The following is a 465,595-nucleotide window of genomic DNA, read 5'->3' as shown; positions in this document are numbered from 1 at the left end:
GCTGGGGCCCTGGGAAAGGGAAGGGAAGTGGTATGTGAATAAAACCTCTCCTTTCCCAGGTCCTGCACGCTCCACTGCCCACCCAGCTGCCCCCTCACCCCCTGCCTCTGGGACAGCTGGGCAATGCCTGGGTCCTGCTGGGAGCAGGGGGGAGACAGAGCTGTCCCCGGCACTCCCCAGGCCCCCCTGCAGCCCACACCAGCTGGGGATGGGTCAGAGGGTGCTGTGGGCTCTGCCAGCTTTGCTATGGCTATGGGAGGTGGGGAGGGATCTGGTGGCCAGGAGCTGCTTTGGAGGCTGCTGCCTCTTGGGGTGTTGCAGGGAGGAAGGTGAGTAAAGCCGGATGGGTTTTCCCTGTTTTCCTTGAGGACTGTGCCTTGAGCCGGCAAAGCCAGGCTGGATTTTGGTGTTACCCAACACCCTGCTGTTCTTGGCTTTAGGCTGGGAAAGGAGGTCCCGCTCTCCTGGAGCTTCTCCCTTCCACAGCCTGCAATCCAGCAAGCAAAGGGTTTCCAGCCAGGAGAGACAGCAGCCGCCTCCCTTGTCTTCCAGCTTTTTCTCCTGCAGCCAGCTTGGAATGGGCTGGGATCCACAGGGATCCCCCCAGACACTCCACAGCCAAGCTGGACATCATCTCCATGGGAGCAGGGAGTGAGAGGTAGGGTGGGAGTAGGGAACCAGCACAGGGGATGCTCTGGGGTAGAGTACCAGCACAGGAATACTCTGGAGCAGGTTATCAGCACAGGGAATGCTCTGGAGCAGGGTACCAGCACAGGAATACTCTGGAGCAGGGTACCAGCACAGGGGATGCCGGTGGTGCAAGAGCATCCTGCCTTGGGACCACAGCCAGGCTGCAGCGGCTGCGTGGGAGCCGGGATAAGCCGAGGTTCCTGCCCAGCTCTTATCCTCTTGCCGACGTCAGCTGTTTCCCGGTGCCCAGAGCAGCTGCAGCTCCTCACCGGTCGATCCCATTGATTAGCTCCTCTCGTCTTCCCCCCGGAGAGGGGATGGTGTGGGGGGTAGCAGGGAGGAGAGAATAAATATTTCAGCAGGCCCAGGCAAAAGCTGGGGTTTTTTTGGAGCTGGGATTTATGGACTATTAGGAATAAGGAATGAGTCTGTGCTGGGGAGAGGAGACCCATTAATCCAGGCTGAAGGAGCACAAATGAGCAAGGGGAAATGGAGGAGGCTTTAATTACTTTGCCAGGTTCTTGAATAATAAGCCAACCTCTGGCTTAGTGCTGGTGTGGGGCTCAGGAGTTCTGGTCCCCAGAAATTGGGGCAGACATTGCTGTGCCTGGCTGTGCTGGGAGGGATGGGCATCCTCCTCTGGGACCAGCGTCAGACCAGCACAAGACAGTGTTTCTGCATGGGATGTGATATGGAGGATGCCCTGCTTGGAGAGGGTGCAGACTGCAGGGGTGGCTGGAGGGGCCCAGGGGTGGGTGCACAGTCACCCACTGTGCCCTGTTAAGGCAATCCCATCTGTGCCTGTAACTGGAGGAGCTGGGCACCATCCTGCGCAGGGTGAGTCAGTGCCCGAGGCAGCCCTGGCCCGGCGAGCATCCCTGGCTCTGCTGTGTCCAGCACCACCTGGGTGACCTTGGGCTCTGCTCTGTTTCCCTGCTCACTGTGCCCCCCTGGATCCCCCTGCTGCCTCTGCATCCCCCCGTGTGCCTCAGTTTCTCTGGAGGGGCACTGGGAGGGTGGCCCTGGCTCACCCCTTGGCACCCTTGGGCAGCTGCAGGGACCCAGCTGCCCTGGCTGGGGGGCATTCCTTACCATATGGGGGCACCGAGGGGCAGATTTACCCCCTCTGGACACGCTGCTCCATCCCCTGCGGCCAGAGGTCCTGGGAATGTGGGCACCCACGTGGAAGGGATGCAGGGCAGGGACATCCTTGGACCACCTCCTCCAAAGGGGTGGATGAGGACCTGGACTCCCCGCAGCATCCCTGCGGCACTGCAAGTCTCTCTCCCTTGGGATCACGGCCCACGGTGCCAAGGTCACCCAGCGGGACCGTGGTGGGGTGGAGGAGCTGCTCACCACACCCCACGCCCGGCAGCGTCCTCCTTCCCTGCTCCTGCCGGGCCTGCCGCCGCGGCTCCCGCTGACGTCACCCGCCGGAGCCAGGAGCTATTTTGGGAACTGCAAAGTCACTGGCGCAATTAGTCGGCTGGCAAAGGCAGCGGGGCGGCGGGGGGACCGCGGGGACGGCTGCTCCCCACGCCGTGCCGTGCCGAGCCGTGCCTGGGGGATGCGTGCCCACGGGCACCGGGCACCGGCAGGTTCCTTGTGCCTGCCGAATCCAGGGCTCCCTCCACCAGGACAAACGGCCACGGCTGCAAATCCTCCCATCCATCATCTCCTCCTCTCTCGCTGCCTTTATATATATATATATATATATATTTAATTTTACTTCTCTCCCCTGGCAGGAGCCACCCCACGTGGGCTGCTGAAATGCTGGCGAAAGCCAACTCGCTGCCGCCTCGCTGCCACCGCTCCCGTTTGGAGGGAGAGGCAGGAGAGCAATTTGCTGGCAGCGGCAATTTGCTTCCCGTGGCAATGCCGCGGGTGAGGGGCTGCCCTGCGCGGGTCCGGCCATGCTGCTGTGCCAGCTGGGCCCCTGGTTTAATCCAATCTGCATCCCCTGGATGGATGCAGGATGCAGGATGGGTGCTCCGGCTACACAGCCCCAAATTCCTTGCTGTCCATCATCCCGGGGATGGGGATGTGGATGGGCTGCTGTCACACCTGTCCCCGGGGCACAGCACAAACAGATAGTGGGGTCCTGCCCTGCCTGGGAATGCGGGGATGGTTGGCAGGGACAATTTGGGGTGCTCAGCCACCCTCCTCAGGGCTGCTTGCTTTCTCTGCCCACCCTCCTCACCTCCTGCTAACCTCCAGGGCGTGGCCAGGGGGTATGTGCACAGAAATACCGGGAGAAGCTGATCCTGGCAGGGTCTAAACACCCCAAAGTGGGGCTCAAAAAATTCTTTAAAAAATCCCCAGACTTGTCTGTGTGACTCGACATCTCTTTCACTCCCATTCTCCCAGGAAAGAAACACCCCAAATCCTTTCTCCCCGTGCCTGGAGAGGTGTCATAGCAGGAGTTGGTGCTCAGCTCCTGAGATCCTGAGCTGGGCTTTGGTCAGGGAGACCCACAGGGCCAGATCCAGCCACATCCATGGCCATGGTGGAGGTGATGGGTGCTGGCAGGCTGACACCCACCCCCCTCCACATCCCTCATAGCCCCAGCTTGCCCCTGGAGGGGGGGTCCCTGCCTGTGCTGGGGCTTGAGGAGCTGCCGGTGGTCCTGGGGTGGGGATAAACAGGGATGAGCAGGACCATGGGTTGGATGTGGGGGTGACAGGGGCTGTGGGAGGGCAGAGGCAAGGTGGGAAGTGCGTGTGTGTGTCCCCCCCCCAGGCTGGAGGAGGAGGCCGTGGTGGTGGGGCTGGGAGCTGTGAGGCTGTGCTGAGTCACGCTGCAGAGCTGCGAGCAGGACTGCAGCAAGCGGCTCGGTGTGACAGCCCTGTCCCTCCCGCCTCGGGCTCCTCGCCCTCTCCTGCGGGGACAGGATGCTGGTGTGGGGGTGATGCCCAGGCTGGGGGGGTCCCCCTGCCCACCCCCCTGCCCCCGGTCATGGCTGTGTCAGTGTTCCCCACCCTCCTTACACCTCCTCAACACCCTGCCCTTCAGTAGAGATGGGGCAGCTCTGGGGTGGGGATCCTGGTGTGCCTGGAAAGGGATGGGGCTGCCCTTGGAGGATGAGTGTCCCTGACCCTGGTGCAGGAGGGGTGTCCCCGGGTAGCTGTGACATGGGGGACAGCAAGGCCAGGGGGTCACTGACTGCCAGCACAAACACAAAAAGCCACCTGGCAACCACTGGAACACAGGATGGCTGTCCCTTGGCACCAGGGAGGTGAGGGGTGGGTTGTCAGAGACACCCCCCACACACCTCCCACACAATGCCACCAACCCAGGACACAGGGCTGAGCATCCAGCCCTGCCCTTTGTGCCCTGTCACCACACAGGAGAAAGGTTGAGGCAGGTCCCTGCTGCAGAGGGAAACTGAGGCACGGGCAGTGCCTGGAGGATCAGCCCTGGGTGTTGCCACCTCTCAGGCTCAGAGGTTGGGGCAGCCCTGTCCCCGCAGGATGCTGTGGTGACCACCCTGCCCGATGCTGCCCACTGGCCCTGCAGAGCTCAGAGCTGCTTCTGGAGAGACTGAGAGAGCCAGGGCTTTTTTTAGGTGCTCCATAAGTGCCGTCTGGGCGGTATTTATATCGGCTCCTTAAATAAGAGCTGCCATCTGAGCCCGACGCGCCTGCTTAATTATTAATGCCCCGCAGGGAAGCAGCATGCCCGCCTGGTCCCAGCCCACCTTCCCGCTGGGATCCTGCATCCCAGGTCCCCCCAGCTCCCCACCAGCACCCAGGGCGAGCTGTGAAAACCCAGCCACCCCAGGGCATCCTGGCTTCCCATGGGAACGTGTCCCATGTGGGAGCATCTTCCCGGGGGCTGCGAGGAAGGCTGTGGGGAGATTTTCCAAGTGGAGGATGGTGTGGCACGGGCATTGCAGCAGTTCTCAGTGGGTATTAGGGATAAGGGCAGGGTGGGATGGGAGCTTTCCCATCTCATCTCGGGCTTGAGGTTGTTCCAGGGAAAACCATCCCTGGAAGCCCTGAGGGATAGGGGCAGCCCCGCTGCATGGCAGGGCTTATGCTAAACAGCATGGGAGGGCAGCTGCTGCAGCAGAATTAATTTGGGCTCAGAAAGTGCTTTGAAAGGCTGAGATGAAAGGCCAGGACTGGGTACAAAGCACGGCGGCTCTGCAGACGGGGGGAAGGAGCTCCTTGCAAAGCACCCTCAGTGTGCCATCAGCCCCAGCAGCCATGGCCCCTCCGTCGCCTCCTGCCCCAGGTGAGGCAGTGTTCCGGCTCTGGGGTGTTTGGGGGAGGGCTGGTGAACCCCTGAGCTCTCCCAGGCATTGCTTGTGGGGTCCTTCTTCAGGGTTGGTGACCCCCCTGCTCTGGTGTGTGGCAGGGTGCAGGATGCTGGGCTGGGACTGAGCTGAGAGCCTGGGGAGGGCTCCTGGTGGGTGCAAGGGCAGAGAGGGTACCTTTGGCCTGCTCCTTGCTGCGTCACACAGCCAAGCTCAGGGCAACAAGGTGGAAAAGGGGCCAGGGGGCCACAGTGTTGGGTGCTGGGGTGCTGGGGACATGCAGTCTGGCCCAGCAAGGATTCAGGGAGGACATGAGGGCACTGCTGTTCTGCAACCTCAGGGAAGGAGACACTGAAGACAGAGGTTTCCTCTGCTTGTTTTTCACCAGTGTAACTGCAAGAGTCTCAGAACTGGTTCCCTGGGCAGCCAGCACCTTCCTCAGCGTAACTCAAGCAGCAGGAGTTGGGCAGCAGGACTTGGGGTGAGCACCCAGGCAGGGAGCCCTGGAGCTGTGCAGGAGCCTGGGAAGCATCCCAGGGACAGGATGAGACCCATCCCAGCCCCACACAGTGACCCAGAGGAATGCCACCGTGTGTCCTCTGTTCTGCCCAGCTTTGCCACCCACTGGCTGAAGACACAAAGGACTCCAAGCACTGGGGTCACTGTTGGTGTAAGGTGAAGCAGGTGTGGCAGTGCCCCTGTGGTGACACCCCTTGGCGTGGGGACAGGCTGGGACACCTGCACCACACATCCCCCCCGTGGCATCCCCCTCCCTCCAAGCAAGCAGATATGGAGGGAAAGGGCATCACACAGCCATTACATTCCCACAGCAAGCAAGGGGTGAGGATTTCTGGCTCCATTTTCGGAGCAGTCAGCAGCTAAAACCCAAGCAAACCTCCAAGTCACAGAGAATTTCCTGCCTTCCCTCGGGGTGTCACAAGGCATTGACGAGACGCGACGGGTAAAGCAAGAAAATGCAAAGAGAAAGACTCGTCTTCCAGGCCACAGGAATTAACAAAGTGGCACATTTGAATGCGCCGAAGTATTTTTAATCCCGTAGGCAGAATCGAGGTTATTAGGTTTTTCTGGGACATCTGCAGAACAGTCCCATATCCTTTGGGTTGTCGTGATTTCCCAATCCAACAGCCGCCCCAAGGGGTGTCTGGAGCCACCAGAAAGTGGTGGGAGAAGGGGATTTAGTGATGTCCAACCAGGTGACACCTCCAGATGCCCACCAGAAGCTTCTAACTCAGCCCATTCACCATCCAACCTTCGCCCCCCCACCCTCCACCTCCCAGGCTGTAAAACAGTGGAATTAGTTGTGAGGGGTGTTGATTTATGCATGGGAGCCCCAAAAGCGGGCTGGATCCACTGCAGATAAATATTACAGCCAGACTGCTATTCTGAAGAATTTACAGCATTATGAATATCCTGTTCTGACCTGTGATGGGGAAGAAAATCATCTGCGTTAGGAAATGTATTTATGGCTCTGGTGCTTTGACAGGAATAAATCACTATTTGCTCGTTTTGGGGCAAAAACAGGGTCACTGTAAATCGGCAGAGCTGAGCTGGCTGAGAACCTGCTGGGTTTATGGAAAATACTGGATGGGAGTCATAAGGTTTGTATGGAAAGGCAACAGTTTTTATTAGGACTGTTGATATATTTGGAGAAGCCAGAGGATCTTCCAGGTGCGCAAGTATTTCTTCAGGTCCAGGCTTGTGTCCAATATTGTCCATGAGAACCCAGGAATTGTACCTAAGGGATAATATTATTTATTTTCCAAGATAGAAGGTTGCATATATCCAACCCAAATGTAGCAGGAACACTCCAAAGGGTATTGAGCAGGGAGTCTGCTCTGATCCGTAGATACTCCTGCTTGGCTTGGGTTTTCCCCATGGAATTCCTAGGTACCTCTAGATTATTGGTAAGAAATGGCAGCAATAGCAGAAAAAAAAACCAATTTGGGGACCAAACTCCTTTAATATTCTCTTGCATTCCGCACTTTTTCACTCAAATTCTCTCCCAAAGCTGGCGTCAGGGAGAAAACAACACAACCCCTCCGCGGAGCTCTCCAGAGATGACGGCGAGGCCCCTCAGGAGAATGAATGAGCCTTTATCAGAGGAGAGGAATAAACTGCCCTTGTCCGTGGGAGCTCTCCTTGGGATGGCTGGGGCAGTAAACAAAAGCCAGGCACAAAGGCTGTTCTTCACTCCAGAGCCACGTGCGCTGCAGGGTGTGAGGCCGGGGATGCGAGCAAGGAAGACAGTGTTTGATTTTGCAGAGGAAACGCAGAGGATCTGGGCGTGTTTCTGGTTTTATTTGTCAGAGGGGGGGGAGATTTCTTCTGCCCTCTGAAGCCGTAAACAAAGAAGGATTTTGTGTTAAACAAATCCAGGCAACGCAATTCTCTGGTTTTTTTGTAAAGCAGTGCTAAACCCGCAATAAAGATGGAGATCTCACCCTAAAAGGGCGTTGCTCGCCATCATTAAGCACCACCAGCAGCATTTCCAAGCCAGTTTGTCCCCTCCCATGTGGGTGAGGCTGTGGCCACAGATTTTGGACGGCCACAGCACTGCCCTAAGGACACCGGCACGTCCTGGTGCCACCACGGGTTCCTGTGAGGTTTCAGAAGGAAACTTCAGGGCATTGGCATCGGCAAGTGGGATGGCTGAGGGCTCTGAGATCATCCTCATACCTTCCCAGAGAATCTGCATGGGGACAGTGGCATCAGGAAGAGCCAGGGACATGTGGCATGTGAAGAAGGATTGTGTTTTCCCATGTGCCAGCACTGCCTGGCCCTCTCCAGGCAGGATAAAGTGCTTCCATTGGGATCAACACAGTGCCATTCATTAGACATTAGACCCCTTTCCTTTCTCCCAGTGCCACAGCATCCTCTCAGTGTTGCTTTATCCACAAGCTTTTTAGAAAAGCAGGATCCATTAAACCCTGTTCCTTTCTCCTAGTGCTGCAGCCTCCTCTCAACATCACTTTATCCGTAGGATTTTTAGGAAAGCGGGATGTCTTATGGCTCCAAATGGTGCTCCTCAGGCAGCAGGAGCCCTGCATGGCTGGAGCAGACATGTGCTTTTATCCCATGGGTTATTGATGAGCAAGTGCACTGCGTGCCCAAGCTGGCTGCCATCAATTATCCAGCATTGTTCTCCAGTGGGAATGCTCTCCTCCATGTGTCAGGGCCTCAGTCCGTGGCAGGGGAAGGGGGGTTGGGGAAAGCAGGGGTTTGCCCCAAGATGTGTCACCAGAGCCTGGCCCAGCACTGTCATGGTGTCACAGACCCCAGGTATAGCACCACGGGCAGGGTCTCCACGAGGGGATGGTCCATGCCTGGGCTGTGAGTGGGACTGGGATGGGGGAGGGTCTGGGTTGTGATTGGATGAGGGTTGTGAGTGGGACCGGGATGTGAGTGGACCTGGGTGGGTCATGAGTGGGTCCAAGCTGTGAGTAACTCTGGGCTGTGGGTGGATCTGGGTCGTGAATGAGACCAGGATGTGAGTGGGACCAGGATGTGAGTGGATCTGGGCTGTGAGTGCAGCAGGGTTTTGAGTGGGATCTGTCTGTGAGTGGGACCAGGCTGTGAGGGGGTTTGGGCTGTGACAGAGTCCAGGCTGTGAGTGTGACCAGGGTGTGAACAGATGAGGGCTGTCCACGAGTGGGACCAGGCTGTGAGTGGCCCTGGGTTACGAGTGGGCACAGGCTGTGCGTGGTGTGGCCTGTGTGTCCAGCCTGTGAGTCCATCCTGTGAGCGGGTCAGGGCAGTGACGGGACCAGGTTATGAGTGGGCACGGTGGGCACGGGCTGTGTGTGGTGTGCGTGGGCTACGAGCGGGTCCAGCCTGTGAGCCCACGCTGCGAGCGGGTCAGGGCCGTGCTGACAGCAGGCTGTGAGCGCGCCCCGTGCCCCGCGCTGCCCCGCACCACGACCGGCTCCCCCCGTCCCGTGGCGGCCCCCGTGGGGTCCCCCATCGCCCTTTCCCCGCTCCCCCCGGCCCCGGCCGCGCCCTCCGCGGCCCACCCGGGCCGGGCCCCGGTGAATCAGCACGGGCGGGGCCCGGCGGGGCTCGGGAGGCGGGGCCCTGCCGCGGGGCACCACGGGAGATGTAGTCCCGGCGGGGCGAGCAGCTCCGTGTAACCCCGGCGCCGCTCCCTCCCCCCGCGGACTCCATGTCCCGCCGTGCCCCGCGCGCGCGGGGCTGGGCGGGGCGGCGGGCAGGGGCGGGGCGGGGCGGGGCGCGCGCAGGGGGTTGTGGTGGCCCGCGGCGCGCGCACAGCACCGGGCGCAGCCGCCGCCGCCGGAGCCGCCTCAGCCGCAGCAGCGCCCAGACCGCCCTGCCCGCCTGTCCTTCTCCTCCTCCTTCCTTCCTTCCTCCCTTCCTCCTCCTCCTCCCGGAGCCCGCAGCCTCCTCGCCCCCTTCTTCCCCCCTTCCCGGACCCCGCGAAGATGGTGGACCGCGAGCAGCTGGTGCAGAAGGCCCGGCTGGCCGAGCAAGCCGAGCGATACGACGACATGGCGGCCGCCATGAAGAACGTGAGTCCCGTCCCGCGGCCGTCGGGCTTCCCCCGCTCACGCTCACACACACACACACACAGCTCCTCCTCCTCCTCCTCCTGCCGTCCCGCACCCTCCCCGCGTGCCCCCGCGGTGGGTGGGTGGGTGGAGTGGGGTGGGGGCCGCGGGGTGTGCGGGCCCCGGCCCTCGCCCTCCCGACATCCCCCGCCTGCATCCCGTTCCCGTTGTCCTTTCCCGCGCAGGGATGCTCTGCTGTTCTCCCGACCCCCGTCCCCTGCCCTAGAGCCCCCTTCCACGCATCCTCTCCCTTGCAGTAGAGCCCCCCATCCAGCGCCCCCGCATCCTGCTCCGTTGTTCTGGGGCTCCTCCCTTAGCCCCCCACACCCTGCTGCCATGCCCTAAACATCCCCCATCATCTTCTCCCTTATTCCGGGGCCCCCATCCAGCCCCAGACATTCCCTTCTCTCTGCCCTAAAGCCCCCTTCATCCTCTCCCCTTTTCTGGGTCCCCCACCCAGCCCCACATACCTCCCCTTTCTGCCCTAGAGTCCCCCCTTTATCCTCTCCCCTATTGTGGGGCTCCCTCTCAGCCCCACACATCCCCTTCTCTCTGCCCTAGAGCCTTGCCTTCATCCTCTCCCCTATTCTGGGGCCTCCACCCAGCCCCACACATCTCCCCTCTCTGCCCTCGGTGCTCCTTTCCATTCTCCCCCTGCCTTAAACCCCCATGCATTGCCTCTCCTGCCCCTCTCCCCTGCCCAGCTGCCCCCTGCCCAGCCCCACACCTAGAGCACCCCCACATCATCTCCCCTGCCTTAGAACCCCCACACATTGCCTCCCCTGCCCTGCAATCCCCCAGCATCACCTCCCAGCCCCATCCCCTCTCTCCCCCCACACCAGGACCCCCCTGCCTGCCCCACACATCCTCTCCCCGTGCCGCCCTCCCTGCCCTGCCCTGCCCTGGCGTGGGGGGCAGAGGAGCCAGCCCGGGGGTGTGGTGCTCCCTGGGGGGGTCACACCGGCTCGGATCCCAGTGGGGGGAGGCAGTGGGGGACCCAGCAGGGGGGTGTGGGGGGTTGTGTTCACACCTCTCCCCGCTGCCGAAATACCTCTCCGTGCATCCCTTCCCATGCGTGGTCGCCGGGGCTGGTGTGTGCCCCTGACCCCAAAGATCAGGAGCCCTTTCAGTGCCAAAGCCCTTATTTTTACTGCTCTTGGTTGGAGATTTATGAATTGAGTCATGTTGTATTCATTTCACGCTCTTAAAATAAAGACACTGCATATAGCAGGCTGATCTGATTTGTGACACTGAACGCTCCCCTTCAATACTGACATTTTGACAATATAAGAAGGGAAAAAAAAACATATCTCAGATCTGATCTTGCAAACAAAGCAATCGTGGGAGGCAGGATCAAGTCATTCCAGAAGATTCTGCATTTGTCATATTGCAGAGAGGCTAGACTGGGTGGAGGGAGGGAGGGGGTGCTTTAAAGGGGAAAACTGTTCTTTATGTTTGTCTTCTTAGTCAGGTCTGAACCTTTGCTGGGAGCTGGGGTGTCCTCCCCGGCTGATGAAAAGTGAATGCTGATCTGGGAATGTCGCAGTCTGCCGTGGGTGCAGCTCTGTTTGCCCATATTGCACCATTTTGTCAATAACCTTGCATTTATCAAACAGACAAAACTGTCACAGCCCGAGCCCAGGGAGGGAGGAGATGTCTTATCAAGGAATGAAATACGGATAATCGGGACGAGATATTATCACATTAAACCAGCCGGGCTGTCCCTCTGCTGCACTGTGGCTTTTATACCATTTTCTGATAGCGGCATCTATTCATTTTAAAGCCAAGCCTGCTGTGTGAGCAGATCCTACAGCTCATTTCCTACGGATAATACAGCCGCCGTGACAAAGCCAGCAGGGATCTGCCTGGGACACACAGCCGTGTTGCGGTGTGAATTTCCCTAACCTGCTTCCCGGCGCTGGCTGTTCAAACCCAAGGCGTTGCTAGCGATCATATATACGATTTTTCCTGCTAGTCCTTACAGGCCCTGGTCAAACAGTAACCCGGGCTAACGCCTCTTATCAGCTGCCATGTAGTTTGGCCGTAAGGAAGCGATTCCCAGCGGGAGCACTGACGCCTCCCGTCACCGGCAAACAAAAGGCAGAGCTTTGTTCTTCACTCCTGCCCCGCGCTGCCCGAGCCCCGACACGGCCGGTCCGGCGGCGGTGGGCACGTCCCAACCGGTTATCCCTGTGGCTCCCAGCCCCCAGCCCCGGCTGTGCGGGAGGCTGATGACCTCGCACTCATTTCCGTAGCAACGCCTAGTGATGTCATATGCCATGGTCCAAGCTGCAATGCACCCAGGCGGTAGCAGAGAGCATGCGGGCTGCGTCTAGCGAAGGTGATGCAGAGCCATCCTGCCCTCCAAACCGAGCCCTCCCGCCTGCTCACCTGGCACCCTGCTGAGAAATGACGGATGGCTCTCCTTTAAAACCTGCCGTGGGAATGGTGGGCATAGAAACGGGCTCATTTTCCTGCAGCTTGATCTCATGGGTGGTGGTGTGGGGCAACTGAGCGGGTTGTTGAGCCTCAGCCCTGCCTGCTTTGGAGCCTGTGCTGAACGCCTGTTTTAACGGTTTGACATGGAAATGGTGTGCTGGGGCTCTTGCTGTCTGCTGATTCATCCAGTGATGTCCTGGATGACGATATTTTCTCTCAAATAATATTTATATATAATAAGTTCTAGCTCCTTCTTTCCTGCAAGTGCCAGCTGCCAGTGCTCCTAATTGCTACCTGCAGTCATATTGCTGCTGTGGGAGCAGGATGCTTCTTCAGCCCCCAAAAGGGGCAGGTTTGCTGTGGGGTCTCAGTAAAACACAGCAGATGGTCACGTTGCCTACCAGAGGTGATGCCACAGCTGGGAAGGGTGTAGGGCCAGGCCCACTGATCCAGGGTATGGCTGCATGACCTTGGTCATGTCCCTTGTCACCTCGGTGCTGTCTGGGGGTATTGTCATCGCTATAAGGTGTTGGGGGGCAGGAAGGCTCCCTGCTGGTCCCCAGGGTGGCAGTTGTGCCTGCTGGTCAGGCCTTGGCCTTGCTCGCCGGGGTTTCGCTGCCCGCAGCGCCAGTGGGTGAAGCAAGATGCGTTTCTGTCTGGTTCAGCTTCAGGAAGAGCTTTACTGCCTGACCCCGTGCCAGGGCTGGGGATCGATATCCATTAGCTGGGGAGACTGGTGCTGCTGGAGGCTTTCCGGAGGTGGAGCCCTGCCAAGCCCCTGGCTGGTGCTGCCCAGGGAGCAGAGCAGAGCACGTGCCTGCCCGTAGACCTTCAGGGTGGGGGGGATGTGCAAGTGAATGAACGTGATTGCAGTAACTTTTGCAGGAAACAAGTTACCTTTAAAAAGGGTGAGGGAAGCATTATTGCATTGCACCTATGTATGATCTAGGTGTTGTACCTAGATATGGCAGAGTCCTGGGGTCCCCTGTGAGGGGAACACCTCGCTTGACTTTGGGGACCCAACCTCTGCAGAGGGTGATGCTGTGCCCTATGTGAGGACCATCATCTGTGGTGGATGTGCAGGGGGGAGATCTGGAGGTGCCAGAAAGCAGTTGGCTGCTCCAAGCTTTAGACACCACAACCTGATGCAGTAAATGGCAGTTGTGGGTGGAGGATGGGGAATTGCAGGCCTTCCCTGGCATGGGGTATGTGGGCTTCTGCCATGTTGGTCACCAGCCAGGCAGGTTATCACCCCCCACACCCAGTGACCAGGTTAGCACAGATAGTGGGGCTTCACACAGACAGCAGGCTTGCCCTTGGAAAACGGGGTAGTAACACAAACCCATCCTATCTGGAGAGTCCTGGGGCAGCAAAGCAGGGATGATTAGCTGCTTCTGCTTCGCAGCATAGACAGACAAAAGGGTGAGGTGGAACGGCTTCTCCAGGAGGAGTGCTGGGCAGACCATCTGTGATGGTGGGAGGGGAGCAAGGAGCATGAGCTGCTGTAGTAGCACTTCCCAGGGGGGCTGGAGAAGGCTTTGGAGAAGCCATTTCCAGTGCCGAGGTGGATGTTGCAGTCATTTGATGTTGGCATCAAGTGACTGCACCGATGTTCTTGCTGCCGCCCCTCGTGCAGGCTGCTCAGCCTCCTGGTGCCTCCTGGGTCAGTGGTGGATTGCAGTGGTGGTAGGGATTTGAGACAGCACAACTGATGAGCAGGGCTTCCTTCCTGGAGGTCTGCAGGGTCAGGACAGGAGGGTGGCTGTCAGGAGCTCCCATCCTTCCAAGCCTGTAATGGTTCATGGTACATTGGAGAGGTAGCAACATGCCCTGTACGTGACTGCAGTGGGCAGTGCACGCATCAGCTGTATTAACTGGCCACTCTTCAGCAGCTCAAGCTCTTAGAAATTCCTCTTTGAGCTCCTCTTTGAACTTATCTTTGAGATAAGTTCTTATCTATGACTTTTAGGAAGAGTCACTGACTTATGAGACCATGCTCAGCCTTTCTCTCTGTTGGCCGAGTGTAACAACCAGGTGTGGATTTGATTAGAAATATCTCTTCTTGAACTAAACAAAGATGAAAAATATAGCTGTGGAATCATGTCTGGGTACATGGAAACAGTAAAACTCTTGGGCAAGGGCTCTCCAAGAGCCCTTGGATGATTTGGGCTTGGCCTGTAGATCTGTTGGATGATGTCTAGCCATGAAAATGCAAAACAAGGTTGGTGGGAGTTGTCTCGAATTTTTTAAATTTTGGTTTTTAACCTTCTTTATTGCGCTGCTTTTTGTGGGTAAAGATGGCTGGCTCACAGGAGACTCCATTTTTTTGGTACACCAAATAAACTTCATAATGTCCATGGATAAGCCCTATCTGCCCAACCTGCATTCACCAGCTGATCCCAAAATTGCTTCCTGGAATAGACACTGTGGACAGTGATGATGTGAACTTGGGCTTGCTGGAAGCTTCAGGAACAGCAATTTAGGGGCAACCACAGAACTTCACCTCCAAAAGTGTTTTCTAGATTGAAAACTCAGTGCCTCTGGAGAATGTACACTGTTCTTGGCTTGCCTCCTCTGAACTGGATGATGTCTTTGGCATCCTCTTAGCCATTCTCATGGATGTGCTGGATGGTGCTTGCAGGAGCAGTGAGGGCTATCCAAAAAACTGTGATATATCTGCTGGGACTTGGATTGTGATCAAGGGAGATGAGGAACATGATTCTTCTTCACCTTTTGTGGCTGGTAGGATTAAGAATTTCCTTAATTTGAGGATCCCCAGCATATTTTTTTTTCTGTGCCATCTCTTCTTCACTGTGTATTACTGAACCACTTCATTCTAAGCTGTTCTCTTGTGCCTGGGCCAAGAGCATTAGGGCTGGTCAGGAGCGTTCTCAGCTTGGTTTTCCAGGTAGGAATAAGAAGTCTCAGCCTTGCAGAGCTTAAGATCAGGGAAGTGGAGTAAGGGCAACATGATGGTCCCCAGTAGCCTATGGGGAGGCCTAGGCTGGGCCAGGGCTCTGTTCCCAGGCTGGTGTGTGACCCCAAGGTGTCAATCCTAAGGAAAAGGATTTTTCAGAGCCTGATATTTCTGCTAACTCTGCAGAGCTTTTAATTAGGAATTGAGCTATGACTCTTGAGGATACATGGAGAAACAATGCTCAGGGTGCAGCTGATGGAGCAGGGACTGGGGAGGAGAGTGGTAGCTATGATTTGACATCTGGGAAAACCTCCATGGATAGTGACACATCTGGCAGGGTCTAAGGCACCAATTCTATGACTGAACTCTTCAGCTTCTATTTGGAACAGCTTCATGCCAAATAAACCACGTGCAAGCAAATGCACAGAAATTGCATGTACATATTTAGGAAAAGTAAAGAATCCAAGCTTTTGTGTGTCCAACTGCCAGTGCTTGAGTAACCAGCTCCTTCTTGGGAGGTGGCTTTGTCTGAGCTCAGACATGTCCTTGGCTGTGGAGCACTGCTGGACTTGTTGGTGCTGCTCCTCTCCCTTGGCGGAGGTGAGTCGGGAGCTCGATTCCGGTCTGGTAGGGAAGAGCAAAGAGGACTGTCAGACTGGTTCAGACTAGAGCTGGCTGCTTGGTGTGTCCCAGCCAGACACCAGGCTGCTCAGAGGCAGGTTTGGAGGAAGAGGCGTTGGAAAATGCCTCCAGTGTGACCCGAGGGAGCCTTTCCTCAGGTGAGTCGATGCCTGGGGCATTTAGGACTCTGCCTTGTGCTGTCCTGCCCAGCTCTACCTCCTGAGTGGTGACTGACAGCAAAACATGAACAAATATTGGAATAACTGCAGTACAAAGGACAGTGGAAGAGGGTTTGCCTGGCTTCCCAAGCACTTCTTCCAAAGCTAATGCTGTTACAAGCATTTCCATGCTGTGGAGCCAGCTTAGACCTTCCTTCCTTCTTTCACTGGCCAGGCCTTTGTCACTTCTTTCTGGAAGGCTGAAAGCCTTCAACAATTTCTGTTCTTTGCTGGAAAGGTAACTAATCTAACTAGTCCTTGGCTGAAGTCTCACTCCTTCCTGTTAGATTCACATGACTGCAGAGAACTGGCAACTGCCATTCAGTTCATGGCAGCTGCTTTGTCTGGAAAGCCAAAACTGAGTGAAAACAGTAGTATTAACTCCATTCTGTTAGGGATGGTCACCACTGGAAGGCAATAGCTTGGAAACCAGCTAAAACAAAGGGAAGTAGCTGTGGATTTGTCACTGTGCTGGTGAAGGTGCAGTGGCTTTGTCTTTCAGCCTCTGAAACCTTTGCTTGAGAAGCTGTTCAGATAAATGGCTGTGGTACTGAGATAAAATGCTCTGCCTGCGCTCCTGATGGGGCAGCTTTTGGTTATTGCAGGTGGGGACACTCTTCTCTCCCCATGGAGACAAAATGGCTTTGTGGGAATGCAGCCCACAGCTTGCAGAGTGCTGTCTGAGGGCACCGAGCATTCACTCACGGGCGGGGGTGGAGGACCCTGTGAGGAAGCACAGTGGTGAAAATGTGGGCTGTGCACCCGCACTGCTGAGGTCCCTCCTGGTCTCTGCTGCTGCCACCTCCTACCTCCCCACATCCCTCTGAGCAGCTATGGGGGTCTTGGTCTGGAGCAGGGAGGAAAGGGGAAGGATATGGACCCACAACCAGCTGACTGTGGGGTTTGTGTGACTGGGTGGTGTGTCAGCTGCACACAGACAGTGCTGCCACAGCCAGCTTTCTTGTGTTCCCTCCCCTGGCTGCTTGATGTAACGAGCAAAGTCCTTCCTCCCATCCTAAAATGCAGGAAAATGGGGACAAAATGACTTTCATTCTGCTCTTTGGGCTTGACTCCTTGCTCCAGAGTCCAGATGTCAAGATGCTGGATTCCCACCCGTGGCTCTGGGGGAGGAGCTCGGCAGCGGGATGGCTTTGTCCTGCTTCTCCGAGTGCACAATAGCAGCCAGCCCGAGCTGCTGCATCTCTCCAGCCTCTACAGTGGGCTAAAGCCCTGGGAGCTGCTGGGGCTTGATCTTCACCCTGGTTGCAGTGCTGGTTTACTGGGTGGGGTCTGGAAACGCTTGGAAACGGTAAATTCTGGAAAATGGAGCTGAAATGATGAGGCAGCAATCCTCAGGCTGCAGGGAACACTGACAAGATTGTCTCTCAAAAGCAAAGCCTTCATGTAGCTGGCAAAACAAAAGCCTTTGTCTGCCTATTTAAGGGCAAACTTCCCCCAGTGTCAGGTTTTCTGTGCTAACCCAGATGCGGTCACATCTTGGGCATGACCCAGCACATGCTCAATTAGGTATTAAACAAACCTGATTTTTAGCCCCAAGCTATTGATCTAGTGACCAAGGGTAGTGCATTAGTTAATAGCGGTAAGAGAGTAACTAGAGAACATGTCACTGATGATGGCGTGAGATTCCCTTAAAGTGATCCCCAGATTAGGGATTAGAGTACTTAATGTTTTTCTTCTATAAAGGAGATGTTGGAATTGAGTCCGTCTATGGGTGTTTGAGGCAGCTGCACTTGGACGAGTCTGCAGGGACTCCAAGTACAAACCATTCCTTAATTGTTTGCAAATTCTCTGTGATCTCGATGGATGGGTTGGCTTGCTTGGGATATATCTTTGCTTACGTACCAGGCAAAGCTACTTGGCATGTCAGTGTGCTCCTGATTCCTCTCTAAGAGGTTGAGCCTGGTTTCAGCAAGGCTCTAGGAAAACACCAGTGAGAAGACTCGGCTTCAGCGCTAATGAGGCTGCTGATGGACATGTTGTTTGGACAGTTGTGGTGCTCAGGAGCATAAAGTTTATTAATAGTAGGTGGAGAAGCTGTTGCTGTGCCGTGTGCTAACAGACATGCTCGACAATTGCTGTAGGAGATCTCTGCTTGTAAAAGACTAATGCTTAGTATTCAGCAGCGAATGAGAACTTGGGGAAGATTAACAGCCTTTGATTTACACCCAGCTGGGGCAGGCATTGGAGCTTTGCCTGTTTATGCTGTTGGGCTTTGTTACGTGGGATGAATATTTCATTACCTTGAAGTTGGGAGCTTGGCTTCTTGCATTTGGTGGTGTCAAGACGTCGGTGCCCGAGGGGTTCTGTCACCTGTGATGAACTGAGATCAAATCTGTGGTGTGGTAGTCCCTTGGGCTTCAAAAGAGAGCTGGAAGAAGATGGCTGGAGCCAGGCAAGGGTAGTTAAACCCACAGTTGGATCTAGGATAGTAAAGTGACCCTCCTTGTAATTTAAAATTGGCCGCAGTGCTCCAAAAAGTTGCCAGAGCAAAAACTTGACTATCTTCTGTTCTGCAAGTTCATTTAAGAAATTAAATAAAATCCTCTTTGCCAGAGGTGTGTAAGATCAAGCCTGAAATCCCTGAAGCAGTGGGAGGGTAAGGTACATCTGGAGGGATAGTCACCTTACTCATGGAGGCAGAAATCAAACCTGTCATGAAGCTGCCATGCTGCTGGAGTCCACCTGGGCATTCTGGGAAGTCTCTTGCTTAATCTAGTAAAACACAATTAAAATACCAAGGAACTGCTGGATCTGCAGACCAAGAGACTTAGAGCTAAAATCTTGTGAAGGTTTTTTTGTAATATTTCCAGAACCCTGCCTTGATGTGCAAACAAGCAGACATTTACAGAGTGTTTGGGGGCAGTGACAGAATGGTTTAAAAATGTACGTGGTCACTGTAGGGAGTTTTGCATGGCTGCAGCTTCTCCCATTTCACCCTTTGGAGCAGCAGCTTGCAGCTGCCCTGGCAGAAGTGGCTCTGCCATGCCAGCAGCCAGGAATTGCCCAGTTCATCCTGCTCCAGCAGACCTTGGGAGCAGACTCTCCCAGCAGCCAGAACTCGCTCTCAACCTTCCCCAGCATGTCCTGTCCATGACCCCTTATCTCTCCTTTCTCTACTTGGCTCAACTGAGTAGAGGTCATGGGCACAGCATAATGCTGTCATTTTTTGAGCCCCTGATTAAGGACCAGCCCTGGCACTTGACTCTGCAGGGAGGATTTGATGATCTGGTGGCAGGATTCTTCCTGCCTGGCGGTGGGGCTGGAGGTGAGCAGGAAAGCACTAAGATCTGAGCCAGATTATTACTCTTAGAAGCTGTGAGGTAAATCTTTAAGCAGCTAATGCTCCCAGCAGCACTAAACACGCTCCCCACATGAAACTTGGTGCATTTATCTGGAGTGTCCCTGCTTATGTGTTGGAGTCCCTGGAGTCTGTCTAGCTTGGGTTGTTTTGTCATAAATAGGAGGGGATGAAAAAAAGTCTTCCTCTGCATTGACCAAGTCTTAAGACTCTGGAAATGACCAGTGACCATCCTATGGATGGCTGCCTCAGCTCAAAAGCCTGTGAGTAGATGGACTCTTCTGAGGAATAATGTTCCAATGGAAATTAAAAAAAAGCACTGGTCTCCCATGTGCTTTGCAGAAAGCTTGGAGAAAAGGCCTATCAGCAGGGAACAGAGCAGCTAATCCAAGGCAGGAGAGCTCCCCAGGTTGCTGGATGATGGAGAAGGGTGATGGTGATCTTGGGCTGCTGCTGAGGCGCTCGCAGAAACGCAGCAGTGGGCAGATGATGCTTGCCAGCCTGCCATATCCCGGGGAAGGAATAGCTTGGCATCCCTTCTGTTGCTTTGTAGTTAGCAGGCAAAGGTGCTGGTGTCCCATCTGCCAGAGACCGTGTGATGAGCCCTTGAGTGACAGTCCTCTGAAATGCAGGGGCTGATGTGGCTGGACTTGCTGCTCTCTCCATCTGCTGGCTGGAAGGCACTAGGCCAACAGAGGTCAATTATTTTTCCTGAGAGTTTTTAATATATACAAGGCAGGTAGTGGCAGCAAGATGGTGAAACAAGTTGTCCTACAGCCAGTTTTCGTCTTGTTTAATAGCCTGTCACTAAGGCTAACGAGAATCAGGGTCTTAATAAGGAAGACAAGAAAACTTGGGCATAATTCCTTCCTGGCTCAAAAAGCACACACTGGCTAGAGGAGCAGCTCCTGTGCAATGCTAACTCAGAAATGGTTTGGAGCTCCACACCTTACATGACCCTGGGAGGCCAGGAGATAAGACATCCTTCCAGTGGGTTATTGGGATGTGTCTGGGCTGCTCTTTGTCAACAACAGCCACGGCAGATTGCAGGGTCTAGGAAGGTGCCTGGGAGGCAGGCGGATGCTCCCTCGTGGCTGCCTTATCTCAGAAGCTGCAGATGAAGTCGGTGAGGCAAATCAGTGGCACCCAGGTATTCTGCAGCAGGAGAAACCAGAGCCGTTAGACCGAGTGCTGGGACTGCAGCGCTGCAGATAAGGGGCTGGTACATGAAATGCTGCTGCCAAACAGAATGGAGCAGCTCACTGCTCTGCTACTTCTCACTGGTCTTCTCACCTTGACTCCCTTTGACCTTTTCCATGCAGAAATGACACAAGTAGTTGAAACTTGCTGTTTTGGTCTAGCTGAAATCTGTCGCGGCCCCACTGAAACTGGAGTAGGAGGACTGCAGGCCCCAAGGACTGATCAAACCTGAGTGCATTGTGATGACATTCACCTTGGCTTAAGTAGTTGTTAAGCTGTAGAGGCCAATGAAATAAATGAGCTCTTGGTTTTTGTGTCTCCCAGTTTGAAGACTTTGTCTTGGGTGGTTCAAAGTCGCCTTAAGTAATAAAGGCTGCAGAGTGGGATGAAAGCTGCTGTTAACTGTAGGAATATGCAGAAATCCTAATCAGTGTCTGGGATGCCTGAGTAGCCTCTGAGATCTAGTTGGGCTACAAGCAGCAAACAGTGTCTGCAGACACTGGTCCTTGATACGCTGGGAGCAATTTGAAACGTGGCAGAACCATCCCATGTGCCGTCAGCCGCTGTCCTGTGATGGGAGCTGGCCCAGCCAGCTTGAAAAAGGGGAACTAACAGGTGATTATTCATAGTGAAACAGGCAAAGGAGAAGGCAGTGGGGAACTTGTGTCTGCCCACAGCCTGTGTGTGCTTGTCTGGGATGTGAGGAAGGGTTCAACCTACAGCCCAAAAATCCCCCATGTCATGCTGAGATAAAACACGAGCAGAGGGGACAGCGGAAGGGGCCAGTAAGGAGAGCAGCAGTTACGGTGTGACTTCCACTTTGGGAGTACGACATGAGGGCAAAAGTTGGGCAGCAGGGGAAAAGAACCTAAACTAGAATCTGGCAAGATTTTAGATTTAGGTCTAGTTTAACACACGCCTACTTTGCCAAAGTAGGACAGTGCTTAAGAAAAGCATCTTTGCGAGTGCTGTGATGGTGTTGTAGGACAGCTCGCGCTGGAGCGCACGGGGAGAGGCTGTTCTTGACAAGGTTGTGCAACATCGAGTCGTGACTGTCATCAAGACACAGGGTAATGGTGTCATTTTGATGTGCTTGAGGGCAGCCATTTCTTCAGAAGTTAGAGCGAGCTGGGGACAGAAAAACCAGGTGGTGTCTCTGGCATGTCCTTCCAGAATGACAGCACTCGGGCTGCTGGAGCTGGGCTTGTCAGAGGTTGGAAAAGATCTCCACGATCACCAAGTCCAACCTTTAAGCAATCCCCCACCTTCTCAATTAGACCAGAGCACTGAGTGCCACACCAGGGATGGTGATTCCACCACCTCCCTGGACAGCCCTTCCAATGCCTGACAACCCTTTCAGTGAGGAAATTGTTCCCAATGTCCAACCTGAACCTGAACCTTGCCTGGCACAGCCTGAGGCTACGTCCTCTTGTCCTTGCAGATGGGTGTTGGGGTCCCAGTAGGAGACAGCAGCTAGAGATGGGGTGTAGGTGGTGTGGCTGCAGTTATCATGGGTATTTATCTGCTGTTTGAGCCTGGAGGGGTTGCCTACTGGTTGGTCTGATTGCCGGTAGCTTCAGATAAAGTAAGAATTTGGGTGGTGGGACTAGAACAGAACTTTGTTTCAAAAGTATATTTGTGTTTTAAGAAATGAAACAGAAAGGGGACCTTCAGACCCCTCCTCAGAGTGACTAATGAGCTGCATGTGAAGGAAAACAAGAGGTTGTTGGGGTTTGGGTGGAGAGATAACAGACTTAATGACATGGTGCAGGAGCTGTAGATAGAAGAGAGGAAACACGAGTGCTGAGGAGGAGATGGATGTTGTGTATCCTGGTGGGAGAGGAGCTCTGGTGATCTTTAAAAGAGGTTTTCATGATAGTCTGTCCCTCTCCAGGAAGGCTTGGCTCCTTTGTAGGTATGTGATGTCTTCAGGGACTGGGGATCAGAAAAGCAAGTGTTGATGATTATAACATGGGTTGAACTGTCAGATGTTGATGGTATTCCCCAGGGAAGCATCTCTGGGTCCGCTCAGCTTGCTGTGCTGTTTGCTCTAAGATAAGACATCAAAGACTAGGCAGGAGCCATAAATGGGTGGGCACTTAATTATTGAACTAAGTGAAAAGCGTGTAAGGATAAACAGGTAGAACTCAGTCCTGTGATGGATCTCCATGGCAGCCGCTGAAGGGTCCTCAAAAATGATCATTTCATGTTGTACTTGTACTCACACCTACTGATGCAAGGTGAGGAGTGGAGGATGGGAGTCCTGGAATAAGCCCTGTAAGCAAACTAACCTGCTGCTGTCTGGGAGCAAGCCTTCCCCGTGGGTCTCACAAATGCCTGTTAATTAAGATGCTTCTGGAAAGAAGGTGTAGCAGGACCAACCCTTGGGCTTTTGGAGCTCACGTACCTTGACATTAGGGGCAGGTAAAGCTGTGCTTGCTCCCTGGCTTCTCTGCACGGGGCTGAGCCTTCCCTGGCTGCAATGTGATCCTCGGGCATGCCTGGAGCCTGCCAGGTTTTGGGCAGAGTGCTGAGTCAGAGCTCCAGCTGTAGTGGAGAAGTCGGGAAAGCCTTCTCCGAGATGGTGCCGCCTCTGCAGTGCTTTGTTGCAAATCAGAGGGCTTGGATTTGTACAAACCCCTGGACTCCCAAGCAGCAGAAATGTTAAACTTCCAGTAGTTTTTGTCCAACGGGATCCGTCAGAGTTTCCCTGTGGCTTTGGGGCACCTGAGTCTTGGTGGTGCAGACGCTGTGCCATCAAAGGCTGGGGGAAGTGGTGAGACTGGAACTGGCAGTGTCCACAAGCTCAGTGGTGGAACGTGCCTCCCAGCCAAAGCAGGCAGTGTGGAGTGCTCCATGCCAAGCTCCCTGCACTCCCTGGCCAGGTGTCCTTGTGCAGTGTGTGAAAGGTCAGGCTCCTGGCACTTGTGTTTTCCCTTTTTTTTTTTTCTTTTTTTTTGTTCCAGAATAGCAAAAAGACTTTCCCCTATCAAGTTTCCAGCACGTGGATTAGCTGTTTGTGCTTGGCTCTTTATGCCACGTCCAGGGCTTGACTCCATTTCAACCACATGCATTTCCTGCCCTCTCCCCCCAGTCTCCAGGGGCACAAGGGTGAGTGAGGCTGGGCAGTTACTGAGATTTGTGAAGCAAGTTCTGCTGTTCAGGGAAGGAAAACTCCAAACTGACTGAGCTTCCCAGAGAACAGGTAGACCTCCAGCCAGAGGTCCATGGCTTTGTGTTCCTGCCAAGCCCTCCTGTGCCAAATGGAGATTTTCCTTTGGCTATTTGAAGTCTCTGACTCCATGTAACAGTGCTGGGAATGGCATCAGGGGATCTGATCAGGGTACTGCCCTTCTTAGGGGAGGTGAGGCCTCTCCAGGGTCTGAGTTAAGAAGGGGGAGGGCTCTGCCCTCCAGAAGGGCTTGTAACATGACTGCCGCAGTGTGATGCAGGCCTGGTGCAGGATGTTGCCTTATTGATGTTACATCAGAGGTGTTCGGTGCACTGCAGTAAATTCAGTACATCGAGCCTGTTGTTTAGCCTGTGGCTTGACTGAACTCACTTTGTGTTGGTATCCTGCTGTGTAAGAAAAAAATCAGCTCTGAAGAGGTGACAGCAGCTCTGGTCAGTCAGAGGGCAGGGATGTCCTCAAAGGCAGCTGAACCTGAGATACATCTTTTCCACCTTCCACTGACTCTGATAAGGCAGCGAATAAGGCAGTTAAGTGTGCCCTGCTGTCCAATATCTTGTGTCCTGGGCATCTTGCATTTTCTTCCTGCTGGGAATGCAAGTGCCAGATGGTTTGCTGTTCTTCCTCCCTCAGCTCAGTCGCAGACTGAAATGTGTGGGACTGCAGCCTCTTCCCTTCCCTCTCCTGGTGCTGAGGGATGCAGTCCCTGTCCCCACCCGTGTTACAGGTGGGGACATATCTCTGCAGTGCTCCTCCCTGGGAGCCTGGGTACCACTAGAAAGCAGTGACATGGTTAACGAGGCTCCCTTTCTGCTTTTACAAGTTCCCTGTGAGCTCCCTGGGGGAATCTGCTGTCTCCACAGGTGTACCTTCCATCTGTCAGCCAGTTTGTTGAAAGGATTTTGACAGGCAACTTTCCTCCGTAATCCTTAACAGCTTCGAATTTAAAATGTTTATGGCAAAGCTAATCCCACGAAACTCCCTGTAGTTTTAATAAATCTGTCCTCCAGCAAGACTCTTCTGGTGAGAGGAGGTAAATCTGCTTCTTCCTACAGTGATACGTATCTGCAGACGTGGCTGTGGGGCAGCTTTAAATCACCTGCTTGGTCCTCACTTAAAAACTGGTATCTCTGCTCAGGGAGCACCTTGCTTAAAAGCAAGACCTCGTGTGGTTATCCACCTCCACAACTCCAGTCAGGACAAAAAAAACTGTTGGAATCAGTGAGTCTCTTGTAGAGCTAGACACTCCATTTACAGGAAGGCAAGAGAATAACTCAGGCCAGGATTGCTGGATGTTCCCAGTCCCAAATCCCTCACTCAAAGCAGGACAGGTTAGGTGGGGAGAAGACCCTGAGTACCCTGATCAAGCTTTGATTATCTCCAGAGATAAACAATCCATAGTCTCTGGGGCAGGGGGACACCTTTTTTATGCTCCAGTGTCTTCCAAAGATGGCTTTAACCTCACAGGATCTTTAATGTGTGTTTGTGCAGGTGTCACTCAGGAATGAAGAGAGTCATTCTGTAAAAATGCAGATCTCTGGAGACCTCTGCCCTTGCAGCACCAGGCGGGCTGGGGGGCAGCGTTGGAGTGACTTGCCATGGGTGTTTCAGTTGTGGTCAGGTCTAGGTGTGGGAAGCCAGGGATCCCAGGGCTGTGTGGTTAAACAGCTGTGTTAGCCTGGCTGGGGGAGGGGAGGTGAGGGTTATTCTGGCACCGGGAGCTGCCGGATGGCCCGGGCATCGCTGCCCTGCTTACCTTGGGTGGGAACGCTGGGAGCTGCCTTGGCACCCTGCCCCGTGCTCCTTGTCCTGTGCTGCTGGAGACTGCTGATAGGCACAGGAGATCCTGCCCTCGTTAACATGACACCCCTTCCCCTCATCCCTCCACCACCTTCTACCCTTGAGCAGAGGCAGTTGTGCTGGTTTGCCCTGTAAGACCCTCTTCTGTACAGAAAGGGGTGTTTGCTCTTCCCCTGCCGGGCTGTGGAGCAACACAGGTCCAAACAACAGCAGGGGTGGGAGTGGAGGCTCTCCTTGCTGCCTCTGCCTTGAGGAAGGAAGCAGAGGGGGTCCAGATCAGACACTCTGCTTGCTGTGGGGGAAATTGAAGCTTGGCTGTAGCCTGGTTTTGGGAGGAGACATCAGCCAGAGCACGGCTGAAGAGCTGCAGGGGGAGTGGATGTTGCTGGAACGAGCAGGTCAATAGTGTGAGCAAGTGTGAGTCATTCCAGGCCACTCAAGTGAGATCCTGGGCTGGGCCATCCTCCACCTTCCAGCAGGAGCTGTTGGCCTGCTGATCCTCACCATAAACATGGTTATCTGGGTCCAGAGCAAACCTTGTCCTTACAGATCCTTGTGAGAGTGACTCAGTATTTACAGAAGCCTTTCACATCCAAACCATTACCTAATCCCTGAGTGCCGTGAGGTGGCTCACAGGTTCCTGCTGGGCTGGCCGGCTTCCCGAGTGGCCGTGCCCAGGGTGTGGATGTGGTGGGGCAGTGTGCTCCCAGGGGGTGGGGACAACAGCCATGCCCAGGCTCAAAGTGCCACTTGGCAGCTGTAACCATCCTGGTGGAGCTGGCGTGGTGTCCTGTCTGCTCCAGGGGTTCAGAGACCCTACACAGGGCTCAGGGTCAAGGAGGATGTGAGCCCTTCCTGTCCATGAGGCACTTGGCCAGAGGTGCTGCCCAGGTGGCTCCACTCCAGTGTTGCAGGAGCTGGAATGGGATTATTGTGATACCGAGTGTGATGCTTCCAAGGTAACTGAGATCATTCTGAGCTGTCATCTCAGTAATCCCTCTGTTGTCACAGCACGTGAGGCAGGTGACGCTGTGCACTAACACTGTAACCTCAGTGAGGAAAATCCCACGTGGGAAGGACGTGCCCTCACCATGTGAGCTCTTAAGTCCTTATCTGTGCAGATGCCTGAGGCAGCTGTAACTGTTCCATCTATACATTCTTTGGGTGTCTTGGGAACATGCCTGTGCTCATGGGAAGTGAAAAAGGTGAACGCCCCATAGCTCTGGTGGTGTTAGTCCATGTGGCTAGCTCATAACCCTGGACCATCTTCTCCTTCTTGCTTTGACTGTCCCTCTCACTGCATCACAGAGCCTGACTCTCCTTGTGCTGATGAAAGACATCTCTTTTGTAGAAGATTTTTCTAATTCTGCAAAATGCCGATGGACAATACCTCGAAATGAACCCACTCCCCTTTCTCGTTGGGGACTGAACCACGGCGTGATTTCCCATCTGGCTCCTGCTGGGATGGGAGCAGATGCTGGATGACAGAGCGGGACTTTGCAAGCCAACTGCCTCCTCCTGCCTCTCACTGGAGACTCACGGGAACACCCAAGCATGTGATGGGAGCGTCAAGTGACTGGGGCTTAACCCGAGTGTCTCTCTTGTCTCTCCCTCTCTCCATGCAGGTGACGGAGCTGAACGAGCCCCTGTCCAACGAAGAGAGGAACCTGCTGTCCGTGGCCTACAAGAACGTGGTGGGGGCACGGCGCTCCTCCTGGCGAGTAATCAGCAGCATCGAGCAGAAGACCTCAGCCGATGGGAACGAGAAGAAGATCGAGATGGTCCGTGCCTACCGCGAGAAGATCGAGAAGGAGTTGGAAGCAGTGTGCCAGGATGTGCTGAGCCTGCTGGACAACTACCTGATCAAGAACTGCAGCGAGACACAGTACGAGAGCAAAGTCTTCTACCTGAAGATGAAAGGGGACTATTACCGCTACCTGGCCGAGGTGGCCACCGGGGAGAAGAGGGCGACTGTGGTGGAGTCCTCGGAGAAGGCCTATAGCGAAGCCCATGAGATCAGCAAGGAGCACATGCAGCCCACCCACCCCATCCGGCTCGGGCTGGCGCTTAACTACTCGGTTTTCTACTACGAGATCCAGAACGCGCCGGAGCAGGCCTGTCACCTGGCCAAGACGGCCTTCGACGACGCCATTGCCGAGCTGGACACCCTCAACGAGGACTCCTACAAGGACTCAACGCTCATCATGCAGCTCCTCCGCGACAACCTAACGCTCTGGACGAGCGATCAGCAAGACGACGACGGCGGAGAAGGCAACAACTAGACCCCCCGATGGACTGGCAGCCGCACGCTGATGCTAACTACTGCAGTCTTTATTTTTTTCCCACGAGGGGGGGGGGGGCAGGGGTGGGGGAGGGAAAGGGAGGGGACACCTTCCCAGGGAGGCCCCCCACAACCTGTCTTTGATTGCCTCGTTGACATTTTTGCCAAAACACCACTAGTGGAAGTCAGGCTGGCTGTGCTGGTATGGAATAGCAGCCTCACTGGCATATGGACTGTTCTGTAGATTATTAATACAAGTGGAGCTGTCTTTAATTTAACTTTATTGCTAGAAATAAAAGGGTTTTAAGACGAATTTGCGTGGATGGAATGGCCCTCGTTTTTAAGGAAAGCAACGCAAAAACACTTAAAAAAAAAAAAAAAAAAAAAAGAAAAAAAAAACAAAAAAAAAAAAAAAAAGGGAGTTCTGTGGTTCCAGTAAGGCTTCGTGCGTTTGTTTCCGCAGTCCAGGTGCCGTGTGTGTCCGCACCACGTCACGGGGCGTCTCTCTGCAGCGCTCTGCCCGCCAGGGCGCAGCTTCAAATCCCCAAATTGAGAAGGAATTAGAAATAAAACCAACAAAGCTAAACAGTTTGGGGCTCACAGAGCCCCGGGATTTAGGCCATCCAATCTTTCCTTTTTTATTTTTTTTTCTTGTTAAGATATATATTAGGATAGCTTACAGTATTGACACTAAATTGCAGTTTACAGTATTTCTACATTACAGCCATATGACATCAAGCCTTTGATTGTCTGTTTTTCTTTCTTTTGCTAGTTCTTTTGGCTTGCCTTCCTGAGCAGTCCTGGCCTGTGGACTGGCTTTAGCTATTCTGTGTCGCCCAAGGCAAGAAGATCGCCCGCCCGAGGAACATCAAAGCTGCTCTAGTTTTTTGGTCAACAGCTTAACAGGTGCTTGGCTAGCGGCTGTTTCAACTATTTTAAGTCCACAGCAAAAGGTTTAAGAACTTAATTAGACAAGGGGGAAGTGTTTAAACTTAAAAAAAAAAAAAGCCACTTAAATAAAAAAAAAAGAAATAATAATAAAAAAAAAATTAAAAAAAAAAGAGCATTCAGGTCTGTATGTCATGTACTGTGTTTGGTATTTCAAAAGACCATCCTGGTTTAAGGTGCCACAGCTGCTTCCTCAGGGATTGCACTGCCATTTCACTCTGCCTGACTTTCTCCCACTGTACCATGAGGTTTGTCAGCAGATCTCCAGCACCCAGGCTCCCTTGTTTGTCACCAGGGAAGCCAGGTGCATTTTCCTTTCTCCTGGGGAAGCTTGTGGTGTAATGAGTGAACTTCAGGAGCTTAAAAACTAATTTGGTAGAGAAATTCCTCAAGAGGAAGAGCTACAATCATAGACATTTCTATCCACCATCAGGAGCCCAGGAACTTAGTTCTCTTCTTAGCAAAATCTTTTCCAAGTCTGTCTGATCTGGCTGGGGGTGGGGGACGGGGCATCTGAGTTGCTTAGCAGGTAATATTTACCCCATTTTGAGTAAGTTTAGCTTTAATTTTGGTTTTCCCACGGTTGTTGGAGGTTCACTGCTGTTCTCTGGCTCTCAGAGCGCTGCGCCCTGCAGCGCTTCACCCAGCGCTGCGCAGTGAGAGGAAACCGCACTCGTGCTTTTATTCTTTATTAAACATCGCTCTGCTTCTGGAAACAGGCTTTCATTGTCCCTTTGAGAGTCAGCCCGACACGGCGTCGTGGTGTGGCACACACGGCACAGCCGCTCCTGCTGCCGGGGTGCGCGGGGGGGACGCGGCTCCGGCTCCCTCCCCGCTGTCCCAAAGCCGCTCCCCAGGGAGCGAGCGGGGCCAGGCCATGCTCAGCCCCCGGACACTGCCCCGGTGGTGCTGGAATAGCTTTTTCCAGCCGGGATTCATCCACCCAAAGTCAGGCCCCCCAGGCGCTTTGCAGGAATTTGGGGTGCAGCATCCCGCGGCGAGGGGCCCGCGGTGCCGGTGCGTGCTGGGACCGGGAGATGCTTTAGGCTTCTTATCTCCTTCTCATCCACCCCTGTGTCCCGTGAGCAGTGTTGTCCCAGCTGTACAATTTGGAAGTGATTTACTGGAATTACAAAACCTATCTTCTTTTTTTTTTTTTTTTTTTAATTACTACTCTTTTTGGCTTTTGCTCTGGCTGCTTTAGGAAACTTATGCAGGAGAGATGGCACAAGAGGGCTAAAAACGGAGTGGGGGTCAGGGACTTGATTTTTAAGCAGCTTGAATGGTTTCTTTCATTTTTTAAGAGATGCACTTGCCTATGATACTGTCTCTCCAGTGAAATGATTACTGCTCCATTACTCTATTGATACAATATTGTGCATGCTAGTGTCGTATTTCTATACAGTAGCTTGAAATTTATTAACTTATACTGTAGATGTTATGTATTCCTATGACAAAATAGTCTTCAAAAATTTTCTAAAGTTTTTTAATTTATTTTTCTTTCCTTTTTTTTTTCGGGGGTAAAGTTTGCTCTACCAAATAGTGATCGTAACAAACTGATCTGTTATGGATGTTGCTATAGTGACATGCAATTATATATGATTTTGTTTTTAAAAAGGAAAAAAAAAAGCAAAAGAAAACACCAGTGTTAGCTTAATCTTAATGTCTGGTGTTCGTCATGGTGAAATTATAACTATTACAGTGTAGGAGAACAATGACTGTGTTCTTTGAATGAGCCTTTGTTTGTGCTTTTTGTCATGTTATGCAGTGAACTATTTTTAAGGTCTAATCAGTGATTATTTTTCCAACTCCGTGTTTCTGTAAGGAATTATTTCACACACGGACCATTCTTAGCAGTTTTTCCTCAGTGATGGAATATCATGAATGTGAGTCATTATGTAGCCGTCGTACATTGAGCAAATAAACTTACAGATCTGACGTCAGCGCTGCTTAATTGTTATCGCCTGTGTCGAGTTTCTGGGGGGCTCCGTGGGGTTGGGGGGGCTCGGGAACAGCCGGGTGTCTGATCCCGGGGGCCGCCGCAGAGGATCCCGCGGATTAAGGGTTCACCGGGCTCCTTCCCGGGGCACAGGCGAGGGAAGGTGGGAGCGGCGGGGAGGGTTGCTGGATGCTCCCGTGGGCTCAGGGCTGGGTGTGTGGGAGCCTCCCCACCTCCCTCCCTCCCTCCCTTCCCTGATGGTTTTCCGCCCGGAGCCACACGCGCGGTGACTCACGCTGTAAAAATACTCCCCTCCCCGGGAAACTGTAAACGGAAAATGCGCCCTGACTCACGCGCCCTGCAAGGGATCCGGGGCTGCGGGGTGGACACCCCCAGGAAGGGGCTGGGAACAACCCCTGGGTGATGGCAGTGAGGGGCTGGGGGCTCGCCGAGCACCCCCACACAGAGGGGGACACCCTGAGCCCCAGCCCGGCGCCGTGGTGCTCCCACAGCCCCTTCACCACGGCTTTTCGGGAAGTGAGAGCCACTGTGGCATGGCCACGGGAGAGAGGGGAGGGGGCTGGGGATGCTCCTGGAGGGGCTTCTTCCCCTGGAGACACGCTCGGGCTGGAAAAGCCTTGCATCCCCCGACACAAACACGCACGTAGGGGACCCCCCAAGCACACGGGTGACCCCTGGCAGCAGGAACTGACCCCGGGATTGTGCCTGAGAGCTGCCAAGCTGGTCACCCCCGAGGCTACTGGGGCAGAGGGGATGGATGGAAGGGGTTCGGGGGGCCCGTGGAGCCCCCCGAGCTCAGAGAGGGGCCTCGCGGCCACGGGATTCCTCCCAGGTCACCGTCTGCCTCTGGGATGACTCAGGGGGGATTAGTGGGATTTGTCGGAGTGGGAACATTGAAGCCCTGGGCCTGACCTCTGCCATGTAGGGCCAGTCCTGCCCAGAGGCACGGGGGGCACAGGGGGCACGGGGCCAGCTGGGGCTGAGCCCGAGACCACGACCCCCCCTCTGCCCCAATCCAGCCCCCCAGTACGGCTGCAGCCCCTGAGCTGGGCCCCCAGCTGGGCCCTCACCACAATGGGAAGAAGGAAAAGGGAGCACTGGCTGGCAGGGCTGGGGCTCAAGGGGCTGCATTGCTGGAGTTGTGGGGTCCCCAAGCAGAGATTCTGCCCACGAAGCCCCTGTTTGCCCTCTGGCTCCTCTGTGACCCAGAGGGGGGCGGGGGTCTGCTTGTTTTTCAGGGATGTCACCCAGGTGGGTGACACTGGGGTGTGGAGACCCAAAATATTCTGATATTGGCTGAGAGCCAGAGTGGTGGAGACCAGGGAGGGTGAGACCCGGGGTGCTGAGATTTGGCATTTGGGATGTAGGAGACCCAGGCTATGGAAAACTGGGATGCTGAGCCTCTGGGATGTTGGAGACCAGAAATTTTTGAGACTTGTGATGTAAAGACCTGGGATACTGGAGGCTGGGATGTGAAGAGCTGAGATGGAGGAGACCCGGATGTGGGATATCCAGGACAGGGAGACTCAGGATGTTGACCCCACCCACCCACCCTCCCCACTGGCCTCAGGCAGCCCCATCCCAGTGTTCTGGTCCCAGTGCCTGCAATGCAGCTCCCACCCGGCACGGCCGTGGTGCCAGGGGACACACGAGGACGGGTTTCTTTACCAGTCGGTTCCTTCACATTTATTCATTTAATGTCGGTTCCTTCACATTTATTCAAGGCACTCGGTGAGAGGGCGAGTACAAAATCAACAGTAAAAGGGGCGGGTGCGAGGGGGCAGCTGGGGGTGGGGGCGGTGGCGGATTCTCCTCCTCTTCCTCCTCCTCCTGGGTGCCGCCTACTTCTTGGCTGGTTCCTTGGCTTGGCTCTCGACGGTGACGGGGATGGTGATTTCGGCAGATTGGATGGCGGGTTTGGGCAGGGGGGCCTCCACCGTGAGCATTCCGTCGGGGGACAGCGAGGATCGCACGGCCGTGGCTTCAACACCGGGGGGGAGGCTGTGGGAGGAGAGGGGGGGTCAGGGCTGCAGCACCCACTGCCCCACCTACTCCCCCAGGGATGTGACAGCCCCAAACTGCTGCCTCTCCCACTCCCAGTCTGGCCAGTGGGCACTGAGGGGGACGGGTGGGTGGGCAAAGGTCCCCAAAGATATCGAGGTGCTGTCAGGATCCCAACTCTCCTCCTCCCTGGTACTTACGTGTATTTTCGGGTGAAGCACCTGGAGATGAAGCCGTGTTCATCCTGCTTCTCCTCGTGTTTGCCTGCAAGGAAACAAAACCCCGGGATGGTTGGAAAGGAAACAAACACTCAGCTGGGGGGAACAGCCTTCCCACCCCATCCCGACATTGCCGACACCAGGGAGGGGCTGATTCTGCCATAATATCAGCCTGAAGCAGCTGTGGGGGACCAGGGGCAGTGAGGCCCCTCTGGGAGCATCCCCCAAATTCAAGTGGAGCAAAGTGCAGTGCCAGGAGCTGGTGGTGGCCGAAGGGACTCAACAGCAGCCACCTGGCCCCACAGCCAGTGAGGCTGGAGACGGAGCACCCCCCTGTTCCTGGGGCTGCACCCCAAATCCCTCTGGCTGGGGAACTGCCCCCAGTCTGTGCAGACCGTCCTGGCCCAGCAGGAAGCACATCCTGGCCTTGTGCCACAGCTCTGGACTTTGTCATGGCGTCCCTGGCTGAGCTGCCCAGGGTTCTGCAGGGAGTGTGGGGCTGGTCACCCACCCTGGTCTGCAGGGCTCATCACCCCCCAGGTCCCTCTGTGGGTCACAGCCAGGGGGTCTCTCCCCATGTCCTGGCTGGGACAACAGTGAGGGGTCAGTATATGGGGCTGGGGGGTGCTCTGTACCCTGTGCTATGTGAATGCACCCCAAGGCTGAGCTGTAGTGCTGGGCCTTCCTCTGTGCCTTGATTTTCCCTTTTTCTTTCCCTTTCCCTTTCCCTTTTTCCTCTCCTCTCCTCCCACCTGTCCCCTCCATCTCCTCTTTTTGCTTTTCCTTCCCTCTCTTCCCACCCCTTATCCTGCCCTACGTTGCCTTCCCCCCCCTTTTCCCCCCAGCAAGCTCTGGAGCAGCCGCCTCACCCCAGCGCCCTCGAGAGCCCCCGCAGACCCCCCCATCCCAGCACCCACCGGTGATCTCCACGATGTTATCCTTGGTCTTGACCACCAGCTCCTCGGGTGCAAAGTGGTTGACGTCCAAGGTGACCTTCCAGCTGTCGGCGGTCTGGCGGATCTCGGAGATGCCGCTGCTGAGCTGGCGGCTCAGCGCCGTCCCGAAGGGCGAGCCCGGGGCCGGCATCAGCGCGCTCTCCCGGGGCAGCAGGCGGAAATATCCCGGCCAGGCGCTGCCGCTCGGCCACTTGTACCAATCCTCGGGGATGTGGGGCATCCCGAAGGACTGGTCGAAGAGGCGGCTGCCATGGTACCAGTCGCGGAAGGGGTCCCAGCTGGGGCTGCGCAGGAAGGTGAAGGGGACGCGGCGCTCGGCCATGGTGTGTGGTGCTGCCCAGGGGCCGGCCGGCGGTGCCTTATGAAGAGGGCCGGGGGTTATTTTTAGCCGGGAGGCTCAGCTGGCTATTAATGGAAATCGCAGCAGCTCCAGCGAAGGGACGAGAAACTTTGCCGGGGTTGGGGCGGCCACACGCAGCCGCAGTGCGGGAGGGGGCTGGCAGCCTGCAGGGTCCCCCTGCCAAGGAAGTGTCCGTCCGCCTTTCATCGCGAAAGGCTTGGCTGGTTGGGAGTGATGGATGGCCCTTGGAGCGGCTCCCGGGCTCTTCCCGCCTGCCTGCCCGTAAAACAATCCCCGGGACACGCTGGCCCTGTAGGGAGGGAGCTGGGGCTGGGCCAGTGCCTCGGGAATGGCGGGATGAGTCAGTGGAGGAGGCCGTGCATGGCCCTGCGCTGCGTCACCTGCCAGCCAGAACGTTCTGGAGCCCCCCAGGCCCTGGTCACTCACCAGCCAGAAGATTCTGGAGCCCCCAGCCCCTGGTCACTCACCAGCCAGAAGGTTCTGGAGCCCCCCAGGCCCTGGTCACTCACCAGCCAGAAGATTCTGGAGCCCCCAGCCCCTGGTCACTCACCAGCCAGAAGGTTCTAGAGCCCCCCAGGCCCTCAGTGGCCCCAGGGCTCAGCACTGTGGTGGGGAACCCCCAGCACCAAGTTGGGGTGAGGCTGCTCCAGCCCCTGTGGGTGGGGGTCCCTGAGGGCCACAGGGCTGAGGAGGCTCTTGGGGGCCAATGGAATCAGTAGGAGGTGGGGGGGGGACTTATAGGATCTGATGGGGCCTGTGGGGAGCAGAGGAGCTGATAGTGATGATGTGGTTAGGGGGGTTGGAGATGGCCAGGAGGATTGGAGGGGACTGGGGGTGCTGGAGGGAGTTGGGGGGGGGGCTGGAGGCGACAGAACACTCTGTTTGGGAGAGGGGGGCTCCCTCCCTAAGTCATTTGCCCTCATGTCCAAACGAGCATCTCCAGGACACAGGACTCCATGCCCCCATGCCAGGGAAGGGCTGTTTTCCAGCCCAGCAAGCCTGGCAGCTCTGGGACCCCATCCCCTCTGGGACCCCATCCCCTCTGGGACCCCATCCCCTCTGGCACCCCATCCCCTCTGCCCTGTCCTGCTGTGTCCCCGGCTTTGATTTGGAGAAGTGAGGAGGTAGGGGGAGGCAGCTGAGCCCTGACACTCAGAGCAGGGATGTGTGACCCCAGGGAGTAAGGAATGTGGGGGGGATGCTGCAGAGGGAAATTGGGAGTGTCCTTTGTCTGGGGCAGTGCCCAGCCCATCCCTCTGGAATGGCAGCGAGTGGGAAGGGGCTTCAGGAAGCTGAGCCTTGTGGGATCTGGGATGGGCTGGGGGGGAGCCGGGAAAGGAAGGGGGCACTGGGGAGGCGGGAGATGCAGGGAAATGGAGGGGATGCAGGGAGGGATGCAGAGGAAGAGGCAGGGAGGGATGCTGGGAAGTGGGAGGGATGGGAGGAATGCAGGCAGGAATGCAGGGAGGAATGCTGGGAAATGCGAGAGATGGGAGGGATGCAGGGATGTAGGCAGGAATGCAGGGTGGGATGCAGATGGGAGGTTGCAGGCGAAGGGAGGGATGCAGGGAAGGCTGCAGGGAGCCAGGGGACTGCATGGAGACGGGAAAGATGCAGAGGGAGAGGTTCTTAGAGGGTTCCCCCCTCCCCACAGCGGGATGCTCAGGGGGATCAGACACACAACTGGTGCCCAGCGCTGTTCCACACGGAGCCAGAGGGAAAAGTGAGCCAAGGGCGGCTGGAGACAGCGGGCACAGGGGAGAGGAGGAGGAGGCTCTGCAGGGAGCTGGACGGACCAATCCTGCGTGGAGAGAGCAGGAGAACCCCGCTGTTCTCCCCCCATGAAGAAACCTCTCAGTGCCCAGCAGAGTCATTTACAATATATACTGTATATTTATTATAATTGCACCAGCTCACGGCATCTACAGCTGTACTCACAACCCAGAGAGAGAGCGCACGCGCGACAGGAAAATACTGAAGTATTTCTACAGAGTATTTGTTCCAGTTGGCTCCCTCCGCGGCAGGAGACAGAGACTGTAAAAGAGGAAGACTGGAATTTTTCCCTGATGTGCTGGCTCGTCCGCGGCGCCGCTGCAGGCGGGTCTCGGGATTTCGGGAGCCGCGGCCCCGGGGGCTGCAGGGCTGGGGCTGCGGCCACTGGTAAAATAACCCCCCTGCCGGTGGCTTGGGTTGGGATGGTCTCAGGGGACACCCCCCGTATCCCAGTCTGAGCTTCCCCGTGGGGCGGTGGTGGGGACAGAGCCATGGGGGGCCCGGGGGCTGCTGCGGCAGCAGGTGGAGATGGGCGGGGTGGTTTTGGACAGCGGAGCTCAGGGGTTTCGTAGGGATGCTGAGGGAACTCGTGTCCTCCAATCTCCCCAGGCCCAGGGGGAGCAGGACCCTTTGTCTCCTCCTCCTACCAGTCACGGATATCCAGAGCTGCCGCCCTGCCCCGGGGCTGGCACGTGTGCACAAGTCCCCTCCTCACCTGTTCACCCCATTTCTAACAGCTCTGCTTGTCTGGGCACCACAGAGGGTGGCTGGTGGCTTTGCCAGCTGGTGGGTGGGATACCCAAGGGCTGGCACCCCTCACGGCCTGGGATTTTTCTCCAAGGGCTGGTGAATCCTCAGCCCGTGGCTGGGCCTGGTTCCTCAACATTCCAGGTTTGGGAGATGAGCCCACAGTGTCCCTCCTCCCGCAGCTCTGCCCTCCCGAGACCTCCGGTTCATCAGGCCACGGCTAACGAGGCTGTCGCATCACAGCTGAGCCGGAGCCCAAAGGATGCCCCGGCCCCGCCTGGCGCAAACCAGCGCCGAGCGGGACGGCCAAAGCCTGGCTTTTCAGCCGGGGGCAGCGGGTTAATCCGGGCAGCTGCTCTCCCACCCAGGGAGGCTCATCCCCATTGTCCTGCTCCAGCCGTCCGGAAAACGCAGGGCCACGAGGATTAAACACCAACACACCGCCCCGGGGGGCCAGGGCTGTCCTCAGCGCCCGGGGGGGCTATTTTTTTTTGGGAAATCAGCACAGTCCTGCAAAAGCAGGGCCGCGGGCCAGGCCCGGGACCCTCCTGCCTCTCTCTTTCCATAATTCAGTTTAAAAAGCAGCTGCTTAGCCCCAGAACAGGGGGGACTTGGGGGCAGCCAGCCCAGAGGTGGGGGCCATGCCAAAGCCAGAGGATGGCTGGATGCACCCCCAGGGGTGGGAAACCCCCTGCCCAATCCTAGGCCTCAGAACTCCCTCCTCCTGGGGGTGACAGCTTGTTGTCCCCCCAAACTGGGTGGGATGGATGGGTGCCAGGGCCGGCTCCTGAGCTGGGATGGGCAGCATTAACACACAGGGAGCTGGATCTTCCCTCTTGGGAAGAGACTTGTGGGTGCTGCTGGCTTTGTTCATCCATGGCTCGGCATGTTCTCAGGTCTGGGGGAACCCCAGAGTGTCCCATGGTGCCTCCCAGCCCCCAGGACACTGTGGGGACACCTCCAGTGGGGAAAAGCGGGGGCTCGCCTCTGGCTGGCATCACACCTTCCAGCTGAGCCTGCCACGCCCCCTCTCCCCTCGATATTCTTGTGCTAAAAAACAGTCAAACCAACCCAAAGAAGCACAGGGAGGGGTCCCGGGAGGCCCCCAGCCACCCCTACCCACTCGCCCCAAAGTCTCTGCTGAGCGTTTGTTCCCTCGCTCTGTGCTCGCCCACCCAACCCGACCCCGCCCCGGCACTCGCAGAAATAAGAAGACATCCTCCCCTTCCCCATCCCGACCCCCAAAACACCCCGGCGCGGGGAGGGAACCGCCCCTTCCATGGGCGATGCAAGGACCCATTCCGCTGTCCGTCCGTGCTTTCCCCCGCCGCCAGGTCCATCCTTAGCATCCCCCGGCTCTTTTCCACCTCTCCGGTGGTCCCGTCCCTTCTGGGGGCGCAGGAGGCATGGAGGGGGCAGAGCTGGGGTGTCGGGGGGCTGCGGCCGGGTGCCGGGGGGGCTCAGAAGCCGGCGCTCTCCGAGCTGCTGCGGCTGTTGTAGCTGGGGCTGCGGCTGGGGCTGCGGGAGCGGCTGGGGGGGCTGCGAGTCCGGCTGCGGCTGCGGCTGGAGCTGTAGCTGTCGTAGCTGCGGCTGCGGCTCCGGCTGTACGAGTAGGTGCTCAGCGAGCTGGAGGACGAGGGGCTGGGCCGGTAGTAGGGAATGGGACGCTTGCGAGCACTACAAATGGAAAAAGGGATCCGAGTGAGGCCCCCGGCGGCAGCTCGGGGAAGGGGTCCAGCACTGGACCTCTGGCACGGCCAAGCATCCGCCCAGGGAAGCCGAGCATCCCCGCGACCAGGCTCAGACCGGCTGCGGGGTGTCAGGATGCGGCCACCCGACATCACCTCCCCCACCATCCATCCCCTTCCTCCTCCCCAGCCCCCCACCCCCACCCCCCGGGGTGTTAGTCCTGGATTAGGCAGCGTCGAGGGCAGAAAGTGAGCAGGTTAATGTGGCCTTTGTGTTTCCCAGACACCAAAGATTGAAAGCTGCTGAAAAAGAGACGTTCGGGATTAGCGGGAGGCGAGCTGCGGCCCCGCCGGCGCCGGAGCGAGAGGAGGGACACGGGAAGCACGGGGGCAGTGGGAATGGGGGCACGGGGGGCAGCGACATCAGGAGTCAGCCCCTTGCCCCCTCTCCCGGCCTGGTGTTAGTGGGACCAGAGAGCCACAGGCACGGCCTGAAGGCAGCCGGGTACCGAGGGCATCCTAAGGTGTGAGGAGGCACAGAGGGGGCCGGGAGGAAGAGGAGGAGGAAGAGGAAAAGGAGGAGGAAGGGGGGAGGTTACCCTGGGAGCCAGGCTGGCGGCGATGCTCTCCGAGAGGGACCTTGGGATGAAATGGAAAAGGAGAGGTTGGCATCACTGAGGTAGGACCATGGAGGTGGTGGTGGGGATGATGATGGGAACTGGGGACAGGGCAGGAGGGCAAGGAAAAGCCCTGGGAGTTCTGGCTGGACTATGGGGACGTTCCCCCAGCTGCCCCTTCCCCACAGCATCCTCTAGGCCTTGTAGGAATGGCTCTGCTCCTCCTGAATCCCAAGCAGATTTGGGTCTGCCATCCCCATCCATGGCAGGGACGGTGGCAGGGATAGGGGGGAGAGTCCTCACAGGGATTGCAGGCTGTGTCCTCCAACTGAGCCCTGCCATCTCCCTGGGGACATCTCAGCAAAACCAGGATGGAGCAGGAGGGACGGAAAACCAAACAGTGGTACCTGGGCTGGGGAAAACCTTCCTCTGGGCTGGGAGCAGATTTCCCAGCCCCTTTTCTTTCCAGGGCATACATTGGGAAGAGCTGCAGGGAGCCCTAACCCATGGGCTCTGCAGTATTGCTCCTGTCCTTCCTCCTGTCCTCCCTCCTGACAACTCCAGTCCAGCCCAGGCAAAACAAAATCCCTCCCACAGTGAGGCAGAGCTGATTTCTGAAAATCCAGCCCCCTGATCTCCCAGCTGATAGCAGGAGAGACAAATAGGTCAGGAAGGAGGTAATCTCGGCTCGGCACGGCCCCACTGCCAGCGCTGCATGTTAACGAGGTGCTACATATGCACACGGTGTTTTGTCTGGCACGAAATATTGCCTGTCTTACAGCTCAGGATCCTGAGGCAACAGGATCCCAAGGAGGAGAAACCAGCTTTTGGAGGGCAGGGGAGAGATGTGATTGCGGATGTGCGTCTTTCTGGAATATGCACAGCCGGATTAAAATTAATTCCTGTTTTCGTGCCTTGAAATAGGAAGAGATCAGAAGGTCGTAGTATTGGAGGCAGTCTGGTTATCCAGCTGTCTGGGCCAGCTGATTCACCCGGTCACCCTCAGGGTTATCTCTCCATCTGCAGAGCTGCTCATCCTTTGTCCATCCGTCCACCCATCCATCCATCTGCACGTCTATCCACCCACCCACCCATTCACCCACCATTCATCCATCCACCCATCCATTTGTGCATCCATCTATCCATATGTATATCTGTCCGTCCATTCATCCATCCATCCGTCTGTCCGTCCGTCCTCCCGTCCATCCATCCATCCACCTGTCCATCCATTCATCCATCTATCTATCCATCCATCCTTTCATTCCCTCATCCGTCCATTTGTCCATCCACCCATCTGTTGCCTGTCCGTTCCCCCACACACGCACACTTCAGGGCCAGCTCACGGCAGAGCTCAGCCCTGGGACGTGCCAATGGACGTGGCAGAGCCTTTGGCACGTGCCAGGACTCACCTCGTGATCCTCCTGGGCTCCATGAAGCTGGGGGAGTCACGTCTCCTCTTCCTAATTGGGGAGTAGCTCCTGGAGCGGCGCCGGGCGCGGGCAGGATCAGGATCACCGTGACGTGTTCGGGGCTCGTTGTCCTTCTCTCTACACCCCGAGGAGGAGGAGGAGGAGTGTCAGGGAGAGGGCTGGGGTCCTGGGGGGATCCAGGGACACCCTGTGACAGCAGCTCCCTGCGGCAGCTGGCACTGTCACCTGGAGCTGGTCCTTCCAGTGCCACCACCAATGACCTGAGACCCCTCCCCAAACCCCAGGAGAGCCGGGACCACCCTGAGCCGCAGATGCTCCCTGAGCCCCCTGATGGCACGCGTGGTGTCCCCTGAGCCCACTGATGGCACGCATGGTGTCCCCTGAGCCCACTGATGGTACCCGTGGCGTCCCCTGGGCTGAAGTCCCCGCTGGGCCTGACCTGCTGGCGGGTTTTTTCGGCGAGGGTGATCGGGAGCGGCTGCGTCCTGCTCTCTTCTCCCGGGAGCGGGAGCGGGACTTGGAGAGGGAGCCGCTGGAGCTCCAGGAGCTGCTGCGCTGGCCGGGGCTGGGTGACGGGCTCTTCCTGCGCTCCGACGTGTGCCGGGAGTGCTTGGCCGACGACTCCGAGCTGCTGTTGGGCCGGCCCCGGTGGTGCCTCTCCTTTATCCTGTGAAGGCAGATCCCAGGATTGCCTCATGCCTCATCCTGGCTGGCAGGATGTCCCCAAGGGAGCCAGAGATCCCAGGTTCCCAAAGAGAACAGTGGGCACGATGCCAGTTTTTGGCTGGGCTACATCTCTGGTTATAAAGCATGGGGCACTCATGCACTTGGGATCCTGCATCCTGTGGGATGCTGTAATTCCACACAGCCATCCACACACTGCCCTTTGAGCTGGGATAAACCCTTGCAGGGATGATTCTTCTCTCTAGCACTGACCCACTGTGGCTCTTCCCTATCTCTGTTCCTGTTCCCATCTGCAACCTAACCCCTGTCCCCAACCCGAACCCAAACACAAATTTCTTTCTTTCTTTCCAGATCCCCTTCCTCCTCCTCCCCCATCTCCATCATTATCCCACGTCTGTGCCAATTCCTGTCCCCATCTCTGTCCCCATTCCCCTTCTCGTCCCCATCCACGTCCCCATCTCCATCCCCATTCCCTGAGCATCCCAACCCAGCCCTGGTCCCCAGCTTGCCCCCCAGAGCTTTCCTTGGATGGACTCAAGGTGCCCACACGGGGCTGCACCCCAAATACCACAGCACAGCTCCCGTATCCCACCAGTGATAACGCGACCCCATCCCGAGGTTCTTCCCTTACTTCTTCCCGTGTGCGCCGTGGTTCCTGTCGGGGCCGGCCGGCGGGTGGTAGGGGTGTGATCCCGCCGAGCCCTCCGAGTCGCTGCTGTAGCCGGGGGGGCTGAGCGGCGCCGGCGGGGGCTCCCGGGGGGCCGGGGGCCGCCCCTTGCTCTGGCCGCGGTGTCGGGAGGGCGGCGAGGCACTGCGGGAGCGATGCCGGTGGCCGTGCTTGCCCCGCTCCGGCGTGGGTGACCGGGGGCTGCGGGCACCGTGTCGGCCCCCCCGGGCGCGGGGGGACAGCGGCTCCGTCCTGCCATGAGCCCGCGGAGAGGGGACGCCGAGGCTGGCCTCTGGCAGAGGGGGAGAGAGAGAGAGAGAGAGAGAAGGAGGGAAAGGAAGAAGGGGGGGAAGAAGAGAAGAAAGAAGGAGAAAGGGGATTTTAACGGGGGGCGCCGGGTCGGGGGCGCAGATCACAACGTCAATGCACATCGCATAAGGCAGGCTACACAGACGCTACTCTGCACCTTCCTCTCGCCCTCAACAACGTGGGTCATGCAAACCTCCGCATGCAAAACGCCAAAAAATTATAACTCAACTCAAATCGTAATAAAAAACCCAAAGGAAAGGGTGGGATGGGAGGAAAATAAATAAATCCAAGAAAAACCCCCAAGTCGTCGGGGAGGGAGAGCTTGAAGGGAAAGAAACAACCCCCTCCCGCCCCCCGAAAGAAAAAAGAAACACCTGGAGAGGGGATAAAGCAAACCCTGGTGCCCGCCCACCCCGACCAAGAAAGGGGGAAGGAAAATGGGGGTAAAACCCAAACGAAGGGAGGAAAATGGGGGAGGGAAAAGAAAAGATGAGAGGAGGGAAGAGGGGAGGTGGGGGAGAGTAAATCAGACTGAGCCGAGGGGAAGGGGTCGAACCAAAGAGGGCTGGAGGTGATGGGGTCTGCTCACACAGAGGCATGCACATATATAGAGATATATGTTCTGATACGTGTAGTTTTTATCGATAGTACGGCTTTCGGCTTAAAACAAATCCAGAAACGAGGAAAAAACGGCACAGAGCGACAATGGAGGGCAAGGCAGGGGAGGGGGGCCGGGGACGAGAAGGCAAAAAAAGAAACCAACAGAAAAAGAAAGAAGAAAAACCATCCAAATCAAATTAAAAATAAATAAATAAATGAATAAAATTTTTTAAAAAAATTAAAAAAAAAAAAACAAAGCAAAACTTCACAAATGTCCTCGTTACTGAGATAAACGAATGTCTCTGAGCTCTTCCTGGGACACGCATTGAGCTGTTAGCTGTGACTCTGCAGGGAACTGCTAAGTCCTCATCAGCACTCAACACAGACTTTGCTTTCTGCTTCCTTTTTTTTTTTTTCCATTATATGCTTTTTTTTTTTTTTAAGTCCCTCTTGGTTAACATCCACTTACCAAAAAAGTGGCATTTCCTCCTTTAGTAGGTAAGGTATGAAGAGAAGGGAAAAGCGGGGCAATATAAGTGCATCATTAGATTCACAAAAATGCAAGAGAGAAAGAAAGAGCGAGAGAAGGAGGAGAGACAGAGACAGAGCCAGAGAGAGGAGAAATAAAACAAACCAACTCACTTCTCCTACAGGGAGGGGTAACCCTGGGCCACCACCATGGCCAAGCGCCGAGCCAGGCTCTCACCAAGAGCTGAAGGGGTTTTACCTGGCCTTGTGGCTCCCAAATATCTGAGCTCCTCTGAGCCACAAACACTGCCTGGGTGTTTTCCCCATCTTTGCAAACATCACTAGACCAAAAAGATAGGTGGAAACAGCTCCTGCACCACCAGCCCTGACCAAGCCGACAAACCCCTGGCTTTAGGGTCTCCTTTCCCCAGCCACAGCCCAACACCAGGTCCCTGAGTCTCCCTGGAAGGGTGAATCCTGCACAGGGAGTCCAGCCAAGGGGACTGAAGAGGATTCAGGGGGATTGGGATGGTGCCACCACACCTAGGGCCTCTGACCCCAATTCCCTGCCATACCCATGCCCCAAATACCTCTGATGAATCCTTGAGGATGAGGTTCTCTCTACCTGCCCCACTGTGTCCTAGACACCACTTTTCTCCCCCAAAACCAAGCAGGAAGCGGGAAGGGGTGGGATTCTGGGAACCACCACAAAGACACTGCAAAAGGGTCGCAAGACCATTTGCATCCCTGAGCATCCCAGACTGCTCCACACCCCACCTTTTTGTCCCCTTGGATAAGCTAATGCCTCCAGCCACAGAGCAGCAAGCTGGAGCCAAAATGTGAAGATTTGGGCTTTTTATTAAAAATCTGTTGCTGTTGCAATGGCTGCAGTGAGGGGGGAAAGAACAGGGGGTTCAGCTGAGCCCATTCCCAGCCCCGTGTCCCAGCAGAGGAAAATAAAAGCAGAGAAGATGAAGTAGAAGAAGAGGAAGATGAAGAGAGAAAGAAAGGGCTTTCCTCTTTCCCAGGGCAGCATTTTGGTGCCAGCTGGCCATGCTGTGGGATGTGGGGCTCCCACCCAAACCCTGCAGCCTCCTGCCCAGGCGTGCAGGAAGGCAATGAAGGTAAAAGCATCCCAAATAAACCCAAATCGGCAAAGACCCAGCCCAAAAGGGAAAACACACACTGGGCACTTGAGGGGATGGGACATCCAGGGCTGCGATGCCATCCCCTGCTCCTGGGGAACGCGATGCCCTGGACCTGCCTCTCCATAGACAAAGATTTCAACCTTTCCCCATTGTAGCCTCCCAGTATTTTCCCTGAGCTGGGGTTTTTTTCCCCATCAAGACCCAAAGAGGGGGTAAACCCACACATCTCCCCAAATTTCTCACGTCTTGCCCCATCCATTCAACCCAACCCCTCCTGTGCCCACTCCCACCCTGGCCACTGCCCCTATTTCTCACTAATTACGTTTGCCTTCATTACTGGGCTACTAAGGAGGGACTCAAAGGGAGCAGCCCCTGCATGGAAACAAACACAAATTCAGAGGGCTGAAAGACACAGAAATGCATTCTACCGACAGCACGAGGAGACGGGGAAGAGAAAAGGAGGGAAGAAAGAAAAAAATATTACGTGGACAGGGCAAAAAAATATATAAATAAAGAACATAAGAGAAGAGCATGGCTTTGCAGCTAACTGGGGAAAACCATACAAATCAAAAAAAAAAAAAATCATATATAGCCACCAAAAAGAGACAAAATGAAAGAGAGACAGAGAAGGAGAGCAAGAAAGAAAGAGAAAGAAAGTCAGAAAGAAAGAGAAAATAACATTAAATCAAGCTACGGTGCTTTTCAACAGGCTCATCTGCAGAAGTGAACGTGCAGAGGTGGACGAAATACCTACCTTCGGAATTGGCAGTGACAGGAATGCAATAATAAAAAAAGAAAACAATAATCTCCACATTTGGAGGGCAGAATGGGAAAAAGACAAGGACTCTTTAGTACGGTGATCCAGACCCCTCGGCTAATCCCGTTTGCTCTGCTTAGAGTTTTTTTTAATTATTTTTTTTAAATCGGTCTCTTTAGTTTGGTTTTTTTTTTTGTAAACTTTTTTGTTTGTTTTTCAATGGAAAGGCTGTGGCTGGCCCCCGAGTGGGGTGGCCACGGGGGGAGTTGCTGGCTGGTGTCTGTAACCCGGCTGCAGTTCAGTCTTAAAAAAGTCACTCTACAACATGGCAAAGTCCCGGATAACATGCAGGGAAGGCAATGGATGGAGGTGGGACACGGCGAGGGATGTTGGGTGGTGTTGGCCCAAAGAAAACCGGAGAGAAAGAGGGGCTGGAGGGTGTGTGTGGGCAAGGAGGAGGAGGAGGAGAGACCTGGGAGGAAGGCTGGGAAGGCAGCAGGGATGGATGGAGACAGGACTGGGTATTTAAAAGGGAAGGGAACACCACGCAGTGCCCCAGGCCATCCCTTGCTCCTGGTGGCTCTGAGGGTGCTGGGAGGGGACAGAGCTCACCTGGGGCTGAGCCCAGAGCTTTTGGGGGTCTGCAGGAGATGGGGAGGGGTCCAGGTACCAAGGATGCTCAGCACTCATCCTGCCGGGATGCAGGATATGGATACCTGGGTGTGGGATGATTTCGGGGTGCTCAGATAACCCAGCACCCAGCAGCCTCATCCTGCAGCCAGGGAGGAAAAACATCCCCAGGCAGCAGGATCCAGCTGAGGACATGGGACAGTAGCCAATTTGAGGAGGAAAAGGGCAATTTGCTTCATGAGATGGAAACAAGCCCATTCCCTTTGCAGTGGAGGGCTGCTGGGTTCTCTTCCCTTTTAAATTCCTTGTTCAAAATACAGAAAATGGAAATACAATGTTCAGCGGTCGTAAATATTTAGAAAACACATCTGGTTTTTGGTTTTGGGTTTGTTGTTTGTTTGTTTTTTCTTCTCCACATTAACACACACAAAAGCAAAAAATTCTAGAACAACACAACGACGACGGGGAGGGGAAAAAATGAAAATAAGAGAAATATATATCGTTTGCATTTCTGTACATCACAAGGGAAAAGAAAAGAAATCATGAGAAAGGAAACTAAAACAAGGGGGCGGGAAAAAAAAAAAGCACGTTTCATTGCCCTTCCCTCCCCCTCGTCCCTGCTTCTGCTGAGCAAGAAATGGAAGTGTATATTACCGTTTGGGTTTTTTTCAAATGGGAGGCTAAAGAAAAACACAGATGGGATTAAAAAGAAAAAAAAATAAAAAATAGAAACCAGAGAGAGAAAGGAGAGAGAGAGAGAGAGAGAGAGAAAGAGAGAAAGTTGTTGGAGAAAAGTCCCGCTGGTGCCGGGGAGCCAAGGGAGCTCGTCGGCCTGGGCGATGCTGGGGGTGGGCAGGGGGAGAGCGGGGCGAGCCGGGTGCCTGGGGGGCTCCCGAACCCCCCCACACCCCAGCCAAAACCACAGGAAAGAAGAAAGCAGAGAGGTGCTCCAAGAGATGGGCTGGGTGCTGGGTGCTGCTGGGGGGTGCCGGGCTGGGGAGAGTGAAGGGGATGTGGATATGGGGTGGGGGGCTCCTGGCCCCGTTTTCCTGGGTGCCCCTGGCCCTGCAGGTGTTGGGGTGTCAGTACTGGGTGCTGCCAGCCTGCGGTGTCCCCACAGCACCTCGCCCATGGGAATGAAGTCCCCTGAGGCAAGTGGGGACCTGTGTGCCCCCCAGTAGTGGGGTCATGCAGCACGCTGCTTTCACTCAGCTCTGCCTCCAGTCCCTGTTAGCCAAAGCAGGCTCCTTGCCATCCCGGCACTGGTTAAACTGGGACTGGCCCTCTGTCCCACAGGATTAGTGTTTTGTCCACTCAGCACAGGAGCAGCCCCCCAGGTTTCACTGTGACCCCCAAGACAACGAGGCAGAGCCAGGGACACTTAGCCCCAGTGTCACCTGCCATGGGGACCCTAAAATCTGAGCATCCAGCACCAAATCCCCTCCGAACCCTACCCTGGCCAGACTGGGTGTTGGAGTCCTGAGCACTGGTGTCGGCCCCTTGGCACTATAGAGAGTTTGGGCTGGTGGGGAAATGAGTTTTCCAGCTTTACCCATTTCTTGCCTGTCTGGGCTCAATCTCAAGTAGGTGCTGAGCCCAGTGGTGACCTTGGCAGTGTCGCTGGCCTGCCAAGCCATCGTCTCGGGGGTGACATCTGCAGGGCAATGTGCGGCTTTGGGGGAGGGATGATTTGCTGGCTGCCCTGATCCTTGCCCCGAGATGACGGGCTGGCTCCCCCAGGGAGACCGTGCACCCAGTGCAGGGTTGGTGAGTGCATCTCCCCCGTGTGCCCCGGCTGGGCAGGGCGGGGAGCCGACCGAGTGGGGAAGGAGCGGAGAGGAGAGCAGGGGGGCAGTCCTGTGGAGGGAGGAGGGGAGGGAAGCGAAGAGTGATCCAAGAAAAGCCTACGTACATCCGAGGGCTCCGGGAGCGGGGCACCGTGGCTGTGGCGGCCGTTCTGGGCGCTGCCCTTGTGCCCGTTCTGGTGCGGCGAGGCCGAGCGCTGGGGCGAGGGCGAGGACGGGCTGCGGCTGGAGCGGGCGCTGCTGCCCTTGGGACCATCCTGCCGGCGCTTGGGGCTCAGCCTGCGGGGCACCGCACCGTGAGCCGCCGGCACCCCCAGACCCGAGCCCGGCACCGCCCGGCCTGGCAGAGCAGCCCAGGCTGCGGGGCAGGCTTTGCCAAAGCCAGAAGTGAGGTGAGAATTGATGTTTTGTGCTTTCTCTAGTCAAAAACCGAAACCCCACCTGGGACGTTCCCAAACCCTCCGGAGGTGCTGCAGCACGATCCTGTTCCCCTCCATCCCCCCAAAGGGTCCATATCCCTGGGACACCTCTGCCACCCACCTCCTGCCCTCCACCACACAGACATCCCTGTCCTCCAGCCCACATCGCGGAGGCTGGGGGTCTGTTTGTCGTGGGTTGTCCCGAGCTGTCCCTACCTGCCGGGGGATTTGGAGCCGCTGTCGTCGGAGGAGAGGGAGGCGCTGTGGGAGCTGCAGGAGCTGCGCCGGTGCGAGCGCCAGGCCGGGGACTCGCTGCGGGACCTGCGGAGAGGGCGGCCGGGGGCCGCGGGGGGAGGCTGAGTCCCCCCTGGGGCACGCAGAGGGGGGCACAGCACCCCGCTCCCCCGACCGGCCCGGCCCCTCACCTCTTGCGCTCTTTGTTTTTCTCTTTCCGTTTGTTCTTGGGGCTTCGGGACCTGCGGGAAGAGCCGGAAGCTGCAGGCGTGGGAGCAGGGGAAGCACTTTGGGGGGGGGCGTGGGGGTGGCTTCTCCAGCCGCCCCCAGAGGCACCCAGGCTGCAGGAGGAACGAGGGGACCGACCTGCCTGCTCTGGAGCTGGGATCCATTGAGATTCAAAGCACGGAGGGGATCCCAGATGGCTTAGGACCATGGGGTCAGGTGCCCATTGGTGAGGCCAGGCAGGAGGGGGTGGCAGTGGGAAGTGGGGCACTGGCTCTGCTCAGCATCCTCTGGGCTTGGGCCTGTGGTCACCCCTACACTTGCCTTGTTCTACGTTAGTCCCCTCTGAGACCCTCTGCACTCCCAGACACCCTTTGTCTGTTTTTCACCTCTTTCACCCTAGAATAGCAGTGCTGCCAGAAGGCATCTGCAGAGCAGGGCAACAGCCAGGGTTTGTCCTGGCCATGGCTGCCTGGAATCCCCTTCTTCCCTAGGGGGCATTGGGGTCATGTGGGACCCCACAGTCACCCAGAGTGGCCCTGTGCCATGCCCAAGGGTGGAGGACACCCAGCAGTGTCCAGCCATGGGAGGAGGAGGTCCATCCCCATGAGCAGAGGGGAGGGGGACAGCAGGAAGGCAGGGAATGGGGGGTCTCTGACAGGGGAAGCTGACAGCCAGTGCTGGTGGCACTGGGGTGGCTCTCAGCAGCCTTCACTCTTACCTGTGTCTTCTCTTCTTCCGTGACCCTGACTCAGATCTGAGGGATGAAGAGGAGGCAGAGATGAAGGAGACACACTGAGCTAGTCAACTGGGCAGCCCCAGGAGATGGGGACAAGGACAGGGGTGTGGCCCCAAGATGGGCTGCTAGATTGGGCAGGTGACAGTGGCTGTGAGGTGGTGATGGCTCCATAAAGAGTCATCAGCCTCCATCCCTATCCATGCCTCAATCCCACCCCAGCCCAAGGGCCTGGGCAGTCACCAAACAGCCCCATGGTCCCCAGTCATGCCTGGTGTCTCCAGCCTGCCATGGTGTCCATCCTACCTGTCACGTCTGTGTTTCTTTCCAGTCTTCTTTTTCTTTTCCTTGCGGATGGGTGAAGAGCTGTCGCAGCTGGGGGGGAAGTGGGTGCCCTTGAGGGGGCAGCAAGGGACTCCCCAGCCCCATCCCCATTGCCCAGTGGCATCCCATCCCCAATACCCCCCCCTCCACTTCCCATGGAACACCCCATGGGATGCGTGAACATCTCATGGAAGTTATTCCCTGGGGGATTTGGGGTGGGTGACAGAAAGGGCCTTCTGGCAGAAGGGCTCTGGCTACCTTTGATGCCAGAATGCCCAAATCCTGCTGTGTCTCATTGCCACCTCATGGGCTCCACAGCCTCCAGCAGGAGACAAGGTGGCCAATTCCCACTGGGATTTCAGAGGGGGACAGTGGGTTGTGGAGGCCAGACCATGCCCCTGGGGTTTGCAATCCCAGCAGGGACCCCACAGCCCACACAGCCCAGTGAACACTCACCTGCGCTCCGAGCCAGGTTTCCTCTTTTTGCTGCCATGGGAAAGGCAAAGAAAAAAGGGACATTAGGGACAGCATCTGCCCAGGCAGCCAGTGCTAACCAGGGAGGGGACCAGCGGGCAGATGGAGCCAGACCCTTCACAGAGCCAAATCCTGCTGTGCCCCGCAGCAGCCAGCTCCTTCCCCACAAGGACCGGTGCATGCAGGAGGTGTGTGCACACGTGTGCGTGTTGCAATATCAGCACATGCAGATGCACTGAACCTCTCCAGGGTGCATGTTTGGAGGGGCACTGACCACCAAAGTGGAGGGACTTGCCCCATCAGAGCCTGGGGAAAGGTCGAACTGGGAGCAGAGCTGCCCTCCTGGGAGAGGGGACAGCGCAGGGACAGCCGGGGACTCACCGGCTCCGGCGGTGACCCGATTTCTTCTTCTTTTTCTTCTTGGGGGGAGGAGAGGTAGAGCTGCTCGAGCGCCTCTTCAGCCTGTGGGAGACGGCAGACAGGGTCGGGGGAAGAAGGGACACCTCTGTATCCTTGCTCGGGGACACCGTGCACGCCCGATTCCCGAAATTCCCGCGGACCTGTACTCGCGGTGGCCGCTGTCCTCGCGGTAGCACTCGGCCGAACAGTCGCACTGCAGCAGGCAGCCCTCGCCGTAGTCGGGATACTCCACCGCGTACTCCTCCCCATCCGCCCCGTGGTGGTTTTCTATCACGCTGCCAAAGAAGGAAGCGCGGAATTAATTTGGGGATACCCATTCCCTGCCTTCCACCGGCTGGGGAGAACTCCCAATTCAGCCACAGCGGCCGGGGGACATCCCCTCCACCACAGCGTTCCCAGGGGACTTGGTCACATCCCTTGAGGTCCACACACAACAAAGCGGTGGGGGTCTTCTCAGGGTCTTTCTGGGGCTCCAGTCCCTGCAGAGATGCCCACGGGGCTGGCACAGGGACACCACAAGGCTCGGGCCACCATCTCCCTGCAGGATCCAGCCTCGGCAGTATTCGGAGCCCCTTTTGTCATTGCCCAAGAGCTGGGGCTGAGCTGGAGGCTGGATCGGCCCAGGTGGGTGGTGGGGCTGGATAAGGGTAAGAGGAGTTGTCAGGAAGCTTGGGAATTCAGGTGGGAGCTGCCCAGGATAATCTAGGCTGTGAGGCTGGTGCCCCAGAGTGCCACCTGCTCAGCATAGGAGCTTCAGGCAGCTGATGGTTGATGTCCCCACCGGGCCAGGTGAGGGGGTGGGGGGGACATCATGCCTTGAGCCATCAGGGTCTCCTCTCCTGAGTGAGTGACTTCGTCAGCATTAATTTTTCGCACTGCCATGGAAACCAGCGTGAGGTTGCCATTGACTACCAGGGCTGTAGGCAGGGCTTGGCAGAGGCCTGGCAGCTGGACTAGGGTCCTAGGAGCCCCTGCCCAATCTCTCCCTGTTGTCTTCACCTCCCTGGTCCAGCTGTGCCATCAGCCCCAGGAGCAGCATCAAACCCCACAGGGAGCCTCTCCTTTGCTCTTGGGGCACATGTAGGACATGGCACCATGGGGGATGTGGCCATCCAGATGCTCTGAAGGGAATCATAATGGATGGGGCCATGCCTGGAGGGTGCCCAGCACCACACCAGCCCAGGTGTTTGCTTCTCAAGGGAGATTTGCCCTTGGAAACCTGATGTGTGCTGCTCCACCCTTCCCGTCCCAGAGGTGTGCAGCCAGGATGCTCCTGGACACTGGTGGAGAAGTGCAGCCCCCCCAGCATCAGTCCCTTGGTAGCCTGGACAGTGCCTGAGTGCAGGGATGCTCCCAGGTCCAGACCAGATCTGAGAGCAGCACGTGTTGGCATCCTTGGCCACAGGCAGGCCATGGGCTGTTTAACCCAATTAAAAATGTCTTGGAGCGAAACTACACACGAGGCACCCTCCTCCTCATCACGGGCGATCGCTCAAGCAGGCCTCTGCACCACAGCCATGGCTTTCTGGGTCCTCTCCAAGTGACTCCTGCTTTGGCCATGCCCTAAGGGCAGGAACAGTCTTTCAACCACCCACCCAACCGTGGGAAGGGGGAGAAGGAAGGAAAAGAGAGAAGCGAGTGGGGATAATTCCCTGTGTGTCCCTGCTCCGCGAGCAGGCAGTGCTCCACACCAGAGCCTGCTGCCAGCATCTCACCCATTAGCTGTGCTCAGCGGCTCAAGACCAGCTTGTGCTGCTCCAATTATCCCTCCCTGCCCAGCACATGCTTGCCTTTGTCTGTAATCCCACCAGCCTGTCCATCAGGCAGTTCTCCTTGGGGACTGGGCTGTATCACCGGGCTGTGCACATGGAGACGGGAGCTGGGGGAGTGCAGAGAGCAAAGCCAGGGGCTCAGGTGGTCATGGCTTTGCTCAGTGCCTCAGTCTCCCCTGGGGAGTTACACAGATGATACTGAGCTCTCACATCAGCTTTGAAACGAGACCAGCTGGTTCAGACTCACAGCCCTGGCAGCCAAGGACCGAGCTGTAAAAGCCCAGAGAGGTGCTGGAGCAGGACCAGCCCACGAGATGTTCTGCTGAGTGCTCTCCCAGCCACCACAAGGGCTGAGGCTCCTTATTTAAAGCTTATTTAACATCCTTGTCCAGGCTCTTGATCTAGTACAGACCTTTGGCACCCAGGACATCCTCCTGCTGCTTGAAGAGCCACCTCCTTTGAACCCAGCTCCTACTATCCTCCTCCGAGCGCCTCCAGCTTTGCTCTCCTCTGAGCAATCCTTTGCTGTGAGACTGCTCCTTCCAGCTCAGCACTATTATTTATAGCCCTGGGGCTAATCTTTAATGATTACCCTTCGTTTTGCAAAACCAAGCCTGTAAAGGTGACAGCCAGGGCTGCCTGGGTAACCTTACTGCACCCTTGGCTTCCCAGGTACTCGTTAACGTGCCAGCCCTAACGAGCCTGCCAGGAAGATGCCCTGGAGATGACTCCTGCCCCTACCAGCAAAGGCCACTTGTTAACACCTCGGGCTTGATGCTCTGTAACCTGGGCAGGTTGGTTTTCCCCATACATTGTTTTTTTCCTGCCTGGAGAAGGACCCTGAATGCTTCACACTGCCTCAAGGCCACACAGCCCATCCCGGGCAGGGCACAGCAGAGCCATGTCCCTGTGTCTGTCCCTCTGTCCGTCCCTGCCTGCTGTGCCAGTGGAGTGGTGTGAGGAAGGCTCTCCCTGCCACCACAGCTTCCCTGCCTCCCTCCCCGCCCTGATTTTCTGACCCTAATGAAGCATTAATATTCAGTGAACCTGCACCGTCTATTCCTGTCCCAAGTGACCTGGTTTCCAGGCTGATGGATGGTGCACGCCAGGCCAGCCACGCTGCCTGGGCCATTAAGCATCGTGCAGATAAATCATCACTGAGCCAGGGCAGACCCTGGTGAGGCTGAAGACAGTCCTGTGTGGGGCAGGAGGAGCAACTGGCACATTCCCAGCAGCAGCTGGGCTGCTTTGGACCCTAAACCTGAGCTCCAAACCTCCGCTCAGGGCCTGGCAGCATGAGGAGTGATTAGAAGGCAGAGGAACAAGGCAGGAGCAACTTGGAGAAGCTTCTTCCATGGGGTTTCTTGGGGATACACCAGCCTGATGGAGACACAGGCCCTGGGTCTGTCCAGAGGAGAAGCAGGCTCAGCCCTGCCTGTCCAGCCTGGGCCTGTTGCAACAGAAATTATTATCACTATTATTACCTATTACTGATAACACTAATATTTCTAGGTTACACAACATCAGCTAACCTGACAAGCCATTGCCACCCAGTAGAGGCCTCTCTGGGATGAGAGACAGGCAGGACACACAGAGGGGCCAACTGGGAGCTGCCTCACTTACATTTGGCGCCCATGCTGGTCCTCCCTGGTGAGCACACCTTCCTTCTCCATCAGCATTTGCCGAAAGGTCCCCACTTTCTGCCGGATCTCCTCTTCGGAGTACCTGGATGGGCAAAGACATGGTCAGGGCTGCCATGGCTGGAGCGTGGGCTCCCCACGGAGCTGCTGGTGACCTCCATACCTTTGTCACTTGGGAGTGACACTTGGCCCAGAGGGCTGGTCAGAAGGAAATGTGGCATGGTGCCAGTCATCAGGGCTTGGAGGAGAGCAGGACCTCTGTGTGACCCCATGCCACCACCCTCTGTGCCCTCCTCTCTCCTGCCTGCCCCTCCCAGAAGCGCTTGGCAGAGGAAGGGACGTCAGAAAGGGGTAAAACAAAAGAATGACCATGAGGTTGCCATTCCCCATCAGCGTCCCAGGCTTTGGGGCACATCCTGCCAAACCCTCTCGGCAGTGTCAGGGGTTCAATCCCAGGATCTCCATCCCACCATGAGTTTCCCTCTCTCATCCCTGTGCTGCGCCAGGGCCCGGCAGCCGAGCCAGCTCTGCACTAACGCCGAACGCTGACTCAGGCCGCTGCAGGCTTATTAACGAGAGGCACTAATCACTTTGTCCCTGGCATGTGGGAACAGCCGCGGCAAAGCACGGCACTCCAGTCGTCCCCATGGTGTCCCTGGGAAGGGATAGGTGACAGCCCTGGGCGGGTGGTCCTGTGCAGCATCCCGTGGCCGCACAAGGGCACCTGAGCATCCTCCTTGACTATAAACACCCCAACCTCCTCAACTAAAAACATCCCAATGGAGGGACGTGGTGGAGAGACCCATGATGCTCCTGGCATCATCCCTGAGGACAGGGCAAAGAGAGAGGGACCCTCAGGCTCTGTGTGTGTCCCTGTTCTCACCCCTCTACAGGGGCTGTTGTGACCCACCCTTGCCATCACATCCCATCAGTATTGCTGCTACAAGCCCAGAACACCAGGTGTCACAGCCTGGCCAAGCTCTCTGGTCCCCAAGGCTGGCACCTCAAAGTGCCCATGCTGGGGACAGTAATGTCCCCCACAGTGCTGGGGGTGCCCTTGGGTGCCCTGGGTGCAGAGAGGCATGTGGCATCACTCACCCCCTCTTCAGTGCCCATGAAGGGGAACAGAGAAAAGAGGGGAATTAATATTAACGAGCTCATTTGCGCTGAAAGGCTCTCATTAATTGCCCAGCCGGACTCCACGCAGGAGGAGGGCTGCTAACAGGGCATGGAGGCAGCCTGGCTGCTTCCCCTCACCTTTACCTGGGCATGGGGGGCCTGAAAAACAGAATAGCACCCCCAGATACTGCTCTGCCCCATAGCCTCGATGGCAGTGCACCCAGCTGGGCAGGGTGTGGTCACCCCGCAAGGACAGAGCTGCCAGTCCTGGCCATCCCACGGACATCCCACGGACATCAGCCGGCCCATGGCAGCAGGAACATGTCTGCCTGGGATGGGTATTTGCTGCAGCATATTAAGAATGCGGCTGATGCTCTCAGAGAGGGGACATGAGGCCAAACAGGAGGTGACAGATGGGCCACCATGGCTGGGCCTTTAGCAAATCTGCGGGGGGAGGCCAGGGCGAGGCACCCCCCAGCACCTCCAGCTCCTTCCCTCCTGCATTCCTCTGGTGCTGCTTATAACCCCACTGGAGGGGTTTTGCTTTTGCATTTAACATATAGAGTGGGTTTGGGAAAGAAAGAAAAAATGCTGACACTTCTTTTCCGGACAAGGAATCCAGCCTGCAGGCAGGGAATAACGGTGCAGGCAGCCTGGAGCGAGCTGCAGCACAGGCAGGAGGAGCCATCCAGCTTTAAGGAAACAAGGGAGTGCTTAAAACCCTGCAAAACCCCCTCTGCTGACACTCACATCCATCTCAGGGGCCCTGCCCCTGTCAACAGCTTCCCCTAAGCCACGCTCAGGATGCAGCCCCCAGGCCAGACAGAAACATTGAGGAGTGCAGAGCGCTTCCCATGGAACCCTCCCGGAGAACCCCTGTGCGGAGGGGAAGAGCAGGGAGAGGATTAACCAGGTTGACCAAGATTATTACTGTAATTACGTTATCATTCCGGCGTATCGCCACCATCATCGTTATTAATAGCCTTAATAACAGCAAAGCAATTACAGCAATAACAACAATACCAGTTGCAGCGTTGCTCTTACCCACTGCAGTAATGATACTACCAGTAGTAAGAGCCCTAGTAGGGCACGGGAACCCAACAGGAGGCTCTGGGCTCCCCAAAGTGCCAGGTCAGCCTTATTTATTTCCATAATGACAAATTAGGCACAATCATTATTCCAGTCAGTGTGAGACAATTTAATTCTAGGTCACGCTTGCACTCTTAATGAAAGCCTTGGCGAAGCCTTCCCTCAATCCATTTTCCTTCTCCCCAGCTGGTACCGGTCCCCGTCTACCCACGTGTGCCAAAGAATTTACTCCATCCATCGGGTTTTAGCGAGTTGTCAGGGGGATCAGGATGTTTGGCTGGTGCTGGAGCTGTGGGGCAGCCAGCAGCACAGCCATGGTTCCATCTGGTAGGGATGGGGGTGTCCTCACTGGCCCCCCAACCTCTCCCACCCACCCAGGCAGGGATGTTCTACAGCCCCTTTGCTCCTCCTTCCTGCCCCAGCTTTCCCTGCCTGACAAGCTGGGAGCCCAGATTTCCAAGCAGAGGGGCCAACCTCCAACGTGTGTGGTTGCACTCGTAGGACTGAGTTTCTTGGAGGCATTTTCCTCCACACACCAACCCACCAGCTCACTCCAAAGCTGTTTGATTCACCCAAAAGTGGATTTACTTCCAAATGGGGACATTTGCCACATCGAGGTGTTTTGTTTTTTTTTAAGGGGAAGCACAAGGTGCAGGTGGGTTAAAAGGACCCCATTCCCAATTCCCTCGCCACTCACCCCTGCTCCTCCATCATCTCCTGCAGCTCCATGCACTTCAGCTCCACCCGCCGCTTGCGCTCGTGGTCCAGGATTTCCCGGTGAGCCTTCTTCACCATGCTGGGCTCCACCAGACGCACCTCCTCCTCACCCTTGTGCCACGTTCCGGAGGCGCCGGGCTGGGAGAAGCCGTTGGAAGCTTCCTGGGGCGAAGGCACATCAGCCCCATTGTTGTAGAGAGCCATGGTTGCCTGGGAGGGAGAGAAAGAGTCGGGGGTCAGTCCTTGCCTTGGTTCCCATCCTACGAGGGCAAGGGGACCCTGCCAGGACATGAAGGCAAAATTTGTCTCAAAAGCAGGTTGGTGGGGACAGTGACTGGGAGATCTTCCTGTGCCTTGCCTCAGTTTCCTCATCCACAAAGCAAGGCTGGGGTTACTCCCATCACCATGCCAAGAGGGCTGGCTTATGGGAGAGGAAGATGCTCTGCCAGACTTGTATGGAAAAAACCTGGCAAACTGTGGGGCCCAGGACTATACAGCAGCAGCAGGACAGGTGGGCAGGGGTCATTCCGAGCCCCATGGATCCCACTGTCAGCCACTGTGGGTTTGGAGCAGGGATAGGCATCCATCCTCACAGCTCTCCGGGGACACCCCAGGCACTGTCCCCACTCAGCAAAGGAAAGGACCCAAAGGCCTCAGATATCCCCTTGCATTCTCCAGCTGCACTGGCTGGTTCGGATGCAGACATGGGACATCCTGATGTCTGGCCCAGTCAGCGAATGCCTGCTGATGCCCTCGGGCCATGGCCTGGCACCCTCTGCCCATGACCTGGCACCCTCCACTGTGGCCAGGTGCCAGCTGCAAGGGGAGAGGATCCCCACCAGCCTCTGCCCGCCTGCCTTCTCCCTGCTCCTTCACTTTCACGTGTCTCTGCCTCCTCCTTCCCCCACCACAGTCAATGTGTCCTCACTTGGCTCCAAAAATAACCCCCTGGAAGAGGACAACCGTTCCCAATCAGCACTGCCGTGCCAAGGCTCTGGCTGATGCTCCCCAAGCCTGGGGGAGGAGATGCTCCCAAAACTCCTGGATCAACCAGACACAACCCTGTCTCAGTGCCCTCGGGCCATCGGCACGTGGCTGAGCACCCATTCCTCACTCTCCTTGTCCTGCCGTGCCCTGGCTCCCCGGCCCAGTGCTCCAGCCCTCTTCCCAGCATGGGATGATCCCACTGAAGATTTGCTGCCTGAATTACCAGCATGGCCCGGCTGCAGAGGCACCACCTGGGCCCACAAACCTCCTGCAAAAGCCCTACACAAAGAGAAACGATCAGGAGCGAAGGCAGAGCATCCTGCCTCGCTCTCCAAGCTGGACTTGGGCTTGGAGAAGCAGCTTTTGCCAGTAGCTGCTTCTCTGGGGTGTTTCTCTCCCAGGGATCTTGCTGGAGAGGCTTTTCCAAGGATGGGTGTTGCCTGCACATTGTCTCCTCCGTGGCAAGCAGCCAACCCTGACACACTGCCCAAGAAGGATGGGAAGGAGGGATCCCTCAGCCCAGCACAGGCATGCAGGGAGGACAGATGGACCATGGACAGATTCACACCGTTTTGAGCCCAGGGAGGGCTCACTGCTCCTGCTGTGCCATTCCAGCAGGACACCAGGTTGTTCAGAGCTTTCCATGGCCATGCCAGGTGGGACAGAGCCAGGGTGGGAACACAGATTGCTTGTGAGGGGCTTTGAGGATGTTTCTCTGTTGTTTGAGGAGAGAAAAAGCCTCAGAGTCCTCCCCTGGGTGGTGGAGGTCCCAGCCTGGCTGGAAGGTAACTCCCACCCTGTGGCATTTCCAAGGGACATCCCTGGCTTTCCCTTTGCCACTGGCTGCCCCACACAGTCATTTATCTCCTGACAAGCCTGCCCAGGGAGGACAGCAGCTGAGTGCTTAATTACAAGGCTTTTTTTCCTTTTATTTTTTCTCCATCGCTACCATACAGAGGGAGCCAGCAGCCTTTATTTCTGCAGAGGCACCGGGGAGATCCTGCTGGTGCAGCAGGAGCCAGCCAGGGCTCTGCAATCCCTGGATGCTTGTCCCTGTTAGAGCAACTGGAAGGTCCCTCGGTCTCCCTTTGCCTGCAGCACCCACATATCGAGCCCCACAACAAAGAGCTGCCCTGCTCAGCCCTCCTTGCCCATGGGGGACCCCTGATCCAAAACCATTCCATAACCCAGGGTGGCCCTGGGACAGAGAAGGGAGAGATGCTGCAGGAAAAAAAAAACAAAACAAAAAACACAACAGCTTGGGGGTTTCTCTTCCTCTTTCTTTCATCAGGAAATGGAGCCAAAAACCAGGAAGGAAATTAAGGAATGGGGTAGGGTCCCCACTGAGAAACCTTCCCCCCACAGAGGGGCTCAGGGAAGGAGAGGCTGCTTTCCGCAGCAGCCTCTGCTTGCTTTTTCCCGGTGGGAATTAATTTTATCCTGAGCCCAGCAGTGGATAAATTCATTGCTGAGAAACCTTGAGAGAGTGTCAGATAGAGAGCTGGAGAGGTAGATGAAGATAAACCAGCAGCTGGATGGGTACCTGTGGGAGAGGGCTGCATGGTGGGGGAAGCATGCGGATCTGCCGGGAAACGCTCCATGGAAAGGATGTGGCTGGAGAATTCCCCCCTGCAACTGTGGCCAGGAAGGAGGAGCCGGACTGGGGATGGACACGGTGTTGCAACCTGGTGTCTCCTCAGCTGTGAGCAATATCCACTTCGAGAGCTCACACCAACCCCCTGCCTCAGCCACAGCACGGGCAGGAAAACAAAGGAATGGGAAAACCACCCACAACCCCCCCAGATCTCAACAAGGGCCACCTTGGGTGGTAAACAGAGCCAGTCGTACACCTCTGGTGACAATGGGGACAAGACACCAGGACAGAGGGAACCTATGTCCCCCAAGGTGGGTCTGTGCCCTCCCTATCCCCAAAGGAGGACCTCAGAGATGCCTTGCACCTGCAAGGGACAGCTCAGGGACACAGAGCCACCACCACCACCACAGCCTGAATCCATCAGCCACCACACAGGGACCACCCGGTTCTGCCAGCCCCAAACCCACCGGCACGGCCCTGCCCAAACGGCAGCGGTTTCCTGTCTGGCTCGGCACTACCCCGATAATAAAGATGATGGTTAAATATTTAATTATCTGCAGTAATTACCCACAAAACATCAATCACTGGCAGCTGCTGCCAGGCCGCCTCGCCCAGAGGGACAGGAGGTGTCTTGGGGCCAGTGCTGTGTCTCCATGGACTCCTAAGGGCTGCAGAATGCAGCTGGGGACAGTCTCTGGCATCCATCCCCACTTCCCAAATGCCCTTACTGCCACCCAGGAGGGCCCAAACCCCCTGGTACCATGGGCTGGAGCTGCTAGGGAAACTCCTGAGAAAATCCCTCTCTTCCCATATTAACAAGCCGTTCACCACATGTTTTGGGATCCTGATCCTCCTCCCACGTGCCACCTTGGGCCTTGGGGAGGTCAAAACAGCTTTTCAGCTCACAGGTACTTCCTGCTGCCTGGATCAGAGCTTTTGGAAATGTTCAGAGGTGCCCCATCCCCCATACTCATCCTCCATCCCTATCTTCACTCTTATCCCCAATCTCCATGTTCATACTCATCCTCCATGCTCCTCCTCATCTCCTTCCTCCTCACCATCCCCAGCCACCATCTCCATCGCCCAGCCCCAATTTCCATCTCCATCTTCATCCTCCATCCTCATCCCTATTTACCATCCTCTTCACCCTCCACCACCATGCCAGGTCTCTCCCTCCCTTCCCAGCCATGCTGAATCATATCCAAAGCGTGTGAGGACACGGGCACCTGCAGTGCCATCTTAGTGATTGCCAGGACAGACAAAGGACAGACAGACCATGCTGTGCCCCTGTCACAAAACCAGGACAGGCCCTGCCAGCCAAGGGTGCAAGGAAGGCCCAGTCTCTCCATCCTGCCATGATTTGGGGCTGCTGGTTTCCATCCAAGTGTGCTGGGACCCCCAGGCACCTGGTGAGGTGGCACTGGGTTGTGTTTGTCCCCATGTCCCAGCCCTGGGGTTGCCCCACGTGGGGCTTTGTCCAGCTCAGGAGTTCAGGAGCTCCATCCCGAAGGAAAATAAGAAAACAAGGAAAACGAGCAAAAAAAAGTGTGTTATCTCACTGAACTGCTTTGGCCCTTTTATTTCCCAGGCCAGAACAAGCCCCTTCCCAGCCGGCTGTGCTCAAATCCCCCCCGTGGGCCCTGCTCAGCCCCCCGGCCATGCCCACAGCCCCCCGGCGCTGAGGCAGCAGCCGCCGCAGGGCCCTGCCGCTGTAATGCGGATGGAGCCGCTCTCCCGGGGGGAGCAGGGCTGGCAGCGGGGGGCTGGCAGTGCCTGGATGCTCTCCCGGGTGCCTGGATGCTCTCCCGGCGTCTCTCCCTCGGCGGGGAAAGGCGGCAGCGGTCCCCGGGCATCCTTCCCCCCTCGCCGTGCCTCGGCGCTAATTAAAGCCGCCTCCGGCCGGTGCTCCATTAATTCTCGCCACATCCAGCTGCACCAGGCAGGGCGGCCGCGAGCACCCGCGTGCCGGGATGCGGGCACGGGATGCGGGCGGCGAGCCCAGGACGGCGGCTCCCTGGACCACTCGTGCACTGAGTGTGCCAGAGCTCAGTCTCAACACGCCAGGGCCAGCCCAAATGAGGTGAGGACCCTCCAGCCGCTCCAGAGAGGGTGAGAGGGGCGATCCCCGTAGTTCCTCCTGCCCGCCAGGATCTCATCAGGACACACCACCACTGATCAAATCACAACCCTGTCCCCGAATCAGTTAGAGCTCCATCCCAGGCTGCTCCCTGCCCGTGCCGTGGGGACAGCTGGGAGAAGGTCTCTTTTTTCAGGACACAAAACATGCCAGAACACCACCGCCAGGCAGTCGGCCTCCTCTAAACACCCGGCTGGAATTACAAGGAGGAAAAGTCCAGAGCTGCTGCCATTAATTGGGCTGACCTTCTCCGGAGCTGCGTTCCAGTGCCAAAAACCATGAGTCAGGCCTTCAAGAATGAGGAAAAAAGGCAAATCTGGCTTTAAAAGCGCGGCCGACCTGGGGCTCGTTAGCGCTGCCCTCCAGCCCCAAGCCACAGGGATCCTGTGCCCATGGAAAGGGGCAGCAGGAAGGGGTTGGTGACAGTTGATCCCAGCAGCTCCATCCCTATTTCCTCGAGCAGAGGAGATCCTTTCCTATGGCTGCCCAGCCAAAAATTGGACAGCTCACAGACTTTAAAGTAATTAATAAAGAATATATGGATGCTGGCTGGGGGGTCAGGAGCTGCGGCTGCCTGTGCATACCTACGTCTGTGCAGATATATATATATATATATTTTAAAATAGATGAGGAGGCTGGTGGAGAAGCTAAACAGTTGCTAAGCAACCGGGCTCCTTCCTGGCTTGGGGATGTAGGGATGGGGGAGCCAGGGGTGGGGACAGGCCCCACACCGGACAAGCACCACAGAGGGGTGTGAGCACAGAGATCCATCAGCTCCGCTGGAGGTGCTCCAGAGTAAAGGGCACGACAGGGGGTGAGGAGCTGGGATTTACTCCTGACCCCAACAATACCAAACTGCCCCCCCAACCTGAACCCCTTGGACTCCCAAGGGAGGCCAAGCAAGCTTTGCTCTCAGCTCTGGCTGGAGAAGAGCTGATGGGAAAGGAGACCAACCCCAGGACCCCTGCAGTGACCCCATTCCTGAGCCAGGGATGAGGGAAAGGAGGAGCACATCCACGTGACGGCAGCAATCCCCTCATGCTGAGTGGAGAGGCAGCAGGTCCAGGTGATGGGTAACTCTATGAGATCCCCCCCAGCCCCTTGACTCTCTGGCCACACTCTCCTCAACCCCTTGGGGATGCCCTGCCAGACCTTTCCCAACCCAGAGGTGGATAAACAAGGAATGAAGATGGAGAAGAACAGCCACCCCTCAGGTTTTGCATCCTTAGGGCTACTTCTTTGCTGGGTGGAGGAGTCAGGAGGAGGCACAGGCAGCTCCAAGGCCCAACACCACTCTGGGGAGGGGGGGGAGTAATAAAACTACTACGGATAAAAGAAATTATTGAGCACATGGAGGAGCAGGGGGATGACTGTCACAATGAGGTCACCTTCCCCAACGGGGACACAACCCTGGCAAACGACCCTGGGGCCGAGTGCTGCAGGTGCAGGGGGGTCATGGCCAGTGCAGGGGGAGCATCCAGCTGGGAATCCCCACCACCCCACCCCCACCATGGCTGGCTGGGTGGTTGTGTAACGGGAGGAGCTATTCCGGGGTTTGAGCACATTATATAAGCCACGGGCCACCTGGCCGGGGAAAACGGGAGCTGGGAGATGGGGAAGAAGAGGAGGAGGAGGAGGAGGAGGAGGAGGAGGAAGGGCTTTGGGGACTGGGGACCCCCCACATCCGGCAGACCCCCAGCAGCCAGGACTAAACCTGCACCCCACAGGCACCCCTGCCAAGAGGTGTGGGGTGGGCACCCTCTGCTCCCCCTTCCAGCAGCCTCCCAGGACCTGCTGCCACACATCCACCCACGACTGGGTCTGCCCCCCAGGGCACAAGACCCTTTGTCCACAGGGAAAACGTCGTTTTCTTGGCACCAGGGACAAAACCAACCAAGAGCCCTGTGCTCTTCTGCCTTCCTGGTAAAGCCCTCTGCTCACCATCCCCAGTAGCAACCAAGGACCAAAGGCTCCCTTAAAATTTGCCCAACTTCTGGTACTGAAATCCCCCCACCTGTCCCTCCTTGTGCTGCCAAGATGAGTCCTGGGGCAGGGGAAGGCAGGTGGAATGCAGAGGGGATCCAGAGGGGATTTAGGGGGGAGGCAGGTGAGACACAGGGGGTGGCATTCTGTGAGGACACACTGGCAGAGGGGGACAGAGAGATGACAATGTGTTTGGGCACAAGCACTGTTGAGCTCCTGTCCCCAAAATCCTCCCCAGTGGGGGTGTCCCTGTGCTCCTGCCAGTGGCAAACTCACGTGCCAGGGCAGGAAGACCAGCCAGGACACAATCACCTGCACCCTCAGGGAAGGTCGCTGACATTTGTCATCAACCTGAGACACCCCCAAATGCTGCCAGCTCCCAGGTGAGCCCCCTTCAGCAGCAGGAGTGCAGGGAAGTGACACAACCAGTCTGAAATTTCTCTCCGGATGGGATGGATGAACTTGTGCCTCCTGAAAGCCACCTGAGCCGTGCCCCGACCTCTCTCCACCAGCCCCATGCAGGGCCATCCCTGGGGACAAACCTCCCCGTCCCGGGAAGGAGAAGCACAAAACGCTCCCAAAAGACCAGTGGCTGGGCTGCTGCCGGGATTCCCCCTGCCAAGCCTTGCCCCTCTCCTTCCCCCACACAACACCCGCAGGGTTTGAAATCTCATCAGCCAAACCCTCCCCAGCACAGCCTGGGGGTCCACGCTGCAGAGAGAGGGGCTTTGGGGCCGTTTTCTCGGCCTCATCCCCCACCTGCACCGCACGAGGCACCAGCACCTGCTGGGGGCTCATCACTGTCCTGTCCTTCCCAGACAAAACCCCACTGCTGGGGGTCACCCCCTGTCCCCACCCCAGCGTGTCTCCCCACATGGAGGAGAGGGCTGTGTGTGCCCCCCAGCCACCCCGCAGCACCGGGGAGCACCCGGCACATCCACGCCCCTGGAGGGACCCCCCATGCCCCATAAAAGCATCTCATCTCCAGGCTCCTGACACCAGCTTGGACCCACCTAAAGCATCGAACCCCGCGGGGGGACGCCACTGTTACCCTCCTCCCCGTGGGGTCCCCACTGCCCCAGCACCCACGGGGCGCTGCACCCCTCACCCATCCCGCCCACCCGTGCCCCTTTGGGGCACCCCAATTCCCACCCCCTCAGGAGCAGCCCACCCCCAGTCCCCATCCCTGGGGGTCCTCACTCCCCTGCCCGCGGCGAGCATCACCCGACTGGGGGTAAATCCTTTCCCCCACACCCGCCCCTCTCAGCGTTCCCCGTGCCCAGCGGGGTCCCACCGCCCCTCACGCCCCTTCCCTCCCTGCCAGCCCCCCCGCCCTGTGCCGGCCCTGCAGCCCCGGGCCCGGCCGCGCCTCACCTCGCCCTGCCGCCCCGCTGGGCCCGGCCCCAGGAGGGTCCCTGGCGGCGCCGGGGGTGCCGGGGGTTGCCGGGGGTGCCGGTGGGCGCGGGGTGGGGCGCGGCGGTCGCGGCCCCTCCGGCGCGGCCCCTGCTGAAGTGCTGGACAGCTCCGGCAGCGGAGCCGCCCGACACAGAGCGCCGCCGCCTGCGCGCACCGCGCGGGGCACAGCGCCGCCGCACGGCCGGAGGGCGCCACTGCGGCGGGGGCAGCGCCGAGAGGGGACACCCGACCCTGCTGGGGACACCCGGCCCTAAAGGGGACACCCGGCCCTGCTGGGGACACCTGGTCTTAAAGGGGACACCCGGCCCTGCTGGGGACACCCGGCCCTGCTGGGGACACCCGGCCTTAAAGGGGACACCCGGCTTTAAAGGGGGACACCCGGCCATGCTGGGGACAGCCGGCCTTAAAGGGGGCACCCGGCCCTAAAGGGGGACACCCGGCCCCACAGGGGGACACCCGGCCCTGCTGGGGACACCCGGCCCTGCTGGGGACACCCGGCCCTAAAGGGGGACACCCGGTCTTAAAGGGGACACCCGGCCCTAAAGGGGACACCCGGCCCTGCTGGGGACACCCGGCCTTAAAGGGGACACCCGACCCTAAAGGGGGACACCCGGCCCTAAAGGGGACACCCGGCCCTAAAGGGGACACCCTGCCTTAAAGGGGGACACCTGGCCCTGCTGGGGACACCCGGCATTGCAGGAGACACCTGGTCCTATATCCCACTTTGTAACCCAGCTCACCCTACCCCATATCCCACCTTGTATTCCACCCCATATCCTACCCTGAATCACACCTCAGCCCGTATCCCGCTCTGAATTTCCTCCCACCCCTTAGCTCCTCACCGTGGTGCCCCACTTGCCCCCAGTGCTTCCCACAGCCTCCCAGTTCCCAGCTGATTCACCAGCAATGCCTGGGACTACCTGGAACACACCCATCCCTGCTGGTGTTGGGGGATTTTGGGCTGCCTGGAGTGTGCGGGGTGATGCAGGAGGTGCCAGGTCCCCATTGGGGACATTCCCTGGCACTGTGACACAGGAAAGGAGCTGGTGCTATTAATTAATTAATTAATTCTCATTTCCTTCAGCAATGCTGAGCATTTCCCTTCCTTGCTGGCCAGGAAGGGATGAAGCTCCCAAACTACCCCAAACCCCCAAATCTGCCCAGTGTGGCCAGGGCAAGGGTTTAGCCCCCCTAAACACCCTGAAACCACCCCAACTGCTCTGCCAGGGACACTGAACACACCTGACTGGGACACCTGGTCCCCCCAGTGCCCCCATCCCATAGCTCAGTTTCCCCTGCACTGCCTGGGCAGTGCTTCCTCTGGGACCACCTGGATCCCTCCTGGATTTGGCTGCTGGTTCCCAAAGGCACCCTGCTGCCACTCCACGGGGGGTTTGGCCTCAGAGCGGGGATTTGAGGGGGGGAGCTGCTGAGGAGACAGGGATGGGGAGCCAGAGCTGGGGTGTAAGGGGAGATTCTGGGCTCAGCCGAGGCTCAAGAGACCTGTCCAGGTGGGGATGTCCCTGCTCTGCTCTCTGAGGGAGGACTGGCCTGGGGACCAGACTGCTGCCAGCAGCATGGCTCACCAGCACCAGCCCAAAATCACTCCATCCCTCACCTTTCTCCCCATGGGGATCCCCTTGGGTAAAGGTGGCAGCAGGCCATGGGGACAGGTCCAACTAGGGGGGACACAGTGCCCAGCTGTGAATGGGGTGAAGGGCGTGAGCATCCTCTTTCCACGAGGATTTAACAGCCTTATGGGGTTGTTTCCTACTGTCTGCTGTGCAAAACCTGTGTCCCACATCTGTTATCCATGCAGGGACTACATAAACAAGTGGCCATGTGTTGGATCCGTGTCTCTATAAACTTCAGCGGAGCAGTGGGGCTGGGTTTGGGAGATGAGGTGCAGCCTTTGAAGCGTCCCCAGGGATGCTGCTGCCTCCCTGTGCTCCTGCCTTTGTGCCTGCCATGCTCCCCAGGGTCACAGCAGATGCCACCTCCTAGGAGAAACCTCCTGCATGGTCATGGCTATTCCTGGTTTAATGTTGGAGGGGGAAAACAGCCCGTGACAGGAAAATCCAGCATCCCCAGGGTGAGCCTGTGCCCTTTGCAGCACCATTATCTTCCCAACACCCGCAGAGTCCGCAGCGCTGAATAATGCATCAGGTCTTGGGAAACAAAGAAGATGAGGAATGCAAAAGCAGCACAGGGAGACCCTGGCATGGGGAGGGGCAGAAGGCCCATGGGGCTCCCTGGGCTTGGCCAGGAGCCAGGGCTTTGTAGCAGGACCACATCAGGTTTTGGGCAGCAGCCTGGGAGAGCAGCAGTGGGAGATCGGAGTTTAACCCAGCCCAGGGTGTAGGATCCCAGCCAGAGAGCTGGCACTGGCAGCAAACACAGCCAGAACCACACCTGGAACAGGATGGAGAAAGGCAACAGCCATCTGGGTGGGAAAAAATGGAGGAAAGCAAGAAGGAAAAGCTGCCAGGCAGGCAGGGAGCTGAGGGGTGAAGCTGGGAGAGCGTCATGAAGGGTCGATCTGGTGGAGAACAAAAGGGGAGAGATGGAAGGAGTGGGAGAAGGGTCGGTAATTGCAAGCAAACAGACAGAGCCAGCCACGGCTGGGGGGAAGAGGGGGAAAATCATCACTTGAAAGAAACCGAGGATTTGGGAAGGAGAAAAAAATAAAGGTGATAAATAATTAAAGGAGATCAAACGAGGCAGGCAGCGGAACAGGCCTAATTGCAAGGATTCGCGCTGAGGTTCGACATCTCCACCAGCCGCCTCCTGACGCAGAAGAAAGGGCGGCCAGGAACGGCGGTGCCGGGCGGGAATGTGCTGCTGGCACGGTGCAGGCAGGAGCCCCTGATCAAAGCCTGGCGCTGGCTTTGGTGGTGCTCAGCAACACTGACAGGGCAGTGGGAGGAAGGAAACGCCAGAAAATGGTGGGGGGGCAAAGCAAAGACATGAAGGGGAAGGGGAGAGCCCAGGGTGCGATGGGGACGGGGCACAGGAGCAGCCCCAGCACACCCGGGGTGACCTTGGGCCGTTCGATCGGGGCCGGCGGCTGGAGGCTCCCATCGATTCGGGATTGACCTCATGGCCACGTGGCCCTGCTCAGTGCTGGGGTGGGTTTGCTGGGTCTCCTGCTCTCCCCAAGGGCTTCCTAACCCTCCTGTCTCTCGGCAGGCGGGTTTTCTTCCTCATGAATTTGTCCAGTCACTCTTTGAAGCCCTGGGAAACACTCTGTACCTGTGCTGTGGCGAGGAGACCTTCCATGTCCCAGCACGTGCCTCCCTTGGATCATCAAGGATCTGCCACTTCCTGCTTCCTTGGAACCTCCAGACTCAGAGGAGAAGCAAGTATGGGAGGAAAGAATGAGCCTGGAAGTACCTCCAGGCAGCTGTTCACTGCCAGACCCAGCCTTTGCTTTTACAAACCCAAAGGGCAGCCCTCCCTGAGCATCACCCAGGGTGGGAGAAGCAGAGACCTGCTGCTGTCCCAGAGACCTCACCCCAGCTGCATCCTTCCCCATGACCAGTGCCCGCAGCCTCCTCCATGACCCCATCCAATCTGTCCCAGAGTCCCCACGGAGCCCCTGCAGGCAGCAGGTGTCAGGGACAGGCAGAGCAGTGGCAGAGCTCAGCTCGAGCGTTGTAACCTCTCCTAACAGGCAATCAAATCCCTGCCCCGGCAGGACTCCCTGCATATTAATTGCACTGCGTTATCCAGCCATCTGTTCCCGCAGCCAGGAAAAGAGCAGTCCCTTTGGTCTCCTTTATTAACAGGTTTCCCTGAAAATGCAAACAAACCCTCCCGCCTCAGCGCCGCACTCTGGCTCTGCTTTGAGGCACCCGGGAGGGAAGAGGGAGCTCTCGGGCATTTCAGTAAATCGAGAGCAGGGCATGCAAAGGTGGTGATTTCACACTGCCTGTGGCCAGGCAGGAGAGCCAAGGGACCGGGAGAGGCCTCTGCAGAGGCAAACCAGCATCCTCCTGCCCTCACCACGGCTCTGTGAGGGAAGGAGGAAGCTGAGCTGGCTGCAGGGGAGATCTGTCTGCACCCCTAGCCGTGCCCAACCAACCTCGGGGTGTATTTCCCCCCTCCTTTCCCATTCATTCACCATTTCCCTGGACAGAGGATGAACTGCCAGCCCCAGTAATGCAAGGCTGAGTACTGGGTACCCCAGTGCTAGTGGGGCAGACAACAGGCTGCTCAGAAGGAGAGAAGCAATAACTTTCTCTCCTGGCACCTGCTGTGGGCCCTGGGTGCTTTCAGTTTTGGAGGTGAGCTTACGAGAGAGTGCCAGATATCCGACATCTTTCTGAAGTACCTCCAGCCTCTCCCGTTTTGCTCCTTTGCCGGAGCTGGGAAGGCAGCCAGCTTTGGCAAGGAAGAGGCTACACTAAACTGTCTTCCTGTTGTTGTTTCCTCTGCTTCTCCCTCTCCTAAATATCACCGAAATGCCATCGATTGTCCCCAGGGCTCAGCTGTGCCTGCTGCAGCTGTACCAAAGGCAAACTGCTGTCCCCATCTCCCACCACCCAGAGCACCCCTGGGGTGAGATGGGGCTCAGGGGTGGCAGGTCTGTACCCCCACACCAAAGCACCTGCCCTTAAATGGAGCCAGGAAGGGAAAACACAGTTCCCAGGAATAAGGAACACAATGTGCCAGCCTGTTCATCCCACCTGAAGACTCCCGGGACACTGCGGTTAACCAGGAGGAGACTCGAGCCATACTGTTCAATTTGCTTTTCTCCTTGTTCTATCCTTTCCTGCACTTAATATGCTGCTCCAGCAGCACAGGAGCAGCAGGTGGGATCGAGTGACCTGACATATGACCATCTGGAGAACCTTTATTTATTACTCTTAACACACAACTCCTCTGTATCTTGACATCTGCGCTCCAGCACAGAGCTGGGCTGGCCGAGGAGGCGGCAGCTCCGTGCAGAGAAATGTTGCTGCAATGGAAGAGGGGCTTTGAGACCATCAGGACAAAAAGTCTGCACAGTAAACAGGGTGAAACCCAAGAGCCCTGCACGGGGCAGATTTCCACCTCCTCCAGCCCTGGTCACTCCCCTCCACAGGAGGTAAACACCAGAGGCTGCCGGCACAGGAGCGAGCGCCGTGACTCAGCAGGGCAGCCCCTGCTGCAGCAACTTACAGGAGAGGGGATGAAGGTCGTGTGTCTTGGAGACACAGCACCAGGAAACAACTTCCAAGACAGGCTGTTTCCTTATCTGGGCACACCCAACCAAACCCTGCTCCTCCTGAGGAGGGGTATGCCCCAGATCCTTTCCCCTTCCAGGGAATCTCCTCTGAGAGAAGTGGGGGGTTGTCCCACGCTTCCCTCTGCAAACCATCTGCAGTCTTTACGGTGATTAAGTTACCCACCACACAGCTGCTCAGGCACAAGTACAGCACGTGTGACCAAGTGGAGAACACCTATACAAGACCCTTTCTTCAGCCAGTGTCCCTCTGGCCCCTGACTTCACTGCAGAAAGACAGAAGTGTGTCTCCTTTCCCTTCCCAAGACAGAGCAGATTTCCAGGCACAGGGGGATAGCTGCAACTCCAAGCACGAGGCATGGGAAATGGGGGGAAAAAAGAAACAAACCCAAAAACCAAACAGTGCGGGGACATTGTCAACATTCAGGGGATTTGAAGGAGACTCTGGAGAATTGACAAGTCAGCAAGTGCTGAGGAATAATCCTCTTCCACCTCAGCTCCACTCACCCATGTTGTCCCTGAGTCCCTACCAGTGCAAGCGAAGCTTTCTGCTTGTCCATGCAATTCCTCCAGACTTTGCTGGATTTGGACTGCTGACACAAGAAAAGATAGAATAACCTAAGCCACACAATGAACCTCAAGTTCTAAAAGTCTCCAACACTCAGAAATCTGCTCTATCTGCTGCATTAAAAATAGCAGGACTGGAACAACTGTGTGTTCCTGTCCTCCTGGCTGCAAGGCAAGGCTTTCCCTGCAGTTGGTGCCTTGGCAGCTTTGGATGGTAGTTCCCCTGGACCAGCTGGACACACTGACCATGGCACACACCTCTGGCAGGTGGATACACACCATTTTTAATAAGCTGCACTGCCTGTTTTGGGTACAAAATCGCTGACAGGCCTGCAAGACCCCTACACCCCGTGACCTGTGTTAGAGCAGTCTGCCACATGTTTTCCATTTATTGTTTGGAACAGTCTGTGCCACACTTACCAGGTCTGGCCAGTCACTCCTCCTCAGTGTCCTCCAGTTCTGACATCCTCCCATGCCCCCCTCTAACACGATCTTTAATTCTTTAATCTTTAATTCTATTAATACCACCTAATAATTACTTTGTTCCAAGCCTGCTGAGTAATGACTGCCAACGCTTCAATTCCATTACTATTCCTGTAAAGAAACCAAGCTTCAGCACACCAAATTTCTGCAGAGACGAGTGACAAGCACTGTGCTTGCTGTCCTCCCTTCCCACATGTTCCACAGGGCAGGGAAAGAACCAGGCACTTGATTATCAGTGCATCTTCAACAGTCACAACTGTGTGACCTGGTTCAGAATGATAAACTACTTAAAATAAAAAAAAAACCAAAACCCACTTCAGAGAGCTCAAAAGAAAGAATGTAAGAAGTGGGAGGAAGAAGAAGAAAGGCAGTGACCAAAGAGCATCTACTACCTTTAGGTATCTTCCTTCTGAGAAGCTTCTGTCCCCAGGTTCTCTGGCTCAAACCAACACTCCCCTCAGTTCCCCCAGAGGTGCTGGGCTTTGGCTTTTCCTTCTCTTTATCTAAATAAAGTCTGTTCAACTTAGAATTCAACCTACACAGCAATGATGAGAGCAATTCAAAGCAACAGCGTAAGCAGCGCAGAGCACGGAGGAAGAGTGAATTAATTGCTTCCTTCATTAAAGCTTACCTTCAAAGAAGTCAGCAACAGAACTCGTCATCACCATCTTCTTGCAGACATTTATTTTTATATTCACAAGAGGATGAATGTAAGAGAAATTTATGGAGATGCTAAATCAAGGCTTTTGTTCCTAACTAGAAAGAAGTCACTCTCAGCAGTTTAATTACTGTCTTAGCGCAGGACTGACATTTCAAACACCGTGCTCTTTCACTAACTCCTTTAAAAATCAAATTACGTAAGAGATTAAGGTAACACAAGGTAACAGAGGTAATGCCACCTCCTGGAAAATCACCTCTTGGATCACTGGTGCAGCCCCTTCACCCCATCTTGATCTTATCTGATCACTCCTGGTTCCCAACAGCTGGGCTGAACAAACCCAGGCAGCAGCAGAGTTGGGAGCAATTAGTTCACCCACCTTACAAGGCTATTTCATCCCCATTGAAACCATTAACCTCTCAGAGATCTACAAGCCCTAACTTCAAAAGACAAAGCACATCAGGACAAGTCCACATGGTACACTGAAAAAATGAGGCCGTTTTATTGATGATTAGACTCTGCACTGGCAACAAGCATCAAGCTAATACAGACAGACTTCAACCAAAGCATGAGCTTTGAATCAGAAGTCATAAAGTGACATGATGCCTTAATAAATTAAGGAAGTTTATTCCTCCCCATCATCAACTCTTCACTTGAAGTTCTTTGCAAATTCCTCTCCTTTCTTAATAGAAGCCTTCAGCTCAGACATGGCCGCAGCAACCATCTTCTCTTCAAAGGGGGAGAGCTTGCCAAGGCCTAGGTTCTTCTCAATTCCTTTTTTCTGAGGGAAAGAGGATTTAAGGATTAACCATTCATTGAACTAAAGAGTAGCTTAACAGCTTTGACTAAGTATTACCCAGCTGAGACAGAGACCCGGCCTGGAACCTCTGTCATCTCTAGTTTGCCAACCCTGTCCTTTCCTGGTAAGGCTCAAAACCTCTTACTATCTGTGGCAACTTCTACAGCTCTCACAAACTTCTCTTTCACTGCTGACAAGTGTGAAACCTGAAGGAAACCTGAAGGAAGTCCAGCTGCTCCTTCAAGAGGAAACTGATATCAACTGCTCCTTCCCACCTCCAGACACACCATCTGGCAAGAGAATCACTCCCCCCCGGTCTATGGCCTTTGCTTGCCACTGGCCTGCAACCTCAAATTGCTTTAGCGAGTGGCACTCCTGGGTTTTCAAGATGCCTGCATCCAAACCCTACTCTCTTGATACCCCTCTGCTTCCATTCCCTCGTCAGCCTGCCCCTAACACGGCACACACCACCTTTTGTATCCCAGCAGCCACGACAGGGCTGCAGCATCCTTGCCCTCCATCACTCCCATGGGATAAGGGTGAAAAAAGGAAGACTTCTTTCACAGTCCAGAAGAGGTCCTAAAGCAAGCTATTAACTCTAATCCATGCTGTAGCTCCCCATGTGCCTCGATTTCTGAAGGATTTGCTTATGGCAGGTCAGGCTGAGGAGACAGGTTTGCTGACTCCGGTTAATCATATGAAGGCCCAGAGTAAACAGGCCTGACTTGAGGCAAGGATGACCTCTTAAGCCAAGTCTGAATCTCTGGTTACTCAGTGATCTGCAGTCTAAGAGTAGATAAAAGCAGCAGCATCCTTGCCAAGCTGAGCTATGTGCCTAAATACCATACCCAAATACTCAAGGATCTTAAAGGTACACTCAGCTGTTAACTCCAGCAACACCAGGCATTCAACTAAACTAAAACCACTGAGTAAAACCCACAAGACTCCATCAGTAGCTGCTGTTCATAAGCCTCATGATTTAAAGTACATACTCCCAGCTGCAGAGGTGTAGAGAAATAGGGGCTCTCTGTCACGTCCGACTTAACAAAGGCACATTCCACAACCCCTTGCTTTCCACTCATTGCATCCAGCAGAGAGAACACAAATCGAGCACCAGCATAGGCCATGGACAAGGTGGCAGATCCTGTAAGAGTTAAACCACTTTTAGAACAGATCATGTTGAAATTTGATACCTTCTTTGGCATCAAAGGTTTCCATACGGGTATGTTTACAGAGCTCCAGCGTCATTGACTTCAAGCTCACAGTCAGTTGGATAAAGCAGCAGCTCTTGGCCAGCTACATGCTATCCAGCTGACCAGATTTATAGAAGAAACAGCTTAATTTGACAGAGAAGTCTTTTTGAAGCCATATATGGTGTGGGATCAGTTAATGTTTAGCCTTAGTATACATACTGAGTTACTTGTGGTAGCACAGCTCAGGCAGTCACAGCTAGATTCCTAATCAGCAGTTCATAAACTGTAAGATTAAACTGCAGGGGACTGCATCTATTCAGCTAGATAACAAGAATTACTTGAAAGCTCTACTCAAGAACCCACCTGCTCCTGCTTTAGCTTGGACAACTTCAGTGCCAGCTTCCTGAATTCTCGCTGTAAGCTTCTCCAGTTGATCCTGAGGAAACTCCACCTTTGGTGTGCACTAGATGGGAAAGAAAAAGAACTTACTATCCAATACCAGAACCCCTCCAGATTCAGCATAAGGTCACTCACATGATGTCTTCTGTACCACTGCAGTTGTTAGCAAACAGTTCTAAACTGGGCTAATGGGTTTAGCCCAGCTCACAGCTTGTGTGACACTGAGCAGGAGTCACCAGGACTGCTGGTCACTGCATGGTCTGGAACAGGAGCCCAGCCATGCCCAGATTCCTCAAGGACAAACTGCAGCTTTGCAGCCAAACCAGGGTTTGCCATGGTTCCTCACTACTGTGTAGTCCTTTGCACTAAACAAGACACCCTCCAAGAGTTAGGAATTTCAGAAAGTCATCTTGTAAATATTCGGGTCACTGTGGCATTATGGAAGTCCAGAGCTTTGTGAAGGATCCAGTCTCCCAGCAGTATTTACTAAACCTTCAGATACAGCTCTGCCAGTAGCCTAAGCACAGCTGTGTCTCTCCCAATGGACTGCTTAACCAAAGCACCCTCTCAGCATGCAGCTGATCCAAAGCTCTTATTCCTTTAAGAAAATCCTCCTGTGAAGGATACTTTATTCCCCACTTAGAGTGTAGCTTTTCCCCTTTTTCTTGCAGATTGTCTTTGGCCATATACCAGCCATCTCCCCAAAAGGCTGCAGCCTGCTGAAGAACTGCATTTCAGTCTGGCTTAGAATGCATGAAGGGAGCTTCTCCTGACGACCTGTCATTGCCACACCTCAGCTCTTATATCCCAAAGTCCTTTAGAGGAAAGCTGGAACTATTTACACTGTCCAGAGTTTAGATTTAGCTTGCTGCCTTCCGTCTCATCCTGCATCTCATCCCAGAAGGAAAGCAGCTATGAGAGCAGGGAAAACTGTCTCTGCTCTATCTTAGCAATTAACTGCCATCACAAAAGCACTTTAAATCAACCCTAACACCCTGAGGAGTGTGCTGCCACCCAGAGCAGTCACCATGACCTACCTGAGAGATCAGAGGGATGATAGTCTTCCCAGCATGGCCACCAATAACTGGAACAGTTACTCGAGCTGGATCTAAGCCCTAAGGGAAACATGAAACTTTCCAGCTTCTGAAGCACATGGGCAAAAAAACCAAGCAAAACCACCACACTTCACTGGGTACTTGGACACATTGATCAGTCCAAGGTTGGACACCATGATCCTGGAGGTCTTTTCCAACCTGAATGATTCTGGGATCTATAACCCAGTGCTACACAGGGCAGGAGTTTCAGAGGCAGCTCCAGGTTGCTCTGATCACTTTATACAGTTACAGGACATTATTACTGCAAGTTTGGATAAACAGCAGCACAACATAAACACCACCAGGGCTGTTTAGAGCAGTAACCCGTTACAGCTCCTGATACTTTGCAGAATATCCTGTAACACACAGCACAGAGTTTGACTTGCAAACACATACAACGACTCAACCCTCTCCTCCGGTTGCACCAGGGGTTGGAAATGCCAGTGGAATTAAGGAGAACACGTAGCTCACTCACAGGGCTATGAAAAGGAAAGGTCAAAGTCTCCTGAACCACGTTTTGCAAGAAACCTTATCTCCAGGCTCCTCTAGAGAATGGAGGCAGGGAATCATTGCCTTCGCCTCTGGCTCCACAGAAATCCGAGCTCCTTTGGCTCTCTGCAGTGATTTTGGAAGCATTTCTGGATAGATCTGATCCCAAAGCAGGCAGTGTCCCTCCCCCAGCAGCTGTTAACCATGACCTGCCTTCAGTTCAGCCACAAAAGTGTTCGCTCTGACGATGTCCAGCGTTGTGACACCAAAGATTTTGTTGGGATTATACACACCGTGCTTCTTGAAGACTTCTGAAGTTATTGGGATGGTTGAATTTACCTATCAGTTAAGAAGAGGAAAGCACTGATTAAAAGCAGTATGATAACAAAGCCAACGCATGAACTTAAACAGGCCAACAAACAACCCAAATTACACTTCCAGCTTGGAATCAGCTGCAGCCAATTACTTTAATGCCTAAATTGAAGAGCAATTTACAGTCAGGCTGGAATAAAAGTCATTAATTTTACATAACCATTAAGACAATAAATTTGTTCATTCCCATTACAAAGGCTCCTCCCTTAGAGAGCTAAGACTTTTATCTCAGCTAATACACCAGCTTGTATTATAACCAGTCACACAGACTTTGAGATATTAAGCACTTTTAGATCCAAGTTTCCTCTGACTTAAATACAGCCAAGAAAAATGGGTTAGTAGAACCAGGCTTTTAGGGCTTTTCTGCTAATACACTGCAGATCTTAAAGATACTGTTCAAAAAGAATTTGGATTACTCTAGTATTCTTAGTCTGGATTTTGGGTTGGGTTTTCTTTCCCCTCTACATTCCAAAGCCTTCAGAAAACACTTACCGGGTTAGAAATAATACAGATCATGGCTTCTGGACAGTGCTTTGCACAGGCAGATGTCAAAGAGGCAACAATGCTGGCATTGGTGTTGAACAGGTCATCACGAGTCATACCTGAAACACAGCCAGTGCAGTGCCCCGTTACCCACAGTCTACCCCAGTCAAAAACCTGGACAGAGACACATCAGCTCCTGGTTTCATAGATCAAGAGTAAATTCTGCAGCTGCAGTAATGAACTGGCTCCAAAGATGACTCCTCTTGCTAACAAACGGATGAGCCCTTTTCAGGAGCAAACAGCCCAGCCGCCCATTGCCAGAACGTATTTCACCTACAGTGCCTGGAGTACAGGGTGACCACACACACCCACACCACTGGTACTCAGAGCAGCCTAACTGCTCCCAAGATGAATTCTCTTCCTTCTCTCAAATCACCTCCACAACTCCTGTTTAAATGCCAGCTGCTCCGTGCAAAATACTGCTGGTTGTGTAAGTGCCACCTCCCATTTCTGTTGCAGCAACTCCTTGAACCATGAAAAATGAAGATTTAGGAAGAGCTAGGCATTAAAGTCTAGAATTTTGTTACATTCCAAATAGGATACTGAAAAACAGAGTAGAAAAGGAGCAGGTCAGAGACATACTATGAAGGCTTGACAGCATTTATTCAGAGATGCCCTGAGAAGTTACTGCACAGTTGATGCAATACAAACAGATTATTTCTGTTCTCCTGAGAAATGAAACAATGAACCAGTTTTTATTCCTCGAGCATTGCCCCAGGGCAAGAAACACTAAAGGGAGATGTAGGATCACTTCCATGAAAGGTCTTTGCACCTCAACCCCACGTGGGAACTCCAGAAATCAATGCTGCCCATTTCACAAGGGACAGTCTAAGAGAGGGGCTGAATGAGCTGCCTGATACCACAAGCAGCTCTGGGTCATGGGCATTAACAGACCACTTACACCCCAAGCCACCACCACCATAAAGCACCAGACACAGCTCCATTTGAGCAGCAGCACTGCAGAGATCCACTTCAGAGCAGCCCTGGGGCTTTCCAACAAAGAGAACATACCTGGTTTTCTAGGAACTCCTGCCGGAATAACAACAACGTCACAGCCCTTCAGACATTCTGGCAACTGCTCAGGTCCCATGAAGCCTGAAATGGAAGACACTCAGGCATTATGCTTTCCAGTGTTATTAAGTATCTGATACTTTGAAGTACAAAATTACACCCAGAGGCATCCAATTCCTTTTTTTAATTTAGCCTTCAATTCAAACTTCCGCTGAGAAGCAAAGAAACACAATTATGGATGGGTCCCATTTGATGCTTTATCCTTGTTTCAAAACTTACAGAACCAGAATGGTGAGAATCTCACAGTTCCTCCTGCTATGTGTATTTACTCTCCAAAATCCTTGGCATGAGAATCAGTGGCCCCAGAGAATTTCAGACAGGCACATTCAAGTAAAATGTCACCTTCTGGAGATCCTCAGATAAAATAAAGATCAGCAGAGTAAGTTTTGCTTTCATCAGAACCTGACAGTGTCCCTTCAGAAAAGAAGGGACATGTGGAATTCATGTGGAAACCCAGGGAGTGTTCAGTCTAGTTGTAGTCAAACTTCTAAATTCAACACTCAGGCTTTGTTCAGAAATAACTTCACTGAGTGTTTCCTGCCAGATATCACAAATTCCCCTTCAGCAGTGCAACCACAGGCCATTTTCATCTCCATACACGTCAATCTAATCAGTTAAACCCTAATTAATCATGCACTGCTCAAGGAAAAAGCTACTTAAACTGACACCAGGCTGTGTGAAGATCCTCCTTCCCAAGAACCCGGCGACGCAGCACCAGAGCCACCCGAGAGGATCCCTGGGGAACACGGAGCATTCCCAGCAGTACCTTTGACACTGGCTTTGGTCTCGATGTGGCTGAGGTCGGCGGCCACGCCTGGAGTGTGGGCAATGTCGTAGAGGCTGAGCTTGCTCACCAGCGGGCTGTTCTTCAGGAGCAGGGACAGGGGCTGCCCGATGCCTCCCGAGGCCCCCAGCACTGCTACCTTGGCGTTGCTCTGCGGGAAAGAGGCGATAAACACGGGGCTGGAGATGTCCTGGCAGCCACCCCAGCGGTGACCTTGGGGATTTCACCACGCTTTCTTTGCTTTTAGCTCCATTTCTCAATGTTTCACCGAGCGCTGTGCAAACGCGACAGGCTGAGCCCACAGAGAGCGATGCTCGTGAGAGCCCCCCAGGGATCCTCCGGGTTTACTGGCAGGACAGGTTGGAGGAAACTTATTGGCAACCTGAAGCTCAAAAGGGAAGCAAGGCTAGGGCAAAGGAACCCTAAGGATCACCTTTCTCCACACAGAAATCTCTGCCTGAGATTTATACCTGCCACCCTGAGGGCCCAGGTCTAACTTAGGATAAAATCTGTTTTATAGTTTCTCTAAACTGTTAATATTGACAGTATTTAAAAAAATGCCTTCCCATTTGGCAAATCAATACATTTAACAGACTACAACAAATGTAATAACCACTGTATGCACATGAAGAAAATGCTTAGGCCAGAAATAAACTCAACATAGTACCTGCAGCTGCCTCAAGATCAAGGCCTGAGAATATTAAGTGACTGTAACTTCCAGCTTTGATCATGTGGCTGAGAATCAAGTAAAATCAACCCTTCTTGGCTGTCCCATGAACCGATTTTACCCTCACACGTGTACCAGCAGGATGTTATTTCTCTCTCTGTGCTCCTGTTTGCAGGGTATTGCCAGATGATATAAAAGCTACTTTCAAGGACCTGAACAACCTTACAGTGCAACACACTGCCAAAGGGATGGAGAACCAGAGTCTCCTGCAGAGATGCAACATGGCAGTGCAATTACTGCTGAAAAAGCCATTCTCTATCAGAGCCTTACCAGATAAAGCCATAATAGCTCCAAGTCCCGACATGAACAGCTTAATTACTGTGCTATGACAAGGAATAACCCACCCAAGAGCTAGATCAGCCCAACCTCGGCTCGGTTTTCTTGCTATTGTAACAGATGTAATTTTGCACAGAACTCTTGAAGGGAAAGCAAAGTCTGGCATGAGTCACTTCTGTGCCCCATTTATGACTGAGCTGATACCATGAGGTCAAAACCTCGCAGCTAAAAGATACAGTTCCTATGAAGAAAACTTGCACAAGCCTCTCCTGTGCAGCACATCTTTACAGCTCCAATAACCACTCTGTCGTGTCCCACTGGCACGATTAATGTCAGACAGAGGTCGGTCCCTACCCATGCAACCACAGCAGCAGCTCTCCTCTGGTTTGGGGTCAGCACAGCGGATTTCGAGTACACGAAGGATTACTGCTAAACCGCAGCCACCAGCTTTGGTTCTTAAAACATCTGGGACGCAGGGGCACGTTTGCACCAGAGGAAGGAAGCAGGAAACCTGCCTATCACCCACCGCACACCACCAGAGAGAGACCTTCGTCAGGTCTGGGCTCCTCCCAGGGATCCACAGGCCCGAAACCGAGGAGGGTCTGGGCTCCTCCCCGGCCCCACAGGCTCTCACCGGGGAGGAACCGGGTCCAGTGCAGGGCTGGCAGCTCCTCAGTGGGACGGACTGGGGCTCCACCCGAGCCCCGCAGCCTCTCACCGAGGAGAGCCTGAGCTCCTGGGCGGCCCCCATCCCCTCTGCGAGCAGGGCCCGGGGCTCCACGCGAGCCCCGCAGCCCCTCTGGGAGGAGGCCCCGGGCCCGGCCCCGCTCTCCACCCACGTTACCTGTGCGGAGGTGGCGATGCCGCGGCGCAGGGCGGCGCTGGCGGCGGCGCTGAGGCGGGACAGCATGGCGGGGACGGCAGGAATTGCGGGAATGGGAATGGTGGGAGCGGCGGGAGCGGCGCTCGGTGACTCCAACGACCTCCACGGCCGGCGAGGCCCCGCCTCTCGCGAGATCTGACCCCCCCCTCCCCGCCGTGCAGCGGCAAGTCTCGCGAGATCTGGGCGGCGGTAACCTTGGAGACGGGCGGGCGTCGCTTCCCGCGCCGCGGGCTCGGGGTGTCGCGATAGTCGGCGACAGCCCGCCTGGCATGGCGGGGGTGGCGCTCTGCGAGCCCCGGCACCTCTACAACATCATCAACCAGTGCCGGCGGTTCCCGCGGCTGGCGGAGCCCAACTACCTGTGCCTGCTGGGTGAGGCCGCGGCATAGGCCCATCCCTGCCAGCTGCTGTCCCTGCCTACCCCTGCCCATCCCTGTCTTCTGATTCCTGCCCCTGCCTGTCCCTGTACTTGTCCCTACTCCTGCCCCTGCCTGCCGCTACTGTCCCTGCCTCCTGCTTATCCCTGCCTGCCCCTCCTGCCTGTCCCTGCCTGCCCCTGCCTGCTGCTGCTCCAGGCTTTTCCTGCCCCTGCCCGCAGCCAGGCGCTGTGCTCAGCCTGGTCCTGCTCCGGCTTTCCTCATGCCCAGCTCTCCCTGCTCTGATCCACCCCATGGATACACACTCTCCCCCGCTGCCTCCAGCAATTTTAGAGGTGGACAAGATCTTTCAGCCGTTTCAAAAGATTGCTCATAAGCGTTTGCACCTTGCATAGTGCCAATACCCCCAAAAAAGGTGTCTGATATTGCAATATTATTAAATGTTTTGGTGAAGGAGTCAGCCAGTTTGGGAGTGGGGTTGATGTCTCTCTGGAGCAAGCACAGGCAGAGCACTGGTGCTGGAAACGATGCAGGGGCACACTTGGGTCAGGACTAAGGCTGCTGGCATCACTTGGTGTTACACACACACTCCTGTCCATCCTGGAGGTCGTTATATCCACATCAGAAAGCCTCAGTTCCTACAAAAACAAATCACTGAATTATCAAGGTTGGAAAGAGACCTTCAAGATCATCCAGTCCAACCACCAACCCAGCACCACCATAACCACTCCTAAACCATATTCCCAAGTACCACAGCCCCAAATCTCTTACTCTGGCTGATGCCAGTGCCTGAATTCCCGCTGACCGACTCACAAACAGAATTCCACCTTTACCGGCCAATTGCTGTGTCTCGGTTGTTTTTTTCAGATGCCCGTACTCAGCGTGAATTCGACGAGAGCCACATTGTTACAGCCCGCAGGATTGAACGGGTGAGGGCATTGCTTGTGTGAACCACCCCCGGACTTGGCAATTAGCAGGAAGCCAAAACTGGCTTAAAACCCCCGGGAAACGTCTCGTCCTCTCCCGTGCTCGTGTTCCAGCCGTGCTCCGTGGCTGCCGCTGGGGGGACGTATTCTGTCACAAAGCAAAGGCGGCCCCAGCAGCCCGAAGGATTGGCACACAGGGGCTGGATATCAGGAAAAATATTGCACAAGGACTCTCATCTTGTAGCCTTGTCTCGCAAGGACAGTGCTGGCATCTGCCCCGCGGTGGGTGATGAAGCAATCAGAGCGGTTTGCATCATTTCTGGCTCCTAACCGGGGCTCTCGGCGTCACCCACACCCACACGGACAAACCAACACGTAGCTAGAGAGCTGCAGCTTGCAAGATGCCGCTAGTGTTGATGCCACAAGAGCAGAGTGGAGCTGTGCTCCTGACAGAATTCCTCTGTGATTTTGTAGGGTCCTACAGGGGAGTATCTGATCCCGAATGCAGAGGAGTTGGGCTATGTCAGACACTGTGTGGTGTATGACTTCAACACTAATTCTTTGAGCGACTGTGACTGTGATGAGGAGCAGAAAGAAACAGGTATGTGGGACCCATATCAGTCAAGACCTCACTGCCAGAGAGATACTCGTCCCATTCCTCATTTAACTTTATGCAGCTCATTGGAAGAGATGCAAATGTTCCCAGTTTTATTTGAGAAATGATCATCCCTTCTACGCCTCTGGTTTTTCACAGTGTTGTGGATGTTCTTAGTCTTCAAAAATCCAGGTTTTGTTTCAAAGCGTCCTGGCAGGCGTGGTTTCCATCTGTGGATGATCCCCTGAAGCTCCCTGTTGCATGTGAGGAATGGGTTCTTTCTGCCCCCTGCCTTTCCCTGAGACTGGGCTTGTCCAACGATTGCCTTTTAGGGAGCAGCGCTGCTTCAGAGACTGGAAACCGTGGCTCAGGTCCCCTGCATTCCCCGAGTGAGTACTCCCTTCTCTGAGGGTTAGAAAAGGCTCTCACATCATGACACTTAAAAAGACCTACCTTTAATGGGGGGGATGATTTGATGGAGTTCACCGAGAAGTGTGAAGAGCTGGAAACCTTTCCATGTCACTGTTCAGCCCTCCTTGAACCATGGAATCGTTCAGCTTTCACACATCCTTCGGCAGGGAGTTCTGCTGTGGTCAGAACTTCTGTATGTTTATTTGGCTCTTAGGAGCTTTGCAAAGTCTGCAGTAGTTTTAGCAAAGATTTACATCACTTTACAAAGAAAAAAAACGTGGGTGTGTAAGGGGAATGAAAAAAACAAGGATGTTCCTAAATGCTCGGTGATGAGGCATTAAAGGGAAGGTGTGAAGAATCAGAAGTGGGTTTCTATTGTGCTGATCTATTTCTAAAGCAGACATAGCTAGAGGGAAGCAGGATGGATCCCCTTGGGAAGAGGAGCAGCCATCTCACATAATTTACTTCATTGAGAATGTTTAAAACACTTGAGAGGGATTTAAGACACTTCTCTCTTCCTCCCTTTGCCTAAAGCAAACTAAAGAAAAGGGCCTCTGTAAAACTATGATTAGTAGATTTAAATTGATAATACTTCCCTCTTGTGGGAACTTATTACAAGCATTTCCCAAAGGAAAAAGGGGAGAGAAAATAAAAACACAAACACCTTTCTCTAGACCTACAGAAGAATCAAGGAGAGGAATAAAGATCAGGACAAGAGGTGAAAGCAGCACACAGGTACAGAATAAGTCGAGTTTTTAGCAAGGTTTTCTACAGAGCATTAAATGAAATGAAATGGGAATTGCTGTGGGTGTTGGGGAGGCAGATGATGGAGACACTGAACCTGCCCTGGCAAACAGCTTTTTGGTCTCCTTAGATACTGAGGAAGGAGCTGCATTCCTACACGCCAGGAACTTTCAGGAGTTCACCCGCCACCACGTGCTTGTCCTGAAGGGAGGGTACAGGCATTTTTCAGCTTGTTTTCCTTTTCTGGGGACTCAGAAGACACTGTGGATGCCTCAGGTGACATGAGACTAATCTGAAAGTAGAATTAGCATTCATATTCAGCTGATGATGGCTGATGAATTCAAGTTAAATGGTGTTGCAAATGTAGTATCACAGTAATTTCAGGCAGAGGAGTTAAATGTCATTTGAATTGCTGTGCTTGCCCTGAGTCTCACCACTGATCCTTTAGCAGCCACACTTTTCCCTCTTCCATTGCTTGAAAGAAAGCCCATGGAAACAACCTGGGAATGTTTTCCTGATAACCCTGAAACTGGCCTGGGGAGAGTACAGATAACTGAACAAACACTAGCAAATGATGAAAAGAAGCAGGGTCCTCTCTCACACGTGGTTATCTGGGATAGTACACAGCAAATGTTTTCAGGCAGAAGTGCAATTCCTACCAAGCACTGTGTTCCATGTGTTTTCATCGGGAAGGATCACAAAGCAACTGCTGGTCCATTGTTTCAATAGGCCCAGAAAGAAAACAGCCATCCACTCAAACACTGGTATCCTAATATTTGGCTTCACCTGCAAACATCGATCTGTTTAGCTCACGAGAAACAATCACCCTTTCTTTCACATCTAGGACAGGACCTGAGGCAGGGCAGGCTAAGAAGGTGCTGGTCAGCAGAAAGCATCTCATTGCACTTGTTCCCTCCTGATTCACATGAAACAAGCCCGTGACACTGTGCTGACCTGGGGGATGCTGCAGCACAGGAGGCAAAATCGATTCGCTTTGTGCTGCTTTGTGAAGGGCAACACATTGCTGAGCTTCACATGGACACAGAGCACCTCCCTGCCTCTCTGTTCAAGCTGTTCACTGTTGGTTTGGGCTGCTGCTCTGTGCAGAGTATCCATTAAGGATGTCGAGGCTTTCTTGTGTGTTTTCATTCTCAGCCTCCACGCTGCAGGCGCCGGAAGCAGCTGCAGACTTGTGCTGTGCCACTACAGGGCACCTGCAGCTCTGCAGGTGGCAGATGATTTCATTTAGCCCTGCAAACAGCAACCAGGGAGAACATCAAATGGATCTGTTACGCTGCAGTCCCTGCAGACGATGGGAAGGATGTATTCCACCTCCTGTTTAGTCAGGGTTGGTTTCAAGTAACGCCGCAACGACAGCGACGCCGTTAATTATTCTCAGTAAATCTAGTAAAGACTTCAATATACAGAAAGTCCAGGTGATTGAATGAATCATTACACTAAATTGTGTCATGGGCTGTTGACTAAGTGCTTGTTCAATTCTTCACATGACTTCTGTTTAAGAACTTAGCAAGCTAACGGGAGCAAAGACCCTCTCTAACCTGAGCCTATGGTTTCTTTCCGGCAGGAACTGGACAACTTCCAGCCGTACCCTGTAGAAATACTGCCCTTAAAGTTATATATGGGCAATTTCAAGCAGGCCTGTGACCAAAAAATTCAGAAAGATCTGAGGATCAAAGCACTAGTCAACGTCTCTGAACAGCCTGTAACACTGTAAGTTAAACACTTCAAGGTTTACCCTCACCAGTGTCTGTGATGTGAAAAAATGAGGTGGCACAGAGTCTGTTCACAGAGGAGTCGGTCTCTGAACTCCAAGGAAACCTCTGTTGTTCACTGCAGATTCCAGTGCCATTTCATGCTCATTTTTCCAATCTCTACCTCAGAGCAACAATACAGTCCTGCAGCCCTTGACCATGCCATGGGTGGGTTGGGTGAGAGGATGGGGAAGCCCTTGGCATTTCGAGTCTATCACACATACTACCATTTTCCAGGAAAAAGCTGTATCTCTGAATAGCTTTCAGAACAAAATCTTGCAAACACATCAGTGTAAAAGCTAAATCACCCATGTGTCACACTGCTGGTCTTCCTTCCTTCCTCCTCTGTCCATGACCATTCAGCTCAGTCTGCAGGTTGTGCTGGAAATGCCATTTCACACAGTGAAAAATCCAGTGGCATTTCTCAAGGAGGTGACCCAAACAAAGTAAGCAACAAATCCAATTACCCACCCCAGGACGAGTGTCCCAGCAGACACTTCTCATGCCTTTGGCTCCAGAGAAAGGTCTATGCACTGTGGGTAATATTCCCATGCCCTCTGCATGATGTGCTTTTACATTTTGGAAATTCCTCACCAGTGTTTTGCTCTATGAGTTCTCCCAGTTGGGTTCCCTGAGCTTGTGGAAGGAGGAGATGCTGTCACAGAGAACCACACCAAGTGACATGGGGGGGCTCTGTCCACAAAGCAGCCACCACTCACATGCTGTGAAGGCACTCTGGCTTTCAGTTCATCTGTTTGCATTTATCTCTCAGATAAAGGAAGCTGTAGGTTAAGACAGTGATGCTGATACCACGTGAAGTGGAAAATCAGTAATTAAACTGGCTCTGTGTTAAAAACATCTTGGTGTCTCACCATAACAAATCCCTTATCATAATGTTGATAATGATGATGATGAAAAACTTACACGTGTAACAGCAAACAAAATTATCACCTTGCCTCCAACAAACACATCTTGTTCAAAGCTGCTTCTCTGGTCCATGTGGTCTGTGTGCTCTCTTTCCAGGTTTGCAGAAGATGGTGAATCTCTCCATATATCTGTTCCAGATTCACTCGAAGCAGATCTTTTTTCTTTCTTTCCCATCATTTCTCATTTCATAGGTGAGTTGATCCTGATCTGGAATTCCTGAGACCTTGCTCACTCGAGGGTATTAGATGGGAGTGACGGCAATTCACTGCAACAGGAAGCTCAGGCAGCAGGGTCGTAATCATTCACGATCAGTACACTCCCAAGCAAGCCCACACCCTGATGGATGCTGGACCTGCCTCACTATCCAGCCTGATGGACAGAGAGGAGATTTCACAGGGCATCTGACTCTGATGTTCCTGCTCACCCTCACTCTGGTAACAGGCAGCTTTCCACCTGACCTGGAAAGGCTTTGCTGCAAAGTGTGCACCAGAGCTCCGTAGGATTCCCTCTTATTCCTTTGCAATAACCCTTTGACTCTTACCAGCCCAAATCTTCAACCACCACAGCTTTATTTGAACCAGAGTGTGACCCACATTAGGGAACTTCCCACAAGGTGCTGCTAATCTTTGTGATTTGCAGTGCAGACCCACGGTAGGGCCTGAGAAGACTTTCAGGTTGGACGGCATCAACCTGCCTTTGGCTGATTACATCAGATTGGGCATGAAAAAACACACTCTCCAGCTCAGTGCCTGCAGCTGCACAGCAGACACAGCTCCTGCAGCTCCATCCTGTGATGCTGTCAAACCCTGCCGTTATCTTTTATCACACTTATCAGATAACACCTGCCACAGGCCAGGGCCCTGCTGAGCCGAGTGTTGTTCAGAAGCAAAAGACCACCCTGTCCCCACAGACCTTATAATCCAAGTACAATATCAGAAATGACAGCGGGACACAAAGAAACAAGGAAACAACATTTGAGGATATAACTTTGTAGTCCTGAACTGGATTTCGTGATTTGCACGCACCCAAATGTTGAAATTCACTTCCCTGCAAAGCTTTCGTTGTGCCCCACGTTTTTATCCAGTAGTGTTTCAGAAGACAGTTTCTTTCTCCCATCAATTTGTGGAAGTTTCCAAGGCAGACAACAAGAGTTTATTATCTTTAGCTCTTGTGGAAGTGTTGCACTGTTTACCTGATAGTGGAATTGTTTACTTGGCCCTCAGAGCAGATAATTCAAACTGTATCAGTTATGGGTGAACACCAGACTGAAGCTCTCCACACACTCTGAGAGGAGTGTGGATATTCTCATGCCAGGTGTATGTTGGAGTGAGGCAACTTCTACTCAGGTCTTAGAACAGAAATAGTAACTCATTATAGAAATAAGTTAGAAAATGATGTTATAGTGCTTGGAAAAAAAAAGCAAATGAATTCTGTTGTTCAGGTGCTAATATTCTAAAAACATCATGCTGTCTAGAGAGAGAGAGAAAGGATTAAAAGCTTATTAATTAAATATGCAACCTTCTAGGCACAGGCAGCAGAGTTAATGTGGTTAGGAGCCACTGACAGCATCCTTTAGTAGCAAATGGGTTTGCTGATCTTTGCAATTTTCACCACAAAGTATCTGTCATAAAAAACATCATAAAACCAGTGCCCCAGCTGGCATGTACATGCTTCCTGCTGGTGATCTCCATGGAGAGAGGGAAGGGATTTGAAGTCTCAGTCCCCCCTCAGTTTGGGAGCTGATTGCTCCAGCCTGAATGGAGAGCAGTCAGGCTTTTGTTCATCAGAAATTTCAATACCTTTAAGCCCTTCTGGGAGGGGTTGGAGCAGGTGATGTGAGTGATGCTGACCACAGCTGATGGATCATGGTAGACCACATTTCTTCAGTTCCCTGATGCAAAGGTGACACTGATGTGCAATGAAGCACTGACTGGTTATTGTCACTGGTTCTGGTCTTCAAAGCCACATTTTAACCGAGTGGATTTCTCAGAAAGGCAAATGCTTACAGAAATAGGAGCTGGCAGTGCCCATCTGCTGCTGTCAGGGTTCCTGAGGGCTCCCATCGCTCAGCCTGTCAGCTGTCACCGAATTAGTGCTTGGCTCTACCTTTGGAAGCTTGATTTCCCAGATCATTAATTCGTGATTGGCGTTTCTTTCCTCAGATGATCAGATGGATGGTGGAGCAGTGCTGGTGTTCTCCAGCCTGGGGATAAGCCGGAGCAGCACAGCCATCATGGCCTATCTCATGCATTCCTGCCGGCTTTCCCTGAAGGTACGTCACTGTCACAGCTCCCACGGGGACTGGCTGGGTCTGCACTCGATTTCTCTTTCTGAAGCCTCATCACTGTAGTAGTAACACATTCACTGTCTGTGATTTCATGCAGAATATCCACCTGATAATGTAACTGATGATATGATCTGAGAGTGCATATTCTTTATGCCATTAAGGAGTTGGCTTAAGTGTGATTTTGGGTCTGTGAGTTCTTACCCTGGCACCTGTGATATCCTTCCATTTCCCTTCTTAACTGCAGGGCTATAAAACTAAAGCTGTGGTTAGAGAATGTGGTATTTCTCTCCTGGATCTGAGAAAGAGAGTGGAAACTACTGCAGTTAATCCCATCCCTTAATTCCATGGCGTTACAGGGAAGTTCAGAACCCAGTGTTTGCAGGGCTCTGATTTACCACTGACTTCAGCATCGCCACTGACCTCTTCTGAAACCTCATTTTATTTCTCCAGAAGCAATCCCCTCCCACAGATACTGCTGTAGAGAAATCTGGAACGGGATAATACTCGCCCAGGAGGGATGTACAGGTTAGATGGCCAGTACATGCTGCTCCATAGCTCTGAATAATGTAAGAAATGGATGAAGGATGGCTGGGAATGAGCCTGGTGGCCTCTCCCCTGGTGCCCTTCCTCCCTCTCCATACAACACATGGGCATTGTGCTGCCCTAAGCACCATCTCAGGGTACCTGCTAACACAGAGCAGCTGAGTTCCCATGGGAACTGAACAGCATCTCCTTATCCCTGTTTAGAAAGTCTCCTCTGGGAGCTTGAATGGATTGGTCCAAACTTCACTTAAGCTGGGCCTGTATCTAATAATTTTATTGATTTTGTGCAAACGTTTGCAACGTAAGAGGAAATCTCTATCCGTGGCTGTGTGCCAGTGGGTAATTAGAGGCTGAGGGTGCCAGCAGGGCTGCAGACTCGGCTCAGTCCCTGCACTAACAGGGGTGTAATTGCTCCTGCACGCTGATAACCAGCCACTTGCACTCTGAATTTCAGACCGGGCTTGCAGGGCAGTGCAAAAGTCAAAGGCTGATCCTTGCCATTCCTCTCAGTTGGCATCAACAGGTTGGTCTCAGCATTTTACTAAGTGCCAAAAAAAAAAAACCACAACAAAGGTTGACAGGGCAGTGCTTGCCCACTGTTGGCTGGGCAAAGCTTTCCTGGGGGGATTACCCTGGCAGGCAAGTTTGTTTCTTGCAGACAAAAGCAGTGCAATAGATTCCCGTTTGATTCTCCAGCCAATCCAGGCAAAGATCTTTTGAAAGCTTCCAAAAGCAAGGCAGATTTGGGATGTGTGGCCCCTTATTCTGTTAGTAATCAATATGTGAGTAGATCTGTGGAGTCCAGGGGAACTGGAGACACCCACACTGTGGTCCCAGAGGAGTAAATATTGGAAGATAAGCCTCGGAGCCTGCAGAATCACCGAGATTAGAAAAACAAACCAATGGAGCACTATCTGCTGACCTTTGGTCTCATTACACTTAAGCAACACTCCAAGTGCAGGGGGCAAGCTCTTTTACAAGCAGGAATATGAGCACTGTTGGGAAAACACAGGGGATGCAGCTGAAGTAATGCACAGCAATGCTGGTGGATCTGCCCTGTGTGTGTCAGAGTCCCTAGGTGATTACTTGCAACTAATAAATAGTTAGGATGGCTGTAATTAGTGCAGTGGGATAACTGCAGGGTCATAGCTGCTTCTGCCACATCAGGTCACACCAATCCAAAACCACGATAACCTTTGTTGCTTACCTGTGAATAGCTGATACTTCACTGCTTCGTTCATCATCCGTGGAAGGAACAGCATTTTAGGGTGGAAAATGCAGGCCTGGATTTCTCCATCGGTGTGAAATAAAATAATGCAGGATACCTGCCAGGTAATGAAAGCAGCCTGAGCTCTCCAGGAGAGCAGAGTATGAAGGGGACAGGCTTCTCTGAAGTCCACATCTGGATCCAGCCTGTCCTGCTTTGGCAGCCAAAGTCTTACCTGCAGGTTCTTGCTGCCCAGCACAGGGAGCAAATACAAAGCTGTGTTGTCTACAAGTGTAGTTGTTTCATGACTTTCAGTTCAATTCCTAACACTTCTTTCCTTCTCTTCTGCTTACAGGGAGCTTGGGATTACCTCCTGAAGTGCAAACCGAGCATGAGGCCCCACCGGGGCTTTGTGGAGCAGCTCTCGGCCTGGGAGAACCAAGTGTATGGGTCCAACCCCACAGACATCTCTGAGCCAAACTACTGACAGGGAACACTCTGCAGGGAAAGGCACTCCCTTCCACACCACCAAGAAAACTACTTGAGTGCTGTTTGAAAAAGGACCTCAGTGGAAAAGCTTTCCTCTTTAGCTCCATGGTACCTTGGGTCAACTTCTGGAGCCTCCTGGAGAACTCACCGGTGCTGAAGAAGGTCTGGCAGTTTGGGGAATGCAAGTGCTGCAGGATGAGACCCACTACAGGCTGTTTGTCTCTGTTTTGGTAAGCAGAGGAGATTATAACCATAGCAGGGTTATCTCTGAAAAGGTTCCTTATCCATAGCATGGAATGACAGATTTAGAGTCTGACTGTGGCCACTTCCAGCCTGGAGAGTGTCAACAAAATTTCCCTGATTCAGAAGTCCCTGCAGCCTGCGAGTGCCTTCTTAGCTACCCACAGTCTCCCTGGTTGAATTGTTGAGAAGACCACCCTTCCCACTTGCCACCTTCTAATCCAACAACCAAACCTCTTGGCACAGCTGGTAGTTTTGAAGCCTCAATCCTGTCTGCTCACTGACATCCCAAAATAAAAACAATCCGTAAAACACTTTCCTAGTGCTCTTGTGTTTGCCATTTACAACGCTCGGGTCCCTTTAACTGCTTTCATTAAAGCACCCTAAACACTAAGGTAAAAAAACAGCGAGGGTTTCGACTTCTAATTGCTCAGAAAGCGAACTGCTTTAAATACACGGCGCCTCCATACCAGAGTACTACTCCTACCTGGCAGAAACATTCCCACTAAAGGGAGAGTCCGTGGAATGGGAATTACAGGCCGGGTTGGCTCCGCCCCCCCGGGCTGGCTCCGCCCCCTCAGTGGGCGTGTCCGGAAGGGGGCGGGGCAGCGGCGCGGTGGCCGCGGGCCGGGCCGGGCTCCGCCATCGCCGCCATGGCCGCGGGCGCCTCGGCCGCTGAGTGCCTGCGGGAGTGGGAGGAGCTGCAGGACGGCTTCCAGCGCATCCAGGTACCGCCGCATCCCCGCCCGGGGGGCTCGGGGGCCGCCCCGCCACCCGGCGGTGGCCGGCACAGCGCCCCGGGGGATCCCCCGCGGGCGCCCCCCGCAGCATCGCCAACGGGTCCCGCGGGCAGCCGGCGGCTCCCTCCCGGAGCGCGGGCGCTTCCCCCTTTTCCTCGTGTCCCAGCCCTGCGCCCCCGGGTGGAGCGGTTGGGAGCGGGGCGGAGGTGCCAGGCTGTGCCGGGCACGGCGCTTGCCGAGGAGCGGGGTCCGCCCGTCTGAGCCCCCGGCCCGGCGCGGGGCTGGCGTGGAGAGCCCAGAGCCGCCGGTGTGCCAGGGCTGGGAGCTGGCGTGGAGAGCCCAGAGCCGCCGGTGTGCCAGGGCTGGGAGCTGGCGTGGAGAGCCCAGAGCCGCCGGTGTGCCAGGGCTGGGAGCTGGCGTGGAGAGCCCAGAGCCGCCGGTGTGCCAGGGCTGGGAGCTGGCGTGGAGAGCCCAGACCCACCGGTGTGCCAGGGCTGGGAGCTGGCGTGGCACGGCCGGACGGGGTGCGCCGGTGCCGTTTCACGCTCCTCATCGCTCCTTATCGCCCCTGTCAGCCCCGCTCGGGTCGGACGGGAGCCAAACTGCCCCGCTGGCCGGGATCAACGGGAATCCGGGCACACGGCGGCCAGGCTCCTTGTCCCGACCCTCCGTACCGCGTCCCCCTCCCTCCCGTGCCCTGCCGCCCACCCGGGGCCCCGTGCCAGGCAGGTGACAGGTATCAGAGGTGCTTCCACCTGCTTTGTGTAATCCCCAGGGCGCGGGCTGCCGGGGGAAGGAGTGGGCAGGGTTCAGCTCAGACAGGGTCACCCAAGGGAAAGGTTGGCTAACCCCATCCCCTGCTGCTGCTCAGGTCGCTCAGCTGCAGCTGCACCAGTTCCCTTTCCCCGTCCTTCCCACCCCCGGGAGCGGGGTGAAGCGGATGTTGTTGCAGGCACGTCACTGCTGTGCCCAGATCTGGGGCAAGGGAGGCTTTGAGAAACCTCCTCTTGCTCCATAGGGGTTGCATGGATGTCCCGGGTCACCCACTTCGAACACTGAGTGCAGCCACACGGCGCTGGCCCTTCCTATTGGAAACCTCCTGCCAGGGTGGCTCCTGATCCAGGCTGTCCCCGAGCGTGGTGCTGGGATGCTGACACAGCTAAAGGACTTGTCACAAAAGCCACTTGCTCACAGTTAACTTCAGAGCAAGAGAAGGTGACTCCAGATGGGAGCAGGAAAGCTTGATGGCCAAGCAGGGAATGCCCTGGGAGAGATCTGGGACACAAATCACTGCTGGGGAGCTGGGACTGTCTGGGATCCAGATCTGCTACTGCTTGTCACCAGAGGGAGAAGGTTTCCCTCCTCTGCTCTCAATTTCACCTTTCTCCTTTGGGAACAACTTTTAAATCTGCTGATCAAGTGCTTGATAAGAGCTAAAACTTGGGTGCCAAGGTCTAGTCCAAGGGTTGTTGCGAGCAGCGTGTAATTCCCTGGTGGAAGTGGCGTTCAGGCTGCTGTGGCCGAGGTGAGGCTGTTTTCCAGCTGACCTGGACAGGCAGCAGCATTGATCCAGCACGCTCTCTCCTTGCTAAATATAGTGGAGAGTGGCATCCAGCCGTTCCCAGGTATGGTTGGGTTACTGGGCACTTGGCTGCAGCCCTGCTGTGAGTCCGTCCTCTTTGTCCAGCTCATTGACAGGCTCCTTCCAGCTTCCCAGGGGTGCCCAGAGCCACAAGTCAGGGCAGCAGCAGGTGCTGCACAAACCTGGAGGCAGAGAGAGTCACTTATCCCATCCCAGCACTCAAAGCCACCTCTCCAGGTTAAACCACAGCCCTCAGTTACAGCCCTGGCTCAAACAGCATTTCTTTCCAAGTCTTTCCTATCCTCTGTGCACAGTCAGTGGTCTCCCATCCACAAGAGCATCACCACATTGGTGGCTGGACTTTCACAGCCCACAGCTGGAGGGGGCTGGACACGAGGGATGTGCAAGGGCAGGACCAGGCTGTGTCCTGTGGATGTGCCTGCAACTGTAGATGCCTTCCTTGGGATTGGGGATGGGCATCCCCATGGAAGCAGGACTGGCTGCAGGCTGTCCCCAAACACACCTGGTCCTCTGCAGCCAGCCCTGCTCTCACCCAGCTGCTGTGCAGGTGAAATTAAGAACATTTCTTTACAGAAACATCAGCAGTGCCCCCATGGAGGGCCCAAAGACAGGGATGTCTCAGCAGGCAGGTCTAATGCTTGCTGGTCTCTCCTTCCCAGGATAACCACAGGCTGTACAAGCAGAAACTCGAGGAGCTGACCAAGCTCCAGGATGGGATCTCCAGCTCCATTGCACGGCAGAAGAAGCGGCTGAAGGAGCTCTCACTCTCCCTCAAAAAGTAAGTTGGTGTCCTGTGACAGCACGGGAGGGGAGAGAGGCAAGGATGGTGCTACTGAACTCACCTCATGTCTGAAATACAAACCTCTCTGCAGCCTCACTCATGGCAAAGTGCTGTGAGAGGCAGATCTTCCCCAACCTCCCTTCCCTGTGCCCCAGTTTGGGCCCCGTTTGGAGTTCAGAGCTTGCAAGGGCTTTGCAGGTACCACGACCTGCCCTGCTCCTGCACCAAGCTCTCCCTGTCCTTCCTCGAGGGTGAGGCCTCACCTCACTCCCATTCCCGCTTCCTTCTCTTGGGCAACGTCCCAGCCTGACAGAGTTATGGACGTGCCTCCCATCCACCTTTGCTGTCCTTGGGGTGTCCTTGCCTGTGGAGTGCCAGCACGTGCTGATCACGTTGCAGAGGCTCTCGTGCTGCCAGTGCCTGTGTTTGCTCCCCAGATGCAAAGCCCACGCCAGCCCCGAGCAGGAATCTTCCATCCAAGAGGCCGAGAACCTGATTAAAGAGAGGCAGAACGTTTTCTTTGAGATGGAGGCCTATCTGCCAAAGAAGAATGGGTAAGAGGCACCTCAGCTCTGGGTGAAACACCAGGTCCACCCTCCGCATCCCCGTGGCTGTAAGGCTGCTGTCACCCTGCTCCTGGGGGTGTCACAGCTCTGCTGCTCCACTTGGGCTCCCCAGAGGACACATGGGCAGGAGCCAGGCTGAGCCTCTGCAGCACTGCCCTCTTCCTCCTCACTCCTCTGCCTGCTCAGGGCCTTCATCCACCCCTGGACAGTGGTTGTGTGGGGTGGGAACACCCCAGTGCCCACAGGAGGTGGGGTGTGTGCTCAGCCACCTGTCCCCCTACCCTGGGGAGGAGATGCCAGAGCGTTTGTGCCTGGCAGCTCCAAGGGGAAATCAGCTGGGAGCTCATCCCTGGCCCCAGCGGTGGCACGAGAGGGGACAGCTCCACGGGCAGGTCCCCACCCTAACACCTCTGCTCTCTCCCCAGGTTATATCTGAGTCTGGTGCTCGGGAATGTGAACGTCACACTGCTCAGCAAACAGGCCAAGTACGGCTCCCTCCTCGCTACCACCTCTGCTTTGCCTGGCTCGGGGTCCCCTTGGCACCAGGGACAACAGCTCCTCTTGGGCAGACACCGGGCTGGCTTGGCCCACCTGCTGCAGATTCCCTTCCTGGGCTGTTTTCTGCAGCCTTTCACAGAATCAGCCAAATCCTTGACTCCCCCTCAAGCTCCTGCCACTGGGCTGGGATGGACCATTAGCTCTGACAAGCTAAAAAGGATCCTCCACCAAAGCCATGCCTGGGTTTCCGCTGTGTTAGGCACTTCCAGGAAAGACAGGCAGTGGATAGCCCCCCTCCTCTTCCTTTGGGGAAACACCAGTGGTTGGTTTTGGCCCAGGAGAGCCTTCCCCATGGCAGAGATGCCCAGCCAGGAGCCTGTGTCCTTCTCCTTCTGCTCCCCAATCCTCCTCTTGGAGACCTGTGCAGACTCCAGTCTGCCCAGCTTCCCCATAGCCTGGGTCACCAGACAGGTTGGGGTGGTTTGGAGTGCTTGAAGATGTCCCACCTGTGTGGAAGCAGCCTGGTGTGTTCCTCTCATTCTTCTCTCAGAAATACCCCCAAGGCAAGGTTTTTCCCAGGTGTGTTCCAGAGGTTCCCAATGAAACATCACTTTTGTCCAGCTGGGTAGGATGGGAGGACAGAGACTTCCAGCAGCCACTTTGCTCCAAGTCCTTGTGCCTCCCTGCAGGTTTGCTTATAAAGATGAATATGAGAAGTTCAAGCTCTACCTCACCATCATCCTACTCATTGTCTCCTCCTCCTGTCGGTTCCTCTTCAACTCCCGGTGAGTCTGGCTTGGATCCTGGGCAGAGATCTCCTCCCAGGGTCCCTGTGTCCTCCTCTCCCATCCTGCAAGGTCCAGAGCTGAACAGGAGATCCTGATGAAGGATCTGGACACTGCCCTGGAGGTGGGGTGGCCTCTGTGGCTGCTGCAGTCCTGCTGTGGCTGTGGTGGGTGGGGGGGAAGCAGGTCCCTGCCCACGGGGGCTGGGTGTCGCACAGCAGTGCCAGTGCTCCCAGCACACCCCTTTACACCCTCCTTTGTGTCACACCAGGGTGACAGATGCCGTCTTTAACTTCCTCCTGGTGTGGTACTACTGCACCCTCACCATCCGGGAGAGCATCCTGATCAACAACGGATCCAAGTGAGTCCCCAGGCTCGGGGAGTGGGGGCAGCGAGTTGGTCCTTCCCTGCAAAGCTGGGAAGTTGGGGCCCATCAAGCAGCTCTGAGCTTCCCAAGGGAGCAGCTCCCTCCTACTCAGGGTGTGTAGCAAGCCCTGTTACGAGCTGTAGGAGCGGGGCAGGAGGAACTCCCCGTGCGGAGGCGGCGCGGGAAGGTGGAGCGGGCGCTTTGGGAGGCGGAGGCACCGGGTCCTGCTCCGAGCACGGATGTTTCACAACCAGCCCCGCTCCTCACCTTGCTCTGGGAGCTGTCAGGTGGCTGGGGATGGGCTGCTCCGCTCTGCTGGTGCACCTTGGGTCTGGATTCATGCTCAGGACCTCACGGCCCTTCTCTGTGTCTGCCTTCCAGAATCAAAGGCTGGTGGGTTTTGCATCACTACATCTCCACCTTCCTCTCAGGTGTCATGCTGACATGGTAAGTGTGTGTTCCCCTGTCCCACAGGGGGCTGTGGGTGGCTCTGGCACAGGGGCCTTTGCTTCCCTGAGCTGAAGCCATAGGGGCTGTGGGGCAGGCAGGGCTGGCCGTCCCCTCCCAGCCCCATGTCCCCCAGCCACCACCGTTTCTCCACAGGCCGGACGGGCTCATGTACCAGATGTTCAGGAACCAGTTTCTCTCCTTCTCCATGTACCAGAGTAAGTGCTGTGCTGGGACAGGGGCTGTGGTTGGCCTGGGGTGCTGAGCATGCCCCTGGGGCTCTGCAGCACGGGCAGACCTGGCTGCTGCTGCTCACAGCTCTCGGCTCACCTGCGTTTTCCCTCAGGCTCTGTCCTGCTCTCGCCTCCCTGGCGCTGGGGCGGTCTTTGTGGGCAGTCATCATGGAGCTGGGGCCACCAGTTAATCCCTGGGCCCCTGCTGACAGCAACCATGCTCTCCTTGCAGGCTTTGTGCAGTTCCTGCAGTATTACTACCAGAGTGGGTGCTTGTACCGCCTGCGAGCGCTGGGCGAGAGGCACAACATGGATCTGACCGTGGGTAAGTCGGGATCTCCCCTTACTGGTTGTCCCAGTCCAGCTGGACCCACCATTGCTGCAGGGCCTGGGGCTGCCCAGGCCTCCCTTGCAGCTCCAGGCCAGCCTCAGCTAACTGGGAGCTGTGGGTTCTGTTAAAGGTAACGGTGGCAGTTTGGTCTGAGGGCAGTTTGGCTGTGGTTTATCAGTGGCAGAAGCAGTAAAAGCTACAAGTAAAGCCAAAGCTCTGAGAGCAGCATCTCCCATAGGGCAGCAGCACCTCACAGGCTGGGTACCCCACCTCCTCCTGCTCTCCTGGGACCACCAGCCCACAGCTGGCTCCCTTGGGATGTGAGGTGGCAGTGGATGGGGCTCTTGGCATCCCACCTTTCCCCAGGAAGCTCTTCCAGACATGAAATATCCCTCCAGCACCCCATGTACTGTGGGCTGTCACCTCCCAGGGCCTTGTGACACCAAGAGCTGGGCTGAGGGGCTCCAGCACGGGCGAGGGCAGCTCCACTAGAGCAGCTTCCTCTGCTGTATTAGGAGTCCCTGCCGCCATCCCCCCTGCCAGTACAGGTGCCCACGGTGAGGTTGGCGTGGCAGGCCCTTCTCAGCCAGCCATGGAGTGGGCACTGAGCCTCCCTGCCTGTGTCCAGAGGCTCTGGGCTCCATCTGCTTCCTGCCAGCCTGTTCCGGGTCCTCACACAAACCTTCATCCTTTGCAGAGGGTTTCCAGTCCTGGATGTGGAGAGGCCTCACGTTCCTGCTTCCCTTCCTCTTCTTTGGGCAGGTGAGTCTGCACTGATCCCTGCAAGAGGCCACAGCCTCAGGTGAGAGCAGGTCGTGCTGCAGTCCCAGCTGTGGGGTCAGCAGCCTGGACATCCCAGAGTCCCCACAGGCTGCTGCAGCTGTGTGATACGAGATTCAAGGGGCAGGGAAGTGGTTCCAACAAACTCTGAGCCTTTTCCTCCAAAGCACCCACCGCCTCCACAACTGGAGCAACGAGATGGGGAGGACCTGGGGCAGTTTTGCCAAGTGCAGAACAGAGCAGAGGGGCTGTGGTGGGAAGCCTTCTGAATCCTTTCCAAAGCCCTTCCAAGCTGCTACTGCAGAGGATCAAGCCCTTCCTTGGTCAGAGGCTGATGGGCAAAGGCTGTTCTGAGGCTTCCTCACGGCCTTTGGGCTCCAGGTGGCACAGAATGGGAGGGGATGTCCCAGTTGGGGTCCTCTGGGGATGAGCCCTCTGACCCCGAGCCTGGATGGGGTTTCACTGCCCTCACATGAGGTCAGGGTGGGGTTTGTGCCCAGAGGAAGCAGCTGGATGAGTGTCAGCATGGGATGGAGCCTCTGAGAGCAGAGCACGCCCTCAGTCTCCTCTCTCCTGCAGTTCTGGCAGCTCTACAACGCCATCACCCTCTTCCGCATGCTCCAGCACCCGGAATGCAAGGAGTGGCAGGTAAGGGAGCTCCCAGGGGGGCTGCCCTGGGAAGGGGGATGCCCCAGTCAGGTCCCTCCTGATGACTTGTGCCTCTGTGCCTCCCACAGGTCCTCATGTGCGGCCTCCCCTTCTTCATCCTTTTCCTGGGGAACTTCTTCACCACCCTCGGTGTCGTCCACCAGAAGTTTCAGAACAAGAACAAAGACACGAAGGAGAATTGAAGGGGGACAGTGTGGGTGCCAGGACTGTTTCTCCCCGCTGCCTCCATCCCCCATGCACATCTCTCCTCGATTCCGTCCGGACTCTGGTGTCTCATCCCATTCCTTGGAAGCCTGGGAGTGGGACACAGCTTGGGCCCCGCTCCTGGATGGTCCGTGTGTTCACCATGGTGCTGGATCCGTGCCCAAGCCACTCACCTGGAGTCAGGAGCACCCTGTGACAGCCACTCCCACTTACTGGGCTGTTCTCTGGGATGCTGGTGCTCCCTATCCCACTGGGACAAGGCTGACAGCTGCCTCACACAGCTCCTGGCGTGGTCGAGGCTCCCCTTTCCCCCCCAGCCCTGCAGCCCTTGTGTGTTGAAGGCAGAGGCCCTGGGCAGCCTCATCACTGCAAGGGCAGCTGGGGGCTGTGCACAAGCCCTGGATTCCAGGGTGTGCCTACTCCAATTCCTCTCTCACCTTCAATCCACAGGGAAGAGGGGGTCTGGGGCTCGGGAGGGGTGGGAGCACTGGGAGCCTGGGCCAGGCTTCACACTGGAGCTGCACAAACAGCACCCTGGGCTGGCATCTCTGGGGGTTGCAGATGTAAAAATAAAGGGAAGGCGCTGCCCTGGCTCACCGGGGTGGTCTGGGAACAGTTTTCGTGCTCTGTGGCTTTGGCTCTTCGGGAAGGGGGTCCTGACACAACCTCCCTGACAGGAGGCTGGAGGTGGGGGTCTGTCTCTTCTGGGTAACATGAAATAGGACAAGAGGAAACAGCCTCAAGTTGTGCCAGGGGAGGTTTAGATTGGATATTAGGGAAAAAATGTCTTCACCCCAAGGGTTGTCCAGCCTGGCACAGGCTGTGCAGTGGAATCACCATCCCTGGAGGATTTTAAAGCCATGTCGATGTGACACTTGGGGACGTGGGTTAGCAGTGGGTTTGGCAGTGCTGGGTTAAGGGTTGTTCTCAACAATCTTAGAGGGCTTTTCCAACCTAAATGATTCTGTGATTCTATGAAAACCCATCTCCCTGTGGTCCCCCCACCAGCCCAGGCTACAGGAGGGCCAGGTGGGCAGTGCTGTGATTTCCCTCCCACGGCACCCCTGGCCTGCCCAGCCCTGTGCACAGGCTGTGGCCATCCAAGGAGCCCAGCAGGACCTCAGTGTCCCTGCAGCTCAGGGAAAAGACACCCTGTACCACCACCAGGAGCTCCAGAAGAACCAAAGAGCAGGTTTGGCACAGCAGCACCGCAGTCCAGAGCTGCCACCCTCCCCACAACCGGGTCCCAACACTCAGGGCAGGGGTTGCCCCCAGCTCAGCCTAAACCCAGAGCTGCTTCCCAGTCCTCAGCTTTCCTCTCAGTTACCATCCAATGCTCCTTCCTCCCTCTGCCCTCTGGCTGAGCAGGAGAGGGCAGGAAGCAAACTACAGACACAGCATTTTTATTCCAAGGGCAAATGTATTTAAATAATTTACAATCATTGGACAGCCTGAAAGGCTGTTTTTTCTTTTTTTTTTCCCCCCCCACGCTTAAATCACAAAGATGTTAAAATAAAAACAGCATTTAAAAAATGATCCTACACAGTGTGAGGGAGGGGCTGGGCTCAGGGGAGCTGCCGGACCCCGGGGAGCAAGCAGGGCCCTACGGACTGAGACCCCTCCTCCCAAAACCAGGTCTATTCCCCAGGGGAGAGGAGCCACCCCCTTCCCACTGTGTGCTGGAGCAAAAGTGGGCATCAGGAAAGGAGCAGGGGGGTGCTGAGGTCTGAGGGGCACAAGACAGCTCTGTGCCCAGAGCCAGCTGCCAGCCCCACATCCTAGAGCTGGACAAGCAGGGCTCGAGGGAGGTGAGGACAGATGGCTGCCCAGCCAGGGCCCTCACACCCAGCAGGAGTGCAGGGCTGGCCCCTCCACCCCTCTGCCCTGCCAGCAGGCCAGGGTGGGCTCCAGCCCCGGGGATAAGGCAACACCTCGTGTTCAGAGAAGGACCCCAGAGCTTCCTGCCGGCGTCCATCCCTTGTGCCCCACATCAGCTGTGTCCCTGACCTCGAGGCAAACGCTGGTGCCAGGAGGTGCGCCTGGGGGTGCCGGGGCCACCACGGCTCCTGGACAGCGGCTGAGCTACCCCCCTGCCCCTCTCAACCCCTTCCACCCCCCAGGGTATACAGTCTGTCCTGAGGGGCTGCTGTGGCCCAGGAGGGGTTGGGAGTGACACCGGGGTAGCTGTGGGATCTGGCGACACCGTCACCCACAGCAGCCGTGGGCGAGCAGGCACTTTGCACCTCCCGTGGGCCCACGCCTGGGGACCCGTTCTCTCCCCAGCCCCACCAGCCCCACTTTTAGCTCCAGACATCCAGAGAGTACCGGCCCTTCGTCATCAGTTTCTTTACATAGTCCACGGCCTGGGGCTGGCTCATGTTCCCGAACTCGGACACGATCTCGTAGAAGGTGTTCTGCACGTCCCGGGCCATGTTTCGGGCATCGCTGCGAACAAAGGGATGGTGAGTGAGACAGTATGACACCAGAGTCACAGAGCCCTGCCACCTCCATGCATGAACACAGAGGGTTCACCCCAGGTCCACCTGCCTGGCCCTTTGCTCTCCCCTGGAATCGGGACAGCGTAACCTTCCCAGGGCTTGTAATGCACCACCGGGGAAATCGAGTCACACTAATTTTCCTGAGCATAGGAACGTTTTCCTAAAGTCCCTTCCCTGCCACCAGACCTACCCACACACGTAGATATGAGCCATCTCCTCATTAATCAGCTTCCAGACGTTTTCCTTGTTCTTCTTCAGTAGGTGCTGGACATAAACCTGGCAGGAAACAAGGTGGGAAGGAGGTGAGAGGAGCAGAGCCCCCCAAGACCACAGGCTGGGGCGATGAGGGGAAGCCAAGGCCATGCTCACAGCTCTGGAGGCAGTGGAGGTGTGCTGGGTGCTCCTGCCTGCCACAGGCCATCCAGGCTGGGAGCCTCCAGCCCCAAGGCCACAGCTGGGTGGAAGGGGGACTAGAGCAGTACCTTCTCAGCCTGGTCCCTGGAGAAGGCCACGTTGAGCTGGGTGAGGACTCCCTCCTTCTGGAAGCGGGCCAGCTCCTCCCGGTATAAGTAGTCCTCTCGCTCGTGCCGGCAGCCGTAGTAAAGCACCGTCTCACCCACCTCTTTGCCTGCAGGGTCACACAGCCCCCATCAGCTGGCCCCTGGCAGCCCACAACCCTGTCCCCCTTCCCCACCCTCCCCTTGTCCTGCCAATCTCAGCAGTCCCAAGCCTGTCCTCTCTGCTCCCCTGGTCCTGCCAAGCAGGGGGAGGCAGAGCTGCACAACTGCTTCTGGTTATATGGGGAAGCTTGAGGCTGATTCCCAGAAGTGGCCACAGGCTTCAGAAACGAGCGTGACTTGACTGTGGTTATTTGGAGAAGCGGTGGCAGAGGTCAGAGAACTGCCTCAGGCCTATCCACCCCTCAGACATCCTCCATGGCCAAAAGAAGGACAAAGCATCCTCATGTTTGGCAACACGTGGCTACTATTCACCCTGCCCCACCTCCCCTGCTTTTTGCTGGACCCACCAGCAACGTGAGCAGCACAAGCTGCACCTCAGAGGCACCAGCTGTCCCTGCAGAACCCTGTCCTCCTGGAGCTCCAGCGGGCCCTCACCTTGCTGCTTCAGCCAGGCCCGCTCCTGGATGAAGCCGATGAAGGGGGCGACGCCAGTGCCCGGCCCGATCATGATCACGGGGGTGCTGGGCTTGAAGGGCAGCCGGAACTGCGACTTCCGCACGTACATGGGCACCAGGGAGTTGCTCCCGTTCTGGTCAGGCACCTTGTTCTTGAGCCAGGTGGTGGCCACCCCTTTGTTCAGGCGGCCCGTCTTGGTCTTGTACTCCACTGTCACGGCACAGATGTGGATGGAATTGGGATGAACCTGCAGGGAAGGGATGTTGGCACCACGCAGAGAGGGAGCCCCAGCAACCCCACAGCTCAGTCCCCACAGCTCCCCTTCAGTGCTCAGGATTGAGGAGAAGTTTGACCCAATGTTAACACTGGGACAGCTATTCCTCCCTGTGCGCCCCTCACGGGGCTTCTGTCTTGTGCCTGACTCATCACAGGACCACGGAGGTTCCCTGGGTATTTCCAGCCACCTCAGGGCTTCAGACACAAAGTAATGAGTGAATTTTGACCAGCCCCTAAAATTCCACCTTCTTCCAAGTCCTAACAGCCAGGCTGATGGGTGAAGAGGAGCAGGGCCCCAGGGAGCGTGGGTGGTACTGGGACACAGCTGGCTGCAGTGTGAGACCCTCTGCACACCCTGTGGGAGCTGGGATAACTCCATGCATGGAGATAACTAAAGCTGCCTCTCTGACAGAAATTATCACCAGGACAAGCTCCCATGTCCAGTCCCCAGCCAAGGACAGTGGTGCTGTGGAGCTGCAGCTGAAGCAGTCCCTCCACAGCCTCAATTCCCTGCTGGAAGCACACTCACCTTGGAGGAGGAGGCGATGGAGTAGTAGCGGGCCTGCAGGCGGGGCAGGAGCTCGCACAGGTGGTCGATGGGGGGGCGCAGCGAGGGCATGTCCTGCAGGATGGCCAGGATGTTCCTGCGGGCCTCCACCACCCAGCTGAGGTACAGGGCCTGCGGGCAAGGAGGGCACACGCGTGATCACCTCCCTCCGTGGCTGGCAAACACCCCCTGGGCCTCTCTGCACAGGCCTTTTGGGGATCCCCCAGCACCCAGCTGAGCCCAGCAGCGTTGCTGGGAAGGCCAGCGCTCCCACCTTGCCCTCGGCAGTGGACGAGGCCATTTTCCGGAGGCGCTCCTGCTCCCCGCTGTCCGTGGCGTACTGGGCCAGCTCGTACAGCACGTTGGTGCGGGGAGGGTTGGTGATGTCCAGGTAGTACGTCAAGGCTGTTCGGTAGGACGTGGGGCAGGGGAAGGGGTGCTTCTTGTTGGATTCCTCTGGAGATGAGGGAGAGAGAGAAAAATTGAAAATCGGCAACTACGTGCTGCTACGTCAAAGAGATTTCGTGCCGGCAGCTACGCACGGTGCGTGAGGGCTGGAGACAGAGCAAGGCTCCGGGGAGGAGAGAGCAGCCCTAGGGATGATCAGCCTGCGGGCCAAAGCCCCAGTTCCACGCTGAAGCACCTCCCTCTCCAGGCAGCTCCCTCTCCCAGTAGCCCATTCTGTGTTTCACAGATGCTGCCTGACAGTTTAGCAGCAAAAAATTTTACCCCGTGCTCCCCAATGGGGCTCTCTGCCCTGAGATGTCCAGCAAAACCCCAGACTGAGCAGGGGCTACAGGCTCCAGCAGTGCATTAGAGCCACTTCCTCTCTTAAAACCAGGAGCTCTGTCAGGCTTCTGGGCCAGCACATCTGATGCTTCAGGTCTGGCTGTGCTGCTCCAGGAGTGCAATGGGCAGCAGCTGCCATCTCCTTCCTGCCAGAGGCTGCCTCTGCTGGGAACGCTGCCCAGGAAGAGCTCTTTGTATCAGCACAAGTGCTCCCTCCTGGCAGTTCAGTCTCCAAGCCTGTGCCTCCTCCCAGGACTGAATAAGAACCTCTCACACACTGAGGGCCCTGTGGAGCTCCAGGGCTGCTGCGGCTGAGGGATGCTCTGGTGGGCTGATGCTCTGTAATTAGGAGTGTGCTGTTACATAATTTGTTGTTGAATGGGCACACTAAACATTTCACAACTGACCCACTTCAGTTGCTCTCAGCAAACAGGCTCTGTGCTACTGCTAGAACAGCGCAGCATTCGGAGCGGCCGTGGCACATCCGTCTGCCTGGAAGTGCCTCACGGGACCTGGAGGGTGATCTGGATCCTGCTCTGGTGGGAAGGACAGAGGCCACAGCTGAAGGAGAACTGCTGACCCTCAGGGGTCATCCACACTCACCATCCAAGTTGTTTAGGGACATGACAGTGTCCAGATCCGTGCCCAGGATCTCACCAATCTGGTTCACCAGAGAGGAGTCGTTGGCTGGGTACACGGCCACGTGGTCCCCGGACTCGTACCTGGCATGAGACACAGCAGAACAGATGCAACACCTGCACCACTTCTTGTCCACCCCCAGAAGACAAGTGGGTGGGTGCAAGAGGCAGCTGGACAGCATTGAGATCAGAGCTGCTGCAACACCGAGGATCCCCAGAGCCCACAGTAACAGTGGGAAGGACATTGTGGGATATGTTTTTAAGAACCAGGGTTTTTACAAGGCACCTCCAAGTCAGAGGCTTCAGCAAGGCAAGAGTTCCAGCAAGGACAGGCCAACTCCCAGCCAGGCACAGAGCAAAGCTGCTCAAAACCTCTGCAGTGCTTTGTTACATTAAGCCACCTGGATTTGTGACTTTCTTACAATTTAAGGAATTCAAGCCAGTGAGGGGTTTTTAAGAGCAGGGCTTTATTCTCCTATGCTTGAACACATAAGCCAGGCAAGCCAAGCCATGAGCCATCCCCACCTCTGCTCTCTCTTACAGCTCATCTGCCCTTTTTTAATGACTCCTAGAGAATTCTTTCAGCTGGGACTGCTCAACTAGGAAAGGTCTGTGGGGCGGGAAGGACCCAAAGCAGACAGTGCCAAAGCCAGGAGAAAGTCTTGACGTGGGGTACCTGGTACAGAAGCCCAGAGGGGCAGTGTTAAGTAACTACTGAAGTACTGGAGCTGGTGCCACATCCTTGTTCTTTGCTCCTGCTGCAGACTGCTCCTGACAAAATAAAGGAGCAGTCTCCTGCAGAAAACTACCTGATTTTGGAATTGGAGATATCCAGCTCCAGGTGCATCAGGTGCCGCTCTCCACCCTCGTTCAGCTTGCGGTTCTCTGTAACCTTGGCCAGGAAGGGGTTCTTGGCATCAAACGGTCTGGAAGGAAAGACAAGGACCATCTGGGTTATGCTCCTGCAGGCTCATGGTGCTGTTGGTATCCAGCCATGTTCCCTTTGCCCCTTGAGCAGGCTCCCATGATTTGGTTCATGTTTCAAAGCACACTACACCACAGCACAAACCAAATTATGATCCTGCTGCTACCCACACTGGCACAGAAAGCACATCCTTTTCCTTCTAAGCACAGCCCAGCAGTCGACAGCTTCTGTCCCATTAAGAACAAGTGACACACAAGTGGATTGGAGGGACTCTCACATCCCAAAGATATATTTCAGGCTGGAATTAGTTTATACAGCTCATCTCCCACAGCAACACTGCCACCAGCATCATGTATTGGCCACCCCAGGTGAGGAAAGGCTCAAGGCAGATGCTGTGGATGTACCAGCCAAGCAGCACACAGGACCACAGCATCTCCTCACCACTAATGATTCATTAACTGGGGAATCTCAGAGCCCCGGTGGAGATCTGAGCCCATTCCTCTTGGGCAGAGACCTGCTGCACTGCAGAAATGACACTGCCCACGCAGCAGGTGTTGTTAGAGACATCAAGGACCCATCAGCCAACCCCTGCCCCACGTACACCCTGCCCAGGGGGTTGGCACTTACGGCTTCTGGTTCTCGTAGCTCTTGAGTCGGCCCATCTCACCCGTGTAGACTTTGTTCATGTTCACATCCGTGTGCACCACCAGCTCATACTGGCGGATGCTGGGGGAGAGAAGAGAAAAAAAGTCAAACTGGAAACCACTAAGTACAGCTGGAACCAGCACACACTTTGCTTGATCTGCTGCACCTCAAAACCAAATGCAATTTCCACCCCTTTGCCCCTCTCGAGATGTGAGGGATCAGGAAAACTGCGCAGAAAACCCAAACCAAGAGGAAACCTCAGCCTCGTTGGGAGCATCACAACCAGCACAGCCATCCCCAAAGATACCAAACCCACCACGTCCCCAGTCAAAACAGAAATCCAGAGCTGGGCTCAAACTTGCACCAGGCTCAGGCCAAACAGCTCCACTTTCTGCTCTACTTCGCAGTCTGGAAGGGGAGGCAGTGCAGAGGACAGGGAACAGCAGCCTGGGGCTGATGGCACAGCCACCAGTCAGAGGTGGCCAATCTCTCTGGCACCCAAAAGGACCTGCTCCCAAACCCACCTGGACTCTTCTCCTGTAGCCTCCACCCCCAAGTGCTCGCACACCGCTGGCCAGAACTGCTCTCTCCAGGTGATAAAGTCTTCTTCCAGGCTAGCCAGGGCAAAAGAAAGAGTCAGTAACCCAGCCCCAGCTGGGAGCAAAGGGGCATTCCCAGAAGAGATTCCTACGGACTTTCTCCCTCCATCATGGGAAAAGGCATTTGCCTTGGACCCAGATAGTTTTGGTGTCTCCACATGCGCAGAGATCACCAGAAAAGCACAGTCAGAGCATTAAGTGGGAACTGTGGCTATACCAATCACCCCTCCCTTCACCAGGTCTGCCAAGGAAGGCTTTGTTATTATTCAGGCTTGGCCTTTAACCACCTCAGCTCCCCCTTGCCCACTCCTGGCATGAGGTCACCTTCCCAAAAGGCAGATTCCAACAGCGCAATGTTCATTTCTCTTGGCTCAGAACCTCTCACACACATCACAAACATCACATCAGACCTTGCAGACCTCAGAGGTAAAGCCACAGGTTTATGCAATGTCCCAGGGTGCTCAGGTGAGCACAGAGAGGTAAAAATAAAATAAAAATCATTGTCTGAGTTGGAAAACTGCTGCCTCCCACCATAAAACACTTCACAAGGAGATGGAGTCTGCCTTCTCCACAGGGATGGGGGAGTATATCTACACAGGTTGGGTTAGCAATAGAGCCAACTCCCTGCCAAGGTCTCCAAGATGCTTTAGCCAGCCCTGACCAGCCCCTCCACCCGAGCTACTCACTTGACATCGTCATCTCCCAGCCCAAGCTCAAAGATGCGCTGGGCTCCGAGTTCCTCCAGTCTCTTGTCCACATACTTTCCCATGGCGTTGAAGTGCTCATAAGTCTTGTTCCCCAGCCCAAAGACCTGCAAGGGAACGCTCATGAGCATGGAGAAGGCTCTTCCCATCCAGTTGACATCCTCTGGCCAGTATCAACCAGCAAATAAAGTGAAAAAGGACAGCAAGACCTCTCCCAGCTCCCCATCAGCTCTTCATGGACCTTGGGTAAGAATCTACCACTGGTAAGGAAGCACCAGCACCTCCCCTGAGCCTGGCCTCAGGCATGGCAAGAGGATGCACTTACAGGAACTCCTGCACCCTCCTCAAGGGACCAGTAAGAGCCTGGACTGCCTGGAGACCGATTGCTGGCCTTTGCCTCCCACAAACCACGCAGCAAATGTTTGCTCACTGCTTCATACAGAGCAGCTCCACATCTCCAGCAGTGGATTTTATCCTCATTTGCAATTATTATGCTGCCTAAGGAATTTGGCCAGGGTTTGGGTGAGGTGGCTATATCTCAGCCAGTTTTTCAGCTCAGCACAGGAAGAGAGCTACACACTCCAAGTGATTTAAACTGTGGGAGAAGATCTGGCCCCGGGCTGCTCAATTAGCTCCTGAACAGCAGCAACCTGTAGCTCATTTGCAGATGTTGTATTCAGTGCCTGCAGGCCTGTTTGGGGCTGTTTGTACCAGCAAACCCTGGTGATTTAGGGAGTGGAGAGAGAACTCTAACATCTGCATTTAGAGCCCTCAGATGTACATTTGCAGGAGCCCACAAAGCCTGGGAAGGAAGACAGTAGGGACCTCAACCAAAACAGGTGTGCAGGACACAGACACGTGCAGGCACAATGGAGGGCTCTTGGCTTTCCCTCCCCACATTCCAAGACAAACTGGAGTCGAGCCACTCACTGCAAAGCGCAGACCCGACAGGTCGGTGTCGGCCTCCTGCAGCCAGTCATAGAAATCCTGGGCATTGTCTGTGGGATCCCCCTCTCCGTAGGTGGCCATGCAGAACACAGCCAAGGACTTGTCAATCTCCGAGAGGCGACTCAGGTCCGACTGCAACCGAAGGAGAGAATGAACCCTAAGGACCCCACAAGGTGGTTACGGGGCAAGCCTGTTCCTACAGTGTAGGTGTGCAGAGTAACACCACTTGATTACAAAAGGGGTTGGGAAAGGCCAAACCCACCCAAAATTGGCAGGGTAAATAAAACCAACCACCCCCACTGGACTGCAAGTCAGTATTTCTACTCCACCAGAAAAGCAATGGGATTTTCCATGCAAAGCTTTAAGGGAGAATGCAGAATGGCAGGGACCAAGCCCACCTCTGCATCGCTCAGGCTGATCTTTCCTCCCTTAAACGACACTGCTAAAAGGCCAGCTGTCCCTTGGCCAGGGTGCTTGGGGTATTTTAGGGGGCACTAATAGGATGTTACCTATCCTGAGGCTGTTCATGGCTAAATTACCAGGTCATACTCCTCTGGATCCGCTGCCATGCCCCGGAGGCCATAGCGATGAGCGTCTTTGGAGAGACGATTGGCAAACTCCTCTGCTGTGCCCGTCTGGGAACCGTAGAAAACCACTATGTTTCGGCCCTGGAGAGAAAAAGAAATCCCTGTTAAAGGGTGATTACTCATTTGGCAAATGCGTGGATGAATCACAGACAAAGGAAACGCCTGGGATCAGGAGTCCTGGACTGCAACCTAAGGGCAACCAAGAGTCTGTGCTCGTACAGGACTCCACGCCAGGGCTGACAGAAAACTCAAGGCTAGGCCATTAATGAGAACATGACTATTGTCACACTCAGAGGGGAGACTCAGGTCAGACTAAAACCCAAACCAAAGAAAAACCCTCAGGATTTACTCTCAACCTCAGGGCTGCAGTGTGACTCCCGAAAACAGGGAACTCCCTGGATGAGAACACAGACTTGCCAAAGCTTTGGGGAAGTGCCTGAGCACTAGAGCTCCTGCTCTGCTACAAGCCAGTTACTTTGAAGTAAGACAGAAAATATATCCAGCCCTTGCTTCTTCCTCTGCTTCCTCTTGTGTCCAGACCAGCGGAGTAAAAGCTGTCGGTTCTGTGTACAATTCCCATTCCACAGCAAGCCAGTTTGGAACCAACCACACAGATAAACAACTGCCAGCCAATGACTTTAAAGTCTCTGCCATTTCCTCATTGACTTTGATCTCATATTACACTTTTTTCTTTCCACCACATTTTCACTTTAATTTCTTTCTCTAAGAACAACTCTCAGGCATAGACCCAAAGAGCTATTCCTGGCTGCCCACACAGCCTTCCCCTGGATGCACTCTGCAGCAGGCATGTGTGTGTGTATCCAAACCAGCCCCTCCTGCTGACAGTCTCCAGAGGAAACTGGGAAGGACATGAGCTCTCCCACCTTCCCAGCACCCCTTGTAGCCAGGACAAGCAGCTTACCGTCTTCTTCATCTTCTCGATGAAGCTGCTGTCTCTCGTTGGAGCTACTCTGAAAGACAGGAGGAACCTCCTTTCAGATGAAACACATTCATTCTTTGAGGTCAGAAATAAGCAAGAGGGAAAGAAGTGGCCTCCAGACCTCAGGAAGGCCACCCAAAGGGGTGTGAGAGTCCCCACTGACCATCCCTGTCCCAGGGGTACCCATCACTCAACCACAGGGCTTCTGCAACAGCCATGGAGCAGGGACTCAGAGCAGACAGGAAAAGCTGAGCTCCTGCCTTACCTCCATTGGTGAATCCTCCCACAGGGAAAGCCCAGGCACTCAGCCCTGCCTGTCAGGAAGCCTTTATCAACTGCTCTGAGAGACTTCACAGCTGGGCAGGTTACAAGGATCTCACGAGACTAAGTCTCCAGACAAATCTCAGGGGACAAGCCACGGTGTGGGAGAAGGGAATGGAGAGCTCCCTGCTTCCCACACCACTGCGGGCAGGCAGGATCAGTCCTGAACTATGTTCCCCAGGGCACATTCCCCAAGCCTGAAGTCAAACAGGGCTAAAAACCAGCTGTTTCAACCTCAAAGCAGCATGCCAGACCCAAGTCCCAGAGCTGGAGAGCTCTGTGGAGCAGACACATGCAGCTGATCAGACCCACAGAGCCCCCAGCAAAGCACCCACTGCCAGCCGAGGTCCTGCAGAGCTGGTTCCCATTCCCAGCATGGATCTCTGGCACAGAGTGTTTGCATTATTGCATGGAGGTGGCTTTCCCTAGCTTGGAAGGGGGACAAACCACAGCAGAGCCAGAAACATGGAGGTTGGGATTCGCACTGCTATGGCTGCCCTGTCAGGGAGGGAGCCAGGAGAGCTTCGCTATCCTAAGCACACCCTTGGGTTTCCAGTGCCACAGGGTGACAACAACCCAGCCCTGGGGACCCCCAGGAGCCTCCCAAGAAGAGATGGGTCTAGCTGCAGTCAGATTAGGTGCTGGGGGCTTTTCACAGCAGGCAAGGAGGACAGGAGCTCCCTTGCTGTCCTCCCCGCTGGAGCTCTGGTAGCGGGGAATAAGAACGTGGGACCCGTTCCCATTTCACAGTGGAAGAATGCAAGGCTGGGTCTCCTGTGGGAAGAGAGAAGCCTCCAGGCAAAAAACAAATGGTTTTGGCTCCAGCCCATGTGAGAATGTGAAGAGCTCACAAACAGTTTCCTAAACTCTGCAGCCCAGGGGGAGGGATCTCGCAGATGTGCCGCAGCATTTGCGGAGAGCACACACACAGAGCAGCAGGGTGGGGGACCTTCAGTAAAACATGCCTTCAAGCACCCTCCTTGACCCAAAGGTATCAAGGAGCTCCATAACTGGGCCTGACAGTTCTGAGAACTAACAATCTCATACAGCATACACACAAAAGACAAGCAAAGCCTACCTCGAAAAGCTACCCAAGGCAGCTGTGCTCCCAGGAGAGAGCTGCTTCACACCCCTGCTCTGCTCTCCCAGCATTTAACAGTCTCCCAGAGTTGTCATTTGTCCCCTCTTGGGAACTGGGATATGACAAGTATCTTAAGGGAGCAGTCCCAGCCCTGCCCACGCTGTCGCCAGGACGGGGGCTCCAGAGAATTCACAAGACTCAGCTCTCACTTAGCTTTTGGCTTCCTGGTGAACCTCTTTGGTTTTCTGCCCTCTGCAAACGAGATCCAATTAAAACAACTGTTGGGTCAACTGCTAAACAAAATGCTTTTTAAGCAGGAGAAAAAAAAAAGTTTCAGATCCTTTCAGCAAGCTCCCTTTGGAAGAGAAAAGGGTGCAGCACATGGAGCTCGTCTGTTTTCAAAGGAGGCAACCCCACACTGAAGTGTGTGGTAGAGAACAGACTGTGGCTCAGACACAGAAGAAATAATGAGCCTGGCTTTGGAAAAAAGGCTACACAACTCTCTGAAATTGCTTCATCGGGGTGGCTTGAAAATCCGAGCTGCAAAAACACACAGGCACCAAAGGCAGAAACAACACACATTTCCACTGCTCAGCCAGGGAAACTTTGGAGAGAAAGTGTATTCTCAGCAATGATTGCTCTTACACCTGAGATAGCTCAAGGTAGTGACTATGAGAATCAGAAGTGGTGGGTGCAGGGAAGGGGATTAACCCCATTGCTGGAGTGAGCTGCAGCTTGTACAGATCTCCCATCCTCGGTGAGAACCCGCAGCACAAACAGCTCCCGGGGCTCTCTGTCACTCTGACTTCAGGAGAAAGAAAGGAGAGGGAAAGAAGTTCCCAACAGCTCAGCAACAAGATCAAAGTCTGTCCCAGCTGAACACCTCTCCTTCAGAAAGCTCCCATGCCCACAGCTTTCCTGACAAACACACAGATACAACCAGAAGTGAGGACACAGCAAAGAAACCAAGCACCGACAGCAGGGTCTCCTCTGGAGCAGCCTGCCTCCGAGCAGAGCCTCTCCCCTTTCTCCTCCTCCTGTCCCAGAGGGAAGAGGCATCCCACTCTCCCAGCTTTGTGGTGGGAGGAGCGACCCTCCAAGGTGGAACAACCCTGCAGCCCATGGGGCAGACCCACTCACCTGGCCACGGCCGGCTCTTCCCGCGGGGCCGAGTACACGCAGCCCATGCCGGGCAGGGAGGAGGCAGACAAAGAGTCCCAGGGCAGCTGTGTCTGCAAGGGGAGGTGTGGGGGGACGGATCTAACTTAGCTCTGGAGCCACACAGGCCTTCCCATTCTGCTCCTCCTGGGCGCTAAAGCCAAGCGTCAGCCTTTTGTTGAGGAGAAGAGAGCCGGCACAAAAGGTCCCGGCACGGGTCATAGCAGGAGTGGTCCTGTCCGCTCAGATCCTCGTGGTGGGGCTTTGCAAGTTACCGAGTGGATCCGCGCAGTCCTGAGGAACTGCAACATCTGGCAGCAGTGGCAGAAAGGAATTAGGAGTGGAGAATGAAACCTCCCAGGATCCTCCACAGCACACGTCCCTCTCCCATCGGCGTGGAGCAGGGGGACGGGACACAAAACCCTCCCCCAGCCCCGTTACCTTGGAAACCGTTTATATCACAGCTGCTTTTATATATATTCTTTTTTTTTCAGGGGGAAAAAAAAAAAAAGCTTGATGCTGTAGCTGAATGAAACGATTCCAGACACTGCGTGAGCAACGCTTCGGGTAACTATGGCAGTGCCATGACGGAGGCAGCTCAAAGGAGTTTGTTCTCTTCAGGATCCTATTAAATTAAATTAGAGATGGTCTCTCTCTCACACACACACACACAGAGGCAGCAGAGAGCTAATCAGGCTAAGGAGTTGGAGCAATTCCTGCCACAGGAAGCCCTACAAGCACCAGGGAATGGATTTCTGCATAGCTGCAGGATAGAGATAAGCCCTTTTCTGCCCCAAACAATGTCAAAGAGGGGGAAGAAGGGAGAGGGTGAGACCCAGCATACCAATGGCTTGTCCTGCCTGTGTCTCCCCGGGATGACTGTCTGCACAACTCTGGCGCGGGCACATGAGAAGGGAAAGAAATCTCTGATTGAGAAACATGCAGAGGAGGAGCAGCCAGAGAATAAAAATAAATCTGTGCATTCCCCAGCAATGCCCCCACGAGGAAGCGTGGTGGCCACGGCTGCGTGGCAATCCTGAGCTGCTCTCCCTAATGACATCTGCAGAGCAGGCTGCAGGGAAGGCTGCCCCAGTGGTTTTAATTAAGTCTGAAAATAGTCAAAACATGAGCAGTCAGTGGAATCCCAGCCTGTCCCACACATGCACGTGTTACACGTCACAGGTACAGGATGCTTCCCGATGTTGCTGGATTGTGTCCCTTCTGTGGAGACTTTGGGCAGGAAAACAGCTCCACTCGGCTGTAAGGGTGAGGAATCAGCAGCCTGATCCCTCACTGAGCTGTGGCTGAACCCAGGGATGCATCGTCATGGCAAGATCATGAGTGTTCCCAGGCCACACAGGCTGCTGGAGCCATGCAGGGAGAACCCAGCCCAAAAGAGGGTGTTTCCACAATCAAGAACAGAGCAGTAACAACAGTGGCATTTCCTTTGCAGACCTTGCTGAGCTGACATGGTTTTATCAAGGTGCTCAGCAGCAGCTCCCAAAAAACATCAGGAGGGCACTGAGGTGCTGGATGCTGTGTTCAGGTTGGAGGCTCTGCTTGCACTGTTAAACACTGCAAACAAACCATTAAGCCAGCAGCCACTGTGATGTGTCTGAATCGCTGTTCAGCACCTTCATCCTCTGGTATTCTGAGGCTGATGCTGGGGGACCAAAGTGAGACAACAAAAGCCGTCACTCAATGCCACCAGAAAAAGCAGTTCAGGACAGTTTGGTGAGTCGAGGCAGAGCTGCAGAGAAGAAGCTGAAGAAAAGCAACCCTCTTAAGGTCAAGGCTCTCCACTTCAGAAAGAGACAGCCCTGATGAGGCCTCTCTGCCTTCCTGGGTCTGGGACAGCTTCCCTGCCTGCCCACAGGCCCCACCTGCCATCTCCAGCCAGCCACAGGCAGTGGCTGACAGTGTGACCCTGTGTCTTGTCGATCTGCCTGATCACCACAAAGGAAACTCCACCCCAGACTCAAGGATTACAAGAGGGAAGGAAACTCAAGGCTGAGCAAGCTTGTTTTTCCCACTCATTTTCCTCCCAGTTCCAAGCATCCCATAAAATTACACTGCAAAAGCTGCAGGAAGTCTCTGTCTCTGTCCCAAAGGGTGGATGTGCCACCAGCCACAGCCTTGGCTTATGGGGCCACACTGCCCTCTGACCAGCTTGCTGCAGGAGACCACAGCAGGGTTGAAGCAGGGTCAGGCTTAATGTACAGGGAGAAACCACTTCACAGCCTCCTGTCACTCTGCACTTGCCTGGCTGCCACTTTTCCAAAATGCAGTAGTGTCAGATGACTCCCAGAACAGCCTCACCTCTCCCCTAGTTATCCACAATGGGCTGTGCTGCTGTTCCACATCTCCCACGAGGAGCAGTTGCACAGTTGCTCCCTGCCAGCCCTGGCTCACAGGGACAGAGCAGGCAGCACAGACCCCACAGAGCAAACCCAGGCAAAGTGCCTGGGAGCAACTCAGAGCCAAGACCCCCATCCATTCTCGGATGGACGTGCTGAGGCCCTGCAGCGGCACAAGGTGGTAACACGTACCACGGTCACTCAGAAAGCTTCTCTGCAAGGTCACAACAACCTTCTGGAAGAGCTGCATGTGATGGGTGGGGAGTGGAATCAGTCACACAGGCCCAGCCTGTGCCATGCCAGCATCTAATTCCAGATGGGTAGTGCCCTTTCCCCAGCCAGCTTAGCTCTCATGGCAACGGTGTTCTTACACTCTCCAGAGATGGCCACGTGCACTGACACACAGAGAGGGTCACAGCCCTCTCTGTTGCAGGCATGAAAGGGAAAGTATCCCACTAATCCAACAAAACGCATTCCCAAGGTAAGGCTGAGTAGGCACAGACAGCTGTGCTGCTGCCAACCTCATGTGCACCCATGTGCACAAGGTTCCACAGCCAGGGTCACTGCTGCCCTTTAAAACCCTCCCAGTCAGAAAATGTACTTTCCCTCCTCCTGTGACACCAGAAACAGAAAGATTGAGGTAAAAAGCCCAGCGGAAAACTGATTTTAAGTTTGGCATGTGAGGTAAGGAACTAAATGCACCAGGTCTCCACCAGCATGGCTTGCTCCTGGCCCTGAGCCCCTTGCAGAAGACAGGGTGGAACAAGGATCTCCCTCTCCAAATCCAGTCTCCTGATGCTGCAGTAACCTGGCATCAAAGCCAAGCAAGTTTCACAGGAGCTGCCAAGCAGCTCATCCCAGGAACTATCTCCCAACAGTATTTCTTTTCTCCATAGCCAAGGGTAGATAAGATTTCCAATAGGAAACCTGCTTAAGAGCAAGTCCACATTTCCCCAGATTTATCTAAACGTGACTTTTATCAGAAAAAAACCGAGAATAGCCAAAGCAATCCTTAAGAGTTCTGAAGTACAGCCAGAGGCTTTCCTGCCTTGCCTTTTCCTGTCTTGCTTGGGAAAGGCCAATTCCCGATTTGGGCCACACGGTGGGGTAAGGCAGAACTGCAGCCTGGCTCCTTCACCGGGATTTCTGCGCTGGGAGGAGAACACGCAGCTCAGAGGAAACACGACGGAAAACAAATATCTTTCAGGACCAGGTTCCCTCACCAGGGGCCTCCTACAATCCAGCTGAGCCTTCCAGGACTCATCACAAGCATGACAGAAAGCTCCACGCCTGAGAGTTGTTACTTACACTGTCGGCATTTTGGGCAGGTCGGGGACTTCCTCCTTTTTCTTGCGGAAGAAGAACCAGTAAGTAAAGAGCCCGGTGATGAGGGAGATGAGGAACACGTCTGTCATGGTGAAGAAAGAGTCCTGCTGTGCGGTGCTGTCGGGAGGGGAGAGGTTTGGGTCCATCCTGGCTTCCCCCATGACGGTCAGAGGCACTGTAAGCAAGGAAACACAGATGAGCACCAGCAGCCACACAGGGCCATGGATCCTTCAGAACGTGCTTTTTGCCACACATTTAGTCCTGAGAGCACAAGGCTGCTCGTATCACAGCACTGCAGGATTCTTTTGTGTCCCAAAGTGTCACATCAAGCTTTCCCCTTCCTCTTGCATCTGTGCTGATCCATCCAAAGTTATTTCTGCTCTCCCTCTACCACCAACATCACAGCAGCCCCACATGCCAGCCAGACTGCTACTAAAGCCACAGCAAAACACAACAGGGACTCATGGCCACCCTTTATTGAAGCCCTTACTCACCACAGAGTCCCTGGAGTGCTACTGGGGGAAGAACCCACTCTTCCAGCCACCCCACATATCTAGGACTTCCTCCCTCCTTCCCATAAGGTGACAGGATGCCCTGGACCCACTGCTGTGCTTATAAACCAAAGAGCAGGACTGTGGCATGAAACTTCTGTGAGCGTCCCCACCAACATTACAACACAAATGATGAGTACTTCTGATTTAGTATCCAGCTCCATTGCAGGTTGGATTTACTATCCACCTCTTTCTGGGGCTCTGGTTTCCCAGTCCCCTCCACTGCCTCCCCTGGTTTAACTTCCATCTCCTTGAATTATTCCTTTCCACTCACCAAGGCAGAGTTTAAGCAACCTGTGACCTGCCCAAGGCCATACCCAGAGTTCGTGGCAGCACAAGGATGAGAACCCAGCCCTCAAATCCCCAACCTACTGCTCTATGGCCCCCACCCTTCCCCTGGGGATCCACCCATCACTCCCTCCCTCTCTCCCACTGCTGTGCCAACGTTCTGAACTCCTCTGACCCCAGTCCTGATCACAGTATTATCTTACCAGAGGCAAGGACACACTCTGTCCAAGCAAAGAGATAATTAACTCAAAACTTGATTTGTAAGGGCAAAGTGACTCTCCTCTTGTACTTGGGCACCCTGCCAACCCAGGGGACCATGGACATTTGAACTTCCACATAGAAAAGTGACTCAGAGCCGTGGTGGTGCCACAGGAGAGAAAAGGACGTGTGCCATGGCTGAGCTGTGAAGGAAGAACCAAGCTGTGACTGCCAGAGGAAAAGCTCCCAGACAGCTTTTCTGGGGGGAGGCTGAAAACAGCAGAAAACTCCAAGCCTGTGCTTGGGCTGAGAAATAAAAGTGACCAAAGTTTAAGGTTATGCTAATGCATTCAGGAGCTGGGATGAAAAGGGAAGGTGATGCTTAGGGAGATCTAACAAGGGAGAGTGGTACAGCAAAGAACAACACCTTGCTGTTACCCTTAGTCCAGAGAACACGAAGCCCTGTGTCACAAGACACCAGCTGCAAAAGGTGCTCTATGGAGCACAGGCAGAAGTCCACACCAACCTGGCAGTGATCAGAGACAGGCACTCTGGCAACCCAAGTACAGCTCAACCCCCCAAGAAGTTTAATTTGATGGAGAACTTGGAAAGTAACTACATTACAAAGGGCACTAAAACACCACTGGCAAAGCTTCCCATTAAATTCCCAGAGACGACACTAAGGCAAGGGGTTGGAAGAAAAATGTGAATGATGTGACTACAGACAAGGAAATTACGCATTCCTCTCCATCAGGCAGGTCACCCTGTCCTCCCTCCTTGCAGACAGGCTTTCCATCACTGGATCTCGGAGCCAAGCAAGAGCTGGGTGTTATTTCTGTACAACTCTAGACAAAACTGTTAGCTAAAGCCCCCACAACGGGAATTTAGTTGCCAAAAAGGCACAGCTTGCAGTAGGATCCCTCTCCTCCTTCTTATCTGGTTCCAGTAAATCACGAAGGAGCTGGTCTGGCAACTGACACCAGGGGAATGTGCTGGTAGGGGAAAAATATTGCTGGTTTATTGCCTTCCCTCCTGATGAAACCCCAGACGTTTTATTTATAAGCTCTTCTCTTCCTCACTGCCACTCCACCTCACCTGTAGGAGGATCTCAGCCAAAACCTGCCAGGCAACCCATCCCCTCCTTTGTAATCTCACTCATCACTTGAATTGTTCATTATGTCTCAGGGCAAAGAAGGGTTGCTGGTTTCCAGGGAGCCTCAGCTGCTGCCCATGCACAGCACAGACCCAGCTCTTCTTCAGAGATGGAGGAAGCAGTGCCAGACACAGGCAGGAGGCTGCCTGGATAAACATCTCCAACCCTGCAAGGTGGGTTGGGTTTTTTTCAGTGCCAGTTTCCATTGCCCAAATTCCACGAGGGCAGCCAGTTCCTCTCACACAGGGATGGCCATGTCAGCAAGATTATCCTCAGCAACAGCCCGTGCTTCACCCACTTTCCTTGAAAATCCCTTCCCCAAGGTACATGAGGCAATGACAAATCCTTGCTCAGAGGAAGCCATGAATAAAAATAAGGCTTGCAGGAGACCGTGCTAAGCTGGTTTTGGGCAGAAGCTGCACCTCCTTCCCTTCTGAGCACCAATCCCAGCACTCAGAACAGCTGAGCCCCAGGAAAGCCGCCTTGCACAGAGCACAGCAGCCTCCCTTGTCACAAACTGCACGTGGAGGGGAGTTCCAAGCCAGACACATCTGTGGTGAGCAGCAGCCAGCCCAGGCTGGAAAGCACACAGGCTGCACAGCAATTCCCTCCTGGCTCTGGATAGCTCAGACATGGATATTCACCTGCTGCCTTCACACGGGGCAAGGAGTCCGTGCCCTCCTCAGCAAGGTGAGGGCTATGTCTCCAGCCAAAATTCATCACTGTGCCCACATCAGCAGAGCTTCAGGCCTCCCAGGGCAGAGGAGACAAGCAGGAGCCAGAGGGGTTTGGCTTTCTCAAGCCTCTGGACGTGGCCTGCTGTCCCAGGCAGTGATGCCTTGCAAAGAGGCATCCTCAGGGAGGCAGCTCCCAGGAATGCAGCGTGGATGGATGCGGGGGTGGAAGCTGTGCTATCTCCTGGCCTTCACCACACTGCAGCTCTCCAGGGCTTCAAAGGGGATCCCTACAGCTGCAGCCAGACCACACACTCACCCCCCAGAGCCAGGGAAGAGAGCCATTTCTGGAGGCTTCTGCCTCTGGTGCACAGAGCTCTTCACTCTTCAGTCTCAATCTCCATAGCACAAAGATTATATGCTGACCTCTAACCCTGGAAGGAAACATGGTCATGGTCTTGTGATGGAAGCAAAGACACAAAAACTCCTTTAATTTTGATGATGGGCTCCCTCTGGACTTGCCCATTTAGTTATTCAAGTCTTATATCCCAGCTAAAGGTTTTTCTTTTTGCTTTCCCTTCACCATCCCTACCCTGGGGAAAAGGTTCGCTCAGACACAGCAAAGGATGTGAAATTAGACCTCACACTTCTTTTTTTAAAAGTTTGTCATAATTCAGGAACTTACTTTACCCAGCACAGGAAGATTATTACTCCTCAGTTTATCTCAGTATTACCTAGTTGGCCGTAACAATTATTTTCCAGAAGCAATTTTCCAGCAATTCATTTTGAAATGCTTTTTCTAACATTCTAACATCCAGTGAAGAGAAACTTGACTCTTACTTGAAATTTAACTATCCTGGGAATTATGCAGCCTCTGGAAGGACCCTGATAGAATCAGACCAGGTTTTTGAAGGGGAAAAGAAAAAAATTTATGATGCAGAAGTAAAAGTTCCCCTGACAACAGTTTCAAGGGTGGTCATTTTATCCACAGTGTTTATTTTATCTTCCATCAAGGTAAGACAAGACTTCCATATCCCTTTTTTTTGTAATCATGGCTCCAGTTCCTGGATCCCTGTTTATGCACACAGCAAAGCAATCAGCCCCAGCAAGATGTGAGCACAGAGAAGTCACAACATTTTGAAGGATCGCACTCAAGCAATGCTGTGTTTTAGCTCAGCTTTTCAGCCCCTGAATGCAGCTCCTAAATGTGTGAATTTGCTTGATCCATGGCAGCTCACAATCACTCAAATCACCAGGGACCTTCTCTGCACATCTCCATGCTACCAAACAGATGCACTTCATACTCACATTAAAAAAACATGTATTCCTAATTCTCACTCATATCTTGGAAGCAAAGGACTGGAAGCACTGTCAGTGCCAGGCATCCTCAAATCCCCTGTGATTCCCCTACAGACTAAAAGGTGCTATCAGCTCACAGGGTTAAAAAATATTAAAATATATATAAAAACTGTGTTGCAACAGACAAGACAGGATGGGGAGTGCCCTAAAAGCCAGATGATCAGCAACCCAAAGGGAACTATTCTCCCTCTTTGCACACAGCTGGTGGCAGCACCAGGAGGTGGTGCAGCAGATGCCCCCAAAAGCACACTGGAGCACAGCACCACGGTGATGAAATGTGGCTGGGAGGTTTCCCCTTCTGCAAACATAAGGATGTTTCTGCAAGTCACATTGTAGTATCTTCCAGTGACCAAAAAGCCTTGGCTCTGAGGCTAAGTAGGCAATCTGGACAGGAAGTTGGCTCTTTGTAAGCCTGAAGAAGAATTTTTTTTTTTTTTTGATGGAATGTCCATGAGGAGTTTTGAGTATCTCAGCACAATCTGACTTCTCAGTCTCAGCCTGTGACTCTCCAAAAATGAGTGACCAAGCTGTGCTCGACTCTGCCCTGTGCCACCATCAGCGCACCACGACCTGCAGTGCCAGCCTTGCTGAGAGGGAAAGGAGCAGGAAGAATGTTGATCAAGCAAAGCTTGGGACTGCTCACCACTCCCACCTCTGATAAGTGATCCTCAGGCAGCAGTTGTAGCACCAAACAGCCCCCAGGATCAGCCCAACACAGCACAAAGGGCTCCCCATAATTCCCACATGCCCTATGGACGCCGCCTGCCCTGGCACAGGGCAGCACCTCCATCTCCAGTGCCCCTGAGCTTACTGAAACACCCAACAGGAGCCAACCATCAGCACAGCACCCTTTGGACCCCTGCAGATAAACACAGGGGCTGCAGGTAGAACCTCTGTTTTGCAATAGGTGCAGATAAAAGCCCCACAGTGACTGAGCCAAAGAGGAATTGCAGTGCCATTAGTCACCCTCCGCCCGACACTGGCACCGGTGCCAGGCTCCATCCAAAGGGAGCTCAGCAGGGTGCAGGCAGCCAGAGCCTTCCCAGCCCACAGCAAGGCCCAGGCTGTCTCAGCTGAACACCAGCAGGGACAGCAGGTAGTGGTCTGAAGTCAAAGTACCCCCGCAGCAACGAGCCTGACTTGTGCCTTACAGCAACATCTTCACGGTGCCAGCACGAGCCCTGGAGAGCCCATTTCCCCTCCAGCAGTCCACTTATTCCATCCAGCAACACTTACCAAAGGACTGCAATCCAGTTCCAGAAAACAGGAATCTGTGCAAGTCACCACCCCATCTAACAGCAAAACTCACTCAAAAGGCACTGGCTCCTTCAGACTGGCTTTCTCCAGTTCAGACTCCTGGTAAGAGCCCTGCACACCCACACAGAGGGAAGGGGACAAAAGGGCACTGCTAGTAGAGATGCAACTTGGCAGAACGTGCTCCCTGCAGCCACGTGATGATGACCCTCATGTCCCTGACTCAGCACAGCCACTGCATTAGTGAGCACAGAGGAAGTGCAGCTGTCACGATTTCCAGTGCTGGAAGGTCTGTGTGGCTGGGAATGTCAGCATTACCACCAGATCTGCCAGACCCCTCTTTCTGACCGGGAAGGACCATTCTGAATTCCACAGGTGCAGGTGGGTGTGCATGAGCAGACCTCCCTTCCCCACCACACGCCTCGTCTGCCCCAGGGATGGCCCCTCCTCTTGTGCTGACCATGGCACAGCACTGATCAGGCGGGACCACCCTCGAGAAGAAGCCTTAAAACTGGGCTTTTTAAGTCAGAAACCAGTTATTTCCTTCCACTGGCATCATGGCACAGCCCCAAAAGACAGCTTCAGGACAGAGGGGAGACTCATGACAGAGAGAAGCAACCAAACCAAGTGAAAACTCCCATCTCTTTGTGCAGCACTGACCTGCAGCCCAAGCTTGAGAAACAGCAGAAAAACAGGAAGATTATAAATAGAAATTAAACAACTAAAACACCTGGGAGAAAAAAAAGAAAGCCACTGGACCACCCTCTGACAGGTCTCTATTCCAAGGGCACCTACAAAGCTTGTGGAGAGCTGGCACAGAAGGCAGCACCAAAAGGAAGCTGCAGTGGAAGAAAAGGAAGAGACTCACAAACAGGAATGCAGTCTTGTGACCAGCAAAGGTTTCTTCTTTCACCCACTAACAACACAAGACAGGCAGGTCACTGACCTCTGTCAGGAAGAGAAGCCCCACGGACACAAGGCCAGGAGGAAGGGGAGAGGTGGCAGCAGCAGAAGGAGCAGGGCTGTGGTGCAGGTGGCATTTCTGCCCAGATTCCTGTGCCTGGTCTCCTCTGAAACCCACTGGCAGCGAAAACTTTCTGCATGTTCGTGTGTGGTATTAGGCCAGGAGACCCTTGGGGCAAGACCAGATCTTCTCTCTCTCCTCTTTGAGTGCAAATGCAACCAATTAGACTAAGAAATTCTGTTTACATCAGCCTGTGCCAGTCTCAAATTAGTTCTTTCTCCCTTCCTTTTCAGTAAAAAAAGACCTGGCAAGGAAAGTGGTCCTTTCCAAAACAAAAGCAGCCCACAGAAGCAGGCGCCCAGATCCAGGTTACTTAACATTGGCCTCACCAGCCCTTGGATCGGCCTTTTCTCCAGAGCTCTGCCACGTGGAGATCACATTTCCCATCAATACAAGGATGTATCTGGCCAGATACATGGTTGTGCTTGGTCTGCTCTGCACAGGCTTCCTGTTTTGGGTGGGATCACCACACAGGTGGATTCCTGGGCTCCTGGGGAGGGAAGGTACAGTGGGAAACCTCACAGCTTCCTTGCCCCAAGAGCCTCTGCTGGACCACAGGTTTACTGTGGAGCAGGGCTGGATGATGCACATGAGCCAGGGTTTGGCTTTCTCTAGGTATGAAGGTTCCCTACACCTAGTGCTTTCCTATCACTTTCTTCCCACATATTTAAAAAAAAAACCCAAAACCAAAAACAATTCCAGCACATCCCACAACTTCCCATTAACCAGCAGCAGCTCAGTAAGGAAGGGTGGAAAGCAGAGCCTCACACAAAACCAGGAAAGCACCTCTGTGCACTACCACCAGCTCAGAATTCCCAATCTAAACGGAGGTTTTCTTGTGAAGCAAAAGTTACTCTCACTGTGCAAGGTCTCTTCTACCCAGACCCTGACACACCGGCTCAGACATTGGCCAAACTTCTATTTTCGGCACAAAACAGATGTGGAATGCACATCAGTCAGTCTGGATCTTGAAATACTGCATATTTGAGCTTTCACTGACATAATTCCATGTTTTCTGGCCCATGGGTCCTATTCAAGGACAGCAGAGCAGCTGCAGAAGCAAGGAAGAGAACAAGAGGAACAGCTTTCCTGATGTAAAGAGCAATTCTACACTGTGGGTGTACTGAGGTGGGGCTCAGTAAGACCAGTACACTGGAACCAAAGGATTTAGAGGCATTATTCCACACAAAAATTAATTCCAACTTGCCAAGCTGCCTTAAAAGAAAGCAACCCAGAATTACTGAATTTGCACACTTCCTTGTGTCTCTCGACCTTTCAGCCAGGGCACGGGGCACCTCACCAGCTTAGGCACCTGAACACCTTCCTTCACACAGATTAACGTGAGCCAGCCCAGGAAAACAAGAGTTCAGGGTTACAGGGTAAACAAAACCTGAGAATGGCAGGTAAACTGACCCCCCTGTGAACCAATGCTGTTCCCCAGTTTCCCCTCCCAGGGAGGGACAAATCCAGAGCACCACACCTCAGCCACTGTTTGAAAGAGGAACAGGGGTCTCACCACCACCACCACCAATATGCAGGAGCTGGGACAAGTCTGGAGGAGTTTTAAACCACCCCCTTGCCAGGCTAGGCTGCAAAACCTCAGGAACAACCCATTCAGGCGTGGATTTTGCACAGTTCGGGTCCTGCCGAAGATCTTGCAAAGGTTTAGGGACTGTGAAGACCTTTGATCAGAACAGTATGTTTGGGGGATTTATTTATTTAAAGAAAATCAAGCTCTGTTTGTGTGGAGCTGGGACACACTGTATTGATAAGGCAGCTTTCCTTTGAGGATGTGAGAGCTGTTCACACATTACAAGCCTGTCTCTTATGTTGCTGCATGGGATGGAAGTGTCTCTGCATGATCCTTACATCCCATGGTAACTCTGGAGCAGAGCTGTCCTCCTGCTCCACCTGCCCTGTCAAAGGGTGTGGAGTGACCCTATGACCCTCCATATCTGTCATGGGTACAGCAGTCTAATCTGGATTTCACTTTTTTGAACATTTGTGAAATACAGGCCAGCCCAGCCCTTGCAATCCACCACAATCACAGACACCAGAACACCAATTCCATACCCAAAATGGATGTCCTCATGCCAAAAAGGGACACAGGGAATAAGAGAGGTCACAGGCTGAAAGGCTGATCCTAAGCTGCAAAAACCACAGCTCTCCAGCACAATCAACACAAACAGAAGGCACTTGACACAGGATTTTTCTTTCCTTTTGTAACACAAGCTGCTCCTCTTACCTCCCGAAATTATGCACAGAGCCCTGTTACACAACCAGGGCTTGCACAATCCTTTGCAGGCATTTTATCAGCTTGCTCCTCCAAAGCCTGGAGTTAGCTGGAGCCCAGAGATGCAGCAATGACCCATGAAAGGGGTGAAAGCCAGTCAATTGACGTGTTTCAAAAGCCACCACGCAGCAAGACCCCATGCACTCGCCAGCAACGCCAAGCCGGACCTACCAACAACCTGAGCCGGTTGCTAAACCTTCCCTGCACACTTCCCAGGCACTGCCAGAGCCAGATGTCCCCAAGGAGAAAAACCCCACCCCATCTTTAACTCCAAACCTCGCCATCTACTCCTCCACACAGCAAGAAAGGAAGGCAAATTAGTCAGTAACTCTACAGACGTGATAACTAAGCAAAAATATTACAATAATCTGCCGCCACAGGTCAAGCTCAGCCACTCTTTGGACTTGTCACCCTACAGAAGCCACCAGAGATGGCCTCTGGTCTTTCTGGATTACGTGAGTGATCAGCAGCACACAATCAGCTTGAACGTTTACTTGGGGATAAGCAGCAAGAGATTCTGAGCAGGCTGTAATTACTCGTTCTGATCTATGAAATTTCAAAGCCTATAAAAAAGGAATCTTGGCAAAGGTGCACCTGTCACTGCAGGGCTGGTGACTCACTCTGCACAATACCATGGACAAAGCAATCTCATCGCTGGGATCAAATGATCACATTGGGAAAGAAACTTATGCAAGTTCTACGAATTGTGATTTTAGAGGCGGGAGAGTCCACGTCAGGAAACAAAACAAAGTTCAGTGGCTGCAGATAAACTGTGGGCGGTTTTCTCTTATACCAGAGGAAAGGGACGGGGAGGAGATGGCAGGAGTGAAGACCTGAGCAGGGAAGCCTTTTCCCTAGTCTGTCAGAACTGAGCAAACACAGCAAAGGAGAGAGCAAAGTCAGTCAGACACAGTTCCACGTGTTGCTTTCGCTGAGGGTGAACTGGATAAAAAAACCATCGCTCCCAGCACCCAGTGCCAGCCACCCTCCCCAAACCCAACTGCACCCACAGACATTCCACAACCTGTGACAGTCAAAAGAGAGGGGTTACCTTGCACTTATGTGTCGGCAAGCAAGCGCTGATGGGGCCTGTGAGCTCCAACACGAAGGGTGGAGAGCAGCAGGGAAAGCCTCCCCCGACACAAGACAAGTGCTGGTTGTATGGACCAGTCGAGCTCCTCCAGCTGCTCTGGAAGAAACAAAATAAAAGTTGCAGAAGGTACTTACTTGCTCAACCCTGGCTGCCCACAAGGCACCACCCCAGAGATTGTTGACTGAACAAGAGGCACCTGCCCAGTGATGACAAGCAAGAGATTTTTCTCTGTCACAAACAGAGCAGGACTAATTAACGGAGGGTTAAGTACGACACTACCCTCCATTCTGCCCACTCTTCACCTCACTCACCAAGGCTTTCACACCTGAAGATTAAAAGAAAGCACTCAGTTGTGTCAGTTGGTGTTTCTTCCTGCAGCACCTGTATCCTCCCTGCTTTACAGAAACCTGTTTTGCAAATACAGTTCTCATGCACCATCACATCCACATGCAGCACTCAGGCACACTCCATGCCGTGCACACCCTGGTTCAGTGCAGTCAACCAGCACATGATGCATCTGAAGAAAAACCTGTGCTGGGACAATGCTGGGTTCTCCAGGAAGGGTCTGGCTCACCAGCCCTTCCCAGACAAAACACCGATTTCCTCACCTGCAGCACGTTAATCACCGAGGTGCTTTGCATGTGTGCAACAGCTCATCGGGATTTCTCAGAAAAATCAGAGAAATACTGGAAGAAAGCCCCAGGCAAAAGGGATGTGTGCATCCCTGCACCCCAGTTAGCACAGCTCTGCTGCCTAACAAAACACATGAAACCCTGCAGCTCCTCTCAACAGCCCACACAGAGTGTAGAGCTGGGGATGTCCTCACCAACGCTATCACTGAGTCACTTCCAGAATTCAGAAACAGAGACCTGACCCTTCCTTGTGCTTTTCCAGCTTCTCAACTGGATGTACGTTTCTGCTTTTTAAAAAAGAGTTGTAGAGGCACAAACCCACTTTTTACTTTTTCCGGACTCACATCAGAAAGCCTCAGTGATCCCTCTTCTCCATGCACATTCCAGTAAGCATTCCTATTTCTTTTACACTCTGAAAGGTAACTCAAGGACTAAAGACTGGCAGAACGGAGCACACTCCACCAGCAGTCCTTACTCCTGCAAGTAAGACAACTTCCTAAGAACCAACCCCACGCTGATGACTAACTCCCAACACCATCATCCAGGTGTCTTCACCCCCTCCAGCCTTAATATTCCCAAATAGGGGATTTTCCATAATTTCCTTTGACAGGCACATTTCCTAAGTCAGTAACTTCACTCTCCCAAGCGATTTCATCAGGAAAAGACAGGGGCAAAGAGTTTTCCCACACCCCAGCAGCTTATAAAGTTAAATAGGTGGAACAACAGCAAAGCAGCCCAGCCTGCAGCAAAGCTGTCAGTTAAATGCTGGGAGTAACGTTCTGCAGGGAAGTGCCAGAAAATTAAGCTCATTAAAGGCTTTTAACCAGCCACGGCCTGAGATGGGGTAAGTCTGAGCAACCCTTCAGTGCTGTGGAAGTGATACAGGGCAGGCATCACCCCCTCCCCGGCTGCCCACCCTACCTCAGCCCCACCACAGGTCAGCCCCCTGCCTCACAGGCCCCAGGGAGCCAGGTATGACAGGGGTACCCCAAATTACAGGGGGGCCGCTCATGCCAGCCCCCCCGTATAGGGAACCCAGGTCACACCAGTACACCCAGTAACAGGGTGCTCAGTCTCACCAGACCCCCCAAATAACAGGGGCCTCTGGTCATCCCAGTCCCCTTCAAACAGGGGATCCAGTCAGACCAGACCCCCCCCAAAAAAAGGGTCTCTACTCATCCCTGCCAAATAACAGGGGACCAGTCACATCAGACGCCCCAAATAACAGAGAAGTCTGGTCATCCCAGTTCCCCCTCAACACCCTGAACGAGAGGGAGCTCTAGACATCCCAGTAAAGACAGGGATCCAGTCACACCGGACTCCAGATAACAGGATGGCCAGAGGCTCACCCCAGTCCCCCCAAATAAAGAGGCTCCATTCACATCGACCTCCCCCCAAATCACAGCGGGACCGCTCACAACAGCCTCGCCATGCGCGGGTCCTCATCATCCCACTCCTCCCAGTCACAGGGAGCCCGTCACACCAGTCCCCCCAGTACAAGAGGGGCATCCAACTCCCATCCCATCCCACCCATCAGCGGATGCCCACCCGCTCCTCCCCACCAGAGAAGACCCCAGTGGCGAAGCCAAGCCCCTCTCCAGGCACAGCGGACCCCCGAGCCCATTCCTCCTCATCCCCATGATCCCGGTACCCTCCGGTCCCCGGTACCGCCCTGGTGTCCCCCCGGAGCCCCGCACCCACCGCCGGTGCCCGCCGTCCCCCGGAGCCCCGCACCCACCGCCGGTGCCCGCCGTCCCCGGAGCCCCGCACCCACCGCCGGTGCCCACTGTTCCCCAGAGCCCCGCACCCACCGCCGGTGCCCACTGTTCCCCAGAGCCCCGCACCCACCGCCGGTGCCTGGTGTCCCCCGGAGCCCCGCACCCACCGCCGGTGCCCGCCGTCCCCCGGAGCCCCGCACCCACCGCCGGTGCCCACTGTTCCCCAGAGCCCCGCACCCACCGCCGGTGCCCGGTGTCCCCGGAGCCCCGCACCCACCGCCGGTGCCCGCCGTCCCCGGAGCTCCGCACCCACCGCCGGTCCCCGCCGTCCCCCGGAGCCCCGCACCCACCGCCGGTGCCCGCCGTCCCCCGGAGCCCCGCACCCACCGCCGGTGCCCGCCGTCCCCCGGAGCCCCGCACCCACCGCCGGTCCCCGCCGTCCCCCGGAGCCCCGCACCTACCGCCGGTGCCCGCCGTCCCCCGGAGCCCCGCACCCACCGCCGGTCCCTGCTGTCCCCCGGAGCCCCGCACCCACCGCCGGCCCGGCCCGCTCTGTGCCCGGCGGCTCCCGCAGCCCCGGCGCGACCGGCACGTACCGCGGGCCGCACCACTCGGCCACACGCGCGGGGGGGGAACACGCTCCGCCCCTGCCGCCCGCCAATAGGCTGTGAGCGCGCCTACCAAATCAGATCCCCCTCTGCGGAGGAGCGTTGGTACGGCCCCAGGACGGCGGGGTCTTAAAGGGACAGGAGCGCTGGGGCGGGGCGGGAGGAAAAGGGGGGATTGGGGACATTTGGGATCATGGTTGGGGTAAGGTGGGGAGACAGCATCGGAGCCAACATTGTATTTGGGGGGTGAAGGTGAAGGTGAGGGCCAGAAGTGGCGCCAGAGATCAGGTCTGGCTTGCGGTCAAGGTGGGTTTAAGGTCAGGGGTGGGGTCATGGCGAAGCCGTGTTTGGGGTCACGGTGGTGTCATGGGCTGGGGTCAGGGTGCTGGGGTCAGTTTTTGGACACAGGCTGTGCCAGAGCCAGGATCCCCAGACCCGAGAGCCCTGTCTGTGGCCACGTGGGGTGCCTGTGTGCTCATGGTGCTGCTGTGGGGCCCCCCCAGAGTCCCCAAAGGCCCCTGCCCTGGCACAGAGTCCGAAGGGGGTCAGGGGACCCCTGGATAAAGGCTGGAACCTGGTCACGGCCCCCTTCCCTGGGACCCGAGAGGCTCCCCGCCCAGCCAGCTTACAGCCAGCACAAGCACATGCTCCTGATTTAACCACAGAGCACATGTTTCGGATGTTTAGGGTGGCCTTCCTCTCAGCACTCACACTGCCACCACCGGGGAATTGCACAAGCAGCTCAGAAAACATCCCCAGCAGTCCCAGAGGGACATTTTGCAACCCAGACCCCGGGTCCCACAGGCACGGAGGGACCACTGCTCTCCTTTTTTTGGGAAGCTGGCTCACAGTTCTGCTAAGTCCAGCCCGTCCAAAGCCAGGCACACAGCCTGCCCTGACCCCACTGAGCAGCCCCAGGCTGTGTGGGATCACACGGGGCTGTGTCCCCTCCCTCAGCACATCCAGAGTCACCATCCTGGTGCTGTCACTGTGTTAACACTCCTTACAGAGTCAATAAAACCCTCAGGGAAGGTGCAAAGTCCAAGCTGGGGCTGGCAGGCACCCGGGGGGCCAGGAGGGGTGTGAGGAGGGGGCACGGACCCAAAAAGCACAGTCTCTGAGGTAGCAGTGCCCAGGGCTGCAGGAACACCCCCTTTCATGATGGCATCCAAGCAGAGGGTAGAGGGGTGTAAGGTCACCTGGGCACCACTGCCACCCGCATCAGTTTTGGGATCAACCCCATGGAATTGCCTCGGAGTGGCTCTGGTCAGAAAAGCAAAGGAACACAGATCCATTTTCCTTCCAGCATCAGTCTCCTGACAGGTCTCCCCACTCTGCAGCACCCCCCTTGCTCTCAAAGGGGGCAGCAATGCAGGTCCAAGTCAGTTCTGCTTTCGTCATGTACTCCCCACTCCTTTTCTCTTGCACCACAGTGGGTGCAGAAGAGCAGAGAGGACAGAGCTGGGCTCTTCCAGAGAATCCTTCCTGCATCAGGACAACTGTCCCGAGAACAGGGAGCAGCTGGCTCAGCTCCCAGCACTTGTCCCCAGAGTTTTGTCACTGCACTGACGCTCTGAGGACAGGAGGTCAACCCAAGGGGTGTTCTGGACTCTCTGCACACCACAATTCCAGGGCAGACGCAATCCTGGCATTGAATGCAGTGGCCTTTACTGGGAATGCACCAGAGGCACAGAATAACAAAGCTCCAGGGACAGCACGTTCCCAGGGGCAGCCATCCCGAGCTGAACTGGGAGGTTATTGACTTTTTTTTTTTTTTTTTTTTTTTTCCTTCCTGCTTTAGGAACTTCCATTCTCTGTCTCCCCACCAAGGAAACGAGCTGGTACTGCAATGTGCAGTGAGTAACATTGCCAGGACCTTAGTGAGGTAAATGCCAAAGTCCAATGAGCTGATGACTTCTACCTCCCTCTCTGCCAAATTTAATTCCTCTTTCAAGCCTTAGACACATTTGAAAATGTCTCATCCCGACACCTTCCCTCCCTCCCAGCAACTTCCCTTCCCTCGGCAAGGAGTTTGCCACGAGCCCTGGGGAACTGGGACTTGCTTGGACTCCACTGCTGGAGAAGGAGAAGGTCCTTGGCTCATTTATACAACAGCGTTTCACTGTGAAACAGCTGCCCTCAGGAAAGCAGGGAACAGACCTCACTAGAAAACAAATCCTCACAAACATCCACCTGAAGGGCACTGGAGGTACAACACATTGCACTGGACAAGTGGGTGCAGCTGGACTTGGAACAGCCCTGGGGACACGGTGGAAGATGTAGAGATCAGAGAGACCAAGTGATCTGCCAAGGTCACCCAGAAGCTCCTAAAAGACCTGGGAGCAGAAGGAAAAAAAAAACCAACAAACAAATTGTAGTTTTGTCCCTATCTGGCAGGTCCTGCTCACCTGGAACGCTGTGGCAGTTGTCTTGTCCCAGCATGGAAAGGAATGTCCCCAGGCAGGAATGTCCCCCCCACTGCCGGGGCCAAGCTCAAACCCTGGAAGGAGGTTTGCTGTCTGTTCCCCGGGATCGGGGCTGTTGCCGGGGCTGTTCCCGGGGCCGGCAGCGACACTGCGGTGACTCCTACAGGCCGGGACTTCCTCCGCCACTATAAAACCAGGAAACTACTCCCTGGAAACGCGCCATCCCTTTGACAGCTCTGCAGGGAGAGCGAATCTCTCGCCAGATCTACCGATAACGAGTTGGAAAGGAAAAATAACCGGCTTCCAGCGTTTTCCAGGGTGCAGTTCCACTTGTCCCCAGTGCGCGTCCAAAGCCACCAGCCTGACACGGAGCTGGCACCGTCAGCCACCCGCAGCCCATCCCACAGATCCCGCCCCACAGACCCCACCCCACCCAGCCCACCACCCGGAGGGGCGCGCTCCACCTCCCCGTTTGAAAGCAAACCCAGAGACCGTAGCAATTTGTCTTTCAGATTCTATTTCCAGTTCCCAACACTCATGATTGCTATCAATGCTCATCACCCTCCTGGAAAAATCCGTGATAAAATTCCTAGGCTTACAGGCAAGGATTTCACAAGGAGGAAAAATCAAGGCACTAGCAGAGAGTGGAGTATCAACATTTCAATGTTATCTCTAGCATTTCTTTCCTGGTACTAAAAACATGCTTTTAAATTCCAAACAAGCTCCTTATCCCGCTCTTGCTCCACACTAAACACTTAACAATGCAACTGCTGTCAGCAGGAAAAACGGGACCATGAAGCCAATTCCATTTGTGACCCCGTGGAGGAGTGAAACAATCAGGGACCAGAGGGAGCTGGCCCTCAACTCCAGCCTGCTGGAGAAGTGGCTGTACAGCAACAAGGGGCTTCCTTAGACACTGATGATGGAAAAAATCAAAGGGGCATGGACTTGTTTTGGAACATGCAGCTGTCAGAGCTGCCTCTGGTCAGGCTTCCTGGGAGCACAGAGGAACCCCGAGGCTGTTGTGTTTCTGGGGGACGGGTGAGGCACTGCAGGAACATCTCCAGGAGCAGTAACAGCACTTTGTGCTTCATGCAGCACTTTTTTTTTGTTTGTTTGGAACACAACAAAACTCTGAGCAGAGTCAAGGGCAATAGTTGAGATCCTGGCTGATTTACAGACACAGAGACAGCAGATTCCTCCTGGGCACGGCACAGTCCAGCAGCTACACAGCTGGGAATAACTCTCAAATCCCTGCAACTCGACCAAACTTCTTCATTACAGCCACAGGCACCAAACAGTGCATCCTGCTCCAAATCATTTGCTGAAAACTCCCCTCTCCCACACACCTGCCCACCAGCTCCAAAGAAAACAGAGAGAGATCGTGCTAATATTGGTAGGTGAGACTTCTAAAGCTGAGCAGTGTGAACACCCCCAACAGCACTGCTACATTCCTTGGATTTATAAACATTTGCTCCACAAATGGCCAAAATTCGTTACTGAAGAGTCTCCCAGTACTTCCCATGCATCTGAGGTGGCCTTATTGACAAGTGCTGGTGACACAGGCTGAGCTGGTGCAGTGCTATCAGAAAATGAAGGCACCGTGTTGATGCAGGCACAGACTGCAGCTAAGAAGGACCTTGAGCATTTTACAGCTGTGTTTTGTGGTGGCAGAAAAGGGTGTTCTGTGTTCTATCCTCTTGCCCTAGCTTGGTTTAACAAGCTCTCTTCATGGCACTCTTTTAATGGGGAAGTCACCAGTAGAACACACACATCTGTCCTTCTCCACTCAAATATTAAGTTATAAAATAAGGCTTGCCTGATTCCCACCTGTTTTGGGTCCTAGCTACATCACACCTGTAAAAAAGACAGGAGTGTAAATGTGACAGGTGCTTTTTGCTGCAGCCTAGTTAAACTCCAGTGGTTTGACAGTGAGATTCGCACCTTGACTCAGGGAGCTGGTGCACTGGAACTCCAGTGGCAGTGTGGAAAAAGCCAGCTGCTGATACAGTCCCCACCTCCAGCAATATCAAAAAGTAAAAAAAAAAATCATAAAGGAAATGTAATTCAAGTAGCCTGTGCCAGGGAGCAGGGGAATGGCTTACACTGGAGCTACCAATGCATTCCAACAGTCAACCCAGACACAGCAAAGATGCCAGCAACGCGCTGCTGTGTGAGCATCACACAGTGGTCCTGCCCCTGCGTGAGTTCTGATGCTCCCTGGAGGATCAGTACACCTGGACTCTGGTAAATTCAGCTGCAGCAGCAGGCACTGTGGGTGCTGGATACCCTGGTGCTTGCTGAGCACCAGCCAGGGGGCCCACGCCCACAGGTGGCTGTGGATCAGTCGGGCACACGCGCTGAGGGGGAGAGAACGCGCCCAGCTGGCAGCACTGTCCTGGGGAGGCTCCCACGTGGGCCTGCCCACAACACTCTCCCAAGGCACCTCTGGCCTGGCAGCGGGAAGAACTGAGGCTGTGTCCTGCAGCATGGCCCTGCTGATGATCCCTCGTGTGCCGGCACACGGCCATGTCCCGGAGCGCAGCTGTGATGAAAGCCCTGGCTCTGAGCGTTGGGATGCTGCATCTGGGAAGCAGGAAGAGCTGGAGGCGAAGGGCAGTAGTAGTTTTGGGTGGGGTAAGTGCCTGGTGCAGGGTTAATCCTGGGCAGGAAGAAAACAGAAGGTTACACAGTGCTCAGAACTGGCATTGCCTAATTAGCGCTGGAAGTGCCCTGGGGGTTGATTTCCTCCTGACCAGCGCTCAGAGAGGTCACTGCAATCCATCAGAGGGATTCACTACAACAGAAGCTCTTATTATAAGCAGCACTTGAGTAAAAAATAGGTTTACTGGCCTCTCAGGACAGATGTTCCCACTGCCAACCCACACCAATTCCACACCCACTGAACGAGCGTGGTTCTTGGCCCCGGACTCTTTGTGCAAGGAACACACAAAAGCCAAACTTCAACGTGCTTTGAGATTCCTGGGCACATCCTCCCTGGCCTGTGAGGGACACATCTGCCAAGGCATTCATCAGGAGAAGTCACAGCTGCCAAGTGTTTATCAAGAAAACATAAAGGCCCTCGGTGCAAATAAGAGCCCAGAGTATAAAGCAAAAAAAGAAAAGGAGGGGAGAGTTAGAAATTAAATTAATTATTCAGAGGCAAGGGCTAGAAAGTCTTTGCCAGCAGAAGGGATGACTCATCCAGCCAAAACAGGAGAGAGGCAATCTGCCTAGAAGCTGAAGCCTCTGGGACTTCAGGAGTGCTGCTCAGCCCACGCACAACATGCAGATGAGCGCTGAGAATCAAGGCAATATTCATGAAGCCATGACTGCCAGACTCCCAGCAAGAACAAGAGACTGGCTCAGGCTGGGGTTTTCAGGCCTAGATTTTTGGGTTTAAATTATTAATTTGATCTTGGGTTGGTTTTTTGTTTGGTTGGGCTTTTTTTTAATTTTAATTGTGGACACAAACAAGCATGATGCCAAAGCCTGGACCTCCTAGAAACGTGTCCTGCCTGGTGGCAAGTTGATGCCTGAATCTTATGAAAATTTAAGAAGAAAACGAATCCCAAACTATTAAAAATCAGAATAATCAACATGAAGCTGCAGAAGCACATACAGAAGTTGTATCTAAGACACAGACATGCAAATTTAGCTGCAGCAGTGGAAGCATCCTAGAAACACCTTCCCACGCCCTGCTGGATAGTCAGATATTCACGTAAGTACCTTTGTGTCACAACAGTCTCTGTCACCTCACCAAAGGAAGCAGGTTTAGACCCTAGGGTGCTGTGCACAGCAGGATTGGACTGATGCTGGCACAGGCTCAGCATGGAGACAGTCCCTCCTCCCAAAAGCTGCACTTGCACAGGAAGGAGAGACTAAAAACACAAATGCTGCTGGATCTGCCCGCCCTCCCTGCAAGCACTCCCATGTTTGAGTGCCCTCGTGGACCTGGGGGACACTCCTGCTGCAGGCAAGGGTTGGTTTTATGGCTTCCCCATGGGTGAGGGCAATGCAAACACCTGGAAATGCTTCCACTTCAAATAAAGCTTTACAGTGAGCTGAGGGCTTAAACAAAACAGAGAATTTAACCCTTAACAGAAAACTATCCTTCCTCTGTGAAGATGAAATGGCACCTTAGAACAGGTAAACATTTGACCTACATTTTCAAGCTTTTTAGAATACAAGTGAGTTCTCACGGCTTGTGATAATACATAAAGACACTCCTGAATGTCAGCCATGGGCCCCAAGGTGTTTTTTTTTCAGTAAAGCAACATTGTCTTGGCACTGAAAACCTGCTGAAAGGCTAAAAAAGACCAAAAGGCCACTTTGTAAATGACATCCTTGATTTATAATGCTCTGCTCCTACATAGGTTTGGACACGACTCACTTCACAGCATTCCTGGGAGCAGAGGTGGGGCAAATAAAGATAAGGATCACACCCCAGGGAGCCACACAGCCAGGAATAAACGCCTTAAACCCTAATTCCAGGGCAGAGTTACACAACTTAACTTTCATGGCAGCCAGAGCTGCAATACCTTTGCATGTGTGCACACACTGCCCTTGCAGCAAAGGAGAGGCCTTTCACCTCCACTCAGCTTTCACTAAAGACCTGGTTGAGTTAATGAGTGGTAATTTATTAGTCCCAGTAATGTCACCGGTGTAACATCAAAGGGTGACTCTGCCTCCCCCAACACCCACAACATGAACTCAACAAACGCAATCCAGATTTTAAAGGTGATTTAGGGCCTCTACTCACGCTTCAGAATTCCCCTATAAGATCTCCCACAGGAACCCCTGTACTTACTTGGTGCTTTCAGAGGCTCTTCTCTCTGCTAAGGACCCTGGGATGTATTTCAGCCCTGGGATCCTCTTCAGCAGAGTGAAAGGGAACACCCGGTCCAGCTTAGAGCCCACTGACTCTGGAAAATCCAGGCAGAAACAGTAGCCAAGACCATCTGAAGCCAGGAGCACGTTAAGGAGGTCTGCAGACAAAACACAGTCACTCCTAACACAGCCACACACAATCCTCCTCTGCCCACAGACCACTTTCCCTGGAGAATTCTCTCAGTTCCACCCAGCACCATGTTCACAGACCATCGCCCTCCTCACTCCACATTCTCCGCATGCACAAAAGTCCCTGGGGAAGTGGAAGAATGAGGTGGAAAACCAACACAGGATGAGCAAAGCCAGGGAGGGTTTAATGCAGAGCAAGAGCCCAGGAAACACCATGAAAACCAAAAGAACCGCAGCACCTCCTTCCCATCCCGAACCAATGATCCTGCTTCCCACCTGGAAAGGATACAGGCTTCCCCCACCAGAAGCCCACACAGGTTACCCAGGAGAGAGGAGTGGGGGATAAACCACGCCACGCAGAGCACAAACCAGGGCACCAGCGCCACTGGAACCCGGCACCCGAAAAGCAGAGTCCTCTTCATCCGCGAGCGGGTGGTGGACACACCCAGCATGGCAAAAGCCACCGGCAGGAACCCTTTGGCATCTCCCACCTCCCACAGCCGGGAGACAAGGGGCTCCAGGAGGAGGTAGAGGAGGGCAGAGAGCACGGAGAAGGCGATGGTGAGGAGGCAGTGCTTCACTGTGCCCACGTTCCTCTCAAAGCTGCCGGCAAAGTACCAGATGGCGACGGCACCGCAGGTCAGGGAGACCAGATCCTCATAGACAAAGATGTAGGTGACCAACCTGTGAACTGAGCACGGACACACACAGCTTTTAATTGCTTTAAACCACAATCACAGGCTTGAGCAGAGGGAGAGAGAGCCCACGGGATTAATTAACGGCTTTTCCTTTCTAGGCTGGTGTAGAAAAGAAGGAACTCAAGGCCTTTAAAACCAGCCATAAATAACCAGATAGAGTAAAACAAGTGCTATCTTGGGTGTCACAAACAGATGGGCTGACTCTTTGCTGCTTCCTGGGAAGCTGCCTGGAAAAAAGCAGCAGCATCTGTAGTAAATTTCAGTCTCATTAAAAGAGAAGGCAAGAGACATAAAAATAGATGTTATTATAACAATGATTTTGGCAAAAACCCCACTCCTTAACCTGCTGGAAGGCTGACTTTCCTCACCAAACCTCACGCCTCAGAAATGCTCCCAAGCCCTTTGGACAGCTGTTCTCCTGGGCATTCAGAGAGGATGGAGGCAAAGAGTTCTTCACCTGCCTTCCACCAACCTCAGTCCCACAGCCAGAAAAACAGCAGTGAAAAACAAAACAACTCGTGGAGAAACGTGAGGAGGTGGTGGATTTCACCCATCAGCTCAGAACCTCACACTGCTAAAGGAAATCACTGCACAGGGGTGAGCTGGGACATGGGAATTAGAGGTGGGATAAAAATCATTCTGGAAATGCCACAAGGACTGAGGAAAGCAAATCCCTGGAAACTCACACTGTCCTTAGTGTCAGAGGTGGGGGTAAAGGGAGCAGCCTGATGTGAGGGGGCTGAGATGGGTGCCCAGGTCAGGGAAGAGCATGGAAACTGGGAGGAAAAGGAGCACGGAGAGGTGGGACACAGGGGTGGCAGCGGGCCCAGGGAGGGACTTGAGGAAGTGCCCAGAAATGGGGGCTGAGGGGAGGGACGGGACAGGGAACACACAGAGCTCCAGTGGGGATCTGGGGGAGGCCGGGAGTGCGAGGACACAAAGGCTCCGTCCGGGATTTACGGAAAGCGCGGAGAGCGGGGACACAGAGGCTCCGCCGAGGTTTGGAGAAGGCGCGTAACGGGAGCGACACGAAGGCTCTGTGGGAATTTGGGGACGGTCTGAAATGGGTGACCCACGGAGGAAGGGGGTGGGGTGGGATAGGGGACCAAGAAGGCAGCGGCTGCCCCCGCGGGCGGCCCCCCGCTCACCTTCCCCGTCGCGCAGGGCGGCGGGGCGCAGCGCGGCGGCGGGGACACCCCGCAGCATCCCGGGCGCGGAGGCCGCGACCGAGAGCAGCACCGTGAGGGCGGCGGCGGCCGGCGGAGCCCTGGGCGCCGCCATTACCACCCCGCGCGCACGCCGCTTCCGGCCGCCGCCGGAAGACCCGGGGGTTACCATGGCAACGCGGGGTGCTGCGGGCCCGTTGCCATGGAGACGCGCGGGGGAGGGGCTCTCCCCCCTCGCCTCCTTTTGAATTTTTATTTAATTATTGGGGTTTTTTTCCTTGTTCGGAAGGGGAAAATAACCCCGTGGGGAGATGGGAGGTCTCGCTGGGAGCCTGTCCGAGCCGGGTCTCCCCATGAGCAGCCGCTCTCAGGTGCAAGAGGCCCAGCCAGGCCAGTGCGGCCCCCGCTTCCCCACTCCGCGGGGCCAGCCTGCTGGGAATCACAGAATCACAGGGTCAGTGAGGATAGAAAAGACCTGTGAGTTCATCGAGTCCAACCTGTGACCGAACACCACCTTGTCAACCAGACCAGAGCACTGAGTGCCAGGTCCAGTCTTTCCTTACACACCTCCATGGACGGTGGCTCCACCACCTCCCTGGACAGCCCATTCCAATGTCTAATCACCCTTTCTGTGTAGAAATTCCTTCTGTTTTCCATCCTGAACCTTTCCTGGCACAGCTTAAGCCTAAGTCCTCTCATTCTCTCACTGGTTGCCTGGCAGCAGAGCCAGACCCCCACCCGGCTCCAACCTCCTGTCAGGGAGTTTTAGAGAGAGAAGGTCCCTCTGAGCCTCCTCTTCTCCAGGCTGAGCCCCCTCAGCATCTCCTCATCAGCCTTGTGCTCCAGACCCTTCACCAGTTTCATTGCCCTTCCCTGGACTAGCTCCAATCCCTCAATATCCTCCCTGAATTGTGGAACTGGACACAGAACAAGTGTTTCCCTTCAGGTGTGACAGACAGAGGTGGAGAGGAGTGTCCACACCACACTTCCCACCTGTGCTGGAGGAAATGGAGGGACATCCCTCCTCCACATCTGTGTGCTCAAACCAGGCTGAACCTGCATGAGGCTCATGTTCTGTGTCTGTCTTTGATTCCCCAGCAATATTGGCTTAATCGCTTGGCCAGTTTCAGTCAGATTTAGGAGAGGAATTGGCAGCTCAGAAATGAAGATACCAAAGTTCTTGCAGGTTTCACAGGGAGATGATGGGCTAGGGAGAACTTAATCTGATCCCTCCAAGGCAAATCATTCCCTGTGGTCATGATCACTGGCTGGCTTTACATACATGGTCAGCACTGACCACAACAATCCTATCTGTTCTTGAGTTCATAGTTGGAGGAGATTTGGGGATGGAGCTGTGGATATTGTGGTAGAAAAAGACTATATTTGTACAAAAGGAGAAAAGCTGTTGACACCATGCATCCCACCTGGACACGTTCCTGTGTCACCTGCTCTGGGTGACCCTGCCTTGGCAGGGGGACTGGACTGGACGATCTCCAGAGGTCCTTTCCAGCCTCAATGATTCTGATTCTGTGAACTCTGCGGTTTTCCAGCCAAGGGGGAAGAGCAGAGGGTTGGGGGGCTGATGTCTGTTCCACATCCCAGCTTCAAAGTTTTTGACTGGGAGCCACAGGAGAACACAGCACAGATCTATCAGCAGACAGACAGACACACGAGCTTGTAACTCTCAACTAATTCCAGTTTCCATTTATGAGAATCCTTCAGTCCCTAAGAAATGCACAAACACTGAGAGGCTCTCCTAGAGCAAAAGATCCCTCCACCTCCCCTGGCTATGGAGCACTGTTTGGGATCTCTCCTAATCCCAACATTGCACAGGCAGCCTTTGTGAGGTCCCAGGTTGTCACAGGAAGGCTTATGGCACAGGACAAAATGTCATGGCTGGACGAGATGAAGTTTCTCAAGGAGAAGCCAAAAGACAGGCAGGGAGATCAACTCTCTCCTTTTTTTTTTTTTTTTTTTTTAATTAATCATTCCAGTCACTGCCTGTTTTGCAGAAACTTATTTTCGGCTGTGGCAGTGGGATTTGCCTCCTGCTGCTACGCCTGGAGGGGGAAGAAACAGCCCAACTTCTCTGCAAATCTGCTCAAAACATTCAGCTGAAATCAGAGAAGGCTCCTCACCGCCTTTGAAAATAAAAACAGGGTAAAACCTCGCTGTTCCTTGGCTGAGGCATGTGCACACTTTCCCTAGACAGAAAGCCACAACTGCTAACTTCCCAACTCCCACAAGAAGGCACCTTGATCTGAAACAAGAAATACAACTTATAGAAATAATGAGATTAAACAATCAGCGTTGCTTTTGCTGTCTCCTCAGTTCATCACTCCTCCTCTCTGAAGCAAACCTTCGTGTTTCATAGAAGTGGCTCCCAAGCTCATGACCCCTTTCTTTAGAGCATTCTCCAAGCTGACATTTGCCCTTTTTTAAAGATAGCCAGAAACCCTGCCAAACCACTTTGTTCCCTCCCTTTAGAACCCAGATTTCTGATGTCTTCTTTGAACTCCATTCAGCATCTGCCACAAACGGGGATGCACAACCGGGGCGCCGCGAGGGAACCGCGGGGCTAGGAGGCCGGGGAGGGGCGAAAAGCCGGGGCGCACAGCCCCATTATCTCCCTGTGATCACCCTGAGCACGTATTAATTAAACTAATTCATTCCTTTCACGCCATTCCCGTTGTGCGCGCACATCCCTCAAACACCACCACCCCCCCCCCGCCCGCTGTGCTTTGGCACGGCCCTTCTCGCTCCCGTTCCCCCCCCCCCAGCCGGGCGGTGAGTGGTAGGCGCCGCGCGCGCCGATTGGCCGGCGGGCCCCGCAGTCCGCGCGAGCTGCGGGTGCCTCAGTGTGCGCGCGGCCGGCGCGGCGGGCGGGTCGGTCCCTGCGCTCCCTCCGCTCCCGCCGCCCCCTCAGCGCCGCCGCCATGGCTTCGGGTAGGTGCCGACAGCTCCCCCCCCCGCCGGGCCCTCATCCGCGCATCGGCGGCGGGTCCGCTTGCGGGCGCGGTGGGAGGGCGGGAAAGCCAGCGGCCATGTGGCGCAGGTGGGAAAGGCCCGCGGCCATGTTATACGTGAAGGGCTGTGTGTGGGGGACGGACGCGCTCGCTTTCGCCTCACGCCCCCCTCTTTCCCCGGCTCGGTGAGGGGGAGGGGGGACACGCCCCCCCGCCGGTGGCCCCCGTGGACACGCCCCCTTCGGCAGAGGCCACGCCCCCTCCCCGGGGAGCCCCCGCTGCGCGAGCCGCGCGGGCCACGCCCCCTTCATCGCGGGGGGCGTGGCCAGGCGCGCGCCCCCCGTGTCGCGACTGCGGGGTGGGGGCGAAGGGGCAGAGTCCCCTTGGGGTCCCCATCCCCTTGGGATGCAGCCCCCCTTTGGGGTCTAGGCCCCCTCCTGCTCGTGTGAGCCCCCTCCTTTGGGCTGTGCCCCCGGTGTGAGGTGTGGACCCCATTTTTGTTCATGCCCTGCAGTTTAAGCCCCCCACTTAGGGTTTTGTGCCCCCTCAGGTGTGAGGTGCGGACCCTGTTTTGGTTCGTGCCTCCCAGTGCAGGCTCCTCTGTTTAGGTCGTGTACTACTCCGTGTGAGATGTTAAATGTCCCCCTTGTGGCTCATCATCCTTCCTTGGTGTAGACCCCCCGCTTGGGGTTGTGTTCCCCCCGTACTCCCCACGGTATGAGATGTGGACCCCATTTTGGTTCATGCCCCATGCTGCAGGCCCCCCTTCCCGTTTTGGGTCGTGGTGTTTTATCCCTGTGGTGTGAAATGTAAGCCCCCCCTTGTGGGTCATGGTCCTTCCCCCGCGTGGACCCCTGCTTGCAGTTCCCACCCCACTCCATCCCAGTGTGAGATGTGGACCTCCCTTTGGGTCGTGTACCCTGCCATATATAATCACCCCCTTTTTGGGTCATGGCTGTTCCATTGTCAGAACCCCCAATTTGGGTTGTGTTCCCCCCTCATCCCGTGTGAGATGTGAACCCTGTTTTGGGTTCTACCACTCCCCACAGCCTGGTTTGTGTGGATCAGCACCCCCATGGAATGTAGGCTGTGATTGTTTTCCAGCAGAGGATTTAGTTGAGCAGGGAGGCAGGATCTGCTGTCCCGGGTGACCTGACACAGCCCAGCTTCTCCTGGGGCCTCTGCGAGCGTGTTCTGGTGCTCTTTCCTCATCCCCTTCGAGGTTGGATGTTTGGGTCCCTCCAGCAGCGCTGCTCCTGCCGAGCCGTGGATAGCAGTGTATCCCAGAGTGGGAGGAGGAATTCCAAGGCCGTGTGTGCTTTGTGGAGCGAGCCATGTTTTGTTAGGGTCGAGCCGTTTTGGTGTTGTGTCAGCTTGCAAGTGTGAGTGATAGACAAGACAAACAAAGCAAGGTGTGTTAAAGGAATCCTTCAAGGCAAGGAGCAGTTGTTTACCATGGAAAGTAAATGTGTCCAAAGCTACGAAAATGAGTCCAAATAATGATTTTTCTACTAAATGTGTAAAGCTTGGCAGTAAACTAAACCCACTCTCTCTCCATGCCTCAACTACTGACCAGTCAAGCAACCTGTCTCCTATTTTTTCCTCTGATGTCCAAACATGAGGTTCTTCTTCTGGTGAGAATATTGAAAAGCAATGCTGCTTCTTTATATAAATGACATCATATAAGAACCTTAGTTTTCAAATGTACACAGCAGATTCTTCTAAGAGGAATGCACTCTCTGAGCCTTGCAAGGAGATTAGTGTCCTATGCCCCACTTCATCCACAGGAAATTTTTCCGTGAGCTTTTCAAACAGTCAGTAAAAACGTGTATCCAGGAATTTCCAGAATAAGCTCATTTCAAAAAATATTTACAGACTCTTGTTCCCCTTGAGCCCACGAAAATAAATTGATCAGAAATCTGTGAGAGGTCCAACAGAGGATGTAGAAAAATTTATAAATAAAGGAAATTCCTCTGATTCTGCGTTTTCATATTTTACAGGCTCCTTATCTGATTGCTTTCAGACTTTTCCCAGAGTGTTTTGGTTTGGCAGAAGTTTGTTAGGGAGAAGCTCAGGAGATTAAATGTAGTCCTTGGGTTTATAACTAGTTACTTCCTCACTCAAGAATTCTTTCTGATACAACCATTAATATCCTTTGCTTTAATTAGCAGCATTAATGGCACGTAAATTTTAGAATTAAACCATAAGCGTGCTTCAAAATGTGGTTACCTATTTAATAGTGATCTTTGTGATGGTTTAAATTGAAACTATGTAAAAATTTTACCTTTCATTAAAACAATAAACTTGAGTTGCACATCTACACTGGGGGTTTGATTGCCTTTCAATATGGAAAATAGTGAAATATTTGTGTAGCAGTGCAAAAGGAGGAGAATATTTCACGTTTGATTGCAACTGCTTTATAGGACGTGAAATGAAACATTATTTCATCTCATCTTAGCTTTTGGTAAATGTTTCTGTTACAGAATACGAAATTTGATACTTTGTGTTGCTTTGAGGAGATACTTTACCACTAAAAATGCTGCTTCATGTCTGAACAGCTCAGTTGATACCCTCATCTCACATCCTCACCTCAGGTGATGCCCTCATCAGACCTGTGTTTAACTGTACGTGTAAGCACTGGCAGGATTGGATTTATTACCTGCTGAGGGAGGGATAATGAGCAGATTCAGCAATTTGATGAGTGCTTCGATTGGAAAATGATTATAGTCATTTATGACATTTACCCTGCATTGTAATTAATTCTCAGTGTCAGCTTTTTAGGCAGTTCTGGGTGTAGAGCTTGGAGAGAGAACGTGGGGGAAAGACTGAAAATAGGGATGAAAACAGAGAACTTCCTGATAGCTTTTATTAGACCACAGCACCACAGTGTTTATGGAAATTCATTAAGTGATTTGAAAGGAACAGAAAAATTGCAGGACTGTTATCCAGAGTGACAGTACTGGGGAGGCTGGTAGAGACAGGGAGAAGGTGTTTGTGTTTTGACAAGAAGGTAGGAATTTCAAGGAAATTGGGGCTCCTGCATAGAAAGTGAGTTTAGAGAGCCCGTGCAGTGCAGAGGTCCCACAGCAGGGGCCGTGAGGTACCTCTGGAGAGCTGGAGCCTGCTCCTGACAGTGGGAATTCTGATGGAGCAGCAATGTGTGTGTGTTCTGTGTGGCTGCATCTGTCACGTGCTGCTGGGCTCTCAGCAGCGTTTTTCCTTTTGCACTATGAGCAAAGGGAATTGTCACGGCTCCTCCATCCCTGATTTCTCCAGATCCTGCCCGTGCCTGTGCCCTTTTGCTGGGCAGAGCTTTCTTAGGGCATCTTAAAAAGGTGTTCAGCAGACTGACCTACTTAGCTTTGCTTGATTAATTAAGCTGCTGCATTCTGCCCATTGATGATGGCACCATATTCCATAGCCATTAGAGGGGTTGTGCAGTCCCAGATATTTGAAGAGACGCCTTGAAAGTGGAATTCAGGTCTTTCAAAGAGGACAGTTCCGAGTGGCTGTAGCTGTGTCTTGTCCCCCACACCCTGTGCTCCTGTCATCCCAGTCTTAACATTTTCTCTTAATAAAGAGGAAGCTGTCTCACTCTGCAGGGAAAGCAGTTACATTATCCAGTGCACTTGAACCTTTCTCCCTCTCCCCAAATTGTTTTCCTCTTGTTCTAAGTAAAGGACTAAAACATTAAATGGAAATTCTCAATGTGACTTGTTTCTTTTTCTAGATTCTGGAAGTTACAGTCAGTCTGGGGGCCAACAGAGGTATGTGTGGGGTTGGTTTTTTTGCTGTTAGCAAATACACCTGCAAAATAAAAGACCATTTAATATTCCCAACATGATGATTGAATCTTCAGGCATGATGGAGCGTTGATATGTTTTTGGAGTTATGGGTGCAGAAAGCTTGAAGCTGAACCTTTATCAAGGTGTCTAATAAAACAAGAAAAAAACAGTCTGTATTCCTGAAGAGAAGACAATAATCAGATGTAAATTGAAATGACATCTTGTAATAGAACTTTTGAAATATGAATATAGGGAAATATTTTTCATGCGACTGCCTTAAGCTGTTCACCAAGATTTTAGTCAGAGGTTGTTATATTTATTACATGGCCCAAAGCTGCAATTTGGGGGCGTATTTTAATCAGGGAAACAAATGTTTTTATGGAAGTGTGAAAATCACAGCTAATGCTGAGTGTGCTAATGAAAATCACAAGGTTCTGTGCATGTAGCACAGTTTGGATTTGTGTCTGAGCACGATGAGTTTCAGCACACGGTTCTTCTGTCAGTTCATGAAGGTTTGAAGTGGCAGAATAATGAGTAAGTGTAATATAAAACTAGAGTGGGTTTTGATGGTGGTGTTATTGTTGGGATAGCTCAACAAATACCAAACAGACAGGAATTAAAATAAAATTGACTCTCTAAGAATGTACTGAAAAACATAAGGGCCCTTTGTTTTATATAAAGTTTTCTGAGATTCTGAAGAATCTGTCAAATTACAGTAAACCCAGCTTTCATGTAGTTTAAATTTATGCTTGAAATGCAGCAGAAATTAAAATAAACTCTTCTGGCTTCTGACAGTCAAGGACTAATTGTGGAAACAATTAGTTCATTGATGCGGTTCTGAAGTGCCTGCAACTGCAGTACTCTGATTAAACACCTATTTTGGAACAAAGAGAAACTTAAAATGACACCAAAAGTACCTTTACTTTCCAGCCTACGTGGAGGGCACTGTAAGCATGTCCTAAATGCATTTTTCTCTTACAGCTACTCGTCCTATGGCAATCAGAGCAGTCAGAATTATGGACAAGGACAGGTATGTTGAAATAAACACCATGTCTTTCAAAGCAGATGTTCCTTGGGTGAAAATAATTGTTCCTGGGCCAGGAAGAATTCCATTCCCAGCTGTGCTTGATGTTTGCAGTTGTGTCTGGCCAAGGAACACTGTAATTACCTGCTGTGGAAGTTACACTTATTTGAGTACATTCTTGAAATTACAGGGATATTCTGGTTATGGGCAGAGTGGAGACAATTCCTCCTATGGACAGAACTATGGAAGCTATCATGGGAACTATGGACAAAATCAATCAGGTTTGGCTAGCTTGTTACATTCATTGGCAGGAATTAAAAGGTGAATATTGACTAAAAATTTTCTTCCTCGATTTCCAGGTTACGGACAAGATTCCCAGGGATACGATGATGAATCCAATTATGAAAATCAGAACCAGAGCTCATACAACCAGCAGTCTTATGGCAGCCAGGGGCAGCAGAAAGGGTCATCTAGAGGGTAAGGAAGCAGAGTTTACCAGTATCTCTTTAAAATAATGTCTAGCAGTTGTACATTCTTAAATAGAGCTATAGCAAATTTCCTGATGTCATTGCTAAAAAAGGCAAATATTTGAAAATCCACAGTCTTAAGACATTTTTAATGCCTGGAAGATCAGGAGGTACAGGAAGAATATTTCTTTGTATGAGGATGGATGTAGTTTTGAAATCCAGCTTTATGAGGACATACACTTTGGAAAGTCTTTGGATAATGGTTGCAATGAAGAATAGACTTCAAGGAGTATTTTGATTAGGAAAAAGACAAAACAAATACCTTTACAATCACATTCTTCTGCATAAACTTCCAGGGCTCTTTTATTCACTTCAAATAAGCTGTTAGCAAGGAAACTTGTAGCTGTTCTCAGATTGCAGGCTGCTTATCTGGCTCAGAATGCCTTCTCTTGATGCAAGAAGAATAAAGGATTCAAAAATGTAATTTAAGAATTAACTTTTGTTTTGGCAACTGAGTAGAATTCTGAAAACATTGTGGTTTTACATCCTCATCAGTGACTTCAGTGTGCAAATGCAAGTGCTGCACTCTGATCCAGAACTGTGCTGTTGCAGATGTGTTTGACTTGTTAAGTGATGGTTGTATTTGATTCAGTTTTAATGATACAACTTTGAGAGTGTGTTGGAAAACACAACCTAACTTCCCCTTTTTGATGTGTGGCTGTAACAAATAAGAAGAAACTGAGAAATTAAATGATAGCAGCTTTGGAAAGGGTGGACACAAAATTGTAGCTGTCACATGTGAAGGGAGGGAAGGTAAACAGCAAATAGTGGATGCTGTCAGTGATGCCTCCTTCGTTGGGGATGGTGCAAAGGCTGAAGCAGAGCTGACCTTTTTGAAGTGAAGATATTAATAAAAATCTTCACAATCTGTTTACCACTGGGATTAGCAAGGTTAAAGCTGAGATCTAGGTTAGGACTGGGAGAGAGCAGATTAGATGGCATTTACACAGATGGGATATTTTGAGATTGGTTGGACCCAATGGACTGGATCTTAAAATGCTTTGAAAAGCTGGTGGAAACTTTCTGTAGGCTCTGGAATTTTTTTTCTTTTTCTGAGCTATTTTGACCCGAGGACTGGAGAGGGACAGATCTAGTGCCTCATCTTTTGAAAAAGGATGGAAGGAGAGAGGAGGAAGAGACAAAAGGATGGCAGAGCTCAGAGATTTATTTTCAGTTACAGAAAAAATAAGACAGTTAAGGCACAACTAAGTACCTGAGGGAACACAAAGGAATGAGTAACAGCCAGTGTTCCCTGGATGCAATTTCTTTCTCATAAATCCATATTATGTCTTGCTATGAAAGGGTAACCCAAATGGAACTGTCCTCCCATAAATCTAGATTTTCAGAATGCTTCTGTTTCTGCTTTGGAAGCTGAAGTAGCCTAGGGAAGTGTGGTGTAGGTGAGATTCCCTTGGGGTTTCTCTAAAGTTATTAGTCAGAGAAGATTTACGACTCCCTCATGGAATGTGGAGCTGCACTGTGTTGGAAATATCCTGGATGTGCTACTGGACCGTGTTCTTGATGAAGATGGGTGGGGTGTAGATGGCACTAAAGGAAGAAGAACTTACAAGTGTATTAAAGACCATCACAGGAGTTAGAAAAGCTCTTGACAAATGGTAGAATGCCCAGAAGAAGAGAGGTGGTGAAGCAGTGAAAGCAAAGTCGGGGATTTGGGAGTTCTCAGGCAGCAAGTCTCAGCTGTACAGTACAGCAGGAGCTGAGCACTGAGGCTCTGCCCTGCAGTTCCACAGAGAAGGATTTGGTGTTTAGCAGGTCACGGGCTCTCCATCAACCATTTATGGTACTGGGGAGAGGGGAGAAAGCGAGTGTTGTACTGGGATATGTGAAAGGAGGGATGCTTTTAAGTTACCTTCACAGTGGAAACTGAGGAAGCCAGATAATATGCCAGCAGAGATGAGACAGAGTATTTCCATATCCATATGCCAGTAATGAGGTAACTGTGACCAGGAAATTTTTAGCCATGTCATGAATTTTCAACCATTACTTTGCTCTCTGTTCTGTGAACATTTAGCTATTAATTCAAATTCTGTTTGTTTTAAGTGGAAGAGGCTCTTATGAACAAAAGTCAAACTATGGTCAGCACCAAAGCTCTTATGACCAGCAGTCAAGCTATGGACAGAACCAAGACTCTTACGACCAGCAGTCAAGCTCATACGACCAGCAGTCCGGCTATGGCCACCAGGGCTCATATGACCAGCAGTCGGGCTATGGCCACCAGAGCTCATATGACCAAAAGTCAGGCTATAACCAGCACCAAAGCTCATATGGCCACTCTCAGCAATCCTACCAGTCTCAGAAGGGAAGCTATAGCCACAACAACCAAGGTAAAATTCACAGGTTGAATGCAGTATTGGCTAATAACACTGAACAGAGACACTGTGAAATAGTTGGATTTCCTTCCACAGGCAGTTATTTGGTGAATAGTTAAAGCTCCTTTATTGATACTCTTGGGGGGTGTTTTATTTTTGTTAAGGCTTTCAAAGCTTTATGCAGAGGTGAAAAACTTTTGGGGCCCCAAAATGGTTGCGTCTGCGTATGTTAGAGGCAGCCTTGCAGAATCCCTGTGTTCTGCAAATCCTAAATGGAATTTTCTTCCTGAGCTATTTTGAACCTTCTTCCTGCATGAGGGTGACATGTCTTGATCAGTCATGAAGAGCTTTTGCACTTCACATTCCAGCTTTATGCTGTGTAGGTGAATTCTGAGATAGAAGAACTTCAAGATGAAGCCTTTTTTTTTTTGCAGAAACTTCACACCAGCAGCACAACCCACTCTATTTATCCCTGTTCTGTCTTCACTGATGTCTTTTGCAAACTGGGAAGGCTGTATGGAAGTCAGATGAAAAGTATATTTTAGACAATATGTGTTTAATGTTTGGAAAATGGAGTGTAATTACTGAGTGTTTGCATTCTAATTTACCTTGTGACCCTGGAAGCCAAGGGAGATAGTGGAGCAAAGTTTGTTTGGGGGTTATTTTTTCCAGTTGCTTTGTGGCACAGATGATGTAAGGGAGATTTAGGCGTTGATACCTTTTCAGATTTAAATGGCAGACTTAATGGAGAGGGAGGGGAATTGAAGGGTGTGAGTTTTCATGCACTGCAGTCTGCACAGTTTACTCATGCTTTGTTTTACTCGTTGTTCCAGATGATCGACGTGAAAAGAGTAGGTATGGAGAAGATAATAGAGGATATGGCGGGTCACAGGGAGGAGGTAGAGGGGGCTATGACATGGATGGAAGAGGTCATATGTCTGGATATAGGTAAGTGATCTCCTTCCAGTGCCTGCAGTTCCTTACCCTTGTTTATTACGATTTAGCTGCTTTTAATTTCTGTTTACTATATGGCTATTCCTAAAGTGATTTGGATTTATGTTTCCAAAAGTGGAAGGTTTCTAAAATCAAACCTTTCTGCACTGCACAGAAATGCATTTTGCACAGGAAGAGCTCTTAGGCTCAGGTAGATTGAGACCAAGCATTTAATTGTTCTGACACATTTTGTTTGCATGAGCTGCAACACAAAAACTGCCCCAGCCCATCCCTTGTTTTCAATGACAAGAAAACCAACAGCCAGGGATCAAGAAAGTTTTATAAATTCATAGCTAAGGTAGCTCACATTTTAGCAGGGAAGTATTTTGACTTCGCAGTAATAGGAATAATTTAGTAGTAACGTTACCTGTTCTTTGCTGGTTTTGCAGTTCTCTTTTATACTTCTATGTATTATTAAAACACATTTTTTATTATTGATTTAGCTGTCAGTCTAAACACATTTATTTTGGGTAGATTTGAAATACTAACAGTGCTGTCACCCCTTTATCAATTGCCTTAGGCTAAGAAAATTTATGCACATACTTAATTTTGTGCTTGCAGATGATTTCATGGAAAGGTCTGAGACCTTTGCTTTAAAGCCTGCTGAATCAGGCCATATGACATATAATTTATTAATAAACTCTCCCAACTGGCTCCCCTTTGTGTGCCTCTGAAATGGTTGAGGGTGCAGAATGTTCACTGGTGCAGGGCAAGAACGTCAAAGCTTCAAGTGAGCTTTGAGGTGTTGCTTGTCAGCCCTTCAAAGGGCTGCACAGCTCTGGGTTATTGCTAAACTCCAGATAAAATCTGCTGTAATTATACAGTGCTGTGTGTTGGAGCTGATCTAATTTAAATAAAATAATCCAATACTTGGGTACTTTTAAAAATGATATATTTTTAAATCATATATAAAATTTGCCTGCTGCTCCCTAATTGTACTTCATGGTTTGTTTTAGGGATGTAGGTGGACCCTACCTAAATAGGTGTGATAGCACAATGACAAGAGCATATCAATAGTTATTTTATGCTTGCTGGGTTTTATATAATATAAACATAATGCATAATTTTTCTGTCATACTTCATATAATAAACATAAAAATTATATGTGATAAATATATATAAATAAACATAAATGTATGTAATACAAAATTCTGTAATATATAGTACCTTATATAATATAAACTTAACTAGCAGAATAATTTCTAAGTTTATTTTCAGTTAAAACTGAACTACTTCTTTTAAATTAGATTTTCTGTGTGGATGAAGGTTTTCCATATTCCCGTGAGAAAACCTGGATTTTTAAAAAAATCCATTTCTAGCTGAGCCCTTTCCAACAAGAGGAATGAATGTGAGCTTCAAAAAACACACTGTTTAGATTTTGTCACTTCAAAACAAACTTGGGTCTTTGCAAGATTAAGAAAGACGAATTAATGTCTGTAAAAATAAAGCCTCTTCCCATGTTTTTCCAAAATGTAGGAAAACTTTTGGTCACACATCCAATGCAGATCATAGTCCTTCCTTCAGTGGGCTTGGAAGCCAAAAGAAGGAAAAGGGGGAGGTGAATGGAGAAGTGGGGGGAAATATAGCAAAGTGGGAAGGCCTTTATTAGGAATTCTGTCTGCTTCTGCTAAGTGGTGGGGTCTTTAATAGCATCTGTAGTGGAAATTTGCTGAAACTACAGTGTTCAGATGTGTTTATTCAGTCTTCTTGCATAATTATGACAGAGGATTCTGCTGCTGACATACCTAGTTTACCAGACACGCCTATTAGAAAAGTCTAAAGGGTCAAATTAAATAACAAACTGTATAGTCAAGGGGAAAATAACCTCTAATAAGGTAAGAAATCATGTTTAGTCATCTGACTAGACCACTAGACCAAGTTGCTCCAAGCCCCATCCAACCTGGCCTTGAACACTTCCAGGGGTGGAATAATTTTTTTAATGGTCTTGAGTTGCATCTTTTGGGATTTTAATAGAATTTTCCCACCCTTTTGCTTTGAAGCTTGAAAAATTGATGATCTCACTAATTTGTGTTGTGGCTAAGGAGTAACATGCTTTCTCCTTTTCAAACTCATAGTAGAAGAGTGTCATCTTCTGGTTAGAAGGCAGGTCATGAGAATGAAATTCAGCCTCCTTATAGGATTAGTCACCTTTTTGTTAGTCCTCATCTGAAAAATAAGGAATTAATTACTTACTGTGATTGTGGGACTGAATTGTTCTGGTTAAGCCTGTAAGCGGGAAATGCAGGAACAACACAAAGCAGGTGGAAGAAGCTTTGCCTTTGACTCTCTGCTCATGCAAACTGTGGGGGTGAACTACAGAGGTGCAGTTTGGGAAGGATTTATCATTGTGTTAGGATTTGTCATAGAAATCCTCCCTTGGCTCATCAAAGATTGTTTTTTAACTCATGTACTGATTTATATGGATGTACTATTAAAAAAAAAGCTATCTACGCAGCTTAATTGTTGTATCAGCTATTAGGAATGGGAATTAGTGGGATAGAAAGAAACTGCAGCTCCGTGCAAATGTTTTTCACTGTGTGATTTGCCTTCACAATTAATATTTTGACTTGTAGCAGGTATGCTTGAGCTTTGGAAATACATGAACAGAGGCAAATACAGGCAGGGGAAATAAAAGCCATCTGTCAGCGACTGTTGGTACCCCAAGCATTCCCTTCTTGTCTGTAAAAATACACTGATATGTGTAACTCCAGCACACTTGGTGAGACATGTTGGAGGCTGAAATTTGGTCCCTGAATTCTCAGTGCTACTTCTGCCAATATCTGATGACTTTTTTAAAAAACTGCATTTCTTGTCTCTGTTGTGCTGAGCTCCCCATGTACCTGTGCCTTTAATTTAAAGAGCTGTTCCCAGCTGGAGTAAGCAATATCCAGATGAACTCCATTTACAGTCAAGTAGGTGATGATGAATCTGTGACTAAGTACAGGAGAAAAGAACATTGGACATTTCTTTCACAGCAGCAGGTTTTTGTCTCTGTGAGTGGTGCCTCATCATATTCTGGCTGCCTGCAGTTCAGTCTCTTATTTATTATCTTAGTCAGCGGCACTGCTGAGTTTCAGCTGCCTGTTCATGTTTCTGATATAGAATGTTAAAACTCCAAAGTCCATCTGGTCACCCGTCTCTTTGTCTGTCTGCAGGCCTGGTTAAGCAATGGGCTGTGGAACACTGCAGTTCTATTTTCCACATGTTTTAGGACAATAATGTGGGAACCAATTCAGCTGCTGAGATTGAATTTTGAGTCTCAGGGAGGGGTGGATCTGAGACTGTGGCATCAGCTGCTTGCAGCCAGTTTCTGTGTTTGAATTCACCTGCTGCAGGATATCTACCTGATTCCAGGGGATCTTGGGTAGCTTTGCCCAGCAGTCTCTGGAAGGTGACACAGTGCAGCTTTATAAATCACATGTAAAATGTGACTTAAAAACGTAGGAAAACATTCATCCATCATCAAAGGTACCTGTCAGTGAACTGATGCAGATGTTTGTTGGGTTGGTCATGTGGGACAAAGCTGAAACATACTTGGGCAAAAACATATTTCTATAGACATTAATTAAAGCTAATTAAAAATTATGGATTGCACTTGTTAGTGCAGGGTGCAGAATTACTGTAGCACAGAGGCAGGTATTGGGCATTGGACTATGACTTCCTGTACATCTTACATATCCAGCTGTCACTTCACAGAATCATGGTGCACATTTCTACCCCAGCATCTTACAAAATCCTCACTTCCTGCATTTGTTGACACAAAATTTATTTTCTGTACGGTTTTAGATTGTTGGGTTTTTCTAATTTATGTCTCTGCTGCTGTATAATTTCACATCAGAAAACATGTTGTGGATATTGCTGTCCTGATGAATTGGGACTATACTCTGGGGTTGGAAAACTTTGATAACATTTCCATGGTTGATGTTATTCACTCTTGTTGTTTCTGAGTTAAAATCCCAGAAGAATGGGCATCCTATTAAAAATTGTTGTGTCATAATGAAGTTCTTTTTTTAGCTGAAGTGAATTGGAGATGGCAGAAAGGTATTTACAGTAAATTTTATGATCACCATTGTGTTTTTATCACTGAATACAGCCAGCCTTAAGTAAAGACCGGCATTGATGTTGCATATAAAATTCATTCATGTTACCTCTTTATTGAGCAGAGTGAATTACTTATGAGTAAATGACACTGCAATTTAGCATTCATATTTTTTTGTAGAACAGCATTAAAATCTGCAGCAAAAAATTTATTTTAAGAAGAGTCCCAGTAGAAATGTAACCTGTCTTGACAAACATCTAGGTCCTGTCACAGAATGTCAGCCACCCTCCAAAGAATGTCTCTTAATCCAGGTTTGATAACAACCTGTTGGAACCTTATTTCTTTGTTCCTCACTGTGGGCAGATTTTATTTCATAAATGTTAAGTATCAGCACCTTCCATTCATGACTTTGCATTTGCTGTAACAGCAAACAGACAGACAGAGTGCCAAAGAACTTACTCCCTAATTTTATTTCATTGCCTTTTGCTGGATGCTTGTATGTTTGGACTGTGCTGTGTGGGCAGAGAGAATTAAAACCTGGAGTGACTTCTGGTCATAAAGTGCATTGGTGAAGAGGTGCAACAGCTCCAGAGGCTGAAATATCCCTCTGCCACAGGGTTTGAGCTCACACTGCCTTTATCTTGTGTGAAAGCTCTCAGGATTAGGTCACCCTGCCAAATTTTCAGGTGGCAGCTCTGCCCCCCACGTGAGGGAGGACAAGCAGGCAGTTGTTGCACAGTATGAGACAGTCTTTCTGACATTTGGTTATTGACCTTCTAAAAAATCCAGTGGTTGAATTTTTCCTGAAGGCTTTGAATATTGATTATATTGTGTTCATAACATAAATGCAATTAAAAATGCTGTTGTGAAAAAGTCCTGCAAGTACGAACCTTTCCACTGAAAAGAGTGAGGGTTTATTTTCATGCACATAATTGGAGGCATAACAACCTGTTTCAATCCCCTTCTAACCTTTGAAAATTGATGTGTGTAATCTCTTAACTTGGTCTACATTTTGTGCCACAGGTTTCAGAATGAATGAAATAAAACTTCACGGCCTCTGCTTTTGAAGCTCACATACACACACCTTCTCTGTAATGTCCAGTGCTGTAGTACAGGAGGTCCCCACAGCCCCTTGCTCAGAGAATGGCTGATTCTGCTAATTTATCCCCTGTATATAAATGCATAACAATGGAGGTTAATTAATTTTAGCTCTTTTTACTTCTAGAAAAGTACTAAAGCACTAATTATCCCAAAAGTAGCAATAACATCTACAATTAAAGCCCTTCACGAAAACATTTTTGTTTAAACCCCAGTTTTTAATAGCAAAAATAGTTTTTATTTTGGCTTGTGGGATGGGAGAAGGTATTGAACCAACGACATGTGGATGGGTTAGTTTAAAATACTCCTTAGGGCTTCTCTTCTCCAGTGCAGCACCCTGAGAGATTATTCACCTTCATGTAATTTAATCTTTGAACGTGAGGGGGTAGCAAGGAGAACATAGAGATGGTGCTTTAGCTGCCAGACAGTAACTCTCAACTTGTCATCAGTTAACTGTAGATTGAGCCTTGGGCTCAGCATGTAGAGACTTAAGGAAGAAATCATTTCTTCAATTTTTCCTCTGCAGTGGTGGTGACCGTGGTGGCTTCAAAAATTACGGTGGTAAGTGCCGAGTATCCAAAAATGTTTCAGTGGAAATTCTTTATAAATCTAAAAGCCACCAATATCTTGTTACTATCTAGTAGAAGCATTATAAGAGTTTTGGTGAGGCTGGTGTGTTCACGAGTTTTAATAGCCAAACTTGTAGCAATAAACTGGATTTCTACTTTTGTCAAATTGCATGAAAGAATTTGTGGAGACAGTGACGTTCACCGGATTTTTTTTTTCTTTTCTTTTTTTTTAATTTTTGTTACAAATGCTTCTTAGAATGGTACTAGAGGTAGAAAAAAAAAAAAAAGTGGGAAACTGCTTGGTGATCTGACAACCAGCATTTGCAAGCAAACACCAGCACAGCATCAGTGTGGCAATTGCCACATGCTGCAAGTTAAAGAACACGTTAACGTCCTACAGACACCTTCTGTTGAACGTTTAAATCTAAATATTCTCTAAGTCTCTGGTTAATGTCTTAGATCTTAGATGCATTACATACATTCTTTATATATTTTCTTGTTGCTAAAAATGTCACTTGAAAGTGCTTTGCTAAAAATAGTCTTTTTTCTTTCTTTTTTTTTTTTTTCAAATCCATTTCATAGGTCAAAGGGATTATGGACCGAGATCAGATGCTGGTAAGAAAACAAGCAGTGAGTGGGAGTGGATTGTAGCTCTTAGGTCATTGCTTCTAAAATGTATGTCTAGAAAGATGGATGTGGCTGCAATTCCCATGGCTCAAAAGAAATGTAGCTAAAGCATGTCTTCCTTGAAAGAAATGTGTTTTATTAAAGTGCATGGGAATTTTTGGATGCTCGTGCAGCAAGTAAGAATTTGCTGATGAACTTTGCCTGAGCCAAGCAGCTGCTTTCACTGCCATCACACTTCTGCTAAGCTTGTGTTATTTAAAACACACACTGCTCTGATGGGTTGGGATGTCCAGCTGCACGGAGAAGCTGGGTGTGTGGCAGGCAGCTGGTCAGCTCCTGAATGTATTCTCTGATGTGCTGCAGCATCTGAAGGTGCTGCACGTGCCTTTTGGAAGCTGGTGGTGTTAAATTCAAAATTATGCTCCCTGCCCATCCTTTATTTCACACAAGATGTCCTTGGGATTTAAGGGTCTGCTACTGGGCAGCACAGAGCTGAGCTTTGAATGTTGCTGCTGTTGCTACCACAGGAACACATGGTAAATGTAGCTTATTTTTCCATAGATTCAGAGTCTGACAACTCTGATAACAACACCATCTTTGTGCAAGGACTCGGGGAGGATGTTTCAACAGATCAAGTGGCAGACTATTTCAAACAAATTGGTATTATAAAGGTATGTGAAGTGCGAAGTCATTGGTCAGAAGGAAGAGAATTTGTGGAGCTGGCGTGCTGGAAATGTACTGGTATCATTCAAGGCAGAGTTCACTCTGAATCCCCAGCAGTTGTAGATAATATTTTATCTGAGTTCCCAGCTGACAGCTCATTTGTAGGCTGGCAGCACTAGCACCTTTTTCCTACTGACATTTAGATTGCTTTGTGCCCCTTCTTTAGTCTTTATAACCCTGACACCCTATCCATTGTACCACCCTCACACACCCTCACATGTGTGCCTCTGTGTTCTGTGGCTGCTGCTTCTGTTTCTGCAGTTCTAAATTAGGATTTTGGGGCACTTGACCTCATTTTTTTTTAACACTGAGCCCATCCATCATTACTTCATGGAGAACACTCAGTCCTATCCCTCAGTTTCTGCAGGCCAGCTCCAAGAGAATCTTCTTTCTGAAGATACTTAGTGTTAGCTCTTAGTTTATTCCCTGAACTGACTTTACCAGTGTTTCTCCTATGCCAACTGTACAACCTTTCTTTTCAGACCAACAAAAAGACTGGCAAGCCTATGATAAATCTTTACACAGACAAGGATACTGGCAAACCAAAGGGAGAAGCAACAGTATCTTTTGATGACCCTCCTTCTGCTAAAGCAGCCATTGACTGGTTTGATGGTGGGTGAGAGCACCTGTTCTTTTTGCTGTTTATGAATTTAACCAGGCAGTGGAAGAAACAAATCAATGACCTCATTGGGGACCCCGTGCTGCTACTTATGTGGCTTTTGATTTTGTGGTTTTTTTTGGGGGGGGGTGGTGTGTGTTTTTCTTAAATACCTATATTTCATGGGATCTTTTGTGTGCTGGATTTCTCTCTGATTTGGTGAAACAGCAGCTGGTGGTTTAGACCAAAAATGTGTAATGAAACTGGGGGGGATTTGCTGCTGTACCTCAGCCCCCCTGCAGAAAGTATGAGAGACGGTGTTCATGTCACTTCTTGTACAGACCAACAGAGCTGTAATCTGTGTTAGCAGCTGGAGGTGCTGTGGTGTTAGTATTGATATTTTTAGAGTTTGGGAATGTTTATGGCAACTTGTGCTGAGTGCTCTGTATATACTCAGTGAAGAACAAGGGTTTTTAAAATTATGGGCTTATCCCAGAAATACATTGATGTAAAACTCTTCAGACTTGATGCAGGAAATAACAGTGATATTCTGTTAGTAATAAGCTTGAGGGGGTGAGGGCAAAGTGCCTGCTCCTGTCACCTTATGTGTGCACAGAATTTAAGTGATATTGGGTAGAAACAAAGGGGCATACTCTACATCTGGTGTGAAATGAGACTGCATAAAAATTCTGGCACAGCATGCTGTTTGATGGTTATATTTTGCTATATAAAATGCAGATTGACTTTTGTTGAGGAGGGTAAAGCAAATATGACTATATAAGGCACATGTGCAGTCCAGTTTGCTCTGTGATAAATGTTGTGTCTATGAAGAACTGAGACTTTGAAAAACATGAACTTTTAAAATACACTCACTTGGAGGTTAAGTTTTGTGCTAGCTGTTGAATGGTACAAAAGCCTTGTTGCCTGCCTTGGAATTACAGAGTTTGAACATCCAAACTAGTTATTCGTGAACATGGCCAGAAATCTTTTAAGCATTCTTATGTCTGTTTAAACTGCAACCTTCAGATCTCATTTAAACTAAAATATCTGTGGGTTTATGGAGAGCCTAACAAGTACCTCAGTGTTTACCATCTCACCTTTGGACCAGTGCTTTCAAAACCAAGAGATTTACTGCAGCCTCCCTGTGTATCTCAAGAGCTTTGTGTTCTGTCTGTGTGTGCAAATCTGCTCTCCTGGGCTTGCTGCTGTGTTGTTGGGAGCTGTGTTGATCCTTCCTCTCCTTCCACAGGAAAAGAATTCAATGGCAATGTTATCAAAGTCACTTTTGCAACTAGAAGGCCTGAATTCATGAGAGGAGGTGGAGGTGGAGGACGCCGAGGTGGGACTAAAATCTGTAGAATCCTTGTTTTTGCGTTGTTAAATGTTTCTTAGCTGTGATTGATTTATGAAAGAGAAGCTGACTTTGAAGCAGTGATTCATCAAATATACAAGCCTTTGGGATTCTGCCAGGAAAGGGAGTAATAAGGACTGAACCAAGTTAAGTAAACTCAAATCTGTAATCTCTTTTGCACAGCACAGAATTTATGCTTTCCTTTAGAACTGGAAAGTCTCCAGATCTTGTCTCAGTGTTGCTTTTAAAGAGTGTAGCAGTGATGCTGAGGCTGTACCAGTCCCACAGACATAGGTGTGAATTCCCAGTGAGTGTTTGCTTGTTACAGCAAAGCCTTGAGATACTCTGATGTTTCCAGCTGGTATTAAGCAGGGTACATTATTCAACTGCTACTGACTCAGAGCAGCTGTTGGATGTCTGACTCCTTTAATTAAAGAGAGTCCTTGATTCTCTGCATGTACAGTTTTGTCAATAGTCCACTGGATATTCATTCCTATTTTCGTGCTTTGGGCGGTGGCTGTCAACAAATTTTAGTTTTTAAAGCAGGCAGATAGACCTGATTAAAAATGATTCTTCAAGAACTTTGTTGTCCCTGTGCTCGTGTCAGAGGCATCCTGGCATTAATCCAGACAGCTTTTTGTTAAATTTTTGTTCTGTGACTAAGTCTGGCCATATGTAACTGACATTATACATTGTTAAATCTTCCTGAAACTTTATTAATGCACATAGTGGGTTTATATTTACCCATTGCCAATTCAAGCAGATCAAGTTTCCCTTTACTGCTGAAAAAGAATTTATGATAAATAGTGGCGATACATTTTCATTAAACACTCCTTCCACTTGAAAAGTCTGTCTGTCACTTGGGTTCCAAAGCCAGTGACAGTCCTTAATAAACGTTTCTCATGTGCAGGTCATAGAGACTTCCCCTCCTTTATTCTGATTATAATTTTGTTTGCAGGTTCACGAGGTGGATATGGAAGAGGTGGGGGCTTCCAGGGTAGAAGTGGGGAACCCAAAAATGGTGATTGGGTTTGTCCTAACCCGTAAGTGTCATTTTAATCGGGCACGGGTGTTTCATGTATGCCCTTGGAGTCTCCTCCCACCTCAGTCTGGGGAATCTTTGTCTGTTCCAGGTCCTGTGGCAACATGAACTTCGCTCGCAGGAACTCCTGCAACCAGTGCGGTGAGCCCAGACCAGAAGATTCACGTCCTCCAGGAGGTGTGTAAAAGCAGCCACATCTCTTAAGTGTTCCAAGTGTTGGTGTCACCTGCATCTTTCCACAAAACTTGACTAACGTGTCTGTTTTTTGCCCCAGATTTCCGTGGCAGAGGTGGCTACGGAGGAGAAAGAGGCTACCGAGGGCGCGGGGGCCGAGGCGGCGATCGGGGAGGTGGCTATGGGGGCAAGATGGGAGGAAGGTGAGAGGTGCTTTGGCTGTGGAGCAAACAGACTGTGAGACTGAGAGAGGGACTGTGGGAAAAGGGTTGTTTACATGTGCAGGCACAACTCTGCTATGAAAATACGAACTACAGATAGGAGCTTCCGGAGAAAACAACCCAGTTTGTCAGTTGAGTGTGTTTTGTGAGCGTGTTTGGACGAGGCTCTCTAAACACAGAGCAACACACAGACATCAGCGTGGAGATGTTTGACTGGAGGGACTGTTTGTTACTCGCTGAACTTGTCATTTGCTTATAACTTTCTCTTTCCCTTCCAGAAATGATTTCAGAAATGATCAACGCAACAGACCGTACTGAAGACCACTGTGAATGTTTTGTTTGTCTTCTTGATGCGTTTGATAGTGAAATTGCCTGCAGCTTCACCCATGGCCTCTTTGGATAGTGGAATTGAGTGAAACTAGATTTTTATTTTGGTGGGAGGGACTGGGGTGGTTTGGGAGGATTTTTTTTTTAAGCAAGACATTGAAATTTAATCTTAATTTCAACATTCTCCTCTTTTCTTCCCCCCATACCTTTTCAACAGGTCCTAAGAAGGAAAAGGATAAACTGTAAAATATTGCCAAAATATGAAGTGTTTTGTAATACAACAATAAATGCTGATTGTTTTATTTGTGAAATCCTACTGTTTCACAATTACTTCAGTTGCATGTGTTTCCTTACGTATTCCCAGCGTTCCTGTGACGTGGCCTAAGCAGTAAATAGGCCCTTGTTTGGAATGGCACTGCAGCTTTGACCTGAGCTCTGTGTGTTCACAAGATCTGCAATTAAGTTGGTGTCTCCTTGCTATCCTTGCCCTCTCTCCCAGACTTGCAGACTTGTCCCCTTCTCTCCTATTCCATCTAAGACAGAACTCTGTGCTGCTGCAATCCTACCACACCTGCTTGGGTGCAAGGCAGAGCTCAGTGTGAGTGTGTTCTCCTGCTGCCAAGGGCCAGGACAGCTCAAAAAACAAGGTGGGATTGCTTCAAGAGAAAAAGGGCATTTGTTCTATGTTGCTGTACCTCTAGTTGCTGCTTTTGAAATGTGAGTTATGCAAACAAGTGCTGTGTGTAGCTGATTCATTTGAGATCAGATACAGGTGAGCTTCAGTAGATGCACTGTGAGAATTTGGGATTCAGCTGCGAAGCCAAAGTATGAAGAAACAATGGAAGTTCGTTATCCCTCCTCTGCAGAGGTGAGGTTTTGGGAACCTGGGAAGCTGGCACTGTCCCAGTCAGCTCATGTCCAGTGCTGCCTTTACATCCCAGGCCTTTGAGAAAGAACGTCTGGCTCTCCAGTATTCCAGGGGCAACACTCTAAATACAAGTTCTTGGGGTCTGTAGTTACAACTGGGCTCAAAGAGCTGCACAATATCTCACAGAGAAATGAACAAAACTGGCTTTTGTTAAGGTTTGTGAGCCAGCTCCCCAGCTTGGTGTGCATTCATGGTCATGGTAACCAAGTTCAAATCAGCATTACTCATGGCTGTAAATGTAGTAACTGTGCTGGGCCTTTTTCAGGTTTCTCCTGGGAAGCATCTGCTCTGTCAGGAAATGCCTCTGTCATGGATTGTGGGCAGCTTGTTCCTCTTAAAACAGTGGAATTTGAGGCATATGTGTATTAGTGGCAGGATAACATTTAATGAATGGCATGTGAGGCTTCAAAAAGGCAAACCTGACAAATTCAGTACCTGTTGTTTTGCTGGGCTAGAAAAGTTGGAGGTTGATGGTTTTTAAACTGTAGTTATTATTTGGAATGAAGAGGCTAGAGGGTGCTCTTGCCCAGTGCTGCACTGGCACATCCAGGATGGAGGGGAAGGAAAGCAGGGATCAGCAGTCGGGAACAGCAGTGCTGGGGCTGCACCCGGAGCCCTTGGAACTGAGCAGAGAGTTGGGAATGGCTGAGCTGAGCAAAGCCTGGCTGAGTTGGGGCCAGTGTGGGTTGTTTTAGTTGCTTGTGGTGTAGAGAGAGTTAAACTAGTTCAGGGAGGCCTGGGAAGTGATGTTCTGCAAAAGAGATAAACCCAAACCCAGACCATGGTTTAACTATGTCATTGCCCTCCAACTGCTTCCTCCAAGTCCTTCAGCACTGCAGTTTTTCTCCACAAGTGCCTGAAGTTCAGCAGGATAAGCTTTAATTGAGGTTAAAAGGAAAGTAAAAAGCTTATAAACATTAGTATGTTAAGGATTGAATTAATTTTAGCTCTTCACAGTGCACTGTGAGAATTTGATAGGATTTCATATAATAAAATCCCAAACTAAGGAGGGACAGGGCGGTGGATCTGTCAGGAGATGGAAAACCAGGAGAGGCTATCCCAGCAGAAGGGAGCAGTTTGGGTTGTTCTCAGCATAGCTGGGAACAGCTCTGCTCTGCTGCCTTCATCTCTATTTATGATCTATCCTCCAATAATACATTTTCTAAGCAGCGAGGGTTTCGTTTTGGGAATCAGTCCCGTATGGAATGCTGGTGGTTTATTTATAAAAACACATCTAGCACTTGCCAAGCTCAACAGGGACTTCATGGAGAAAAGAGGGATGCCAGTGCAGAAGAGGCATGTGATCGTTACAGAGCTGAAATGCCACAATAATAGCTAAACAATCTCACAGGCAGCCAAATAGTTTCCATGCCGGCTCTTTGCAGCCAAACCCACCTCACCCTGAGAAGAAATGCAACTTTTAAGTTGCTCAAATACCACAGTCCTAAAGAGAGATGTAGGAGCAGTGACTGAAGCCAGTAATTCAAGTCTTTGGGGGTTTTAGGGCAGGATTCCATCTGTGCTGCTTTGCCTAATCTAGAAGTGATAATTCCCATTTCCAGGGTAACCAAGAGCTCGTGTGGTGCTGTCCCAGTAGATGATGTTGCTAATGCTGCTGTAGCAATTGCTTGTAAAGCTGTTGTAATAAAACACAGCTGTCAGAATGCACCCCAAGCTGCTCAGAAGTCCACTTTTCATACCAAGGTTTGCTGGAACTCGGGTCCCACCCTGATCCTCGAAAGAGGTGCATGGTTTTGGCTGTCCTCTGAGCAGATAACTGGTGAGATTCAAACAAATCCAGCAAATTGATGTGTTTGCAGGAGGGCTCATCAGCCTCTTGACCTCACTGACTTCCAGGAACTCTGCACACAAAGCGTAAAGCCAAGGAAGTCTGCACAGACTTTGCATTTTCTCTGTAACACCCTTCTGGTAAGTGGCTGTTCCTGGCTCTGCTGGGGACAGGATACTGGGTGAGACAGACTTTCTAACACACTGAGGACACAGGAAAGTCCTTTGACCTGTGAGAACTTACTTTGCACAAATTAAGCACCTGAGAAAACAGTGTCTGAGCAGAAAAGCTTCACCCTTGTGACAGCCAAAGCTTGGGGAACGTAAGCTGCTTGCGCCTTGCTAAAGAATTTGACTCTTGCAGGCTGGGGTTGTGCCCCTCTGATCTGATCCAAAGCGGTCCTGGATCTGGCCACCTTCCAGCAGCAGGGTGAGTATTTTGGACATTGCCTGACATAGCACCCAGTGAGCCATCCTGGAGCAGCAAATACCTGAAGAATTGGCTGTTCTCGAGTGGCTGAAACAGAACAAACTGACCCAGGTCTTAGTGCAAAGCATTAAAGGTTTTTAACCGTCAGTTCTTGTGCCTCACATCCATCTCGGGTAGAAGCTGCCACAGAGGAGTAATGGTGTTGCTATTTGCTTATCAGTTGTGGTAAACATTCAAAAGCTGCTCAGAGAAAGCTCACGTCACTTAAGTGCTGTTTCATTCTGTTGGTTTATAAACTCCTGGATCTCACCTCTGAGGGTGACTCACTGGGGCTTCAACTCTTTGCACTGCTCAGCTGCTCTTGCTGTGCCCGTATCGACAGATCGGCCTCCCCCATTCCAGACTTCCCCGTCTGTGGTAATGGCACTTGGTGATGATTTCAGCTGAATATAATAGTGCTATTAAATTAGGAACCCTCTGGATCTCCAAGTTCAAGCTGTGTAGGTGTCTTAGGAAAGGGTTTGGAAATCAAGCTCAAAAATTGCATTGAGACTTTTTGAGTTAAATTCGAGGGAGAGGGCATTTTAATCGAGAAATCCAAGAAAACGGGATTGTTTAAGCAGACAGAACTTGTAGGGATCTATTTATCATGCTCTTCCAAGAATATTTTTTAGTAGAACTATGTCAGCTCTTTGCCATAGCCTTGACTTGTCAGGTTTCAGTGTTGGGGTAGAAGTTACAAGGACTCAAACTCTTTTTTTTTTCCTTTCTGCCCCATTTCTGAGCTCTTACCTAACACTGAGAGAGCTGGAAATCTGTTCACCTTTCCACGAGATAGTTTTTCTGTTCCTGATACCGCTCCGATTACAGCAGCTGGAAAAACATCTTTATACTCCCAGCCAAAAATCTGCAGAGAACTATGATTTGGCATCTCCAAGACTGGGCTGATCTCTTCTCCATCTAAATGCCAAAACCCCTAAGGACTAAGGCAGCAGCCCTGGGAAGTGCCCGGTCGGAAAGCTGGCTGCTCCAGGGGCTGCAGGTGCCCTCCCAGACGCTTCCCCACATTACAGTGAGCAGAGGAGGGAGTTTCCTGCTCCTGCTGGAGCCGAGCCAGTCACTTTCTCATCATCCATATTCTTAAGTGGAAGAGCAGATGGATCAGTTGCTTCCTAGATACGACGCAAACACGGATGCATTTGCAGACGGAGCTGCTCTTGTTTTGAAAGGAAGCGTGAGGCTGACCTGTGTAAGGAGCAGCCATCCCTTGGCTCTCCCTCCTGCCAGGGCTGAGTATTCCCCTCACGCCATTCCACAGGCTGTGCCAGCTGCCCACCGTGCTCTCTGACAGCCCTCCCGGTCAGCGCTTACTGACCCAGCTGTCACCTTCTTAATTTCTCCCTTATTTTTTCCTCATAGCTCAGTGTCTTCCCTATTTTATCCAGGTCCCTTTCTCTCTCCTTCAAATCCTGCCTCCCTCCCTTACATGCTCAACCCTGTTCAACTGAAAAACAACGTGTCACAGGATCCCTGCCGATCTCTTCAGGCTGCACTCAAACAGATGCTCCTGTAACTTCAGGTTTTGGCATGTTTAAAAAGAGGAGGAAGAAGCCTGGGAGCTTTAAAATAGGTGTGGGGTTGAAGCTGGCATGAAAACAAAAGCATATACAAGTCACATCCTATTTTTTTTTTCCCCCTGAACCTAAGCAGAATCAAAACATCCTTTTGCTTTAGTCAGATTAAAACAAAACAGTTAAACAAAATACTGCTGGGAGTAAACAGAGCTGTTGACCTGTCAGTAGAACGCACAAGATCATCAGCTGTGTCTGAGCTGCAGGAGAGCTGTGACACTGACACAGGCACAGCGTGTCGCCTTGGGTGGCAAACAGCCCATCCTTATCCACGGGTGGCCACGTTCCACACTGGGAAGGAAAATTTAAGCATGAAGAGTGTAAACCACAAACCTAAGAGTGTGGTTATTATCTGAAGCTTGAGAGAGCACTGAGGGTTTTGCCAGACCCCTGAAGAGAGGCAGCGTTGCCCATCCGGCCTCCTGTGCTTCTGTGCTCATGGCAAGTGCTGGCCCAGAGGGACCCCCAGCCCCCAAGCCCTCGTGTGCTCTGCAGCTGCGTGGGGTGGACCGTGGGCGAACTCAGGTTTAGGAAAAGCTGGAAACGCCTTCTCCTTGTCTTTCCCCCAGCTTCAAACTGGGCAGAGCCACTGCCCCAGCACCCTGAGCAGCCCGGAGGGACGCACCGGCAGCGGGATGCTCCCTGGGGACGGGGCACGCACTGGGGGACATCCCCCCGGAGCAGGACCGGGGCTGGGTGACACGGAGGGGGGCGGCGGGGGCTCCCCGAGCAGGGACAGCCCCCTCCACCCGGTGCCGCCGGCTGAGCCCGGCCCTCGGCCGGGGCTGGGGCTGGGGCTGGGGCCGCCCCCGGGGCCGGGGCGGGGAGAGGCGGCGGCGGCCGGCGCGGAGCGGAGCGGAGGGAGCGGAGCCGGGATGGCCGGACCGCTGCGGGCCGCGCTGGCACTGGGGCTGCTGGCGGCGGCACAGCCCGCACCGACCGCGGGGCAGCGGCGGCAGGCGGAGGTAGGGCCGGCACCGGCACCGGGAGCAGGAGCGGGATGGGAGCGGGGAGGGAGCAGGCGCTGCCGCCCGCCGGCAGCTCCCGGCCGGCGTGGGATGCCCCGATGTGCCCGCGTCCCTCCCGCTGCACGCGTGTCCCCGTGTGCCCGTGCCGTTCGTGTGCCCGTGCCGTTCGTGTGCCCGTGCCGTTCGTGTGCCCCTGCACCGGCTGTGCCCGTGTGCCGTAGGTGTGCCCGTGTCCCCTCGGGTCCGCGTGTGTCCCCATGTGCCCGTGCCCTGGTTGTGCCTGTGCCACAGGTGTGCCCCTGTCGCCGAGGTACATTCCCACCACGGGGGAGTGCCCGTGGGTGCCTGTGCAGGTGTGCCGTGGGTACCTGCGGCGTGTGCGTGGCACAGGGGTGTGGCTGTGCCAGCTGGAGATGGGCCTGTGCCACAGGGTTGTGCTGGAATGTCGAGGTGTGTGCCTGTATGTGCCGTGTGTGTCGAGGAATCCCAGGATGGTTTGGGTTGGAAGGGACTCTCAAAATCATCTCGTTCCACGCCCTGCCACAGGCAGGAACACCTTCCACAGGCTACTCCAAGCCCTGTCCAACCTGGCCTTGAACACTTCCAGGGATAGGGCAGCCACAGCTTCTCTGGGCAACCTGTGGAAGAGCCTCATGATCCTCAGAGGGAAGAATTTCTTCCCAATATTTAATCTAGCTCTGCCCTCCTTCAGTTTAAAGCCATCCTTCCTTGTCCTATCACTCCAGGTCCTTGTCCCAAGTCCTTCTCCAGCTCTCTTGAAGCCCCTTTAGGCACTGGAAGAGGTTCCAGGTGTCCTTCTCTTCTCCAGGCTGAACAACCCCAGCTCTCTCAGCCTGTCTTCAGGTGCCCCCACAGGTGATGTGTCTGCTTCCACAGAGCTCCAACAACAATAGAACTCCTGCGTGAGGAAACCTGCCCATCTCCCAGCATATCAGGAGGGGGACAAATGCCAATCCTTCCCCTCCCTGCCTCTCCCCAGGGCTTTCCCCGTCACCTCTGTTTGGATTTCTTTTGTTTGTCCCCATATCATTGTCACGCTGTGCCACCATCCTTTCCTGTTTGTTTTGGGAGGACAAGGTATGAGATTTGGCTGGTGAACAAAGGTTTGTGTTGGGGATTTTTTTCTTGTTTAGGCATAGATCCACTGTACAATTGCACAGATGCTTAATTTTAAACTCCAGTCAGCAAATCCTCCTGAATTAATTGGGATTTTTCACATGCTGTAAAAGTGGACATGAATGCTCAGAGGCTTGTTCTGATGTGCAGGTTTCTTATGCTGAGAGATGTTGCTTCAGAGAGGTTATTTATATGTGTGCTTGTCCCATTGTGCACAAACCTCAACCCAGCCCCTCATGCCACCTGGAGAAAACAAATCTGCAAAGTTTTTATGCTCATAAAATCAATAATTTAAAATTTACTGTAAAAGAAAACCGACTGATTGAGGGTGAGAGGTTGAAAAAGGTTCAAACTGCCTTTCCATTCCCCACTAGTGACTTCTGAGAATTTTTCCCTGAAAGCTTTAGATCCCAGGATTGTGGCAGATCCAGGCGAGGAGTGCTGGACAAAGGACTTTCCTGTCTCTCTGCCTCAGTTTCCCCAATGGGATGGGCTGTGCTGCCCAGGGACTTTGGGACAACACACACAATGAAAATGGAGTGAGAAAGCTTGTCTAAATAAACTGAGTAGTTAATTTTCTTTAAGCAGGAAGCTGAAATTCTCACATAACATCAAATAGTTCTAGTGACTTGTGGCTTTCAGAGCCAGGCTTTCCTTCCAAAGCTTTTTCTTTTTTTTTTTTTTTTTCTTTTAAAATAGCCAAACTTAGCAACAATGGGTTGTGTAAACTTAGATGCACAAGACTGAGAAAATGTCCAGTTGTGTTCTTTTCCTGGCTTGTGCCCATGTTTTCACTGCATCCATATCAATTGCAGCTCAAAAAAGAAAAAAAAAAAAAAATAAAGAAGGAAAGTTTGGAAATTTGTCTGTTAAATCATCTTATCATCTGCAGGCTCCAGATAGGAGAGGGTCTGATGTGAGAGAGCACTTTGGCTGTGCTGTGCTCAGGCAGCAGTGGGAATGCCCGAGATTCCCTGATCCCAGGGGAATTGTGTAAAATACACAGGGCATGTGAGATCTCAGCCTGTGTTGGGAGTGAGGAGCACAGCGAGGTGCTGGTGGTGCCAAGGACAAAGGACAATCTGCAGAGATTTGTGTGAGAAGCTACAGGTCTTTTGCAGTGGTAAGAAAAATAGGGGGGAAATTAGGAAAAGCAGCGAATGGGAATGGAGAGCAAGACTCTGGGACTGGGACGTTCTCATTTAGGAGTTTTTTTCCAATTTTTTTTTCCCTAGCCTGCACTCCTCCTTCCTGTCTTGCTCATGGCCTGTCTGTTTTCCCCCTGAGACACCCAAGGACTTACATTTAAGACTCTGAGCTGTACTTGAGCTGAGAAGCACTCCAGTGTCCGGCTGAGCTCCTTTAACGAGCATCCAGTTGGGATGCTGGATGCTGAGCACAGCCGGGACGCAGCGAGGGTCCCACGGTGGGGCTGGGAGGTCAGCTGGGACCCCTGCGTGCTCCCAGGGCACCCCACATCCTCCCTCTGAAACAAGGGGAAGAAGTTCTTCTTCCTGTGGAAGATTCCTGCCGCTCAGCCTCAGCACGGCAGTGGAAGGAGCGGGGGAGAGGAGGAGGCATCGCCCCTGTGAGGCACCGCTGGGCTCTGCGCGGACACGCAGCACCCGTGAGGTCGCGTCTCTTGAGCCGCCGCCGGTAGCGCGGATGTGGCGAGCGGCTCCGACTCACCCGGCAAATCCCCCGGTGTGATTTACGGCGCCGTGAGTCACCGCAGCACGAACAGCCCTGCTTTCTTCCTGCCTCTCCCCCAAAACAATCCCCGCTTGTTACGGCGAACATCGCCCGCCGGGCAAGGGGCCGCGGGGACGTCTCCTCCTCCCCCCGGTTCCCACCCCGGTGCAGGGCAAGACCAAGCGTCTGGTTTCCTTTCTCTCCTTAGACATGAAAGCACAACCAGTCTGCGTGACCAAACTGGTTTGTCAGCCGCTCTGGTATTCGCAGGGGAAGGTTTGGCCAAGCCCAGTGTTTTTTCCCCGTTTCCCCCGAGCGCTTTGGGTCGCGTTCAGGGGTTCTGGTGCTGCTGGAGCTGTGTCGGGCGGGTGCAGCCCGTCGGTGTCGGGTGTGGGGTGCTGGGGCAAAGCTGGGGGGTCCCCGGTGAATTATCACAGAATCGTAGAATGTTTTGGGTTGGAAGGGACCTTAAAGCTCATCTCATTCCAACCCCCTGTCATGGACAGGGACACCTTCCACTGGACCAGTTTGCTCCGAGCCCCACCCAACCGGTTACTGAAAGCAGGAGTGGTTTTAGTTAGACCTGATACATCCCTGGCTTGTTGTCCCTCAGCTCCACAAGGTCGAGCGTGATAATAAAGGTTGTTTAAAAGCCCCACATCCTCAGTGGCAAGGGTGTATTTTGTTGCTAAAGTAGCTTTTCGGCTGGGTAGGGGGGAGAGGAGATTCCCTCAGGACCAATTAGGCACAGCAGGGGAGCATCCCAGCAGCCTGAGGGGCTTGGGGCTTTAATCACCCTCCTGTCACTGACACAGAATGAGCTGAGGTTTTGCTGCCTTTTGCTGCCTTTTCGAGGCTCCTTGGGAGGACGACCGAGCTCTGTGCTCGCTAATCTCCCTTCTTATGTGTCTCTCTGTGTCCACAGTTATAATATTTATATAGATACTTGTACACACACTTAAACAAAAGAGGCGCGAGGACTCTGCCTGAGGATTTGCAGGGATGTGGCTTGGGAGAGCGGAAGCAAATGAGCGTTTTTAATTGCTGTGACATCTTCTGGAGGCAGCTCCCAGGCAGCAGTGACTCGGTGGGCAGGAGGAGCCCCTGCTTCTTCTGTGACCAGGCCAAAACATGCCCTGGGGTCAGCTCTCCTCCTGTCTGCACAGGGGGAAACTGAGGATGAAAAGCGGGAGCCACCGTGCCCATCTTGGTGGTGAGATGATGCAGGATGGAGCCTGGGGCTGCTGGGACGAGGGCTGAGGACACACCTGGGCTGGCTTGGTGGGTTGCTGCCATTTCATGACTAAAACCAAAAGACTTTTGAGGTACAGCTCGAGACAGGCTTCATCTGTAACCACAGCATGAAGCTCCTGCCCGCCCTTCGGCAGGAAGGGATCGCTTTCCTCCACTGCTGGGGAATGGAGGGGAGAGCTGGCGTTTGTACCAGGCAGAGCAGAGGGACAGTGTTCAGCAGGAACCCAGTGTGAGGCTTCTCTGGTGCTTGGCTGGTGGAAAGGAGCCAGAAGTTGAGTATGTGGAGGGGAGAGCAGGCAGGACCGGAGCCGGCTGTCTCTGCACTCGTGTTATCCCGGTTTCCAGGGAGGGAGGACTAATTGTATTTGCTGTTGGCTGTCTTCCACCTGGGATGCCTGTGGTCGAGGGCAAGGTGTTTCCTTGCCTTTAGCTCTCAGCAGAGATGATTTCCAGGGTTGTAACAGGCTCCACATCAAAGCCCTGAGATGGGAACGGCCCATCCATCTCCCCAAACTCTCCTCCCGCTGTCCCTGCTGCAGCTCTGAAGGATTTTTTGCCCCAGCACTGGCTCCCAGGCAGCCAGATCCGTGCTCCTCTCCCTCCCTCATGCGGAGGGGGAAGCTGGGCATATTTCATATTAATGTTCAGCTCTTGGTTTCCTGCTGTTTTTCTTTTCCCATTGTATGGAAAAGAGCATTTCCCCATCTAGGGCAGGAGGGAGGGGGTTTTCCCAGCATGGCCAGGCTTTGCATTGCTGTCTCGGGGAGGATTAATGGGCTGGTACTGGATTCCACCCAGCCCTGCCAGAGCCTGACTGGGCTCTGGGGGGTTGTGCAGTGCTGGAGGGGGTCTTGAGTGCTGGTTCAATCACAGGACACTGTGGCATGGAGTCTTGGATTTCCCTGCACCCTGAAAACTCTCTGGTCCAGGGGGCTTTGTACGGACTGTGCTCTGGTAAATACCTGGCAATGTGGAGGATCAGCACATCCCTCTCCTGTAGCTTTGTGTTTCCAGGACTGCCATCACCCTTAACTGACAGTAGGTGTGTCTAGAAAATTTAATAAAATTTCTCCCAATGATTTTACAGCTGGAGAGTTGGTACCTGTGTGTGAGAACCTCCACGTGACACAGGCCAGAAACCACAGGGAAACTGCTGCTTTGGTTGGACTTGCAAAGCTCAAGGAGATCTGGGCAGGAATCATAAAGCCTGTGTGCCTCCTGGTGCTACTCAAGAGCAGCTGCTTGGCACCAGTTGCTTTTTTTGCTGTGCACCCTGACTCGTCCAGATGGGGTTTCAAGCCTTCATGAGATCATGGTGGGGAGAAACCATTTTCATGCTTTATGAATGGGACTGTGTTGGGTTACAGGCGAGGAAACAGCTTCAGGTTGTTTTGCTTTAGATGCTGAGTGAAAGCAAGTGTGTGTGGTAGAAAAAGTTTAGGCTGTGCTGTGATTTGAAACCCGGGACTTTCTGTCCTTGTGCTTCTCAGCTCACATTTATCTGTGGTGATGTCACCACTGGGATCATCACCCTGCACCCATATATGTAATTGGGGATTTTCTAATTCTGGAGGAGAACTTCATAAAAACACAACAGCAGAGAAAGAGAGCCAGATACTTTCTCCTCTCCAGACTACTGTCTTAGGTCTCCAAGCCACCCCATCCCCAGGGAGGTTCCTCCATCCCCATATCCTCCTTCCCTGCATCCTCATCCCGAGTTGCCACTGTGTTTTGTCTCCTGGTACCCATGTAAAGTGGGGAGTTGGGGCTGGGGGATGGCATGTCCAGGCTGTACAGTCCCTCCTTGGGCAGAGGTGGTGTGGTTTCTCCCAGTGAACAAGCTGATACTCTCACCTGCCAGCGCAGCCCTTGCTCGTGTCTGGTTTATCCTGACTCACCTGACCAGGTGTGGGGGCTCTGGGTGGCTCTGGCCACGCTGGGCTCTCACTGCTGGTGCCTCCAGCCAAGACAGGCTCCTTTGGTGGGAAACGTTGCTAAACTCTTCTTCTGGGACTGGATGAGGAGTGTGTCCAGCAGGAAGCTGTGCCAGTCCTTGCTGTGCTGCAGCCAGAGGGGGATTCTCCAAGTAGAAGGGGTGTAAGGGAGGAGAGCAAACTGGACACCTGGAGGAGATGAGGTCTGCAGGAGCACACGTGGATGTGCCTGCCCTGCCCGTGGGGAGGTGGCGGGCGCAGGGGTGACATGTTTGGGGGCGCAGGGGTGACATGTTTGGGGGTGATGTGGAGATGATTGTTAGTGGCAAGCAGAAGGTTTGGGCAGGAGGAGGAGAAGGAGAGGCCCTGGCACACCTCAGGACTGCCATGTCCATCAGCCATTCCTGCTCCTTGCCAGGTGACAGTCCCAGGAAGGGATGCTGCCTCCTCCGCAGGGGGACTGAATCACCCACCAGAGGTGGACAGTCAGGAGCAGCACCGAGTGGAGTTTGACATCCCAACCCCCTTTTCCCTGCTCTGAGATGAGCAGAGAGGGGAAGCAGCTTTAAAAACACACGTTTTCCCAGAGGCCACCAGCCGTGCCGTCCGGGTCAGCCCATGGCATTCCTGCTGCTCCTCACACCTCTCCTTTGGGATGCGGGGAAAGGAAGCCACCACTTTCACTTTTTATTCTTGTTATTACTCATTACTGTAACTCCTCCGACTGTGCTGCACTAACAGGATGCTGGGCAGCTTGTTTGTCTCCCGCAGACATCCCCTGCGGGGCAGGCGGGTGTGGAGCATTCCTGTGACCCCGGCTATTAACTTCTCCGGGAGCTGGGGAGCAGCCTGAGCCGAGGGAAGCCGTTTATTTTCTTTAACGTGCGATTTAAGTGTTGGAGCAAGTTCAGAGAGGCAACCTCCGTCCGTGTCAATGGCCGATAAGAAGAAGAATGGTTTGGCAGAGCTGATTGCCCCCAGCGTGTCTCCACTTTGCAGCAGCACATCCTGCGTGGGGATGGGGGGAGGCTGCAGCCTGACCCCATCTCACCCCACCCTCCTCGTGTCCAGAGCACTTTAGCCTTTATTTCAATCACCGCGTTGAGCCGAAGGGATCAGAGCTGTGGGTTTGGTCGCCTCTGGCCGTGGATGACAGGGCAGCAGAGTGTTTTGATCTCTTGATGCAGTGTTTCCTCCTACGCCTCTGTCCTGTCATGGCCAAAAACCCCAAGAGCCATCAAAAATGATGGGGTGGAGACTCACATAAACCTGTATGGGCAAAGGAGATGCGGCTGCTTGAGGTGCAGAGGTCTCAGGGAGAAAATAAGTGGGAATTTCACACAGCACTGGGTTTGCAGCACTGCTTTCCCTTGCGTCTCCTTTTTTTCCCCCCTTCCCAAGCCAACCACGCGCTCTGAGCTGCACTTCTCCCATCTCTCCTTGCAGCTGTTCCTGGAGAAATACGGCTACTTCGGCGAGCCGGGGGCCGGCACACACAGCCCCGCCGAGTTCACCGAGGCGCTGAGGTAGGAGCCTGTTGCTGAAAGCTGCAGGGCAAACCCAGCAGCTCCTGCTGCCTGGATGGTGCCAGCACTCAGAGGGTCTTTTTTTAGCCAAGGGGGTCTCTTTTGCAGCTGGAGGCTCTCTCTCACGGTCCGATGGTAAAGCACAAGTGGTCCTTTTTGGAAAGGCCGGTCCGTGCCCGGCTCCCACAGCTGGATGCCGGCTGCTGGCACCCGGAGCTTGTGGAGCTGTTTTATTTGCCTTTTATGGCCCGGTGCTCCCCTTGCAATAATATCTGCGGGGAGGCCGAGGTTGGGGACAGCTGGGAGATGTCGGGGGCACGAGCAGCCAGCCCCTGCTTGGACTTCTCCTGAGGAGACCACATCGGCTCTGGGAGCATCCCTGGCCTGACCCCGCGCGAAGTCAAGCGCAAAGTCAAACACAAAGTCGAACAACTGGGGTTAAAAACTGGAAAAGGTACTTTTTTAGACTCCCCTGTCTGCTTTTGCCCTACCAGGAGATGACTTACAAGTCAGCTGTGGTTGCAGAGCCAAATCTTTCTTGTTTTATCACCTGGGTGAAGTCCTGGTGGCGGGGTGTGAAGCTTGCTGGGTGAAAACCCTGGCTCAGCTCAAACTCCCCGGCACGAACATAAACGAAACCCCTCCACGTGGGGTCCAGATGAGGGTGCTGATATCTCCCTCCCTTTTCCAGGGATTTCCAGCGTGTGACCCACCTCCCGCTGAGCGGGGTGCTGGATGCCCCCACGCTCCATCAGATGGCCCAGCCTCGGTGTGGCACCGATGACGGGGAGAGCAGAGCTGCCGGGACACGCCGGGCATCGGCCGCCCGGCGCCGCCGGCGCATGGCACAGCACGGTGAGCACCGACCCCGGGGGTCCCTGTGGGGCTTGGGTTCTGGGCTGCTGGAATGCTGCAAGTCCAGCTCTCCCATCCCGGGCTCCGGGGGATGCTGCTGTGGGTGGGAGGGGCGGCCCTGCCAGCACCGCACCCATCCCAGGGCCCGCTTGGGCTTTTGCTCCGCTTTATTTTTGCACCTCTTTATTTTTAGTTGTTCTGCGTGTCTTGATGTCAGCAGTGATTAGAGGTGCAGCTCCCACTCGTGGGGAAATTTGTCTCTCTGGGGTCGTTTTACTGCTGTTGAGGGAGCCAGGGCATCTCCCAGGGAGCAGTCAGGTCACTGTGGCCCCAGACAATACCTGTGATGCCAGGATCTGGAGGGCAGGAGCTGGCAAGCAGTGGAGTTATCTCTAGGTTTTGCTGAGCTTTGGGAATTCTGTCATGTGTTAATCACCCAGCAGTAACCAAAAAACCTGCCAGCACTGGGCTGCCTGACCCACGGAGTCATTTCACCCATGTTAAGGCATTTAACTCTGCTCCAATCATCCTTTAGTGCTCCTGTGCATCCAGGATTGGGCCTCTTGTCCCTCATGAGCTCCCTCCTGGGCTTGTGGATGAGTAACTGGATTCCTAGAGAGCAAGAGGGCCGGGGCCAGCTGTGCTTAGGACATGGGAAAAATGAAGGCGAGATTAAGAAGGGGCTCTGTGCCGTGTCAGGCTGTCTGTGCATCTGGCAGGGCTGGTGGTGTACAGCCCCAGGAGAGCAACCTCATCCTCCTCCAGCCTCTGGCTTTCTTTCTAAAGCCATGATATGCAGCATGGCCCTTGCAGGAGCCACCTCATGCCCAGGACAGGCGGGCAGTGAGGCAGAGAGGGAAGGGCCAAATGCCAGACCATCCTCTTCCCAAGAGCTGGCCACGTTGGGCTCACCCAGCCTTGCCTGCTAGTGCCATCCATCCTCCTCTGATAGCAGATGCTCTGCTCCCGTGGAGGGAAGGATGGCATGCCAGGGCTTTATTTTAGGGCTGCAGCCATCCAGGCAGGTTTTAGCCTTTTGCCACTCAGGGTATGTCCTGGTGGAAGCGAATCCATGTCCCTTTGGAGTTGGGGGCTGTCACTGTCGCACTGTCAAGCAGTGGGAACTGATCCTGCCCCCAGGAGTGTGATCAGCTGGCCCAGAGTCTCCCTTGCCATGGGCTTCTCAGAAATGGGGGAGAAGGAAGCAGAACTGGGGTTGGATGTCTGCCAGGTCTGAGCTCTTGGCTCAGACCCGGAGCAGCGAGCCCCGGCGTGCTGCCGGCTCCGTTCCCCCTGTTTTCCTGCACATCTGGAGCAGATGCAGACACTGGAGGTCTGTCACCCCTCCCACGCCTCGGCACCGGCTCTGGCACCCGCATCTCCCCAGGGCCCCACGGCTTTTTTCCTGCTCCTGGCCAGGTGCACCCTGCTAGATGTAATCCGAGGGCCCTGGAGTCCCCAGAGCTGCCAAGGGGTGCTGGAGGAGGAGGAGGAGGCTGTGATGCTGCGCAGCAGCTGCAGGAACACACATCTTTGCACTCCTGTGTGACAGGAGGAGGGTTGGGAGTTTAGGGAGGGTCACACATGCTTCTTAATTGTCCTGGTGGTCATCAGGGCTCTACCTCCCCCAAAAGCTTTTAAGGAAGCCTTAGGCAGTAATCTGTTGTCCCTCCAAGGTGCTACCAAGACCCCTTCCCATTCCTTGGCCTAACTTGTTTCCAGAGGTGGCTTTGCTTTCTCTCCCCGAAATCCAGCCCTTGGGCTGCATCTTCTGGACATGGAGCTGGCATCAGGCAGGAGACCTTCCAGCAAGGACTCCTACTGGATTTGGCTCTGGAGAGCTTACCAAGGCAAGGGTGGGGTTCAAACTGGGTGCCCCAGCTTCTCCTCCCCTCAAAGACATTTTGGCCCCTCTCTTAGGATTTGGCTGCAGCTCCAGCCTTGGCAGTCTCTGGGTGGGCTCTAGTGGTGGCACCTTCAGCAGGATTCCATGGTGGTGCTGAGGGCCAAGGTTGCTGGTGGCACTGGGTCGGCTTCCAGCCTTGCCACGGCATTTCCCAGCACTGGGAAGCTTTCTTCCCATTCCTGGGTGGACGAACATGTCCGAGTGCCCGCGGTCACGCTGAGCTTGCCCCCGCCGCAGGTGGGAGGTGGTACAAGAGGCACCTGACGTACCGGGTGGTGAACTGGCCGCCGTACCTGCCGCAGCACGAGGTGCGCCTGGCCGTGAGAGCCGCCTTCGAGCTCTGGAGCAACGTGTCCTCCCTGGTGTTCTGGGAGGCGCGGGACGGCCCCGCTGACATCCGCCTGACCTTCTTCCACGGGGACCACAACGACGGACTCAACAACGCCTTCGATGGGCCAGGTGCTGGTCGCTTCCCCCTCGTAAGCTGCTCTTCTACAACATGGGCTCTTCCCCGGCACGGGAGGAGGGCTGGGGGATGAGGGAGGCAGTGCCTCTCAGCCCAGTTTGCAGCAGTTTGCCGTCTGATTCGGGGTCCTCCCTTCCAACTCTGCAGCTGAGGTAGTTGAGATATTCCTCATAGGATCACGCTGGTGGCCTTTGAGGAGCCCTCCCCATTTGACGGCACCCTCCAAACCAGAGCTAAAACTGGTGCCCATTTAGGCAAACCAGAGCCGCGTGTGCCCCCTGCCCCGTGGTCCCTGATGGCTCTCGTGTCCTCAGGAGGTGCCCTGGCCCACGCTTTCTTCCCCCGGCGTGGGGAAGCCCACTTTGACAGCGCCGAGCGCTGGTCCCTGCACAGCGGCAAGGGGCGCAACCTCTTCATCGTGGTGGCTCACGAGGTCGGGCACACGCTGGGGCTGGAGCACTCCCCCGTCAAGAGCGCCCTGATGTCTCCCTACTACAAGAAGCTCAGCAAGGATTTTGTCCTCAGCTGGGATGACATCTTGGCCGTCCAGAACTTGTACGGTGAGCCTGGCTTCCCCGAGCACCCCTCAGGGTGGGCCCCACCCCTGCGTGGCTGGGGAGGGGGAGTTTGGAGCCCTGAGATGGCTCCTCAGCCCCTGTGCTTTGGACAAAGCCCATTCCCTGCCCCTTCTCCATAACTCACCTTTTGCTCAATCCCAGGGAAGCCCTCCAAGGGCTCAGCCATCCAGCTCCCAGGAAAGGTCTTCACCCACTTCCAGGACTGGAACACGGATCTTTATGGCAGGGACCAGCAGCAGAGGAGCCTCAGCACCTACTACTGCCACTCCTACTTCGATGCCATAACCGCTGGTGGGTGTTGGCCAGTGTGACCCTCACCCAAACTGTGTACCCCTACACTTGTCCCAGCCTGGTTCCACTCTGATAAGCTCCAGTGGTGGGAAAGGGGGGTTTTGACTCATCCATAGCCCTGTACATGCTCCTGGGACTGGTGGGATCACTGATGCACATTGCTGCCAGGGAATAGGGTGCATCTTGAGGGCACAGCAATGGCTCAGTGTGTCAGGAGCAGGGAAAACATCCTGAAACTTGGGCCATGGGAAGAATTAATTGCTGCAGGAGCTCAGCCATGAAAGATGAGCCTGGAGCTGTGATCAGCTTTTATCCTCTCCGGGCTGGAGCGAAGGCGATGAATCATGAAAGCTGAGGGGATGGCTGGAGAGGAAGAAGGGAACATCCAAAACATCTCCAAACCACCACAGGGCTGTGTGGGGAGGAGAGGGGAGGTGGGGAGCAATGGTGGAATGAGGATTCTCACCCGGGACACCCTCCCTCTGCCTCACAGACGCGGATCACAACCTCTACATCTTCAAGGGCAGCCACTACTGGGTGGTGTCGGCGAGTGGCAACGCCAGTGACCCACAGCCCCTGGAGTCACACTGGCCCGGCCTCCCTGCTGGCATCGACGCCTGTGCCTGGTCCCGGCTCAGTGGCAAGTTTTACTTCTTCAAAGGTAGGTGAGGCCTGGGCAGGGGAGCTGCTGTTGTGGCTCCTGCTGCTCCTGCCTGCAGGGCTGGTTGTCCAGGTCTGGCTGGAGCACCTTCTCCTGCCCATGCCCCCTCCCAGTGCAGAGTTGAGGCACTGTGGTGTCCTGGGTGTGCAGAACCCTGGGCTCGGTGCCTGGGATGTGCCACCCTGGCAGCCACATCACCCCCTCGTGCCTCAGTTTCCCCATCAGCCCGTTCAGGAGAGCAGAGCTCACCGGTGTGTCAGAACCAAACCGGGTGCATCAAACCCCGTGGGGTCTCGGGGAGAAAACACTCCCAAAGACACATGGGTGAGAGGAGCTGAGTGTGGTGTTTTCATGGCACACACGGATCCCTGTGTCATGCCAGGGGCTGAGCTGCCCCCGGAGCTGGAATGCCATCCCTGAGCTGCCCGGCAGCCACAGCCGGATGGGGAGAGGAAGGTCAAACCAGGCAGCCCGGCTGCCAGGGTCAGCCCCAGCTTTTAATGGAAACCAGTTGCTGGTTCTTCAGAAAAGGGGCTTTGTTGCTGCTGCTGGGTGAGAGCCAAAGCCCCTCTGCCTCCCCGGCCCTCGCCGCTCCCTCCGTCCCTCCCCAGGGCCGGGTGAGGCTGCGGCTTGGGAGCAGAAAGGGGCTTTTGTCTGCCTGAGCTGTGGGGACAGGGCACTGTGGGGAGAGGGGACTGTGGGGACAGGGCACTGTGGGGACAGGGCACTGTGGGATCACTGAGCCATCAGTCCCCATCACAGTTCCTGCTGCTGCAGTGCTGGTTTTGGTTGTCCCAGACCAGGTCAGGTCTGGGTCTGTCTGTCCCATTCTCTATGCAGGAGCAGGGGAAGGTTTGCAGGGAAACAGCATGGGGATGGCCTTGCTCTGTCCCTGGCAGTCCCTTTCTGTACCTTCAAACCCCTGAGCTGCTGTGCCTCACAGTGTGCCCCCAGCCTGTTCCTCGGGGCAGCCCCGCAGTGGTGCCGGTTGGGTCACCAGTGGGATGGATGTCACAAACACAAGGCTGGCTCCGTGGCTGAGTCTTTCCACATCTCCTGGAGCTGGTCCTGCCATGGACCCCCTTGGGGTGGGCTCTGACCCCCTGCCTGTCTCTCCCCAGGTGGCCGGTGCTGGCGCTACGTGGGCTCCACGCTGGAGGCGGGTTTTCCCCAAAAGTGCAGCGCCCGTGGGCTCCCTCGGCACCCGGACACCGCCTCTACTTCCAGCAGCTCCGGCGCCTGGTGCTGTTCAAGGGCCCCAAATACTTCGTGGTGAGCGAGGAGACCCTGGCTGTGGAGCCCTACTACCCCCGCAGCCTGCGGGACTGGCAGGGGCTGCCCCCCGGCACGGCGGGGGCCCTCGCCCACCGCGACGGCTTCATCTACTTCTTCCGGGACGACCAGTTCTGGAAGTTTGACCAGGCAAAGCTGCAAGTGGTGGCCACTGGCAAATGGGCCACCCAGCTCCCCTGGATGGGCTGCTGGGACTCAAACAGTGGGCAGGTCCTCTTCTGAGCAGAACCTGCTGGGATGACACGGGGGTCTGAACCCCACCTCGCTCACCGCTGCCTGGATCCCTCTTTATTTGACTCTGGGTTCCTGTCTGAGGATGGTTTGGCAGAGAGACTGGCTACCTGTGGATGGCTGGAGCCGTGGGATGGTGGAGCAGTGTCCCAGCACAGCATGGATGCAGTGGGACAGGTCTGTCACAGCCAGGTGGGCTGGAGGCTTTGGGTGACAGTATTTTTTTTTAAAGACCACAAAAAAATACATAAGCCATGGAGACTGCAATCACACCCATTTCTGTTAAGGTTCAGGATATTGTTACACAGTTTTTTACAAAGCAGGACTGGGGTTTGTTGCTATTTTTTGATATCTTTGTTGATACTTGTTCATATCTGTCGTTTTCCCATGACCAGGAGGAGAATTGCCTCGCCATTGCTTGGCTTGGGGTTTGGATGCTTTTAAATGAGAGACTGAGAATATTTCCTGCTTAAAAAAAAAAAGGAAAGAGGCATTTGGACAAAACTTTGGATCCGTGTTAAGCTTTGCCCCTGCTGTGTGCACAGAGCCCCAGGGATGGGGGATTGGGTGCTTTGCTGGGCTGTGCTCACATCCCAGAGCTCTGATGAGGCACCAGCTGGAGACACCAACACAGTGGGATCTGGGGGGAGAAAGCAGAGGGGTTTGGTGCAGGAGCCTCTTTGGAATGCAGAGAGAGGGGAGGCACAGCTGAGATGTGACCATGGGGCCGTGCAGCTCACGGGCAGCTCTGCTTTTTCTCTGCAAGGGACAGAATTGGTGTATTTTTGAGTTGCTGTACCACAGTTGGATGAACAAGGGGCTGACAAATTACTGGAGGAGGAGGGGAAGAGGAGAGGGCGAGCAGGGCAGACATGTCTGTGCATGCAGGCTCACAGGGACAGTGCGGCTGCATATTCCTCATTCCTTTCCCGAAGCTCCCCACCTGGAAACGCCACCGGCTCCTGTGCACAGTCACCTGTCATGGCCACAAAGGGCCATCGTGTCCCACGGCATGTAGGCAAGCATTGGCTTCCCAGGGCTGGAACTGATGGTTCTCCCAGGACTCAGCCCCCAGCACCACTTTGGGCTGGTCCTGCTGTGCCAGTGCTGTGTCAGGGTGCTGTGCTGTGGTGCCATGCCAAGGTGCCCTCCCTATGCCAGCAGCTCTGAGGACTCTTTTCTTCAGCACAGCATCTTCCCCTCACCCTTGCTCACCCTAAACCTTCCCTAGAGAGGGCAGGAGCCAGGCTTGCCCCAGGCAGGGTGCCAGGGGTTGGTACTTCCCAAGGGTTTTCAGTGCTGCCAGCTGGGATGTGGGTTTGGCAGGATGGAGAAACACCACTCTTCCTGTTCATCACAACACCTGTGAGTGAGCCCTTCGTGCACAGGCACAAACATGGACACTTCATCTGCTTAAAACCTCAGGGGACTTTCAGCGTTGCCAAAGAAACGGGGCCTCAGCGTTTTCGTTTGGGATTGAATGATAACAAGGAGACGTCGCCTGCCGGGAGTCCCAAGGGCTTGGAAACCTCTTGGCAAATAAAACGAACCTCTGGATATGTGGCACTGGGATTTCTGCTTGTTTTCATGTCCCAGTTTGGTTTTGGTTTGTGGGTTTTTTTTTTTTTAAAGCCAATCTCCAGTTTCCTGGCAGGGCTATGTTTTAGATGCCTGTGGGTGTTTGGGGTTGGAGTGGGTATTGCTGACTTTGGCCTCAGCTTTTGTGCTCGCTGGATCAAAGGGAGGAGATGGATCCCACTGTAAACTCACTGATGGTGATGAGAACAGGGAAACTCTATTCCCTAATTCTTCCCACATTCCTGAGGATTTTTCCACACCTTGGGATGTGTTAATAGTTTTTTTCCCCAGGCTGAATTCATGCTGATGGGGGCCCTCCAGCCTATTGAAGAAGTGTGTGAAGGTGGATCCTGACTTCCCAAGGGACAGGGAACACCCCAGCCAGCTCCCTCGGCTGCCTCTGGCTGTGGGATCTGCAGTGTGATGGGGGGAATAATGGGGGTGTTGATGGGGGATTAATGGAGGGATTGATGGGGGACTGGAGGATTGATGGGCAAAGCTGGCACTGGACAAGGTCTTTCTGTCAAGGCATTTGCTCTGGGTGTCAGGCAGGGTCAGGAGAGCAGTGTCACTCCTGCTCCATGTGCAGGAGGATTTTTGGGCCAGGCTGTACCCCAGGGATAACTCCACACCTGCAGCTTTGCTGAGGAGCAGCAGTTCATTATGCCCTTTTCTGTTCCCTTAGGAGAAAGCAGGCATCCCATCTGCTGTGGAACTGGAGGCTGAGGATGGGACAGCCTCAAATCCTCTCCCCTTTTTGGGTTTTCCTTTTCCTTCCTGGCCTGCTGCCATGTGTTTTCCTGTGGCTGTGTCCCATCGGGAGCCTTGGGGTCCTGTGATGCTGCCAGGGCTGGGTCTGAGCACAGCATTTTTGGCAGGGATGGGATGACTGTGATGTATCACCTGCACCCCACTGGTGTGAGGGGGACCTGGGGGAGGTGAACTCACACCCTGAGCTGTGCAATCAGCCCCACTGGGTGCCCTGGCTGGAAATCCAGCTTCACAAGGGTCCTTTTCTGCTGCTGGGCTCCCTGGCTGGGCATGCCAGGCACAGACTCCTCCAGCCTGCCACACATTCCCAGGCAGAATAGCTGGGATTCTTGCACTTCCTCCCCCAAAACGACACTGGCTGGACAGTGAGCTGCAGTGAGCATCAGCAGCTGGCTCCAGGGAGAGGACAGGTCTCTCAACACAGCAAGAAGCCCCCCCAAAGCCCATGACAGAGCCCCCCAAGCACACAAGAGGCTCTGTTTCGGTCCTGAGGCGTGAGCACTTCCCTGGTAGATTCGCTTTTTGCAGAAGTACCTGGGTGCTGCTGCAGCTCTGCAAGCCCTGGGTTGGGGAGGGAGTATCCCACATTCCCAGAGGTGCCCACTCATGTGTAGTTATTTCCTTAAAGCCCCAACTCCTGGAGTCACTCTGTCCCTGGAGGAGCTTGGCTTTTACCAAAGACCTCGCTGTTGTGGGCAATTTGGGGAGAAGTTTGCAAGGAAGCACAGGGCAGAGAAAGCCCAAAGGTGGGTGTGGAAATAAACCCTCCTCACCTCGAGGTTGCCCTGAAGATGTGTCTTGTAGGGCCACCAGGTCACCCCACCTGTGGTGGAGATGGTTGGAGGGGTGTCAGGAAGGGGGAAAATCCCTCTCGTGGTTGTGAGCAACTCGGGAAGCTGATGAGCTGCCCTCTAATTCCTTCCTGTCCTGGAGCCAGGGCCCTCGGGGGAAAATCCACCCCTTGCATGGCTGGGGAGGAGCAGGTGCTGAAGGGTTAAGAGGGAGTGTTTGCAGCCAGTCCCTTGTCACCAAGGAGAAGGGATCAGCACTTGGGAAGGAAACAAAACACCCACTGCCCAGGAGGGTGATTTCCTTCAGCCCTCAGACCCCAGAAGGGCTCTGGACACCAGGAGGACGGCGGCATCACCGTCCCGGGTGGCAGGGAGCAAGTGGCACCGGGTGAGTGTGGCTGCTGGGGAGGTGGGCTGGGGGGCACAGCTGGGGCAGCTCCCCATGTCCCCATCACCCATGTCCCCATCATGCCTCTCCCTCAACCTCCTCCCAGTCTCATGGCAGAATGTGGGGCACTCCGGCCGTGCGGAGCATCCGTCCCTACCCGACCAGCCAGCAGTACCTGTACGCCATGAAGGAGGACCTGGCGGAGTGGCTGAAGGAGCTGTATGACCTGGACATCAGGGTGGGCACCTTTGTGGAGGTGCTGGAAACGGGGGTTGTGCTCTGCTCCCACGCCAACAACGTCACCCAGGTGGCCGGGGAGTTCGCCTGCGCCTACCCCGACGTGGCCCGTCACCTCCGCCTGCCCACTGCCGGTGTCACCTGCAACCTCACAGCTCAGCCAGGCACCTTCCAGGCCAGGGACAACGTTTCCAACTTCATCCAGTGGTGCAGGAAGGAGATGGATATCAAAGGTAGGATGCCAGGCTCCTATTGCCCTGTGTCTGTGTGTGCAAGTCCCCTCCAGATGCTCCTGACATCACCACGGGTGTTTTCCCAGGTGTCCCCCAAAATCAGTGCCACCCCGGCATGGGGCAGCACCATGTGCATGCACCCCTGAGCTGGCATTCCTTGCACAAGCTCCTCCAGGCTTGGCAGCAACTTTGCAAGGTGCTGGCACACGCCTGGTGTGTTTGCTTGGGTGCAAATATGCACTGGAGGGGTGGAAAAAGAAAGGGTGTATGGCCAGTGTGTCCCTGCCAGGCATGGCGTGATCCCAGCTGTAAGGAGAGCAGGAGAAATCCTGGCTCAGCAAAGGGTCTGTCAGCCTGTCCTACCACCAGTGGATGCCCAGGAAGGGGAATGGCACAGAGTGGCACACCCTCAAGGAACCCAGACTAGAGTTTTGCGGCTTTGCAATGCAATGAAACAGCTGTAGATGCTCAAGAAGATCTTAAGTGCTTTAATTTATCCCAACTCTTGCTGAACCCAACCATATTCCCAGCGGGCTGGCTCCGGTGAATAGCACCCCTTTGGGTGGGTTTTGACTCCATCTGGGCCCTCGTCCCCTTTGTCCCCATCCCCACGTGCCAACCCTGGCTCAGCCCAGCCCTGCCCTGCCCCAGATGTGCTGATGTTTGAGACAGAGGACCTGGTGCTGAGGAAGAACGAGAAGAACTTCGTGCTGTGCCTGCTGGAGCTGGCACGTCGCGCTTCCCGCTTCGGCATGCGCGCCCCGACCCTGGTGCAGATGGAGGAGGAGATCGAGGAGGAGCTTCGCCAGGAGCTGGACCTGCCCCCCACAGACACCCCCCTGCCCCGGCCCCCCAGGAAACCACGGGACCTCAACAACCTCGACCAGATGGTGCGGAGGGGCACAGGATGGGGATGAGCACGGGGATGGACAGGGATGGGGATGGGGATGGATGGGGATGGCCACTCCAGGACCCATTCCTGCTGCCTGCAGGTCCAGCACCTGGTGAGCCGCTGTACCTGCCCTGTCCAGTTCCCCATGATCAAGATATCCGAAGGGAAATACCGTGTGGGCGACTCTGACACCCTCATCTTTGTCCGGGTGAGTCTGCTCCTCCCCGTGCTTTTGGGGCACAGGCACAAGGAATCCTCCTCTGCTGCCTTGATGCCTCTTCCATAATCCATCCCCCAAATGGGGCCAGTATGGGAGTTTTGACCATTATTCCCAAAGCAGGGAAGCAGGGAAGCTCAGCCCTGCTGTCAGTGTTTGGATGGGTGTGACCACCCACGTGTACAGGACACAACAGGCTGTCCCTCACCGAGCCAGAGCCAGGTTCTTACCCAACAATAGGAACACTGGGAAGCTCTGTCCCTGCCTGGATTCATCCCTAAGCCTGGCCAAACAACTCAGCACATGATGAAGGAGAGGGGTTTTCCAAAGTGGTTCCCATTCTCCTTGGTGTGATGAAATGTTGGAATGGCAGCAGGAGCTGAGCCAGGAATGAAGCTGTCCTTTGGGAGACCGGGTGGCACTTAGGGCAAGCCCACTGCTCTCAAAGCCGGGCTGAGTGTGTCACCCCCAGGCTGATTAAAAACTGGAGGGGTGCCCCATCCCAAGCACCTCTCCGGGCCTCACGGCACACGGCATCCCGTGCAGATCCTGCGGGAGCACGTCATGGTGCGGGTCGGGGGCGGCTGGGACACGCTGGAGCACTACCTGGACAAGCACGACCCGTGTCGCTGCACCTCCCTCTGTGAGTCCCCGCGTCCCCAAACCCCGTGGCGGGGTGAGGGCGGGGGGTGGGTCTGTCTGTCGTGGGTCTCGATGCGTCTGTGGCCGTTTTCAGGAGCAGGAGGCTCCCGAAAGCAGGAGGCTTTTGTACAGCCGTGCCTCGTTGTTTTGCCGGGGAATGTCTGCTTCTGAGTAGTGACTCTTTGGCTTTGGTGGCCACTAGAGGTCATGGAAGACTTTCAGATGCAGCCAGACCCCAAAAGGCCCTTCGCAGGGAGCGCAGATTTCTGCCAGCATCCTCGGGGGGCTGGGATGCTGAGCGATGGCTGGGGGGCTGCACCCGAGGGTGGGTGCAGGGGACAGGGATGCTGAGCCCCTCTCCGTTTTCTCCCACAGCTCACAAACAAGCCAGGAGCCCTCAGCAGCAAGCGCAGCACGAGGTCTGGCTGTGCCCGGCCTCGAAGGCGGCCGCTTCCCGTGGCCCCCAAACCACGCTGCTGGTCAACCGCTCCCAGAGCCCCCTGCCCCCCGTCACCTGGGGGCCCCGTGTCCCTCCTCGCCCCCAGTCCCCTGCCACCCCCTCACCACAGAGCTCGGGTCGCCCACTGGGTGCCAGCCCTCACCGGGAGCCAGCGCAGCCCCGGAGGGTCCCTTCGGGCAGGTAAGCGGTGCAGAGATGGTTCGTGCCCCAAACTGCCTGGTTTCACAGCTGTTTTCCCTCATACCATTGAATTCCCACACCTCCCTCCCCCAGCCCTTCTGAATGTGCCCATACCAGGCTGGGTGGGTGGATGCAGCAGCTCTCCGGCTCCTCTCTGCTCTCTCTCCTTGCAGGATGCGGGAGCCACCGGCTGCCTCTCCGGGGAGGCAGCCACCGCCATCCAGGGCTCCTGCTCGACCCAGCTCCCCTGGCCAAGGGGTGACAGGCCGGGCACCCACCCCTTCCCGGCTGACCTTGCCAAACGGCGTGGGGGTCCCTAAAGCACCACATGGGAGCACCCCAGGGAAGGCCCCAGTGGCACTGGCGCGGGGCAGGTCCAGAGCACCCAGCCCAAGGGTGACACCAGCACCTCCGAGAAGCACCCAGCAAGGAGGAAAATCACCTGTGGTGGCTGCCAGGCCACAGGAAACAGCGGTACCCACCACAGTGACACCCCGTGCCCCCAGCCCCTTCAAGGGCTGTGTCCCCTCCTCACACCGAGGTGCCCAGGGAGACTCACAGAGACAGAAAAGCCCACGGGAAGGGAGACGGGTAGCCCTGAGCCGGGGCCACTCCCCCTCACCCCGAAATTCCTCCAGCCAGCCCCCAAAACAGGACAGCAGCGTTAAAACCCCCATCAAAGCCCGCCCAGCCACCTCCCGGCCTCCCACCCCTCTGGCCGATTTTGCAGAGGGGTGCAAGGTCTGTGCTGCCGGGGGTGGTCCCCAGGGGACACGGCAGTGCCACCCGACCCTGAAGCCAAGAGCTGGGGGTGCTGAGGGGCCTGGGGTGCCAGGGGATGAACCGAGGGGAGCCTGTGGCCCTGGTGATGGGAGAAAGGGTCCTCGGGGGTGTTGGGGGCACACACAGCCCCCCGGCTATGACAGGGTGGTTGAGGAGCTCTCCCGCAGGCAGCATCCCCTGTGCCCTGTGGGGCTGGGGAGACAGGTCCCCAAAACACCCCCACGAGCTGCCCCACAGCCCACCACCCTCCCAGCCACGGAGGAAGCAGAGGGGACGGGAGTGGGGTCCCAGACCCCACAAGGAGTGAGCTCCAACAGCGTCCCCAAGCCCCGGAGGTGCCTGAAGAAGCCTGAGCGTGTTCCCTCCATCTACAAGCTGAAGCTGCGGCCCAAGGTGCGTCCCCGGCGGGACCACAGGCCAGGCAAGCGCCCTTCGCGCATCCCCACCCCGCTGGGGCATCGCCCACCTGCCCGCCGGGGCCAGCATCGCCCCCCGGGGCCGCCCAGACCCCCCCCGCCCGGCAGCACACGCCCTCTGGCCAAGCCCTCCCCAGCCGACAGGCAGCGCCTGGCTGACCGAGGATGATGAGGAGTCCTGGGTCTGACCCCTCCCCGAGTGCCGGTGGGGACGGACCCCTCACTCCAAAAACGGGAGCGATGCTGAAACTGGAGCTGCAGTGCCTGAGGTTGGCATGGGTGGCGTAATGGGGTTGCTCCCAGGCAGCCCGGGGGTCCTCCCGCCTCGCTCTTCGAAGCTACGCACCCTCCTTCCCTGTGGGTTTTTTTTTTTGTACCGCTAATTCTTTGGGATAAACAGGCGCTTTTGTGCTGGTTTGGGTGGAAAAATCCAGCCCTGAATTGAGAGGATGGGGTGCTTTCTGCAGGGAAGAGGGGTGTAGCCCCCACTAGAAGCAGGGACACCAGGGGCATCCAAAGGTGTAAAACATCTCGAACCTCAGACTTCCCTGTCTGTACCCTGGGACTGACAAGCCTTATGTCTCACAGCTTTAATGAGTGAGTCACTCATGTTGGGGGGTCACTGGAAGAGCCCCTTGCTGACCCCCACGAGCTTCCTTGTGGGCGAAGGTGGGAGAACCAGAGGGGTCACCTCGGGCGTGGTGGCTGCCCCTGAGGGTCATGGGGGCCACACCCCGAGCCTGCACCACGGACCCAGCAATGCTGCTTGTGCAATAGAGACGGACCAAAGCTCTTCTGTTTCCACACCTTTTTTTTGGTGTGGGTGAGGAGGGAGAGAGGATAATGCTGATGAAGGGCCACAGCTGCCAGTCTGCTCCCTGTGGGCACAACTCCCTCCAGGAGCCCCCCGGGGGCCAGGGATCCCCATTTTCCTCGAGGGGACAAAGCCAGCCCCACACCCCTGCAGAGGTAGTAAAGGTGAGCCCTGGGGCTCCGGGGATGCCAAACCTGCTTGCAAAAACACTCCTGAGGCGGGTACAGAACAAGGGGGACAGACCTGATTTTTAATTCGATTTCAAAGAAGGGGGTGCAGGGCGTTACAGGCGGTGTAGACACCTTGGGAATCTCCGACAAGAAGTCCAGGAGGGAAAGGAAAGCCAAGTCCAGGCAACTGGGATTTTCACCAGGGGGAAGAGGAGGAGGAGGAGGAGGAGAGGAAGCATCCTTGGTGGGACTGAGCCAAACCCAGGCATTGCCTCCACGTGCACAGGGGCAGAAACACAGCACTGTCCTGGGGACAGCGGTGGGGACATCCCAGCCTCCCCCAGGCCCAGGAGCAGGTTGTTCTCAGCAGGACCAGGGTGGTGTTGGGGAAGTGGGAACGCTTTGTACTAGGGGGGTGTGAGTAGGGGTGAGGCACGAGGTGCTTGTAGCTGCTGCTGTGCTCCTGGAGGCCTGGACACGTCCTGCCTCAGAGCCCCTGCCTGCACCCAGGATACCACCACCCAGGATATCATCATCACCTACCCCCTCCTGAGCTTTTGGGAAAGCGGCTCTTTGTAGCCCTCGTTTTCCTGGGAGCTGGGAAATGCTGACGAAGCAGTGAGAGTTATTATTACTAATATAACTTCCTCTGTCTATAAAGTACAATAGAATATAACAATTATATTTATAACCTTTTTTTTTTTTTTCAAAATACTAAAGAGATGCTATAAAAACCTGTAACTAATTGTGCTATAAACTGCAGGCTACAGGGTTATAACAAACAATGTATTGGCTTAGTCGTTGATATGTGTACGTCGGAGCACTTTATAAATGCTTTATTATTAGCATTTACCAAGGAATTTCCTTCTCAGACAATTTGGAGGGATAAAGCTAGCCAGAGGTCGATAAGTGGACTTCCACGTGTTCATAAATCCTGGCGGGATGAGGTCGGATAAGGGAGCTGGGTTTGCCATGAAGGCCAGGGATGGTGACAAGTACCACTGCCTTCCTGGCTGAGATGGAATTGTGTCCTCCCATTGCCTTTTTTTTTCCTTGATTTTCTTTTTTTTTTTTTTTTTGGATCAAGGGGTTTGGGTCCCCCAGCGGGGAGGGAGCAGGGTGACCCAGCCCCCCTGGCCCTGGCACAGGGATGGGGTGGGGGGATGCACCGTGTTGGAGCTCAGCTGGACCTGCCTTTCATAGGAAGTGTTTCCAAGAGCACGGTGATGCTGCTGGGAGATGGACACCTGGCTGTGGGAGGAAGAAGGACTGGTGTCCTTCTGCTTTCCTGCCCGGAGCAGCACTGAATACCTTGAATACCTGCACCTCCCTGTTACACCAGGAATCATGGGGATGGTTTTGCTGGAGGATGGACCAGCCACAGATCCTGCCTCAGGAGGTGGGGATGGTATTTCCCTGTGCCTCACAGGGGGCAGCCAAGGAGAAACCACGGCCCCTTGCTCACCCCTCACTGCCCCACCACCGTTTCCTAACAGGGGCTGCCCTTTGCCACCTGGCCCTGCAGGACAGGACTCAGGCGAGCTGCAAGTCTGGGGGAAAAACGTGCTGAGAGATTGAAAAAATAATAATAATAATAATAAAAAATGAGAGGCTCACTTTCCTGCTAGGGATACGCAGAGAGAAAACCAAAACAAAACCGAAACAAAAAGAAACAAGCAGGAATGCAACCACAAACGCAACTCCAGCTCCCTATTGCTTCGGAGGCTGCCTTCCCAGGGCCGCGTCTCACCGGGATGGAGGCAGGATCACCATGGGAAAACCCGGCGCAGCACCGAGGGGGCACAGGGGGCTGCCCGCCCGCCCGGGAGACACCGGGGGCTCGGGTGGAAGCCGTGCAAAGCCAGCCGCTGGCTGAGCCCGGGACGCGAGGTAGCGGAGGGGTGACCTGCCCGGCAAGGAGCGTTCCGAGATTATTTGGTGTTCGACAGGTTGGTGGGGAGGAGGAGCCTTGCTGGGCTGGGCTGGGGCAGAGAGGGACTGAGAGCCCTGGGGAGGCAGCTCCCGGCATCCTGGGGATGTAAGGGGCGGGATGGGGACTTTATTATTATTTTTTTTTCCCCCTTTCTTGCTTTCATCGGGAAATTCCACCTGGAAGTCTCATCCAACTGAGCCAAAAGAGATCCCGTGTAACCTGGCCTCTTGCTGGAGACTGTTCTGTCCTCCAAGGGGAGAAACCCCAGCTCTGCAGGGAGGAAAACAGGACTCCTGTCTCCCTGTGACCCAGTGATGGAACCACTCCCAGCACATCAGGATAGAGGTGCTGGATCATTCCCTTCCAGGGGCAGGTGATGGCAGGGAGCAGCAAGCATTGCCCCTGTGGTGCCAGAGCAGGAATTGGCAAGGATGGGCCTGACAGCCAAAATCTGGGCGCCCTCTGAGGGATCTCCCCCATCCTCCAGTGCCATGTACAACCCTCCCCCGGGACAGCTTTGGCCTCAAGCTGAGGCTCAGGAAGGGCCTGGGGGTTTAACCAAGGACCTCCCTCACCCATCACTACCTCCAGGTGGCCACCTGCTCCAACCTGCCACCGGCCACCACATCACCCTGCCCAAGGCGCGCTGTCCCCAAATGTCACCGCAGGGTGCCAGCGCCAGTGGGAAGCCAACCCCGAGGTGCCTCCAGCACAGCTCCCACCGCAGCATCACCCCCACGGAGAGCAGAGACTCCGGTGCTCACAGGGGAGCCTCGGCCCCCGAGGAAGGGGGGTCCATGGGGGCAGGAGGGGCTCACATGATGGTGCACCGGTTCCTGCGCAGGGCGCCCTGGAAGCGGATGGTGGTGTGGACGTGCTTGCAGCGGGCGCAGCCCACGCTCTTGAGGAGCTCGCTGAAGAGCAGCAGGATGTGCCAGTTGTACTTGGCCGAGCACTCGATGTAGCCGCACTTCCACGTCTTCTTCACCAGGTTGGAGACGTTCCAGCGCGGGATCACCCGGCCCCGCTGCAGGTCCCGCTTGTTGCCCACGATGATGATGGGTGTCTCCGAGGTGCCGATGACCCTGGGGAGGGTGGGTGGTGAGGGGGGACAGAAGGGTACAGGGACACACTGGGGTGACTGACTGGCCCACAGAGCTCAACCCATCCCAAACTGGCTCTTGGTTTTGGCTTGCTGAGTGGGATGTGCCTCCCCTTGTCCTATCCTCTTGTCCCTCTCCATGGACAGCCACCCACCGTGCCACCCCCAGCTTCTCTCCCAGGGATGGCTTCCCTCACCCACAGGGGGTACCTGCCCAGGGTCCTGTTCCTTCTCCTGCCCCCAGTCCCAGTTTTGATTTTGCTGTTGGGCTTCCAGCCCTGCAAAGGGGTTTTGTCCCAGTCCAGTATCTCATCTCCAGTGCCAAGAGCAGGGGAGCACTGGGACCAGCCATACCACTCTGCTGAGAGCTGCAGGACAGGATGCATCATCCAGCAAAGTGGCCCCTACCTTGTTTCCAGGATCTGCTGGCGGATGGTTTTGATGTACTCGAAGCTGTCAAAGCAACAGATGTCATAGACCAGGATGTAGGCATGGACGCTCCGGAGCCCCCTGCAACACACGTCCGCCCACTCCTGCAAGGTGCAGAGAGGGATCAATCCTGGCTTAGCCCCGCTGCTGGGCCCAGGGGATGCCCCACACTGCTCTGGGCATGGGCACATAAGGAGGCTGCTAAGCCAGCAGGCAGCAGGGGGGCTGAACACTCTCCAGCCCCGACACCCAGCACCCATCTCACCCCTGCTCTGTGACCAACCCTGCGACAGCTGCGTCTGCACCCACAGCCCTTCAGCCATCCCCCCCCCTCCAGAGATTCTTTATCCCTCCTTGTTCATCCAGAGGAGAGGTAACAGGATTTGTCAGTCCCAGTTTCTCTCCTGAGCGAGGATTACAGCCTGCCTAACACACAGTGATGAGCTGGGAGCGGTGCCAAATGCAGCCCCCTGCCCTGGATGTAAAAGCTTCATCCTGCAGAGCTGCTAATTAGGTGTGTTAATTAGTGATGCACCCTACTCTTTGGGCAGGGCAGGTGAGGAGAATGCTGAGGCCCATCCCCATGGGTCTGAGGGTGATGGACCAGCAGCTCTGTGGGTCAGAGGGGGAGTGTGATGGCAGGTCTGTTTGGAAGGGACATGGGGACAGGAGAGGAGCAGTGGCTGCTCAGGAACCAGGTCTGTGAGAGCAAGATCAGGGGACAGAGCAGAGGGAGGCCAGGGTGGCCTCTCCACATTCAAAATTTGGAGTAGTAAGAAATACATGCTGTTGTGAAAGTTTGGGGATTCTGGGAACAACAGGATTTTTTCCCATGCTATATGTGAAAATCTTCCCCACTTCCAGCCACTTTCCCATTCCAGCAGTGCGACCAGGAATGGTAGCCTGTGAAGGCAGCACTGCAAACCCTCCTGAGTGCCTCTGGAAAGGAGAAAGATGCTCCAAGGAGGAAAGGCATCACTTGTCCCTGAGCAAACCCCTTCAGAACCATGAATCAGCCCTTTCTGAGTTTATCATTGGAATGAAGCAAAATGAGAAGACCTAGAACTGAAGAGAACTGGGAAAAAGGTGGGTTTGGGGTGAGGGTTTGTCTCCACAGCAGACGGCAGCACGGGAAGGAGCTCAGGGCGAGCAGAGTGACCCAGCCCCTCTCTGTCCACCGAGGGGAGGAGGTGCTGGGGAGCTCCTCAGTCTCAGGGACACAGGCGGGTGGAGCAGCAGTGTCTCGGGTTACACTGAGTCCCGATACACCGGAGAGATCAACAAATCGCAGCTATTTCACCACACCAGGCTGCAGTTGCTCCGGCGCTGCGATGTCAGGATGGTTTTCCTCATGCAGTGCAGGTTTCCAGGGATGTTTGAGCTGTAGAAGGGTTGCACTGCTGCAGCAGGATGTCGGAGAGCCACTGACTCCTGCTCCTCTTCCAGGACATCACTGCAGGGATGCTTTTCCTGGGCGTGGAGCAGAGTCCAGAGATGTTTCCCAGCAGGCAGAGCCGTATCCTCCACCACGGTCCTCTTCTTTCCCCTCGGAGCCATCCGCCTGAGCACCCTCTCCTCCCTGGAAACCTCCATCTGTTCCCACCGGCCGCCTCCACTTGAGTGCAGCAAGGCAGGGAGTTAATCGAGTGTGTTGCCATCGGCTGCCGTGTCAATAAATTACCCTTTGCTATTTCGGGCTGTCTCTCGCGCTGACCTTTCGTTCCCTGCGCTCACTGGTTAATTTTTAAACCTGCTCCTCGCCCCTGGAGCACTCGTGCCATCCTGCCCGATGGCACAGGGACTCCTGGAGCAATACATGGCCCCTGTAAACGCTGTCCCTGTCGGGCACAGGAACACTGTAATTAACTGAGGTGGCCCCACTGATGGCACTGCCCTCCAGCGTGGCTGCAGTTGTGGTTGGGCACCTCCAGCTCCTTTTCCAACAGCAGTGACACAACTTGTGCCTCTGGGATGGGGCTATGGCATGAGCTTCAAATCCCCTTTTTCCCCTATTAAAGCCCCTGAAATGGTCAGCACTGGTCAGCACTTTCCAGCCCCACACTGCATTTTGGGGATGCTTTGGAAGCACCTGAGAGTGGGAGGGAGGGTTGAGGAGGAGTTGGTGGATCCAGCGCTCCAAGAACGAGCCCAGGCAGTGCAGGGGGGTGGTGGCCACTCCCAGGAGGGGACAAGCAGCCCTGCTCTGCCTGGCTTGGGCAGTGGGTACATCAGGAGTCTGGCTCTCCAGGAACCCCTGATTTCCACCTGAATGCTCTGGCATTTTCTCTGACAGCCATGGAACTGGATCCCAATGCTCCAGGATCTACCACTCAGCTGGATGTGGCTGTGGGTAATCCCAGAGCCACGCTCCTTGGAGTGGGACCCCGTCTCTTGTATTTGCTGCCATCAAGCTTTAAAAGGCACTTTATCCTGGGCCTGCTCAGCCAGTATCCATGAGGACACAACCCCTCACACCGGCTTTTAGCAGCCAAACCCTGACACGGAGGGAGAAGCACCCCCCAAAGACGAGAAACCAGGACCCCGTGGAGTCACACAGCGAAACCTCAGGGAGGTCACCAGAGACCCCCCCCCCAGGGTGGAGGTCCCCTCGGGAGCACCCCTACCTGCAGGGTGTTGACAGGGAAGGCGGTGATGGGGGGAAAGTCCATGATCTGCAGGTCGTGGACGTGGCCGTTCATGACGACGGCGGGCAGGTAGACGCGGCGGGCCGTGGTGGGCACACAGACCTCGCTGAACTCGTTGTAGAGGAACTGCCGGACTATGGCACTCTTGCCCACGCCCTGGGCTCCCAGCACGGCGATCTTGAACGTTGCCACCATTCCGCCGCGCGCCGGCCGCTGCCCTGGTGCTGCCTCCGCGGTGCCGAGGCTGCATATTCCCGTGCAGGGGGCCTCAGCCCCATTCAGGATGCATTTCCCCTCCGGGGCAGCCCGTCACTGCAAGGCCAAGGAGAAGCTGGTCAGATCCTAGAGACACCCTGGTGTCACACTGTTACTTTGGGGGATGTTTTTTCAAGCGGGAGCCGGGGGGAAAGGGTTATACTGGGGAGCCCCAGGGTTGGACAGTGACTGCAGGACATCAGAGTCCCCTTCGGAGCCTCCCACCCCACACAGCCAAGGAAAGCTTCATTCCATGAAGGTTCTCACAGGCACATCCCTCCCTTTCAGCACCAGAGCAAGGAGACCTCCAGGAAAGGGTCTGTCTGTGGCTCAGGGTTTGCTCTGCCCGTCAGCAGCAGGTTCCAGGCTGTGCTGGGGACTTGTTCCATAGCACCGTGGGGACTGTCACCAGCTGCTCCTTCCCAGTGCTGCCCCAAGACAGGGAATCCATCTTCCCTCCGCTTGGACAGCTGGAATTGCCTTTTGCTGGGGCGGGGGGAGGTTGCTCTGTGCCTGCGAGCGACTCTTTAACGTTTAATTTCAGGCTTTGAGCAGTTGGGCAATTAACTTGATGGAGACTAATTTCCCAGCCAGCTGACTGGGTGAGCCCACGAGCTGCTGGCAGGGCCACACGTGTGGGGGGACACGGGGTGATAACACACACATGGGAATTTGGGAACTGAGTCTGAGGAGTCCAAACATCGGCTGGCAGTGGGCTCCCAACCAGGAGCTGTGAACGGCAAGGGTGAGGGGATGAGTCCCACTTTTGCTTGCTGTCATCACTAGGAAGCAGCTTGTGCTTCATACCAAAGTGTGGATGTTTTGACCAATTTGTGATGCTCTGGTCCATTTTCCCTTGATACCATGCCCGAAGCACAGGGCAGCAGCAGAAAGTGTCAGGTTCAAACACCCTGTTCTGCCTGTTCTGTGGGGATTATTTGCCCCAGGGAGAGCCTGGGCACAGAGGTTCCCACTGCTGGGTGCTGGAGTGGATGTGCTTCCTGGGGTCCCCTAAGCTGGGCCATGGCTCACACCATCCTCACCCCCCCAGCAGCAGGACTGGGGACCCTGTCACCCTCTGCTGCTGGGACTGTCCCCTGGGGTGCTGGCTGCCCCCAGCCCTGGGAACAGGAGTGTTTCTGTGCCAAATGAAGGGAAATGGGGGGTGCAGAAGCCCCCACACCCGACCCTGCCGGGGCCTTTCTCCACCAGCAGACAGCACTGTCATTGCAGGTCCCGGGGGGCCACTCTGCTGCAGGGACAACCCTGTCCCCACAAACCCTTCCTCCTCACAGCAGCTTCCCCAGCTCCCCTGTGGGGCTGGAGGGTGATGAAACAACACAACTGGAAATCCAGTGCCTGCAGGGCTCCCTGGAACTGGGGCACAGGCTGAGCCTTGCTGTGCCACCCCAAAACCCCTGTTCCCCTCTGTGCTGGCACACGGGGACCACTCACGGGCTCCAGCAAGCGAGCTTGCACCCCTGAACATCTGAGGCCGACCTGAAGGCCCCCAGCCCCACGAGCAGGCACTGTGGGAATCTGAGGCTCAGTGGGGGGACCCGTCGGGGGAACCCACAGTGGGCTGGTGGAGCAGGACCAGCCGGGGGGCCCCGGGTGCTCAGCACAAGGCCGGGCTCAGTGGGCTGCAGGGCCGGGCGGGGGCTCGCAGGGGGCTCCCGGGATGGGGGCCCCCGATGCGACCTTGGGCACCCCGCGACGCCGGGGGCACTCGGAGGAGCAAGCCCTGAGCCCCGCGGGGAGGGTGCGGCGGCAGCACCCCGCACCCTGGATCCACCATCCCACATCCCGCACATCCCGCACATCCCGCACATCCCGCACATCCCGCATCCCGCCTCGACCCTCCCGGGGATACTCTGGCCGCGGCGGGCAGCGCAGCACCCCCGGCAGCATCCCCGGCCCGCGGTGGCGTGATGGGGCTGGGGGTACCGGGTGGGGGGCAACACCGGGGAGGGACACCCGCGCCCCCCGTGCCGGCGGGGCGGAGGGGAGCGGGGAGCGCCGGCTCTCAACTTTCGCTGGGGAGCCCCCAATCCCCCCATCCCGGCGACCCCCCCGGCTCTGCCCAGCGGTAACTTTGCCCCCCCCCGTCCCCTCGTTCCCGGCGGACCCCCCGTACCTTGCAGCAGTGGCCCGGGCCGGCGGCGCCCCGGCGGGCGGAGGAGCCATGCGGAGAGCCCGACGCGGGGCGGGCGGCCCCGCTGCAGAGCCCCGGCCCGGCCCGGCCCCCGCCCGGCGCGGAGAGACCGGGGGGCGGCGGCGGGGAGCGGGGAGCCCGTCCGGGGCACGGCGCGGGGGCAGGCGCTGCACGGGCAGGGATGGAGGCAGCGCCCGGTGGGATGGCGGGGATGCCCGCGCGGGAGGCGGGCAGCGCCTGGGGAGCGATGGAGGGAGGGAGGGAGGGAGGCAGAGCTCGGGCAGGGATGCAGGCAGGGATGCCCGGGAGTGATGCAGGCAGCGCCCGCGGAGGGAAGAACGCTCAGCCCAGGCAGAGATGCAGGGGATGCCCGGGGAGGGATACAGGCAGTGGCCAGGTAGGGAAGGGGGCAGCGCCCGGGAAAGGAGGCAAGGAATGCCCAGAGCGAGCCGCAGGAGCCCAGGAGGGACACCGGCTTCTCCCGGAGCTCTGGGGAGGTGCCGATGGGAAAAGACCCTCCCATGTCCCCCCTGCAGTGTGCTGGGTGCAGCGCCGTCACCCCTTCCCTTCCCGGCGCCCAGCGGCATCTGCTCTCTCATGCCCACCCTGTACGAGCCCCCCAGGCCAGACTTCTTCGGAGAAGGAGGGTAGGACCCCTCCCAGGGAGCCTTTTCCCTCCTGACACCGCTGCCCGCTGTGCTCTTGAGCACATCACTTCACCTCCTCGCTGTGCCAGCCCCCGGGGGTTTCTCTGTGCCCGCTGGCACCGGGGGGGGACTCTCAGCCCAGGATGGTGCCAGGGAGGGATATTTATGTTGCAGAGTCTGCATTTTGGGTCACCCTGCACGAAACGTGCTGGGTAGAGGGGAAGGTGCTGGTCACACCTCCGGGAGTGTGGTCCAGGCCCCCGGCACACGCTGCTGGTGGGCTCCCTGCACCTCTCTGCCCCTCGAAGCACACCCCAAACCCCGCTCCAGCTGTTTCCCTGCAGAGCTGCCTGATGCTCGCAGCTAGGGGAATATTTATGTGTCCCTGGGGTTATTACCAGCCCTAGATGCTGCTGCCCTTCCCCGCATCGCCATAAAGCAGTCCTGAGCTGTGGAATGTTTTTGGGAGAGGGAAGGGATCAGGCTGCACACGAACTCTCCCGCACAATTCAGGTTCCAGCCTCGGGGTTATTTTTAGCAGTTCCCTCTAAGATGCTCTTCGGTTGCAGTTTTATGTGTGAAACTTAATATACGAGGGAGGGGGAGGGGTGTGGGGCTGGATCCCGGCACGTCCCCGCTGGTTGGGAGGCTTATCCCAGCCTCAGCGACAGGAGTCTGATGCAAATCTAAAATCATCCATCCAAGAGCTCTCGTGTCCTGGCACGCAGGTGGCAGCAGGGGACAGGCAGAGCTGATGGCTTGGGGGGCTGCAGTCAGCCCCAGCCTCAGACACAGTCTCCAAAATCCTCACCCGAGTCCCAGCCTCTTCCCACACCTCACCATGGGCTCAGGGACCTGTTGTCACCTGGTGCTGGCCCTCAGCACATGCACTGAGTGTGGCTGCAAATCTAGAGCAGCAGGAAAGACCCATTTCTTCACGAGGAGCCCCTGGCAGAACAGGGAAGGAGAGAGAAACCTTTCCCTTTGCCACAGGATGTGAGGGGACAGCAGCTGACATGCCCTGAGCATCTCACAGCAGCTTCTGCTCCTGTTGGGCCAAATGCTGTCCCAGGCTCATCACCAGCACCGTGGCAGGAGGTGACCCACAGTGGGGAATGATGATCCCATCCCAGGCACACCAGGGATGCATGAAGGGACACAACAGCAAGATCAGTGACCCCAAACCAGCCTGTCACTGCTGTTACTCGGCACATACACCTGCTTCTAACATAAAACCATCCCAGTGCAGAGCAACATGGGTTGATCAGTGCCTGCCCTTCAGAGCGTGGAAAACAGTTGCTCTGCTCCAGAGCAACACCTCCCAAACCCGCTGCTTGTTGTGTTGTATTTCTGGCCACTTCAAGTACTGAGTTTGGGGTTACCTGAGCTTGGCTCTGGCCTCGTACACAGATTTTGCAGCCCAAACCCATCCTGCTTGAGACAGGACCAGCAATGGCGAAGCCCTGTGGAAAACAACAGCACCAGAGCGAAGTGATCCAAAATGCATCACTGACCCAGGGTTTCATCGTTTCGCCACAGGGAAAACAGGTCACTGAACACAGCCCACCTGGGGCCCCAGAAGGGTAAAATGGGTACATCCATCTTCTGCTCCTCGTCTGAGCCTGTCCTCACTGCCCTTTGAGATGAGGAGACAGCAGCAGTCATAGACTGAGGATACTTGCTGCCTCCTCACCCTGCAAGCCCCTAATTTGGGGTGGAAAAAGACGACAAAAGGCTCCTGGTGAGCAAACCGCCTCCTTCCCACCAAACCCAGCCTTCAGCCCTGCTGCTCCCACGGGCAGGGCCCACATCAGGGGGAGCAGCCCCTCTCCCCAGCCCCACAGAGCCACACGCAGCCACAGCGTCGTGGAAATGAGTTTATTGACACGGACGGCAGGAAAAGCCTGGAGAGCAACACAACGACGCGGCCAACACTGGAGCGAGCGGAGCGGCAGGAGAGGAGGGCGGGATGTCACCCAGGAGCCCAGGCTCTGCCCTGCGGCACAGACACCTGCACGCCCGGGAAGCTGGGAAGAAATCTGGCAAGAGAAGGGGGTGCTCAGCATCCCCTCCCCACGTCGAAGCTACACTCTCCTCCCTGCCCCGACACAGCATCGCGCTCAGGGCCACTGGTGTTTCCTTAATTGCTCCGTTAATGATTTCTGCAGTGCACCCACAGGGCTCGGAGCAAATCATCTCCCAGCACATGCTCAAGGGCTGGATGGCTCCAGCTCTGCCCCACTTCTTCCCCAGCCAGGGTACAGGGATTCCTACACAGGGACACCACTTTCCTCAGGTCCTGCAGCTCCTGGGCCCTGCTGGACTCTCTCCCAGAGCATTATGACCTTTTCCCAGCACTGCTTTCTTGGCTGCAGACAGTGCCAAAGCCCTGATGAACGATCTCCCACCGTAAAACATTTACTGACTTTGAAAGTGGCATCTAAAAGGACGACATGGGGGTTGCTACACGCAAGAGCTTTGTTAGCAGGGGAGGAAATGGTGTCCAAGCATGCTGGGGGGGGCGAAGCCGTTCTGGATAGGGGCTTGGATTAGGCAGGACAAGCTATGGATGGAGCAGGGACATGCAAGAGGCTTTGCTTTCACTGCTGTTGTTGCAGCACTTAGTGGTTGCAATGGGGTGAGTCCACAGCCATGGACAGGACGGGAAGCAGTCCTGGCCCTAGGGGCAGGTCAGAAAAGAGGGGCCAGGGCATGGAGCTGCTCAGGGCAGGGGGGTGGGAGCAGGAACTTGGCTGGCCCTTGTCACCGTGTTCCTCTGGGCACAAAATGCTGAGCTGCAAATGGGAGAGACGCTCCATGATCTGCTCAACTCAGCCCGGCTGGAAACTGAAGGCCCCCAGCCCGGCAAGGAGCAAACACGGCCAAGCCCAAACCATCTCCCATCACGCCCCTGCCTGGGTTCTGTGGGACAACACGGGAACAGGGAGAGCCTCTCCACTCCCCTGGCACCCTGGGACACTGCCAGCAGTGGCCCCTCTCCACAGGGGCACAGCTGACACCGGCAGACCTGTCAGGGAAGTGGCACTGCCACATCTGGATGTACCAGGAGCCTCGGGGACTGCCAGGGCCAGCACAGCGCTGGGGGAAGGGGGCACAGCTCGGAGGGATGGTCGAGAAGGCAGTTCAGCCACAGCAGGCACGGAAAGAACAGGAAAAGAGGGGCTGCAGATGGGTGAGGATGCAGAGACCACACATGGAGCTCTGGCACGAGCCTTTTGATCTAAGAATGGGCTCGTTTCCTTCATTTCATCCACTGCTGCCCTGCCACTGATCTAGGCCTGCAGCTCCTCCCCACGCAAAAGCAGCCTCACTCCTCAAATCAGCAGCTACTGAGCCAGGGAGATGGCTGGAGTGAAAACACACCATCAAAGCAGCACCGAATCTGCCAGCACAAGTGTAATAAAAACCCCTCTTTAGGGCTCCATCCGCCTCCTGGACCGAACTGATGGCTCTGTTCCTAGTTCCCCTGCTCGAGCCCGACCTCCCTGCAGGGCTCCCAGTACTTCCTTGGAATCACCTTCCCTTTGAGCCAATTACAATAGAAAAACTCAAAAAAATGTATAAAAATATAAAATAAAGTGCAGTGTTATGTTTTCGACACTTTTGCCTTGTTTTAATGAGCGGACGTGTGGTTTTTTTGCTTGTTGGTTTTTTTTTTCCTTTTTTTTTTTCCCAATGAGCGGTATTTTACAAAATCGAAACTACACCTAAAGCCATTTAGAAAACACTGAACATTGGCACAAAATGGAGAAGCCCACGAGAACGGATGAGTGAGGGGCGAGGGGGACACGGGAGTAGTCGAAGCAGTGGTTACAAACTCCATGGACGCTAAAAATACCAAAGGGGTTTGTTCCCTATCATCGTTAGCACGTGGATACTAATTGCTACCTTGTTTAATCAGTGCCTTTGACTGAAATCCTACACATGAATACAGCTGCTTCCAGTTAGGAGTGCTTTTCCCCCGCGCTAGCGGTGAAGGAGGATTTGGGGACCCCTTTTTCCCCCCCCTCCTTCCGCAGGGTGAGGCACAGGCTGGATCTCCTGTTAGTTTTTCAAGATGGCATCGTAGGCCTGGTAGATGTACTGGGACACTTCGGGAGCTCGGCATTTCAGGGAGAGCTGTGGAGAGGAGAGGAGAGGTTAGTGGTGGTGCAGAGGGAGGCAGGAGCTTCCTACTGTGTCCACAAAGCAACTGGAAATGTCTGGCCTACAGCATGGGTTGGACAGCCCACGGATGTGGATGGTGACAGCCACACAGAATATTTCCCCTGGTACTGCTTTATTCATCACCAACCCCAAACTGCCTTTTCAGAGGTACACAAATGCATCCCACTCTGGGGTTCCCAAATTCCTTAACAAATGCCCAGGTGCCCCAGCAGGCATGAAGGAAGGGGACATGGCCCCAAACTGAGCCAAGGCTTGTCCTCACGCTGTAAATCCCAGCACTAAACCCGAGGGCTTCTAACAATCCTGCTCAGCCCTGACGGACACAAACTTGGCTGTCACCCCTCCCTAAAGCAAAGATCAGGCTGAGACCTGGCTTGTGGCATCAATCCTTGTGCAAACACTTTAAATCACCTTCCAGCTCTCGCTTTCACCCCGCAGGTCCCCAGACCAGGGATTTTTCTTGAAGCTCCTGGCACAGCTTCCAACAGGAGATAAATCCTCTAATACCAGGATGCTCAGACACACAGCCCCTCAGAAGGGGAGCAGAGTCCAAGAGAAGAGTCACAGGGTGCACGAGGCAGGACAGGGAGCACCCTTCCCACCAGCCCCAGGCTGATGCCAGCACGGGGCCAAAGAGCCTCTGACACCCAGACAGCCGGTCCCTGCTGCAGGGCATAAATTACCCCTCGTCTGTGAGAGGGGGAAGGGCATCCTGGCTATGCTTTCTCACTAATCTCTCTTGGCTTTATCTCCGGGTAACCTTGGCAAGTAACTGCTCACTGCTGAGCGGGCACTGTCCCAGCTCAGTGGTAATTCTGTTGTTTCTCACTTTTTTCCCAGTTCAGGGGGCATTCCTAACCCCCAGTCAAATTAAAAGGATCTCCCCCAAAACAAGCACGTTAGGCAGAGCAGGGAGAAGCTGCTCTGCCTGGGAGGGTGAGTTAGCAGGATCCCAGCCTGCACCACGTTGCCCTCCACGGTCCGACACCTCACCGTGTAGTTCGGGTTCCCCGGCTGGATGCGAAGCTCAGCCAGGATCCAGATGCCATTGGTGAGCTTCAGAGACTGGTAGAGCATGTCCTGGCCCTCCACGTTCCTCTTGGCAATGGTGTAGACATTGTTGTTCTGCAGTTTGCTGGAGACAGTGTCTTCAGAGAGAAGGAAGAAAAAAACCCCACATCTGTTAATTCAGATTCATCATCTGCGGCGACAGGAGAGCCCAGAGGAACATTCCCAGGATGCAAGCGCACAAGGAAACGCTGACTCCTTCCCCAGGGACGGGAGCAAACATGACACAAGGAATAAAAATTCCAATGTGCTTCATGGACCCACCTCCTTTCTTTTAGGCTATGATATCCCTTGCTAAGTATTTGCCCATTTCACAGGGCTTTCACTTACTGCTCTGGGTCGTTCAGGACTTACTGCCTTCATCAAGGCGAGACTCTCAAGGCAGCTCAGAGGGTAAGAGAACTCTGTTTTATCCATAACCCCCAATCAGCTGCAGGCAGACTATCCTGAAGGTGGTCAAAAGTCAGAATAAGAAGTTGGAAAAGACAAAGATCACTGCCTGAGGTCCTGTCCCAACCCTGACAGCTCCCTCCTGCCTCCCTCACACGCAGACACTTCTGGCCGATTCAATGTCATACCAAGGCAGGAAAAATCCTTTCCTTTATTTTCGAGCAATTACTTGAAAGGTAAAAACCCACAGACGTGTCTCTCGACATCATAGGGCTGTGATGCAGTTTTAACACACAGCCTGACCTCAGCCCTCCCAGATGACGTGTGATTTCACCAGCAGACCTGCATGGATGTCATCGTGACACACGTTATTTCTATGGGATCTTTTGAGGAAACCAGAACAGAGGCAAATATGCAGAACACAAAGGCTGAAACCAGCAACCTCTGCATGCCAAGGGGCTTCTCAGCACAGAGCAGGGCAAACCTCAGACTTTGGGTGCAAGGAAGGGCACATCCACACTCTGGGTGGAAGGCTCAGGGAGAAAGACATCTAAAAAGCAGCATTTGCAAATTCCCATTCCTGGTGCCCAATAGGAGAAATTTAACTCCCTGCCAGGGCAAGTGGACCATCTTGTCTATACTGGGCCGTTACCAGCAGGCTGGGCATTTCTGACAAAAAACGAGAGAAACAGCCTTAAACCAACTTGCACTGAACACCCAGAGACTGGAAATGTAGTTTCCATGTCAAGGAGCACAGGGAGCAGGAGAGCAGCAGAGAAGCAGCAAAGTGACCCTGCAGCTCTAATCCATCCCTGCAAACCTACAAACACCAAGATGCACCTGTACCGGATTTGAGAACGGACACAAGTCTGTGCTGGCACATTGGGGAATTAGAGAGGGGACAGCAGAGCCTGTTCATGCACCAGGGAATGGTGGAAGGAGGAAAGAAAGGGCCCCACAAATCCATACCCTGATGCAGAGACTTGGATCCGCTGTCTCTCCCCAGGGCAGGGCTGATAAGCAGAGCTGTGGAGCGGCTCCATGGGCAGCCTGAACCCTTCACTGAGCCCCTTTGCCCCCCAGGCTTCAGAGCAGCTACACACAGGTTGAGGATGGTTCAGGCATCCAGCTACCCAGACACACTCAGATTTAGGCTTCCTTCTCTTCCCCAGTTACTATGGAAACTGGTAGATATAAGTAACTAATGAGATCTTTTGCTTAAAGCCCCTCATTCCCTGTCTCCTCCTCCCACCCATACTCCTCCTCTACACAACAAACTCATCCAGGGTAGGGATACAGGCAATGCAGAGCGGTCCCCTCACAGAAAGTGGCTGGGAGAGACATCACCCAGCGGGGATGAAGCCTAAATTCCCATCTCCTCATTCCCTCAGAGTGAGAGCAGCCTCCAGGGCTGTGTGAAAGGCTCCGTGTCCAGCACAGGCACCGGCTCAGAGGGCCAGAGAGGGACGTTGAAATGAAATGGGATTTTGTTTGCCCAGTTTTAACAGGCTGGGGTTAAACCTCACCCCTTTGGACATATATCCTGAAGGTGGAACTACTGGTAAGGACCTTCTCCTGCCATCATTACGTTGGCCACAGCAGTCTCCCCTCCACTGGGGGATGCTGTCAGAGTAAAGGCATTCCCTGGGGACCAGGGGTGCAGGACTAGAAGCACAGTGCAAGTGAGAAGCTGTAATTTTGGCAGCTGTGAGGTTGCTACTCCATCCCACGGTGTGATGGCAGAGGAGGGGAGCTGTGCTTTGGGAGTGCAGTGGATGAGGTGGGGTTGCAGGGCAGCAGCTCTTATGCCAAAGCCCTTGTGGGATGGCTCCTCTTGCAATTTAAACATCCCCAGCCTCTGCTCAGGGGCAGATTTCCAAGGAGGAACATGCTTGTAAGGGGACACAGGGAGGAAAAGTGAGGCAGGGGAATTCCTAGGAAAGCCTGTTTTCTGCTTCCCAGAGACCTCAGTTACCCTCTGAAGAGAGCAAAAGGCCCGACCAAGACATGCCCTGCCTCAGCCAGACACCCCCAGCAATGTGAGCAGGCTGGAGCTGATGCTTGGCTTGTCCAACTCCTCCTGCCCCCCCTCTCAGCACCGATTTGGGGACTGGCCAGAGCCGACCCCCTCTCCCCACAGGTAGCACCTCCCGTCCCTCCTGCGCTCTGGAGTATCAGGAATTTGGATTTTGGAGACCATCAGAGTTGCTAAGCAACAGTGCCAGGCTGTGCCTGGCTGAAGGCAGGACCGCTAATGCCATGTGACAGCACAGCCTTTTAAAAAAAAAAAACCTAATAAACCCAGGCAGATATTGCTGGGAGCAGAGAGCTGAGCCCAGCTCTGCACAACCAGAGCACAGCACCCACCAGAGCCCCAGCGAGGGCAGGAGGAGGGCTGAGTGACTCTGGGGGCTGGTGACTCTGCAAACCAGAGCACAGGAGTCCTTTGGCAAGATGCACAGTCCACACCTGACCTTGCGCAGCAACTTCCCGCAGGGCTTTTTCTTTTGGCTCAGGGACTGTTCTCACAACCTTCTTCAAGTAAAATATAAGGACACAGGGAGATCTGCCCATCACCAGGGCCAGTGAAGCTTCTAACATCAGCTCATCTTTCAGCGTTGGGTTTTTGGGTTTGTTTCTTCTCCTTTCCAAACAGAATTCTTTACCTCAGATCAGCAATCAAATAATGCACATGGAAACACAGGCACGCAGGGAACAACAGCTGGACAACGTCTCCTGCCTCGCACTGAAGTGATCCAGTGCTTTTTATCAGCACTTTCCTTATGGCTAAAGCAAAGGACATGCTTAAAAATATTCTACCCATCAGCTTAAGAACTTCACTTCTGAACTCAAAACAGCCAAGACGACCAACTGGCAACCACGGGGGTTTTCATGAAGGACGTGCACAACTCAGAGCCAACATCAACAACACACCTTTCCTGAACTTGGTGGCACTCTGTGACAAGCACTGGATAGCAGAAAGGAAAATTTAATGACTATATTTCGTGCTGTGGTAGCTGAGAACACCCCCATGCCATTTCCAGCACCACCTGAATGGTTCTGAGATCCAGCCAAGAGCTGCATTCAGATACCAAATACAGATTCTGATGCAGTGGGGAGGCACTCGGGGCAATATGATGACAGCACATTAATTTTCAAGATATGTAATATGCACTAGTGCTGTAATTTATTAAACTTTCAGGTTTTTGCACATATAGAAAAAAAAAACATACCAGGGAAGCTTGTGTATGATTGTCCCCCAGGTTCTTTCATCAGAAAAATCCAATTTCTCTTCGTTCTGGCATTAGCAAATTACTCGAGGGAGAAAAACAAAGTGACCACTGCATACCAATAAAGCCACATTCAACTCAAAACACAAAAGCTGCTGCTTCACACCAAATTGTGGACAAGCAATAAGCAAGTAAACCCAAAATTCCTAGAACTGCTGAACAGCACAGCAACTAATTGCTTCCCATTTAACGGCACTCAGTCTTCATGTGCAAGTCAGCTTGTCCTCTTTTACTCTGTGGGTTTGGGTTAGCAGAATTTAAAAAAAAAAAAAAAAAAGAAAAACACTGAGCTAATCTGATTTGCATATCCTAATGTAGTAATCCTTTAAAATGTAGTCAAACTTAGCACATTGAAAACACAGTGTAAACAAGCCAAACTGAGTTTTAGTGCACACTCAGTTACAGAGGAAACCTCAGTTGGCCTAAGTTGTGCCAAAAGCACCCAGAGTATTAGAGCTCTAACAGACTAGGAATCTATTTTCATGTATTAGATTCTTGAATGCTCATTAACACCCCCCACCCCCAAATCAATTAATTTAGTGCTAAATCAATTAATTTAGTGCTGGATTCATAAGAGATGAGAATGCTGGGCTGTAACCATGACCTTGTGTTTTCATTATTTCTGAATAAAGTTTTCTCCATAGAACTCTCCCAACCTCTTCCTAAGAGGCAGATGCATGAAAGAGCTCTAATGAATTTCAGATGTGCAGTGCATCCTAAGAACACCTTGGTCCCATGACACAGCTCCAGGCTGGCTCCTCCATGGCCATACAGCCCTCAGGAACAGCCTCAGGCCAGCACCAGCTCCCACCGCTGGGAATCCAACCCCCAAATCCAGAATTAAGCACTCATCTCTCACTGAGTCACTGGGAACACCTTCAAAGGCCCGGGATTTGCTTTTTTGTAAATTAAGATGCTGGAGACATGGATTAGAGTGGCCAGCTCTGACCACCTAAGGACATCTGCTCCTCATCCCACAGCCTGGACCTTATCCTTGGCTTCAGCTTGCTGTGCTGTGGGCTTCCAGCAGCAGCCAAGATTTTCTGGTTGTCCTGTGCACTGTTTTGGGGTGAGCTGCCAGGGACAGGAGCTTTTTTTTTGTGCTATCCCTGTTGCAAACCATCAAAGCTCAAACCAATCCTATTTGGCTTGCCTTGTGGGCACAGGATGGATCTTTTACCTACAGAGGCCTGGGAGCACAGACTCCCACAGAAGCACCTCCACTGACTGACTGTGTTTATCTCCTTTTTGTTTGAAGGAAGAAAAGCAATAACCTGAGGAAAAGTCTGCAGCTTGCACAGGAGGTGCTGTAAGGTGTTGCATGGTGACAGACAGCCCTGGATGTACAAGAAATGCACAAGCTGCTTTTCTGATAAAATCCTGGCCCCTCACAAATCCCTGTTCCAAACCTATCTCACTTTGGCTTAGAGAGAAGGAAATTCAAATTTCAGTTTCTTCATTGAAGAATAGCAGCATCCCCTGGCTAGCTCCTGTGTGTCCACACAGAACTTAAGCTCCACTTCTCACAAGGTGCAGAAGCAGCACAGATGGGAACACTCAGGGAACTGAAGGCTGTTTGCAGCTGGGAGAAGGAAGGACACATGCAGGGACCACACTCCTGATCAGCCTCTGCCCAGCAGCCCAGCTTGGCACCCTCTGCTCCATCCAAATCCTGCTGCAGCCACAGCTCCAAGTGGCTGGTGGAGCTGCCTTAGGGCACATCAGCTGGGAGCAGAGGTATTTTTAGCTCACAGCTGAATTCACGTCACGGGACTGGAATCGGTGAGACCGAAGCATGAATGGCACGGTGCGTCCCTGAGCACTCGCCACCGAGTGGGTGGGCCCACACTAGGCATGAATTACTTATCCTGGGCATGAATTAGTGATCCTGGGCATGAATTAGTGATCTGAGCAGAGGCGAGGAGGGATAGCGACTCACACCTCTGCGGAGCCAGCGGTGCTCACAAGCTTTTCGCTGCGCTGAAGGGCTGCACAAACCCAGCGTCTCCTCAGGTTTGGAGAGGAACTGCTGAAATCTGCAGAGTTTTGTGCAGCTCTGCCACATGACCATTGTGAACCTTGATCTGTGCAGTGACACGAGCTGCATGCAGTGGTGTGTCATGAGTGAGCAACAGAACAACCGACAGCCCAAAGAGAGACTTAACTCAGGTTAGACATCTCTCCTAGGAGAGTCTTCGGAACATGACATGAACCAGTCTTTCCTCCAAAGGATCAAGCCCTTAAAGGTTATATACCCAGAGCTGCTCTTCTTGGAAGAAAGGAGGTGTCTTTTCTACTGTTTTCACTGAATTTGAACAATCAAGGTTGTGAATCTTGAGACATTATCACCTGACTGCGGCAGGTGGCCAGACACACCCTTGCTCTGGAGTAAACCAGTAGCAAGATGGATTCAACTGTTGTCAGAGCTCATCCAGCTTACTCTGCCTTTGCCACTGTGTGCAGCAGCTTGCCATGCTGTGAGAAGCCTCCATCCCTGAGGATGCTGGAAGCCCAGAGCTCCATGGGTTTTGGGCTCTGGCTGATCCTTGTACAGGCAAGGCTCGATGCTCTTAGAATGGTCTAAGCCAGAGGAGGGTATGATGACCTCATATGCTCAGATGATATCAAGGTGAGCAGACTGAGTCGGGGTAGATAAAATCCAGGGGACTAAGACAAGCACACAAGATTTCCCTGGTTATCCCTCCTGCAAGCTACCAGTCTGCTCTGTGCCCCAGCCCGGGTGGTCAAAGGAAGGGAACAGGCCGGTGGCATTGCAAGAGGGAGGAGGTGTCGGCAGCGGAAATCCAGAAACAGAACCTTCAGCGGATGGAAGGGTTTGAAATCTGTTTATGAGACATGACCCACTTTCTGCCGTACACAAGCCAGAGAGGCTGGCAGATCCCGCACACCCCCAAGCATCCCGAGTGACGGATCGCGCTCGGGAGAGGCACTGCGGCCAAGCCTCTTCCCGCCTGAGCCTGGCAATGGCTGCAGATCCCACTGCAGAGAAACCACCCAGCGTTCCTGCCCTCTCCCTGCAAGCTGGGAACATGTTCTGCTCTGAGTAGCCCCAGTTCAGGCAGGCCTGGACTGGCAAACCCTCCCGGAACGGGGAGCGTTCTGTCACTCCACATTTTATAACATTTTCTTCCGGAGGGAGGAAGGGGACAGGCCAGGCTGCAGGATCGCCAGGGCTCATCTTCCCAGCCATGCACCCTCTTCTCTCCCTCCCAGCCCACATCCTCTGCTGGCCAGCACTCCAGCACCAAACAGGAGAAGCTTCCAGCGTTTCTGATTGGAGAGGAAGAGCCCTGGATGCAGTCAGGATGTGGCCAGGGCAGAAGGCACCGGCAGCAGCAGCTCTGCAGTGCAGGGGGAGAGGCGATGCCAAGCTCGGCCGGGAGCAGAGGGAGGGCTGGGGGAGGCACCGAGGTTGTTCTCATTTGAAACCCCACAGTGAAATCAAGTCATAAGGTCCAACAGCTGCTATTTTTTTCCTCCTCTTCCATGCTCCATCTTTTATATTCCAAAATAGTAATAATTACGAGTACAAAGAGACCCATGGTTTCTGTCTGCAATTGAAGCACGAGGGTGTTCATTGTGTAATAGCAGGCGTGAGAGAACAAAAAGGTTACAGGGTTGGTAATCAATAGGGACACTTCTTTCATCTGTGAAACACAGCAGCTTATGGTAGAATCACTTGGCTCCTGTCCAGAACCTTTTGAACAGGAGCAAAGCTGCTACACTGGCCCCATTCTGCTCTTTTACACTCCGTCATCCTTCAGCAGTAGTAAGGTCATACGTACAAGTAGGATGCTCACAGAGGCAACTAGATGGCTAAACAGATTGAACAGGACCAAATTTGATCAAAATGCATCAATATCTCAGCTAACAACATCAGATCAAAGCTCTATTCACAGGGCCTGTCCTCCACAGACATCACACCACCTTACAGTGTACGTAGGGTTACTCTTCCACAACAGAAAGAAGAAAGGAACTGCCAGAAGGTGAAGTGAGTGACCCAGGATGATGCTGTAGGTTAAAGTCAGGGCTGGAACACCTTGTCCAAAACTCACAGCAGCAGGACAGGGTTGCTGAACAGCCCCAGCACCATATTCAGCTCTATTTAAAGTGCAGCTTTGCAGGGAAGCAAAGTATAAAAGAGAAAACAAGAATACACGGCCCAGAATGAAAGGAAGAAACAGACCGGTAAAATCAAAGACCTGGATTTTAGATGGGCTTTTATGGGGACCCAGTTGAAGTTTTTCCCTGAAACAAGCCCTGGGATCCCAGGCTACTCTGTTCAAAACAGCCAAGGCTGTTCTGTTCAAAAGTGCAACAGTCACCTATTCATTAACCATAAGGTTATTTTAACAAGGTGATATTAATGAGGTGATGTTTAGTGGCCATACATCAGAAGTGCTCTCAGCACGGGAGAATTAAGCTACTCACCAGCATTCAGGTGACAGTCTTTAATCTGGAACTGAAGCTCATTTTCGTTTGGAATATCCTTCCATGTTGCAAGGAAGACCTGGCGCTCTAGAAACGAGAGAGATGATCAGCACTGTGGGATCCTCAAAGGGCCACAGCATTAATTAATGCACCACAGACTGTTTCAAGGCAGACACACAAAAGAGCTTGTGGTCACTTCCTGCCCTGCTGTGGACAGATCCAGGATTTGCTCCTGTAACAACCTCAGTCTCACTGTAAAAGCAGCAAAGCTTTGATGGATTTTGGCCTCCTAAAAAACAGAGACAGTCTCTAACATATGAGCTGTTTTACAAGCCAAGAACAGGCAAGATTTGACAAGAAGGAGCAAGATCCACACATTTAGGATTATGTTAGTGAAAGCTGATTTTCAAGCAACTTCCCAGCCAAATCAAACATCAATTCAATAAAGGAATAAAAAATTACAGTGGAAGTGGCATGGGGGCAAAACCCAGACCCAGTCGAGTGAATCAAACCCTCAACCCCAACCCCAAACCAAAACAACCCAAACCAGTACCCAAAAAATCCACCTCAGAGAAACCAGATCCATCCCTTGCCTGGCAGAGAGAATCAGAGCAGAGGACTGAGGTTCTGGCAGCCATTGGAATTGGAGGACAACAAGGGCAGGCTACCAAAGCAGATCAGTTCAGGCTGAGAGATGCACTGGCACCAAGGTCATTGCCAAGTGCACAAAAATCTCAGCCATGAGACAACTGCACCCAGCTGGGCACTGCCAGTACAGTCTGTCTTGGAGGAGCCTGTCCACAGGCCTAAAAGCACTCACCCATTTTGCCATCCTCAACAAAGAGCACGTTGAGAGGAATTAGGCAGCTGAAGTAAAAGACATCGATGTTGTTTTTCACAGCCACCTGTTACAGAAGAAACAGGGAGGTTAAAGAGTCTCCATCAGCTGGAAATCCAAAGGGATCACAGGATTTCACACAGGCTCATCACCCTGGAGTGCTCTCTCTGAGCACTGGCCATCTCCAAATGGGAGACTCCCCGGAGGGAAGTTACTGAGCTTCTGGGTAGTTTCAGACAAGGACCAGTACCAACCCTCTGCACTCACTCAATTTTCTCTAAAAGCTGCCCAATCTTCTTCTGGGAGCCTTTCACCATTGCTGCTTCAGAGCCAATTGCACTGATGGGCTCACAGCAGCATCCTTGCTCTTTCCTGCTCCTGTCCAGCCTCTCCCTCTCCTCACTCCTTACACCTCTGAGGTACAATCCCCACCTCTTGGCTGCACACAGCTACTGTTGTGTCTGTCATATTGCACATCAGCTTCTTCATCACCCCTCTTTGCCATCTCACTCCTGTAATTCCCCAAATCCAAAACCCTGTGTATTCTTTACATGTACCTTCATTTCCTTATTTTTCACCTCCTTGATTAGCCCTGCCTCAGCCCAGACACCTTCTAGAGAGCCTGAAGTGGGCCCATGCCTGCATCTTCCTTGCAGCATCTCCCAAGCCTCCTGCCTATACCTTGGCGAAAGCCACATAGGGTGTTGATTCCTGGAAGAAGACAGCCCTGCCACAGAGCAATCAGGGCAGGTGACAAAAGATCACTTGGCAAAAGACTTAATTCTCAGTGTCATTAAACTCTGCCAGCCAGGGAGATGCACTTGGTTTGCCTTTATCACACGCACTTGCCCTGTTACCCACTAATCTCTGCTAACAGAGAGCAACCTTGCCTTCAGTTCTCCCCAGGTTGAGAGCTCAGGGCACAAGCAGGAGCAAACTGGAGGTCTGAGAAGTGCATTGTCATAATGTAGCACAGAAAAAGGCAGCTCTGGGCTTTATTTCCATGCCTCTCACGCTCTCCCCAGGTCAGCCCACACAGTGATAGCCTGTCAGGGGAGCACAGCTCAGCACACACCTGCCATTGCTTCCAACCAAGGAATCTAAAGCCTGTAAGAAAGACCCAGAATTGAGGCTGTGTGGGGAATTTCAGGAGCCATTTGAGCTCCCCCTTCCTCTGAAAAACCCCAGAAGGAGTTCTCTGACTTGCCACCCAGCTGAAACACAAACCAGACCATGCTAAATGCTGAGCCAAAGGGATAAGTTGGCTGCTACAAAGATTTATGCCAAGACAAACTTCATTGACATCAATTACAATATACTGGTGTCCTGCTAAGAAAATCTTATTGTCACATAGTGGCAAGTTTAGAAAGACTCCCCCAGTGCTGGTAAAAGCCAGCTGTGGATAGACAAGGGAGGGGAATAAACTAGAGAATTCCAACACAAGACAGTTGATTAGACATGCACTCAAGCCAGAGGACAAGTAAAAGGAGATCAAGCTCCCAAGAAAACTCTTTTGGCAACTGGGAAGGTCCTAGAAGTGCAAAGAACTTCAGAAAGGTAGATGTGACAGTCCGTGGTGTTTCTACTTCCAGCCATCAGTAAAGGTAACAGCTTAAATTTAATTCCCCCAGTGCAAACCAGCTTAAGGAGGAATTAGTTTTAAGCCCACTAAAACCACGTAAATGATGGTGCAACTGAGGAAAAAAATCTGGCAGGGGTCCTCTGTAACAGGGAGCTGTTGTTACGTGCTTCCATTGCTGGCGTCACACTCACGAGTTGGAGTGTTCAGTGTAGGAGCTGGAGGCACCAAAGCCAGGGGGGTAAAAGCAGGTTGGTGGGTGGACTCCAGTGATTCACCTCTGCAAAATGTGACTGAACACACTGGGTGAGTAGCCAAAAACACACCTCCAAGTCTGGGAGGGGAGAGCTGGGGGAAGGACAGCAGTGTAGCCATTCCAGATGCTGTGCTTGGATATAAGTCATGGAGATGAGCCAGAGGAGGGAAAATTTAGGCTAAATGTCTGGGAAAAGTGATAGTGAGAATTATTAAGCAGCGTAAAATTCCTCTGAGGAAGAGAGAAGCTCCAGTGCTTGGACTATCTAAAATCAGCCTTGACAATGCTCTCAATAAGAGGAACTGCAGAAAAACAACAAAGCAGAGCAGGGACTACACTGCGTGACCCAAGATCTTTTCCAGCTCTGATTTAATGATTAATTGCCTTGCCTCAGAACAACAGAGATTACTTAGCTTTTGTAGCTAATTGTTGTTGCCATACAACAGCAGTTTCTTACAAGAGGGGCTGGAAAGCAGAGCCTTCTCTCCAGTCATGGTTTGAGAGGCACACTCCAAATTAATATGCCAACCCTGTCCCTGCAGTTATAAGGATGCTATAAAAAGGTATCTGCTGACCTGCTTCTCAACTCTGCAGAAACATACTGAGTAAGCTGCTTTGGCTATACTCTGGAGAGCTACCCAATTAAGATGCTCTGAAGTGCAATTTCTTCCCAGTAAAGAAAAATCAAGCCACATGCCAGCCTTCCTCCCAAACTGCATCACTGGGTTCAGTAATGACATCACGTGTCACCTTGCAAATAATCTGTAATGATGCAGAAACCAGCTGTTACAAGTAACTTTTGCAAAGAGGAAAGGATAAGGTTACGGTCTCCTTAAACCTACAGCACTAGGACAAGGCTGGTGAGCTTTTCAAGATAAGGTTCCATCGTTCAACACCCCACACTTGCCCCAAAGAGCCAGGTATTCCCTGTTAGCACTGTGGCCCACAAAATCTGGTCCATGAAAAGGCACCTGCAGATACCTGGATGGGGAAACTTGCACCTGTGAGATGCTAAGAAGCCCTACCAGTTGGTAAGAGTTTTCCAGGGTCATGCTTTGCTCCACATCAGGAGCATCCAATGCCATCTGACAGGCTACAAAAACAACCATGGGCAGAAAGCAGATCTGCAGGAGTGTCTGCAAGAAACTGAACAGCTAACAGCAACTTGCCAAAAAATCCCAGTGCTCCTCAGGTAGGAACATTGTCCTGAGACAGTCAATGACATTTGAAGTGATACCAGTAGCTGAGAAGTCTCTCCAGGTTTGACACGCTCGAAAGGAACCTCTACTTGCATTTCATAAATTCTGCAGTCCACGTTAACTTTCCTCATGGCTCTGCAGCTTTAACCTGCCAACCTGGACATGAACTATTAAATCTCTAGCTAGACCTTCAGCCTCAGACATTTCAGAGTTGAAACAGAGGCATTTTTAACAAAAAGGGCTTTCTATCAGCAACCTTTTCGAGAGGAAAAAAAAATATTAGTACCTTGTGAATTTAGTCAAGCAGCCTACAAAGCTCTGAGGGATAGAAGTCAAAAGGTGACAGATTTCTGTGTGATGCTTCACTGATGAAAAGGTGTGAGCCCACTAAAAATTGGTACAGGGTTTCAAATCACTTACATCTAGTTCGTGACCTGACTAGAGGAAGCAGCACCTCTAGAAATAACCCCTGGAACATATTTGCTCACCTTGTAGCACGAGCACCCTTCTGGTGACCTTCCCTGAAGTGCAACTCTCTGAGAGCCAACATATGGTATTTTGGGGAAGAGATACCTCATAAGAACAAGGTTAAGCTATTTTATTCAAAAGTGTAGGTTTCTGATGCTGTAAATCCCAGACTTGAGCATAAGAACTGACTTTCAAAGTCAAGTCTGAAAGCAACACAGATGCTTTCCATCAGCAGCAAGTACACAACATACCCACTTGGAATCCCATTAGCACCTACACTAAATTAAGGATTTACTTCAAGTTGGGTTTTGCTTCAGAGCCTGGTAACAGCCAAACTGTCAAGGCGAGAACAGCTCTCCACTGCAGAGCCTTTTCTACCTCTGCCAGCACAAGGTCACGTTTGCTCTGTGACAGTCTGCTGCTCTGCCTGTCACATGCCCCCAGGGAATGCTGCCCCTTCACTTCATTTCGTGTGACAGGAAGGGTTCTTGGGATCCTAGGGGTGTTTGCAGCCGCTGCCAGGCGGACGCTCTGCCTGCAGGCAGGAGCCTGGAGCTGGGCACAGGCAGCAAGGCTGGGTTACGTCAATGGTCAGGGAACACAGAGTTACTGGGAGGGTTACGCTCTCGTGTGCCTTGCTGTAACTGGAGTTCAAAATGCACATTTTATCAAATATGCTGTACCATGTGGCAGACCTGCCCTTAACCAGCAAACCAACAGCTTTCCCAGCTGAGTGAGGAACTGGCCGCAGATGCCAAGCTGTGATCCAGGTCCCTAATTCAGGGAGTTCCCAGGAGGATTCTTTGCTGAAGTAAGACTCTCACGAGCACAGACTGTTAAAAAATAACCTAGGCAACAAACCCAACAAAGCACCTTCCCCCTCTAGCCACCCCAGGCTGTTGTGTGGTGGTTGGTCAGTGATTTCGACACGGCTCACCCATGAGCAGATAAGGTGTTGTTTATCAAGCAGGCTCTGGAGGGTGAACATCTGCTGGCGGGACTTGCTGCTCACACCGATTCTCAGCCTTGTTTTCATGGAGAGCTGAATGTGTGAAGTCTGTTTCCAAGCACCGAGTGCTCTGTTTGTGCCCTGAGATACATTAACAGCTCTGATGAATGAGAGCTCCAGTGGTTCCGCACTGCGAGGAGGAGCACAGGCGATGAGTTACAGCAGAGCTGGGTGTGGAAGGATAAGCACGATCTACTGCATGAGCAAGGTTCGTATTTTCCTCAATGAAGAAGCTGCACCTTCCTCTGCCTTTACAAAAACACTTTGTCAAACTCATTGCAAGAAACCAGCTCAGCAGCAAGGGAGAGGTTTGTGTTTCAAAGTGCCACTTTCCAGGGAGAAATGCAGCTCTGGGATCCTTCCCTTCCATACTCATCAGATCATTTCACAGGCATTTTGGAAAACTGAAGCTAGTGCTGCTTTCAGTTGCATGCTCAGTGGGTGCAACAAACAGGGCTGGCAGCTGACAGCAGGTAATGCTGGGGAATGGGACACACTGATGGGGAATTCTGAATGTGGGTCCCAAGGGTGGCTCCAGCCTCAGGCAGCCCTGCTGCTGCTCCAGGAGTCCCTGCAGCTTGTTTGCAATTGTATTGTCGCCTGTAAGGAGTTGTCATCTTACAGAAGAGATTACCATATCTGTGCTATGACAGGCCAGGCCTGAGCTCTGAAACTCTTGTAGCAGTTGGCTCCACTTCACACATTTCCAGGGTCAGGGGAGCAATTCTTGTGCCCCCAAACAGGTATTCCAATTTCTCAGCATTTCACAGCTCTTAAAAGGCCATTTGTTAGGAACAGTGGTTCGCTTTAGCACAGAAAGGCTCTCAACCCAGTCATTTTCTAATTCCAAATTTGACTCAAAATATCTGAAAGAGTTAATATTCCTCACCAGTGCCAATCCCTGTTTCAGAACACAATTTCCTCTTTGAGAGCTGCAACTCTCGAACATGTGGTGGCAAATACACCTCACTGAGCCCACCTCTTCCACCAGGTATGACCCTAACAGCCCACAGGTCACCAGAGGGGTATCACTGCTTTGACTGTGAAAAGGCAACTACAGGACCCAGGCAAGCCTGTACAACCACCAGAGTGAACTCCATGGCTGGCAAACACTCATGAAGCTCAGTGCAGCCTCTCAAGAACCTTTGGGCAAGAGCTTGTTATCATTTACACATGCCATGTTCAGCAGAGGCAGCTCTGGGCAGGGCAACACAGCACCCACGAGTGCCAAGGATGCCTCCAAAATGCTGACAAGGCACTGCAAGAGTGTCCCCCAGCAGAAGTTAGCAGCACACAAATAACTAAATCAGATTTTCTTCAGCAACAGGCACTCTCCAAATGCACCTGACAGCAGCTTTTTTATCTGTAAGAAGTCAAAGAGATGAACCAGAGAGCAGGGATTAGAGTTTGTTCAGTCCTACAGTGCTGGGTCCAGCCTAACTCTTGGCTTTACCCTTTGAATAAATCTCTGCTTGGCTCGGCGTTAAATCTGAGTCAACAGGTCAAGAAAATTATCATTGCTAATTTGGGATGTGAGGGAGAAACCTGGCATTGAGGTTCACAAGATGCAAGGTCACTGGCAAACAGAAGGTTCAGTAATATTTTACCTATGTGAGCCTCTGAAAATATTTCAGTCTTCCCCATCTTCTTGCAAAAATGGCTTTTTTGTTACCTTGTCAAATATTTTAGTTTCTTTCCATGATTACAAATGTTAAGATTAAATGAGCTGTATCAGGTGAAAGATTAGAAATGGTAATAAAAATAACCTGAACAAGACCTGAATTCATTACTTCTGAAACAGTTGCCTAAGGAATGTACAACTAGTCTTTGAAGTTTCTAATTAACATGACAAAAAGTTGAAAGCTATCAGTTTGGTTACTTCAGGACTTATTTTTCTTGTTACTAAAACAAAAAAACCCCCACCAGAATAGGAGATGAACATAAGGTCCTCAGGTTCAAATCAGCCCTGCATCTGCTCCAATGTTCCCCGGCTCAGAAAAAACACATTAAGCAAATTCAACTTGATGAGTGTTTTGGTTCTTCAATGAATACAGGAACATTTGTATTCTCTACTCCTATATTATGCTATAAATTGTTCCCTAAGTAGGTCACCAAAACGATTTCTGAATGTTTCAAGACAAATACTTTCTACGTGGACTCACAAAACAAAACCAGAGCCTTGGCTGTCAGGGCAGTGACAGATCTCCATCAAACCCACTGCTGTCAAAAAAGTAAGGGGAGTGCTCTTTTTAACTTGGCATCTGCCATTGTGATTCAACTCTTTGCAGAGAAATATACTATTACTCCATATGGCAGCTTCCCCAATTGTAAAAGGGCAGCCAACTTCTGTGGCAATGAGAGCTTTAGCAAATTAGCAACTGAGTCTGGCACTAATGAATGCTCCACTGTCTCAATAGAAGGTGGCTGGAGGTTTTCCTCACATGTCTTCTCTTTGCTTTGTTCTAGCAGAGGATGCTACAAGAAACAAACTGTGTTCCCATTTCTTCAGAGATTTAATAACCCAAATACTTCACTTCCTTGCTGATCAAAGGAAGCAGCAACTTGAGGCTGCCTCGTTGAAAGAGTCCCTGGTGTTACGGAGGCTGATCGGGACTGTCACCTCCTAGACACTTCCAAATTTCCTTCGGAGCAGGAGGTAGATTTTACCACAGCTGGCCCAAATGCAGTGATGGAACCTCATCCTCATGACCTGGACACAGAGGGAGTCCAGGTTTTCCTGAGGCTGGAAGGGCCCTCTGTGGAAGACACACCATGTAACTCATTCACTGTCTGCGTGCTCCCCCATCGCATGACTGTGTTCAGTGTAGGACTGCTCGTTTGAGTGCCAGAGAAGCTATTTCAAGCTGTTTGCCCAAAGACTCATCAATAAGTCATAAGCCCCAGAATGGAAGTCAAAAGAAGGGAAAAAAACAGTTGCTCAGGCAGAATAAATAGTAACTTCCATTGCATTCTCTTAATCTAAAAAGAGAATGAGCTGTTTCAAAATATTCCCCTTCATGGGCTGCTATGCTACAGGAACCCAACCCAGTTCCATCTCCTGGAGACTTGAGGTGAGTGAGATGTGCTACAGTGCCAAGTTAACTGCATCTTTGGGATGCTGGGAAAATCATCCTGGAGGACCCAGCTGCCCAGAGGAGAGGCAGGAGTTGCTGAACTCTGCTCCACGGAGTGGCTGCACATGGCAGCAGAGGGGAAGAGCCTCCTTCCAGGGAGAGCTGTCTGCCTGATGACTTCCAGCCCACTGCCCCTGAGGCACGCCAGGATTGATGGAGACAGTCTGGTCCAAAGCAGAGGGGGAACATCTCCCTGGATCTGTCCTGTCTTTATCAGATTGACAGCCCAATCTGATAAAGAGCCTCCTCTAGGGAATGCTGTCCCCGCCATGCACCAACACCCTCATTAATGAAACATCAGCTGCTTACGTCAGTTCTCCTCTGCCTTTCCTGGAACACATCATTTGCCTTGGATTAAGCTATCTGGGGCAGGGATGTGCCAATGCCTTTGTAAAGCACCCTGGAACTTAAGAGCACTAGAGAAATATTAATCACTCAGCAGTTGCCATCTTTCCTGCAATTCCTTTAATTGCCTCAATTCTCACTGACAGCTCTCACTGCCTGTTCCACCACAGGCACTTTCTCTGCTCAGACCAGCTCCAGTTCATAAGTACAACTCAACCTCATGCCCAGTTTACAGAACAGTGTTACTGGAACAAAGATCTTAATCTACACAGGTGCAAGTGGTCGGCTTGAGGTGCTTGAAAATTCACAAAATTCACCAAGTTTATGTTTCAGTCCTTCTGAGAGAAACTAGAAAAAGGAAAGTTTTGGGCAGACTCATGGCCCAAATCCATGAGGTCTGCCTGGTTACACGTGGTATTTTGTGACTAGAGCCTTATCACACTGTGTTGGGCCAAACAAACTGGGCTGAGCACCAGCTCATCTCCCCCCTGCCCAGAAGGACACAATCCTTACCTGGAGGTTGTTCAGAGGCTCCATTTTCATGACTGGTCCCAGAGTGTTGAGGGGCAGGGAGACATCGATACTTTGGTTTGGCATCAGAGGTGTGTGAATGGCCAGTGGGGTGCTTGGGATGACCCCAAAGCTAGGCAAGAAAAAAACAGAGGTGAGGAGAGCAGCACTGCATTGCCCAACATTAATCCCCTTTTGCCAAGCACAACCTGGCTCATCTTCCCATGACTCGTGAGCTGCCCCTGCTGTTACTCCAGAGAAGGAACAGAGCTCAAACAAGCAGACACTCAAAGTAGGACAAGGCATGGGAAACTCATTCAGGCTGGTCTTGCTGACAACATGCACCATCCTGCCCAGGGACCAGCACCCTTTACCTGCAGGCCTGCGTGCTGAGCACCAGCCTGCCCAGCAAGGATCAGCACCTGGACTCAGTCAGGCCTCCTGGCTCTCTCTTACAGAGCTGCAGAGCACTGCAGGTAGAGTACATCACACACTGAATGGCTGTTGTATCACTGGGAGCTGTGGAAGAAGGAACTGGAGCCAACACAGATTAAATAAATACCCAGGGAGGAACATGTGGTTGGTAACAGCACTGTGGAACAAATGAACCAGAGCAGCCAGTCTCAAATAACAGCACCTGGCTCAGCCACGTGGTTGAAGTTCCTTCACTGGGGATCTATCCCACCAAAGCAATGCTTACTTGACCATTCAGTCCAAAAGACACTTAATTCCACAGGCACCTCTGCTTAGTGGGGCAAAGAGGGAAATCAGCTCACATTTCACACAGCACTCCTATACTATGTACCCACTGCTTTCCAAAAGCACATGGAAGTGCAGATGCTTTGGTGTCCACTCATAAATGCCTTTCTCTTTAGCAGAATCCACATGAGCTCAGAGGTCACAGAGCATTTACAGGACGTACAGGTGTGTATTTTTACTTTATTCACTAAAAACCTGACACTGTCTCTGCACAGAGTCAGCCACATTTATTGCATTTTTCACTCCTTCAAAAACCAGTAAATGCCCCCTTCTTGATTCTCCTTAAGCTTCCAGCTCTAGGAAGCTGAAATTAGAACATTCTCAGCAAGGGCTTCGCCACATGATTTGCTTTCTGCAGCCATTTCACCCTGGAGGACACAAACCCTTATGCTTTCCCTAAGACTCAGAGGGAAATCAAAGTTGCAGATTGTTACTAAGGAGCTGTGATGTTACAGAACTCCAGAGCATTAGCTTTCTTTTATTTTTTTTTTTAATGCTTTGTCCCAAGACTGCAGTGCATGTGATTAGCAGCAGAAGGGGGGGGAAGCAATAAAAACTTCCCAATCACAAACCTTAATATTTAAAACTAAAGAACCAGCCCTCAGCAGCTCTTTCCAATGCACCAGCCACAGTGGAAAGACGTGACAGGAGAATAGCATTTGTTAAAGAGTAAGCAGTAGTAGATTGTATATGGAGCTTGTGCTGCAAGAGGAAAAACTGCTGCTTTACTGTACAGCATTTAAACTTCTTACATCCTTGAAGCCACGTAGGTGTGGCTACAACATAGCCTGATGTATGGGGGAACATCACAAACAAAATGCCTTTTTTTCTAGGCCAATTTGCGAGAAACATTTGCATATAGCAGCTTAGCAAAACTCTCCAGAAAATATCACAGTCCAGGGAGAACATTTACTAAGACTTACTTAGCATAATGTCTTTTCTAAGTAAATCTTATTTGTCCCAAGAAATCCTAAATTTGCAAGGCTAAAAGAGATATTAAAGAGATGGCTTCAGTGGATTTTTAGTAGAGAGAATCCTTTTGCAGTGAAGTGATAGAGGGAAATAGGGAGGATGTTTCAGTCACAAGATATCCTTTACAGTCTTGATAAGAACTTGCCTGGCCCTTGCTCAAGATAACATAAACCCATAGGATAAGCTCTTACTGGAAAGGGTATCTGTGGGAAGACTTTGTGGCTGTGTTGCCATGTCATGTCCTTTGGCCGAGATGGGTTTCTGAGAACAATCTGGATGCTCTAAACATTCAAGTGGCTCTTCCTTCTGACAAAATTGTTCTGCTGCCAATTATGGGGAAAACATGTGCCACAGGCTCTTAACTTGCAACTTCTTCACTGACAAACAGCTTTATTAATGAGTCCTGTACTTCCAGAGAGGCTGAGGGGCAGCACAGCAATTAGGTCAGGAGGCAGAGGGTTGATACTTGTGCAGCTCAGATCTTGCCTGTTTATGCTCTTGGTTTTCCTCAGGGCACTCACTGGCTATAAAACCACTAACCTGCCTAACAACTCACGAGGCTGCTTTAAAACTCCAAAGATTAAATGGGGTAGATGCTGTTTCAGAGCCGGGAGAACGATGGGACCATCTGCTGCCTGCTTCCCCTCAGATTTATCAGTCTGTATTTTCAGCCCTTTCAGCACAACTGTGGTGTGATGGAGAGTTCAGGCTGTATCATCCAAGCTATTTCCATGACTGCATTATACACCTATGTAAAAGCCCTGCCTAGATCTAGCAGTGTAGGCACAGCCTCCTCTCACAGGAGCATGCTGTCTTTTGAAGGCAGTGTATTGATTTTGATTTCTTACCTGTTCTTGTTGAACTGAATGGCAAAGTCAGTCATGTGCTGCAAAGCCTTATTGGTGAAGTTCATCTCCATGTAGATGTGTCCCTGCCTGTGGCTGAATGTGCCCGAGATCTCCAATCCTTTAGCCTTCACTGCAGGCAACCAAACCTTGAACACAAGAAATGTCATTCAGCGTGAGCAGCCTGGCCTGAAGATAAACTAGTAGTTTTCCAAAAAACCCAGAATACCTGAGCTCAGAAATCCAGCTACACCAGCACATTAAGGCCACAAAGGCTAAAGAAACACTACAGGGAAGATGGGACATGGGGTGTTGAAAGGATCGAGCTCACCAATGAGGAATAAGCTTGCTGCTCCTAATCCATATTTGTTCACAGCACTCACATAAGAAATCAAATATACTACAGCATTAGTGTGCACAAGAACTTGTGTCCATCACACTAATGTGAGACTTACCAAGTCTGCTGATGGACAGGCTTCTCCAAGGGCTTGTTGGGCTATTAGAGGCAGGACAATACTAAAGTTTGAACCAAATAAAATCTATTAGCTGTTCGGGTTCTGGATTCCCAAACCACCTTTGTGGGAAAAACCCAGACCCAGATTTGAGTGGTGCAAGATGAGGTAGCGCTTAGCTCAAAATTACTGTGTTCTTTTGTAGTTGGTCTTATATATGGTGTAATAATTGCAAGGACCAAGAGCTTTGAGTATGCTCTGCATGCTCCATTTCATATTCCTCGATTTCACAGGATGACTTAAGTTTATCCATCCATGGACTATTCAATAAGAGTGCTAATTCTTGTTAATTCCCTTTCAGGCAGGGAAGGCTCACCCAGAGCTCCCCGTGGCTGCTCCTCAGCCTGTTTCCAGAACCACGTTCTGTATCTCCCGACCCCTCCTGACTAAGCCAATGCATCTGCGGTCTCTGCCGCTAACAGAGCATTTATCTGCATTACACTGCGGCATGTTCATCCCAATCACATGGTTTTATCTTCACTGTCACGTTAGATTCCTCCAAATAAACAAATCTCCTATGAAAGTAAGTTGTTGCACAGCGTATCCTGCCCTCAGTTTCCTGAGGAAACTTGCTATGAGAAGCAGGTCTGCAGGAAAGCTGCTCTGGCAAAACGGAGTGTCTCGGATATTACATAAGCCGTTCTTGAGAGTAATATTGTTACAGCCAAAATGAGGCTGCTAAACTGCTAAAACAGCAGAAGCCTGTAAGTACTAACATGATCTCCAATATATTGTTATTCTACCTGGAAAAAACCCAGGCATCCCTAATGGGATGAAGTTGAATGAAGGTGCCGAAAGCACCAGAGACTCACAAATAAGGACATGTGAGCAACCTGAGACTCCCTGCAGCCCAGCGTAAGGCAATATACTGAGGAGGATTGTTTTTCCTTACGTACAGACTTTGGAGCCACATATCCTCCAGGAGCCATGCCTATGCCAGAGGAGAGCTCGAAGAGGTCGTTGAGTCCACTGCTGACCACTGCAGGGGTGGGCGAAGGGGCAAAGGTGGCTGGCACGGAGGAGGGAATGTAGGTCTGGCCCACCTGGAGGAGTCAGAAAGAACAGGCGCTGGTTAACATCTCACTTGAACGCTACTTATTAAATAAAGCATGAAGTCGGGTAATATCCTAAATATTTTAAAGCCATTTGCAGCTTCCCTGCTGATTTATCAATAGTGCTAAATTATGCATTTGAATTCTAAGGCTCTTGGCAACTAATCCCTACACCCGGCTGTCACCTCAACCAGGCTTTCACATCATTTTTTATAGCTCCAGTTATCTATTCCCACTCTAGAGGAATCTTTCTTCTCCATCTCTCCTTCTCATAAGACAATACGCTTTGTGGATCTACCCTACGTAAACCCAGGGAAAAGAAAAAAAATGCTTCAAATCTTCCCCCAACTACGTCAGTCTTCAGGAATCTGCAAGATTTTGCATATCCAGAGATAGCAAGGGAGTCATGACCGTATTGTGTACTCCCACCCAAAGCCAGAGCTCAGCATTCTCAGCACTGTGGTCCAAAAGGTTCATCACGTGAAGCAGAACTCATTGTCTCTGTCTGCCAGTGGACAACCTTCCTGCAGGAAGGGTAATCCTTCCCTCTCAGGACTTAAATGAAGGCAACCCAACCAGGAATATTAACCTCCAGGTGCCCAGCTCTAGATGGGACAGTCACACTGAAGTTTGACTCCCAAGTTCCCTTCTTTACTGCGAGGAGGAAGAATTATGTGCTTGAGAACAGGATTCTCCAGTCAGCAGCCCAGAAAACAGGCAGAATTACTAAGAGAGAACTGTTTGGTGGGTTTTTGTTGGCCCAGGCAGGCAAAGACCTGGTTTTGTAGGTCTGATCACTACAGGGAAGTATCTCCCATGCCCTGGTGTGGATGGAGTGCCTGGGGGCTACAGGTGTACTGCACCACCAGCTCTCCTCTGCCCTAGTGCTGAAGCCAGAAAGGAGTGTCAGATTCACAGGGAAGGAAGGAGAGAATGACTGCAGCCATAACAAGGGTCTCTGAAAAGCCCTCCCTCCAGACCTGAGTGTTCTTTCCTCACAGAATTAGTGGGTACACAGTCCTGGGCAGAGGGACTGGAGCCTTCTAGTAGGGGACACTACTTTGGCTACTCCTGCCCACTGCATCTCCAAGTCATCTTGCACTCATTTCCCATGCTTTCTTGGAAAAAGCTGGTATATATTTAAAACCAAGGGTGCTTTGAAACTCTCCCATGCCCTGGCAAGTGCTGTGGCGCCAGGACACTCACAAAGCACAGTGGAAGTGGCAGCACTGATCACACGTAGTAGGAGAGCTCAGAGCACCTGATTCCTGATGTCCAGGCAAAAAACTTCTGTGGGTTTTGGGAGGAGAAAAGCACTGAGTTCAGGCAAGCCTGTGGTGCCAGTGGGTTAGGGTTACACCAGGCTCTGTGAGTAGAGATAAGCATCCTTGGCCTTCCAGCTGCCAAAGCAGTTGCACAAGGATGAGCTACTGCCAGTGTTAACGCTGGTGCTCCAACTAAAAGCTCTGAAAAAGAAGGGCTAAGCAGATAGAGTGAACAGCTCTGGGGCCCTGGCTGCTCTTAGGAAAGCCCAGGTGACAGCTGGACTCAAAGCAACATAGGTGGGGACCCGTGTGTTTCAGATTTCAGTTGCATTTGCCCATTTTCCAACACATTCAGGGATTTAAAGCATCTTCCAGCACGTAGCGGGCGAGGTTACATTTAAAAAAACCCTGAGCTTTGAGCAGCTCTTTTAAACTGGGGAAAAAAATGGAATGGCACTTACTGCCGGGCTTCCTCCAATGCCCCCGCCAAGGTCACTGCCAAGCTGAAAGAGAGAAGGAGAGAGAGGAGAGAAAGACGGAGATCATTTAAGCCAAGTGTCAGATGGTCAGAGCGGAGCCCAGTCGCCCGCGCTGCTCCGAGCACGGCTCGCTCGCCACACAGGACAGACGGAAATGCAGTGCTGGGAAAGCACAGGGAACAGAGGGGCTTTTTGCTGTTGTGTGAGCAGAGCTACTTGGAGAAGCACCCCACGCTGCGGACAGGAGTGTTCTGCAGGTTAATAAGAGCAAAAATCCATCCCTCCTCGCGCCTCTCGTCTGCACCAGAACCTCGGCGCTATTTCTTACGTTTCATGCATCAGTGCTTTCCCTCCAGCCCACCTCGCTGCCTGCCAGCAGGCCCCAGCAGCTCCACAAAACCCAGTGGGGTAACTGTGAAACGGCATAAAAATAAAACTGACAGGAAGCTGACTTCCTGAAAGCTTTAGTTTTCTAGGGAACAGCTAGGAACTCCGGGCAAACACAAAGCATCTTGGCTGTGTTCCTCTGACATGCGGCTCTTTTCAATGACGGGGAAGAAAGAGAACGGGAGATGTGCTGGCTCTTGCAACAGCTCAGATAGCTGGGCTTTGTCTTCCCTTTGAAGTTGCAACCCTCCCACAGTCAGAGAAAAAACAGCTCCATGATCTAATGGGCACTCCAACAGTAAAGAGACCTCTCGGTGCAGCAGGTTATTTCAGTAACAATCTCTGCCAAGCTACACAGCTACAGTCTGAAGGGATGAAACAGTGACTGTGTACACCTGCACAACCCTCCACGAACACTAAATCCCCTCTGGGGCCCTTCTGCCAAACCCTCCTGCAGCCCACCTAGAAGCTCCTCTATCATGAACTCCCTTCACAAAAGCATCCACACCACCTTCTCAGTGACAAAGCCCATTTTTCAAACATCATTCTACACGCTCGAGAGATTTCAGTGATCAGGACAGGCTCCAAAGCTGGCTACAAGTGCTGTTTGTGAGTACAACACCACTCCTGTGAATATTTAAAAAGCACTCAACAGATGACTGATAGTCAGGAGGGAACAACCACAGATCTGCAGTGGTTATTCACTGCAGAGACATCTCCAGGTTTATCTGTGTCCCAGGCTTTTCTGCTGAAGACCACAATAATTTTTTGCCTAGTACAGGGGTTTTTTTGGGTCACATTTAGACAAGGAACATGACCTGACAATAAGCACAGAGGATGATGCAAGTGCAGGGGTGAGGTAGGAGCCAGTCCCATTAGGAAAACTGGACTGTCAGACCAGATCATCACAGCTCACCTTGAGATGGTTTTCCTCTTCCATTTGATTAGGGTTTGGGGAGTTAGTTTGCTTTCATAAAAGGCATGTGACAAACTAGGTCAACAAAGGCTCTTAGATATGTTGTTCAAATAAACACTGATGTGTCAGAATACTGAATAAACGCACCACATAGTTAAAGCAGAAGCTGCCAGGAGTGCCTGTGCTTAGAGCCAAAAAGGCTCCAACCTTCTCCCTCTGCACAAAAACTTTAGAAATTAACTTTGCTCCACTCCCCACCAGCCTGCTCCCTGGGAGATCTCACAGCAAATGTGTTTTATGCTGGTCAAGAGATACCATAAAGGTTCACACCTCTCTCCATCAGAGCACAGATAAAAAGCATAAATTGCCCTGAGAACAGCAGCAAAGTCGTAGGACAGTGACTTACCAGGTGATAACCAGCCTCCATAAAACATGTAAAATTTGACAAATCCCTGTGCTACCCTGGATCCCTGTTCTACCCCCTGGCACCTCTCCTTCCCCAGTCCCCACAGGAGCCAGCTGATGCAACATCAGCCACCATAAGTAGGTGTTAGAGATGTACAAATAACACACAATTTGCTCTTTGTTAAGAAGCCTTAAGAGCTTTTTTTTTTCCTGTGTGGGACTCAGTTTATCCCTGCTTGAGGTCATGGTATAAGTTAATAGCAGGTACCCCATCTTTTGCAACAGCCACCCCTTCATATAGCAACCCAGGCTCTTGTTGTCCAGTTTTCCTTAGCTTACTTAAGAGATAACAGACAAAAGTGACTGATTCCATAGTCAAAAGATCAGTCAGAGACCAAAGGAAGCCAGCCAGAGGATGCAAATCCAATTAATATTGAGCTTATAAAACAAGGCTTATTACACTGTCAAGTCTCCCCCTCTGAAACTGTCTGGCAGAGCCGAGTTTTGTTCTATTGACTGCTAAGCCAAGTCATGATTTAGATTAATATATCAGATCATTTACATCTTGTTACTGGCTCACTGAGGAGTAATAAATGCAACTATTACACCTCATCCCTATTCATAGTCTTGCATGCAGATGAACTTTGTGCTTTATACTGACAGGTATAGCAAAGTCTGGGGGAAGAGAAAGAATCCAGTTCATTTCCAGATATTATTGTATGCATGGAGGACTTCTGGTACTGTTGTCTGAAGCAGGAGAAAGACTGGTTTATCAAGCAGCAAGCATTTTACAAAGGGTTTTATGGAAATGACTGAATAATTCTGCATAATCAAGCCAGATGTTAACCATTCTACCATTTCCTATTACACTCATCACAAGAAGCTGCAGGGTAGGAGCCCAACCTCGAAGCAGCTCGTACGCTGATATCTGCATGCACTCACTGTGAGGGAGAGCAGAAAAGACATATTGGGGTTCCTCAACCTATCTACAAGTCTTCCATTTTCCCTAAATGTCAGGCCTTGGGGGAAAAGTAGAATTGCTTGAGTGGTGGCTCCAGCTCTCACCCCCTACAAGGAGTAGAAAAAAACCCCCCCTCACTGGCTCAGAGAATTCACCACGAGCCTCTTTACATTTCAAGATTGCACCTGACATGTCTGCTTTGTGGGAGAAAAGGTCTCCTTTCAATGCCAGGAAGCTCTGACCTCCTGAAGCCCCTCTTTGCTGGTCAGAGGGCTCTGCACAGCAGAGCCTGTGCCTCTCCTGGCTCCAGTCCTCGGGCCCCAGCACTGCAGATGTGCTACAGAGCCGCAGAGCGAACTCCGAGGAGCTGCCAGCTCCTCCAGGTCCCTGCAGGCAGAGCTGGCTCTACCTAACAGTGGAAAAAGAAGTGACAGCACATCTACTGCGACACAAGTTAATAAAGAACTAATCAGTTCCCCATCAGATCCTGGGTGCACTGCCCAATGCAGCAGCACACAAGTACCTCTCTCCACTTTTCTTGCCTGTCACCCTCCCATGGCACCAGTTCTCTCTCCATTCAGGCACCACAGGACTGGTTCACTGTATCTCCAGTGAGATGCCCAAGACCTAACTTTATTCCAAACTCAGAATGATGGAAGAGACGGTAAGAGCAATGTGTGTGAGTAAGAGGGAAGGAGGAACACAGAGGGAACAGGAACCAATTACCCACGGAGTGTCCTCTCCCATCTGGAGTGACAGGCAGAGTGCAGAAGGAAAGAAGCAGATATTAGTCAGGCGTGAAGTGCTACTGAAGCAATTCCCCAAGGCTGGCAGCTCTAGTTAACCCTTTCCATTCATCTCATGGGTGGACAGACACTGGCAGAAGGACAACCTGGACCTGCCTTACAGCAGATCAGGCAACAGCCCCATGGAGAAGATGACCATGTGAATACAGCTGTCAGCCCCACTCAGGCTGAAATGCTCACTAGTGGACAAGGGCTGGCATTTGATGGTCAAAGGGAACTTGCAGCACTGCAAAGTCCTGATCCTGAGCCCAAAGTTGGCAGGCTTGCCTCTTGCTGAAGAGTGCAAAGCCTCTGCCCAGGAGGAAGAGTTGCCAGCTCCAGGAGATGAGCAGGGGATGAACAGGGACTCTTGGCCCCCAAAAGCACCAAGTTCTTCAAACAGGGGTTCTCTTCATTGCCTCCAAACCCATCGTGCCACAACAGCACCAAAGTAGCCACATGGGTTTAAAGAAGAGGTTGGGCTCAAGCCTGTATCAATAAAACCAGTACTAGCACCTCTCCCCAGAGCACAGCAGCACCTTTACTTGGTATGAGTTGGCTCGGACAGCGTTGCAGCTGCTCTGCAGTGGGAGAGCCTTTGCCCTGTAATTCCAGCTCCGTGGAAGCAGTTATGCTGACTTATGAAGTGCAGCAGTGCTGGAGTTACTGCATTTAGGAGGGTTTATTTGCATCTTAACAGCAGCTTGTAATGAAGTGACTCTGCTGAAGCGTTCATGTGATCCAGAGGGGTTACAATCACTTCTGCAAAATGACGTGAGGCTTTTGGAGCACCAAAAAATAACAGGGAGGGTGGAGCCAGGGACAGAAGCTGCAACAACCACTGCCCAGCAACTGCTTTGCCTTGTGTCCACAGCATAGCCAGGGCTTTCAGGGCAGCTGTGCACTTCATGAACCATAGCTCATGGGTTAACAGGGGACAATTGCTGCCTCCTCCCTCCCTCATACCCCAAATCAAGGGTCGAGCACCACAGCTCCAGGAGCTGGATAAGAGCCAGCACTCAGTAACACAGCAGCAAGGAACACGAGGCATTTACCTAAGAGGAATCAGGAGCTGAGGCTGACTGAGATGCCTCTGATCCAGGCTAATCCTGTTAGAGACACCTGAGCTGCAGGACAGACCAGGCTGCATCTCCTGGTGGGCTGCAGGGATCTCCTTGCAGACACTGCTGTGGCTCACACAGAGGCATTTTCAGTGCCTGTTTGCTGCCTATTTTATGTGTCTGTTTTCACACCACCAAGCCAGGCTTGCAGGGCAGAAGGGCTGCTCTCCAAAGCAGGGACAGCTGTGTCAAAGGTGCTGGGGAACAGGTCCTGCTGCCAATAGGGGTTTCACTCCACTTACTGCTAACACTTTACACCTGCCTGAACGACTTCCATCAGCAAACAAAACTGAGTCCTAACCATTTTCAGTTTCCAAAGTGCAAAAAAGCAGCTCACAAAGCTCTGGCAGTCCTGTGACTGCTACAACAACAGCCTTCAATCAGACATGAATGAGTGACCCACCAAAAGAGCTCCTTTTCCATATCAGCCCTGCTCCAGCAATGGACACGTGTCCTTTGTCGGAAATCTTAACAGAGATGCCCTTTGAAGCTCATCAAACCAGAACAGAGCAGATGAAAGGAGTCCCTCAGCTCTTTATCAGAGGCTGGAGGAGCACTCTGGGAAAGCATCACATCCACTGCATAAATGGATGCTGGGGCTGACCTAGCACTGACACTCTCACACTGTAGTTCCAGGAAAAGGTAATGGAGTAACTTTCCTAAGATTATACACAGCAAGTCACTTGCAGAGCCAGAATCTGGCTCCCAGGTTGCTTTTGGGCTTCCACAACTACTCTGACTATATGAAACACCAGCAGAAAGGTTCCTTTATAAAACATTGGTGAGTTCCTAATCAACCCCAACAAGCCAGGAGGTTGTCCCCTGAGGCCAGACTTCGAAGTCTCCACCTGAAAGCAGTCAGACAGGGAGTGACACCAGTAGCCCCTTTTGGATGAGGCAGGCACTCAGGGCTGCTGGAGCAGGGGTTTCTCCCCAGGCTGCCAGGTGCCTGGAGCTCAGGACACCCTGGGGGAGAGGGTGAGCTGCTGCACCCTCCATCCCACTGCAGAGCCAAGCACAGGGGTGGGAAGGGAACCTTGGAGTCAGACCCCCCTATATCCAGCCTGATTACACAGAGGGACACAGCTCCACCTGGAACAGCCCAAACCAGTCCAGGTATTACAGAAAAATGTAGATATCCAGTGTTTATCCAACAGCTTTTCAACTAAGGACATAAATCAGTCTGACCAGCTGCCAGTCTTGAATCAATAATATTCTTGTAGATGAGTGGCTCGAGCATTAAATAAAACCCTTACATAACAGGCTATCCAAGCCTGCCTATTTCCCACAGATTTACTGCTCTGCCCCTGGGTTTCAAGCCAGCCTCCCTGGCTCCTGGCCATGGTGCCCTGCTCCCATTAAATGCTCACAGGGAGCTGCAGGATGTGCTGGGCAGCACAGAGCTCTCACTCACATGCTCAGTGGATTTTCAGAGCAAAAGGAACACACAAAAAAAGGTTTAGAGGCAAAATGACCCCAGCTCATGTCAGAGCTGCCTTTGAGGGGATGAAGCATCAAACTGCACAGAGCTCTGCATCCAGCAATCTGCTGTCCCAGGAAGTTTTGTTTCTCCCACATGAGTGGCTGGAATGACTGCTTTACACTGCTGAGCTGGAGATCTCAAATAGTTCTGTAGAAGTGGGCTTAGTCACCATCTTATGGAAAATTGAGCAGAGGAGAACTAGAAGAACCCATGGTGGCAAACAGGGGCACAACCCAGACTGGTTTTGTTCTCTAGAAAACAGCTCTCCATAGGTCCTACAGCAGGTTTGCTCTAAGCAAACCATATCTTGTTTTTGTACTAACAGCCCTTTTTCTATCTTTTTTTTTTTAATTGTTAACACATGCTCAGCATCTGTGCATGCATGTTATATTTAATATCAATTACAGAACTCACTATGGAGATAAAATAAGATTTACTCAATAAATAAATTAACCTCTCAAGCAGCTGGAGTCTCACTGGTCATGGGGATAAATATCTAGCAATGCTGAGGAAAATTCAAATGAAAATATTAATTTGGTGTTTATCCAGTTTTACACCACATAGTCTCTATTTAAATGCCTGGAAGAAAAAATAACCCCCTCCAGTTTAAGAAATTGAAATGCAGAATGACATTTGCCATGGAAGTTTAAGCTGCTGCTGGTCTTTCTGGGTTAGTCCTGTTGGGACTTTTACTGCAAGAGCATCCCTCTGAAGTCAGACACCCCCTCCAAAGAAAAGGGGGTAGAAGAGGGGATAGCACTGCACAAATGTGGCTTAATATTAACCTAAGATTCAAATCCCAACCCTCTGGGTGAGTCATGCAGCCCAGAGACACCACCCAGCAATTTGGCTAATACCAGGTTAGGGTTAAGCCAGCTTGATGCTTGTTAAACACATGCCCACAACAATGAACAAAGATACAGATCACATTCATTCACTAATTAGGCTTATTATCACAGACTCATTTAGGTTGGAAAAGACCTCTACACTGTTAGCCCATCACTGCCAAGGCCACCACTAAACCACATCTGTTAAATCCCTCCAGGGGTGGTAACTCCACCACTGCCCTGAGCAGCTGTGCCAGGGCTGGACAGTCCTTTCAGTGAAGACATTTTTCCTAATATGCAATTTAAACCTCCCCTGGCACATCTTGAGGCTGTCTCCTCTTATCCTGTCACCTGTTTTCTGGGAGAAGAGACCAACTCCCACCTACAGCCTCCTGTCAGGGAGTTGTACAGAGTGAGATGGTCCCCCTGAACCTACACTTTTCTCCAGGCTGAGCCCCCCCCAGCTCCCTCAGCTGCTCGTCATCAGAGCAACCCCTTCCTCCACTCTGTTGCCTTCTCTGGACAAGCTCCAGCCCCTCAACACCTTTCTTGTTGTGAGGGGCCCAGAACTAATCTCATGATGCCCAGTGCAGGGGGACGGTCACTGCCCTGGTCCTGCCTGGCCACACTACTGCTGATACAGGTCAGGTGCCACTGGCCTTCTTGGCCACCTGGGCTCATGTTCAGCCACTGTCACCAGCATCCTCAGGTCATTTTCCACTGAACACCTCTCCAACCACTCTGCCCCACACCTGGAGCATTCCATGGAGTTGCTCCAAGTGCAAGCCCTGGTACTTGGCCTTGTTGAACCTCACACCACTGGGCCTCAGCCTATAGATCCATCCTGTCCAGATCCCTCTGCAGAGCCTTCCTGTCCTCAGGCAGACCAACACTCCTGCCCAACGTGGTGCCATCTGTAACATCTGCACTAGGGAAGGAAAAGGCAGAGCTTTGATTCATTTGATGCAACAGCACTTCAACAGAAATCACCCAACATCAAAAACCCGTCCATCATTCAGACATTTGGTTTTAGTGCTCACCCCATCAGTAACTCAGCTGAGACAGTGCTGGGCTGTGCAGCCCGAGGCACAGCTACTCCCCATCCAGACATGATCATTTTGTCACATCACACTCCACAGCTCCACAGATTTAGTTAAGGCTTGAGGAAAATACTAAGAAAAAGCCTAGGACCATATCAACTAACAGCTCTACTGTCAAAGCAGGTCACTAAATTAAGCCCATTAATGCCACCTGCGAGACAGCTCTTCTCCCAAAACCAAGTTTTAATTTTACTGTGTCCATTTATTTGTCTGACATTAATGAGAAACAAAGGGTTACTTTAAGAGGCCGGGAAAGCAGCACAGACAGAGGAATTAAAGTGCTAACCCTTCTCTGCCACCACAGACAGCACCATCTTCTGCAATGCCTTTACACAATTACCAATCCCAGGTCCTCAGGGGCATGTCTTGCAATGCAGGGAAAGGCTGCACAGGGCTCTGGGCTCACTGTCTGCTTTCCCAGCAACTCCAGCTTGACCACTTCCCTGATCCCCACTGAGATACTCCCCAGTGTAAGAGCAGCCACCCCACTGACCAAACAAACTGCTGTTCAGCACAGAGGCTAAAGCACACCTGACCTCTGTGAATGCCAGTGCCATTAAGGGTTAGATTGTTTTCAGTTCATTAGCTCATGAGAGCTGGAAATGAGTTTAATGTCTGCTGTAATAAGCTTATGGCAGCTTAAAAAAAGATATATTTGACAAATAAGGATTTGTTGCATTGGGGTTCATCCAGATGCCTCCTACCTCTGTTATTCAAGAGCTTGACTCAGAACTGAAACCACCTAAACCAGGCAGAGAACTACAAGCCAAACCTCAAGCAAGACAAATCCACTGCAGGCCTGAAAAAACACCCAGCTGTGTTCACTGGGGCAGCCTTACCCAGTGCAAATATCCCCAGGAGTGCTTCTTCCCCTGCAGGGAAGTCACCAGGGAGTTGGGGACCTGCCTGCTGTGCTCCCCTCCATGGGAGAGCAGCTCCCAGGCCCATTATTACATTCATCACCTCTTAATACCTGGCATAAGACCACAGCACTGACCTCTCCACCTTGTCTCCTTGCCAAGGGATTTTCTCACTGCAGCTCATGCCCAGCTCACTTCCCAGAGCAGAGAAAGGTGTGATTACTCCCACTGGAGCCTGACCCTGGTAGTACCAGGGCAGGTACCTCATGAGCAGCTGTGGCACAGGGAGGACTACACAGAGTGCGTCCCTCTTGACCTCACTGCAATTAAAATGTCACTCACATTAAGCCATGGCATGTACAAATGAGATGACACAGGGTTACAGCCCCAGAGCTTTGCACTGAAATTCAGGAGGGCTGGGAACTGGGTGGAGTAAACGCCTTCCTGAAAGGGAGCCTGAATCAAATACAAAGCAGTGAAACACTTTACATGCTTGAAACAACTTTCTGGTTTTCTTTTTACACAGCAAAAGCTCAGAACAAATATATCCACTGACCATGTGGATTCTACAGCATGCAGCTACATCCATTTTATAGCAGGAAAAACCTGCTGGAAGTTGGTACAATAGCACTGCTTAAATCCTTTTGGAGTTTCAGGACTCAGCACTGGGAGCTCAGTGATCCAAGCATTGAAAGCACAAATAATCAAGGCTTTGCAGAGATAAGCACAGCTCCAATTATTTCACATCAGCTAACGAGGATGCTGCTTACCAAGCTGTCCAGCCCTCCTCCCAGGAGGTCCACAGCACCCATCTGCATGGAGGACACTTGGGGAACATTCACAGGGGGCCCCAGGTCCAGGTTGAGGAGGTCTCCCAGGAGATCTCCCTGGGATGGAATGACCTGTGGCTGCTCCAGGTTGGTGGTGGCCGTCGTGCCCACGGGGCTGTCGCCGGCGTCGGTGCTACAGGAGGTGGGACAAGAAGCAGAGGAGAGAGACATCAGTCACCTGTGGTCTCCAGCTTTGGATTCCTAGCATGGGGAAACACAGCAGGACAAGAAGAAGCCAGTCCAAAGTTTATCCCAGCAGTGGTCTGCCCATTGATATAGTGTGTTATGGCACGTGGTTCTTCACCACGTGCTTTGTCTTCAGTCCAGCAAAGGGAATCTTCCCAGGTGTGGGACCTGCCCACCCTAAGAATCACAGACCCATCCAAAACAGTGAGCCATGAATACTACATGGACTACAGCACTGAAAATGAGTATTTCCCAGCTCAGAATAAAACTACAGAGACAATTTTCAGCACACTGGGCCTGAGAACCACATACAAATACGGGGGAAAATAAATAATTCAGATTTCCTCAGACAATGTTATCAACCTAACATTAATAAAACCCTTGAGCCCTCACTCTAACCAGTGCAAACTCCACCACTCCCCATACATCTCGATTAATCACCTTCTACTGACCAGCAACAAGCTCCACAACTCTTTCCTAATTAAAAACCTCCATCTAAAATTGATTCCTCCCTTTTATCAATAATTTCTTTTCCTCTGAGTTAGCAGGCATGCTAATTGCCAGTCTAGAAATGCTCATTATACAGCTTCCAAAATTTCTCATCATATGCAGTCTGGCTACCGTTTACATTCACTTGTCACTGAATTTTATAACAAGAAGGGGAGAAGTAACTGACTGTAGCTCCTGAAGATCTAACTCCAGTGTATTTATTCTTTAAATCCAGAGATGCTCATTTTAGATAATTAAAATCCATTCTGTACCCTGTTGCCAGCAGTAAGTGACAAAACGATTTCCAGCTCACGTCCTTGCAGCTGCAGCCAACAGGTAACTGCACACAAATGCTGTGGGAATTACTGTCCTGACAAGGTGTTTAACACTGGGGCTCTTCTGTAAGGATTGCAGCTCCTGATTCTGAGTAGCCAGAATTCCCTTATCCTTATTCAGCTGCTGAGGGGAAGGATTCAGCCACAGAGTCTAAGCTGCTCCCAACTTCAGTGCCAAGAGGAAAAGATGGAGCATAAGGACTGCAGAATGAATTAGTTACCAGGCAGCAGAAGCACTGAAAGCTTCTTTGCATTAAAAGCTTTAGACCCCAAATAATACTAATATTAGCTGTCCTTTCTGCTGCTGCCTTCAGCAGGGAGACTGCTGAGTGTGCTGAACTGCTCACTGAAATATTTTTGAAGAGCAAGTGGTTCCTGTGATCCACTCCCACCCCCACCCTGGGAAGGGGAGGAACAGCAGCTCCAAGCAGAGGCACATTACAAGCCACTTGGTTCGTTCCCAGTCTATAATCCCTTTAACACTACACCTCTTCAACACTTACTCATCCTTCTCCTGATGGAAACAGAGAAATCCCTCGAGGTCTTGTGTAACTGCTGTTGCCCCAAAACCCAACCAGAAATTAGGAAAGGACAAAGCTAAGTCAGTTTGTATTAAAAAACAAAACCCCATTTGGGAAGAATGGGTATTTTAATGTGATCTGTATAAAAAAAACCCTCTGAATTTTATATGAAAGAAAAAATTAATAAAGAATATGTGGGTTATAAGGGACAAAAAGTCTTGATATAAGCTTTCCTCCACACAGTCTTGGGCAGTGGGTAACAGCTGGGTTTGCCCATGTGAATTCAGTCTCCAGCAGTTCCCAGATGTTGGGTTTTACAAGGGATGCACAGAGAGAAACAGAATCAAAAATTTCCTGCAGCCACCTGTGAAATAAGAGGGATAGAGACTCCTGCCCAAGGCTAACCAGACTCCTCCCAGGAGCCCTGTAAACATCTTCCCAAATTTCCCAGCTGAATTGTGGCTGAGCAGGGGTGGTGGGAGCCACCACACGAGGAAACACTGCCAAGTAATCAGATTTCTCCCCCCATTTTCAGGATACATCTGCAACTCTGTGACACTTGGGCTCACTGAAGAGGCAGGAACATTACACCATCTGTGAGCTGTTCAATGGGTCTCCCCATCAGCTGAGAGAGCTGAAAGAAACCTGTCCTTGCTTTGAATGGAAATCAAATGAATTGAAAAGCAATGCAGTGAATTCTGCCAGCCATAACTAACTACTCCAAGGTTTATACCCAGAGAAGCACCATTCACCTAGTTATCTCTGCCAATCCACTCAAGGCTAATGTTGTATTGACTCTCAAGCCACACTCACTGTGCAATCTGAAGGAAAACCTCAATCTCTACCAGACACTTCAGCCACCAGAATGGTCACTATTGGAATGCAGGACTTAAGAAAATAACTCCAAACAATTAGGTGAGGTTGTTATCTCCCACTGGACAACCTTAACTTGCCTTACACTGATGAAGAAAACCCCAATAATGGGCCTCTTTATGAGGTGAGCTCCTGTTGGAGAATCCCAGTGTGCCATTCACTCCACTCGTTTTTTTGTTTTAATTTACCAAATGGGCTCCAGTGCTGCATCAGGATGATCAGTAGCAGCACTCTTCAGACCTTTCCCCAGCTCAACACTGCTGATTGAGGCCTGGAGGGTTTATGTTGAAGCAATGGTTCTGCTACAGTCAGAGCAGATTTAAGGTCATTAGACAGAGCACAAGCTACGAGAGTCAAGCACGTACACAGGATATGCAACAAGCTAGTAAAAAAATACTCCTTCAGAAAAGCTGAATTCCTTGAGCTAAATCCCCTAAAATGTTATCCTCTGTAGTGACCTGAATCAACAGTGTACAGGAAAGTTGGTAACACCAAAGTCCAAAGCTACCCCAGCTGATTTTGAGACAAATCTTTGACTAGGAGAGGCCGGAAAGCGGTCACTGCTTTTCTTGTCCAACTAGTAGACTTGTGCTTGCTGATTCTGGGTCAGTGCAGCCAGACTTGATTTCATAGGCAGGGAGAAAACAACTCGGCTTCCCAAAGCCAGTCACCACTGAAATAGCTTTAGTTGCTAAGAATAGCAGAGAAGCGGTGTCAGAAAATAGAAAAGAAGCAGCATCGCACACTGATTTATCAGTGCAACAGCAAAAAATAGCACTCCAAATGTCACTTTGGGAATATTATTAAGAGGTAAGCCTGGATACTTTGCCTCCTGCTGCAAAGCACACTCAGTTGTGTAATTAATACCATTAGTGCAAATAGCACTGCTCACCTGACTGAGGGACCACGGGAAACAGGCTCAACAGTAACCCCTCTGCAGCCTGGGACTGCTGCACTGCCTGTGCCTGCAGATCCAACCTGCTTCCAGGACTGGGATCACAGGGAAGCATTAAAGCTCCAGGCAACATGCCAAAGCATTTCCCCCCCACCTCCCAAGGGTTAGACAGATATCAGTCTACCCATCTTCTTTTAAGCTCCAACAGTTTTCAGTGATGGGGCTTTGATGGCTTTTGTACTCCCCTTGTCTCGCAGGCGCCAAGTGAGAAAGGTGGTTTTACCAATCCTTCTCCATTTCATATTCCAACAGCGAAGGATCCCTTAACTTACCTGTTCCAAGAAACTGATACTGTATTCCAGGTGACAGGCTCCTAAAGCTGTGCTGCTGCTGAAGCAAAAGCTCTTACAAAATCATCTTCTGAAAGATGCCTGTTCTTACTCTAGTCCTCCTCCCCCTGGAGTAAGCCCTTGCACCAAAGGTGATTCCACCCTTACCCAAACCTTCTGCTTTTTAACTCAATCTCTCACATCAAGAGCACTTGTAGTCAATGCCTTCTTAGAAAACATCACAGCTCCTCCTCACACAAGAACCTAGCACTTCCTTGTCTTCTGACCCAGAAACTCAGAAACTACATACCCAGGATTACCTTCCACAATGGAATGGCCCTGTGAATGACCTGCAAGCCCTTACACAACTTATCAATAAAACCCCATTAGAGTGTTCTAAGAAGATCTTGGCATCTTTTGGACTGTTTGCTAGAAAGAAACAGGCAACCCTTCCCCATCATCCTTGTGGCTGCCTGAGCTTACCTGCCATGGTGAATGGGCAGGTGCTTGCGGTGGATGCCGTGGCTCCCCTCCACAAAGGCGTTGGGGGGTTTGTGGTACACAGAAGCCAGAGACCCGATGTGGCAGATCAGCTCGTCGAGCAGGGTGGGCTCGATCAGATCGGTCTCCTCGGAAATCAGCGGCTTTTCCGAGAGCACCACTTCCTTGGCAGTCACGGGGTCCGTGGAGAGAAGGCGCCAGTAGATGTAGCCGCGGTCCCGCAGGTCTGGGTTGTCAGAATCCTGAGACAGAGCAATACATCACTCATGGGTCTGAAATGAACTAAGGCCTGTAATCACTTTATTTTTCTTAGCAGTGATTCTGCTGGATTAAAAAACCCCAACCATCCAGCAGCGACAGCCGCCGGTCTCAAAGTGATGTTACAAACTGTTTGTTGTGATGAACATCCTCAAATGAAACTTGAGAACCAGAGTATTAATGCCTGGCTTCCTGCTCAGCTGGTCAAGGAGCAGAAAAAACCCGGGATTTATATCCCACAATTGCCCCAAACCACAGAACTCTCAAACTGCTTTCTGAACTCTCCTGCCACTCGATATAACAATAACTATCAGGAGAACTCCAAGGGGGTGTAGATAGAAGAAAAGAATGTGAGTGAAAATCACTCTTTCACACACTGAGAGTAGAGATACAATACTGAATAATGAACCAAGATTGCTGGAAATATGTGACTTACCCAAGGGCACTGCTGGACAAAAAGATGCTGCAGAGCTACATCTTAATAAGCCATATTCCTTATACCAAAAGAGATCTTATTTATCCTGCCTTTCAGTTATCTAATGAAGTATGGAAAGATGCTAATGATACACACTTAAGATACTTCATCAGTTCTCCAGCTGTCAATAATACCCTCGTTTTACTGCAGATACTTCTGCCTCTGCATGAAGTGCTAATTATTTCTCTCCTCTTTGAGCAGCCCTGCCCAGAGCAGCAAAGTGAGTGGGGATGGTTTGCAGCTAATGTTCAAGGGAGAGGGAGGTGCTGTGGTTTTATGTTGCAGTGCAACATGTTTGAACTGCTCACAAAAACAAGACCTGAGATTTTTAACCCCCACATCAGCAGAATAACAGGATAAATGTTTCTGAGGGTTTTTTCCCCATAAAATTCCAGCAATATCATACACCTCATCAGCCTTCCTCTTGGTATTTCTTTTCCTCTTCTGTGATCTCATTCATGCTGCTGCTGACCTGTCAGAACCTGCCTCTCTGCTGCCTGTCTCAACATTCTCAGGCACACAGTAAAACCTCTGTTTGCAATGAGACTGAGCTAAGCTCATTTTGCTTGTAAGGACCCAGATAAATCTACCTGTTGTCTCAGACACTATCTCTGCAGTGCTGGTTTTGTTTGATGGTTGACTCTTTACAGCCTTAACAATCCCTACAATCCTTAACAATCCCTTTGCCCCTAACAATCCCTACAAGACTCTCCACATCCTGCCTGCAGCAGCAGCTCAAGATCAGGAGGGTTTCTGCAAGGCAGACGTGAAAGACCACGTGTTTCCATCTACTTGCAGGCACAAACAGATTCAAGACTGGTTGTTTCTTTCCACAGTCAGATAAACAGATTTGAAACTTTAGTAAAGCTACTGAAACAAGAGGCTGAGATCATCCCTTTCCCAGTTTCTCTCCCAGTTCTCTGCTCTCCAGGGTCTGCATACCAATGAGCTCAGCTCCCCACCCATGCCAGACCCACAACAGCAATGGGAATGTACAGGTCTGTTATGGGTTATGGGCTTTCCAGGGACCTGATCCCTGCTACACATCTGTGTCCCTGCCACCCCCAGCTGCTTCACTACTATTTTTGCCACTGTTGGCTGGATTAAACTGGCTCCTGCTACAATCACACCTGCAGTTTGCTGTGCAGACATACCCTGAGACACTCAAAGTGCAACAATACCTTAAGCTGGGGAAAGAAACACACGTGTAATTACTCACCCACTCAAGTGAAAACCAGTACCTCCACCTAGAAATCAGACCTTGAAACGTAAGGCTTTTTAGTGTTTTACAGCCAGTTATCCTACATTGACTTATTATTCACATAAAATACAAGAACCCAGACTGAATCAACATTTGTGACAAACAGAGAAAAAACAGACGCCTATTATACTCCTAGGGTGCCATTAAGTGTTTTGTGACTCAGCACAGTGGGTTTTAACACTTAGTACCTTTCTTCTGTTGGCTCAGGCAAATGATACAGCAAGCCCTTGGCCCACTCATCTCGGAGTGAGATCCCGCCTAAAAGCAGGTTTTGAAGCAAGAAAAGCAGGCCATGGGTTTTCTTGCTCCTGACCAATGCAACTCCTCAAAAGAATGAATAAAAGTTTTAAGTACTAATAAGTTCATGATTTCTTGCAGCACAGAGGATCAAAAAGGCCAGCTGATGATTGACTCCAGGTTTTCTGCTCAGAATCGCAGCCCATTCAGCTGGGAGGTTATTTTTATCACTTGACACAGCAGGCCTGGAGAGGAGCTGCTTTTTTTGGGGCTGTTTACCCCAGTCATTACAGCCAGGGAGTGGAGGAAGATTGGCTGAGGTCTTAGCCACCCCTGCCACCAGGACATCTCCACTTCTATCCTCCAGAACTACAGCACTTGTGTCTGGCAGCTCAATCCCAGCCTCGCCTGCAGTGATCTGAGCTCGTAACTCAGCACCTCATGCATAATGAATCCGTGATCTTAACCCACTGCTACAGCTTCCAGCAAAGCTGCCACATTGGTTGACAGCATCCAAGCACAAAGGAAAAACCCCAAACTCCAGTTCTTTCTTTTTCATAACACTGCCTAAACTTTGCTGTTCACAGAACAAAGTCACTGCCAGGCTCTTTTCCTCCATCACAACTCCAGATGTTTTAACTTCAAGCCACCTTCAGGGAGAAAGCATTTTGGTTTCCATTAAACTTTCCATTTAGTGGGGAAACAGGGAAGGAATTTGGATAAAGCAAGAGCTAAGAAGGAGAGGACAGATTCCAGATGGCAGGAGGTAGAGAGCAGCTCTTAAATGGAGTCTCTTTGGGAGAGAGGGGAACACCCTTGAGCCCCATCTGCTGCAAAGCTGACTGGCCTGGCAGATGGGACACACCACACAGCAGGATGCACAGTGTCTGGAGGGCTCTGGATCACTGGATATCTTGGCTTACCTGGGTGGCCAGGCTGAGGACCTGCTGAACCAGTTCCTGCGTCTCAGAAGGCTTTTTTAAGAACAGCTTCACTATAGCAGTCAGGAGGGTGAGCTGCACCTGAGAAAGGGACACAACAAGGAACAGAAGATTCATCCATGCTTAAGCAACATCTTGCAAGTCTCAACATCTTTTACTGATATAAAACTTGAGTCTCATAATGGTATGACACTATTCTTCGCCAGTGAAACCCAGTACAGACTCAGACTCTTGCCTGTTGCAAAACACTTTCACAGACAAGTCCCTGAGCACCACACTGAGGTTTGTGTCATACTGTGATGCATCTCATCACTATTCCTCTCTATGTTCTGGTCCCTAGTAGGGTTATTCCCCCAGGAAGTATGAAAGATCTAGAAACCCCTCCAGTTCTGCCTTATCCTTCCAAGAAGAGAAGTTCTGGAGACAGGGACAACAGAACAAATCTACAGGCTTACAGAGGGTTTCTTTAGCCAGATACTGAAGCTTTCATTGAATAATATTTATTGTCCATCCCATTAATGCAATGCACGGAACATTACAGATAAGATGCACAATGCAATTTTACCTGAGTGCTTTCATCGTGGAAACCCTCCAGAAAACTCTCCAACAGCTCATCAGCATTGTCAATTCTTTCTGCATATTCACCCACTATCCAGATCATGGCAGCTCTGGCATCTGGTTCATCCAGGGAATCCAGGTTCTCACACAGAGTGGCAATGATGCTTTCATACCTGATTTGTCAGAGTACAGGTGGATTACTGGGGTGAACTGGACTTGCCTTACTCCATTTCTACCCACATCATTCTCCAGGGAATCCTGCACTAAATATCCTGTATTTCCATGCAGCATTTTCACCTAACTACAGAAGAATATTCCCAGGATTTGCCTTTCTCCAAGCTGAGCACTAAGATCTCACAGGGTCTTTGCAGTTTAGTTCATCAGCAAGAGACCACCCAGATGTGGAATTAAAATTCAAGACAAAGCTGCCTCACTTTCTGTTTGCTAATGGGAACGTTTGATCCAACAATTTAGCCCTTGCATCTGAGTCAGATCCTGGAGCCTCACTGGAGCCTTCAGATTGGTAACTCTGAACTGGATATTACATTTCCCCAAAGGCTTTACTGTAAAACAGACAATACCCCGCACTAATTTAGCTTCCCCTGTTCCCGAGCGTGGGTTTCCCTGTCTCAAGCAGACAATCTGTCTTGTTACTGACAGCAGAAATTGCCAGGGAGGCCTGCAGTGTCCCATATTACTTTTTAGGTGATCATCAAGTCTCTGCTGAAAAACACTGCTGCTGTTCTGTAGCTGAGGAGACAAAACCTTTACTGCAGAAACAGCAAAAAAAAAAGCTGAGTTCTGCCCAAACCAGAGAGAACATTTGATGGGGAAAGACAGCAGTGCTTTGTTCAGCACAACCTGATTGGGATCTCAGACCAGGAGAGCCATGAACCTTTCATAGCTTTGTATGTAAGACTTCTAGAGGAGATATGAGCAAAACCAGAAAAGCCTGTAAACTTGGCCAAATTTTCCTTCTGGCATTCTCTGCAAGAGCTTTACTGGCTCTTGAGTAAGGCTTCTTTCTATTCAGCATCCATATGGAGTGGTGGGGAAGGAAAAGCTTTCAATTCCAACTAATAATGAGTCAGGCCGATACCTCACCTAGAACAAACATCTGAATCCTACCAAACCAGGAGTGGAATCAGAACGGACACTGCTCCCACCTTTGCTTCAGAGCCCTGCTGAGCCATGCTGAGTTTTACACTGCTCTATTCTGTTGAGAGCAGACAAGGGCTCCCAAAAAACCTCTCAGTAGTTCCACGTACTTGTTGGGGTACTTGCGGAAGATGTCTCTGATGACAACGATGGCCTCCTGCACCACGTAGTTGACCTTGGTCTGGATGAGGTCCAGCAGTGTGCTCACACAGCGCTCTGCAGATTGCTGGAGAGAGTAGAAAAATGCAATTAAAAGAGCTCCAGAAGCACTCCTGAGCCCACAGCACACTCTGAGGAACGAGGTATGTCTATGAGAAAAGGCCCGGAGCGGAAAAACAGGAGGAGAGCAGCTACCAACTGCATCCAGAAAAAAACCACAGGTTGATAAATGCTTGTGGAGATACCAGATGGCTCCAGCTCCTGCAAAGATTAAGTCTGAAGCAACCATGCCAGTAGATAGCTGGGTCACCACACAGGAGACCTACACTGCTCTTTTATCACTCTCTTACTGGTGAGCAGCTGAACAGGTCACCAAGTGAGATCTCTTGAATTTCCCAAGCTGGGCAATCAGAGATGGGAGAGTTTGGACAGAGACTCCTGGCTGGGGAAGCTGTAAGGCAGGAGAAAACCGTGCTGGCAATCACAGGATTGCAGGAACAGCAGCAAAAAGCAGTTCACAGCAGCAAGAGGTTCAGTACTTTTGGGGCGAGGTCACTAACAACATGTGAAGATACAGCTAAAAATAGAAATTCAGCTGTTGCTAATGCAGCTTTAACATTAATTAGTTAAAAAAAAAAGATAACAAGGACTGGACACCGTCACACTCCAGGAAGCAGAACTGGAATTAGAGGTAAATAATTCAGGGAGGTCTATTCCCAAACAGCACAGCGAGGCAGGACATCACAGGAGCAACCAACTTCAGCACCAGAGAGTCTCCAATAAGGACAGTGATTTGGCTATTAGCAGAGCACATGTGAAGCCTCATTACACAGCTGGTGATTAATGTGAGAAGCAGCCTGCTCCCGACACTGCCGAGGCAGAACATGCATAAAGCATTCGGGATTGAGACAAACACTGTAGGGCACAAACAATAGCAATGTAGGTGGATTTTCCAATTTCAGTGAGTTAACAGTCCCTTTGACTTACACAGCACTTGAAGCCTGGGCAGGAGGGGGAAGAGGAATGAAATGGCATTTCGGTCACAGGAATCAGTTTTTTTGAGAATGGGTAGAAATCTCAAGGACAAACCTCAAGACTTTTAGGGCTGAATTTGGATCAATCATAGACTAAAACCTCATGGTGATTTCCTGCCCTCCTGACTCAAGATGGGGTATCTTACACACGGCCTGCCAGCACGAACAGGGACCATGCTGGCCTGGCGATCAGCCAAGGGAGGGGACACCCTAAACCAGCTTTAACTCATCTCTGCAAACTGGCAGTAAGTCATACAGCTCTTCCCTGAAATTCACACCGAACACAAAATATACCCAATACAACTGGTGTCAGAGTAAAGAGAAGCATCACATAAAACTGTATGATTGGTATAATATTTTTTTTATGATGCCTCTCCCTCCTTAGTACAGCTTTTCAGGTACTGTGCCACTGTGGAGGCAGTGAAATGGCAGAGTGCCCTGCTCTGACCTCTTCTGCTCCAGAAGAGATTTGAGGTCTGTGACCTCCAAGACTCTTTCACTTCATGGAGACTGACCGTGACCTGGCTCCACAGAATTTGACTTTGCTCTCAGTGGGAGCCCAGCTCAAAGTCCTTGCAAGATTGATGATTCAGAGCTTGCAGATTCATCTCTTCATCCCAGTACCTTTCACCAGATGGTTTAACAAGCGACCTTAAGGGGGTAAATCTCTCCTGAGCCAACTCCACTCTACAGACCCTGCAGCACCAGTCACTGTTGGTAATAAGCAGTGCAGTCCTGTCAGAGCCTACAACCAGCAAAGCTTCAAGAGCTGCAGCATTCAAGGAAAAGCAAATTAAGGCTTGGTTTTCTTTACACTCTGAAGCATGATTTTTCCAGGAAGAACACAACATCCACTTTGAAATAGATAGCAATGATTTTTAGCGCAACAGTCCCTTGGAAAGTGAGCAATCATGTGGGCACATGCCCAGAAGAGCAGTCCCTCTAACAAAATGTATCTCAGCTCATCCCACCCTTTGTAAACACACTGCTTTTTGAAGGTGGACATCCTTGGGGACTGCAGTGCTCTGCAAACTGATGAAAGAGTGCCCCAACTAGAACAGCTTTCAAGTTGGAGTGAGGAAGGACAACAAACCAAAGTCAAAATTGCTTTGTTTTTCTGCAGAAATCAAATGAAAGCCCACAAGATTATCAAAGTAGCACATCACACATCAACATTCAGCCACGAGCCTCAATGGTTTCTAAGAACCAGGCTGCTGGCAGAATCTCCTGGAAACAAGACAAATCTCCCTGTAATATGGCTCCTTCTGCTTCTCCTTTGCTCCAGAGGAATCCCTATTCTTACTGCATCCACTTCATTTCCTTTTCCCACGGGAGCGGTGCTTGTTTTCCTTACAGTCTAAGCCTGGCATGATGACTTCATCTAGTGCTGGGAAAGGAGCAAAGTGATGCACAAGGGATCCAAGTGCAGCTACACCACATGGTTTGCTGTAGACACGCCCAAGCTACCTCCGAGCCCAGCTATCAACAGCCCAGCCCTATCCATGCAAAATGATGATATCCTGACACTCCCCAAACCAAAATGATCGCTCAAGCCTGGGCAAAATCCATCAGCCTTACTACTCAACACGGGTATTGGCTCCACATCCAAAATGAGCACTGGCAGCACAAACATCACATTTCTTCTATGGGGCACCTCAGACAAAATTATTTACTGTCTTCCTCTCTTAGGAGAGACAATTAGACAAAAGGCAGGATCCTTGAAGGCAGAGCTGAAATGCCCTGTGAATGCTCATTCATCAACAGCTCCCACCGGCTGTGTCCTGTGTCAAAAAGCAGATTTCTAAGCCTTGGGAACTTGGACACTGATGGCTGAGGATGTTCTTCTATTAGTCATAACTCATAGAGTAAATAGCCTCTAGTAAACACAGATGCACTGGGGACAGGGATTAACCTGCAGATGAGGACACTGTAATGACTTGTTCTATATTTGCCCTCTTTAAATCTGGCTCTTGTCAGAGCACGAAACAGGCCTCATCTTTAGCAGCAGCATCTTGATGGAGGAGTGCTAAAAATCAAGGTTAACACTACTTATGGAGAGACACAATTCCAGTTAGAGGGTCACTGTGAATTTGCTGGACATTATTATTAGTCCTTTGCATGACTGTCGTGGTATCAGGGACGGGGAAAGGGTAAAGACTTCTAAAAACACCTTCATACTTCAGGAATACACCACGCCCCCGTGAGAAACTAGGACAGACACATGGCCAAATCCTAGTGAGAAGTCCCTGCTGAGAATTAAAGCAAACTCCCACCCCCCAGCACAGCACAGCACAGCTACGAAAAGGGCCGTCACCAGCTCCTTTTAACTCCTCTGTAGCCCTTTTCCATGCTCGGGGGATTTTCTACTGTCACTACTGTGGCTCCATCCAGACAACCTCCCGCCTGGACCCAACATGGAAGGAGCACTTCGGTATTTTGAACTGCAGACATGAAACAGAAACAGCAGTCACCTGCTCTGTGGGGCTTCAAAGACAGCCCATGGCAGGGATAAGCCTTCAGGAGCTGAAGGAAGGAAGAAAAGGCTGCACAGACAGTTGATTCTCTCAAGAGCACAGAAGCTGGTGTCCTCTGTACACACAGACTTACAGTAGTTTAGCTGAACCAAGAGAAACCTGTGCACTGACACCACACTAAGCCAGGCGTGATCAGGGTTATTATTTAAATCTGCTGTCAGGCAAAGCTCATGGGAACACACTTTAGCAAAAGCTAAATGAGCTCAGCTGAAATTAGACCACTTATGTGACATTTTGCACTCAGTCATCAGTTTACTCAAAAGTACCAACACCACAGTATAAGCCTTCCCTCCCTTCACAGGATTTCTGAGCTCCTGTCAGGTGTTTCAGATTCACTTACAGGGAAATGAACGGGAGAGAGCACTGAAAAAATAACATTTTATTAGGAGCATTTTGGTGGATGTTCCACTGGCAGAGGACATTTCAGATTTGTTTTGGAGAACTGCAGAGGTTCCTGGGAACTTATCTGCATAAGCATCGAGGCCAAAGAGAGCACACTGCAAGTGAAACCACAAGTTATATGGACCTAAGTAAGCAAATAGTGTCACTCTATGTTTGAATAAATTGCACTTAATGTCCCAATTCTCTGTAATTCTATGCCTGTGTGTTCTGTTCAGCTGAAATAGGGGGGAGGAATGGCACAAAATGTTTCATAATAGAGTTTCTCTGCATAATCTTTTCTCCCTCCGCCTTCAAAAGGTCAGTCCATAGCTATTAAAGGAGGTCCTCATGGATAAGTGGTCATTTTTTCCACTGAAGCCAGTGCAGTAAAATATTCCATCAGGAATGAATTACCTGCCTTGCTGTGCCTGCAAGCTGAGATCCAAGAGGAGCACCCCACCCTGCCATGATGCACTCACAGCTCCAAAACCCTCTCGTTCAGCTGCTGCCCTGCCCGTATCCATGACGCATCCAGGCCACTTGATGGCCAACAGTGATGCAAAGAAACTTGGTGTGACGAGGTGACAAAGCCAAACACTGTTTCTGAAGGCAGAGGACCACAGAAAAGCTCAGGATTCAGATACTTGCCTCAACCTTGATGGCACAGCGCCCGATGGCTCGCACGGCCTTGCGCACGAAGTCAACGTCCACCTCAGTAGCGTATTCCTTGAGCTCTGCCAGGACCTGAGGAGGCAGGACACCAGCTGAGTCCCTGGGTCACTCAGAGAACAGCCCACTCCCACAGGTGATGCTACCTGAACACCAGAACACGAGCTTCCACAGCTACCACACATATCCAGAGCTCACACAGTCAAACTCCGCAACCAACCTCCGAAACCCACCCATTTGGACCACGTGTGGTTTAGCCTGGACAAAGCCAAAACATGGCTCTGTCTTGGGTTGTTTTCAAAGTCCCCTAAACAAAAGCTGGGGGAAAATCAGCCCTGCCAAACATAAATGTTGCTATTCCTTCCTACACTGAATGCAGTCCTACACACGTTCACTGTATGCAAAGCTCTTGGCAACAACTGTTTTTGATCTCTCCTTTCCTGTGCCGAGCTGAACCTTTGGATCCCTACTGAATCCAAACAGAAGGTGCAGAGGAGATCTGAGGACACCCTGGAACACCTACACTGAGATTAATAACAGTGCTAAGATACTTCCCCTCTTAAAAATAAGATTTGTTATTTTGTCTCAACGTTTTTGCTAATGGAAACTGAAGAAGGGCTTAAACCAGGACCTGCTGGGAACTTACAGACCTTCAACTAAAAGACTGCTTTGTCTTAAACAAATCACTTAGCTTAGAAAAAATTATTTTAATAAAAGACCATATGTAATTTATATTCCCTCAAAAGCTCAATTTATTTCAGTTTCTCATGCCAAACATGACATCAGGGATTTAATCGTGATGTCACAAATAGATGGTGAGGGAGAGGTGAACAGCACAAAGCCAGACAGTTCTTTGAAAAACCTCTCATCGAGGCAAATTGCTCAGAACAATGACAAGATAAAGAGGCCGTGAAGGGCCAGACTGCAGACAAATAAATCTGCAAGGAGGAGACGGGACATCTGTGTTTTGAAGTTTTATTATTTCCCTGGATGATCTATGTGGCACAGCACGGGGAGCACCCGGGTTTAGCAGCTGATGCTTTCCAAACACTGCCCAAGTGCCTTGGCCAGAGCTCTCCTGCTGCCTTGGTCCAGAACGGGCACGGAGATGCAGAGTCTCCCCAGGCCGCACAGGGAGGGCGTGGGTAGAAGCTGCTCTGCTCAGGTCTCATTCCAGGATATATTCCTGATGTAGTTGTGTTGTTTTATGTCTTTTCAGAACCAGGGATAGATTCATTCATTAGTCTGCAGATCCCAGACTCTGCCCTCCAGACACCACTGCCTTTCACGCAAACAGCCCGTTATCACAGCGTTATGCATTAAAATTGGGATGGAGCCTACCAGGAGTAAAGAGAAAATTCTGAATATATTCTCAGGGAAACTGATTTTTAAAATGTTTCCGCGTCCCCAGCGCAATAGGGGCATGAATTACCTTGCTCTGTTCCAAAAAACATCAGCAGAGAGCTGAAGAGAGCTGCTTAAAAATGTCACATTACATGAAATTGCTCTGTGACAATTAGGAGAGGACAATAACAGCAGTAACCAGAGGCATTAATCATTCTGCATTAGTGTTAGGCCTTGTGGCCAGGAATGCACTCGAGAACATTTCCTCCAAAGAAATTTGGATTAAAACAACATCAAATACAAGAAGAATCTACACTGTAAAGCAGCCTCAATTCAGTTTAGCTTCATGCTATTTCCACTATGGAAGTAAGTTAAGCAGAAAAAAGGGTTTTTTAGCCTGTTGCAAGCATTTAACAAATTTTACTAACTTGAAATTCACACTTCAATAATGTTTGGCCTTTCTGAATGCCTCTGTTACAGGCACACCCCCCTCACTTGAAACAAGCCTCTCATTCCAGCCTCAGCACCAGCAGTGACTCATTTGACAGGAACCATCAGCTCTCCTCCTGGAATTGTAATCTGTGAAACAAGACCTACCTAACGGTCACGATGCAAGACATATCATGCCATTAACATTTAAATTATGGAGGAAACTCCAACACCTCCCATTAAATAGCTGCAAAGAGCACTGTACCAGGGACGGTGATGCTTAAAAACCAAGACAACTGTAGTAGTAGCTGAACACATCCTCAGGGATAGACCAGGAGAGGGTTTTCCCCTCCCAGAACACATGAGAAGTCCCTCAGCTGACCTGGGCAATGTTTGCTTGAGAAGCCAGGCGGATCATGATGTCCAGTTTCTCCAGTTTGACATAGATGGGGTCGTTGTACTTCACGAAGAACACCTTGATTTCCTGCTTCAGGATTTCAGGCCTGGAGGGAACATAACGTTGTGTCACTCCAGACTGGTTAAAAACCCAAATGGGCTCTTTTTTGGTAACCAAATGCACCCTTTCTTTAGACATCTACCCAAAATATTCACTGAGAAGCAGAATGGTGTCATTTTGCCCAGGCTGCCCAGAGGGGTTGTGGACTCCCCATCCCTGGAGGTGTTCAAGACCAGGCTGGACAGGGCTCTGAGTAATCTGCTCTGGTGGAAAGTGTCCCTGCCCATGGGGAGGTTAAAACCTTCAAGGGGGTTTGGAACTAGATGATCTCTGAGGTCCCTTCAAATCCAAACCCTTCCATGATTCAATGATTTTGTATCCACAATGTGTAAACAATCAATTTAGAGAAAGAAGGTTGGATAAAAAGGTTGTTTAAATACAAAATGCAGAATTCAAGTCTTCCTATGGCTACACCTCTACTTCCTCCATTTCAAAGGCTGAGCCAACAGGCAGGTAGTGGACAACTGTTTCCAAATTTTCAAATTTCAAAAAACCTACAAATTCACCTAAAAATTAATTTCTACTTTCACTTGCAAGATGCCAGTGCACAGTAACTCTGCCCTGCATACAACATGCTATCCAAGCTATCCCACCTTTCCAGCAAGGAACAGCAGCATTGAAACACGCACATGGGAGTAAACAAGTGAAAAAACCAACCCACTGGACACCAGGATGTCACCAGCCCGATGGTTCTGTGCTGAACAGCACAGCACAGGCACACTGAGCTCCTGCAGGTCACTGTGAACTGCACAGTTACACCCTTGTTTCCATTTGCCATCTGATTTAGAGAGCAGTTCTGAGTGCTCATAAAGAGGCAGTGAAGAGAGGCAGGTGAAGAAATGCTGCATGGAACTGGTATCGCAAGCATGCTGTAAGGAAAATGAATTCAGGCTACCAGAGTCACAAGACTGTTTAATCTGTCTCTCAAGGGATCTGAGCCTGGATTAAAAGGGATTCTGTACATGTGGAAATATCTGAAGGTCTGAGATAACTAGATGCCCCTTTGACAGGGCAGGAATAACACCCCCGGAGCCTTTACCTTTTCTGCACAATCAAGTTGATGTTCCTCAGGGCAACATACTGAACTTCGGGCTCTCCAGACAGCAGGGTCACCAGTGGAGGGGCGAGTTTCTTCAGCAGCATGTTGTAATAGTCAGAGTCCTTGGGGAGAAGCTCCAGGAACTTCATCAGGACCTTCACCGCTGACAGCACCACGGCCGAGTTGGCGTGAGACAGCCGCGGGGTCACCCGCTCACAGATACTGGAGACAGAGGAGGAAAGGGTTCACATGTGTTCCAGGGCATCAGATTATTTCAGACCTGAATTTAGGAGACTGCACATGGCTCAAGACAGCTTCTCACGTGCCACTTTGGTTTGGTTTTGTTACGGAGAACAAGGTCCTGCTTTCTGGAATGCAGCAGGAAGCAGACAAGGACCTCTCTCACAGCTTCGAGTTCCTCTCCTGCCACACTCAGCTCAGGAAAAATCCCAGCTCTCAGCATTACAGTGCCAACACATACTCAGTTATTAGTGCTTCCTGCCTTTGCCTGGTGGTGCTCTCTATTTCTGTGATCTCGTCTGTCACTTGCAAACAAAACTTTAACAAAACAGCTATTGGAAAAACACTTTAGCCTCCATATAGTAATTCAGAGGTGACACACGCTTCTGGCTTGCCTGGGGAGTTTGCTGCCATTTCAACCATTTCTATCTACAAAAAAAGACTTCTGATTCTCTGAAGGTGCAGGGAAAGAAGGGTCTAAATACCTTCCCAACTCTCAGATTCACCATAATGGATCCTGTAATCAACAGCACCCTAAACAATCCATCCCAAGCAGAAAGGAAGTTTGGGTTCATATGGTCTTTCTTGCAGCATCTGTCAAGTTTCTTCCCACTCCCTCCTGCATATTGCGAACCCAGAACAATCTTATTCCCATCTGTGCCTCCTGAAGCTTCTTTCCCTGTAAGATTTGCTTTCAGCCATGCAGGAAGGGAAGCTCAGTGAAGAGCAGAGGAGTCCAAGTCAGAGCTGGGGCTGCCTCTGCCCAAGGTCACCTGCATGTCAAAGCTGCTTCATCTCTCTGAGCCTCAGTTTACCCATGCACAGGGCACTGACACCAGCCTTGCTGGAAAGAACATTATATAAAACCCAGTGCTGCCACTCTCCTGTCTGAAATAAGGCAAACTCTGAGAGAAACTCCACACAAAGCAGTAGAAGTAGTTCCTGCCCTTGCAGTTTGATAAACCACTCTTCAGAGGAATTACAGGTGAGGAACTGGGACATGTTCACAGTTGTTCAGACTAGTGGTGCCTCTCTGACAGAGCTGGGACAATACCAGCCTCACACCCTGGAGATCTCTGCAGGTTTCTAGCACTCATTAGGAGCTGTTTCTGGCACAGAAACAGAACACAAGGGGAAAGGAGGTGGGGAAAAAAAATAAAAATCAGCAAGACTCCTGGCAGGCTTTTCAGAAACAGTGGATTACCTATTGTACCTCAAAAAAAAAACCAGTCAGTGAAGAAACCCATCGAATTCGAAAGGGCCTGTCCAGGATTTTGCATGTGGGCTTGGGACCCTTCCTCCCCCTGCACCCTCCACATCATCCACACGAAATACATCGCCTGAGAATCCCCCTGTTCCAAGTTATTTCTGTTGCTGGTTCCTTGTTCTCTTAGGAACACAATCTGACTTTTTGTGATTCTGAAGACAGATGAGGAGGTGGCTTGAAGTGCACGAATTAAAACTCCACTACCTAAAACCTGAGGTCCTTGTGCTCAGGTTTAGTCACTGCAGCGAAAGGTAAAAGCACAAGGGTGAATTTGGAGCGATAAGAAAAAATTAATTTCTTACCTTTATTGTCACTTCTCTCATATCACAATCTGGTTTTCAGTTGGAAAAAAGTATTCCGGTCTCAGACCTTTAGTACTTTGGAAAGCTGCAAACCTATAAAGGCTTTTTGCCTCTCAAAGTAGCAAAACCAGATATGAAAGTTCTGCTTTAAATCAGAAAATCCTCCAAACAGTGCTTCCACTGTTACAGGTTTGGTCTCGGGCTGATCCCTTCTTAGTAGTGCCAGTTCCCACAAGAACCAGCCTTTTAAACAGAAAAAAAGTTAAAAGAAACCCTAAAGATAAACAGAGAAAGTGGTTCTGCTGAGGGAAGGGGCAGGTTTCCAGCATCAGCTCAAACTACCAAAAGCAGCCTCCTTTTTAAACCTCTTTTATCAAGACTTATTTGTGCTGCCACAGACCTGAGGACCCCTATTTCAGTGCTGCAACACCTCCCACAAGCGCCCTGCTCCCGAATAACCACCCTACCTCTGAGCTTCCCGGTCATCCTTGGGGTTGTAGTTGGACAGACAGTCCAGGATGAAGATCTGCCCCCACTCTGTGCACTCGTTTAAAGCTGTCAGCAGCTTGTTGATGTTCTGAGGGTTCAAATCCAGCAGGTTGCTGTTGGGATGAGATTCACTGATTTCTGACAGGGCAGCCACAGCATTTGCCACCACCTGGGGAAGAGACAAGATGAGTTCCCAGTTAGCAGGACATCAGAGGATTGACCTGGGATTGACCTGGGATTGGCATGGGTTACACAGGGAACCAAACATGGAGATCTATCAGCTGATAGCAGGTGTGTTATCAGCCACCACATCACTTATCTCACCCTTCCAGGGCCCACCACAACCTCACAACCAACCTGGAGAGCCCAAAGCTTGACTGGGAGGAACAGGGACCTGGGACATCACAAGAGACTTTGCTCTGGAAGGAGCTAGAGGTGGCATCCACAGGGAACAAGAAAACATCTTGCCTTCCTTCAGCTCCAGATCTCCACCCTGGTTTGCTTCAAGCACGAATCATCTCCCCTCCAGTTCCAGGAGATGCTCAACTGATAAGAGTCAAGGTCTCAACACCTCCAAGTGCCCTATTTATTCAGGAATGTCTGCCTCTTGCCTAATTTCCCCTTGGCAGCCCCATGGCACTGTGGCTTAAGGATATCCAGAAAGAGCTGTCAGGTGCCTGGCAGCCTCCAGCTCTGCAGCAGTGCTGTCAGGTCACCCAGTTGGAAAACAAACACACAATTTCCCTAAAATGGACAACTCCTGCTACATTTTTAATAACACATTTCAATTCCAAACAGTCTCCATAGCGTCCATTTGCTTCACAGAGTCAGTTCATCCCTGAAAATACTCCTGCTACATTCAGGACTATATAAGGTCTTCTCTTTTCTAAGCACAGATTAAAGGATCACAGAGGAGGTTCAGGGTCCAGCTTGGCAAGAATGAGAAGTGGGAGTGCAGCACAAATTTCTGATTCTTAGTTCCATACTCAAATATAACAGTTATTCTAACAGACTCCACGTGAAGATTTCTAAAATAGAAGAGTTAGAGAATACAGAGACAAAAATAGAAAATTTGCAGATGAGATTGAAGTCTTATTTGTTTAACTAACTAGAACAGGGATTTAAGCTGAGTCTGACACACAAAACTGAAGCACCCTATGAAAAGGCATTTTCAGGACATTTTACAATGTACATCATGTCCAGCCCAACTCACAGTAAATACCTGCTTCAAATGAAGATTTATAGCATTATTTTCTATGGGATTAAGGCAAAGAAACATCTTATCTAAAATCATCTGACTGTTAGGATGACTAAAGATGCTTTTCATGCAGTACAATGAAAACAAGAACAGCACGACCAGAAGTTTCTCTGCCTTGTTCCCATCACTGCTTGTCATTAAACCAATATATTCCAAAGTCATTGCACAAGCACAGTAATGATGATTGTTTTGCATTTCACACCTAGAGGTCAGAGATAGGATTTTGATCCAAGATTTTATGAATTTCATTAGCTGAATGAGCCTTCTGTCACCAAAATCATTAGTAATCAGAACTGCTGTCTTCTTGTACTGTTTTAATTAGTAATTTATTAAGATATGCTGCTTATTCTTCTTATTATTTAATTTGCCTAATTCATGAATGGTTAATGTGACACAGCATAAAAGTGAAGTAAAAGACTGTATTGATTCCAGTGCATTTTGGAAGTTCAAAAGTGAAGACAAATCATAAAAGCAACTGAAAGAGTTCAAAATTCTTACAAAAAAGTACTTATAAAACGATACTACTACAGAAAATAATTTTGAAGTCACAAAAAATTTTCAGAAAGGGACCTGTCAGTCACACTAAGGAACAGGGCTGAGCTCTGGCAAATGCACTCACACTGCCAGGCACTACTTTTGTTGCAGTAATTGATAAATTAGTAATTAATACAGAATCACAGACCTGTTAATGTTGGAGACGACCTCCAAGATCATTGAGTCCAACCCTTAACCAGCACTGCCAAGTCCACCACTAAATCATGTCCCCATAGTGCCGTATCCAGATGTTTTTGAACATGTCTAGGATATCCTAAGCCCTGGGGCAAGTACCAGTCAAAGCAGCTGTGTTTATGTTTCTTGCCCTGCAGAGTCCATGCAGTCTATCCCTGTGTTTTCCAGGGGCAAAGGATGCACAGGAATGCTGTTCCCATGGCTCTGGTGCACAGCAGCTCCAACCTGGACACCCAACTGTGAATGAGGTCTTTTTTGGTTGTTTTTTTTAGGAATTAACATGCCAGCATAAATGCAAGTGTCCAAATCAAAGCTGAGGATGGGACATCACATGACAATCCACCCAGATATCCATTAAAAGCATCCATGAGAGAGAGCGTCAGATGGCAAGATGCACTTAGGAGCACGGGCTGTCATGTCCTTGGGTGTTATTAAAAAAGGGCTGGAAGGGGCTGTGAAACATCTGGTGGCAGTTCAGCTCTGCCAGAGGAGCTGGGATCTGCAATCCACAGTCCACAATTAAAGCTGGCCCTCACCTCCTACCTCAGCAAAACAGTGCTGCTGTCAACTCAGTGACCAGAAGATAAACGAAACAAAACGGGATAAGGGAAGGAAAAGTTGGGGAATGTCTTCAAACTTTAAGCAACGTGGATTAAAAAAAAAAAAGGACTTGCTGGCAATTTGCACCAAACACATTGATATGTTATGGTATGCCAACAGAAATAACGAGCATCTCCAAGGCTTTTTACACAGCCACAGCACAGTTGAAACGAAAACAGATTTCAGGACCCTGTCCAACACAAACACTGGCTCAAGTACACACGCTCACCTCGTCCTTGGCACTGCCAATGGGCTTCGTGGGGAGGCAGGAACACAGAGACACAACAAATGAACTGCAGTGATGGACTTGCTGGGGGGACATATAAAAGCAAAGCTAAAAGCTTTACAGGTGGTACAGGACAAAGTTCTCCATGGAACTGGACAAGCTTCATAGGCTGACAAAAAAGAAGCCCTAAGTTTTTTGTAGAAAACTAAGTATTCTCTGCTTTTCAAAACATGCACCAAGTTGATTTTGATGAGAAACCAACCAGGAGTTGTATAATTTACTCTACAGATTAGGAGGAGGAAACTAAAAGGACAAGAAACTAACATTTATCATAGTCTTTAGTCCTCAAGATTAATGAAAAAACTGTGGTCACGCCAGTAGCCACAGATATGTGAGCCTAAACAACTAATGAACAGGAAAAGCTTTTAAGAGCTTAAACTTCTAAGTTAACTCCACAGCAAAATGCCTCATTTGACTCACAATTAAGGATACCACCTTGAGGCTAAGAGCTACCAGCCAATGAGGACTCACCTAAAAATCACCTGAAAAATAAAAATGCAAAGCAGATTGAAGAATTAATAATAATTATTAATAACAACAGGCTCCTGGCTTGCTGATGTAAATCAGTTCATTCTGGCTACATTTCAACATTATTCAAATGCAGCCACAGCAACATCCCTTTGGAGCACAGACGAGCCCAATGACAATAAACCTGCTTTTGGCTGGAATTTCCCAATAAATTTAGACTCTTGGAGAAGCATCACTGGGATGAGGATAGCTAAAAATCTCCCAGGCTCTTATTAAAAAAAAAAAAAAAACCCACAAAAAAACCAACCCTGCACTTAGAACCACATTACAGCTTTCACAAGAACCCAACATTTTTAAATCCACCTACAGACAAACTCCCTCCGCAGCCGGAGAGACCAGATCCGACCTCACGGAAAGCTGCAGAGGTAGGAACACTGATCTGCCAGTTATTCCTTCTGGCAGCTCAAACCTTTCGCTCAGAGCAAATGGTATAAAATACATTAACAGGGAGGAAAGGGGGTGGGTGAAAACCTGAGTGTCTGCCTGTCAACCCACACGGAAAAGCTTTGCAGGGGGTGGGGGGACGGAGGGAAGCTCGGCACATCCAGAACGCCAACCAGTCGGAGCAATCAGATTATCTTCCTCCCATCCCAGGCTAATTGGAAATTAAACCAAGTGTGTAATGGAGTTAATGAAATACAATGTTCTGCTGCTTAAAACAGGAACCTCTGGCTCACCATGCCATTAAAATGAGGAGGAAAACGAAGAAGAGGAGGAAAAATTGAGGGGCTCTGAAGAGATGCTGAGGAAAGGCAGCATTCTCCTCCCATCCTCCAGGGAGCCAGGCACCACATGGATGTTTTTGGGAATGGAGAGGTGCTGACATTCTGAAGAGCACTCTGAGTTCACATGCCATAAAGCACAGGCTCCCAGATGGGATATTCAGGGTGGGTATTTCACAGGGCCACTCGTTTTCATGGCCATCAGACCAAGTTATGTGCCCAAAAGCTCCCTAATGAGTAGTAACACAGACAAGCTCTTTCCAGATTGTATGACTCCTACTTCTGTTCATATTATTTTATCTACCAGCCCCCTTTACTTTGCTTCCCTAGAAACGACCCATGAACAATTAAAATTACTTTTTAAAAGTAATTTTATAATTATATTTACAGAGGGAATTCTTCCCTGTGAGGGTGGGGAGGCCCTGGCACAGGCTGCCCAGAGAAGCTGTGGCTGCCCCATCCCTGGAAGTGTCCAAGGCCAGGCTGGACAGGGTTTGGAGCAAGCTGGACCAGTGGAAGGTGTCCCTGCCCATGGCAGGGGGTGAGACTGAATGAATTTAAGGTCCCTTCCAACCCAAATCATTCTGGGATTCTGTGACTTTATAAAATGGTTCAATCAGGTAAGTCAGGGAGCCTATAGGAACCTCACACTGCTAATTCATGTAATATGTATAGATATAAATTAAAGCCCTGGGAGACTAACACATCCCCAGTTCCTGATCACATCCCAAAAACTGCCTGGGTGGGGAAGACCTCCTGGCTTGCTCTTTGCAAGTGGGATGAATTTTTATGGAGGTGGAAACCAAAGGGAAGTTAAGTGTTATCCTTCCCACGGCGTGCTTGCCCTGACTGGTTTTTGCACCTTCCTGCAGAAAAATGGCACTTTGTGGCAGACTGGAACACCACTCCTGCTCTCACATCCTTGCAAAATCAGGATGTGTTAGCTGCAAGACAGGAAAACACGCTTCCCCCAACTGCTGAAACTCTTGTGGTAGGTGGGCAAGAAGCTGTTCAGGGATGGCTCCATCACGAAGGGTTTCTCCTTGGCACAGCTGAGCCCACAGTGCAGGAAACTCAAGTCTACAGGAAGACACAGAGGGTCTGCAAATCCCTATCCCTCTTCCAGAAAGCAGCATGGTGTGATCCCAGCCTGGATCAGGCAGCTATCACACACCAGGAAGGTTTCCTTTGCCTTTTTTTTTTTTTTCTTTTGTGTAAGGCCCTTTACCATTTCCCTTGCAGAGGTTCTCGCTGGCACCATCCAGTGGCAAACAATCCAAGCTGCAACCGAGGAGAAAACCACCAGCTAATCATCAACAAAACCCTTACAGAGCCCTGAAAAGGGGGGTGTAGAGTTACAAAACATCACAGCCACGGCGTTTTCTGACGAATGGTGCTTGTCAATAGCTAGAAGTGCCTGTTCCGATTGAAAATGTGACATGTAGACACATGTCAACAAAATTCCCAGCACGCTGATTGATGTGAGAGATCCTGGAGTCATCTATTCGGCAAGACAAATGCTTCGGAAATTAGGCACATACTGGTGGTTGTAATTGGACAGAGACAGGTCTCTGATGGATGGATTTGTCAATTAAGCTTTCTAAATGAGGGGTCTGGGAAGATAGACTCTGTGGAGCCATGGAAATTCATGCATTATCCTATAAACTCCTTGCATCTCTGCTAGTATTGAGAACACAGGGAAGAGCACAGCTCCCATGGAAGATGCACAAGGTCCACATCCCTCCTCCACAACCCGACCAAAAACAAACAAACAAAGATTCAAGTCCCACATGCAGGCTTGAAATTCCCTCAGACCTGTTCAGGATGATAACCTGGAGAAAAAAAACAGCTATTTGGGAAGTCAGATTCCAGCCTTCCTCTGGAGGAGCTGCTGGAGGAGTTCATTCCAAAGCCAAAACTGGGTTTCATCAGCAGAGCAAGCAGGGTCAGAGTAGGTAACCAGAAGTTGTGCCACCAACTACAGACATCAGCTCTCCCTTCTCCCCCAGTTCAAGTTTCTGCTCTCTCCTGGCAGTCTCCCACTCTCACACATTAATGAAGCCACTGTTTACACAGGCTCCTCCATTATCTCTCTCTATTTCCTTCCCAATTTACTGCTGCTGGCTGGCTGCTTACTTTGCAAAAAGTGTTGCTCTCTCTCCTGTAAACAGCAGAAATATCCATTAAAGAGCTCCAAAGTGCTGCCACCACTTTTCAACAGCCCTAAGCAATGGGCTCACTCACTGCAACATATCCATCAATGGGTAAAAGAAATTCCGCCTGAAAATGCCATCAAGAGTGTCCCAGAAGGAAATATTATCTCCACTTGCAACACAAACAGATTAAAAACCCAAACCACACACAGGACCAACAGAGACATGGTTGGGGGACTTCAAGATCCACCCTGCATCTGCAACACCCATGCTGAAAAGAGGAGGGACATTTTTGATCCAGCGGGACAGACAGAGCATCCTGGAGCAGCCCCAGGCTGATGAGAGAGCCCACAGTGATATTCAGCTCCATACTGGGATGTGAATTTTCAAGTGCTTTCAACCTTCATGAGCAGGAATCATGAACTCACCCAGCAGAGGTGGTTCACTCCTCCCACTTCATAAAGCATCAGCTGCACAGGGAAAACACACGGCTGTGAGAGTCCCCACGAGGAACAAGTGCTCTCCTGTGCTCGTGGAGAAGGTGATGTTCCACTCCCTGTTGTATGAGAGAATTCCCACATCCCTGATTCCTCCCACAGAGCCCTTTTGGGACTCAGAGGATCACCAGTTTCCCAGCTTTATTACACAGAGAGGGATTAAAATTCCTGCAGAGCATTCAGAGGAGGACAGCCCAGGAGACAAAAGCTGCTTCTGTTTCTAAACTGGCTTATTCCTCAGGACACCGTCTCACAAAGACAGACAGTTTGCCAGCTAGGAGGAAAAGGAACAAAAGGAAGACCTCCTTCCTCCAGAGGAGCATGCAGAAAGCCCCCACACACACTCTGAAGTTCTGGCAGAGAAGGAACCCATCATCACTTGCAGGCAGAGCAGGAGAGACAAGAGAGCACTGTGATTTACTGTGATTTCTAGCAACAGGTTTTCAGTCTCATCTGTGAGCTGTGGGAACTCAGCACCTCCAGTTGTCCGATCCCAACAGATTCCCTTCCTAGAGTGGTTAATGCTAAAGGCAAAAGGCACAACAGAGTTTAATCATTGCCCACACACCTGGGGCATTTACTTATGTGATCTCAGTTTACTCCACATTGATTCACAAGAGTGAATCCCAATAAACTGTGATGTGTGGATGGTGTAAAACACCACATTGTGTTGGACAGCACAGAAGTGCTACGTCTGTACAGCCCACAAAAACACAGGAGCAGAACATCCACACCTGAGAAAGCCCTGATCCAGCACATCAAAGTGACAAAGCACAATGTAAGGAAGGAGAAATGCTACAGGAAGGAGTTAAACACTGAACAGCACCTAGAAAATAAAAGGGAGAAGGTGACATCAACTTAAGCCATGTGGATAACAGACAGACTGATAAGAAAACTATTCCATGGGTTAAGAGTTACCTTAGAAGGTCAAGGATTGAAAATATTTGGACAGAAAGGTTGTTCCACGCAAATATTAGAAGACTAGTAAGGTTTAAGATGGATTTCTTCTTATGTTTGTCTGCTAATATTTACATTCTTGAAGAAAACCAAGTGCAGGGATAGAAGCCAGGAGGGAACTAGTTACAAAATGAGGTGTCTAAGGGCATCCAGCTTTGGTTCTGCTTTAAGCTGCTGCCATCTCGTGGTCTGCTCTCCCTCACCTGGGCTCAGCACTTCCAGCCACGAGCAGTCATTGTGTCTCGTTCAAAAATGTCAGACCAAGACAGAATCAGGAAAAACAAACAAACAAAAAAAGGGTTTTCCAAGATTTCAGAGAGTCTCTGGTCATCATTAGGCGTGTAACAAACCTACTTCTCTCACCCATCTATTATATGCTGCTGCTGCTGGGTGTGAACAGTGTTCTGCAGCGACCTGGAGTACACAAAAACCCCGGGATGTCATTTTGTAATTGCATTTTGGTTGGAATACTTGGATTATGGGAGCCATCCAGTGGTTTCTGAGTCACACTATGCCCAAGTGACCAGTGAGAAAGGCGCTGAGGACTGAGCAAGTCCAGCAGCCCAAAGCAGCCAGGCCCCAGCGTTACGTTCCTCCAGACCTGCTTTTGTTTTTCTTGCAAGCAAATGCACAGCAAAAAAAGAGAAGGGTTTGCCTTGACACAGCCCTGGGAAGGAGTGAGGGCTCCCTCTGGGGAAGGATCCTCTTTGGCAGGGTCCCAGGTGACAAAAGGCAGCCACGAGCACTTCAGACCCACCTGTAAAACGAGATTAAAGACTCCTGCCACAATCAGACTTCTGCAGTGCAACTGAACTGTGCCCTTGCAGGGGTTATTGGCCCAATGCCTGCACAAGGCAATGCATGTCCAGTGACTGCTGACACGTCATAAGTCACCAGCCCAGCTGGTACCTTGCCCTACATATCCACATCAATATATACGCAATTAGAGGTTGGAATTAATTTGTTGAGCAGAAGCTGCAGAGCTACACAGAGATTTTTCAGAAATGGTTACTGAACTACCAGAGTGAGGTGTCAGGCCTTTAGTCTCAGCTACAGCCAGCTCACCTGGAAGGCTGCAACAGTGCAGCTGTTCAGAAGATCACTGAATGTGAACTAAGGCCACATCCTGACAACAGAAAGCCCAGATAAAGGGGGAAAACACCTTGCCTGTGGACCTACAGCACCTCCACAGGACTTCAGTGCCCTGAACATCCCCAATCTGCTACCTTATTAACACAGAATCATGCCAGCAGTCAAAAAATTATGGAAAAAACCCACCCCAAAACAACAAAATGTTCCTGACAAGGTCACCTCCCAACTTGGTCAGACATCATTAGGACGAAGGTGATCTGAGCCAACAGAAATGTGCACCCTGATCTCTGCATAATTATAAGGCAATTAGCAAGCCACAGATGGAGATGTTACTTTACCAAGCACCCAGCTAGAATGCTTAGTGCTTGCTCATGTCCTAGAGGTAACCAATTACAAAACCATAATAAAACCCTTCTCAGAGACTATTTTTCAGCTGCAGCCTTTTTTAGCTCCTGCTCAACATCCTCATTTCTCAGAAGAGAGAACAAGTGTGGATTTCCCATCTAAAAAATTGTGCCTCATTAAGTGTCTAATGTTGCCCATTTCCACAAGCCATCAAAAGAGGAGAAACATTAATAATATAAAAATGAATGAGCATAGATAACAGGTTCCAATGATTGAGATGCACCATTTACAGAGGAATAGGCCATAAGGATTGATCCCTCTGTACCATTTTTCCAGCAATCTTTCTTTTGATAGCCACTACAGCTACCAGGCAGGGCTGCATTCCATCTGATCAAATGAAAATAGCTTAACAAATATCAACTTGCACACAAATATAATTTATCTGGGAAATACAACTCCTGGTCATCTGGAACCCCGCTGGAGTTTCACATGGAGAAAGCAGCAATGAGATGGATGGTTTGACTAGGAAGGTTTGAATATCTACCTCCTTAATTGGAGGTAGATAGTTCTGTTCTTTTGACAGAATCACTGTGCCACAAAGGCATGAATTTCAAAGGGGACAAAAGGAATAAACTTAACTAGAAGGAATGTCTTTTTCAACTAAAATTGTAACCAGATTTAATATTGTATTAAATCAGCAGCTATCAGAGCCTCAAACCTTTGATAAAACCTCTCCCCATGCACCCTTAAGAAGCAAAAATACAATGCTCCATCCACAGCGAAACCTGGGAAACCAGTACAGAGAACACCAGCTACAGGATCCTCTCAAAGCCACACCCCACAGGCCTCTCCATCACTCTCACTCCTCCAAACTGCACTGTCCTGCTGTGAATCCTCAGTCTGGGGAAGAGCAAGGTGAGTGCAACACGAGGCAGGTAACTGTGATCCTGCACAGCTCCAGCAGCTGCAAAGGTTCTGCTGCCCCAGCCCACCCTCATTACCACCAAGGAGCTCATTAGTTGTACTGATGTTTTGTTAGGATTCCCTGTGCTACTCCTGGAGGTTTATTTAGCAAATGGAGCACGCATTGCCCTTTGGTATTTTTCCACTTCTCTCCGTTCATTTAAGTCAGTATTTAAGTTAATGCACTTTTTAAATACATATCGGTGCTCTCCTCCCTCCATTTACCAAACCAGTGAGTTCCATCGAGATCAACAAGCAGAAAGGGCAAAAAGACCCTTATTAATTTCTTCTGAAGTACCACATCTTCTCAGCCTGAGCTCTTCAACTCACATCCATGTGGCTGTGACCAGAAGAAAATCAGAGGTGGAACCCAGGCTAGGAGAAGAGGAGGTTCTATCCCTTCCCACAGCACATTCCATTGCTGCCTGTGAGCTGGTGAATGCCAGGGCCAGCATTCAAGTGGAACTAAAGCAACCCAAGGAAGTTCTTTCAGAGGCTGCAAGGCACACCCTCCCACATGGAATTAAACCAGCAGGTGTTTCTCTGTGTGCCTCAAAGTTGCCTCGGCAGAGAGAGCATCTTCAAGGAGTCATCAATATTCATACAGAAACCTGGCACAAGAAAAAAAATCAGGGAGGCAGATAAAAAGAACAGCTTGTAAAAGAGCTGGATATCAGAGGCTATAGGTGTCTCCTGACAGACATCTCTGCTCAGACTGGTGCCTGTGAAAGTAAGACATTTCTAGTTTTACTGTCTCTAGAAAGTCTTATAAAAAGCAATCAGCAGCCTTCACTCTCCTCCTAAAGGGGATGGCACCTCACCACCTGCACTTGGTTTATCTAACCTGCCCAAGACAGCAACAAAAGCAATTTGCTTTATATGGTTTGATTCACGCACCATGGAAAGAGCTGTTTGATGAGCCCTAATAATGTGCAATTATGTCCTTAAGCAGAGTCAAATCAGATCTGTGCTGTAAAAGAGCTAAAAAGTAGTGGTCACATCCTCAAATTCGAGTTAAACTGAGCTGCAGAAGTCTTCTTCCCTGCTAGGAGTTAGGATGATAGATATGGATGTGCTCACTGGATTCCAGTAGGTAACAGTAAACAATATTAAATAAAAGGATTATGAAGCGGGACACTTCAATCCATTGGCCACCACCTTTTAGTTACAAAATAATAGCAGAACATGCCTGGCTTGGAAATGGACCCTTCATCAACCATGATTAAATGCTGATTTAGTAGGTAATTTACTCCTGTGAAATTCTTGGTCATGATCTCCACCTCTGCTCTGACGACTCATTTAACTTTATTAAAAACATTAGCATTGATTTTCTCCACTCATTACAAGCCAGTGGATTTATCTGCATTAGTGAATGAATTCATCCAGCCTCTTATTCCAAGAAGAGCCAAAGCCTGCAGGAAAGCAGTAACTACAAACTGTCACTGAGGAAGCAGCATCAAATATTTCTTGCTGCTCTGACTCACCTGACCAGGAAGTTACTTTTGCTACAGCACTCAAGACAGGCAAAACAGGCAAAAAGCCCAAAGAGATCTAACAACAGAAGGTATTTCCTGTTTTCTGAGGCAACAACTGCTCTCTAACCAAACTATTCATCACAGTGCAGCAGTTGCAATTGAAGACCCTTCACATTTCTGATCACCTGCCCATTTACACCCTCGAGCAAAGCGCTGGCAATACCTTACCATGGGATTGGAGTCTGCAATCAGGTCACGCAGAGAATCCAGAAATCCTTGGTCCTCCACCATCTGGGCATTGATGTCGTGCAGCTTTGCCACACAGACAGCTGCAGTCTTCCTGACATAGGGGTCCTCATCCTTCAGACACTTGCGGAGGGGCTCGCACAGGTACTCCGTGATTTTATCCACCCTGATGCAGCCCATGGTGCGGACGGCCAGGGCGCGGATCAGAGGGTTTGGGTCCTCACAGTCCTGCAAAGGGGAGAGAATACCCAGTAAACAAATCTGCACCACCACCCAGGGATGCCTTCCCTGCAGCCAGAGTCAGGCTGTTCCTGCTTAAAAAGCATTCTCTCTGATTACAAGCTAAAAATCAGGCAATTATTTCAGAGTGGGGTTAAAAGGTAGCACTCGCTGGTTCACAGAAACATTTTGCGCTCTCTCAGGATGTTTTCAGGCTGTGATAGCCTGTAAAAATGTGGTCTTGGTGTCTCTTTGTTCTCCCAGGCAAAGCTTCTTTCAATATGATCCATCAGCTACAGCTAAGCCAGCCAGGCAGCTCTCACCACCCAAAATCACAGGCAACCCTCAGACAAAAAAATACACTGATTTCTAGCCTTACTGGCTTAAAAAAGCAAGAGATATAATGGGAAAAGTCAACGACTAAACAGTGCAACAGCCATCAAGGTCTGTGCATCCCTTAAGTTTGTAACATAAGAAGCACTAAGCAAAGGCTGCTCTAGAGGTGCTTTTGTGAAGAGAAAAAAAGTAAAAGCAGGCAGGAACACTGCACTTCAAGCCTACAGAATTTTCCATACATCCAAACCATCCACATCTCTGAGCTCCTCTAGAAATCAGCCTACAAAAGGATGGCTGCAGAACGACCTACAAAAGCATAAGGTCCATTTACCTTTCCCTGTTTGAATTTCCTACAGCTGATAAAACACTTTTAAAGCATCACAAGAGAAGTGATGCCTCCTGCCAGTGCATTCCACACCTGGAACTGTGAACGGGGTGTGAAGTGCTGAGTTAGTGCAGACCAGTGTCAACACTTGCTCTTTACAAACTCTTGTCCCTCAACTTGCCAAAAGGGACACCAGAAATCTCCTTGCAGGGAAAAGCATGAAGATGGAAAATATCATTTTGTTTGTTAGCCCATTCTAACAGAATTACACTGAAAGACAGACATGAATATTCTGTCTAGACAGGAAGACAGGGACACCCTTCTCTGAGCAGAACTGACCTGCTCTCAGCCCGCTTTCACCTCCTTCTGCCTCAAGAACCACGACACAAAATTGAAACTCGATGCCAATCCCCAGTACCTCAGATTTTATAACACTCCACAAGGAGTTTCAAACTTCTTCTAAGCACTGGGGTTTATCTTGCACTACGTGAAATAACATTTCCTCCATAAGGAGAGGCAACTTGAGGACAGAACTAAAGGCAACACAGCAATCAGGCTGTTATTTTTGCAGTGAACTGTCTTTTGGTTTCACCACAGATAGAGGTTTTCCACACAGCTGGAACAGGCTCTCTCACAACCACTCACAGGGGTGCTTAAGTCACCTCTGCAATAACAGCAGCAAGTGACAGAAAGGAGCCAGAACGACTGGACTGAGCATGAGGCTGAGACCAAAAGCAGAGATAAGAGCTCCCAGAGGCTAATGGACAAAGGAGAGGTGCTGACAGCCACTGTGCTGGGCCATTTCCTGGTGAGCCCTGGGAGCAGGTTACCTTCACAAAGCTGTTGACAGCCATGATGGCCATGTCTGGCTGACTTTTGGCATAGTTCATCAGGTACAGGTAGACCAGCTTCTTCAGCTCCAGGTTGTCAGTCTGCATGCAGTTCACAACATCAGGAAAGAGTGAGCTGGATAGACAACACAGGAATAAGCAAAAATACAATCATACAATTGCTTAAGTTAGAAAAGATCTTTAAGATGATCAAGTTCAGCTGTTAACCCAGCACTGCCAAACCTACATGTCCCCAGGTGCCAAATCTACATGATTTTTAAATCTCTTCCAAGGATGGTGACTCACCACTGCCCAGGGTAGGTTATTAAAATTCAATATAAACCTTCCTGGAACAACTTGAGGCTGTTTCCTCTTGTCCTATTATTTGTTACCTGGGAGAACAGACTCACCCCCAGCTTACCACAACCTCCTGTCAGGGAGTTGGAGAGAGCAAGAAGATCTCCCCTGAGCCTCGCTTTCTCCAGCTGCTCCTGGTGCTCCAGACCCTTCTCCAGCTCTGTTGCCCATCCCTGGACATGCTCCAGCCCCTCAGTGTCTTTCTTGTTGTGAGGGGCCCAAAACTGGACACAGAATTTGAGGTGCCTCACCAGTGCCCAGCACAGGGAATGATCCTGGCCCTGTCTGGCCACACTATTTTTGATACAGGCCAAGTGCCATTGGCCTTCTTGGCTACCTGGGCACACCCTGGGCTCATGCTCAGTCACTGTCAAACAGCACCCCCAGGTACTTTTCCAGCTTTCCAGCTGCTCTGCCCCAAGCCTGGAGTGTTTCCATGGGGTTGTTGTGACCCAAGTGCAGGACCTCATATCACTGAGCCTCATACAATGGCCTCAGCCCAACCACCAACCTGTCCAGATCTCTCTGCAGAGCCTTCCAGCCCTCCAGAATTCATGGTAGGCAAAATTGATAGTAACAATATCAAGGAAGCCAGAAACACTGGAGTTCCACTTTAAGCACCCTGCTGTCTAACAAAAGGTCACCTTCCTTCCCAAAACAGTTTGCAATGGCTTTTATAATAATCATTTAATCTCTTCTAGGGCTTTGACATAGGTCAGCTCTGGAAGAGGTGAAAACTAATGCAATTTCCTAAATGTGCTTTAAATGGGGAGTTCACCAAACGAGAAAATTCCACCATGCCAGGCCTGGGGATGAACCCACAGGAGAAAAAAACGTTGCTTAAAAATGCTTTGGTCATGCAGGACACTTCCAAAGAACCTGCCAGATTTCAGGCTAGTGAATTCTAGGAGCTTAAACACTGACAAGCTGGGTTTCACTCAAATGTCAAGCAGCAATCTGTAAACAGCACTGCAGAAGAACACAAGGATGTTACACAAGGATCTCTGCAGCTCCCAGGTAAGCTGTAGGGATCTAAAGGTGAAGGGTAAGCGCTGTTGGCAAAAAAGATTAGGTTTTTTTTCCTGTCAGTTTACATGTTCCTTCGTCCTACGATGAAGTCACGATGCTAAATTTGCAACCTTATCCCGATTTCCGTGGCAACAGACCACGCTGCCACCAATCCAGGACTGCTGGGACTTTCTGGTAGGCTCCAGTAACAGGAGAAGCTGGAGGGAGCACTCACTCAAGCAGGTTTTTCTGGTTGTCTCAACGACAGAAAAATGCGCTGGGGATAGCGCTGCAGAAGGTAAATGCTGGTGCCCTTTGAGACACAGGTTCAATTTAAAAATCCCTCGGTTTAAAATGCAGCTCAAATCCATGCTGTGATAAGTAAGGCTGAGAAAAACAAGTGGAATTACCTTTGTAACAGTGAAAGCCAGGATAGCAAGCAGGGAGAAAACATCGCTTAAAGCGAACATACAAATTGGTTGAATTCTGGATGGGTTTAAACAAAAAGGGCTATTGGAACTGGGCTAAACCAGCAGAGAAAACAGTTGTTTGTTTTGCTCTCAGTAACAGGAAGGAGCTTGAGAAATCTGTGACAGGCACAGCACAGGCAAGGACACATCCAGCCTCACCAAGATGCCAACTCGGAGATCTTCCATGGACATGTGTATCAACTACACCCAACTGAGTCCCAGGCCAACCAGAGCTGCCAAGAGATACAAGTTGCCTTTACCTGACATCCTTCCCCACAGTCATGGCTGCAATAACCTTCTTTACAGCTTCTTTCCTCTTCTCTTTCTTCTCATTATTGAGTTCAGCCTTCAGCTCAAAAATCTCTCCTGGCAGAAGACAAAACAAATTGAGCCTCTTAGGAGAAGAAAAGGTCTCACTACAGGGATGTTCCAAGAGTGAATTTTTACTTTCCCAGCCTGTTTTCCCCATAAAACTGGTACAGCAGCACATGGAAGCTGTCAGACCTTATGGACAATGTGGTTCAGGGAGAAGCAAAGCTGCAACACTCCAGGGAATGATACAGGCTACACCTTGCTGAGGGAAAAGCTGTTAACAAGAACCTGCACGTTGCAGCTCTCCCACTTCCAGAACACCAAATCACATCCCTGTGGTGTCTGTTACTCAGAGGCAACTATTATATAACCCGGATGAAAAGATATTTGGAGATGCCAGATTCGTGCCTGCAAGGAAAAAAAAAAATCTAAGCTAGGAATTTTGCCCAGACTTTTTAACTTTTGCTCATCATCGCCTGCTTCCTGGGAAAACTGGAGTGGAGCCCAAATGCTGTGGCTGAAACAGGAAAGCATTTATTTAGTCCAGTGGAATAAATTCCTTTAAAGCTAGAAAGGCAGAGTTACTCCTAACAAAAGCTGCATGTAACACAGCTTGTCTGGATTCCAAGGTTGCCAAAGCAGCCCTTTCCACAGCACTAATTCTTCCTGAGATTACTGCATGGGAAGTCAGTTCAGTCTGGGTCACCAAATTGGCAAAACAAGTTTATAAAATAAAGCAGCATGTGCAAGAGACTGTTTATCAGGCCTGTTCCAGACAGAGTAAGTGCTGTGAGACGGACAATGCTCCCAGCTGACAGCCAGCTTTCCCCAGGAAGGACAGCCAGCACTATTCCCAGTGGAAGCCACAGGCTGGGGACACATTACAAATATCAAAATATTTCTGAAAAAAACACACTCTAGCCCCAACTTTCAATTCCTACACACCAATGCCACTTTGTCAGAGCAGCAGCAGTAATTGCTGAAGAGCCTGACACAAAGGGCTACCAGGCACTTCAGAGGAGAAGAGCAGTTGCTGTTCTGCAGGATGCAGTAGAGGGACCACTCGTCACTCCTCCTGCCCGAGGGAGAGACACTGGCATTACTCACCCACAGCTCATGCCCTGGAGCAGGGCTGAGCCAGCAGCAGAGCTCACCAGAGCCCAGACTATGCAGGCTGACTTCCTGCAGCCATCCCAAAAAAACCTGCCTTTAGGACTGAACTTACAGACAGGTGCCCCTTAGAAAGATGTCAACTGCATTAGCTTTATTTATGAGCTCATTCTTGAAGCTTAATGACACATAAATAGATCAACAGTGCAGGTTTTTCCCTGGCAAGCATTGCCCAGAAGCACCCAGACATTCTGAAAAGCAGAGGTTAATGCAAACCATTCTCCATATCTACTGGAGAAGGATGAGCAACATCAGGCTTAAACTGCACTCAGAGACAGCATTTTGTTTAAGAACAGGTTAGAAAATAAAATCTGCCTGGGACAGTCCCAGCAGAACAAGCCTCCTCAAAGTGTCCTCAAAGATGTTTTCCAGGCTTCCCATTTTTAAGGGCAGAGGTTTGTCCTGAAGGTGAGGTGACCACCACACCTGCAGTAAAGTCACAGGAAAGTCAAACAGAGCAGTGCAGCTTTGGAGGGAATGGCAGTAGGAAAAGCCATTATCTTTACCTGATGTAGAACACCCCAATACCCAAAATATTAAATGCCTCTCAATCAATTTAATCCTGTGATGCCCAACAGAACCAACCATCCTCAGTTTGGAACTTGTTAGCCCATAGCTAAAACTTTGTCTCTGACCAGATCTGCACTCAACCCCCCCATATTTTTCTCTCTGATCCTTAAAAAAGCAGCAATTTGGGTCGTTTTGTGCACCACAAAACCGTACAATCCACCAGTTTTGTCTTTTGTCACCATGTGACCTACTTTGGAAGTTTCTCCCTGGATGATTAAGAAGAGAAACAGGGACAGAGCTACCAGAAAAGCACAAGTCCTCCTGCATGCAGTTAAAAAAGCTGTGTAAAAATAGCCACCCACCACCTCCAATCCACTGCACCAGCTAAACACCAACCTTTTTTATTGGTCGTGAAGTACTTGGCGTCCGCCATGGCTCCAGCTCCTCAAAACTCCTGAGAATGGCAGTGACAAAAAAAGAACAAGTCAGCTCCCAGGGCTGTTTGGTGGCAACACCCGGTTTGGGAGGCAGGAACTCGCAGGGAGGACGGTCGGGAGGGGGAGAAGCAAACGCTTTTACATCCACAGGCACGCGTTTCCCAATCTTCATCCCGCACCTGCTGCTGGCACTACTTGGCAAACCCAGCGATTTAAAGGGCTCAGATGAACAGTGCTGGGGAAAACACAACAGCCCGAGGTGGATGGGCTGGGAAAGCTCTCCAAATTCCCAGTCTCAGAAGGGAAAAGGCGGTTTTTTTAACTCCTTATAATCGGCAGGTCCTGGTGTGTTCTGCAGCTCTGCCTTTGCCCGGGTACACAATCCCATTTTCCAAGAAAAAGCACATTTATTATCTCGCCTGGCAGCGAGAAGTCCACGTTTCAGACAAAGGAAGCTGTCATCTCCCCCTAACGATATTTCCCTGTGCTGCATCTTGATGGAAGGCACAATTAACCCCACTTGCAACACCCACCTCCAGGCCTTTCATTTCTTTCCCTTCTTTTGTTCCCAGAAGATGCAAAGCAGTTGTGGGTTTGTTTTCTTTTTTTTTCTTTTGGAAAGAAAACCCATTACTTTTCAATCTCTCAAGCTTGAAATCGAAATCTTTCTCTGCTAAGATCCAACATCCCCACCTCTGAGACACACACACAAGCTTATTATTTCAGTGCTGCACTGGCTTGTTTTGTGGACAGGACCAAAAAATGCTGTTGGGCCAGCAAAGTGCTCAGCAGAGCCACCAGAATGGTCTCATCAGCACTTCTCTTGCTCCACTAAATTATTAATGCCTTAAAATGCAGGGATTGCCCAGACATATGTGGATATCCATCATCCTATTCTGACAAATGCCAGCTCTGTGACAAACATGACTCAAAGAATTTTCAAGTACTGGCTGAAAAACAAGCAGAGGAGTGGGCAGTTCTATTGCCCTTGATGAAACAGGCTGTATCAGTGCTAGGAACTGTTACCCTAAAACCACCTCAAAAAAGGGCTTTTTTCCATCTCTTACCTCCTTTTTCTATTTTTTCCTCAATTCTCCTTCTCTTACACATCCTTCCATGACCTTAAACGCTGCCAGCAAAGCACTAAGTCATCTGTTCCCTAAATGCTGCCTCTCTTGCCTCTAAACCCTGCAGGTCTTGCTGGCTCAGCAACAAAAGGACCAGCACAGCTTTGAACTCCAAGACTCTGCCCAGCAGCGCAACCAGCTGGGTGTTCCTTAACACTTTCCTTCCTCATCCCTTAACCAACCCCAACACCATCACCATTCCTTTGCCCCCATCCACCTGGAGCAGTTTAACACCTTGGCAGCTGAACTCCCAGCAGCAGCTGAGGGGTAATGCCCCAATTCCCACATCCTTCACAGCAGTGCTGGGATTATCTTGTCCAACTGCCCAACAATGGATGAGGAACAACCTGTTGCTCTTCCCAGTTCCCTGGAGCTCCTGCCTGCCCTGTGGTTACTGCCACGTCCTCATCAGGCAGAATTGCTGGGTTTGGTTTCTCTCCCTTTCTGCTCCAAGCTGGAGAGCAAACTATACCTGGAGACAGCTCTGGAAGCTCATTCCTCCTGCCCAGGAGGTTTAACCTCCTTCCAAAACAGAGGCTGGGTTGGGAAGGACAAGTGAGCCACAGCACTGCAAATTTTTCCAGCGAAAACATCACAGCCCCCCTGAAAGCTGTGGGGCCTGTTTTGTAATTAAACCCAGAGCCTGTGTTCAGCTGCAATGTTCCTGTGGCCCAGTCCTTCACACTTGAGCCCAGCTCAAAAGATGACTTGAATGTTTTTCTCCCTGAGAGTACCTGGCACAGTGCCATGGAAAAGGCATTGAACGTGGCCTCAATGTTCTTTGTTTGCATTATATGTGGATTTGTCTGCCAGGGTCATATCTCCCAGCTGAGCTACTCTAATACAGCTTTAACAGGGGCCAGAGCAGCAGATTAGAGAGCAAACTGAGGAGAAAAAAAAACCCAAACCACCATAAACATCATCCCAGTTGCATAAAGCCCCACACACAGAGGGAGGGACCTCGCTGAATTTCAGGGATGATTAAATCCCTAAAGCAGGATGTTCTGCTGTTTTTCCTCCCTTCAGATCACATACTTGGGGACGTGAAGAATCCTAGAAACACTCAGACAGGGCCAAGCACAGCCCATGTCTTTACAACCTGCTTTGAGAGACATAAAGAAGAGCTGACTTAGGTCAACAACCAAACCACCCTATTCCAAGTGCAGCACAGGATAAAGCCCTTTTTTTGTCCTGAGCACACACATTTTTTGCTTCACGTGTGTCAGGGCTTGCTTTGCACATTGCTCACAGACAGCTTGCCAGCAGCACTGAGCATTATCTCATCTCCAACAACCTCAGCATGGTTTGCAGCAAATGAAAGCAAAACAGCCCAGATATTTAAAACACTGCTGTTTGTATCCCTCCAGAAAATGCCAGCTTCCTGTACACAAACCTAAACTGCAGGGAGCCAAGATAAATTATGACAGCATCATGAGCAACCTTGTAATTTTAGAAGAAAATCCACATCAGGTTGCCCCGTCCTCACTATTGTTTGTGTCCAGCCCTTGCTAAGGTGGAAACAGGTAAGAGGTTTTCAAAGCTGACAGCAAAAGGCTCCCAGCAAACAAGAAGACATTAAATAGAGGAATTGCTCCAGAAAGCCCCAGCAATCCTTAATGTTATTTATTGACATTTAAATGCGGACTGAACCAAAGACATGATTAAGTGAAAGGACTAAGGAACTATCACAACCAGTAGGATAAACCTCCTCAGCCCAAAACCACACAGAAAACTGGATCCTGTGTCTGACCAACACCTGCTTTACCCCCCATGTGGCTCCAACAACAGCCTGATCAGCTCCTCACCACTCCTTCCACACAGGTGTCACCAGGGAGGAGGCAGGTTTCAGGCCTTGGGATAAATCCAAGCTCCCTGGCATTGAAACAATCCACTACTGCACCCCCAAATCTCTACAGGGATCCCTGATTTAACTCCAGTGTTAAATGGTGCCACCCATTTTCCCTGAAAAGCCTCTCAAGGAGCCACATGACAGCCCAGGAGTGGCCCAGAGCCACTGGAACACCAGGAAGACAAACAGGACAATGGAACATGGATGGCAGAGGGAGAGCAGTGCTGAGGCTCCAGAAACTGCAGCCCTGGCAGCTTGTGCTGGGGCAGGGAATTCGTTTCCATCTTGAGGACCAAACAACCCCCCCGTTGGTGCTCCCCCCCTCAACTCTCAAATGCCCTGTTGCCTCCTGCCACCTCCCAACTCCTTGAATCCCCCATCCCAGCTCTGCTGCCACCCTCACACCTCCAGCAGGACTGACAGCACCCCCCACACTCCCCCTGGCACCCCAGTACCCCGCTCAAGCCCCTGTCCACCAGCCCTTCCCTCTCAGCAGCATTCCACGGATCTCCCCAGTATCCCACAGTTTGCAGGAGCATTCCCCACCAATCCCAGCTCCCCTCCCCAGCATTCCCGGCCCCAGCAGTGCCTGCCCAGTCCCTCTCAGCACCCCAGCCCTCCTCCCTGCCTGGCCCCACCCGTGTCCCAGTAGCTTGCTGAGTTCATTCCCACCCACTTCCCTTCCCCAGTCCCATCAAGCCCCATCCCAGCCCACCCCCTAGGCCTGGGCCTCCTCCCAGTCCCTCTGCACCCACCTGCCCATTCCTCCCAGTGACCCCCCCATCCTCTTCCAGTAGGATCAGCAGAGCCCCTCCCAGTGCCTCACCAGCGACCCTCCGCGTCCTGTTCCAGTCCCCCCTCCCGACACTCCACCAGTGCCCCTCCCCTCCACCCAGGGTCACCTGCCAGCGTCCCCCAGTGCCCCTCCCCACCCTGTCCCAGTCCCCCATTCCACTGCCCCAGCAACAGCCCTCCCCACCCTACCCCAGTCCGCCCTCCCACTACCCCACCAGTGGCCTCAATTCCTCCCACTGCCCCTCCCAACACCCCACTGGGGCCTCACCAGTGCCCCTCACCTCCCCAGCATCCCCTCCCAGCATCCCCCAATACTCCCCTAGTGCCCCTCCCCACCCTATCCCAGTACCCCAACAGTGCCCCTCGCCTCCTCCCAGTATCCCCTCCCCACCCAACCCAGTCCTCCCCTCTCAGTGCCCCTCACCCCACCCCGTGCCCCCTCCCAGTCCATCCCAGTCCCTCCCAGTTCCCGGCCCCCCTCACGGACCGCACTCACCGCTGCGGGGGCGGTGGCGGAACCGGAAGCGGAGGGGCCGGGCGGACTCGCGAGCAGCGAGATCAGACCCTCCCCCGCCCAGAGCGGCCGCGCCCCCCACCATAGAGCGGGCGGAGCGCAGGCCGCCCGCGCTTCCGGGTGGGCGGGGCGGAGCGGTGCCCGTGCGGGGCGCGGCGCGGGGGCGCCCCCCGGCGGGCGGGCGGGCGCGGCGGGGCGATGGCGGAGGTGGGCGCTCACCTCACGGCCGCCCCGGCCGGCGGGGACAGGCCGTCCGTGTTCGAGGCGGTGGCCCAGGACAGCCTGATGGCCGCCGTGAAACCCGCCCTGCAGCACCTGGTCAAGGTGAGGCGGGCCGGGCCGCGGGGGAGGGCACAGGAGCGGGGCCGGGCTTGGCTCACGGGCAGTGGGGCAGTTGTGACCCTCCCGAGCCGGCGGCGTCGTGTGGAGCTGGAGTAACTTAAACTTTAACACGATACTCCGCTTTCAGCTCCTTCCCTGTGAGGGGGGGGAGGCCCTGGCACAGGTTGCCCAGAGAAGCTGTGGCTGCCCCATCCCTGGAAGTGTCCAAGGCCAGGTTGGACGGGGCTTGGAGCAACCTGGGCTAGTGGAAGGTGTCCCTGCCTGTGGCAGGGGGTGGAACAGGATGGGATGGTCTTTGAACCCTTCCAGCCCAAACCATTCTGTGATTCCTTCTGTTCTGTGCCCCCTTTTCACAACAGGTGCTTGCCGAGTCCAATCCCGCCCGGTACGGCTCCCTCTGGCGCTGGTTTGATGAGATCTACGTCCTTCTGGATCTGCTGCTCCAGCAGCACTACCTGGCCAGGTGCAGCGCCTCCTTCTCCGAGAACTTCTATAGCCTGAAGAGGGTCCCGATGGGAGAGGGCACACGGCAGGCCCTGGCCACAGCTGGCCTGCCAAAGAGGCAGCACTGGAAATCTCTGCTCCTGCTGGTTCTTGTTCCTTACCTGAAAGGAAAGCTGGAGAAACTGGTGTCCAGCCTGAGGGAGGAGGATGAGTACTCCATCCACCCTCCATCATCATCCTGGAAGCGCTTCTACAGAGCCTTTCTAGCTGCCTACCCCTTTGTAAACATGACCTGGGAGGGCTGGTTTCTTATCCAGCAGCTGTGCTACATCCTGGGCAAAGCTCAGCATCATTCCCCCTTGCTGAGGCTGGCTGGGGTCCGCCTGGTCAGGCTGACTGCTGAGGACATCCAGGCCCTGGAGAAGAAATTGGCTGGAGCCACCTCAAGTGAGACACACAGGTATGTCAGAACCTGCTGCTCTCCAGGGGGTTCTGTGGGTGTGTTAATTTAGAGGTGACGCTGCAAAGTGAAAGGGCCTTGTTCTCCAGAAATTCTTCAAGATGAAGAATGGCAAACTGTGCTCCAGAAGGGAGTATTTTTAGTGAAAGTAAGGAAACGAGTAGCAGGGATTAGATTAACAATCTTGTGGTAATGATATTGCAGGGTTTGGGGGTCTTTTTGGGCATGCCAGCCTTTATCCTGTCCAGTCTTCACCTCCACTTTTCCAACGAGGGAATTAGACTGCAGCAACGTTGCTAAAGGGATTGAAACTTAGTTCTTAGATTTTCCTGAGCAGCAGCTGGTCATGACCACACTTAATAATCCTGCAAAATGATCAGCCATGAGTGAAGAGCTTTGTGGTCTAGGTCCCCTCAATCCAAACTCTCCTTCCTAATTCAGACTTGTGAACAATACAGGATTTTGGATCTTTCTTAAAATACCAAGAATCTGAGAGAAACATCCTAACAGATGCCTCACTACAAACGTGGGACACGTTGATCATCTTCCTCAGCATTAAGGAGCTGTAGGAAGCTGTGACTCCCCAGGTAATTTTGCCATGGTTTCTAGAGGGATAAATGTGCAGTAATGACCATCTCTCCCTACTCTTCTCTCTGCCACAGCTTTACATCACGAGTGCAGCTGGCACTGAGAAAAGCTCTGGGTGGCATCGCCTTCTCCCTCTCCACCGGGCTGTCCGTCAGCGTCTTCTTCCTCCAGTTCCTGGACTGGTGGTACTCCTCAGAGAACCAGGAGACCATCAAGTCTCTGACAGCCCTCCCAACTCCTCCACCTCCTGTGCACCTGGACCACGAGCCCAGCTCAGCTCTGCTGCCCAAACTGAAGACCGTGTGCCCTCTGTGCCGCAAGATCCGCGTGAACGCCACGGCCCTGTCCACGTCCGGCTTCGTGTTCTGCTACCGCTGCATCTACAGCCACGTGAAGGCTCACCAGCGCTGCCCTGTCACAGGCTATGCCACAGAGCTGCAGCACCTTGTCAAACTGTACTCCCCTGAGAGCTGAAAGGCTGCTGGGAGCCTCCATCACGCCTTCTTACATCCCAGGAATTCCGGCCGCTGCAGCTCCTCGGTGAGCTCTGCAGCTCCTTTGAGTTTGGTGGTACATCAGATTTGCTGCCTCTCTGCGTTCTGGCAAGGCTCTCCCCTTTGCTGATAACATCCAACATCCTGTGGCAGTTCCAGAGGGACCAGGCAGCCCCAGTCTGTCAGCTAGTACAGAAATGCCTTCAAAGACCAGCTGAAAGGGAAGGAACACTGATTTGGATAAGAAAAATGCAGATGTGAGGATCAGAGACCAGCACTGGTAAAAGTCCTGCCTGAGGGCATGAGCCAGCGAATTAAAGAGGTAGGGAAATTCTCTAGGAGAGTTACTCTTCCCTTAGCAGCTTCCCAGGTCGAGCTCTGGCACTGGGGCTCATCAGAGAGGTGGAGATGGGCTTAAACCTCTGCTCTGGTCATTCAGCCTTCAGCCTCCTGCATTTTCAGGCTACTCACCCCTGAATTGAGAACATCACACCCCTAATTGCCATCAGTAGTTCTAAATTAAGACTTCTGACTCGTTAAAGGAACAAGAGGTCTTGTGTACAAACAAGGAACAATTACATTTTCTGCACAAGGGAGGAAAATGACAAACCAGATTAAAACAGAAGCTGCCAAATGATGGGTTGCTTTTTGTTATATAAGTCTTTGCATTCGTTATTATCTGCTTTTATAAAGCAAAATTCTTCTTGATTGAGAACCTAACTTAATTATTTTCTGGTTCCAATAGTTTGCTCCTCTGGGGGCTCTATTTACATAAGAGAGACCAGACTAAAGCTGCTTTCATGTTTTCATGTGATGATAATGGATGTAAGATTGGCATTTTGTAAGCAGAGAATCTTTAACTATTACATTGCAATTATTGCAGTCCCAGCCACGTAGCACATTCTTATCAATGCAAAACATCCTTTCACTGAACACAGGAGCAAAGAAAACCTGTGTGCCATGGCTGGTTCCTGCTTGACACCTGATTTTTCAGGCTGGAAGGTTTTTTTCCCCGACTCTAGGGAGCAGCAGTGCTCCAGACATCACAGTGACAGTGCTTACAGAACACAAGAGCAAAGTCTTCTGCACAAAGTGCAAGTTCTGTCCAGATTAAGAGATATCTTCAGACATTTAATCCACTGAACCAGGCATCTTATTTTCCCCCCACTTTAGCTCTGCTTCAGAAGATAAAAATCTCCAATATCCTCCCTCACCTGTAAGCAAGATAGCAAGGTTATTGAATAACGTGGGAAAATAACAATAATTTGCATCCTCCCAAAGATGCTCTGGAAAACACCTATTGTAACACAGGAGATTTGTCCCTGACACTTGTCTCATTATCTCTGTACAACTTCCAGACCCTTCTACCTGTGCCACTATGGAATAACAATAAAAACTGTCTCATTTCTCCTTTCTCCAGTAGTTACAGGATTCATGAAGATACCTCCCTTCCTTCAGAGAGCCAGTAAGAGCACACACATCTTACTGGAAGAGCAATCCCATCAGGGTGTGAGATTATCTGTGATTTCAGATCACTTTCCAGAGGGTTGGCCTTGGGCTGGGTATTAATGTCCTGGTGACTCCAGTGCAACTGCTCGTTTAAATAAGGGCTGAAGCATTTGACTGATGATTCAGTTTCACAAGTGGTTTATTTTCCTTTTGTCCTTCCCATGCTTTCCAAATTACCCATCTGCTGCTCAGGGAGAAGCTGGGCAGACCTGGGACAGAAGACTGACCAATGCTGACTCACCTGCCAGCACTGCAGAGCTCTTGGGCAGGCTCTGCCTCATCCTCCCTCTAATCCAGAAGGATTCATTAAAGGCCAAACAGCACAACAGAGTTGCCTGATCCCACACTGCTCCACAGGGCCTCTACACCTCCTCCTCCCAGGATTAATCTCTTCCTCTCCCCAGAATGCCCACTGCCTGCCAGGCCCTGGCTGCCTTCCACTCCCCCCTGCACAGCACCCTGTCCCTGCCAAACCTGGCTTTGGCCAACTCCACAGCAGCTCCAAGACCTCCACAGCACACCCACGTCTAAGCCTCACAGTTCTGAGCAGCTGTGATTGCTCTGTTGAACGTTAAATTGCTCTTTAAATGGAATTTTACTCCTTACTGAGTAATGGGCATCGAGCCCACAATGGTGACAAGACTCAGCAGTCACCTGGTGGATTTTATGTGTTCCTGCAGATGGCTGCAGGATGCCAGCTTGGATTTGACTCTGTCAAAACCTGTCCTTGGTAGCCAAATACATACATATTTATCAGGTTTAATGTTCTAAAACAAAACGACAAAACCCATCAGGGTTTTGGAAAAATTCCCATTTATCTGCTTTTTAACTGTAATAGTGTTGTTAAAGCCGTGATGGGCTAAAGATAGACAAGAGAAGTGTTTTCTTCAGGTAACACCAACTTTATTAAACCAAACTTTGGACTCAGACTAATTTGTGACTTACATACAGTGATGTGTCACATATATACCTTCAGGGTGCTTTGTTGCTGCTTAGTACAATTTCATCAACATTAACAACAGCACTGGAGCCGCCCAATATTCACTGCCAGAACTTGACTTTGCAATTACTGTTAACTAAATAATTAGTGAACCCGAGGCACATTCACAGCTCATCCACACAGTGTTCCAAAAGCAATGTATTAGCAACTTTTCCTATTTCCTTAAGAGAAACCACGTATCTTCCTGTTAAGAGAAAACCACCATAATCTACTCCTAGGTATATATTACCCAAAGATGCTTCCTTCTCCACAGGAAGAGAGAAATGAATGTAAAGGTGCCATCAGGACCTGGAAAAGAACAAAAAACTGGGTTAGAGAATAGCTCGCTCTCTTTTCCTCTCCTTGCTTAATTAGCCCAGCCTCTCCTCCAGGCCCAAAGGGGCTGCACTTCATCAAGAGTGTTCCAAAAATACTCCTGGCTTTGTGCTGGCAATTGCTAGATGAGAATACAGCTGGACCAACTGCTAACAAGCACCTACAGGAGAGGCAGCTCAGACTCCACCTTCCAGAGAAGATACAGGGGCAGAGCATCTGGAATTTCATGAGCCATGTCATACAAGGGAGACAAAACAAGAAACCCCCCTCACTGCAAGCTCAGTCCTAAACCCAGCATTGCAGCAGATGCACAAACCCAAACAAGTATTTGCACCACTCATTTTTGAAATCGAGGTTTTCTTTTTCTACCATTAGAAAAATCGCTAAAAATTCTTAATAATTTTTTTCAATAATTTTTTTTTTTTGGGGGGGGTGTGCATCAGAAAGTTTCAAGAATCAGCAAGGCTGTCTCCTCCAGACGAGCTTAGCCTAAAGAAGCTCAGAGAGAAGATTAGGTGATCACGCCCTGGTCAGAGCAGAGACACGGAGTCTCGGCAATACCAGTTCAGACTATACTTCGCTCATCATTGCTTTGGGCAAGTCTATTTCCATTCCAAAAGGAGCCTGATCCCAAGTTAGGAGAAGTGGTTTCCTCCTTCCTAGGAGGAGGAGCACGTGTAGCAGGGGAGCACAGGAAGGGACGAGCATTCCTGCTGGAACCAAGCTGGGGAAGGCAGGTGAGGAGTGGGGATCCCGGGATCAGCAGAGCCAGGACCAGGGCTGTACAATGAGGAAAAAACCGTGTCATACCCATGAATGCCGCTGCACTCAGCGTCGCTCCAGGGGTCCAGAGGCCTGTTTTGATCCCTCATACCACACGTTTGCGCCCTCCCATCTCCCTCCCTGTATTTTGCCCCCAGGTCCCAGCAGCTCTTCAGCTCCCAGTCCCATGTCCGCCCTAACCCAGCCCCGCATCCCCCGAGCCCCACAGATATCCTCAGCCTCCCTGGCCCCGTCCCCCTCAACACCAAGCCCTGAGCAGCCCCTCCGCGTTGCCCCGAACCCCCGCTCCCAGCCCCGTTGTCCCCGCGTCCCCTCACACCGCTCTCTGCTCCCCCAGGCCCGGCCATGCCAGGCCGGAGCCACCCGCCTTTGTCCCACCCCCCGCTGTCCAACAGCCAATGGCAGCACGCGGCTCTGCCGGCAGGCCGGCTGTGAGCCAATAGGAAGGCGCGTTACAAGGGCTGGGGGCGGTGCGAGCGTTTCCCGCCCAGAGGGGTCTGAGGGGGCCTGAGGGAGCGGACGGGCTCTGACAGTGTAAAGTGGGTGTTTTGTTATGTTTTAGCTAAAAAAATGCCAATAAATGGCTTTTACATAACTAGTTTCCCCACTCACTTTCAGCAACAGGATTAGTATTGGTATTAGTATTAGTATTAGCATTAGTATTAGTAGAACCCAGTTATTCCAAAGAGAAGCTTCAGTGGGAGAAGGAAAACTTTGCCCTTCAATACCAATGTCGGGTTTTTGTCTTGGCGTCAGAGATGCTGGTTGGATAAAACTCTGTACAGAGTTAATGTAAAGTACTTTGGAAAGGCAGATTCAAAATCCCTAAAACTGGGTATCCAAAACTTGCAGGGTTGTTAAAAACAAACCGTATTTTCCACCACACCATGTGGTCTGATATCCTCCTCCTGACATTGTAAACTGAATGTGGTTACAGTGAGAAGATATTGTGCACAGCTGGAATAACCCTCCAAATAAATTTGCCTTCAGGTCATCAAACCTGTTAGCTTAAAAAATTCTAGGCTTTTCTAAATTCAGGAAGCTGGAGGCACTTTGCATTTATTTTTTTTCCTTAATCAACATGCAACAAAAGACTATCCCCATGGTTCCTTTCCTTCAAACCTCAACATTTCATCATGCTACGCCTGTTTGTGGGCATCACTGATATTTAGTATTATCAGAAATATTTTACTGTGCTTGAATTCACATTTAAATTATTGCTGAGTAAGATTACATTTACTACAAACTTAGGATTTCCCCAGGAACAAAAGTAAGGGTCTCTGTTTTTTTGTTTTGGCCATAGAATCCATTAAGAATCTGTACCTGAATGAAAATATTTATATAACGAAGTTTAATGTGATGACCAACCAGTGTGTTTGTTTCTCATTCTGCTTTTTTCATAAATATTTTCAACATTCTCTGTTGAGCCAAACACTGTGCTCTGGTGTAAACCTCAGCTTAACCCCTTGGTGTCACTTCCTCGTACAGCCTTTTGTGGTGACTCTGCATCTTCATTTGAGCAGCACCAGACAGTTTGCAAGGGGTAAAAATTCAGCCTGTGCCACAGATTACTCCAATTACCCAGTTGCCTTAGATTCTCCTTTTGCTTCATAAAAGCAGAACAGGAATTCCACATGGAACAAAGTAGTGAATTTATTAAGAGTTCATCCACCATCCTCACACTTTCGCACACAGCTTACCATAAATGAACAAAAAAGCACACAGCTAAGACCCAATCTATTTTCTGACTGCAGAATAGAAGGCACTTAACCCTCTCTGTTCCACCACTGCTGGGAATTCCAGAAGTGCCAGGGGCTGGAGGTGAACTCAAGAACAGATTTCAGCTCATTTGAGTTTCTTTCCAATAGGCTGCTGGAACATTTCCAACACAACGGACTCTTTTACAGCTGGGCCTTGAAGCTTTTACTATTATCAGCTGAATGGGGGCAGAGAAAGGATTTATACCCTCTGGGAATTACTCAGATGGACACTTCCCAAATTTCCCAGGCAAATGCCCTCCTTTTTCTCCTAGAGCTTCTGATCCTCCAAAGCTGTTGTCAAACTATTCCACACCTTGACAATGGCACTAGACTCTCCTCATGGCTCTCCCTTTCCCATATTTCTCCACAGCACTTTTTCCCCCTCACATTCAGCCCTTTTTGTTGCTTTTCACCTCCTCATGCCTGAGAGAAGGGTTTGATCAGCCCATAATCCATGCACCTCGTGAGGCAATCACGCGCCACGTTAATGACGTGCTGCTTCTTGGGGTGATCCTCCTGCTTCCCAATGTAGGTCAGGATCTCCAGGAGCTCCGACTCCACCAGCTTCTTCGCCAGCTCTTTGTCAGCGCTGATTAAGTTGAAAGCAATGACCAAGCCTCGGTGCTGGACCTCCATGTTGTCATGCAAGCAGAGCCTCTGCAGGATTTCGAGCCACTGGGTGGTCTTCAAGGGAAAGAGAGATCATTAGTATTGACCTGCAGATTATCCCAACCAAAAATGCGAGTTTGGCAAGGCACTGCTCAGCAGAAGGAAGAGCAACACTCGTGTCCGTTGTGGTTATTTCATTCTTTAACTAAGGAAACCTGACTCCAAACGTTTGAACCCGATTTTTGTTACACTAAACGCAGAACCTCTCGTGGCACTGGCACCACATGAAATGAGTTTCATGTTCAGGCTGCTGCATAATCCCTGTGCAAAGAATCTGACCAGAATATTGGCACAGCTGAGATGACCAGGAGCAGGTCACACACGCCCCCACCCCAATTTTCCTGAGCCTCTCTCTTGGCTTGATTAATCATTTTTATTCTAACAAGCCCCAGTGTCCAACACCATCACGTGTGCAACACAACAGGGTTCAGAGTTCCCAAACACAGCTCTTCAGAGACATTCAACCCTGCAGGGTCTGGCTTCTCAGGGCCTATAGATCTGTGCAGGAAAGGGAGATGCTTTGGGATTTGTAAAGCTCGGCAGGTTACTGATCAAGTTCTTCTCATTTTTTGAGTGAAACAAGGTTTGGATTTCAGGTTATTTATCAAAGTGGACAAGGAGCATTCACACCCAGGTCTCAGTTTCACCAAGCTCCTCACTATCCAACTAGTGGACCAAATCTTTCTGTTGAGAGGCATGTTCATGTCTGAGCCAGGCCCCTTCCAGGGCACATCCACCCTGCCAATAACCAGAGTTATGGTCTTACCACTTGAGTCATCTTATGACAGAGTTTCTTTTGTGCTGCCGTAAGCATGGCCAGGGCTCCTGCCGCCGCAACCTGGACCTTCTCGTCGTCCTCCCCACACAGTAACACCACCAACTTCAGCCGGTCGTTTCCATCAGCCACAAACCTCTCTTGAACCTAAAAAAACCCCCATGATACCCAGAGATAACACATGTGCTGGTGCACGCAGTCAGGTTTGAGGTGCCCAGGGAGTTACCTCTTTGTTGACCACCAGGTTGCACATGCACTCGGTGGCTGCCTGTCGAAGCTGGTCGTGGTTCTCAAACATGTAGTTTTCAATATCTGGCAGGGCCTTCTCTTTGACTATCTTCAACCTGTGTGGAGGAGCAGTCAAATAAAACACGTTATGGCTCAAGCAATAACCAGCTTACCAACTACGAACTGCGGGGAAGGCCTCGAAACAAATCAGTGCCTGCAGCAGCGGAGCTCATGATGTTGTTCATTCCCTGTCTAATGCAGATTTGGTTCATGTCTTTCCTGTTTCTAGAGGAAAATGTGCCACTCTCCTTTTCCTATTTTATTAATCTTTTAGCTCTGAGACCTGTGTAGCTCTGCCAAAGGTAGCTCAAACTGACCAGTCTTCATGGTCCAACAAGAAAAGTGCTGAACTATAATTTACATTCACTCCTGAAGACGAAGGAAAGTTAAAAAGCAGTTAAACTCACCTAAGTTTATCACTTCTTCCTGAAAAGTTAGTGAGACCCAAGAGAGCCTCGTAGTTCTGGAGGCCATCTCTCTCTGTGTTCAGCAGGCTGACGAGGGGCCTCACCACCTCATAAACCTACAAAGAGAAGGCATGTCACTGCTTTTCCAGCTCTCAGATTTTTATTTGCTAAAGAAATTATTAAATTTTTTAAAATTATTATTATTTTTAAGCTTACCCTCTCCCCTGGGAATGCAATGTCTGGATTGGAGATAGCAGCAATTTTTGCCAGAGCGTGAGAAGCCTTTATCTTGCCAACATCTGTACCTTCCACAGCCAGAGGTATCAGAGCCTGGTGACACACAGGAAAGCATTCAGTGCTCTGAGGAGATTTACAGGATTGCTTTAATATACTAAAATTAATTTAAAATATCCTAAATATGTGTCTTTTGAAGAAATGGGTCGGTCTGGACTGCAGCTCACGGTGACAATTTGTACTCCAATAGGCACCACACCAGCACCTGTAGCTCACACACAGTTGTTCCAAGAACATCACTCCTTTGCAGCCTTGCAGAGATGGGGCTGGAGTGTCAGTGTGGCCCTGGGGGCCACCAGGACAGCTCGTGCTTTTCTGTCACCATCCCTCACTGGAGACACGTCACAGGCTCCCAACAGATATTAACTGCCCAGAAAAGTAATCACCTTTCCACCTCCTTGAGCGACAATGGTCCCACGGTCCTTGGGGTCTTCACACAAGGCAAGAAACACCCTGTAGGAGCACAGCAACACTCAGTGGAACAGCCACGTGGGACAGCAACCCCTCATGGGAGGGGGCTGAGGTTTTGCAGGACTGCCAGAGCCACCAGGCAAATGCCAGGTGTTTAACCTAGTGCCTGTGGCTCTCTAAGGGGAAACAACAAATGGAACAGTAAGAAGTTTCCAGGCCTGTATGATGAACTCTATTCCAGTCAAAACCAGTAGAGAGGACTAAAAAAATGAAAGTGCATCCTAGCAAGGCAGCCCTGTAAACCTGCTTACAGGTCAGAATGTAGATTTTTATGACATTGCTTAACAAAAACATTGGTTTAAATCTCTTCTCCGCCTCCCTTTTGTCCCTCCCCCACAGGCAGAGTGGGTGTCCCTCTCCATGGCACATGGGCTGGCCAGTGCTCCTGGCTCCCAGGACAATGACAGAGGTACCTGGCGATGAGCTCCTTGGTCTGGTCCGTCAGGATGGCACTGTCTGCCTTCACCATGCAGGCCAGGGCAGAGACAACCCCGGCCTTCAGCAGCCGCTTCACCCGCTTCACCACAAAATCCTTCTTGTCCTGAGGGGGGAACATTGGAAAAGGATCAGCCCTTGGCAGCTGCTGTTCTGCCAACTAGAGCCAAGCCTGGTTGGAGAGCAAAGCAACTTCGGCCTCGGGGACAGGAGACCTGAAGCCTGTGACAATGGACACAGCAAAGATAGTTATCAGATCCTCCCAGCTCCTCCCAGCTCCCCAGCAGTACACAACCCACCTTTGGATGCTCCTCAGGCACGTGCTGCTTGGAGAATTTTGCCAGTTGCACCAGCTCTGGGACCAGCTCCTTGGTGTCATAGCTGTTGGTACAGTTCACCAGAGCAGAAGCCACAGAGTACAAGATGGTCTTGTCGCTTGTCTGCACAGACAAATAAAAGCTTACGTGAGGTAATGAGGACACAGCAGGAAAAGGGGTTCCTTTGGGCTGCCATCGTGGCGGTTTGCATTAGCTGAAGTGTTCTTAGCCTTATCCACAACTTTATAGCCCGTGGCAAGAAAAACCCAAAGTTTTTGTGGTCAAACAGGCTGTTTCACATCATCAGTGCTGTCAGCACCTTGGTGCTTTGGTTTCCATGCAGTTGCTGACAGTAAAGGTAGGAGCAACCATCCTCAGCCTCAGGAGAAGAGCAGGATGGTAACAGCCTTGAGGTGTCACCAGGGCATAGGCAAAACTGAAGTTCTGTTAAACTAGAGGTGAGGGACTGGGTGTCACAGCCCCTCCTGACTGGGGAGAGAACTCTGGAGAGCTGGGAGAACTTGATGCTACCAGAGGAATGAGGGAACAAGGAAAGGAGACAGACCTTGGCTAAATCAAACATAGCTTTCAGGGCTGGCTCATCTTCAACAAAGTCATCTTTCACATCCGCATCGAGGGTGAGATATGACATCCCTTCCACAGCCCATTTCCTGGTGCGGGCATCGATGGTGGTGTTGCACAACCATCTGGAAAAGAGAAAAACATCCACATTTCCATCTCAGGAGTCAGGACTAATTTATCTGGAAAAAGAGGGAGGAAGAACAGATATTGAGACTGTTTCAGGCCCGAACATGTCCTCAGGTTCAGCTGCAGCTCCTAACACTGGGGATGCTTCCCTTTGAGACATGACCTTCCTCCCATGGCCCAGACTGAGGGATGTAAATGCTGCAGGGAAAGGCAGACCAGGACAGCTACTGGGCACTGCTTTGCCTTCACCATCCCATGAAACACGGGATGCCCTGCTATCCACTGCCTGCAGGAATGACCACCCCTTCAGTCACTTCCTGACTTCATCCCACCTCCTTGGTTAGTCCACATGATAAATCCACCTTCAGAAGGGACTTGTGCCTATGCAAGGTAGCACTTGATCAGGCTGTACCACTCTGGCAATGAGAGAGGCACCATGCCTGGTGTCTCCCACGGGCAGTGAGCTGGGTAGAAGGCTCATCTGGATGTTGAGGCAGGAGGAACATATGATTGCTTCAGGCACAGGAGAGCTCCTGATCCCAGTGCAGGGGCTCTGGGGGCACTGTCAGCTGTCAGGCAGCAACAGGAAACAAAGGCAACGTGTGGGCAGGATCTCATGGGAAAAAGGAACTTAATGTGTTTTGCAGAGCACAGGACAACTGAAGAAATAGGTGAAGTCACTCACTTTCGGCACTGCCTGGCCAACTTCTCAGTGGACCCCTCAGCAAACTGCCGCAGGCCATAATCTGTGCCTCCCGCCGAGCCCAGCTTGCAGAGACCCTGAGGAGGATGAAAATATTTTACCAGTGAGAAAGGCTCATTAACCCTCTCGTGTGGCTGCCCAAAACAGCCTAACCCCACACCTGAAGTGTGAAGTCAGTTCTAGCAAAGAGGAAGCATCCTAACAGCCTGTAGATGGTTCAGTTTGCAGCACACCAAAGGGATGTTTTGTGTTTCTATTGGATGTCTTAAATGGAAGATTAACCAGTTTTGCCTTCAAAATTACCAGTAATCCATGTGCTATCTTCCTTGTAGGGGGAAACACAGTAAACTATCTGAGGTTAGTGAATCCAACCCATTCCCAGGACCTCCCCAGTCTCCCAAGTCTGGGGTTAAGCTGCTGAGTGGGGCAGGTGATAAGGGCAGGGGCTGCATCCTTACCACCAGGGCTCGGATTTTGATCTTCTCATTCTTGGTCTTCTTGTAGATCTCCTTCAGGAGGTTCACCCCATTGGAGATGATGAAGGTGGCCCGGCTTAGCTTGGTGGAGGCATGGATGAGGGCTTCCACAGCCACCAGCTGGTCAATCTCCCTCTCGGACCCACACAGGGCCACCATCATCTCCATCACTCCCTTCATGCCAAGCAGCTTGTTGCCTAAGTCAAAGGGCCCTTGCAGAACTCCAGACACAATCTGAACAGCATGGAGTGTCTTATCCATGTCTTGTGGGTCGATTTTGCTCCTGCATGGGATAGAGGGAGCACGTGGAACAGGAGTTACTTACAGTTCTCGTTCCCTTGGGCAGGGAATGCCCTCCCTCGGACTGGGAAGTGAAATATATTGGTATCTGGGACAGAGCTGAGCCCAGATTCCTGTAAAGGCTGTGATCCAGCAGGATCTCAAGCAAACCATTATCTCCCAGAGCCTCAGTTTGGAATGTAAGTGGACTTCAGGTGCCTCATCTCACCCTCAAGGCTCTCAGGAAGCCATTCCCAACTCACTTGATGTACTCCTCGCAGATGATCCGGTAGTTGTCACGCTCCGGGTCGCAGCGCAGGTCATCGTACAGCTTATTCAGGAGGACAGAGGCAGTCAGCTGGGTGTTCTCTGTCAGGGGCAGGCAGTCAGGCATCTCAGGAATCTGGCCCACCACTTTCAGTATCTTTTTTAAGCCTGGAAGCAATGGAGTGACACAGCTTGTTACAGGGGGGAGGGTCTGTGCAAAACTCAAGATACCATTTGTTGGTTTCTTGCCGTGAAATATCCAGCTGAGATGGTTCTCAATTATTTTGCAGCCTAATCACATAAGTCTTAAACAGACAAGACATTCAGATATACACTGGGGAGGAGCTTCTGCTGGTGAGATCCTGCTGGGTTTGCAGCATCAGGCTTTTTTCCAGCTCGCAGACTGAGATAAGTAAAACTGCATTAGGTTCCTGGCTGGCTGTGTTATTTTTGTCAGGAGGCATTAAACCTACTGACCTCCAAGGCTGGAGGCTTTGACTGAGGAAAACTCAGCAACTTTCAGTGATTCTGAATGTCTTAATCCTCCTTTTGCTGACCTGTAATTAAATAGTTTCCACCAGAATGGTAACATGCATTGGAATCAGTATAAAAACACACTGCACCTAAATCCCTCACCCTTGCCCAGTTTTAGAATTGATCGGTTCGTGGATCCACCAAGCTCAGCAGGTGCTCATCTCATAGTGCCTAAACTAGGCAATTTATCCAAGCCAAATCCTCCTAACATTAGCAAATACACTGGAAAAAACTAACCAGAGATGTTAGTCAACTCTTTAGAAACTCAAAAATTCTTGTTCTCCTACACAGGGTTGTTTTTTTCTTAATACTGTTTCCTGCTAATAAGTCTAACTTTTCTCCAGGATTTATTTTATAGAGAGGATCAGTTCTACAGGTATTCAGGCAAGAACACACAGCTCCATGTCTCCCAAATCAGAATGGGATGGCAGGGAAGGGCTCACCATTGTCGATGACAAAGATGCTCCTGCTGTTGTCATGGTCTTTCAGGTCCTTCCTCGGTATATTCTTGTTGAGGAGGTTGAGAGCTCTGTCTCGCCCTTGCCCAGACACTCTCTTGCTGACCAGCATATCCAGCAAACGCATTGTGATCATCTTCAAATCTTTCTTAGTATCTGCACAGAAGCAAAACAGCAGCAGCCGGTTACAAGAAATTATCTCTGAAAGCAGCTGAACCCAGTGAAAGCCATGCAAAGCCATTGTGTGGCTGGAACAGAGGTATTTCAGTTATGCACGAGGATAAGAGCTGTGTGCAGGTTGTCATCCCGGATAGATGAAGAGTAAAGGCCCCACTCCACCAAAGAACAAGGAATAGGGTGGACATCCCAGGAGCAGAGCTCTTCTGCTCACCCCACTTCTCCTCCAGCCGGATGGAGGGATCCCCACGTGCTGTTACCTAACACGACAGCCTCCTCCTTGCCGTGGTGCTCCTCTTTGCCCTGGCCCAGCAGGCAGTCAATGATGGTCTGCAGGAGGTTGCAGACAGCCAGGGAGATTTCCTCGTTGTCTACCGACATCCACATACAAATGCTGTCAATGCCCAGGTAATGGAGAATGGCAGTGGCCTGGAGAGAGCAGGACAGTGTTAGCAAAGGCCTTTCCTTCCTGTGTGCTTCAGAAGGGTCTGGCTCAGCTGGGACAAAGAATCTATTTTCCTCAGTGATTCCTGAGTCAGTGCAAGGCAGAGTTTTAATTTTTCCCCACTGTTCACAGATGTACTGCAATTTCCCACTCCCCCAGGTGCAAGGCAATAGCAGCAAAGGTCCCAAGCATCCTGTTCTTACCCGAGCCTTATGTCCTGTGCACATTCCCGAAAGTGTCCTCACGGCTGCCAGGATCAGCTCAGGATTTTTGGTTTCTATCAGCTGCAGCAGCAAGTTGACCCCATTATTCTGGAAAATCCTCTCGGCACCTGCTTCCTCTCGCCCCAGGACTATGAGGTTGTTTGCAGCCTGGGTGGGAGACAGAAGAACCAGGGGTCAGTGGCACAGCCAGGCCTCCAGAACACCTCCAGGCAGCTCTGGGAGGTGGGAGCTGTGGACTGGCCATCTCCTGACAGATGCAGCAGACCAGCTCAGATGGTTTATCCAGGTGCATTTGGGATCCCTTCACTCTGCCCAAGAAGAGTGGATCACTGCTTGGAGTGGAACATTTTTTTTGGGGAGGTTTGGCCACCTTCCCTCGGCATAGGGATGGTGCCTCATTGGGACCTTTCCCCTCTCAGCTGTCCCTCTGAGGACAGTTCATTTCCCATCTCCTTCCCTCGTCCTCCATCCAGGGGAGGTGGGGAAAGGAACTCTGTCCTGCCCCTTGGTGCAGCCTCTGACATTAAACAGCCCTTTTGCCAAGTGCAGAGCAGTTCTCACCTTTTCTCGCTTTTCTTTCTCGCTGTTCTCATCCAGCAGGATTTCAAACATCTTCTGCACCCTCGAGTCCGTGGAGAACTGAATGCGCAGCTGTGCCAAGGGAGAGAGGGCATTGAGCATCACAGGGAGAAAAATCAAGGAGTGGTTTTCCTTTCTACTTCAAGGACACCCCAGACCCTCAAACCACAGACAATTTAAGCTGAATAACAAAATAACTTCTCAGCTATCAGCATCCGTTACCCACCTCAGATCCATGGGCATGGACAGAGACAGCCCTAAATTATTATTTGCGAGACCTAGTGGTTCAAGGGCTTCTTCACAGCAGCCCTGTAAAGGTAACTGTGTCAATGTGGCAACTGCCAGACCCATTCCAAAGCTGGCCCAGTTCCATGCCAAGACCCTTTCAAGACACTCAGGAGCAGGCCAGCCTCTGGAGGGAGCTGCCACACTTTTTAATTCAACCATTCAACCCAATCCTCAGATTTACACACATCAGGAATGAACTTCCAGTTAATGGAGCCTATTTATCCCCCTACAAGTTTCCAGTATGACCAACAATCCCAGAGCAAGGACTTCCCACATCTGGACTGCTCCTCCAGCATTTACCTTCTCCTGGATGTTGGCCCCCAGCCGTCTCAGGGTCTCCTGGAAGTTCTTGTTGCGGGGTTCAATGGTTGCACATTTCTGAGCATCTTTGAACGCTTGGTCCAACTTCCCCAGCTTTTCCAGAGCTTGGCTGCGCCGGTACAAGGCTTTGATATCCGAAGCGTTGATGTCGATAGCTGGGAAAGGGATCCAAAACACCAGGCATCAGAGTTTGCTGCTTGGGTAAGTTTGCTGCCCGTGTAAACTGGGATTTGCTTTGTCATTAACATCGTGCATGAGTCGGTGCCTGATTAGCGCTGATTGCACCATCCCACAGAATTGGTACGTTGCCTTTTGAACCTCCAGTAATTCCCTTGTGGCCTCAGCACTTGGGTGTTACTGGACATCAAGGGATAAGGCCACAGTGTCCCAAAGGCAGATGTGAGAGCAGGCTGAGCACATGTACCCAGCAATACAGCTCTCCTCTCTCAGAACAGTCCCCTCCTCACCTCGAGACGCATCCGAGGCTGCCTTGGCATATTCCTCCTGTTAAACCAGAAAGGAGAGAGTTGTTAGGCATGGAATAGCAGGGCATGTCCCCATTCCTGATGGACACCGACCCCTCTGTTCCCACTTCCTTAGAGGATATCCCAGTGAAGCCAGCAGCAGCCTGTGGAAGGGAAGGGAAGCTGAGGTACCTTTGCATCACTGATGGAAGGGAAGGGGTGTGTGGTGCAGGTGAAACAACACACCCTGCTGAGGATGCAGCAGGACAATGGGCAGTGAAGGAAGAGGGAATATTCACAACAGCCTTGGTCTGTGTTGGTGTCACTTCTGGATTAGTGAAAATTCAGGAACATGCAAGCAATCTGCTAAATTCTCACAACAGGCCACTACAAGCTGAGACAAATTCGGTACAGATACCAATAACTTTTTGTTTTACTAAATATCTTCCCCTGCTTTCCTTCTGCTGGGACAGACAGCAAGAGTGATCCCAAGCTGTGGCTTACAGAGCTCTTTGGTAAGTGTGGAGCAGCCTGGCTGCCAAAAGCTTTTGCTTCAAAGTGATTAAGTGGGACCGTCTCTGAGCTGAACCTGCATGCTCAGCCCCATCAGGATGGAAGCGAGGAGGCAGCTTTACAGCTCCAGCACAAGCCCAGAACATATCATTTCAGACCAGTTTGCAAACACCCTATTCAATAAATAGACAAACCACACAGTGCATAACTCGTGAGCCTCCCTGCTCTTCTCCCCTTGAGCACTGCCCAGGAGAACTGGGAGCTTTTCTCACCTTTTTGAGGAAGCAGGCTGCCCTGTTCCTGTACAGCACCGCCTGCAGCGCCTTGTCCTTGTTGAGCTTTAAGGCTTGAGTGTAGCTTTGAAGAGCTTTCTCGTAGTCATTGGCCTGAAAATATTTATTGCCCTCCTCCTTCAGCTGGATGGGATCCTCCATCTGGAGAGCTCTAAGGAGAAACATGAATTTGGGTCCCATTTTCAACTGCCTGTGTCACCCGAGGTCGCCTGCCTACTGCCCCAAGCTGAGTTGCACCACGAGACTGACACATAATTAACACACACATTAATAAAAGCAGCTTACCAGACCGAAGAGTTTTGAAAATTAAGACCTAAATTGCTCCTCCAGGCTGTGACTTCTCAGAAGCTTTTCCCACTGCTGTAGGTCCTTGGGAGTCAATTAATACAGGAAAGGAAAGCAACAACAAGAAAAAGAATTGAAGAAGTCTGCCAGCACTACGGAGAGTCCGTGGGGCTCAGGAAAGAACTCGCTTCCCACTCCAAGTTTGGGCAGGACCTGGCAGCTCCTGCTGTCTGTCAGCATCACCTGTCACCACAGCCTGTCCCCTCCTTGTCCCCCTGTGCTATATATGCCTGGGGAGGGCTGGGAGCCAGGGCCAGCTCGGGGGGGCACCTGCCTGCACGTGGGCAGCACTCTCTGCAGCAAGAGGGGATCCTCTCCCACCTGCCGGGGCAAATCCCAGCTTCCCTCTGCCTGCAGAGCCCCACAGGGTGTGGGGGGCAGGAACAGGGGGGTTTCATGCTGAAAAAGCCCCCAGCTGGGATGGCTGACCCCCGTCACAGTGCTCAGACCCTTTTCCCTTTCTATTTAGGGAAGCATGAGACAGCTGAGTCTTGGGGACAAGCGGCCCCACGCCAGCAGCTGCAGCAGCGCCCAGCACCTTCCAGAACTCCCTGGGATGGAAAGCTGACTGACACCCAGTGCTGCCTGCTCCTTCTCACAGGGCCTTTGGCAGCCCATCCCACTGGAAAGCTCACCCGCTGCCACCTCCCCTTTTTCAGCAGCCCACTGACACAGGCTGGAACACACACTGTACTGGAACATACTGGCCCACTGCTGTGATGAGTGGCTCAGGACTCAGTTTGAGTGACACCAGTAGACAGAGCTCCAAAAAGAGCTGAGCCTTTCAACACACCCCGTTTCCCAGGGGTCACAATCAGGAATTCTGCTTTGGGATTTATCTCCCTGAAAACACAGGCCTTGCCTTCCCAAGTGTCCCACCAGCATCCCAGCTGTAAAGCAAATAGGGAAACTGGCAGAAGGATGGGGAGAGCATGGGCTGATCAGAGATCCTGCCAAGAGGGAAAATATCATTGTCTTTAATTCTGTGATCTGTGCTGTGGTTTGTGGATCTTACACAGCAAGAATTGGCACAAGACTGCCCTGCCAGGTCTCCTATTTTATTCACCTGGCACCAGGGACACTGCTTGGTATCCAGGCAGAAGGCAATTCCAAAGTAATTTGGAAATCCCTTCACAGCATCAATCATCTGCAGTGCAGCTGCAGGCACTGCATCAAGGGCAGCTCACACACTATAACCTCTTTAGGGGTATGTCCAAGGCACAAGGACAGCAGCTGTGGAAGGTGCAAGAGGTCCTCCCTGCCTTGGATAGACTCAGTGCAGTGGATTTTCTAGGATCCACATGGATCAACACACCAGAAACCCACTCCCATGTGACTTTAGGTACCAGGGAAGGCTCGTCTGGCTTCATTTCAGTACTCCTGGGATCCAGCACAGCCTTTCTCACGTCAGCCAGAATGATAGTTCATTGTCAGAAGCAGCAGCACAGCAGGTAGTGCAGGTAAACTGAGTTACAAAATCAAGAGCTGTTTGATGCCGCTCATGCTCAGGGCAGAGCTGAGAGCGCAGGGTGAGCAGGGCAGGCTCAGCAGTGAGTGCCGGGGGCCCTCTTCAGGCCTCGGCTGGGAAAGAAAGAATAATAATCAATAATAATTAAAAGGAAAAAAAAAAAAAAAAAAAAAAAAGGCTTTTCCAGGAGAAATTCCAGCCCCGGGCAGCCAGGGAAGGGCACACGGCTCCGCACACCTGCAGGGCTGTGAACACCCCCAGCCCTCCGTGCACCTTCATTTTCCACCCCGCAGCCCCCACTGACGAGCCTGGCCAGACCCAGTCCTGGGGAAACCACGGAATCCCGGGATGATCTGCCTGGCTGCGGTGCCCCGGGCTCTGCTGAGCCAGGCGGAGGGGCCGGGGAGGGAACCCCGGCGGGGTTCGGGAGCGCTGGGAGCGGGCACAGGAGCCATCCCGGCCCTTCCGCTGGCGGCAGGAAGCAGGAAGGGAGCGGGCAGGGCCGGGTACCCGCGCAGGGATGGAGGGTGGGCTGGGACACTCATCCAGGAGCTCTTGGACAGGGATGGGGATGGGGATGGGGAGGATACCCCCGTCCGGGGATGGGGCTCCCCCCGCCCGCCGAGCCGTCCCCGAGCAGGAGCCGCTGGCTCAGCCGCGGCGATGCTCCCGTGCGAGATTTGGGGATGCTGGACCCTAAAAGGACCCTAAACACCCCCCGTAACCACCCGTCCCTGACACAGCCTGCCCGGCTTCTCCCCAGCTCCAGGGGCAGGCACGGGCCAGGGCAGGACATGGCTCAGTCAGTGTTGGACTTGGTGATCTTAGATGTCTTTTCCAACCTTAATGATCCCACTCTGCTCCGCAGGTCTCTCCCGCCCCCGTGGCTGTGGACATGGTGGTCCTGCGGGCTGGGCTCTGCCCTGGTCTTACCGAAGAGATGATCCAGCTGCTCAGGGCCAATGGCATCAGGACGGGTAATGGGGTGGCATCGGGGTCTCGGGTTGGGGAACATCATCCCCTGCACATTTGGTGTGCCCACATCATCCCACGTCCTGGAAGGGTGGTGTTGGTGGAATATCCCTCCATGTCCTCCTTGCTGGATGTCTTCTGCATCCCCCTGGGTGGGTATAACGATCCAGGACTTCTCCATAGGAGCATGGGAGTCTAAGGACATGGTTAAGATCCCTGCAGAGGCTTTTTGAAGGTTGATCAATTATGGCTTTTCTAAGGTATTTTGGGAGGATTTGTGCAGTTTTCCCTCTGACAAAAGCCCAAGTTCCTCCCACACTGCACCCTGGGCACCTCCTGCCCTTGGAGGGGAAGGAAAAGGTGGTACTGGCCAGCTCTTGAGCAAAACAAGGAGAATTTTTAGCAGCAAATCTCCCTGATCTGTTTTGCAAGAAACAATTTGTTTTGTGATGGGTGATGGGGCCATCTCAGAGAAAAAACTCAAATGTGGGATATCCTGCTCCTCCACTTGCAGTGTTGGCAGAGGGCACAGACACTTCCAGTGTTCTTGGTCTGACCAGGTTTGGCTTCCAACCTCTTGTCCCTCATGTTGTTTGCAGTGGTGGACTTTGTGTCATCAGACCTGGAGGATGTTGCCCAGAAGTGTTCCCTGTCTTACAAGGCGCTGGTCGCAGTGAGACGTGTGCTCCTGGCGCAGTTCTCTGCCTTCCCTGCCAACGGAGCAGACCTGTACGAGGAGCTCAAGAGCTCCACAGCCATCCTGCCCACTGGGAGCCCAAGGTGGGTACATCACCCTTTTCCCCGGGGCTGGGCTTGCTGCACAAGGCCCTGGTTGCCAGCACAGGCTTCGAGGTTCAGTGTGGCGATGCCCTGAGCGGGGTTGGTGGTGTCCACGCCACGTCCAGGGGCTTGTCTGGGTTTGGGAAGGGGACTCTAGGGACAAGTGCCTGGGCACTGCTGCTTCCTGATACCCCTGCTGTTCTGGCTGAAGGGGTGTTGGTAATCCCACCTTGTGCTCCACTCTAGCCTGGACCAGCTGCTGGACTCTGGGCTGTACACGGGGGAAGTGACGGAGCTCATGGGAGCACCGGGCAGTGGGAAGACACAGGTGAGTGGGATGGAGGAGCGGGAAGAGGACAGGTGGGATGAGGATGATGCCTGGCTGATGTGTCCCTGTCCCTCCAGGTGTGCCTGGGCATTGCAGCCAGTGTGTCTCTCAGCCTCAAGCAGCACGTCGTGTTTCTCGACTCCACGGGGGGTTTCACTGCCTCCCGTCTCTACCAGATGCTGCAAGCCCAGACAGAGGATGAGGAAGAGCAGGCAAGTTCCTCTGGAGCTGGCCCCTTTGTTTGCACTAAAACTGCTTGCAGGCAACCCCCAAGGTTTGTCTGTCCAGCTCTGCCTTTGTCCTCATGGTCTTTTTTGGGTCCATGCTCTTCCTCCCATGGCCAATGGGTGCTGTGCTCAGGACAGAAACTGCTCTTTGTTGTTTTCCTTGGGAAAAGGGGAGGACTTGCCATACTCACACACACTTTTGCTCCCTGAGCTCAATCCAGGTTACTTCTTCCATCTGCAGTATGGACAATGGTGTTCATGGGGTGGAGGCAAACGTGGAAGAAAAAGGGCTCTGTGTCATGGTGTGAATGCAAAGAGCTGGTGGCAGCTGGGGCAGAGGGAATATGACAAGTCCTGGAGGGGGTGAGGCCATTGGTGATGCCACTTTGTGCCACAGCTGGAGGCTCTGCAGCGGATCCAGGTGGTCCGTGTGTTCGACGTCTATGAACTGCTGAGCGCCTTGCAGGAGCTGCGGGATCGCCTCTCCCAGCAGGTATGAGGGGGGATCTGGGCCCCTCTCCCCTCCCCAGAGCTGCAGGGAGGGCAGCAAGGTGTGCCTGGCAAGTGACTCCAGATCACCTGGTGCATTTGAGCCTCTGTGCAGCTCACAACCTCCAGAACTGCTGGGTTTGTAACTCCACATGGCACATGGTCCCTCCTTTCAGGTCGTGAGCTCCACGGGGCCTCTCAAGATCGTGGTGATCGACTCGGTGTCAGCTGTGATTTACCCACTGCTGGGTGGCAGGCAGTCAGAGGGTGAGCTGTGCTCTTAGGGTGTGCCAGGAGGCTGCAGAGCTCTCTGCTTGTCCTCAAGAGCATCTTCCTCCCAGGTGTGCTGTGTCTGGAGCTGGGGCTGGGACAGTGTCCTGGTTTGATCTAGTGCTCATGCAAATCTAGATGTCACCTACCTCCAAGATGCACTTTGCGGGTCAGTCCCCAAACACCCGAGTGCTTTGTCCTCCTCCAGGTTTGGCCATCATGATGCAGCTGTCTCGGGAGCTGAAGACACTGGCCAGGGAGTTCAGCCTTGCTGTTGTGGTGAGTGTTGCTGCACTTTGTCCTTTATGTGTTGGTGTGTGCTGTGAGCCATGGAGAGGCTTTGGAGCCCTTGGAAGAGGACACCCCACTCCCAGCTAAGCAGGAGCAAGAGGTTTGTACCCCACATTGCTCTGTGTCTCTGCAGCCCACAGATGTCTTATTTCAGTGAGGTGTGGAGCAAGGCCAGGGCTGGTTTGCTGCCTCCTGCTATTGCTGTGCTCAGCCAACACGGCATTCTCTGCATTGAGCAAGGCAGGGAGATTGAAAGGTTGTTTGTGTTTATTTTTGATACAACACCGTTCATTTAAGGGGCTGGCCAGCCTCCTGGGTAACCTCTTAATTACCTTGGAGGAGCTGCAGGGCATTGCATCATCCTAAGGGAGCTGGGGACTGGAAGGGGCCCTGCTCCAGTTTCCCCAGCTCTTGGCCGAGCAATTGCATTTGCCAATGCAGCCAGACAGGTTACTGGGACCACAATTAACGTGTCTGAACTGGGAAGGCCACAACAGAGAGTGGTGGCCTGCTGAGCCTGGCACTGGAAGGCACCAAGATAGTCCTGCCCTTTGTTCTGATAAAGTGACAAGGAGGTGCCTGGAAGGACACTTGGAGGCTCCAAGTTAAACTCCCTGGGTGGCTTCAGCACCAGGAGTGATGCAGCCTGCAGACACAAGCAAGCTCCTGCCCGAGTGCCTGTCTGGGCCAGCTGTCTGGGCTGTGTTTAGAGGGGATGGCACAGCTGTGCCGAGAAGGAAGGCTCAGACTGGCCGTGATCTCCAGTGTTTCATTCCACCGAGTGCTTTTCCCAGGCACTGATAAGCCTGTTTGTGCTACAGGTGACCAACCAGGTGACAAGGGACAGCAGCACTGGCTCACTGAAGCCAGCCCTTGGCCGCTCCTGGAGTTTCGTGCCCAGCACTCGGGTGCTGCTGGAGAGCAAAGAAGGCGGCGGGGACAAAGGCCCGACACAGCGAGTGGCTGTCCTGGCAAAGTCACCCCGCCAGGTGAGGCTCCCTGGGCTGGGAATGGAGGAGCAGCTGTGGGACTCGGCCCTGACTTTGGAGCAGAGGGTCAGGCAGGATCCAGCCTCGCTGGGTGAGCCATGGCAGTGGGAGAGGAGCTCCTGCAGCCTGCCTGTACACTGTGGGAGAGAGGAGCATCCCAGCAGCCTGAGCTTGTATTTATGGGCATGTTAAATGGGTGGCACCGCTTCCAGTGCAGGTCACCGTGTTCCTCATGCTTGTCTCGCTCTCCTGATGGTGTGTGGGTCCCATGGAAATGGCTCCTACACCTGCAGAGGGGACTTTGGCTTAACTCCTGCCTGTGCCTAAGCCTCCCAGCTCCAAGCCTCCTCTGCTGCCTGATCCAAACAGGTTTGGATGTGGTGGTGTGCTGGGCAGGGAAATCCACCCTGGATTTGCTAAATAATGGTGTGTCTGGGGATGTCTCAGAGCAATATGTTCTTTCTTTGCTAAATTGCATTGTCTATTTGTGTTCAGCAGACCAAGTTAAAATGGGGGCACCAGCAGACAGAAATGCACAGGGACTGGGGATTTCTGGCTCTGGGGCAGGTGATGGAGTGATGTAGAGTCCCAGCAGTGTGAGGTTAAGCTTCTCTCTGTTTCTCCTTGCAGCCAACAGGGTTACAGGTGGAGCTGGACATTGGAAATGGTGATATGCCAGAGCCGAGCCCTGTGACACCCACACAGGGGCTCTGATGTGATGGAAAAGCAAATGTCAAGGTCCAAGAGAGCTGCACAAAAGCAGGCAAGCACACTGAGGGTTTTGCAGACTGACTCTGAGGGTCCTACAGCCGTGGACCAACGGGAAGAACCTCTTGTTCTTCTGCCTTGGGGGAGAAACTGAGCGTGGGGTTCCCCAGAGACCTCCGTGCTCAGCAGGTGCTGCCTGCAGTGGCTGTGCTGTGTGGGCAGCACAACAGCAAGCTCCTGTCCTCTACTGCAGGCTTGTCTTCACCCTGTCCTCAGGTGTTGGCTGGGGACCAGCTGGCTTGTTCCTGCACAAGCCCACAGCTCCCTGTGGTGGGTTTGTTTCCCCCCATGACTCGCTGCCCTCTGGGCCTGGAGCTCTGATTGTCCTTGGGCAGCTCACAGTGGTCTTGGTTCAGAAATAAAAGGAAAAAGCTGTTGCACACTGTGGTCGTTGAGAGCTGGAATTCAATTAGAGGTGACTGCTGAGAACTTAATTAAAATGTGGAGGGTTAGTCCCCAGCAGGACTGGGTTGGGATAGGCTGGAGTGGGACAGACTGGGATGGGAAAGGCTGCTGGTGAGCAGGGACATAATCGAGTGCTTGCTCTGACCTTCTCCCCAGAGTAACACCAGGCCTTGTGGGGAGCTGCTGATGTGTTTGGGGCAGTGCTGTGCTGCATAAAGACTTGCTGATAAGTGATGGAAGTTCTGATCTGGATGAGCTGGGACTGATGAGCTCTGGCTGACACCAGCTGGCCCTGCCTGATGCTCAAGGACCTATTCAGTTGCATGTGGTGATGTTTGAAATAATCTCTCCTTTCTCCAACTGCTCTTGCTTGCTCTGGGCAACGTCCTGGGCACTTGTGTGGTGCTGGGGAGGAGACAGGAGGCTGGGATGTGATCCCAGATGTCTCAGACACCCTCATCCTCTGCATAATAAGAGACCTCCCTAGTAGGTGAGCTGAGACATGGTTGTACTTCAAGGCTGCTGATGTTGAATTTGGGGGCTGGGACTAATGCAAGGCATGTTCATTAAACTAATAACACAGCAGCACAGCTCCTGGAGCCTTCTAGTGCTGCACTGGACAAAGAGGAGTTTGATTTAGCCAGAATTTGGGTGTTAATTTCTCCAGAGTAGGCATTGTGCTCTTGAGCAAATAGCTGCTGTGGGGAAGGGGCAGTTTACAGGGATATGTGAACACACATTTTGGTTTCCCAAGAGGCAGCACCAGGTCTCAGCATGGATTTTTGTTTGAAACATCTGTCAGAGTTGTGTTTTCTGTGAAACTCAGCTCTTGGTGCTCCCAGGGCTGTGGTTTAGGGGGCAGGCCCCACCTCCTCCATCGTGGCCACCCAGCCACTGCAGCTCCGTGTGCGTGGCCGTGGGAAAGGCCACGATCCCAGCAGGTCCTGCTGAGGAGGGGAACGTGCCAAAGCAACATGAGCTGAGCCATTAAATACATAATTTTTACTGAAAACTTTTTTAAAGTTGTGCATTTATTTGTGTTTCTGGGCTTTCCAAGCTCAGGAGGGGAGGTTGGCCCCAGGGATTGCAGCTGCTGGCTGGAGGATGGTTTTTCTGTGCTGATGAGGCTGGTCCTTACAAGCAGAAATTTAGCTTGGTGCATCTCTTGGAGCTGTGAATAAAGAGCTGGTGCATGCAAATTTCAACCAAAACTCTGTGCTACTATTTTATCTCTCTGTCTGTGGTTATTTAGAGGAAGCAAAGCTCTCAGGGTGGGGAGTGCGAAGCAGAGAAGAGCCAAATAGGATTATATTTGAATGAAGAGGGTTTTCTGGATGTTCCTTTCCCCTAACTAGCAGGAGGATGAGAAGAGGAACAACCCACTTTGAACCCTCATCAGGCTCAGCATGAGACCAGCCATGTGCCCAGCATGCATCTTTCCTGTGACCCCTAGGAAATGACAAAAGAAACTCTGCTCTTGCAGTCAGTCACCGGGGAGTCATGGGGTGGTGATTCAACAGGGACATGGTCAGTCTGTCTGGAAAGGTGAGGATGTGAAGTCTGGGCTCCTCCAAAGCTTCCCATCCCGGCTTTCATAGGCACAGTCATGACCAGGGGGGATTTTCTCTCCTTGGCAATCAGCTAATTGCAGCTGTGGGAGCTTTATGCTCTCTTGGGAAACAGCTGGATAGGTGGAGGAGTTGGGGGACAGTGAGTTATGAGGTCTGGCTGAGTTTGATGTGGCAGCTCCTCCTCTCCCTGTGCTGCCGAGGTCACAGGGATGTCCTGAATTTCTGGCTGCGTTGCTGCTGTGGGTGCTGGTTATTGCTTGGTGTGGGGACACCAGAAGGGCTCAGGCTATGGCAATCTATTACCCGATCTGGAATAGCTTGACTTCTTACTCAAGCTCATTTGCCCTAAATTTGCATAGTAATTTTAGGCCAAAAAGAGTTCCTGACCTCAATGTCCTGATTCAGCCTTTCTCCTCCATGCTCAGACGGGCACTTCTGCCACCCTGTAAGGCAGAGCTTGGGATGTCCCCACTTCTTGCCCCTTCCCCTTGCTAAAAACAGCTGGGAAAGCACTGGAAAGGCTTGGAGCAGGGCAATGAAACCCATCCAGGGCAGATAGGGCACCTCTCGCCCCAAGCAGCAGGGATGCCTTTTGGCACTAAGGGCTTATTTGCCCTTGGTATGTATAAAACATGCATGTAAGTGTGTGTTCATACATATTGTGTGCATATTTGTGTGTATGTACATGTCTGTGTCTATCTCTGCATGGGTGTGCCTCAGGATGAGAGGACACGGTCTCAAACCTGCACCAGGGGAGGTTCAGGTTGGAGATTAGGAGGAATTTCTTCTCTGGAAGGGTACATTCCAGACATTGGTATGGGCTGCCCAGAGAGGTGATGGAGTCACCTTTCCGTTTAAGGACAGACTGCACTTGGCTCTCAGTGCCGTGTTCTTGTTGACAAGGTGGGGTTGGGTCCCAGGTTGGACTTGATGGTCATTTCCGGCCCCATTGATTCTGTGATCTGTCCGAATATACCCACTTCCCGTGCAACGCAGCCAAGCCCCCGCAGGGACACCCCCGAAGCGCAGGAGACCCCGCCGTGTCCCCCCCTATTTCCCCACCAGCCCCGCCGGGGTCTCGAACCCGCGGCCCCCGGAGCGGCCGCGCGGCGCGCTGCCCTCCCGGCCGGCAGGGGGCGCCGCCGAGTCCTCCGCGCCGCCAGGGGCGGTGCTGCCCCGCCCGGCCCATGGCGGCCGCTCCGCCCGCCCGGCCCCGCGGGCAGTTGCCATAGCGCCGCCGCCGCCGAGCGCGGGCACCGGCACCGGGAGCGGGATTCGGATTGGGATCGGGATTGGAACCAGGACCGCCTGCCCCAGGCCCCTCGCCCCGCCCCACCGCCCGCTCGGGACGCGGCTCTGCGGGAGGCAGGTGAGGCGGTTGGGGCGCTGCCGGTGTTTGGGGGCTGCGGGGCTTGGGGGTGGGAGATGTGAGGCGCTGAGGGGGTGGGAGATGTGAGGCGCTGAGGGGCTGCAGGTTTGTGTGTGTGTGTGTGTGTGTGTGTGTGTGTGTGAGGCTTTGAGAGCGCTGCCATGATTTGGGGGTTGGGGAGGCTTGCCAAGGTTTGGGGGTGTGGGGCTTTAGTGGGGCTGCGTGTGCGTAGGTGTGTGAGGTTTTGGGGGAGCTACCAGGTTTGGGGGTGTGGGGCACTGGAGGATTGTCAGGGTTTTGGGGGCTGCCAAGAGGCAGTGGAGTTGCCCCTGGGGGTTATCCAGGGACTGTGGGGTGAGGAAAAGCCTCTGGACTGGGGTGTTGGCAAGTGTGGGGGGACATGGGGCAGGAGGGTCTGCCAGGAATTGGGGGGGGGGAATGAGGATGCTCAGGCCTGGACAGGCACCGGGGCAGGGAGAGGCTGTAGCACGTGGGTTTTAGTTTTGGGGAGATGGGGTAAAGGGGCTCCCTCACAGGGAGTGCTTAAAGGGTTTCCCTAATGAGGGCGAGTGGGACTCTGGTGCAGCCTCTTTTGTTTAAAAAGTGGCATTGAGCAAGTCATCCCTTTTCCGAGTTGTGCTCCCAAGGACACTCTGGGGTTTGGTAGGTTGTTCTGCTCGAATTGCTGTGAGAGCTGAGGAATTCTGGTTAAGCACCAGCCTTCTGTAGAGCTCTTAGTTGAAATGGTTATCTCTTTGCATCTTAGCACGTCTAAAGTGTAATTTGGTGTCAAGGACCCAAGTTATTTTCTTCTCTGCCCCCTTTTTGCTCAAACTTGAAGGGGGGGGTACAGCAAAGTGCAAGTTGAGCAAGCCCTTCCTTTGCCACAGAGAGCAAAAGGAGTTCAGAAAATAAAAGTACTCGAGTGTCCTTCAGAGCAGTTTGTTCCTGTAAGCAGGTCAAGGTGTTTCCTGTGGGGAAAGTATTGACTCATCGTCCCATCGGTTCCTTAGCGGTGTTTCAGGTGAGTGCAGGTTAATAAAGGCCAGCTCTGCAGTGAGAACACGCAACACGGTCCTGTCCGAGCCTCCTCACACCAGGGACTTGACAAAAAGGCTGAGGATGGACTGTGTGATAAATAACCAGTTGCACTCCAGAGTTTCACCTGTTTTCAGACACTGCAAGGACGGCCAGGTACTGTAGAGCCAAGTATAACATTAAAGGCAGATAGGAGAGGGTTAGTTTTATGGCTCTTTGGTTAAGCTGTGCCCAGGGTAATGTTTAATTGGGTGAGGCAGAAAGGGTTTATTTCTGTTTCATTTGAGCTCACTTCCTGTTCCCTGACACACAGCGAGTCTTCCGTGGGGAGCACAGGACGTGGTCTTGGGTTTGGAGAACTGTTTCACAGCAGGGGAGAGACTTGGGGCAGTTTTCTGTTGTTTCTAACCTGGTTATGGAATTGTGAAAGCTCTTAATGGATCTACAGAAAAGCTTTTCTAGCTCTCCATGTCATCAGGATGGGGAATGACAGGTGCATTACAAGTTGGCATTTCATTGTGTTCAAACTGTAGTGGGTTGCATTTCAAAGCTCTGAAGCTCACATTTTAAGAGAAATGCTCATTTAAGCATACACATGATTATATAACCAAAGAGTTTTAACCCTTTGTCTTTCCACTGTGAGCTCATTTTTCCAGAGCTGAGAAGTGGAGCAGGAAGCTGTGAGCTTTAAGTTTTTCTTACAAATCCCAGATCCTTGGGTTTCCCTACCTCCTCTCATCCAGTACTGAATCTCCTTAACACGTGTATGTCCACAGTGATGGGGAGGGGGATCTTGTAGTCATTCTTTGTAATCAGAATTGATTTTGGCTGGCACACTTGGGTTTAATGAAACCAAACCATCACCTTGGGCTGTTGTGTTTCCCATTCTGGGCAGTTCTCTCTGGTGCTGGGAGTCCTGGAGCAGAGTTACCTGCCTCCACCTGTGTCTGCAGATCCACTCAGCTGTAGCAACTGAACTCTTAATGAAAAGCTGATTGCCTTGACAGTGGTGTTAATGGGTTAGTTCTTAATTGCTCAAGTTTTTGCTGGATTGGATTAGTTTTAAAGCCATCATTTAAGTACTGTGTTTAATTGTAGGATAGGAAATGTAGGCTGCCTCTCAGTGAGGCTCAGTCTTTCTCCTTGGCAGGTACATGTGATTGGGCCCCTAAAATGAGACCTGAATGCAATACTCTGCAAGGAGAGTAGAAAGGAATAGTAGAGATGATTTTTTTTGTGGTGTTGGTGCTCACTAGTTGAGTTTATGACTGAAATCTGCTTTCCTTTCTTCAGGTCTTCAGTTTTCTCTTTATTGTGGTTGACTTCAGTGTGGGTTTGTGTTGTTTTGTTTGCTTGTTTGTTTGTTGAATCGTGCAATTTTCGCTTGCTGTTGTGCAACTTTGTACCGTGGTTTGTTGTTAATAACAACTGAGATTGTCAGCTCTTCAGTCAGGCTGGGGCATGATTTGAGCTGACCTCCTAGTTCTGCCTATGAAGGGTCATTAAACATGTGCTTTGGACTTTGAGCCAGTTTTTGCCTGGTGGAAGGGAGAAAGCAGATTTCCAGGGTCTGCTCTGGTGTTCCTGTATCTGTACCTGGCTCTGGCTCGTTGAGAGTGCAGTGGAGCTTGGCAGGCTGTGTCTGACCCAGGTCTGCAGCTTTGTGTGCTCAAGTCTAGCCAGGTAAAATGCTCTCCTCACCTGGGGTGTGTTGGCTTCATGTGATACATGCAGGAAAAATTGTATTTAATTAGGGTTAGGCTGCTTTCCTGTCCCTGAGGGAAAGAATGTGTTTTCACACTCTAGCTTACACAAATGTAAGCCATAGAATCTCTGAATGGATTGGGCTGGAAGGGGCCTTAAAGATCACCCAGTTCTAATTAAAGATCACCCACCTCCAACTCTTCTCTAAACCCCATGACCAGTCCTGAGGGATGCAGAGCCTGATCCAAAGATAAGAAAATCAGCAAGTACCTTGAACTAAGTACTTGGTGCTTAATAAACACGTTGCAGGCAGGAGGATAATGTGAGATGCAGATAAGTGTGGGTTCACGTCCCTTTTTTGGACACAAATGTGTGTGACCTGCTGCTGAGCAGGGAAAAGAGGACCTGTGGGTGCCTGATAGTCAAACTGAGGGAACTCAGTCCTGCCCTCTGGTCTGAGCTCTGCCTACAAGCCCAGCCTGGCTTTAAGTTACCTGGATGTTGCTGTCAGGCTGGGCTGGGCTGGCTGGTTGAGTCTGGATTGAACTCTGGGGGCAGTGGTGCAGCCAGGACCACGTGAGGTCTGCGCTGCTGTTCCTTGCCTGTGCTTTGTGCTCTGCACTTCCATGGCCTCCCGTGGTGCCGGTGTTTCCCCAGCCCTCCCCTGCCTGGCTCCTGCTCCCCTAATTCCAGTCATTAGCCTCGACATCACCTGCCTGTGGCTCCTCATATCAAGCCTGTTTTCCTCCCCTTTAACTGTCATGAACCAGAAGCCAGAAGTCAGCAGTGTGAGCTTCCATCCCCTGGCTCTCAGGGAGCGTGGAATGCTTTGCAGGGGTGAATAAGTGTCATCTCTGTTTCACAGGTGGGAGAATCCCGACACTGCTGAGCTGATGTCAGGACCAGGACTACTCTGCATGCCAAGGCTTCCAACCCCCTGATGGTATGTGCCTCCAAAGCCAATTATTCAGTCTTCAACAAGGTTGAAAAGTCATCATTTTGGTTAAGAAACCAAGAGTGTGACTGTCAGATCAAGAGTTCACATTTTGTATTGGGTTTTCCGTTCTTTCTCAGCCAGTTTCCCCAGAACTGAGTGGGCTCATTCTAACCTCTGAAAGGCCTTTTGGCTTGTTAAATTTATGTTCCCATAAGGGAATTTCTTTAAAAAGAAGTGTTGTTTTCTGAGATGCTGTTTATTCTTCTCAGTGTCTGTAAAATTTACAAATTCTTCCCGTTAATTGCTCTTGAGGTTTTCACTTTACTCCAAAATATTAATCAGGCTTTTTTCTCTAATGCCTTCTGGCTCCTCTACCAAATAGTCTCGGAATAGGAATTTCCACATTTTATTTCAGTGAAGACTGAAATACTAATTTAACATCAGCTTTTTCTTAATGCTGCCACCTTTTTATTTACATTCAGAAGGTTGTGGGATGTGCTTGTAAATCTATACTTAAGCAGCACATGCTTTGAATCTTTTAGTTTAGGCTGATGTTAAGTGTGATTTTAAACAGGCAAATTTAAAATACTCTCTTTTGGGAGTAGCTTGTGTCATAGTAACCTCTGTTGCAGAAGGACAGTACCTTTGGGCATTTTACACGTGGATGATTTCAAAGTGCGGTGCCACAGGTGGCACCACTGAATCCCCGCACCAGCTTGGCTTTTCCCCAAATGAGTCAGAAACCCGTGGAAGTCCAGACTGAAGCTGGATGTGACACCACTCCTTTGCTGATGTCAGAATACCTTGCTCAGAGAGAAGTGACTGCTGGCATCTGTGCGTGGCTCCCACAGGTCCTTCACCCTCGGGTGAGTCACTCCCCCAGCGCTGTGTTTGAGGACACTCTCCACCAGGTTGCATCATGTGTTGATAAGTTTCTTTCCATGGATATGTTGCTGTTCCCTAAGCCTGTGCCTGAGCCGTGGTTATTCGGGAAACTGCCCAGCAGTGCCGCTCCTGGGCATGGAGGGTGATGAGCAGCAAGGTAGTGCTCTGCTCTGGTTTGGTGTTAAAATAATCGTGGCTGGGCTGGAACCACAAGTGGCACTGCTGCTCTGAGGCACTGAGGAATTCGTGCTCCATAGGATTGCCTTGGAATTTGTTTTATACATATCTTGAAAAGTAGCTTTGATTCATCTGCTGGCATAGATTTCTTTGTGAACACTTGGATCTGATAATCTGGAGGACGAACAGGTTTCAAAAATGGCAAATTAATGGTTAAAAGAAGGGAAACGTTTCTCTGTTTAGATTAACAAAATAACTTTTCTTATTGAATCCCTGAGCCTCTTCCTATATGTGCCCAGGACTGTGGGCTAGCAGCAGAGAGGGATAAAATGTCAAGCTTGATAGATTGTTGGAGCTGGTTTTTGGTAGTTAAACAATAATGAAGCTGTTGTGTGCTTGCAGGGAAACACTGTGCTCTGTGTGCAGACTGCGGCCTGGAGAAAGTTCCAATTGTTCCAGAGAAGGGAGAGTTCTAAAATGCAGCTTCTGTGGCTGGTGGCACAGCTGCCCAAATCCCTGCCTGTCTTGAGGCCCTTGCACAAGCATTGCAGAGTAGTTTGGAAACAGTTTATTTTTCGGATTCCAAATGAAGCGTGGATTGCAAAGTCCCTCTTGACTGTATAATCAAAAAAGTTGAAATCGAAGCTGGTGTTTGTGCAGGGAGTGATTCATGCTCTGGGAGCTCAGGGCACAGGTTTCTGCCAGTCAGAGGCTGAGAGTTTGCATAATTCATCCCTTCTGTTCCTCGGATGGAAAGGTTTATCAGTTGTTGCAGGGGATCCTTGTCAGCTCAGTCAAACCCCGCCTGTCGCTGTGCAAAGGGCTCTGGGGTAGGAGGAACAAGATCCTGTGTCTTATGCAGAAGAGAAACAAGAGGGAGCTGTAGCAGGTATTTAATAAAAATAAAGCCCAGGACCTCTCAGCCTCCTTTTTGACAAACTATTTCTCTCTATTCCCGCTGTTTATTTATACTTCTTGTTACCTGCTCCTCCGACTTCAACACAAATCACAGATGGATTTTTGCAATGGAAGTACTGAAGTCAAGAATGTCACTGTGAGTGAAGGAAGGAATTCCTGAAAAGAATTGAAATATGCTGTTCAGCTCTCTGCTGGGCTTCAGGGGTGACTTACAGTGCCTATGAGGTGAGCACAGAGAGTGCAATTGGAATTCAGAGCACCAGTAAATGACTACTTGTGTATGGGAAAATAACACGTTTAATGACAAAGTACTTTCAGCATTTTTCTATGTGCCTGTGCCTGCCTTCAGGGACATCTTCAGTCTGCAAATGGCTTTATCTGATGGTCCTGAACAGGTGCTGATACCATCTCTGAAGTCTGTGGGTGAAAACCTCTTTCAAGGTTTAAAATGTGTGTATTTTGGAGATAACACACAGCACCTTTCACCAAGTTCCACCGTTTTGGTTTGTTCCCCTCTTGCTTCCTATCAGGGTTTTCAGACAATGCGTTCAACTGCATATAATGGAGCCTTTTCATCCAAGGGAATGTAGGCCAAACCCCAGCCTGGTTCATGAAAGGCTTCACTCTGTCTGAGGGAAGTAAGATGATTGTTCTTGGAAAGAGGCCTTGTCTCTCTGTCTGTGCTGCTCTGCCCAAAGCCAAAGTCACTTGGTAAGACATTGTTCTGGAGGCCTGAGTTTGCTTTTTTACTTCTGGATGTGGCTCTTAATAACACCAGCTAATGCTTTCATTGCTCTGGCAGGAATAACAGATGCAGGCTCGAAATTAAATCTGTGTTATGTGGTAGAATTTCCTAAAAATTCCCCTAGTAAAAGCAAACGTGAAGAAAAGGTATCAGCTATTACTGTCTACTGTATACTTGCCTGATCAGCTTTAGTCCTTGATTATGGAGGAAACAGTTTATAAATATTTATTGAACTTTCTGAACTTGTGAGTAAAAGGGAATTTTTACAATCCACAAAAGATTTGAAATCTAAAATCTTTGCTGCCTTCCTCAGACCTTATCTTGTCTCAAGTCCCAAGCATGTTTGTCTTATTTGTTCTGTGGTTTTATTTTACAAGGCCACATTTGTCAGTAACACTTCTTTTTCTTTTTTTTTTCAAGTTGCAGTACCCCATTAAGTAAACCCAAGCTTTTTAAGCAATATTTTGTTCTGCATGTTAAGCATAATTTTCACTGTGAACTGGGAAAGTTCAAAGTTCAAACAAATCCAACAACAAAAACCAAACCACCAAAAACCGTACTGGACTTGCATGTCTTTTGCACTTGTGTGAAATGCAAATTTGGCCTCCAAATCATCTTGTCTCATCCTTTTTATTTATACATTATGTGGTTTTTTTCTAATGTAAAGTGAAGATGCTCTGCAGAAGTGCAAGGAGGTCGCTCACTCTCAGCATTTCTTCCCAGAAGTTCCTCACTTCTGAGAGCTGTGGTAGTTCTCTGACATTACTTAATTCCATTACAAACAAAGTCCTGCTTTAAAGAAATTAAATATTAACAACGAAATATTAACTTGATTCCATTCCCTGATGGGGCATTATCTGCATTTTAGTTATGGAAAACTGAAGCACAGAGAACTGAAGTGGCCCAGATGCTTACAGATAGAAACTGAGAACAAAAATCCTCACCCTCCATTGCCCCATATTATTTATCCCATTACTAATCTGAAAATAATTACCCAATGGGATTTCTTGAAATTCAGGCCTTAAAAAGAAAAAAAAAAAAAAAAGAGGAATATCTGGTATCTGATTTTGTTTGTGTAATCAAAAATGGGGCAGTTTCTGCTGAACTATTGAACTGAGACAAGTAGAGCTCAAAATAGAAGAAAGTTCATGTTGATGTTATCAGGTCAGTGGTGGAAAAGATTGTGTCATGGGGAACTTTTTGTCGTGCTGAAATGCCAGATAAGCGGTTGTTTGTTTGGGCTCTGAAAACAGAGGTGAAGATGTGTTGAGGTTTTATTTAAAAAAAACAACAACAAAAAAAAGAGTTCTTTGCTGTTAAACGGCTGTGTGAAAGTACAAGGCAGCTCAGTATCTGTTCCCAACCTCTGTGATAGGTGGTCTGGTTTTATTCTTCATGCCCCAACAGCAGGGTTTAGTCTAATGGGAAAACCTCGTCTGCCATTTTACAAAGCAAACAAACCCAGAACGGAAAGAAATGCTCCTCCCAGCTACAGAGAAGCGAAATGAAAACGTGATGATGTCTGTGTGCTGTAAAGGTCGAGGGGAGGGGGGAAGAAAACCCAACAAACCCAAGTAGATTTATTGGTTTATAAGAAGACCCAATGATTTCTGGAGCGCTGACTCACGGTGTCTGAATGCCTGGGCTTGCCAAAAGCCCTGCACTGAAATGTGACCCTGAGCTGCCTGTGGGCCTGGGCCATATATGGGAAATGTCCTCTCCAAGACAAAGGTAGGGAATCCAGGAGGTGCAGGTCCCCCACCTGTCTGAAGCTTTCATTACCTCCTGTCCTCCCAGTCTTCTGTTGTATTTTATATTCTGATGTATTTTGTACAGGTTGGATGGTTGGATCCAGCAGTGATTCCATGTTCAGGGCTTTCTGTTTGATCCCGTGGATTTAGCAGGATTAGGTGAGCGGTGCCATCAAAGGATGCCCGTCCAGCCCTGCACTTCACACAGGTGCTGAAAAGGCTTGGCAAAGAATTTGAGTGTTCTGCCATAACATATGTATAGAGACAGGGCACTAAAGGACCTACCTTTCTTTGGGATAATGGCTTTAGTTCCAAGAGACAAATGTACATTTACTTGAGTGGTTGGTGCTGATAATGTAGGTGAGCTCCTGTGCGACCTCTTGCAGAATCTCCTGGGGATGTGACACCTCTACTCAGTAACCAAAAACACGGGAGCAGATGGATGTTGGGCCTGTTCATGCTTAGGTTGGAATAAACCTGGATTTTAGGCTGCTTTTGTTTTGGGTTTCCCAGAATATCTGCAGAGATTGAGGCTGCAAGGAGAGAGGCACAGCAATCAGACAAGGGCTGTGGTAAAGGAATCCTTCAGCCCTAGAAACAGACACTGTGGATGGCTGGAAATGGACATTTCCAAACAAATTTCCACAACATCTGCCCTGTGAATGCTGTCAGGAGCCCATGCTAGTCCTGCTGGCAGACAGGGATGGTAAGGCTTGAACTTCCCTCAGTTTTCCAGCTCTTACCCAGGGCTGCAGGGAAGCAGTTCTGATTTCAAACGCTCCAGTGCTAAGTGGAGATTGGCACAAAGATAATATTTACGGAAATGCTTTAAGAGTTCAACTTCAAAGTGCCTCTCAAAGTTCCACCTGTACTAACTTCCTTCCCGAGAGGGTGGGGCATTTTAACTCGTCCACAGATGAGGTGACTGGACCATAAATAAACTCACTTTCTTTACTCTGATATCTTTTGTTGTCTCAGTAACAAAATGAGTCTTCAGGTTTGTATTCAATATCCTGGATCTTTTTTTAACTCCTGACTAATTCAGAGGTATTTCTGCAGTCTGGGAGAGCTGAGCTTCCCACACCGTTTCGGATGTGACGTCTGTGCTGGTCTTTGTACGTGTCTGCAGTTGCATTTTATTCTACTCCAGCACCTAGTTTGGATTTGAATTCAGGTTAATTTGGAGTAGGTATAGCTATGAAATGAGTCTGCAGTGTTTGTACTTGGTATGATGTGCCTCAGTTACATACATCCAGATCTGTTTCAGTCCAGCCAAATAAAAATTATCTTTTTTCAGGCTCCAGTTAAATAGGTTAGAGGTTGCCTGTCAGTCTGCACAGAGCTGTGGTACAGGCAGTCTTACTGCACGTGCACTTTTCCACTTGTATAAATTCCATGGGGGTTAGGTTGATTTTTTTACTAACAGCTTCTGGAATAAAGGGCGGGGGAGAAGAGTAGATTTTGCGTGTGAGGAATTTTGAAACTGTATTTTAGTTTAGGAGGGGTGTATGGAAGGTTTAGAAGTTTACTCTTTAAAAATAAAACTGAAACTTGGCATGACAAGTAATTTATGGGGTTTCCAACTGGTGTTGAAGTTTATCAGCAAACCCTCAGTTCTGGGTGTTGGAGGCACAGCGACAGCCCGGAGTCTTTGGAGGATTAGTGCTGACTGCACTCCCAATTTCAGGGAAAGTTCATGTCATTCTGGCTGATCCTGTGCCACCTCCAACCCAGTCTCTGCTCTTGGATGAGTAACAGTGCAAGACTTAAGGCTGTGCTTGGAACTGTCTCTGTTTTGGGAACAGCTGCTGTAGAGGGTTCCATCTCTCAGGATCCTGGTGCACCAGGTGGGGCAAGGGTTTCTGGGCACAGTGTCTGGGATAATGCACCTCTTCTCCCTCCAACTGCCCCCCTATGCTTGTGCTTTATCCTGAAGACGAACTGTTGATGAATATGTGGTTTATCCAGTTCGGAGGGGAGGTTTGTGACCTCCTGTCCCACTGAAACAAGATGTGCCGTTGTCATCACAGGCCTCTGGGGCCAAGGATTTCAACAGAAATAGCTTGATCGCCTTTTATCTCAAGTGGGAACTGTAGTGATGTGATGAAAACACCAATTGACATCATTTCTCCAGCTCCCTGCATTCCCCCATGTAGGAGAAGAGTAACATTAGAGCCATGTGACAGGGGTTACCTTCTTACAGGATGGGAGCTGAGGCGACTCAGAGCTGTTCCCAGGATGTCCCTGGTTAAGCTGTGGATCTGCTCCTCTTTGTTTGCAATACCCAAATGCTGAAGTCACTCAGTCTTTTGCAGCACAGCAGAAACTTATTTTCAGCAGCTTTCTATTCTGGGCACTGTAAAATTTGCTGAGAGAATGGGGTATTTGTAGTGTTGAGAGGAGGAGGAGACTCCCTGAAAAGCTTCTGCTGTGCCTTTGGAACCCCTTCCTGGCTTCCAGGTGGGCACGGACCCAGCAAACCTCCCCCAGCTATTGTCACATGGATGTCATGGAATAGTGGTCTAGGTGGGTTTTGAGATGAAATCTGGACAGTATGAAATTACAACTTTCCTGTATTAAAGATGGTTAAGGAAGCTACACAGTTATTTAAATGTTCAGATTTTCCTTGAGCAATTTACTGCTACATATTGCAGTTGTTGCAATTACAATTTTAGCGGTGACCCACTGGAACTAAATCCCAGAAGACCGGTGATGATGTGAATGTATAGAGGAAAAAATCCATCATAGCCCTTTTCCTCTGTAATAAAAAGGACTGGTTGAGTTGGTAGGTGATAGTCTAGGATTCCTGGACTGCTCCTTGCTGAAGTTCTCCTGGACAGCTTCCACTTTCACTGCCACTTTTGAGTGTGGGACGAAGGATAGAGACGCAGGTACTCGCACACAAGATGCTGGGAGGGTGGGAATGGCAGTAAAACTGAGTACTCTGGAATCTTACTTCTCCAGAGTTTCCTTTCTTCTCTTCCTGGCTTGGCTCATGCTATATGTCACAGCTTGCTAATTTAGTCTTGCTGAGGAGTATCAAACCAGTGGGAAAGAGCACAGGGGCTTTCTGAATTGTTTTTCACCATAGCAGGAGAGTGGAAGGGAGATAAGTCTATCTAAGGTCACAGCACATTCCTTGGGAAGAGGTGTGGGACTAAGGAATTGAGGCAGACTGGGTAAGATAAATAATTTTCTAAAACCAGTCACATGATTTAATTAATCGAGTTGTTTTCTGTTAGCTTGCTGGAATAATGTCACTGACTTGCAAAGGAAGGAGGCTGTTGAATTTCCATCTTGGCAGATGTCTCCAGACCTAATTACAGTTAATAGCAAGAGGAGCTTTTTATCTAAATATTTTTCAATATGTGAAGTGCAACTTTGGGTCCAAATAAACAGTTTATATTGAGATAATACTCACTCCAGGTACCCAGTTCCTTACAAAACAGGATTTCCAAGCTTCTCACGTTAAAATGGGGAAAATTCAGTGTTACCTGTGCTATGGGGAACAGGGAAAGCAGGTGAGTGTTGAGTTTGCAATTCAGGTGCAAGGCTGGGAGTCAAGTGAGAGGGTGTCTGTTTCTGCCTTTGGAATCGGCTTCCTGGGAAATCACCCAGCTTTACAGAACCATTTTCTCAATTTTCAGGTGGGAAGTGCAGCTCTCCAGTTTCAAAGAGGTGCTTGAAGCTGAGCTCCTTTGTGCTGGTGGGATTTCAGATGCTTTCACTGGAGATCTGTCTGGAAATCTCCTACCAAACAGAGCATCGAGTGTTGCTGGGAGGGAGCTGCCAAGTTACTCAGAGCGTGTTGATAAACAGTGATACAGCTGCAGAATGTCCTTAGAATACCCTCAACAACTCTTAATTTTCCTCTCATCTAAGCAAATTTTCCAAGGGCTTACCTTGCAGGCGGTTTACTCAACGTAAACCAGGTTATAGCAGCATGAAAGGGTCTTTGTGTGCGCGATGGTTTGCCCTGTACCACCACTCAAGTGGGAAGTTTTACTGGTGCTTCCCTCAGCTCAGCAGTAATCCCGGGCGATAGCGCCTCACCGAGCTGTGCGTGGCTGTGCCGAGCTGCTGTGGCCCCGTTCCAGCTCTTCCCTGCTCCCTCTGCTCCCTGCCCCAGCGGGCTGCCCTGTTTACTTTCTGCTCCGCGGTAAATGGATGTCACTTCCTTCATTAAGATGCTGGTGCGCGGCCAGATTCCCTTCCTCCGGGCTCGCCCGCTCGGAGCCGCGGCGCACCCAGCGAGGGCTCACGGCACCCGGTCCAGCTGCGTGCCACGCTCCCGGAGCTGCCTCCTGGCTCCGCGCCTTGGCATCTGCTGGCTCTTCCGAGCTTCCTGACCCCCAAGGGCCTGTCGGAGGCATCTCCGAGGTGCTGAAGTGCGCGCTGTGTTGGAGGGGGTCTGAGGATGGATTGCTGCGGGAGGGCACGGGATGCACCTCCATCCTCCCGCTGTGAGTTTCCCGCAGGGAAGGCGTAGCCGGCGCACGGACATGGAGCGGTGCCGCTGTCAGCCCGCTCTGGCCGTCGGGAGCAGCCGCTGGACGTGTGCGGGGGCTGTTCCGGGGCAGCCCTGATGTGCCCGGCAGCTCAGGCACTCGTGGATGCACAGAATCCTCCCCAAGGAGCCCTGGACGCCCCGTGGTGACTGCTCGGTGTGGATTGAGCTGAACACTCTGCCTGCACGGCTGGGCAGGTTCTCTCACCCGGAAGGTTTTAGACTCTCATCAAAGTTGCTGATCAGACTGGTGAGCAATCGTGTATTGGTCTTTGTAAGGGTTGTTGCTGTTGTATGCTGGGTTGGTTAGAGGTGGGAAATGTCTGCAGGCATTTGCAAGGCACAGAACAGAATGGAGAAATGTCTCCTCCTTCCAACCCCAAATCTCTGGGTTTCTCCCTTGAACACTCCTGTTTCTAGCTGTGATACAGTGCTGATATTTAACTGCTCATTTTTTCAAGGTGTGCAATCTGTCACCTTGGGCACAGGTGAACTACTGCCTTTACTCATATACACATTTCATTCTGTCCCTACATAAAAATCTGATGTGCTCAGTCCAGTTGTTACATCCAGCAAATGAGATGTCCATACTTTGGGATGGACAGCCAGGGCTGGTCCCATCTCTTCCTTTTCTCGTGCTCTGTAGTGCTTGAGACACCATGTCATGTTCAGACTGGCAACTCCTTCCCTTGTCCTTCCTGTGAGTGGCTCGTTTGCTGACTTTTCCAGCTGTCCCAACATATGGTTGCTCCCGTGTATCATAATTCAGGTCTCTGGCTGATAAAAATAATGCTTTATGCATAAATGGCTTTTGAGCAGATTATTCTGTAGCTCTGTTATCAAGTAAAAACTAATTTTTGACCAAAGTAGGTTATTAGTGAAACTAATTTATTAAGCAAGGGATTTCTTATCAGTGCAGGTTTACTGGAAAAAAAAGCAGTAAATTGTAATAATGAGCAACTGTCCCATGCCACCAATGAGGCACCAAGGTGGTTAACCCATGAAATACTTCAGCCATTTCAGAACAGCATTCATGCAAGTGAGATCTGATTGATTTTGCATAATGATTAATAATGAAAATAGTACTTTTAAAAGTGCATTATCAATACATGAATATTTTAAAGCCACACTGCCTTTTTCTGGCCTCCTGAACAGATTCCAGTGATCTTCAAGCCACTGGAAATGGCAGGGACTGCTGCTGTTGGGAACAGTGTAACCCCAGTCTGGGTGTGTTGCCTTGAAAGTTGTGTCTTACCAATGAACGTGGCTTTGCTGTTGAGGAGCCACACAGTGGATGCCAGGCTGGCCAGGGAGTTGTTGTGGAGCATCTATAGTTAATCACAGCAGGTTCTGAAGGCAGTAAGGAGGTAGCAAGGAGGATGATCTGTTGACGAATGAGGTGGAAGGAAGAGCTTGATGGCTCAGGGAGTTGATGGAGAAGCAGCTGTGGTGAGCAGAGCCTTCTGTAAATTAGGAGGTGTGAGGCAGCTCTTGGGGCCCATGAGCAAACACCACTGGAAGCTGCAGTCTTGCATCTGCCTCCCTTTTTGGCACCCTGCTCCATCTGCAAGAGCCTCAAGGATCATCAGCCCTGCTGTTCCAGCGGTTAAAGGCCTCTCAGGAGCAGAAGTACTTGTTCCTGTGGCTTCTCCTCATGTGGGAGTAAAATCAGCTGCTTCTGGGAGCTCAGTTCCTTTTGATCCCTTAAGTGTCTCATTGGTGCTACTGCATTCCAGCTGCTGAATTCCTGAGTGGTCAGGAAAAGAAGCCAGACCTGGTCCTCCAGAGCTTTATTACACAGAGCTGAAATCTGATTCTGAGATGTTCCTTTTGCTTGTTCTGGTCCCTTATTGTTTGTACCCTTAGGAAAATAAAGGGAAGTTTTATATTCAAACATAAACCACAGTTTCCCTCTGCAGCCACAGCCTACCCTTTAATAAAAATCCAAATAACATGTGTAATAACTCCTGTGTGTAGGCAGTGATCTCTGATACTCCAGCAAGGTTATGGCAGTAATGCTGCATATATAGTGAGAACCTGAGTTCAAACACTTTTTTTTAATGAAGATGGAAAGCTTAAGAATCCAGATCTGCATTAGGGACCCTGTCTTCAACTGTGTATGGGAGGAAATCTTTGACATCACTGGTATTTCCTCCAGAATTAAATCACGCTTGCAAATTTATACAGAACTTGTGGTGTTGTATAGAATGTGTTAATGAACAGGTGATGAAATGAATTTCACTCTTCTCTTTAAATTCAGTGAAGAGAGTAATGGCATCCACAGCTTCAGACTGGAAAAATAAATAAATGATAAAATGCAGTCCAGCAGAGCATGAGGGAGTGCTGGCACTGCTTTGCCCACAGAACATGGCAAGCAACTGCCTGCCAATACTTACTGGATTTCTTATGGCTGTCCTTAAAGCAGCTCAGGAAAGGAGATAAAACAGTCCCCCTTCCCAAGGTGATGATTGCCATGTGGGTGGATGTGTTTGCAAGTCCGGGAGAGACTCTTTGATCTTGTGTCTCCACCCTTGATGAAACTCCTTCTCCCTCTGCTCTGGCAGATGCTCCAAGTGCAACATGCAGTTAGGATTTAGGGCAGGTAGGTTTTGCCTGCCAGAAGTCACTGTTGGGTGACTTCCAGTTTGCCAAGCCCACGCTCAGGTCCGTGGGTGGAACAGTTGTTTCTGTGGCTCCCATTACCCCTTAGGAGCATCTCGTCCAGGAATAACGCTGGGATCGGTAATGCCTGCAGTGTCGGTCCTGCCAGTAAGCCAACATCTTTTATTCAGGGTATTCCTTGAGGATTCCTGAAATCCATGATGTCATTAACTTTCCCAAGCTGTCACGTTGATATTAGTCAGGTTACTGTAAGTGTTTACCCAGCCCTTTGCATTGGGCATTTCTGTGTCACCTCAGAGGAGCTGTGGAGCTCCTTGGGTGCAGAACAGATGTTGATCTGCAGGGCACAGACAGGCTTTGCACAGGGCAGGGCTTCCCAGTTCTGACCCTCAGACTCTGCCACCTCTGCAACCACTGCCCAGGGAAATGAGCAGCTCCTGGATGGTGCTCACCGGGCACCTCTGAACAGGTAAGAAAATAAATCGGGGAGTCATTTGGCTGTAGAGTTACCAAGGAAACTGCCATCCTGAAATTTCAGTGTGAGATTCTGCTTGCCAAGTGCTCTCCCGGTGGCAGGGCTTGTTTCCTCAGGTCTAAAGCTGATCCTGTACAGAACAAAGGGAAAATCCCTCTCGGAGCAGCTGCTGAGTCTTACCTGTATTTCCTGTTGTTGTACAAGGTACAGAGATGGGCTCTCCTTCAAAAAAGGAGATACCTTTGGAAAAAGGTTCCAGATCAGAGGACAGTCCTGGTTATTAGTTGTTGATGGACATTTTCCTTCCATGCTTTTGTAGTTGAGCAGGATTAATGTTCTTCTAAAGAAATGTCTGAGCCTTTTTGTCGGCCTTTTAATTTGCTGGCAGTCACAGAGCTACAACCCCAGCTGAATGCTGAGCTCTGTCTTGCTTTATCCCAGTTTGTTCACTGCCTTGTGTTTTTCTTCCCAATGTTTGACATGTTGCAATGTTCCAGAGTGAATTAGTAGGCTGTCTTCTTTTAGGAAAACAGTTTTTGGGGGCAGGCAGTAGCGTTTGTGTATTCAGTTATCGTGGGTGGCCTTCAGTTTGCAGGGGTCCTTGAAACAGGAAGGGAGCTTAACTCTGGACACAGTTTTCCACTGCTGGGGAGGTTGTGGAGGCTTGTTTGGCTGTGCAGCTCTAATATTGTTTAGATTTGCAATTCCTAGGAACAAATTCAACCTCCAAAGGGCACAATTTAAACTAGGATTTCCGTATTTTTGCAATATAAAGGCTGTGTTAACTCCTGAGTGGCACTGAGAGCTTTAAAATTAATGTGCAGAGAGAAAGAGGGTAATTGTTTTTTTTATCTATACCATCTAAAGTAGCTGTTTGATTGCAGTGCAGAGCTGATAGAGATGGGTGATAGGTTACTCCTGCTCATGGAGCACTTCCCTCCGTGTGTTTATTGGGATCTGGTTGGCAGCCTAAGTGCAATTTACACTATTTATTGAGGTCTGGTTGCCAGTCTGAGTGCAATCTGCAGGGCAGGATGTGCACATGGGTTCCACCAGGAATGAATCCTGTCACGAGCGTGGAGGTTTTCACTCGAGCATTGCAATGTGCTGACCCTGCAGGGAGGGCTCTGGGCTGAGCCTGCACTGTGGGATTTGAAAGGCTGGGACAGTGGGAGCTCCCACCAGCCAAACTCAGCGAGATCTTTGAAAGGATTAGAGATGCCACTAAAGCTGCAGATACTGGAACAGCACCAGACTGCAAAAGATTCCCAATTCAAGCACATCAGCACAAAAGATTTAAAACAAACAAACAAAAAACCCCCAACAGAACAGTGTGTTGGTATATTATAGCAAATAACCTTCAGGATTCATACCAGCCCCGTTCCCTTGGGAATCTGGAGTTTCACAGTGGCAATACTGACTGAGGGGAAGGGAGTGAAGCTTAGGGGTGTTTGATTTCCATAAGTTTATAAAATTGAGCAGCTCTCAGTGATGGACCTGATTTTTAAGACATAAAAGAAACAGAGTCCAGGAACTCCTGTGTGAGAGCAGAAGTGCAGAGGAGGCAATTTGTATTCTGCCTGCCCATAAGGGATGACACATGGTGTGTGCTCCAGAAACTGAATGCCCAGATGAATTCAGATTTCTTTGTAAACTCCCAAAAGCAAGTTTATAGCAGTGTATTTTTGGAGTACTGTTGCATAGGTGGTCTTTGGAGACTTCAAAACTGAGCCTTTTGCGCTGGACTGTTGGGATTTCTGGTAAGTGTGTGTTTATATGTATGTGTGTATATATATATAATTTGACTTGAAAAAATAAACAAGTGATTGTGTGTCTCAGATACAGTTGTTTTCCCAAGCAAGTTACTGAAGCCAGTATTTGATTTTTCTTACATTGCTGATACTGACTCGTGTGTGATGATTTAGCCTCATGATACTGTAAATTCAGCTGAGAACTGCACTGTGTGAAATCAGTGGCTGCACTGTCCTTGCTTTTATTTTATCTTCTCAGATATTGTAGCTGTAAATCTGTAGAGGGATTTAGGATGAGGCTGAAGAATAGCCACCCATGATTTTATTTAACTGCTGTATGCCACATAATTCCGGCTTCTGTTTTCTTTTCCTGATGCACAAAACCCAAGGGATTGCAGCTTATGTGAAACAGAGACAGCCTGTTACGGCAAATTTAGAATCTCCTCAGCCAAGTGGAACGTAAAATTTATCTTATCTTCACATGAAATTCTAGTAATAACTGTCCTGAGCTGTGTTTGTGCCTTCCCACCAAAGGCACGTCGTGCCGGAGGAAGGATCATAATTAAGGGAGACACTGCTAGCAGTGGATGATGATGGGCAACGTAACTGCAGCTCACACCGAGCCCCGCGCCGCTCCTAACCCACTCTCCCCCTTGCAGTTACTATGTGGGCGAGCTGCTGCAACTGGTTCTGTCTGGACGGCTCACCCGAGGAGATGCAGCCGCAGCCGCCGCCAGCCCGAGCCCAGGCCTATTCCAACCCCGGCTACAGCTCCTTCCCCTCTCCCACGGCTCCCGAGCAGAGCTGCAAAGGCTGCGGGATGCAGTTCGGCAGCGCCGCCAGCAAGGTGAGTGCTGGGTGTTCAGCTGCTGCCTTTGACCATCCAGAGCCTCTGGGGAAGGAAATGGGTGCTCACCAGAGGCCTCTGCTTTGAGGACATTCCATGTGGGGAAAGACTTCTGGGTGTTCGGTCCTTCTTTCACAATTCAGAATCCTTGATGTGGCTGGAAACACTTAACCTTCAGCAGGCTTGGCTGGAAAGAAGAAAGGCAAGCTGCTGATAATCACTTGAAGGAGCAGCAGCTTAAATGTGATTTATTGTTATTTAAAAGCACTAATGTCCTTTAAAAAAGAAATACGTAAGTTCTGGCAAGAAGTTTAAGTAATGTTTGTGCTTTCATCCGCCTGTCTCTTTTCCAAACTTGTTGCTCAAACTGAAAAAGCCAGGGAAGTTTATTGAGGGTGAGTGTGGAATTGCTGAAGCAAAAAAAAAGCCCCAACAAACAACAAACCCAAAGCCAACCCTGAATTTATATTATCTTGTTTGTGAACTCCATTTGTGAGTGTATAGATGCCAAAATAGTTGCTGCCACAGGACTTTTAATTCGACAGCAAATCCTGCCTGGATTTGCATTATTTGGGTCCTGTAATGCTGCTGGAAAATGTTTTAGGGAGGAAAGTTGTTCTGCATCCACATTCTGTGGCTTAAGAAGTGTCTGATCTATAGTGTGTTACTGAACTTAAGAATGTGAGAATGCACAAATAATAGTGAATTTTGGCCACAGCCCTTTTAGATTAGATGGGTAAGTTCATAAAGTGGTTTTCCTTGCACGTTTTTATTCATGCACAAGGGACACTCATGTAGGAAATGGTAAGTCTGGGCTGTTGCTTTCTTCTCACAGAACAAGGATATTGATGCATTTTGCTCTAAAAAAAACCCCAAACAAACAAACAAAAAACCCCAAAAAGCAGAGTGGTGCTATCTGAAGTACTTGATATTTTAATTGTATTTTAATTGTCATGTAACATGGCCTCTACCAGAAGGATTAGGGTAGGGGACATTTAAATGGAACATGTACTTACAGGGTGCTTTCCAGTAACTGTTGGAGCATCTTTAAAGGATGTAACATTTAATCATGGTAGCAAAAATCTTTGAGGTTTTTTTGGCATTTTCCTTTTCCTAGATGACTATTTTGATCTTGGTTTTCTGCAGCAAATTGATTCCTCAAGGTCTTTTAAATTTAAACCAAGGATTCTTCACCCCCCTCTCTGCTGATAGAAAGCTGTGGCATCCTTGGTGGGTACTTTGGATTATTCTTCCATCCTCCCCCATTTTCTAATTTCAGTGCCCTGAACTGGCTGACATTTTCTGGAAGGTGCCTGTCTTTGCACACTTCAGGAAAAGGCTCCTGGCAAGCTGCAGTGTGAGATTAAAAACCCCTGGACAACAGTAGTGGAAGCTGGAATGCTGGCACTTGGTGTTCTCCTGCACACAGGGAAGAGCCAAGGGAATCAGGGCCCCATCCTGGTGTCTCTGGGAGATGGGGCTGTCAGAGCAAACACCCAGGAACAGCTTCCATCCTGGACACGGCCTGACCTTTTGGGAGCAGGCTTTAATTTACAACAACACTTTAAACTAATCATTCTGAAGAGCCCAGAGCCTCCAATCACCACCCTTGTAGTCAGAGTTCAGCAAATACATCAAAGCTGTAAAAGCTGCTGGAGGCTGAGCTGTGCCCCACTCGTGCCTGGTTGAACACTTGGTGCTCAGACACGGGCTGGGGGGTGTTTTTGTCTGCAGATGAAGCCTAGTGCTGAACTGATAAGCCAGAGACGTGCCTGGCTTTGTTTTGACTTCTGAAAAGTATCATTTGATAACCAGGGCAGGCTGTCATTACTGTTAATGGCTTGCAAGGAACACTTTGGATAACACAGCCCTTGTGCTGGGCCTGCTTACGTGACACCTGAAGGTGGGAGTGCTCCAGCAGGGCTTTTCTGGCTGGAAGGTCCTTGGCAATGCAGGGGTTCTCTTTGGAGCAAGTTTGGCTTCCCCTGCCAGAAAAAAGTGGGCTTGTCTGGGGTTTTTGTGTTATTTTGTGGGGGTTTTATTGTTGGGTTGGTTTTTTTTTTTGGTTTTGCTTAGTTTTTTTTCATCTCAGTTCTTCTGATTTCTGCCCTGTCAGAGATGGGTAGCTGAGAGAGGGCAAGTTGTCAGTGAGGTTATTTTCCACTTCTTTGCCTTTGTGGAGTGTTTGTTCCCCTGCCCTAGACACACAAAGCATTAGTTCCTGTCTCTGCCCTGAAAACTTCCCAAGAAACAGGATTGCTCCTGCAATCACAGGGTCAGAAAAAATTACATATGAATGGCTTTTATAATGAGCAAGTTAAGGAAAACTTGTCAAAACTGGATGTTTTGTGGGAATTGCCTTGCTTTCTGATTGATGAAAGTCACTTTTCCTTGGCAGGCTCCCAGACAGGGCTTTTGAGATGAGGTTTCAAGTTTGCATGACCAGAGATCCTCTCTGTGGTAGAAGTTTTCATGTCTTAAAGTGCTTGGGCAGGAAATGGGGATTCTTTCCATGAACTGTAAGTGTATTCCAGGGTCTAAATGAGAGGCCTGTTGGTGTTAATTGTAAGGGGGTGTGGGGAGCCAGGGGGCTGCCAGGGGATCAGAAGGAGCTTTTGTAAGCAAGTAGGGTATTTACACCCTGTAAAACATGAGAAACATCTGCTCTCTTTGAGCTGTGTAGTCAGAGATGTTCTTTAATCACTAGAACCGATTCATAAAACAATTCTCTTTTGTCCTTGAGTTTTTTGCTTCTCCAACTCCACGTGTCTTCTTTTCCTTGCACAAAGGAAGGATCAGGATGTCAGGATTTCATAGAGGTGCTTGGCTTCTCTGAGACTCTGAATCACCTTCTTTAACCAGCACTGAAACCACTTCTTTCTTCCCTCAGGGCTTTTTAAAAGACACGTAATGTGGCTGTTCTGCTGCTATTCCTATTGGAAAATGTAGAATTTGCCTTTCCAAAGTGCTGAACAGTCAAGTTTCTGCAGAAGTCAACACGGACTGTGAGTGCTTGGAACTTCTGAAAATCGAGCCCTGAGTGACAAGATCAGAACAGTATCAAATATAAACATTAAACACCAGAATTTCATCTGTAAAGTTTTTAAATGTCTGGGGCCTAATATTTCCAAAACTTCCAACACTTTCTGTCTAGCACTAACTGGCACACAGTGGGTGTATTATTTTCAAAATAAGCTATTTTTGTTGTATAAATAAATGCTGAGTTCTTTGATGTCTGCTTTACACTGTAAGCTTTGCTGTTCCCTTTCCCTCTTACGGTGAAAGGAAGATTCATTTAGTGATTGCAGCAAATTGGAGGGGGAAAAAAAGTTGTGGTGGGAGGGAGGTCATTCATAGCAAGTATTAAATTTATGAAAGAGAGAAATGTTTTTAAGTAGTTCCCTCCAGTGCTGGAGCTTTCTGAATGCACAGAGCAATATTTACAAATAGCTGGAATTCACGTGCGAGACAGAGATTCCCTTAGAGATATCTCCTGACTTCCTCTGGCTCAGACTGAATGAGCAGGTGCAGAAAACTCCTGCCATTTGAGGGAACTGACTGGGAATATAACGCTTCATTCTGGGGAAATGAGGAAGGCAGAGATCTGCTCAGGGATCAGGCCTTTTCCTCATTTAGGAACGCGGGGAACAGACAGGGCACTTTTCCATGAATCCCAAGGTTCTGACTGTGCTTTCGCAGAGGCTGCTGCTCCCTTTGGCTTCCGGACGGGAGGTCACCGAGTCCCCCTGGCACAGGATGGGTTTGATTCCTTTCCCCTCTCTTTACCAGCACATCTGCTTGGACTGTAAGAAGAATTTTTGCACGTCGTGCTCCAGCCAGCCCGAGGGGGGGCCCCTGCTCTGCCACCTCTGCCAGCGCTTCCGAGCCACGGCTTTCCAGCGGGAAGAGCTGATAAAGATGAAGGTGAAGGACCTGCGAGACTACTTGGCCCTCCACGAGATCTCCACGGAGTTTTGTCGTGAAAAGGAGGACCTGGTGTTTCTGATCCTTGGCCGGCAGCCTGTAATTAGCCAGGAGGATCAGATAAGAACAAGCACATTTAATACCAGAGCCTCTGGACAGCAAGACTTTGTGAGTCACCCCCCAACCAGCCTGTCCTCTTCTACCTCACTCGAGGAGTCTTCGGTGTCTACAGATCCCATCTCAACTTCCGTAGCTCAGGAGCACCAACAGGTACAGTCTCTGGCCAGAACCATCCTTTGCAAACTCATTCATCTGGTTTTGGATTAACTCCTAAGATGTTGCCTGTGGTTTTGCTGTGTGAAGCTGTGACTCGCTGTCACTAATTTTGCTGTGCCGTTCATTAGGGGATTTGAATTTGGTGGGCAGTGCTGAGCATGTCAAGCATTCACTCTCAGAGCAGCAGCACTGCTTTGGGGTGGGTTTTCCCTGGTCCACACTTGCACTGCCAGAAGATGCTCCTGTGCCTGGTCCTTTGGGGCTGACAACTCCTGACAGCCGCGTGCAGGTGTAATGAAATGGTTGATACTGTTCTTTAATTCCTGTGCCAGGCAGCAGGCACAGACTGAAGCACTTTGGGAACTGGAACTGATGAGAAAGATGATAGGAAGTAGGCGAAGTTTTTGGTGTCTCCTGCACTCAGATCAATAGAAAACAAACCAAACAAACCCCGAGTCTGTCGCCGAGGCTTCGGCTTATGATGAACCTGCAGTTCTGACAAACCTCGTCAGGGGCATTTGAGCTTAATTATTTTTTATTGACCTTGCTTTGTTTGTCTTTCTGCTTTCTGCTGTGGGAAGTTTACTCAGTGTTTGACATCTGCTCCTTGTCCTATTACAGAGTTAATAGGTGTATTTAGTTCCCTGAAAACGTGTGTACCTTCTGCTTCCTCAGCAGATGAATCTAGTTCAAAGGAGGAGTTCTCCTGGGAGAACGTTTTTTTTTACAAATCATTAAAAGGCATTTTAATTGCCTGGTTTTCTGGATATTGCCATTCCAGTTTTTACCAGCTCTGTTGTCTTCCCTTAGTGCCCCGTGATACATTTCAGCTTCTTGTCTCTACTTGCATGACATCCTGCTACAGTCCGGGCTCTTTGATGGTTATTGTTGTTCTTGTGCTCTGTAAATATTAACAAGTCCCCACCTGGATAAGTAGGATGGTAACATTACAGCCTCTTTGTCAGTAGGAAACCAGAGGGGAAGGGAGGCTGCTGAGGGTGAGTCAGATACAATTACACTTCTCATTTTATGGAGAGCCCAGAGCAGCTGCTCAGCTTTTTTCCACCAGCTTTGTTGCTGCTGCTCCTTCACTCGGAGTCTCCTGTTTGCCCACTCCAGAACCCACCTGAGAAGGGTTTGTCTGGTTACTGTGAAGATCTGGAGACTCTGAGCTGTGTTAGAGGAGGGTTGTGCAGAGCCTTGAACTGAGAGCTCAGGAGCTGCCAGAGCTCTGACCTCACACCAGTGTGACACTCAGGGAAGGATTGCATACACACACACATATATAAACTCACATGTATACATTTGGTCTCCTCCTGATCCAGCCTCACAAGAGCATCCTGTGGGATTTTACTGCACAGGTTCTGTACTGAGGCTTTAAAGGTTCAGAGGCTGCACTTCAGAAAGTTTTGTTTGTGTGAGTGCTGCACAGGGAATGCTCTGTGAGTGTGCCTGGCTTGTACCTGGTGCTGCACTCGTCCTTCCAGTGGCCAGGGATTGCAGGGACTCTGCACTGGAGCTGATTTCCCTCTGGACACCCACAGTTGGTGAAAGCTTTATCTCCTCTTGTAGGCAAATGGTCATGTGCCTCCCAGCCCAGTCGGTGTGACAGCAGCTGAGGAAGCAGCAGAGGAAGCACCAGCAGAGGAGGAGACACAGGTTTGTGTGTCCTGGAATTGGATGACAAGGAATACCAGGTTTCCTGGGCTGTATTTGCTACCACAGAATCATTACTGCAGAGATGGGTGGCTGAACAGTAACTGAGACTGAAAACTGGCCGACCCAACCAACCCCCTCCTGTGGCAGCACCTTGTCCTATATATAGAGGAGAAACTGGTGTCACTTGGACACTGATAATAGAAATTATTTATTTCTGTCTTAAGATTTGTGTTTCTGATGGAGGAATTCAGAGTAACCAGACGTGAATTCCTGCTCATGCAGATACTGAAAGTTGATTCAAATTGTGGGTTTAGGTGCTGAGGACAAGAATCATTTCCCCATTTGTTCCCTTCCAGTCTACTGACTCTGAAGATAACCTGGTGCAGGGGAGGAAGGCTTCTCTCTCCGACCTGAGGAGCATCGGGGACATCAACGCGCTCTCCGTGCGGCAGCTCAAGGAGATCCTCGCCCGCAACTTCGTCACCTACAAAGGCTGCTGTGAAAAGTGGGAGCTGATGGAGAGGGTGACCCGTCTCTACAGAGAGAAAGACCCTCAGCATCTAGGTGAGCAGCTTAGCAAATGTGTGCCTGTTTTCCAGCTTTTCCCTTTTTTTTTTGTAACACTTGTAGAAGGAAATAGAACTTACCTTACATTTCTGTTTTGTGCAAGTGGGGAGGAAGGATGGAGTGTTTTGCACATTAGAGTGAAAGTGGCTGAACTCTGCTCACCACTACTGGTAGTTGTTTGAGGAGAGCCTTCTGGGACCTTTGGAGAGCCACTGCCCTGTGGCAGCAACATGAGAGCTGTGCACCCTTCACCTCGGATGGTGTGTGGCTGTGGCAGATCCCACGGGGCACTGCCTCAGCCACAGAACAGCTGCTGTGTGACCTGGCTGAGCTCTTCCCTCTGCACTCGTGGTAACTGGGAAAGTGATCAGGGAAATTCCCTCCCCAGGCAGGAAATTGTGACCAAAAAGCAGCTGGGAAATTCAGAGCATGAGCTCAGGACAGTGGCTGCATAGCCGGGGTTTGACTCTATCTTATCTCAAGAGTGTTCCTGCTGGACCTGCTCAGGGAGAGGTGAGGGGATAGAGGTGCACAGAGAATGTACCTGGCTTGACTTTCAGGTGCCACTTTGCACTTCCAGGGCATCACTTAAAAACCCCATAGACTTGTAAATTATTTACATGAGAAACTTACTTTAACACTGATTCCATAGGTTTGTTTCTCAGTAATGTCCAAACAACTCGTTTCCTCAAATGCATCTCTCTCAGCATTGTCCTCTCTAAATGAAACAAGATTTAAGACACCTCCTTTGGGTTTATATTCCTGTATCTTGTGCTTTTGATAGAATTTATCCTTCTCTCTTAATCACAGTTGCCTCTGTGTGTGTCCCAACAATCCTGGTGCTTGTGCAACACCAAAGAAACTGGCACGAGGGGCTGCTGCAGGTGCAGCACTAGGGAGCCAAACTCTGCACTCATTCCAGGGCTGTCTCAAAAACTGAGACATGACTTTGGAGTGCTGCTTATCTCTGCGAAGCCTTAAGTGTTGTGTAAGTCAGGATAGGAGAAAGTTTCTTGCCAGCTGTTGAACCTGCCGTGCTCAGAGCCCAGCCTGAGCCTCTCGTGGGGATCAGCAAAAAGCAGTTTTGGTTTAGCAACTCCCTCAGGGCTTTCAGCCCCTGCCTGGTAACGTTTCTGCCCCAGCTGGTTCTCACCAAATCACTTTCTCTTTTTCTGTTGCAGTTTCTGACATGGATGATCAAACTGGTAAGTGATATCCTTAATCCTGGATTTGTTTAGGTGGGAAAAACCCTCTGAGGTCAAGTCCAACAGTTTGCCCAGCACTGCCAAGGCCTCCACTGACCATGTCCTCAAGTGCCACATCCACATGGCTTTTAAATCCCCCCAGGGTTATTTGTTCCACCACTGCCCTGAGCAGCTGTGCCAATGCTTGACCACCCTTTTGGGACAGAATTTTTCCCCAATATCCAATTTAAACCTCCCCTGGCACAACTTGAGGCCATTTCCTCTTGTCCTGTCGGTTACTTGGGAGGAGAGACCCACGTTGCTTCCCTGGCCTCATTGCTGAGAATCTCAGTGGTGTTTTCAGTGGAAAAGCTAAAACTTCTGATGGAGCAGATACAGACACAAGGGGTGGGGGTTCTTTTGCAGCCCTTCCATGTGCAAATTTCCATTAGGGAAGCCCCTCAGTAGAGCCCGCTGGGCTCACACAAACCCAACACACCTCCCTCTGTGTCACCAAGCCGTGGTCTCGTGTCCCCTCAGGTGGTGCTGGGCAGCCCAGCAGCGAGGACAACCTGTGCAGGATCTGCATGGATGCTCCCATTGACTGTGTCCTGCTGGAATGTGGGCACATGGTGACGTGCACCAAGTGCGGGAAGCGGATGAGCGAGTGTCCCATCTGCCGCCAGTACGTCATCAGGGCCGTGCACGTCTTCAGGACATAACTGGGGGGGCTGGGGGTGCCCTGAAGCCTCCTCTGCTGCCAGGGAAACGGCCCACATCGCTACAAGTAGTTACAAACAGACCCCGCTGGAAGGGAGGGAAGGAGGAAGCCTTGGGGAAAACCGTCCTGCTCAAGCCACGCCCGACCCCGCTCTTCCCACCATCGTGCTTTACACCACAGTGCCTGCACTCCTTGGAGCTCAGTGCCAGCAGTCATGAACCGCCCACCTCCCAGGATAACTCGATCCTCTCTGCTGGGGACAGATGGATGCTCGGCTTTCCACCACAAAGATCAGCTCCAGAGGCTTTGTATTTTCCTCTGAATAATAAAAGTGAACTGGGGTCTCAAAAAGTGTCCTTTGTTTTGCTGCTCAGGCTACACCCAGCAACAGCTTGGTTTTCAAAGATTTAAAATGTCACTGTGCTTGTTAATTTTATTTTTAATTTAATGTAAAACCATGTTATGCTTGCAGGACAGGCAGAATGCCTCCGCTTTCCCTGATTCCAGCCTAGTGCAATTATGGAAAAATGTATCATTTTATATGAAGGTTGCCTTTGTATTGTTGAGGACTGTTGGGAGGGAGGCTCTGTGAGCATCCAGCCTGGCCTGTGTGGTGGTTCTCGTTTGTGCCACGGGGAGGGAGGTGTCTGGTTTGGTTGTTGATGAGTGCTTTGACTCCACAGGCTTCCCAGCACAAACTGAACTGCCTTCACTTGCTGGAAGAGCTACGAATCCAAGGCTTGAATCTTCCTGAGGGTTTAGTGAGGGAACCACTCAGCTGGACAGCAGTGAGGCCTCTACTGCTACACAATCATATTTAAGTACAGGTGACTTTTTATTTTCAGAAGGGAATCGTGGAAGAAAGCCATGAGCAATCACCACTGCAGGTCAGCTTCCCCCCCTCCTCCTGGGGTGTTTTTCAGTTCTGTTCCCTTCAGGCTGTCTATCAAAAGCAAGTTATTTTGTCCTTCCTGCTGGTGAGGGTCCCTGCTGTGATCCCTGACAGCTGCAGGCCCTCACAGCTCTCCTGGGCAGCGTGTGCAGGTGGAAGGACTTGCCAGAGATGATTGTAACTCGTGTATTTTCCTCTTAGTGTGTTTGGCTGCTGCACAGCCAAGCTTCAGAATCCTCATGCCTTAAGTTTCCATCACCATGGGATCGTGCACTCATTCCAAGGCATTTGTGGAGCTGGGAATCTCCTGCTGCAGGGCTGTGCTGTCTGGCTCTGGGGAGAGGTGATCACTCCATGTTCAGACACTGCTGGCCTGGCTGCCAGCAGGGAACAGCACAAATCCCAGTTGTGGGAGCACTGGAAGGGCAGCTGCAGGAACAGCAGCAAAGCTCCTTGTGCAGTGAGTGATAACAATGTCAACAGCAAATTTAACTGTGTGTTTTTGCCAGGGACTGTTGCATGAGCAGCAATGCAGCTGCAGGAGTGCAGGGTCTGTGCTCTGCTGGAGCCAAGAAAGCACCTGAGGTGAGGAATCTGTGGCTGAGGAGGCAGCAGAACCCCTGCAGTGCTGAGGTGGTCTCAGAACTCCACCAAAAGGCAGCAGCTGCTGCAGTTTACTGAACTAAACACCAAGTTTTACCTCTTTGCCTGGTCAAGTTGTTCTTTAACCTTTAGCTTAAGGTTTAACAGGTTCCAGCGTGAGAAAGAACTGGTACAGTTCCACACATTGCGTTAAAGGCAGGTAAGCAGTGACTGTGTTTACTCCTGGGGAGGGCACAGGGACTCCAGGAGGTGCAGGAATACACAAAGTGCTGAATTTAGTAAGTTCACTGTGAAAATTCATGTCATATTTTTCAATAAACTCAGGGCTGGGGGAATTTAGCAGGAAGAAGATTATTCTCCTATGGACAGATGTGCTTTGCCTTGTAGAGGGTAGGTTTACTTTCTACAGCAGATAAATCAAGTTGCAGATCAATGCCTGAAATTTCAGGGATGAGAAGATACACCCAGTGACTCCAAAATGTGCTTTCTGAAGGGAGGACTCTTCTTATTTCCCTTGCAAAAGTGGGTTCTCTACTTCTGGATAGGTGTGACTTGTTTTTCAAGGAAAAATCAAAATCTGGAGGAAACTGATAAATGATGCAAAGGAATATAATATTCTGAACTAATAAAGTAAATGGAAATATTTATGTGCTTTATGTACACTGTACATTGTTTAAAGACTTTAAAAGTTAATATTCTACTTGAAAGGGCATGTTATTCTCTGTTAAATCCTCTTGGTACTATGACGGTTAAACTTACTAGTTTTGGTACAGAAGTTTGGTTTATAATTTTATAATAAAGTTGAAATGTGATTTAGTTACCTTTGTTTCTGACTCTGTTACAACAGGTGGGGAGAAAGCACAGATCCTGCAGCTGCTGCTGAACCTCAGCCAGGAACTGCTCAAATATTGTTAGTGGGGGGTACAAAGTAGAGAGGAGGTTGAAGGAGAAAAGTTACCTGACAACAAATGCACGTGGCCATTTGCAAAGCAGTTAAAAGCAATAACTATTTCCAACTTCCCCCTCCTTATTTCATTAATATTCAAGCACTTGCAGTAGTTTTGAACATTCCCAGGAGGTCTCAGTTATCCTAAAAAGATCGAGGTAGTGGAGTTCCTTTCTCAGCTTGTACTTGTTGCAACATGAATAGCAGAGCACGGGAGCAACAGATCCTGGGAGACAAACCCTCCAGGAGGATACTTGGATAATGCCACAGGAGCTGCTCTAACAGAAGCTTATTTGGTGTCCTGGTTTTAATATGGAAACCTACACCAAGGTGTAAATGCTCCTCTTGCAGCCCCGAGTGGAGTGTCAGGGACAGGAGAGAAAAGGCAAAACCAGGAGGAGAAGGACACGTGACCTCTGTGTAAGTTGTACCCACACAGCAAAATTGTGCTGGCACAGCAGCCAACACTTTCACACAGTGGGTGGTCTGTTTTCCTGTCCAGGCAGAGAATAACCTTTGGAAAATAAGTCCTGAGAGCAAAGGAAAAACTGCTTCAGTTTTATTTCTTTATCTATAAAAATACCCAAACTTTAAAAACCCGAGCAGACTAACCCAGCACCCGGGCGAGGGCAGGGGTGTCTACAGTATGGGCAGGAAAATGGGATTCAGCAGTGACATTTCTTCAGAGAGTTAATTTATTCCATAGGGTTGCTGTGGATCTTTGTAAGCACCTCTGCTGGCATTTCATGTCTGTCCACAACTGCACCTTTCCTTCCACCTACCTAGTTCTGGGCTGCTCCCGTGGCAGGAGTGTCACCGCCCCACTAGCACGGGGCCACCAGCCTCCTCTTCCGGATGCATTCCCAGATCCACCTGGGAGAGACACGCTGAGCACCAGGGTTGTCACCAGTGTCCCCGATGACGTGGGTGGCCGAGGCCGCGTCAAACTCTGTCACCAGGTCCCCGTCGTAGGCGATGAAGTAGCGCCGCAGTTTGTCGAAGTCCCGCACGGAGGGCGGCAGGTACAGCCTCACCCCCGTGAAAATGTCCAGCAGTGGGTGCTGAGGGAGGGAAGGACGGATGAATTTCCAGGTGCAAGGCAAAAGTGAGCAGACGACGCAACTGCCTCAGCCTCCTCCCACCCCACAGAGGTTGCTGTCCTGCCCACTGTACCTTTTTGCCGTTGTCCTCCATCTCCGATGCTTTTCTCTTCTCCCCTCGTTTCTCCTCGGATTTTTGAGGGGATTCAAGGATTGCTTTGCTGTCTAAAAACAAAACACTTGTCTCATTCCTGTGCTCTGTCCAGATACTAGTTGTGTATTAACATGGGGGGAGAGAGTGAAGACAGTAAAATGGAAAAGTTTCCTTCCCTCTTTCTGGGAAATCCATGGATTAGAATGTAACAAGTAAGACACATTTTTCTACTGTAAATGGTGTGGGGGGAACCTCCTGCCCTCATTTCCAGGATGCTGCTGCCACCTGCCCTCTGTGCTGTCACCACACTATCCTTCTTGAAACTGCTCAGCAATTTGCTTCACGTTGATCCCCAGTGACAAACACAAACTCCATTTACCTGGAAATCACCTCCATGCAGGTGTCCCATTACATGCATGAATTCCATCCAAATAAAATTAAATACTGGTTCATGGCCAAAACATCTAACCAAAGGGCATGTGACGTGCAGGAACAGGAGCAGGGAACACCAACCTAAAAATGGCATCCATCAGTGCTGCTTCCATCCATCTTTTCCCAATCCCAGCACACCTCCGAGCTGTGGCTATTCAATCCATGCTGGGAATAGCACAGGCCAAACTAAGGGTCTGAAGAGCTTTGCCCATTCTCCCTGACATGCACATGGAAGGTGCTGTGGGAGCCTCAAGCCTCTGACAGAAGGCAAAGATCCTGACCCAGCCTGCCCCAAACACAGAGCACACCCCCCAGTGTTCCTCTCCTGGGAACACCATCTTACCTTCTGGCTTCTGGGCTTTTGCAGGGGACTTGTTCGGGGGGGTTTTAATACTGCTGTGAGGTGTGGAAGACCTGGAGTTCCCCTCATTCTCTCCACTGCTGCCAGCTGTGGACTCATCCTCCTCCCCAGCACCAACGCTGAAATCAGCCTTCTCCTTGGAGAGTTGGTACAGCTCCTGCCCCCCAAAACAGAGCGTGAATGTCTGAGCAGACAGGAGTTGTAACTGGAGTTACAGGGACTCCTCTTGTTTGTTCCCATCCTGAATGTTTGCTCAGGTGATTTTTCTCCCGCACCTCTTTGTAGCCATTTCCCTGTCAGCATTCCACCCCTCTGCTTGGCACGAAGGGAAATCACACAGGGAGGAATCAAAAGCCACATCCCCATCATCTGCTGCACAGCAAGACACACTAATTCATCAGAGCCTGAGGGATGAACAGCGCCTACTGCTCTCCCTGGAACAGCCCAGCTGCAGAGGGTACTGTGCCTCTCCCTCCCCTACCTGCACAGGCTAAAGGACAGCAGGGGGGTGGATCACTCCTGGTTTCCATGGCACAACAAGCACTGGCAGCTGCTGCCAGCACCCCCAGGGCTGTGTGAGGACAGCCCAGACTGCAGGAACTACCTGAGCTCAGAGCTCACCCCCGGCTCACTGCAGGGCTGGCACCAGGACAGTTGCATCAGCAGAGGAGGAGGAGTGGGTGGGTGCAGCCCAAGGGTCCTGGCTGGCTCCCACCTGCCCCCAGACTGGGCTGGGTTATCCACAGCCACTTCCCAAATGATCTCCCAATTGGGAAACTGAATGACCCTAAAGAGAATAAAGGCCACCTCCTTGAGGAAGGCAATTCCTCACCAGGGGGTGTTACAGGAGCTGATACAACCAACTGCCAGCACAGACTTTCCTGACAGGGCACAACACAACAGCTTGGGAGACTCGAGAGACCCCGTGACAGAGTGACATTCCCGTCACAGCGACCCAGCGAGCGGCCTGAGAAAAGGGAACCACGTGGGAGGTGCCTTCACCTCATACCCCGCTACCCAAACCTGCATTCTGAGCCCACAGCCCAGCGTGTGCAGCAGCACTGTTAGCTCACCTTGAGCTGCTGCAGGTTGGTGGCCGTTTGCCAGTCCTTGTCGTCCCGGATGCGGGTGCAGCGCGGGAAGCGGATGGAGATCCCGTCCGCAGTGTGGGCCTCGGCCTTGGAGAACTCGGCCCCCGTGATCTCCCACACTGGGGCTTTCTGAACACACCAGGGAGGAGGTCACATCACATTCCTGTTCTCCCATGAAACAACTGATCAATAACCCCCCTCCCCGTTCCATATACACAAACGGACCCTCTGGATCACCTTAATTAGAAAAACCTACTTTTCCCACTAAGTCAAAGATCCTTCACTAAGGATCATGTCCTTAAAGGACATGAAACAGATTGTTATGTCAGGGCTGGGAAATGGAGTTAAATGACTACGACAGCACCTACCTTTGGATCTGGGACAATGAAGTCTGGGTAGTAGATTTTGTTTATTTTTAGCCACCGTGGAATTTTACTAGGATCCTGTTAATTAAAGCACAGACCCAAAATAATAGCACTTATATATGAACCTACTACTATAAGAATTGCTGAAACATAACCTAGAAGTAAATTATTATACAGGTATTACATTGCCTTTGCCTGGATGAAACTTGCTTTAGCCTGATCTGCAGCAGTCTCTCTCACCTAGAAAATCCCAGATATTACCTGGAACACAGCTCTCAATTCCTGTCATTTGCATGTGAAACAATAACACCGTTGCTCCAATTGTGATTTATGTAAAACTACCCATTTTTAAAGATTCTATAAGCCTGATGCAAATGGCCTTCAGGATGTCATGTAAATATTAAAATACTCTGTTTATTTGTCAGATCTTGAAAAGTAAGATTCCTCACATGAATAAGCCAGTCAGAAACGTCTGAACTCCAACTCACCAGGTTATGGAGCATTAAGTCTGACTTGAGCTCTTCTCTCCCGCAGCCCCATCTAGTGACTGTCTTTGCCAATTGCAATATGCCCCTCAAAATTGGTACCCTTCCCAATAAAACTCTGTCCAGGCAGGAGACAGATGGTGCCTGGCTTCCCACTCAGTGTCTGAGTACAAATCCCAGGCAGTGCCTCATCAGGAGCTGGCTGTGCTGACACCTCACTTGTGTCAGAGCGGTTTATCTGCTTTAACTCTTGTTCCTTCCCGGCAGAGCAGTTAAACCAGCATTTAACCAGCCCCTCAGCACCAGCTCAGCCCTTTGCTGAGCATCCCTTTGCTCCCCTCCACCCCAGAGCCCCTCTCACCTTGCTGATCTTCACCATGTCCAGCTCCGTCTGCAGACGCGCCAAGGTGGCATCGTCGTGGCCGCCGGAGCACTTGGTCACAGTGCACCACTTCTCACTCTTGGGATCGTAGCAGCCCATGAGGAAGATGGACATCATCCCCCCTGCACAGGGAAGAGTAGGGTGGGTCACATCTACAGGAGAAGCCACAGCTTTTCAAAAAGTGAAGTTAAGGAGCCAAGCTCCTCTTGCACCTTTGGGTGGCAAAGGGAGCTGGGCTGTGATGGCTCCAGGGCATTGGTTCCCAAAAACTGAGGAGCCCAGCCCAGCACCTCCAGCCCTGCTGTGCCAAACACCCCACAGTGAACTCAGCCCAGCACCTGATGGGCTGCAGCACATAATCACTGTACAGCCAGTCTCATTCTGGCAGGAAGAGGAAAAAGCCTGGGAGTTTCCTGAACTGACAGATCTCCAATGTAAGCCAGCTCCAGACTTGCCTTTACTGCCTTGTCCGTAGAAAGCTCCCAGCACCACCAGGTCAGCAGTGTCAGCCATGGCCCCCTCGTTGAGATAGTCCTTCTTCACCTTCAGCCAGTGTCGTTTGCCTGGTTCATAATTTCCCTGTGCAAAGCAAGGCAAGAGGCCCCCTCAGAGAGGTCACCTGGTGGGCAGCAGCTCCTCAAACAGCCCTTGCCTTAATCCAGCCCAGCAGCTCCTGAGCACAGCAGTGTAAGGAACAACCTGGATTGGATGTCAACATCCACAAAACCCAGGCATGTTCCAAGAGGGCTCAGCCTTGTGAGCTTCACCCACAGATTCTGTTGTTATTGCCCAATTCCCAGCACACCCCAGTAAAGAGTAAATGGGAACTTGCCTTTATATCTTTCAACACCAGTCCCTCCAGGCCCTCACGGATCACTCGGGTGATCATGTCGGCCAGATCTGAAGCTTTCTGAAAAGGAGAGGAATCGTGGTGAGCTCAGCACTGCCAAAGGGTCTCCAGGCTTTCTGTTTAGAGCAGTGGTGCACTAAACCCAAAGCAACTGAAGAGTGGAACCGGCAACTTAATAGCAGTTTTCCAAGGAGGATCCCCTACACGATCTCTCTGCTGCACATTCAGTGACTTCTCCAAGAAGAGAAGGCTTGGCTTGTTAGAAGTACCCCTCAGAGATGTCCCACATGCTCATGATCAGATTTTCTCAGGCAGCAGCACCTGTTTCCTTCTCTACCCACCTGCCTTGGGACCTATGAACCTTCTTCCTCCCCAAATGTTTTCTCTGCCCAAAACATCCAAACGTTCTCCACCAAACCCCAGGTGCTACACAAATCAGAGCAGGAGTAGAACCACTCTGACAGGGTGAATTTGCAGACACAGTCCTAAGAAAGGCCATGTGCTGAGGAGCACTGCAGCCACGGGGAGTGAACGCTGAGCTCACCGTGACGTGCTTCATCTCCGAGAACAGGATCCGGTTGGGGATTTCCACCATGTTGTCGTGGAGGAACTTGCGACGTTCACACAGAGGCCTAAACCAGAAAATGGGTAATCAGGGACAAGCAGCAACTTTAACATGAACATAAGATGAGCTGGAACTGAGCCACACCCGATTTATCTGAAATGCAGCTGACTCCAATATTCTGGAAGTGCAGAGCAAGATGGAGCTCTGTAGTGAAACTCTTTGGCACAGCAAGGACCCTCCCATGCAGGAGCAATTTTACAGGGTGAGTGGCCAGTCTGACAGCCAAAGTGACCTGGTGCCTCTGCACTGGTGGTTTCGTGCTGGGAAACCAGTCAGGCCACTCTCACACCTGCCAGAGACACACCTGTCCATCAGGCTGATGTTGTTGAAGTAGATGCAGTCAAACACAAACAGGCAAACGTTGGCATCTTGGAAGGCAGCTTTCTGGAAGACAAGATCCGTTAAAAGAAACCTGCAGTCACAGCAAGCGGCAACAAGGAGGTTCAGAAAAGCAACAGAAACAAAAGGGTGCATTTTTATCTCCATAATATTTTAGTTAGGATAAGCTTGGGCCTCGTCTAATAGGCAGGAGCATTCTGAGAATTAAGATTTAGACTGAATGTGTCAAAGCACAAACTAAGGAGATAAAACACGTTAATTTCCTGGTGACAGGGAAGTAATGCCACAAATATTAATGACCTGGGGCAATGCAACATCTGTCACTGCTGCTGCAACAAAACCCAGCAAATTTCTAGAGACCTCAGATTAATGGCTACTTCTAACCTAAGCCCTTAGAGTTTAATTTTCACTTTACTGTCCTCTTCCTCACCCCCATTTAGTCCAGACACAAGCTCTACACAGCAATCACATGGATTAAATACTCTGCATCACTGTGGGCTCCCACTCTGCTTATCCTGGCTTGAGCAATCACAGAATAGCAAGATTTCCCAAAGATTTTTTTAATATTTATCTGGAGCTGAAGTTTTCTTACTGTCCTGCCAGTGATCATGTTAATATAAAATCAATTGTATTAGAGCAGTAGTTTTCCATTAATATCAGCCTTCTCAATTATCTTGTTTATTAACCAGATGCTCCAGCAAGCACCAGAGCTCTGAAATTACCCTGTGACAAAATACTGGTGCCTCTAAGTCAGCAGAATAAGAGCCTCCAACCACAACAAAGGGGGGTTTATTTAATTTCTTTTACCTTGTGCACACCCAGAGTCCCGAAAGGAAGTGGTTTGCCAGTTTTGTTGTCAATTAGAAGAACTTCTGAATCCAGGATCATACTCTGCCCACCAGGGAAAGCCTGGGGAATGAAGTCCTTAAAATGGGCTACCTTGGGAAAATAAAAAAGAAAAGAAAAAGAAGTCTGTTGGCTGAAGAGAAGGACTCACTCCAATGAAGGTGTTTTCTCCAGAAGTGTCTGAGGCACATGTGGGCATATCTGCACTAGCTTTACTGTGGTACACACAGCACAGCCTACAAATAAAAAGATGAGGCTTGAATGAAGAGAACCAAGTCACCCAACTGGCATCAAGGCTCCCAAAATGCAGTTCATAAAGAGGCCTCTATGGCAGACAGCTTAACTTGAGATTCAAGCCCTTGACGTGCACCAAAATGATTACAATTCTACCAAGTGTTGCTTTTCCAGATTCCAAATACCTAGATAAATTAGAAATAAGTTTACAAGAGAAGGAATCCTCCTTGCCTACAGAAAGGAACTATAGTGGAATCCAGTTGAGGAGCTGGCACAAGCAGGGTACAGGTGCTTACTTTGTGAGGCAGGACGGGTTTGAGGCTCCTGCTGAAGTAGTTGAAGTGATCCCCGTTTTTGTGGACCTGCACCCTCTCCCCATCATATTTGATCTCGGCGTACATGCCATTGGGGCACTTCTTCATGGCATACTCGATGGACTTGCAGGCTTCAGCCTTCAGGGGGAGAGAGAAGACACAATCTCAGGTGATACATTGGAAAATAAAGATACTTTTCCCTAAGTTCACGAAGGAACTACCAATTCCCTTGTAAATATTTTTGTACAGAGTCTCTGATAGTTAGTCCAAGTTCTTCTTTTCTTAATTAGTCATTTACTTAGAATCATCTGCATATGCCCAGATAATTACAGCTTTTCAGTGCTTATCTCCTCCAAACACTTAAAGGTGTAAGCACTGTGCTTTTTGCAGGAGTGCACTCAGCCCAGAAGTAAATATTTAACTCTGATTCGTTCAAACAAAAAGCCAAACTTATTTGAATCTCTAACCCAGTGAAAAGCTAACAGTATTTCTAGAGAAAGGATCAACTTCTGGAAGGACAGCAAACAAAATGTAGAAGTCACTTTTAAAAGCAAGTCACGATTTTATCTTGGCAGTGGCACTGAAGGTGCAAGGACTGAGTACACCGAATATTGGCCCCTTGGTAGATGCTTTACGAAATGGCATCAAACAAAAATCAGCACTACGAGCTCACAGTGCCCACAGCCACTTCTCCAGCTGCTGATCCCTCCAGGGGAGGGTCTCTGCCAGCGCTCCAGAGCTCCACCTCTCGCTGGGCTGGAGGGGAGCCAACGTACCAGCATGGGCTGCACGGGGGTCATGAGCGAGGCCTGCACGCTCAGCGTTCGCTTCAGCCCCGGCACCTTCTCGGCCTCCTGCTGGTTCTGCAGCACCCGCTCCACCACGTCCTGCAGGTTCCGCGACGCCTTGAACGCCTCGTAGGCGTTGGGATCCAGCGCGTCCAGCCTGGGACAAAGCGGGGAGGGGAGGGGAAGGCGGATCAGCATCAGGTCTGCTGCTCCCGGCTGATGAAACGAGCGTTTCTGGTTTTATCTCGCAATGAACGTCAGACTTACACGTGCTTCGCTCCAGCATTCATTTTCAGGTCGTGCTTAATTAGCCGGATGATGCATTTCAGGTCGTTGCCTGTACACCTGAAGAACGAAAGAGAAGATTCAGCAGTGGTGGACATTGAACTGAGCCCACTTTCCAGCTGAAGAAACCGAGCCAGATCTCTTTAAAAGGAAAGGTCCTCCCCTTACAGAGGGTTTAAACTCAAATGAGGGCACACATTACTAATGACACCTCAGAGGCACAAGAGAACGTCCAAAAGGCTTTTTAGGATCTTTATGTCTGAATGCCAGTATTAATTCTGCCTCAGTGTTGATGTACCATCCAAAATGTATTTAATTAATGCATCAAGCTTAAGTGCCTCAAATCAACACGAACCGAGCCAGACCAAGAATCTTTAACACGTCTTAATTGCATTTCCCAACATATCTAGAAAAAGCAACTTAATTAACAGCTAAACACCATTAAGGTAGTTGTTCTGCAAGTCACTTATTTGGTACTGATTGAACAGCATCTTGACAGGCAAGGATGAATTTCTCTGGCAAGAACAGGAGCCATACACATTCTCTACTGCTGGTCAGCAGTCAAGGTGTCTCAATCACACCACTAACAGTGGCTTATGGATGTTAATTAAGTTCAGTTTCCGTGGCTTGTGATTAACTTCTCACCTATTCCAGCCTGTGATCCCAAGGTAACCACTCCTAGTGGCAGGACAAACCTCCAGAGGCCGACTGCTTCCCTTACCTGCGACTGATCTGCTGCAGCACACTTTGCTGGTCATCCTCCTTAGTGAGCTTTGAGAGCTGGATTAGGAATTCATCGACCTCCTGGATGGTCAGGAGGCTTTTGGCTGCTGGAGGACAAGTCTTGCTCTGTTCGAAGAAGATGCGGATGGTCTCGGAAACATCTCCCTGTCTCCAAAACCAAAATGAGGGTGTGGATCAGAGTGGGGATGCCACTGGGGATCAGCATGATTGCAGTAACCAGGATAAAGGACAGGAATGATGCTGGGATTGCATGAAGAATTTGGAATCAAACATTCAAAGAAGCTGTCACGACACAGAACAAAGCTGCTCAGCTGTTTCATTTGCTAAAAGAGGTTAAGTTCAGGTACCAACATCATCTGATGGCTCTATTTCTCACTGCAGCATCACAGACCCCTTATTTCCTCAGGATGAATCCACCTGTAAATCCAAGGATCTGAAAGAGGCTACTGATGTCACTAGAAGGCAGTATGTTGATAAAAGAATTACCTCAATTATCTAATTCACTCATTTTCCCCATCGTGCAATGAATCAGAGCATGCAGAGTCAGTCCCCAGCTCCTGTGCACAGGGATTCCATGCACAGGTGAGCACTTGCAACTGCACCAGTGTAGCTTAATTGTATCCACCAACTGCAGCTCACAGTGACAGATCTTAATTGAATCCTAGTTTTTGATAGGTGATGTTACAAAAAGAATAATATGAATCCATCATAAGAATGTGCCAGACAAAACAGTTTAGACAAACAGATGCAGCCTAACTTGCTCAGATATTTTAGCCTTGCTTTCTAAAGTTGGATTTAATATAGGTGAATTTGTATCTTTTCTACTAAAAAATGATTTTCTAAAGCTTCCAGATGGCAGAAAATGCCCTGAAAACTGCTAAAGCCAAGAAAAAAACAAAATAAACCACCAGCTCCCATTCTAACAGTCAAGCCAACATTTTAAAATAGGAATAAAAAACCCAAAGCATTACAGAATTTCCATAACCAAAGACTGAAATGCAGAGAACTGCTGCCTGTACTCACCTGCTCCAGGTCCCGGACCATTTCGTCTTGGTTGCAGTTAAAAATCCTACTGAACAGCTTCACAATCTGCTTATCATTCAAGTTGTAAACTGTTTTAATGACACCCGGTAACAGCAGCTTAATGGTCAAGTATACATCACCATGAAAACCATCTGGGGAAAATAAAAAGCACAGGCCATTATAAGTGTGATAATTTATTTGCACATACAGGCTCTGGTTGGTTGTGCCCATTTGCATGACCCTGGGGATGAAACCCACAGCTGGGCCTTCCTCTTTGCAGCATTCTGTTCTCTGTTTCACGTGAAAGGAGAATTTTTTTAGGGGCAATAACCACTGTTTTCCTCCAAATGTGATCTCAGCACTAAATTTGGCACCTAAGAACATTCCCTACAACACCAGAGTGAGACATTCTGGTCTAAATTTGTCACTTAAACAGTTTGCAAACATTATCTCCACGGCTCAGAAATCACCACAGCACACAGCTGGAACCGCACAGCAACCCAATTTGACTTCACCTTTCCTTTTTGAACTAAAACCCTGAGGTTGACTTTGACAGGGCTTTCAAACACTGAGAATTCCAAGCAGGGACTGTACCTCCTCCAGATCCCTTCCTCAGGAAGTCCTGGATGATCTGTGTTTTCACATTGTAGCTTGGCTTCTCAGCCACCATGGCACAGACCTTCCGGAACTCCCGCAGCAAACAGTCCTTGTGCTTGGGATCACACCTGGCTGCAGACAGGCTGGACTTGTGGGAAGAGTTTGCAGAGACAGCTTCTGAATTCTTTGGCTTGGCTGCATCAAACACAGAACAAGTTGCTTTCTTTAACAAGTACAACACAGTGCAAACTTTGAAGACACCTCTGCTTGGCAAGCTGAGAATATTCCCAGCATGCTGGAAAAGCTTCAGAACAGATAATGACGTGTGCTGTCCCAAAATTTGTGACTTCACATTTTATTATCATAAAAAAAACAACCCCAACTATTTTTTAATTACTTTTATTTTTTACATGAAACAAAAATTTTCTGGGCCTTAATTCTACCAGACAAGTATGATTAAATCATGGTGAGTAGGAGTTCCAGTTGGCAGATGCCTGAGTTTTACCTCTACTTTATAAGCCTTTGCTCTTCATGGCAGGATGTTTTCATAAAATCATTTCTAAAATGGGGGGGAAAAATGTCCATCTTTTTCTCCTACCATCAACATCCTGATCTCTCTGGCTGTGTTGTGGCTACTTGTGCTCTGGATGGTTTGGAGCTACAGATAAAAAACTACTGATCTGAGCCAAGTTAAAACCCTTATTAGAAGAAACTGATATTCCAGAATCAGTTTAAGTCTTACCTGTGAAGCCAGAGAACTTCTTTGGTGATGGACTGGCAAGATCTTTTGTAGTCAGTTGTCCTGTGGCAGTGAGTTTAGCCTGGACTATCACCTTTTTCTTTGGGGTACTTCCAGCCTTGGAATTGGCTTCTGCAAACCAGCAAGGTTCAAACAGGCAGTCAAAAATAATCTCACACATCTCTCAACATATTACCTATGATATACTGATAACAAAGTCTTAAAAGAACTGAGAATTGGAGAAGGAAAAAAATAAATGGACATTTTTCAGATAACACAAGTTAAAAGAATATGTAATTTACTAAAGATCGTGGAAAAAGATGAAAGTGCTAAACAACTGATGCTTTCTCCTGGGTTTTATCTGCCCGTGAATTAAACCACTTAGATATTCTGCACAATCAGTAGTGACAAATGAATCAAGAGGTGCCTCTGTAGAAGTGACTACTTCTTCCCTTTCCTACAGGGCTGAGACAGAGGTTGGAGCAGCACTACCCACTTCGTGGTAAAGGCACAGGTGGGTGGCATAACTTGAAAGTAAGTAGAACAGCAACCCAGATGCTGCCTCGTGCCTCACCTGAGATGTGCTTGTTGATTAATTCTTTATCCTCATCCTGCAGCTCTTCCCACCCCTCCAAGTCCGTGATGTCCTCGATTTTCTTGGTGGTGGCCCGGGCCTTGTCCAGCTTCTCAAACATGCACTTGACGTGGTACCACTCCTTCATGTCCCCGCCGGACTCCGTGAAAGGGTTGGGGACAATCTTCCCGATGCGGCACACGCCCTTCACGATCTTCTCCTTGCACTTCTTGCAGCCGGCCGTGCCGCGCTTGGCGTAGTCCACGCAGTACCTCTGCTCGGCCATGTCCCCCGCGGCCGTGCAGGCCGGGCGCGGCCACGGGCTCAGCAACAGCGAGAAGGGGAAAGCCCCGGCCCCGCCGCCCCGCAGGGACGCGGGCTGTGACAGCAGCTGGCACCAGCGCCCGGCGCTGAGTCCCGCGCAGCAGGAGAAGGCTCTGGGCAAGCAGACCCGTGAGAGGGGGGAGAACAACCCCGCGCCCCCGCTGAGGGCCCGGGCGGCGTGTGAGAGAGCCCTGCAGCCCGTGGGCATCCAGTCCGTGCGGGGAGAGCTGCGCGACAGGGGAGGCACCGACTGAGCACCCCCTGCCTCCGCCGGGAGCCCCTCGGCCCTCCCTGCTCCACAGCGGCCTCACAGCCCCGCCGAGCCCCCCTCACCGCCCAAACCCCCACAGCCCGCACCGCGACCCCACAACCCCCTCCCCTCTCTCAGCCCGCCCTCAGCCCCTTCCCCCTCACACTCCTCCCCGCCGCTTTCCCGCGCTGCCCAACCGCGGCCTCCCGCCGCCGCACGCCCCAGGCCGCTCCCCCCGCGCCCATCTCCGCTCACCGAGCTCCTCACGGCGCCGCCGCGCCGCCCTGCCCGTTCCGTCCGGTGACCGCCGGGACCCCCTTCCCCCCCACACACCTCCCACAGCAGCGGCGCCTCAGCGCGGGGCGGCCCCGGCACACGGCACGGCCCGCCCGGCTTCCGTACAGGAACGGGCGCGCGCGCCGGGCCGGGCCCCGCCCCTTCCGCGCCGAACGGGCGGGCGGAGCCTCGCGCGGGACCCCGCCCCCCGCCCCGCCCCGGGCACGCGCCGAGAGCGCGACCTGAGGAGGGGGGAGAGTCCCCCCCGTGAGGGGACGCAGGGGCTGTGCCCTGAGGGGAGGGAGGGACGGACGGAGAGTCTGTGCCTTGAGGGCGTACAGAGTTCTGTCCCTGAGGGGATGAAGGGTCCGTGCCCTGAGGCGGTGCACAGTCAGTGCCCTGAGGCCACACAGGGTGTGTGCCCTGCCTATCCCGCCCTGAGGCGATGGCGGCTGCCTGTCCTGAGGTGGCGGCGGTTCCCCACCACACGGATGGATCCACGGGAACGCTGCGCCCTGCGTGTCCCGCCCTGAGGAGATTCCCTAATCCCGACCTCCCAAACTCAGCGTTCCAAGAGCACTACATCGAGTTGGGGCAGGCCCTGAGGGAATGCCCTGTCCATGCCCGCACCACGTTGCCCTCCAAAGCGCTTCACGATGCTGGTGCAGGTTTGAGGCACTTCCCAATCCCCAGCCTCATGGAACTGACCCTTCAGGAGTGCTGGGTCGTGTTGGTGCAGGTTTGAGGTGCTGCTGTGTCACCTGGCCCTCAGCCTGGGCCCTCCATCAGTGCATACTGATCCTGCACAGCCCTGAGGTGCTGCTCTTCGGCCTGACCTCCCAAAATTGTCCCTCCCAGAGCCTGGCCCTGAGGTGCTGCTGTGTCACCCCAGCCCCCTGAGAACAGCCCTTCATCCCAGTACAGCAGGCACACACCTGCAGTCCAGCTGCTGGCTCTCTGGTGGTGGCAGCCAGCCCTGTTTCTCTGATAAAAGTGCTGTTGTGCTGTGCCAGGAGGCTGCTGAGGCAGCTGGAATGGATGGAACACGCCACCACAGGATTCCTGCCTTCATCCAGGGAAAGGGATGCTGTGTAGGTTGACACGGCCAGACTGTCCCTGACCTGCTTTGCTGTATCTCAGAGGCAGAGTATGAGACATAAGATAGAGAATTTGCCTCACCAGCCACATACTTGTCTTTTTGCTGGCCTCCAGCTACTTGCAAAACAAGCTACAAGCAGTCTTTCTCAGCACACCAAACTCCAGCTACACAAACCACACTACTTGGAGCTATGGATGAGTATAACAACTATGTGGTCACAAAACTGGGATGAAATCTGACATAAGCACTTCTGATCAGTGGGATCTGGCTATGAAGCAGGCAGTCTACATTAATTTCCAATACTTTATATTGCAATACTTTGCTCTTGGACAATGCCTTCAATCCATCATCTCAGGATGGAAACACACCTTTCTGTCCCTCCTGGCCCAGAAGTGGTGGAAACCCCAAAACAAAAGAAAGGAATAAGCACCCCCAATCAAATCCAGCTGGGGCTCTGAGTCACAGGAGAGGAATTCCAGGAGGATTCAGGGACTTCATGAAGGATTTTCTGACTGCTATTGACTTTCCGTGGAAGACACCCAGACCAGCACCAGACTGTTGCAGATTGTTGGCTGAGCCAAAAGGCTGTGTGCATTCAGCTCCGAGACCCTGCAATCGGCAGACTCAGATTAGAGCTACATATGTAAGTTTAACGTGGTTCCATTTTTAATCATTCAGATCCCTTTGGAAAAGGTGCACCACTGAGAAATTGTTTGCAGAACCAGCAGCGACTGGGTGCAACAGTTTGTACGAACACTGAGATCTTAGAGGGAAAGAAAACAATAAAACCCAGGTAAAGATGTGGTGGGTGCAGTGTTCAGTGAGAGCTTGCTGGGAGCACAGAGCACAGCATTCATGGCATCACGGTGAGATCTGTCATTAATTGTGTAAAAGAGATGGAAAGACAGACTCAAGGGCTGACACTCACTGCAGCACAGCGTTCTTGGGTCTAAATAAGGCAGGAGTGGGATTCGCTTCCCTAACTTTTACTGTGTAAAAATCAGCAAGATGATCTAACCCGGGCTGTGTCTGCAGTCAGTGGAGGAACGTGCAGAGAGCATTTCAGAGGTTTTGGTGTGGGTGACATGAATTGCTTCTGGCTCTTTTCAGCGTGGAGGGTGTTTGGATGGCAGCTTGGACAGGTGAGTAGGAGGCTGCCCCTCCGGAGAGCTGTGCTGAGGGTGGAGATTGATGACCTGGCCGGGATGAAATGCAGAGTGCACAGGCAGGTGGCAGAACGCTGCCACGAGAAAGTGTGAATTTCACAGCAGTGTCTTCTGTGAGAGGCAGACACAACTGCTGCTGGGCTGCTTTGGAAAAGCCTGAAATAACACTGGGAATAACAGCAGCAAAGCAGGGCACTCTTGATTCCAGCTCTCTTTGGCAATGTAGATGAAGGCTCTGCAGCCTGCAGCATTAATTTTTCCACTGTGGCCCCAGGGGAATGGGTGGAAAGTTGAAACAGGGCTTCTTTATAGAATCACAGACGGTTTGGGCTGGAAGGGACCTTAAAGCCCATCTCATTCCACCCCCTGCCATTGGCAGGGACACCTTCCACTAGACCAGGTTGCTCCAAGTCCCGCCCTTGGACACTTCCAGGGATGGGGCAGCCACAGCTTCTCTGGACAATTTGTGCCAGGGCCTCAACACCCTCACAGGGAAGAATTTCTTCCCAATATCTAATGTAAATCAACCCTCTTCCAGTTTGATCTTCTGAACTTTTTTGTGGCCAACAGCTCTGAGACGACATTAGGAAGTGATAGGCAAGTTTTGACTGGAATGGGACTGGCAGGCTGTGATTTTGGTTACTACTCTTAAGTTTTCCCTGTAAGCACTTTATTCCCCTGAAGCTGCAATGTGCAGCTACTGATCCTACTCTGAGTGGGAAGGTCTGTGTGCAAGGGGAGGAATTAAAATTACCTCGGGTTTTACAGTCTTATTTGAATAAACTCCTCCAACTCCCACGTTGGCCAAGATGTACCTTTAAACAGCTGTGAGTAGAGCAATATATTCAGTGAATATATCCACAAAACTACAGGAGACTGAGTTCACAGAAAGCTGAGAGAAAACCAGGAGAGAAATCACTGCTGTTTCTCAAAGGATCGGGGAGAAATCACTGCTGGTGTCTCTCTTGGTAGCTAATATTGGAAATGCTGAGCTGAGCCTCTTAACATAATGTGCTCTCTGTGTAAAAGTCAGCAATGACAGACTAGTGGAGAGGCCCCCACGAAAGTAGAACTCTGTTTTAAGTAGTTTATTCCACTAATACTGGGAAGATAATGCCCAAAATGTCAGATTTAAAGGTTTAAGTCTGTCCTTGCTTAAGCCAAGTGGCCATCAAGAGTTCTGTCAGGAGTTAAAATGTATGTGAAAGAAAAGTAATGGTCTCAAGTTTTTTCTATGTTTGTTTTTTTTTCCCCTCAGTGTTAAGAAGAAAAAAAAACAAACAAAAAAACAAGTTTAGTTTCATCTTAAACTAAGGTTGAAAATAGTCCATAAAGAAAGGTTCACCTTGCCCACATCTTCTGGGGAAATCTTAAATTAATGGGGTTTGAGCTAAAATTAAAATTTCGATGCAAGACTTCTGTCAGAGTTATATTCCAATGAATCCAATCTTCTTGGTATTGAGAAAATGTCTGGAATCTCACTAAAATCAAATAAAAGGAGTGAGATATTTAGAATTTTAATAACTCCAATGAACAAATATATCTCCTTCCCTGGCTGCTAAAGAAGATACAGAATCTGGGCATGTGGTTTATTAAAATACAAGTGATAAGAGAAATGGAAGAGAAAACAGACACATGAAATACATTTTAAAAAAAAGGGAAGGGATGTCAGTTAAATAACAGATCAAGAAGCCATGTAATGGATTTATAAAGCTCAATATTACTCACTTATTTGCATTTCTGTTTGTTGGTAGGACAAACAGAAATGTTTGTCAGGGAGGGCTTGGAAAGGAAAAGCTGCTCCCAGCTCCGTGGTGCAGTCTGAAGGGATTCGTGGTGCTTTGGTGTGAGAAGTGGCTTGCAAGGCTTTCTTCTGCCTTCTGAGGCTGTGGGAAGTGGGAGCTGGACAGAACAGGAACGAAATCTCTTCCAAGGCTCTTTCTGGCTCTCAAGTTGGTGTGTCAGTTTACAGATGAATTTGCTGTCCTTCAGTTCATGTTTTCCTCTGGGGGACAGGGCGGGTGTTTCCTGGACCGGTGAGTGGGCTGGGTATGATGTGAGGTGTAACACTGAATGTTTGGATGTCAGAAGAGCCGTTCCCCTCTGGGGGAGCCCAGCCGGGTGTTCCCAGGGAGGTTCACCTTCCCTCCCCTCCGTGCTGGCATTCCCGGGCAGTGACTCAGTGCCTGTGACACTGCAGCCCTGTAACTCCTCTGCATCCCTGTTCCCATTGCAGTGACATCCCTGCCTGAGGCGGTGACACAAAGATGACAATGACTGTGGGATCATCCTAAAATTGGTCTATACAGCCCTCTGCGGAGGAGACAGTTTTGGAATGTGACCTTTGTCCTTTAATCCAAACACGGCAGAAGTCTGTCTGTCCCCTCCCTCTTACCCCATCTCAGCTGTCTTTTTGAGGGAAAATCTTGACATTTGGTACATGGACATTACGAATATCTGAGGACAGAGAAGCAAATTTGTTATTTCTAGTGCAGGTTGCCCAAAGAGTCATTTAACAGCCCCCCCCAAAAAAACTGCCCAAAAAATGTGTCAGAGATCTCCAAAGGCATTTAGGAGAGGCTCCTGCCCATTTGCTGTTAATACTAATGAGAAGTGAGTGTCCAAATCGCTTGGACAGGTTTTGGAAAGTCTCAGCTAGATACATGTCTTCCTGGAGGAAATTGCATTTGACAGGAGGCTTGTGATGCAGGGAGAATAAGGGCATTGGAGGCCACTCTCTGAGTTCCATTTCGGATGAGAAATCTGCCAAATGTGCAATATATACAGATGCAGATACCTGCACCTCTGTTCTGCTGTCACCTAATAGAATATCCTTTATTTTTCTGCCTGCTGCATATGCTGTTAAATTAGATAGAGGTATTTGCAAGGTGAATGACAAGTGTAATTGGCTATAAATGCTCCATTTAGAGAGATGGCAAACTATGTTTAAGTTACACCCAAGTGCACCTGTACTTGAGATGCAAAGTCATTCAGCTCCCACAGCACCTTCATTATAACCATACTTCATCCTCCCACACAAATAGATTCCAAGGAAAATAATTTCTCCCCAAATGTACATCTGCTGTGAATCACACTGGCATCATTACACATGCAAGTATAGTGAACACAAATCTCACCCTCTGTGGTGGTGATGATTGAAAGATGACACCTAATTTTCGAAAACAAAGGAAATCTAAAATAAAAACCTGACAGACTTTTTTTTTTTAGAGGGTTGTTTCAAAGCATTTCCCAAATTCACTTGTCATTTCTGTGTGCTGGAATTTTCAAAATTTTAATTGAAAATTTTAACTTTGAACTCTTTAGAATGAAATTGAAACCATGGCTAATTTTTTCTTTAATTGACCTTACTAGGCAATCACTGTTGCTAAAGCCAAGAGATTGTTGTGTGATATCATTCTCTGAGACATATAAAATTAGTTTCAGAAAACCACAAACGTTTTCAAGAAAGGTTATAAAAGTCTAAACATCGTTGTATTATTTTTTATTTTGGAAAGTCTTTACGGCTTCTGATAAAAAGGCTATTTTTGAATGCAAACAACTTTTAATTGAAACACTTTTGGCTGGTTCTGCAAAGTAACCCTCGTCACTGGGAAGAAAATGGTACAATTAATTGGTGCCTACCTCTCATCGTCCCTGTTGGTTGGGTTAAAGCCACTGCTTATTGCCTTAACAGCCAGGAATCTTGGAGGCTTCAAATTCCCAATTTCTCCTCTCTGTTTCTTCGTTGTACTGAGTGACAGTTGTGTACAAATGGGGAGCAGACAGGGCTGAGTTTGAACTTCTTGCTGTGCCTCAGGTTCTCTGCTCTAGCACGAAGCAGTCCCAGGCTGCTCTGCACCTTCCCACGTCCTTTCGAGCCACATCTGTGAAATGACAGAAACTCCCAAACAAATCCAATACAGACAGTGCCCTGCTGCCTGCAGTGGGGCTGAGATCTGCCTGATTGCAGATCTAATCTCCCCCTGGTACCTCAGGAGCAATAATAACAGTCGCTCTGTTGTGTCCTGCCCCAAGAGGCCGTGGGATCTCTTTGGCTAAATGAAGCATTAGCCCTTCTGAGGCTTTCCACAGCCAAGACCATGTTTTGGGAGGTAAATGGAAATTCAGTGACTTCTGGAGACCCCAGCTCTTGGTCTCTGCTCTTCAGCACGTGCAGGAGTTGTCGTCTCTGGGCTTTAACGGAGCCTCAGATGTCACGTGCTCAGGGGGCACAGACAGACCTCTGCTTGGAGGGAAATTTTGCTTTTTAATGTTAGAGCAACTTTCTTACTTTAGTGCTAAACTGTGTAATTTCTCTTTGGCTCTTCCCTCAAGTAGTGAGCAGCGTTACACACTGCTGTGCTGAGGGCTGTATGTGTAATTAGTGACTTGTATGACTCCCAAAAGCTGCAGTCTAAACCTTAATCCAACCTTCACGTTGAGCACCGTGCCACAGCACTTGAAATCACTTATGATCTGGGGACTGCAATTCTCAGAGCCAATTCCACATTGGAAATGACTTTTATTAGGGAGACAGGATGTTTAAAAAAAAAATTAAACTAGTCCTCATTAGAATCTGGGAACATAAAAGTCTTCAGAGCCAGACTGTGAGTGCCACTGCAGAGCTGTTTGTGCAGCTATTTATGCAGGGAATAACTCTCCAGGGATGGGCTATTTGCTGCTGCTTCTGCTCCAAAGACCCTGCCTCTGGATGCCAGGGCTGGAAGCAGGGGTTTGGGTTCCTGTGTGAGTCCTCATGATTGCAAAGTGCTGCCTTCCCCTCTCTGGAGGGTGGATGTGTTGTCACAATGCCTCTGTCTCACTTGCAGCACCCTGGGGCTTGGGAAATGGGATAAAAACTAAGCCAAAGCAAATGCAAAACCTCTGACCTCTCTGCAAATGCTGCTTTTGGGGCTGTTTGGGGCTGTGATTCCTCAGAGCACCTTGGGGGGTGTCGGGTTATTGCTGCCTGTGATATCCTATCCCTTCCCTGGCAGTGAAAGTGGCTCCTTTTCCTTTCTGGAGGGTTTTGCAAATGACTGTAGGTGACCTGAGGAGCTGCCACTTGGCTCCAGCCAAACAGCTACACATTCACTTTGTTGCTGTGAGAACCAGCAGGTCCTTCCCAGGGCCCAGCCTGCCCTTGTGCCTGGAGTGCAGCTGTCCCAGGTGGAGGGGCTTTGCTGAACACACGAGGTTCCTGCTGGACCCTTTCTCCAGGCACTTGAGGTCCCTCAGTCCTCAGCTGATGTCTCAGTCTTGGCCTGCCCCTGTCTTCTCTTCCCATTCCCTCCTGCCTCCCAGTTTCCCCCCCCTTCGTTATTCCATTGAAATGCACATGAGTGGGTGACAACACCAGCACGTTGAAGCAAATACATTTAAAACAACTCTTAAAGAAAAGCTTTTCTGTCTTGGTTGGCACCTGCTGTTGGTATTTTGGGGAAGGCCACTCTGTGTGCAGTCACACCGTTACCTTCACACACAAGGTCAGGGTGTCTGAGCAGATGCCCACAGTGCTGGGAACACCCCCCTGCTGCAGGTGAACCCCAGTTAAGCTGCCTCCTGCTCTTACAAACACCCCAAGCATCAGCTCTGCTGGTTCTTTGCCTGGAGAGGGAGGTGTGTGACTGCAGGCCCAGAGCTGGGAGCTTTACTCTCAGTTTTCTGGAGACTCCTACCCCTTGTGATAGGAGATGCTGATTAGCACTATTGCAGAACAGTGCCTGTCTGGTTGGGGAATTTTCTTCAGACCAGGTCTAATTGCCTTATCTGGATCAGGGTCTTTTTCTCCTTCAGGGATATTTTTAGATTAGTTGGTAAGTCTGTGATATGACAGGACCCCTAAAAAGCTCTGGATAGCTCGGCTGTGTAGAGTCTAAAAGGAAGGGTTATAGGATGTGCCTTGTTAAGAGGCTGACAGCTATTCTAAGGTGTTTAGATCTAATCCATACTAATGAGAGAGCTTCTTATCTGGCTGAACTGCAACTTTTCTTAACCGCTGTCTTCTTTTGAAAACCTATGTGTTAAATTACCATGAGACAACAGTTCCTAAAAGGCATTCTCCTAACCTCGGTTTCTTCACTAAATTGAATGAATCTAGTGAAGTGTCTCTTAGAAACAAATCTTTTTTAAGCCTGCACTCTATTCTTCTTAACCTCTCTGCCCTAAACAATTTCTGAGACAAGATGAATACCAGGCTGTGAAGATCATAGCTACATATATCCTACTTGGCTGATAGCCTGGAATAAGTCACTGCTGAGGGTTAAACAACTTCTGGGGCTATAGATGGGACCTCATTATGCAAAGTGTGAGGAGAGTTATTGCTGCCAGCCAGCTCAGGTGGAGTTGCTGTGTTCACTCCATAGAAAGTGCAGGAGCTGGGGTTACCTGGTGTTGGAACCTCTTAGCTGAGATCTGAAACAAGCAGGGTAACTTCTCTCTCGTGAGAACCTTCCACACTTTGTCTTGTTTTTGCTAATTGAGGGTACTATTTATGTTGCTAGGAAATGTAGGAAAGGAAGCTTTCCACTCCCTGCAAGGATTATGTCCTTGCCTTGAGATGCTTTGAATTGCTAATGCTACCTTAAATCTGGCTGGGACCAACAGCACTGCTGAGAAACACACCAAGTCACTGCCAAACCTTTGAAATCAGAGCCTTCCAGCTGGAATTTCACATGGCCCCAAGGCTCTTGAGCACCAAAAGGCAGTGTGTCCAAACACATGAGGTGAATGATCCTGCCTTTGGACTTCACTGGGATAACCAGGATGTCTCTCTCTAGGAGTGTGTTGCTTAGAGTGATCTCTGCCTCCCAGCGTACTCTCCATTACTTGGTTACAGATGAATCAGGCTGGGACATTTCCTCCTCCTTTAGAAGTGCTCTGAGCTGAAATTTTGTTTGGAGTCATAACAGAATCCGTGGTTTCATAGACCCTGCTATGGTCTGTCAACAGAGACCTGTTTGAAAAGGTTTGGCAAATAATAGGACCAAGAAAATGAACCCAAAACAATTGTTTTCTACATTCATTAAATAATCTTATTAGCTTGTTTGTTTGTTTGTTTTTGCTGATAGAAAGCTGCATTCCAAAGGCAGGTAAAAGGGTGTGTCTAGCTAAGCTTATCGTCAAGTGGGACTAGAAGAAAAATCTGGACTGTTGGTTTGGAGTTGCATAGCAAGGGAGAATTTCTCTGTCATGTTCAGAGAATCACTAAAATATTAGAGGTTGTAAACTTTCATGCTGCAACCGTAAAAGTCTGTGTCCTAGAAAAACCACTAAACCAAGTAACTGCTCTTTGGACCCATCTGGAGTGCTCAGGTCTACAGGCTCAGTTTTGAAATCCTAGTGAAATGCATGAAATCATCGTAGATTAAGAATTTAACTCACCTGTACTGCGAGCTTAGAGTCGGATGGGAGGAATAATGACGTGATTTGGATCACTCTTCCCACACAAGTGACACTCTCGTGTATCTGGTTGAAATCCAGAGTGGAATAGGACACTCAACTTTGTCCTACCCCACGTGCAGCTTTTTGAGCTGAGCTTTGGTCTCCTCTGCCTCGCTGCATTTCGTGTGAGCTGTGTGTACCTTCCTCCTGAATTAATTTGAATTCTGAGTAGATCTTCAAACTGGCAGGGTTGCTGCATCCTGGGCTTGCTTTCAAATATCCACATCCTTATGGGGAACCCGTGCTGCAGTTGATGGGATGGGATGCTCCTTCCTGCTCTGCATGCAGAGTGAGCACCAAACAGACCAAATGCTTCCAAGCAGTGCCAGCTTCTCCCAGGACTGGTACCATCAGGCAGGATGTTACTGCACATCAGGTTATGCTTTGCCCATAAACATGTTAACTGTGTGATGGAAATGGAAGATTAATCCAGTGATGGTTTGCTCTCTTCCTGCATGTAAACAGAGACTGGGAGGGTGCTGACAGGGCTGTGTAATGTCAGGGATCTTTTCCCTACAAATGCTCCCTCAGTGACTCTCCTGCCAGTTCTGTCGAGGTTTTTTTGTCTTCCAGCCCAGAATGGGATAGTACTGCAAGTCCTCCTTAGCCTGCCCTTGCTTCAGGGCAAAACCCTTTGTGTTCAAGATATCCTTAACCCCTTCAGGAAATCCTACAGAGGTTGCTACCTGCTTCCTCACCTGCCCCTGGAGTTGCTGCATAACTTAAATCATCAAGTTGTTCTTGCAAAGAGTTCCCCCATTTCACTTTAGTACTTCGAAGAATTACTGGACCTCATAATATTGATCTATTCACTTCCTATCCTTTTACAGCTGCCTATATAATTTCTGATCCTTAAATCTGACAACTGTGTCCCCAAGATGACTGTTCTTAATGTTTAAATGATTGCCACCTTCCATCAAAAAAATCTAGCATTAAAACAGGAAATACAGTGCAAAAGCAGTAAAATAGTATGTCTTTGGATTAATTTCAGACTACCCTTCCAGTATAAAACCAATGTGTGGAATATAACTTGGTTTTTAGCTAAAAGTAGATCAAAGCTCTCCAAGCACTAACAAGAAATCACCTGGAAATAGTGCAGCTACAAGTAAAAGTGTCCAAATTGTGTGCATTTCATGTGTATGAAACTGCATAGAAAGAATTATTTCAGAAAGAATGAGGGGTTTATGCTTTTATGTAGATATCACAAAGAAAGAGGATTCTAAGAGTGCTAGAAATGGCAACTAATGTACTAGGTCTTTCAGTAATGCCATTTCCTCTCTGTTGAGCAATACAGCACTTAAACAATATTTTTTAGTGGATCTGTGTTTCCATGCTAAAGCTCTGCATATAATTTTGGGGTATAACTTTTTAGAAGTGCAACAAAAATTCCCCTCTACTCTCCTCCCTGCCCTGCAGACCACCGAATAAACTACTAATGCAATTTTAATTTATGGCTCTACCTTTCTCCCAAGCTCTGGGACAAAGATTCCCTAAAGTGCTTTAGAACAGAGGTCAGACTGCGTTTTTAGCAGAGCTGTGAGAGATCTCTGCTCTGTAACATAAACCCCGTGCTCTCCAGCTCTGTCTAATCGAGCTGCTGGTTTGCAAGGAGGGTAACTGTGCGTGTGGCCGCAGTGCAGATCGTGTCAGCCCTTCAGAAGGGAGTGAGATGCCGTGGAAGACCAAGCTTCCAGTTTTCCCTCTGTTAGCTGTTCCTCCAGAGCCACCCCTCAAGCACCGGAGGGGTCTTAACCCGCCCGTGCCGACTGCAGCTGCTCACCGTGATAATGAGCTCACTGGAAACTCTTCCAGCCGCTCCCTCTGGATCCATGACGAGCTCCAGCCTTGCCCAGCGTGCTTCCAGGGTTTCTGGCTTGACATGTTTGTCCCTTTCTTTGTTAGAACACGCAGCAGAGAGACCCTTAGCAGGCTTTGGCTGTTTGCTCGGGCTTCCCAGTGCAAATGTCAAGAGACTCAGAGCTGTCTGTCTCCCAAGTAGTGGCAAAACAGGCATGAAGTTCAAATGCAGCAGGTTTAGAATCTGGGCAGCTTCCAGAGGATGAGCTTCTAAATTCCTGTGCTGTGAGGCAGGTGCTTTTCAGCAATCTTCTTGCTTAGCTGATGATCAGATCTCCTGATAGTTCGGTGATAAATACCTGCCAGTCCTACATCCATCATCCCAAATATGCTTGGATTGTTTGCTTGGGCAGATGGAGCAGTGTTAGGTGCTTGCATTTGGTTGGGACAACATATGTTACCTGTCTGATGCTTACATTCTATGCAAAGGAATGAACTGGAACCATTTGTATTCCCATGGTACCTTTCCCCCCTTTCTTTCTTTTCCTTTCCTCTTTCCTTTCCAAGATGCGTGACCTTTGTACATTTCCATTGCCCCTCTGTTTTCACCCCGTGCCACCAGAGGTGCACCACCTGTGCAGACAAATGTTTCAAGGACAGAAAAGTGTGTAATTCACAGTTTTTAATAGATTTCTGTTCCATGTCTGTAGAATCACCTACTGAGATGTCTTTCCTCAGAACAAGATGAACCTACTTTGTAGCAAACAATCTGGGGTATAGCTGCACTCACCTAGTGAGGCCAGGTGTTACAGGAACACATATTTTGGAAACTCACTGGCAGTCAGTCACAAAAAGTGTGACTTTGTTACCAGATTTGTTTCTTAAAACTTAAAAAAAAAAAAAAAAAATTTTTAAGTGCTTAATGATTTTGGTAGTTTAAACTCCCACCATCCTTCCCGTGCTGAGCTTACAGTCTTATGATTAATGTGTCTTTTTCAAGCAAAACATAAAACTGGGAAACATGCAACAGGTGCATCTATATCTAGGACTGATAGTCTAAAATCTGTCAGGGCAGGAGGCTGCCCCCTTTGTGCTGCCCTCCTGCAGCATAAACACAGTGTTAAGCTTTTCCAGGGAAGGACTCAATGGGAATTTTTGTAATACAAAAAAGGACGGATTTTAGAGGTTCTCCCTTACAAAGAAAGGGAGCTCACTGAGGTTTATCAAATATCAGGTGAGTAACTCAGCTTGGAAAGGCTGGTTCAGAAGGCTGCAGCTTTGAAGCAGTGAGTCTGCCAAACACAGCTCTGCTGAGAGCTCTCGGTGACCCTGCCTGAAGCTTCAGCTGATGGTGGCCACTGAAGTTCTGTGGGAAGCAAACTCTGCCTGCACGAGAACTTTGCAGTGTGGCAAGGAAAGCCAACTTCATCAAAGCTCCACCACCTGCCACCTACTTTCCTTTTCCACTGCTACAGCTTTCCTGGAAGGGTTTCCAGTGGAGCAATGTGGCAGGACTGTGCACTCAGCATCACTACCAGGTGCCTCTCCCCAGCTCCAGGCCTCTATTCTGCAGCCTGTTGTGGCATCGAGGCTCTCTCTGCGAGGGCAGACACTGGACCTCGGTCACGGACCTGTCTGAGCTCCTGAGAGCTCCTGAGACGTGGTTCTCATTAGGGCAGGCTGGCAAAACAAAGCCCTCTTTAATCTCTCCGCTGATTTATTAAGGACAATGTGTTGTTTGGGGCTGCTCTGGTGTTGTCAGCCCTGTTTGCAGCAAAACATGAAAAATGTGCTTTGCTGGATTGAAGAGGGTGATTTAGCAGCTTGACTCCTACCTTCCACGTGTAATCTGCCTCTTGAAAAGCTGCTGGTAGTGCCAGGGTGGTGCTGAGACATAAAAGGTAATTTTTCTTCCTGCTGCTGTTGGTAGGAGAAGCTTTTGCACAGAAACTACCACTTTAGCCTTCAGTTTGCAAGAACAGAAACACCAGCCTTTATATAGGGAAGAAAAGGAACCTGCACTTGTCTTTTGGTGGGAGAAATCTGCACATCCATCAGGCTTGTCTGGGCTCGTGTGAGAAGATAATTATTTAAATGCTGTGCTGCAGTTGTGGCCACTTGCTGCTTCTTCAGATTTTCTTATCTTCTCCTTCCTCTCATATTTTTCCCTATCACTCTTTAATGTGTTAGAGAAGATTTTAATTTCTTTCTGAGCATAAGTGTGGGAAACAGCAAACAAGAAGTTGGCTGTGGTCACATCTTCCATCAGAGCAGTTTCAGGTGCTGAGCAGAAATGTGGTGTCAAAATACTGAGCAGCGAAGCATTAGAGTGATGCATCTCAATTTGTTTCAATCCTCTGGAAGCTGAAAGGAAATCCCCTACTACTTCAGATCCCATCATGAAATAATGGCATTCTCCTCTTCTGCCTCCCCCCCTGCTCCCCTGGGGAGAGATCAGGCAGGTTTAGATAACACTAGTCTTCATTCAATGATATATAAAGGAGAAGATTTTTAAAACAAGCAACAAACAGGCCTGGAATCAGTCTCAGCTCAGTCTCTTTTGGGTTAGTGGGAGGGGGAAGACAGTTATCTCTTTGGAGAACTGCTCCCCATGCCATTTCGAGTGTCTCACATGCCCCCTGGTCCCTGGCATCACATGCCGATGGCTTATGAGTGACTGAACAAAGAGGGGAGAGAGAGGGGAAGGTGGCATGACCAGGAGACCCAGCAGGCTCCCGGCCTGTGGAGCTGTGTGAGAGCCCTGAGCTCTGTTCCTCAGGGGCACCATTCCTGTCTGGACTCTTCCACTTGCTCCCTGACCTCGCTGTTCAGCACGAGGAGGTTCTCTTCTATCATTGTCCCAGGCAGTAGGTCAGCCAGTTCTCTACCCTGCTTCCCTGTCATCCTGTGATGTGGCCAGGCAAGGAGGAGTAGGCTCTCCAGGGTTTTTGAGGCTGGCGGATGAGTCTGTAGCCTGCAGTGCTCTGGGCAAGAACAGGTTCCTTTTGATGAAAGCTGGGATGTGTTGGTAAACCAGCAGTGTGTGAGGGACAGCTCGAAACATCCAGATCCTCCAGGACTAGATAAGCATAATTGCGTATTTGGAATTAGCAAAACTGCAAGGATCAAAGCAATCTCCTGGATGGATAACTAGATCAAAGGAGAGACTTTAAAAGGAGAAAACATGGATGTTAAGTTCTCCATCTACACTCCATAAATACAAGATGCCAGGGGTAAAGAGGATATAGGAATAAAGGGAGCTTTTGCACATTTCTCAGCAGGAAATAATTTAGTGTCTGACTAGTTTGATTTTAAATTATGATAAAATAGCAGGCACAAAACTCCAGCACAAACAAGCTTCTCCTTTTAAAACCTGAGTCTGAATCCTTATTAGGATATAGGATAAAATCATAACTTCTTCCATAAATTTACATGAAAGATCAGTATCGTGTTTCTCTGCTTGAAGAACAGATGTTACCTGACTAAACAGCAGACTGCAACATAACCAAAAATCTATCAAGAAGGACTTGGTCTCCCTGTAAATCACTCCCTGACATTCAGATAGGATCAGAGAATACAGATTTCTTTCCAAGCACAAGGAGCCCAGTAAAGTGCATGGCAGATTGGAAACGTGACTGCAGCTTGTCGTGTGTGTGCCTATTAAAAGCCTGTGGTATTCTGGTATTTAGAGATGATAATCTGCCCGGGTTTGCCTGAGCTTTGCAGGGGAGACACTGGCTTCTGGTGTTGGCCAGTTTTACCTTGAGCAGCCCGTGGATGTGGTTGTCCTGCTTGTGAATTGACCAGTGGTGGAGGTGGCAGCCCGTGGAATCTGGGGGAGAGCTGAGCTGCAAACCTGGGACAGCAGCATCTCCAGAGTCCCTGTGCTGTGGGATGAATCCCTCTTGTCATATCCTGGGGGATCGAACTCCCACGCTGACATGTGCTTCCTGCTGCAAGGAGCGCTAATGAACAAATACTCCTTCGGTTAAATGAGGTGTTTCAGAGGGTTATAAAAGCAGCTTTCTGGGAGTCAGAAAATAAGCTGAGCATCAGCTTATGCAGGAAGGGAGTGCAAATGGTTTGTGTCTGCACGCTCAGCCTGTCGCCCTCACCTCAGTCGGTGTCTGTGGGTCTGGAGGTGTTTAAAGGATTAGACAGGCAGCTCTGAGCATCCCACTGTTGGATTGCACAGGGTTGGAGTTTGTTCTCTGAAATCCTTTCATCGATCTGACCCCTCAGGCCTATCCCAACTGGGTGTTAAAATCCCATGGCAATGAAAATATGGAAGCCTGGGTCTTAGGAACAAGACTGACTTAAATTTTGTGAAGAGGCATTTCGAAAATGGCAGCATTAATGCTGCCTCTTGCTACAACCGAGTTTTCTGCCTGAGGCTTTCCTTAATTACGCTTTGGATGGGAGACAGAAAGAGAAGCATCCAAAAGAACATCCAGCACTGCCGTGCCTGGCTCCTCTTCTTTTCTGAGCAGATAAAGCTGTGAGGAAAGAAAACATCTTTCATTGTACTCCGGTGTTTCTTTTCCAGGTTCTGTGATGGGTTAACTGCCAAGCACTTTCTAATCCAAGCAAATCAATTTGCAAACTTCCCTTAATATATCAGGTAATCTGTAAACTGTTTGCCCCCTGCCTTATTGGAAGGGCCATTAATACACAGGATAATGGATACCTCAGGGAAGCCAGGCATTAAGTTAATAATTAATGTTTACTGAGGCCTTGAGGCAAGTGAGCGCATTTACCTCTGTGAGGATATTGAAATTGTGTTACTCTAATTTCAACTGCCTCCCTGTTGCTGGGTTGGAGTCTGTCTCCAGACTAGATGCTTTTACCCTGGATTGCAACAAATAGTGTTCTTGGGAATTGCTGGGCTTTCCCTGCTACCCTGTTAATTTGTGCTGCTGCTGGGGTAGATGTATGGGACTAATCCCTCCTGACAGGCTCCTGTGGTGCTTGTGCTGCGTGAGGGCGGTGGGTGCTGAGTGCAGGGTGGGTGGAACTGATGGGATGTGAAGGGCTGATCCTTCGCTGTCTTCTGAGGACACCACAGAATGTTTGTACAACCTCAAAAGAGGCTCTGTGAGTGGGAAGGGTGGATCCTGTGAGGGACATGCAACCCAAACACCAGCCCTGGTCTCCAGCAAGCCAGGGAGGTGGTAATCACTGAAGAAGCCTGTCACAGACACAGGAACAGAGAATGCAGCACAGCCTTAACCCGAAGATCAGGATCCAGTTTGGGATGTGGGTGGATCAGGCTCCATCCATAGGCCTGAGAGGCTGGGATTTTGGTTGGCAGATCTTGGGGAGCGGTGAGCATGCTTTACCTCTGCATGTCACTGCATGCACAGTCTGCATTTATTAATGGGGTGTCTGCATTTAAGAACCTCAGCTTTTCATAGCCTCTAACTTTTTTCCCCTCCTTTCTGCATCACCCACAGTTTGACACACTGCCTCCAAAAGTCCTGACTCCAGTTTGCCCGGTTCCTGGTGTGCATTCCCTATTCTCTCATCCCAAAAGTCTGCTGCCTCTGAGGTTTCCTGTCTGTATGTTACAGGGTGCTGATTTTGCCCTGTTTCCCTCACAGTCTGTTCTCCTGTAGCAGTAGGACCTGTTTCAGGGCCAAACCACATCTGTTTGGGGTCAGAGCACTGGGCTGGGGCTCACCCTGCTGCTGCCCCCAGGACAACACTGAGCACACGCCTGAGCTGGGACAGTCCTGGGGCATTTGGACACAAAGCACAGGCATCTAGAGATGTGAGGGAAAACTGAGCTGGGTGTAAGTCATTTGTAGGGCAACCTACATTTGTGGCCCTTTTGGTGACTGACTTTCACAATTCACAGTACCTGCACACCCAGTCCCATGTTTGGATAAAGTTTTGCCAAATACTGGAATGTTTACACCAGCATTAGACAAACCTCCCTTTCTATTTATAAGCCTTCAGTTCTGAAGAATCTGGTTGGGAAGTGTGTTTAATTCCTAAACCCATTGTTTTCCACTCATGACCTCCTCACTTTGGGCATGAGAAGAGCACTGAGCTCCTTGTCTTTCATCCAGTCTGCTTCAGACAGGACTTACCTGGCTCTGAGGTGCAATTTGTTTGGAATGTCCTCCTGTACTCATCAATCCCAGTGATGTTAGCACGGTGCTTAAGCCAGTCCTTTTATTAAGTTTCAGGGGGTTTTTGTTCTACAATCTAACTGTGCATTATTGATAAAATCTTGAGCAGGGGATTATGTGAGACACAAGCTCTGTGGTGCATCAGTCATACCTGAGCTGTGCTTCTCAGAGCAGGCTGCTCTCCTCTTTAGGCCAGTTACTGGCCTGTCTGGCTGCTTCCATTCCTCTGTAGCACTGGGGTTGCTGACTCCAGGCATAACTGCAGGATCCTGTCAGGGAGCAGCAAGGCAGGATGAGCAGGGAGCTGAGGGTGACAGCAGGGAAGCACAGCCAAGCTTTGCTGACAAGTGGTGCAGTGCCACAGTCACCCAGCCTATAACAACCCCCCAGCAAGGAAAGCAGAGCAGCTCCAGTGACAACAACCAGGGCCAGCCACAATCCTGATATCCCTATCCAAGCCCAGAGTGCCAAGGCAGGTCTGAAGTCAAGCTGGGAAGTTAAGCCAGCAGGTCAGGATCAGGAAGGTGAATGGCCAGGCACCAGCTTGTCCCAGTACAGGCAGATTTCCCAGTCCTGCAGGCTGGGAGGGGTGCCAGTTCAGTGCTGTGCCAGGAGTGGGGTTTTGCCATTGCCTGGAGAGCTCATCCCTTTTCCGTGGCTAAAATGAAGTAGCTTGGAGAAAGGAGAGCAGGGCTGTGCTGCAGAAGCCTGCAGGGCCACAAGCTGCCTCTGTAGGCTGGCCGTAGTCTCTGCCAAGGTTTGGAGCTGTGGGGGAGTCCTAAAGGCATGTTTGGGGAAGATTGCAAGGTCTTTGATGCACTCAAGGCCCTGACAGGTGAATCCTAAATTACACGTATTTCCCTATGGATGGGCATGCTTGTAGTCTTGGAACCACTGTGATTTTCACGTACCATTATTTATAACTCTAAAAAAATGTTAAAACTGTTTTTTCCCCCCCAGACTTCAGCAAGATGATCTTAAAGACATTGAAACTAGTGACAGCCTTACTTAATCTGTCAGCTGACTGGTAGACATGTGAGTGTTGGTTAAAAACCAGGCTGTGTGCAGCCTTGTACATTCTCAGCAGGGCAGGGTACATCCTTTCTTGAATCACCTCCACAAAGCACAGAGCTGCCACTGCAGACTTGCTCACAAAATACCATCAGCCAGAAATTGGAAACCAAATTAAAGCACTTCTTTGTTGCAGAAGGAAGAGGCCATTTCTTTCTGCAACAAATTTATGTCTTGGGTTTTCCATGAGTACTTTATATATATTTTTAGACACTGTAGAACTGTCAGAAACAAGGTATTTACAACCCCAGTGTTCAACTTGAAACTAGTTGTGCTCTTTCCTCTGAGGGTTTCTCAGCATGGTTTGCAGAGCTGTGCAGTCAAGTGTGACCTGTGTGCAGCTGGTTTTGCTTTCCTTGACTTGTGTATTGTCACCTGGGAAGGACAGTGATGATGGAGAGATGGTTCTCAAAGGATGTGCTCCTGCAGGTGATGTTACCGGCACGTTTTGGAGTCACGTTCATGCTTCTTGTCACACACTCGTTGCTGCAGTATCTCATTGCCTTGCAGACACACCGTAAAGGCTGGAATAAAAACATCCCCTCTGTTTTTCCTTCAGTCTCTCTCACCTTATGTGGGTGGAGGGGAAAAGATGAAATAGAAAAGCCTTAAAATTGCATTCTTCTGTGAAATGTCTCAATGGCCAGGATCAAGACACACAACTCCCTTTTAGAAACAGTGGGGAAGTGAGGTGTTGGTGAGACAGGAGAGCTTCCCTCTTCACCTGGGGGGCATCTTAGAGCTGATCCAACAAAGCTATGCCCTGTGGACTGAGATGTGTCCTGCACGTGTGGCTCAGACCCTGGGGAATGTCCCAGAGCTGAGAGTGGTGCCTGGTTCCACGTCAGAGCCTGCAGTGGCTGCCCGGTATGGGGGGCTGGATCCCAGCTGCCCTACCTGTTCCCAGTGAACCTCTGCACTTGGAACTACTGCAGATTCCCCCAGCTTCTTCCAGCCCTTATTAGCTGAAGGTTTGACACTTCCATTTCTGTTACAATTCACATGCTAAAAGGCCTTTTCCTCCCCCTTCCCTGCCTTAGCCTCTATTATAGAGGGCTCGTTTTATAAGCCTTATTAGAGTCTCATCTTGCAAAGCTCCTGGGGGCTATTTGGCTTGATAAAACACCATATAAATTGGAGTGGCTGTTGATTTTGGAGCCCTTCTTACAAGACAATTGTGTTTCCAATTAGGGACTTCCTTCTTTTACATGCACAACATGTTTTTTTCCTTTGCTAGGTGGTTTAAAATGCCTGCCATGTGCTGATAAGCCCCGTGCTAGACCTTTTGTCTTCTCCTGGTGCATGTGTACAGGGCAAGGTGCACAATGGAGTTGTGGATGCAACTCCCCAAATCCGCTGCCAGCCATAAAAAAAAGCTGGTACAGGACAGTGTTCGTTTTCCCCAGGAGCTGTGGGGATGTACAGGAAATCCAGAACTGAAGGCAGATGCTTGTTGGACGCTGCCAAATGTGGAATTATTTGGTTTATAAGGTGGTCTCATAAGGCAGAGAAGGTGGATTAGCAAGGCAGGAGTGCTGGCAGGTGCTGCTGCCAGCTGGCTGTTTGTGGGCATGGCGTCTCCTTGGCAAGAGGCCTGGCCATGGGGAGGGTCCCACAGAGCCAGGGGTCCATCCTTGGGGGAACAGGGAGCAGGATGAGTGAACATGGGCCATGCCAAGGCTCACAGGTCAGTACCACCCTCATCAGAAATAAGTGAAGGATCACAATGACGCCTCTGGTAAACTTTACTTCTGTTTGTCTATTCAAAAGGACTTCCATCATGAATTAGACTTGATCATAATGGGATTGCAGAGTTCCCTCCATCCCACAAAAAAATACAAGAGAAATAAGAAAGTCAGGCTTGTTAGAGGAAGTTATCTCTCGGCATAACATGGGTTCTGACTTGGGGGCCCAAAGCGATCTCTTCTGTTTTAAAAGATGACTATCTGCAGCTGCCTTGCTGATGCATGCAGACTTTTAAGGGTGGAGGAGAGCTGCTAATGTTCTCATCCTTTTTAAAAAGGAGTAGGAGATAAAATTTCCTCTGGAGTCTGTAACATGCTCCAGCACACTTGTCCTCTGGTAGTGGCCTGTGCTAAAAGCACATCAATGAAATTGCTGATGCTGCTGTTTAGTAACAAGGTAATTACAAAGGATGGGGAGGGGAACATAACTAAAAGTCTGAAATGGTAGTTAATGCCCTTCCCATTAAGTTACCAGCCTTAAATACATGGCTTACTGCATCTCTAACTTTTACTGCTATAAAGCGGTGCAAGTTGCAGGCCTAAGAGATCATTAGAAAAATACACAACAGATTTATCTTCATGAATAAAAATGATGCAACACACAGCTTTTTCTTTTGTGGATAGGCAGATGCAAGTCAAGACAGGAAAGACTCTGTTCCCAGATAGTGTTTCTCGAGAACAGCAAACCTGATTGTGCTCCAAAAGTTACGCTGCATGTGTGGTTAGAGCTCTGTCTTAACCTCCTTGATGTAAATAGTTCTTAAGATAAAAGATGAAGCTCTTCCGAGAATATTTTGCCATTCCCTGGTGACAAATCAAGACAATGTTTTGTGCTGATTAAGTCACTGTCAGCAGGTCAGCCATCTCAGTGAACTGATTTGGAAGCCTCTTATATAAATCAGCTCTTCTTCTCGCCCCTGCCCATTACTCATTCAGCTCTGTACCTGCCCTGGAGAGGCAGGTGGGACACCGTGTGCTGTAACCTCTGCTGTGACTCTCCCCTCACCCCTGGTGGAGCTTGAACATAAAAATTTTCAGGAGCTCCACTGCAGCCCAGCTCCTGCTGCGCCCTGTGCCCTGCAGCTTGAAAAGGGAAAATAATATGCTCCCATAGGAAGGGTTCGGTTTTGTCTGCCCTTGAGCAGGTTATGTTACTTGTTCAGGTGTTAGAACTATTCAGCTATTCAGCTTTAAGATGCAGTGAAACTGTGCAGGTTCTCATGCCAGCATGGTTGGAAAAGTACCCTGGTTATGAGATGGAGCACATTCCTCTGGCATTGCCAAGTCCTTGGCCCTCAGGGGAGTCCTCCTTGGAGCCTCAGCACTGCACAGGGTGTGGGTGGTACCAGCATGGGATGATGGTCTGTGCTGGAAGGGCTGGGGCACCTCGTGTCACTTGGTGCTGGACATTTGTACCCTGGAGCTCCACCAGGCCAAGCCCTGGCACCCAAATCTGCTCATGTTTGCACTGTGAACTGCACAAGGTTGTGGCTTTCAGACTGTTTTTGTCTTCCTGCCACCTCAGGTCGGGTACAGCAGCATTTTCTCAGGAGTGCTGGCAGCAAAACCCCACTGGCTCCTGCCAAAGGAGACTTAATACTTCAGTCTTAAGGCTACCTACAGTGACCTCAAACAGCATCAGGAGAGGGAAGAGTGAAAAAAGAACTGTTGCAGAGACCTGTGGGATTTTATTACAAGACATTAACCAAGCATAAATTCTGTTATCATCATTAACATTTTCAGTACAAAGCTGAGCAGATCCAGGAGCTTTAGACCAGCTCAGGACTCTGTATCATCTGGCCACTACAGCTTTTGATACCGAGCCAACTTCACCCCATCTCTTTGGCCGGCAAGGACCTGAAAAGCTTTTGCTCTGTTTTCAAAGCAGATGAGATGTATCACCAGTGCTCCAGCTCTCCTTTTCTCCCATTTCCTAAAACAATAAATATTTCTCATAGATGGACCTAATGGTCTAAGCATAACCTGGCAGTTCATGAAATATTTCCTTGCTTTAATCAGAATCCTGAAGCAAACAAGGAGGGAAATAAAAAGCCAATAATATGTTGGTTGTGTGCACAAAAGTAGAATGAAATATATGAAGCTGGTAATGGCTTTGCTGTCACATCTTAAAAACATTTGCTTTGACTTGCATAAGTGTCAATTCAGCTTGCACTTGATACATTACACCGAGGATAAAGCTGCTGGCTTTTAAAATCAGGTCTTTTAATGAACGGAGAGATACTCTAAGTAGCTACTCTGTATTGTTGGGTAATGATGTATATAGCAGGGAAAGCTTTTTCTTTAAAAGCTCAACTTTTAGGCTGCAATTTTTTCTGCCGTGCCTCTGCATTAGGAAAGGAGCCCAGAAGCTCATCCACAATCATGATTAAAGGCAGATCTCTTTTGCCAGGGTCACAACAAGTTAGACCTCCTGGCCATTTCTGGGGAGGTGTGTGCAGCCAGGCTTTGTGCTGGGCAGCTTCTGCAGCTTCCCAGCTTCTGAGCAGCCTGGCTGGGAAGGGAGTGGAGGAACTGGGGGCTCTGTGTGCAGTACCTGGAACAACTGCAGATCTCCAGCTCCATTTGTTAAACCTTCTGTTCCACTGAAAATCCTCGTGGAGGTCCTGAGCATCCCTGTGGTTAGATCTCCTGAAAAGCAGATTTCACTCCCTGCCTCCAGCCCAAGGCCATGGAAATCTGGCACTCTTACCCAGGAACACCTGCTAGTTTCTCCTTTTGGTTCACAATTGACCAGCAGCCTCCTGCCACCCAGAAAACTTTCTTAGCTCTTTCCCCAGGATGACATTGAATAAAACTAAAGCCTCCTGTCTTCACCCTCTGTCCTCTCTTCCCTTTTTACCTGCCAGTTCTTTGCCATACTCCACCCTTGCCTCTTACTTTGGTCCTGAACATACTGCATTTAATCTCTGCGATCAAACTTTTCTCACGTTGAGGTCACATCTGTCACAGCTTGTTCATGCTTTTGTCCCATCCCTTCCTCTGTTTATTGTGAGATGTGGGAGGCCTGAGGTCCCTGTCCAAATGCACCCCTGACCCTTCTCTGTAGCTCATTTCCTCTGTAGTTCCCCTGTATTTGCCCTCCTGCTGTAAGTTGTTCCTTTATCCCTTCCTAGAACCTCCTCAGTTCTTGAGTCCTCTTCCCATTTCACTCCTGCTCTATAACAAGACCTCTTCTCTGTGCTAATGCTCCTCCACTCATCTGAGACCCTGCTGTGCAGAGTCCTCCTTCCAGAGGCACATCCCACCAGTTCAGTAGCTCTCCAGACCTTCATTCCAGCACTCATCTTTGAGCCACCTCTGTTTTCCTTCTCTCTGGGTTGGAGCAATCCCATTAATGGACTCTCAAGTGCTGTGTCCTGTGAGCCCCCACCTGCCAGAGGCAAAGAATCCACATTCCTGGTGCAGCTGGGTGACTTCCTGGGCTATCCTGGACCTCCCCAGAGCAAAAACACTGGTCAGGGAGCAAGGACTTGCAAGGGGCTGTATGTACCTTGCACTGGGCAAGACAGTTTACCTTGCAGCTGCTTCTCAAGACTTCACAGCCTCTAATTTTCTTGTCATACTGCCTTGAACTTTATTTTCTCTGGAGACAAATGGAGGAGATGGCTTTGAGTGTTTCTCAAACACTGAACAGCAAGAGCTGGATTGGGACGTGTGAATTGCAGAGAGCCTTAAGTGACAGCTGCTGTACTTGTGACCCTTGGGTGAGGAAATTAGAGCCTATGAAACCTCTAGAAAGGCTTTCCACCACTTTATTTACTTTGCCCAGGTTCCCTAAGGCTCACTCAGAAATGTGCTTCTGAGGACTGTTTAGTGCTCACATGTTTACAGTGCAATGGAGTTAAAAGCACTTGGGATTTGCCTTGCTGCTGGAAAAGCTGGGTGGGAAGCCAGGATGCCTTGAAGGCTTTTTAAACAGGATTAAAGCTTTCTGTACTCTGAGAATAGGAATGGGAGGGCTTTTGCCACACTGTTTTTTGATCAGTGGGAAGGGGGGTTCCATAGCTTGGATTAGCTGTTATCCTGCTTCAGGGGCAGCCTCATGACGTGGGGGAGGATAAATATATCCGGACTTTTCCAATGACATTTTTCTCTGTAGGCAGCTTTAGGATTTCCAAAGTGAGCCCTGGCAGAGAGGGCAGCAGTACATAGATTAAAAAAGCAGGTGGAGGCAATGTGCTTTAAACAGGAATCTGGTCTTCAGAATACCAGTCCTCCTCCCTCTGTAGACTTCTACATATTGGAGGAGGGCTCCAGCCCTCCAGGGAACCTTTCTCACTCACCCTGTGGATGGAGAAGACAGTTCTCTTCCCTATCAGAAATCCTGAGGAAGTTCTTCATTTCCTTCAGGATGAGAAATGTCTTTGTTCCACTCAGCACTGTGCTCCAACATCCACAGATCCTGGGTAGGGGCCTTCCTTGGGGAATGTGCTGGTAACCAAATTCCAGGGCCAAAGACCTTTCTGAACATCAAGGTGGTATTTCAGTCTTTTTCCCAAACCAGCTCTGAGGTAGCGAGTTCAGGACATTCCTGACAAAAAGAATGTGGCTGTTGCCACTTTTGTAAGAATAAAATCTGGGAGATGGAGCCTGATTTCCTGCCCTGCCAGTGACTCTGTGACCTTGGATAAGTCCTGCTTGTGATGGGGGTGGCTGAAACGAGAGCTTACAATGTTTTTGTCAACAAAAAGTGATTACATAGGTATAGGAAAAATAAACAAATAAATGATCCAGGAAACTTTTTGATTTTTTTGATCTACCAGTACCTGGAAAAAATAAAATCAGGGAAACTTGGCTGGAGTCCCTATTCACTTAATCCTTTTCTCCTTGACAAATGCTGCAAGTTCTCTGTGCTGGAGCATATTCTTCAAGAGAAGCCTGGCTGTTAGTACATTAAGAGGCAATTTAATATTGAATGCACACTGAGGAAGCAGAGTTCTTGACTAGAAAGCAAACAGGATCAGAAAGGGGATACAAATAAATAAGGCAAGCAGCAACCTTTTCCCAAGTCTCACCTTAAATTCCCTTTTAAATAAAGGTAAAGCTGAATCACCATTTCCTGCTTGAGGAACTCCTGCTACTTTATCACTGTATAAATGCAAACCAGGCTGAGCTATGAAACAATCCCCAGGTGATCTGTTGTGTTGCTGACAGCCCTGGGGCTGCAGGTCCTTCTCCTCTCAGTGCAGGCACAGTGGGGTGGGTTTTTTTGCTGTCCCACAAAGCCAAATACCTCAGGCAGTTTTTACCCACCATTTCCTGCTGCCTAATTCTGAAATTATTCATGCCTAAGCTGAAATCAGAGCTGCTCCCTTTTCAGGGCTGACCACGCTCTCAGTTCAAAAGCTGCAAACTTGGGGTATAAAACTTGCAAGTTGGTTGGAAAAAAAAAAAAATCTAAATTGCAGTGCTTGGTGCAGTTCTTACCTCAGTCCTGGGAGCTGTACTGAAGCTGCCCACAAAGTTTCCTCATCTCTGCAGCAGACACAGGACTGTGGTGCCCAGCACCGATGTAGATAATCCTGATATTTTAGCATGGTCTGGCTCATAGGGTGGCCCCTGGCTGAGGTGTCTGGGTTACCCAGAGAGGCACTGGTTCAGTGGTAAACACACTTCCCTCTCCCAGCCCAGCATCTCACATCCAACACTCATCTTTCAATCCTTTTGCAAGTGCCTGTGTGCAAAACCTCTCCATGTCCAGAGGCATCCAGTGCTGTCCTGACATCCTTTCTCCCCATCTGAAGCAACTTCCCTCAAGCAGCTCCTTCACAGGGCAGGCAATTCCCTACTGATGGTTGGAGCCATGGCTTTACTGGGAAATGTCTGCGCTTCCCAGAGACCCAGGAAGGACTTCACTCTGGTCTGTGTTTGGCACTTCTGAGCCTCTTTTCTGTCCAAAGGGTGTGTTTCACCCCTCCAGAGTCTGAGGGAACGCTGAGATCTGAGTGAGTGCAGCAGTTCATGTCATGGTGTTAGGGCTGTGTACAGGTTTGGGCTTCTCAGCCTGACACACAGTGTGACTCTGTGTCACTGCAGCTGCCTCAAGCTTTTCCATCTGTTCCCCATCCCCCTTATTGTTACTCTGTACCTGAGAAAGCATTGACAAACTTGTGGAGACTGCATTAACCTCTGCTTGTGATGGGAACGGGTAGAGAAATAGGGTCCCTTTCCATGGGCTTAGCCAGGGCAGAATCCCGTCAGTGCCAGATAGTTCCTCTGAGGAGATGCTTTTCCCTGTCTCCTCCTGCCTGTGAGCAGATACAAATTGTCCCACTGTGCTCCGTGGGTTTAACTTCATTACAAGAAGTGTCCCTGCTGAAAGGCAATGCCCTTCACAGGTGCTAAGGGAGAAAAATGCCTCTGAAACAGCCCATCTGCTACATGTACTTTGATTACCTCCCCCTTCCCTCTCCCTGCCCTCATTACCTGGAAGTGCCCAAATGCTGTTACCAGTCCATTCTCCTAATCACAGGGCTACCTCATCGGGTGAGCCTCCACCAGAGGAGAAAGCAAAGAGGCTTTTTTTTCTCTTCCTGTGGCAGGGAAGGAGAAAATCATGTTGGGAAATCGTGTTTGGATGCAGGGAAGGGTCAGGAAGGGAAGAACAGCCCTTAGGCAATAGGTAGTGGTGTGTTCTGTCAATGTGATGGCCCAGCAGGTTTAAAGCAAGCTGTGGAAATGTGCTGAGATAACACAACTGCCTTTGGTCATCCCCATGCCCCAGGCATGCTGCACTGTGCAGCAGCAAGGCAGAGCAGCCCCTAATTTCCTCTGCTTGTACATGTCTGTAAAACTCCCCGCTTGTTCTGGGGACATGACATGATCCCTACCTCAGAGAAATGCAGTGCTGGCCTTAAAACAACCTGTTATGTTTGGGTCTGGAAAAGGAGCTGTTTGAAAGCCAGTTTGATGGGCTGAAAGTGGTTTTGAAACCAGCAGAAATGGAGATATGACTAAGAGATAACTAAATGAGGAAATTAGTTGCTTATGTGGTCCAAAGCCCTGCAAAACATTTATGCTACAAAATCAGATGTCAGTTAAGCTGCTGCTTTCGCTGGTTGTGTTCCAAAATTTCAGTTCCTTCCTGCTCACTCCTCATGCTCCCATCATGACCATATCATACCCCTTTGCTTGGCAGTGTGACCTGTCATCCCTGGCCTCTGTCTTGAAACAATAAACTGCACTGTCTGGACATCTGTGCTGCACAATAAATTTGTCTCGTGGTTAAGCAGAACTTCAGTGTAGGGGGAAGGAAACAGTGAATTGTGGGGAGATGTTTCTGTTGGTTTTCTCCTGGTTTGCTGTTCTTTGCATCTCTCTGCCTGGCTTTTTGGGCTCTTTTGAGGGACCTTAACCTCTTCTTCTCTGTATGCATTATCAATAAACCAAAAGTGATTTTTTCCTGTGTCCTGATTGTCTGGGGGAGCTGTGGCCAGGATCTGATGCTTGAGGGTGGGAAAGATGTGATGATATTTTGGTCTGTGTTCATACTGCACTTGGTGTGCACCTTCCACAACCTCTTGTGTGCTTCCCATTGGCACAGAACAGCAGACTGTGGGTTTCCCACATGAAGTGGGGCCCTGCAGCTTCTGCAGAAGTTGGAGGAGTGTTTTCTTAACTGGGCACTGAGCAGATCTTTCTACCAGCCATGTCAGACCTTAGTGTTAGCTGAGAATAAAGCTGGAGATAAAAGATCATACAGTTGTGGCTGAATGGAAGCTGAGACTGTACAGCTGAGGATGTGTCCTCCAAGGACACATCCTTCATTTTCAGGGTGCAGCCCTTGATTGCTTTTGCAAAATGTTTTGGTATTTCCACAGCCTCTTCTGTTCTTATCCCACAGCAGAAGTGAGTGTCTTTCAGGAGCCTTGTTCCCTTTGCAGGAAAGTTATCAGGGCTTTCAGCACCACTTCCATCTAAGGCAGACAGCAGCATGGACAGCAGCATCATATTGTTAGTTCAAAAAGCAGCTTCCACATTTGATTTAATGTCTTTATGGAGGAGGCAACAGAGACAGAACTGGTGTGAGACCATTTGAGTCAAATTGTACTTGTCAGGAAAACAAGCTAAATTTCTCTCTCATGGTGTCATAATTTTTTGGTTTATGAGGAGCTCTCAGAGTTGGCTTTCTCTTGCCTGGTTTGCAGGAATCCTCATTTCACCTCCTCCCTGGCTCTCCCCCTTTGCTGCTCACATCCTGCTAATGCTCCACAGCCTGCTCTAGGGCTGCATGCCCCCTCACACTTTGACTTCAGCACAGACTGGGTTTTTAAGGTCTCACTGCCAGGTGTGCCACATAGAGCTGGACTTCAGCTGCTGTGCTGCCTTGGAAATAGTCCAAGGCAACAGTTACCTCTGAGATCTTTCTCTTTCTTTGCTCCCTTGCAGCGGGGAATGCTCAGTTTACCCTGGACACCCCAAGTGTGGGTGCCACCTCCCCACCTCAGACCTCTCACTCAACTGCAGTGGAACAAGCCTTAGGGTTGTGGTTGTTTCACTCACAAACCCAACAGGAGCCACCTTCCCAGCCTAGGTGCTGCTTTGGATGCCCAGACTTCTGTGCCATCCACCACCACCCACCACCGCCTCCATCACTGTTGCTGCTGTTTCATTCTTTGGGCCTGATGACTCTTCTTGCAGAAAGACTTTAGGAGCTCTCAGATTCCCAGTGGACAGCAAGGCTCAGCTCACACCAGGATGTTGTGCAGGATTGGTGCCTGTTAAGCAGTGCTGGAAGAGGAGCAGCCATCCATCCCAGGGAATGTCTCGCTGAGGACACAGAGCCCAGCCCTGGCATGGGCAATTCCATCCTGGAGGGGACAGCTTGGTTCCTGCTGCCCGTGTGCTGCTGCCAGGGAAAGGTTTGCCTCTGCCCTCAGCCTGTGCTGTGGATCAGGTGCTCCCAGGACTGCCCCAGAAAGGCAAAGGCAGGTTTGAGGAGAAGAGTTTGTGGTGTGGAAGGAGAAGGTTGGGAGAGGAAGATGCTGTGATACCCTTGATAGAAGTCCTGGCATGTTTAGCTCTCTACATAACAGGCAGGATGAAGGAGCAGGGCCAGGAACACCACTGGCAGGTCTCTTGATGCATTCAGGGGCACTGCCAAGGGGATTTCCTGCATTTCTTGCAGATGGGACACGTTTCAGGTGTTCTCTTCCCAGGCATTGCTGGGCTGAGCCAGATGCAGGGGTAGTGAGAGGAAATCTTGTCTTTCAAAGATGTGTGATGTCATTACACTGTGGGAAGGTCAGCAGGAGAATAATGTGTGTGGACAGAGCTGAGATGTGCTGGAAAGGAGAGCAGAGCAAATATTTGAGAGATTTGTTCCCTAACACAGCTCCTCAGGGCCAGGGCTGACACTTACCTTGAGTGCTCTGGGGTTCAGGTTTAGTCTTATCAAGATAATACAACCAAGATGAGACCAGCTGGGATATGTGAAAATGGAAAAATTAGCCTTTATTTCCTAAAGGATCCTGTGAACTTGTAACATGCACGTGTGCACACAGGTGCTGAGATCCTTACCAGCTAAAACCCGGAAGAGCCACCACTTACCAGGGAAGAAAACTATGTCTGATTCTTGCTGTGCTTGCCACAGGTGGTAGTGACAGATTCCAGGTCCTAGTCTGCAAGCTCCCACTGTGAGCATCTCAATCCACATAACATGTCTTGATGCCTTGGTCATCCCAAAGCAGTGCTTCCAGCCACTCTGGGAGAGGCTGGTGGGGACAGAGACAAGGAGGACAGCGGGAGGAGTGGAAGCAGAGGAGCTTCTCTGCTTCTTAACAGTTGTGGAACTGCCAGGAACCTCCAGAAAATCCCAATTTCTCAGAGTTAGCTCCGCCTTGGAGCCCGAATGCTCCTGGATTCCTCCTGCCCTCCCCAAGCACAGCTCCAGGGATTTCCCAGGAGGATGCAGCTCAAAGGGCACTTGGCACACGCTGTCGTGGTGCCACTGCAGTGAAACAAATACCCTTGTTTCACTCCCCTGACCTTCACCAGCCAAATCATTTACTGTCATTTCCTCCTCTCCCCTCTTCCCTACCCTGGCAATAGCTGTGTGTGCACATAAAAGCGTAGTGAATGCTAATCAGGATAAATGTAATGGTGTTTCTAGCCCTGTGAACACATGCTTTATGACTATTGTGGGGTTTGGTGGGGTTTTTTTTGGTGGTTTTTGTTTTCTTAAAAAAAAAAAAAGAAAAAAGTCCCACGGGGTTTTTGTTAACATAATTGTTTTGAGCAAATTTGAAATATTTGAAAGCTTTTAAGTGCCTGTTATATATACATCCAAGGTTTGTCTTGGAACATGCTAGGTTGCAGTAGACATTTTCCAATTAAGTGAAACAGCAGTGAGGATAATGGGTTTATGGAAATGGAAGAGCCATGCTGGAGGGAGATGGAAAGCCAGAAAGCATTAATCTTAATAGGATCCTTTTTCTTTTTTAGCTTTGCTGTTTTTAAAAAACTTTTTAAACATTTCCCTGGGCATGTCCCTGGTTCTGCAGTGGCACGTTCTGTAGCGAGAGAATCTCTTCCTCTTTTTTTCCTCATTTACTTCAAATTTCTCTCCTCTTTTCTTTTTTTAACTTATCCTTTCTCTCCAAGAAATCCCCTCCTCTGTTGTTTCTGCTATGACAGAGGCTCGTGCACACAAACAGTCATCTGTCACTTTAACTGAGCGTGCAGTGTGGGAAATGGGGAATTCACAGCCTTCTGCTCTGGAAGGCAGAGTAACCCTCCAAAGAGCCAAACCCTCCCTTCCTCCCTCTCTCCCTCCCTCTGCCTCTCGGAAAACCTCTGGGAGAGGTCTGGGCTCCTGTCCAGTTCTGCAGCCCAGTCACCTTGGGCCAGGCTCCTCCCTGCTGTATGGTGAGTAAATATCTTTTCCAGGAGGCTTCCCAGTGAAATAAGCAGGATCCAGGCTGGAATCAGTGTCTGGGACTGGCATCTTTTTTCATGCTACTCCAGTTTTCATGCTGTGCCTTGCTGGGTCAGTGCTTGGCTGGGAAAGTCCCTGTGGAACTGGAGCAGCTCTGAGTCTGGCCCAGGAAGGTGGAGATGAGCTCTGCTGAGGGGACATCCCTTCCTTGGGAGGAGGCTCTTTGAGCTGATCAAAGGGGTGTTTGATACTTACAACCAGGAATCAGGACTCTGAACCATCAGCCAAATTTCCTGGGAGTAACTGGAGCTCGAGGAAAGCAGGAAACCTGTGGGTTGGGATGACACATTATGCAGAGGGATTGCTGTGCCATCTCCCAGGAGGGATGCTGGGCTTAACCCACCACCTTCCTCTGCCTGTCCCCTCTTCCACCATTCCTGAACTAATCTGTGAACATTCCCATGCCCAGCTCTCACTCCTGCTTCACTCTGATTCCATGAGTACTGGGATTTAAGTGGGCTCTCTCTCTGTAGGAACGTTTACCTTGAGTCTGGTGAGGATGTTTTTAGTTTCCTTCCTACCCCTGGCTGTAAAAGAAGACTGTGTTTCTTTAAATCCTCTCACTCCTTTACAATTGCTGCTTTGCAGGAAACAGTGCTTAGATCTTTAATCTGAAAACAAAAGAGCTCAGACTCCCCTATTGTATTTATCTTTACCCAAATCAGATGGGTTGGAGCCTTAGACACCTCAAAGGTCTCCCTAGAGGTAGGTGCATTTCAATAGTGGATGAAGGGATACATATATATATATATATACATAAAAAACATTCAGGTTAGATAGGCTTTTGCATGGGAAGGGCCCCGAAGGAACTACATAATCCCACTGAATTGAGGTTCTAATGCTGCACCTGTCAGGGCTGTGTCAGTGTGATATTAGAGCAGGTCACTGGGGAGAGCATATTGATCCCATCTGTATCCAGTGTACAGCATCCTCTGCATCCTTTATGTCCAACTCATCACTCCTTGCCCAGTTCCCCCCTCCTCTAACAGCAAAATCTTTCATCCATGAGCCAAAGCAAAACGACTTCACCAGCTCTGATGTCCTCGGGAAATGTGTTGGGCTTCTGCCACGAGTACAGAGACTACTTCCACACCCAGAAGCTTTCAAGCAGTAAGCAGGATTAAGACACACAGCCATGGGCTTTTCTGTGACCTTTGGGTATTTAAACAATCTTGGCCTGGCTTCATGAATATGAGTAGACTCCTGTCTGGTTTCCAGCCCAGCGCTCTCCCTGCATGGAAATACTTGAAATAGCAGGCTTGACTGGTTTTAGATGGCTTTTTCTGGAAAAGTAAAAAATAGTGCTGTAAGTGGTAATCAGACTTTATGACTTTATTCCCCGTGATATTCTGTTTCCCTCTGTTTTCAAGCCCATTTTTATGTTCACTCTCACTGCATTTTTTTTTTTTTTTTTTTTAGATCTAAAATCCTGCATTTGTGTGTGTGTGTATGCAATGATTTTAGAGGCTTTCTCCGAGCTGTTCTCCCACTAGAGGGTACTCCTGCTACACCAACAATAGACATTCCGGGCTGGACGTGGTTCGCATTGCGTCCCTCTGCTTTCGGAGCAGGTTGTTCATTGACAGCACAGCCTGGATGTGTTCAGTCGTGCTGCTTCCCTGCTTCAGCAGCCACGGAGCTGCCTTGTTGCTGGCTGTGCAGGGGCCCAGAAATGCTGGAGTGCCATTTTGGCCTCTCCTGCCCTCACCCTGTTGTCTGCACAACACTCTGCTCCTCTGTGAGCAGAGGTAACCTGTGTGACCCCCTGGCCATAGGGCTGGGGGCCTGAGGTTGCTGCCAGTTCCAGGGAGCACGTGGAGAACCCCCTACCCCACACAAATTTTGGGTTGAGAATCCTCTAATGGCTACGTGGTGATGCAGAAAAAGGATTGCTGCTGAGCTGAGGAGTTTGGGTGCCCTTGTTTTCATGGCATGTTATTGGGGTGAGAAAACAGCAACATTTTACTGGCCAACCCTTCTTCAGGCAGGAGATCAGACCATGTGGTCTATTCTGGCCTTGAACTCTGTGCATATCTAGCTGTTGATGGATGGGAGGCTCCCTTAAGAGCAGATTTATTTGGCTTTCATGTTGCCAGGCTGCAAAAGTAGCTTTGGGTCTGGCTGGTTCCCTCCTCTCCCCTCCACGCCCGGATGCCCCCATGTATTTACGGCTGCCCGTGGCAGGCAGGCAGGATGCAGCACATGCTGTGGTTTATGCAGCTCTGGGGGCTGCTCTTTCACTGCAGCCTGGCTTCAGCCTCTGGAATTGGAGTAGCACAGCTAGCAGGGGGGATTTTGTTTCATGGCTCATCCAAGGAAAAGCCCCAGGCTCCTTCCTTGTGGTCCCCTCTGTCAAGGCTCTACCCCAGTGTCTCGCTCCCCTGCCAGCGTGTCCCCTTCACACCTCCCTGCTCTGCGGAGCTGCTGGGATTTCCTGCACTGCTGCTGCTTGCTCTGTGAGCATGCTCGTGCTCCTGCCTGTTCACACTGATTAAATGAGTGGGCAGGAATTACAGTCAACCATCCATCACTGGAGCCAGTGTTCCCTTGACCCAGTCAAGATGAAAGAGGTCGAAATCTCTCTTCCCCAGGCCGTTCCCAGCAGTGAGATAGCCAGCCACAGTGTTCTGGCAGTGCAGATCTGGAGCTGTTCTGGGGGTGATTCTTCTTCCTGAAAGAACCAGCTACACAAAGTGGTATCTTCAGAGCAATGAGAGTCACAACTCACTACTGGTAGTTGGTTTGAAAGGTCTTCTATTCTCAGGAGAAAAAAACATCATCTTTTGCAAAAGAGAAGGCCTGTAGCAGATGTTGGCATTTGGAGCAATAAATCCCAAATGTGGGCCGTGAGAGGGAATGCCACTGCCCCTCCAGAGCAGCTTTTATTTGTATGTGCTGTCCACTGGAGAGTCTCCTAATTGTGTGCTGGCAAACACAGGTGAGGAGATAATCCAAGACACTGAATACTCCCTCCATTCATCCTCTTTGTCTGAATCCAGAGGCTGTGGGAACTCACAGGAAGCCTAGTGGTGATTGGCATGTAATTGTTCTGGAAGCATCAGTAGAGCTGTCTCCTCCTCAGATATCCATGTGGCTGCTGCAAGGGGGTTAAGGAATGACATCCATGAAGCTGGAGAGCAAGTGGCAGTGTAAAACCCAGCAAAACCTTTGTGCTGAGGTAGCAGAGGTTCTGATGGGAGGCTGGAATAGCACTGTGGAAAGGAAGTTGGGGTGAAAATCAGGAAGGGAAAAAAATGGAAAACAGAGCCTACAAAGGGGAGTAACTCACCACTGTGACTAACTGTTCCTCTTGGAAAACCTGAAGAAAGTAATCTAGCAGCTCAGAATTACAGTAAATTACAGACCTGGCTTGCTCTGGCTGTTCAGTGCTCTCAGCCTGTATTGATTTCAGAACCAGGCTCTGAGCTGCTGCCAGGCAATGAGCTGGCTGGTGGCTGAACCCTTACGTACTCCCCTGGACCTGGTCCCTCTCCTGTCGCTGTTCCCATCAGTAACTGTGGTGCCATCAGTCAGTCCAGCTGAGTAGGGAATTGACTCCGTTTACACACCTCCCCCATGCAAATCCAGAGGAATTTCACAGATGCTGTAACAGCCCTTTCAAGCAAGGAGCTCTTTTTCCTCTCCGATTCCTGGTCATTATTCAACACGTTCCTGAAAGCAGCAGGACGTCCTGAAGCTCTGCTGGAAGGAGGAATCTCTGTTTCCTCCCGCAGCCCCCGGACAGGCGCACCGAGGGCAGCCCGCTGAGCGCTCCCAACCGTGCGCCTCTTGATCCTTCCCGCTGAGACAGCATCAGCCCGGGAGCTGGAGAGGAACATCTCAGCCCACCTCGAGCACGCTGAACTGTGAGGCCTCTCTGGAGAGCTGTTGTGCAAACAGCGCTCTGTTTGTTTGTTTGTGCGGCCCGTAGCAATTAGGAGGAGCTGAACTCGGTGCTTCTCGAGGCAGGGCCGTGCTGATCCCGAGGACAGAGAACGGCTGGAACCCTCCCCAGCCGGGAGTGGGGTCAGCGGGGTCTGGCAGGCCTGGCTGTTGGTGCTGACAAGCTGCTGCTTCTCAAACAAAAGGGCCCAGAGCTCCCTAATGGAGAGGTTTGGAGAGGGAGGATTAGACTTGCTAATCAGGAGGTGTCTGGTGCCCTGGGTTGGGATGGCTTTATTCCTAGTGGTGAGTCATGGTGCTCAGGTTAGCGGAGTGTAAAGAGAGAGGACTTTCTCTTAATAAGAGCTTCAGTCCTATAATGGAGGCAGCTCTAGCCCCGGAGATGTTCTCAGCCTCCAGCTGCACTTTGCTCAGCTATAAATCTGTGGGATTTGCTCTGTTCTCCAGCTTTTCTTCTCTGATTCTCCCTTGATCTTTTCACACCATGCAGCCCTTCTGCTCCCCCGTTCTGCCTGCCTTTGCTTAACCTGTTGTGCTTATTTTGTGACTTTTGGTGTGACAATCTCTCAGTTGGGAGGTTTGTTGCAGTGGGTGGGTGGGCTTTGCTGGAGAGGGCTGGAGAATTGTCCCGGCAAGGAGAGATGGGAACAGGGAGACAAGCAGAAGGAAGCCAAGCTGCCACTCAAATGAGATTGGCCAGTGGGACTTTGGAATGGGACACCAAAGAATAAGACTATGGACAGAGGATAAACGTGGAAGAACAGCGTTTTGGGGTCCAAATCTAAATCTCAGAGGATGAACAGATCACATAAGGAAATCCCCAGTCTCAGCCTGGAGCCTGTGGGGGAAGGGGAGGTGAAACTAATGGAGATTGATGTACCTGGAGGGATGTTTGCTCTTGGGTCCATCAGGTACTGAGGCACATGAGAAGAGTGAAGAGCCTCACAGACCCAGAGTAACTGTGGGAGCTCTGTCAGGGCCTGTGCCTGTGGTTCCCCCCATATGGGCTGACAGAAATGAAGGGACTACTGATGGTTACCCCCAGTTACCACAAAACAGCTTAAAACGTGAGCACCTTTATAAAAATGGAGTGGTGTCAAATCCAGTGTGTGCTGTCACTGTGTCTGCTGAGCTGTTTGTTTGCTTGATGAAGGGGAAAAATAATGCAAAGCTGGAGAAGAAACTAAGCTGAGGAAAGGTTTATTTTTTTGTTCTCTGTCTCAGCCTTTCCAGGAGCATTCCAGTAGGTGCCAGTCTCACCTTTTGGAGCAGGGGAGGATGGAAACTGCCAGTAATTCTTCACAGAAATATGAAAAAACACTGCACAAGAGGGGGTGGGCGGAAAAATGAAAGCCTATAGGAAAGACCTCTGTTCTCTGGGATGCTCACTTCATTTCTTTCTCCCTACTCAGCAAAGTTTATCTTGGGCTCGGCAGCACAGACCAGTCTCCCCCTCCTTCTCTTTAATTAGTGCCTAGTAAAGGAAGAAGGTGTTGGGGGAAGGAAAGGGAAATGGGGTTTTGTGTTTTGATGGCCCAATGGGTAGAAAACTGCACGGTTTCCAAATATGATAGTTAATGCTTAATCTGACAGACTGTCTCTTATCAACAGGCTGTATGTGACACCCCATTACATGATAATGGAATTCTGTATGGAGACCACGGGAGACCCAGTTCCATTCAATTAACTTACAAAACAGCAAACCTCTGAAAGGATCTTTGTCTTCTCTTCTCCCCACCTCTTTCTCTCCTTATTTTTTTTTTTTTTTTTTTACCCCAAGAAAATGAGAGAGTGAATATTTCCATTTTGTTTGGCAGAGGATTAGTGCCAACTAATAGGATTAATATCCCAAGTCGTGTGGCAAATGGAACACTGTTAATAGGGTGATTATTAGAGAATTATATGGAGGGGCAAGAAAATTAAAGCAGTTGAAAGAAAAGCATCTCTGTGTTGGAGAGACTTCCAGTTCTGTACAACATCCAGCTGCTGGCCTGCCCGTTCTGGGTCATAGTTCTTTATTTCTCAGGTTTGCTCTGCCTCTGGGATTGACTTCCACAGCAGCACAGGGCAGGAAGCAATTTCAGAGGCTGGAAATGCTGGATGCAAAGAGCTGTTTTCAGCTCAAGGGCTGGTTACCAGGACCATGAAAGCAAAAGGATTTAAAGGATTTACAAGTACCAGAGAGTCAACATTTCACCTGGCATCCCAGCATGCCTTCCAGCCACGAACAGACTTCTGCTCAGGATGAATAAGTCCATCTCTCCCTCCTGGCTCCTTCCTCTCCAGCTGATTTGGCTTTTCCCATGGGCTCTGTTCGCAGCCTGCGTCTGAGTGGCCCTGTCCTCTGGGCATGTTTGGCACTTGAACACTGGTGGCTCTGTAAGACATGCTGGAGAACTTCAGTCTACATGAGTCTGCAGAGCCAAAGAGAGCTGGCAGAAGCCTTGTGGTGGCTGCGTGCCAGTGGTGTAGTGATCGTGTGCCATTGCAGGCGGGTAAGACGGGCACCTTCCCCAATCCAAGGGTGGACAGGCCCGGTGCTCTGCTGGGGAAGCACACAGGCCTTAGGAAATTAAAGCACACACACACACACACACCTGTAGGCCTGTGTGGGGCACATTCACCTGAAAGAAAGTGTGAGTGTGAGGCCCTCAAGGAGGGACTCTTGGCAGACGGGTTTCAGCGGCAGCACAGTCGAGGCTTGGAGATTTTTTCTGACATCTGTCTGAGAGAGTATCCTTATGCTCTGCATAAATCCTTCTCTCCCGGGTCACAAACCAAAGGAATCTGCAGCAGTGGATGGTTCCTGGGCAGGGAACTGGCATGAAGGGTTTTCTGCCTGATAGGTATTATCCCAACCTCTGCATTCCCAAATCCCTAGAGGTATTTAGGCCTTCAGAGGCATTTGCTGTAGGAGGCTTTGTCTGAGCAACTGGTAGGGATTTCTTCCCCTGAACTGGATCCCCATTGCACCATGAGTCACCACTATTTATATCAGCTGTCGATCTCTGCCTGTGGCAGCTATTTCTGGCTACCTGCCTTGTATTCAGCAGAGATTTAGCACCTTTTTCTTTTTGAAAACATAAAAATAATAATAATAAAAAAATTGAACCTGCTTTTAATTCTTTTGCAAACAGTTTTTATCTTAGTTTGTTTTTCAGGGGCTGATGAGCTGTCTGGAGTTGACTTGTCCTCACCTGCTGCTTGTTGTTCTGCTGAAGAAAGGATACCCAGTGTACTTTCAGCAGATTCAGCTTTGTCTGAAGGAGTACTCTGCCTAAGAGTTAGAGTGTTGTGCCATCTCGAAATGAAAGGCTACAACAAGAAACAAAGCACTTTGCATCAAACAGGCATTTTAAACCACTGTTGAACTGCAATCTAGGGTAGCAGGTTTACTTTGTTTACTGCCCTTGGTTACCCCAGGAACTCTTCAAGCAAACGGTGATTCTTGCAAGTAGATCAAAAAAAGGACTGACCCCCTTTTTATTTTGCAAGGACAGGGGACATGGGACATGTGAAAGGCTCTGCCTCAGCTGTACTGAGGAAAGTGGTGGCAGAGAGTCCGACCGAAATCTCCTGAGGCCCATTTGGATGCTCTGCCCATAAGGCTGTGCTTTCTGCTGTGGTCTGCTTCCCCCTCCTCATCTTCTTGTGCACACTCAGAATTTCCAATCCATCATAATCAGTTAAAAACCCCACAGTCTTTATCAGGACCAGGATCTTCCTTTTCTTCCCCCACATCCAAGTCAACCAAGGGATCTCCTGCCTACCTGGGGCTCTCCCTGTAGCAGAGCAAAGACCGAGGCTGGAAGCAGTTGTGGAGGAGCTGTGTGCACTTCCACGAAGGAGAATGTCCTCTGGGCCCTGCTGGGAGAGGTTGTAGCACAGCCAGTGTTCTGTGCAGCACAAGGCAGGACACACCTGGCCACACCTGCAGGTTCAGCCTGGATGGTGTTCCCTGGTTTGCAGCTGGAGCAGCTGAGGGCAGCAGGCACTGGGAAGACAGGAATGTTCTGAGGGGCTCAGCCTGTTAGACTGTGTGCCATGATCCTCTTACAGAGAGGTTTGAGGAGCCACCTCAGCAGCTCTGAGGCAGGACATACAGGAACAGCAGGATGGTGTTTTACCTTCACCTCCACGGAAGGTAAAAGTCTGCGTAATTTTAAGATGAGTTCCCTTATGCCAGGCTATGAGAAAAGTCTTCAGAACACCCCCAAGGTTTCCATTTAATTACCAATTGCAGCTGATTTCACAGAGCAATTTCTAAGCCTCCAGCAAGGCCTTGTGGCAGTTCTTTCATCTCTCAGGCTTATTGGGAAAAGCTGTATTAAACGTCTTTTAATCCTGCCTTGGATGCACTACCTTTGATCACCTACAATTTTATACATCTGTGCTCGGGCTCACGTTCCTACGTACGTGCTCCCCCATCCAAAATGCTTTAAACTGTGTCAGTTGATTAGAAAGTCTCTCCTGACTGATATAAAGCATCTTGCAAACTTGACTGAAACACCCTGATAGCTAATGATCATCCAGAGGGCCCGGGTGATCCAAGTGTGTGTTTCAGCATTGCTGGATAAGCTGCTGAATGTCAATTCCTCATTTATGGTTTACTCCACGTTTTTCTTCCTAGAGAGCAAGTTTCTGCAGGAGGAAAGGAAACAGTAAATGTCATTGCATGAAAAGAGAGAGCTTTAGCCAGATATGGGATGAGATACTTGTATGTGTTAATATAACTTCAGTCTCAGCTGAGGGTGGGATGCAAGAATGTGGGATGTTCCCAGAGAGGATGCCGAAGTCTACACCCTAAAAAGCCAAGATTTCTCCAGTTTGTTGAGGGCAGGGTCAGTGTGAGGAGCTGGAGCTCTGAGCTCTTAGCCTGATGTCCCAGGTTCAGGACACTGTGCCCCTTCTGACACTTCCCTTATGAGCAGAACCTGATCTCTTTTTTTGGGAGGATCACAGCGATAACAACAAGAGATTGCACTCGGGATCCAGCTGGACTCCCAGTGCTCCTGAGCACTTCAAAAGTGCCGCTTCCCAGCAAGAAACCCACACAGAGCACTGGTGGGATTGCCTGTCAGAGAGAGGCAAAGCAGCCGTGCCCTGGAACTGCCAGTGTCTAACGGGGGACATCTGCCTGCACCGGCAGCTCTGCGCGGCCACCTGGGCATGGGCGGGCACCAGGGCTGCTGGAACATGTGTTTGCTTCAACTGCAACAAGAAAACCGAGTGTGGGGTCACGCTGTGGAGGCCTTGGGTTTGCTTACTGGAGCAGGAACAATCTCTTTCCCAGAAAGCCATTATTGTCTCGATGCTCAAAGAGAGAGCAGCCGGAGAGGTTTGTGAGCTAAACAGCCAAAATAGCTCAGCTCTGTAGGAAAAGCAAGGTCAGCTGCCAGATGGGTCAACTCCAACCCTTTGCTCTGCCAAGACCAGTATTTTGCAGTTTTTACATAGGATCTTCAGGCTCTGACATTCCCAGGCAGAGGCCCCTTAGGTGTGTGCCCACTGGACCCCCAAGGGCTTGTCTCTTTGGAAGCCTCATGTTTGTAGTGACAACATGGTGTGCTTTCCACTGCTCTTTTTTTGAGATCTTGGGTGCTGCTGCTCTCCCCTCCCCTTGAAGGATTGAATGTCTGCGTGTGGCTGTGCTTTTTGGACAGTGGGAATGTCAGGAGATGCTCCATGAGCTCCTCTTTCAGCCCAGCAGATGAACCCAGGGTTTTGGCTTGGGGGGGGTTTGATTCCCAGGGGATACACTAGGCTAATTTCCTTTCTCTTGCTCTATCACAGAAGAAAGTGAATCCTAAGGGAGTCTGATCCAAGAGTTAGATGTGAAGATCCAGCACTGGCACGCTTGCCAGGTCTGATAGAACTGTGATCTGATGTGTCAAATGCATTTTAGGGTCTCAGTTCTGTGACAGCTTGCTAATGACTGTGAGCTTCAGGAAGCTTTGACTGATCCCTCTGGGAGCTGGCAGAAAAAACTATAGGAAAACTTTTTTCTTTTTTTTTTTCTTTTCAAACATTTTTTTTTCGAAATCAAAACATTGAATGGAAACATGTCTCTTCCAGCATCATTTTAAACTGGAATGTGTCAAAACAAACGCTTTCATTTTGATTTGAGTGAGACACTTATAATTTTTACTTTACGTTGCAATAAGGAAACAACACGTTTGCCATATTTTTATTTATGTCTCTGCTTTTTTTTTGGATAATTATCAGAAAGGAGGAATCACATGCTTCCAAAGTGAATTCTTGGCATTCCTATTCAGAGATTTTCAATTTCTTGCTCCTGATGAAAACAGATGTGGATGTTCAGCCGGAACTACCAACAGGTGGGAGCTCCAGGGACAGGGCTGACACGTCTGTCTTCCAGGTAGAAGAATCAGAATTTGGAGCCATCCACTGAGGCTGGCAGAGGAAGGATGCCCTGCTGCTTGTCTGCTTGTTTCTTGCAACCTGTTCTCTGCATTCAGTCAGTTTAGGCCCCAGAATTTCAAAACTGTGTAAATAAATCATGGTTCTGTCACACACTGAACTGAGCTGCCCTCAGAGAGCAGAGCATGACTGAGCTTGATCAGAAAAATCCAGTCCTTGTTCATGTTCCTGTGCCTTGAACAGCTCTCTTTTGGAGGGCATCAACTCAGCCTGGGCTTCCAAGGGGATTCCCTGGTAGCCCTGCTGACCCCTGGGTTGGAAGGGGCATTTCCCCCCCCTGTTCTTCTTGCTTCAGGCTGAAAATGGATCATGGGTTTTCTAAATTAAACTGGAACAGAACGCTCTATTTTCTTGAGATATCTATCTTGGCAAGTTTCTTACTTCTGCTGGGAAGGCATTATCCTGCTAATCACTGGCAAGATTTGGAGACTTTTCTGTGGGGTTTGGGATTTGCAAGGAAATTTTCCTCTGTTAAGGCAGAGAGCTGCTCCCCCAAGGTTGTTCAGGCTGGCTGCTGTGGGCTGAGGATGTGCTACATCAGTTCAGGGAGGGTTTCTGCAGGGCTTTGCAAGAACAATGTGGTGTTTGTGATATAAAGGAATGAGGTCTGACACTACATTAGGCCCTCTCTGCCCCTGAATTCTGCAAATCCATGTGGAACACAAAAAGACCTTTTTTTTTCTGGCAAAGATAAGGGCTTGGAATTCGGTTAAAAGGGTGATCCCAGCCCTGTGGATTTCGGGAAACAGGCAGCTGTCCTGCTCCATCACAGACACCTGCGGTACTGGTGACCTCTTCTGCTCAACATGGAAGATTTGTTCTCTGCAGCACCTTTTGGTTTGACAGGGTGTTGTGATGTGCCATTTCACATCCCCATCGGGACCTGTCCTGCCCCCCACACAGCAGAGCTTAAAAACCCAGACCCAGCTGACGCTGTTGGAGAGATGAAGGTCAGCAGGGTGACTGTGGAGAACCACCCTCTCTTCCCTGAAAGCAAACAACAACCAGCTGAGTCACATTTGCTCCACTGGAGGAGGAAAAAATAGAGGCATTTTTCAGTGTTTTCACCACTGTTAACCCTGCAGGAGCAGCTCTGGAGAGCCCAGCCATCCTCTCTGCCTTAAGAACCCGTGGAATTATGAACTTCCCTCTGCACATCCTTCTTGGCCTTGTGTCTGTGCCTTGAGCTCCCTCCGTGCAATCCCTTCCACAGCAAAGGCGCTGTGCACGTGTCCAGCACGATCAGCCTGTGGCCCTGGGAATCTTAGTACGGCTGGTGGTGATGATTGAGCCAAAGAGAAAATTATTTGATCCCCTGAAGTGCATTCATGGGTGTTTTCACTTGGCGGAGGGGCACGAGGAGTCATTTTGACACGTGAATTGAGCAGATTTGTTGCTGACACCGAGAAAATGGAGGTGGTGCCCCACAACGGAGCGTTGTAAACAGCTTTTACAAGCTCCAGCAATGAGTGACACCCTGAGTTTTCCTCTGATGAATTAACTCCCTTTGATAGGGACAACGTGGCTGCTGGCTGGGCACATCTCCTCACGTGCAGCCGAAGGGGTCAGGTGGGAACTGAGAGTTAGTGCCTGGTGGAGGTGAAGCTGCAGGCAGGAGAACAGGGATTGAAGTGCAGATCGCACCAAAACCCACGGGAGAAGCTTCACCAGCAAATCCTGCACCACTGCAGGACCCAGAGGTCAGTGCTCACCTCCAAAGGTGGATGCTGACAAAGTGTCCATTTTCTTGTTTTATGGCTGGGGAACCTCCTCAGTGAAAACCAGGAATTTTCCTCAGATGAAACAGTGAAGTTGATACAAGAATTGCACTCTAGGAAGTCTCTGCTTGGCTCAGATCATATCTGAAGGTGTCTGTGGCCCCCGAGGTTCGGGTTGTTTCATTTCTCTTTTGTGGTTACCTAAGAGGAACTTACATGTTCAACCTGGATGTGTCAGAGTGATGTTCTGGGACTCACCCAAAGAAAGGTTTTGCATCTTTGAGTCATCTCTTTGTGTCAAAGACAATTGGATCAGAGATGTTCAGGTTTGTTGAGATTTGGTTTGGATTTTATTTTATTTTTTTTTGTCACAACAGTTTTGTCTTGAAAAGTGCCATTTTGATGACACAGAAATTGCTGAAGAAATCTTACCAATTTTGACAATTCTACTTGGAAGGGAGCTGGGGAAGAATATCTTGAAAGTGCTGGAAATCCCAGTTATGACATTTTCTGAATGGAAAGGAGTTTTGATTTATTTCTCCTTCTCTTTTCAAAGTGATGTTTCAAAATGCACTGTTTTGTGGGAAAAGAAGGGTTGAGTCTGAATTAAATGTTCTAAAAAAAGGAAATCAAATATTTTGACTGATGCAAGGCAGTTTTTCAGCATTTTATTTTGCAACTCTGTTGGCTTTTTGGACAACGTAGGGTGATTTAAAAATTGTTGGTAGTTCCATTCTGATATCCATACCCACAGATGTGTTTCTGGGTTGAGCCGGTGATGTATGAACCATGCTTTGTTTTGTGGTGATAAATTACCTGGTTTCATAGCTGCAAAAAAACTGTTTTAATCCATTAACTACAGAGAACAAAATACCCCGAGTCTCTCAATTCACGGAACCATGCAAGGATCTTCCACCGAATGAATTATTCAGGAGCAGTGGTGAAAATGAAGTACCCATTACATTTACAAATATTCCACAAAGAGTTCAAGGCTGAGCAGGAATAGATCAGACAGCATTTATTGTAAAGCCTTGCTGAGTATTACTGGAGATGTAATTTCCCGTAGTAATTAACGCAGGATCTGCAATCCAGCTCTGAAAGGGCGATTGAACCTTTCCCTGTGAATTTAGGAATCATCTGTATTATTGCCTGGTGTAGGTGACTGGGAGCGCTGAGCCTTTGTCTAAAATTAGTCCTCAGTGTGGTGGATGATTAAAGAGGGATCGTTCCTTGGGGCTACTTGGGATTGATGTTTTCTATTAAAAAATGCATTGCTAAGGATTTGTGAAATATAGAGAGCTTCTCTGGGTGTGTGCAACTTATTATGCAGATATGCTTAAGCTATCAGATCAATGATAAATGATTTCTCTAAGCTGGATGGGTAGCCTGACCCAAGGGCAGGTGTGGGGGGGGTATTATTTTTCTTCCCTTCTAAGAACTGCAGAGAGCCATTTGTCAAGTGAACCAGTTGAGGTGCCCAGAGATCAGATGTCAAAGGCTGTTCTGCCTGCAGTGGGAACAACAGGAGTTAATAATGGTGCAGCTCCTCAGACCTCTACACTTTCCCTGCCCTTTTCCTTATTTTTGAGCTACACTTTCTTTTGCCTTCTGATGGTGTGACTGCCTGCTGGGAAACCTGCCAGCACCACTGGGAATGAGGAGGAATTCTTTTTCTTTTTTATTTTTTGAGGAATAAGATGCAGAGTTTGCTCTTGATGGAGTGCAAACATCTCTAGCACCATCCAGCCTTAATTCAGAGTTTGAAAAACAAGACTTTTCTTAGTTACTTCCTGAACGTTAATTCGCTGTTGGAAATTGGGATTCTGTTGTGTTAAGTCTGGACTGTAAGAGTCACTGGTCTCAAGAATTATCTACTTAACAAAACAGAGTAGGGGGGAAACTTATAAGAGCTGTTCCCACCTTTGAAAGGTGTGAAATCTTTTAAAATCAAAAATTTCTGTGAAAGAACAGGGGAACTATTTTGGGAACACAGTTCTTACCTTTCAGTTAGCTCTGAGTCTTCATATCTCAGTGGTGAAGAGTTGACTGGTGGTAGGGACTTCTCAAGAAATGTTGAATTTCACAATGGAGAAAAGTGATAGTTCTGCAAAAAAAGATCCTTTTCTGTAGGAATCTACTTGACTGGAGGTTTCACTGGGCTTTGTGTTGGAAAAATAATAAATAAATCACTTCCCAACAGTTTTACCCTTTGAAAACTGGTTTTCTTCTGTAAACTTGAAATATCTTAAACCAGTTCAACAAAACAATTTGTTGAAACAATCCTGTATTTTTATAGTACTTTATAGGAGCTATCTGGGCCTTGCTTGTGCTCTTCTCTCTGGTCCCTCTGCAGAGCTTTAAAGCTTCCTGTCGAGCTGCATCGTGTCTCATCAAAGAGGGATTAGAAGCCCTAAGAGACAGCTGTGTCATTGAGGCAAGGGATGTCTTACTCCTTATTTTTACAGCACCCACCCCAACAGGTCTGCGGCTCTGATACCACTATAAAACTCCTTATTGTGTCTCTAACCTCGTCCTGGAATTACAGAAGAGTTTGGGTTTTGTTTGGCTTTCCCAAGGACGTTTCCTTTTCCTACACATGATGTAAATAGCCTGGGATATGCTAAGAAGAGAAGGTCTGGGGATTTGAGGAAATTGTGCTGGATTTGGGTAGTAGGAGATAATCCCCAGCCCGTACAAAGCACCTTTCATCTTGTTGTATTAGTTTTGTAGACAGCAATCACTTCTCTCCAGACTGAATTGTGTGTGACAGCATCCCTGGGCCTTGCTCCCTGCTCCAGCAAGGAGTGTGGCAGGGTTTTAATTACTGTAATCCGCTGTGCGTGATGCCGGGGTGTTACAGGAATGACTGCATCCAAAGGGTGAGGCATCCTGGGAGAGGAGCGAGCAACAGGCACGGATAAGCTCTGCAGAAGTCCAGGCACAGCACAGACCTCAGGAGCAGTCCTGACCTCCCTTCTCAGGGGGCTGCTTTGCTTCCCGTTCTCCGGGGACATCATCTGCTTTTTCTGGGCATCAGCTGCTTCAGAGCTTCACTTGCTAATGCTGAAGGACAAGGGAGACTCTGCTGCCAGGGTTGATATAAATATGTAATAATTTGGTTTTAATCAGTATTAACAGTGCTGAGATTACAAAGTCAGATCCACTCATATCACAGTACTGGGGTAACAAGGACTGATCAGTGCCATGTTGGGAGAGTTCTTCCTTTCTGACAAAGCATCGAGATGATCCGAGTAGAGCTCGTGCATACAAAATCAACTGCAGCATGTGCAGCATCTTTGGGAAACTACTCCTCCAACGTCTTTGTCAACAGTGTGAGTCTAATTGTACACACAAGTCTCTGAAGGCTCAGAGAGCCCAGCATTTCATTTGTTTGCAGAGAAAACTTTGGGCTTGTGCGTGCCGAAAATTTGCTTTCATTAAAAGGAAAAAAGCAGCCAATAAAATGAAGCAATGTATTGCTTTCTTAGCTCTGGCAGGTGTTTATCTGATTGCACAGGTAGAGTCGGGGCTGCTGTTTGTCCCTTAATGGCTTTGACATGTTTCCAGATCAAATCAGGATGGACAGGAATCCACAAAGATGCCTTTGGCGTTTGTCTTTCCTTCCTTCTGAGCTTGAGGCTCAGCAGGGTGGAATGGGCACTGCAGTGCTGTGAGAGCTCCAGCCTTGCTCCTGAGCACAGATCCCTGCATGGTTCCAGTTCACGGCGCAAATTCCTTGTTGAGATCTCCATCTTGCCAGGAGTCTGGTAGTTTGGCCCCCATGTTCAGGCTGTAACACCCATTTGGACAGTGATTATGTTGCTAATTCCTTCGGGGTGGGATGAGACGGATGGGGGGTGAATGGGTGACCTCACTGCGCATCCATTGCCAGTCTCTTTTTCCTGATGAGACCCTCTGAAACCTGAGTGTCTCTAAATGCTGGCAGCCAAACCCTGGGGGCTGCTGGCTGAGGGGAGCTGGATGATCATTTACTGCTTCATTACAGCCCAGGCAGTGCTGCAGTGACAGGGGCCAGGGAATTCTTTGATCATCTCTACAGTCAGAGCCTGCAGGGACATACAATTCACTGGCCATCACAAAGGAACATTTTGCCCAAAATCGTCTGGGGCCTGTTCCTGAGCACACCAAGTGGGAGAGCCCAAGAAAGCCCTTTGGGGAAACATCCAACCCCTCCTCTGTTCATACCCTTCTTCCCCTGAGGGTTCTCTCTGTAATTTCCCTGCACAAGGCTGTGATGGCCACAGCTCCCCTGGACTGCACGTCTTCCCTGGTCACGCTCTGCAGCTGGGGCTCTGCCCTCTTCAATAAATGGAAATAAATTAATAGTTGTGTGGGCAGGGAAGGAGCTTGAGCTCCAAGCATTTGGCCTTTGAAAACCTTTCCTCAGTCCCTGCTCCTTTCTCTGCAGAACAAAAACGAAGCAGCTGAGAGCCCTGGCCGGCAGCCCCTCTCTGTCGCAGTGTCCCTGGGGGTCAGTGCTGTGGCACAGCCAGGTTCCTCTGCAGCTTTAAGGTTGATTACTGCAGCAGGATTCTCCATGGGATGAGTCCCACTTTCATCTCCAGACTTGCCCAGCAGCTGGAAGAGGCTGAAGCAGGGTTGCAGTTTGTCTCCTCTGAGAGCTCATGCCTTAATTTTTGGTTTAGTGGCCATCTCAGGAGCTTTTAAAGTTATCAGTGCTTTGGGCTGTGGCCTGCTGAGCACAAACTGGATCCCTCCCTTCCTTCCCTTTCCCTGCATTCATCACTACACTGAGAAACTGGCCCATCTGCTTCTCTTTTGCCCCAAAAGTGGGGCAGTGGCTTTTATTCCAGTGTCAGGTGAATGAAGAGAAGGAACAGGCTCTCGTGTTTAGGAACCTCACAGATTACACTGTGAAAATATCTAGTTGAAGAATTCCTGTCCTTCCACATCTGTCTCTACATTTTTAGAATTTCACACTCTGTGCTTCTTTTTTTTAAAAAAAACTGCTCCATTTTTCTTGGCTTTAGCTAAGTTATTTTATTTTATTTTTGTAAAGAGCAGCAGTTTTCTCCCTGAGACTTCCTTCTCTTTCTTTCCTTGGGAAACATTCCTCATCTTCAGAAATAACCAAGCAGGGTTTTTTTTGAAGAGCTGGGCCCACACTGCCTCCCAGGAATAGTGACACTGTGGTGCCATGGGAAGGCTCCTTTGGACCACTGATCCCAGCTCTCCCACGTCCCATCCTGGGCTCCAGACTGGGCTCTCACAAGCAGGGCTTGGCCCAGCCACTCTGCTCTCTTTACATAATAAGCAGCAAGATGTCTCAGCAAGGCATCGAAGTCTGTGCTGCGTGTTCAGACTCCAAATCCCTGCCAATAATGCAGAGATAGAAGGGGATTATGATGGTGCATAACAAATAACAAGGGTTTAAACTGTCTTAAGAACACTGTACTCGGAAAAAGAGGGATTGTTTGGATGGTGAAGCCTGCAGGTATGAAGAGAGGTTTTATTTCGTGTATTTGTGCACTTGGCAGTAAGAAACTCTGCTGTGTGATTTGGGTTATTGTAAAGAACTTATCCTGGACTTAGGTGTTACTGGTGCTCTAATGCCTGTGGGCTGTGGTCACTTTCTGCTTCCTTCAGAGCCCTTCAGTCTTACCCAGGAGCAAAGCCACGAAGGGCGAGTAGATAACAGGGGCAAAAGGCAGGTGGAAATCTGCCCTTCCTGACTTTCTTCCCATCCTTTTCTCCTTGTTCATGCCCCTGGCAGGGGGAGTCCCAGCACAGCCCAGCTCTCCTGGCTGGCACCACCATCGCAGCACGTGTGGATGCGCCCCAGGCCCCGCTGAGATCCCGAATGCCCCGGTTGTGGTGAGCTGCTCTCCGCAGCACCTCAGGTCTCCTTGAAAAACCCGGGAGCTGGGGATGCTTCTGTCCCTTCATGAGGGGGAGGGGGGAGGCCTGAGTGCTTCAAATCTCAGTGTAAAACAAGGCTGTCATATGGGAAACAGAAGCGAGGGTGTCAGAACGCGTTAGTGCTGCTTTGAGCTCCTGCCTACCTCGCAAATCCCCCCTTCCCTCTGCAATCCCACACAGACCTCGCTTTGCAGGAGGGGAACTGCCAAATGCAAATGCTTGTTTGTTTTGTGTTAAACAAAGCTGCTTTCCCCCTCCCCTCATGTTTTTTGAGTAGTTGCCACACGTGGCAAGAGAAGATAGGGAGGAGGAAGCCTTGTTTTTGAAATAAGAAAAACATCTTAAAAAACACCAAAAAAAAATAAGAGGAGAAACATCTAAGAAAAGTATTTATTGAAGCTGGTGTGTGGTTTGTTTTATGTGTTCCCTTTTTACAAGCTGAAACATCTGGAAGTGTCTCATTTACCAAATGAGAATGGCAGGCAGCAGACGTGAAGTTGATTATATACAGGTTTAAAGCAAACAGGCAAAACAAACTAGTTGCTATTTAAGTGCCTTTTCCAAGCCAAAGGTAGCCCTGCTGTAAACACAGATTACTGTGGTGCAGACTCCATCACCAGCTGTGTCCTGGTGTAAATCTACCTCTGCTTCCCCTGCACTCTCCGTGCATCAGCTTTGACAAGAATCTGACTTTTGCTTGCTGGTTTCAAAGAAAAGTGATTTTTTTTTTTTAATTTTTTTTTTCCTCTCCTGAATTCAACTGCAGGTTGATCTCTTCCTATTTTTAGGTGTAAATACACTGAGGTCCAGGTCAGCTCCTCTGTCATAGGCTGCACGTGCCTGCGAGTCCTGCAGCAGTACAGGGGTACCCAGCGCTGCTGTGACAGTGGCACTGTCCCAGAGGCACCCAATTAGAGATGGCAGCAGCCCAGCTGCCTGCAGAGATTAGACAGAAGAAAACGTGATTTGCCATCCCCGTAGATCCTCTGACACACGACGTTCACAAAGGGCAGGGTGTCAAAATGCTTCGGCTTGAAATAAGAGGAGTTAAAAAAAAGGCAAGAAAGTGGGTCATAATGAAAAGGACTGGGGTGGAGAGACAATATGCTGCAAAGTTCTGGGCTGCTCTACTGGTTATTAGCTTGTCTTGTGGAAATTGGGAAGTTTCTATGCACTCTTAAGCACTCAAAAGGGCAGCTTTCTTGTGTGATTCTACTTCTTGAAGTGTATATTTTTCCCCTGAGTATGGAAATTTTTTTGGTGTCCTGCATAGGATCACTCAGAGCAAAATTCCCAAGCATTCCCAAGAGCCATTGCTGGGAGCAGGACTTGCCTTCCTAAGTCTGTAACAACTCATCCCAAGTCCATAACAATGTTCCATCCTGTAGAAGTGCAAAACACATCACGAAATACACACACAGCAGACAGTTGAAAAGCTGATAAATCTGTGCAGAAGATGGTGCAATCCATGGAATGGTGAAGGTCTTTATTGAAGAAAGTGAAAAAGGTACAAGTCTCCAAGTCTTTCTCCAGGCTAGGACTCCATGTGGCATGGAAAAAAAGCTCAGGGACTTGGGAAATGCTGAGGAATGCCTTCTGTAGGCTTCACAAGCCCAGACATGCTCAGCCAGCATGAGGCATTTCCAAGAGTTCTCCAGGCTGTGTGACCACTTGACCCCAGAGATGGAGAAGCAGGAGGAATGGAATTACAGTCAGTGGTTTTGAGGGACGTTGAGTACCCACCTCCTTCCTCTCTGCTTTCCTCACTGTAGTGCTGACAGGCTTCTTAGGAGCTTCCAAGGATTAATCTGCCAACTAACCTTGCCCAGACAAGCCGCTGCAGTTTGTGTGTTGTTGTTGAAAGGCCTGTGTTCTGGTCTCCAGCAGGTCACATAGGGGAGGGGAGGAAAGAGTCCCTCAGCTATTTCTCCAGCTCTTACATCCATCCTTCCTGTTTAGGCTCCTCTTTTTTCCCTAAAGCTGTCCTTTGTCTTGCAGAAAAGCCTTTCAGCTGGCAGTAGATCTCTCCAGGCATTTTGAGGATTGTCATCACTCTGTGTTCCACCCGGGCAGCTTTTGGCCATTGTTCACCGGATTCACAGTTCAGCTCATTTTCATCTCCATCCAAAACAGGGAACTAAATACAGGAGTGCAGCTCCTCTATTAATATCCTCTGTGTTATGGTAGGACCGAGCTGCCAGGTGCTCTGCTTTGTGCATGGGGAGGGAGACTATTGTTCCACTGAGCTTGAAGCAAAAGCACAGAGAGAAGCCAGATTACTTGGGAGAGCTGAAAAATCAGCTTTGGTTTCCTAAGCCTCAATCCAATCTTTGATCCATCAGGCTGTTCTGTCTGTTAGTTTGAAATTGCTCACTTCCATGCAGGCTGAATCTGCCCCCCTGCTATAAAATGGGAAGCTCTTTATGTCTGACTCCAAACTTTCAGTGCCTCAGGCCTCTCCTGAGGGTGCTTCTATTCCAGCAGCCCAGAACCACTAGTTTTTAATTATTTTTGCCCACATTTTATACCAGTCAGAGGAACCTACTTGACTCTCTGCTGTCAGATCCGTGCTTCAAGGGCAAACATCCTAATTACTCTTGGGCTCCATGGAAGGGTCTGAATCACAGATTTATTTGCCAATTACATGATCAATCCTCTTCTTTGCCTCTAGTGTTTGTGTCATACTGGATTTGGGCTGGTTTAAATGTGTTGGCACCGCTCTGTTCCATGAAAAGGCAGCTGATAGGTAGCAAGTTCTCACTTGGCATGAATCACGTTGGATGTGGGCCCAGTTCACTCTGGCAGCGAGTGGCCACAAATTTCCTGACTAATTCCTGAAACAGAGAACCTCTTGGAGATGCACAGGAAAGCCATGGTGCCCTGAGGTATCTCCCTTTCCATGCCCTTCTCGTGGACTCACAGTCTGCGGTGTTATGGGCTGTGGAGGGGCTTCCTCCCCCAGCAGGACTTTGATCTGTTGGCTGCAGCTCCCAAAGGTGTCTGAGAGGGATTAAGGAAGATTTCACTCAAGAAACTGAGGTGTAGTCCTTTAAAGCAGAGTGAGGGTGGAGCTCAGAGTGGCTCCTAATGGCTTCCTATCAGCTGCGCAGTTCTGCTGCCTGTAAATTACCTTTTCCCTTGATAAGATTAGAAACAAGCAAACAGAAGAACACCCCAAGCATTAAAAATCATAATCCTGAATTCACTGCGAGAGCACGCTCTGATTTGAACACGCTGGAATAATACTAGGACTTTTTTAGGTTAATAATTAATTGCATGTTTTTAATTAGAAATTACTGTTGCATCCGCATGGAGTTCTAGCACATTGCATCTTATTAAAGCTGTAATTGGAATACGTTATTTATTTGTTTCTTTTGTTCATGTTCATATTTCTGGCTCCTCAGGTCACCAGAGCTGCAAAAGAAACTTGTTTAAAATGAAATGCAGCAAACTCCCACCAGTAAATGTTCCTGTATGGTGGTAATTGTTCTTGTCCCTCTGTGTCCCAGCTTGGTACTTTGAGCTGCAGGGGATATTTATGAGGTGTCTTTGCTCATGGCTGGGACTCACCGGGTGCTTCACAAACCTGTAGCTACCTCTGGTTCTTCCCCCTGGAGCCCTGGGTGGGGTGGGCTGTGCTGGCCCTCAGACCGCAGACACCAGCAGGTTGATGGATGATGCTTCCAGGATGGAAGGCTTCAAAGCACTCCCAGAAGCCATCCTGAGAGCAAAGCCAGTCCTCTGCTGCAAGCTGGGAGTGCTGCTGAGTGGGGCTTAGTTCAGCTCTGTCCCTGCTTCCCAAGGAGGGATGTTCAGAGCTTACTCATTCCTGTAAACCCAGTGGGAAGATTTCCTGTGCTCATCACCATCTCCACCATTCCTTCTGGCCCTTCTGCATCCCCTCCTCTTATTTCAGCTTCTGAAAATAAGGAGGTGAATTCCAGCTGGCAGGAAGTCTGAGATGGAAAAGGACTTGGTGTGTTGGCTCTTTGACTTGATTTCTTCCCTGTGGGGATTTAGTGCCCAAACCAGACTGTGGTCCTGTTGCAGGTGAAGGTGGATGTGATGGTGAGAATCCAGAGAGGGCACTGGGAAGGTCCCAGAGAAGGGGAATTTGGTCCTCCAGGGAGCAATGGGCTGGAAACTCATTTGGGCTAATCCAGTAAAGGTCTGGTGAAAAACAAAAGACATCATCAGAAGGAACAGGTTCTCTTTCAGTCACAAAACCAAATTGCATTTTGTTCTACTTGTTCCATTTGTTTCATTATCCGCTGAAAGAATTGACTAAGAAATCCTGTGTTGTGTAAGAGATAATTCCAGGGACCCTTTGTAGCCTTCTAATCAAAAGACTGCGTGGAAGCTGACACCTAAAATCTGCCCTCATTAAGGCAGTTGAGAGATTACCAGTTGCAGGCCACCCAATTTGCCTGTAAATATTCAAGAAGCTGAAGTAAACTCCACAGATGTGAAAAGCCAGCATGTCAAAGCAACAGCAAAACCTTTGGCACACGTTCAGATAATGTTTCGAACACCAGGATTTGGGCTGATTAGAAGAGAAAACCAAAGCAATTTGAGGAAGAGTTGGGGGAGGAGAAAGAAGTAAATTTAGACAAGAAAAAGCAATTACAGGCTTAAAAGGAATAATAAGCATCAATTAGCAGCAAGTATCTCTGCCCACAATGAAAGCCTTTTCTAGTACATACACGGTGGAATAGAGAAAGAGAAAAGACAGTTCTGTCAATGAATTGCAGCAGGGATCCCGAGATAAAGGGGAGCAAATGCTGTGGAGATATCAAACAATTACTTAGCATCAGCCTTTGAGAAATTAAAAGGTGGAGGCTGCTCTGAGCTGAGGAGCTTTCCAAAGAGACTCGATAAGGCTGCGGGTGCCAGCTGATAATGCCACGTGGCTGATTCTCCTCACAGAGCCTTCTGTGTTTGGCCAAACAGCAGCTCCCCACAGAGTACCCCAGAGGAGCTGATGGCCACGGGCTGGGCAGGAGATGGGTAACAAAGTGCCTGTTCCATGCTGGCACTGCCTGGCTGCCTGTCAGGAGCCGTGCAACTGCCTCCCGTGCAAAGGGGATGGAGGGAAAGCTTTGTCTTGTCCATCTGTTTCTTCCTTGCTGTGGTCCTTGGTGAACGACTGTGCTTCCCGTTCCTCCAGCCAGGATTTCACGCTTGGCTGTGCCCAGTGGGGAGTTAAGTGATGGGCAGCTGTGCTGAGGAGTCCAGACTTGGCTTCTGTTAAGAAAGGAGAGCAATGACAGGATTCAACTGGCTTCAGCTCTTCTTAGCTGTGTCCATGTTCCTAGAACAGGCCACTAATTGGATCACACCAGTTACTCAGTGAAGCATGGCTAATCCTTTTCTGTCTCTCTTCTCTCCTGCCCCAAAATAATGGAGACTGGGGGTGGGCCCAGGATTGTGGGGAGCTGTTTTGTGCCTGGAACACTGATTTTTTTTGGCCTTTGTTGAGGAAGGCCTTGTCCAGCCTCTCTACCTGAATAGCAGCCACTGGCAGATACCAAGTTCATCTTCTCCTTTGATCCCTTCCTGTCAGGAGCTGTAGCACTGCCCTGGAACTGATCACAGTGTAGAGCAGGGATGTGGGAACTCCTGCCAAGTCAGCTCCTTTTGGCAGTCCACCTGCACTGTGCAGTTCTGGTCTTCCCATTTCAAAAAGGATCTGGGAAAACAGGGACAATTTCAGAGGGGGGTTCAGAATTCTGTGCAAGGGGTGAGCAGGTACCTCTGACTCCACCTGCGAGGGTGGCAGGTGGGTATGAGGAAGGTCTATGGAGTCACGAGGAGCCTGTGGAGGGTGTGCAGGCATTGGATGGGCACTTCCAGCACAAGAATAGAAAGCACCAGGGGAAGCTTCCCCTTATAGGTGGTGGGATCAGAAGCAACAAAAGGGGTTGGTGCTGGCAGTGGTAGTTCAGCTGAGGAACTCCTCACTGCAGGGTGGTTTATACAATAGCAGGGAATGCCAGACTGATTGATGGGAAAGAAATCTGCTTAGAAATACTAAATACATAGAAGCGCTTTCTAACTGAATAAGACACAAAATCTGGAATCTGAGAGACCATTTGGGGAAAAATGGTAGTTTGCTGTTAATTCTTGTGCTTTCCCCAGATATCTCTTTTTGGCCCCTGTCAGAGACAGGTACCCAGATGTTTGGGCTGAGCCAGCTGCTCCTTGTCCTTGTATGTTTTCCTGTTGCTGTGTTGTAGTGGTAATAGTCTCCCCGTGGCAGCAGAAGGATTACAGAGCTCTTTTGGAAAAGCAAGATCAATTTTAGTCTGTGTGGCTTTCCCTGCTGCAGCAGCTGGGCTCATACAGGTACGCCTGACAGACAATAGGAGCCAACATGGATCTCCCTCTCCAACGCACTGCAGTCATTTCTGTGACCTCAATGCAGGCATGATCCTGCTGGCATTAAATGGAGCTGAAAAATATTGGTATTACTGCTCAACAGTAGCTATTTCAAGAGCAGGAACAAGTGAAGGAACACCACTGATGCTTCAGCTGGCAAATGAGCAAAGTAACCCTTCATTCCCTCCACCCCCAAGACCCAATGGGTCTCTACAGCAAGCCACAATTAGCAGGGAAAGCAATCAGCAATGTAGATGCTTTCCACACCGTTCTGAAACTACCTGGGAAATTTAAAAAGTCATATTGTGAGCTGACTCATCCTAATGTGAACAGGGAGCAGCTCACTTGAAATCAGTGGCATTACCCAGATTTGTGCCAGTTTGATTTGTAGCTTCTGGCATCTTGGCTTGCACGTGGTTTTCAGGAGGCGTTTGTGCTGTCCCTTCTGCAAACAGTCTCTGCAGCAACGCTCGGGGCCGTGTCAGAGGAGGTGTGAAACTGGGTCTCATTAGGATCTCAGCAAATGCCAAGTGAGCCATCCTGACAATGATTTCTGTCCTTGCCTCCCCTTTGTCCAAAGGGCTGTGCCAGGGCAGAGTGGGGAGTGGCGACAAAAAGGCTCAGTCCTCTGTTTAAGTTGTTCCCTCTGTACAGAAGGACTGATCCTGTCTGACCCTGCAGAGCTGAAAATGCCTTAAAAGCATGAAGTGCTCGTCGTGTTGAACGTTGAAGGGATTTGCTGAACTGCACAACTGCCGCTCCCCTGGGATGGGCCTGGGGAGGGTTCAGAGCTAAAGCTGGGCTTATCCAGTGTGGGACACCAGTGTCCTGCTGGGGTCTGCCTGGGAGTCACCCAGCAGCTGACACTCAGGGGTGATCTGCATCAGCTTTTCCCTTGCTCTCGTGATGGCAATGTGCTGAGATCGCAGAAGGGACCGGCAGGATTAGGGTGGGAGGAGCTCTCTGGGGGGAGAGGGAGATGGGGAAGGGAATGCTTCAGTGAACTAATTCAAAGCTGGCTTTTAATTAAAGGGGAAAAAAAAAAGTGAAGAGAAAATGAGATAAAAGTCAAAGACAAGAAAAATCTCCTTAAGGCTGGACAGACCTATCATGCAAATAAGGATTTTAAGTGGAAAATTAAAAAAATTAGTAATAAAGAGAAGAGAAGCAAGAAAGTAGCCAGCATAAAAATTAAGTTGCTGAGTCAGTCCTGGAAAGAGTTCAGAAGAGAGGGCTTCCTCTTTTTTCCTGAATAGATCTTTTTCTGTAAATAATAGATGAAATAGGAACCAATATCACAAAAACGCTGGTGTTTGTGAATGCTGAGTGTTCTTTCCCTCATTAAAGCAATATTTAAAAAGACATTTATGGGGGACCACCCCCCCCCCCCCAAGCAGCTGGTGATTTCCAGAGTATTTTGCAGCCACCTGTGGCCCAAGGATTTGCTGAGTTCCTTTGCTTGTGCAAGTCGGTGATCATGAGGCAGGTGGGAGAGGGACAGAACTGGTTGGATGAAGCCCCTGTGCCTTTTGACGGGCAAAGCCTTTGTGCTGGGTGTATTGGAGCATCACCTCAGTGTGAGCTGGAGTGAGATCAGTCCCAGCAAAGCCCAGGAAAGGCTGACAAAAGTCCAGTTTCCCACTGGAAGCCCTGAGTCTGAGTTTGGCAGCTAAAAGCTCACTATTTGTTGTGTTTGTGGAGATCCATGAGGGTCCAACCCCCCACTCACGGCTGCTGGGCACTACTGAAAACCTGCAACCCCACCCTGCTGTGGTTCAGCTGGGAGAGCCCAGATCCCCCACTGCACCCCGAGGGACAGGCAGGAGACAGCTCAGCTGCATTCCCTCCAGGCTGATTTCTTCCCTGCAGGAGTGCTGCCCCCAGTGCTTCTCTCCCCAGCCAAGGGCACACTGGCTCCAGCCCGGGGGGCTGAGGCAGGCTTTGCTCTCAGTGTGATGTCCTCCAGCAGGGGTGTCCTGTGATGCTCCATGGACATTGCAGGGGTGTTGTCCATCGATCCACAGCCTCTTGCTTGTGATGGTAGAGAACTGAAGGTGCTGTACAGACAAGGAGACATCTTAGCCTGCTTCTACCTTTCATTTTCCTCCTGGAAGTCTCCAGTAGCAATCCTGGAAGCTGTCAGCCGTTCCCAAAGCATCCACTGCAGCAGATAAGCAAATCCTGTGAGAAGCCAATCTGGCAGCAGTGTTAATAACCAGCCTTGTAGAGCCACTAAGTAGGTGGAAGAAGCCTTACAGACTCACAGTTTACTGTGCCAGGAGAAATGTCACCAAAACCCACCCCACCATCTGCCCACTGCTGCCTTTTTCACAGGGCTTCTCCTTCCATCATCTCTGTTCTGCCTCCAGGTGTGACAACCAAGGTGCTGAGGGGTGAACTCGTGACCTTCAGCAGTGAGAAAGGTGTAATACCACTGAGTCCTGCCCTGAAGTTGTCTGGCAGAGGGACTGTAACCAGCTCATTGCTGTGGTTGGGTTTGGTGCCTACTGGACTTGCTCCATTGGGTCTGGTTGGCTGGGACATCATCTGCTCAATGCCCTGACCTTGGTTTATGGTGGCTTCATCCCCTTTGGGCTGAGCTGGAGTGAAGTGACATTCCTGGGCATGGAGCCCTTCCTCACTTAGGAAATTCCAGCTAAAGGATGCTGTGATGTGTCTCCCTAGCAACACAGGCTACTCAAAGTTCATCAGCTCTGCAGCTTTCTCTCCCTCTACTTTCCAGGCTGACTTCCCATGCGATTTGAATCAAGTTCACATCAGTCCTGATCTTCTTGCCGTGGTCTGAGCTAACATCTGGTGTATCCAGGACACATCTAACACCTTCAGGACAGCCCTGAGAAATGGCTGTGGTCTTTTGGCACCAGAGGACTCTGTGCAGTGGTTGGCACCCTGTCTAGAGTTTGTGCTCTGGCAAAGCAGATTTTAGCTTTTAAAAACATCCCGATGAGACAGGATGTCCCCTCAGTGTCCAAATGGTGCATGTGTTAACATCCATCTTTGCCATTTCCCACTGCCGTGCAGATGTCTGTCTGTCTGTCTGTCTGTCTGTCTGCTCAGCCAACACAGAGTGTGACTTGCTGTACTTTCAAAAGTACACCATTTCTCCCTATGTCCTGCCACTTGATCCTGCCTATCCCCACGCTGATGTCACTCCCTTCATGGAAAACTTCTTCTGACCCTTGAACATCCCAAACTGGCCTTGGGTTGAGGCTGCCCAGCAGGTTTGTTTGGGCTTTGCATTTCTCACCCCTGGATTTCTGTCCATGCTTTCACTGGGTGATTTGTCGGTGAACACAAACATCTATTCCTGAATACCCCACATTCTTTGCTGGCTTAAGTGGTGTCACTTTATGGTATCTATGAGGATCATCAGAGAGAGAATTCTCTTAATTCCCCCTCTTCTCTCTGGCAGGGTGAGTGGATTGCAGCTGTAATTGTGTGATTATTAGAATGCATTGCAAGTCACACACCAGCAAATGTCTGTTTCTTGCTGTACAGCAGTTTCAAATGTCCTTTGTTGCTTAGTAGCCTTTTACCAAGACATGTGGGATGTGTTAATATGCACATTAAGGCCAAGGGTCACAGTATCACACGCAGCGCTGGCCTTGGGATGAGGCTTCTTGTAGCTCCTGTCATGAGCTGGGATTTATGATGAGCTCCCCCATGACCAAAAGATTGATGCAAACCTCTCCATCTTCTGGGCTGAGTGGTGGGAATGACTCTTGGATCTTGTCCACAGATCACTTATTTTTTTCTCACTAGGAAAAGAAGCAGAGGCTTAACAACTTCTGTAATGGTGGATGAGATCAGCTGGTGGTTTGGAGCACCCATGTTGGCAGCATGTGGCTGAGGGGACTCTGCATTGACAAAAGAGGGGAGGTGAAGGGAAAACATCCCTGGGTTGCCCTCGCTGATGATTAGAGAGAAGCACAAGGAAGCTCATTCTGTTCCTCCATGGGTGTGTATTTTAACTTTCTTTAGTAGGTGACGGGGACAGGGACTTTGTTAACTATGTACACAGCTCACGTGCTTGACAGGATAAAGGGAGGGTGCGTGGACCCCAAAGGGACTCCCTCATGCTGGACTGGCCTGGGAGTGGCTGTGGGTACCTGCCCTGCTACAGGGCTGATGTCTCTAGAGCTGCCACAATGCCTCAGCCAACACCAGTGCTTGATCAGGTCCCTGGATGTACAACTGCAGAAACAGACTGGTGCCCTTCCAGACTTTCCTCCCTAATATAAATCACCTATTTTTTTTTTTCTTTAAATGAAAAAAATACCCCAGAATATTACCTTTTAACCATTTTCCTTTGGGGAGACAAATCTGAGTGGAAGACAATCCATCGAGGTGTGACATGAGCTATATTGCAGACACAGGCCATCTGGGACTGTTTGTTATCCCAGGGTGTCCTGTTTGTGTCCAAGTACCATGAGTTAGTGGTACAGCACTGGGATGTGGGGAGGGTGAATCCACTGCTGAAGACACAGCAAAAGCAATTTTCTTCCTCCTCCATCTGTGCAGTAAAAACAACTCACTTTAATCTTTTCTTTCCAAGCACAAATTAATCTTCTAATGAAAACAATGACAATATTTGGCCTGGCATGGTGGGTGGTTACTCATGCAAATGAGAGTCGTCTCCCTTCTATGTTTTTTCCATCAACAGAGGACGGGGCTGAGCCCCCATCTCAGACTGCAGGCCAATGTCAAGGCAATGACACAAAGGAACTGACTTTGCCTCGTGCAGAGACACACTTGGACAGGTCTGAGACCAGGAGCTTAATTCCAGATGGCCGTGCAATTAGTGCCCGTTTTGTGGCAGCACTAAGTCAGCTGTGGGCAATCTGCTCTGATAAAACCTTAAACCCAAGGAGGCACAGAGGGAAGCAATAAAGGGAGAGGTAGGTAGTGCCTGGTTAATGAAGTGAGCTCTGGTGAGAAGATATGTGTGTCAGGCCCGAGGCAGCAGTGACAGGGTTACCTCTGGAGAAGCAGCAGCAGAGTCTGAGACCTAAGGATTCAGTAATTGAGTGTATTTCAGCCTGCCTGGGGAACTATCCACAAATACAGTTGTCCACCCGGGCGGCTGAGGAGGATTAAAAATAACCGAGCAAGATGTTGACTTACCCCTGAGAGAACAAAAGTAGTTGTCTGGGAAGGCAGAGCGTATTAGAGGAGGGTGAAAGGTGGCTTAACCCTGCTCTTTCTCTTCTGTTAAATTCCTCCCCTATCCCTGTGGTGTTTGGATGTAAGATTAGACCCTTTCCCATTCAGTTCTTACCCACTCCAATGTGCAGTTAAGCACAGCCATCCATCCTCTCCCAGGCCTGTGCTCGTGGCCACAGTTAGAGAGCAGGACCCAGAGCTGCTGTGGCTCTGTTGCAGATAAACCAAAGCTGATCAACTGCATCATTGAGCAGGAGATTGGGATTATAGTTTTGAGGACAAAGGCCATCCTGGCTGTCTCAGGGGCTGGAAGAGCAGGGTCAGAGGTGTTTGACTGATGCTGTTTAAGGTGGACCACATTTTTTACACCACCTCCTTGGTTTGCTGTCCCACTTTCCAATATGTGCCAGCGGCCTCTGTTGAGATCCCTTAGTTGGCACAGGATGTCCCAGCAGGATCAGGGTGTTCAGCCTGTATGTGCATCTCATTCTCACTTCCTAATAAACCTGTTGAATGCTGTCTCCACTGAACCTTGGAGGCACCATGGCAAAAGCTGGGATATAGTTCAGTCTGTAACAAGTGACTTGTTCTAGATTGAGGCAATCAGTTAGTTAATAAACACCCATTAAGGGTTAGATTAAACTATGATTTCTCCCTTTGCTGATCTGTCATTGTTTCTTATTTAGTAGCTGCATTCAGGAATATTCACACATGATTGCTTATGGTGTTTTAATTTTCTTTGTAATGTTTCACAGCTTAGATTGAAACCTGGGTAAAGTGTGTATGGGATCCTGAAAAGCAATGCATCTAATGGGTGTCAGGCTGCTTAACACTGATGCAAAATTATCTTCTTTTTGACTATTTAATTGCTGGTAATAGCCAAACTTGTTTTCCAGCTTGCTGAGAGTGGAGTACTTCATCTTGTTAGGAGCAATGAGAAATCACCAGGATAAAGCCCTGCTCTTAATATCCAAGGAATATGGCTAACTAACTGCTATCAATCTTACTGCAAACCAGACATTCACATTTAAATTGTATCATCCTCAATGGAGTGATGCAGTTAAAGCAAGCATCAAGTGGCCTCAGGGCAAAGATGTTTCGGTTTCATTGAGCTTTTTTTGATCTGGCAAGGGACGAGTTTTTGGTTTGATAACTCTGAGTCCTGCAGGAAGTGCTGCTGTGGGCCAGCCTGGAGCAGTGGATGGGGTTACACGTGTGTGTGGGCTCTGAATGGCTTGTGTGACCAGAGAAGTGGGGCAGCTGGGCTTGGCACAAAGCACCCAGAGCACACCTGAGGAGCTCTCCTGGTGCTGGGTCAGGATTTCTGCTCTCCCAGGCCCTTCCCCTGCTCTCAGAGCCTCAGCACCAGGGATGGGTTCACGTAGTTCCTCACGGTCGCTGGCACACACAGGGGGGGGTTTGGCCTTCCTGCTCTGATGGAGGGACTTGGCATTCACTGTTTTGCTCAGAGCAGCTTGTCAGGTGTTCCCAGCGCAAACAGGGCCCTTTCTCCCTGCAGGAGGGTAATGACTAACCAGAGAAACAAGGGATCCCTCTGAGCAGCTCTGACTGCACCGGAGAAACAAAATCAATCTGAAATCCCAGCTGAAGCACAGAAGGGAGGATCTAAATTTAGCTGCAGCCTGCCTGGGCTCCTGAGCTTTGTGGCTGCTGGGGCAGTTGCTTGCAGCCTTGGGGAGTTTAGAAGTTGAGTCTGCATTCAGAGGCTCTGGGCAACGCAGGAGAGCAACACACTTGCTCTGTTGTCTTTCCAGGTACCTCTCTTAAGTCTTTGGGACTGTGGATTCATGCAGTGCATCTGGGGGTTATTTATAAAATAAAGCTGTGTTAGGTACAAAGGAAGAGCAAGAGTCTGTGCCTCACAGGCTTTGTCAAACAAAGTCCTGGATGAACAAAGCTCTTCTTACCTCATTTCACAGCTGGGTAACTGGAGTTCAGCGAGATGCTGTGTTTGCCTGTGGTTGTGTGGGAAGTGGGGAGGCCAGGTATGGAGCTGGGATCACAGGGGATCTGAGTTAACAACCGCCTTCTTTCTGTAGCTCCAGACAAACCAGGTGGTTTCTCAGTGACTTCTTGTTTTGCCCTTGGCATTCCCCATCAGAAGAATCAGCGGGTTGGTATCTCCACTGGAAACAGATGAGGTACAGCCAGTGCTTGGGACTGGGAACATTGGGTCTTCTTAAGAAAAAACCAAATCCACACTTCCTTCAGGCACTGCTGGTTACCTTTTCTCAATAGATTATTTGTAGATGCCACATTTAGGCCTGGAAGCAAACAAGAAACGATGGTAAGTCTCAAAAATGCAAATTATAGGGGAATATGTTACTGCGGCTGAGAAAAGCTTACATGGACTCACACTTTTGAAAGCCGGCAGCAGTGAAAATTGAATTCCAGGAGAAGAGAAACTGCATAGCTGTGACCAGAGGAAATTGCTGCTGCTCAGTGAAGATGGAATGGCTGCTGCTGGAGAAGTGTAACCCTAAATTTGGTGGGCTCGGTGCCAACACCAGCACATTGCTCTCAGCACTAGGACCGAAACCCCTCAATGTTTTGTTCAGTGAGTGCAGTGATTGCAGAATGCGAAGCAATCATACCCTCAGTGCTCATGGAGTGCTGGAAAGGTCTCCAGATGAATGAGAGGCACAAATGAAAGGTACTTTGAGTGATCTACTTGCCTATTAAATGTTCTCTGGAAAGGGGTCATTGTTAGTGTTGCTGCTTCCCATCTAAACAGAAACACAGCCTCCTTGACAGGGAATTCAGCAGAAGCTGAAGGGATTACTGGGTGTTACAATATCTCACTTCTAAAAAGTTAATGTATTAGTAACGTGTGAGTCTAGACACGTATTGCAAGACTGATTTAGGATCTTAAAGAGGATTCTGCCTTTCATTCTGGCTTTTATTAAAAGCTTTGTAGTACATCTTTAAAGAGTCACTAAAGCCACACTGAAAACATAAAGGAGAAAATAATAGAAGCAGGAGGGTTTTTAAATGGATTTCTTCCCCTATTTTCTCTCTTGCCCCTACTCAGAGTTTAAAGATATTTGCATAAAAATACGATGTTCAATTTTTTTCCCTCTAAAAATACAGCTCACTTCCTCTTTGCTTTCTTCCTCTGAAGGCTGTGGGTCAGTGTGTAAGGTTAATGCCAGACTGGAGGAGCAAAATGCCCCAGATTTGGAAGTTCATCCAAACTTCATTCAAACTGCAGACTGGTTGAGATAGCAGCAAGGAAGATTACACTGCTGGTGGAATTTGGGACAGGTCAAGTGGTCCTCAATAAGTGTTGGAGTAGCTTCAGAAAAATTGGGAAAGAGGTGATGGACAAGGCAGCTCTGTAGATTCGTGGAGGATGTGGATTTTACTGTGTGTTGGCAAGAATATGCCTACACAAACATACTGTTTTCTGCAAAGCGTTGGAGAATGCAGTTGTTTGTATGGGCAGATCCTGCTGAGCTCCTGCTCTATTTCACCTCTAATTTTGGAAAGAAAAATGGAGTGGCACACGGCTTTTGGGATAGTTGAGGTCTGCTTCTGCAGGGAACCATCTCAAGCTTGCTGCATGATGGAAGAACATCTGCCGTTCACTTTCATTTTATTTTTAATCCCAGCCTCCAACTTCTTAGGTCCTTTCAACTCACAGGCACCCAAACCACTGTAAGTAGGATTGCCTGACTTCAGGTGAGGAGGGAACAGCAGGAACAGATGGATTCCTCAGCATCAGAGGCTGGTTTCCATGCCAATACAACCGGATGACGGAGAACCAGGAGCCAAACGCTGCCGACAAAGGGTGTGGGAGCGGTGTCTGAAAATTTCCCAAGGCTCTGGTGATTCAGTAACAGTGGCAGCCAAATGGAGCTGCTTTCTATTTAGAAGGGATTTTGTCTTTTAAACATGGCCCAAGTCACTGAACAAAGCAGAGGGAAGTTCCTAACAGGGCTGGTGCAATGCAAATGCACTGCTGTTATCTTGAACATTAGAGCCAGCTCACCTGCCCTCCAAGAGGAGGAGAAGGCAGCACAATTTGCATATAAATAAGGTCAGATTGTGTTCCTCTGAAGTCATTAAGGTGGGTTTATTATCCCACTTGTTCTCAGCGAGGCTGCTCACCCCATCTCCCCGCTCTGAGCAGCTCCTGAGAGCTCAGTCTGTTGGTGGCTGGAGGAATCCGACAGAAGCTCTCAGGTGTGTCACTGAGCCCAGATCCTGCTGTGCCTCTGCACTTTGCCTCTCAGGAGGAGTGGGGAAAGAGGCCCTGGAGCTTGTGCTTTGGACTTCAGCCACACCTGGGCTCTGAAGCAATGCTTAATTAGGAAGGTGTGATTTACAGAGCAGGGAAAATGAGGCACAGTGTGAAAGAAAAGGTGTCTGGATTGGAGGAGCAGAGGCAGGACTGACACCCAGTGTTTGATGCAGAGAAGCTGGTCTTTGCTTTCAGTGTGGAGAACTTGCTTTCCTGAACTCCAGCTGGAGGCCACACAACCACGGAGGCTGAATCAAACACGGCCTTTCTTCATTCAGGCCTCAGTAGATCTGTACCAGCTCTGGCGACTTTGAAATTACTCCGACTTCCCATCGGCAGAACCCAGCCTAGTGTGTGGTGCAGGACAAAATGCTGCTGAGTGAAGGTTTCATGTTGTTTGACCCTCTGAAGGGGGCTTAGGAGCCAGCTGGATCAGGTGGGAACAGGTCTGCTAATAGGGAGTTAAAAGCCTTCTGAGTGGTTTTCTGCCTCTCTTTCTCTCTGGAGCAATCACAGAGCCATATCCAAATGCTCTGCCACGGCATTTCAGAGCATTTACTACTCACAAATTACAGGTGACTCTGCTTTGCTCTGACAAATGCGGTGGGAGTGTGGGTCCTCCCCTCCTGAATTATTTACAATAAAAGGTAGTTTGAAGGCAAACCTGAAAGTTCCCAGATTTGTTTTGATTTTTGCAAAATGCTTCCAATCAGCAGACTTCTTTTAAAACCTGGAATTTTTATCAAAATCAAGTTGGCTTGTTTAGAAGGAATAGCATTTGCTGTTGCCAGAAGAGGTGTTGTAGGAAATATAACTAACATAACAGGAGCACTCACAGCCACAGCAGGATTAGAACAGAAACATATAGAAAGAGAGGAAACACATTCAGATCCTCCTACCCATGGCTATTAAACCTTTTGAATAGGATTTGTGACCTTCTAATTGACACCCTTCCAAAGCCCTACCTGCAGCAAACCACAGGCTGTACAGCATCCGTGTGTACTGCCTGCTCCAGGGAGCTGGTGTTGGAGCAAAATAAAACTGTGCCTGCGAAGTGCCTGCTCCTCTTAATAAAATATGGGCTTTCGTTTCAGTAAGAGATCACAGCACAAAGTGCTAAGTGCTGTAAACAGTTTCCAGCAAGACATTTCAAGTGCTGCAAACTCGCTGCTCGGGTAGCTGCAGTTGATAAAAAAGCAAATGGAAAAAGCGGATCCTCCTCGCTGAGCTCGGTCACGGCAACAGTCTGCTTTGTGTGGAGTTTCCAGCTCGGATCCTTCTGTTTGTCCACAGCCTCCGTGTGACTGGAGGCTGCAGCTCGTGAGTTGCCTGTGAGCTGTGACCCCAAATTTAACAGCCCTCTTGAGCATTCAGTCCCAAGCTTGGAGTCTCTCTGCTTGGCCTGTTTTATTGGAGGTGTGGATTTCGATGGGTTTCTTCCATCACCGTGGAGTAGTGTGAGTTCAGTCCGTGTTTGCCATGGACAAGGAGCATTTCTGTAGAAGATTATGTGGCTTGGGTAATGCAGGGTAACAGACTGTTAAGTCTCCACAGCTTGCACGTCTAAACCTCACAGTCTAGTCTACCACTTCAGTGTATTTCATAATTCCTCACCTTTAAATGGAGGAGATTCGTTCCTGCTCCTCCACGGGCAGCTGGAGCTCCGTTCGCTGACTCCTGTTCCCTCTCTGCTCTTATTGCAACAATATATTTCTGCCCATTGCCTCTGGGCCCTTTCCATCCATCACTTACAGAGAATAAGAGGTGATTGAACTTGTCCTGTCCCTTGGAGGTGACAGTGGTGAGAGTCTGCCCTAAACCACATCCTGGGGTGACTGCTGTGAGGGCGCAGCCAGAGAGCGGGAGGGAAGTGGTTAAACAGCAGAAGGTTCTGCGAGGCAGTGGGTAAAATGTGGCTGATTCTCACCCTAGAGTTGAAGTGCTAAAACTACCCACAAATATTTCAATAAATAGCAAGCTCATAAATAACTTGCAACATTGCACTTCATAATAAACCAGTGACAAATGTTACATCTTTCTCCAGTGTGGATTAATGGTAATGGGGGTGGGAAGAAGGAGTGATGTCTGTGAGGTGGTATTAAAAATCACTTACATTTCACAGGTTCCCATAAAAGGGAGACTTTTGCAAAATAATTAATCATGCATTATAAATGCAGCTTTTATTAAAGACAAGCAAAAGCATAAATACAGCCAAGCCCTCAGGCAGTTGTTCTTTGCAATAGTTAGTAAGTGTTTGGAAATATGAGCCAACACTTGGGATCCAGTTTAGCTCTGTTGTTATTGCTGGAAGAAAAGCTGGGATGCAGAGGTGGCTTTGCTGCCTCACTTTTGTCCTTTTTGCAGTCTGGCTTGGACTGCACTGGATATCCACACATTTTCCTATGCCTTGCAGTACTTGAGGTCTAGGAACAGCCCAGCTAGATCCTTCCAAGGACTTGTCCTGGAGATGATCACAGCAGTTTCCCCATTGCATTAGGAAAGATGGGTTTGTTGATTAGAGTTGTGTTGGTGTTCTGCTCTCCCAAATCCTAGACCTGAGAAATGGAAACTTGTGGGGAGGTCTTTTTTATTCCCCTTGGGATGATATGCTATTTCAAGTGAAGTCCAAGCTTTGAAAGAGGGAAGGTGCAACTAGAAAGTGATGCATGAAGAATATTAAAGGGGAAGGGGGATTTTATGACAGCACAGTAAGAGAGATGATTTATTTTGTCCTTCAAGCACTTTCTCTTGAAGGCTGCTAAAGCCCATTAAAACTTCTATCTGAAGCCATGGTGAAATTCACTCCCTGGAAAGGACAGAGGTTTTACCATGGGGAGCCACAAGTGGTGATGGCTCTGATTTCATTAGCAGAGCAGTTATCTGAGCTAAAAGGGTTTCTGCTACAATAGCAGGGCCTTTGTTGCAATTAAAGTGCTACTGCTTGTAACCAAAGTCCCTGTCTTTTGTTCTTTTTTTGAGGATGAGCCAGAAGACCATACTCACAATCACAGAGCTGTGCCACAGGCATTTCAGGAGTTCATCATAGTCACAAATCCTTGTGCCAGTCCTTTCCTGGGACTTCTCAGCACCCCAAGGTTCAGTGTCTGAAGTTCACCAGATGCATCCAACCTATGGATTTGGGATGCAGAGTGGAAGTAGGACCATTCCTTGCATATATAAAGCAGAGTGTGTTTTCTTGCTTGTGCAATGCTGCATTTCTCCATGTGGGAGCTGGGAATTGGTCACCATCCTCGCCTGTCTGTGTGACTTGTAGCCTTGGAATTGTTCCTTGTGGCCCCGAGCTCTGATGGTCCAGGATTATATGGAGACATGGACCGTGGAATACTGGGGGAGTCTTGCAACAAACCCCTTTGTGAGTGTGCTGTCAGCCCAGAAAATACTGTACATCCTGGAAAAGGATAAATCCTGGCGTTAACATCCTCCCATTCTGCTCAGATCCATCCTTTTGTCTGCCAGGTCATGGGGCAGCAGAGCCTGTGGCTCCAGTTCTTCTCTGGAGAGCAGCCAAGGATGCTGCCAACCCTCACAGAGCTCACTCCTGTGCCTGCCGACTGCTCCGAGGTACCTGGGGCCTTTCCAGGCCCATTGTGATGGATCAGCTGTCCTGAGCTGTCACACAGCCTGTTAAATATTTAATTCATCCATGACTTGAGGACCGGTCGTGATCAAAGGGACAAAGTAGCTGCTGTTCAGTAATGCTTGTTAATCAGAGCACTTGTGATGAGCAGCTCTGACAAGATCTTGAAAGCGTATTTTTTAAATTTCCATGGAGGTGCTCAGATGTGTCACGGTGTAAAGAGGATACCTGTCAGCTCCTGGCTGGGCACGGTGTCCTCCTTTTCCTGCCAGTCCCTAAAGACCAGATCTCATCTGGCCTGACAGTGGGGGTGCCACATATATTGAGCCTTTTTTCTGGCTGCTGGAACTGGAGACAAGCATTGGAAACTGGGTCATCTTTGAATGATTCTGGTGAAGAGGAACTGATGGGGAATTCCTGCTTCACCCAAGACTAAACCTGATGGTTCCCACTTTTATTCGGAGACAAACCGTGATCTAGAGCAAAAACACAGCTCATGCTCTTTACTATCACTTAATGCTCAAGTAAAATGAATTTTCAGCAACCTGTGAAACTGGATATCAGTTTTCCTGTTCTCTCTGAGTACGGAGGACCAGAGAACCACTCCCTTCTCTGCACCTTAGCTGTGCCCTTGGATCTGCAGTCAAATGTCCCTTGTCTCTCTCCCCCTTCAACCTGAAAACTAACTTCTCTGTTCATGCTAGACTGTCTCCAAACATTGGTACTGCCTGAAGGGTCCCCAGGCCCCAGCACCAAATCCAGCTCCAGTTGGTTTTTCCTGGTCTTCATCACCCTGGAATGACAGAGGTCCAAAATACCTTCCTGCCCATTTGTTTTCTCCAGCCCCTGGATCAAGGGCTGTAAAGTTTGACATTTTTGGGGCTACAAATGTCTGAATGGAATACAAGTCACTGAAGTTACAGCACCTGGGACACACAGGGAAGATCAGGAACTGTGCAGAAATCCCTCGTTCTGGGTCTCTCTAAGAGTTGAGAGATCTTATATTTGTCACCTCTTTTATTTCCTGCCCTAAATGACGACGAGGCTTCTCTGGCCTGTCAGGTTGCTTTGCCAACATTGTAAATACTTCCCATTACCCATCCAAACACCACTCCTCCTGCTGCTTCTTGTAGCTCTCTTGCTTATAAATCCTACCCAACTTTAGTTCATGTATTTGTTTTGGGCAATTAGTTCTGCAGCTCTGCACTCTGCTCCTAGGGCAGCGTGACTTAGCAGTGCTTTTCATTCTCTTCCCCCCTCCTTCTCTTTTTGCATTCCTTCTCCATGCTATTTTGCCCAATTTTCTTTCTGCCCTATTTTAATGCTGCTAAATTCAGAATCCTCTTTTCCCTACACCCTCAACTTCTCATGGAAACGCTGCCTTGCTCCCCAGCATACCTTGAACTCTAGATGTTAACAAGCCTGTTTGCTCAGGGGTAACCCCCAAAACCAGAGCCTGGCGAATCCAAACCATCCCCTTTCCCTGCTGGACCTGCTGTGTGTCCCACACCTGGGCACTGCCTGCTCTCCAGCTTCCTTCAGGACTGTCTCCTGCATCTCAGCTCTGAAAAACCTTCCTGACGAGCGGAAGGTCCCAGTTGGACTGCTGTCCTTTACACCTCTGGATCTGTTCCAGGTTCCTGAACACTGTTCCTTAGGCTCCTAATTAAATTCTTCAAAGAAGCTGAGAGGACATATGGGGAGATGAGAACAGCCGAGTGAACTCTGGCCATCTATTCCCCGATGCCTTCTTTGTCCTGAGCTTCTGAGGGCTGGGGGTGTTTGCTGGGTAGTCGGCTCTGATCACAGGGAGAACGTTTGATACAACCACTGCTATTAGCGATAATGAGAATAAATGATACAATAATGAAGCCTTATTATACACTTTTCGATGAGGGCCTTTCATCTGAAAGATTCCGAAGTGCTTTACAGGCTGCTGAACACAGAAATCGTTTTAGTCACTAGGGAAATTCAGACAGTGCAGGAACACTGTGTTGGAAAACATACACTGAGCACGTGGGACAGTTCAGTAGGGGGAGCAAACATACTGGATTGAAACAAAATTGCTGCCTAAATTTAGGGGAAGAAGTAGGCTAGAATGCCTTTTATGTGGAGCATTAAACAGCTGCCCCTTGGCTAATACCTGTTAGAGTGAGACAGATATCAGATTTTATGATCAAGGCTGGTATTTTCTTAAAGGAGCTCAAATGCTTGACTGCCATTTAGTTCTTGTTCCTAACTCCCTTTGATTCCTATGAAGATGCCAGCTCACCCCAGTTTTGTATTCCATAGGGAGAAGGAAAGTTCTGCAGCTGTGATTGCCTTTTTAACCCTGCCTGCAATGGGGATTCAGGGCTGGCTCAGAGAGAAGAGTGTTACTCCCTTAACAGCCAAGTCACAAGGATTTCTCTTCCCCCTCCACTGTGGATTTTGTTTTCCCTTGAGATCCCCTGACCGAGTACTGACCAGTGCTTGACCCTGCTTGCTTTATGAGAGGCTGACAAGAGGTGAAAATCCATAGCATGGAATTCCTGGAGTGTATTTATCTTTTGCAAAGGGAAAAAAACCATCATCCCAAACCCCTGCTCTCTAAAGACACGATCTGCCTCCTGCTTATTCACTGGTGCTTGTTTCTGTTTGTAGAAGTAGACGGAACAGGGACGGCCCCGGCGTTGCCCTGAACAGGAGCTGTGTGCACTCCCAGTGATCTATGAGCTTAATAACATTCCCAGAACAAGCATTATGCAAAGCAGGACATCCGTTCTGCTGGGTGGCACCATGGACGTGCCTCTGGGGAGGCAGAGGCAGCAGCACAATCAATCTCCAAGCTCTCCACATTCCACATCTGCCTGAGCTGACACACTGGCCCTGCTGAATGCTGGGGCTGAGCACTCGAGCTGATTCCCTGGGCTCTGTGCTTGTGTTGGTGGCTGGATCTGTCACTGGGATCCCAGTGCCTTGGATCTGTCACTGGGATCTCAGTGTCTTGGGCTCTTTGGGTTGGTGCTGGTGGAAAGATGAGCCTGCTAACAATGCATGAACCTCTTGAAAAACCTGTCGCATTGAGGGGCTGGGTGTGAGGCCTTGGGAAGGAGAAGGGAAGGAAATTCCTTGCCTTTGCTGCTTTGATGGAGTGAAAGGGAACACAATGGTCTCTGGAGGCCTCTATAAAAGCCTTGAAAATCTGGAAAGACAAAAAGTGGGTGTTTGGGGCCAAGTCTGTGATGCCTCGTGGTGGACCTGGTTGGGCTGCGTGAGCTCATAGCCTGGAGGAGATCACAGAGGGAGCAGCATTTGCAGATGAATTGAGTTTGACCTTTCCTGACACACCAGAGGATTGAAACCCCCATCATGGATTGACTCATTCCCCAGGAAAAACACCATTAGTCTTGCAGGGCTCTGGCAGCAGGTGACAGCATGAAGGACGGGCAGAGGGCCCGTAAGGGCAGCGTGGCAGCTCCATCCCAGAGGTGTTTAAGAACAGATTAGACAGCTCTGACAAACGTGGGAGAGCTCAGGCTCCTGCCTTGGAGCAAGTGGAATGGACAGCGTGTCTCTCAAGTCCTTCCCAGCCCTGCCTGTCTGTGATGGATGCTGCAGGAGTGGGCACTTACACACTGAGGCCCTTCCTCTTCCTTCTGGAGAGCAGGATCCATCCGAGCAGGGAATTATTCAGGGTATTTTCTCTGCCCAGCGTGAGTGGAGCCCAGCTCTGCGTACTGAGGGCAGGCTGAGGGTGACCCCACATCCACCAAGGGGGTGTGAGCTGCTCCACAGGCTGTTTCAGAGGCAGAGGAGCTGCTGGAGCTGTTCCATGAGCTGTTTGGAAGTGCTGTCTGCTCTCAGGGAGCCGAGTTTGAACCCGTGATACAGAGCAGGGACACTGTTACACACAGAGCTCCCTCCCTTTTATCTGCAGAGGCTGTGATGGGGAGAGCTGGCAGTATAGATAATTACCAGCAATGGTTGTTGGGAAGAAGTATTTGGGTATTTGGGAAGGATCACTCTGAGAAATTCCTGCCTTTAAATAGCCAAAAGCAAGAGAGAAAAGAAGCCATGAGACATGATCATGAGAACGATGTCTTGACCACAATCCATCTGGGATTGGTGCTGGGCTATCTGAGGGAGCAGTTATTTGTGTTGGGAGTCAGGAGAGTTATGAACAACAATGAGTTTAAGAAACCTGCAGGCATCCAATCTGGATTTTCTGGCAGCTGTTCCAGGAGTGGGGATCATCAGCAATTTGGAGGATCAGAGCATTTCCAAGGCCTTTATTCCTGTGTTGAACCTCAGAGAAATTGGGCAGGAGACTCAGGAGTTTTTTAGGAGGAAATGACTACTGCAGAGCAATAACAGGCCTTTTTTTTCCTCCCTTCTCTTAGGAAATTTAGGCTAAAAAGAAGCTTGAATAAATGCACGTGGCAGATTATTTACTGTAAGCTATTCACCTACCTCAGCTTCAAACTAACTAGTTGAATGACTTGCTTATGCTTAAAATAAATGTTTATTTTAACCTAAACACATTGTAGAAAGCCTCAAACCCCCAGTGCTGCTATCAGCTAAATATATTTTCTCAGAGTATATGCAAGGCTGTAATTAAGGCTGTGTCAGACATTCCATTATATGTCTCTCATCTCTGTCTCTTAATATTTATCACCCATTTTCACATCACTCCATCTTTACTCTGGGCAATCACTCAGACCTGGCACGGTATTTCCCCCTGAAATGTATTTAACCCACCACTGATGGTTTCAAACCTTCAGAAGAACATCAGTAAAGGCTGTTTCCAGTTGGCTTTAAAAATGGGTCTTCAGCCATCGGCTGCCCACTCGCTGCCCCTGCCCTGTGGGGGTTGCTGTGGGCTGGGCTCATTTCCCAGCTTCCAGAGGAAGTGCTTTCCATCACAGCCTCACCCCTGGGCCTGCACAAGGGTGGTCTGGGGATGGGGCCCTGGCTGATCCAGGTTTCTGTCATGTCTTGGCCCCAGTGTTGGTCCCAAGTGTCCCTTTGCAGCCACAGTTGTGTCTGTGTTTGCTTGGAGCCGGTTTCCCTCACAGAGCAGCAGTGTTTCCATGATAACACCCATGGCAGGTGCTGGCTGGGGTTTCCAAGGATAAACCTGGCTTCCCACAACTCTCCTGCTGTGACCCAAGGTCTTGGGTGCCATTCCAGGCTGGAGTCAGGGCTGCAGTTTGCCTGTGGTTGGTGTGAAGAGCTCTCAGTGTGCGCTCTCTGCACTCCCTTGCAGGTTGTGGTACCAAGGTGGTTCATCCTTGGATCTTGCAGAGTGAGACATCACTACCTGGGCTCTGAAATGCTGTAGTGGGACTCAGAAATGCCATTTCCAGTTCTGCTGCTCACCTGCCAGCAACTTTCCTCGGGGAGGAAGTGGTGATTACCATGTCAGCATCTCCCACGACCTTTATTTTCATAACAGACCTTATAGCTCATACTCACTGGGGATTAGAGGTGCTCCAGGTGACAGCAGAGGGACCCCAGTGTCCTGGGGATTAGTGGCAGCAGGGTGGCAGGAATGGAGGCTTTTGGAGAGCAAAGAGCAGGATAATCAGTAGGCATCGGGATGTCAGCGTGCTGTGCACTCTGTCGACTGTGCGAATTCATTTTGGCTGAAGGAGAAGCATTTATTATGTGTCAGGGGGAGTGTGATGAATGGCAACTCAGGTTTTCCCCTGTATTATTTCAGCTCCCTGGTCTGCTGGTGATTTATTCAGTAGCATTTATGGTGTTACTAGTCTAAAACCAAAGGGGAAATTTATTCAACCCTTTCCTGCCTTTCTTTTCCCTTTCTGTTCTATATTTCTGGTTTTTGTTTTTTTTCCCCCCCCTCTGTTCAAAGACTTCCTTGCTTTTTGGGGATAGATGGATTACATTCCTGCACCAGGCAGGTGCTTTCCTGCTGTTCTGCTCTCCTGCAGCTTTTCCAGGGATTTCAAGTGCCCAACTTGGGTGATGGGCTCTTTCAAACCCTCCCACGTGGCACTGGAAGAGCTGCTGCACATCAGGCTTTTCTGGAAGGCTGGTCCCAGTGGTGAGTGGCTGAGCTTTTGAAAATCAAACCTTATGCTCTTTGAGAATAAAAGAAATACTCTGGCTTTTGACACATAAAATCTGATCCATAAAACAGATGGGACAGTTTGGGGCAATCGGCTTGCCCCTGTGTTTTGTGTTTTAATCTTTTTTTGACAGGGAAAAAAAAAAATCACTTCCTACTGTCTTAAAATAAAATAAAAATGACTGTGTTTAACCACACACCTGTGTATGGCGAGGCTGGAAAGGCCTGGGAGATTTTAGGTACCTTTTCCCCTTGCTGTTCAGAGATCTCTGCATACTGCAGGACCTGCCTGTGTCTGCAAGCTGGTTGAAGCAGCATGTAAACCAGTGCAGCTCCTCCAGCTTAACCCCAAATGCAAGTCAAAAGCTTTATCCCTGGGGCTGCCATCCACTGGCATCCTCCGTGTCCCTCAGGCACAGCAGCCTGGACGTGCCACTGAACCAAACCTGAGGCAGGACCCGTTCACTGTGTAGGTGTCAGTGCTTCTGCTGCCCATGGAAAACCCGCTTCCCTTCCCGTGCTAGCCCATGGGGGAGCATCCTGAGACCCAGTTCCTTGGCTTTTGAGCCTGGGGAACACAGAGACTTGTTGAGGGAAGTTTGCTGCTGGTTACAGGCTGGTTTTAAGTGGCACATAAAGCTGCCGGCTCTTTATGGAGGCTGTCGGGCAATAAGGACGTGGGGAATTATGACAGTGGAGGCACCGTACGATGGTGCTTTGCAGATGATGTCTCACAGGGGACGCGCTATTTATTTATCTAAAGTAGCAGCTTTGCAGTGCTTTTCCAGAAGAACGGCTTCCAGGGCAGGATGTCTCGGTGCCTGCATCCTCTTCTTCGTATTAGCTCTGACAGGCTCTAAATCTGGGGCAAAGAGGGGTTGGAGGGGCTGGAGGGAGCGCCGTGGGAGCCTCAGGATGATGTGGAGAGGAGCCATTTCCTGCTGGAGACCTGTGATATTTTCAAGGAAAGCTGGGCTGCTTTTGCTGAGAGCTGCATTTTTTTTTTTTTGGTGGCTACTGCTGTTTACAAACCGAGCAGTTCATTTAGGAGTAAAATGCTTAATTGCAACTGGCTTTTCACAGCCTTGTACAGTCTTGTAGCAGCCAGGGAGGGAGGGGAGAGGATGAGAGGCTGTAAAAAAAGAAAAACATTAGTTTCCCTCTGGCTTGAACAATTATGAAGGACTTTTACTGCTGCTGCAGCAGGAGACAGTTCCTTTCCTCACGTCTGGCCTGAGCTGGGATGTGGTGTGGCTCTGTGATGCTGAGCAGCTGCAGTTGTCCCCCTCGGGGACTGCAGCAGGGAGTGGATTCCTGCCTGCAGGAGGGCAGGACTGGGGTGGAGATTCTGGCCAAAGCCTCACCAAAGGGGTCTTGCCTTTAACTGTAATTGCCAGACCCCTCTGGTGCTTGTGAAGAAAAATCTCATCTCAAACTGGCAAGGCTGATTCTCGTCTCCTACTGGATGGTGCATCTGCTTTCATAGCTTTTGTCTTGGAAAAAAATCATCCTTCCACCCAGTCTGCCAGGCAGGTGGGTCTGCACAACAGCTCCACATTCCTGTGTGAGAAAGGAGCTGGTCCATCCTCCTTCCATCTGAAGCAGGGCCCAGAGAGTGGCACAGAGAGGGCAGGGCTGCTTGTACCCCTTGCCAGAGGTGTTTGACATCCCAGACCAGGAGCAGAGACATTTCTTCAGAAAATGATGCATCCTTGCATCCTTGTAAGGCAGCAGGATTACCATTCCCCTTCCTTTATTGAGAAGGGAAGTGGAGGCCCAGAGGAACAGCCTTTCCCAGGTTCTGTGGTGAGCAGTGAGCTGTGCTGGAGTTGTCCTCCTTCCTTCCTTCCCTTCTCCCTCATTATATGCTGCATTTCACCCACAACAATCTGCTCTGCCTTCCACCTCCGTCTCCTTTGGCTTCCAGGTGATGGCTCCTCCAAATTCCCTTCTACCCAGTGCCACTCAGCCTTCTCAGAGCTTTGAGAAGCTCTTCCTGTGTGACCAATTCCTCAAACAGCTCATTATCCCTTTGTCTTTCTGTGTTTCTCAAGTGAACAGGCTGAGGTCATGATTATGAAAAGCACAAATGACCCAAATCTCAGTATCCTGAAGGCTGCCTGTGTGGGTTGGTTCAGTTAACCCTCTCCATCTGAGGGCTGTGCTCCCTTCCCTGGGGTTGCAGGACCTCCAGCCTTGGGCTGGTGGCTGGATCCAGGAGTGCAGCAAGTGGAGGGCGATGAAGGAGAGGGAATGGTTCCAGGAGAAGGAATAACATCCAGGAGGAAGTGAAATTTCAGCCATCCCTGAGCTCAGGGATGCTCTCTGTGATCCTGAGAGCTCAGCCTGTTCCTCATGGCACAGATGACTTGCAGTGGAGGCCAAAAAGCCACGATTCCACCTAACCCTGGACTCTGGCTTTGCTTTTATTTTTGCACCAGGGTTAGGAGGTACTTTAGGAGTCAGACAAAAAAAGACAAGGAACAGGCTCTTGTTGGAGTCAAGCAAAGGAAAGCTTTTTCTTTGGGGTGCAAACCGAAAACCTTTGAGTCAAAACTGAAAATGGAAAGAACATTTTGCTCCATGTAACTTTCCATAGGCTGTTCAGCAAACCCGAAAATAGCAGCCTCAAGGAGAAGTGCTGATTTGGAGGAACTGGTGCAATATGAAGGGTTGGCATTTCTGAACCAAAAAGAAAAAAAATACTTTCACACGTTCGGGAGAGAAATAGTACCCCAAAAATCCATCTTGCAACATATTTGCCCTTATTCCAAAAAATACACTCCGTTTTCACTTTCTGCTTGGTTGGATCTGATTAAAAGCCCTTCACATCCCTCTGTCAGGCCATGCAGCCAGAGCTGGTGCTCCCTCAGTGCCAGGCAGACCTTTGTGGAATTGCAGCGTGTCCTCCTGTCCTCAGGCCACTGAAATTGCACAATTCCCAGCCCCAGCAGTCAGGATGGAATGAGCTGTTCAGACCCATTGCAAATCTCTGGGTACCAGGATCTTCAGCCTCCTTCCTGCCGAGTTCATTTGTGTCTCTCCTGGCTGGTATCTGCCAGCTGTGACCCCAAGGCACATGTGGGTAGTTCTTGCAATAAAACTGCTTCTTGGCATCACCACAAGAAGGGAATGCCAAGGAAATGTGGGAATATAAATATAGGGAAGATGCACGACGTGGGAGGCCATGGCCTTACATGTGGGACGTGACCCTGGAGTCAGCAGGCAAAGGGAAGAGGGATATTTGGCAGATATTGCTGGGCTGTGGGTGAGCCTGGAAGGCTGGAGGAGGGAAATTCTCTTTTCTGTCCCACGAAACAGCTGCGATTTTTAAAATTTGATCTCCATATGGCTGTAACTATGATATTGTAACAGCTTCTGTCAAATGAGAGACATCCAGCATGAGAGAGTCTGGGGAAGAGAAGCTGAAAAGAGAAGGCTCTGAAATGCCTCCTTAGCTCCCTCCTGCCTGTGAGGGAGCAGGCAAACGTCCTCATTACAGGATTGCTGACTACGCCAGAGCCTCATCCTTCCCGAAAAACAAATGGAGGAATGAAATTAAGCTGCGAGGGATTGACGCATTTGGTAAACAATAATTCAGAGACAAATCCCTTTTGCTGGGCATTTCTAATTGTCTCCTGTCTGTGCACAGCTGGGTTATCTCCCTGCTGAGCAAGGATGGCAGATAGGCAGGGGGGTCTGTGTGTGGTGGGGGGGTCCTGTTGTCCTCCTCCAAGGATAACACTTCCATGGAAGGCAGGCACACGAGGCACAAGTTGGGATGTTCATCCCCTGCTGCCCATGGAGCAGGGAATGCTCAGCCCCTACCTCCCAAGTTGGTGTAGGCGAGAGACCTTTAGGCAGCGTTTGAGCTCCTTGCAAGGGGTGAAAGACAATTACACCTCCCTCATCAGTCCCATCCCGTGTATAATTTACGATACATCATGTTACATTTTTATTACTACACCGTTTCTCAGGCTCTTGGCTGGCTTGATTCCCAGAAGGCAGTGCAAGGAAGGCTTTTGTATCGAGAACTTAAACAGGAGGAGCGATTCCTCATGAGCCTTTGTATCTACATGTGGATTTAACTCTCAGCTCCTAAAATAAGGTTTAATAAAATGTGGGTTTGCGCATTAATAATTTCCAAGACTTATTTTTCAATGGAATTGATACCAGGGAAAAAAAAAAAGGCTCAGAAGAAGTAATAGAGGAAATGAGAGTCACCCCAGTCATCTGCGTATAATCACTTCCAGTATAGATTGCAATTGTGTTTGAATTATAGGGCAATTAGTCTGTCAGGCTGGTAAGTATTGTACAAGACCCCAGGAATTTCCTTGGAACCTCTCAGTTCCTCTTAGCCTTGAAATCTAGAGAGGCTTTAATACAGGAAGATGTGGCACTGGGCTGTGCTAATGCTGTGTATTGATCTGCTGTAGCAGATGTTACCGGGCAGCTGAAAAAAATGGTGACACATAAATATGGAGGCTCCTAAAAGCACAGTTCTGGAGTGAAAGAACTGTTCAGGTGACAGAAATAGTCGTCCTCAGGAGCAGGAGCTTCCCTGGCAATAGCACATGGTGTGTCCATGTGCTTGCAGAACCTTCCCCTTGGTTCGGAGCCAGGAGTCCGGTCTGGGACATTCCTGCTGGAGCATTCCCTAAGTGTGGTAGGAATCACACTAGAATGCCTAAATCAATGAAATCTGGGAAGTTTTGGTGGGAAGATATATTTAATACCTGGCCTCATTCTGACATGAACGATAACATAAGTGCCAAGACAGGTTAAAAATAGGCAGCATCCCCAGCAAAGTTCAGGAGACCTGGAGCTGCAAGGAGAAAAACCCAGCAAGGAAATAGACACTGAGGGCAGGGGCTGAGTTTGTTTATTCTCCAAAAATGATACTTCACATGCTCTAACACCTGTGTCTCAAAGAGGGTCATCTAATGAGTTAATAGCAACTGATAAGTTTCTTCCTAAAGATTTCTCTTCTTGGTAATGCACTGGCTTGAGTCGTGCTTGGGATTGGGAGTAACCCTGTGTGCAGGCTGGAGTGGGTGATTTGGGGTCAGAAATCCTGTGTGCAGGCTGGAGTGGGTGATTTGGGATCAGTGACCCTGTGTGCAGGCTGGAGTGGATCCTTCAGAGCTCTCAATACACTTTGCACCGCCTAAGTGGCCTTCTGGATCTCCTTTTGCCTGTCCCCCTGCCCCATCTCTCTCCTTGGAGCACAGCTTGTCCTTTCTCCAGCTCCTTGCACACAGAAGTACCTTCACTCCAGCCTCATTATTTCTTTTGGAGCTCCTGTTCTTTGTCCATTGCTTTATCCACCTCTCTCTCCCCTGCTGCACTCGGGAAGTGACCTCTGAAAAGCAAGGCAGAGAGAAGTGTATTCTCTGCTCCTAGGCAATAATCACATTGGCAACGGGAGGAGAAGTTCCACATCCAGCCAGGAATCTGAAGGAATGCCTTCCCTGTGTTCTGGCAGGCTCCCAGAGATTTGTCTCTGCCTATTCCAAGATCTGGACAGGAGGGAACTCTAATAAGAATCGTGTTGCTGGCAATGGTCCCTATTTATTTTCTGCTCCAGGATTCATAAGGTGCTGGGCTCTGCCCAACATGAAGAGCTTTAGAGATAAGGGCAGAAGAGAGAGGAGAGAGAAATTCTGCTGCAGCCTTGAAAACCCCACCAGTGATGCTGAAATATCTCTGCGTTTCTCTTTGCCTCTCTCTGCATTTCTCAGAAGGATGTTTCCAACCTTGACTCCTGGGGAGGGAGATGCAGCCTCTGAAGAGATCCAATTTAATGTGAGACACAGAAATATTTGGTAGATAAAGTGCCGTGGTTATTCCTTGCTTTCCCCTCTGTGCCTGGAATTGAAGCAGCTCCCCCTCTGCTGTGAACCAGTCTGAGCTTTCTCATTGCTCCTGTATGGATGGATCCCCTGTTTCCTCAGGCAGAAGTTCATCTGAGGTACTGCCTTCCCAAATTTGCCTGGCCTGCAGGCAGTGGATCTAGGGAATGTATGAACTGTGGGCTATAAATACAGGGCTGTGAGCACCAGCAGGGCTGTTGGGAAACCAGGATCTTAGAACATCTGCAGTGACTCTGCATGGATTTGCAGCATCCCCAGTTCCCTGGATGGGTTTTCCTAGTGTACCAGTGTGCACTTCATTCTGCAGCAGATGATCACACCCATGAAGCTGTGTGGTTTCTCTCCTGATGTTCCCCTATATCTATGCCCTGGCACTAAGCAGACTTTTCTCTGTTCTCCCTACCTGGCTCCCAACCTCTCACCCCATCTGATGGCAGGTAAGAAGATAACACTCTTCCCCACAACCTGTTGCTCTGCTTGCATCGTTATACCATCCCAGATTGTGAATGAAAAATCTTATTGCATGTGAGAGTGTGCTTGTAGCTGGTAATTAACACCCAGCACGCTCTGCCAGTGCATCTCATAGTTGCTTTACAGAAACCTAGAGCTGGAACAGAAGCCACCCAGAAAAACAACGTCTGCCAATCGAGTTAAACCTTAAGTAGAATCCCCAGCCAAATGTCTGCAGAGTAAATCTGGGAAGGCTGCTGGCTCCTGCACTGAGCTCAGGAGGTGTTTTCCAGCTACAGGGCCCAAGAGATAAGGAACGTTTAAGCGCTAATGGGACTTATGCAGATGTATCTCCCCCTCTTGTGTGCTGTGTTCCAGCTGGGAGCCGATGCTTTATGGGGAGTTAACTCCTCCAAACGTGTGGTGGAAGTGCTGACAGAGCCGAGTTTTGAGCAGTACTAATGGAAATGTCTACTTTCCAGCTGAACTTGGGAACTGGGGTTAGACACGGTGCACACAGAGGCAGAGTAAGCCCTGTACTAACAAATTAAGTCTGCAGCTTTCAAGGGAAGGACTGATCTGTACATGAAACAGGCCTGCTGGCCATGTGGCCTGGCTCCAGCGCTGTGGATTGCTCTCACCCACATGCCTTTTCCCCTCTTTGTCATCCTTTCTGAACACGAGCTTAACACAAAGGCTGACACCCCTGTCCAAAAGCCTCCCTAGCAAACATGCCCAAACCCAAGCCAAAGCAGCTGTCAGAGCCCAGCGTGTGAGTTTTCACTGCCCTGAACTCCCCACACTCCCTGGCACATGTGGAGCTGGGGAAGAGGAGTTTAATGGAGCTGATATCGTGGAAAGCAGCCCTGTCCCCAGCGGCCAGATTGCTCTGTGCTTCTCTGATGTGACACCACTTCCACCAGGGATGTAATCTCCAAATGTGTGGGATTTTCTGGCTGCTATAAATTAAATGCCTGTCTGCAAGGGAAGCGAGGAGCTGGTGCATTAACCTGCTTAACTTACAGAGAATGCTGGGGAGCTGTGTATGTGTGTGGGTTGTTTCATTTCTCCCCAGCTGATTTCCCCCCCTCTTTCTGCTCGTGCTTCTGTGTGACTCTAGCTCCTGAGAGCACTCAGAGCCCCTTGCAGAGAGTCAGGCAGCACCAGGGCCATCAGAGTGGCTGTGCCCAGCTCCTGACCGCCCACAGGCAGGGACAGGCACAGCCTCACGTGGCCTGGGTGCAAAGTGGGAAGAGAATCAGATCCACAGTTTTGTAGCTGAGATGATGTTGCACCTGCAATAAGAATCTGCGAAGTGGCTCCAGCTCTGAGACCTCCTGGCACACAGCTTTTAGTTTTGGACCTCTGCAGCTCTTTGGTTACTTGTGCCACAGCATCAGACAGCAGGTGTGTGTGTACGTGCATACACAGACACTTATAAATGTACAGACACTTATAGTAGGAGACAATTTGCTGCTTCAAAGAGTCCGAGGGCCAGAACTGGAGAGGCATTTGCATGCCTGAGGCTGCACTGAAATGGGACAAGACCCAAGTGAGTTAGGCCCATAATTGCTTAGAACAATTTTAAATGCTCCTGGGCCACACACACGTGTCCCCAGGGGTCTATATTGCCTTAGAAAACCTGGTCCTTAAGCAGTAAGCAGCAGGAGAGGGATGGGAAGGACCCCAATGCTCATTTGCCATGTGGGAACTGTGGCAAAGGAAGTCCCTGTGACTTGCCCAAGGTTATGTGAGAAGGCAGTGGCCTTTCATTTCTTCCATTTTGCTACTTCCCTCCCTTCTCCCCTTAGCATGAGGGCTGAACGATGGGAGACTCCCTCGTGCAGCAACTCAGCTCACCCCTTCCTGGGCGTTTCATCTGGGTCTGCCTGCAGCCACCAAACACGGACCTCAGGCCAGCCCAAAGAAGTTTCTCAGGAATTGTCAGCTCCCAGAAGGAGCAGCCACAGTTGCAGCCTGCAGGACTCTGCTTTGGCCACCTCCACCTCCCTCCTCCACCTCCCCTCAGTGTTTGTCTGCGATTTCCTCTTGATTTGCAGTTTTACCGAGCACCGAGTTTGCAGCAGCCTGTGATTACCCTGTGTGGAGCCTTTCCCACTGACAGCATGATGAGCGGAGACAGCGCTCGGTGCATATACAATTTAAGCCAAGCAGGAGGCCAGTCCAACACCTCACTTGCCAATTAACTGAGTCGATATTGTGCACAGGGTAACGTTTGTTGTTTGCCTGTGTTGCTAAAACACTTCCAGAATGTTTAGAGCCACACAGCTATGTCCCCAACTCCCCGCCGCAGGGATGAGCTCTTCAGAAAAAACAGGATGCTCTGAGGGGAATAGCCACGGAGGGAGAAAGGGAATTGGAGACCTCCATGGTCTCTGTGCATCAGGGCTCTGTGTGAATGCAGCAGCAGCTGCTACAGGCCTGTTCAGGGTGGGGGAAATGAGAGTCTCTTCCGCTGATCAGCCAACACAGTGTGTAGATGCAAGGGACTGAGAAACTGCACCTGTATAGATAAAAAGGCCCTCAAGAAGATGTGAGGCAGTGGAGAGGCCATCTGTAAAGCAGCCACAGAAAGGAGCCATGGGCCAGTCTGGTTCCCACCAACCTGCCTTGCTTTCCATGCCACAGCGAGCCATGCCTCTCTCTCTGCCTCACCAAGGCTGTGTCTGTGCTGTGTCCGCTGGCAGCTCGAGGCAGAGGGAATCCAGCAGACACAAACTACAAGGGGATGCAGGTTTCTCCCATGTAGCAAGTTTGCTCCCTGGGAGCAAACCTGCCGGCAGCCCCGCGGCGCTGGGCCCGGCCACTCACCTCGGAGGGCACTGTGACCTCCCAGGCAACCAGCAGCTCCTGCCAGGGGTACCCAATGCCTTACTTTCCTTCCTCTGAGGGTGGGCTCCCCTTCTTCCTGGGGCTAGGTGGGATGTGGGAGCACCTTCCTGCTCTCAGGTGGCTCGTCAGTGGGAATCACTCATGCTTGCAGGGGAAGCAAAGACATGTTCCTGGCAAGGCTCGCCCTTCTGCTGGAAGACTTCGAGATCGCCCCAGGCAAACTGATGTTGGTTCTCTCAAGACAAGTTTGTGCCTCAGGTTTATTTCTTTTCCTGAAGTACACAGACAATGTTTTCCTGCCTCTCTGCAGTGACATGATGATGTATGTCCGTGAGGCACTTCCAGACCCAGGCAAAGGGGGCCACAGCAGCTGAGAGAGCCCTCGGCACAGAGACCGTGGGATGCACCAGCCCTCCTTGTGTGGGGACAGTGGGGTGATGGCAGCACAGGAGAGGAGAAGGAGCCACACACCATTTTCCTTCAGTATTATCAGTATTATAAAACATCAGTGTCCACCTGAGCTCAGAAGAGGCCTCTTCTGACGATCACGAACAAACAAATCCCTGTTAAGCTGAAGCCTCGCCACTCCATTCCTGTACCAGCTCCCAGGACTGTGTTTCCTGGTTGGTCTCACCATCCTCCACCATGTGCCATGTTCACTGAAAGCACCTGGTCACCACAAGTGTGGGCTGTCCCCTCTCCCTCTTCTCTTCCTCTTTCCTGGGCTTCACCAGGAAGTATTTATTAAGTGTCAAAGTGATAAATGAAAGATCGTATTTTATTGTGAATTATTCCAGCTCTGCAGTGGAGCCCAGATCTATCGCCTCAGAGAGTTATTAACTGCTTACCGCAGAGAGCTATAAAATCCTCATCATTTTCTCCAGTCTCTGCTCTGTCAGGATGAGGGAAAGAGAGCCAGATTATCACACAAGATGGTTAGGAAAGCTGCTTCCAAAATTCTCCTTTGATTGGGGTCTAGTGTTGGCTGGAATGATTTCATCAGAGCAAGACAGGTCTCTTGGGAAGCACCTTGGCTGGGGTTGCTTCTTCCCAGTGTGTTCTCCTCGTTTTCAGGTTGCATCACTCCAGTGCCTCATGAGACAGCCAAGGCCTTTCACTACACCCTGGTGATGCAGGGCTGGACACTTGGGTGGTGCAGTGCAGGAGAAATATGTCCTGACTAGGTGAGTTTGTTCTCACCTTTCTCACAGGTGCTTTTTCTGCCTCGGATTTTACTCCTGCTCCATGGCAATAACTTGTCTTTGTAGCACTGGTAGTCCAGAAATGTTGGCTTTGGAATCTACCAGGATATAAAAAGGTTTAGGTTGATCAAGAAGTGAAGACTCCTTTCATCTTTCCAAAGACATTTGACAGCTAAATTCATAGGTCTCCAGAACTTCTCCTGAGTTTGTTTGTAACTGGAAGATTGTTGAGAGGTAGAACAAACCTTTGCTAGGACAATGAATATAACAAAGTCTGGATTACCTTCCATACCTTTACATAGATGGGTCTTTACTGTGTGACTGTGTCTGCTTGAATTTGCAATCTGGGAAGGCATTAAAAGTGCATGTACTGGGTGTGCTTTGGAGTTGGACAGGCTTGCTCAGAAAAGTGAGGGAAACTTCTGTGGGAACTGTTGAAAGCCAGTGGATTCAATCCCTTGACCTGTAAGACCTGTCATTGTCTTGTAAGATCTGGGAGGTGTAAAGATGGGCTAAATTCATGTTTGGAGCTTTACTTCTTAGCTGGAGATACAACATCTGAAGCAAGATCATCAGCAGCATCTAGGTCATCCTCAGGAGCAGCAGGCATTTTATGTGCTCCAAAACAGCAGCAGCAGCAGAGGGGAGTGAGGAGGAATCATAGCTTGCAGCGTGGTGGACTCTTGGGGCTCTTGACATGTTGCTGCCTCCATTAAATGAAACTCCACTTCTAATTATAACCCATAATTATAGCCTTCAACCAGTGTGATTTGTAAAGAGAGGGGTCATAGAACCGAGATCACTCTGAGATTGACTGCGCAGTGGATATCAGTAAACATCCCTGACTGCCTCCCAGAGCCCGACAGAGATGGAAAGGGCTAATGCAACACGGCAGGGCACGCAGCTGGATTGATGGGAGCAGTGGTGTGGCCTCTGGCCCCCGAAGATATTACGTGACAAGGCAGAGAAAGCTGCAAACACGAGGGCGATCCATCTATTCGGCGTGACAGTATTAGACAGAGGTTAAAGATCTCTTGGACTGCTCTCAGCATCAATGAATGGTCTCCAGCAGGCATCTGCATCAACATGCTCAGTGCCAGGCTCCTGCTCTGTGCCAGACTGAACAGCCCTGTGTTAGGGGCTGTCTCCATCACCTTGAGAAGGCAGCCAGGGCAGGAGGGCCCTGTGTCCCTGGAAATGGGTTGCTTGGAAAAGCTGGGTAGCCCAGGAGGGATTGAGTTGCAGGTGAACTTTTTCAGAGCATGGGATGACAGAGTTGTTTTGTTAGCTAGAAACCCCTGTGGTCTGACTGGATGTTCTGCTGTAAATGTTGCAGTTTTGGCTGGAAATTTTGGTCAAGAGTCTCGGGCTTTGCTCCTGTGCATTTCTTTAATGGCCTCCAAGAGTGGTGCAAGTTCCTCTCCCAGGGTTGGTACCAGGTGCAACAGAGACTCTGTGAGAGCAAGGGTCAGTCCTGTGGGTTATCTGGTCAGAAATAACCTGTGGCTTGCTCTGCTCTGGCCTCTTGCACTTGTCAAGCTTGGAAAAGTGCAGTGGGTGACCTCTGCATCAGGTCTAATAAGTTGTGGTTCCTCCCATGCTCTTCTGGTTTGGATCTAAGTGATGGAGAATTAGCACTGCTCTTTGCTCAGCTCTTCCAGGGAATAGTTCCTCTCCCTGTTAGTATTTGTGTTCCAGATGCTACTGAAATATTTCAGCCTCAGCTTACAGCCATGGGGTCCTTGGTGTGCTGAGGCAGCTGAGGTGATGGAGACAGAATGAAAAGTCAGAACCAGATCCTCTCTCATTTGCCTGGTGGTATAATTGCCCTTGGACTTAAACTGTGTGGGAAAGGAGACAGGACTGTTGAGAGGCCAGAAACTGCTGATTGAGAGGAGAGAGTTGGTTTGGCTTTGCTCCAGACAGCTTGCTTTTGTTCTCCCTGGAAATGGGTTGTGCAGCTGCGTGTCCTTTGACTCACCAACTCCTGCACATCTCAGCCCATTTCAGCCCTGTTTGGTAGAGAGGTAATGGTCTAAAAAGGAATGATGCCCATACAAGTTTCACAGAAGCAGGCGTGAGGAAGAGGAAAGGGGCTTTGCAAGGCTCAAATGCCGCAGTTCCAACTTCATCAGCTGGACAAAGAGATCCAGAACATCTCCCCGGCTGAAAAAGCTTCAGTAAGACCTCACAGGCAGTGAAGAGCGAAACACAAAATAATTTAGAAATTTGATTTGACTGTTGCTGGTGTTCAAGAATTTCATCTTTATTTACCCTCGTAGTAGTGCAGAACCCAGCTGGCTCGAAAGTGTGCAGACACCTAACGAGAGACCGTCTGACCCCAGCCTGTTGTAGCCTGAGCAGCAAAGGTGGCCAACAGCCATTTTACGGATGGGCAGCTGAAGCAAAGAGAGATTAAACTGTGTTCTCCGAGTCCCACAGGGTGGCTGGTTGGCTGTCAGCCAGTTCTCTCCTCCTTTCTTGTCTCTAATTCGATTCTTTGATCAGAGGGTTTGGCTTTTGTTTCTCTAGCTCGTCCAACCTCCTTCTTGTCTCCAGCAGCCTTGTTACAGATTGTAGCGGGCCCTGCTGCGCTGGCACGATCATTGTTCTGCTCGGCAGGATGGGATGTACGTCTGAGTAATTCTTTGCATGAGTTGTCTTTCTCTCAGAGATGTTTCTCTGGTTTCTGTGATACGGAATAAATTGCAGTACACAGCTTATTAGAAAAACAACGAAAAGAACCATAAACAAACCTTCAAAACCAGGGCGGTTCAAAGAAGCAAACAGCAGAGTCCAACATAAACAAGCTGTAGGAATACAGTCAGAAACTCTCCCACTGGTTTCTGGGATAGACTTGACACCAGCCTCTGTTCCCTGGGTCATCAGGTGCTGAAGTCGGGGTCGATCACATTCACAATGATATTTTCACCCTCTGAACTGCACAGCAAAGGACATCCTGCCCTGAGAGAGAGGATCTGGCTGGGAATGCTGAGCTTGTGAGATGCTTCCCAGCGGTGCCCATGGCCAGATCCTGAGTCTTCCTGTGGACCAGCTGCCTTCCCGAGGAGAGGAAACCAGTGTCCAAGTCTGGGAGACCAGCACATCCCTGGAGCTCTGCTGACAAGGGCTGTGTGCAGAGCCCCTGTTCAATCAGTGCAGCCACTGAGAGAGGTTTGGGCAGCAGGGTATGGGCACTGCCCCAGGGTCACAGCTACAGCCACCAGCAGGTTGGATTCCTGAGCCTGGAGCTGGGAATCTCTGACCAAGAAATCCTGGCCAGCTCAGAGGTTTGTTCTGGAAGGATCCCTCTGCTTCTCGTGCTTTTCCCTGTGAGCTGCTGTCTCCAAACACCATGGGCATTTGACAACCTGTGGGAAGACATTCCAGGCCAGCAGGCTTCCCATCCCCTGGCACCTGGAGTGGAAAGCACTTCATGCCATGCTCTTTTTGCTAAAAACAGCTTCCACCCCTCTGCACCTCTTAGCAATGCAGCTAAAATCTTTCCCAGCTAAAAATCAGATTTACCAGGAATGTCTTTATTGATTTACAGGGTTCACCTTTATGAACATCTCCAGTATTTCTCTTTGGACAAAATAAAGCAATATTAAACATTGTAACAATAAATCCAGGGCACCCTCTTCTCTCCAGGGTGTAAGGTTATCCAAATGTATGCTCTGGTGTTTATCATTTACCAACAGCACTGTTTAAGCTACAATATTTGACAGGAGTGGTTGTGTCAGGTGTGATGGAGTGTGTGTTACAAAAGGACATTAAGAGAGACTTTGCATTTGTCCTTCAAACATAAAGTCGATTTTTGCATGATTGGTACTTCAGGGATCCTCTCCAGCACAAGATTAACTGGGAGCAGCACTCAGGGAAGTCAGATGGCTGGGACCCAGTGGCTCTGAGCTGCAGTCTCTGTACTTCTGCAGGGTGCATAAAAGGTCTTTACCAAGTTCACCTGTGCTGTTCTGCAACCTGCAGGTGTGGCTTCCTCAAAGGAGATCACACTCCTCCTGAAAGATTTTGAGTTGGAGGCAAAAACTTTTAACTTCACCCGGCAACCCTGCACTCAATACATTCTGCAGGAGTGAGCAGTGTCTGTAAACAGGCCCAAATCCAGATGGTTTGATTTGTGCTTTTAATCTAAGAGTTACCCTGGTGAGCACACGAGTCTGCTTCAGTCCCAGGGGCCCTTTGGGGCAGCAGCCCCGAACAGAAGTGTTAATGCCTCATCACACGGCCGGTGGCTGAGGGCAGATGGGTCAGGAACTGACCTTTGCACGAAGTATGATTGATAAGGATTCCCTGCTGAGCTGGGGGAAGGATGGAGGGAACTGTAAGGAAACCACAAGCTCAGTGTGAGCACAAGATATCAGATGAGCACGGTCCGTGGTGCATGGGAGGGAAGGATGTGCGGAAAACACCCCCTGGATGAGAGGATAAGGAGAGTACAGCGTGATACTGGCTCGTGGAAGGACAATGACAAACATTTCTGCAGCAGGGCTTTTGCTAAAAACGTGCTGTTTCCTTTAGAGAAAGGAGGAAAGCTGTAGCCCCTGGACAAACTGGTGTGTTTGCACATCTCCAGCTGGGTGTCACAGCTCGCCCTGTGTTTTGCAGTTGTGGTTCTTGTCCTGGGAGGGATGGTCTGGCCAGGGCAGTGAATCCTGGCTGTGGAGCTGCCAGATGATGTGCCAGCCTGGAGCTGGGGGCCCGTGGCCAGTACTAATTACTGGCCAGTGTTCAGCTGCAGGCACCTTCTGACAGAGCTGCACCCCTGTTGTACAAACAGAGTGAGCCCCAGGGTGCTGGACAGGCAGGCAGGGAGGGGAAAGGGTTTCTCTCAACTCTGACAGGGCAGCTGGTGGCAGAGGCAGGAACACACCAGGTCTCCTTTGTTATCTCCTGCAGTTATGTTGAAGAAGATGCAGTTCCAGGTTTTGGGTGGGGTGGAGAGATGAAAATATTTAAAATCAAGACTGCAAAAAAAAAAAAAAGAAAAAAAAAGATAAAAAGGAACAGGGTAACTCAGGTGTTTCATAATCCCTCAGGTAGCTCTGAGCTGAAGTGTGTGCATGTTAGCAGGGGGGAGGCATTAGTTTTGTAATCCCTTGTTTGCAGGAAGGCAAGGCTCTCGGCATGCTCCAGGATCTTAAATGACTCCCATAATCTATTTACCAGTGCTGTGAAGTTCACCCTTTTAGACTAGATTATGGTAATAATGGTATTGTGCAGCAGATGAAATTAGTTTTTCTACACAGTTTTGTTTCATCTCAGTGGCTAAATGTGTGAAATAAAAGGTGCAATTGGCAATATTTTCATGGGTAAGCCAGTTTCCTCCCACATCCACCCTGGAAACACAGATCCTTCCTCATATCCTGGGGACAAGCTGACTGCCAAGCAATGCATGAAAGAACCACGAGAAGCAAGGGATTTTTAAAATTTATACCTGCCATTAGGATAATTTTTCAGATTTATGAATTTTCAGATGATTTGGGATTGTTAAGAGCATCTCTCGTGGGCTGGCATCTACCACGGACTGCAGCAGCCCCCAGGGATACTGGGATCATGTCCATTTTGCTTTTTCACCTGCACACTCCTGTAAAAAGTGCCCCACACAGATATAAGGGCTCATATGTGACACTGGAGGCTCCGCTCTGCCTCAACATCCTCTTTAAATCAACTCTGCTGTGGGAAGTATTTACAGGAATAGGAACACTGACCTCTTTTCTCATCCCTTCTTTGAACCTGTGGTTCAGAAGAGATTTCAAAAACCAACATTGAGGATGGCCCTCAGCAAAGGTTCACATCTTTCTTTTTTTTTTTCCCCAAAAATGAACTGAAAATCCCCTAATTTTCCATAATCTTGTTTGGGACCTATCAGTGTCCACTGGGGAGAATTAATTTCCTGCCATGCAAACTTTACCTCCTGTGATGCATTTTGGTATTTTCTCTACATGAGCTGCTGCAGTAGGTAAAATTTAGACTATGGATTCTTATCACACATCCCAGATTTGCCTGGATGAACATCCAAGCTGGGAACCAGCTTAGAAATTTCCCAAGAAGATTTTGTTGTTTTCATGTTCTGAACAGATAGCAAACTTTATCTCACATTTTGCATGGAGTGGTCCAATCCCAGCTTCCCACCTTAATCAGGGATTTCTGCAACCATCAGTGTCCTAACAATGGGGCCAGGGGAGAGCAGAGTCTTTTCTTAGCTTCACTACCACGCTCTTTAAGTCTAATCTTAAAGATTCGTATCAGGAAGCGGAGAGAGACGGGGAAAGAAGTGCTGCTTGTTTTAGAGGGGGTGAGAAAGTAGGTCAGACAGCCAAGTGTATTATTGTTACCAACTCAATGCAGAGCCTGTGCTCCAGGAAAGGAGCAAAGCTTTGTTGTAGCACTTTGTTGAGTACTCCTTGCACTTGGGAACGTGGCAAAAACCCTTCAAAACCGAGCAGAGGGGAGTCCAGGCTGAGCCAAAACGCAGCAGCCTCGAGGGCTGAACACAAAGGGGCTTTATCAGCTGAGCCCTGACCACAGGAGAACAAAGAAATACCTTAGAAATACCAGGCTGGGAAGAGGCGAGGGTGTTTTATACACACAGTCACCTCAGAGCCCCTCCAGCACCCGTGAGAAGAGTGCTGTGGATTTCCCCAGGGGGGATTCTCACACTGGGACAAGCAGCAGGCTGATTTCTGCCTCTCATGCCTGTAAGCCCGTTAGCTTTCTCTCTGGGTTGATGAAGAGACTCCTGCTCTCACCAGTCCCCTCCTCACTGGTACCCACAGCCCTCCCTCTGTCCTGGTTTAAGCCCAGATGGAAATTAGGCAGGACCGAGCTGCCTGCCCACCCGGCTGGAATGGGGAGGAGAATCAAAGCAAAACCTGTAGGTTGAGGTAAGAACAGCTTAAAAATAAAAAATGAAGCAAAAATACAACTAAAATAATGGTCACAAATTATAGCAGTAATGATAATAATAAGGGACAGAATAAATGATGCACAGTGGAATTGCTCACCACCCACTGACCAATGTCAGACACTCCTTCCCAAACCCAGGTAACTCCCCCCAGTAACTCCCAGGTTAAACTCCCTCCACTGGGCATGATGTTCCATGGTATGGAATATCCCTTTGGCCAGTCCAGGTCACCTGTCCCAGCTGTGTCTCCCACCTGTCCTGGCTCTGCTCCCTCCCAGTTTCCTTTATGAAGGCATGAGCAGAGCAGAAGAGAGTCCCTGATTTAGGATAAACACAACTCAGCAACAACCCGAAACATCAGTGTGTGATCCACACCCCTCTTGTTCCAAACCCAGAGCGGCACTGTAACAGCTGCTAAAATGAAATTAGTCCTGGATTAAACTGGGACACCTGCCCAGCACTGAGCCTTTAATGAGCTGATACACTCAGGGCCTTGTTTTCCTCTGCTTTCATGGAAAAGCAGCACCTGGAACCACACACATCCCTGAAGCTGCTGCACCATGGCCTGGAAGGGAAGAGGGACGGGTGGGGAGTGGGATAAACCACATTTAACTTGCGGGCTGTGACAAGATGATGACCCTAGGGTGATGGTGAGGAAGGAACCAGCTGCAGTGTGACAAGCAGCTCCTTTCACACCCCCAGTGACAAGCACACCCAGCAAGTGTGAAGAGGGTGGAGGTGCACAAGTCCAAGCCAGGGATGAATGCTCAGCTGCCAGCTAGAGTATGGACCCATCTCCTGGTATTCAGGGCTGCTGGTGGGTTCCACATCAGCCTTGGGGCTTAGACAGAACCAGGGGTGTGTGTGTACATGGGTTTTTATTCTTCAGCCTAATTTTTGGCAACAATCACACGTAATTTTCATGCACTGCCTTGTGTCAGCTTCATTCATCACAACGTGGTGGCCAATTAGTCATCTCTAACTATTAAGCAATGCTAACAGCTACTTTAAATGCAAGCAGAGCCTTAATCTAGTTCTAACTCAGATGGACGGTGATACTTGTAATTAGGACATCAAACAGAGGAGAAATGTGTTATGTTTATAGCTGAGGGAACCTTTGCATTGAACTATTCCAGAAATAATTATGTATTATCTTTATTAACATGGCCCGGGTTAGTAAATAGTGGGTCATGCTTTTGCATTTGGGGTGTTAAATGTTGTAGATTCAGGCTGAACTCCAGATTTCAGTGCTGTCTGATTTGCTGTGAGATGCTACCTTGCCAGAGCATCCATCACAGGTGCAGGTTTACTGGGAAAGGGATGTCAGGGCTTCCTCATACCCCGCCCAGGTTCCTTGTTGACAGTTCCTCTTACTCATCCTGCTGCTCTGACTGGAACCTGGGGCTGATCCAGGGCTTACAGTGGTGGGTAAAGCTGAATAAAGTTCTTCCAGAGGAAAAAAAGCAAAGTAAAGAAGGGGTGAGGAAGCCATTGCAATAAACATACATTGATATACATCTCAGACGTGCTCTGGCCTAAGGACTGTGTGTGACAAAAATCAGATAAACACCTACCAGGTATTGATGAGAAAATTCGAACTGAGCATGTCCTTCACCAGAGGAGCTGAGAACCTGCTCACTCCCTTGATTGGAGATTAATAAGGAGGAGAGGGCGGAATCCGAGAGGAGTTGTTTTGAAGCTTTCTATTTAAAACAATAAACAGGAAAAAGGGAAAAGATCAGTGTCAAATATTCACTGGGAGGGGAAGAAAAATATGGAAATTAGTTAAAACCAAATGCATTTCTTTCTGTGGAGATGAGTCTCTGTTTTTCTGCAGCCTTATTAATCAGGCTGTTCCTGTCTCTCCTGTTACAAGAGGCAAGGGAGGGCAGAAACCCGGTGCACCAGACTGTGAGAGCTGCAGGACACTCTGCACATGTATTTACAACATTAATATCGCCATTCCTTGATTCCAGCTTTAATTGACCTTCTTTTCTCCTAACGAGCCTCTCAGCGAGGTGTTTGCCTCTTGCAGCGAAGGGTTATGTTCTCTTTTTCTTTCTCCCACTGGAAACCCACATTGAGGACCTTGCTGGAAGAATCCCTTATCCCCTCATTCCTCACAACTGGGCTGACGTTCCCAGGAAGGTTCTTCATCGACCATGGCTGGAAGAACCTTGGTTGTGCCTTTGTCTTTGAGAAGCACGAGTGATTCCATGAAACCTCGGGGCCTGCCCTCCATCCATGTGGTCGGATCAGGGACACCAGGCTCGTGGTACCGAATTCCCCCGTGCTCTGCCATACATCTTTTGTTTGGCATTCTGATGTAAGACTCCACGTTTTCAGGGTCACCTCATGTGCCTGCCTCTCCATATGGAAATCCTGCAGCGAGGCGTGTAACAAATGGATAATGACTCCGGTGTGGTGCTGGCTCTGTTGGGAGGCACGAATGGCCCGTCAGGCGGAAGGGCTGCCTGATGTTCATTAAACCCAGGAAATGCCCCGCAGCTCAGCAGGAACTGCAACATAAAACACACGTGGAAAGACAAGGAGGGGCATCCAGCCACTGGCAAAGGTACCCTCAGCCACCTTGGCCTGTGTCCAGAAGCACTGCCAAACCAAAGGAGGATCTGGGATGGAGGGAGCTTTTAAGAGGTGGAAAAAAACATGGGTGAGCTGTTTGCCTCTTCCAGTCCTGGGCTAGAGTCCTCTAAAGGAAATGATGGAGAACTGTTGCAGGGCCAGTGCCTTTTTTGGAATGATAAAAGAGGTAGAAGAAAGAAATTAAAATTAATCTAAAGGATTTACTTAGGCTGCCATCTTTGGTCCACCTCAGGTCCACTCCTGGTTGGAGGCAGCTCTGTGGTTTCACTCCAGTGTGAGGCACAGACTGGGGCTGGTACAGGGCTGTGTCATCCCATAGCAGCTTTCCTGTGACATCTGAAGCCCTGTCCTACACTGTTCAGTCATTCCCTGGGGTTCTGTCCATGCTGGATCCATGATTATTCTGAGCCAAGGTCCATCCAAGCTGCCTCCAGGTCTAACTCAGTGCTCCAGTGGAGCAAGGCACTCTTCCCTCTCCCCACCCCAGGTGTCCCCTCCTCCTCCTGCCCCATCACTGTGCCCTTACTCAGACCTGCTCTCCTGGGCTCTTAAGGCAATTACCCTGTCTGGGAAGAGGAAACCTTCTCCCTTCTTACATTCAACACAGCAGAGCTGTGTATTTTGGACTATTTGGGTTCTACTTTTCATCCAGATCTTATTTCATTTGCTTTTACTTTCACAGGGATGAATATCCTGTTTATCTCCATCTCCTCTTTTACACATTATTTCTCCTTCTGTACCTTCTTTTATTCCTCACTTCTCTTTCTGTTTACCAGCCCCTCCCCACCTTCTTTTCTATATATCTTGAAGGGTTGCTTTATCACAGCTCGCCAGTTTAGTGGATTAATTTTATTAGTTTCTTTTGTGTGTGTCTAATTGACATGCAGTTTCAAAATCTATTTCATTTCAGCAGAGCTGACCTTTATCCCCTTGCAGGCAGAGTATTTTTTTTTTTCTCCAGCTAATACCTTCACTACCTTGCTAAAAACAGAGATGCAGCATTATTTTGCTCGAGGGTATGGAGAGTTCAGGACAGCAGCAGGAATCACACAGCAATTGGACCAGAGAACAGATCTGAGTTTTCTCCCTCCCCACATAACCATAAATGAGGGAGCTTGAGGGAGTTTATCTTTTTTCCACTCTTATTTTTAACAAAATCTATTTCCTCCTCTGAGAAGTCATTGCCACAGGAGGAACAAAGCAATGTATGGGAGCACCTGAGCCTGGGCCCAGTGATAGAAGCCATCCCTGATAACAGGGATGTTTCAAGGAAAACTACAAATCCTTCCTGAATGAGGCTTTGGGGATATTCCCTGCTTCCAGTTCCCTTGTCTGACAAGACCTGGGCTTCTTCTTCAGCACAGATTTTTCTCCCTACCAGAAAACTTCGGAATGCTGCAATTTCTGTCGCTTCAAGTCTTGCTGACGCTTGGCAGGAGGGAAATCCAAGCAGAAATTCCCTGCTTGTATTTGCTCTCTGGCTGGTCAGAAGGAAGTGTGACCATCCATGGATGTAGGAAAATGCTCCTCTTTTCTCATAACTCTTCTGAAAGACCTGAAAATGGCCTTTTAATGAGAAGAACTTCACCAGTCACCCCCAGGAGCCCTTCAGATCCCCCTGACATGGACTCTGTTCCAGAGCACCTGGCACACAGATCCTGCTTTCCCAGGTGCTCTCCCTGCTCAGAGACAACACGTTTCTCTCTCCTCCTTATTTCCTCACCCAGCAGAGCAGAAATGGCAGTTGACAGCCTTTTTTATAAGATGTTTTCATTATAATTTTAATGGGCTAATTTCTTTCCCTGAATTGCCATAATTCAGATTTAATGAAACATGTCTTATAAAATGAAAAAAAAAAAATACAATAATAAAGTGGAACGCCCCATTAAGCTGAAGAACAAGGAAATAACATATGTAGAGATCTGATGGCTCTGACCCTGCCATCCCAATGTGGTAACAGGCATCAGGCACGTGCTTTACATCACCGGGAATGACTGTGATTCCCACCAGGAGAAAATATATAACAAAATCATAATAAGTAAGTGGAGCTGTGAGGGGGGACTGGTCCCTCCTCCCATCACACCTCTGCCTGAGTTCACATCCATTAGTCACTGTTAGGTAGGAACATCATCTAAATGGTCTTTTCTCTCTGTCTTGTGTGGATCCTGCTCTGAGATCACACACTCCTGTGCTCCAGGGAACCAGTGTGCCAAGGGGGGACTGATCCTGCTGCCTGCTCAGCAGTGCCATGTGTGAGCTTCCCCATGTTGCAGCAGCAGCTTCAGATACCCCATGGCAAAGCTGCCTAAAAGAACAGCTCCCTGTAAAGCAAATGATGAGAAACCTGAGATCTGCAGCCTGGGTTTGTGCAAGTCCTGCTCCAGAGCCCCTGGAATGTCTCCCAGGTGTCTCTGCACCAGCATGGGAAAACCCTTGCACTGTCAGGCAGGAGGCAGGTTTGGGCCGTGCTGTGTTAGAGCTCTGTACCAGTACAATGTCTCTTTTTTGGAGACTTCCTCCCTGAAAATGCTGACCTCCAGCCAAGAGCAAAAGCAATCAAGGGAGGAAATTTATTGTGATGCTGAGTCAACATGAGAGATTAATGCTTCCCTTTCATCTCACGACCCTTCATCTCTGTGTTTCAAATCAGGTACCGTGTAAAATATAGCCCCTAGCATGCTACCTGTGGAAAAAAAATATCAAAGAAAAGAAGCTGTTTGCAAGTGAAGAGTCTCATTTATTCCCCTCTGTCCTCTGCAGTTGCCTGGGTGGTTGTGCCAGGGTGGTCTGGAGTTATAGTTCCGAGCAAGGTAGAGATCCAGCTCTGCTCCTCACCTGCCGTGTTTCAGTAAGGGCAAAAGGGGTCCTTTGCTACTGACACAGCTAAAACATGCAACTGGGAAAATGAAAATGAAAGGAAGGAGGGATATTTTCAGATTTCCAACAGGCTCAACCAGATCAGGCCCTCAGAGAGCAGGAATTGAGCTGAAAGGAACCTCCTGCTTTCTGTGCAGTTGCTGCCTCTTGTAGCCGAGTTCAGCTGTTCCAGGAAGGGAGGCAGTTGTGAATCTGTGACTCTCTCCAGGGATGTGGGCTGGAACTCCTTTTCTTCAGCCCCTGGGAAGCTTCCACTGCCCCATGAGCAAATTAGGATCTGTTATCCATGGAGGGAGAGGGTTATGTACAACCACTTCCCCCCCCCATGTTGATGCTGGAAGGCAACACACTCACTTTGACCCTACAGACTTCTGAGACACTGGGACAAGCGAAATAGAAATAGATGGATTGGGAATTTCTTTAAAAGTAAAGCCAAGAACAGGAGGAGGAATATTTATTCAAGCCTTAATGAGGTAGTTATTACTGAGTAATTACATACTAGCAACTTATTTACAGGAGAGCAAGGTTGCTAAAGTTCAGTTTACTTGTCTTGGTTAATTAGGTCCCATTCCTTGGGGATGAGCTAATTGGACGGTGACATTCAGGGAGATAATGAAATAAATGTCACGTCATATAAAGAGTTAATTAACAATAAAGAAACATTCACCCTTCCAGAGGCACGGAGCTGGAGCTGATGCAATATTTGGGATGCAGTGCTTTTCTGTTGAGAAACACTGCTTGGCACAAGTGTGACTTGGCATAAATGTTTGTGGGAGAGCAGCTATTTGGATGGAAATTTTGCCTGGAAGATTTATGAGGTCAGAGAAAGAGAAAGAAGAATGCAGGCTTTTACCTGGGCTGCAGGATGCTGCTTTTCCAATACTGCTTTAGGAGATGGCAGCACTCCCACTGTAAATTAAGACCTTGAATAGCAAAAGTGTTTTCACCCCTGGTACTTGCCAGTTCCTCTGTCCTTCGCAGCCAAGGTGGGTGGTGTGATTTAAACATCATTACTCTGTGTCCAGGAACAGATGGGTTGGCCATGCAGGGTTGCAAGGTCAGCAGTATGGTGACTGCTGACACTCCTGTTTTTCTTTATGAGTGCCACAGAAAACTTGCAGGGAGCTGCTCAGATGGCCTATGAGGGAAGAATGTCATTTCTGGACAAATGAAGTAGGACAAAAAAACTTGCAAATCCACTGAGAAATGAATGGTATGACTTGTATCTGATTGAAAGAGAGAGAAATTGCTACGTACAGACCTTACCCTGGGAATTGCGGAAGAGAAATCCATCATTGGAAAGGCACTTGTCCATCTGCTTTTTCCTCTTGAGGGATGAATGGACTCTGGAGGGCCTGGCAGCCGTGCTGGAGCTGCTCACTGCTCCCCTGGGACACACCAGTCCACGTGGGCACAGACTGGTGTCAGGGAGGGGTGAACGGGACGTACACCTTGTGTGGATGCACCTGGAAGGCAAATCCTGCTGGGCACATCTGCTGGCAGGGATTTCCTGGGGGAGAGCTCTGGCCTCGCTGTGGAGATGGAGCTGGGTCATTCCCTGGAGCTGGGTCATTCCCAGCGAGTTCTCATTCCCTCATCGCACGAGTCCCTGTTTTCTGGCTCTCCTGAAGGTGTTTGCTGCCTGGGGTCTGGTGCTAAGTTATCAGCTATGAGGTTATTTTAATGGGCATATTACTGTATTTCTGGCACCATCTGCTCCTCTCTCTGATTACCGATGCAAGGAGGGATTAAGAGAAAGCCTTTTCCCTCTTTCAGCAGGCGGGGAGTTATTAGTGCTTTGAACGCACGCATCGAATCTGTTCTGCGTGCCCAGCAGCATCTGGCATTTCCTCTCTGCCTTTCCCTGTGCAAATTGGTGGAGGAAATCTAATTGGGGAGTGGAGATCTCGGGCTGAGAGTGCTGTGCAGGATGCTGGCAGCTGCTGTTTGCTTTTGTTTTCCCCAGGAGCATGTGGGGTGCCCCAGATTTGAGGATGTTCCTGCAGGTTATGTCACTGGTGAGCAGAGCTGACCCTGCCTCTGCACCTGCATTCCTGGCCTGGGATGTCCTGGGGGCCACACACCGATGGATGGAGCAGAGAGGAGAGGCAGTGAGTGAACTCTCCAGGTCCATATCCACCCTTGTAGGAATCAGCTTCCTTCCCCTGAGGGATTGTTATTCTGTCCCACATGGAGAAAGCGAGGGGGAGGCTGTGAGTGAGATCTCACATGGGCCAAGGGGTGCCTGGCATACCAAAGAGTGCCAGCAAGGAGGGGATGCCAACACTCATCAATAAAATATTATCTGTGACAAATTAAAGGCAACAGCAACAGGTGCCAGAAAGAGGTCAAGTGGGGGAACCATCTCCCCAAGGCTCATCCCCAGCTTTGATCCTGTTGTCTGTTTTCCAGCCTACTAAGCAAACTTCTGCTACAAACATCTACTAATTTTTACTACAAAGCGTAGAAATCAGAGTATAAAAGTGGGAGACAAGGCTAACTGGAGTTGTAAAAAGCTGCAGCAAGATGCAGTGCCAGCTCTACTTTGAGTGGGCTTGTTTCGTGGGCTTGTTTCATTTGAGGATGCCAAGGCATTCCTGGGCTGCAGGAAGCCCACTGCAGAGGAGGCATGGATAGAAATGACACCTGGCATGGGTGTAAGATGGCACTTGGTGCAAGGTGCAGGTCTGGAAGAGGCCTGCATGTGTCCTGGGATGGACTGGGACTCTGTAGTGAGGATGCCTCGTAAAATGACTGGGATATGGGAGGGATATCTAAAGCTCTCAGAGTACAAGTGTGAAAATGTCTTCTGTGCAGTTCCCCACTCTGCGATGCTCTGCAGTCCTTGTTTGTCCATATTAACCTTATTCTGTGAGGCAATGATGGGAAAATATAATTAAGACTTTGGGCAGTTGTTGAAGAGTTTTGCAGGAAAGAGAGGAGAATCCTGGGCCTATGGCAGGTCTTGGACAACTGTACGATGTTGAGTGATGTTGGACAACATGGATGAGGTTTCCTGGGGGGGTTGAGCTGCCAGTGGCTGTTCTGCACTGAGGTGGAACCAGAGGCAGTTGTGACAGCAGTCAGCTCAGAGAGTCACCGTGTCTGGGCTGGACAACCCCCCGAAGTCCAGCATGAAAGAGAATTATCAGAAATGGCAGGTCATTGCAGATGCAGGGCTGGACTCAAGATTCAGTCTGAAGGACTTTGGGGTAATAGGAGATGCAGGGCTGGCTGTGGCTTGTTTAATATTCGGAGGCTGGCTGGTATTTACTGGCGTGCATGTTGTCTGAAAGGTCAGTACACAATCTTAGAGTTTCTCAGCACGTTTTCTTTGGGCCTGCAATGAGCGGTTGTGCTCACTCACCCGTGGCAAGTAGAGACACCATTCAGCAGCAGAAGTAGTTAAAACAAATAGCTGAGCTGGTTGGACTAAACACAGACAGGAGAGGTGGGTTCCAAGCTCCACTTCTGTTTTTGGGCCTGGCTTGAATTTGTTTTTTCCCTTGAGGGGTCAGCAAAGATAACCTACATCTCAGCACTGTGAGGAGCTTCTTGTCCAGAACATCTGCTCTGTGTTGCTGCTGCACTGGTCCTGTGCCACACCCTGGCTGAGGAGATCTGCTGTATTTCACAGAGGGATCCTGAGCTCTTCCCAGACCTGCACAGGGTTTGAAGGCTGCACTGAACAGTGCTTGTTTTATACTTTCAGCTGCCTGAACCCTGCCCCCTGGCTCCCACGAGCGGGTGGCTGCACTGCTGGCCTTCACAACACCCCTGTGAGGCCAGGCTTTGTTGCTGTGTGGGGTTTTTTAGCAGGGTGGGTCAGTCTGGGCCGAGCTGCCATGAGTGAGGTGACGAGTACACTCAGCCTGAGCTGAGGTTTGCTCAGAGGCAGCAGAGATCTCTGAGCTGGCTTTGCCACAGTGTGATATCCCAGTGTGACAGCCTGATGGAAAAAAGGAATGGAATGAGCTCAGCTAAAAGCCAGCACTTGCCATGACCTGCTCAGCCATGGGATGTCTGGAGCTCAGTTTTGACCTTTCAAGTGTCCCATTGAAATTAAGCCAGGGTGGAAACCACAACACCCTCACAGCCCTCAGCAGCAGGATCACCCCTGAGCTCCCTGGCAGTGAGCTGAGCAGCCCACCTTCACCAGTGTGAGCAGTGCTAACTGGGCTGGTGGGCTGCAGTGCCCTCGGCCCAGCCACCCCCTCAAGCCCCTGGCACTTGGACGCTGCTCCGGCGCTGAACCGCGGATCAGCTCGAGTGAGCCGTGCTCGTTAAACCATCTCCAAGGCAGCACAGACTCAGAGTCGGCTCAGGAGGAGATTAATTAGGAGCAGCAGAGCTCTCTAACCTCTAGGTGTCTGATGTGAATCAGGCAAAGCTGCACAGGGGCTGGAAGCCACGCTGGAAGAGCAGGGCAGGCAGGACCGAAGTGTGCGAGTTATTCCTCACAAATAACCATCAGCTGTGATTTTCTCTGCCTGACAAGGTGCTTGGGAGCTCTGGGGAAGGCTGTTCCCAGGATGCCTCCCTGATTCTTGCGCCGTCAGGAGACTGCAGACAGCACAGATCTGCCAAAAGAGGTGTCAGTAACCACCCCTCAACTCTGTGCTCCCCTTGGGGCTGGGCATTGCTCTGAGGAGCTGAGCCATTCCTAATTCCTGTGGAACTTTGGATGTCTAAAAGGGAGATGGCTGTGCTTGCTCGTCTGAGAGCGATGTTTTCATTCAAAACTTCCTTAAAGTGAAGATTACAAGCTGCTACATAATGAAGACCATGAGGGAAAAAAGGACCATAGAGATTTTTCCCTTTATTTTGACCGACCAGCCTTCCAGTTTTGAAATTTTATCAGAATACTGAATACTGAAAGTTGAGAAAAATTACTTCATTTGAAGACTTTAGTAAAAAAGTTTGAATCCATGTGGAATCCCCAAAATTATTCTTTTCAGAGTGGGGTAGAAATGAAACATCAGAAAAGAAATCAAAGCGTCTGATCTGTGTGAAGTGAAACATTTCCACTCATCAGTTTGGAGCAACGTTTGTATTTAAAGGCTTGCTACATATCCCATTAAAAACCACACTCATATCTTAAAATATACCAGTGAAAAATAATAATCACTTCAACTCTGGGTTAAAGGAATGTCTCAGTAAGAAAACGCAGAGGCAAAGTGGTTTAATTTTATTAGAGGTAAGATCTTAGTCCAGCTAAAAAGAAACCCCGAGTGCACGGGTTTGCCCCTCAAATCGCCTCTTCCCCCAGGTTTTAAAGCCACCCTTGGCAGCCTCAGCTCCTGCTGCCAGTGAGGTGACACATCTCCGGGGGAGACCATCAGCGAGCTGAAACTGGTGGCTTGATTTACGGAAATAGTTTCGAATCAATTGTTCTGCTATTCAACTAATTCCTGATTGCAGCGTTACAGAGATCAGGGAAGCCCGGAATAAGCGATGAGCTTTGCTCCGCGTTCCAGGCGCTCCATTTCAGTAATCACATTGCAGCTGGGAACGTCACCCGAGAGCGGAGATCAAACAGTGACACCGGACACCAAATGCCAGCTCACACTTAATGCCGTAATTGCTCTGTTTTCCGAGCCCCTGAACGCCTCTTTGGTGGGTAAATAGGCGTCCCCTGCCCCTGGGCACGGAGAGCCAGAGCCGCTCCCGCACTACTTTTGAAGAAAAGATCAATTTCAGAGGGATATTTTATCCTGGGAAGCAGCCAAGAGACTTCTTCTAACTGTGATTGTGCTTGACACTCATAATGAAACAAAATTCAGATCACTGCAATAAATTTCCAAACTGTGAGTCTTCCAAAAAAAAAAAAAAAAAAACAAAAGGCAAAAAGCTTAGCATTTCCCACAAGGCCCTACAAATTCAATCTGCATAAGCTCCAAAATAAGTGTATTTTCTACCTTAAACTAATACTTGGCAGCAACTTTCAATTGGCTCATTTAATTAAGTTGGTGTGCAGATCTCATTTTAATGTATTTAGTGCCGCTAAAATGACAGGCACACTGATCAAGGGGATTGTATTTTATTATTTTTATGTTTTCTTTTTAATTTAGATTCAGATTTCTTTTCCTCCTCGCCGTACTTGCTCCTGCAGGCACACGTGACACAGCAGAGCACCCAAAGCCGTGGAAGGGCGCGGGGCATGAAATGAGGGAATGAAATCAATGCAAGCTAATCAGGGCATAAACCACGAGGATCTCCTGGATCAAGGAGGAATGACAATTTGATGACACCTACTTAATCACAGAATTCCAGAATCATGGAATGGCTTGGGTTGGAAGGGACTTTTGAAGGTCATGAAGTCTGACCCCCGCCCTGGGCAGGGACACCTTCCACTATCCCAGGTTGCTCCAAGCCCCGTCCAACCTGACCTTGAAAATCTACAGGGATGGGGCAGCCACAGCTTCTCGGGGCAACCTCTGCCACTGTCACATGGACTTCATCTACTGCCCAGAAAGAAATAAGAGGATCTGGTGGCTTCTTGCACAGTTTTCAGAGCACTGGCTTGAAAGTGAGGCAGCTCCCCAAGGCTGGGGGATGGGTGAAAGGCTTTCCCCAAAGGAAAGGAGGGATTTAATGTAACTTGGTGTGAATGTGTGTCTGCTTGGCACATTTTTAGAACCTACTGGTAGTTCAAGAAAGTTTGAAACAGGGCTGAAGAGCTCAGAGATGTGAAATTCCTACATGTTTGGTGCAAGTGGGCAGAGGAGAGAGATGTGAATTACTGTCCCACTGAGGAAAAGGCGGCCCCTGGGGCATCTGCACAGGGGAGCCATGTCAAACCAGGTTCAGTCCTTTCTCCTACCCCTCAGTGGATTTTTCTGTGTTGCTGCCTTTCCTGAGGCTTCTTCAGTCTTTCCAGTTGCCCTGAGTGATCCCACCTCAGTGGGGTTGGGCAGTGCTGGGTGTGTTGGTGACAGAACAAGGAACAGCCAAAAGCTGCCCGTGGGTAGACAGGGAAGGAGAGGCAGGGACTGGGCAGATTTCCAGCCCAGCCACTGCTTAAAGCCTCAGCTCTTGGTCTGTTGGGAGGAATTGCCTGATTGAACCTTCAGCCACTGGCTCTCTGCCCTCTGAACTGCTTCCACAGGCTTGGGATGGGAGAGGGACCTGCACAGCATGGCCCTGAGTATGTGATGAGATGGTTGTGGCGATCCTGTTGTCAGACATCAGGTGGGGCTTCGCACTGGAAGTGGTTAAAAATGGGTTGTTGTAAGTAATTGCAGTTGCAAGTAATTGGGAAAAGAATTTAATAGCAGCCTGTGGCTGTCAGCTCTGGGATCTAGTGATGAAGCCAAGGCAGCTCCTCCTGTCTCCAACAAACCTGGTATGATCTCACAAATACATATATATTTTTACAAAAATTGCTCCTATCTGAGGGGAGAAATATATGTGTTGTGCTGCCAGTTCTTTTTCTCATACTTACTTTGTGTCGGAGCATCTTTTGATTTTACTGTGATTACCTGGAACGATTTTCAGTTATTTTCACCTACCCATGGTCCATTTGCTTCAATCCTCTGTCCTTACAGATAGGATGTTTTTTTTTTTCCTTTCCTTGCTTTAAGCCTTGAAGTTAATTCCTCCCTCCCTCTCTCTCTCTCTCTGGGAGGATTTTCTTCAGGAGGCTTTTGTGTGCGTGACTGTTTCATCTTTCCCGAGCATCACTTTGACATCATCTGAACCACAAAACTATCGGCTGCCCTCGCCGTTCCCTCTCTCCCTCAAATCCTGCCAATGGTACCAAATTACCTGTAGCCCAGCAGGGCCACAGACTTGGGTTTGGGCTCAAATCATGTCCCTGCTTGACTGATACTTCCCTAAACCCCAGAAAGTGTGATGCTCATGAATGGCAGGGGGATCTTACAGCTTATATTCTGCTTTCATTTGCAAGTGGCTTATGAAAGATTAATAAATGATTAATAGGCGTTATAGACATGAGTAGCATAATTTAGCAGGTGACTATAAGCATGTCAGGAGAAGGTATTACAGAATATTATAAGCAACCTATTGACTGTTTGGGCTTTATAGTAGTCTGTAGGCATTGATTAGTCATTCATTAAAACACCTATTAATCATTTCCAAACCTCCTATCACTTATTTTGTGAATGCTTGACAGAAAACATGACCAGAAATAGTACATGTAAAAATAGTGCTTTTTTTTTCCTGTGGCCAACCCTAAGAGATTTCAGAGCCAGAGGTGCCAAAATACAGCCCTGATCCTGACAAGACCTCAGGAGAGCCCTAAGTGTTCTGCCTGCTGCCGGGAAGTTACAGAGGATCAGGATCCCCATGGACCTGCTGCTTTATTCACCTCAGAGGGGCTGGTTCTGCACACGTACCTGGGTCAGGGGACAGCGGGATGGGACTCCCAGGCTGGTTTGCACTTTCCAGAGCATTTTTATATTGAAAGTAAACAAGTGAGAAAGAAGGGTTTTTTCCTTAGGCCCATGATTACAATCTTGTCCAGATCTTCAGCTGTGAACAGAGTCAGTGTTACCTGTGAACCCACAGAGACAGATGAAGCTGTTTTACAGACAGCAGCTTCCTCACCTCTATCCCATCTTGGTGTAAAATTTGTCCACTGAGGTTAGTTGGGAGCAGTTAGGAACTGCTTTTAATCAATCTTCTCCCTTGAATCATGTGGGTTTTTTAAAAACTGCCTTCTGAAAACTGGATTTGGCCATTTCAGATGGTTTTCCCCCACTCCTGGACTGAGTTTTCATTGATTTCCTAAAGAGAGGGAAATATAAAAGCAGGAACGAGTGTTTTCTTTGCTTTTCCTGAGGGAACAAATCTTGGTGCAGGGGAAACACACAGAATTGGAGTGACAATCTCTATCTGATGCTTTCAGGGACACTGTGTGATGTCCTCCCCTCTGGCCCTGCTTTCTCCCTGGTCTCTGTTTTGTGTCCTTCGCTCTGTTTGAGGCAGAGACCTCGTGTGCTGCGCTTCCTCACCCTATCCTTGGGGGCCTGAGCCCTCCAGCTGTGCCACAGTTTGAACACAAAGACAGTTTCCATGCCAGAGAGCTCAGTTTGAGAGGAGGGGCAGGTCCATACCAAGCACCCGCGCGGGCACAGCCATCCCCGCGCTCTGGTGACTGTGACAAGCCCCGGCCCTGCTGCACCTCCTGCTCCAGCACTGCCAGTGTTTCTGGGCATTGCAGCAGCAGTGATTTTTAAGGGGGGATGTGAGGGAAGATAAGTGGGGCTTCGCAGATTTGTGCAGAGGATTAGCATAGAGAAACTTTTCTCCCCGTGGTCTCTCCCGGCCCCTGACTGAAGGAAACCTGTCAGCCACGTGCTTACCTTCCACCCTGCATTCTGAGTGCTTTTCTCTGTCGGGCCTTGCGTGGGCCAATTACCAGCTCCATCCCCATGGAATGCTGCCCCTTTACATTTCTCACTTAATCGATTTGGATGAAATCTCCCTGAAAACCCTGTTTCTTTTCTTGCTCTTTTTTTCCCCCTAATGCAGCCTGCTCTAATACCTCAACAATCCTCCTTCAGATCCCTGTGTAGCCCATTAGTGTGTTTGTACTGTAAGATTTCCTTCCTTTCCCATAATGCAGAAGAAGTAATTTCATGGTGTTTTTCCATCTCTGAATATTGACATAGATGCTGCTGAAAGGGGCTCTCTGCTCCTGCTTGTACCTATTCACACTTGAGCTCACACTTTGGTTACTTAGCACTTAACAGTTCCCTCCCTTCCTTGGATGGGTGCTAATTGGCTAAAATTAAGCACAGATAGATGAAATGTCCTTCACACCCCATATTCATGCCCCCTGCCCAACTTTTCAGCTTTCTGGTGTTTCAATTAATCCAGTTCAATGCTCTAAATGGCTCCACTGTCACTCCTGGGGTTCCAGGCTCTCAGGGAGATGCTTTAGCAACCCCGTCATTTCTGTTTACTTAATATTTGCTAAATGCTGCCATTTCTTGCTGGTCTTGAGGTGAAGTGATTTGATCCTTGCTTCTCTGTTCTAGTTGCTCAGGCTCAGGGCTGGGTTAGCTGCTCTGTTTGGAGGTCAACCCACATCCTTCTGCTGTTTCCAGGACATTCCCTGTCAGGAAACCTGGTCTGAGGTGCAACACAAATTTGAAGGACTCTCCTGTGATTTCCTGGCTGTTTTCAGAAGGTCCTGCAGGTGCTCCAGGGACATCCAGGGCCGTGGCTGGGGCTGAGCTGCTGATCTGGTTTGTGTGGCTGCAAAAGCTCAATGTATCCATGGGTTCGGTGCCTATACTCCCTGTCCTCAAGAAGAGAGATGTTCCTGGCTCTTGATTCTCCAGGTCTCATGGGGACTGTGAGATTTGTTGCTCTCCCATAGCTCTGGGCCTGATCTCCCTTTGCAGACCTTACTTCCCCAGCCTTCACAGTGTGTGTGAGCCTCTCCAGGGATGGGTTTGCAGGAAAACTCTTGCCGGGTGAGCTCAGAATTTCTTCCTCTCTCACAGAAGGACTGCAAGCAAATAATCTGTGTGCAAAATGTGATCATGGGGGAATGCGGTGTTAGCTGCTCTGAGTGATCTGGACAGTAAAGAACCATAACCAATGACGATTTCTTGCCCTGACCCAGATTCCTCTGGGAACCACGTGCACATCCCGTAGGTTTTCAGCTCCTGATATGAAGCAGGAGCAGGAGCAGCGAGGATATGTCCAGGAGGAGTATCAGCCATTCGGAGTGCCATGTATCAGACATGCACTGTATTTAGAGTCAGACTGGACAGAAACACCACCCCACATAGTTCAGTGTTGTCTCCACACTGTCAGGACTCTCCTGAGAGGTGGGGATGTTCCTCTGGTGCCCGGATGTAAGAGGGGAGTGAGGCGGGAGTGCACCCCAGTTCTCTGCACAGCCCAGCTCACTTCAGGCTCAGCTGAAGGCAGATCTCATCTTTTTTCATGTGTATTCCAAGTGGTTCATCCAGCAGGGAGGACCATTCCTCACGCAGATGATGGGACTGTCAGACGTGCCATGGAGTTCTCCCTCTCTCATATTTCACTCCCTTTGTTCGGCCGTGTTGCATCGGGAAGAGTTGCTCTCTAAGCCGTGCTGCTGGGAAGCCTTTTTGTGCCTCTGTTGTGCAGTCAATAATCTACAAAAATCAAAACTATCCATTTGCCTTGTTCCTTTCAATAACTCTCTGTTGTTATTGAAATCTCTCTGTCGAGTTAGCTGGTGGGTTTGATCTTTGTCACTGGAGAATCTGACTGTCACACAAATATATATGGAGGACATGGTCTCCTTGGCTTGAGAGATTTATCTCTCTCTGTTGGGCTGGTCAGTGGAGGAAGGAAAAAAAAGACAGCAGAGAGGAAAGACAGATGGTGCGAGATAAAGAGAAACTAAAAAGGCAGATCAGAGATTGATAGGGGAAGAAGGGAGGAGAAGAAGGACTGAGAGAGGGAAGAAGCTGGATAAAAACTGCTGTTGGGACTGATGGGGTTGGAGAGGAAGAAGGACTGATGCCACAGCAGTGATGGAAGGCCCTGGTCAGGGTTAAATCTCATAGAGCTGGACACAGCACGGGGGTGAAGAGGGCCCTACCCTAATCTGAAGAGCTTGTTTAGAGGAAGAAAGGAAAGAGGAATTTAAGATGCCATCAGACGGTGTCTGAGGGCACCACTAATGAGATCGCACAGGGTCAGAGAGAGTGTGAGCGGTTTAAGGCGGCAGCTCCTTCCTGGGAAGCTGTTTAATCAAAAATATTGTATCTTGTCAGGAGCCAATGAAGCAGAGTTAAAATGGGCACGTTATTATGTAAATCCCTTCCCAGCCTGCTGGGAGCAGACAGGCCTAAGCAGAGCCAGGCCGGGGCTGCCGCTGTGCAGGCTGACAAACACGAGCAGCCACACTGTCATTACCCCTTTCTCTGGTGCAGCAAGAGCAGGAGCTCTGTGCAGCCCCTCACTGCTCTCACATCATCGGGCTCCCCACAGCACTAATCCTTCACCTGTGCACCTCCAGCCCCTTGGCAGGCAGGCAGTGAAGTGCCTTTTTATCTCCCTCAAAGCCAGCCGTGCCTGCCTTTGGGAATCCCTGAGGGAAGGATGCCCTCCCTCCCTCTGTCCTTGGTGAGTGGGAGGTTCTGCTAAGCCATCCCCTGCCATCTGAGGGGGATTTGTCCTATGGCAGTATCAACAGCCCCGTGCTTCATGCCAGGAGTTGAACACAGAGGTTTATATCCCACATGAGAAGCTCAGCCTCTGGATATTGCTGCTCTCTCATCTCTCAGCATCTCGTGCTTCTGACACACTCTTACACCTCTTTTCTTCCCTGATTTTTGGAAAATACTCAGAAATAGGCTTTCTTTCGCTTTCCAAACAACCAAAGACTTGTTAGATTGTCTGTGGGTCAGGGTTTTTTTTTAGGTTTAAGCTTTTTTTTTAGTCTGCCACTTTTCAGGCCCCGCCATCCTATGGAAAAGCAGCATGCACGCAATTAGCAGGCACATCTCAGCCTTCGTCACCTGTGCTGAGTCCTCATGCTTGGCTGAGCTGCTGAGATAAGGTGTTGTCAGCTCAGGAGGTGAGATTCAGCCTCTAAGAAATCTCGGCACAGAGCACCCACAGTAGGGATGAGAGACAGCATCATCAGAAGGATGGAAATGACACGGAAACCCAGCCAGCACGAGCCGCTTTTTATCCAATTCTAGACTCCAAGGCTACTCTAATAGCCGAATTTCCAGATGACTCCTGATCCTTTTAGAGCTTCTATTTGCTTTTAGCAAGAGAGAGATTCAGTCCTGCTGGCTTTTGTCAGACCAGTCTGGGGAGAGGCAGAGGCGGGGTGCCTGTGTGTGCTTTTCTCAGCAGATGCCCAGAGCCTCCTAATAGGAATTCACATCCAGATCTTATCCAGCTGAAATCCTACTCACCATTTCAGTCCAAGCAGAGGTTTCACATCAGGTGTGATGGTTCTTGGCCCAAGTCTGCTCCTCTGCAGAGCAATAGGTGGATTTTGCCCCCTGACAGGTGGAAAGAAGTTAACCCAGGCAGCAGCTACTGAGCAGCTGGGAAGGATCAAGGGAAAACTATTTAGCAGAGGGCAGTTTGAGAGAGGGAAGCTGAGGAGCCTGTTTTTCAAAGGATATAGCTTTGGGAAGTCTAGGAAATTAGGCAGGACAGGTTTCCAGAAACAAATTCTCAGCAGGGAGAAAACTGCACTAGTTTCTTAGGCAATGCCAACGCAAGAGTGTTCAGAGGAGCTAAACTTGCATACAAAATCTCTGCGTGCCTTTCATTCCCCATCCATGTCTATCCCCTGCTCTGCCAATCGGGTTCCCAGTTAATAACTTGATCTGTGTGATGAGTGGTAGGAGGGAGGTAGCAGGGCACTGAGCTGGCAGAAGAGATCTCCGTCATCTTCAGCGGAGCCTTGGAGGACTTCTGAGCCAGAAGATGATGAGAAGGGATGTGGGGATTACAGAGGGGAAAAGTTTAGATGTGCTGTGGCCTGAGAGAAAGGCTGAGGGCACTGTGTGCACACAGACCGGGGTCAGGCTCCCTTTCTCTGTGAGACAGCTGTGACACTGCATCCCATTCTGCACACCTCATTATCCGATGGCTATTGACAAACTCGAGAGGTTCAACAGCGACAAAATTACTGGAGGTACAGGGGGTTCAAAGGGTTTGATTAACAAGAAAAGATTAAAAAAATCTAATTATGTACAGCTTGGCAATGTAACAACTAGGAGGGACATGGTAAGTGCCTGCATATTGAGATAGAAGAAATACCACAGATGGGTAATATTAATGTTTAGTGACTCAAGGGACAGTCTTAATAAGAGGAGAAGTCTCTGTGGTTATCAGAAAATATTCTTACATCTGTTGCATTAGGCAGTGGGGTAGTTTACTGTGGAGAGAGGTTAAATCAGCTGGGAACTGTAGAGCTGGTAAAGCTGCAGCAGTACAAAATGTAACGAGGGAAACCACTGGAGAACAAGGTGATGTGTGTGTTCCCCTCCATTACCATGTCAGTGGGATTGTTTTGCCATTTAGGTTCACTTTCAGCACCGTGGGCTGTGTGACAGGGCAGTTGGCTCCATGCCAGATTTCTGCCACATGTCAAACAATTCCATGGATTTATGCCAGCCAAGTGTTTGCTCCACTTCCTCCAGCTTTTCCTCCTTCAAATCCCTGAGTGGATCCATCATTAAAATCGTTCTAGCGGGTTCTACCAAGCTGGGAAGTACAAAGGAAGTCCAAATTTTAACGTGGTAACACAGTTTAATGAATCCCAGTGCTAGAAATAGCCCAGGCTGTTCTCCAAAGGTCTGGGCTCCCAAGGTATAGAAGAGGGCTTCAAAGAGGACTCGTCCCTTGGGCACTTGGCCCAGCCACACATAATTGCAGCCAGTCTGAGCCCATGGCAAGAGCATTAGAGGTGTGTGTGATGTGGGGCCATTAGAACTGCCAGTGCCTCTCTCTGCTGAGTTGTTTGATCTCTAACAGCCTCCGTTCCTCCTGTCCCTGAAAACCAAAATATCCCTGGGATATTTTAGCTCCTGCCGGAGCACTTTGTGCCCTTAGCGGTAGAAGCCTCAGTCCTGGCTGGGATGGCACCTGCCACACTTAGAAAGGGAAATGATGCTGGGGCAACCCCATCGTGGCTTTGCAGCTCCCTGAAAGAGGGCTTGGCAGCTGGAAGTGTGGGAAAGGGTCGTGTGAGCAGCACGTGCTCCATGGAGCAGAGCAGGGCTGCAGACCAGAATTAGCACCAGCTGGTACGAAAGGCTGTGAACTACAGGCTTTTATCTGCATGGCACAGAGACTGACAGCACTGAATTTGGGTTTCTAGCCCTCAGCCACAGTGTGAGGATCTGTAGCACACATTAAACTAATGGGGGCGTAAAGAGGGGGGGGGATCAAATTAGGGCTTTATCAGCATAAAAGAACTTGAAATACAAAGTTAAACTCAAAGACTAAGGGGCTGATTCTAATTCATCAAATATCCCCGCTGCTCACAGTCCCTAATGAAAACATGTGTAACAAGCCTGCAGGGTTAATTTTACAGGGGAAAAAAATTCCAATAAAGCTCCATGAGATTTTCACGTTAAATTAATGTAACGGATGCTTAAAAGCCTTTCTAATTAGGCATTGTTATTAACAGCAATGTCAGGTGAATGAAATCAGCCCCTGAGCTGACATTTCACTCCTGCGAACTTCCAAGTTGGTGTTTAATCCGTAGCACATTGAGGCTGCGTTACAACGTGATCTGGGGGTTGGCACCGTGTGTCTGAGGCGCTCCAGCGTTTCAGAGCGAAGATTTTGCCACACCAGCCCTCCCTGCCACAAAGCATTCGCTGCTCTGTCAACCTGTTGAGGGGGGAAATGATGTAAATAAAGCAACTCGGAGAAAAAAAAAAAAGGGGGGGTGTGGGGAAATAAGGGGGAGAAGTGGTGAGTTTGGGAGCCGAGATGAGCAGCTGTGTGATTCTTTTTCTGGAGACGTGTCCTCGAGGGACTGCCACAAGACGTCAGCTGTGCTGCGTTGTGGTGGGTGGAATCTGTCTGGCTTCAGCTGGATGTGTCTTCCAGAGGAAACTGGATTGCAGCGAAACGCGAATCAACACAGTTCCATGCAGGAGCCGGGGGTTCTGTCGGAAAAACGCTCACCCACACGAGTGTTAGAGGGATACAGAGACAAGACCACCCCCCTCCTGTGCCGCTGCAGCAGGTGGGACAATAAATAAATCTACCAGTCACTAATCTTTCAGGGGTAGTAAGTGCTGTTTGCTTCGATGCAGAGTCCAGAGACCTCCTGGCACTGCGCCGATTATATTTGGTACGAAAGGAAAGGCTTAGGAAGAAGGATATTTCTATTTCATTAGGAAGTTGTGGCAAACAGGTGGGAATTCATGAGCAGGTTTTTCTCCTTCCTCCCGAGCTCTGCACACACAGAGACCAACCCCAGCAGGTTCCTGTTCTTGTGTTTCGGCTGTAACCTCACTGTGCTGTGCCCTTCCTCCATCCCTTCCCACAGAGGAAGCATCACTGGTGATGCTCTACTGACCTCTCTTTTGTCTTGGGAATCTCATACCATGACCACTGGAATCTTTGGGATTTCACTGCTTTTCCTACACCCACATTTTTGTAGGCTGCCCACAGTGCTCAGCTTCTCCTTGTCTTTCTTCATTACCATTTCACCACCACCAGATTCATCCCAATTTTATGTTTGTTCCATCCATCCCCTTATCCTTTCATGATATGTTTCCACATCTCCCATCTGCATCTCACACCTTTACATGCACAAGCAGTTTTTCCCCCCACAGCAGTTGTTTGGAGCTAAACATTCTCTGAAGGAAAAAAAATAACAGTTGTTTCTGCTCAGTGTTTGGTCCTTGGTTTCTCTCCTCATCAGGCTTCTTTTAATTAATGCCTGCAGGAATTTAATCTGTCTACCTTGTTGATACCTCTGGCTGTCAGCTGCTGAAAGAAGTGTTCAGAATCTTATCGGCTCACAAACATGCATTTTGGCTGGTCTTTGCTTCTGTGTTTTCCTAATGGCTTCTTTTAAGATTTCAGACCTTATTTCTTATCTCTTTCCATAGCCAGCTCATTGGCAAATGAAGGAATGTTGGAACAGGCCACTTCAATTTCCTTTAGCTTGAGTTACAGATGAATGAAGCCAACTGAATAGAGAACACACCCTGCTCCTGGAGCCTCTTCCCTCTTGTTCCCAGGGAAGCATTTATGCTGCTCACCCACGAGTTAGATCTCACACCAACATGTGGTGTCACCAGGGAGTTTCTGCTGTTGGTCTGCAAATTCCTGAAGGAATATCTGCAGACTCCCAGGATGCTGGTCCCCATCAGCCCCTCGCAGGAGCCAGGCTGGGAGGACGCTGTGTTGGGAGAGGAGAGGAGAGGAGAGTGCATGGGCAGGGATTACTGTTTTGTTCCTGGACAAAGCTGGAGCACGTTGGCAGGGAGAACAGGGAGGCACAAATTCCTAATGAATTTTCTAGAGAAAGGAGGCAGATAAATCTACCCTCATGAAGGAGTCTTGATGTGAAAACCTCCTACCACTTATTTATCTCCATTTTTCTCTCCCTCACCCATACATCCACCTTTTCCTGCCCTGTGCACACCTCAGGGTCTGTTTGCACCTTCCATCCCGCTGATCCCATCACACCACTTGTTTTTCCCTCCTCCATCTCTCCTCTGCCAGTCTCCTTTCAGCTTTTCTCCAGGGAATTGCTGACCCTGAAAGAGAAGCATGGAAATCCCAGTGCTGGGTGCTTTGGCATTGGTAAGGATTTTTACCAGGAGCCATACAACACTGTGTGGCTGTTGACCTGGATGCTTGGAATAGCATCCCTATCCATATGCACAGCTCCCAGAGGGAGCCATGTGGGGTCCAGGGACCCCCCAAGCTGGTTTTGGCTTATCCCAGTGCTCTGGGAAGGTGGGCTCCTGGTAAGATGGGCTGGCTAAGATGAATGTAAATTAATGTTCCTGCAGTCTCTCCAGGTACACACTGATTTACATCAGCTGATGATGTGGCCTGTGACTCCCACATCTTCACTGAGTCATTAGTAGTGGAAAAGGCCTATTAATTTGGATATACTCCCCTTGGGGCACAAGGGCAGAAGAATTCCCTGCCTAGTCCTGTCTACTTATTTTCTCATTTCGTTTTTTTGATGAGGTCTGCATGAGAAAAGGCTCTTCAGAGCCAGCTGGCTTGTTGCTATGCACGAGGTATCGCGTCGCTCGCGATCCGGCTGCTTTCCTTATTGAAGGGGTCTGTGAAGCCGTCAGCACACACCTAATAAAGTTCATGGCCATTCTTAAATACAGCTTTTGAGTAGGACACTGCTCTGTGTGCTGGGTCCAAAGGAAATTCAAGGCAAACATTTCACAGATCATCAGCACTGAAAATTCTCCCCTGACTAAGAAACAGCATTAGCTCCCCAAGTGGCCTCCTGCTCATGACTAACCATGGGTAAGATGGTTAAATCTCTTTCTGCCCGAGTTTTCTAGCTGGAGAGATGGGAATATTTCTCCTTCCCGCTTCACAGAGGTGTCAGGAAAGCAAAAAGTGTGATGGATTCAGAGGCACCCAGCCAGGGGCACAGGCTGTATGTGCTGAGCATGGGCTGCGCAATCGCTGCCACCGGTGATGCTGCTCACAAATGGGGCATCTTCTGTGCCCCTGAGAAACTCACAGGGAGAGGAAATGGCTTCTGCAAGATCAGCCAGCAGGTCCAAACACAACAGGGAAGTGTTTGAGCTCCACATGTTTCTTCAGAGCTTGGATCAGCAGAGTCTGTTCCAGCCAGGCTGCTCCTTTTTAGGGTAAGTTATGAACTGTGTCAGAGGGACACTCGGTATTTTTAGAGCACAGGAACATGCAAGCAAGGGGACAGACAATTCATGACCTCAGCTTTCATTCACTTGGAGCCTGATGTTCTCGTTCTCAGTGCAAAGACTTGTGTACCCCAAAGCAGATCTGATGAAGGACTCCCCTCCTTTGCCTTACCCTCATCCAGAAAGGCTCTCAGCCATGGCCATACCTGTACAAAGAAAAGGCAGTCCATTAGCAGAAGTACCAGCACACAGACTGCAGGTAACCCAGGCAGCAGATCCTCACTGTCAGGAGTCCATTTGAATCCATTTCCTAAGTCTTTGGCTTTGCTGGAGAGGGATGTTGCAGTTCCTTCAAGGACTCCAGCATGGACTGAGCTTTGCACTGCCTGAGCAGTGGTTCTGCAGTGCATTTCCTGGTGGTTTGTACATTGTTTGTACACCTACATGCTTTGAAGAGGCAACCTGTCTCTCAGCTTGTCACACAAGTTCCTCACAGGGGCCACATTTTACTTTTAGGTGTTGCAGAGCAAGGTGAGACAGGCACAAATCCAAGGGAAACCTCAGCCTGGCAAGGCTCAAGCTGAATTTCAGGGCTGTCTTACTACACTCCATGTTTTCCAAGGGACCTTTTCAATCTGTCTGTTTATCTCAAAATGATTTTGACAAATTGGAGAAATGGTTTGGAAGAAATAAGATGCAATTTAATAGAGATAAGTACTGGATTCTACATCTAGGCAGGAATAATGAACTGTTCACATGCAGGATGCAGAAATGCAGAGTTGACGAGGCAGAAACTCTGCAGAAAAGGCTGGGGCTCGTTTTTGATCACAACGTGAATGAGAGATGTCAAATTGCTGTGAAAAATGACAAACAGGGGAGTCTAGACAGAAGAATCACCAACAAGACACCCAACATGGTGTTAGGGAGATCTCAGCTGGATGCTGGGTCCAGTTCTGGGCATAACTCACCCAGAAAGCTGCTAATCAACAGAAGATAGTCCAGAGCAAGGAGGACTGCCTGAAGACTAGCAGGCATGATCTGCAAAGAAAGATTGAGTAAATTGGGGTGGTTTAATCCACAGAAGAGGATCTCAGGCAAGACAGGAACAGTTCTGCAATATGAAAGAGGCTGATGCAAACAGAATGGGAATAATCACTTTTCCATGCCCACGGGGAGCAGCACAGCTAGTGCTGGGCAACTGCAGTT

General features: G+C 50.5%; 18 protein-coding genes and 1 non-coding gene across 40 annotated transcripts; 9 read left to right on the top strand and 10 right to left on the bottom strand.

The window, feature by feature from the left end:
* The first annotated feature begins 9,209 nt into the window (after positions 1-9,209).
* Positions 9,210-30,418, top strand: YWHAG (tyrosine 3-monooxygenase/tryptophan 5-monooxygenase activation protein gamma). The gene is made up of 2 exons (XM_050321697.1): positions 9,210-9,492; positions 26,861-30,418. Exons 1-2 carry the CDS (start codon positions 9,406-9,408, stop codon positions 27,515-27,517), a joined length of 744 nt encoding a protein of 247 aa, XP_050177654.1. The 5' UTR covers positions 9,210-9,405; the 3' UTR covers positions 27,518-30,418.
* Positions 30,419-32,097: 1,679 nt separating this feature from the next.
* HSPB1 (heat shock protein family B (small) member 1) lies at positions 32,098-34,079 on the bottom strand. Its single transcript, XM_050321775.1, has 3 exons — positions 33,561-34,079; positions 32,626-32,689; positions 32,098-32,425 (listed from the first exon to the last, which is right to left on the bottom strand). Exons 1-3 carry the CDS (start codon positions 33,919-33,921, stop codon positions 32,266-32,268), a joined length of 585 nt encoding a protein of 194 aa, XP_050177732.1. The 5' UTR covers positions 33,922-34,079; the 3' UTR covers positions 32,098-32,265.
* Positions 34,080-37,796: 3,717 nt separating this feature from the next.
* On the bottom strand, positions 37,797-64,665 carry SRRM3 (serine/arginine repetitive matrix 3). Its single transcript, XM_050321835.1, is given in 16 exon segments — positions 37,797-38,157; positions 40,195-40,332; positions 40,655-40,882; positions 41,531-41,843; positions 41,846-41,858; positions 47,391-47,562; positions 47,919-48,023; positions 48,128-48,178; positions 48,883-48,918; positions 49,204-49,272; positions 49,678-49,707; positions 50,077-50,157; positions 50,256-50,390; positions 53,511-53,612; positions 56,433-56,662; positions 64,528-64,665. Coding segments are annotated over 15 exon segments (1,914 nt in total). The 5' UTR covers positions 56,657-56,662; positions 64,528-64,665; the 3' UTR covers positions 37,797-37,940.
* A 7,317-nt stretch (positions 64,666-71,982) lies between these two features.
* On the bottom strand, positions 71,983-80,275 carry MDH2 (malate dehydrogenase 2). The gene is made up of 9 exons (XM_050321737.1): positions 80,096-80,275; positions 78,231-78,399; positions 77,405-77,488; positions 76,343-76,452; positions 75,692-75,817; positions 74,933-75,010; positions 73,860-73,959; positions 73,296-73,447; positions 71,983-72,285 (listed from the first exon to the last, which is right to left on the bottom strand). Exons 1-9 carry the CDS (start codon positions 80,159-80,161, stop codon positions 72,154-72,156), a joined length of 1,017 nt encoding a protein of 338 aa, XP_050177694.1. The 5' UTR covers positions 80,162-80,275; the 3' UTR covers positions 71,983-72,153.
* Positions 80,276-80,329: 54 nt separating this feature from the next.
* Positions 80,330-90,961, top strand: STYXL1 (serine/threonine/tyrosine interacting like 1). Its single transcript, XM_050321738.1, has 9 exons — positions 80,330-80,506; positions 81,379-81,440; positions 81,912-82,038; positions 82,365-82,421; positions 83,318-83,463; positions 84,773-84,918; positions 85,983-86,077; positions 88,049-88,158; positions 90,279-90,961. Exons 1-9 carry the CDS (start codon positions 80,404-80,406, stop codon positions 90,408-90,410), a joined length of 978 nt encoding a protein of 325 aa, XP_050177695.1. The 5' UTR covers positions 80,330-80,403; the 3' UTR covers positions 90,411-90,961.
* Positions 90,962-91,247: 286 nt separating this feature from the next.
* Positions 91,248-98,849, top strand: TMEM120A (transmembrane protein 120A). The gene is made up of 12 exons (XM_050321628.1): positions 91,248-91,380; positions 93,655-93,773; positions 94,214-94,330; positions 94,768-94,827; positions 95,530-95,625; positions 95,897-95,986; positions 96,374-96,439; positions 96,596-96,657; positions 96,905-96,997; positions 97,701-97,765; positions 98,363-98,431; positions 98,521-98,849. The coding sequence occupies exons 1-12, from the start codon at positions 91,306-91,308 to the stop codon at positions 98,632-98,634; spliced, it is 1,026 nt and encodes a 341-aa protein (XP_050177585.1). The 5' UTR covers positions 91,248-91,305; the 3' UTR covers positions 98,635-98,849.
* Positions 98,850-100,056: 1,207 nt separating this feature from the next.
* LOC126643350 (NADPH--cytochrome P450 reductase) lies at positions 100,057-128,850 on the bottom strand. 7 transcript variants are annotated; one of them, XM_050321619.1, is made up of 17 exons: positions 128,830-128,850; positions 125,977-126,109; positions 116,114-116,306; positions 109,871-109,919; positions 108,901-109,029; positions 108,344-108,493; positions 107,396-107,520; positions 106,635-106,724; positions 106,093-106,191; positions 105,350-105,466; positions 104,506-104,624; positions 103,388-103,569; positions 103,096-103,245; positions 102,270-102,537; positions 101,637-101,782; positions 101,345-101,430; positions 100,057-101,101 (listed from the first exon to the last, which is right to left on the bottom strand). In XM_050321619.1, the coding sequence occupies exons 3-17, from the start codon at positions 116,290-116,292 to the stop codon at positions 100,957-100,959; spliced, it is 2,034 nt and encodes a 677-aa protein (XP_050177576.1). In that variant the 5' UTR covers positions 116,293-116,306; positions 125,977-126,109; positions 128,830-128,850; the 3' UTR covers positions 100,057-100,956. The 7 variants fall into 7 exon arrangements, with proteins under 7 accessions (XP_050177576.1, XP_050177577.1, XP_050177578.1 ...); XM_050321620.1 differs by lacking the exon at positions 128,830-128,850 and adding an exon at positions 128,756-128,775; XM_050321621.1 differs by lacking the exon at positions 128,830-128,850 and adding an exon at positions 128,719-128,738.
* Positions 128,851-131,902: 3,052 nt separating this feature from the next.
* Positions 131,903-138,457, bottom strand: RHBDD2 (rhomboid domain containing 2). The gene is given in 5 exon segments (XM_050321626.1): positions 131,903-133,930; positions 133,932-134,064; positions 136,213-136,363; positions 136,711-137,112; positions 138,268-138,457. Coding segments are annotated over 5 exon segments (1,176 nt in total). The 3' UTR covers positions 131,903-133,630.
* Positions 138,458-141,108: 2,651 nt separating this feature from the next.
* Positions 141,109-160,990, top strand: TAF15 (TATA-box binding protein associated factor 15). Of its 2 annotated transcripts, XM_050321754.1 has the most exons (16): positions 141,109-141,231; positions 144,982-145,018; positions 146,018-146,066; positions 146,251-146,341; positions 146,420-146,537; positions 148,649-148,932; positions 149,751-149,865; positions 155,574-155,608; positions 156,199-156,231; positions 156,805-156,914; positions 157,449-157,578; positions 158,814-158,903; positions 159,874-159,958; positions 160,049-160,134; positions 160,232-160,334; positions 160,631-160,990. In XM_050321754.1, exons 1-16 carry the CDS (start codon positions 141,222-141,224, stop codon positions 160,668-160,670), a joined length of 1,416 nt encoding a protein of 471 aa, XP_050177711.1. In that variant the 5' UTR covers positions 141,109-141,221; the 3' UTR covers positions 160,671-160,990. The 2 variants fall into 2 exon arrangements, with proteins under 2 accessions (XP_050177711.1, XP_050177712.1); XM_050321755.1 differs by lacking the exons at positions 141,109-141,231; positions 144,982-145,018; positions 155,574-155,608 and having other exon boundaries at positions 146,013-146,066; positions 146,251-146,537.
* Positions 160,991-166,331: 5,341 nt separating this feature from the next.
* Positions 166,332-181,820, top strand: MMP28 (matrix metallopeptidase 28). The gene is given in 9 exon segments (XM_050321883.1): positions 166,332-166,421; positions 173,888-173,967; positions 174,659-174,822; positions 176,966-177,187; positions 177,509-177,754; positions 177,914-178,063; positions 178,557-178,724; positions 179,846-179,935; positions 179,938-181,820. Coding segments are annotated over 9 exon segments (1,512 nt in total). The 3' UTR covers positions 180,240-181,820.
* Positions 181,821-183,713: 1,893 nt separating this feature from the next.
* Positions 183,714-188,005, top strand: LOC126643613 (GAS2-like protein 2A). The gene is made up of 8 exons (XM_050322125.1): positions 183,714-183,776; positions 183,883-184,246; positions 184,898-185,136; positions 185,239-185,346; positions 185,902-185,998; positions 186,373-186,637; positions 186,811-186,943; positions 187,658-188,005. The coding sequence occupies exons 2-8, from the start codon at positions 183,895-183,897 to the stop codon at positions 188,003-188,005; spliced, it is 1,542 nt and encodes a 513-aa protein (XP_050178082.1). The 5' UTR covers positions 183,714-183,776; positions 183,883-183,894.
* An 871-nt stretch (positions 188,006-188,876) lies between these two features.
* Positions 188,877-197,841, bottom strand: RASL10B (RAS like family 10 member B). 4 transcript variants are annotated; one of them, XM_050321887.1, is made up of 5 exons: positions 197,322-197,840; positions 194,909-195,241; positions 192,264-192,308; positions 191,572-191,838; positions 188,877-191,023 (listed from the first exon to the last, which is right to left on the bottom strand). In XM_050321887.1, the coding sequence occupies exons 2-5, from the start codon at positions 195,122-195,124 to the stop codon at positions 190,913-190,915; spliced, it is 639 nt and encodes a 212-aa protein (XP_050177844.1). In that variant the 5' UTR covers positions 195,125-195,241; positions 197,322-197,840; the 3' UTR covers positions 188,877-190,912. The 4 variants fall into 4 exon arrangements, with proteins under 4 accessions (XP_050177844.1, XP_050177842.1, XP_050177843.1 ...); XM_050321885.1 differs by having other exon boundaries at positions 192,264-192,388; positions 197,322-197,836; XM_050321886.1 differs by having other exon boundaries at positions 188,877-191,838; positions 197,322-197,841.
* Positions 197,842-199,850: 2,009 nt separating this feature from the next.
* AP2B1 (adaptor related protein complex 2 subunit beta 1) lies at positions 199,851-277,880 on the bottom strand. 2 transcript variants are annotated; one of them, XM_050321614.1, is made up of 22 exons: positions 277,785-277,880; positions 273,477-273,534; positions 271,349-271,454; positions 269,254-269,389; positions 267,526-267,771; positions 255,671-255,861; positions 253,395-253,616; positions 252,221-252,341; positions 250,045-250,140; positions 245,399-245,514; positions 244,138-244,303; positions 243,555-243,653; positions 240,383-240,642; positions 236,212-236,404; positions 226,579-226,620; positions 224,697-224,843; positions 223,292-223,437; positions 220,716-220,845; positions 212,195-212,279; positions 211,375-211,461; positions 203,168-203,322; positions 199,851-202,126 (listed from the first exon to the last, which is right to left on the bottom strand). In XM_050321614.1, the coding sequence occupies exons 2-22, from the start codon at positions 273,511-273,513 to the stop codon at positions 202,052-202,054; spliced, it is 2,856 nt and encodes a 951-aa protein (XP_050177571.1). In that variant the 5' UTR covers positions 273,514-273,534; positions 277,785-277,880; the 3' UTR covers positions 199,851-202,051. The 2 variants fall into 2 exon arrangements, with proteins under 2 accessions (XP_050177571.1, XP_050177572.1); XM_050321615.1 differs by lacking the exons at positions 226,579-226,620; positions 277,785-277,880 and having other exon boundaries at positions 273,477-273,639.
* Positions 277,881-277,997: 117 nt separating this feature from the next.
* PEX12 (peroxisomal biogenesis factor 12) lies at positions 277,998-281,545 on the top strand. Its single transcript, XM_050321878.1, has 3 exons — positions 277,998-278,126; positions 278,504-279,048; positions 279,711-281,545. The coding sequence occupies exons 1-3, from the start codon at positions 278,001-278,003 to the stop codon at positions 280,108-280,110; spliced, it is 1,071 nt and encodes a 356-aa protein (XP_050177835.1). The 5' UTR covers positions 277,998-278,000; the 3' UTR covers positions 280,111-281,545.
* Positions 281,546-283,449: 1,904 nt separating this feature from the next.
* Positions 283,450-283,547, bottom strand: LOC126643624 (Z30 small nucleolar RNA). Its single transcript, XR_007629777.1, has one exon. It is a non-coding gene; the product is annotated as a Z30 small nucleolar RNA (small nucleolar RNA).
* Positions 283,548-285,415: 1,868 nt separating this feature from the next.
* Positions 285,416-296,031, bottom strand: UNC45B (unc-45 myosin chaperone B). Its single transcript, XM_050321882.1, has 19 exons — positions 295,862-296,031; positions 295,080-295,116; positions 294,592-294,767; positions 293,986-294,075; positions 293,404-293,571; positions 293,016-293,184; positions 292,564-292,734; positions 291,583-291,754; positions 291,023-291,323; positions 290,547-290,641; positions 289,719-289,860; positions 289,136-289,276; positions 288,815-288,942; positions 288,317-288,383; positions 287,853-287,966; positions 287,637-287,752; positions 287,168-287,285; positions 286,933-287,088; positions 285,416-286,181 (listed from the first exon to the last, which is right to left on the bottom strand). The coding sequence occupies exons 1-19, from the start codon at positions 296,021-296,023 to the stop codon at positions 285,915-285,917; spliced, it is 2,790 nt and encodes a 929-aa protein (XP_050177839.1). The 5' UTR covers positions 296,024-296,031; the 3' UTR covers positions 285,416-285,914.
* Positions 296,032-298,013: 1,982 nt separating this feature from the next.
* Positions 298,014-304,393, top strand: RAD51D (RAD51 paralog D). 3 transcript variants are annotated; one of them, XM_050321881.1, is made up of 10 exons: positions 298,014-298,201; positions 298,564-298,672; positions 299,267-299,447; positions 299,694-299,775; positions 299,853-299,987; positions 300,400-300,495; positions 300,668-300,758; positions 300,970-301,040; positions 301,874-302,041; positions 302,672-304,393. In XM_050321881.1, the coding sequence occupies exons 2-10, from the start codon at positions 298,591-298,593 to the stop codon at positions 302,753-302,755; spliced, it is 990 nt and encodes a 329-aa protein (XP_050177838.1). In that variant the 5' UTR covers positions 298,014-298,201; positions 298,564-298,590; the 3' UTR covers positions 302,756-304,393. The 3 variants fall into 3 exon arrangements, with proteins under 3 accessions (XP_050177838.1, XP_050177836.1, XP_050177837.1); XM_050321879.1 differs by lacking the exon at positions 298,014-298,201 and adding an exon at positions 298,211-298,222; XM_050321880.1 differs by lacking the exons at positions 298,014-298,201; positions 298,564-298,672 and adding an exon at positions 298,684-298,819.
* A 1,632-nt stretch (positions 304,394-306,025) lies between these two features.
* RFFL (ring finger and FYVE like domain containing E3 ubiquitin protein ligase) lies at positions 306,026-335,157 on the top strand. Of its 8 annotated transcripts, XM_050321683.1 has the most exons (9): positions 306,026-306,154; positions 309,762-309,839; positions 310,466-310,699; positions 324,324-324,511; positions 328,301-328,705; positions 330,284-330,370; positions 330,727-330,934; positions 332,119-332,142; positions 332,662-335,157. In XM_050321683.1, exons 4-9 carry the CDS (start codon positions 324,329-324,331, stop codon positions 332,841-332,843), a joined length of 1,089 nt encoding a protein of 362 aa, XP_050177640.1. In that variant the 5' UTR covers positions 306,026-306,154; positions 309,762-309,839; positions 310,466-310,699; positions 324,324-324,328; the 3' UTR covers positions 332,844-335,157. The 8 variants fall into 8 exon arrangements, with proteins under 8 accessions (XP_050177640.1, XP_050177637.1, XP_050177641.1 ...); XM_050321680.1 differs by lacking the exon at positions 310,466-310,699; XM_050321681.1 differs by lacking the exons at positions 306,026-306,154; positions 310,466-310,699 and adding an exon at positions 306,746-307,348.
* A 654-nt stretch (positions 335,158-335,811) lies between these two features.
* LIG3 (DNA ligase 3) lies at positions 335,812-348,485 on the bottom strand. 2 transcript variants are annotated; one of them, XM_050321677.1, is made up of 20 exons: positions 348,381-348,480; positions 347,552-348,102; positions 346,981-347,109; positions 346,236-346,433; positions 345,642-345,793; positions 344,596-344,762; positions 343,857-343,934; positions 343,578-343,746; positions 342,784-342,939; positions 342,215-342,346; positions 341,373-341,452; positions 340,988-341,075; positions 340,426-340,503; positions 340,049-340,172; positions 339,573-339,715; positions 338,730-338,804; positions 338,344-338,490; positions 337,253-337,427; positions 336,457-336,548; positions 335,812-336,344 (listed from the first exon to the last, which is right to left on the bottom strand). In XM_050321677.1, the coding sequence occupies exons 2-20, from the start codon at positions 348,081-348,083 to the stop codon at positions 336,108-336,110; spliced, it is 2,952 nt and encodes a 983-aa protein (XP_050177634.1). In that variant the 5' UTR covers positions 348,084-348,102; positions 348,381-348,480; the 3' UTR covers positions 335,812-336,107. The 2 variants fall into 2 exon arrangements, with proteins under 2 accessions (XP_050177634.1, XP_050177635.1); XM_050321678.1 differs by lacking the exons at positions 335,812-336,344; positions 336,457-336,548 and adding an exon at positions 336,556-336,990 and having other exon boundaries at positions 348,381-348,485.
* Positions 348,486-465,595: the final 117,110 nt, after the last annotated feature.

The sequence above is a fragment of the Myiozetetes cayanensis genome, unplaced genomic scaffold, assembly GCF_022539395.1.
Source record: "Myiozetetes cayanensis isolate MyiCay16 unplaced genomic scaffold, myiCay2020 scf27, whole genome shotgun sequence".
Classification (NCBI taxonomy): Eukaryota; Metazoa; Chordata; class Aves; order Passeriformes; family Tyrannidae; genus Myiozetetes; species Myiozetetes cayanensis.
This window is presented reverse-complemented; position numbering and strand designations above follow the sequence as displayed.

Coding starts and splice junctions, on each gene's coding strand:
- YWHAG (XM_050321697.1), top strand. CDS start 9,406: ATGGTGGACCGCGAGCAGCTGGTGCAGAAGGCCCGGCTGGCCGAGCAA. Junction 9,493..26,860: donor TGGCGGCCGCCATGAAGAAC/GTGAGTCCCGTC, acceptor CTCTCCATGCAG/GTGACGGAGCTGAACGAGCC.
- HSPB1 (XM_050321775.1), bottom strand. CDS start 33,921: ATGGCCGAGCGCCGCGTCCCCTTCACCTTCCTGCGCAGCCCCAGCTGG. Junction 32,690..33,560: donor TAACATCGTGGAGATCACCG/GTGGGTGCTGGG, acceptor GTTTCCTTGCAG/GCAAACACGAGGAGAAGCAG. Junction 32,426..32,625: donor TGCTTCACCCGAAAATACAC/GTAAGTACCAGG, acceptor CTCCTCCCACAG/CCTCCCCCCCGGTGTTGAAG.
- MDH2 (XM_050321737.1), bottom strand. CDS start 80,161: ATGCTGTCCCGCCTCAGCGCCGCCGCCAGCGCCGCCCTGCGCCGCGGC. Junction 75,818..76,342: donor TCTGTATTATTTCTAACCCG/GTAAGTGTTTTC, acceptor CTTAACTGATAG/GTAAATTCAACCATCCCAAT. Junction 72,286..73,295: donor CTACACCTCTGCAGCTGGGA/GTATGTACTTTA, acceptor TCTTTCCCTCAG/AAAAAAGGAATTGAGAAGAA.
- STYXL1 (XM_050321738.1), top strand. CDS start 80,404: ATGGCGGGGGTGGCGCTCTGCGAGCCCCGGCACCTCTACAACATCATC. Junction 82,039..82,364: donor TGAGGAGCAGAAAGAAACAG/GTATGTGGGACC, acceptor ATTGCCTTTTAG/GGAGCAGCGCTGCTTCAGAG. Junction 82,422..83,317: donor AGGTCCCCTGCATTCCCCGA/GTGAGTACTCCC, acceptor TGGTCTCCTTAG/ATACTGAGGAAGGAGCTGCA.
- TMEM120A (XM_050321628.1), top strand. CDS start 91,306: ATGGCCGCGGGCGCCTCGGCCGCTGAGTGCCTGCGGGAGTGGGAGGAG. Junction 95,987..96,373: donor CTGATCAACAACGGATCCAA/GTGAGTCCCCAG, acceptor TCTGCCTTCCAG/AATCAAAGGCTGGTGGGTTT. Junction 98,432..98,520: donor CGGAATGCAAGGAGTGGCAG/GTAAGGGAGCTC, acceptor TGCCTCCCACAG/GTCCTCATGTGCGGCCTCCC.
- LOC126643350 (XM_050321619.1), bottom strand. CDS start 116,292: ATGGGGGAAGCCAGGATGGACCCAAACCTCTCCCCTCCCGACAGCACC. Junction 109,030..109,870: donor TCGAGAAGATGAAGAAGACG/GTAAGCTGCTTG, acceptor TTTTCTCTCCAG/GGCCGAAACATAGTGGTTTT. Junction 107,521..108,343: donor TGTCGGGTCTGCGCTTTGCA/GTGAGTGGCTCG, acceptor GTTCCCTTGCAG/GTCTTTGGGCTGGGGAACAA.
- TAF15 (XM_050321754.1), top strand. Junction 146,342..146,419: donor CTATGGACAAAATCAATCAG/GTTTGGCTAGCT, acceptor CTCGATTTCCAG/GTTACGGACAAGATTCCCAG. Junction 146,538..148,648: donor CAGAAAGGGTCATCTAGAGG/GTAAGGAAGCAG, acceptor GTTTGTTTTAAG/TGGAAGAGGCTCTTATGAAC.
- LOC126643613 (XM_050322125.1), top strand. CDS start 183,895: ATGTGGGGCACTCCGGCCGTGCGGAGCATCCGTCCCTACCCGACCAGC. Junction 184,247..184,897: donor GAAGGAGATGGATATCAAAG/GTAGGATGCCAG, acceptor GCCCTGCCCCAG/ATGTGCTGATGTTTGAGACA. Junction 186,944..187,657: donor GGCTGACCTTGCCAAACGGC/GTGGGGGTCCCT, acceptor GCTGCCCCACAG/CCCACCACCCTCCCAGCCAC.
- RASL10B (XM_050321885.1), bottom strand. CDS start 195,124: ATGGTGGCAACGTTCAAGATCGCCGTGCTGGGAGCCCAGGGCGTGGGC. Junction 191,839..192,263: donor CAGCAGATCCTGGAAACAAG/GTAGGGGCCACT, acceptor CACCCTCCCCAG/GGTCATCGGCACCTCGGAGA. Junction 191,024..191,571: donor AGGAACCGGTGCACCATCAT/GTGAGCCCCTCC, acceptor TCCTCCCTGCAG/AGCTGGGGTTTCTCCCCTTG.
- AP2B1 (XM_050321614.1), bottom strand. CDS start 273,513: ATGGCGGACGCCAAGTACTTCACGACCAATAAAAAAG. Junction 250,141..252,220: donor CTCAAGCAAACATTGCCCAG/GTCAGCTGAGGG, acceptor CTGCCTCCTCAG/GTCCTGGCAGAGCTCAAGGA. Junction 244,304..245,398: donor TTCCGCAAGTACCCCAACAA/GTACGTGGAACT, acceptor CTGACAAATCAG/GTATGAAAGCATCATTGCCA.
- PEX12 (XM_050321878.1), top strand. CDS start 278,001: ATGGCGGAGGTGGGCGCTCACCTCACGGCCGCCCCGGCCGGCGGGGAC. Junction 278,127..278,503: donor CCCTGCAGCACCTGGTCAAG/GTGAGGCGGGCC, acceptor TTTTCACAACAG/GTGCTTGCCGAGTCCAATCC. Junction 279,049..279,710: donor ACCTCAAGTGAGACACACAG/GTATGTCAGAAC, acceptor TCTCTGCCACAG/CTTTACATCACGAGTGCAGC.
- UNC45B (XM_050321882.1), bottom strand. CDS start 296,023: ATGGAGGATCCCATCCAGCTGAAGGAGGAGGGCAATAAATATTTTCAG. Junction 288,943..289,135: donor TGCCTGAGGAGCATCCAAAG/GTGGGTTGTGTA, acceptor TTCCCCCCTCAG/GACAAGAAGGATTTTGTGGT. Junction 286,182..286,932: donor GTCATAAGATGACTCAAGTG/GTAAGACCATAA, acceptor TTTCCCTTGAAG/ACCACCCAGTGGCTCGAAAT.
- RAD51D (XM_050321881.1), top strand. CDS start 298,591: ATGGTGGTCCTGCGGGCTGGGCTCTGCCCTGGTCTTACCGAAGAGATG. Junction 298,673..299,266: donor GGCCAATGGCATCAGGACGG/GTAATGGGGTGG, acceptor TGTTGTTTGCAG/TGGTGGACTTTGTGTCATCA. Junction 301,041..301,873: donor AGTTCAGCCTTGCTGTTGTG/GTGAGTGTTGCT, acceptor TTTGTGCTACAG/GTGACCAACCAGGTGACAAG.
- RFFL (XM_050321679.1), top strand. CDS start 310,854: ATGGAGGGTGATGAGCAGCAAG. Junction 328,706..330,283: donor TAGCTCAGGAGCACCAACAG/GTACAGTCTCTG, acceptor CTCCTCTTGTAG/GCAAATGGTCATGTGCCTCC. Junction 330,935..332,118: donor GAAAGACCCTCAGCATCTAG/GTGAGCAGCTTA, acceptor TTTCTGTTGCAG/TTTCTGACATGGATGATCAA.
- LIG3 (XM_050321677.1), bottom strand. CDS start 348,083: ATGCCCACGGGCTGCAGGGCTCTCTCACACGCCGCCCGGGCCCTCAGC. Junction 339,716..340,048: donor CTACGGACAAGGCAGTAAAG/GCAAGTCTGGAG, acceptor TTCCCTGTGCAG/GGGGGATGATGTCCATCTTC. Junction 338,805..339,572: donor ACATGGTGAAGATCAGCAAG/GTGAGAGGGGCT, acceptor TTTAATTAACAG/GATCCTAGTAAAATTCCACG.